The sequence below is a fragment of the Tauraco erythrolophus genome, chromosome 7 (assembly GCF_009769465.1).
Source record: "Tauraco erythrolophus isolate bTauEry1 chromosome 7, bTauEry1.pri, whole genome shotgun sequence".
Taxonomy (NCBI): domain Eukaryota; kingdom Metazoa; phylum Chordata; class Aves; order Musophagiformes; family Musophagidae; genus Tauraco; species Tauraco erythrolophus.
In genome coordinates this window covers 19,646,513-20,223,228 of record NC_141471.1, presented here as the reverse complement: position 1 = coordinate 20,223,228, position 576,716 = coordinate 19,646,513, and the positions used below count along the sequence as shown (strand labels likewise).

The following is a 576,716-nucleotide window of genomic DNA, read 5'->3' as shown; positions in this document are numbered from 1 at the left end:
ACTTTCTGAAGGACCTTCTTCCTACCTTAAACACTTTTTTTCGCTGTTTCCTTCTCAATGATATGCTGATTTCCCTTAAATCAACCTTCTACTTCATTCTCCAGGCAGATAATCTCCAGTCAGCTTTGACACTGTCTGCCTTTCTCTCAGCTCTGTCTGATGGACTGAGAGTTGCTCTACCCAGACCTGCACCAGCCGCTGCTCTTTAATCACATCCAAATCACCACGTGACTTGACTATTGCAATTTTTGTTTCTGGTTCTCCTAAATCTTTGGTGTCTAAGCTCTGAGGTCTCTGGGATGCTGCAGCCAGGTTCCTCTTGGTCCTTGGACAATGCTATTTCCAGCATTTTCAGTGGCTGTCAATGCCGAAAAATAGATTTTGCTTAATATATAATATTAGGTATTTTTGTGTGGCCTTCATATATTGTACCATAGATTAGTGGCTATGTCTGTTGTCATAGATAGGCCCTGCTCCACAGCATTGCAGTGCAGCCTGTGCAACGTTAGCCGCCAAGGGTTGGGAACTAAGGGCTAGTTTTATGCTACACTGTTAGAGGTGACACTCTTCCCTGCTAGTTTGGAGGATTTTATATTGCTGTGCTTCTTGTGATCTGTCCTAGCTGAAGTTGCTCTTAGCCAAGCTGCTTCACCCATTCCCTTCTTCTGCGAACAAAACCTGCCTCGCAAACCTCTTTCCTGCTGTCCCTGCCTGTGAATCGCACATGGTCACCTGCATGAGAAACTGCATGGCTTTGTAAGTCTGATACGCAGGTCTCTACGTATCTGCCCAACATATGAATGCACTTGTCCTCCTCTGTATAAGGACATGTTGACTGCTTTTTGATTTTCTGAAGTCAATCATTGAGATACTGAGTCCATCTATAACTGTGATTTTGTTTGGCTTCTCTCCTTTCAAAATTTTGTGGATAATCTATATTCTTTTACTGCCAAACACATTATTAAGTTACAGAAAAATTAAACAGAAATTGGAGGTGTATGGGTAAGAAAGATGGCATAGATCCATATTGGAGTGTAATACATATAAAAAAAGATGCCAGTAAAAAAGAAAGAGTAGAGGTATCAGAGCAGAAGTTTCTTCAGTGCAGGTTTTTTTTTTATATTAAATAATCAAAAACTGAGGTCAGGAGAGAAAATAACACCAGAAATATATGAGATGGATGGGAAAGCAGGTGGGAGAGGCAAAGATGTGAGAAGCAGTGGTCCAGAAGGCTGGATGATGACTCTTTATCTCTTCGGGCCTGCACAACCCCTGAGATCTGCATGTGATGGAGAAGAGAGATGGCAGCCAGACCCAGAAGCTGGGGTGTGATGCTAACACTGGGCTGTTATGGGTCTCTGGGGTTTCCAAATGAAAACAAGAAGTTTAACAAGCGACTACCATAAACCTCCCTTAATCTCAAACTATTTCTTTCAGCATATGGAGTGCATTAAAAAGGTATAAAACCATTCTCAATGGAGGTTTACTGTGTATTATATAAAAATTGAATTGTTGTAATAGCAACTGCAGCTGACTACCACCTCTAAAGATGTGGCATAAATCTGAGTTTTAGTGCCCCATACAGAAAACACTTAGTGGGGAACGTTGCATAGTCTGCACAAACAATGCTAAGGAGCAGAGCCTCTCCGCTAAAACAAACACATCGCCACTAATCTACATTAGAAAATAGGAAGGCCACACAAAATTACCAAAAAGACACACTAAACAAAGAAGACCATTATTAGACATATAAATCTAAGTTGTTGTGAGATGTTGTCTCAGCTACAGCAGCATCGTAAAATGATCCTAATAGCCTATACAGCCATTTGGCATGATATAAAAATACGCGTTCCTTTGACAGATATAGGAGTGGTGGACTGTTACAGTAATTACCTTAATCTGGCAATTGCCATAAATAATTCTCCTTTTCAAGGATTTGAAGACGCTCTGAGTAGTTACTCTACTTTGTGCTTGCTGTAGCATTTTTCTAGTTGTACAAGGCAATTATTTAGAATTTAGATGTGCCCAATGAATCTGCTATATAAATGTATTTAATTCTACATAAATTATTAACTGTGGCTAGAATGAGGAGAAATAGAAAAAATAAAGACCCAATTATGGCCATGTCTTATGTAATATCTAAGCATATATTTTCTGATTTTCCGAATTTTATGTCATTTTCCCACATTAAAAGAAGCATGGGGTATCCAGATTCTTCTTATATTTGGCAATAAGTTTTTAGCTTGTGATTTCTGCTGGAAATTCACATAAAATCAAACATTCAAGCTTTAAATTGACAAGTAAAGATAAAAAGAGAAAAAGATTTTTCTCAAAAGTCTGATGAAGGAAAAGAGAAAATATCACTGAATGGTAAAAAATAATGTTGACACATGCAATCAATCTTTTTAATACACCAACAACTAAAAATGTCATGAAAAAATAATGAGGTAAAATAGATAAAAAATGTCACAGGGAGGAAATGCTTTAATATTGGGAAGAATCTTACCATTCCATATCTGCAATATCAGAAACATTCCGCTGTGTATATATATGTGGTGATTCTGCAGACTAAGAAAATAGTGACTCCTCTGTCAGTTATAATTCATAAGCTGTAAAAGGAAGTATTTGTCATTTCCCAGGTGAATTAATATTCAATATTTCAGTATTTCAATATCTGAAGTTGTGACCCACTGAAAAAAAGTGGAGGAACATTATGAGAGCTGAGTTAATGAGGAGGTGCCTGAATGAATGAATGAATGAATTTGGAGTTCTCACAAACAAATGAATGAGGATCTTCTGAGTGTGAACCTGAGTCATGGGTAGGAGGATCCAACCTATGAAGATAAAAGTGAGCATCACAATTTTTACAATGATTTGAGCCGATATTAGAAATAATAAAAGACATTATAACAAATAATCCATTTACTACTCTGAGGATGACACCATTCTGGAGCTGTACAATATACAACTAACATAGTATGTTCTTGCATGCTAGTACCTGTAAGAAGTTTCTGAGGATGCTCGATCTGAAATAGTTTCTAGGAGCTTAAGTAGAGCTGGGCAAATCTGAGCAAAATCAACCAATGGAATTTTTTCTCTTCTAAATCTTACCGTACATTGAAAATAAACCATAGCAGTAAAATCCCCACTAAGCATGAGGAGCGGGGAATAGGAAGTTGACCGTAGTGTCATAGAACAGCTGTATCTGAACTCGTTAATTAAATGTTTCCAGGACAGTTCCTGGGCACAGAGGGCAGCTGCCATGAAATGGCCCACGTCTCTGCTGTTCCCCTGGGCCTTACGATAAGGTGTTACATCTGACCTGTCTGATGGGAATGGACCCAGGCCATGCTAGCTCCCAGAAAGGGTCTAGGGACGGTTTAAGAGAGCAGGAGCTGGCACGGGCCAGCTTTGAGCTGGAGGCAACTCTGCCAGTGCCCGTGCCTGGGAATGCTCCCCTGAACTGTTTAATTTACTGGTATTGACATAACAGGAGAGGCAGTGCTAAAATAATAGTCGAATATGTGTGTGTACAAGAATTGTAACCAAGTCTTGAAGTCTTAACATTTTAATCATCTTTCTAAGTACACGTGTTTAAGTCCTGCAGTCGTTCCCCTGAACCGCAGTCACCAACAGCCTGATCCTACAGATGGGAAGAGGGAGTCTCTTGAGAGCAATTAAGCGAGCAGGCATTTGTGGTGAGTGGAAAAGCAAGTGTCAGCAGGATTAATATCCAGGTGCCTCTGCTCATCATGCCAGCGCACTGGCGTTGATTCAAGTCCACACTTTATGATACCAGCACTTATTGTCCCCAGAGACAAGACTCCAATAGTGAACCAGTGAAACATGGACAGCTCAGAGCTGCCCCACGTCTCTCCTGCCAAAGTTGACCAAGGTCCCAGCGCTGCCTTTCTCCTGCCTGCCCAGCCTTTCTCCTGCCTGCCCAGCCCCACTCCTGCCTGTCCCTCCCTTATCCCGTTGCTTCTGCTGCCACCTTCCCCACACTCCCGGGGCCTCTCCAAGCAGCAAATTGCATTTCCCACCACCCAAGCTCTGCCTTTCCAGCTGGCTCCCGCTCTCCTGAACTCCTAGGTACCCCTCCCTCCCCAATTAGTCACATCCTTCCTCCACAGTGCTTTTCACCACAGACCCAGGCTCTGTTTTCCCCTCTTGGCTGAGTTTCAATCCCTTTGGGCAGCCAATATCCTTTTCTCCTCCAACATTGAATCTCAGCCTTCCCAAGATCCTTGTTCCTCTCTTTCTCCTTCTTCTGGCTTTTGAGTCATCTCCGCTCCAGCACCAAGAAACAGCCGAGCCCAGAACACCCATGAAAGACAGATGTTCCGTGGCTGGGCGTCCCGGAGGCTGTGAGTCATGCCGAAGGGACTGTGCCCTCCCAGTCGCCGGAGCAGCCTGAGCAAGATCAGAGAAAAGGAAATTCTTGGCAACTGTGCTGAGAAAATAGAAGTCTCCACCCAACAAGAACAAACTGTGTTTTTTACCCAGAAGTTAAAAAAACTGGCAAAATCTGGGCTGATTTATCACAGGGCAGAAGTGCAACTCAGAAGCAGGAATCGGCCGTTGTGTCAAAACATGGTAGTGCCAGATTTGTCTCTTCTCCAGTCAGAATTTTTAACACTGGTAAAACAACATATTCCTCCAAGTCTTCCTCCCTGAAATGATAGAAACATTTGGGCAGCAACAGTCGAAAGAGACAGCACCGGTAGCAAATACGGCCTGAAGCAAAAACTCATCATAAAAATGTCTTTCAGCTGTATGGGCACACTTCCAGAAGAAACTGAAAAAGAGGATATATTGGACTGCCAACTCCACCTTTCATATAAAACTGTTCTCATACTGTTAGTAATATGGATTACCAGAGCCATTCCAGTTTGATATCGAGTGGGTTACCTGGTTCAATACCATGTTTTCAATGTTTATACAAATGTTGGATACCCATACAATAAAGTTTTGTTGTTATTTTTAGCTGATTCTATCATACTAGTGCTGTAACATAGCCTAAAGCGATTGAAATGATTGACTAGAAAAATGTGCTAATAACTTTGATTATCTTCATTTATTTGCATATAATTATTTGCTAATTTCTCTGCAGTAATTAGGACTGTAGCACGTTGCTGACATGACTTTTTAAAACAAGAATGCTTTTAGTAATACTCAAACCTGTTTTGTGATTTCCAAACGATGTTTCTCATAAAGACAAATCAGCTTCAGGAAAGATATTTCTGAAATAAATATGCACTTCTAAATTTTAAACAATTATTAGAGAGAAGTTTTCCTATCAATGTAGGTGTTCAAAATCCAGAAGACATTTCTCTTGAGGCTACAGCTCAGTCAAGATAGATCACCGTTGCTGGTCAGGTAGGAGTTGTTGCCCAGGAAATATGGAAATGACCCAAAGTTCTGCACTCAAAACCCCAAATAGGTTGGAAGAAAATACTGGCAGAAAGTAATGCACTCCTGTAATACCCTAACAAATGTGCTTCAATTCACCATTCCGCCTGTGGCATTTAAATAAATTTACTGAGGTTAGTAAATTACATACTAATTACCCATATTGCATGTTGGTCAGCAATTCTCCCCACCAAATCTTTGGTCCTTTTTGGGAGCTGCTTATGATCATGCGACTCTTGTAAAAGTACTTAAATGCTGCTTTTTTTCTTTTACTATTTTAAACCATATATATACTGTGGATTACTGAGTACTAGCCATTGAAATATTTTTTATAGAGCTAGCCTGGATATTAATGCCTTTTCTTATCTCTCGTTAACATCAGGTCAGCGTACAAATCAGAACCTGATTTTGTGCCTATGTCTCTGCAACACAGAAGAATAAAAGTCAAGGACAAAGGAACTGCATTCTGAAAATCATGACTGGACAAATGTAGACCTTCCTGAGAGCTTTGCCAGACACCTGACAATTTTAAATAGAAGACAGTGAACAGGTGAAGAAAGCAATCAAAGTCAGCATTAATGCTGCTGCCTAAACAGTTAAGCTGTCTTTGCTCCATTTCTTCCACAGCTATTGCTGACTGTGACTACAGATAAGTTGAATAAGGATGGAGGTCACCAAAACAAGAAATGCCTTAATAATTAAGGGCTCAATATGTTTCACAAATGCATCTTCTTCTGTGCCTGCTGCCAAACAGCTGTGGATCTGTGATATCTTGTAAAAGCAAATTAAGAAACCTGAAAGGCTCTGCTCATAATCTAAATGTGGAACTGGAGATGCAGAATGAGAATGAAACTACTAATTACTCTCCCCAAACTCATACTTGCAGGATAATCAAATCTGTCTACCGGGGCGATCTGCACTTAATCAGTTGAAGTGTGATATAACCTTGCACTTCATGATAACGTAAAGCTAGAACTAAAAAAAGCTCTGTCATTGTTATGAGCATATTTTCAAGGCACAGAATTAGCAGGCTTCGCTCTCTAGAATGAGCCTCTCAACATTTAATTAACTATAGTACGCTGCAAACATTTGTTAAGGTCTGTGCCTGGCTAACGGCTGGGCCTGCCAATACCAGCAAGTCCTTCCTCTGCTGTCCTCAGGATGGTTTGCTGTCAGGATACCTTGTTCCTCTGTTGGCAAAATGTTAAGTACTCTGCTTGTTTTAATGCAAATGATGACTTATTAAGTAAGGAAGTGAAATATTTTACATTTTCCATATTGCCATATATTGAAGTCTGAAGAAAAGGCTAATCCTGGAAGAGAAAATATTTTTTTTTTTTCCTTTTGTAACTGAGACTATTCTGATAGCTGAAAACCTTTGTATAACATCAGCAGCCACTTAGATGCTGTGTTTGGACAGATAGCAAAATTTTGTTGGATATGTATTTAAATCTCAGGGGAGCTTCTCTGCCTGTCACATCAGGAGCTGGCATATTGAGAGACAGGCTTTTCCTCAAAGATTCACTTGTCCTTTAATTGTGGGGAAGTGAAATAGCATCTGTCTTGGGGTTTTTATAACTTCTACTTCCAGATGAAACAGGGAAATACAAGGACATGAAAAATAGAGAAAGATCTCAGCTTTCTGAATCTCTAACATTTTGGTTAGGAAATTGAGAGAAGATTCTGTGTCAGCTCGTGTTTATCCAGATGCGCTTATGGTGCCCTCACACCTGGTATTCTTACTCCCTGCACATTTCCATGTTCCTTTCCAATCAGCATTTGAAATAGTAGAAATGTTGGCAGAAAACACTTTGCTTTTTTTGCCGTTTCATGTTTAAAACTGTTTAACTCTCAAACTTTGATTTGGAAATGCTAAAACAAAGAAAAATCTTTTTCGTAATATTGCTCTATTTTGAAATTTCCAAAACAAAGTTTCAGGATCATTCTTTCCCTAAAGAGGCTGATAACATGGCTTGCTATTTTGTGCAAAGACTGAAAGAAAGACAGGGGACATTGCCTGTGTATGGAAGGCCTCCTATCCTGACGCTCACAAGCCCCCATCGCTCGACAGCTGTGGTGTCACCAGCTTGCTTCCCTCTGCTGAGTCCCTGACTTTTCTCTGCATCAGCTCTGAAAGGCATCCACTGTGGACATGGCTGTTGCCTCAAGAACTCTGGAGAATAACTTACTTGCATGTTATTTGCATTTCATCACTCTTAGGGATTCTTAAATACATGTTCATGATGATTCATAATATCGCATCTCTGGTTATACACCTTGGATTCTGGAGAGAGGAGAGAGGAGTTCATCGATCAGTGTCACGGCACAGAAGTGAGGGCTCTGGCAGGAGGAGCAGCTCAGATTGAACCAGCTGTGTCGTGCGGAAGGTAAAATGCGTTGGATGAGTTCTCGTTCTCTGTTCAGGGTAGGTAATCCCTTGCACCTGTGCAAAGACAGGGCACGAGCCCCTGTTCTCTTTTTCCCGAAGGCCAACCGCATCCTGGGATGTATCAAGAGAAGCATGGTCAGCAGGTCAAGAGAGGTGATTCTCCCCCTCTACTCTGCTCTTGTGAGACCCCACCTCGAATACTGCGCCCAGTTCTGGAGTCCCCACCATAAGAGAGACATAGGTCTGTTGGAGCGTGTTCAGAGGAGGGTCACAAAGATGATCCAGGGGCTGGAGCACCTCTGCTACGAGGACAGGTTGCGGGAGTGGGATTGTTCAGCCTTGAAAAGAGAAGACTTCGGGAGGACCTAATAGCTGCCTTCCAATACCTGAAGGGAACCTACAGGAAGGCTGGAGAGGGACTTTTTGCAAGAGTGTCCACTGATAGGACAAGGGGAAATGGGTTTAAGTTGAACAGATTTAGATTAGATCTTAGGAAGAAATTCTTCAGTACGAGGGTGGTAAGACTTTGGAATAAATTGCCCAGAGAAGTTGTGGATGCCCCCTCCCTGGAGGTGTTCAAGGCCAGGTTGGACGGAGCCTTGAGTAGCCTGATCTAGTTGAGAGGCGTCCCTGCCCATGACAGGGAGGTTGGATTAGATGATCTCTAAGGTCCCTTCCAGCCTATGCCATTCTATGATTCTCCTGCCGTACCGTGTCCTGCCCCGTGTGAGCATACGTTACTGCATAAAATGCAAGAGGGAGCATTTGGCCTAATGACTGTGTTTCTGTTGCAAACAAAATCTGTCAAGTGGTAAAGACGAAACACTGTAGTGAAAGCCTTCACATTTTCTGTGTCTCTTTATTTTGAAGTCTGTCTCATAAAGAAAGGAAGTCCAACTTGATAACACTGCAGAAATGAGCAGACTCCATGTTTCTGCTTTCTAAGTTCAACACAGCCTGTGCTCTCAGAAAAATATTCTACCAGTAAGCAAAACGTGAACAAAAAAACATGATAACTTTTCTCACTCGTATTTTGTGCTATTGCCTTCTGTCAACCTCCAGACAAGTGAAACAATCTTTGTAATTTTAAAAAAGAATACAGTTCCCTGTGTGTCTCCTAGCATTGAACAGGAGGATATTAGAGGAGGTCTGCTGTCTCCTTGAGTTTTTGTTAGCAAAATAAGAACATCAGAATTATGAAAATGTCCAAACTCAATCAAGTGTTCATCAGCATTCTGGGGAGTCACTTCAATTAAAGAAAACTCTTATTTTGTCTGCCTCACTAAAGAAATGCAGACTAAAATTGGAATGTAAATGTGGCTATATTTTATAATGATTTAATGTGACAATCTTCCTATTTGCAAATGGCCCAGCAAAGGGTCACAGTTTAACATCAACTCATAGAGCAAAACGCAAGTTCAAAAACATGTCAGAACCATTTGCAGGATGTTTTTCAATTATCTGGCAAAGGACAGATGGAGATTTCTTATATTATTTTATTTTTCTGTGAGACTTTCTGTGCTGCCAGTTCTAAACCACTAATTGTTTGAATTCTCAAATTCCTGTTTGGGAAGCTTGCTAAAATGCTGGCAAGAATCTCTAGCAAAGTTTCCCTTCATTTCCAAACTGCTCCAGGTAGGCTCTCTTTTCCCACTGATGGGATAAATGGGTTGAGTGTTTTCAGCTGCATCTCAGATAAAACTAACCAAAATCAAGCCCATAAGGCTCTGATTTTCAGAGTGCTTAACACTGGTAATGGTAGCTAAAGGTGATTGAAGCTGCTGGGACACTATTCCTGAAAACCTGAAACAATGCTGTCTTTGTGATGAGGATGATGCTTGGATTGTTGAACCTGCTGAGAGACATGAGGTAGGATGACTTGCCACGTACTGTTTAGAGTATGTTTATGCTTTAAATTCTCTCTGGAATCTGGCTGATCACAATTTAATGTGCTGCGCATCTCTCCTATGCAGTTAGGGTTAAGAAGGTGCTCTAGATATCCAGTAAATAGATGCAGAGGTTCTGCCCATCCTGAGGAGTTTCCTAGGGGGGAGGTCAGGCAGTGGAGAGGTGGCCTGTGCTGCTGCAGGACCAGAGCAGGTAGCAGCCTGGTTGCTGATTCTCTCCTTCCCTGGGGATGGGTGTGTGTGTGTGCACACGTGTGTGTGTGCCAGGCCTCTGTGTGCACAGGATCCTGAGCTTGTGATGCTGGACACCTCCCAGCTGGTTCCTGCTTGCCTGCTCACATGGAGAGCAGAGCCTGCTCCATCACACACTGTGCAGGAAGCAACAGAGGCAAAGCAAAGCCAGGACATTTTGTAACTCTCAATTTCTTCTGTGGGAAGACATCGGGAAGTAAGCGGTAGGAGTATTCTTGAGGTGTTGTCGTTTCCACCCTCCCAGTCTTTAAACCCCTCTAGATTACTCTGTCTTTATCAACCCCCAGGACAACATGTATGGAGCTTTTTACTGAGTTCTAGTACAGCCTGGTCTATTTTAACAGCAAGATCTTAAAATGATATTTTTCAAAGAGCTGAGATTTTTTTTTTCTTAACATGACATTGGCTGATGACCAAATGTGTTTCAATCGTGCCTGCTACTATGAGTCCAATACTAAATCTCAGGCTTGTCCCTCAGGCTTGCTGTGCCTCTGCCAGTGATGTTTCCTTTCACAAACACCTTCATTGTTTCTCCTAGTTGGAGCTCCAGAAAAGGACCAGGACTTACTGGCGTCAATGCCACCAAATATTGCCACTCAGTATTACTAAAGTCAGTGGAAGCAAAGCAAGGTTCAATCTCTGACTTCTATAACTGACGATCTGTGGTTACTGCAAAGTGACAAACCGAGGCTTAAACTAACATCTTGACTTGATATTTGACATAATTAAAACTGAGAAGTACTATGACTGAGATGAACTTCATTCATTTGCACCTAAATTGATATGCCAGGGTCAGCACAATTGGCCATCTTCATGAAGACTTGAAGATGTGCTACGGTTAGACCTCCTGTTGACGCACTGCTCTTGTGTCAACTTGATAGCTTGCGTTCACTTATTTCTTTCACAGCTGATCTTGCAGCTTTCAAGTGTGAAACTTTAAAACGCTACTGAAAAATTAGAATAATTTTCATAGTTTGGTGGAGGTCTGTGCTCATTGTCTATCAGTGCGTCCCGTATCAAATAGGTTTACTTTACTAGAATGAAAAATAACAGTGTTTTATTAGCTGACAAACTTAGAAACTGGCGTATATTGATTAAGTACATGAGAAATTCTAAGCCTGTACATCCAAAATATTCATTCAATCTATTATCTTCTCTCTGATAGCAACCAACTGTTGGCGCACTGGGAGGAGTATAAAGCTAGGGCAGCTACAACATAGCGTCTCAACTTCTGGTGATCTGTGGTTGCTGGGCTATTCATTGTGTCCTCCTATTTGATAGAGTTGGATGGATTTTTTTGTTTTCTTACCCTGATTTAACTAGTCACTTTCAGAAGCCAGGGAAACTCTGTGAAAGTCTATGGAAAGATGTTTCACAGCTGACTGTTTTATTTCTTCTGTTTGTTTTGAATTTGACATCTTCCAGCTTCCTTTGATACTTCCTGGTTCTTGCATTAGAAAACACAATGAACATAAGGTCTGTATGTTCCCTATATGCTTGTGGTTTCATGGACCTTCCTTATAGCCTTGTTTAGTCATCTCTTTTCAAACTGAAAAAGCCTAATCTATCTGATAATTTCTGATGCAGAGGCCATTTGACACTTTTGTTTCCCTGGTACTCATTTTCTGAACCCTTTTTTCAGACCTGCTCTGCACTTTGGAGATGGGTGGATCAGAACTGACCACAGCATTTGAGGTGTGGGTGCCCTACAACTATACAGTGTGAGATGATGTTCTTTTCCTTTCCTAATAACTCTTATTATTCAATATGCTTTTTTATTACTCTTGAGCATTGAGCTGACACTTTCATAGAGTGTCTATTATATTTCCAAGATCTTATTCCTGGATGATAATGCTAATTCAAAGACTGTCACTGTGCATGTAAAGTTAGAATTGTTTTTTTCCTGCATGCTACTTTACATTTATCTACTTTGAATTTCATCTGCCACTTAATCATCCAGTCAGTCTGCATCCTGCGGTTCCTTTTTTTTTTTATGATTACACTGAATAAATTCTTATCAACAGAAAACATTGCCATCTTACTATTCACATCTTTTTTCAGGTAATTTAGAAGTGTGTTGAACAGGGCAAACCTATCACATACCCTAGTAAGACTCTACTGGTTCCTTCCCCGCATTGAGAAAATTAGTTATTTATTCCTACCCCTCATTTCCTAAATGTTATCTCTGTATTTATCCCTGAGAGAAGTTCCTTTCCTATCTTGTGGCAGCACGGGTTTTTGAAGAACTTTTGGTGAAAGATGCTGTCAAATACTTTTCAGGAATCCTGGGAGATTAAATCCCAATTATTATGTGCAGGATGGAGTGGAAATTGCTTGTTCACAGTCTCTTCTTGTACATGAACTAGGGGATATTGAAAGATGCTACTAGAAGGCATATATAGAACAAAAAAAGCAAGGTGATTCTTCAAGCAATGTGTAGAAATGTTTCAAAATTCGTTGCCACACATACTATGGATAGTATGTGGATTTAAGGGACAGACTGGGCTAGTTCACAAGTAACAAATCCATTGAAGGTTACTAAATGCGTAGAAATAAAGGCTGTCTAAGGAGCTTGTGAAAGTCAAAATGATTGGAACCCCTAAGAGTACTCATCAGGAGCATTGCGTGCATCTGCCCTGGTAGTCTTCTCTTTCCTAGGCATTCACTTTTGGAGACAGAATTCTGGGCACTTAGCAATGGCACAGCCATTCTTCTTTCTTGTGCCCATGTTCTTAACTGAATCTCTTCTTGGATGCCTTCAAAGAACTGCCTGTTTGCAAGAGTACTACGCTTTCCTGTTATCTGCTGATTTAGTTCCTACAATTCTCCCGACACAGTTGTCAAACTAATAGGTGCTACAACTCCTAGATTGTAGCTCTCCAGATAAACTTTGCAAATTTGTCATCATGTTTGCCCTCCCGCATTCCTGCAGTGCCATGGCAGCTCTGAACACCTAGTAGCTTCCTTTAGTAGGTCAACTTTTAAATCATCCAGACCTGGCAATTTATTACCTTAGTTTTGACAATTTCTTCTATAGATTCTTCTAATGAACTCACTCTGAGATAGTTCCTCTGACATATCCCCTCTGATATACGAAAAAGGGTTCCAGTCCAGAAATTTCCCTAAACTCCTCCAAGGCTGCAAAAAATAATTCAATTTTCTTCTTCTGCTTTATCTTCTCTGAGAGCTTCTTTTGTACTTTGATCAATTGATGGGTCTACAAACTCTATAGCTTCCTGCTCCTGATGTGTTTGAAGCAATGATTAATTATGAGGTTTTTATGCCTTCTGAAAACTGTTCTTCAAACTCTTTTTTTTTTTTTTTTTTTACTGGCCTGAAACCAAGAACAAGGGAACTTTGCTGAAGGCATTCATTTTGATCTTTTTTTTGTATTTTTACTTCAGCAAAGAAAGGAACATTCTTATTGATTTTCATAATCATGCATGTATATGGATTTGCTACCGAATATACTTTTACACCAGATGTGTTTCTCTTTTGGCCCTACATACATATTTATTACAGCAGTTACATATCATAATCTGCTTTTTTCTGTAACAACATTTTAACTTTTTCTCTACCACATTGGTATATGCTGAAAAAATAGATACCTTTTCTCCTTGTGATTGTTCCAAGCTTATTCTGAATGGAAAATGGAATTCGATTTAAAATTCACAAAAGTACTATTTTAGTGTTTTCTTTCTTTAGCTAAATAAAACCATTTGGATGCTTTTCCATTCACTTGCTTGCGTCTGGCTGGTTTGCAGCTCACTTTATGCTTATGCCAGTTTGTTGCTCCTTTGTTCTTCCACAGGCCTTTCTTCATCCCTATATTGGCTTCTGGCTGATACGTGCTGTTGAGCCTTGTGAACTTCTGGTTTGGTGCTTGCCTGGTTCCTGTTCACTATGACTGTTTGTGGTCATTGGTATCTCCTTTGTTTTATCACGTATTTTGATGTTTGTAACTTAGCTACTTTGCTCAACTTTTGATAGAGAGGACATTGCTGAATTAAAACAGTATCTTGGCTCTTGTCCTGTTTTAGGACCATGCTGTGGTTGGGCACGCTTCTGTTCTGCCTGCTGGTGGCAACTATCCTCTGCTGTTGCATAGCTTCATCTTGGTACACATTGACAGAAAGTTTCTGTGTGCTTTCTACCTTATATAAAATGTTCATATTCCCAGAAAATTTCTCTGTTCATACTTTTATTTCTGCTTCTTTCTTGTTGTTGTGAAAGTAAGTAAATTTCCCAGAATTTCCTATTTACTTTGCCAAAATGTGAGTGATTTTGAATAACCAAAAGTTGGTCTTGTTGAAACATGTTGTCTTCCCTGTTACTCCTGGCTTTGGAGGTTTAGCTGGTTGTGCACAGAAACTAGGAGGAGGGTTAAGTCAGTAGCAAAAATACATGTCTTCACATTTCAGAACCAGGAACTTCACATTTCAGAACCAGGAACTTCACAGCATCCTTTGCCCAGGGCTGTCTCACGGGCCTGTCCATGGCTAGCCCAAAAGGCTGTGGCAATAACACACAAACTTGATACTTTTCATTTCTTTTTTTCACATCTTATTTTTTTCTAGCTGACAGCATCTGCCTCTTCACCGAAGGATTATTACTCCTATCTAATTCTAACTATTTTTTGAGGTCACTATATTCCATGAAGTGTCTCTTGAATGACTATTATTAGAGATATTATGCACTTCTAGGATTCTTAATGACATAAATTTTTGTTCAATATATGATTTTCCTTCTGTGAAACCTGCTTGTTCTTAGCTACTTGCCTGTGTCTGATTTCATTCACCATAATATCACCTGCATTAACATTTTCTGGCACTGACACTAATAATACTCTATTTCTTATCTTTCAGATTGCCATTCTTTTGGCAGTTTGACAGTAAAACTATCTTTGACTTTTGCAGAAGTAAGGCATCTAGCCTGTTAAGCGCTTCTAAAAATTTTACTATAATTCTTTAGTTTTAGTTGCCTAAATGTATCTAAGACTTTGGCCTTTACATTTGTAGAATCAGTAAGTTCCATCTCCTCCTGTCTCATTTTATTTACTTAATTAGAAGGAGAAAACAAAAAAAACAATTTTTTTTTAAAAAAGCAAATGCATCTAATGTAAACAATAAAGTACAATTTAAATACTTACCCATGTTTGCAATTAAAAAATTATGCATTTGCAATTAAAAACCCCAAAACTACTGTGTTGGAAACTAAGCATGGATCTAAGTGTCAGAATGAGATTTCTAACTTTTTCATAGCCACTGGCCATTGAGATTCTGTTGAACTTCAAGGTTCTTGAGTCAAGATGTTTCTAAAAATAAATTTGAAGTTTAGGAGTGTACTTTGAAATAATCTGACAACAGGACACACTGAAGAAGGATTAAATATACTGCTTTTACTCTTTCACTTCGACTGACTTAAATGTGCTAAGCAGAGACCAGTGCTTCTATGAAATGGCGAGAGGGAGATACTGCCCGTACAACATTTCAAACATTGTTCTGTATGGTCTGAGAATCTCTGCTGATATCCTCTTAGGGGTGAGCACATTTGCTCCTTTGCCTGTGTAACTCTGGCTGTGGAGGAGTATTTTTGCTTTGCTCAATTGGTAAGCCTAGCGATGCCTATGCCTAGCAGTAAAAAAAAAAAAACAAACACAACAAACAAACCCTGTTTGAAGGAACTAGCTTTAGTGCTTATTCATTGAGTGTCAACTCAAAAGCAAATCAAACTGGTATAAAAAAAACAACCAGTGCCTCTGCGAGACAGAACAAGTTTCAAGGTCAGTTGTTTATCTGAAGCCTGAGACGCAGCACTGAGCTCGCAAAGAGGTGCAGCCCACTTTCATCTTGGCTTGTTGTCCAGCCCCTCTCTCAGTGCCCTTTTCCCCTTTGGAAATCTTTGGCTGGCTCCTGAAGAGTGGCTTGGTCTCGGCTGGGAGACATCTCCCACCGAGCTCCCGCTCATCGTAATGTTTTCTGAAAGGGAGAAGCTGGTTGTGGCTCCCTCCAGACTTACCCGTGTTGCTCTGCTCATCTGCACAGAGCATCCTATGCAGTCATTTTCGGATGATTAAAGATAGCTAATTCTTACAGCGTGATCATTCTCACACTGAGGATGTGCTCTGCTTTTCTTTTGTTCTTCAGTATATGCAGGGTGGCCCTGGAAGGACCAGTGTCCCATTAACCTGGGATCTGTACAAATCTTTAATGAGAGGCAGTTCCCTGCTATACAATCTACAAATGTCTTATGACATACGATGAAAACCAATCTACAGAATATAAGCAAAGTGATTTAATTGAATGTCATATCTGCAAAAGCCAACGGGCAAAATCCTGGCCTCACAGAGGTCACTGGCCAAGCTCCCGTTGCGTTCAGCAGTGCCAGGCTTTCACCAAGAGCCTTTGCGGCGCAAGCATTTGTATTCTGCTCACGTTGGGAATTTCAAGCTGAAATAGGTCTTTAGTAGTGCTCACCAAGCCATAGGGCTTGCTGGTAAACCTTAACATGTTTAGCCAATGCAAGCTGACAGGGGCATGACATCATTAGCCAAGTTTCACATCCTGCTGACCTTGCCATCGCGACTTAATCCGCCAAGGTATGTCATCCCTAATGGTTTGGTTTGACAGCGCTTTACTGCACTTGCTGTGTATTCACCTGCTACAGTCTGTTAAAGAAACATCGATACGCAGAATCTGCTGTGTGTCTCCTATGACGTGGATTATAACATAGTTTAATGATACTTTAGGTAGTTTGCTGGCCTAGCGTATGGTCAGGGTTTTTTTTGTTGTGCTTTCTGGTATTTGAGTTATGGATTTCTAAAGCCTGATATTACGTGTATTGTGACACACTGAATTATCATGTTTTGAGAAAACTTGGTATTCCTGTTGAGAGGATGATATCTATTATATTTTCACATCTATCATGCTTGTCTTTCAAAATTTCACACCATTTTGTAGACATTGTTAGCCTGATATTTAATTTAGAGAGAGAGAAACAATATTTCACACTGATGCATCTGACCAGAAACCATCATCTTCACCGGTTCAGCCTCTCTGTGCCAGGAGAAGGAACAGCGAGTGCTATATCTCCAGTAGAAAGTTGAAGTATTGCAGGACCAAGCTCCCCAACAGCTTACCTTCCACTAGAAAAACTAGGAGCAAGTGCCATAAAATCTAGAGCATGATGTGTACTCTTCTCTACATTCCATAAAAAAATTAAAACCAAAATCTAAACCAACCAACCAAAAAAACCTAGAAAAGAGAAGGATCAACATCACCTAAGCTAAGTGACTTGGACAGCTGGGGGAAAAGAGGGAGCATGTGGACCTGTACCTCAGGCACTCCAATTTGAAACGTCTTTCCACATTCTCAAGTATCTCCTCTAATTCTCCCCAACAAGCTGCATCATGGGAAGGAGAAGCAGCATTTTACTACATAAGGGAAGAACTAAGAAATTTACAGTTATTTTGCTCGGTTTCTTAAATTGCTTTCATTAAGAATTTGTCTGTGTGGCGGAGTTAAAGCAGAATACATGTAGGGGTGAAATTTAAAGTACAACATCCAGTCTGTACTCATTCCCATCATGGATTAAGCTAAACACACAGAGACACTTTCGCTATGGATTAAGAATGTCCACCTGAAGAGTTAGTATGCAATAACTATTCCAGGCTATTTCCCCAGGTAGACAAGCCTAAACATCTGATAAATAGGCCTATTACTTTTCCTCTTAACCAATTAAGTACTTGTTTTAGAAGGATGAAATGAATTATCACGTAACGATTTCACCGCAATATGTCTTACTTGGTACATTAACATCAGAAAAGGCAAAGTACTGTCCACGAATTGCAAAGAAAGGTATTAGTGTTTTGCATGTACAAGCTTAGAGATGTCTCTTGACCTCATTATATTTTGGGTGAAGATTATGATGTATTGTTGTTTTTGCAACACTTCGCATTTATTTCACAAAATAAATCACATAATGTTCTGTCATAATAGCCCCAGTAGCATGACAGGAAAAAAGAATTGGTGGAGCTACACTTCAGTGCACAGTGAAATAGCTAACAATTTGTTAAATATCCCATGAGTGGATTAAATAGGCATATGATCAGTTATGTGGCTGCCAAGCCACAGCAGGAACCAATTAGAATCCACCAAAAATAATTTAGATGAAAACTGATGAATCTATCAAAACGTAATTAAATTTATGGAGAAAAGCAAACATCTCGTCGACAGATTATATAACCAACAAGTTTCTCTGTAAACAGCCTACAAAGGACGGCCGCTGGAAGCGGAGCTGTGTTATTTGATATTGTTTGGAGAGTGTTGGGTTTTCTAACACTTAATAGTCTTCCTCTATCGGGTTTCAGGCAAACCGCTCTCACAAAAGGGAGTTAGTCAGTTTTATATGAGGCACCACAAAGTCATCCAGCAAATTGTAGCTATTGTTAATTATTTCATGGCTTGTCTTACATGAAACACGCAAGAGCCTGGGGAGGGGGTATTTTAATGGAGAAGAAAGATGCTGTAAACAGGGAGCTGTTTTTAAGGTTTTTGTGTCATGAACTTGAAAAGCCGGGAAACACAACATTTAGAGCCTGAGATCTTGAATCTTCAGTCATATTCTATGGTACAATTCTGGGGCAGGGGATTGTTTTTTATGAAATGTTGAGTTTTAAGCCAGCAAATGGTGAAGCAAGCCTATGTGAAAATGAGCACTGAGATATCGTAACAAAACCCCTGAGGCAGAAAGGCAAGATGCCTCTAAGTCAGAGTTTTCAGCCGCAGTAAATAGATAAGCTGCCTTCAGAACAAAAAGACATGGACTTGAACGGTTATTCTCATTGAAACCCTGCAAAGAATTTGCCAGAAACAGGGCTGCTCAGAATCTTACTGTAGCAATGTCAGGATAGATATTTCTAAAATGTACCTTACACTCCAGTTGTTTCTCAGGTTCCTGGACTGATCGTTCTCCCAGGAAACTATTGTACATTGTGAACTATAACCTGAGTTTTCTTTTAACAGAAATTGAGTTTTCCCAGTGCACCAATGCTTTTGTGCTGTATGTGTTTTGTATACCTAATCAATACAACAAAGATACAGCTGAATATTACTTAAGACACAGATTTTTTTTTTTTCTTCCCCTCATGCTATTCAGAAATGAAGCTTTCAGCTGCCGACAGTTGAAAGGTGGTATGTGCTTCTCCCCTATGCCTGTACTTTCTGGTGGCCACCTGGGAAAGTATTAGGACAGTGTCTGATTCATCTCTCTTGAAACTGGGAAATTAGCAATGACTTTCACTTGTCTTCAGTTTGGGGGAAAAAAAAGAAAGGTCAAATTCTTTAAATACAGATAATAAAATTCTCTCAACCAGAAGAGTTTGAATATTTACAGACTAGGTATCTAAAAAAATCAAAATACGAAAGAGTATATGTTCTGTCATTACTGCATGAATGTTAATGTTATATCTTTATGTAATGCAAGAATTTCTGAATTACCTTTCATAAAATATTCTTATAGTCTAAGGAGATGTTATAAAATGAGCCTGTCTTAATACATAGATCCATAATAAGATCTGTTTACTTTCTCTGTGAAAAGAAGCAATCACACATGCCTCATTTTCTGTTCTTTTTTCTCCACTAAAATTAAAGTTATTCTTTGAAATGAGGCAAAAATAGAATTGGACTGTAAGATCTGGAGTAATTTATGTTCTCAAGTTAACTTTGATTAAACTAAAGCTAACCTAAACAGTAAAAAAAAAAAAGTGAATAAATCACAGAATCATAGAATGGTTTGGGTTGGAAAGCACCTCGAAGATCATCTAGTTCCTACTCCCTTGCCATGGGCAGGGACAGCCTCCAATAAACCAGGTTGCTCAAAGCCTCATCCATCCTGGCCTTGAACACTTCCAGGGATGGGGCATCTACAACTTCTCTGGGCAACCTGTTCCAGTACCTCACCACCCTCACAGTGAAAAATTTCTTCCTTATATCTAATCTAAATCTACCTTCTTTCAGTTTAAAGCCATTGCCCCTTGTCCTATCACTATATACCGTTGTAAAAAGTCCCTCACAGCTTTCCTGTAGACCCCCTTTAGGTACTGCAAAGCTGCAATAAGATTAGCCTGGAGCCTTCTCTTCTCCAGGCTGAACAGCCCCAACTCTCTCAGCCTGTCTTTGTAGGGGAGGTGCTCCAGCCCTTGGATCATACTTGTGGCCCTCCTCTGGACTCACTCCAGCAGCTCCATGTCCTTCTTGTGTAGAGGACTCCAGAACTGAACGCAGTATTCCAGGTGGGGTCTCACAAGAGCAGAGTAGAGGGGGTAGAATCACCTCCCTCGACCTGCTGGCCACGCTTCTTTGGATGCATCCCAGGACATGGTGAAAGTGTGGGGGGGAGGGGGGAAAGGAAGGAAAACTGCAAGCGAGAATGAGGATGTCTTCTTCAATCAACTGTTCTGTTTCCTCTAAGAGATACCTTCCTGATAAGAGCACTGGACTGTGTGACAAAGTCTCAGCATTAACCAGAGGAGTTTGCCTGAGACCAGTGGCTGTAGGTGAGAGTGAGAGGATGCGTTTGCTGCTGCTGTATTTATCTTTTTGGTGTGGTGGTTTCTGTGTTTTTGTTTTTGTTTTTTTTTTTTTTTTGAGAGGTGAGCAAAAAACAAGAGAAGCAGCTCACAGGGCCCTGAGAAGGGACCAAAAGACGCATTGTGGCTTTGGGTGCAGTACTTGCCGTTGGCGGCTTCTGTGGTGCTCCACGAGGAGGAGACTTTGGACATGTGGACCCCAGGCAGAACGGCACATGAAAGCACCATGGGCTGCAAAAACGATGAACTGGGTCATACAAATAGATGATATTCAGTGCAACTTCTCACCATGCCTAAATAGCCACGTGTGAGCTTTCTGTGGAGACTACCCGGCACACAAGCTGTGAAGGTGTAACACTTTCTCAGCACTTAACAACACATTACCTTGGAGCTAATACCACAAAGAAGGACTGCTACCATTTTTCTCCTTGTTCAGCCCAGTCCCAAGCCATAAATAAGCACCTTACACTGCTGCAATGTGCCACAGTAAGTGCTTCAGGGACCAGGACAAATTGGTTTTTGCTCAGGACATGACAAAATCCAGGAGCACAATCCCTCGCAAGTAGTTTCCTACTGCTCATGTTTTTTAGGAAGGCTGGATTACCCAGTGTAACAAGAACTTCAGAGATCCTCTGAACAGGAGTCTGTTGGCTACCACACCTGAATTCCCAGGTTCCTCTTGAACTATCATAGTATCTGTCCAACTCTGCCCAAACGTAAAGGACAGCCTGCTTCTCTGTAACAAGGAATTAGATAAAGATTTGATATAATTATTTTACAGATCAAAATTAGTTGCTCAATACTTGTATTCCTTGGAGGAATTTGAATTTCTAAATATATTAAACAGAAACTTCAGACACTTTCCTTATCGAAACCGTAGTCACTGGCTGCATTGGAAGCATGCTCAAACTAATTATTTGCCGCTAGTTTTACATCTGCAGTTCATTTTGGACTTGATTTTCAGAGGTACTAAGCACACTCCCATAATCCATTGATTTCAAATAATGCTTTGGGTGCCTGGCGGTTCAAAAAATGAGGCTTCATTATCTACAAATTCAGTCAAATTGATAACTCACATTGAAAATAATGGACTAAGCTAGCAGAATCTGTGAATAAATTGGAAATACCAAATTGGTACGTCCCCTAATGGTTGTGGAGAAGTGCCTTGCCTTATCTAACCAGACCTATCCACTTTCTCGCATTCTCTGATGACAGGCTGCTGGGCATAGGATGTTCTGCACAACCTTAGCCTTCTGCTAAGGCACTTTACATCACCTGAAAATATATTCAGTGCTTGAAACTAGCCTATTATTAATAAACACGAGCACAGCCCAAGGCTGGTATTCATCTTAACACTATCCTCATATAAATCTCTTTACTCTTTGTGTGATACATTCTCAAGATCTTAACATTTTTATATGGCTGGAAAGAGAAAGAAATCCCTGAATTTCACTCTGTGAATTCAAATCCCAAAGTAGCCAGTGCAGAAACTGTATAAAATTGGATAATCTGATTACAGAAAGAGCTGGATGGGTAACGGAGTTGGCGAAGACATTCAGCTTTTACATAATTGGCTCAAATACATTCCAAATCAGTAGCGTCAGTGAGCTTTTGCTGCCTGAAAGTTGCTTTGCAAAACCTGCGAAATAAACTGCTCATCTGTCATGTTAGGGATGTCACCCACCATAGGAAAAATACCAACATGTGTTAATATTGGCTAGTATCGTGGAAAAATTGTCAGGATTTAAACCAGAGACAGTCGAATAACAAATGGGGTTTCAGGTACTTACAGGAGCCTAGAAGATTTGGTTTCAAATGATGATTGGCCTCACTACCCTAAACGAACAAACTACATTTGGGCACCTGTATTGACAACAATAGCTACATGTTTTGTTGGTTTATACCAAAAGTAAAACTATGTTTCAGCAAAAACTTGTGCCTTTTTAATGAACTCTAGGTTAGAACAATATTCCTTATTTTTAATGTCATAGACTCAAGTTCTGTTTCCAAAATCTCCAAATATTGCTGAATATTCTCTGAAAATGAACTTTGGTGAAACAGTTTCTGTAAGAGCTTTAAATCCTGTATTTTAAAATATGTATGAATCTATTGGTATAATAAATGGAGAAACTAGACAGAAGCTTAATAAGGAAAGCTGAAAAGACATGAAGCTTAGAGTAAAGCTATTCTTATTTTTCTGGTTGTTCTGGTATATTAAACCACGGAACAGAAAAAAGCCACGCCTGTGCTATATTAATAAAAGTCATGGAGAGACAAGTTACCAAGTAAAAACAGAGAACAAATGTGTAAAAGGGACAGACATTGGCAAAATACAGCAACTTGTGTCTTCAAGTTAAAATGAAAACAAAGCTTTTACATGTATATAATTTCCCAAAACATTCTAGAAGTATAAAGAATTTGTCATTTTGTGTGCATAATGTTTGGACAAAAGTGACTGACAAATGGAATTTGATTTTCAGAGGTAAAGGCAGTAGAGATGTACAACTTCTCAATTTCTTATTTTTGTTTTACTCCTGTTGTATGGAGAAAGTAAGCATAAATCCATTAAATATTGAATCTTCATCTATAAGTCTTCCTGCAGGCCGTTTGACAGAGCCAGGTAAGTCTGGCTGAAACAAGACTGCTCAGCAGGAAAGACTCAGGTGTTGGGACTTCTCCTCCCATTGAGTGCTTGTAAGCTACAGGATCATTTTTCTCTTGCTTGTGCCATTTCTGTCCCATACGCAGGGATGGGTAAAGTTCAGGCTGGATTCCACTTTGTCAAGTGTCTCATGGAATAAGAAATAGCGTTCCTGGACCCACTGCTCCTCAATGACACAAGGATGAGCCAGGCCTTTAGTTTCCACCAAAGTCTGTGATGATGGTAACAAAGAACTGAAGGCATCCTATCGCCTGTAGCGGTTACAGCTTTGATATTGAAGCTTTTGCAGCCATTGCTTTCCTGTTTCTTACCTGCCTCATACCTTTAACAAAAGCTGTCTGTATTTCTAAAAGATCCTGCTGAGAAAGCCCTGCTTAGCCATGACCTAAGTAATGACCTATGGACCTGAATCTGGAGGGACTCTGTTCTTGGAACAAATGTTTGCCTTACTGGCAGTTCTCCTCAGACTAGGTAGCGGATAAGCAACAGGATTTGGACAGAATAGGTTTTTTTTTTGTTTTCTGTTTCTATTCAGTAGTAGAATAAATATTTTTAAGAGAAAAATCATTGTGATAGCATCCAAGTAGTTTAGCAAGTTTCAAAATTCTGAAGAAATACAATACTTGCATGGTTTTTAGTAGTCCCACAAAAATATTTCACTGAATTTGCAATGCATTGTATAGCAATGAATATCGGTCTGTGTCTGGAGAGGATTTTAAATAGCAGAGTGCTACCATAGACGACAGCAAGGTGAGTTTGCAATCAAAACAGTGGGACAGTGCAGTGAATTTTATCCTTTGCAAGACACCATAGAGGACAACAGAACATAAACAAGCAGACAAATAGTTATGCCTCTCTCCTTTGTATTAAGCTATGTAGTGCCCCTCAGAAGGCCCTGCAGCAAAGGATGATTGATGCACGTAACAGTGAATTTCATCCTGCACCCGGAGGACACGAGTGATTGCTGTGCCTTTGCTCTTCATTTTACGCAGCTCTCCATACTCTTTGCTTCATGCTTCTCAAGTCCTTGAGCGTAATCAAAATAGTGCAAGCTATCTGCAATCCTGAAGTAAAGCAGACAATTTAGAAAATGTTTTCACATATCCTTTCTTCCCTGATTTTTTTATTTGGCCTCAGATTAGTTTGTTTTCTTCTTTAGACAGCCAACACTTTGGCTTCTAAAAGCAGACTATACCGCTAAAATCAGCCCCTTCAACAGGTATATGAAAGACAACGCCACATTCTCGGACTGAGAAGGGTGCTTGCCTGGGTGGCATCATTTAAAAAAATGTCTCATGTGCCTGCAATAAAATATTAATTTAATATTTTGTATTAGCCGTTCATATTTCCTTGTGTGCAGCATTCTTTCATACAGTTCTGGTATATTCTAATAACTCTACAGACTTAAGAGGAAAAACTTGCTCCTAAAAACTTCTTGCTAATGGAATATTGAAATTTCAAGTCAGTCATCTTAAAACCACTGAGTTACAGCACTTACCTGTTTACTTAGAACCTTGTTTACTTTTTTCAAATGGCTTTGTCTTCCTCTTAGATTTTCCATATTAGCCTGCTCTCCTGTGAAAATAAATAGAATGATATGATGTGGCCAAAACCTGGTTCTTCATTAGTGGCCTCTGGGAAGCCTGCACAACGTTTCAATAGTACCAGCACTCAGGTACATCATCATGATTTCAGGAGGGTTGATCATGGCTGCTTAAAGGATACCTACGTAGGTCATGGTATTATTTATTTATCCATAGCAATTGTTGTATGGCAAAACAAATGAAGTGAGGCTTAAAAGACAGAAAAAAGCAGCTTGTGTGTCAGCAGAGTTTACTGTGAGCGCGGCTTTTCCATGAAACTATATGTGCACAGGGGGTTATCCCAGATGGCAAAAGCTTTTCCAGTCTTGGCAAAATGATTTGGTTTGCCAGGTGACATGGGAGCCATGGCAAGGTAGCCGGGCACATGAAACTGCTGGAGTTTCCGGAGTGGGAAAGATTTCTCTCTGTTCCCTCTGCCACAGTGTGCTGCTGCAGCTTTCAGCTGGAGAAAGTATTTTATCTGGATCCTGATAAAATTTTTATCATGCAATAAGTTTTAGGGGGGATATTCTAAATGGTGGAAAACGTGGCTTTTGTTGCAAGTTTACAGCTGGTTTGTTGGCTGCCTTCTGATTTCAAATGGAGTGTTGTTGGGCGGGGTTGGTGACCAAACGTGCCTGTGCAGTTCTCTGGACATCGCTAAAAGCTGCATTTACTGATTTCTGTGGATCAAAGAAAATCTAAGAACCAGTATAAACTGCAGACCAATACAAAATACAGTATAGTTAGAGAGCGCAAGCCCTGCCTAGGCAGTGTTTCCTCTTCAGCTCCAGGCATGAAGACAATTTAGGAGACATTTTCTGCTCAGTACCTTCTGAGCTACTATTTGTTATGGATGTCCAATCCACTTTTTTTTTTTTTAGCTTTGAATCACGTCATCACTGTCACCATTCGAAAGACAGCATGTCATCTTGGCTTTATGTGTGAACTATGTAGAAACATAGTTTTAGTACTTCGTTTCCTATAGCAATCACATGCAGTCTTGACATACTTCATGTTCTCTTTAGCCTTTTGGAAATAATGATACCTATAAACCTAGCAGGTATTGTCAGTGTTCACCAACTATTCTGAAACGTTAATCAGTCGTTCATCACTGAATACATAAAATGAAGCTCATACCATTAGCCAGTTTTACAGGAGTTTATTTCTTGGAAAATCCAAGAGTTGATTTCCAGAATTCATGTTTTCCTGATGGCTCTCCATCTTCAGATGTTTGCTGCACAGAACATTAGCACAGTTACTTGAAATATAAACCAGAATACTCTATAAATCTAGAAATAAATGTTTAAGCTGATCATTTTATGCCTGATGTGTCTATCATAGGCTTCCGTAAGTCAAAAAGACACTTTCAGCATTTTATCACAGGTTCTTCTGTTTTGAGGTGAACTGTTTAATCATAAGGTAAGAGCAATTGCATTGGATGAGAGCAAAGGCCCACCTCACTCAGTATACTCTCTCTAACGGTTACCAGTTATACCATACGGCTATGAAGAAAGAAAGTACAAGCAAAAATGCAACCAATTTCTGTCAGTTTAGGGACTTCTATGTCAAACATTGCTTTCACAACACAATATTCAACAGCCCTCCTTGGACATTGGTTGTAAAAATCTACTTGATTTTTGAAAACATTTCTATTTCAGGCTGAGTCAGACATTGTCTTACTGAGTGCTTCCATCTTTTTATTTTAAACCTGAAGTTGGATAATTTCAACTGGTGAACTATAGATCCTAAATTATGAGGGACACCAAATAATAATTTCTTATTTTCCATCTTGATATTGTCCATAATCTTAATACCTTGGTCATATCCTCCCAGTTATCTCTTTTCCAAACTGGAGACTTCTGGTTGTCTTAGTTTCTCTTTGCAAGGAAATTGTTCTATTCCCAGTCAGAAGTTTTTCTACCAGAGACATAATTCCCTGTGAGATCCTTATGAGATCCCTGTAGGACCCTTATTACAACTCAGGCTCTAATAGGCTTGAAAATGCGTTAAGAACTATCTACAGCTTTACTCAGCACCTCTAAAATCAAACCATTAAACCCAAAATAGTTAAAATTGATTTCAGCTTCCTACCAAAAGTCACCCATGGTTAAAAACCCACGGCTAAAAGACATGGCTCTTTTTCCAGGAGGAAATCTGACAGTGTAAAGAATGGACTCACATGTTAGGTAGTTCTGGAACTTTTCTTAATCTCTATTGCAGAGGTGAAGAGACAGTGAGCTTCCTTTTTTTGCATAGCCCTTCATAACCTTGTTTTATATCGAGTGTTTAGCTGCCCTTCCTTCCTTGGCAACAGGCTTATAAACGGCAAACATGTCAACCAAACATATACACACACACTTTCCTTTCACTCTGGCATCTTGTCTACACTGCAGAACAGTTCCTGGTCCATTGTTGTTGCAAAACCATGGCTGGCTTCAGCAGCATCTAGCAACAAGTCTATATGCAAACAGTTGCTAGTGAAGACAAGGACACAGTGTTTGTCCCCATCCCCTGACTTTCCCCAGGAAGACTGGCAATGAGGAGTTCTCAACGTCCTACAAAAAATTTTGGTTGACCGTACAATGTATTTCTCTTATTACTCTTCTCTCTCAGTTATACGTAAACTTCTGCTGAAGCCAGCAGCAAAACACTTGACTAGCTGGGAAGAGAACTGAGGATATTCGGGTTGCCTTCCTGTTAACATTGATGTGTCACTGTTCAATTCCATTTTATTGAAATGTTATGACTTTCGGCATTTTAATGTCATTTCAGTGGGTGTAATACAGTACAGGGTTCAAACCTAGAATTTCTTTTTTATGTAAGCTTTGATTTTCTAATATATTCTTCAATATATTTATTCAAAACTATATGATTTCAAGGTCATGAAGCATCAGAAACCTAGTCTTCTTCAGCGACGCGTAGAAAACGTGCAAGTAAATTAAACTGTAAAGTGAGTGAAACTGAATTGCTAGGAAGAGCAGAAAATGGCCTTGCCCCACTTCAGTGCAAAAATGGGCAGAGTCATCAATTGGTTCTCTTTAGGCTCACACAAAACCAAGGGAGTACTTGGGATGGGGGAAGGCAAAAAGAAGCTTCAGTTCTCTGAGAGATCCAAAAAGGCCATTTGGTGTTGAAGTTAAGTATATAGTTAGGGGCTCTTTCCAATAGAATCAGAGAAAAATGGAGATTTGGGATTAGGTTCACGGGGGAGAATCAGGACTTTGTTGCAAACATCCACATCAGAGGCGGTATGACAATGGCACTAGAGCTGGAGATGCTCCCCTGACACCCTAGCCTGGACTCTACCTGTGCTCACTCAGCTGACATGTAGGACCCTTCCTTTACAAACCCAGATCTGGACACTTACCACAGACCTGACCTTCCATTTTGCAGCAGTTCACAGAGCTGCCCTGGGAAGCGCCGGTGCTCCAGAATACCTCGTAGCTCAGGGAAAAGCCACCACAGGGAAAAGCTGCTGCACTGGCGGTGAATTAGCTGGATCCCACTTGTCCTGGGTGCTGACACTCAAGTAGCTGATTTGCACAAGAATTTAACTATTTTTGAAACCTTTCTCTTGCTTTAAAACGTTGAAATTGGTGGACGAAATAACATGCTATTACAAAACCCTGGGGTAATTTTTGATAAACATAAATGTTTTGTGAGTGTTTTCTCAATTTTTATAAAAATCTCCTTTTCCCCTGCTGCTTGTAGTTTCAAGGAGGATCATGTGCTGCAAGACAGGGGAGAATGTTGCCAAGATGAGACTGTGTCTTGCAGTATTCCTTTCTTTTTAAATGCAGAAAGTTCTGAAGGATGTTTTTTTCTGCAGAACTCCCTTCTTGGAGATCTGAATTAAATCCAGGAAAATAGAAATAAAGTCTAAAGATCATTCCATAAGAAAAAAAAAAAGAAAACAAGTGCATGCTATAGGCACGGAAAATGTAAAAGACTAAATGAATTGCTCATTAACGTGGATGCCAGGTTGTGCTGCAAGGGGGATGAATTTGGCTCAGAAGCTGAACTGCAAGTTCGCAGTGTCCCCGGGGGTTTGGTTCTGTTGCAGTGGCTCCGTGTTGCTGTGAACAGCGCTTTCTGGGAACTGTGCCTTCCCTAAGTAATTCTGCAGCAGTGCAATCCTATATTTAATCAATTCAGTTGTCTTGAAATACTTCATTGCCCAGTGTGAACGTCACTTGCACAGACCCAAAGATCAAGGGAATGTACTTGGTCCCCATTCACAAAAGTTAGATTTTCCTTTGTAGAAGAACAGAAAGCGCAACACAGATGAAAGAAAGAAGGAAAATATTATGTCAGACTTTTCTTCCCTTTTGTAAGGTGATAAAACTTTGGGGAAGTTTTTTGTTGATTTTTTGGTAGTTTTTTTTTTTTAAATGCTCATCTCTACTTGACTTTTGGAAAACAAAAGGGATTATTTAGGCATGTTGTGTTTAGGCTGAGCAGTTTCAGATGTAATGGTAACTTAAAGCAACCTCATGTTTGTCTCAGGAAGACAATAGAGCAATAAAATCAGTGAATGCGGATGTTTTATGGATATCACATCTACGAAAATATCCTTCATTTCTCATGATGCGATTGGGAACGAGAACTTTCTTGTAAATAGGATACTTAGTGAAGCACAACACACCCTCACAAGAACACTATCACAATACCAAATATTTTTTAAAAAAGTGAATCTTCATCTTAGAATGGAATACCTCCAGCTGACTCAACGTTTTGCTTACTGCTTTCCACTAGTGAATAGCTGTGTATAAGTACCTTGCTGATTGTGACTGTTACAGAAGCTGTATATAACAGCTAACAGATACAAAATATTTAACTTCACATGAAGACAATGTTGAAAAAGGATTCCTTTTGAAAAATCCTACTGAATGGGGAAGATGGTACTTTCAGCATCTCTAAGACCCTTATTCTACCTGCAGGAATAATTATTCTTTACTTCAATAGGAGTACATGAATAAACAGTACTTGCCTGCAGAGGAAATGCAATATTTTAATGTAAGGTATTATTTCACAAGAATTTAGTGAAGACTGGCATATATTTTCTTAAGGTCATCTTAAATTCATTAATAAGGGATTTGAATTAACCCCAGACAGGATTTCTTCAGTGCAGTTTCCACCTGCGGAACTATGTTGCTGCAAGTGAATGTTTACGAGGCTTTGGGCTGTAACCTGCTTTTTAGTCCAATACAGGCAGGGGGTCTTGGTCCTGTACCAAACCTGACAGACATCACTGAGATTTTCCTATAAGATGAAGTAATTTTCCCTGTACAGATCACTGTGTAGGACTGGGACCTTCAGTCCCCACGTTCAGCAAGGCTTGAGGAGCATCCTGTGAGACAGTAGGATATCTTAACTCTGCTAGTGTGGGTGAGAGCAGAAATCACCCAGGACCTCCATGGGTGCCATGAAACAGCATCTCCACAGCAGGGTCTCTTTATGCAGCACATGGCAGTGGACAGCTGGGTGCTTGCAGGGCAGCATCTTCCTTTCAGTCCCTCACAGCTTTCATTTCTGGAAAGAAATTATACAGATTTCATCTTAGCTGGACTAAATAACTTCCTCTGAAAACGCTGGGGTAGGTCATTTCAGCTGGTTTTGAATGAAACTAATGGAAACATGGCTAAATGCAAAGGCAAGGCACTGATACTGTTAATATTATGATTGTATCCATTACACAAGTTTCCTTTAAGGTTACTCCAGTTCAGAGTAATCACCATCTTGTTAGCTATATAAAAGCACATGCTACTGCAGGAACTTATTGCCCAAGAGGTGTTAAAAGTAATGATAAAAAACAAGTCCTTAGGATTACTTTGTCTTAAAAATTCAAAGCTGGAAAAATGTAGGTAACATTATGATCATGAACTAAGCTACCATTATTGTAGGTATTATATTTTACATAAGGGCATATAGGGCATAAAGGTACTTAACATTTATTTCTGATGTATAAAGTCAAATGTCATTCAAAAATTGTTCCTTTCACAAATATCTTCAGTCAAGAGGCAATGATTGCACTAATGCTTGGGAAACCCAGTCTGAATTCATTAATTTTGCAATTTAGCAAGAATAGGCAGATTTAGCAAGAAAGGGCAAAACTCCATTAAAATGGCCTGGCTTCAGGACACCAGCGGGAAATTGTATTGAACACCTTTTGCTGCTAGCGCTTAGTGCTGTTGAGAAGAAGAACAAAACCTCAATAAATTAATGCACCATAGCAACAAACACTTTTACAAAAAACTCAGTTTGTACATTTGAGTTTCAGGACTGAACTCAGCTCATCATTTGAGGCAATGCTTGGCATCTCTGGAACTGTTGTATGGGCTGCTGAATCGCAGACACCAGCTCTGCATCCAGCGCTGTTACAGACCTTCTGCGTAGTCTGGGCAAGCTATTCACTATTTCTGTGCTTCTGTTTCCCTGCCATCTCTTGCCTGTCTTATCTGCTTAGTCTGGACTGTAAATTTCCACGACAGGCATTCTCTCTCTGTGTGTATGGCCAGTGGAAAGCCCAGCTGAGTCTCAGTTCAGTTGCAGCCCCTGTGCATTGCTATAATACAAACACAAACATCACCTCTTATCATAGGCACAAATGCAGTGTATCATACTTCACAAAACCAAAGTCATGGTATAGGATCTCCCTCTAAAATCTCAGAGAGATGGGCGAACTGCCAATTAGTTATTTACTTATATTAGCAAGCATGAAGTTTGGAAAAATATATGAAAATATATGATGTTTTGTTGCAGCTTGAGCTCATGTTTAAGTGGGATTATTCAACTTCATAGCTGCTGCTTCTTTCACAGCACGCTATGCAGGCAAAGCTACATGCTTCATGATAGAAAGGTCAAGCTCAGACTGTTCAGTTCCAGACAGAAGTGTCAGCTGATTGGGAACAGGACGTGCAGAAAAGTAGAAACCAAAATTGTGTTACTAGCCGATTCCATTTTAAAGATCATCTGCAAAATGAAACCACCACCCTCCATCAAAATAAGCCAAGGCAAGCTTGTGTCTTTGTAACCAAAGTTTTTAAGTGCTGCCTGTCTTGATCTTTCTTGCTCTTACCTCTAAAATTTCTCAGATAAGCAAAATTTACAAAGATGGCAGTTGTTGAAGGAGGTATTGCAAGCTCAGGGAGCTCTTACCAGTGTGGTTGTATGCCACCCAGCATCAGGAGTCAGTTTTGTAAAGGGTTAAAACAACAAAAAAAATAGATTCATTGAATATAGTTCACTCATACACATTTTTTGCACCTTGAGAGACTGTTTTGTTGGTTTTGTGTGTGTGTGTTGTTTTGGTTTTTTTTTTTTTTTATTAAACACATACACAGTTGTAGAAAGTTTCTATCATCTTATCCTCATTTTCTAGAGGGATTACACAGTTAACTGCATCCAAGACTAGCTTCTTATTTCAGGGCTCCCTGTGCATTCAGATTCTAGCTTAGGATATTTTTCAAAGCTCGATCAGAGCATAAAAGCCCAGTTTGTTCAAACAGGTCTACTAATGCGATGCTTCCACCGAGGAAGACAGTCGCCTCCCCACTGAGGGGTATACTCTGATGGAAACCACTCAAGGCAGTAAACACTTGGCTGCCCTCATAAAGGAGGGAGGACGGTGTTAGGTGCTGTGGCTCCGGCTGTGGCAGGAGACCCCTTCCCCGGTGCGGAGCCAGCCGGGGCAATGCGTGAGGAGTTAAAATGAAGCACGTGTAGGACCGCTTTCGGAGGTCTGAGTCACAGGAGCGACACGAATAAGGTGCTCCGCTTAGCTTGATGCAGCTATTGGGATGCCTAATAAATATTTATAGCCCCTCACCGGGGAGGTGATGACAGCACGGGGGCAATCCCTACCCAGCCGCTGCAGGGAAGGATCCCGGCGGGCGGGCGCGCAGCAGCGCGGCCTCCGCACCCGCGGAGCGGCTTAGGAAGGTCCTCCGCACCCCAGGAGTCCTTCCTTCCTACCCTGCCTTCCCCTCCCAGGGCCTGCGGGCACCCCGACGGCAGAGCTCACCCCGTTCCCCGGCGGGACGAGCGGCCGCTGGGCTGCGCGGCGCGGCTCGGCCCGGCCCATCCCGCCGGCCCGGCTCCCCCCGCGGGGCGGAGAGGGCAGGGCGCTGCCGCAGTGACTGCAGTCCTGCGGAGAGCTGCGGAGCCACCCGCCCCGCCGCAGCCGGGCTGCCTGCAGGTGAAGTGAAAGTCGTCGGCGAGGAGGAGGAGGAGGCGGAGGAGGAGGAGGAGACGCGCAGCCCGCCCTGCGCGCTGCGGCCGGCGGAGGCTCCGCGCCGCCCCCCCAGCTCTCCGCGGCCGCCGCATCCCGGTGCTCTCCTCCGCTCTGCTCCGCGGAAGTGAGTGGTACCCAAAGTTTGCTTTCCCGAGGGAGGGGGGTGACCTTGGGGCGGCTGCGCCGCGGGCAGGTGGGGCTGAGCGGGGCCGGGTCGGCGCTGCGGGGCTGCCTCCCTCCCCCTCCTACTGCTATCGCCGCCGCCTCCTGGGACCCTCAGCAAACCTGGGGAGGCGAAGGGCAGGGAGGGGCGCCGCGGCCCCCGGGAGAGCGGTGCGGGTGCCCGAGCAGCGGAGGAGGCACCGGCAGCCTCCGGCGGGGGCGAGGCGGGCGGCTGAGCGCGCACGGGTGGGCTCCGACCGCCGGCCCGGGGTGGTTCGGTAGCGCCGCATCCTTCGGCTGGTCTGGCTGTCCCTGCGCATACCTCTGTGTCTTCTGCTTGTGAGTAAACTTACAAATATGCCAAACTTAGAAGTAACTTATTGGTGACCATGGAGTACCACAAAAATTACTTCTTCCCCCAAAATATGAAGGGCGTGTGTGTGTTGCGTGTGTTGACTGTAGTCAGAAGCTTTCAACAACAGAATTACTGTGCGCTTTGGAGGAAAAGGGACAAAAAGTCCGTTAAGGATGTGCAATTTGAGTCGGAAGCTTTTCATTTGAGCCCTGAGGAGAAAAGCGCGGCTCTCTAGACACCTGGAGCTCAGGGTCCCCAAACCTCGGCTCGCTTGGACCGTGTGGGGGTGGAAGATGCTCGGGGGGGGGGGGGTGGTGTGTGCTTTGCATGTGTCTTTGCCCGTGTGTGTCCCCTGAGGTATTGTCTGCTGTCAGCCAAGGGCCAACTTCTTTTCTGCTGCTTCTGGAGTTAATGGAAAACTATTGTTAACTTCAAGAATAGCAGAATTTGACTTGTCTGTGTTAGGCAAAGTTCCTCCCCTGTGTGCAGTACTGGTGGGCATGGTGATGTAAGTTTCTCAGAATGTTTAAATGTCATGTTTACTGCTTTATTTTCGTGCTGCTCTTTAAAATCAGTCGTTCTTAATTCACTTTCATTTCTTGTTCTTTCTGTATCCTGATACCTTCAAAATGCTTGTTTGGAGCTCTGCAGATGAGCGTACTGCCAGGGAAATCGCCAGCTGATCCTTGGCATGTCTTGGGTTGCTCAGAAAGGCTACTCGGACAGGAGCTTTTTCTTATTGTGAAAGTGTAGTTAGACTATTACATAAAGTATTGCATAACATCAAACATCAAGATGTAAACTTGGAGACTTCTAATTAACAGACTTTCTGCAAGTCAGAGCTGAAAATAAAAGACATTTTTTTCTTCTGACCTTGTGAACTGCAAAGCAAGGTGCAGTGAGTATGCAGTGTGTAGAAGTCTGTATCATCGTCTGTCTCTAAGAATGACATCTTTATACAGTGACTAAGCTAGTAGATCTCTGAGTAAATATAACAACTTTTTGGTTTTTTTTGTAACTGTATATTTACCAAGAAATATAACCTAATCTAAAATTCCTTTGATAACACTCTGTGCACAGCTGGTCTTGTTGCATGTACAGGGCACAGCGTTAATAGTGCACAACTCTTTCTGCATCCAGGAACTGGCTCTGACTTCATACTGTGCGTACCTGGAGCTCTGACTGATGTTCATAGCCCCAAAGATTTTATATAATGTCATAGTTCAGGCTTGTGGGTTTTAGAGAACCTTTATCTGTAGATCACTGCAAAATTAGTACTGAGGATTTTTAATGCTTCTGTGTCTGGAACTGTATACTATTTTTTCCTGTACGGCAGATGAATTATTCTCAAACTGTTTGACAATTTGCTATAGTTTAGACTGGCTATGTTTTCTAAAGCATTCAATGTATAACAATAAAGCTGCCGCTGAAGAAAACTATGGCATTTAGTTACTTTTTTTCTGGAATATGCTCCCCTCCCTCCATGAAAGCACTGCCTTTGTATTCCTATTCATTGTGGGTTTTGTGGCTTTTTCTTGTTTTTGTGGTTGTTTTTTTTTTTTTTTAAAAGCAGATAGATTTCTGAATAACTAACTTGCTGTCTACCTGCTCTCGCTATTTGAAATAGCAATTTCCTGTTTATTGCTTTGTGATAAATTACTGCATATGTGTAGCTTTTGGTTTAGGCTGTAGGAAGAGGTGGGAAAAGATAGCTTGCCTTTTTCTCTGACATATTCCTAAGGAAGCCAATATTCTGATATGGCAGAATTGGCTCTTGAGAGAATAAATTCATTTCCCTTCATTGAAGGTTAAAGCTTGGCAGCTCTCTAGTGTAGTGTCTTGTGTAATAGCTGCTGTCTGGGCAGTGGTTTTGTTGGGGCGAGGATGACGTCTGCGGTGCTGTTGGTAATAGTTTGGATTTTGTAAGGTTGCCCTTAGTTGAACGACTCTCTTGTGTTTGACATTTGCTGTGACCTCTTGCTGTAAGGAAAAGGAGACAGTTGATGATTTTGAAGCTTGTCTTTTACTCAGAGTTGAAAATGAGGATGTTTAGTACTAGTTCCTCTTCTAATTCTCAACCATGGTTGAATTTTTACTTTTTTGATATTCTGTTGCATCCCTGTGACACTTGGGTAAATTTTTCCATATGTATGTAAAAATCTCATGTATTGAGAACTGAAGTACTTAAAGGTTGTTTTATAGATACAGAAGCCTTAAAGACAAGACTGGCTTATTTTTATAATCATTATCTTAATTAATCAGTGTTTACAGAAGACTATTTGAAGTTAAGTTACAAGCAGTGAAGAAAGCAATGAGAAGAAAGTAGACGATGGGTAGCAAGTATGGGACTAAGAAAAAGGACAACGCAATGAAGCAAGAAGCAACGAACATGAAGCAAGTTGAGAGGGAGGGAACTGAAGAAATAACTGGGAAAGTCAGGTGGAACTAATGTTAGCTGGCAGGGAAAGAGGAAAAATGGGGACTCTTGTTTTCTGTTTGGCCTATTGCTTATATCAAATTGTAATGAGTTAACAATCTGATGGAGGATGAAAGGTTATTTTTAGTTACCATTCTTTTTGCTGATCCAGCATTTGACACTGTTGTAGTGGGCAGAATCTCCAGCTTGTAGAGAGGAATTGTCTTGCAGACCCAACCTAGTTACCTTAGTCCAGTTCTGATAACTGATTAATCAACTTTGAGCACTACCTCAGTCCTGGGCTCTTCTGCTGGAGAAGTCAACGTGACTGGTTTGTCTTGGTATCTGCACATGTTCGTGCCTCAGCAGTGGTACCGAAACTGGCAACTTGAGTGCTCAAAGGGTGGTTGGTGGTAACTGCTCTCCCTTTTAATAGCCTGGCTGGTATGTAAATTGCTGACCTGGGGGTAAAGGCCTTTCCAGTCCGTTGCAGTTATTTGGGCCTTTGAGCCTCTTCCAAAACAGTGCTTTCCAGTCAGGCATCGCTGGTTCTTTAATTCTGCAAAAAATAAATTGCTTTTCCTTGAATGTGTTGTACTGTGGTGCAAAGGGACATTCTTCTGTCATACCAGACATCTAAATCCTTCTAACTGAAAAATGTGAGGTCCTTGGCCTTGATCCAGTGAAGACTTGTGCATCATGCTTGACATTAAGTTTATCTGTAAGTCTCTCTAGATTTGTATTTCTAGATTTGGGTTCACTAAAGATGTTGAGGAACTTGCATACACGGTTTATATATGCAAAACTGCCTTTTTTTTTGTCACAGTTGAATAATAGTATTTCTTCCATTTTTCATTTAATATAAACTGGAGTTGGCTGTATTCTTGAATGCATCAGAATTCATTAAGTAATGGAACAGTAGTTTTCCAAGCCAGCATGAAATGAAATAACTCCAAACATGTATACAAAAATCAAGGAAAACACTGAAATATTTGCTGCTAACACAGAGGTATGCTGCCAGATCTTGGGGTATAACGTTATTTGTGCCAGGGCGGTGGATTGTACCAGGAAAAGAAACAGTTTTTGTGGCAGGGACAGAATGGATTGGGACAGTGTAGTGGTCCCTTCAGAAATTTCCCTTTTGCTCCAGTTTCCTTGAGTGGGGGAAGGGGAACAAATCCTCCTTTAGCTCCCCATCAGAAACCCTTCACTGACTCATTGGACTGTCTCCAAATCACTTGATACAGTGTTTTGAGTTTGTGCCATTTAACAGTTAAGTCTGTAAAATCTTGTGGGTCATGGTTTTTATTTTTTTCTTCATACAGTTTTTGTATTTGTTACAAGAAAAAAAAAACCCTAATAGTATCTCTTCCTTCCTCTTCTAATATTCTGCATCTTTTTACTTTATGCCCCAAACTGCCCCTTTCTAAAGTGCAATTCTGTATGTATGGTTTTTTTTTTCTTTTTATGCAATATAGACTGAAATCAGTTTGTAGTTCTTATGAGATATAGGGGAAGCTGTTACTTTTGTTTGTTCCTTCTTTGAGCGTAATGAGACATGCAATGGTGCCTCTGTGGAAGTCAGTAGGAGTTGGGTAGAGAGCATGACAGGATGCTTGAGTTTGGCAGGGGTCTCTGGAGGTTATCTTGTTCAACCTCCCTCTTCAGGCAGGCTCACCTAGAGCTGATTGTCCAGGTGACTTTTGAGCATCTCCAAGAATGGGGACTCCAGAGCTCCTCTGGGCACCCTGTGCCAGTGCTCAGTTAGTATTGCTAAAAAAAACGTGGGTTTCTTTGACACGGAAGTTTAGAGGAGTTCTTGCAACCTTTGTGATTGTGGATGAGTATTTGATGAAACATGCAACTTAAAACACAGACAAAACCACCACTACAAAAAACTTCTGGGGTTTTCATTATTGCTGAGATGCTATATATGCCTCAGTGCTGCTCAAACTCACAAAAGTTGGCATTTTACTGTTCAGCTGGTCTACCTGGTGCTTCTCTTTCATTCAGTTTTCTTGTGATCTATATCCCAAAAGAGGATTTCAATGTTTCTTGTGCTCATGCTCATTTCCTTTACAAGGATGGAACAGGAAGCCCTGTTTGCACTACTGGCTAAAGGACCCCTTAACTCTGGAAGAATGCAACTTAGTCTTGTCAGATTTAGGAGTTCTGGACAACATGCATCCTAATATACATGCATCCCTCCTCCATTTTTCTCTAGGTGTGAAGTTAGTGCTGACCCAACTGATGCTGGCATGTGCTCTATCTCTCTGTCCCCATGTCTGGATATGCAGCTCAAACAGACCTCTCTTTAGCTGGAGTCTCAAGTCTCAGAGGAGATTTTCTGGGGAACAAACAAAATATGTATTTATTTATTAATTTGCAGTTTGAGATGTGTTCTTAGAACTTCAAAAATGTTACAGGCTGTGAAATGCATTACTGCATGACTGACATTGCCACCTAATTCTGTGCTTTCCTTAGAATTCATTGAAACCGTATTGCATAAATCCAGTCTTGCTGCATAACTCGGGTATAATGTACAGCATAATATGCAAGACTGCTTATACTTAGGCATTTACTAATTGTTTTAGAAACTAATTTTGTATAGCTTTTTGACCTAGGAAGGTTCTTAAAAGTGAAACACAGCAGTATTAAGCTTTTCTTGTCATTGGCATACTACTTCCTGTTTAAACCAACTTTTTTCTTGCAGTATTGGATGAAATAGAATAATAGAAGACCCTCTATAAGCATGTCAGAGTTCAGCATTATGTTGCTGTTGGATATTGAAATGCCAATAGGAAAAAGCTGCAGAGTTCTCTTGGGGTCGTATAGAACATGGACTGTCTAGACAGTTAAGACTGAGTATTGTTGTAGTAATGATGAGTTCTACCTTGGAAACTGCATCTACCCGGCAAGACTCGAAATTCTTCAATTAGAAAATACTTCATGTCCTTTATTGCGATGACTTTGTATGGAGGTTACTTGGAAATGTTTGCTGGAAAAAGTTTTGTAGAATTATTTATTTTTATTCTGAAATCCATAAGAATGGATTATACATATTTGTTACTTTGTCATGGAGTATGCAATTAGTACTTTGGCTGAACAGTTATTCTAATAAACCATATTTTAGTATGGATAATCCTCTTTTAACATAATTGGAATGTGAAATTAATACCTAAACATCTTTTAGTTTAGAGACTGATGGGATAGCTGTAGTATGCTACTGCAATATCAGCAAAGCAAAATTGGAGAGAAGCGCAAAGGAGTCACGTATTATAAACATGACTGTAAGACTTTTGTACTTCAGTCCGATTTCTAGCAGTCTCGTATGTGATGGTATAGTCATTATAAAGACTTTAATCGGCCAAGAGCTTGCCAGCTTGCACTTGCCAACTATGCTGAAATCCTGGCTAAACTTTTCAAGAGCATGCAGTAATCTGCAGTTGGCTGAGAACAGCGGATATAAATAGATGATATGGTGCTGAATTACAATTGATTATTGAAATTCAGCTAGTACGTGATAGATAGCCATAAAAAGGCAGCATTGTTTCCCTAATACGGGACTTTGAATGAATGTGGTCTCTTTTTTTTTTTTTGTATTTAGTAACGTTAGTGTTTATCACAAAATCATAAAATCTAGCTCATGGTTTCATGACTCTTTGTAAACAAAAATCTTTTTCTGTCCTTGAAAAGAAAAGAGTTGTGGTCTACTTTGGTTTGGCTTCCAGTAGGAACAGTTCATTATTTCATTTAGGGTTAGGCAAAAGTTGGATGAAGACAGTGTATTTTATACATAAACTGCTTTTCAAGCATCTTGCTTCAGAAATCTTATTGGAGAACAGCAGTATCTAGCTCATGGGCTTTTCAAAATTGTTTGCATTACCTCCTCCCAATAATAAAGAATATTTTGGGCCAGATTGGAACTTTAAAAATGGTAAAATATGAAGTCTTGTTCATTGAATTAGTTTTTACTGACCTATATTTGACTCCATAATAGTACCTTCCAGAGGCTAGAATAACGTCAAGGTCCAATTGCATGACATGTTGCTGCGTGTGTTGTATGGACTCACGGGATAAATCAGTCTGGAAGGGACATCAGAAGATCTCTAGAGCAGCCTCCTGCTTGCAGCAAGGGCAGCTGGGGTATCAGATCAGGTTACTCAGGGCTCGATCCAGTCAAGTCTTGAAAAACTCCAAGGATGGAGCCTGCACAACCTCTCAGGGCAACTTGTGCTGCTACTTGACTCTCCTCACAGTGGAAATAGCTGTATGGGTTTCTCTAACCTGTATGGTTGGTGTACACTTCTGTGTTAGATCTTGCCTTCATTGTTTTGCAGGAGGTTTTACAATTTGATTTTAGAAGAAGGAGGTCAGTTCCCCGGGCTAGGTGTTTCAGCTACATGCTTGGGCAGTTTCTTTTGCATGCCAAGAAGTTGAGTGCCTCAGAATCTGAGGAAAACCCCCTTCCTGGGCAGGAGGTGCAGAGAGCAAGGAATCACTGAGTGCAGGTTGTGTTTGATATCCTGTCTCTGTGGAGAGGGTCTGAGGCAATGCCAAGTATTGGGTGTGCAAAGAGTCCAAAGTCTGGCGTTTGCAAAGCGGTACGTGAGGTTGCAATCAGGACATAGTTCCTGAAGCTTTGTTGCTTTGTGTTGTACAGCTCGAAAAGCCAATGTTTAGTTGTTGGCTTACCTCTGCTCCTCTGAGCTTGGGACCCGATTACGAGTAGTTCGGGTCACTTTAGGTCAAAGACAAGCAGGTTAGTTGAAAGCACTTTCAATAGCGTTTCAAGTTAGCTTGTATGTTGCTGCTGTCAAACTAGCAGTTTTTCTGTAGTAGGTGTCACGAGTGGTGATTTAAGGAATTAATACTCTTCAGCTCTCACTTCCAGCATCATTTGGCATGAAAATGGGAAAGACATTCGGCAATTCCTCGGCCTACATAGGTTTAAACCCACATCTCCTGTACCCTAGTATCTTAAGTTGCTGAGGGCTATACCTATGTCTTCCATTGAAACTCTGCAGCTGGATGAATAAACCTCAATTTTCATGGGGGCAGGAAAGCACAAAGCTATTTCCTTTTTTTTAGCGTGATGGCAATGATGAGAAAATGGACCGATGAGTGCTAATGCCACTGAGCTGAGTTCCCTATCTGCAGATGCAGTCTCTCAGGCTTTATCTGTGTTACTGTGAAGTTTCTAACTGGGACCGTATTCACTAACGGTATTAATGATGGAGCGATCAGCTGTCAGCATGCTGATGAGCATCATCAACTATCCTCAAAGCAGGTAAATGACGTAGCTGTTGAAAAGGCAGGGGTTTCGTGCAGCCTTGTGGCTGAACTCCTCCTTCAGCTCTATGGTTGAAGCTCGCTGAGGGAAAACTTGAGGACAAAAACTTGGAGGCAGATGAGTCTGAGTGTGAGAGATTCTTCCTTTTCATGTTTGCTGTAATGTTAACCGAGCACCAGTGTGCACTGGAATTGTTTGACTGGAGTTGTATTGTTTTGGTGTTTAACAACTCGTAACTGTTTATTAGTTTCTGATGTTATTATTGAAGTTGCAATGTGACATCTAAAAGTTTCTGTTTTAACTTTGTTGTAACTTCAGAAGTATATCCTTAACATATGAGAAATGTTTCTTCTGTCTATCTGACAAAGGTCACTGTGCCTTTTTTGGTTAATTGTAGATGCAGGTTTACTGTTAGGTTAATGTCTCTATTTTTTTTTTTTTTTTTTTTTTTTACTGGTTTCAAGGTGCTGCCTCATTTATGCTAAATGTTACCAACTTTCCTTTTAAAGCAAATATCTCCATGGGTAGATATTAAGATCCTATTACTGTATTTTTGTAATTTCATAATGCAAGTCTGGTAACTAATTATTTTATGGGATTCAGTTTATGGTCTCTGGCACAGAGCTTGGTCTCTGGATTGCTCAATAAACACCAGACCTCTGAATGCTTTATATCACTCACGATAAATTAGACCATTCACTAGCATCCGGCACAGTAATTAACTGGTTGAAATTTTTTTTGCCTACGAAGGAGAAAATCCTGCTCGTGTTTGCGAGTGGATTGAGAAGGGAAACGGCACGCTTCTCCTGGGGGGCTGAGCTGGAATGGAAGTCAGGGCGTGAGATCTGTGGCACAGGGACGAGTTCGGCACTCGCTGCCCCTTCTTAAACGTGGGATTCGTGTGCTAGGAGGCGAAGGCGGGATGCGGGCAGGCCGGGCTGCTGCTGAAGTCCTTCTCGGCCACAGGAGGGAGCGCGGCGGCGCCGCGCCGGGTCGCGGCGGCTGCTCTGCCCGCGGGCGCACCCCGGGCCCGGCCGCCCCCCTCGCCGCCCGCCGCTCTCGGCGCACAAGACAGGATTTGTCCTGCACAGGACGGACATCTGTGGCTTAACTCTCTTGCTCGCAGGGCCCTGTTTCTCGGGGCTCTGGGATCAATGCTATTTTATGTATCCAGCGGAGTTTTAAAGGTTACGCGGGGCGTTGTGCGCAGGGCCAGAACAAGAGTCTCTTTCTTGCGCAGGCTGCCGGCATGTAGCAGGCTTCTGGCGTTGCTGGCAACTTTTAATGAGCGGTCAAGTTTTTCTTTTCCTTCCTAGCTTTATTTTTATGCCCGACGTTTTAAAAATTGTGAACAAATGTCTGTAAAGGGTGCCGAGGAAGCTGAAAATTATTAAGATGCAAAGATATGAAGTATGGCGTTGTAAATATTTAAAACATAAGTCTCATTTATCCTTTCCTTTCTTTGGATTATGCTAATCAGAGACAATCCTGAGTGACTCCTGTTGCGTCCCCACCCCACACCCCCCCCGCCAAGGGAACACTAATTTTTGCACTTGTGTAACTTCTTGTTTGCTCTCTTATGCAAGAGGAGCACCGTAAAGGTACTCTTTATCCTTAAGAATTTTAAAGAAAAGCAGAGACCTAAACCATGTGAGTCTGTAATAGCTTTGTAGTTTATCTGATTACTGAAAACAGTTCTTTTTTTTTTCACTAGATTTCTGATTTCAAGGTGCCAGAGCTCAATGCGGATGCTCTTGTGCACAGTAGCTAATGTACCAGTTGTGCACGGGCATGACTTGCCCATCTGCTGAGAGTGTCCGGCCCCTCAGTTTGTGCCTAAACCAATGTCAAGCATGTGGAGATGTGTAAGGAAAAGCATTTGGATGCTTTCATATATCCAAAATGGAAACTCTTCTGCTTTACTCTTCCATTTGGGAAATTCATTTCAAGTGGAAAGTATGTTAAGAGCTACTTTTGCTTAGAAAAGCATGCATCCTTGCTGAAGAGACTTGGAAGGATTTCAGATCTGCTCGTGCTTTTGCAGTAAATCGGTGATTTCTGGTGTTTCTATTTCTCTGCCTTTGCTTTGCTGCTGTGTTTGTTTCAGCATTTCCCCATTGTATTGCCCCTGTTTGTCCCACAAAAAGTCCTTGAGCTGTTGCCTTCCTACCTAGGTAGCTTAAGGTGTGCTCTGCATTTTGGTCTGTGGCTGCAGGCATCATCTCTCCTTGGCCTGTGGATGGGAGAGGAAACAGGCTTTTCCCAGCTTACATCCTGCTATGCAGTTCAGTTGGTTACATTTTATATAGCTTCACATGGCATAACTCCCTCCTCAGAAAAGTCTCCCTTAAAAATGCACATGAACTAATGGGGCAAGAGAATGAAAAGCAGAATGTATGAAAGCATTGCTGAGCCATGAAAGAACTGAGTGGCGCACGTCTTCCGAGGTGCACAAAGAGCCTTAAACATTTAGACTTTCACTTTATTTGATAATCTCTTCATTCACAATTAAATTAGTCTACAGTTATTCTAACTGGTGTTGTTCATCTCCTTTCTTTGCTTTCTATGTCGTGTCATTTAGGAGCACTCATTGTGCTGCCTGGTCACAAGGAAAGGAGCGTTGCGAAGGAGCTGTTTCCTGCCTTTCATTAAAGGCAAAATTCTGAAATACATTGGTGTTTTTAATGCAAAACTCATAATAATTTGAAAACAGCTGGATTTTTCTTTTTTTTTTGCGTTTTTTGATATACTAAAATCTCAACATGTAGTTTCTAAATTCTCTTATTTGAAATTAATTTTCTGTTTTCTACCTGTTTTCTTATCTGTTTTTCATTTGTTGCCTATATGAGGAAGTTCTATGATCCCGACAACTATGAAGTTAAGATCTCTGTCTTCTACCAAAAGACTGATGTGTCAGCTAGGAAAAATATAATGTTAAAAAACCCCAACTTGATAAATATTTGAGGGGGAAAAAAACCTGCTAGACCTTTTTGAAGATGAGTGTCTTAGAGAGGAATCATATAAATTCAGAATACAGAATTTAACTCAGTTTCATTATGAGGCTTAGAATTTACAGTCTTGAGGCTCCGGCTCAAGGAGCCATGTCGTCTGAGAATTTGAATTGTTGTTTAAGAAATATTTTCGTCCAATAGAGAAATCTTCAAAATATGAATCATGTATTCAGTGAATGTCCCAAACTGTTAGAACATGAAAAGGATCTAAGATGATATTTTAAGAAACAGTAGTCTTTCAGATCAAACTCCTTTTGCTGTAGGTAAAGAGATAATTTTTGACTTTTTAATACTTGAGTTTTGTGATTATCTGTGTTCCTCATATAAAAGGATGTATGAGCAGCATCAACTAATAATGTAGGTCTTTGATTGTCACCTGTAGTTTTACTTTAAATGATATGAGGTTGTAATTTAGCCAGTCTGGGATTGAATTAAATCTATGAACTGATTTTAAAAAAAAAACCAACACAAAACAAACAAAACCCCAACAAAATCTAGAAGAACTGCAGACTGAAGATAAGCTTGGCAGTGCAACATTTTCTTGTCACATGGTGTTTGGGAAAGCTCAACTTTCCCAAAGTTGAACCTTTACATAGTATTGTGTTCCTTTGAAAATTTATTAGGGATGGCAGTGTTGTGCATTGCTCAGAATTTTTCACAAGGGGTTCACTAGAAGAGTAATTCTCAAACCTAGCAGAGTTAGCCTGAACTACTGGGGGTGGTGGGCATGTGAGTGGCTGCTTTTTTTTTTTTCATTTTGTTATTCAGAATCCCATATTTAAAATGATACTCTGTAATAAAGTCACCAAATCAGACCAAAGTGTTGGTGTCTGAGCTTGTAATCCTCCACTCCAGCATTTCATCATTATATTTCTCTTTTTTTCTTTAATTTCAGAAGCACTGTCTCTGCAAAGACAAGAGTCCGTGATAGTTTATAAACAGAATGTATATGTTTGTAAATGTGTGTGTGTATATATATGTGTGTGTATATAAAAGAGCTTTAGGGGTACGTATTTCACTTTATATTGTAATACAAAAATATTGACACTTTATCTACAAATTTGTTTTGGATTAACAGTATTATTCATTCAAAGAGTGTAGCTATCAAGCATAATAAATATTTTGAAGGTGCAGAAACTTTTTTTAGGAACTAGGTTAGCATAGGAAGGCTCTAAGAAAGAATTAAACAATGGCTCCCTCCTTGGTTCTGCCTGGCTTAATTCTCTCAGGTAGCCTCCCTTGGGAGCCTGCTGCCCACAACGCCTTCCCAGCCCAGAGTTAACCAGTTCTTTCTTGTTGTAGGTAGTGAGGGATCTTGATGAGGTCATTTGGAGAGTAAGTCAAGATCTCTGAAGTCACTTTTTTGAAGGCTGCTTGAGCTCCTGCTGCTGGAGATTGAAGGGTACCATGTAAATCCCACTGCCTGAGGGTAAATAGGTGGTTTGGTTCACGTAATGCATAACTTCTCTGCTTTAAAGTTGAAACTGAGTTCAAGTTTATTCCTTTGAATGTTTCGTATTTAAAAATAAAGAGAATTATCTGTAGTGGCACATTAAATAAACTGCTTTTTTTCCTCTTCAGAAGCACTTCTCCCCTCGAGTATTCAGCAGCAGCAGTATAAGGCAGTCACTGTGTTCAGAGAATATGATTTCTTTCCTGGCCCTGCTTTTCCACTGAACTTTTATCTTGCTAAAATGAATATTTTATGATTAAGAACACTTGGTCACATCTGGTACTTCTCGAAAATGGTCACTTTTCCAAGAATAGCATGCAAACATGAGATCAGAATTGCAAGCAGATGTTTGCTAATATGGCCATAGATAACCTTTCAGCTTCATGCTTAATTTTCATAAATAACCCATCTGAAAAGAATGCAGATTAATCAAGAATGGAGATAATCTCTGTCAGTGTTAATATGTTAACTTTACTGTGTTGCTGCTGTTGTACTTGTTACTATAAAATAGCATTATTTATTGTATAAAATTGCAGCTGCTGTTTTCAGAAAAGTGACATTTTTGTCATTTCTTCTTTTACAACCTGGAAATGCTTGCTTTTTTCTTTAAAGAACACAAGATAACTACCTGGGTCAACAAAATTGCTAATTATGACTTAATTCTTCCACCCATCTATATATTATTTGTCAGAGTGCTGCGGAATGGAGGGAATTTCTGACTCTTTCTTCGTGTTTGCCTTTGCATTTTCAGTGAGCTCGGCATGGCTCTTGTAGCAGGGCTGGTAGAAGTGGAGTATTGGCTTCCTTGACTGCTAGCCTCGAATAAGCACATTTAAGCCCATTTAAAAATAAAATAATGAAATCTGCTCATAAGGCAGGCCAGTATCCTTTGGGTCTCTTCTTATATTATTCCCATTTTAAATGATATTTAGTTTTGGATAGTTCAGCTTACAGATGCAGCTGACAATAGTTTCCTTCCCTGAAAGGTCTGCCTGTCGCTGCTGGAGCGGGGGACAAAGGCAGACACTATGCTGTGCGCTGCCTGTGCCCTTCTGGAGGGGTCCTTGTCACAGTGGGACCTTAAGTGGTGGAAAAACATACTCAGATACTGTCATAGGGAAGGCATGACATGGGACAATGTCAGACGTGTCCCTTATGCAGTAAGAGCCGTGATGTCTGGGTGCTCTAAGCATGAGGCAATTGCTGTCTGCTTTCTGCTGAGGTACCCAGTACGTCCAGTCTTTAGTGTCGCTCTTGGTGGTGTTTTGGGAGTTCAGGATGGGGGTAATGATGTGTGAATCTGAAAAATAGGTGTTAGCAGAGGCAAGTTTGGAGGGGAATGCGAATTTCCAAATCTGCTTGCCCAAGATATGAACCTTGTAAAGGAGAGGTGTGAAGTACCTTGGCATGGTGCTGCCTGGGCTGTGCCACCGGCCAGACCCCACAACCATCCTCCTCTGGCTCTGGAGAGCATGGACAGCTGTGCTCACTTGTGGAGCTGCACAGCTTAGCAGGACCGGTCAGGAACTGGGCAGGTGGAGAAGGGAGAGATGGGTTAAGTGCCAAAATGAGTTCATGTGAGAAAACAACCAACACATAGAAGGTATATGTCATGGTTTTTTTTTTTTTGTTTGTTTAAGTTCAGAAACTTTGAAACATCTCATTTGATGAAAATATTGACATTCCTCAGAAACGGAGATGCACATGAGCATAGAAACTACATCTCAGCATCCAAATTTGTAGATTATATAAAAGAACTGTTTGGGAAAAATAGCACAGAGCTAAGAATTCATTAGAGCATTGATCGCATTATAGTTGAAATACCTTCAAAGAGAAGCTAACAATTAAAGTAAGTTCAGAAGCAGAAGAGTCTTGTAGGCATTAGGGAAGGGATGGGTAGAGGCTTATATGTTAACAAAGTATCTCCAGATAGAAAATTATTTTACATCCCCTGTTCTCTAGTTAGCTCCCTTGGTAATTTGCAAATGGAAAATAAATTTTACAATTATAGCTGATTAGATATTATGAGTTCTCAACAAAGCGTGTTTGTGTTCTGTATGCAATTATTACAGAGTTGCTGGGCACAACTTGGTAGTTGAATTTGAGTTATCTTTTGTGTTCAAGCAATTTAGCCTCTTCTGTTTTGTAGGAAGAATGAACCATGTTCTTAAACTACAGCAATCTTTGGATAAAGGATACTCTATTTTTTTAACCACTAATTTTTTTTCCAACTTTATAGTGAAAATTAATCTAATTTAATCAAGTATAGGCTATACAAAAGATTTTGATTATGTCAGTTGTGATTGTGTAGACTGCATTTAGGTTTAAATAAGCAGTGTTGCCGTTCTCTATTTGAAAGACATAAACCCAGCAACCCTCTCTGGCCCCTCTCCCTTCTCCCTTACCTGTACGTGTTCAAGTACGTCAGCCCTTTTAATCCTAGATGTGAATCTGCAGTTCTTGTTACTGGATTGTCTGGGCTTGTTTCGAGAAATGCCATTTATGTGTCTGGAAGTGGATATTGGAGGTCACGCTCTTTTGCTGGGAAACTGAAGCAAGGAGAGGCAGAGGCACTGGGATTCTGCGTTTTGCTTTCTCTTTGGGTAGTGTGAGACTCACTAATGCAGCCAATGGTCTTCAAATGTGACCAGTGATTCTCTACTGTTGAGCAGTGTTCTTTAAAAGTATTTTTTTTTGAAGTGTTCAGAGAGCATAGGCTGCAATTATCAACCTACAAAACTTTGTGAATATGGACTGTTGGCCTGAAGTTTGGTAAACGTCACTTAAACCACTGTCAGATGCAAGTTAAAGGGCAAATTGCATAATTATATCTGAGTCTTCCAGTAGATTCACACTGATAATTCGGTGTACTTTTGATAATGCTCGTTATTTCAAGGTATTATCACCTTGAACCTAACTTGCATTAATTGCATAGTTAGTCTTTAAACTCATACTGTTATTCTTGAATGATTGGAAATGATGTTATTGTTCTTTTTAACGTTCTTGCTTCTAGATGTAATGTTCTATTTGAAATTACTAAAAGTAACTTACAAATGGATGAGGTTCGGAAACGGGTATCAGTGATATAAAACTGAAAGATAGCACTACAAATTTCACAATTTCAGCTCACAATTTCTTCAGGCATATGTCAACTCCGCCTTACGATGAAACACTGAAGGGCAGCTGATGCTTTAAAAGTCAGATCATCTGTTTGCTAACAACTGCTTCAGGGCATCGCTACTGGGATAGAAATGTTTGGTTTTGAGATCATTGCAATATTTTCTGGCATGTGTAGTTGCTCAATTGCTCATACTTCCAGCTTTAATTGCATTCTAATGAACAATGTTTTGGTTAGTCAACCTTGATGATATGTTGTTTGCAGGATTTTCAGCTGTGGCAATGGCACAGCTGTCCGTGAGCGGCCGTCAGTGCCGGTTTCGAAAGGAGTTTTGGCACATTCACTCTTGACTCACTTTTTTCCTGTTTTAGGTTCCCTGAAGCCGCAGCTTGCTGGCAGCCGCTGTGCTGCGATGCCCTGGCATGCCTCATGGCAGAGCTACCCGGCCACCGCGCTGGAGCGTGGCGCTTCCCTGTAGGGAGCTGGGTAAGTCTGAAATCTCCTCCCTGGTGCAGGAAATGCTGCCTGCCCGCATCTCTCCTGTGTCAGACACAGTCGTAGCTGTGACAAACCTGGTGACGTGGGCTGCTTTCATTGGCCCCTTCTTGTGCGTTTTATCATGCTGTCCTGGCTTCATATATGTTGGAAGAAGGTCTGTTGAGTAGTGATGGATGCATGTGTGTTTTCTTTTACTTGTGAGGTGCTTGGGAGACTGTTTCCTGTGGAGAGGTGGTGATGCGTTGGATGGATGGGGAGGCTATAGAGGCAGAGTAAATAGGAGCTGTAAACGTTCGCCAAGACATGAGTTTCCCCTTCATTGACCCCATTTTATACATAAGGTAAGCATTGGGGTGGGGAAGGTAGGTTAGAGAAGGTGCGTCCAAAACATCCTCTTGCTCCTTCTCTTTTAAAAATAACAAATTTCTCCAAAACTATTGTTTTTTCTGCCATGAACAGTGTCAATTTCTTTCATGTGCTGTGAGCCCCATCGCATTTTCCATGTATTGCTAAAATTTATTAGGTGATGCTACCTGTTATGGAATAATTACTCCCTATGCGGTACTCCAGTTGAATCATTTGCCCCTTGTAAAACTAAGGTGTGATGGGTAGCTGGGACCTCCTGTTTGACCCTTTAAGACAGACATTTGGCTGTTTTCAGTGCCTGAATTGGAACTGAGCCATTCTTTATGATTTTATCAGTGCATAGATGTGTGTGTCTGCTAGGGAGTCTTGCTGAGCCACAGCAAATGCTTGCTTATGATTCTCATCTTTGGGAATAAGTCTAGATATTTTTGTGTCAGTGTTTGTGAGTTTATGAATGGTTATCAGCTGTTAGACAGAACTGTGGACTTCTGGACCTGGATCCTTATCCTAATAAACCTGGCCAGAAATCCCATGGGTCTAAGAGAAATCTCTAGGAATTAATCCAGCCGGACTGGATTAATCTAAGGGAGAGGACAATCGAAGTACTGATAGGCATTTGATAGTTTACTTTAACTGAATGTATGGGCAGGAAGGAGAGATGTATCTGAAATTAAGAAATATTGTCTCTTGATTTTGTATAAAAACCAACAGTCCAGCTGAGTCCTCTTGGACAATCTGGAGAATGAATACGCCAGGCAGAGCTGAGAAGAAATTATCCTGTTTTATGTAGATAATGTAGGCTGAGGCTGGGATGGTTCCTCAGACCTTTGGTTTAGGAAACTTGTAGGTTACTGATGGACTGTTGCTCTTTGGATTTAAATCCAGACACTGACAAGAATGCATTCTGATTCTCTGAATTCCCTGAGGCCAAATACTTGCGTTTTTGGTCTACTACTGTAGTTGCTTCAGCAAATGCCAGCTCATTTATGCAGTGATTGACATCCATTGCCAGTGTCTGAATTAATGGGGAAAGATGTTGATTTTTGAAAAATAGTCTGATTCTCAGGAAATGATTTTTCAAAGTCATGCTGTTAACTAGTTATTTCCCATCTTGTTCCGAAGATGATTGAGAAGGAGATGCTTTTCTGCCTATAGGCCCATGAATTCAGAGGACAGTCTGTTGAGCCTGTTGTACTGCCTTCTCCTGGAACGGAGACTACATGGGTGAGGGGTCTGTCTGGGCGATCAGGGTTAATAAGTGGTTTTGTTAAACTGGGCCGCTTTGGTAGATCTTGATAGCGCTGACTGTGGCCTGTTGTTCTGGTGCCCGAGGGGTGGTGCGGTGGGGCAGCTCCTTTGGGAGGACTTGCAGCAGTGGTGAGTGATCACTGTTGCTGTGAAGCAATGCGAATTGTGTCACCCAAGTTGATGTGAATCTGCTTGTGAAATCACTGTCAGCAGAGCACCACCAACGCACTCTTAACAGTCACTTTAACTCCTGATCCTGTCCTCTTCAGGGAATAAACACGTTGAGGACCACGGCTGCTCTCTGTGCCCCTGGGGGGATTGAACTCTTACTTGCCTCTTGGGTAGGTGGTGGCAGCAACCCCTACTCTTCTTATCTTGAGATCTCATTAGTGGAGATACCTTGTCACCAGGTTTCGTGAGACTGAACCACTATTGTTGGCTCAAATGTTCAAAGCTGTTTCTGTTCATCATACTTTGCATTTTTTATTGGCTGCCTATATATATATTTTTTTTTTTTTCCCCTGTGGGTTTAGTACTTGCAAGTGACCTTCCCTTTGAGATTTTGCTATTAACTCAAGCTGGGAGACAGCAAAGCTTTGAAGTGGGGTCTGGCAAGGTGGTGTCTTGGACTTTCCCTGTAAATCTAGTTAGTGCTTCTCCAACCTTTACTATCTACTTTAAGCACACCTTTTTCAGATTATTATTTTTTAAATTCTTTCCACAGTTGATTGTTCACTTCATTTATTTTATTTAGAACAGAATGGGTTCAATTCAATAGAAATTTGTGATATGGTTGTTTTTAATGGTGCTTTTATGTGTGAGCACTTTCCAGCAGTAAATTTTTTTGGAGTCAGTTGATTCACTTCCAGCCGTGACTGGCATTTGCTTTCTTGTTTATGCGAGTAACTGTTTTTAACCAGTTTGGTTATACCAATGAAATAGGTCAATTTTAGGCAACCTAATCTCAAAATGGAAACGGTTGTGTGGTGGGCTGCAGCTGCACCACACGGCTGTTCCCTACCTCAGCTGAACCTGGTGGATTCCCAGCGCTGAGCTGGAGTTTTGCTCCAGCCCAGTATGGTGATTTTTAGAAGCTGAAAAGAAGCCACTGCGGTAGCTGGAGCTGAAGGCTGTCAAGTGGCTCGAGCTTCGTCAGCCTGGTACTACTACACCTCTCCCTCCCCTGCACTGCTCCCGGGCTTGTACTTGGAGAATCCTGTAAAAAAGGCAGAGATTAAAGGGAATCTTGTGATTGTTTATTGCTATTTATTGCTGTTACCCCTTGCTGCTATGGGTATTCACTATATGTGTTTGCCTAGTTGCTTTAAATGCTTGTCACTTACCAAACTTGCATCTTCAGAAGGTGTTTTTGTTTTTGCTGCTGTCTTACAAATCTATTGTTTTTCCTGTGGGAAAAGAAAGTGTGTGTGTGTATGTTGCTGGGTCATGTAGTATTTTCAGCTTCTGATTTTCCTTTTGAGTCCTTACCTCTGCATATATATTTGCATTGGTCTTTCCTTGACAGTATGCATGAGGTACTCAGACCCTGTCTTTCCTGTGCCTGTGTGCATAAGCAAAACAGATGTACCTGATACAGGGTATTTCAATTCCTCCCCATCATCTGAATGAGTCAGAATTCTTTTACTTTTCAGATTTTGCCTTTGCCTATATGTTACTCTCAGGACCGTTTTCTCTCCTTATTATTTTGTGCGTGTTTAGGGGTGTGTAGTTTCTGGAATTCTTTTCTGCTTTCACTTTTCCTTAGATGTTAATCAAGAGGGAACACCCTAGTTGTATGGCACGTCTCTATCATCCTTTCCCATTGCTGGCTGCAGGTTGGGAGAGGTCAGTAGCATCACTTAGCCTCTGTGGATCACTGGGAGCCTTAGCTGCAGCTCCTTTCAAGTTTCTGCCATGAACTGGACTGTTGCTGAGGTATCTAGCGATTATTTGACCTTTGAGTCTTGTGGAGGAGAAACTGTATCGACTTTTTTCCTTTAAAATATCTGGGGAGTTGCAAGGACTGGTGTGCAGCCCCGTCGATGCCACTCAGGTATGGGAGAGGGTTTGGTGGAGCAGAGGGATGCACAGGCAGACAACCTGTTGTACAATGCACCAGGTATCAGGCGGTAACCTCTGTGGGTGTTTTCTTTTAAAATTAACCTTTGGCATATCCCAGCATTCACAAAGAGGAAAAAAAACGATGCAATGCTGGTGGTATGATGATAAGATGTCCAATATGGGGAAAATGTTACAGCAGTAAAGCTTGTCAGTGTTGTTCAAATACTTTCCTCTGTACTGCTTTTATTGCTTTCTTAATTTTAAATAAATTGCTCCTGTGATGTATAATCATGACTAATTTGAATCCTGTATGACTTTAGGAGAAATATCTTCAATACAGAGATTCCTTCTGGCCTACTCTTTTTCTGTTAAATTAATCAGGGTTTAAAAAGAATGTATGAAATACAGTCATAGCTTCAGAGTACGATGAAGTGGATGTGAATGTTAAACAATCATCATGGCTGTGCTAGAAAATACTTGTGTAAATAGAATGTGCTTTTTTGGTTTTAGGGTGTTCGATTTGTTGGTTAGTTGTTTTTTTTTTTTGTCTTATTAAAAAAGGCAAACCAGGTAGTTTAAGAAGACTTGCCAGCATCTAGACTGTACTGATTTCGAGGCATAAATGATTATATTTACTCTCAGAGGACAACATGGTTGATAAGGACTTTGTCTTGAAAATTATTTTTAAAATGATGAAAAATGCCTTGGCTATTTGTCACTTTGTCCTGTCTATACTATTTGTGATTGTTCATTCCTTTTATTAGTAAATAAGAGGAAAGAATGGGAATAACATCAGGAAATAGACGAAGGCACACTAAACAATACTATGGGAACAGTAAATTAAAACATCTGCTTTTGTTTTTCTGGGAAATCAAGAAGCAACTAGAGTGAAAAAAAACCTGATAGATACTTTTTTTTTTCTTGGGTTACACTTCTGTTTCTGTTGTCAGGCTTCCCCCTACCCCTTAGACTTTCTCTTTTCCTCCCTCTATTTTTCTCCTTTTATTGAAACAGTCGTTTCATTGAAACCATGGCTGAAGCCTACAAAGGCTCCATAGTGAATGACTAATAAAGGACAGGGATTCCAAAAGTTGTTGATCTGGGCTTGATTTTTCTGTAGTGTTTGTTCCCGGTTTGAGATGGGGACATGCCCCTTCTCAGGGGTGTGTGTTTGGGAGGATGGCGTGCTGTGTAGTGGGGTGGGGGTGGGGGGGTGCAGGGCGAGGCTGGTGCCTGCAGCTGTGCAGGCTGCACTTATTTACTGTTAAGAAATTCATAGAAACATGAATGTAATTCACTGTGAAATGTTTTTACAGATGGAATGAGTCTGCAACATAACCTAGGGATGTAAACTAGAGGGTTGTTTGGCGTTTTGCTCAATTATTTGTTCTTCGGCTCCCCTCCATCCCCTGTTCGCACACAGCTTAGGTCTCCCGTTGTAGCAGAGGAGCTGACGTGGGGCTCCTCAGCTGCCCAAAGCTTTCCCTGATCCAAGTGTGTGTCCTCTTTTGGAGCCATGTGCGTGACTGGCAGGGGAGCTGTGGTGGGGCAGGGGCTGGTGGTTAATTCTGCTCCCTGACCACGGAGCCGTAAGTGAAGCAGCGCTGAGGCTGAGGGCAACGTAGCGATGTTGGTTTGGAGCCAAGATGCAAACCCGATACAGCCGTGGTCAGTGCTGGGGCCCCTAAATCCAGTTATTCTCAGTGACGCACTTCCCGACGCCTCCCTCCTCCTGAGGTTTGTAGCGGGGTGCTTGTGGCTAGTGGACGTATAATTTATGGCTTGTGGATCGAGGCTTGGCAGCACGGTGTTAGTGGGGACTCTTTTACTATATTTTAGTGGTATCGTGGAGGTTTATTTGCTGTTGTAAGCTTGTCACTCCAAAAAGGGTATTAAATATGAAATGAAAATGGAGAGGTTTTTAAAATATGAAAGAGTTTAAGAAAACCCCATAAATCTGTCTACCAAATTTTAAAGTGTTTATTCCTCAAATATTAAGGGCTAGAAGTGTATTTTTTTTTTTGTGAGCCTTTTAAAAGTAAGTGTGGCTCTTCTGCAAACACAAGACTTTAAGAACTAAGACTTTGAAAGAGCCAGATGATATCGTGAGACTCTGGGGGCGAAGATATGATGCTTATAACACTGTCAATAGCCCCTTAAAGTACTCCCTCTGCTTCCACATCCCTTTATTCTGGGACATGAAAGAGAAACCTGAGCCATACAGGATTACAGAACTAGGCTACAAACCTGGAGCTAAACTATTTATAGTTAAAGCATCAGAAATTTATTTCATATGCTTATTTTGGTTTAAAAATTCTATGCATTTGGAAAACTCCTTCTCTTCCCATGAGAGTTCTTCAAGTAATTAAAGCAAGACAGTGAGCAGCAGAGACAATGAATTGTAAAAATTCATTGCCGGTTACAATGAGAATTTGAACCTCATCCATCTGTCATCCAAAAAAAAAAAAAAAGCCTTTCAAAAAGCAGATGGTCTTGTAACTAAAACAAATCTGGATTCTGGCAGACAGGGTGAGAAACGTGTGTTGTGAGAACAGGGGAAACACTGCCCTGTGAACTGTTTGTCTTGGTGGAGTGCTCTAGCTGTGAATACTTCTGCTAAGGTTATCACGCATGATAGCGATCATCAGAGGTCAGAATCAGTAACTTCAATTCCATCTGCAGGCTCACGAGAAATGAATATTATTTCTGGAGCACAGCTTTTATGTGCTTTTTCTGCAAGATGCCAACTCCTAATAGCTCTTTACAAGCATCTTCAGTGGACTTTGAGAGTGTTCCTGACAAGGAGTTCTGCATGGGAAGGAATTAATACTGAAGTGGAAATAGTGGATTAACTTTACAAGAACCTCATTCAAGGTAAAACGCTTTATTTACAGTGCTATGTTTATGGACAAGCATTTGCTCTTACAGGTGCAGTCTAGCAATATTCTTAAATTAACAACCCAATTAATAAATAATGCTAACTCTCCATCATTTTTAATGATACTTTAAATGATAGTTAAAAAAAATCCCAGACCGAAACACAACAAACTTGCTAGAAGCTTATTTCTGCTTATTACTCGTCTGTGTTTTACTGAGGTGAAGTTGTAGCTGTATGACTTTATTTGGGACTCATTCTCTCTAGGAATCCCTGAGTCATTGAATCCATCAGATTCATTGGCTGCAATAGGTAAGTGAAACGTGGTGCTTCTTGTATGCTTGGAACAGATACTGTAATCTATGGCTGATAACTGAAGTTCCTAGGGGCTGTGCATATCTCTTGCATGTGGCTTGGACCCGAGTAGCCCAGCACACTGTTAAAAGCACTTTAATAGGTGACTGTTCACTCAAAATCACATTGGACCTTCTCTCAGACAGCAGAAATGTTCTCTGGAATTATTCTAGCCTCTTCATCAAGAGCTAGCAGCCTTTTCAATAGTACGTAGTGGGACACCCTCTCAAATGCAGTTGAAAAATACAGTAGCTAGCTCAGACACATCCTCATTTAGAGCAGGAAAATAATTAAGTACTTCAGATTCAGTCTTAGGTTCACTCTATGTTTAAAAACAGATTAGAAATCCGAACACAAATATTTTGATAAGGAGGTAGCAAATGTGTAGTTACGGCCCAAAAAGCCGGAAAACAATCGTGAACAGGAAGGTCATTTGCATCACATGGAGTCTCCTAGGTTGGGAGCCTCCTTCCTGCTGCTCAGGGCTGGTTTGTGCTGCTGGCTGAGGTAGAAAGCAGGGGAATGCTATGTGCAGTCCCTTGGGATGAGTTTTACACCCAAAGAGGCAGTGCTTGCCATGCAAATATCAGAAAAGCCAAACAAAAATATTTTGTGTGATTTATGAATATGTAGTTTGATTTAAGTGAGCCATCCTCCTTCTCCACCACTGTTATGTTAGGGTTTTTTTAATTGTTGTTCTGTCTTCTGCATGGATGTAACATGAATTAAAAAATAAAAATATGTTGATAGTTGCAGCAAACAGCTTTAAAACTGTCCTCAAGGAAAGGAATACAAGTGTCCACTCTGGTAACTCTCTCTTCTATGTCTTCAGCTAAATGATCTCGACCAGAAGATGTGAAAACCTTGAATAGTGCTGTGCGCATAGGGACGCTTCTTCCAGAGCCCATCAATCTTTTTCATAATATCCAGGAGCCTGAGAACAGTAAGAACTCTTGCAGTCTTCATCCTCATGCATATCCAACGTTATTTCTTACGTGAATCTTAAAGTATATGAGCTTTTTAGTCTCAATAAAATACATGAATAGAAGATGTGAATATGGTGTGGACTTTGCTTCTGAAGCACTGGCGATACCGTTCCAGGGCTATTGTATTGATGTGCGTTTAAAAATAATTCCTTTTAATGCATGTTACTATGTTTCACTGACCCACAGACTGAAAGTCAAAGAATGTCCTTAGCTTGATAAGTAAAATATTAGAGGGAAGAGATACAGTTTCAAATCCATTCTCTGCCCTGCTCACAGAATTTGAACTGTAATTTCTCACCTCGGGAAAGTTTGTGTAGAGCTGGGCTAAGTGGTCTCCGTTGATGCTGTACTGAAGATATGTCCTTCAGCATCAGTAACTGCTCTGTTCCAGGAGCCGGGATGTGACCACTGGGGCACTGCCTGGGACAAGAGGCTTCCCTGTCCCATACCTTGTCCCAGCAGGGAATGTACATCCTAATACAGAGCCTTAAAGGTAAGGGAGAAGGGGACTCCTTGTCCTGGAGCACCCAGTTCACTATGCACACTCCACAAGGACAGGTGATATGTGCTTAGGATCCCCTAATGATGGGAAAGAATCACATGGATATGAATCTCTCAGTCTGCACAGCTCTTATGTTTGGCAGCTAAAAGACCAAGTCGATGCCTCCTTTTCTTCCTGCTCCTGCTCGAGTGAAACGGCATGGCACATGTGGAGATCCAGAGCTCAGCCCCCTGCGCTGGCTGGAGTGGGGCCCTGCTGCTCGCTCCCCTCCATCGGTGTTGGGACCTGAGTGCACAGCTCTGAATTTTGGTGCCTTCATCTTCCAACTGAACTCCATGCCAGTTCCTGCTGGGACCTGACCCAGAGCAACATACCTTGCTTTGTGTCGAAGAGAACACTTTGAGCTCTGGTTAAATTTAATGTTTTCTTTTTATTTTGTTGAAATCATGGAATCACAGAATGGTTTGGGTTGGAAGGGACCTTAAAGATCATCTAGTTCCAGCTCCCTTGCCACAGGCAGGGACACCTGTCACTCGATCAGGTTGCTCAAAGCTTCATCCAACCTGGCCTTGAACACTTCCAGGGATGGGGCATCCACAACTTGTCTGGGCAACCTGTTCCACCACCCTAATTGTAAAAAATTTCTTCCTTGTATCTAATCTAAGTCTACTCTCTTTCAGTTTAAAGCCATTGCCCCTTGTCCTACCACTGCACGCCCTTGTAAAAAATGTCATCTTGGAGGGTTCCTGAGTTTGTGTGTGGTGCTTTCTATGTGACATAGCTACCAAATAAAATCAATAAAAATTAAAGAGCTGTGGGTGCAGTGTTGAGGTTCAGTGTGACATGAGTTATACGTGTATGTGTTGACGTATACTCAGTTTTGCTTATTGTCTGTTTTATTGTTTCAATGTTACCATTTGTTTAAATATTTAGTCTTATTTAAAGTTAATCCTGCTCCTCTTTGCGATGCTTGTACACGTCAAGCTGCTGTAGTGTGCTGTTTCTCATAGCAATTCTTCAGCAGAAGTGTGGGTGCTGTGATTTGAGAATTTACCTCTAGTTTTCTGTCAATCCAGTGTGCCGGTGTAAACATTGCTGTAAGAAGCTATTTTATTTCCGTACAGCTCTGGGGGTACTTTTAGATCACATTTTAATGTTGTAATTTTTCTTGTGGTCAGTGAGAATGTGCTGTGTTTGTCGAAACTGATTTATTAAGATCTGCTAATGGATTCAAGAAGAAAATGAATTTTACAGTTCTGTGTGTCTCTTAGAGTCTTCTTGCTCAGACCGATTTATCAAAGAGTTTGAACCCAGCTCCCTGTCTGTAGTCGTTCGCATCTCTCAAAGGGTGCCTTTGTCAGGCTGTTGATGCAGTAATTTTGTGAAAATATTAGTGGAAAAAAGGGAGTTTGAAGGGAAGATCAAGCTTATAGTCTTGAGACAGGAGTAGTGAAGGAAGGAAAAAGGTAGAAATTCAGAGGCATTTTTGATATCAAAAATTTCTGTGAAGTTCTTGAAGGAAAATGAGTTCTAGGTCATGTTTAGAGGTGTGTTTTTTTTTTTCTTTTTTAAAAGGAGCAAATTGAAACTTTTTGAAAATCTGTGAAAAGACATCAGTAAAAGCATCATGTGTGAGGACCACAGTCCCTGAAGGACTGCGTCTCTCATTTTAATTTCTCCATAATGCATGTTGTATTTAAGATCTTTCCGTGTTAAGGGATCTCTGATGCATCCAAGAGCAATTAATAGCTGCTAAGTAAATAATATGGTGACTATTTTTCCGAACATTGTGCTCGTTAGAAATTTTACATCTCTGATGTGTTTTATAAGGATACCCTTGTAGTAAGTATTCAGTTAAGTTAAATTATGGATTGGGGAATCAGATCCTACTGATCCCCAAAGCCAAAATTCTGCAAGCTCGTTCTTGGCGAAGCCCCAGCCTTTCATGCTACTGAAATGAGAGAAAACAAAAACCGTCGTTGTTTTACAGCAGTGGATTAAAATTACCCCACCCTGGTCTGGGGAACAGTGTGGCCATGAGGGAAAGGGGGATAACTTCAGCCAACTTTAATTTGCCAGAAGTCATCCTGCCCTCTCCTTTAATATTAGCTGTTGGAGAGCTGTGATTAAGTGTTCTCCCTCCTGCTAACAGCTCACTGGAAAGTGCCTGACAGGTAGAAACAGCAGCCAAACTGCGTCGTGTTTTAGACGGTGTTTGCTGATGCACCGGCATCCCTTGTCAGTGCTGCTGATAAGCTGCTCTAGCGCAAACCGCCACCCGGAATGATTTTGGCAGCCCAGCGAAGGGCCGGATGCATTGTGCTATGCACAATGTGCTAATTGCCACAAATTGGCTACACTTGGTTGGGAATGACAGGGTAACTGTATGGTGTGGTTGGTTTTTTTTTGTAGTATAGTTTTTATGTACTTTGCTTGTACCATTTTTGTTCTGAGAGCAGACATTTAGACTTTTTCATACATTGGCAGTAAAGGGAGTTTTGTTAACCCCAGAAATACTGTTGATTAACTACGATACAAAATTTGAAGCGATTTTATTCAAAACTAATTGAAAAGTGCAAGAAAAACTTGTAGATTACAATATGAAGACTTTTTATATTATTGAAGTGTTTTTAAAATATTAAAGCAGACATTTAATTTTCCTTTCAAAGACCTTGTAAAGTCAGAAGTACCCTCTATCCAAAAAGGAGCTGGCCTCCAACAGCACACAGTAGAGTGTCCCTTTGTGTCCCCTCAGAGATGAGTAGGATATCTTCTGTTCCTTCTTCTCAACAGGCAGCACCTATTGTTTTTTCCATTTTATACCCTCCCCTTCCCTCATCTACATTGAAATATTTCTTTAACTGTTAGAGCAGTTCAAGCCCACAAGATGGGGGTATAAGGTACTGCATACCGAACTGGGGAGGAGAGGGAGTGTGTGTGTCCCCTATGCCAAAGTATTTAGGAGAATGAAGTTCCTCTTTTTACGGAGAGAGCTAGGGCATTGTTGAGACCACTTTGGTGGTGGATGGAGATGTTGGGGTTTCCCTGATGTGGAGGTTACCCCTGTGGCACCTGCTGCTGCATGTCGGTGGCATTGGCGTGGTACCACCCAGCAGCTGCTACCGGAAGTGATGGTATTGACCCAGCAAACTTTGACAACACTCAGCTTTAGACTGCAGGGCAGACGTGGCAGATGCCACTGAATCTCTCATCTTTTCATGGTCAGGAGCCACAAGGTACTTCTAGCACTGTCCAGAGAGGCAGGAGTGGAGAAAGGAGACTGGCTTGCTGCTCCTGTTACAGCATATAGGTGTCCTGGCACAAACTGGGCTGCTTCTGCTTGCCCCAAACTAAGGACACATAATGCAGGATCATGCTAGTATCTGCCTGTCCTTTCCCAGCTGATCTATGGTGTTGATCCTAGGAGTGTGCTTGTTTCTCTTTGAAATACAAAGCTGTTACCTTTCTGCTTTCCTTCAGCTGCAATTTGGAAAGAAGAATGAGGGAGGTACACAGGGATGCGAGTTATGAATATGGATGTGATGACAAGAACATTTCATGGTATTATTCTTTGCTATAATATGGCAAATAATAAAGTGCTCTGTAGTCATAACACCACATGTTTGCTGTGCTGGGGGAATTGGCAAAGACTGAGAGAAGGAGTAGTGTTAAGAGAAAACAGTATGTTGGCATGTTTGGTTTCTGTCCAAGAGCCCCAGTAAATGAAGAGTGAATAAAATAGTGGGAAGAAGATCCTGTATAGACTGTTAGTCAAATTGGGCTAAATTGCCTTGTCAATTAAGAAAAGTGAACGGAGAGGGCAGGACGTTCGGAGGGATCTGAACAGCACCTAACACAGGAAACAGATGTTTAGAGACTGAAAGGTTTCATGTTTGTTTTTTTTTCTGGTGCTTGCTTTTTTTTTTTTTTTTTTTTTATCTTTTATACTCTCAGTAGTAATATCCTGGATTGCTCTTTCATCCAGCAGAAGTGATGGTTGTCACTGTAATACTGTGAAGCGCAAGATCAGTGAGAGAACAGTCTGAAGGAAAGAGCGTGTTTATTCTGATTAAGAAAATCTGTGGACTGATTGCCATTCAGCTTCCTGAAGCAGAGCTGCAGGCACTGCTTATTTACTTTGTCTTCTTTTTTTTTTTTTATCCACTTTTTTAAAGGGGTATATTAAATGTCAGGGAATAATTGTTATATAATCCTTGAAGAATGATGCCTTATAGAGTTGTTTAGCTTTTTAGTTTTCATCTGTTTTACATCACAATGAATCCTTAGGTGAGTCTATAAAAGTTATTTCACAGATATCCCTGATTTTTCTTATTTAGTCATTATTTTCTTAATACAGACTTTCCCTTGCGATTTTCCACTGCGGTTCAACATAAATAATGCACAAATATCAGAGATGCACTCTCTTAAAAGAAACCTGTTTATCACCATTCCTGGCTGCTGAATTCTGAGTTAACAACCTGTGGCCTTTTCTTGCAAATGCTGCTAAGTAGAGCTCTGTGAGCTCAGTGGCCGTGGCCCTCCTGTCCCGAGCAGCGAGTGCTCTGTGGGCTGCGGTCTGAGTCTCTCTGCATCCTCCTGTTCTCCAACGGGCCATGGGGAGAACAGAACTGCTTGTGTTTCCACAAATGTGCTTGTATTCCTCTCAGCTCTGTGCTCAGTGCCTGTGAGTTGAGCTTACCCACGTGGATTCAGCTGCCCGAGTCAGGATTTAATGCCACTGAAATGCTGTTGGCTAGATATATTTGGGTTACACTTCTGTCTGTGTGGGTTGTTTTTGTTTTTTTTTTTTTCCCCCCTTCTGAGAAGCTACAGAAGTTCTCCTTGGCAGCAGAGGAGATGCTCTGGGAGGCAGTTAAAGCTTGGAGACTGTAAAACCTCTGTTTTGGGGGGAGATTTGGCGTTTCTTACTCACATGTTTCATAAGATTTGGACTTTAGAGAGAATTTCCTTCTCTCCTCCAAGTCAGGTATGCTGGTATCTCAGCCATGGGCTGGGACTCCAGTCTTAGCTTGTCAATTCTCCATGGTGTTACAAAACTGTCTTTGTAATACAAGTATTGGACCTGTAGGACAAACGTTTTCTGACGTGTCCTAAGGAGCCATTGGGCTTGAAGTGGGATTGAGCGCGAAATGCAATGTTTTGTGAAATGCAGGTGATGGGACTAGGTGATTGTACAGTCCTTTCTGGCCTTACCATCTACGAAACAGGAGAGCTGTTTTGCTGAGGGCTTGACTTTGAGGACTGATTCAGCGCCATACCCCACAGAAGGACAGGGCATGATTTGGAGGCATTTTCCAGGCTAACCAGGAAGATGGAATGATTACCAGTTGCACAAATCATTAGAGGCCTTCTGTGGTATTCAGGGAATGCTAAAATAGATGGAATAAAACAGGCCTTGTCCTTTTGTAGCTGCTGAAAGATTGCCAGGAAGCTTCTTGAAATGTAACTCCTGCATCCATCTCTTCTGCAGTTTTAACTTGTAGATTTATGTCATCAGAGCTGTACATTGCTTTTCATTTTTGATGAGATTATTTGCTGCTCTTACAATATATTTATATATTTTTAAAAGATTTTGAAGGGTTCCAAATTGTTATACTTTGATCAGGTGCCAGAAATTATTAATGAAACTTGTTGCTATTTTACTGTAAAACTAAAAATTGCAGGAATTAATAAATTTTATGACTGAAATTTCACATTAGCGATGAAGTACACATTCATTGCATGGTCCTTCAAAACTTGCTTCAAAGCAAAACCAGTATGAAGTCAGGTTTAGTGTAAGGGGCACTCTTTTCTTCTCCTTCTAATGTACCGCATGATGATGTATTCTGTGTCCTAGGTGCCTGGTGAGAGCTCCAAACTCCTAATAATAAAGTTCCCTATTAGTTTCCCACATAATAGTTCCCACATAAAACCAACACTGTTTCCTCAGTTAGATTGCAGATACAAAATTCAGCTTTAGGTTATGTTGCCTCTGTCCTATAGTACTTGAGTTTGGCAATTAACAGTGGTTTAAAACATTCTTCTCTCAATACTGTTAGAAACAGACACAATTGCAATGCCATTTCCATTTTTTACTGGTTTTCTTTCAAAAGATTATATTCATGTTTCATTTTTTTAAAAAATAAGTCTTCTGAATGGAGTCCTCTATGCAACAAAAGTTAAATCTTAAGCTATTCAAAAAGTCCTACTTCCACATTAAAAAAAAAAAGAAAGAAGTGCAGATCACTGGAGAGAAGCACTGGAATTTTCTAGGCTCAATTTATCCTGACATAAGTCTGCTGAAACTGATTAGCTGCATCAGCTCAAAACAGTTTTTAGTGGAATTGAAGACTCAGACTCAGTCTGCAGGAGTTCTGGGTTTTTTTTTGACCTCCTAATGTTCTGCATCTTGCTTTATTCTAATGAAGCCAACAACAAATTTTGCAGGCCTTCTGTTTTCCTGGCTTTCTTCTTCTTTTTTTCTGTATATTTTCTTATTTTTCCTTCTGATCTCCTTTGCTGTTCCCGTATGCAACAGAGAGGACGTGTCTTCCTGCTTTTCTGCTGGTTACTGTAAAATCGAAACAAGAGCTGGCCCATTGCATGGGACCCAAGGAGGGGGAGGTGGTGATGAAGTCCATTTGCCGCTGCGTGAAGCAGCAACAGGCTGTGGTTGCAAAGGTGAGTGTTATCACCTGCTGGTGGCCGCTGGGAATGGCTGTGATAGGGATCTTGAAATGCTTTGATTGATTTTTTGGTAGCTGTTGAGATTTTGTCAGATTACCTTGTGTTGCTATCTACAGCTTCATCTCCAGGTCTTGTGACTGGGAGATGCAGCCTTAGTTCTTCAAATGCCAGTAATCCCTTGCTTTTTTCATTGTTGCAGTAAAACGCAAAGATGTGAACTGTGAAGGGTGAAATCTCCAAGAATTTCCTTCTCTAATAACCATGAGTCATCTTTTTCTTCAATCATGATTTTTTTCCAATGCTTAAGGTTGGGAGCACTGTTTGAAATCAGTACTAATGGCATAAACATGCTGTTGTGTGTGCTTATTTTGTGACTTGGGAACCTGACTCCTTTAATTTTCAGTGAATAAAGAACTTTTTATGATGAAACAACATAATAGGACCTGTTTTTTCACACTTCATGGGAAACCATTTTGTTCCTTCTCATTGTAGTTGTCACTCTAGCAGAGTCTCTGTCAGAAAGCAGTTGAGATGTGCAGGAAAATGTCCATTTTGTATTAGATTCATAACTCTGCTTATAAATGATCTAGTTCAGGTACTATAAAATAACATAAGTAGAAAATAGAACATATATCAAGTATATTGTTATGCAGAGGATAAATAGTCTTCTGTGCCATACATCAGTTTTGTAGACTTGCATCCTACACATGCCAAATCTCAAAGTAAGTATTTTGAGATCTTGTCATGATTTTGTTCATGTTCCTCAAAATCTATCTTCAGTTTGAAACTTTAAGTACATATTCTGAAATGATGCTTGTCCAAAGACAAGCTTTCTAACGTGATAAAGACATAATGTGAGTTTAGAGGGAAACAAGGAGACCAGTTTGCTGAAAATTGCTCTAGAAATTACTGTAAATTCAATGTAAATGTTGTGCAATTCTTGGAACTTTTGGTGATCCTGGTCAGCAGATTATCTTTTGATAAAAAGTATCTATTATACTAAAACTGTTTACAAAAAATGTGTACTTCATGTGAAACTGTACCAGTCTTATAGTTACTTCTTGTTGACTAATCTCTTCGTAGCTTAGGTACTATGAAGCCTAAGTATTAAGAAGCATGTTTGTATGTCACAGTGTTGGTGTGTGTACCCAAGTGAATGGGAGAGCATTTACTATTGTTGTCCCTTTCCTCCCTTTTAAAAAATGTATTGGTGGGGGTCACATGGAACACACACTGTCTTGCTGGGGCATGGACAACTTCAGGTTAGCCAAATTCCACGCTGACATGCAGTGACAGGAGTTCACCATTAGATCTGTCAGTCTTCTTACCCAGAGCTGATCTTGACCTGATTTCTCCATGCAATCAATTCATATAAAACCAGATGCCAACAATCTGTATTAACTGTGAATTAAATTCTTATCAAAATGGATTGCCCCAGTTTGTGGTGAAACAAACAGTCCATGTCTCTTGTTCCAAAAAAATGTACCATCTGGCTGATAAAGCTGATTATCCAGAAGTGTTACTAAAAATGTCTGCATGTCTACAGAGGAGCAAATAATTGGCCTTAGGAAGGAAAAAAATTCCTGCTGTTACTTCTGAAAGTTATACTGATTGATATGGTGATTTGTTGTCCCAGAACGCCTGAAGATGAGGAGCTGTGGAGGGGGAGGTTGTTTATGGTGTGGTATTCTTTCTCCTGTGGTTATGAGAAGGGCTGTGTTGTGAACCTTGCGTGTGCACTGTACTTTCAGTCCTCTTGCATTCCAGTAATGCTAACTTTTATAACCATAAAACATAATTATCCCAAAGACATGCCTGATACTGTTGTGGGAGTAGTTCTGAAGCAAAATGACTATAATGTAGCTGAATGAAGAACTCAGATGGTTTCTTTTAGAATTGCAGGGCAGGTCATGTTCAAAAAAGAATTAAATATTGAATGAGGAGGGAAACACATTGGAGCAGAGCCCAGATTCTAGAAGTAAATTGTTGAAGACTATAACCTGGTTTCCTCAATGAGTATTAATCTAAATTGTGTATAGCAGATATGGCGGTGAGTAATAGTAGTTAAGCTAAGGATCAAGAATCTGATTTCCCTCATATCTTTCTAGGAAATATAAGACCTAGTGTTGCATAGCAACAGTCGAAGGTATAGCAATATTTGCACTTGAAAATGTTTAGTGCTTTGGGAAGCATTAGATGGCTGATGAGGTAGGTACTGAGGGAATGGTATTATTCTCTTTTAGGGTACTGGTTTTAATTCAGTCTTGACTGTAGTGGCTGAAGACCGTTAACATCTGAAAAATTAGCTAGAAGTCTGCAAAATGAGTTATTGATCTCAGTCCAGTTTTCAGAGTACCCATATTCATATTTCAAAAATTACTCCTGTAATTGGCAATGTTGTTGGTGTTCTCTGAAGGCAAAGCAGATACAAATAGCTGCTGAGGTGGCTGCTTCAGAACGTTCCTGCCCCATCACAGAGGGTTCCCTGCTCTAGTCCTACCAAATAGAGGAGTTTCTACTCTTCCTAGCTTATGACTTTCCTCTACAGCTGGGTGATAAACTTGAAAGCACATTTATTTAAATTTCATAGGATCCTCATATTTGCTTTTTGTGTTAACTGCAAGTGTTTTGAATAAAACATGCTGCCTAGGACTTTTTGTCTTCTGAGATCCTCCTAAATTATTTTATGTTTAAGTTTTTCAGAATCAAATGTGAGTTCCCATTTGGAGGTACGAGTTTTCTAGAAATCTATGATCTCTGTGATACCAGTTTTCAGAAGATCTGTGTTATTCTCTGCTGGCACACCTGGAAATAGTTGGCCTGAAAACCAGGAGAGCATCAGAAGAAGCAGAGGAGTAAAGCTGCTGGAACCGCACACAAATTTGGAGTGCCTTAAGTATGATTCAGTACTGCTGTTCCTACATTAGCCATTTATTGCTCAAAATTTAGTACCCTCTTGTCAGAAGAGCTTGTCGCATGCTCAGTATCACCTCAGCACATGCTGTAGCTGGGCGAAGGGATGTCTCTGATAGAGTAACTATGAGCAAAACACGCAAAAACTGGCAGCTAACAGCATGTGACAATCATAGGACTAGTTAAGTTTTTTTTGTAAACATCTAGTTTTACCTCATTTTACTGGTATTTAATATGCTTTAAAGGAAGTGTGTGTAGTAGAAATCTCCAAGGTAAATCCAGTACAACTGAGAAGTGCGGAGGGGCTCAAGGATGTCCTTTACTACATGCAGCTTTCACTCAGTGCCAGTGCTGACTCTTTGTTTTCCTAACTGCCTAAAGTAAGCTTGGCAATGAGCTCCATAAAAACATTTATGACAAAAGAGGTCCAGATTTAAGATCTACTGATCTTTAAATAACCACCTAAGAAAGTATTCTGTTATTGACTCCATTCATCGCTTTAATGTTGGAGATCTCAGGACATACCTAAATTAAATGAATGGCAGATTACAGGACATCTTAAACTATTTTTTTTTTTCTGTAAAATCATCTTGAATCTTGGAGTAATTTTTAAAAGTTGTAGCCATTCCTAGATAAAAAAAGATTTATAACTATTCTACTTCTGTTGCTTTTCCTAAAAGTAAGAAATTATGCCTATGTCATTTGACTGTGAAGGTAGGAGCAGGAATGAGGAAAGATGTTTATAAGTGAGATCACTCATATTCAGCCAAGTAAGTGAAGGAAAAGAAAACCCGCTGGATACCAGTCAGGTGGTTATTCTTGTGTAATTTGGTGTTTGAAGGTCTTTGGTAGAAGACTATTCACTATTCTTACCTTTATTATCTGAACACTATGCCAGCATGTTTAGAAGTTTGGAGGTTCTCTGCCCGCTCATCTGTGAAGGTGGAAGAGTAACATTCCTTGCTCAAATGTGGGAATGTAGAGCCGTCCAAAGTAGTTTATAGACTGTACCACCTTGAACATTGTCTCATGAATTTTCCTTATTTTCTCTAGGTACTGCATAAACAATGTGCTTGTGCGTATGTGTTATCTAACTGTTCATTTTACAATTAGTGCATTTAAAATTACATCTAGCAGTAAGTTCTTATTATATCAATAAACTGCTGTTATTTAGAAGATGGTTCCTTTTTTTTTTCACCTTATTAGAGTCCAATGACACTTTTTAAAATCCTGTCTCCCTGAATATGGTGTTTTTCTCACATTTTAAAATCATGCAGGCACACATGAAACGGGATTTTCTGGCTGTGCATGAGAGAGAATGTGGGGCTGGGGGGGACGGACTGTGTGGAAGCAGGTGGTGTCCTTAGTTTTGCTTCCTTTCCTTAGGAATTCTGCAACAGCCCTGTTTTAAAATACATGAATGATTGTGAACTTATTAATATTTTATGGTACTTGGAACCTAAACAACTTACATGTATTCTTAAGTACCTTATTTTTTCCAGAGCTTCTAATGTGTTTTCTTTTTTTTTTTTTCTTTTGACTGTAAACTATTTATGGTTGCATGGTTTAAATATGCTTTCTTCTGTCTATTAAATAGGAGACAAGGCAGTTTTCAGTTGTGATTTTTGTTTAAGAGGGGAGTGATGCCTAAAAAGGAATTTTATAAAATATTGGAAATTATTACCTATCCAAAGCACATGTGCTTTTCTTGTGGGGGAAATTCAAGTTTAATGCAAGAGATTGTAGAATTTCCACTGCCTTAGCAACACTGTATCCACACAAAACAGGCAATTGTGATCTGCTTTTAAATCTCAGGATCTGGTTCAGTTTTCCTTTTATTTCTGGACCATTCATATGAAACTGGAAGTGGAAAGGAATATACCTCTAAACATCCAGTTAGGGCCAGCATCAGCGCGTGAACGCTGAAAGGGTATCTCTTATTACATGGCTGTGTTTTTGTTTAATATGTATTGAGTTCTGCAACTTCTTTGGCTTTAGCGGGAATTCTGCATGCCTCATATGCTGGAAAGCTACTCATGTTCGCATAGATTCCTAATATGGTTTTGATTTAAGCACTTCTTTTAGACACCTTTGGGCCTGACCTCTAAATAAACTAGATCCAAAAAGAAACTGAATATTCTGTGTGCAAGTACACCAGCTTATATACAAAGCAGGTAAGTTAGTGCATAGATTACTTTTCATTTTTTAGCCTTGGCTGAAGAAATTTGCTAGTGCTTCTTGACCCTTAACAATGACAATTGTTAGAAATGTATGGAAAAACTCGTAGAGATTCATAAAACACTATGTTTCTTGCCTGCTACTGTACTTCACTTGTGTTTTCATAAAGTGCTGTAACTTTGAGTGCAGCTATTTTAAGGTAATATTTTTGAGATTTCGTGTGTTTTCACCTTTTTCAATTTTGTAACAGCAGGAGTCTTGTTTGCCCAGTGCATACTAGGTCTGATCTCATACCTTATATATATGAAAACATAAATTATATATACATACACACACACTACCTTTTATATATAACTCAACGTAACTTTTATATATATATATATATATATAAAAACCTAATCAAGTTCTGGTATTGTAAGGAGAATTTGGTTGTGCGTCAATGTCTCTGTAGGAGGCTTTCCCATGTGGGACTAGTACTTAAATATGTAACCTAGGTCTTCTGAGTTTACAGAGTGAAAGGAAGATTTTTTCACTGAAATGAATTACTTCTAAAAACAAACAAACAATCCCTGATCTCCCTATTTCTTTGTGTGTTAAGCCTATTTGCGAGCTTTAGCATAGAAATGATGTTTTTCTTTTTGTTTGATACTTTCTAAAAAGATAGGTAAAAATGTTGATAGCTATCCCTTTTTCATTTTGCTTGAGTTTTCATAGGATTCTATCACAGAAAAGAAAAAAAGGCTATTTCTTTTGCTTTGACATATGTGCTTATGTTGGTTTTGAAAGATTCTGTATTAAAGGCACATATATCAGATGAAAAATATGTTTAATCTGTCTGGTTATGTAGAAGAATCACGGTAAATGAAGCTTTTGCTCTCAGAAAGCTCATAAGATAAAATATTATTTCCTAGGTGTACAATTTCTCTTTTAGTAATTCGACTAAGAAACCCCCACCCCCCAAAAACCACCGGAAAAACCATCCCAAACAACCAAAACCACAAGAATCTGTATATAATTTTGTTACTGTTTAGTTCATTATACAGGTTATCTTTCATTAAGGTCTTGTTAATGAGAGACAAAGACCTTGCTAAGCTATGGCAAATATTTTTAGGGGCCAGCAATGCAAAAGCAGAAGAATGTATTTTCCACTGTGAATTAAAGACACAGAGAGAAGCCTTTTTAATTTCATGCATATGAGGTAGTCTATACAAAATACACTGATGATGGTATTGTAACATATTCTGAAGTATTCTTGACCTGACACGTCTCTTGATGTTTCATATCTTTAGATATTTTCTTGAACTATTGCAGTTACTGAAGTGCAGCTTATGGGAAGGCTTGCATGAGAGAGGTTTAGGACCCAAATACACATTCAAATGAGCTCTCAATTGTGTTTCTCAGCATAGGTCTACCTGCCTTCTTGAGGAAGTGCGTGCCACAGATTTCAGTGATTGCAGCTGTGGGGTTTGTGTGTACATACATAGGTACATGTGAGGCTGTTATTGTGAAGGTTTTCACCAGGATTGTGCTTCTAAACATCTCCCTCAAATGAGGGGAATATTTTCACACTATACTATGTGTGGCTTTTGGTCTTGCCCTTCTCTAAAGGACCACAGAAAGAGGGAAGATTGAGAAAGGAAAACGCACTTTGAAGTCTACAGGATCCTACAGTTTGTTCTACCAGTTCCTGGGGGTGCAAAAGCAGGTAAAGTGGCGCATGAGTAGTGGTCTGGATCCGTGCTGCCCCTGACAGCTGGGCTGTGTTCTTCCTCCAGTGCTGCAGAGATCAGAGTTGACATTTTGAGTCTGCATGAGTGCAAAATTTCTCCACGAACCAAGGCTGTTTCCAAAGTCTTGCCTGGATCTCATCAAAGCATGGTGTCAGCTGGAGTCTGGGCTCCTGTGTCTGGTTCTGCTTTCCGGATCAGTCTCCATGAATGCAAATGAGAGGATGTTGTTGATATTTTGGAGTGTTTGAGCATTATAGGAAGCTTACAGAAACATGCGAAGTCTTTGAGGACCTTCTAGGGCCCAGTCCTGTTGTGAAACCCAAGGGAAGGCCTTCCCCATGTGAAGTGGTGGGACATCTCGCCATATCATGCTTTAATCTGGCAGGCAACCAAAAACCACCCAGCTGCTCGCTCACCCTCCCCCACTCCTGGGGGATGGGAGAGAGAATTGGAGGAGTAAAGATAAGGAGACTCATGGTTGCTATAAGAACAATTTGATAATTGAAATCATCATCGTAATAATAACAGAATATACAAACAAGTGATGCACAGTGCAGGTGCTTACCACCCACTGACCAGTGCCCAGCCCATTGCCAGCTAGTGATCCCAGAGGAGAGAAATCCCTGAACCACAATCCTGGAAGAGACAGACAGCTTCCTGGCCAACTCTCATCTGTATACTGAACAGGGTGTCTCATAGTATGGAATATACCATCAGCCAATTTGAGCCATTGCTCTGTCTATGTTCCTTCCCAGCTGCTTGTGCACCTGCACACCAACAAGTTATGGGAAGTTGCAAAGTCCTTGATTTCTTAGCAACAGCTAAAACCATCAGTATGTTATCAACATTCTTCTCGTACCAAATCCCATACTAAATCCAAAACACCGCTATTCTAGCTGCTAAGAAGAAAGTTAACTCTATCCCAGCCAAAACTAAGACAGCCTGGCAGTGGCTCTACCACTAGGGCTTGATGTTTCATGGGACTTGGCAGGTAATTGACAATGCACACCAGAAAGCTGAAAAATCCTCAGCGTAAAATCCCGAGGCGAGTGGTAGGCAGGGTGTCAAACTGACTGGCTGAATGATGAAAGGAAGCGAGTAGGTGCCTGTTTCCAAACAGCGATGCTGGATAAATGGCAGTGCGTGGGGGAGTCAGTTGGTGGGAGGATAAAGGGATGAGAGTAGAAAAATTGGCAGATGAGAAATAAAGATGTATTAAAAATATGTAGAGGCAGGAGCTTCCTGCTCTTGTGGAGATGCTGGGAAAGGTTAGCACCAACAGGAGGGGATGGTAGTGAGAGTGGTGGATGAGCCCTCGCGGATCCAGGCATGATGCAGTTCTTTGGTCTGAATATGCTGCCGTTTACAGGCTGTACACTTGATCTTAAAGTTTGTGGCGTTTCTGTTTCCTCTAATCTTGTCCTTCAGCGTGATGTTCTTCATCCCTTGGCTCTGGGTCGTGTCGCTATGGCATCTCATTATAGTTTTCCTTCTGGTAGTGATTGACTGCAAAGCAGAACTGTGTCTGGATTGCCCGGGCTGCCATACTCTGCTTAACTTGCTCTAACTTCTCTCCTTGGCTGTTTTCTGCTTGACATAGTGCTTGCTCTCTGCCCGAGTGTGAGCACACAGATGCTGATTTTGGGTAGGTTTTCTGCCTGACCCTCCTGATTTTCAAACCAGACAAGAAAACTAAAAAAAAGAAAAAAATGGGGAAAAAATATTGTTGCTAAAATGATGTCATGTTTTTAAAGTGAATTCCTATCTCTGTAGAAAACATCAGGACAAGACTGCTGTGTGAGCATAGGCAGGACTCATCCCACCTGCTGAAGAAGTGGGGCAGAAGCAGCTCACGTGGAGCAGAGGCCGATGGCTTTGTCATTGCTCTGACCTCCGCCATCAGCGGCTGACTTCAGATGAGTATTGTGTTACCAGATGTCACAAATAATTAACTGTATATAACAAATTCCTTGTGGGATTCATGGGAGCATCTGTTTTATTTAAGAGTGCTGCAAGTGCAGAAGGGAGTATGGGAATGACAGAGGGAGACGGTGTGATCTGGGATGCTGCTAATGAGTTCAATGAAACTGCTAGCTGGCTCCTTACATTGGTCAAAAACTTCCATCATTGGATACCTCTGGAGGGCTCTGTGAGACTTCCTTCTTTTACGCTTTAATTTGCGTTTTGATGAACGACATATCACACAGCCTGAGAAAACTAGAAACCTTTAGCACTCACTTCAGATGATTCAATAAAAGCTCATGAAAGTCGGTCTTGTGGAAGCATAGTTAAGCTAAGCATGAGGTGCCATGGGGTGGAGAAACCTTTCCATCCCAAAGGATTTAATTTTCCAGGAATAAAAAGTACAAGCTTGAATTCAGAAGGACACTGATCTGTTGGCTTGTTTGTGCTTAGTTTTCTGATGTGAATACTCTAATTCAAAGCCAGTGGAATTATATATATTGATATGTATCTGCAGTGTTTGGTCCTGTTTAAAAATGGATTGAAAAGACTTTCTGGAGAAAAAAAAAATCTGTATTGTCTAAAGTCGAGATGCTTGAACAACTTGTGGGTGGCTTTTCAATTTTTGTTACATTTTTACAATGGGAGATCCATGGTGGAGGTGGAGCTCAGGGCTGAGGAACCACTGGCAGTCATGGATACAGGATGCAGAATACCTGGATAGGTTCTGCTGGTGACTCTGGAGCAGCTGTCCGTGTTGGCTGTGCCGGGTGAGCAACGCTAGTTGTACACGTGCCCAGCAATGTCCTGAGAAGCACTGATCTATGCCTTAAATTGAATAGTATTTCCACAGAGAAAGGCAAAGGATGAGCCATTTCAAATGAGATTTGTTGCTAAGTAATGTCTTTCAGAGGTGGTGGCACAATGCCACTTCATTTGCAGATGAAGGGCCGGCTACTCTCTCCAGCCTGAAACTGAGTTTCTGCTGACACTGGCTGCCCTTGAGATCACAGAACAAATTGTTTAATTTACTAACTCGGAAACGTCTGCCTGGTGCTGGAGTTTTGTCTTTTCCTGTTTCTTTAATCCTGTGAGGAGATGAGTGGAGTGCAGTGTACACGTCCTACAGCTGGAGGCACCACTGATAATCGTTTCCATCGCTTCGCGTGCAGAACAATTGCTTTCCTTCAGGACATTGTTTGCATCACTTGAAAATCATTGAAACTCTCATTTAGAAACTTATGGGCTTTCAATTCAGCCTAATATATATTCTACCTTTTTTTCATGGACTGTAATACATGCACTGAATGCTTTTTATTTTTTTTTCCAGATTTTTTGAGTACAGTTTCCTGCTCCCTTTGGAGCTGTGTGTGTGCGCGCATGGCTTTAGCACTTGATATTTTTCTGACATTCAGTAATTTTTGATGTGCTGGTAGTTTTACTGAGTAAGTACTGACTACTAAGTACTCAGTCGTGTTTCCTTACTTCAAACTGGGAGCACTTCTGTCACTGTTGCAAATATGTGTGTGTGATCTCTCTTTTTTTTTTTAAGTTGAATGTATTGTTTTAATGGCCTTTGCTTTCCTCAGTAGTAGCTTGATGAAATAAAATGTATTTTAACTCATCCAAGGTCTTTTTTTTTTTTTACTTGAAACTATTGTTATAATAACTGTAGAGTCATCTGAAGAGTCATTGAAAATGCTACCAAATATTTGTATTTATGCTGCTGAAAAGGCTTTTTACCTAATGTTTAACTTCAGTTTATTTCTGTGAATGGGGAAACATGTTTCTGGCACCAGTTTTCCATGTTGTTGAAAATGAATGTAAGACTGGTTACTGTCCTGTCTTTCCATAGATCTGAACCATGATTTGATTTTAGTTATTCTAGAGGGAATATCATAAATTTAAAATTACGTGGAACATTTCTGTGAGGTTTTTTGTTCCCTGTGTAAGATTTCTGGGGAACTTTAAAATGTTGAGGCAAACACCCTGTCACAGCATTTTTCCAGTAAAAAGTCTGGACTTTATTAAAAAACAAACAAAAAAAAAAGAGAATTGTGACAGCTTGATTGATGAGAGACAATAAATAACTTTTTTTTATCCTAAGAGAGTTGATTGGTTCATTCTTTTTTTAATTGATACTTGCCTGTATTATAATTATCTTGACCTGTACTATAGGCTCCTATCTATGAAGCTACATCACCAGGAAAGAGCAGGAAATTTGTACATGCTGATGGTAATTTCTGAAGGAGTGTAAATTGGAAACCACTCAACTGTTACACACATGAGACTGTCTGGCATGTCACTGGTGGAGTTTCAGAGATACAAGCACTAGGAGAGTACAGATTAGTTTGGAGCTTAATTTGAATGTAAATATTCCGTTACAACTGAAGTGTTTGTCTTTTAGCCCAATGTAAAAGGGAGAATTTGATTACAGAGAATTATTGAAATTTGCACTTGAATGTATTAATTATTTAAATAAAGAATTTTGGGGGTGGTATTGTTTATTCAGTATCCTTGCACAGATCCTTTTGCAAGAACTAGAAAGTAAGAGCAATGTTGGCTAGGAGTCATTTCTGTATGTAATATCCTTCTACATTTGCTGAAGGAAATCCAATGGAGACAGACAGTCTGTTTTTATGAGTAAATTTTATTCAGATATTCATTTTTGTAAATTAAAGATGCTTCAAAATGTCTGTGCAGGTAAATTGCTGTCTAGTAAATTGGGATGTTTTTTCTTTTTTTTTTTTTCCATATAGTTTTCCTATGCATGATATGCTTCGCTGTACACTGAAAGTACTGTTGTTCCAGGTGGCATGTGTCACCCTAGATTACAGCAAAATAACTTCCAAGTGCAGGTTGTAACCTTGTGCCTGCTCCCCTCCACGCTGGGATCTTCTCCAAGGAATGTTTTTTAGAAGCGTGGCTCTGTGACTTTTCTGGGAAATACAGGCTTGTAGTACTATGAAAAAAGTTTTAAGAAAGTCCTCCAGGGTGCATAGGTGAGTAGACAATCAGCTGTAATCCTACTTTCTCTATTAGAATAACAATAAGCACACCAAGTAACGTCCTGCTGTGGAGAAATTCAGTCTGACTCCTTACAAAAATGACTGATGTACTTATTAGCAGTTCAGGTTTGGGTCTAAGTCTGAGCTGATGAGGCAGTGTAAACCTGTTAACAACTGTTAATTACTTATACTGTTTTCTGCAACCTTACAAGATCTATGTACTGCTATATAATTTAGTTGTCGTAATTGTGTTAAAGTTCTCGATGTTATCTGTCATAAGACTTTTCAGTGAGCAGAGAGAAAAGTAGCATTTTGCTAATGAACTTTTGAACCTTTGCTAAGACAAGATGTGCAAAAAATACCAACAAGGTAGAGACAAATTTATGAGTTGGGAGGCACCAGCGGTCTCATATAGGGGCCTGGTAGGAAAACAGCCCACAAGTAAGAGCAGTAAATTTAAAGTTTGAATTCTAGCCAAATGTCTGAAGGCACCCTGAGAACAAAAGGTCTAAATATTACTAATTTTTGTACTTGGAACATGAATAGTTGATAAATATGTAAGACACCCAAGGCATAACTGGTGAGATGCCTGTGTAACGGATCATAAAGACTGAGCTGGAAACTGCTGGGAACTTGAGAATATTGTTGGGGGTAATATCTTTAGCTGTTGATCTGTGTTAAGAAGGATGAATGTGATTTTATCTATAGTAAAGACTGGAGTAGTGAATCCTGGGCAGTCTTTCACTGTTTGGTGAGGAGAGAGAGGTGGGGTGTGGGGAGCCTCCTGCAACATGTTCCGGTGAAAAAGAGACCTCTTATAGAATTGCAGCTCTCTAAATAGTTGTCTCTGCACAGAGAATTAATTAGTTCTCTCTTTCCCTAATGCTTTAAACTCCGTTTGTATTTACTTTCATAGTATGTCCCGTTGCATGTGAGTGCCTGAACTCCAGAGGTGCAGCTTCTGCCTTGAGCTGGCTCTACATAGTTGGGATGCATCCTGGTGTCCAAGTACCTTCCACACTTCTGAAGAGTAACTATGAAGAGACTTCTCACTTGTAATCAGTAGGAAGACTTCCAGGATGACTTGCTGGGGTGTTATAGGAAATCTTGAAGGATTTTATCCATTCTGGGAGCCCTGTCCCAGCTCCTGGGTCAGTGATGGAGAGCTGGGGCTCTCTCCCAAGTGCAGCCATTACTGTGCAGAGCTCTGTTTCTTTGTTATGGTGAGTACAACTCAGAGTAAGAGAAACTCTGACTCATATCATACATGAGAGATCTTAGACCATTTAAATTTTTAAATGTTTAACTAAGTCTCTTGTAAGACTGCTGTGGACCATCAGAGTAGTGTTGTAGAAGACCATATATAGGACCTTAGAAATGTCATTGTTCTCAGGTAACAGGAAAAGTTTGAAGTGTCAAACAGTTTAAAAACTGTCAGCTGAAATACAGTTCAGAGATGAAGGAGAAATTAGATTGTGGAAGCCATCTCAGGGGAATTGCCAGTCTATGTGCCTTGGATGTATTTTGTAATAGTTACGCTCACCTTTATAGTAGCAGCAGTTCTGCATAGAAGCACCGTTGCTTATTTTCCTGCTCCTTCAGCTACCTTTGCCTTATGCATGGCTTTTTAAATGATGCTGGATGTTGTTCTCTCCTATCCCACGCTGTGTTTTGCTTATTATTATTGCAGCATTTTGTTAACTAACACATCAGAAGTGATGGAAAGGCAATGAAAGGGTCAGCAGACAGAAGGCTGCAATAAAAGGGTTAGCAGACAGAAGGCTGCAACGAGGTATATGCTGCAGAGCGGGCTTGCTTTCAGACAAGGCCCAGAATAAAGCTTTTAAACCAAACTTCCCATAATTTGGGCACCTTTTTAGTGTAATTAAGTGAAGATTACTATTTTATAGAAGCAGAAAAGGAGCAAATTGATACTGACAACTCAAACTTCCTTATTCTCACATTTAATTTTCCCTCTGTCTCCTAAAATATTAATTTTAAGCCTTGAATAAATAATTAAGACAAACCCCAATCTTTCTGTCTCAGTTGAATGTCAGGATGGGGTTCATTCTCTGCTGCAATAAAGTAATGGTCACTGCAAAACCACTGCCTGCATGAAAGCAGGCACCAAAGAAGATATTTTACCTCGGAAACCTTCCATCCTGGAGCTTCCTGCAGAACTTCAGTCAGTCTCATCCATCTCCTCAAAAGTCTTGATTTTTTGCAGTCTTCTCTGAACTTCAGATGTCAGGAAAATGAGCATGAACTCTGAGGAAGCTCATTTTGGGGCTCTCTGTGGCTCTTAGTGCCTCTCCCCTGTTCTGTGGTGTGCTGGGCTGAGTGTCTCCACTTAGCTGCTCTGGTGGAAAACACCAGTGTCCTCGACCATTGCAAAGTTCATAGTTTGGAGTTCTTGTTTCAGGAAGGTAACAGGCAGCAAGTGCCCTGGCTTTTCAATATACCCTAGTGATTTTGCTTGATTTATAGCAAATTCCAGGGTTTGAGCCTGGAGGTGTCAGAGTGCAGGTTGTAGTGGTAATGCCTGTGTGTCCAAGCAGTCACGATCTTGTTAATGATGGGTGGAAAGCAGAAACTCACTGTTGTTCTTTAACCATCCAGAACTGGAGAATCTAAGCAGGCCTTCGTATCGCTGAGATAGATGATAAAATGTTAGTTACTGTTTGTCATGGGGCCTTGTAGGAGGTTCAGCCAAATCCTTTGGCAGCTTCTCAAGCTTATTGAGATGTGGGTTTGGGTAAGTAATGAGGCCATTAAAACAGCTGGCTCTAGTAAATAGCCTTGGATTGAGTTCTCACATGTTAAAATGAATGGAAAGATAAGTACAAACATGCATATAAGCAAGGTTTTGGGTTTGGAAAGGGCAGACTACATTAATTTGATTCCTTAGTTTATCTAAGTCTGCTGGACTATGCTGCTCAAATATAGAAGAGACTTGAATATAGAAGGATTTGTGTGGGTTTTTTGTTAGTGTTGGTGGTTATTTTTTTTTTCCTTCCTCAAATTAGAAATAGTATGTAACTGGAATGCATATCTGAAGCCAAGGGAGACATTTTGGAGAACAAAGCATTGTATTTGAGTGATATTTTAAAATAGAAGCGAAAAAGAACATCTCTAAAAAAAAAATATTGGGGGATAGCTTTGTAATGAGTGTCAAGGGCATAATATATAAGTGCTTGTAATATGGAACTTGGCAAATAAATTAAAAGGAGCTAAATATGGTGCTGGAGATAAACAGGGTACTGGGCTTGCTTTGTGAGTTGTTCTTTATCCAGTTGTCATAATTGTCTGGGTGCTATGGCACCCCCAAGGCTTGCCCAGGCAGCTTTGTGTTACCTCAGACTGGAAATTGGTCCCGAAGGCTAGTGAGCATGTCCCTGGGCTAGTGAGCAGGAGCAGGACATAGATGTGAACATCAGGAGCTGACTGAGCCCTGGAACAGCCAGTGCTGGCCCTGTGGCTGACCAGTTGTTCCCAGTAAACCTGTTTGGGAGATAGAGGGGCCAGACCTGCAGGTGCAAGGCTACACCAGCTTCTGAGACAGTGAGTGGGCTCTGCCTCAAACTGGTGCAGAGAGAAGGGATTTGGTGTGGAGCTGCTGCCTTGCTCCGCAGGCTGGATCGGGTCTGCTGCTGTGATGCACTTATGTGCTCCAGACTAAGGCTGAACATGGTCTGCTGATGTTTCCTTTCTGTGTCAGCTGTACTCCTGTGGATGTATTCTCTTGATATATACAAGAATTAATTGAGTCAATGATTTTATTAGCATTAATTGATTTTAAATGTCTGTATCTTCTCATAGCATATGGTGAGTAGTCTGATGATATAAGAAGAAAGAAATCTTGAAGCATAATATTTTGAGGTAATTAAATACTTTCTAGAGTACCATATGTAAGATTTAAAAAAACCCCTGAATTTTAATACTTCTGTCTACAGCTCTGTTTAGACTGCTCTCTGCATACTAATCTCTTACACTTCTCCTCCCTGTGTTGCGCAAAGCTTTATTACATCTCTCTTGGCTGTCTCTTCCCTCCCAGTCACTGAATCTCCTATGTATTATGCAATCACTGTAATAATCTCTTTTCTTGTTCTCAGAGTGTCCTTTAACTCTTACCTGAAAATCTGTTCACCCAGGAGTCCCGTGCTCTCTCATGCTGCTCACGTGCCAGTTCAGTGTTTGCTCTGGGTTGAAGGTTGTCCTCTGCTTCCGCTCCAAACATGGTGCCAGAGTCTGGCCATAGAAGATGCAGTTCTCGCTACATGGGAAGTTTAAAAGCAGATCATAGGTTACCCTGTGAGGTCATCTTAAATATCTCTTTTATTTTATTTTTTTTTTAAATACATGACTTTTTAAAAAATAGCAATGCATCTACTTCTGTTTTTCACAGGCAAACCACTGCCCATATTTTAGGAATAGTTGTGATTAACTGAAACTAAACGATGAGTGATCACACAGGCAGAATTGACCCTGGAAACCTTTGTGTAGGTAGAATAGTAAGAAGTTTGCTGTAATTGATGTCCCTATGAAGGACAGCAAGAGTCAGGGACACAGGGACATAGGAGCAGCCCTTTAGAGGGCTGTATATTGGCTTTAATAGAAGCAAGGACAAGTTAAACTTGATATATGGTGTAGAGTACCACAGGGGAGGGTAAAAATAGTGGTTGCTATTCCCGAATATCCCTGTTAGCACTCTTTATAACAGGAGGGGCAGCTGTGACACCTACTTGCGGGTGGCCTTTCAGGATGCTCCTCTCGTAGCTGGTGCCTAACAGTAGGGTGCCAGAATGCCACTCAGCAGGAGAGGGGTGGTTTTGGGACTGTTATGGAATGACTACGTTACATCTCCCCTCCTGAGGTAGATATGAGTGATGCTTGCAGTAATGCAAACCCGGTTTATTATGAAAAGGCTGTTTTGCCCCTGCATCCTCCTTTCTTCCCTCTTCTTTGAAAGTTACTTGTAATGCTGATTTATGAGAGTACTATGCAAACTCTTCCCGCTGGGCTTCTGTTGAAGTGGGATAAGCAAGTAGCTTGTGTTTTCCTCTCAGCTACCTGTTTTATAATAGTTAATTCTTAAAAATGTATAAAGTCACAGACTCCAGACAGTTGATAAGAAGTCCCGATAAAGGAATTCTGTGCATCTGCTGCCAGATAGTCTGGCTCCATAAGTATTGCCATCTGGTACGTGGACTTTTAAAAATAAAGTTGAGTGACCTCTTCATTTGAGCCTGTAACTGACTTGCTTGGCATTGAGTTATAAACTAATAATGAAATACCCTCAAACGTAGCTTCCAAGTAATTCTAAAATATAAAGCTGTTATCAGATTCCCAAGCAGCTGCTCGCTAAGGTTGGGCATTTCACTGGGGAAGCTGCAAGGGAAGAAGTAACCATCTGAAGAAGGAAAAAACAGAGCTCAGAAGACACTCAAGAGCGAAAGAGTCAGAAAACTAAGGGAAATAAGAAAAGGAAGAGGAAGAACTCCACCAGAAAAGAAAAAAATCCCAAAGAGCGGGAGCAGGAACAGGAGAGGGATACTGTAAAAGTAACTTTCTTAACCACTCTTCCATAGAAGAAGAGATGAATTATTTTGATTGTGAGGAAATGTTTCCTAATGATCATTAAAAAAGTTGGAAAGGCTGTTCTATCAGCATCAAAATATAAGGTAATGATATTTTTCTTGTGTTTTTATAATAGAAAATAGTCAAATATTTATGTAATTCACACTAATACTGAATTCAGTATTGTCTCTGTGCTTTCAAGTTTGGAGGAATAGCTGTAGTATGTTACTGAAAGCTGCATTTCAGAGGTAATACAATGAATTATCAGTCTTATGTAGTAATCTATCAAATCACCCTAATTTTATTTCATGTTTTCAGTATAATGATATAGGAATATTCAGCCTTTGTTGTTTTTTTTTTTTTAATTTTATTTTCTTTTGTTATCTTTAAGCTTTATTTAATTGAACTTTTTAAAATCATCTTCTTCTGACCTTTTTTTACCTTATACTGCTATCATTTTTTGTTTGTGGAGTGGGAAAGAGAATACATTTTTAAATAAGCGTGCTTGTTCCAACATTTATTTTATATTGTGTTGTTACTGGTATTACACAAGTCACTTGAATTTACCAGTTTTTGTTTAAGCTTTGATGCAGTCTTTACAAGATAATTATTCTTTTTTTTTTTTTTTTTGGTATTAAATAGTAACTAATATCCTAGTTGTTGAGGGTTGGAAAGAAGTTTTAAAATATGCATGTGCTTCTCACGGTACAGTCTCCTACTTTTCCATTTGCTTTCAGTGTGGTTTCTTGTTGGGTACAGTTCTGCCTCTTTTCTTTCTTTCTTTTTTTTTTTTTCATTTCTTTCCTGTTCCTTTTACTTAGTGATTGCTGGCTGTCTTTTCATCCTCAGGTGGTTATGTCTTCCTTTTCAGTTTCCCTGTGAATTTAATTATATATCTGGAATATAGAAGAGATTAAGTGATATGCCTTCTGGGAGAACTGAGAAATCGGGTTTTTTAAATGGTGACATGCCCATGAGACTGTGATGAGCGAATGGAAGCTCAGTATCTCTATCTCTTATCTTTTATTGTAAAAAGCACTGTTTATTAGCCATCCATGGGCAGGAGGGGAATTTGGTGGCAGCAAGTCAGTCTAGTTGAATGGGAGCTTCTCACAGCAGTTCCTTTCAGAGCAGACTGTCCTTGTAACTGCCTGTAATTCAGAAGTTGGCTGTAAGACGTGAAGCTAAATTAAAAAACCAAAACCTTCCCTTCTTATTTGAAGCCATAACTGCTTTACTTTCTTTGCCTGATTTTGGGTGGGAGCATCAAAATCTCTTGGAAAGCAGTATCACAGAATCATAGAATGGTTTGGGTTGAGAGGAACCGTAAAGATCATGTAGTTCCAACTCACCTGCCATGGGCAGGGACACCTTCCACTACACCAGGTTGCTCAATGCCTCTTCCAACCTGACCTTGAATATTTCCAGGGATGGGGCATCCACAACTTCTCTGGGTAACCTGTTCCAGTGTTTCACCACCCTCAGAATGATATCTAATCTAAATCTACTCTCTTTCAGTTTAAAGCCATTACCCCTTGCCCTATCACTACATGCTCTTGTAAAAGCCCCTCTCCAGCTTTCTTGTAGGCCACCTTTAGGTACTGGAAGGCTGCTAGAAGGTCTCCCTGAAGCCTTCTCCAGACTGAACAACCCCAACTCTCTCAGCCTCCCTTCATAGGAGAGGTGCTTCAGCCCTTGGATCATCTTCATGGCCCTGCTCTGGACCTGCTCCAACAGCTCCATGTCCTTCTCATGTTGGGGTCCCTACAGCTGAACACAGTACTCCAGGTGGAGTCTCATGAGAGCAGAGCAGAGGGGCAGAATCCCCTCCCTTGACCTGCTGACCACTCTTCTTTGGATGCAGCCCAGGATACAGTTGGCTTTCTGGGCTGCCAGCGCGCATTGTTGGCTCATGTTGAGCTTCTCATCAGCCAGCTGCTCTGGTTGATATCAATATTGTCATCAATATAGCTGCTCTATGTGTGGGGATCTGCCAGCAAAAGAGCAGTTTGTTGGGCTTTTCCTGCCATCCTGGAGAGCTTTGTCCTGAGTCACCCCCAGAAGGTCTCCAAGTCCTGTCTGCTTCACCGGTCCTGCCTGCTCCCTTCCCTCTTGCACCAGATTTTCGTATTTTGGCTGTGGTCCATGCGGACTTTTCAGTTTTTCCCTGTGCTTTTAAAACATGCTCAGTAGTATTTTTTGGTGTAGTATTTTGTGCCACTTTTAATTTATTCAGTTGTTTCTGATTATTAGTCAGAGGAAAATGAATCTATTTCTGCTTTAGATCATGTGTGCTTGCTTCAAATTTTTTCAACAGCGTATAGACTTAACATGCTATTCAGCACTGAAAATTGCCTAAAAATGTCAGTAGGATTTAATGGTTGTTGTGTCTTAATGGTTTCTATTTTAATATGTGCGTAGGTTAAAAATAAGTGAGCATTATGATTTTTCTCTTTTTAATTATTATTATTTATTCCACACTCTGCAAAGTCATTCAGTGATCCAAGAGTCAAGCTGAGTTCATTCTTTCTCACTCAATAATGCAAACTTTTGTGAAGAAATTATGTCTTTGTCGTGGGTTAGGCTGAGTCCGGCAACCAAACCCACGCAGCTCTCCCAGTCCAGTAAAATGGAGAGGAGAGAAAAATGTAATAAAAGAGCTGAGGATCGAGACAGGAACAGAGGAGCACCCACCAACCACGGTCCCGGGCAAAAGAGGCTTTTTCTTAATGCAAAACTATTTATTAACAGCTACCTAGAAAGAGAAAAGCACACAAAGACGGTTACTTAAGAGAATAACGAGAAAACAAGGCCAGGTCTTAAAAACACCACCACTCCCCAACTCTTTGCCTCTTCTTCCCGGCTCTACCTCCTCCCCCCAGCGGCGCAGGGGGGCAGGGAATGGGGGAGTGCAGGTCAGTTCATTCCAAGTTGTTACTGCCGCTTCTCTTAAAGGAAAAGGAGTCCTTACACCATTGTCCCTTGCTCCAGTGGATCCCCTACTCACGGCGAAAGCGTGAATCCTGCCCGCTGGGGGGCAAATCCTTACCCCATCGGATTTGCCCCAAGTGCGGGCTTTACCAGTCCTGGGCTTTTAAGGAGCCGCAGCCACTCGCTCTGGCGTGCGTCATCAACAAACTTTAAATGTGCTCCGGTGTGGGTCGTCATGTCGACCTTAAATGCGTCTCCGTACAGACTCTGAATGCGTAAAATGCGTAAAATGTGTCTCTCCCTGTGCCCATGATTCACAATAGTCTCAGGCTTAGGCATCTCTTCCCGACGTGGGTCATCCACTGGTTGCGAGTGGGTCTCTGCTTGCTCTACCGAGGACTTGTTTGCAAAGGGGCCGCTGGCAAGGGGGACTCAGCCGCGGCACACGTTGTTCCGTTCCATCTTCACTGACCTCTTATCTGTGTGGCCGTTTCTCTGAGATTTCAGTCCTGTCTGGGTGAACTCGGCCCGGTGGGCGCCCCGGCAGCGGGGCTCTCCCCGAGTTCCCCAAGCGTCTCCGCCGCCGCCATCCTCGACGGAGCGGGCCCGGCCTGGCCCAGGCCGCCGGCCCGGCCGGGAGCCGGGAGCGGGGGCCGTGCCCCCCTCCCGTCTCCTTGCTCCTGGGCACCGGCACACACCTTTCCGGTTCCTTTGTCCGACGTAAATAGGGCAATTCGCAGAGGCGCCGATTGGCTCAAGCCCCGAGGGGGACGGGAGTCCGGGCTGATGGGCAGCTTCTGCCACCCGGACCTCCCCCCCCACTTCAAACCATAACAGTCTTAATTAACAATTGTGTCATACCCGAGTCTTATCAAGTCCTTAGTGATAACTGTGTAGATCATATGAGACTAATTCTTACAAAAGAATAAGTGTTGAAATTTGCATAGCAGTTCTGACCATTAATTTCCTTCCCCCTTTCCCAGCTTATGCTGTCGCGGCGCTGGGGAGAGAGATGGAGCGCTGTGCTGTGCTGTGCCATGCCGATGTGGTCGAGGGCCAGAGAAAGCTGAATTTGTCATGTTAGGTCGCCGGAGGAAGACTCCTGAGTAAAAAGCTGTCTTTTCATAGTCACAGCTTCAAAACAGAATGGCACTTCAGATATGGGCTGAAATGGGGCTGACCAAACCTTGGTGTTTTTTGCATTCTCTTGAGCTTCCTATTTTTTTTATCTTTTTTTTTTTTTGATTTAAAGGAGAAAAAAAAAAGGAAAGAAGACAGACTTCTCACCTTTTTTTTTTTTTTTTTGCGATGACTTTGATTTTTTCCTAGTTGAAGTAATAAACTAGCATGCTTAATTTCTAAGGCAATTCACTGGATAATAGGATTTCAGGGTCACTGCTTTTTTTCTCCCAGAGAACCAGTGCACTCACACATCCTGGGTTGAACCAATGCGTTGTAAGGTACACGTTTTGGTTTTCCTAGAAACGAACTCTGTTGGAAGGGAAGAGAATTGCAACTGAAACTCGGGGAAATACTATTTACTGAATGTATATTTGCTGGTAATTTAGAGAGTTACGTGTCCCACATACCCCACACCATCTAGTGGAAACGTTTTGCATTGTCAGTGTGAGGTCGAGTACCTGAAGGAATCCAGAGATTTGAGAGTGAGAGAGACTGTGTGGGTTGTGAATCTTCTTTCCCTCAGCTACTGTATAAAAAGTGCCACATGGGTTAATGATGGATTTTCTACTCCACCTCCCTGAAAAAAATTTACGATGGCTCATAACTCCAGAAGAGGGAGCCTACTGATGAATATTTACCATTAACATTAAATAGATTCTTGTTGAAGCCCTTGTGGACAAATGTAAACTGGAAAAGACAGGGGCTGGGAGAGGGGCCAGGCAAAAGGTCAGAACCTGTGGTCTTTGAAGCTCCGTGAATTTTGGGTGGGGATTGGCCATGCTGTATCTTCTGATATCCTGTGATAATTCTTAGGAAGTATTCAAACAATTTTTATTACATGAGGGGAACGCTGGTGTCTGTGTAGGTCAGTTGGTTTGTGGATTGACTTGCTGCTGCGTGGCAATCCGTGGCTGACGCTCCAGTGTAAGAACTCAGAACAGTTGGTGACATGCTGCGTCTTTTTTTCTCGCAGAAATACCTACCTGAATATTTCATCAGGAACAATAAACCAGGTTATTTTTATAAAACTGTCATTGGATTTCTGGCTCGAAACGATACCTAGGTACTTTTCAGCCTGTAGGCTTCTTAATTAAATGTGGATTTTACCCAAGCAGTCATACTGTTACTCCATAGGCAGTGCAGAGAGCACAAGCTGAGGGTTGTTTCATTACATCAAATTTAGTAGAGTGTCCTGCCACAGGGATAACTAGAGTATTATACGTTGTCTTATATCCTAGTGGATTTTTTTGTTGTTAATTTTTAAAAAAAAAGTCAAAGAATTGACATTCTGAATTTGTGATGCATTTCTGATATGCTTTTCACCTGTAAAGATGAAGTGTTTTTTTTTCAGTCTGTGTTGCTGTCAGAATTTAGAAGACATGCTGCTTACTGTAAAGCTTGCCAACACTTTATTCCCTCCCGTCATCCTCAAATTTGAGGCAAAAGTGGAAGTATAGTTTGACTTCAAATTATTTTCTGAAAATTTCATTTTCCCATAAGCAATATATGGAGACAAAAAAACCCATAATTTGTGGAAAGAGGAGTGGCTGGATCTGTACTGCCCTACTTTGCGCAACACAGGAGATGCAGGAGAGGCACTTAATGGCTGTAGAACAGTGATACTCCGATTTGTGCTGTTGTCTTAGCACTGTAGTTTCTCTTCATATGCCTTCAACTTTTCTACTTGCGTACAGTTTCTTCCTCCAAAGCTATTAAAGTGAGCATGTAGAGTTGCTAGTGGTCTGAAAAGTAGCTTATGTATCTGTTGCTGCTTTGACATACAGCTTTATTTCTTTTGATGACTGTATATGTGCATTTTATTAGCCAAGCATTAAGCAAGAATGTTTTGGATGACCGCAAGTGAATTTTGGCAAAATAAGGAGGATATAGATCAGTATCACTGTTCCCTGACAAATGCCAGAAATATGAAAAGAGCTGACTGAGCTGAATTGAAGGCGTTGTCCTGCTTGTGCACACCGTGTAGCTGCAGCGTTTGCTCTGTTGCTTTGTGCCGAAGCAGGACCACGCTGGAAATGCGCGATGCAATGATCATACTTTTATGGCTCGAGAAGACATGTAGCCCCTTGAGGCATTTGGGGGGTTACTATGTCAAACACTCTCCTGTCCTGCCACCGTATATATGCCCCCATCACAACAGTCCTGTTAAGTCCTACTGTCGGATCCAACATTTGTATGCAATCCTGCCTTCTGGCTGGATGTGCCCGTGTGAGGGAATACCTGTATATTTGTGCTTACACTAGGGAAGTCTTTGGTCATGTGTGGGAAATGTATTTTTAGAACACAAGTTTTGGGCTAGGTTAATTGTTCTAGGGACTACATCCAGCCTGGCTACTGGAATGGTGCAGCAGGAATGTAATGACCTACTCTGACCTGTGCTTCATCCCAGGGCCGGATACAAAAATGCTTTTGCTTTGCCAGCTGCAGCCAAGTGATGATGTGGCATTGGTAAGGAAGGGAAAACTCCAGAGAAAGCTTTTTGGATGGTTTCTGATTCTAGTGTAGAGCCTCCGACGAGCAGCAAAGGCGGCGCTTCCTGTTAGACTTCAGGGTTGTCACTCTTCTGTTGAACTTTGTCTTCTTCTTGGCTGTAGTGCTACTATGTAATGGTTGCAAACTTATTCAGAGAGTGTGACTTAGTTGCAGTTCCAGAAGAATTGTTGATAGCCCATACCTGGCTTTATGTGGATAAAAAGGAAGAAGCAATGAAACTTCGAGGCTGAGTTTAAACTGGACATTGTCATCTAGGAATTCTGTTTTTTCAAATTTACTTTGTCGTGCTTTGGAAAAGGAACTATGGTCTATCATTTAACATCACCTGAGCATTTTAACTTAAGAAATTCCTTACTCTTATGGTAATGCTCTTCATTAGTGATGCCTTGGGTTCTTCTTTCTGACTGTCGTAGCTTAGACTTGTAGCATTTTGTATTGTAGGTCCTAGGTTTGGCATAGAGTGTTTGGAGTTGTACATGTGCTTTGAGTTACGTGTGTGAGTAGGTGGCTTGTCGCCTCCTTTGGGCTGGACATGTGGGCTGCTTGAGGTGGACTCAGTAGCTCAAGTAGTCTCTTCTGATGTGAGGGCATGGTCATATTGGACTCCGTGCTACAGAGTGGCTTTGTTGTTGATTCTGACCTTTATCTGCTTTGTGTGTGTAGTTCAGAGAAAGATGAACCTACTTTTAAATAGCTCTGTATTAGAAAGCCTGATTTCTTATATGACTGGCATGAAGGTAAGCCATGTGGAGAAAACCAAGAGAAGAAAACCATTAATTCAACAATAAAGCAGTTAGGTATTTCCAAACTATGAAATATAATTTATTGAGCAGGGTTTTTATACTGCCTTTGGGTTTAACAGTCTCAATTTTAATAAACTCTAAGCCAAGCATGTGTCCAATGGCAAAGGGTGCTGATTTTTGGAGTCTTCAGCTTGGTCTCTGCCAGTGTTTATTTGAAGGTGCAACTTTCTGATATTGAGGGAGAAGACTGGTTTGCAGGAAGGACAGTCACTGAAAAGTAGTTGCTGAAACAGAGACCTACCTGAAGTACTAGAGTCTGCAATAAGTATAATCTACTGGACATACCCAGATACGTCTTTCCAAGTGCTGTGCACTACTGATAGAGAAATAATGGTGAGGACTCCCACACGTGTAGACATTACAGTGCTTGGTACCCATCCTCCAATCTGGATTTTGTTCTGAAGAAAAGTCCTTTCTGCTCTGAATGGCTTAAGCTGAGAATGGAGGAGAAAGATTTATAAAGTGATAGTTGCAACTTGATTGTTCTCCATATAACAACTGTTGACTCTTCCCTTAGCAGCAGCAGAATTCATTGGTGGAAAACAAGCCCCAGCTGTAACCCCGCGAACCGTATAGAGAACGCTGAAGACAAGGGAGTGTTTTAGCTTAGGAAGGAATCTCACACAGATTGGCTAGGACAGAAAGTCTACAGGTCACTGCAATGAAAACACCAATGTTAGGATTTAGAGATGTGGGGACAATAAGGAGCATAGAAACTTGCACTTATGCTGTGACATCGTTTTGGTTTCTGAAATGGAACAATTATTTATCTTGTTTGTTTGTTTTCTCTCTAAATTAAGGAATTTTGAGTCCTGTAGCCAGAATAAAGAAAAACACTGAATGTATATTTCAAAAATGTTAGCTTAAAAAAAAAAAAAATTCACCTGGCCACATGCCCGTGGACTACATTTTCTTTCTTCAAATAAGTATTGTACTTCCAAGAGGCTTTTGTGTTTCGGCATGTGTTTTCTGCACAGAAGTTTCTGAAGAAAATTAGTGTTGGGAAGAAAAATGTACTAACCACAGTCTTCAAAATGGAACAGCTCGGAGGAAATGAAACTGCCTGTGCTTTGATTTCCTTACCTGAACTTGTACTCTGATGCAGAATTGTCACCTTCTGGAGAATAAGGGATTTTGTGGGGGGGGTGAGAACATGAGGGAAAGGGGTTTCTTTTTCATGTTGCTTCCTTTTAGAAACATAGCTTAGTTCCTGAGAGTTATTAATCTCATTCCTTACAAAATAATAAGTTTTATCTCATGCATTTTCTAAGGGTGACTTATTTTTTCCTCTGATGATTTTGACAACAGATTTTCCACTTAAGATTTGTGATGGTGAGCTAAGCTGTGTTTTGCTCTGTGCTACCTATTTCTTCTATCACAAAATAGAGATGAAGATCTGTTTCTTTTTTGAAGAAGTTGATAGTATCACTATATGGAGCTTTTTTCTGACTCTCATCAAAATTTCAGAAAACTGTTTTTCGGTAGATTTTATTTTGCTTGTTCCTGTCTCTCTTGAATCACTGTCATGTGAACCCAAGTGTAAAAATTTTTACATTTAGGGAAAACTTTTACATTAGGGAAATGCTACATTTTGTAGGATTACCAAAACCATGTTTTTTTCCACTTCATACAACCACCTGCTGTTCCCCACTGAAGGCTGAATTAGTCTCTGCTTTGTGTACTGCCATGTCTCGAAGTTGGTCATGAGCATCTGCAGGGCAGAAAAGGTCTGTCAAAACGTAGAGCGGTTTGGTCTCCAAAGGCTCAGAGCTTTCTGCCTCCGGTGAGTTTGTCAAGACTGGTCATGGCTGCGTGTCCCAGACCACAGGCAGCGAGCTGGGCTCTGCTCTGGGGCTTTTAACCTGGTGTCAGAAGGTTCCTGTTCAAAACAGTCATGTTCTTTAGTATTTATTAGTCCCTTCTGAACATTTGATTGAACAAACTCACGCATGGTTACCTAGCTGAGGTCTTTATTAGGCACCTCTTGCTGTAGATGTGAAATTACTTGATTTCTAAACTTGCTACCTGGATTTGAAACTGAGAGTGGTGCTTTCGTGTGGCAATGTTGATTTCTAGCAGAGCTCTGGCAGCTGTAGCCTGCGACCGCTGGCTGCAGTGCCTATTAATTGAATTCTGGAAGATCCAAGTAGGGGTTTCCTGGTGCCTCCAGGGCCACTACTGGACCTGGGGTGTTTGAAAAGTCCAGTTTGGCTGTCTCCATACCGTCAAAGCCTTGCGAGACCTGCATGTTTTAACAGTCCCAGCTAGTGAGATTTGTTGTTAATATGGACGTTCATGGAAGAGTTGTTTTGCTCAATAGCTGCTTTTGTTTCATAATGAATTGCTGTTAAAATGTCAGTACCTAATGATGAAAGAGGGAAGAGTTTGAAGAAGAAATTCAGAAGCATGAAGTCCTTCTGAAGGTGAGTATCTGACTGTCCCTGTTAATAGCCACAGTTTTAGATGGATTTCCAAATTCAATATATGTTACCTCGAAACATATCATGCTTTTCTGCCACTTCAGGGAATACACAAATTGTGAATCTGTAGATACTGATTTATAGGGAATGAAGGCCGTGCATTTGTGATACAACCTTGGCGTCTCACACATTCATCTACAGAGAGAAAAGCAATTGACTTCTCATTTCTTGTGTTTCACATTCTTTTATGAAGCAGAAAGAAGCTTGTGATAAACTGTTACAACATCTTGTTTAACGCATGCATAAAATCATTATGCTGAAACTTCAGCCCAGTAAGCGTTTCAAGGATGGTTAGCTACAAGTTGTGCTGGCAGCAGTCAGTAGTTCTGTGACAAGCAGAAATATTTTTGACCTCAAAGATGAGCATAAGAAGCTTTACCATTGTTTTAACTTCCTGAGCTTCTTTGCCAGGTTCACTATTTGTCTGGGAGCTGATCAGTCTGCACAGGACCACTAATGAACGAAGTAAAATTAGATTGCTTTTCTGGAGAGAGCTATTTATACACGCGGGTATGGCTGTTTCTTGGCTTGCTCAGATTAGGTTACTTGGTGGATAACTCTGACTTTGCAAAACAAATCTGTGGGAGATCAAATGAGTGAGAGTGATTTACTGTACATAGGGAGTGAAGGTGATTTATGCTGTCTGTTCCTTCCACGTGGCAGCTTGGGTTGTGCCTGGTGACTCCAGTGCCTGTAATAGCTGGGGGCTGTACTTGTATTCTTTGCAGGATCATTTCTCCTACTTTTATTTTTCACATGATTTCTCTGCAGGAGAGGCACAGAAGAAAAGATTTTGAAGTGAGTTAATATATTGCATGGATAGCTGGAATGAAATCTTTGGTTGTAAAGCCTGTTTTCTTGTTGTGCTCTTCCTGTCTCTCTGCCTTTGATGTATCTGACACATCTCCACCTTGTTTATTTCTGAGCAAATATAGATTTAATCTATGTTATGGATCTAGTTATGTTCACATATCTCTTTTTGGTGCCAGGTGTGCCATCTCCTTGGCATGAAGAAAACCACTCAGCGACAGGATGTCCTGTAGTGAACTCTGTGAGGAACATGTGTTTTGTATGAGAATTGTCTATTGAATATTTTAAATACTTAATGCGTACGCTGGTGATTAGGCAGGCATGGGAGACCCAGGGATCCTTGCTCCCTGGTTCAGGAAGGGAAATGTGTTTGATGTTTCGTGCAGAGCCCAGGAGAGCTGCAGCTGCTGAACAGCTGTCCATGAAGGATGGAGACAGGGCAGGTGGTGTGAATGCTGTTGTGGTCTCCTGCTTGCTGCTGCTTTGGGGCCAGAAGTCCAATGGATGAGTTTGACAATGCCTCCTAGGTTGGACTCTGCAGGGAAGGTCATGGAGCAAGTCTCCGTTTGGGAATTTCTCCAATGCTCAGGAGTGAGGGCTCTGAGCAGCTCCAGAGCCAGGAGGCTGTTCTGATGGCAGAACTAAATGACAAGTGGACTTCACTTATTCCTCTGTTTGTCAGTAATTATTTAGCTATGGCTTTCATTGCTGGCCAGTGTTAATTATTTTTGTGCTGCAGCTCCATGTCAGTGATTGTTACTGCTTTCCTCGGTGGGTATTCTCCAGAAACCTCTTTAACAGCTACAGTTTGTTTTCTTTTTCTCCTTTCCTTTCATTCAGTGGTTCAAGGTAAAATATAAATAAATAAATAAATGCAGTTAATCAACTGCTAGATCATTGTTAACATTTAAGAATATTTACATGGAAGATATATTCCTCTGCTAACAGGAAAGAAATTGATTGATCTCCTGCTGTGAAACAAATAAATAACCGGGGAGAAAAATGTTAAAGCTTACTAGTCATAGTAATTAGGTCGAAGAATCCTCCTGTAGTGCATTAAGCTATCTGTTACCTTCTGAATAGAATTTAATATGAAAAAAATCAAGAATAAGAAACATTAGAATCTTCTGCCAAAATCCCACTCAAATAGGGAAGAAAACACATTGGATATAAAAAAAATAGTTTGGACAAACTTAATTTAATCTGTAATCTTATGAAAAGAAGTAATACCATTCTGGTAGTTACAATGCAAATAATTGTGGATTTCTGTCTCAAGGCAATGTTTTACTCTCTTTAAAATATTTTGTGAGCATTAATGTTTTGTTTCTTGCTTTGTGATCTTTTAATTGCATTACACAACTACATTAATATTTAATCAATGTCCACTTGGAATCAACTATGTGTTTTAATGGAGAAATGATTCCACCTCATGCATGAAAATAAAACTAAATTTCGTAATTTAATTTTCAGAATCAAACAGCTAACTCTTCAACAATGTTAGCTATAGTTAGTTTTGATTTATAGTCAAGAACAGTAACCTGACTTAAGGAAAATAAAAAGTCAATGTATGAAAAGTAGAAATACCTAATTTGTCTTATTACCAGGTGTCTATTACTCAGCCTGTCTTCTACTAAACATGATACATTATCACTAAATTTAAAGAAGAGTATTTCTTATACTCCTACAGTTTACCTCCATTATATTAACTTAAATGTGCCAGAAATAATCTTATGTGGGGAAAAAATGTGGCTGTCTAGGGCTAGACTCTGTATTTCATTTTCCATTTTATTTACGATGTTTTGTTATTTTTGTTTCCTAAAACCAGCAAAGAGAATTTAAAATGTGATTCAGTGCTGTACCTGGAAAACTAATATTAATTCTCACTTAGTGATTTTATTGACCTCAATAGGTTTAAAAATGTAGCGAAGGATGTGTCTGAGATTTGCAAATCAAAGCTGGCAATAGAAATCTATTCATTACTGTAGTCTAAATCTGGAATTCATAGGCTGAAATTACACTGATGCTTTTTGGAGCTGGATGGAATCTCGGATGTTAATTTGGTTTGTGACTGACTGGAATCCAGCTCAGTCTTCTGTTTTGACACATTACAAAGTTACAGAAACATCTTTTTCGTCAAAGTTAGCAGATAAAGACAGGATACAGATTTCTTGAATGGGAGGTTGTCATGTGCTTGTTCCAGGGTTTTGGAGAACGTATATTACTCATGCAGGATTTCTGTTTGTGGACCTCACAGCAGCACTGAACCCTGTAGCAGGGGTCTTCTGCTCAGCTCCAACTGTTGTCTTTCAAGTCAGGCTTTACACAAGATACAATGTGCCCTTGAATACATTTCTTCTGTTAACTTGAGTGATCTCCATTGACATGGTCATCTTATGGCGTATTCAGGCTTTACATCAATAGAGAAAGTTGAAGTATTTGATGGTCGTGCACTGCCATAAAAGCATAAGGAGCTGAAAGTGTCGTCCTGAATGAGAGTGGGTGCTGCATGATCCCACAGATGTAACCAACAAACAGACAAGAGCACCTGTAATGGCAGATGTCTTTTCAAGCAGGATTCTCATTTCTGTCAGAATTCTAACCCCAAATTGTCTCTTGATTGTAATTTCCAATAATTTTACAGAGCTTAATGTTAATCTTAATCAGTGACTCTCTCCCGGGTACAACGAGTCTGGCCAACAGTTGTGGTTCACACTGTTATTTTGAAATAAATACACAAATTCAGCCAAAAGTAGAAGTAGGAGACAGTTTTCATTTTTAGTATTCCTGTACTGTATGTCAAAGAAGCAATCCTCATTTTTATCAGTTTGTAAAGAAGATAAAAATGAAGGCAAAATAAGCCTGCTGAGCTACTTGTACTACATAAAAACATCCAGTTCCTTTTGATGCCCAGATGTTCAGAGTAATTCTGCAATGCATTTTCAAAGAGGGGAAGGAAAAAAAAAAAAAGAAAGAGCATAGCTTTTCTGTTGTTGCAGATTTCTCCTCTTACTGAAACAGTGAGACATGTAACGGCTGTCATTTTTAATAAGATGATGCTGAATAAAAATAAAATTGAAAAAAAACCTCCTGTAAAACTTGAAATAGTTTTATAATTAATGTGACAAAATATGTATACATATATATTTTGTATCTGAAATGTTTTACAATAATCTTGTAAAATTTAGTGGAGGTAAAGTGTTAGAAAGATTAAACGTATAGTAAGGGAGAAGAGCCTTCCTAATAGCAATTTAGGAAGTGCATAGGGAAAAAGTGTTCAGCGGAAGAAGGTGTTATGAAATTAATGATGAACCATTTTGAGAAGATACAAAAGAGGCAATTAAAAAAGTACTGGTTTTCTACAAATGAAAATGGGCAATGTCTTTGTTAGCTGAGGGAAACATATGGTGGAAAGATAATATCGAATTAAAAAAAAAAAACAACAGCAAACCACAAACACATTTCCCTCATTGATATTAAGCACTCAAATAACTAGGAATATCCTGAACTCCTTAGGAGCCCTGAAGGAGCGTTTAGGTAACGTTTTAAACCTCGTTTAGCCCTGGTCCCTGAAGACTTGTCGAGATAATGACACAGTTAGGAAACTGCCTGAGGACATGTTAGGAAATTACAAGCTTTCAGTTGTAAACTAAGCTGTTTAAAAAACATTTTAACATGTCAAGTGGGAGAACACTTAGTCCACCCACTGCTTTGTTAAGTGTGGGTAGTGTAGTTTAGGGAGAAGTAGTGGTGTTTTAGCCAGGGGCAGGAAAGTGGAAGAGGAATGCTAATTGATTGGGACTTGTATTGGGAAAAAAAAAAAAAAAAAAAAAAAGTTTCTGTATGAAAATGTGTATGGCAGCCTCAGAAGTATTGGGACGTTTTCAAAAATAGGAGAACAATCCTGTGATTTCTTTTAAGATATTCCAGTGTTTTTTGCTTTTCTTAGGAAATGATACCTGCCAAAATTGTCAGATAGCTGCACTGTTTACAGTATATATCTGGGCACAGGAAAACTGTTCAATTCTCCTTCCTGAAGCAGAGACCTGGAGTAGGTGTATACAAAAAGTCCATTTTTATGTGCTTGTCAGCCATTCTTGCAGCTTTTTACTGCTCTGAAAACCAGAGATGTTGTGTTTATGATTGACAGAAATAATTTAAAAATGGATGAATGAGAGTTTAATTAATAATGAATGTAGGATGTTTGCTAACAGGAGTATAATTATAAATTAGAATCCTAATCAAAAGACGCTGGGTGCATTTTGTGCTCTCATAGTTCATGGACAACTACTGAATAATGAGAGGGGAAGCACCACTGGTAGCTGTTTTGGAGGGTAGAGGACGATATTTAAAAGATGGCAGTGAACTTGAAAGTAATTGTTTTTAGAAAAGTAGTTAAAAGTGAAGAATAACTTCACATATTCCTGTGTCTAAGTCTTGTTTCCTATTTTGAGTTTTAATAACGTTTTATTGATGAGAATATATATATAGATATGTGTATTTTTTTGTGTCAAAATTCCTCACCATTAGTAGAGGAAAAAAATGGTAGTTTTCATACTGAGGATATTTAGTAAGGAAGTATGCCTAAAGTCCAGTTTATGGTGTAAAAAGGCCAAACATCTTAAAGAAAAAAAAAGGAAAAAACCCAGAAAAACTACATGAATTTCAGTGATCCCTGAAGTCTAACTTTGAATATTCAAGCAGCTTGGATATTATGAAGAGCTGTCAGTACTTTACAGCTATGGATGCCAAAGGCAATTATGTTTGCAAACCTTGAGATGCATCAGCCTGTTTTTTTTACCCTCTGACTTGGGAGCAGGGAAGCAATTTGGCTGAATATTTAGGCAATTAATGCTGGAATTAGCTCCAACTTTGAATTTTAAGGAGTTTATAAAACTATAAACCAGATATAAATGAACTTTCTGGCACTTTTGAAAGACTTTCGTTTTCTGAATCAGGCATTAGCTTCAAATGAGCGGAAGTTGGACTTGAAAACGTGGGTGGAGGTAAGAGCTTGGAGCTGTTGTGAGGCATGAAGTGCTGGAGCTCCAGCCCGACGTCTTGCTGACGGCACCTGGGACCTTGCAGCTTAGGGACAAGTGAGTGGTGGGGTTAAGGGAAGATATCTTGGGAGATGGAAATTTTCTGACATATATTCATTCTGGCTTCTTACACTGCCCTCCCTTTGGAAAGAAGCTGCTCTCTCCTACATGGCTTCTCCAATGTTGGCATAAGCTGTTTAGTTGAAGTTTTTAGGAGCATGTCATTTGTTGGCCTCCTTTATCCTTCGGAAAATGGTATCAGCTGCCAGGATGGCTATGGACTGGATCTCACTGGAGAGGGGAGGTGGCAAGGCATGACTTGTGGGAAGGGATTTGCATTCAGTCGTGTCACAATGCTACAAGTACTTAATTGTGAGAAGGCAAGTTAAGGTTTGTAAAGGTTTGTCTCCCAGAACCTGGAAGGAAATGTCACAACGTGACAGAAGACGTACATCTAAGGTCAAGGCTTTGTTATTGCTGAATTTTGAGACCCTGCTGCAGGCAGCAGAAAGGCAGGGTCTTTAGGGAAAGGTTTAAATAGTTGTGCAGGCAGACTTTTAGGCAAACAAACAGTATGTGAGGTTGCTACTCATTCTGACTTTACTGGTAAGTGATGTGAATGGTGAGGTCACGTGAGGGTGTCTCCATCAATTTCCTACTTATAATTGCATTCTAATTTTTTTCAGTATGATGATGAATTGTTGTCCAGGAACAGTGGAAAAATAAGTACTGTGACATTAAAAATTGAATTCATTTGATGGATAACTTTCAGTTGGTTGCAGCAAGGAGCTATTGCATCGTTACTGAAGATAAAGATCTTGTCTGAATGGTTATTACTCTCTAAATTTTAGATTCTGTGTTATTAAAAAGATGCTCCCCTCCCATGCAGATTTTCAAGTTGGAAACAATTGAAGGCTCCATTCAGGACCTGCTCACCTAACGTTTGCCTTAGGAATGATTGTATGGCAAAAGAAACCTTTACTAAGCCTGCTCAGGAGTTTGTTGTCAGTACAGGCTGCCTTAGATGCTGCGTAGCAGACTAGGTGTGAGTAGGTTAAGTAGAGATTTACAGAAAGCAGCTTAATTCAAGTGTCATCTCTGATTTCCACTGAAATGGGAAGACTGCAAGTGGGAGTAATTTGCATGTACAGAAGCTGGGAAAAGTAGAAGAAAGTACATTTACTGTGCTTAGATTAATCCTCACGCTCATTTCCCTCTTCTTTGAGTATCCCATAGCCTAACTAGCATCAACTGGAGTGAAGTGTTTAAGATAGTCAGAGGAATTTATACATCTGCCTTGAGACATGTAGCCAAGATGGTCAGTGTGTCCCTGGAGGAACCGTGGGGCAGGTCAGACTCCTACAGCAATACCCGCAGTGCTGGCAGGCACAGCCTGTGAGCTGCCTTCGGGCACCCTCGGTGTGCTCTGAACCGCCCAAGGTTTGAGAGTGTGTTCACCCAAAACCAGAAAGGAGTGTTTGTCTTGAGTAGCATTCCTAAAGTATGCTCTTGATTCGTGGGTTAAAGTTGCCTTACAATGTCCTGTGAAGAGGAATTCTCGTTTCCTTATACCGGCTTTAGGGATTGTAAATTAAATTTTAATGCATTAGTGCTAAAGACTTGGTAGGTGGGTAAGCAGGTATGTGTCTAAGGAATCAAGTATCACTTTATTGCAGAGCTTACCACTAGTAAATACTTGCTTTATGGTTAGTTGTTTTGGAGTTGAAATATAGATGTTCTTAGAAATAATTTCAAGTCCTTTTATTTCTACTAGTAATATTTCTCTTTTTATCATTTAGACAGATCTGAGTGACTGTAATATTTTCACAGCAAAGACTAATCACATTGCTTTCGGGTATATGTAGTCCCTGGGACAAGTGTGGGTTTGTTTATTTTGTTTTGATTTTTTTTTTTTAATAGAACTAAACCAGTGCAGTACAAGTCTTATTACCTGCTGGTTCTTTCAGTTCAGGAGCTCATGAAATAGGGCTGTGAATTGTTTTCAGTTGCATGGAGATATTTGACATTGATCAGCAAAGAAGAGACTGATACCATCACAATTATTATCATCAGTGACACCGAGATCTCAATCTGATAATTTTGACTGAAACAGCCTTGCAGGACCACTGCCCATTCTGATCCTCTCTCTTAGCTGGATTCTAAGGTGACTTAAAAACATGATGATCCTGATATGAGAAACAGAAGATATTTCTGCTTTTCTACTCAGCCTTGCTAATCACTTAGCAGGAATCGGCAAAGCATTCCAGCACAGAGAAGCCATTCATAACTTTTGAGGGATAAAGGTTTACACACTTCAGGGTTTACATTGTTTTAACATACTATACAATACTGGTGAAGGTGGAGACAAATGGCCATTTATTTATTGTTCTGCTTTCTCCATTAACCCACGGCTAAAGTAAATCTCGGGCTCTTGTGGCCAATATGTTATTTCCTCAGTATTAGAGCTGTAAGTCCAGGCAAATTTTACATGGATATGAAATGATCTTTTAAGATGCCCAAGTGAATTGTTCCATTAGTTGATTTTTTTTTTCTTTTAATCTCATTAAAGGCTTTTTATTTGAAAGCAGAGCACACAGAGCTAAAATACACCAGACATTGATACTAGACTTGGACTTCATAGAGTTAGGGGCTAGTATATTTGAGTTTTGAAAGGATGGAGAAAATGTCAGATAAATTTTGAATACAGATTTTGAAAGAAGTACTTTAAAATGTAAAAAATTTTGAACCAGTTTTAGAGAAGGGTGTTAGTATGCCACAACTCTGAACAAACTTTTTATATGTTATGATTAATATACAGGATAAGCTGTCAGTATTAGCAAAATAGACATATGGCTGCAAGTAAATTAGCCATAATTTATGCAATATACAATTATACATTTCTGGTGGCTTAAGAGAGCAACTTGATTTAAATTTTTCTTTCCAAATTCAAGAGAGTGGAAGTTTGATTTTTGTGCATAAGTGGGCTCCAGTGGTTTCAGGTTTGAGTCCCATTTCTGCCAGGCACTTCCTGCGAAACCTTGGGGAAAGTAATTTCATCATGGTGTGATTTTAGTTGCTCACGGAATTCTAAGGGTACTAATGTGAAACCTATGGCTGACACCCTATTCTCTTTAGGTATTTTTTGGTACAGGTTTTGCCTGTAGACACCTATATCTAACTGTAAATTCATTATGCAACAGAAAAATCAATGTCCACCTTGGCCAACAATACTTGATGAAGAACAGCGGTCTATACATGTCTCATAGTTTTATACGATGATATATATTGATATAAGTAACCTGACTACATTTATGAGAAACCTTGACGGGGGGGTGTGATGTGTTTGTGAGCTTTTTTGTTTGAACAGAAGACTTTTTATTAATCCTTATCATTGATGATAGAAATTGTATGTAAAATTTGCCACACAAAAGGTAGCCTATAATGAATTTTGACATTACAGTTTGTTCCAAAATACCTGTGATCCACCAGACTATAAGCTTATAAAAACAGAATTAATTTTAGTCAAGGAACGAGCAGAAATTTCTTTTATAATATTTGTCTTTATGCAGTGAGCAGGCAAATATTCCTCTGAAATCTAAGAGACTGTGATTGATGTGAAGCAACAAAGAGTAACATATTGAATACTGTCACATCAAGAGGTATTAATAATGCATGGAAATCACTTGCCATTTTCCAAAGGCTTAGTTCTGTTCCTATCTAGAAGGAGGGAAGAAACAGAGATGTATGGTGTTGGCAGAAATAAATGGTTGATGATGCTGGCGGGACCTTGCTCCAAGTGAAATTGCACAGATGATGGATTTTGCCAATTCTGGATTTTGGACTGATCCTGTTGATACCAGGAGTTGATGTTGAAGAAAAAAAGGGAGCTAATCTCTACATAGACGAGTACCTGAGTAGAGCTGTACGGAGCTTCAGGAGCACAAAACCACATACAGAAGCACAGATTGGTACATGTGGCTCTGTCGCTTGGAACCTTTTCTGTTGCTCTCCAAAAGTTCCCTTTGAACATCAGAAGTGATGTTGTATTATACGGCGAAGAGACAGTAAGAAGTCACAGACCAGAGGAGGGAGGGCTGTTAGGGCTGTTTGGCCATGCCAATGTAATCTGCACAGATTTTCAGTATTCTCTGAATACTGTTAGTCTCCCTACAAGCTGCTGGTGATTTCCAAGTGATCTGTGATTTGTCTCTGGCCACAACAAACTTTCATCATGCCTATCCCTCACCATAGCCTGGTTCTGCAGAGTGCTGTATTGCAGTGATCCCTGCAGATGTCCTTCCTGGGGGACAGTGTTTTCAGTTTCTCTGTTCTTCAGTCCATTTTATGTGGTAAAAAAGAGCAAGTATGAGGGTAGGAGGAGAGTTTCCAGATCTTGCTGTATATGAATTAGTGATCCAAGGGATAGTATTGTTGAGCTAAAAAGTTGTCTTCACAATTGTCTTATGCTAATCAAAATCTGTATATTAACCAAACCTGATTATAAACAATTCATGAAGATCAAGAGATGAGATTTTTTTTTTTTGAAGGAGTTGTGTGTGTGGATTCCCTGTAAAGAATTTTCTATCGCTCCATCTAAACTGCTGTTTTGTTTTTCTGCTCCTAATTTAAGCTTAAATTTTCTTTTTGTGAGTGATATGAATATGTACCATTCTAGTGATTTTTTTTTTTTTTTTCCCCCCAGGAAAAATATTGTCGTAGAACAGCCATGCATTAACGGTGCATATGTATGGCCTACAGGAGGCTGAGTGCCTGGAGAGAAAGGTTTCTTAGTTCTATATTCATGATGTTTTATTTACATCTGTGTAACAAAAAAACCCATGTAGCATACATTTTCTGATCCTATGTATTATTAAAAAATATATGTAAGCATGTTGCCACAACAAAAGGGCATGACGTGTCTTTAATTTCCTGACATACCCTTCAAGACACAAACCAGTTTGGTGAAGGGGCTGGGCTGCAATCACTGGAAGTTGCTACATCCCAGTGAGGCAAGGAGAAGCGTCTCCGCTTGCTCCCCTAACATGCCTGTGCATGCTTCAGCCTGTTGTTGTTCTGTCCCTCCTTTGAATTCTAGCTGATAAGAGCTGTGAGGTTTCTCCTAAGGTTTCTCCTAGGATATCTCCAAGGGTAGCATTTGAAAAGGTATGGTAAGTGCATGGCATGTTTGAGCATATTCATCATTAAAGTCAGTTTTATCTTCTGAAATGCCAGTGGTGGTCAGTAGCAATCTGGGACAACTGGGTACTCTTCTCAATAAATGTGGGAAAAGGTGGTGGAGTAAAGATGTTTACTGCATGCTTTAAATTGTTGATGGGCAACAAAACTACCCAGAACTCCTCTTATTTCCTATAAGGCTCTGGGTAATAGCAATGTGCAGGCTGGGATACTTATGTTGCCAGGGAAAGGTGCAGCTTTGTACCAGCCCCCACCAGTCTGAGAACAGAGGATTTCTTCTGGCTTACCTAAAATACAGGAGGAGCTGCATGGAGATGGACCATTTGACTGTCCTTTTTAAATCAGAAGACATATAGAGATCTATCTGCACCAGATAAGCTGTTGCTGCTACAGTACAAGTCCCTGAATAATAATGGCTTTGTGGTGAGAAGGAACTGCAGGATTGGGATTATTTCTCCTACGGTAGCTGGTAACTTCTGAGGTTTTGAGCTAGCTCAGGGTTTTGAGTTAGCAGAATTCAGGGTTTCAAGCAACAGAAGTTGATTTACCGCTGGACCTGTTGCACTAGTTTTGGATGACAACACCCGGGGCTGGCTCGGGATAGACTCTGCACCGGTCCTGGTGGACAGAGAACGTTTTTCAGCCTGTGGATGTTACTTTTGGCAGGTCTTCTGCCCAGAGTGGTTCCAAATTTGGCTTATTGTATTCTGAAAAAAACATTTGGAATCCTTGAACATAGAAACAATAATAGTTCATATACTATTTTGAAGGCGTTAGATGGAAAGTACCACCAGACTTCCCTCTGCAAATGGATAATCATAATGTTTCCAGATGGCTTAGGTGATTTTACCCTAGTTGGAAGGAGTAAGCTGGGAATGAACTAAGCAAAAGGTGGGCAGGATGCTTTCTGTTTGCTCTAACAGGGAATTTGTTGAAGTGGGAGACAGGGAGTCAATGGTTGTGATAGAGCTGTCTGACAAACAGGATGGCATGCTTCTTGGTATTGCCACAGGAACAGCTTTGGAGAAAGCGATGGTTAGGCTTTTTTTGTGCTGCTAGTTTTCTCTTTGAAAATGCCATTTGGTCAAAATTATGTTCCCTGCTGGAAAAATCAGATTTCAGTGATGCTTTGGATTTTTTTGGTGGGTGAGGAGCAGTAAGAAGGGAAACAGAAGCAGTGTCCTGTTACACTGAAAACACCAGTTGCAAGGTGGTATGTTTCTATATTTCTATTGACTTTTTTATTGTGAGTGTATTTACCTTGAAGCTAAAATCAGCTGAAACAAAAATTTGTTTTATTATACACAACACTTTAATTTACCTGAAATCCCACTTAATTGTTCTATTTTTTTTTTTCCCCCAGAAAACCCCAATTTTGTTCATCCTGATTTGGAATGTTGTTGCTTTATAAAAAAACTAAAATTGGAATTTTCCACTAAGATGAATCTCAGTTCTAGAAAATATTTCATCTTCTCTGTATTGTTCAGGTGTTGAAATAATTAGGCAGGTGGTTGTTTTATATCTTTAGTATTATCAGGCTAAGTGCAGACTACAATATCATAACATTATATTCAAATAAGGTAGTAATTATCCTCTTGTATTTGTTCTGATCCCCACGTGGGATGGGCATGTCAAAATGTCCTTATGACTATGGTGTCATATCTATGCCATGCTATTCTTGAATTCTGTCTTGTGGACATGTGCCAATTGATTAAACTTGTGATTTAAAAGTTCTTAAGACCTTAGAATTGTGCATCACCCCAGTAGCAACTGCACATCATCAGCTATTAAAAGGATTTATACTTAGTAGGCATGTTTTGTAGGTACTACCCCTGTCACAGTACTTCTTGGTGGATACGTTTAATGGGTCCAGATTAGCATTGCTGAGAGAGGTGGACTATTTGTGACAGCAAGCCCAAACAGTAGTTATTTTGGATAACTCGGCTCTCTTGGAGTTAATTGTCTGTGTGCAGAATGCTTGGGGTTTGTTTTATTTGGCCTTTGGGAGGTTCCTGTGAGCTACCTTAGACCCTGGCACAACAGTAGCCCTTAGGTCTGAATACAGTCATGCTAGGTGTGGGACGATGGTTATGGAGGGGAGCTTGCTGAAACAGCGTTGCAGTCTGGAGTTGAGAAAAAAAGATCCTTGGAGTCTTAGCCATCCCTTTCATGTTGCTGCCTGTTGTTTTCTGCTGAAGAACAGTGTGAGGCCGATAGCCATGAGGCACAGATCAGTTGTAGAAACACAAAGGACTGGAAAAGAGCTGTGGAAACATAAATGGTTGGTATTACAAAAGAGGCCAGAAATACCGTCTCTTTTTTTTTTTTTTTTTTACTGGGCACTAGCAATTGAAAATTCTGCTTGGAACCAAGCTTGCTGCTGAAGTATGGAATTTGTCCAGTGTGGGATTAGGCAATGCACTGTTGCCTTGAGAACAGCGCTCTGAAAACTGAAGCGCTTTGTCAGTGGATCGGATGGGAATTCTGAAACTTAGATGACTCAGGTCAAAGCCTGCGCGGTGCTAAGCACATAGGACAAAAATACTGTCACTTGAAACTGAGGGCCTTCAACATCTTGTGGAAAGAGATCAGAAGTTAGCCACCTCTCTTCAGTGTCCGTGTAACTCTATAGTTCTCTTTTTAAAAAATAAAGTTCTTAAATTCATGCTAATAACTCAGGAGTCTTAAGCCAAACCATTATGCTTTCAAGTCAATGTGCAAATATAAAAGAGTAATGATAGTCTTGCCAAATACAATTGAGGTAAAACCCACCAGACCTCTACTGAAGTGGTAATCTCACTGATGGGTGGGTAGGAGTTATGTTCATAAATTGTGTTGCTGTCCATATTGAAATTTTTGCCAAAGAAAATTTTCTGAGTAAATTTGGCGCTCTGAAAATTGGTCTAAGGCTGTTTTTGCATCTGGATGAATCTGGATGAAGAAGTTGTTTGCAGCATATCCTTGGTGTATTTGAAATGTTATCCCTTGAAAATTACAGGGCATATCTAGATTTCAAGCTTTGTTCTTGTTGGCTTGTGCAACGTTTTTTTGTGCACCTCCAGATTCTTCCCTCTCTCTACCAATTTCCATTCTCTATAAATTTTCTCTTCTTTCTTGCTTCCCCTTTCTTCTGCGTCATTGCTGCTTGCACGTTTATTTTCTTTCCACTCTTTGTTTCCCTTTCCATTAGCTCCAAGTCACGTGGATACCTAAACTGACAAAAATCTAATGTTGATGCCATGCTCATCTCAGTTCAGTGACAACCTTGTCTGTCTCCTGCTGGTTGCCTCTCTTCTTTCAAACCTCAGTAGCAATTTAGACCAATCTGAAGTCTGGGATGGCTGAGACGCCGCGCCCATGAACCACGGCTGCTGCATGGGGCAGCAACTGGCCATAGAGATGCTGAAGCATCCTCCCCCTGTGCAGGCTTCAGTTGACTACTTTTGCTGTCTTTCCCCTGGGATTTGGCCTAACAGTTTTACGCTCTTAACTACTTGCTCTAATGATATTGAAATGCTCATAGGTAACATATTAGTGGACATTAGTAGATTTTTCTGTCCTCTGAATGTTTCCCATTTCCATTTAAAGTTGATGACTCATAAATATCTGAGGAGAAACACTAGTGTATCCTGAATTAGCACAATGCACGATGCTGCTGTTCTTGACTTCCACTTGACTGTTGACAAATCTTATTTTCAGTCTGGCCTGTGTGTATTTTTATTTGTCATTGTGTTTATCTGTCCATTAGCCTGTTGTGACACTGTCACTTCTTAGCAGTAATTTGCTGAGCTTAAATAATCCAAGTTTTGAACTTTCTGACCAGTGTTGTTAAATGGTGACAGGATTGGTCAAGGAGAAAAAAACCTGTCTTTGACGAACTGCCCTAATGCTATCGCATAGACTAAAATTGGTCCTGTCATTCTTCTTCTTGCTTTTAGGCATCTCAGGGTAATTATAATTGGCAAAGCCAGCCGAGCTATACCTCAAATAAGCCAAAGTTTTAATGCATTTTTTTGATGATCTGCTTTTCCCTCTAAGTAAAATGAAGATAATAAAGATTAAGTAAATGGTTGCTTTTTCTTACAGAGTGCATGTCAGTACAATGCACCAGTGATAAATTAAAGGCAAATATTCAAGCAAGCACAATACAATAATAATAATCAAAAAGTAGAGTAGACAGCAGATGCAGCTGATGCTAAGGAGGGCTGGGTCTAGTCCCGCTTCTGATGTTTTGGTTAGTTAAAAGCTGTGATTATGTTCCACGTGAACTGCAACTTCGTACGTGCATTTTGCATTTATGAACTATGTTATGAAGAAGATACAGACGGAGACGAAACTGTTATGGAGGATTTGGGATGGAACGAGCATGCTAATGAGCCTATGCAAAAATGCATCTATTAGCCAGATGGTGAGTTACACTGGCATTAGCTTCTGTTTACCATCTGTTTAGAGGCAGGAAAGGAGCTAGAAGTGGTGTAGAGCAACAGCAAACAGTAATAGTGTAGTAACCTTCACAAAATGTCCTGAATGTTGCTTTTCTTAAGTAGTTAGAATGAAATACCTATTTCTTGTGTCTGACAGTGGATACTGAAATACTGAGAATTCTGTAAGTTTCTTCAATGCTCAGTTCTCCCCTGTATCTGCCATCCCCAGCATTCCCTGTAAAAGCAAGACAAGCAGTCCCTTATCGTGAGCAAAATGCTTACCATGGTTCAAAGCAAGTTACAGTTTTTTAAAAAAATGCTTTAAACCTCTAAACAATGCATATTGCTGGGATGAAAAGGAAAAAGGTCCTGAATTTAGAGAGAGAAAGACCTTAAGTTCAGCTAGCCCAATCACCACCTCAATAAAAATGTTTTTTTAAATGCAGTTTGCAGTCTTAACCTTCTCAAATTATGGACTGACAAAGTCAGGGGAAATAATTGCCAAAAGCAATACTGACAGAGTGGTGTTTTAGGCTGAAACGGGAAAACTGACTTGATTAACATTGTCCTATGCAAAGACACTTGAATCTTAGTTTATTTTTGCTTGTTCACTAGAGGGTAGCAGAGAGAGCAAGCGAGAGCATTTCAGCACAGCTTGTGCTCAGTAAAAATGAGTTCAGTTGATAGATTCTACATTCTTAGACAAATCTTGTGCCCGTCAGGCTCCTTGGCAGAGCAGAAAGGGTACACTTGCTACTGTAAGTGTAAACCAACAGCATAAAACTCGAGAGCATTCTTAATGTGATTTGATACAATTCTAAATCATTCCTGGTTTTAGCATTGTAACTAATGTTATTTTTTTAAGCTTATAAATATAAGCATTTTCAAGATGCACAGTTTTCAGGAAGCACATTTTCAGGAGGACTATATTGTGCATAGGGGACACTGTCAAATTTTTGTAGGCAAATAATTTTAAAATAATACCTTGACATTAGAGGGTTACGGCTCTTCTAGGCTGTAGTTGTATACATTCCACTGAAATAAACACCTGCAGTCCAAAATTTCCTGCTGCCACCACATGAAATACCTGACAAAACAAACCATTCTGTTGTATACCAATAATGGAGACCTTGTGGCACGTCTGCTATTACTGCCTGAAAATCCAACAGATTTCAGTATGAATTACCTGTAACACTTCTGAGATACAGATCTCCAAAGGAGTATCACAAGAAGAGTTTCAGAAAGCTGTGTTGGAGTGTGACCATCTACTCTTACGTTTTTAGTAGACAAGCCAAATATGTTGCGCTATAGCAACACACAGCTGCCATCAATATTCGTTGCAGTGTCTGCTCTCTGGCATTCAAGAAAGATTTTAAAGTTATGCAGTTTTATGAGGTGTTGTTAAAGGTAATACGTCACTGTTGTTACTATGTTAGAAATAATTATTTTTTTCCAAAATAATTCTGATTGTGGTTTGCCTTTGTCTATGATGTTGTACAAAACTGAATCTGGAAAAACCCAGTTGAAATTTTTTGCCCATCTTTGTTGTGTATGATCTATTTGGCATATGGCAATAAAAAGGGACATTTCATTAAGTAGTTGGACTATTTGCCAACAACAAGAACCATTTGAAGTATTGCTCATTTTCCAGATAGTGCTTAAAGTCCAAAGAAGCACCTTTTTATAATCTGTTTACATTGTGCTTGTAGAAGAAGAGTACGGAGTGAAAAATCTGTGTTGCTGTCCTCCCTTCCCCCGTCCTGTCCACATACACATGCAAAGATGAGATGTCCCCTAATGTTCCTGCTGCCTCTTGCAACCTTTGAAGCTTTGGTATGCACCTCTGTGCCAGCCCTCCATTGCGGATGGGGAGGTGGGGGTCTGCTTAGGTGTTGCCCAACTTGATGTTCCACCTATCAAGTCTTTTCTGTGGGGGAAAAAAAAATAATTCAGGAGTCCTTTGAATGGCTTGGCTCATCTCTTTGCATTGAAACCTGTCTCAGTTTCTACCTCACTTCTGTCTGAATTGCACAATAAGACTGAAATCCACCGAGGGGATTCATAAATGTGCTCCTTATTAAATATTACGCAAAACAAAAAAGAAAACATGTCAATGTTGAGAACCATCCTCCTTGTTTTGCTGATTCAGATGTTTCATGATTAAATGTTTAGAAACCAAAGCTGAAATATAAATTCACTTTGTATGCTGTATAAGAAATTAAATATGGTCCTTTTCATCAAATCGAATTACCACATCAGTCTTCAAAGACTTTGGAGGCTTTGGAAGCTTCATATTGCAGCACAGCAGACAGATGTCCTGCCTAGGGTTGGAGTTTATTGTGTTTCACTTGTATGACGGATCTTGTCTCTGCTCTGTTCTTTTATCTCTATTATAGAAGACATTTTGGACTTTGATTCATACCTGGAAGTGTAAATAATGCGATTGGTTCTGATGTGCTCCAGTGAGAGGGAGCCATCAGACAAGTAAAGGCTAGATAACATCTACCTGAAATCTGGATTGGAATTAGCTGCAAAACCAGTTATAATGCTCATTTTCAATGAGTTTCCTAGGCATTTTTTTATTAATCCTTTTAAGACAACTTCTTAAAACAAATTTCTACAAAATTATGAAATTTATTTATACAGATAAACCTCTAGATATTTATCTTGACTGTAAAGCTGCTCAGGAAACTGAGATTTAAACAGCAGTTCTGGGGCTGCCACTCTGCCACAGCAGTAATTAATGCGGTCTTAAGCAACATCTTACTACTCTTCTCTTCATCGCAAGAGGCTCGCATCTGCTTTTCCTCACTGCTTTAAGCCTGTGGTTTTCAACTCCTCCTCCTTTCCCCCTCCAGTCTGCAGATTCCTGTATAGCAAATGTGCAGAAGCCTGCTGGCAACATGCTCGCTTCTTTTCACGGGGGATGAGAGGAGCCTAATACTCTCTATTAGCATACTTGTTCAAAAAAGTATGTCAGAAAGCATGGGGAATATAAGCAGCTGGGATGTATAGGTAATAAGCACTCATCTAGTGGATGCTTATCTTGAATTCGGTAGGTTTCTTTCCCTGTCTCTGCAGTGATGTACAGTATTCTACTTAAAAATAACTGGTTTGAAGTTCATGTTTGTCCAGGATCCTGTTAGCAGTTGTACGACATGTATATGTAGAAACCTTCTACCCTTTCCCTGAACCAGCATGATCATCAATCTTTACCGGTACCAGGACTTTGATATCTCAACCACTTTGGTGTTTGGGGCTGTAGTGATTTGGGGAATCTGTTTGAAATATTACCTTCTACCTCTTGTTTTTGTTTTATGGTCTTCATCCTGTGCTTTTCACTCAGAATTTGTGAGAAGCATCAAGCTGCTGTGTTTTGAGTCCTCTCATCTTGGTTCTTAAACCCTTCACATAGACTAAAGCCATCTCCATTTCTTTGCCTTCTCAAGCAGTTTTTCTACACAGAAGTATGTATCTATTGTTTAAGGACAACCTTTCACCAGAAAAGGCTGAAGAATACTTTGCCAGTGTTGTGCATGCTATGATAATGTCACCTAGGTGACATTAGTACCATTGGACACCGATGCTTTAAACTGCACTGCTCCTGTGGTTTGAGATCCCTGTTTCCCTAGCATTAAGCCCTCTGGTGAGTCTGACAGTTTTTCTCCAGATGTTTCCAACAGATGTTGTCTCAGTATGGGGGGAAAAAGGGGCCTCACTTTCATAATCAAAGAGCAGCTCATGTAGACACATAGACCAGTCTACTGTATGTATTAAATAGAATTTATGCAATATCCAAGTACCTACCAGTGATGAAATAGAAATGTAATGATTTCTCATCATCTCTGCTTATTTATCTCATCTGTTTTTTCCTTCTGTTGTCGTCTTTTTATTGGCTAATATGCTTATGCTTTTTTTCCAGGGTGATCTTCTCTGTCTATGTTTAGAAAATGGCAATCATTTCATTGATACTATCAAATCATAAGTAATAGTGATGTGATTCAATGTGCATAGCATATGCATACCAATATTTAAGAATTTTATGAATTTTTTTACACGGTATTTATAAACTCCTGGAGTATTTTACCTGCATTCAGGCCACTTCAGTTCCTGTGCTTGATGCAATTAAACTGGACTGTTGAATTCTTTTTAACTAATCAACCTTGGTGACCTCTCATTAATAAATAACTTGTTAAATGATAAATTTCTGCAAGCGTGGGCTTATTATTCAAGAAAAATATAGTTTGGAAGGCACAAAGTCATCTTCAAATTAAAGTTTATGTAAGGATAGCCTAGATTATGGAGAAGTTTCAGTAAAGACTGAAGTGTTTCGAAAGTAGAGCAATCACGCAAAACCATGCAGGGATAGAAATGGCAACTATGCACATTATTTCCATGAGCCATTCAACTAATTTTTGCTCAGTGCCAAACCTTGCATCACTGTTATTTCCGCCTTCCAGTTCTTGATGCAGCGAATGTACGTTAACCAGTTGTAGCTGGGCTTGTTCTTTAGAAATACCTTTGCCTTCCCCTCTGCCTGGTGTGTTGGTGATGTGAACACCACACCTCTCCCTTTCTGTGTGTCAGTTCCTCTGAGATGCACAAAGTCTGACAAAGTTGCACGGTGAATTTCAGCCTCCTCTGTGACGCAGTGATAGAACTGCTGCCATTTGTTAAATACTTTGATGCCTGCTCCCTTGGTTATCTCCTGTGCATGGCCATGCACTTCAGAGGAGGATGGTGGAGGGGTATAGCCAGGATTAATCCTGTCACGAGGGTGCCCAGCTCCTACTGCTGACTTTGTGCCAGTGTGAGTCTCTAGCTGGGTAATGGTGCCCCTTCTCTCCCTCTATCTTTTTATTCCCCTTTGAAATTTTCTCTGTAAACTTCCTCCATGGCAAGGTACAAGTTACACTGGTTTGTAAGGAAGAGGAAAGGAGAACTTTAGCCAAACCAATCTCTCTACCTTCCTCAGCCTTATCCACTGGAAACTACAGCAAGTTATTTTTAAAGGATTTTATATATTTACTTGGCGTGGGCAGGATCTTGTGTAAATTAGGTTTAATGCACAGAGATATGTATGTGGCCATGTACATACAGCCTCCTGCCTGAAGTGCGTGCCCCTGCTCCAGCTTGCTGCGAGTTCCCTTTATTTCAATTCCTTGTTACGTTGTGATTAAGTAATCCTATTAACAATTTTCCAAAGCTCTGTGTTTTAAAATGGTCCCATTGCATTGCTTTAGGTGAATATAGATGTCCCCTGAATATAGGCACCCTGGGGAAACTAGGACAGTGTACTTTCTGTGTGCTTCCATGTAGCATCTAGAAACTGAGTCTGGACACTTAATTGATGTCAATAGATTATTTTAATTCTTAATCTTTGAGCATTTTAATAATAAAAACTGCATATATTGTGATCTATGAGTGCTTTTATCATTCGCTATTAAGACCTTTTTCTGTCTTTCCTCCTTTTATGTTTTTGGTTAAGAAGATATGTGGGTTTTAAATCTAGTAAGCTGCTGATTTCATATAGTCTACATAAATGAGAGTTATGAAAGCCTGGTGCTTTTAGTGAGGGAAGGCTTGTGCTGACCTTGCCTCCCTGAGGACAAAGAACATTCTGGATTCCATTCCACAATCTTTCATTTTTATTGGATAGTTGGAATATCTTCATTGAGAAGTTACTGGCCTTTGTTATAGATTTTAAGGGTATGACCTATGAGGTATGGAGGCAGCATGGATCATCTGCAGGGTGCCTGGAAGTTTTAATAATTTAAAAAGTACAATATATCCTATCTGTCAGGAATGTCCAAGAAAGGGAGTGTCAGGGAAGTCACCCTCACCAGCAATGCTTTCTGTGGAGCAGTGGAAGCCCTTATTCACTGTGGATGAGAAAATATTTTGACCATTTACTTTTTTAATCTCTCTTGTATTTAAGCATGGGGGAAGTGTATTTGGCACATTGTAAGCACTGTTTTTCTCAGTAGGAAAAACAAGATAGTGTCAAATGAAGCTGCACAACGGACTCCAATCCCTGGGGTTAGATCAGGAAAGTCCCCTTTATATCTAAGGGGAAAGGGGGTATTTAGGTGCAGCCTTGCCTGCTTTGTCTCAGTTGGGCATGCAAAACCATGGGATTAGCAGATGCAGTTTAAGTGGCCTCACGCTGAAAGTGGCACAATAGTTTGTTGGTGCATAACTTGTGTCTGTTGACCTGGTCACTGGTGCCTCGGCGCTAATGCCCAGACAGAGGAGTCAGCAGTCACTTTCACTGTGTGTGCTTTGGAAGAACAGTCGGGGGAATAAAGCAAATTAGAGCAGATACCCAGTGGAGATTAAATCTATACACACTGAGTCTTCATTCTCAAAGTCCTAACAGTGGTGGTAGATACAGGAGGGGGAACGACAGATTTTTACAGAGTTATTCGTACTCTTTTGCTGAGGAAAAAGACAAAATGCAGGCTCAGGATCTTTGCATTCTCGTACGAATCTGGCTGATTAATAGGTGATGTGTGCAGTGTTAGCTTTCTGGTGCGCCTTCTGCCTGCCGAAGCCCTGACACGTGAGTACGCAGCATGCAGAGCTTCCACATCAGCTCTGAATTTCAGCAGTAATTTGTTTTCAGTATCTCAAGGAAGAGCTAAACATGTTAATGATTTTAATTTTTCCTGACTATTTCTGAATCTGGCTCTCATTTATCTTAATGATTTGTCTAACCTCCAGTAAGTTTTTGAAGAGCTGTGTAGGCTAGAGAAGCCTCAAGAGAAGTAAGGCAGTTAACTTCACTGAAACTTAGTGGAGTTTGGACACATGCGTTATTTATGCTCTTTTGAAAGGCTAATTGGTAGTACTACTTGTTATTTTTCTGCTTTCAAAAGAAGCACAAAGCAGCGCTGGTAAGTTTTCTGTATTTGGTTTTTTTTGTGCAAGATACTGTATTGCGCATCTCCTGAGGTCTGTTTGTGTTGCCTGTTCTGGCTGCTACACTGCAGCAAAGAAACTGCTTAATGATGTTAATTCAGTGTTTTGATCAGAAATTTTTTCTCTCTCCCCCCCTCCCCCAATAAGAATGAGCTTCTTCCTGTGTTTCCTTGTAGTCCTCTTGTAGCATTATAGGCTCCTTTGTTCTTTTCCCCTCTCGCTGGGGAACTACCCCAGTTCCAGCAGCAAGGCAGGCTGCTCGCCAAGCCGCCTCCTCTTGAGCGGAGCCCCAGCACCACGGACCCGCGCAGAGCGTGTGATGAGGGAGCTGCTCTACGGCAGCAGGCAAAGTCATAGCCAGCAGCGGGAACAAAAATGAACTTTTCAAGGCTGTGTTTAAAAATCTGCTATTTCAATGTGCCAACAGATAGGATGCATACAAAAAGAAGCAATTTTTTTTTCATTATTATTTACACTGCCCTTAGCTTTAGCAGAAGATCTTGCTATATAGACCGTTTTCAGAGGTCACCTGGTGACAGTATTGTTGCCTTTTATGAATAAGTACAGTACAACGGTGCTAGGGGAAAACAGTAGTGGTATCTGAAATGTGCATTATTTTTCAGTGTTTTTTGGCAGTAGTGGGTCCTCTCCTTGGTCCTCAACTTTCCTGCTGCCTTCTTGGCACTGCGCAGGCATCCCCAGACACTGTTGTCAGCAGCAGCAGAAAGGAGCGAACTCCTGCCTACAAAGGGGATACTGCGGAGCCTTTGATCGCAGTCTGGAGGGCGTAAGGAAAACATTGAGGAGAAGTATCCAAACAAGGACTTGGAAGAGGTTGCTGGCAATAAAAAAGAGGTGGGGAGAGGAATAGGAAGAGAATTTCCTCAGAAGAAGAAAGAAGCTCAGCCGACTCTGAGCCCTGCTACCTAACCTGGCTGCAGTGAGCTTCCCGTCTGCAGCTTTTCCTTCTGGTTACAGGGAGAAGATTAGAAAGTAATCATTGAGTGTGCACGGATGTTTTTGGGAGAAACGGAAACAGAGAGGGATCTAACCTGTCATGGTGTTCTTTGCATGGGATTTTCTTTGCTCAGACATTTAGGGGACCAATAAAATAGAGAGGCACTGTTTAGTGTCACTAGTGCTCTGTGCCCTCAATAAACCTTCAGGTCATTCAGCACATCTTTTGCACATAGACATTTTTTTTGTTCTTAAGACTTTAGGTATTCTTACATTTTTGTTCTTAGGAGCAGGTCTTTCTTATTTGACAAGCATTGTTTATAATTATTTACAAGCACTTTTATTTCTAATGTGAAGAATTAAAACTTGCTTGTAAATGAAGTCAGAACTGGTTACTTTCTTATAAGTACAACCCAATATTTCCTATACTTTGTGCAAGGATTATGTGAAGTAAACATTTGTTCCATCTGTGAGTATAAAAAGCAGTTTTAAAAGTTCAGACCATGATGGACAGCAGCTATTTTATATTTTAGAAGAGGAAAGTATCTGATTAGTTAACATTTCAGAATAAGTCTTACAAGAAAGGACAAGATTTAAAGTTAAAGCAAAGTACTTTGTATTTATTTGGAAGTGTTTGACCAGATTTGGTGATCTCATGCGATGACTGCCTGGAAGGCTGGGGCTGTATATATATTGGTCTATATTATTTATATATCTATTTAAAGTGTTTAATATGATTAATACCACTACAACAACAGATTTCAGTAAAATTTCCCAATACAACTGTTAAGAATATGTTAACATAGCATGTAGAAACATATTCTGCAAAGAAAGATTAACGATCTTTCTCTAGTCTACTCTTGAAGTACTCTTTAAGTTTCAGAAAGAGCTTCATGGCTGATGATCCGAGGGCTGGAGCACCTCTCCTATGAAGAGAGGCTGAGAGAGTTGGGGTTGTTCAGTCTGGAGAAGAGAAGGCTTTGGGGAGACCTTCTAGCAGCCTTCCAGGACCCAAAGGGGTCCTACAAGAAAGCTGGAGAGGGACTTCTTACAAGAGTGTGTAGTGATAGGACAAGGGGTAATGGCTTTAAACTGAAAGAGAGGACATTTAAATTAGAGCTAAGGAAGAAATTCTTCACTCTGAGGGTGGTGAGGCACTGGAACAAGTTGCCCAGAGAAGCTGTGGGTGCCCCATCCCTGGAAGTGCTGAAGGGCAGGTTGGATGAGGCTTTGAGCAACCTGGTGTAGTGGAGGGTGTCCCTGTCCATGGCAGGGGGGTTGGAACTACATGATCTTTACAGTCCCTTTCAACCCAAACCATTCTACGATTCTGTGACTGGGTTGATATCTAGTTCATGTTACAAATAACTTAATTGGAATATAGATACTAGCTATTTGTCTTTACATCTTGCTGACTTGATGTTGCACAACAGTTTCAGAAAAATGTCTCTTAAGAAAAAAAAGGGACAAATATAGCAGTGTCAGTCCAGTCATATTCATCAACTGCAACAGCCTATGTTATCTACGCCAACAGCCCCCTCCACACAGGCTGCTGCCTATCTCATCTCCAGGAAAGGGAAAATGGCTTCAGAGAATGAGTCAAAAAAGATAATTTTATGATTGCCATTAATCTTCATGTAAAAAGACTCCTTAACAATGGCACAGCTTTTTTAGATGCACTTCTGAAATAGTCTAAATGGATCACCAGTTGTCTGTTTTTTTGGCACAGTTAACTGAAGGCAGTAGTTTGAGATCTCAGTTGTGCTTTTACTGATGACAGTAACAGATCTGGTAGTAGGGATAATAAATTTTATCAGGTAAGCCTGATTTACCAAGTGTGTAAGAACATAAATTCTAGTCTCTTCCACCACTTTTCCTTAAAGCTAAGAAAACGATTTTCAAGAACTTGCTGAGCTGGGATTTTGGGTATGTTTTACTTTCAAAGTACACCTAATGTATAGTTCTCATCTCGTGTAACAAATGTTTTCTATTTCTATGAACCACAAGGACTAACAGTTACTCTGTTACTTCCTGAGAAAAAGAAAGTAGTGTAAAAATATTTTATACAATGCAACAATAATAATAATAAAAAAATCCTTTACACTTGATTATGTCTTATCTGATGCTAGCCTGCCAGCAGGCTAAAATCATGTAGCAGAAGTTGAGGAGTAGAGAGGTCATATGAAGTGTTCACCTATGTGAAGTAAAAGCATACTTAAATTAAAAGCATTAAATAATTTTGTGCATCAGGGATCAAGTGACTGAAACCTCTCCAAATTTGAGTTCTTGAGACCTCTGTGAATCGAGTTAGGTTCTCATCATGAATCCTTGGGTCTGGCGAGAGTTTTATCAGTGATTTTTAGGGATATTTGGCACACTTGGTGTCAGTGGTGAAGCTGCTTGATGCCAAGAATCTCAGGAGAGAAGAGCTGCAACAACATGGCTGGTTCCTTGGAAGATATCTCAATATTATCTGCGTTAATAAACAGGATTCACTCTGCTGTCACAAGAAAGGAGAATTTTTTACCCTTGTAACTTTGGATTGTAAAAAAAAAAAAAAAAGATACATGTTTGGACTGAGAACACTAGGAGGTGAATGCAATTTGCTGGATAAAATTGCACCCTGTTCAAATATTACGTACATTTTAATTTGCTGAGTCAGGTGACATAAATGGAGCGGAGTCGTTGAGTGTCTTTTGAGGATTGGTCCTATATTTTTGTCTCTCTTTAAACACTCTTTAAACATAGAAAACAGAGCTGTAGCTCAGTGAAGTGCATAAATGTTATTTTCCATTGTTGCCAACAGTGTAGTTAAATTACTGTAACTGATTGTGTCTGCGTTTTCCATTGCTAGGGTTCTTACTTGTTGTGCCTATGTATTTAATATAAGAATACAAATATTTGTAATTTAATAAGCTTTAGATTTGAAAAACATAAATTTGTAAATAAATGTAAGTAGACATAAAAGATTGCAATATAAAATGAAAAAAAAGAGTAAAATAAATTAACATCCTGTGGTGAACTTATGCCCCATCAGTACAGTTCTGAGGCTCAGTGGACCTGCAGTAGGGAAATAGAAAGTCTACCAGCAGAGTAAAAGAGATGAAATAGGAAGTGATATTAGAAATCATTTTATTTTGTAATAATGTTTTTTAGCAAAAGCCTGGTTTTATCTGACTTTGGACAAAACTTGCTTCATCTTTTCATCTCTCCTCTATGATTTGCTCTCAGTAAGCTGCAGATAAAGTTGTTGCAAATAGCTCAATGCATACCATTCTATGTGGGAAATGTTTCCTAGCTTTTTTTTTTTGTCCTTCCGACAAGACTATTCACTTGTAAATTTGTGGGATGAGGATTTTTTAAGGTGTTTTATAAAACAAATATTAGCAGAAAATGAAAGCAAGGCCTCTTTCTTCTTGGATAGATGTCAGAAACTCCTAAGTTTGCAGCATCACTCTTCTCTCTCCCCCTCTTGCTAAGTATTTCATTATTTGATTCAGTGTAATTAGTTCACTAAGAGACCTTGTCTCAGCATCTCCCGCAGGGTGGTGATGAAATGTTGATCTGGTTGGTTTGGGTCTCGCCCTGGCAGAGGAGGATATTTGAACCTGCCTCTCCTGCTTCCTGCACCACTCATGGGCTGAGGCTTTGTAGTAGAGGAAGGACATCGTGGCAGGTGAAACAGCTGGTGTGCACAGAGAAAAGGCTAGTGTAAGCTCCTCCTCTCTCCTCTTCTTTCCCATCATAGGGCTTACTCGTCCCCACTGAACATGCTGGTGTCTGCGGGTTCTGCCCTTCACATGTTGAGTTTCCTCCCTTGCAGTGACCTCAGGCGTCATCAGTAGGTGTGGAGAAGCCAGGTGTGATAATGGCCAGCAATAGGATCTCATCCTTCTTTGAAGCCAAATGTAGGCCCAATAGGAACTATGTAATTGTGGTTTTCACAGCAAATCAAGAAGAAGATTTGGACTTTACCTGAAGAAGCATGTGGGAGTCTCTTGTATTGAGTTTAAAGGTGATATTTAAAAAAAAAGAAAGCAACCCACTAGTTAATAGATTAGCTTTTATAATAGCTAGTACTCCTGTAAGTTTTTTTGATGCTTTAGTGTTTCGTGTTAGTTCCTTTTCTTAAAAAAACCTGTTATTCAGCAGCCGAGTTGCAAATGATGAAGGGTTTGTGGCTGGTTGCCATGTGAAAAGGGTCATTACTCTACCGTGTGTGCATTAGGTATGTGATGAACTAGTTCAGGTAATGATTAAAACTGAATCACTTATACACCTAGGCATGTGAACACAAGGTGAAAAAAATGAGAATTTTGGAAAGTGTTTTCTTGTTTTTTCTCCTCATTTAGGTGTAGGGTTTTTTTTGTTCGTTTGTTTTTAAGATCAATGTCTGTAAATTATATATTCAACACAAAAATTGAAATTCAGATATAAAGACAAGAACTGTTATTTCGACATGACAGCATTGCCTCATTAGTCCTCTTACATGTTATGTCCACTAGTTAAACTAAAGGGATTTTTTTTGAGGGGGAATGAAAAACTAAGCAATTTTACTTTCCTCTTTTCACAGTATTTTATAGTTATATATCTCGTTTTCAGTAGAAATTAAAAAAATCTTAGTTCAATTAACTAATTGTGTGTTTTTGCTCTGAAAACCCAGTCCAAAATCTGCAGTCAAAAAATCAGTGTTTTATGTTTGTAGGGTGTTAATTAATTTTCTTAGTGACCTAGAAAAGAATGCAAGCAGTCAGCTTCTGTGGCTAAAGTAGTCAGAGGCCCTCAGCTTTACTCTACATTTAATAATATATATTAAAAAAATGATTTGTCCACAAGACAGTTATGATATAGCACATGTTAAGCAGGGATAAATAACACTAACATCTGTTCCAGATGCTAAAATAGCTAGAGCTTAAAATATGAGTGAGGCATTGCTGTTGTGAATTGGCTCTCCTGGTGCTGCATGGCATCCTGTGGGATGTGATCTAGTCTCTATTTAGGTGTCTCATCTAGGCACTACCTCACCAAAATTTGAGATGCCTTTTTCAGGAGGGTGATCCACTCCCAACCAGCCCAGCATAACTACCTGCATTCCCTGGGCAGTTGTTGGAGACCTGCATCTCTGGAGACATGCAACGGGCAATCCTGTCTGCTTGCCTTACGTGTTTGCCTTGATACATGAGCTGTACAAGGAGCACAAATACCTCAGGGGAGAGATCCAGGCAGTTTAACTTACATGCCTGCCTGCCTGCCACATCTTGTGTGAGCATTTCAGCCGAGGGAGAGTGAAGGCTGTAAGCACTGCCTGCTCTTTAAGGTAGGTTGGGGCCGCTCTGCAGCCACGCACTCAACAGTCATGGAGCAAACAAAGGTGGAGCCAGGCTGCAATGGAGGGATTAGGGTGTTCACCTGTCTGGTCCCTGTTTCCAAGGCAGTTCTTGCTTTTAAAATGCTTATTCAGTGATGGAAAGTGTAAAAAGCTTACATGTGCTTCCATCATTGCTGCCACTACTGCAGTCTTGGCCACATCTCATTTTTCAGCATTTTTAGATAACTTAAGCTGTTTGCTGGAGTCTGCATGTCTTGGAACACAGCTGATCAGCAGATGCCTGTCTACCATAAGCATGTGTGTAAGATTAACGGAAAGGGAACTTTTCCTAGAAACATAAGTAAAGAGATACCTATTGAGTTTTAGTGCCCGGAAGGTTAGGTAGTTCTGGAAAAAAAGTGAATTATGCCTGTCCTGCAACTTGAGTAGGTTTTAAGTTTCACTTTCGTATTTTATTTCCTTGACACTTTGTCTTTCTGTTACCTCCGGGCTCCTGGGGGAGGTCTGAGCATGTGGTGACTTTGTGGCTTCCCTCTTTCATCAGCAAGTTACTGGCCATCACTCACGCCTCTTTTACCTCTTTTCATTGAAAGCTGAACTAACTGTATACTTTGACTGGTGCTGTCGACTGGTGCTATCTAGAGTTTTCTTAAACACGATCTTTCCTCTTTTTTTTTTTTTTTTAATGCAGTGGATAGTCAAGTGAGGCACATCTTGGAGACGTTTCTGAGCTGATGCTCCTGGCTTCTCTAATGTCTATCAAGGAAGGGGTTGGTTTTGTCTTTTATCTTGGCCTTGGGGATATTATTGTAGGTATGTGTGGGAAGGAAGGGAAGAGGGAAAATGGCAGGATGGGAAAAGGGGATTTTCAGTCAAGTGAGTGCCAGAGCTGATAAACAGACATCACTTGAATGGCACACAGCCTGTTTTGTCTCGTCTTCTGTTCTCACCAGCGGACGCTGAGAGCATCCAGGAAAATGAATTGCATTTTCCCGTTCTTAGCTATTTCGCTGTCATACAAGGACAGTCTTACTAGGCCTTCCTTGCCCAGGTCATGACAAGTAAAGGAGTGAGTGAAGCTGCCACGTTTCTTTTAAACTGGACCAAGTCAAGAAGAGAAGCAGCAGCAAAGAGTTGGTGTTCCAGCTCTGCAGATGCTTCTCATTTTCCTGCACTGATGCCCACAGACATTAAAACCAACATCAAAGAGAGAAACAAATGAAGTGTACGTACCTCCATGTTTGTTCAACAGCCAAGGGTGAGTTTAGCATAATAATTCAAAAAGTTATTTATTTTGTGATTCACTGAAATAAAAAATATTTTGTTAGCTGGGGGTAATGTTACTTGCTGTAAAATGACTGTTTCAATTGTGAAACATTTATAACATACTGAAATATTCACATTAGTAAAAGTAGTAGTCTGAGGCATCAGATTTTGAAATGATACTTAGATATTGTGCCCAAAGAGTTACCTGAATTGATAATTTATTAGTTGAAATAGCAGACCTTGCTGTGCAGATCACTCTCAGGATGTGTATTTTTGCATTAGAGTCTGTGAACAATACAATGTTTTCACTTATTTCTTGAAGTCTCAAAAATAAATTTTCATCCTCATTAACCAAGAATTGTTAAAATTGTTTCCACATTAAGTTTTAAGTTTGATCAGTTGCATGTGCTTACTTTTTATAAATAATATTAACTTAAAAAAAAAAAGTATCATGTGAATATATTTTATCGGGAAACAGTGTATGAGCAACCCTAGGATCTGGTTATCAAATAGATTTTAGCTAGATAATATGCCAGAATATTGCTCTGACAAAAAGTTAAATAGAAAAAAAAAAAAGAGATTTAGTTTGTAGAGATTTGGTTTGCAAGATTTTGTCCATCCCCAAACAAAGAAAGGCCAGATTAGACATCAGGTCTGTGGTGATAACGGTTATATTCAATTCATTTGCAATCATTTTGCCTTTATAGTAGCCTGTGAATAAAAGGCTTAGGAGAGGAAAGTATTTTTAAGAAAGAATTTAATTTCAGCCTAAGTGGGAAACTATCACATAGGAGTTGTGATAAAGAGGAAGGAATGAAAGTGACAGAGGAAAAAAAGAGGAGTGATTTAAAGTAATAATAAAAGAAAAATTAAGGGAGGCCTACAAAAACGTCATTTGCAGCAGAATGCTAACTAAATTATTGTAGAGAGAGACTGGGAAGAAGGAGTAAAATTGCCACTGTTTTTTTATACCTTAGTTAAGGAAAATAAATCTGTAAATATCTCCAGTGGCATTCTTGCCTATTTAAAACTCACTTGATGCGTGCAGTAAAAAAAAAAGCATAGATGGATTTCCCCACATTGCCCCTCCAGGTGAAATTTATGGTATAAACACAATTGAGTGTTATAGAAAACTAGTTTTGTCGTTTGAGTGTACAGAGATTGCAACGATGCCAAAGTCATAATTTCTTAGGTATTACACTATCCCACATTGGGTATTGTTGGACCAGTGATCAGCAACTTGAATCATAAAAACCTGTCAAAGATGATGTAGGTAGGATTGATTGGTGGTAGAACAAGGCACAAATGAATTAAGTTTAACAAATATTCTAGGATTTCAAAAAAGAAAAAAAAAGAGTAAATCAAAGAATAAAAATGCCACTTTACAAACCCTATACCAGAGTTCAGAAAACAAAGTTATTAGTTAAAATTCTGAATTTCTATCTTGATGCTTTCAAAAATAGCATCTGGTGAGTCATCCTTTGGACAAATTCTCTTGGTACCGAAGATTGCTCATTAAAAGCAAACCTCCTGCTTCTGCATTTCAAAAAGACAAAGAATTAAGGCATTTGTTTCTGGACAGGGGTATTTTTAACTTCACAGGCCAGGAGCTGCTAGCTTTGTTGACGGGCTGCAAAAGATGCCCTAACAGTATCGAGCGCTGCGTCTGTGGATGGCGAGATGGTTCCCATTCGAGCAGCGCAGCAGTAGCACAGGCAGCTTCCCAGGGCCCCTTATTACTGACATCCTGCTTCATTGGTCCTGCTTCAGACTTTTTTCTTTAGGTATCCTAAATTATATCCCCCATTACTTATTCTTCAGATCTATTAGATTATTTGAATTCAAAGTATGAAGGGAATTCCTCAGCAAATAATGGCCTCCGCTTTGAACTAAGTTAAAACTAATAAAATGCTTGTGTAAAAACAACATTGGAAAAAATTGCCAGCTGTATTGGAATAGAGGATCAGTTGATTTTATTTCCCATAACATAGTACGCTTTGTGGATATTTCCTCCAACCACAACTGACTTGAAAGGAAGAGCAACTTTATTCATGGGAATGTAGGTCAGCCAGCAGTACAAACCCCTTTTTTTATCCACAAAGGCCCCATATTTGACAGTCTATATATAATAAATAAGTAATGATTGCGTGTGGACAAAACAAACTACACAAGTTATAAAACTTAGAGGAAAACCAGTTAGACAGTCTCCATCCAGTCGGTGCCTCTGATTCACTTTGAGGTGGTCTCCAGAGCCTCTGCCGCAAAAATGAGCTATCGTTCAGCACGCCTGCAGCATCTTCCCTCTCCTCCCAGGCCTGCAGCTGGCTGACTCGCATCTCCCAGCTGCCTTCGGTCCCAACACAGGGGAGCATCTCGCTGCTGAGCCAGCTGCCGAGGTGAGAGGCCAGAGGCAGCCAGCTCATGGAGCTTGGGGATGGGGCAAGCGTGCTCGTCTTCCGTTTCCCGCTTGCATCTCTGTCTCTAAGAAGTAACAACTTTATCTTAATGAGGATAATGAGGCAAGTCAAAGTATTTGAAGATGGCAGTAGTGTGACACAAGAGATGAGAGAAGATGAGCTGCAGTGTATTTCTTGATGAGGCACTTCTGTAGAGGGGGGATGAAGGGGGCTGAGAAGGTGAAGGCTGCGATAATGTGGGGCAAGGCGTGAACAAAGTGTGCATGGAAAAGCATTATTAGCTTGTGTGAGTATTGTGATTCAGCTGGTTAAACTATTTTATGTTGCTTTCAAAGGTCTGTCTTTGCCCCATCCTGCTTTTTCATGTTCCCCATGATAGATGACTCCATCCCATTAAATCTCATTTAGTGAGCTCTTCCAAAAAGTCTCCCTGTGCTACTTTTGAAAAATGTGATTTACACCCAAAGGGTGATGTTTTCGAAACGACTTTTTCTCTTGTAAAAATACTATTCTCTTGGCCTGTTTGTGTGTCACTGCATTCAAATCCAGTGACTTATCCAAAAATAATTAGATATTACTGCTCTGTCAAGTGCACTGTGAAAAAGGCACCACATAAACTGGCATGCGTATATGTATACACACACTGTATTGTAAACTTAAACTCACTCTGGAGTAACTTCTGGACTTAACCTAAGAGGACAAGAGCTACTGTGAATTGTTTTGCATAGCATGCTGTGCATTTTGTGACAGAATACGTATGTGATGAACTGAGATACACCTCAGGGACTGCTGTGCTTTTCCTTAGCAGGTCATGGTGATGTCATATGAGCTGGTGGACAGCAAACAAATGAGAAAATGAATGAAACTCCTATGGATCTGTAAAATGACAACTCTATCCTTGCTATCCTGTCTCATATGTAATTCTCTACTTCTCCTGACGAATCATGCCAATTTGAAGGGCGGTTTTATGGTACTGGAAGGATGTCAATGTGATGATATCTTCCACTGAAAGCTTTGGTGACAAAATTCTAACACATCTTAACCCAGTACTCTCCCAGTCTGCGTGTTATGGCTAGGTTATTCCTGGCTCTTTCATTGTTTCTTTTTGTCCCTCAAATTACGTATAAACATTAAAAAAACACCTCATAAACATTATGTGTTATTGCCCTAGTATGTGTTTATGTGTATTTCAGTGGGTCTGTTCTATTCAAGATGATATAAATATAAGTTTCCCAAAGGTGAGCAGAATGAGATAATGAAGAGAGAGAAGACCTTTCTTTATTTATGCTTCAGTTAAGCTTCATCTTCTGAGACAACTCTAAGTAAATTTGTAAATGCAAGTTTGTGATGCCCAGGTGTTATTGTTGGTGATGTCTAACAAGTTGAGAAACATCTATTAGAAATTTAATTTTTTATCATGTGCAACTGTAATCATAGATTATGATCATAAGTATGATACAACCCTTTTAAATTTATGCCATTAATTATAACAACTCTAGTCTTAGCACATTTAAAATGTTTGAGGCAACTTGTAGATCTTGACTAAAGAAATGAAAGAAATGAGTGAGTTCTCTTTTCCTCCCTTGAACTCCCGTGAAACAATTGCTATGTTCCTTTGCGTGCCAGGCAAGGCTTTACAAGTTCTTGTAGACCATAAGTAAATGGATATGTGGCTGAGATGGTGCCTTGGGGCTAAATGCTCGTGTAAGGATAAATCTGAACAAGGAACAAAGCAGCTCGTCAAAAACAGCGCTCGTTGTTAGATGTTGATGCTTGAAGGCTGGGAGGGATGGGTTGCCTGAGGAATGATAAAAATGATGATGTTTACAAGAAGACGTGCAAAGTTGTGTAGAATGACTACATATTTCAATGTAGGAAATTGCACTAATGCAACTCTAAGGTTACACAGTTAAAAATCATAACAATTCAAGGAATATTGAGGTTCAGTGTCCCATGGAAAAATTGGTTCATGTACCCTGTGTGCCTGTTTTATGGCCCTGTGTGCGTTCAGCAGTACAAATACTAGCCTAACCTATCCTGCATAGGTTACGTGCAAGAGGCAAAGCAGGAGTGTAAAATTATACATCAGCACAGCAGAGATAACACTGCTTTAGAAACCTTCTTTTATGTTTCTTGGCAATTAAACCGTAAGCGATCCGTTACTACATCAACATAATTTTAGCATGTCTAATATCCTGCTTCTTCTAAAGCAAAAGCAAGCAATTGCTGCTTTCAAAGAGGAAGAGAATTATTTTTTGTACATAACAAGTGGTTATCTCTGGACAATGTTGAAACATTACTGCTCCACAGTTACTGATGGTGCTGAGGTACTGTTTGCCTGTCTGCCCCATCTGAGAGATTACGCTCTGAATTCATCTGATGATAGATTTCCTCAACGTGTGCTGAAACTGAGGGGCCCTTCCTCATTTTAGGGCTCCAGACTTGTATCCTTTGTGGTTTCCTCCCTTTTTGTGATGACAAAGGTAGAAGGAGAACCTGTGTCTGCCTCTGACTTTGCTTTCCAGGCTGGGAAGAGCAGTGCAGGCTGAGCTCTGGGCTTCCCTCGCAGCTCGCTGGCCTTGTGGCACAGCAAGGTTCAGCCTCTGTTGCTGAAGCTTTTAAGGAACAGGAGCCAGGCTTTAACTGGGTCTTATAGTCAAGAGCTTCCAAACTGGAGGATGACCTGTTCTGGTCTTTGAAATGTCTGGAAAAGTCACGCTCCTACTGACCCCATGTAGACTTCTCTGCCATAGCTTGTACTTGGATCTCTCTGTCTCTTTTGTACACCTGTCAACTGCTGTGCCTTCATTTATTTTGTGCCCCAAAGCCACTATTTTTTCCCCCTGAAATGTTTCTATTTGTTTAATTTAAAAGCATTTGACCATTTAAATCAGATATTTTATGTCCTACAAGGACTTCTGAAGAACTTCATTTGTGTTTCTGCATTTTGGATGATGGAGTAAAGAGCCTCTATGAAGCCTGTGCTCCATGGATGAAGTGCAGATTGTAGGTGATCTACAAGTACTTTACTCTGTACTTTCTAGGTCAACAAACTTTTCTGGCTTCTAAGAAGCTTCCCTCAAAATTCTCTGTATTACTAAGACATGTATCTCTCTAGAGTTGTATAAACTGTATTTGAACAATGTATAAAAAAAAAAGTTTAGTTCTAATTCTTGGAACATGTTTTGGTGATTGTTTGCTGTGCTGAAAGGAAGGGTTTTTTTTGCTTCTATCTGAGTTTTTTCAGAAGCAGTCTGTAAATGTTTCTTCTTTTGCTCGGGTGTTGCACCTTCAACATAAATCACTGTAAATGTAATTGTTCTGGGGGAAAATTGTCTTTGGCAAGACTAGGAATGAGAGGCTCGAAGGTTATATGCCAGAAATTTGTCTGCTGACGTAAAACATGGGTGGATAGGTATGTTAAAACTGGTTATGCGTCTTTGATAAAGAAACCGTTCTGCTGCTTTGGACTAGGCAGCTGTAAGCAAACACTCTTCAATGTTGAGAGAGGCAATCCTGCTCTGGTCCTTTTTCTTCTCCCTGCAAGGTTACTTTGAACCATGTCACCAAGGTTGCCAACCATGTCACTCCCCAGCCACGCAGGGGAGGAGGACACAGCATGGGCGCATGTGGCGGGCAGGTGGGGATGATGGGATGGCTCCTCTCTTGGGGCAAATGTGTTGCATCTTTATTTCTTTTTAATGATTACTTTTACCTGAATGGTGCAAAATTGCAGAAACACAAATTCAGACACCTGGGTAAAATTGCAGGTTTAATTTTCATTTAGTGGAGAAAGAGGGAAGTAAAGTTTAACTTCTCTAGAGAGTCAATTTTTAGAAAATTGCATACAATATTACCTAGTGAAAAGCAACTTTCTCTATAGTATGCTCATTTTCTGATAATGTGAAGAAGTTTATAGCACGGATTGAAAGTAAGTACTAATTTAATCATTCCTTCTTTGTGGCCTATAGCTGAAAAGTAGTTTAATTTCAACGACAAACTTCAAACTTCTATTTTATCCAAGGTGTCTTCAATTAAAGTGGAGCATTCACTGAATAGGAAGAAAAGAAACACGGGTGCTTGTCTTTATCTCATTGGTTAACAGATTATTCTGGAAGGTTGATAGGTAGAAGCAGACTTTTCCCCAGCTTTGGTTTGGAAAGAGACAAAGTGCTGTGGTTGATGATAGAAGCTTCTACAGATTGTCGTCTCTCTCTGTTACATGTCTTTACACAGGTTTTCACACCTGGTTGCTTACAAGATAAACCTTATGTCTCCCTTGGATAGGTATATTTCACCACTTATGTCATTTTGGCCTTTAATGTCAATACTCTCCCTGCAATGCTAAGATTTTTTCAGTGCCCCTTTCTCCCCTAGTCTTTGCATTGTGAATCTGGGCTCTGCTTAATCTTGTATGTACCTCAGAGTCTCATGAAAAGTAGCAGAGTAGCGTTTGGAATTTTCTCGAAGTATTTGTCCTTTGACGTAATGCACAGATTTTGTTTTTACTCACTGTCGTGGTTTTATAATAAAAGGAACTGAGGGTCGAGACAAGAACCAAGAGGGAGCACCCACCAACCATGGTCCCGAGCAAAACATGACTCAGGCTTTTTCTTAAAACAAAACAATTTATTAACAGCTGCTTAAACAAAGACAAAAGGAAACAAAACCGGTTACTTGAGAGGATAAAGAGTAAACAAGGCCAGATCTTAAAACAACACCTCCCTACCCCCTTTTTCCTTTCGTTCCTGGCTCTACCTCCCCCCCAGCGGCACAGGGGGACAGGGAATGGGAGAGTGCAGGTCAGTTCATCCACGTTGTTACTGCCGCTCCTTTCTTAAAGGAGGAGGAGTCCTTACACCATTTTTCCCTTGCTCCAGTGGATCTCCTATTCATGAGAAAAATCCACAAACTTCTCTCAGGCTGAGTCCTACCCGCAGGACGCAATCCTTCCCCATCGGATTACTCCAATGCGGGCTTCACCACAGTCTCGGATTCTTAGGGAGCTGTTGTCACTCACTTCGGCGTGGATTGTCCCACGGACTCTAGATGCCTCACGACCTCGTCGTGCATCCCAAGCTCCATTATTGACAGTACCTGGTCGTGCATCCCCTGCTCCACGAACTCTCCTAGGCTCAGGCATCTCTTTCCTCGACGTGGGCTTCTCCACGGGCCACGAGTGGGTCTCTGCTCCGCCGAGTCTATCTTGGTTGCAAGAGGGCCACCTGCCAGCTCACCACCGATTGCAGGGGAAACTTCAGCTCCAGCACACCTCCTACCGCTCCGTCTTGACTGACCTGGTGTCAGTGTGGCCGTTTCTCTTAGGTCTTATTGGTCTCTGGGTGAATTCGGCCTGGTGGGCACCCCGGGAGCGGGCTGCTTCCTGAGTTCCCCATGCGGCTCCCCCGGCGCCATCTTGGGCACGTGGCACCGGCCCAGCCTGGGCAGCTGCCCGGCTGGGAGCCAGGAGCGAGGACAGCGCCCTCCTCCCCTCTCCTTGCTCCTGGGCAAAAGACCTTTTCCCGTCTCTTTGTCTCAACTTAAATAGGGCAATTCGCAGAGGCACCGATTTGGCTCAACCCCCCGAGGGGGATAGGACTCAGATCTGGTGGCACAGGGAGCAAATCTCCTCTCCTGCCACCAGAACACCCCCCCACATCAAACTATCACACTCACCAAAATGCAGCAAGCCCAAACATAATATTTTGCCTGAATCAGCAGGGATTGTTGACCTACTACCTGGGATTGCTGTGGAGAAACCCTTCTCTGGAGTTTTTCACTCTGTTACCAAGTGATACGCAGTCGTGGTTCCAAGCCAAGCATGGAGTTTTGCTCCTGAGGAGCTGTGAGTGTTGAGAGCTCCCGGGTTTACTTGAAGACCGCTGTTTCCCTCCCATTGGTGGTCCTGGTGATGCCACTAGGATGGCAGGAAAGCTGCTATATCATCTGATGAACTCACTGACTGCTCCCTGGTGCTGGATCCCCTTGGGAGAAGTGTTAAGTGGCTCTAATTATAGTAGCAGGAGTTGGTAACCTCTTTCTTGCTATGTTCGGCTTCACGAAGTCGCGCAGCGTGCTGATGTTCAGTGCCACAATGACAAGAGGTGCTCTGCTGGTTTGGCAAGAAATAGGTGGTAGTTATGGGACTGTTCTTCATAATGAGATGCTGCAGCTCAACCCTGGAGGATATCCTGCATTCAGGGTTAGACCTTATGAGTTGAAGAGCTGCAGGGGAGGCCCATTAATAAAGTTGATGAGCTGGAAGGTGAGTGCCAGGTTTCTGGAAGCCCTCCATCAGAGTGATTGTCTTGCTAGCTGATGCTTGGAACAAACATAACATGCAGGTGTTGTGAGTATTGCTACCTGACGCCTGCCTCTCCAAAAGTCCAGAAAGATGAATTGTTGCAACAGGAGCCACCAAAAATTGATATCCTGATATTTTGGGTGCAGAGGGGAGATAGAGCAGTTGAAACACAGGGCAGCCTGCTGGGGGAGCCAGAAATGAGGCTAGCTGATGGTGAGATGATCCTCTGGTATTTATAGGTTTTGCTATCTAATAGGAAAATGCAGAGGAGGGTGGCTTATCTTAACTGTCACGTAATGAATGCAGTGATTAAAGTGCTTACACTGGAAGTGAGATCTTGGTGAGAAGCTTTTCTTTTCCTGAGAGAATTTCAACCCACCTCCTATAAATTAAATGCTTTAGGAATTAAGTGATTAGGGTACTCAGAAATCAGTGTAAGAGTCTTTCTGTGCCATTCTCTGTGCCAGGACTGCTTCAGTGTTTTACATTTAATAATTGTGAGCATACAAGTCCATTCCTTTATCTTGCTTCAGGTTCACGAAACTTAGAACCCAGACAAGCCACAACGTGAGAGGTTTTTCAAATACGCTGGAAATGTTCACATACACTATCCATCTAGACATTAATGCTGTTCATATTCTTATTGTATTGGCGGTTTTGACATATGAGTGTTTCTCACAGCTGTGCTTCTCCATTTCATTTTGACCGAGAAATAATGAAGGTAAGCTTGAAAGTGATGCTGTCCTTAGTGGGCAGGTTTGGAGCCCTTAGTAATGAGGAGTTGTCCTTGGGGCTGCTGCGAGCATGTTTGATTGCTTGCGTAGAGAGGGCCTCCCCAGCCTGGGCAGCGGTTCCAGGATTTATCCCTAAAAAGCGGATGAGCTCAGCTAGGAGAAGCAGTAAGTTCTGAGGGATGTTGCAGATGAGTATGAAAGGATTTTGCTATTTTATGTGCCTAGGTTAACAGATGGCAGATGCAACGCAGTACACATTAATGTAGAATAAATAGTGAATCTTAGAGAAAAGAATAAGAGGAAACATCTGCTGAATTGAATCATGATGTATCATATTGACTGAGAGAAGAGCAAGTTTCCATGGAGAAATTTTCAAAATGGGCAATATGAAGAGCAAAATACCCTGTTACTGCAATTTTTGTTTTATTTTGTTAGAACACGATGTGTTCATCTAGGGGTGTATCATTGCTGTGCGGGAACATGTCTATTAGTTTACTGATTTAAAGAGTTTCCCCACACTTGGACATGGAGTTGCAGAGCATGTACAGCCATGCCCCGTTACTCTCTCAGGGTACATTTCTGAGAAGTGAAGCAGCTCTTCCCATCGTGATTAATGTAGCAAAAGTGGGATGGTGCAAGGGCTTAAGAAATACGCAGCTTCTTGCTTAGGGCCAGGTTCTATCAGCTCGCTCTGTTGAATCCTTTTGCATGAACCTGTAAATGAGCCAATTTCTGGCAATGGTGCTTCACAGTAGCTGAGGAGGGGCTGATTGTATTATAAGCAAGCAACTTGTTTGAGTCTTTGGTTTGGTGAAAATTATTTCCTAGGGAAACAGTCTCCTGGTTCCTTCCAGCGCTTATTATTGTTGTATACATGTTGGTGAATTTTAATTATTTCTTGGTGTGTCTGTTTTTAGATTGTGAAATGAAAGGTGGCATTGATATTTTTAGCAGGTTCAGTCTCTCACTCCTTCCTACTACTGAATTTAAATACCAGTGCTGTAGCTGCCTCTATGCAAGTTAAGTGAAAAAGGGGTCAATTTCCACCTTGAAAATCCTATGAACTATTAACAGATATATTGGTAATTTTTTTTTTATTTTTGAGAATGAACTTGTTTTGGGTTTGTTTTATGAATGTTAAATCAAAGAAATTTAATACCATACCAGTTAACATTAGACTTGCATGTTAGCCTAGAGAAGATACATAAAAACTCATAAATGCTATATAGCTGTATGTTGCTATACAAATTTCAGTGGTGATGTTAATATTTAAAGCATGTTATTGTGGTGTTTCAATTTTAATATTTGCCAGAAAAACACAGTCAATACTTTTAACCTTTGTATCCTGAAACTGTGCTTATTCATATTTGCAGAATAAATGATCCAGAAATCAGTGAGACTGTGATATACTTACTGTTTGTATTTTATAAAGATACACCGACAGGGATTCTGAGATTCCTATCTCAATTTAAAAAATAAATCGAATAATGTGACATTCACATTAATATACCACCAATGATTGCAGTTCCAATACTTGGGTGCTGCTGGACAAGTACCATAGGATGGAAGGGAGATTTCCTGAATTGTTAAGTCCAGTGTGTTGCGGTGCAGGACAGCAGCACAGTGGAAGGGTCCACACAGCGCTCACTTGGTCATACGCCTTCCCTCGATGACAGGATCAATTACCTACAAAACTGAATGGTGTTAAGATGACTTCAGTAAGTCAAATAAAAATGTGAAGTTGTCTGAAGAGCTGAAGGTGCCAAATTCTTGTAGGACAGAGCTGCTGTCGGCAGCAGCATTTAAAAGTGCTTGGTTTAGCAGTTCTTTCCTGCCTGCGGCTTAAAATAAAATCAGGAATTATTTTTTAAAGAAATAAAAAATATCACAACACCACTACAATAGTGGGAGAAATTTATATCTTGCTGCTTATGTCCTCTCCAGTCTGCCCCCATGGATCGGGTCAATGAGGAAACACAGTTGTTGACAAATATATTCTCATCCCTGCCTTTGCATTTGTTTTTTCTCTACTATCAGGATCATTTCTGACTGGTTTCCTTATGCTGGGGCAGAATCTGGGTGTTCCAATACCGATGTCTCCTATTCTTTCTTGAAAGCTTAATGTGAATTAATTTCTTCATTCAGTATCCTAACAAAAGAAGTACCACAAGAAGCCACAAAGCTATTCACTGTTATCTCTGTAATTTTATGGGTCGCTTGCAATTGTGATATCGAATTCAACACATTTCAAAAAATAGGAACCTGGTACAAAGAATGGAATGTGGCTCTTTTAAAAAAAGAGTGAAAACGACTGGAAAACTGCTGAATCAGTATGTCATGTTTAGTTGTCTGTAACGTGTCCACTTAAAAAAAGACCAGCAAGCAGGCAAACAAATGTCTGGGATGTCATTCATAATAAACATACGTGAGCATTGGATTTAAGGAAAGTAGGCACTTTATGACATTCAGACAAGAAAAAAAAAACAAACAAACCCAAAAGAAACAGAGTCATTGGAGAAAGCCAAGCTAAATGCAGTGGAATACTGAAAGTTAAAAGTAGTAGGCTTCTGTGTACTATGAATGTTATCATGGTTAATAAATACTCTGGCAGAAATACTAGAAGGCAATATAGGTTCTGCTGAGACTTGTGAAGTTTTCCTTGGAAAGTAGGATTTGAATCTTTTTGCAATACAGTAAAAACAAGAATTTTCATGGGCCACTACAGACCCCATAAAACTAGTTTCCACCAAATGTTATTCTATTTTGAACTGTTAATGTTGGTGAATTATTGGCAGCTGTGACCTAACAATTATGCCATCTTTCCTTATTTATATTTCCTGCCTGATGTAAAATCTCAGCAGTTATTGTATACCATTTGGCCTTTTCCAGTGCTTCATGTTTTTCAACCAAGTCAACAAGAAAAATATTTAAATTGACATTACAGCATACTCCTGTAACACATAAAAATGTTTGCTGATTGAATGTACAGAAGAGCGACTAAGACAAAGCAGTTGTTTTAAAATATCCCTCCTGATGTGAAAGACATGCATTTACGTTTTATAAACATTCTGTTATTTGGATAATTCAGTTTGACGTGTGGCTGTAAATAAGTTAGTCGAAGACTGAGTTGCTTCTGACACGGTCTCTGTGTGTGTGTGTGTGTACAAAATGTATTTTATAAATGTGTATGTGCACGGCAGCAAATGTGATAAATCGCACAAGGTATATGTACATGTATAGTTTTGGCAACTTCAGTTGTGGTGTTTAGGCCACTGGGCTTATTTTTCACATTCCAGACCACAGAAAAGCTTCAAAGAGCTGCTAATTATAAACTAAGCCAAACCCCTGCTTGCTTTGATAGGTATTTGAGAAATGGCTATGCTCTCCTTCTTCAGAGGAGAAACCCCATAATTTAAAGTGCCTGAGCTGGTGCGGCTGGTTGGCAGCAGACCCAGGAATGGGGGGTTTGAGCTGCCCCGGTCTCCGATGCCCGAGGCCGGGCTCCCACACTGGGCACGGGCTGCCAGCACAGCCCTCAGCCCCAGCCTCGGGAGCTCTCCTGCCTCTGCGGGCACAAAGTGCACTGCAGTCAGGATTATTTATTCTGGCAGCAGCAGTTTATTCCCAGCCACCCTCTTCTTCCAGGGATTCTCCCTTGCCCCTTCATTTTCAATAAATACAAGACTTTCATTCCTGCGTTGGGAGGCAGGCCGTGGCTGCCAGAATAAGCTGCGTTACCTGTGTAACTGAAAAGAGAAACAGGTTTGAATTCAATAAAACATACCACGATATTTCTGTATAGGCATTTTTATCATCTTTATTTAAAGGCTCAAAACCATTTGCTAAAAAGCAAATGGTCTAATTACATCTGAATAAGGAGCTGGAGAGTTGCTATCAAATAAAGTACCTCAGTCATAAGGCAGTTGCTTTATTTTATTGATTCTTTGCTTAAGTCTACTTAATTAAGGTTTGCTTAAAATTATTGATGCTAAATATTTGACTATAAGCGAGAACGTTTTTTTTTTTTTTCTCACCTGGTGCTTTCATTTCCACAATCAACTTAAGCGTTACACTGGTGGGTTTTATCTTATACTGGGAAGCTCAGTGTCTCACAACATCAGGCTTGTTATTACACAGATTTATACTTGTTTTGCTACCTGGTTTTTGAAAGAGGAAAAAAACTGTAGGAACATGTAGAGCCAGGGAAGAATATTTTTATAGTCACTGAAAAAACATTACACATAAATAATTTTATTATTTTTATGTCTGATGTGACATCTTACCTATTCAACCATTGAAAGGCATATTAAATGAAAACTCCCCGAATGTGTGCAAAAATATTTGCAGTTATAAGGTGCTCATAACATTCACCTATTTAAATAGTTGGTGTTTTTAATGGGTCAGCCTTTGGTCAGGGGTTAAAGAGACAAGATCTGCTTTTGGTGCCGCTGCTGACCTTCTGTAAGATCTTGACAGTCCCTTGCTCCTGTTTCTTTCCCCATAATTTACAGTCTAATACAAAGAATGACATATCTGAGGCAAATGGTCAATCTCCATCATCCAAAGCATGTCCAATACAAAACCATCCCAGTCTTAACTGGGACTTCACTGCCATGTGAAAACACACATCGTTCTTAATCCTAGAGTGGTTCCTGAAGCCAATTTCAGGCTTAAAGGAGGAAATGTCTGCATAAAACTGGCTCTTGGGAGTTACAGGATTGTTGTAGGTAGGCTTTAAAGCCTGCAGTCTCTGGCAGCACAATCACTCACGTTTCAAATAATTAATTAACATTCCTCTTTACTGCATTCTGTGCCCATATACAGAAGCAGCCCATACCACAGCCCAGGGAATTTAATGACGTTACAATAAAAATGTCCTTGAGTTGATGGGGTGGTCTTACTCAGGCGTCCCTTCTCAGAGCTTGCTGGGGCTGGCCGCCTCCTGCCATTCCCTTTGCAGGAGCTTTTCCCAATGGTGCTTCAGTGCAAGGCCACGTGCGGCTCCAAAAAAGCCACGAGAGCCCCTTGGGAAATGGGAGGCAGCTGACTTTGGAATTTCTCTTCTTCCTCTGCTTGTCTCCCACCTTCATTTTTCTAGCACTGAGCATAAGCCGAACCCTACTGCATGAATGTACGTGGTGCTGGAGTCTGCATGGTGCGTGATGGCATTAACCCGGAGGCTGGGCAGTCCCTGTGCAGACATGCTGTGAGTGACAGTCCTACCTTCTAGAGCTTGTGATCCAAAAATATTTGGTGCCTATTTAGGATTTTGCTATCATTGGTCTGGTGCTAAAAAGTTGCCAGCATAAGGCAAAATTAAATGGAAGAGTATTAAACATTGCATTGCCAGGCTGCTGGTGGTGCAGCAGTCTGTGTGCTATTGTGTACGGTAACACCTGGACCGGCATTACGTAGTCATGTGGAGGAAACCTGTATCTCAGATTTTAATGGGGTAGCAGTAAAGCAAGTCCATCGTTTAAAGGCTGCTGCTTAAAATGTGTTTGAAGAGGATAAATTGTGGTTTGCACGTATTTTTGATGAGATGTTTTTGCTGCCAGAACCTGCTTCTACTCTGGTCTTAGCTACTTCAGGCTTTGTCCTGAGGACAGTTGTCAGCATTTCAGGCACATGTGTGCTGTGTAGTGAGTCAAATGAGAAATGGTCCTTGAATTAGCCAGGGTTTTTCTGCAGCATGGATAATCAAATTGTTGGAGTCTCGTCCTAATAACAAGCTAGTAGTATAACGTGTTTCCATCTGCCGTGTCTGTGTTATACTGGTGTTTTGGGGGATGATGGGCTGTGTTTCGATTGTGCATCCTCTGCAGGGCAGCAGCCCGTGCATCTGCAAGCACTCAGCTCAGCAGAGCCAGCCCCTGTCCCCTTCTGCTGAAGCCACGGAGATGAATCCCTGTGGTTGTGTTTTCCCAGAAAAAACACACAGTAGGTAACTTTTGTGCATGTAAATCCACTGCTTTGGCATCATCTACCCAGGAAGATTGCAGGAGTGTTTACTTTCTTGTTAGAGCTGTAGTAATATTTGCTGGCTTCAAAGTATTATTCATTTTCTGTAGGACCAAATATTTACTCTGATAACTGCTTCTTTCAGTATCTTAGTTTTGAAGGCGTTAGTCTTCATTTTTGACTGCAGAGGATGGTGAGACATAGTTACTTCTCTATGTTACCTAATTTCAGAATCCCCAGTGGGTTTCTGTCCTGCAGGATGTCAGGCTATTTCTTCCTTCAGTTGCCCTCTAAACTTCCTCTCTGACGTTACTGGAAAGGCTTAGAGTTCATTTCCATCAGGAGTTTAGGTAACACACATTTGGTGGTTGTTCTTTTCAGTGCTGCTGTTAGAAACCTTCACCTGATAGAGGTTAGAAACTTATTTTTAGAGACACAGGCCTGACCTGAAGGCAAAATATAGAAATCAGTAGAGCTCAAAATTGACTTTGTTGCTTTTGCGAGTTGCCTGCCTGTGCCCCAACCCCTGTGCTACGCCGGTCCGCGAGGGGTCGGAGCACCAGCTCTGATGGACGCGTTGCTACCCTGAGAGAGGCTGCGTGTGAGGACAGGACAGCGTCACTGCGGAGAGGCACAGAAGGACAGCATGAGGTGCAAGCACCGAGCCCCTACCTTGAGCGTGTGAGCTGGCCGCTTGCCTAGCTGAGAACTTTGGCCAGGATGGCCCAACCTTTGGAGGTACGTGGACTGCATCCAGGTGTCGGGGGTACCCACTCTGCCCTGCCAGCTGACCCCCCCCAGCACCAACGGCTGCTCCCATTTGCTGTGTGTCCCCGGGAGAGGTGCTGGGGCAGACCGACACGTGCCTCGAGCTGCCCGATGCCGACATCAGCCTTTAGCAGCGCAGCACTCTATGCTTTGAAGGCGATTACGGTTGTGGCAGAAACAGGATATTTAAGATTAATTTGGAACCCAAATCAGTCTTAGTAGTGTTGCAGCAAGATATTATTTGTGAGGAAAGTGGTACTTTTCAAGTTATCACAGCACTAAATGGAGGGGGAATCGCTGGCTTTACTGAGCATCTCTCAGACTTCAGGCTTTTTTTTTTAAATCGATTGTGAATGGCCTAAGTAGGTCAGTGCATATTTCAAACATTTCACAAAATACTAGAGCTCTTAAAGCCTGATTAGGAGAGGTTACTAAATGCTTGCTTTCAGTGTTTACTCCTTCTTTCAACACATCTTTTTTCAGTTCATGTTCTTTGTATCTTAATATTGCTTTGTTGCTTGTGGAACGGCCTGCAAATTATTTTTGTTAATAGTTTTTAAAAATCTAAATAGCTTGGGATTTTTCTGTTTGCTTTCGTTTTGTGGTTTGTTTTGTTTTTTTTTTTTTTTTGGTGCAATGGCTTTTAATACTTGGCATCATTTTATTATAGAGTAAAGCTTTCAGTTGTTTCCTCATTTCTGTTTCGTAAGACTTTGTACTTTTAAAAAATGTCCATTAAATGTAATGACTTTGCTTTATTTACTCCCTATATTGGTCTGCTGAGACTCATGTAATCTTTTCCTTTCCTGCTCATGAGTTCTGTTTTCCCTTTTGGACATAGTCTCTCTTTCGAAGAATCTTTTTCCTGTCCAATAACCTTCTTTGCTCTCCTCCTCATACTGTCTTTTAGAGATGGAGAAGTGGGGAGAACTATCAGACTGCTGCTGTTATTAGAGTTTGGGGTTTTTTACTCTCATGCTGTGCTTTTTGTGGCTTTCTTATGAGGCATCTTCATAGAGTGTACTGGCACATGCAATTATTTTAGGCTTTTTATTGCTTTCTTAAGCTTTCTTTTAGCTAACTTCCTTGATTTTATGTAATTCCTCTCTTTAGCAAGTCAAACAGGGACAGGCTCTGCACATGGGGACCGGCTTTTCCTTCAGTGCTGTGTTGAACAGCAGCTGCCGCAGGTGGAGAGGAAGAAAGACCTGGGCTTGCCGAAGGAGGTGGGCAAGTGCTGCACAAAGGGGAGCGGGATCGCACGGAGGAACAAGTGACAGGAAAGAAATGGTAGCAAATACTAGTTTCAAATTATTTAGAAAAATACAGGGTATTTGAGTCCTTGTGCGAAAGCAGAGAAAGACAGAAAGGAAATAAATCAAAAGTGGATCTAGAGCAGGGAAAAGGTGATAAAGACACTATGTCTCTTACAGTGGGGATGGATGCTATATGGGAGTAATAGGAATATGTTCATTCGTCCCTGCTGATACAGAACCACCGATAAGACTTTGATGCAAACAGCAGGGGTCCCCCATAGTGGCTCTCTCTGGTCTAAGCTTTACCTAACACGTCTGCACAGAACCTTATTTATATTTGTCATGAAGGGAGGAGCAAGATGTGTTTGCATGGCCCAGATAGGTATAGGGATCCTTAAACTTTAATTCTCGTTCCTGCATGAAATGCTGTTGGTCTGTTTCTGGAGCTGTAGAAACTCAGGGTCCTCTGGTGCTTTGAAAGTCCACATGAGAAAAAACCAAATGTGTATGAGTAACATATACTTTAATGCTATTTATACAGCTGTAAGAGTTTTACTTAAAAATTTCAGCAACTGCATGTAATCCAGAAATATTTCCATGAGTCTTTTGAACAACAAGCTTAAGGTGTTGTAAGTGAAAGTCCAATGACCTTACCCCAAAGCCCATGCACTTAACACATGCTGTACTGTGAGTTGATAAATCTGAATACTCGTTCCTTGTTACTACCTTTATTTTTCCTTTCTGAAGAGTATTTACTTTGCTGCCTTAAAACTGATATGATAAGCACCTCAATAGCATCAATCTGTATTCCTGAAAGATAGGACAGACATATATTGTAGCTGCACATGTTATGGAAGTTTGACAAAAAATGTCTGATAACTTCTGTAGTGTTCAAGGTCATAGAACAAAAAATTCTCACATACTATAGGAACTTGGTTTTAGCCTGCGAGTCATAAAATAGAAGCTGTAAAACAAGTCTGTGAAATATAGTAGAAGGATATTAGTTGTTTTCAACTGACAATTCATTTTGTAGGTACTGAAGTAGACTCAGCTGTGTATCAGTTCATTCCTCAGGAAAGGGAAAGTGTACGGTCAGCATAGACTAATGTCTTTTTATGAGGAAAGGTTTTTATTCCATTAGTACAGTAGGTTGTTGAAATAATAAAATATGTACTCTTCACCTCTTATTTTCATTTCCTGATGTATGATAGCTTGAACTGCTGTTGAGTAAAATTTGCAGCAAATGTTCTTCCTTGTGCTCATTTGACATAGTTCACACTCCATTAAAATCCTGACAGAGAGAAAGACATTACTGTGTAACTTTTTATTTTCCTGTACCTCTGAGATGACTTTGGGACACCATACTGTGACTGCAGATGACTGCAGAACATCACACAGGTTTTACGTGGCGTCAGTGCAGTGGGATGGATTCTGCCACGCTACTCACAGACTCTTAATAAACTTGATCATCGTATTCTAAATTAATTGCTTTATTTTTTTAATCATTAGTTTGTAGCTGAATTTATCCCATTGTGCGCATACTTACTGGAGCACTCACACTGTGAATGTCACTCTGGTTCTGGTGATTACTTTAGCCAAGCATATCTGAAGGCCTCCTCTTTAAAGCAAATTATTTCACGTTGTTAAAAAAAAAAAACAAACCACAGCAAAAATTACCTATAACATTGCAATACAAAGGTGTTTTCCATAAAAACAGAGTTTATTTTGTCTATTTCAGGTTGTTTCATGCAATTAAATTCTTTATTTTTCAGCTTAAGTATTTTTATTTGCATGTTTGTCTTCAAACATGAATCATTTCTTCAGCAGCACATCATTATCAAGGCAATGTTTGTATTCGAAAAATTGTCTCTTCTACAGGTAGGACAAAACTAGACTTGCTAAGTCACCTGATAGGAGATACTGAATACGAAATTAGTTTGAATACAAACAATTGTTAAAGAGGTAAAGATCTAAAGACAGATACTAAAGGAGCTGTCTGGGTGGAAAAGATAAGGTGACATAGATCACTTTAATGAGCGTTTCAGCTGAAATTTAAAATCAAAGTGTCTAAACTTGGCACCGAGAAATGCTGAATGCTTTTCATTCTTTTTTACTGAAATGAAAATAGAAACTCCTTTTTTCATTTGACAGGGTTGTGTTTATCAATCTAAATACATGGCCTGTCAGAAGCAATAAGTATTTGCAGATTCCTTTGAGGTCACTGGGAGTTGAGTGTTAAGCAACCTTTTAAATCTACCCTGAGTGTCTGTGACAGAGCGCATGAGCCTTGGGGCTGGTGGCGTATGGAAAGGGTTAATTAACCACCTCGCTATGAAGGGGCCCCAGCAGCTTATTCTTATCGGAGGATCTGCAGGGGTATGGGGGAGGATCTGTGTGTGTCTGTGACTCTCTCCAGTCTCTGTCAAGCGAAACAGAGGAAAAGCGACTTCAATGAGGCTGGAAGGAGCCCAGCTCTGACTGGGTAGGCTGGGATCGAGCACACTCCCGGGCAGATTTGGAAGATCTCATTATTTAACTTAGTCTTTCAATGGGCATCCCTCTATTACGATAAGAAGGGGCTTAGCATCTGCAATGATACATTCCACTGCAACAGTATGTTCCACTGCATCACATTGGCCATCAGGCTACAGCTTATTCTTTTGATTCCTTTGTGATTTGGATACTATAAGATCAGCTGCATGCACTCAGGGGAGACTTGAACCAGAGCTGCTATGAGCCTCTGCCGTTTTGCCCTGTTTTTTAAGTCACAGAGGCTGTAGGCCAGTGCCAAACTGGGCTCTGTATCATCTGTTTGATCCCAAAGCAATATGTAGAAAGTGCTTGTTATCTGCAAAACAAACTATAGAAGCAGGCAAATTCTTTTGTGAGGTACCTGTGCTATTGAATTGTTTGAGTACAGGTAATATAAGCAGATTTCATCCCCAAGGTGTGACTTCTGGCAGTAACTCAGCAGTAACAACATCATTGGTAAGAGCTGCTGGTTTCCAAGAAGAATAGGGAGGGGGAAAATAAGGAGGCTGTAAGTTATTTTTTGCTTTGCTAATAAATATTTTCATTTCAATTGTTCTTAAAATTATTTCCTAGGATTTGTATTTTGGATTCCTAATGTCTTTTTACAACACGCTACTCTTAATCCGATTTGAGAATCCTGAAAATCAGATACTAATCTTTTTTGGTAAACAAAACATGAGGTATTTATCACTTGTGATTTAAGTTGATGTATTTGAAGACTGACCTGAGTCAACTCTAGTGGGAGTCAGTCTGAAGGTTCTGATATGGGTTTTGGATCGGATTGTGCTCTAGATCTTCTAATTGTGTAAATCAGGAGTCTAAGAAACCTCAGTTCATGCTAGCAGCCATCTGAAGAAGAGCTGAGACTGTCTCAAAACCTCATGGAGCACTGTAACTTTTGAGTAACTGTTTTCTTGGCACCTTTGTAAGTCTGTCCAGTATGAAGCATTGTGCAGGAAGGAGAACATCTCCATCTGTTTTCTTGATTGCATTTCGTTTCCTGCTCAGTTAGTTCAGAAAACGTGTCATGAACATACTCACCAGACTCAGGCTAACAACTTAGCACGTATTCAAGATAAGTCACTTTAAAGGCTGTGGGGGCTGGGAAGAAAGCCTTTATTTGACTTCAGGGTTTTGATTGAGCTGTTAGATGCGAATTTGATTTCATCTTGCACTAACGGTAAGCTCAATTTTCATTAATAAACAGGACATTGTGTGAAACTTCTGAAGAAGATAATGGACCACAGAGGCACCTTTAACTGATTTATGGCTTCTTTGTCATCATCTTAGATTTCTGTGCACTTCATAGAGATAGGTAGGAAATAGCAGGTGATGTCCTGATTTTTTAAAAGAAACTTTCTGAGTGACCAGGAGATGTGGCAGACCACCAATTTGAGCTGATTGCATCAAGTAAAACCTCAGTACTTGTTATGCCCAATTTCATTCTCTATATACAATGTTACATTTGCTTTCCTATCTCTGGAAATTTTCCTTTTTCATTATTTACCCGAAAGGAAAAGTAAATTAACTGGTGCTTCTTAACAGCATCCTGGAATTCTAACACTTGCATCTAACTTACAGTTCATGTTTTCTTCATGGTTTGAAATGTTTCACATTACTTCTGCTTCCTTGCTCTTCTTTTTGTTCTGCCTGTCTGCTATAGGAAAAATTCTTCCAGTTTTATCTGGTGCGATCTTTTAGGAAGCTTCAGTCTCTGGAGTCTCTCTTTAAATTGTTTAGTAAACAAAAAGCACTGAATTGTGTTTGGATGAAAATTCCTTTTCCCTTATTTTTGTATAATACATGAATTGCATTTTGAGTCCTGGAATTTCTGAAATATAACAAATACGGTACCATCTAGAAATGGTAGGTATAAAGCAAGCAGTCTCAAAGTAAACAGTGCATTTGCTGAGACTGCAGGTTTTGAGTCTGTGTTAATGAAATAAGTGCTGTCCTAGGGAGGCATTCCTCCCCTTTCCACAACAGTCTTTACTTCTACTTTGTTTTGGAACACCTCAAATTTTAGCTCTTTCTTCTTGCTGTGTCAGCTCAAGAAACTCACTTGCTTGAAAATTCTTGCCTATTCTGGAAGTTGACAGGTCCTTACTTGGGTGTATCTGGCTACACATTTTCAGTAGTGATGCTATATCATGACTCATCCGTCCTCCACCGCAGCACCACAGACCAGACCCCCCACACGAGCAGTGTAGTCGGAGGGAATGATAAGCTGATCACATGCATTCAGTCCCATTTTCATCAGAGTGCCAGAGTCAAAGTAGCACGAGTTTGGCTCAAACTGAACATCACCTGTTTCTTCAACCTTCCCATATGGCATTTGTTGTGAAAAAAGGGTTTAAATGACCATCTATATAAGATGTTGCTGAGCAGCCACGTGGAATATGTCAAACCACTAGGAAAATGACCATTTTTCATAAGATTAATAATGCCAAAAAAGGAACTGCAGTCTTTGTGATTGAAGACAGCTGTTTAGTGGGGAAGCATAATCCTAGGGACAGCTCATAGGAGCCAAGTCTTGCTCTGGTTTGTCAGCATGGCCTCCACGGCAGTTCATTATGGAACAGCAGCAACGTTCTTGCCAAAAATCGTGAGGCTAAACTTGTGGAGTGTTTTTATTGTCAATGTTATTCCTAGTGACCTGGTAAAAAGGGAAGGGGTGCAAATGTAGTAATAAGAAGTGCTTGGACACACCAGATGTTGCAGGTCCGCTGCTGCTCTGATGGCACAGAAAGCAGTTTGCCTGCAAACTTGTGGTAGGAGCCTCATAGCCTTCTGTCTGCCCTGGGCTCCCGAGGAGCCCTTTTTGCAGAGGAAATAAAAAAAATCGGAAGAATTTTGAAGGTGCCTTACGCCAGAAGAAAAGACATCCTTCATCTCCATACCCCAAAGTACTTGATCTGCCTCGTAGATTTACTCGTAAGTACAGCATTGTATATTTTATTGAGGTGACTGGTAAGTATGCAGTTCAGACAAAGACCCAGCAGTTCACTTCTGTCTGTCTATTATTTGCTGACACCTGAAGAATAGAATAAAAATCCCATAGTAGTTAGGTTTGGTGCAAAGTTCTCGATATAATGCAACAAACTGAATTCAAATTGGGTGGCGCTGTGCATTTGTGCGAATGTGCATGTTGCACAGAAATAAATGAGACAATAAATTACTACAGGGTTCATAATAATATTTTTATGTTACCTTTATTGTATGTCTTCCTTATAGTCTTAGATGATCTTCAATTTGCTGCAGTTTTACTGTCTGGAGAAAGACTGGTGTATGTGTAGGGAAAGTATGAATTATTATTATTTCTCACTCGGTGAGAAAAGAAGTTTAAAATCATGGTGTAAAGTATTTAATGGTTGTTTAAGATTGACTTAGGGAACAGACTGATGTTACATCTATTTTGATGAAACTATGGGCTATGGAGAAAACAGAGACTTTGCTGAGTAGTCCTTCAGCTTCCCTTGTGTCAGGTCTAGTGCTCACGTGGATCATGTAGACCAGTTGAACCAGACAGGCTGGTGGGAAGGCAGCTACCAAGACAGGGATCTAATGTTTTGTGGCTTGCCTTGAAGGTTAGATGCAAAGTCTGGCTCTGTCTTGTAGGAAGGAGAAAAGCAGATCTTGCTTTTCAGCAGTCAGCATTTGCACTGTGAAGTATGTGTAATGTAAAGCTTCACACTTACAAAAGCAACAACATACTCATTTATACAGCAATTTGCTGTCCAAAAGTTACCCTGTGAATAAGGGGACTATAACCCTCCTTCCTGCCCCAGTGAACCCTGCTTCTGGCATGTGGTTGCTCAGCCACATTTGGTGGTTGTGGATGATTCCAAGATAGGGAATTCGACAACATATGTTGTGCTTGCAGTTTAATTTGAGAAATAAGTAAGCTCCATTTGCTCTTGATTCTTTTTCTTCTTTTTTTGGTAAAGTTTTAATGCTAATCCTATCTGACCACATTTTTTAATAATACCAGATATATACCTATATAGATGCTTTGAAACCTTCTTATACTACATAGTTCAATAAGGCATTTGTAAAAGTTGCACAGTCTAACCACTGAACATACAAAGGTTCAAAGCACTTGTGCTTCCATGCTGCTGGCAAAATAAGAATATCTCTTCAATAAATTATATAGAGAACTACTGTTTTAAGAAAAAAATTCTTGTGGTTCTGAGGAAAAAATGTCATTCCCCATAATATAGAAACTGTAGCCAGTTTAATATGTTTGAGTTCCATTTTAAGCAAAATATTAACCTTTTAAAATATCTACACATTTTATGAGTTCTGCGTAACAGCCGTTTCTTTCTCAATAGCAATTTTTTTTCTCACAGTCATGCATAAAACAAGGGAGGCAGAACAGTCGAGATCACATCATAAGCTTAAAAACCTACCTCATCCACTGATGATGCCAAAGCCACAAACATACAAAACTGTCATCTGATAGCTGATCCTGGTCTAGGAGAAGTGCAACAGAAGCCTTTTCTCTAATAGTAAAGGACTCATTTTTAAATCTTTTTGAAATTAGTTTAATATGCAATGCATTTAAATAAGTCCATAAACTATGGAAAAGCTGATTTAATAAAATTAAAAATACTATCATGTAAAATTAGTTTAGGTACATCCTTATTTTATATATAGATTACAATTTTTTTTGTGTTTTTTTTTTTTTTTAAACTGATTCACTCAATTGGAGTATTCATAAGACTGGAGTTTATATCAGGTGCTGGACCAAAGAAGAAGAAAAAAATAATCTCAAATTAATACAGCTAAAATGGATAACAAATAGTTTTGTTCTCTAAATAAGAGGATTTATGCTTTTTTCTTAGTGCTTAAAATTCACTTCCTCTTTGTCTGTTGACATATTTAAGTTTACACTCTAGCCTTGAAACGTCTCTGAAAATACATAATGCTGTGTAAAGAGCATGGGCAGTGCTCATTCATTCATCCTCTCCATCTCTCCTACAGCTTTCGTTCTTATTATTGTGATAGCTCCATTAAAGATTGATTTTTTGTGTCACCTTTGGTTTAAATGGAAGTTTCATAATTGTAACTGAGTCAAATGTCCAAATGAAAAAGTGGTTTGTCCGTATGCTTTTGCCTGCCTAGTTCAGAAGTTTTTCTTCAGGTGGAATTTTTGTTCTATCAAAATCAATAGTAAAAATGTGCACAAACTTTTGGAAAAAAAAAGAATAAATTTTTTGCCTGGCCTGATTTTTCATCATTTCCCTCATTTTTGTTTTCTATCTGTTAATACTGTGGGAGATGTGGTTTTGCTCATTTTGTTAAGTTCTGTAGCCAGGTATTTATGCCCAGCCAACCCAACTGTCTTCTGTGGCAGAATGACTTGATTTGGGGATGAAGGCATAGTGTCAACACCGTTTATTTTGATGTTAAATGGTCATTCTACGTTGTCTCCCCAGTATTTTTGTGCTCTAGTTGGGCCATGGTCGGGGTGGGCAAAGCAATGGTGGGATGGTGGGGCTTGGGCATGGTGGTTAGTGCTGTGCTCTGCCTGGAGGCTGGTGGCAGCGTGGTCCCGCTGGGGCTCGTGTGGGACCTGTTGTGTTTAACCTGTCCTTCAGGACCTAGAGGAGGTGACGTCGGGCACCCTCATTGAGTTTGGAAAGGACACCCAGGAGAGGGGACTTCAGGGGCAGGGCTGCCATCCAGAGGGACCAGGACAGGCTGGAGGGATGGGCCCAAGAGGGACCTCATGAGATTCGGCCATGGCAAACACCAAGTCCTGTGTCTTGGAAAGAAGAGCCCCTTGCAGAGCCTCAGGTCCTGGTGGCAGTGAGGGACAGCAATGCCTCGGGCTCCATGGTAAGGGGCATGGCCAGGAGATCGAGGGGAACAATCAGTTCCCTGTACTCAGCACTCATTAAACCTCAGCTAGATACAGGTTGGCTGCACGTTGGCAGTGCAGGTGTTCCTGAATAATCTCTGCATGTCTTTCACACTTCACCATCCCTTTCTTAAGAGTCTGCGTGGTGTTATGTATTATCTTAAAAGTTACTGCAAAGCTTTAAAGTGTACAGAGAGTCAATTTAAATGAAGAGGCATGGGGTATTTTCTTGTCATTGATTGATGTGTTGCTGTGATACAGCAATGGCATAACTGGCTAAACACAAATAACTTCCACCGAACCATCTAATGTGGGATGCTGCCAACCGTGGTACCATCAAAGACTTGCTGTTGCTTTTTACTAAGCTTGAAGTTAATGAAAAGTTAATGAGTTGTAATTAAGGACTGAAGGAACTGAAGATTCTTTATCAAAGTCCCTGAATTCTGCTTGGTGAATAACAGTGATTGATAACTGCAAATGTATTGATTTATCCCTTGTCCTAATGGCTATTCTGTGAATGGAATGGGCATTTCCCCCCCCAAATTAATAAAAGATCACTTTAGAGGGGTTAATTGACTGTTCTTTGAACTCTTCATATGTCTAAAATGAAACTTCTATGACAATTATGCAACTTAAAAAAAATTCCTTCTATGTAACATAAACTACAGAGGCATACATTGACTTGGCAACCTACTATTAGCTTGCAAATGGAAAGACTTATGGCTGGAAAAAGCCAGCTGCACCTGTTGTTTTCACTGAACAAATCACCCTGAAGTACACCACCGCTCCAGCCTGCCATTCTTGTCATTTGTATTGCTGGGAAAGTTTTTTCTCATCAACAGCATGTATTTTTTAGAAATGTGTAAAACAGCACAGTTCCCTGAAGTCTAACTGGTATATTTATGATTTTAATAGGGTCTTATGGACCACTGGTAAAAATAACACACTTTGATTCATGAATAATATTTACTATAAAGGAAAGTGTCTTAAATGAGATTTCAGGGTGGTGATTTTTTTTTTTACCTCTCACAGAGCCAATCTGAGATTCATTCTTTGCAGATTGCATGTGTCCATTAGCACTGTGTTGACATTTGACCTTGTTTTTTCATAGTAACCAAAATAAAAAGATTATCTAATTATAAACTTCCTGGAAATAATGGGTCGTAATCATAACTGTGGTCACGAAGGCTTTAGAGGAGTACATTTTTGTGTCATTTAAGTATATTTTTAAGTGAATTTTGTCCTGGCCTGGCTTGGTCCTGAGGGTTGTTCAGGGCTGTGCTCCGCTGGGGATAGAGGGGTGAAGGAGACGTCTTCTCTAATGTTCCATCAGGAATCTGGAAAGGGGAGAGGGTCGAAGCTGCTCCTCCAGGAAAATCCCCTGGGCAGCTCCCTGCAGTCATGTGAGCGGGCAGATGAACATATCTCTCACGTTTTCACAGAGCATATTTCTGTAACAGCTTATCCTCATATACTCTCTCCTACCTGAAAATATGTCTGATGTGATACAGCCATGATAACTGGCAGAATTTTACCCCTCTTTCTTTTATCCTAGTCTCTACCTTCTGATTGCTGAATCTTTGCTTCTTTCCCCTCTTCTTTGCCCCAAATTGCCTTTGTCACCAGCAGCTTGCCAAGGCTGTCCCAGAGGACTGCTCTGTGCAGGTGCCCACCAGCCTTCCTCACCATCACACCCCAGCTGCAAACTGCGAGACTTCCTTTTTGACTGGCTTTGTTGCGTATCTAGCACAGTAAAACTTGATGCTCAGCTGAATAAATGGAAAAAACAACCAAAGGAGCAACTCTAACTGCAGAGTGTGGTGTTAACACTGAGTGTGGTGGAGCCACTCTAACTGAATCGGTGGCGGAGATAGAGATGAGACCAAGGCTGGCGTATAGTATGACAACTACTGTAAGATAATTTAGATATGCCATGATTCACTTGGAAAGTATAGGATTAAATCCTGAATCTCAATCAGACTCTTGTTATGTGGTTAGGTTCTGCCAAATTAAAATTACCTGTGCAATTATGTTGAAGTGTGGAACCCTAAATGGATGGATTTAATCACTAGAATGAAATTGGTATTACTCAGGGATAAGCGACTGTGATCTTATTAGCTGCAAAATAGACAAACAGAGCTAGTCACTGCTAGTGGAAGAAGGTGGCTAATTTGTGCTGGAGAAAATTGTGGGGAAGCTTGGGAGGAAAAGCTTAGGCAGAAAATGTTCCAAACCATTGTTAATTAAAGAAATATATTTTTTTTCTGTTGTTGTATAACATTGCTCTTCAAAAGTATTAAGATGTGTGTCATACTACTTGGCAAGTGGCTGAGAATGGGATTATTTTATTCAGTTGAAGACATTGCCATATGTGAAAGATAACATAAATTAAGATCCCCTCTTTAGAATTGGGGGTGTTGCTTGCTTGAAGCTATCTTTGTGGTCACTACCTCTGTTTTTGCTATGTTTTATGGCTGTTGGCATTGCAGAGTTGTTATATGCAAAGGAGAAGGCAGGAGTTTTCTTTAGGTTCATGCATTATCTGGGAGCTATTCGAATTCCCAGTTGCAAAACTTAATGTTGACAAGGGAGTAAATAATTTACAAACTGGTCTTTAAGGGCCAGCAGAGATGGAAAAGAGCCATTTAATTCTAATGTTAAATATGGAAATTACTCAGATCCTATTCTTCCCCTTCAAAGGAGTCTTTAGTGAGGTGAGAAACCTGATTTTCTTGACCAAAGTTACTCCAGGCTTCCCCCCGTACAGACCTTTTCACTGAAAGGCATTTTAAGAACTATTAAAATGAGGTACATCATTAAGGGTTGCTCTCAAAATTTATAACATCAATTTTTAATAGCGTCTGAATTATTCTGTTTATTTTATGGTTCACATAATAACATGGTAGATTTGGTGGTTGTATTTCAGTGCAGAGAATTCAGGTCAGACTTGCTGAAGCCTCCCTGGTAACAGACTGGTGCTCATGAGTAGGACAGGAGGGCTTACTGCAGGGGAGTTACTGTCCTCCTTCCACCTTCTTTTTCACCTTTTTGGATATTTTCTTTCTGTCTCTCTTGGTTGGTATGTGTTTTTAAGTACACATACTTATCTGTCTGCAATTTATGTAGCAGTCCTTACAGCATCATTTTTATTTTAACCCTTTAAGATCAATCAAGAATACATGAAGTTAACTTTTTATTTCATTTTCTTAATGCATCATTACAAATGAAGCAACTTTGAACTCAGATGGTATATTTTTAGCTCTTTTAGTCATTAGAGCCAACCAATATGGCACCAAGAGCAACCAGATAACAGAACATGGTTTGGTGGAGTGTACTAAATAATGTGCTCTTTGGGAAACAGAGTATGCATTCAAAACATTGTTTTACCGATTTCCTTCATGGTTGTACATGGAAATGCTGGTCATGCAGTGTCCTCTTTATTTTAACTTGTGTAACTTGCCTTCACAAATGGCCATTGAGCTTTTTTCCAAAGGAGATTTTATGTTTATATATTGCACTTGGCATGGTTATCAGTTTAGTTTTCCACGCTGTAAATAGTTTGGGGTTGTTAAGAACGTACTTCATAGACCTTTATGTTTTAATGGTAGGGTTATTGGTTCTTTCCAAGGTTTTTCTTGGCTGGAAAGACTACTATTTCAGCTCAGTTTGGTTCATTGCCATCTAATATTGCCTGTTGTTTGATCACTGTATTGGATTTTCCCTTTATGTTCCTGACAAGCAATACCTAATGATGGAGGCTGGAGGACCCATCAGGGTAACCTGGACACCACCCCAAATATACGCCAGAAATAAAGAAAACAGCAGTTGCTGCATTCCTAGAGCACGATTGGTGCTGCAGCATTTTCAGACTTAAGTGCTAGTAATTGGGACCATTTGTTGTCATTTATGTAAATAAGGTAATGAATCATCAAATATGCAAAGCAGGATATTAAGTCTTCTGCATAAAATCTCCAGATTTCAGAACATTTAGTCTCTACGAGTATGGGTAGATTGAAACCAAGAAATATCTTTCCAGATGGCTTGAGCACATGAGGATGCACTGCATGGGCTTTTTAGGGTAGTAGTGGTAAACTCAGATTACTGAACTATAATGTATAGCAATATAAACACAGATAAACTGAGTTGCAGATTTCTTTTTTTTGCTGTTTTAACAAACACGTTCATCTCTCCAGAGCTGCTCAGACAGCAAGGGATTGAGCAGCTGACTGTAGGCAATTTACTCCAACCCGTGCAGTCAGCATTATGGGGCACAGGACGTGGTGCTGTGAGGGCACTAAGGGACAGAAGGAAACGAACTCAACACCAGTCACTTGTGATTTTGACACAGAACAGAGCTTTGTGTATAATATATGTTGTATTGAGTTAAGCAACACTGCAAAAAGTAAAGCTTGCTGCAGTGTGGTGCTGCACATCTTCAGTGGGACTTCCAGGAAAGAGACTTCTGTGACAGTCAAAAACACACATGCAAAAAAATAATTCTCACATTTTCTCTCTTTATCTCTTCCCAAACACCAAAAAATGCACAAAATCACAGAAAATTGATCTGATTAATTTCCTGAAGTATTCACTAATAAGTTGTTTTAAAAATGACACCTCACAAATAGACAAATACATTTGTGTTCTGCTATTGGCCAAGTCTTCACTCCCAGGGCTGCTCCTGAGAAAAGAACATTGGATTGGTATAACTCTTTCTGTGCCTGTTTGCAGTTAAAATAGTGTCTCTGGCTAATTATTTTTGCCAAAGAAGGGTTCAAAATGAATTCTGTTCTGAGTTGTTATCGTAACAACTGATTGTAATGAGTTCTGTATCAGTTTATTTGCCTTCCCATTTCCATAGACCTGTGAAGATTTTTCTTTACATCCAAGGTCTGTGGTGGGGAAAGACTGTGATAGTTCAGTCAGGAGTGCCAGAGCTATGGCTGCCCCAGACAGCTATTCCTTCTCACCCCCATCTTCAGAGGACACCCATTATCTTCCCATTGTTCTTTTCTTTGTAGTTTGGCTCCTCCTTCTGCGAGCATCTGCTGCAGCACCCATTCCGGGTTATTATTGATGGGACTTCGCTGGCTGAGGAATAGTGAAAATTCTTCATGTGGGATATGAGTGCATTACTTTCACACTTGAAGTTTGTCCTCCTTTCAGTCACTTCTTTTACTTAATTTTCCTATATTTTTTTGCCCATGAGGGTGTTGTAGAACTTCAAGATAAATGAGGAATTTTGGAACAATGAAAATGGTTTACCTGTGCATTGCCCGTATGGGCAAGATTCTGTCAGTCAAGGATTGCGTTTGTCTCCTGGCATGTCCAGTCTGTTCCTGCTTCCTACCTGTTTCCTCTTCTCTTCATTCCGAGATTTCATTCGAACCATCACATGGGCTCATTTTGTATAAGGCATATTTTATCTTCTGTAAAACTTTAAGCTCTCCGTATTGTGTCTTTGATGTGTTAGAGCTCTTTAAAAGGTTATTCTTTTACTGAGAGGTGGTCATTTGAAAATGATGATGCAAAAAGCTAGAGAAGGCTTGCAACTATGCTAAAACAAATTAGCAACTAACATTTGAAACTAACATTTTCTCTGAAGTGAAATGTCAGTGTAGTGTTTCTTGTTGTTCCTCCCCTTTTTTTTAGTGGTGTTAACGACTAAGCCAGCCATAGTTTCACTTACATAATTTCAGAAGAAATTTTGGAACTTGGAAACTTTTCTCTTTTATTAAAAAACTACTAATGCTATGAATTTGACAAAAGATATTTTTGTGCACATCTTTAAAATGCTTTAAGAATCTAATGTGAAATAACTGCAGAAGTGGAAGGCAGTATTCGTGTGTTATTTAACAACGAAGTAATAACGGTAATGATCTGCTGTGCTTTATAGCTAAGGCATATTCCTTTAAGAATGTATAGAGCCTAAGTTCTTACTTGATTTGATTAAAACATCAGAACAAGTGAAACAACTTTGAATCAAGATTGTATAAATTTTAGTTCTTTTAGTCATTACAGCCAACCAGTATAGCACCAAGAACAGTCAATCACACTGTTTGATAGAGTTTAGTAATAATTTACATATGGAATAAATCTTTGAATTTTGTATTTTTCTATGAGCGGTTGATATATAGAAAAAGGTAACATTCTGCAAAAAAAAAAAAAAAAGGTCTTTGTTATGAGTTGCATGGACAACTGCTGGCAGCTGGTTGTTCCTTCTGGAATTGTTAGTGATTAACACTATCTCGTCAGGATAACGCACCCAAGCTGCCATCACAGTTGGCACCAATTGGAAATCTTAGCAACAATCTCGGCAAATAGTTTAAACATTACTGGCTATGTTTGCACACAAGTGCCCCAGTGCTTTGCAGAATGCTGCTCCCTCCATCTGAGGGTAGACACCTTTATGTCTGTGCAAGTGTGCTTAGGCTCATACAGCCCTTCAGGTGGGGAAGGGAACCAAGTGCAGTCATCAAAAGGCACCCTGAGGTGAGGGATAATAGTGATGTAACTATACTGGCTTAGAAAAACTGTAACCATTATATGGTTCAATATATGTAAATGCTTTATTAGTAGGCCGCAGACCTGTGTACTCAGGCAAATACAGGACTTCGAAGGTCTCGAACCAAAGCTAAATATAAGATGCAGAGATGACAGAATAACAAAGAAAATTGATTCTGATGGTATTTCTGGTTTTGGGGCAGAATAAGGTGTTCAGATTCCACAGCTGTGAAGTCTTCTATCTTTAAGAAAGGTTTTGCTATGGTTTAATTTTCTAAAACTTGGAGAAAAGGAATTAAACTAGACCTGAAGATTTTTTTTTTCTGATTTTGATTCTTTTTTTTAAAGTCTTGGAGCTGAGATTAAATTTTTATGGCTGAGTAGTAAATCTCTGAAACAGGGTTTCCTGATAGAAGTGACAACTCTGCTTTAATTATAGCATCTTCTAGGCAGCTATTATATTACAGCAGGACCCTTAACAGACTTTTCTTTTTAAGACCACATTAAAGAGTAACAGGACTTGCCATAATTACAGCTTGCTTTCTGTTGAGGGGTTCACCTGTCATTGACTGACTGACTAGGTTCCTTTTGCATGGCTTATTTTTTCCAGGATGACTGTTTTCAGTTGTGTGTGAAATGTTTTAAAATGAGTGTCTATATATTGAACGTGAAGCACTGTCTGTATTATGCAACTAGTTCAGAAATCGTATATGGAAAAATAAAGCACTGGCACATAGTTCTAAGAAAGCTTTAGCATCTGCAAAATTAACTTGTCACTAATTTTGCATGCTTCAGTTACTAGAAAATGTACCTCTCTGGAGCACTAAACTTTTTTTATCACATTACGTACCTATCTGACTTGCATCTGAAATTGTTTTCATCACTGATCTTGTTCTTTTGGTGCCTATACGTTTATTTCTCGTTTCATGCTGAAAATGTTATGCCATCTGGTTACTTGTTCAATTTTGTAAAGAGAAGACTTCATTAATTTATGGTTTTAACTTCTACACCTGCAACTTCCATTTACTCGAGTAGCAGTTGGTGCCTCTCAATAGTTTAGAAACAGTCTGCTAGATTTGAAATATTTGTTTATGCGTGCTCCTCTCTTCAGATAGTTGCAGGCCAAAACATGGGAGAGGTTTTGGTGAGGCTGAGAAAACACCACATCCTAAACCATATGGCATCAGCTACCAATTTTTCCTGGTTTGCATGCCAGGGATCCTCTCCCCTCCCCAGCTCTTTATGTGTGAATGTAAACTAGAACTTCATGGATGCCCAAAAAAGGAAATTTCAAGCTTTGCAAATGCTTTGTTTGGATTAATAACATCTCTAGTCTTGTTTCTTTTATCCCAGGGGGCACAAACGTTACTTAAGTTAATTGCAGTAGAGCAACCTATTTAATATGCTATGGTAAAAATGCCTTCTGTTAGCTAACTCTTAACAAATCGTTGTTGTTGTATTTCAGCAGTAATTTATTTGCTATGCAGGAAAGAGGAGACTTGTATTTTGAAATTAATAGGATATTGCTTTAAATAGTGTATGGACAGTGTATGGTATTCTAAAAATACTACTTGTTTACATATATGTGATTATCCAAAAGCATAGACTGCACTGTTGGTCCCTTAATATTAATTTCCGCTGTATGAGGCAGTGACAGAGTTTATTCATTCACCCAAAGAACTGGAAAGCTTCCCACAGCACTTTACGAAAAGCTGACAAACTGAACTACTTTTTTGCTTAATGGTATGTTACATCAATATGATGTCTCTACCTGGCTGAAGTTGGCTATCTGAAATCTAAGGGAAAAGGGGCTGGGTTTGATTTGGGCGTGTTTTTTTTTTCCCCTTAGTTTTTTGTTTGTTTGTTTTGGTTTTTTTTAAGTAGTTCAAAAGAATATCTTGGGGCTTCAGAAAGCCTGAGAGCTGATGAAAGACGTGCTGCCTGGGGAGCTTCATTAGGAATCTGTGGTGGAGGGGGTGGGATGGCAGGGAGGGACCTGCCCCGCAGCCGGGGAAGCCCAGGGCTTCAGGGGAGCTGGGCTGGGGAGAGGAGCTGTGCAGTGGGGTTCTGGGTGATGAGGAGCCCAGCCCTGGGCCAGATGCTCTAGTGCTGTTTCATTCCATGAGTGAAGGGAGTTACTGTTTCTAGATGCAGCCTGAAACACAATCAGCTAAGCAACCTGGGCTTATGTTTTGGGGTTTTTTCTTCACATCTCAGAGCCTTTAAAACAAGCAAACAAACAAGACCTTTTCTGAGAATGCTGTGCCACAGATTGCAAGAGGCTAAAAGGGAATGAAGCCCAGGAAGGAAGAAAATCCTCCCAGAACTGGCTTTCAGGCATGGGATAGTTTAATTGCTGAGACATCGGAGGAAGAAGGTTGGCCATCCACTGTTGGACAAAATTAAAGATATTCAAGCATCCAGATTATAAACAGGCTCTGAATATATTTTGTCAATACAGAATAACAGAACGGTCGGGGTGGGAAGGCACCTCTGGAGATTGCTGAGTCTAACCCCTGGCTCAGGCAGGCTCAGGTAATGTGGGTTGTTCAGGGCTGTGCCCAGTCATGTTGATTATCTCCAAGGATGGAAACTTCATGACCTCTCTGGTCTGCCTGTGCCAGTGTATGATCACGCTCACTGAAACAAAACAAAACAACCACCTTCTCTTGCGTTTAAATGGAATTTCTTGTATTTCCGTTTGTGTCCATTGCCTCTTGTCCTGTTACTGGGCACCACTGAGAAGAGCCTGGCTCCATCTCCTTTACTCCCCATCAGATGTTTATACACACACAAGACTCCATGAGCCCTCTCTCCTCCCGGCTGAACAGTCTCAGCTCCCTCAACCTCTCCTCACATGACATAGTGCCGTTAGGCACCTGATTGCTCTTCAGGCTCTGAGATATGATGGAAAATGGTCGTCTTTACTGGAGTATTCTGGGAATTTCATGTGTTTGAGGAATGTGTTTGACTCATCCCATTTCTGCATGGCTAAGTTTCTGCTGTGAGACAAAGAGCTTCTTCCTTGTCAAAAGTACATGTTAATCAGGACATTTCTGCTGTCTCACAGTGCAGAGGTGTCACCTCAGTATCTGAATGGACAAGACTTAGGACCCGTGCTTTTTCTGTCAGAAGCAGATGGATAACATCTCCCTTTTCCCAAATCTGTCTCTTGTTGCTATAGAGAGTGCCCTAGGAAAAACCTGAATTAGTGATGTCTTTTTTTGTTTAGAAATTAAATTATTTTAAGATGATGGGTAACGTGGCTGTCTGGTTAGGCTCCTGCTTCACAGATGAGGTTGCCATTTCCAAGAGCACCCTGTTCATGTTAAGGGTGCTGAGTTGGGTTGAACGTGCAATGTGCAGTAATCTCAGTAGGATTTCACCTTAGCAATATTGATTCCAAAACCAAAGCACCATTGTTTGTGTCATTAGTCAGAGGTGGATTTTAAATAATTGTCCTGTGTTTATGAGAACTAAAATATGTATGTGTAGTAGTGGAGGTATTGTTGTTACGCTTAAAAGCTCTTCTTAAGCATAGAGCATTTTCATTTGGTAAAGATATTATAGTAGAAGATCTCCAAAATAAATCTGTTTGCAAAACAGCCTGGGATCTTCCTTAGGCTCAGTACAACTGAGCTCTCACATACTTCTTGGTTTTCATTTTTTCTCTGCCTTTTTCTCTTTTTCTTCATTCATTCCTCGCTCCAGTTACGTGACTAACTCTCCATTCATCTTCTTGTTTCACTCCTGTTGCTGTTCTCCATCTTCTTCTGCATGACCTGCTGTGCCTGAGCACTGCTAATCAGCCCAGAGTTACTCTCCTGTCCGTCAAGTCCCTCCTTGAGAGTTGAAGTCTTCCCACTCACTTAGAGCTCCTCCTGCGTTGAGAAAATAATACGCAGAATATTACCAATATCATGGCAAGACTTGCTGTGTTGCGCTTAATTGGGGCAACAGAGCTATAGACAATGTGTTTTACAGAGCAAGCATAAACAATTACCTCTTTAATGTAAGATTCTTGAAATAAATGTGGAAATAGATGCAAAAATATTTTACTGCATTGTATAGTTGCTATCTCAGAAAATGTCTGTAGTAATTTAGTCATGTTTTCCTGTCTTTTTGCTTGTTAAGTGTTTCTCCTAAATAACTACTAGTACTTTAGCTCTGGTAGTATTGATTTGCTTATGTTTGTCTAGCATAAAATGGTCCCTCATACTCTGTTATTGATACTGGTTGCCTGGGATATTGAGGGATACATTTTAAAATTCAGCATAAGATTTTTACTGTAACTGGTTTACATTGTTTTTTTTTTTTCTTTGGAAGTTGTTTGCAAAATTATGGTGAATGTAATTGTCTTTTCATGTGACCAAATACTGAGTCTTGGCAGCATTCACAAGTGCAGGGCTTGCAGAGAAAGTTAGGCAGGCTTTGCCTAGGCATTTTCAAAGAAAAGCACCCAGGAACTCAGGTTGGAAGTAATGTAGCCTGAGGTCAGGAATTTTTTCTTGGGAGAGTCAGTAGAGAACATGGTTATTGGTAGTGTGCAAGAGGCCAGGGGTTTTATAGGTGTACAGGTACCAGTGAAAGAGGAAAGTATAATGGGTCATATTCTGTGCAGTGTTATTTCCTAAGCCAGGCCATTTTTCAAAAAGAGATGATACTCACTGTCAATGCTTCATCTGTTTTGTTGAGTTAGAAAATATAACGGTAGGAGAATATGCATCATTTAATCCAATTTAATCTCGCGCCGTGCTTAACTCAGAGACAAACGGATTCTTGACATCAGGTGTTTACCGTACAGTGCCGAAGCGGTGCGGTTTTGGCACACCATGAAGAAATCTGCTAAAACAAGAAAGCATTTGTTTGAGAGAGAGGGTTGGGAGAGGAACGCGGGAAGGTCCTGTGCAGAGGTAACCTTGCACCTGGGTGGTTTTTCACCTTCTACCTGCATAGGTGGGGCATTCCCCTCTGCTCCGGTGCTGCGGAAGGTGCACTCCAGGAGCTCGAGACAGTCCCTGGAAGAGCATCTACTCCCCACGGCACGGTCAGGGCTCAGCACCGGAGCAGAGTCGTCTGTTTTACCCCAGCACGCATTTACATTCCGCGGGTCCGGGGAACTGCCTGCGTGACGACCCAACGCCTGGTGTTTAAAACCGCTCGGGCTGGCAGCACGGCACTGCACATCCAGCTGCGCTGCACACACAAACTCCCCAGCCTCTCTGCTGGAAAGTGAGCTGGGAAGGATTTTTTTTTTTTTTTTAGAAATTGCTTTCAGAGCAGGTACATTCCTGCACAGGCAGAATGTCCAAACCCTCTCGCTTGGCTCGACCTTTGTCAGCTAATACTGCTCCTAAATCGCCTTTGTCTAGGAAAGAAGATTTTAACAGCCGATCGCGAAAAATTAGGCTAGGTGAAAAGATTTTGAGAGCTGGCAGTGAAGGAAACCTGGTTAAACAGCATCAGCAAGAGCAGGTGGAAATCACAGAAGGGCTTGTGCCACGGAGGGCTCCTTTCCTGAAAGGTAACCGGTTATTTCATGCTGCAACAGAAATAATCATATGCATTTGTTAATGCTTTTTTAATAAACCCAGACATCAATTATTGTAGAATAGGAGGTATGTGTGTGTGTTTCTGTGTGTGTGTGTGTGTGTATTGTTTCTAAATGACAGATCCTGGTACATCAAGCGTTTGTTTTGAAAATAAAAGGACTCAAAACATTTTTGTTGGTTCATTTGTGGCTGGGTGCTGCGTACAAGCTAAAAATGTTGATCTGTCAAAGCGGTAAATCACAATCTTTTACAGTCTAAATGTGACCCTGTATCATGAGGCTTTATTTGAAATGATAATTTGAAATTATTAGCAAGTGTGAGAGAGATTAAATAACAGGAGAAAATCGACATCAGTGCAGGCACAGAATCTCGTTCAGCCTTGCAAGTAAAACTGTTGGTGGGTCCTGACAAGGCAGCTCCAAGTTGATTTCTTGTATAAAAACTAAACAGATCAAGTGTATTCGGAACGGCTTACATGCTTTCAGAATGCAAACAAATGTGGAGGATAATACAAGATTACTATCTACTTTCACTGATCTGAACATTACCGTTGCCTCTTTTTAACTTAGTTTTTGTGACAGTACTCCTTACAACTGCGTTTAAAAGTAGCCATTTCATCTGCACGGTGAAAAATGAGGGTAAGTTTCCATTCTACTAGAAAGTAAAAGTAGTAGTATTCTGATTGGACTTTTAATTAGTTTTATTTTAAAATATGAATTAGAAGCAGAATTCTTTCAATCCAGAACATAAATTGCTGCCCCTCCATCCTAAATCTGTAGGAAAAAGAAGTGTAAATGTAGAGCTTTGTAACTTGAAACTGTGCATTTTCATTTCACACACATGGCGTCCAGGGTTACAGTTTTTATTCCTGGCTGAATAAGGTTTAAAAGTTTTTTGTGGGTTTGTTTTTTTTTTTCCCTGCAGTATGATTTTTATTATTTCACAAAGAAGGGAGAAGTGATGACACCTAATCTTACTCAGGGAGATGGATGATCTGTTTGTTTCTACAAAGGAAACTGGGTCTGAGGCACTTTATTAAAGGCAGAAGAAGCAAATGGAAAAACTGGAGGTTGGAGGGCTTAAACTTCTGCTCTCACTCACAGATCATCTTGCTTACTTAGCGATGTAATGTGGAAACTCATTTTTGATCTTGTGATGTACAAGAGAAATTAAAATCTTTATTCAAAATAAAAGCAGATGAACAATTTTTCTGCCCTGGTAAGCAAATATTTATTGATGTTATAGTAAAGGATGTTTCCCAGTCAAGTTTTATAAAATTTGAAAACTTTCATAGAAATTCCTGTAACAGTAGGGTTTTCACTAAGGTAAACATTTTTAAACAGTAGTTTGTCTCCTTTCTGTTCTCTTATTTATTTGGTGCCTTGAGAAAAAAAAGTTATGTGGGATTTACAGAACAGCAAGTGTGTCCTTTTAAGGGATGTGATTTTTATGGCGCTCTCGGGGCCTGCTTTTACTCATTTTATTTAAAAGTTTTGGGGCTATATAATGCTTTGCAACTAAAAGCAAGGGTTGCACTCACTGCTTAGTCTTTTAGGTGAGATTTCCCTAAAAGAAAAACCGAGTGGCTATCAGTAGTGATGCAACATGGCATGTGCTTTTAGTATTTGTAGTATTATGCTTGCTGTTTTCTGGAGCATGAATTAATCCCTGTTATGTACTGGCTCTTCGCATTGGGACGATTTGTGTACATTAGGCAAGACGTTACTGTAAGTTGTTTTTGCAAGAGATGTTGAAGAACAAATATTGATACTTCTTGAAGGAGCGTATTCTATAAAGGTGACGGAAATGCAGAGCATGTGGCTTTTCTTAGAAAATGGGACTGGCTGGATGACCCCCAATGGAGTCCAAGCCTTGGCCAAAGGGAAGATGCTTTGTGAGAAGCAGGCGCAGAGCTGGATAGTGGAGGGGTGGCAGTGATGGCAGAAGCCAAAAGAAAGAGCGAAGGGTATAGGTGCCCCAAGGCAGTGCCCTGAGGACGAGGCTGAGCAATACAAGAGAGCACGAGCAGCAGCCAAAGCGTGTTTGAGTGGTCTTGAAGAGGAAAAATGAGGAAGTGGGAGAGCTGCCAGAGGGCACGTACAGGCTGAACGTGATGGCTGAAACAGGGAGCATGGTGAAGGGAGGCTGAGAGCTCCCATGAGAAGAAGACTGGGGCTTGGAGGAGAAAAAATGGCAAAGGAGGATTGGATTGCAATAGGACAAGGGGTAATGGCTTTCAATTGAAAAAGGGTAGATTTAGATTAGATCTAAGGAAGAAATTTTTTACAATGAGGGTGGTGAAACACTGGAACAGGTTGCACAGAGATACCCCATCCCTGGAAGTGTTCAAGGCCAGGTTGGATGAGACTTTGAGCAACATGATCTAGGAGAAGGCGTCCCTGCCCATGACAGGTGGGTTGGAACTAGATCATCTTTAAGGTCCCCTCCAACCCAAACCATTCTATGATTCGATTTTAGGAACAGGTGAGTCAGAGGGGCTGGGATGGGAAAGTGGGAGCAGGAGGCTCTGTCAGGTGGGGACTGGGGTCCTAAATACTGTGACGTGGAAGAGGAGAATCTGTTTGATCAGCCTTCATCTCTGTGGCCCTGGGTGCACATCACCCCTTCAAATCCTGCTCCATGTGCAAGAGAAAAACTTGCAACTGCGTGACTAGTTCCTCTCGTGCGTTTGCATGTCTTTACGAGCAACGCAATGGCATTTCTGGTTTCTTTGAAATTCTTTTAAATTATAACCAAAGCGATAACATGCATGAATGGTGTCAACAGACAGCAATCCAGCAAAGCTCAGTGCTTAACAGATAGGAAATCCAAAACTGTGTTTACAATTCTAATGGGACTGAAAAGCATGATTACTCTTTTTAATTATATGTTGTGTTATTTTTTTTTAATACAGGATCCCTGCCTTGCATTGTGCATGGGATGAGTTGGGCTTAACCAATAAGTTGGGTTGCATAGGCAGGTTCAGCTTGTGGCAGAGAGGAATGAAGGTCTTATAGTTGAAGCCATTAAGGGCTGGAGTGGATCTCTCTGCCTGTGCCACAGAGGTGTGTGTGGTACTGGGCGTCCTGCCCCAGCTTTCACAGGGGACTGCTGGCTGTGTGGATTCGCTTTTTGTTTTAGGTTTTGGATGTGCAAGTCTGAGACCATGGGTCTGATTTGCAGTGCTGAACACACATAACGGTGACTGAAGTCAGTGTCAGCTGTGATTTTCTTGCATGTAGTACTGTCTAATACAAAGGACTCAAGAAGGTCATCCTGTACTTATCTGTTGCTCTTCACCTGAATTTAATGAACATCTTTGACCATAATTTCTCTGGATACCAGCTTCTCATCTCACTAAAAAAGGGAGGAAGGGAGAGAATAAGATCCTTACTTTATAGGAACTGTTGTGAGAACAGCATTTTTGCCTACTTAAATACAGTAATGAGGAATACTGAGGCTCAGGCTACGAAATTTATCGCGTGATCTTCAGACCAAGGTCTGACAAGCATGCAGTACGTGAACCTTGAGTCCGCATCCCGAATAGTTAAGAGGAAGCATTTGGCTCTGTGTTTGAACTGAGCCCTGTTTGGTTTGTGCAGAGGAGGAGAGGATGGCTCATGTCAACAACAGGGGATGTGGGGGTGAGGAAAGACTTTGCCACAGCACATGTGTGCCTGGGGTGGGAAACAGGGTGGCACGGACAGCCTGAGGTTTGGCGTTTCCCATCTGGCAAGTGACTGTCTATGCAAACTCAACATCACTTTAGGATTTGCTGGTTTGAAGAAAAAATGGACATAGGTAAACTTTTCATTTTTTCATTCTCTCTTTCAAGACTGAATCAATTAAAATATGATTTTTTTTTTTTTCTCCTCTGGGTTGTGTTACTGATAGGAGAGCTTTATGAATTTCTGTCACCTATACTTTCCTGCAAGAAATCAGAGAACATACTAATGACTGTCTTTTCAATTTCCTCCCTCTGTCCCATTTTATTGAGTTTTGATATTTGCTTTATTATTTGGCTTCACATCGTTTCACTTTATTTTTCACTCTATTTTTTTCCATTAGGTTTTCCTCTCCGGTTTCTCCTCTGCACTTTACTTTGCAGACTATAGTAATTGGAATGCAAGGCCAATACTTTCAGACTAAAACTCTTGGTATTTCATGTTCGGTTGGATCCAAAACCAGACAAAACCAGTTTGTCCCATCCCTAGTTATTAGATAGGGGCCAAAGGACTTTAGGGATATAGTGGGATTCATATCTATGGGCTTTTCATGCAAAACAAGCAATAACAGCACCGTAAAAAGTGGAATTAATTATATTTTCCCCATTTTATTTTTATGACAAACTCCAACATAACAATGACTATACAATCCATATGTGTATTAATAATTATATCCAAGATTGTTATGGTTTTTAAATAAAGAGATATTGAATCATGGGCAAAGTTTGGGAATTATTCTTTCTGACATTCAAGTAATATCTATGGAATGTTTAAGGCACAGAACTTTATCTGTCAGGAACTTCCATTTCTCAGCATTTCCTGACAGAGACGTACCTACAAATACAGAACACATGTAAGATTAGGGGTTAGTCTTCCTTGGAAGTTCATTATTAAAAGAATAATGAGGCAAAGAATGTTTGTATTTAGCCTACAGTATTTTTGTTTCCTCTGCAACTGCATAATATTCATCAAGACACAGGACACAGATCTTATAAGTACTTATATATACAAATGTTCATTATCTTACAAATTTAATACTAGCTGTCTTCTTTACTGCCAGTACATACTTTTTTTGCTTTTAAAACGTAGAGTTTTTACTGTGATCTTAAAATAAATAAAAAATCAGAAATTTTACTGTCTTGTACAGTAGCCTGAAGAACTATAATGAAACTAGGGTTGGTATCAGATGTGTACATCCTAATACAGTTAATTGTTCAAACTTTTAAGCTTGATACACATAGCTTTGCAAATCGATCAGGAATGTATTATTTCATTTTAGTATATTAGTATTAGAAATGAAGAAATAATATGGGCCATTAGATATCAAAATACAAAAGAAATCTAGATAAAAACTCCTCAAACTGGAAAAGAACATTACTAAAATAACTCTTGGAATATATAGTTGCAATGTAGAAGCAGGGATCAGGTGTGAGACTGCAGGCATTCTTTCATGGCCCATGTACGTTTGTTTCTGTAGCAATTGATGTACGACTTCACCTGGAGGATGAATAGGGCAACCAAACATGCTTCCTTCCAATTAAGATTATGCAGTATATAAACTGGAGTTATGGTTATTGAAAACTGAATGTCTGGACATTTTTTTAGGTAAGGAATGATAGGCCAACCTCTGTTATTTGCTATGAGACTCATGACTCAGACCCAAGCATAAAGTATACTTTAGCTTCATTTTAAACATGATTTCCTGCCAAAATTGGTCATGTCAAAACACCTCGACAGGCTTTCCTTCATTAGTAACCTTTTTACTCATTTTCTGAATTTGTGTGATTATGATGGAGAGGTAAGTGTCTCGAAAGTACTGCATTTCTATGATATATGGTATACACTGTATGCTGTATAGGATACTCCATTCTGTATCTGTCAAATAGTACATGTCCGTATTTTTCTATAGTTTTGTGGAAAATTACTGGCTGGGTGGAAAAGGAAGACCTAATTAATATCATGTTCAGGGAAAAGCTGCAGTGTGGCTCAACTCTTACACATCAGGGAGTTCCCGTGTGGGTGAGACCTCATGAAAGCTGTACCCCAGGGACAAGCTCGGGTTGTAGCTCACAGCTCAGACGTTTCAGCAGAGAGGCACATTTAGACTGTGGAGGAAATTGCGTGAATTCTGATGGAAACTTTCTGGAGTTGAATGCATGCTGTAACCTAAGTATAATTCAGTTTATGAAGTCAGTAGTCAATCGCAGAAAAGAAAAAAAAGGTGCATTGGAAATCAGGTTACAGTATTTGCACTACTTAGAAAACTATTTTTCAATTGTAAAAGTACATCCACTTTGAAATATCTTCCTTTGGGACCTGGCAGGATTGGAAGAACAACACTCTACATCCCCTTGGGGAAGCTCAGGATCTTCTGTTTCTTACACTCTAGGGGCTAATAATACAGAACGGGAAAGAACTCCACCAATTCCCCCCACAACTCAGGAAAAGCTTAAACCATCTAGATGAGGGAATTTTTGGAGAGGCTACAATTTTGGGGGAAATTAGGTATAATTTTTTTGAAGATAAATTTTTTCTTAAATTATGTCTTTCTGAAATTAGTCAGAGGTTTTGAAGTTTAGAATAAGTGAAGGAAATGAATAGGTGGTAGAGATTGTATGTACTTGAGTGTTCCTTATTAACATATCCTTGTTCCATAACATAACTTGTCAATATCCCTTTGCTATATGTAGGATGTAAGTGTAGATTTCACATAGAGTATATTATAAACTTCCTATGTATATACAAAATTTATAGTGGTTTAAGAGTGTAGTGCAGTACTTAAGTGCCATGGCTGAATTGGAACAATAGTATTTCAATATAAGAGGTTTCAAGAGATGCCAGTCAAACAGTGCTATATAAATCTGGACTAATTTTGCAAAATTTGGATGAGAAGGCTCAGAAATTCTAGTCCCAGTGTCTAGCCCCTCAAGTCTGGTTGTTTCTGGAAAACAAGTTTTTTTCTGTCCAAAATTGACCCTGTAAATATGATGTGTATAATTTTCAAATGTGTTCTGTTATCAAAAAAGAGCTAGAGTTTTGAATTGAAAGCACAACTTTCAGATTTATGCCTTTATTTAATGTTGTGGATATTCTAGTACATTAAAATGTTACTTGCGAGTTCAGTTTTAGTAAGTTTATCTGTATGATATCAAGACGGGAATTGTTCTACAGTTGAGAGGTTCTTGTTTGAAAGTGGAAAGAACATCATGAAAATGTGATAAAAAGAAATAGCAATGCCTCTGTATTTAATATCCCTTGTACCTGATATCTTTATCTTTTCTTTTTTGGTGGATGGACTGCTATTCTTCTAGATCAGAAACTTCGCTCCTATCTTTTGTTTTTATTCTTGCCTGCTAATCAAGTGATGAGATTTGATAGAACTTTCTTCAATCCAAACTCCCAACATTATTTGAAGCTCTATTGCATGGGCTTGAAAATCAATGTGAAAACCCAAGTTATCTTGTAGAAAAGACTTTGGTTTAGAGTGCTTGTGGTATGGTGGGAATACCTGAGCAGCACCACAGCTGTGGATGGCTGTTAGATACCGGTACCAGGCAGGGTCAGAAATGTTCAGATCAGTTTCTCTGTGAGTTGCCAATTCCTTTTCAGTCAAAGCATTCAATCTGAAACAATCTGGGTCTTCTTTGTATTGTTTTTCCTGGAATTTGGTTTCTGAGAAATCTCAGAGGACTCAGAAATCTCTTGGTGGAAAGAGGCCTTGGTATCCATACATAAACAAGCTCCTGGAGAGTCCCCGTTGCTACCCTGTGGAGTCTCTCAGGTTAGCTCACCTCTCCTCTGAAGCGGGATTTTCAAAGCTGGACATGGTACTTCATCACTGAGTGAAGTGGAAGGGTTATGTTACATTTCTTGCAGATAAATATTTGTAAACCCTAGTGCAAGTACAGGGTGTTTTTTTTTTTCACAACGGCACTGTTTTAAGCTTCTGATGAACTCCTAGAGCCATTTTTGTTGTTAATAATCTTTTAGGTCTTCTGGGCACTTAGGGGGTGTCATGGTTTGATGTGGAGAGGGGGGTGGTTCTGGTGGCAGGAGAGGGGTTTTGCTCCCTGCGACCTCCCCGGTTTTGGAACTGGGTTAGGCTTAGTTCTGGCCACCAGATCAGACTGCCATCCCCCTCGGGGTTGAGCCAATAGGGCGCCTCTGCGAATTGCCCTATTTAAGTCAGGACAAAGGAACCGGAAAAGGTGCTTTGCCCAGGATTGAGGAGAGAAGGGAGGAGGGCACTGCCCCTGCTCCCTGGCTCCCAGCCGGGCAGCTGCCTGCGTCGGGCCGGCACCGCCCACGGAGAATGGTGGCGGCGGAGCCAGCTGGGGAACTCGGGGGCATCCCACTCCCGGGGTGCCCACTGGGCTGAGTTCACCTGGAGAGGACTGAGATCTGAGAGAAACAGCCGCATCGACAGCAGGTCAGTGAGGATGGAGCGGGAGGAGGTGTGCCGGAGCCGAGTTTCCCCTGCGGCTGATGGTGAGATAGCAGGCGGCCCCCCTGCAACCAGGACGGCCTCGGTGGAGTAGAGACCCACTCGCAGCCCGTGGGGAGAAGATGCCTGAGCCTGAGGATGGTCGTGTTGGGGTGCACGACAAGGCAGAGAGGCATCTGGAGTCTGCGTGACGACCCACGCCGGAGCGAGTGGCTACAGCTCCCTAAGTACCCGAGACTGTGGTAAAGCCCACACCGGAGCAATCTGTGGGGAAGGATTGTTTCCAGTGGGCTGGACTCATGCTGGAGAAGTTTGTGGATTTTTCCTCGTGGGTAGGGGATCCATTGGAGCAGGGGAAAAGGGTGTAAGGACTCCTCCTCCTTTAAGAAAGAGGCAGCAGTAACAGCACGGAATGAACTGACCTGCACTCCCCCAGTCCCTGCCCCCTGTGCTGCTGGGGGGAGGAGGTAGAGCCGGGAGGAAAAGGAAAGGGGGGGGGGAAGGTGTCGGTTTTAAGATCTGGTTTTGTTTCTTTCTGTCCTCTCTAGTAACCGGTTTTGTTTCCCTTTGTCCTTCTAAGTAATCATTAATAAACTGTTTTGCTTTGAGAAAGCCCTGTCTGTTTTGCCCAGGACCATGGTTGGTGGGTGCTCCCTCTGTTCTTGTCTCAACCCTCAGTCCCTTTGTTTTTTTTTCTCTCCTCTCTACTTTACTGGAGAAGGAGAGACTGTGTGAGTTTTAGTTGCTGGATCAGCCTAAAACCACGACAGGGGGTTTCCCCCTGCCCTGGAAAGATGATCATCCTTGCTGATCTTAATTCCTAAATCTTTTCTTGTATTTTAAGGGTAGACACAACATTGTCTCCTTTCAAATCTGCTGATATTTCACCCATCCTGAGTGAATTCAGATAAACATTAAGAACATTGAAATTTTCCTCAGTTAGTTCTTTGAGCGCCCTAGCATGAGATTCATGAGATCCAGCACACTATCTGGTTTCATTCCTTCTCTATTTAGATTTTGTTGCTGGTATTAATTACGAGAACCACATGGTCACAGCTGACCCTCTTAGTGAAGTCTTCTGATATGAGAAAGGCATTCAAAATTCTGCTTTACCCATGTCATTAGTTAAAAACTGTCTTTTCCCACCAAGTAATGGATCCATCTTTTCTTTACTTGTCCTCTGATTACTGAGGCATTTATGCAGTAAGTAGTAACCCAGGCCTGCTGCTCGTTTTAAGCAAAGGGAGAAGACTCAAGGCCTAGTCATGATTACACCTTATTTTCTCTCTCTGAAAAAAATGAAACAGCTATTCATGCTGCTTAAAAAAAAAAAAAAGGTAGAAGAAAAAAAAGGCAGAACTGCAAATACATGAATAATCCAAACATCTGGAATGCACAGCTAGTTGGCTGGCCATATCCAGGGTATTAATATCTAGATATTTAAGAACAGACAAAGCTGTACTATTACTGGGGAATATGTGTTTTACGATAGCCATCTCGTGCTGACATGGGCTGTGGTTGTGTCCTGGTTTAGATAACATTTATCTTGAACCTGATACTTCGAGTTTGTGAACAGGCTAATGTCTTTGCTGTGGCTCAGATTTACGAGAAGCTTCCTGGGCAGTGAAAACTTTGGAGGGAGAACTCCTCGACCTCCTGCCTTCCAAAACTCAAACTCGTCTGCAGTATCTAGCTGTGGGATAGACTTGATTCAATTGTTTGAAACCAAACTTGGTAAGCACCTCTTGGTAGCATGGGAAGAGTTTAGGCAGAGAAGGTGCGACTGCAGCTCTGCTGTGTGATGTGCAGGTGCTGCCTGGCTGACACACGAGCTTCAGCAAGAGCTGTCCTGCCTGGCTGCTTCTTGGCCATAACCTCTCAGAGCCCGAGCTGGCAGTTAGGACTTGGAACATGCATCGCCTTCTTTTGAGGCTGCAGATTGATCTTTTGGCGATGATGTTCTGCCTGGCTGGAGACGCTCCCTCCCTCTCTCATTACATATGGTTGCCAGTGCCTGGTAATTAGGACCTGTCTCTCTTTCAAATCTCAATTTCATTAGGGCAGAGAATAAATGCCAAGCATAGCACTGGTGTGGGTGATCAAATAGTACCTACAGGGGTTAAAATTAATCCAGCAGTTTGAGTGCAAAGTCTAGCCTCCCCTAAAATGTTTCCGATGTTTCTATCAGTTATTATTTTGTAACACAGATTTACCAACGAAGCCATGAGTGTGTGATAAATGACCTCATCCACATGCTGGCTGTTGCAGGTAGTGTTACAATCATGCATTCAGTTGATGCACTAGCCATGTAAACTCCCAGGTTACACTTGGCCACTTTCCAGCCTGCACGTCTTGCTGTGCAGTTTGCTTTTTGCACTGACCACGTGCACGGTGCTTGTAATTAACCGAGGCTTCTCTGCCACCTTCCTTGTGTTTCCCATTGTTATAGTGCATGCAGTTCTGTGATCCAGTTTAGCTCTGTGCTGATTTACCTCTTACATTACCATTTGATCTCAGCTCAGATAACTATGCTTCCCGTTCTTCAAGCTTGAATAGCTGTGGTATCATTTTGAATGCTAGCCTTGACTTCAGTGGTACTCACTGACCTTTTCTTTTGCAGGGCTCTGTAGCTCACAGCCCCACATTCTGCAATGGTTTGCATTGTCCAGAGTTGGACAAGAGGTTTGGTGTGGGGGAAAGCTGCAGCTTTTGGGCAAATCAGAATACTGACATGAAAAGAGAACTCTACACAACCTCAGAAGTCCTTCAGGATCAAGGAAGTGATTTAAATTGTACTGCCTTGAAGGATGGTTAAAATAGGTCATTCTGGCATCAAAACATCCTTTATACACCTATGTGGTACTTCTGCATGAGTACATGGTGTGTACCCCTCTACACAAGTCATCCACCTGCAGCTGGGGTAAGCACGTGCAGCTCCCAATGAAGTTTCTCAGGGACACAGTTGTGATAGTAATTACCATGTAAATATCAGATTGGAGTTAGCTGGTCAGGAGATGGTTTCAAGTAGAAAAACAGCATAACTAAAACTTACTTGCTGATTACTATGGATGTAACATAACTATGTATACATATACATACATATAACTATGTATACATATACAACTGACAAAACAAATGGGTGCTCTGCGCACTGCTTTAGAAAGTGCAGAGAGGAAACCCTTCTCCCAGACATTTGATATGTGTAACCAGAATTGATTTTTGTATATCCATTGAATAGAGATTATCCCAAGAGGCTTATTAGTTTATGTGCAAGCTACATGAGTTACAAGATACAGCTCAACTTGGTTCTTGAGTACAAGACCCACAAAGTCAAAGGATCAGAGACTGCAGTGAGTTTTCATTCCCCCTTTTTATTCTGCTCCAGAAAGGTTCTGCTGTGTTAATCTCCCATATAACACAACATAAGCAATAGATAAATGGAGGACACTGAAATAACTCTGGAATAGAATTCTTAAATATTGAATTATTTTTATTATAATCTTAAGCTTTCTGTCTAAAAGATAAATACAGAAGGGTTACTATTTTCTTCTTGGAAGTTTGCAGAATGGTTGCATAATTAATCAAGAAATCAAATTAACAGGTTTTCATCTTATATAGTTACTGAGTCACTGCTTTAATTTTAATTTCACCTGAAAAATAAAAGAATGTTTTCCCATTGCCTGAGGAAATGTATTTAAATGAACCTTATTCTCTTTAGTTTATAGCGTGTTGTTTGGTGTGGGTTTTTTTTGTTTGTTTGTTTTGTTTTGTTTTTTGTTTTAATATCATCAATTTGCTGTGTATCACTGCATGTAAAGTAAATAGAATTGCAAATACTTATGCCAGGTAAGCTAGTTCTGTATTTTTAGAGGAGTTCAGAGGCTTATCAATCTTGCAGGTATTTCTCCCTGAGAGATATCTGTTCAAATGCTGCTATTTCCTATTATAATCAAAAACATAGCCAAGAGAAGTTTAACTTACATAAATATTTTTGGTTCGTTTTCCACGCTCTTACAAACTAGTGTTACTAGAAAATTGTGACACAGTTCTGGAGAGTGATTGTAATTAATCTACTGCCACGTTTGTCTTCACAACTGGAGAAGTTTGGGAATTTATACCTGGCATCAGGGCAGCTGCTGCTAGTTAGCTGTATGGCTTTGTAGCAGACAAAACGATTCCTTCCAGCATGGCTGGCAAGTTATTTTAACACGGTGTAAATTAAATATTTCAGTGGTGCTCTTAGCTGCATGAAGTCCCCTTGGTGCCTTCCTGACTTGACCTCCTCGAATGTAACACTGATCTTGTTACTTGTTCTGGAGGTATTAGGGGTTGCTCTCTCATCCGATGTGCTGTGGAGCTACTCCCTGAAATCATATAGGAGCTTCATTTAGCAATATCCTCCTGTTTCAGGGATTGGGGGTCAGTGGCAATAGCCTTTTACTCTCCTTTTACTCGTGTGCTAAATCTATACTATGCATCTGGAGATAAAAATGGTGACCTGTAATCATCTTCCTTATTTAGTAATTCCTGTTCATGAATTCACCCTTGCATGAAAACTAATTTTTCAAGAAGTTGAAATGGACTGCACTTTTTTATTTTAGTCAGCTTATCACTGAAAATGCAGAAAATTGTCTTTTGTCAAAAGAGGGAAGTTTCCACTGGTGCAAAGCCAAAAGCTTTAGAGAGGAAAACATGGGACGCTCCAGGTTGCTTCCCAGGTGTGTGGCACAGAACATCGCTCCATCACAGGGGGCTCACGAAGGTCCATAGAGGTGAACTACAGCAGCAGTTTAATAATGATTTCTGTTTTCCTCTCAGTAGCAACACAGGATTTAAAATACCAAATGGTAAGTTAAAACTAAAGCATCGATTCGAATTTGTTTAGTCTCTTCCCTTTTCTGTCCATAAGCACGAGTCTTATTGCAGATAACAGGGGAGAGATTTTTCCAAGCCCTCTGTGAAAATATTGGTAATACATAGCAGGTGCAGCCTTAATTTTCACTCTTGATCGCTGCATGTTTAAGCATGCAGTCCTAACACCAGTTGGTCTTTTATCTTCCTCAAAAAGTTTTGTAATGCTTATCAGTACATTGACTTAAGCCATATCCATGATAGCTGGAGCTGTTCTGTGCCGCTCCACGGCATGTAACAGCTCATATCTTTATACCTTATATAGTCTGTATATCTATTACGTATACTAATTCTGATAAAATGTCATCTCTCAAGCAGAAGCCTTGTCATGCTACGTACTTGAAAGCCAAACCTTTTACAGATCATTTTAAAATGGTGCTGATAGGATGTGTGGCCGATGAGCTTAAGTGTTCAGTAATTCCTTGGACAGTGTTCTGGAGAGATACGAGAGGAGGTTTGCCCAAGTGTCCTTATCTCTTCAGGAGGCACATTGTATCTCGTAGCAGTAAGGAAATGCAACCAGCTGATGGGACTAGATATTCTTGCATCATTGAAGTAGCTAATATATGAGACGGAAGATCCTGTAGATTGTAACAGGACTATTTAAAGATAGTTTCTTGACCCTCTAAAAAGGTTTTGAGTAAGTTCGTTTCTAGTTTTCATCTGTCTGCTTGCTTAGAGGACATTAAAACCAGGTACAGATTCACTTACAGTTTGAATCATCTTCCACATGTATGTTTGCTGTAGCTGCCATGAAGGTATGTGGTGAAGGTAGAAGGGGCTGACCTGCAGGCATTGTCAACGTGAAGTCACAATCGGCTCATTGTCAGGTCTGAAGATCCTTGGTCAAAAAAGGTGTTTGAAAAATGTGTGCTTTGGTATATGAAAATAGAGACACAACCTGTGCAGACAGAACAGAGAGGACTCCCTGACCTTAGCCATGCACCAACGTGTCATCCGGGGGAACAGGACTTCAGCAGTAGCAAGGGTTGGGTGGTAAGTGAAAGGTGCTGTAAAGGGAGGCGATGGGGGGGTGTGTTAGGAAACTCTTTAGAAGCTGAATTCTGAGTCAGAATTGGTGGCAAAATCTGTGTCTTCATTTCACCATGCTGATATATGGTTAAAAATACTTGAAGCCTTTGTAAAGGATTCAGAAGTTTTTAAATGAAAGCTGATATACATGCAGACAACATTACTGATGCTTTCAATGGAAAAACTGAATAAACATCTCATAACACTTGTGTCGAGGATGATAAAAATGCTGTATAAGATCTCTTTTAAATTACAACAAAATTACTCCTACATAAATTGATACAAATACCTTATTCATCTTCAGTGATTTTCTAAAGAACACATTCAGGAACATGAAAACTGGTTCTAATTACTTCAGCTCTAATTTTCTGAATGATGAGAAAATTAAATGTTCACTTTTTCCAAGGATTGAAACAAGTATGGCTGAGCCTTGTGCTTTTTGCTTTTACTTTCTCAGCTCACTGCAACTGAACTTAAAATAGGCTTGAAGTAAGCAAAGCAAATACCCTCACCATTTATTATATTAGGTGATCTTAGCACAGGCAAGCCTTGTAAAATCAGTGTGTTTAAGCCCCTTGGGAGCTTGGTAGCTAGGGAAAGGTAAGCAAGATATTTATACATTTTTTTCAGGAGAGTGCTATGAAACTGTCAGAGCCCTTCTCAGGTTTAAAAAGAGAAAAAGCCCCCAGATATTGTTATTGCATCATGCAATATGAATTACATCCTACCTGCATTGGTACTAAACATTCTCATAAACACTTTCAATTATCAGACAATTTTACTAAACAAAGTGATGTGTATTCAGCAGTTCTATTAAGTGGTCGTAGTCAACATTCAAAGATAAGTGGATTTCAGTTTTTTAATGTGTCTTGATGTGTGGGACAACCAACTGTAAAGAGGGGAAGAGGAATGTCTTGCACTAGCTGATTGAAATGGTTGCTCAGCTATTCACTAGCCAAGAAAATTTTTCAACTCCATATACAAGGAAGTCTAAGTCCATCAGCTTTGTTTTACAGCAAGCAAGAATTATGGTTTCTCATAGCCTTAAAAAAACTCTTCTACAGCAGGAGTAATGCAAATCCTTAGTCATCTGTCTGGTTTTGCTTTCATCTTCATCTAGCCATAAGAGTCGGGATACCCTTCATTCGTCTTTAGCAGACAGCCTGAGCGCCCAGTCACTGTGTGTGTAATCAGTGCTGTTCCAGCCCTCCTGCGAGGTTAGGAGCTGGGGAGCGTGTTTCCTCACCCAGGTACCTTCTGATGGCTGCACACACCCATCGTACCAGCCGAGGAATGGAAGAGCTCGTTTCTGTGTTGTGTCCCACAGGCAGCAGTGAGTTATGTTTGCAGCCCCAGTCCAGCTTGCCACAGTCTCATCTGGGCAATTGATGAGCTGCAAGGCTGAGCTACGAGGAGGACATTAATACTTTACTGGATGTGGCTGTCTAGCAGGTGTGTGCGTAATGATAGTAAATAACATTGACCAGCAAGGTATCAGCATGCTCAGAGTGTCACAATAATATAACACGCTCTGGCTTAGGGTATATTTACTGTCTCTAGCATTAGTTTTTAAAATTGCAGCTGGGTCAATCTAACGGTATGGCTGTATATTATGAAATATTTCCTCTTAATATGGTAATATGAGTATTACCTTTAAAAGGTTCTGTTATTTCTTTCATCTTCTGTCCAATATGTTTGACTCCAAAGAAAATATTTTTAACCGTTTCTGGAGTCTATAAAGAAATATCTCCACTTATTAAAGCCAGACATGCCATTTTTTAAAGGAATTGCATCCTGTGAGGCATTCCGGAGAATGTTTCTTTCATCTTTTAAAAACTGCTTCAGCTAAGTAACATGGGTATTCAGTCTCCCTGAGTTCACTTAACGAATGTTGTAATGCTGACTTTAAAATAGATATTTGGAAGGAGCATGTTCCTCCCTGCTATGCTGAAGTTCTGGTATTTGCAGTATGGCGCAAGATGACTTATAAATGTTGCATCTGGACAATTCAGCATAATGCCTCTAAAGACAACTCTTCTGGTTTCTTGAAAGTCTTTGTGTCGTTAAAGTCAGGTCCCTGAGAACTCATTATGGAGGGCATCTCCCTGCCAGTCTGATATTAGCAAAGTAGCACGGCAAAAGTTGTAAATCATTAAAAGAAGTTCAACTTTTGTTTAATGCCTGTGGAACATCATTGTAGATCTAGGAGTTTAGGATGAGTGACTTGAGAGTAGAATTTTTCTTTGGAAGGTGATGGGCAGCTTTAATTATAAGCAAAGCCACAATTTCGCTTCAATGAGAGAGTCATGTAGGTCACATAAATACATTGGCTGCCTGTTGTATATCTTATGGGCTCTCTGTGGCACTTTCATCTGAAGATAAAATGATGTTCCTGGGGCCAGCAAGGAGAGCAATATGTTTTCTTTCAGAGCAGCTCTTTGGATTGGAGCAGGGAGCTAGAGAAACGTGTGCTCTGAAGTCTGCTTCCTTGTCAGATGGGTTGGTTTTATCCTGTCTCCTTCAAAGCCTGAAAGAAAATGAGGAGTGGGAGCTGCTGGGATTTACTGAAAGAATGTTTGTCGTTGGTCTTAGTATGCATATGGAGGAGGCTGCCGTGAATCACAGAATGTTAGGGATTGGAAGGGACCTCAAAGGATCATCTAGTCCAATCCCCTACCTGAGCTGGGATGTGAGGTGTCAGGGTGCCTGGAAGTAAAGCTGATGAGCTGGACTGTTTTCACTGAAGTGGCTGTTCTGAAACTATGCAGGTACCTGTGGTGCTGCTGTGGGCACTCACAGCACTTCAGTGTTTTTGAGATCCAGATGCAGCATTACACCTCCCAAGAATCAAACCGATATTAATCATTGTCTCTGGGCTTGCGTTTAGAAGAATACAAGATGTGTAAAAAGATGTGTAAAGGAATAGGGAATCCTTTTTTGAAAGATCACCAGTAGAATGGTGGCCCTCATTGCGCATCCCGGGTGAGCAAGTGGTGGTATGTCCAAACCTAATTCCTCATCTCTGTGATGGGAGCTGGTTTTCTTCTGAATCCTGTAGGGCTCTAAAGGTCTGCCCAAAGCCTGGTGTTCAGTGGGGAATGAATCATCTTTAGTAAGGTATAAGTGTCTGAGAATTGAATCGGGGTGGGGTTAAGTTCAGCTTAAATTCACATTAGCAAAATGTATGAAAAAGTGAACTGTAAGACATATTTCACAGGAAAATTCACTGGCTCTAGCAGTACACCAGTGAGAGCTGCCAACATAAAATGTTCAAAAGCTATTTGTTAGAGACACAAAAATTATTAAACTACTTAAAAATTACAATATTTTAAAAATATGTACACAAGGCATTCTTCATTATTTGCTCTCTGATTTTAAGGTTTTGGTATTCATACTTGAGAATACCATATATGTACTTCATACAGAAACTTACTTTAAAAAAAATGAAAAAAAGGTTAAATAGTAAAATTGAAAGTAAGCTGATATCTAGTATAATCACACAGCTTACAAGTTTAAACTTGAACAAAAATGCCAGATACTATAGACTCGGGAAGAAGACTCAGGAAGAATCACAGGAAGTTCTTAGTACTGTATCAAAGAAAACTGGAAAATGCATGGCTACATGCGTTACGATGTTGTAGTTGCATCTTGACTGTGTATTTAGCAAGAAGAAATTGCCCATTAAAAATTACAGTGTTTTGTAGTTTTGTGCTGATCTGTCTATATTATTACATTGTAGATGTAGATTTGGCAACATATTTGAATATAGCGGAGTTTATGCTGAAACCATTGCAGCTAGGACATACCAGCTCAGATAGATGCAAGAATTAATATTTTATTTCAGTTGATGCAAATAGCTTGGAAATCTGAAGGGGGTTGTACTTTGGATAGGAGACAGTAGAAAATGTGACTGTTTTAGAAAGGGTAAAATGATATCTAGATCAGGCAGTATCTCATTTCTTTCTTAGCCCCAGTTTGAGGAACCTGGAGGGTGAGGCACTAGCATACATTTTGAGCAACCGGATCTAGTGGAAGGTGTCCCTGCCAATGGCAGGGGTTTTGGAACTAGACGATCTTTAAGGTCTCTTCCAACCCAAACCATTCTATGATTCTATACTTTTGCAATGGCAACATGAGCTGGATGATTGTTTTGGGTAATGGAGTAATAATTTTGTGGGAAAGTTATACAGGATTATTGAAGATAATTGCTAAGAAGATAAGGAGGCAAAATCTAGGACTTCTAAGAGAATGACTGTAGAAAGAAGCCTATGAATTCTTAAGGTTTGGGGGGAACAAGAGATGGGAGAAGGCTTTGGGATCATACAACTAATTACATCTGATAAAATCTAGACTACATGGAAGAGATAGTTTGAGAACTGGGCTACTTTATGACAGTACTGATAAATGACAGTAATTGGACTTCCAGACATGGTGAAAAGAGAATTAAAGAGGATAGGAATTTTTGACTGGGCTGTGCATCTGTTGTGATGGTATTGTTAATGCATTAAAATGTTAATATGGTATATTAATAGACTCATTGTTTTAAAATTATTCAGTGTTGTTCTCTCCTGTTGCCAGCATTTTAGGTGCATTAAATTACATAAGGAAATAAAGTAAAACTGTGAGCACGGGCATCCAGCTGAGTTCTGGCATGTTAGATGGATGTCTAATACAAATTAAAGCACATGTTGGGTTTAGATTGCGATCATTATGGGTTACCTGCAGAGCACAGATGGGAACACCAGAGGGGATCTAGAGAGCAAAAAGTTTGCTTCCTGCAAGAGTATGAGATACCTGAATATGAGAAGAATCAAGAGAGGAATGGGAAAAGTCCTTATGAATGCTGGTTTGAGTGATGAATGACTTTGTGATACTCCTGTTGGAGCAGATCAAGAGTGACAGTAAAAAGATGGGGAGTGGCACAGATGAGAGCTGAGATGGTCTCCAGTAGATCTGTCAGCCTCTAGAGAAGGAGCATGAAGACATGAGAAGGTTGTGAAATGAACTGTGCAATGAAGAAAGTTTTGGGCTGTTTCATTATTATGTGTCAGTAACAAAATAAGGTTATTGTCAAGGGGTGGACAATATACAGCTTCCTCATTTTACGGGATTGATGAGAATAGTTTATTGAACTGATGAAATGAGATACAGGAGAAAGTGCAAGAGAGACTCGTGATGCCTGTAGGAGCCTTGAGGGCACAGGGAAATGAAAATTGGATAAATGAGACTACAGAAGTGGATAAAGGAACGATATTGTTAGGTGATAGCTAGCAAGAAAAACCAAGTCTCACTTTGGGTAAAAATTGTAGTGTGATGATGGAGTTAGTGAAAGGATCCCACTTCATAAGGCTGGGAGTTTGGGTGAGGTCCATGTGAATTCGGGAAATGTTGGTGCATCAATGTAAGGATCCAGGCAGGTGCATGGAAGCCTGAGGGCTACTATGCCGAAGGGAAAAGAGGTGATATCCAAAAAATGGCAATGTGTCCAGGAAAGCTTGTATTGGTGAGTGATTTTGGTTGGGTGTCTGTGCACATTAAAGGCATGAAGCTTTCAGAAAGGGAAGAGGGGATAAAATAGGACCTCCTGGAATAAAAAACATTTGGAAAAAAAGCTAAGAGCTCTGCTGAAGTGGTGTTGCAGTAAGCCAAAGGTGGATGGGAATAAGGACAGGGAGAGAATGTCTCAGAAACCACCATACGTCTGTAACGTTTAAAAAGGACAAATATTTGAGAAGCTGCAGACAATTAATCTGGAGTAAAAGGTGCAGGGACTGTGACATAAAGCAGACATGACTGTCGTCTTTAGTCAAAGGTTCAAAAATCTTCTGGAATTAATATAAACATATGATTGATATACATTGTAAAAAAGTCCCCCGTATTTCACTGGATAAGTAATCATCCTAAAAATATAATTAAGCATAAGCAAGGAGTCTGCAAGGAATGGAAAGAGGATTGATCAATACAGAGAACTGTACCCTGAAAATCAGAAAAGATGGCAATGAGTTGTAAATTTCTAAGAATCCATCTAACTAAGATTTAACTATTTTTTAAAATAATATTTATAAAAAATAAAGAATGGAAGTGCAGTCAGTATAAAAAGATTAAAGTTTTGACATTAGCAGTGATATAGATGGATAGATTTCAGATGGGACAAGTAGCATTCCTCATATTTTAATGATGCTATCAAACCTGGGACAAATGCAGGGCAGATAATAGGATGATTATGCAGAAATGGAAATTCTCACCTCCAGGGGGAAGCAAAACTTTAATTATGTAATTGTTTAAATCAGAAGAGACCATATAATCCACATCCAAAACTTGCATAATATAATTGCAATTCCAATAGCAAGTACTTTAATAAATATATCACATCAGGAATTAGTATTACCTAGGGGAATAAGTTGGGAAAAATGACTCAGTTAAAGAGCATTAGTATGATCTCAATAGTATGCAAAGCCTTTTACAAAAAGTTCTAAGGAAAGAATAAGCAAATGATGACACAAAACATGATAAATGAGTTAAAATACAATGTAAGATCTCCACAAGAAGGTCATGCCTGACTAAGCTGATATCTTTAATTGAAAAGATAGCTAAGCTAATTCTCTAAACAAAAGGAGTAATCATATATCAAATCCATATGGACTTAAAAAAAATACTGTGTTTGTCATCTGCTGTGTAGAGATTTGTTAACACAGGAATTAAGAATGAGTTGTAGAAGAGCAAAGAGGATGGAAAAATTAACTTGAGACAAAATTGGAGCTGGAGGGAGGATTGGAGGTCCCTGAAGGAGTTCCGAAGGACTTATTATGGGATCGGTCTAACATAATGTTTCTGATAGTGATTGTACCACAAAAACAAAATATTGGAAAAAAAAAATACAATCTTGGTGACACAAGTTATCAGAGAATTATATGGAAGGCTGGAGTTTCATGTAGAAGAAATGAGATGAGCACATGAAGTGGAAAAATAGCGCATGTGGGGCAAAAGGCCACTGTCAGAAGTGCAGGTCATGCACTCGGAGGCTTGTACCATGGTGGTAGGGCGAGACTGGACAGACACTGGAGTGCCAACCACAAGGCAGTTGAGGTATCAGAGTGATATGTTAGTGGAAAAAGGACAAATTTGATTGTAGCACGGATCATCTAACATGTGGCAGTGTTAGGAAGTATGTTTCCAATGCAAGAAATCATAGAATCATAGAATGGTTAGGGATGGAAGGGACCTTAAAGATCATCTAGTTCCAACCCCCCTGCCATGGGCAGGGAAATCCTCCACTACACCAGGTTTCCCAAAGCCTCATCCAACCTGGCCTTGAACACTTCCAGGGATGGGGCATCCACAACTTCTCTGGGCAACCTGTTCCACTGCCTCACCACCCTCAATATAAAATATTTCTTCCTTATATCTAACCTAAATCTGCCCTCCTTCAGTTTAAATCCATTGCCCCTTGTCCTATCACTACACGCCCTTGTAAAAAGTCCCTCTCCAGCTTTCCTGTAGGCCCCTTTTAGGTACTGGAAAGCTGCTATAAGATCACCCCGGAGCCTTCTCTTCTCCAGGCTGAACAGCCCCAACTCTCTCAGCCTGTCTTCACAGCAGAGGTGCTCCAGCCCTCAGATCATCTTTGTGGCCCTCCTCTGGACTCGTTCCAGTAGCTCCATGTCCTTCTTATGCTGGGGACTCCAGAGCTGAACACAGTATTCCAGGTGGGGTCTCACAAGAGCAGAGTAGAGGGGCACGCTCCTTTTGATACAGCCCAGGATGCGGTTGGCCTTCTGGGCTGCCAGCGCACATTGCCGGCTCATGTTGAGCTTCTCATCCACCAGCACTCCCAAGTCCTTTTCCTCAGGGCTGCTCTCAATCCATTCTCCGCCCAGCCTGTACTTGTGCTTGGGATTGCCCCGACCCACGTGCAGGGCCTTGCAAGGAAGCCTTAATGCTGTATTGTACAAAGTATGTGTAAAGTTAATGCAGAAAAATCTGTGCCAATATGATCATATGTACTTAAGAAAAGTAAATTCAAACTGGATTAGGTGCCGAGGCAGGTTTCTCAAAATGCCTTGGGGAACAGAGAGACTGATTTATGAGAGGAGATTAAAATCCTTGCTTTGTCTGACCCTGTAAAAAAAGAATTGAGAGGAAATGCAGTTGCCATCTCGCATATAGGAGAATTTGTACTTAAAAGATAATATTAACACAAGAAGAAATAATTGCAAACTGGTCTTGAGAATCTGTTTGGTGGAAATTTATGCAGCTTCGAAAGATGAAGCATGGTGGGATGAGGCACCTGGCTGATTTTTAGATGAATTTGTGTTGATTCCTGAAAAAATTGTATATGAGGTAATGCCTACAGAGAACAGATTTGGTAATAAAAAGGATTTCTTTTCTCACTAAGAAGAGAAACTGGGAAGATGGGGAGAGAAGATTGTTCAAAATAATACTTGTAAAGGTAGCGTGGTGATATTCTTGTGAATCAAGTAATTAATATGTTTTGCACTCAGAAAGAAGGAAAAACTTATATATTCCAATATCTCTAAAAAATACTCATCGAAACTGCTTTTTAAACAGAATTTTGCTTTTTTAGGAGGCTTACCTTAATTTGGCACATTTCACGACTTTGATAGTTTTCTTAAAGGAAAACCTGTTTTGTATTTCTAAATATCTTTTATTTTGAACATTTTTTTTCTACTTTATTTTGGTAAAAGCCAGTTTTACACTGTCCATCTGAAAAAAAACCCCCAAAACTACTGCAGCTGGCATTGTGCTAAATTTTTCACATAAAACCTTGATATGTGCCAAGTGTGACTGTATTTTACTGTATGTTTATAACAGTAATTATTTTTGGTGTTAGCTTTCTGCAATAAAACACAATTTCTTGCAAATTATGGGAAGCATAAACTTTATGACTCTCATAGTTTGCATAGAGAAGAAAATCTCACAGCAAAAGAGTAGTTAGTGTATTAATATTTCTATGATTAGTATGAGTAGCTGAGCTGATTATTTTTATAGCCTGATTAAAGAAAATAGAATGGAATAAATGGGCTTAATGCTGTGCTGTGTAATGTAATCCTCCTCACAGCAGCAGAGAAGAAGGAAAGGTTTCTGCTGGAAATGGCATTTGGTCTAGCTCGGTAATGCCGTCTTTCCTTCAATGCACAGAAAAATATTGGCAGCCTTAGGCTATGTTTCGTATAATGTCACTTCAGTTATTCAGTTTTTTCTGGGCTTCCTTTTTCAGCTTGAAGGAATTAAGTCCCATTGAGATGGAAAAGATCCATATCTGAAATAGTGTAAATTGTTTGTTGATTTTGTTAAATGTGTAAGTCATAACTATGTGAGCAAACCCAAATCTTTAACTTTGATGGCATGCTGTGTGCTTTCTCCCTCTGCCAAAATGTTTGTCCTTGGAGGTGACACATGGTGGAAGCCTTCTAAGGGTAAAGATAATGACACAAAGATGTTTTGCTGGGACTAGAGTATTGGGTGAAGTACTTGGCTCATTTGTTGGTTGGTTTGTTTTTTTTTCCCCTGATTCTTTTCAAGTAAATGATGATAATTTACACAGACTTACTGGGTTTGGCAAATAAATGAATCCCAGGAAAATTGTTAGGCTGTTGCCCATGGTCTCATTCAGAAGAGTGAGCATTTTCAGAAGAGCAAGATGATTCCTGCTGGAGGGTGCTGTTTGTGATGGCTACCATGGGGCGGGAGCCAGCCAGGAGCTCCCCACCCTGCTATGCTGCATCTATCCTGGTGTTTTCTCTGCAAGTAGGTAGTCACATAGTTGCCTGTTGGATTTTGGCCACATCAATGCAATTGCATTGCTTTCGGCTCGGTTACGATGGCATAGCTGAGATGGGAATCTGGTGTAAGGTCCAAATGGGGGAAGGATGCTCCCCCGTCGGCTGCCCTTACCCTGCTCCCCAGCAGCAGCAGCATCCCTGCGGAGCGTGACACCACCGGGCAGGGGAGGAGGGACCTGTGAGCAAGGCAAGTGCTTGGCCCATGGAGGGATGCAGAACTTGGTCTAGCATTGTCCTTGATTTGCACTATTCTCAGCCTTTCTGCAAGGTCGGCAGCGGGGGCGGGCGTGGGGAGGATTTTCTCCTGAAGGCAACAATGAGTCACCAGTGGAAACCGCTGCTGGTGGGAGATTGCCTGTTTCAGGAGTTACAAAAGAACAACTAGTTAAGAAATGTAGGTGGAATAGGAATGGGCCCCGTATGAAGTTAGACTATTTGCAAGTTTAAGATTTACTCAATATTTTTGCTTTTGAATGTTCAGACATATCTGCATTTCATAACTAAAAAAGTTGGTGGTTTTGTGTTATTTCCTGCTTAGACATAACTAGGGCATGTAGAGGATCTTGGAGGAGATCTAAGATAGCTATCATCTGAGATTTCTATCCTCAATTTGCAGACCATGCTGCGGGACAAAATCTGAATATTCATTTTGAACTTTTGGGGGTTGCTTATCCAAACTATTTGAAATTCGCCAATCATTATCAAAGCTTAAATCTTCTCTTTGCTTCAATTACTGAGAGATAACTGCAAATTTTTACTAAGGAGAGCAGCCAGTATGAGGAGATGTGCTGCATAGCTCCAACTTTGAAAGTGGAACAGTTTAAGTATCATGTTCTATTTTTTGTTTAAAAAGCCCCCTAAAGCAATGGAGAAAGGACATCTAAAGATTTACATTTCCTTTTTGGAATTTATAAATAGAAGCGAGCCTGCCTTAGCGAACTGTAATAGCCAGCTTTGCTATTTGCTTGTTTATTTGAGCAATGCTGAAGTTACGTAACTTTTCTTTAGCTAATACACTTGTTGACGTAAGCAAAGTCAGTTCTTTTAATATCTGAATCTACAGCTTTCCTATTTTGCCTGCTTTCTCTATATGGATTACATAGTCTTAGCCTCTGGACAATGGGGCCTTGAGAGTAAAATATGGTATCAGTGGAGTATCCGGTTCAGCATCGTCCTGTGAAAATAGGTTCGTAAAATAAAATTTGTGGTAGCACATGTCACAGACTGTCAAAGTTTGTCTTATGTTCGAGATTAAAAAGTCTCCTTTCTATTCGCTGTTGTCATGTTTTTCTTTCCCTTAGCTCTATTTCTTCTTACTCTCTTACTTTGCCTCCATCGTCCCTTGGCTTTCTCACCCCTTATTCTTCCCATTGTAAAAGGTTTTTATTTCCTCTTGCTGCAGCGCTGCATCTGGCTTCAGTTTTTGCTGTTTCTTCTGTTCTCCATGCATGTTTTTCTTTCTGTCATTAATGTTGACCCTATATTTCTTTGTGGCAGGACCAGTGTCTGTGTTTGGATGCACTGAGAATGAGTGAACATGGTTCTTGATGGTCAGGTCTATAAAAATAATGCAGTCAAGTTGAGTGCTGTGGAGGCCAGAAGACCATATCTTTCGTAAAATAAGGTGAGGGGGGAGGTTTGTCTGTGTTCTCCCTGCCATTGCATAACATAAAGTTGGTCGCTCTTGAGAGCTATCCAAATGGCTCGATAGATTTTGTCTGTGGCCCTAGCCTAGGCAATTGAGCAGCAGAGGAGCAGGTGAGTGACACAGGAGGCTGGTGGTGGGGAAGAAACCTTTGAAAAAAAATTAGAGGGAGGGGGATTTATCTGATTCCTTAAGAGGAAAATTTCTGATTCTTGCACATAATGGAATGCTGGTTTGGGATGATGGGATGAAACCCTTCAGGACAGAAGTGTGGAGCCCTCTTTGGAAGGGTTTCCGTTGCACTGCACCATGAATTGAAAGTCAGGCAAGGAGAGATTTTTTTTTTCCCCCGGTTTGTATAACTGCATTTGAAGGACAGGCCTTTGCGTGTAATTTCAACTCTGTGCAAAACATAAGGGGAAAGCATTTAAAAATGAGTCAAAAAGAGTGGTAGAAATTTCCTTTATTTTCAAATGGCCAGGCTGATATTGCAAATACTAAAGAATGGAAAAAAACATCCCTAAAAGTATGACAATACCTGCAGAAGGCTTTTTTTTTTTTTTAAGAGGAATTGTTTTGTTTACTTTCTGAGATTTCGACTGCATCAATATGACAGACCATGTTACTTTGGCGATTAGCATTATTCCTGCACTAGGCTGCGTGCAGCTTTCCTTTTGCACGGAAGAGAAATGCTGTCATATGAGCCAGAGCAGGCAGTGCCCCTTCTGTCTGCAAAGCGAAATGTCTCGTCTCCAGAAGCAGAAACATATTTGTGATGAGAGGGGGGAAAAAAAATATTAATCCTTTCAAGAATTAGTTTTCCAGACCATGCTTTTGCCAGGTGCCGCATGTGTAACCTGAAGCTGCTTATCTTAGATAAGGATAGAGGGGAAGGACAGAGGTCTGTGGGCAGGAAAGAAGAGAAACAGCAGAGCACAGGCTCTAGGTGCAACACAAAGATATTTATGTGTTTCTATAAACTGAAACATGATTAGAAAAACGACAAAGTTCTGAATGTGAAAAATGTTAGAAGGTAGAAAATGCCCCATTGGCGTTAGGGGTGAGCATTGCATAGGACTGGGGGCTGGCACGGCAAGGCAGCGAGCGCATCCCTCCGTGGGGCTCGTGCTCTGGATGCCTGCGAACAGACATCCCGGGCGAGTCGATTCCTCATCCTTTGGATCTGCACCTCGGCGGGGAGGCCACAGCAGGAAATCCTTTAACACACACAACTTCAGAGCCTGTTCTGTTTTCCTTCAGATGTCCTCACGCTCCTGTAACGTAACATGAGCTAGGTGACAATAAATGTCACTTAGAGTGCAAGGCACTCGTTCAAAGGCTCAGGGTAATTCTGCTGGGTTAAATTTTTATCCATCAGACAGATACGTATTTTTAATAAAAGCTTTTTTTTTTTTTTTTTTTTAAACTAGAGTGGGCTAGGGCTATGATGAGAAATGTAATGTGAAGAAACTCAAAAGATTTCACTACCCCCTAAGGAAAAAAAAAAGCCCTAAATAACTCTCAAGTGCTTTATATTTGTTTATTAACTGGAAACTCTGGATTATTTTAACAAGAGAACTGCAAGTAAATACTTTTTCTTTGCACTTCTGTTACTGAAATACTTTCCCTATACAGGAAAGGATTGTTTTACTAATTCCTGAGTTTACATGTGCTTTGTATATTGAAACTTATTTTCACTTTTCTGATGATGCAAATGGGTAAGTTATTTCAACCTGTCTATACACATATATTCTTTTTTTTTTTATTAGTAAAATTTTTGCTGCTTTGGCTGTAAGCAATCGCCTGAACCAAAACATTTTATCCTGAAGTTCTGTTCCATTCATTCGTGAGTAATTTCTTTCCACTCTTTTATTAAGTAGGTAATTAGAGGGATAGGCACGTACTGGTAGGTTTTGAATTATTTTGGCTTACATTCTATTTAAAATCAGACTATGTTTAATGTGTCATTGAATGAGATTATAGCTATCTCAAGATAAGTCTAAATTTTACTTGCAACTGTATCCATCAAACACAAAGTGGAAAGGCAGCATGAAAAATTAGAATAATAAAAGAGCAGATACTTTGCTTTAGTGAAAGACTGTGTGTGACCTGCCCTGGTGAACATTAAGAGAAAATTGCCTTCCCGCAACTACTTAACATCAGTATGGTGTGTTAGCAGCCATCAGACTAACCCAAAATAACAAGACGTTTGGGCAAAATAATTTTTTTTAATTACTTTCTTATTAGTTTATTTTAGTATGACTGTGAACCGATAAATATATTGGTTTAAGTAAGCAATCTTTGGTGTTGATAGAAAAAAATCTCATGTCTTTTTCTAGCTTTTGATTTTCTTGGTTTTCCAGCTCCTGGATTCATAAAAGTAGATTTAAACCTCTGATTCCAGGAAAAGAAAAAAAAATCTCAACATCAGAATTAAAAAACAAAAATTGTGGAAATATTACCTTCCTGTAACTTAAGTACTCAAAATCCAATAAGCAAATGAAGAGTCCAAAATTTATTTTGGATTTCACTGGAGACGGGGACAGGGACAGGGGTGTGCTAAACTCAGGAACTTAGTCTCTTTATATTCAAAATACCACATAGTATTTTAAAAAGCTTCTACTCTATCTCCTCCCCACATCTCCCAAGCAGGATGTGAATTTGTAAAAAAAATATAATAAAAAAAAAAATCTTTGTGAAAACTAGCAGAAAAAATAGGAGTTGCGAGCAGCTTTAATCCTGTTCTCTGAATTCATACAAAGCTAGCTATTTGTCATTTGACTTTTCATGTTGTCTTTCTGCCTTTACTAAATACCCCATTGGGCAGCTCCACATCAGATTTAAACGTGAGGAAAAAATGCAGCCTTTCTCTAAGAAAGTGTCAGTTGTGGCTGGAAGGGTCTGGGGGAGGAGGAGCCTGGTGACTTATTTCACCTTGCTTAGCTTCCCTTTGAATTGTCATCAGCTTTGTTTCACATGGTTCCTCTGACACTTGGGGAGAGAGGAGATGCCATTCTCTTCACAAGTTGTCCTGGGATTCTTCCTGGTGCCCATCACGTGTAGGACAGCAAAGGTGGGCAGAGCCTGTGGTTTGATGGGGCTGCAGTCTGTGCTGATGGATGCGGTTTCAGCCTGGACCCCAAGGAGTCCTCCAAGCCCAGCTGAGCCCACTCCTTCAGTGAGGCACTCCAGTGCCACTGCTCCTGACAGTGGGGACTCGTGAACTATGGGTTTTTTGCCCAAGTGGACATTTTCTTTCTGCAATACAAGCAAATTATTTTGTTTAAGTGCTCCCAAATTCAGCCACAATTACTTGGAGGTACAAAGAAAGGAGGCAGAGTTAAGATTTCTGTAAGAGGGAGCTTTTCTCTTCAAAGTTTGGCTTCTTCCTATCCTTGGTGGGGCCAATGACAATAGCCAATGATTTTGGTGATGATGATTTTTGGTAATGATGATTTTGGTTAGGCAGCGCAGGACCACTTCTCCCCTCCTTCCTCCTGGCTGCCTTCTGGCTCTGTGCTGTAGTGAGATGGGGCAGGGGCTGTTCCATCCCCCACCAGCACTCAGATCCCCAGGGCAGAATGGGGGCTGTAGAGGTGCTGGGGACGTAGCCACCACATCAGTTTACGGCCCCATTAGGTGAGTTGCTGTCATGGAGGATAAAGGATGTAGGGACATGCTGGCAAGAAAAATGGTAGGAAAAGAGCAACATTCCCACTGTGCTGGAGGAGGAACAAACTCCACTGAGTTTTCAGCCAGATCCTGTATAGGAAGGAGTTGTGGTCCCCACTGGGGCATGGAACTGCCATAGCTGTGTGTGCAAATGGGATCCCAGTGCAGGCACGTTGCTGTTGGGGCTGGTTACGTGTGGACTCTAACCATCCAGACAGTGACTTGGTGTTAGTAAGGTCTAACTGAGAGCTAGACATCTAAGGATTTATTTTGTTTTGTTTTTTTTTTTATTACTAGGTTAGTTTATCACTGGATGGGTTCCTTGAGCCAGTTGTCTGAGCAAACACAGAGGTGGGTGGTAGCGGGGAGGTGCCAGACAGGGGCAGATGGTGGTCTCAGTGGTGGCACAGACTTCACTGGGGCATGAGGGGATGCAGGGATGGTGGAGGCAAAGAAGGTCTGCTGTCCTCGACAAGGACTTTGCTCCAGTGTGTCCCAAATCCCTCCCCAGAGTCCCTCCCCAGAGTCCCTTCCAAGTGGCTATAAGACCCTCTTACCCTTCAAAAATGTCTTCTCCTCTGTGATGCATTGCTTATGCTACAGTTTTCATAATGTGATCATCCCGTCACAGATGGAATATTTTACAAAGTATTCTGTCTATAATATAAGAAATATGCTAAACATCACTATTATGCTGCATATGAAATGTAGAAATGAAAATAGAAGTTGAAAGGTAGAGCTATTGCCTCTGCTGGGTTTATAGCGCTGTCGATGGGAGCTGTTAACCCTAAAACCTCCTGGGAGCAGCTCGTTCACTGTGGGGAAAATGCTGGAATAGAATTAAGGGTTAACAAAATGTAACAAACGTGATTTTTCGCAGCTATAGCTGACCATTATTTTGCAAATTCTACATTAAATGGTTTAACATGGAACTGTAGCACAAACTGTTGCAAAAATAAATCTGTGTGTTAAATCCTACTTTTGTTTTGATTGAGGCGGAGTCAGTTATTAACTGCATGATCAGAGCGCAGACGCTGAGTCCTATTCTTTCCTTAATTGAGAATTGCTGTTACAGATACTTGACAGTGGTTCATAGTGGCAATAATCCCTTTTAAAAATAGTTGTTATTCTAGTTCATAAGTAGCTTGCAAGGGCACTAACCCCAGGTTCACCTCTGATGGTCAGGAAAAGAATCTGGTCAGTAGCTGGTAGCAATGTTTAGTAATTTCCTACTAGATGATTGCCAAAGTAACAATGCCAGAAAACATAACTTTTTAAAAGAAATTTTACATTACCTTTGGTTAGAAGGAAGGTGTAGGCTGTGAAAAATACTGTAACTCTCATTGTTCAGAAAGAAAATCCATTGCTTACTGAGAGTGCTGACTTAAAAATTCTTGCACGTCTTTTGTTGATCTTGCATGCTGATGCACACGACCTGCTAATGCAATGCTTGGCTTTCCATACAGAGCCATTCATCCATGCGGTATGTGAATGAAGCTTCCTGGTTTGTACATGTGCTGTGTCACATTCCTCTGGTTTTCTAACAAAGCTTTTAATTGGTATGCTGTGACTAATGAGCATGAAGTCCCAGAGGAAATGGAGCAGAATTTTCCATTATCCACCAAGATGAGCTTCAAGCACATAGATTATCAGGGCTTGAACTCCAGGATAAACCAGGGTCAAAGGCTCCAAGTATAATGGAACCTCGTACCTGAATATTTTGCTTCCATAACATTAAATTAATTGTTTCTCAGCAAAACTGCATTGTTTGTCCGATGGCATCGTGCACACTATACTGGCATTTTGCTTGGACATCAGATCGACCCTTCACCGTTTAAGTTCCCATAACTCTTAAGTGTTGATGTCTTGCCTTCATTCCAATTTGGGTAATGATGTGTTGCATACTTTTGTGGGATAAATCTCTCTTCAGTTTCAAGCAGAGAACTTGCTTTTCATTCTTCTTCTGAAAAACTGTTGTACAGTGTTGCTGACACAGGATTGCCGCCATATGGTGCACCAGAAGTGATTGCATTTTTGTGGGGAGTAAGAGCTCTGGCTCAGTCTTGAGTGTGTTCAGGACCACTTTGCTTTTGAGATTAGACAAGATTGGATGTAGTGAGACCAGCATACCTATAGGCTACATCTGCCAAGTAGAGCAAAGTAATTATCTTCTGTGCCTTATGTTCAGCACACCTACTAAGTGTCCCCAACAGGCACAATATCAAAAAAATTTAAATTAACTTAAAAGCATAAAAAGAGATTCATATTGCCACCGGAACTGGTGTGGAAAATTACGGCTACCTTTCCAATAAAGTATATGGAATAATATTTTTACCAATTCACTATTTTAGAATTTAACCCAATTTACAGTTAATCGTTTCCTCCGTTTTAATAGAGTCTCAGTGTGAGTTATGTTTTGCAGTGAAACCGCCAAGCTAGTGGGGGGAGGGAAAAAAAAAGAGTTGTTTTTTTTAAAAAAAAATGGTTAGTTTCAGCAGGGTCAGTTCCTTGACCTGTCACAATTCACTGTGTGGCTGTGCAGAAGTTTGTGGGGACAGGGTCTGGGAGTCAGTGGCTGATGAAGAAAGGATGTCTTCTTGCAGTAACGTTACCACCTCATGCCAGGTTAAAGTTCACAAACTATGGCTTATGTCTTGAGACCCCAGAATTAAAAAAAAAAAATAATCTAGTTTCTCTTCCATATTGAAGCTCCTCCATTGCAGAAAAACACTGTGGCGTTGGGTGGGGACAAGCTGTGTGGGGAAGGGTGGTTCTTCTCACGGAGGTGGCTCCTCGCCTCGCCAGCAGCTGCGACTGCACGAAGGCAGCCTTTGGTTTGCTCCTCTCTTACACGGCTGGTTTGTGTCGTTTACTACCTCTGGAAAGGTGATTGTCTTTGGTGGACTGTTGTAGACCCTCTCAGTTCTCATCCCAGGAGGGAGTTACCAGGGGTGCCCCCAGCCTGTGCCGTTGCCTCTTGTGCTTGCTGTGGTTGTACCCGGTTTCTCTGGGCAGTGGGTGTGTGCGTTGCACAGCGTGAAATGCAGTGGGGCAGGACACAAGGAGTTCTGTGCGTCTGTTTTTAGAAGTAATATGGGATTTGATGCTCCAGCAGTAACTTGGCCAGTTGTTTCACAGAACAGAATTGTTTTCTTTTCTTCACACATTAAAGAAAAAGAAAAGATACTCTATATAAGCAATGTATTAATAGAATATTAATGTAGTATTATTAGATTCAAAGGTTAGCAAATGCAAATACCAAGAGCAGTTAAGTATAGAATCATAGAATCGTTTAGGTTGGAAAAGATTTTAAGATCATGAAGTCCAACCTTTAACCTAGCACTGCCAAGGCCACCACTAAACCATGTCTCTAAGTACGACATCTACACATCTTTTAAATACTTCCAGGGATGGTGTCTCCATCACTTCCCTGGGCAGCCTGTTCCAATGCTTGACAACCCATTCGGTGAAGAAAGTTTTCCTAACATCCAGTCTAAACCTCTCCTGGTGCAACTTGAGGCCATTTCCTCTTGTCCTATATCTTTTTACTTGGGAGAAAAGACAGACACTTGCCTCACTATAACCTCCTTTCAGGTAGTTGTAGAGTGATAAGGTCTCCCCTCAGCCTCCTTTTCTCCAGGCTAAACAACCTCAGTTCTCTCAGCTGCTCCTCATAAGACTTGTGCTCCAGACCATTCACCAGTGGTGTTGCCCTTCTTTGGACGCATTCCAGCACTTCAATGTCTTTCTTGTAGTGAGGGGTTCAAAACTGAACAGGGTATTTGAGATACAGCCTCACCAGTGCTGAGTACAGGGGGACAATCACTTCCCCAGTCCTGCTGGCCACATTATTTCTGATATAGGCCGGGATGCTATTGGTGCTTTGGCCACCTGGGCACACTGCTGGCTCATATTGAGCCGGCTGTCAACCAACACCCTCAGGTCTTTTTCTGCCAGGCAGCTTTCCAGCCACTCTCCCTAAGCCTGTAGTGTTGCATGGAGTTGTTGTGACCCAAGTGCAGGACCCAGCACTGAGCCTTGTTGAACCTCATACAATTGGCCTTAGCCCATTGATCCAGCCTGTCCAGATTCCTCTGTAGAGCCTTCATACCCTCAAGCAGCTCGACACTCCTGCCCAACTTGGTGTTGTCTGCAAACTTACTGAGGGTGCACTTGATCCCCTCGTCCAGGTCATTGATAAAGATATTAAACAGAACTGACCCCAGTACTGAGCCCTGGGGAGCTCCATTTGTGACCAGCCACCAACTGGATTTTCTCCATTTGCCACAACTCTGGGCCTGGCCATCCAGCCAATTTTTTACCCAGTGAAAAGTATGCCCATCCAAGCCATGGGCAGCCAGTTTCTCCATGGGAATGCTGTGGGAAATGGTGTCAAAGGCTTTATTAAAGTCTGGGTAGACAACATCCACAGCCTTTCCCTCATCCACTAAGGGAGTCATCTTGTCATAGAAGGAAATCAGGTTAATCAAGCAGGACCTGACTTTCATAAACCCATGCTGACTGGGCCTGATCAACTGGTCATCCTGTATGTGCCGTGTGATGGCACTCAAGATGATCTGCTCCTTAACCTTCCCCAGCACCAAGGTCAGACTGACAGGCCTGTAGTTCCCCAGATCCTCTTTCCAGCCCTTCTTGTAAATGGGCGTCACATTTGCCAACTTTCAGTCAATTGAGACCTCCCCCATTAGCCAGGACTGCTGATAAATGATTGAAAGTGGCTTGGTGAGCGCTTCTGCCAGCTCCCTCAGTACCCTTGGGTGGATCCCATCTGGTCCCATAGACTTGTGTGTGTCCAAGTGGTGTAGCAGATCGCTAAGGTCTATGGGGGCTTCATTCTGCTCCTTGTCCCTGTCTCCCAGCTCAGGGGGCTGGGTACCAAGAGGACAACTGGTCTTACTATTAAAGACTGAGGGAAAGAAGACTTTAAGTACCTCAGCCTTTTCCTTATCCTATGTCACTGTGTTTCCTCCTACATCCAATAAAGGATGGAGATTCTCCTTAGCCCTCCTTTTGTTGCTAATGTATTTATAGAAACATTTTTTTATTGTCTTTTATGACAGTAGCCAGATTAAGTTCTAGTTGAGCTTTGACCTTTCTCATTTTCTCCCTGCATAACCTCATGACATCTTTGTAGTCCTCCTGAGTTGCCTGCCCCTTCTTCCAGAGGTCATAAACTCTCCTTTTTTTTCCTGAGTTCCAGCCAAAGCTCTCTGATCCACCAGACTGGTCTCTTTCCCTGCTGGCTTGTCTTTCAGCACATAGAGACGACCTGCTCCTGTGCTTTCAAGATTTCCTTCTTGAAGAATGTCCTGCCTTCCTGGACTGTTTTGCCCTTCAGGACTGCCTCCCAAGAGACTCCATCAACCAGGCTCCTAAACGAGCCAAAGTCTGCCCTCCAGAAGTCCAAGGTAGCCGTTCTACTCACCCTCCTCCTTACTCCTCCAACAATTGAAAACTCTTATTGTGATTGCTGTGCCCAACACAGCCTCCAACTGTCACAACACCCATCAGTCCTCTGTTCGCAAATAACAGGTCCAGCGGGGTGCCTTCCCTAGTTAACTCACTCAAGTACATTGTGTATTCAGATTGTGGTATATTGCCTTTTTATCCTGTGAGGATTGGGGTTGTGCTTCCTTTGTAATCAGGAGTTCTGTGTGCACTAGTAACTGTGGATAGCTGTAAATAATTGCCTGTACTTTTCTTACTGTCACGTACACCAAGGGGGCAACCTAACTGTGCACCAAAGCATGGTACCTATTATTGTTTCAAAGCCTAATGAGAAGGGAAGGTGGAGGGGAGTTTAAAGGTTTTGGATACACTTGCAAGGCAGGTAAGAGAGCACAGCTGATGTACTCTGATGTGGCATGGAGTCCATCTGTTTACTCATCCAGGTCACTGTACTTAAAGTATGTAAAGCCAAGGGAGTTGCTGTGAAGATCAGTCCTGCCTTTCACTGTCATTTGACAGATTATGTGAAACTCAGAGCATGGATGTCCACCAACCATTATTACACTGCAGGTTGTATTTGGTGACCCTGGAGGTATTGCAAAATATGCCATAGCTTTCATCTGTAGAACACCTTCTGATTCTGAGCAGTGCAGACTGCCTTGCAGCCCTGGCACCGGCTGTGTGGCTGCAGCCCTTCTGGGCTGGGAGGGAGGGATGGTGCCAGGGGCTGCTAGAGCTCCCCAGCCCACGTGCCTGGCCTTAGGGCTGCTCTGAAGTTCTGGCAGCTTGATTTTTGTCTGGGAGTTCACAGCTGGAGGAGGACAGGACTGGAGGAGTTCACAGCTGGAGGACTTCTGTGTCCAGTCCAACCCACTTGCTGTCCCAGACAGCAGCAGTGTGGAATCACACAGATTTGCCAGTTTCCAAATCAAAAACCAGCTTGGTTTTCATGCTTACTGTGCATATTGGAAAGCTGTTTTGGTCCGTCACTCCTTTCTTTAGCCAGAAATGTAGCATTCCTATAGTGCAAAGAGCATTTACCCCTTACTACTTGAAACATCTCCTTTATTGCAAGGGTGGGAACGGTTATGGCCAGCCTGTTTCTCTGTGTAGAGAAATGTTTGGGAATATCCTTCCCTCATCCACCTCCGTTTTTTTTTTACTCCATGTGCTGTCATGACAATCTGGAGAAGTCACTTGTGTGTTTTCATTTTCATGAGGGTGAAAGGGAAGTGATTAGGGACCATCCCTTGATGTCCCAGTGAAAAGCATTACCCAGCAAAGGCTCCAGCCTTGTGCCTTTAAAAAACAAACATGTTTTCTCACCAACTTCAGCAGGTACCCAGATGCACAAAAGCCTTAAAGAATTGTCAGGAAACAGCAAGGATCTCAAAAACTGCTCTTCACAGATCCCATGGCTGTATTTCTCATAAAATTCAAAACAAGTCTTATACTTTTTCGCAAACAGGATTTTGGCAGCTGTATAGAAACGACCTTTTTCCAGTCAGCAGCTCAGCTGCTCATGAAGAGCTGTATATGAAGTAATATCAGTTCTCAAAGAAAATAAATGCAATGTATGCTAGATGTTTAATGTTGGTTTTATTCTTTTCATTAAAAGCCTTAAAATTTCCTTCTGGATTTTAAAGTTACTTTTGAAGGAACTATAAAGCCATAACCTTTAAGATTCTTACCTGCTTTGCAAAATGAGGGTAACGGTGTTTGGGTTTTTAGTGCTTTGAGAGGTATTTGTATCCTAGTAAAATGTACCACAGCAGTTAATCTGAAGCTTCACTAAGCAAATGTAAAAGTCAAACTTTTTGAAGGAGTGAGAAATACTTGAATTTTTAACGTCTTCCTGAAATGAGATGCCATCTACTACTTTTTAGTGCTTGGTTTGTTGGAAAGACCAGAAGTACAACCCTTATTGACTTAGTCCTGTGCTGAGTGTAAATTCACACAAAGAAGAGCAATTTAACATGTGACTGACCTTTTACAGTGCGAAATGAAGAAATGCACTGTTAAGGTTACCAGAGTGTGGCAGGATGTTTAATCAGCTTCTTTGCTTTAAAGAACAGTAGGAAGGAGATGATGTATTAAAGATGATAGCTTCTTGTAGAATTTAACTGGTAATGCCAGGATCTGAATACAATAGCAGATTAAATCTCTGTAGGGGAACTTCCTACTGGACTTTCTATTTTTAGATGTTTGTGGCTGCTTCTTCCTTCACTTCTCACTAGTTGGCTTTTGCTCCCTTGAAGATTTGAGTTGCTTTCTCTGAGATCTGCTTCCTAACTCTCATAATGGATTTCTGTTTAGGGCAATCTTTTTTTTTTTTTGTCAGTTTTGCAGTAAAAGGCAAAAGAAGATAGCATAAATGGAGCCATGTGTTTTCCGATGGTATTTTAGTGTACACATGAGGTAAATTCATGGCTTTGAACACTAAATATTTGCAACATTTATCATATGTGCAACAGCACTGCAAACTTCTTTGTAGTTATAATATATCAACCTAGATTTGCTCTTGGAGCTGGGCCGGTAGAATGGTCCAGTGTCCTGTGCGTCCAGCCTGTCCTTTATGGACGAAAATGCCCCATAGCTGTGAGTGCCTCCTCCAAGGCACAAGCCCATCCGTAAGTCAGATGGCTTCACCTGGCTGTCTTTTCTCTCTGGCCAACACTAACCAGTTCCAGAATGGCTCTGTATTTTAGGAACCGCAGCCTTTTTATCTGCCATGCTCTGTGCCCTTTCTTGAGACATTCATTTGCAATAGGAGTCCTGATTCTAATCCATCTCAGATCTGGCACATCTGGGGTTATGATATTAATTTTAATTACAATTAAATATTCTTCCTCTTCTCCACTCTTCATCCACAGGATGTTGCAGTTCTGTGCACCAACATTAACGCTCCTCTGCCCCTCATTTCTGTTGCGTCTTCAGGAGTCACATCTCTTGCGTTTCACTGTCTTTCAAAGGTCTGGTTTTGTATCCATTCTACTTTTCTGTTCTAATTCAGGTGATGTGTATGCATTTTCCAGAAGTATCAGTAATTATTTCTTTTATGTGTAATTTGTGTTTTTTTGGATCATACATTTACTACTGAGCTTCACCCTTATGCCAGTCAATGCTCCTTATTTTTAATAAGGTATTTTAATGTGATAAAACGATAATATTATAGAAATATCCTCCTAATAGTCTTGTACCTTTAGAAGGATGCTCTTATTTTTCACTGTAATGAATTTTTGTTTTATTAGATTTCATTATTTATTTATTTTAGTTTTATTGATTTTTAATGGATCAGCTTCCCAGTCTCCTGTCTCTCTGATGTTTTCTTCTACCAGCTGTCACCAGTCTAAAGCAGCATTTGACTTTTGATTGCTCTTGAACCCACTGGTGAAGTCTTCTTTATTCTATTGTAGTGGGCTCTTAAGTTACAAATTTTTAACTTCCTGACTTTGTCAAAAGTACTCTAAGTACTGTGCAGCTCCTGTGCACTTTAATAATGGCTTTATTTCATTCTTGTTTGTTGTGGGGACACAGCCAGATCAGAGCAAGAATTCAAGTCAACTGACTCTAAAAGGCTTGTAATCTTAGAAACTCCCTTTTGAGGACACAGGAGTGAATGTTGTCACTGACATTCACCAGCCTTTGTTATGAGTCTCTAGCTCCCAGTAATGCCCATGTCTTCAGCATCAGCTCTACTGCCTGCCTCTTGCCACCCAAACAGTCCACCACAGACAGAGAGATAGAGACAGCTGATAGCAACCACTCACAGTGCCTTTTAAATGTCTTAAATCCAAGAGAACCACCTGAGCACCTGCTTCTTGTCCTCTGGTCTTAATCTGCTATTGGGTTGGGGAAGTTCCAGGCACTGTGCTGTCACTGCAGAACTAATATAAGCACGCACGTTTTTGTCACTGGGGTCTACTTTGACTGCGTTGTTTTGTCCATGGCTTCCCCCTTGCTCAGCTGGTGCCCTGGCTGCTGGGTTGCAGGCTAAGGGAAAGGGGAAAATTCCTGCTGTTCCTGCTGACATTGGGCCACAGCAGCCAGAGTGCAGGGGACGGAGGTCCAAGAGATGAGGAAGAGTGGTAGGATTGCTGCATGTTGGATATGGGAAAGCATCATCCCTCCTTTAACTTCTGGGCGTCTCTTGGGTCCCTCTTGGCTGTGAATCAGGTTGCCTGGAAGATGGAATTAAATCTGTATAAAAATTTTGCTCTCTGTGCCATAAGGATTGGCAAAACCAGAAATATAAGCATTCATTTATTGGTTTTAGGAATGGTGTAACTGAAGTAAAAGCATTAGCTGCATCACTGAAACAAGTCTCTCCAATGATACCAGCATGTTACCCCTGCAGATGACCCTTATGAAATGTGTTACAGGGGGTTATTTAAGGGACTGTTCTTGAGAAGTGCAAGGTTATGTCCTCAAAGGATATTTCTGTAGCAGCTGTGGCAAAACACATATGTGCAGCCATAGCAGGTTGTCAGAGGTTACACCAGTGCTGTGTGGAACGCAGGTTAAGGGAGAACAGGGACACACCAAGTGTTTGGAAGAACTGGGATGAAACTTCTGAGTGTCCATTTGAGCTGTGGTGTATGAGCCTTGCAGCGCTGCTTCTCCCCGCCTACATCCTAGCTGTCTCCAGGGTGACTCTGACAGAGCAGGCTTCAGTCAGTAATAGTTTTCATTAAAAAAAAATAAAGTATTAGCAGCAGCAACCAAACCTTCTGTAACTTCATAATCAGAGATAACATGATGAGTAAAATGAGGATCTGGTAAAGAGCATTATGGAAAGTTCATTCACCACTAAATAGCAATTTCATGCAAACTGTGGATACAACCCATTACCGGGTTCTGCCACTACCCGTCTTCCACCTCTCTCCCAAGCATTGTCAAAGTTTGTGGGTACAGGAAGGGTAACTGCACTCTCTTTACTCTCCAAGGATGTTTTCTGGGCATTGTAAAATGAGATTTCAATTTTGCAGAGCATTGAGTAACCTGTGACAGGCCCTATGAAGCTTGGGACCCTACTTTGGGAACCGCTGTCTTGGATTTTAAATGTGAAATCTAGATAGTGTCTGTTAGCGTTAGTCTGGTGTTCAGATGAACCTGGATTTTGGTACGGAAACCTAATTAGTCTGAGACGGCACTCCTTTTCCTCATACGAAATAAAAATCATCATCAACTGAATAGATCCGTAACAAATTTTATTGACGTTTTGAGAGGTGCAAGCATTGCCAGTGTTAATTAAAGTATTGTCACATGCTTTCCCAGGACGGGATTTCAGTATATTGGTGCGTTTTCATACCTCCTGCCTATATGCTAGGAGCACTCACTGCTAATCAGATGGCAGGTAGCCATGAGCCATCAAACCTCTCTCTCTGCATTTCTCCCAGAAGCATGCTCAGTTCTATTTCCCTGCTTCCTAATGGAGGATTTCTTTGCCAGATAACTTGTGGAAATATTTTTCCTGTATTTCTTCATACTTTTCCCAATAGAGAGTATCTTTCAATGTCAGCTCTTTTCCTTTGTCACATTGACCCCAACGCTGTTCTCTCTGAATTTCCTGCACGGTTTGTTTTTCCAAGTTTCTGTTTTCAGTTTGTGATCATTCTTTTGCACTGATAGAGCATCTGCCCATAATTTTCATTTCTCTATTGCGAAAAGCCATTTTGTTACATTGAGGCTTTGAGTCAGGGATGAATTCCAGTTTAGTTTGTTATTCTCTAAGATAACTTTTGGTCATCTAACTTTAATGCCCGAATGAGCAGCCTGGGCTTCTGATACAGCAAATAAAACCTCCATAGAGAGGTCCAGGGCATTTTGCTCTTCCTGATCATGGATCAGATTGTCCTAAGCTGATGAGGGGCAGGGGAAGGTATGTCTTCAGAAAGAACTTTGTCTCTTGCTTTTTTATGGAAGGTGATGAGTCTGTTGTGCTGTTACAATTTTGTCTCACATATAAATATTAAAAGGCTAGGTCATGTTTTCTCTGTTTCTCAAGTCTATAGCAAGATCAGGAAAGGATAAAAGTAAGGGACTGGTAAATCTAGGAGTGACATGATATATTGAGGATGCCTGTGATTACCCATCCAATGCTACCGAAAATCTCGCAGGGAACATTTTTGTCAACAGTCTCCACAGTCTTCCACAGTCCTGGGAAGGTTGAGTCAAGGCTGAAGCGCTCATAGGACAGCAGAGCTTTCAAGCTTCATTATCAGAAAGCCAGGGTGACGGCATGGGCTACACAGGGACAATTCTGGCCTTCCACCCTTCTTAAGATCATCAGTGATGCTGTGGTTGCTTTAGTTGAGGCTGCAGCACTGACCTCTCTTTGCCAAAATCCTTTAATGATACAGAGGGATCTCTAAGAGGCAGTCTCAAGAAACTGTTGTGCAAAGTCCCTTTCCTCAGCCTGTAAGAGAGGAAAGGATCTGGTCCAGGCTGAGGAAATGATGAAACAGGTAACATTTGTCTTTAAAAAAACTCAAAAACCTGAACAAACCCAAAAACACCTTAAGACCCTTCTATTTTCTCAGTTAATGAACACAGCAGTGTGACAAGTGGGCTAATGCCCACCTTTCATCATTGCTGCAGACAATGCTGACCTCAGAGTTTAGCATATGGTTTAGCTATTGATTTGGCTTCCATTTAATTGAGATCTTTGAAACGAGGTTGCTCTGTGCTGTGCAGTGCACATTTACACATTTTACCTTCTCCTTGACTATTAATGATAGCTGCTTGGAGTAAAGTTGTCAGCAGGCTGTTACCACCTGAGCCTTTTTGTTGTTGTTTGTTTTCTGACTGTTGACCCTATCATATGGGGTGAATTCCCTGATCTTGCCAGGGTTTGTGGGGTTGATGTAGAAATTTTCATTTAATATTCACAGCAAAGACAATGTCTACTGTTGCCCTCCGTAAAGTGTCAGTCGTTTATTTACAAGATTGGTTTGTAAAAATACACATACAAAGTGAGTGAAAACTTGTTTCCTTACTGTAAGTGATCTTAACAAAGAGCTTTCCGGACTTGAAAGGCAAGGCAAGTAAGCATTATGCTATGATTTAGCTTTCTGCAGTAGGAAGTCTTTTAAAACAGCTTGTAGAGATCTTCTATCTTAAATGGCTGTGTTGATCTTTAATAAAGTGTTAGCCAAAATTCTGGGAGGGGGGTTGTTTGTTGATTTTTTTTTTGTTTTCAAGTTCGTGAGGTTGTTCCTGCCTGTAGATTGAGAGTTGCTTCCTTTTGCTGTTGAAGGCTGAGTTTGGAAAGGAAGACTTACTGCAATCTATTTCAAGAATAGTCTGAGGAGGAGGAAATTCCCTTCTTGTTGCTAATAGCTGGTGCAGAACGCTCTGCTGGAGGAGAATAGTTCAGTAAGTTTAAAAATTTATGTGACTTTTTTTTTCATGCATCTTGTTATTATCTAGAAATTTCATTGTCTGTATTGCAAACATAGTTTGCTGTTTTGTCTTCTCTGTAAAGGAGTGGGGGAACTGTGGGTATTGTGTATAGCTTTGATCTCAGTAGCTACTAATTTGGTGATACCGCAAGGGTGAAACGTTCAATTAGAAAAGAAAACAACAGCAGACTAGCTACAACTTGTATGACAAAACATCAGCCTAAACTGATGAGGTACCTCTGAGAGACATTAGCAGTGCATTGCATTAGCCAGGAGCTTGGATTAAGAGATGTAATTTTGCCTGTCCATGCATCTGTAATGTTCTTACCTTTTCAGATGTTTCGGGTTGCTTTAGGGGACTTCCATCAACAATTTAGAATTAAGGGTTCTGTTTAAGTATCAATAGCAAGGCAATCCAAACCTCCCTCAAGGCAGAGCTGGATATCCTAGGTGAGCATATTAGAATGAGAGTGTTTGTCTAGATGCATTTCTCTTTCACTTTAATCGAAAGCAGAGAGGTGTTCAAGGAATACCTAATTCTGTACCGTATCCAGCAGTGCATGCTGTCATGCTGGAAGCAGGCGGCACCGAAGGCAGTGGGCAGCGGACCTGGGTATGGAGGTGAGATGGAAGCCCTTGTGCTCCTCCATTAAGTGGTGAAGGTGCTCGCTTTGCATGGCGGGGGGGGGGGGGGGGGTGAGCGTGCGCTGAAGCAGAATGAGACCCCCCGAAGTCCCTGTGCCCCCTGCTCATCCCCCTCAGGGCTGGCGCAGGGGGAAGGCTGCTTGGGTGAAGCAAGGGCAAAGCCCAGGATCTCAGCCAGGTCTGGCACAGTCCCTGCCTCCTCACCCGCTCCCTGGCTGTCCCTGTGAAATTTTTGTTCATCCCAGTGGCTGGGAATCCACTGCTGCTTATGAGTCCCTTGTAGAAACTGTCATGCAAATGCCGAAGAGGCTCTGCACCCCAAAGCTCTTAAACTACGGAAAATTCACATTTGTTCTCCTTTTGCTGCCCCTAGGACCTCAGGTTTGGTAAGCAAATAAGGGACTTTCTTAAACTTGTGCAGCAGAACTCAAAAGAAAATATTTAATACAAGAAAAAAAAAAAAAGAAGAAACTGGAGAGGGAAGAAACATCTTCCACTAGATAATTTATCAAGGTATTTCAAGGTATTTTCTGCAAGCCCTTTCAAGCCAAAAATGTTGCTGCAGGTGTGAAGTTAGTTTGCTGATGAAGCTGCTTGTATACCCAGGTGTGCCACCCTCACACACTGTCCCTGTCACGTACGTGCTAGCCTTCAAGAAGAGACGCATTCCAGCGTTGAGTATCTCGTCCTGTCCTATGTTCTACTTTGGGACTTGGCCAGGTGGGACTTGGTTTCACTTTGATCTTCACTGACAGTATCACCTGCTTTGGATTTCTTAAAGGTCTCTGTCAGATGTGCGTGCCAAAATGAGAAACTATTGATGTTCGTTTCATTCATGCATCTGTTTAAGAAGATTATTACTACTTTTAAATGAAAATTGAATATTTAACTGAGAGAGGATTTCTGCAATCCATTTTAAAGTATTGTTTATTATTTTATGAGTAGTAGCCTGAAACCCATACCAGAATTCAGTGGACTGTTATACCACACGCTGTACAGGAAATTCTTGCGCCTCTTGGTAGAGTTTATAATTTAACTGATGATGAGCAACATAGAGAGGAAGAGATACGCTGTGAAACATATAGGTGTAGCTTTATGTGTTTGTGCACACAGGTGTATATATGGAATATTTCAAAGTTTAATCATGAATAAATTGAGAATGTCAAATTGTCTTCCAGCCTATCTATACGAATTTATAACATTTTTTTTAAAGCGACAAATAACTAAAGGTTGCAGCATTTTCTTTTTCTCACTTTTCTTATATCGCTTTATTTTCTTGTAGCTTTGGGCCTTTGTATTTCTTGCAAGTGAAAGCCCAGCTTTCAAGTTTTAAACTATATCTTAGAAAGGTTTTAGGAATTCACATGCCTTACTTTCAGTTTTATCCTGCCATTGGAGATCCCAAAATAAAATTGGTTATTTGTCTGTAAACCACTTTGGGCGCTTTTAGTGTGTTTACCTATTCAGAAATTTTTACAATTATATCTTCCTTTAAATAGAACTGCATCCATTGTCATTCCAAGTGCTGAGAAGTGGCATTGTAGGCAATTCTTTTTGTACTCGTAAACCAGTTTCCATATGACACTACTTTGAAAGTGTTTTTTAAATTGTGCTACATCTGTATCTGATATTGAAAGCATTAAAAAACAGCCAAAAAACAAGCCCTCCTATTGGCCTCAGAACGCAGAATATGTATACACCATATATATTCAAAATTGCCTATCTTTAATTTAAATAGCAAACGTAAACCATAAATGCCCCCCTAAGCCTTCTCCACAAGCTTTACTGCTCTATAGACTTTCTCTGACAAACTTCTTTGTTCTTGCTTACAGTTTCCATGTCTGGGCAAAGACAGTCATTTCCTTCCACGCTCTGACCGGAGCTATTTGGATGTCACCTTGTCTGCAGGGTGACGGGGCAAAATACTTGTGTCGCTTGCTGCAAAGCCTGGAGCACCCAGTGCCCTACACCTTTGCACCTTCTATGGACCCTTGCCACGCTGCCCCAGAGCTGGCACAGGCAGGGCTGTGGAGGTATGGTGGCACTGCAGAAAGAACCGCGGCAGACAAAACCCACCTCTCTGTGGTGCAAAAACATTGGGTTTAATTTAGTGTTGGAGAAGCTGTGCGGATGGGGGTGAACTGTTGCAGCAGTCTGTTAGCAGAGGCTGCAAAACACCTGGGGAGAGCAGGCTGATCACATCATGTTGCGGTGGCAAAATAGCAGAAATCACGACCTGGCACCCGGGTCGAGTGGTGGTGGGTTGGTGCAAGCTATGGGATGTCGTGAATGGACTTGCGCTGTCTTTGTGGCAGGGTGGCCTGTTAAGGCCCAACAGCTGAGTATGGGTAAATTAAGCCAGCGGCAGGCTGAGGGAGGCTAGGTCAGCAGAGCAATACTGATTTAAAACTTAAATATTTAAGTGCGTAGGGTTCATTAAAAAAAAAAACTTAATTGCACTGTAATTTTTTACCAAATATAGAATCATAGAATGGTTTGGTTTGGAAGGGACCTCAAAGATCATCTAGTTTCAACCCCCCTGCCACAGACAGGGACATCTTCCACTACACCAGGTTGCTCAAAGCCTCATCCGACCTGGCCTTGAACACCTCCAGGGATGGGGCAGCCACAACTCCTCTGGGCAACCTGTTCCAGTGTTTCACCACTCTCATTGTAAAAAATTTCTTCCTTATCTCTAATCTAAATCTACCCTCTTTCACTTTAAATCCATTGCCCCTTGTCCTACCACTACACGCCCTTGTAGAAAGTCTCTCTCCAGCTTTCTTGTAGGCCCCCTTTAGGTATTGGAAGGCTGCTATAAGATCACCTTGGAGCCTTCTCTTCTCCTGAAGGGGGCCTAATATGCGTTTAGAAGTATTATATTGTGTGTCAGGAAATTATGGTGTCCTTTTAGGAGACAGTAAGGCCTCATATGTGTATAAAATAGATGTTAAAACACATCAGTAAAGTTATGTATATGTGGGAACCACCTTGTGCAGGTATTTGCAAGCTACATTAAATTTTACCTTGACGGTTTAGCTTTGCCCAAGAAACTTAATGTATTGGGTTTTCAGGGGCTTTAAGTCAAAGTCAACAGAATTTTTAGGTTGTAATTTTGCAGCAAATTGTGATTTGTTAAACAGACTGGCGAGGTTCAGCATGGTAAGAGGAAATTCATCCATCATTGGAAACTGTGTGAAAATGAGTTTTACTTATTGTCCAGATTTAAATTGATTCTCTTTTTATTTCTGTGCTTATTGATTAATTTAAAGTATAGGAATAAAAATTACTAGGTTATGTAATGATGGCTAAATCTTGATGATAGTTCTGTAGGAAACAGACCATGTAAATGCAAAATCAGAATGGTGTGTTTTCCTAAAGTGTTACCATATGTTGGTTGATTAACAAGTTGTAGGGATATTAGAAGATCTTGGCTGCTGGTAAGAAAGAGCATCTGTTTCCTAAGTCTTTTATCTAAAATGTGTAAAGACTTTGCCAATGTAAGTGTAAGCTCTTTTTTTCTTTTTTTTTTGGTATATCAGCTATGAATTCCTTGGGCATTTTTCTTTCCATAGGCAACACTAATGCATTCTTGGGGTTTAAATCTAACCCCATCTGTGTGAAGAAAATGCAGTAATGTTAAGAAGTAATGCAGAATGTCCCATGTGCGAGTATTTTATATAAGCAGTTCAAAATTCTTGCAGCATCACAGCTTATATTTGGTGTAAGACTTTATATTTTGTTCTGTTTCTATCTTCAAACAGACATCAACCCCAGTAACTAAAGAGCAATTGGAAAAGTTGAATTTTTCATCAGAACTTAGCAGTTCACATTGATGGCATGGCAGTGGGCGTGCAAAGTGCCAAGTGCACATGCCTGCACGCATCATCAGTGTAACTAAAAAAATCAGTGTAATGAGTTTTCACAGAGTAAAATGTACCATCTTCCACTTAGACCTATTTTGAGACCTTAAGTAGAGTTTAAGTGGTTAATCAGTTGTCTTATACTGGCTTGGTGCAGATTCTCTTGCGGTTTAGCCAGTTTTGGGGCTGTGGTGAGCGCCAACAGTCTGAGACTTCAGCCTGAAAACAAATGAGGTCTTGGAGAAAGACCGGAGATTTAAAGTTGCTTCATGCCTGCCTTATAGAGAACTTCTACTGCTCTGTGTTCAAGAAGATCTCAGTTTGAGGTTTTCCAAACACAGCATCTATGAATAACTTTAACTTTTCTTATCCGGGCCTGATAAAGATTTTGGACTTTTCTCTCAGACGGGGATCTTACCTTAGCAACCTGCTTTGCTGTGACTTCAGGCTTGGGTTTGTGCACAGCACTTTGCTCAGAGTAACCTGGGAGGAGAAGGCTGAAGCGGGAGCTGGCTGGCCATTAGATGCTGTAGACCAGCAAGGACAGATCATGTAGGTCTCTAGAGCTGCTCTGGCTCCGTGTCCACCGAGTCCTACGGTGTCTCTGATTTATGCAGCGCTTCATCTCATCCTGTGTGGTTGGTTTTGTTCCAGTGGACGAAAGCAGTAGTTGAGGTTAGGTGAGATTTCCTAAGCCTCAGATTTAGATATCAAGAGACATTTCTTCTGTTCTGAGGGAACCTGAGCACATTGACCCTTCAGAGCGAGTGTGAGCATTTGGTACAAGGAGTAAGTACATCAAAGAAATAATTTCTTTCAACATGTTTTCAGTGGGAGACTCAGGTTTATGGAGAATAACTTTGTTTTGCATCCAGATGTAAACTGGCTGGGAATGTTTCTGTTTTGTTTCTCTGTCTGTTTTTAATTTGATTATGTATCCTCTGCCATGGGAGAGATGTCTTACAAATACAGCCAGAGCAGCCTGTCTGTATCCAGCATCTCTCCCTCTCCTTTGGCACTCCCACCCTTTCCACTAGTACGGTGCTAACCGAGCCGGTCCCTGCCCTGGGTGTCTCTGGAATAACTTCACCCTCGACGGTGATTTCAGGAGCTGCCCAGCTACTGCCGAGCAGCGGAGCCGGGGCAGAGCCGGCGGGGCACACCGCTCCCCCTCAACCCCGCCTGGCAGCTGCCGGCCCTTCGCCTTTGTCTCATGTCGCAAGGTCGCGACAGGTCCCGCGTGGCTGTGACGGCGCTGCGGCGGGCGGGGCTGCCCGGGAGGGGGCAGCAGCGCCCCGGCCGCCGGACCGCCGCCCCGGCGCGGCTCCGCCGGTACCTCCCCGCCGCAGGGAGCGCGGAGGACGCGCTGCTTCTGCACGTTCTGTTGGGACTCACTGTGTGTCGTTGAGGATGAGGAGGAAATGCAAATTTTTAAAAGATATTTTTTAAAAAAAAAAAAAGTGATTTGCATGTTGTTGATATCTCTATTGGCAAAGTCTGTTTTCTCAGTTCATCTGAATCCCCCTTCCTTTCATGAGAAGGCTGTAATTTGAAGCTGCAAAGGAAGTTTTGAAACAGACAATGGGTGGAGAGCAACCTATTTTCTCAGTGCTTCGGGACTTTCCGTGGTAGAAAACTGTTTAGTTTTGCAAAAATTGCATGTGTTTCCTTAGCGGGGCAGTGAGCATAGCCATCTGATGACCACAAAGTGAAAACTAGGACAAGTCTTAAGACAAAGTAGTAAGACAGGAAGCGATTTCCCTCTCCTGCTGGGCTGTGTGCTTTAAGGGACGGCAGCTTCAACGCCTGCTGGAGGTGGGTGCTGGTCTTCCCTGTTGATACTCATCCTGATGCTGACCAACCTTCAGCTGTTGTAAACTCCTAAACACCCAGCCCCACTCTCTGCCTCTCATCGGTCCAACTATCCATTCTGTTCGGCTACCAGCAGCTTTGGAATCTCAACCTTCTAACTCTGCCTTCATCTCCACATAGTGCCATAGCTTCTCTCGATTTGTTTTCTGCTGGGAGGGGGCTATAAGAGGCAAAGTAAGATATTTTATCAGCAAAACATGTTGGTGATGATGAGCCGAGTGATGCGAGAAGAAACAGCTAGGCAGGCAGTCACAGTGTACACGCGTGTTTGCGTGAGAGGAAGAAGCGTTACCTCTCGGTGTGGTGCCATATGCTGCGCAGACCTGAGATCCCGGCGCGGCTCAGCAGAGCCCGGTGTGGATGCCGCAATGTGTCTACATGGATTGGGGTCAAAGTGTAGAAGGAAGCTCTGTTTGCAACTCTTCTGGCACGGCCGCAGCAGCTGCTCGTGAAGTGTTACGGACAGGAGTTTAAGAGCAGGCTTCATGCTTTGGTTTTCAAAGCCTGGCCAGGAGGCGTGCAACAGCTCCATCTGGTTTGGGATTGCAAACAGAAATGTAGTGTGAGGGAAAGACAGACAGTCCTCAGCCTTGTAAAACCGTGTTTTATGATGGGGAGTCTCCATAGAACATGCTCTGGGTTGGATTGTTTTGTTTCAAGAGAGAAGTGTTAAAGAAACTGATTGTCTAGTCTGCTGGCAGCAAAACGGCATGACAAAAAGTGCTGGGCAAAAATAGAAATGGGAAGGTCTTCGTACAGAGAATCAGGAACATGAGCCTAAAATTTAGGATTAAATATATGCCTGGCTCTTGAGGAAAACAGTCTACATGGGAATCACCCACTGTCTAAAACGTTGTGGAAATGTTAAAAAAAGTATTAGAAGATATTTCCATGTATACATAGTACATCTTTTTCCCAAATGAAAAAAATATTTTATTCTCAGAACTATTTAAGGAAGCATAATGCTGTACAAAAAGCCACATGTGCAGATGGTTTCGAGAGACCACCACAACCTCCAGTGGAGAGCTGCCCGCTGAACAATCCGTCCTCTGCTCTGCCTGTGTGTGAGAGTCACCTTCTTTAACATTGGCCATATGTACGCTGGGCAATTAGTCTAATGTGCACGCCGTCTCACAGTCATGGAGAGACATCTTGGGAGACTAATTCACCCCATCCTAAAATACATGTCTAGAATGATTGGGATGAGTAACCTTCATTGGGTTCCTGTTTCACCCCGGTGGTTTACTAGGTGAATGGCTCACACAGTTGCTTGTATTTTTGATAACTAAAACTAGGTGAGGTGAGACAGGTTGCGTTTCCTGCAGGAGAACAAAGCTCTGGTGTTCTTTGGTGGTATCTGAGGAGAAGTCCCATCTGCTGGAAGACAGCACTCTGATTTTTCTCTTATTTGAAGTGCCAGTATTGCAGATGGGCATAAAACAGCTCTAGAGCAACCAGTGCTTCTGCCAGCCTGCAGCCACCTTCGCGGGCCCGTATGTAGGGGCCCTGGTCTCAAGCAGAGAAGAGATTTAGCTGCTCTGACCAAACAGCAGTATGCAAAGGTTGCTTGTACAAGGTGTTGTGAACTGTGTGTGCTCCACGCCCATGAAGCTTTTGTTGTTTGGTTGGTTTCTTTTTTTTTTTTTAACCAGTTCAGATTTTCTGCGTCAAGAGTTTCTGAGATACATCACTGTATATCGTGTCATATGTGCATCATTCTGAAAAACAATATTTAATCATGCAAATAAAACGTTTTCAAAGAGTCTTTTCCAACATAGCCCAGCAGCTCCCTGTTACTACAGTAGCTCCGAGTGCGTGACACCCTGTACTAGTCTGATACATTTCTGCAGTTAACACAGAAGTGCATAATCTCAAGTATGAAACTGCCATTGCCTTCCTGCAAGTTTGAGAATTCAGTAAGCACTGCTTTCTAAAGTACTTGAAAACCTAATGAGATTCTGGATAGGCCTCTTTCAAGTCAGCCAGTCATAACATCCCTTGAGAAATTGCTAGTGAAAAGTTTCTTATTGTGCATAGCTGCTTAATAAAAGGTGTATTATTCTTTGCCCTTGAAAAATCTCCTGACTAACCAAAAAAAAAAAAAAAAAGGCAAAAGAAAACTCTCCGGTTTTCTTGGAAAAGGAAAGCAGGGAGGTGATTAGACATCTCAATAAGGTAAGGAAATAGTAAAAGCAAATTTCCAGAGAACTACAGGGACAAAATATCTGATGCCTTCATGGAGAGGTTGTGTGCAGTAGTGTGGGCAGATATTCAGATTTCATGTTTCTGAATGAGCAAATTGCCAATGATCCTACTGCTACTGGATCCCAGTACTACGTGTGGAGTACTGTGCGCTGATCTGTACAGCCTTACCTGCCCTTACTCTGGGTCCTGTATCCCAGAAAGATGAGAAAGGGTGAGGGCAGCTTGGTGCCACCCTGTGCTTCAGCCTGAGTTATGACACCTTATATCCTCCAGAGGGGCCTCTCCGTAGTGGGGAGTTAATGAGGGAGAGAAGATGATCTCAGCCCCCCAAAGCTGTGCTGGTCCGTTGTTAAAGGGTTCAATAGCGTTCTGACACTTGGTGATAGCCAGAGCTTCGGATGCTGATGCCATGTAAGATTTACCCTGCATTGTCCGCCACCTCTGTGGAATAGCTGAAGCACTGCAAATTCATTCTCTAGCTTCCACTACACTAACTTTCCTGTGTAGACAAATGTTTAAGGCTGTTTTTACAACAGATGAGATGATATGAGTTAACATATTGTATGCCATTCATTCTCTCCCATATCCTTGCTCCAGGAGATTTCCGTACGAATCTCACTACACAGCAGGGTGTTTTGATTAGATCTGGGGTTGTTATTTTTCTGTTGTAATGTAAGTGCTTCTGTTTCTTTATGTTTAGCAGGTATGACAAAGTGTTACTGTCAGCATTAGGGCTTCTTGTACCTCATTGAAAGTAAAAGCAGTTGCAGCAGGTCAGGCCAGAGGTCCAGCTCAACAACCTGTCTCAAATGGTGATGGTTACCTAGGGAATAATACAAGATCAAGGAGAGTACATGGTGATACTTCTGGAATATCCTCCCAGCAATACACGATTAAGAGATTACTTGAAAGAAACCAAGGATTATGTCCTTTTTTTTTTTTTTTTACAGTGCTCAATGGATTTTTTTTTTTGCCATTAATTTGTTTTTTATTTTTTTAAACTGTTATAAACTCAGCAACTGCAGTGTCCTACAGCAAGAAGTTCCCCAGCTTACCAGTACTTTCATGGTGCTTTGTGAAATTAATATTCACTTCTATGTGTCTTTGAATCATTAGCCTACTTGTTTCATTTGGTGACCCTAGAGTTGGTATTGAGAGAGACAACAAACAGTCTCTCTCTATTCAGCTTCTCTCTGTCACTCATGTTCATAGACCTCAAACAGATGTTTGAGTCATCTGTTTTCAGAATGGAGAGTCCTACATAATTTAGTTGTTCCTTGTACAGAGACTGTTCCATAACTTTGATCATCCGTGCTGCCTTTTTCTTAACATTTCTATTGCTGCTATATCTTTTTTCACCTGGAGGGAATTAAAACTGCATGCAATATTCAAAACATGGGTACACTGTGGATTTGTACAGTAGCATAATGATCTTATCTGTCTTGTTCGCTATTTTTTTCCTAGCATTTTCAAACATCTATTTGTTTTTTTTAATCACTAATGAGCACTGAGCTGAAATTTTCCTAAAATGGTTATAACCTCAAACTCTCTTTTTGAGCAGTAATCGTCCGTTCAAAGTCAATGTGCATCACTTCACATTTATCTACATGGGTTTTCATCTGTCACTTTATTGCTTAGTCAGTGAATCTCGTGAAGTCTCTTCTTCATAATCAGCCCTTGTTTTTACTTCACTGAGTATCGTAATGTTCTCAGCAACCTCTGCCACCTCACTTATATCCCCTTTTCCAGCTCCATCCCCGGGGAAATTCATCTTTTGTTCCTACCCAGTCTTTCCTATCGTTATTCATTTTTTTCTCGATGGGAGGATCTCCTCTCTTTGTTTCTTTACCAAGGGATGTTGCTACATGCCCTGTGGAAATTCAAGGGAACCGTATCTGCTGGCTATGACGTATCTGTTCTCTCACTGGGTTGGGAAATGGAAATGCAGTTCTGCTTCTGCTTTTCTTGACCCATAAGATCTTGTGTTTCAGGTTCTCTCTGCAACATTAAATTATTGATTTCACAGGACCACACTGGGTTTTGCTACTTGCCTAACACATCGTCCACATGCAATGTGTGAAGAGTCCTATTAGAGAGTGACATATGCTGGTTTCTGAAGTTTGGGGGGAAGTGTTTATGGTTCTTATTTTAGTTCCATCACCAAAAAAAAATTACGAGCGATAGTGCCTCTGTGGCTGAATTTGTGGTTTATTGAAAACTGTGGCAGAGCCCATAAGATGAGGAGAGAAAATCATGTCTGATTTTAAATTTCAGCTGTCGGCTGCAGCTGCAGCTTTCAGAAAGCTTTTCAGCTTGGTTCGTGCCTCATTTTCTTCTAGCTTCCTTTTACTGCAAAAGGAAGTTGAACACACCATGACTGAGGTTTTTGAGTACACAAGCAACTTAGACTTTAAATGGTATGGCTTTGAGTATAGGTATTATCAGATGTACAGTATTTAAGAAGGGGGTGAAGATAGAAAAATTTGTAATTCATTTTTTTTTAAGTCTGAATGTGTAGCAACATATTAGATGTTTTTAAAAAATAGAAGTGAATGATTTAAGCTGTCTGTGAGTGGCTGAGTTTTTATGTTTATGTTTTATTGACACGTCATTCCTTCAATGAACTAATAGCCTCAGAATTCACAGTTACTTACCATGTATCGAATAAAGCTGCTATATTCTTGTGACTGGTGACAACTTCTTCAAGATGCAGGGGAATTAGTCTTTAACCAAATAAAGAATCCCTGCGGCATGGCACTCCCATGCTGATGAAGACAGCTGAGGAGCTGAAAACATGCTACCTTTCAACAACCGAGGCTTTATTTGTGTCTTGAAAACACTCCTGAGATTTGCGTGGAGCTATGAAGAAAAGGTATTTAGAGATGATTTGTGAAGCACTGCCACAGTCCTAACGTCTGTGACTAAAATCAAGTACAGTGTTGAAAAAGGACCTCATGCTGCCCAGGAGGCCCGGGGTGGCCCTGTCCTCCAGAGGAATAATTCTCAGATTCTTAAAGTCAGAAGACCACCCAGTCTTTTCCTTCTAGGGTGGGGAAAACAAACAAATGGCCTTCTTTGATGGTTGGGAAAAGAAAGTGATTGATAATTACTGCCGGTAGCTTTTTACCCCCTAATTGCAGTCTTCAGTCTGTATTTTCTGGTTACATTGAGGCACTTCTTTAGGAAACTATTCACATTTGATTTAGGTGTTTCAAGTAATGTCATACCTGTAAACCTCTCTATCCTAATTTCCATTCTGCAGACTATCTTCTGCACTTACATTTACTCCTATAGTCCTGGATAGAGGAGAGCTTTGGATAGAGCTTCTCTACTGGGATCCAGCTATTCTTTATCTGAGCTCTAACAGCGAGACTCCTTGCAAAAAAGCAGACTAAAAGCATGAAATGAATACTACTCATGCATTGCAAACTCATCCTTCGCTCACCCAGTGCTCTCTTCCAAGGGCATCCCTGTGTTACTCTCTGCCGTGAGAGAGGATTTATAGGGGCTTATAAAAGTGAAATGGAGGCATGTAAGTAATATTGTCATCTTGTTTCCAAGAGATTTTGATACTTCTTTGCTTCCAGCACTTTGCCTAGAACTTCCTCTGACTGGTAAAAGGATTTAGATATCATTCCAGCTGCAGTCTTGAAGTACTATCTTTTAATGGCAATTGCAGAGCAAAACAGCAAAAGAGGAAATAAAGTGTGAATTTATCACTGGACCTTGTTATGTTAATTATGAAAGATTAAGGCAATAGTGTGAAAATCATAAATCACAAAGTTATACTTTCACAGATGGGTATTGGAAATCAGAGTATATGCATATGCATTAAAAGCTGTCTATGTTAGCAATTAATATTTAACAACTTTTCTTTTAAAGCAACGAAAACCTGCCGTTGTCGCTACTTACTGCCTGTTCCCCATCTTCACCTATGCCGCATGTCAAGACACGTCCTATGTTATGAGATCTATTTGTATATCTCAGTGCAGACTTGCAGTTTGTAAAGGGAGATAACTAAAACAATGTCATTTTATGTTGTCAGTGGAGAGCTCACCTGTGAGTCATCACATTGTTTCAAAAGTTTTTTTGAGAAATACAAAACAGTTGAAATTAAATTGTCTTGAGTTATGTATTTATTCATGAGAGAGACAGAGACTCAACCTCTGAATAAGCTTAAACCTTCTATGACACCTTTCTATGCTGACGTTGCTTATTCTTGCCTTCACTCCAGGCAATTCTGTGCGCTTCTTGGAGCCTGATGAGGTGGATCATTGTTACTTTTTCTCCTTTTTTGTCTTCTGCAGAAGTGCTGCACTGAAGGAGCAGACTTCCCCACATGGGAGAAATAGGATACGACACCAGAGTCGTGTCGCTGTAGCTCACTCGGTGCTTGAATGTTTTGCCTTTTCCAAACCCGAAGCATGCTCTCCCTTTTCAGGAGGAGGTAATCGTGGCCAAGGGAGTCCCTGCCCTGGCTGGGAAGAGTACTCCATCCTGTCCCTGGGGACTCTGCGCTGTCATGCAGCATCCAGCTGCACCGGTGTTTTCAGAGGTGAATTTAGGTCACAAACTGCTTTATTACTGGTAATCCTGCTAGCTGTACTGCAAGGAGGAGATGGAAATACACGAGAGAGAATGAAGAGAGGCAAAGACTTGTTTTCCAAGATGAAAACAGAGGCTGAAGTATAACATAAGTCCTCAGGAGCTCAGCAGATGTGATTGATTGAGGAGGAGGCTGCGAGGTGGCTTTCTTGCTGAGAACATGTCCTACAGCATTGGTAGGTCTGGCTGACAAAGGAGGAATAAGTCTGATTGTTGGAAACTGAAGTTAAGTCAACTTCGAAGAGCTATGGAACAACTTCTAGCACCGAATGTAATTTAAACATCAGTCAACTAACTACAACGTAGCTTGTGGAATGAGAGTGGGTATGTTTTTAAAGTCATGTTAGCCCAAGTGCTGGAAGAAATCCCATATTTGTGGGGTGGTTGTTGCAGGTGAGGAGTGGTGGCAGCCCTGCTGCTGTGGCTGGACGTGGTGTGTCGGAGCCGTCGGCCGGTGTGGGCTGGCATGCTGAAACGCCCTCACTGAACACACTTGGAGCTCTGGCAGCTCTGTATGAGAGACGGTGATTATCATCAACTGTTGCACTTCAGCCTTTCAGCTGGCAACCTGTGGTCTTCAAGAGGATTTGTCCCCCTCTGTGTGCAATGGGCTAGGTATGTTTTGATATGGTTTTCTTTTTTCCCTCAGGATTTTTTCACGCGTAAGAGACCAGCTGCGCTGGAGACAGTGGCTGGATGTGTGCCCCACAGGTTTGATGTTAGGATAGTTTTGAGTTTTTTTATGGTAGATGTCTGATCTGAGATATTAAAGGCAGAGGAAAGAACTTTCCTCAGGGATTCAGGTGGGACCTTGATGGCCTTCACTTTCTTATGCTGATCATCTGGGTAGATCTCATCGCATGGTGTGGTGGGATTTAAAACAAACACTAGTGCAAATGCAGCATTAGTCTCCTGAGATCAGAAACGTCTTGTTCATCTCATTTAAGTGTTTGGCTTTCATGTGAGGACCTTGCGTCAAGTTTAATGGCTTGTGATAGATGGATAGTTGGACAAGATAATCAAATGGTCCCTGTTGCCCTAAAGCTGTGAAACCCTAAATGCTGAAGAGTGAATTAATAAATGTGCATCCCGGCAGAAGAGATGGGACAGGCCTGAGAAAGAACAGGAGTGCCGCTGCTGTCAGCTCTGATTGCTTTCTTACTAATCAGTGGTCTTAATGATAGCATCAGCATGGTCTGGGGAGGTCAGAGAGGCACTTTTGAAGGAAGGGGAAGTACATGCTGTTGGAGAGGTCATTGATATGCTTACAAGTAGGAGGTTCTCCTTTAGCCCTCTGCCTTCAAGAGCTGGTGCTCTCAAAAGAATAGAAGTAAAAGTTTTGCAAACAGCAACCTGTGACCATCCATGCTGGGTTAGAAATCAAATCCGCATGGAAACAAACCTGTAAGAATTTATTCTGCTTGTCTTTATCTGTTTTCAGATTTTCAGATTGTCATTGCTGTGTAGTACTGCCCTTATGGCGGGAGACAGGGGGAGACTATAGTGAGAGCAATTAAAAATGTCCAACTCATTAAACTCCTGTGATTTTAGTCTTAGTGTCAAAAAAAAAATCTAGTTCTTGACAGTGATGTTGTAGAGAAAAGTCGAATATATGATTGTGTACAGTCCAGAGATGAATAAAATGAATAGTGTTCTCAAAAAAGTGACGTGTCAAGAAAGACCATCATCATGAATTGTGTGAATACTGTGGATTGGCAATATGTTGTGTTAATTTCTCATCATTATTTACCAATTATTTTATTTAAACCATTGGTTTTGATAGAATATTTATCAGAATTGCCTGTTGAAAAGTAAGTAGTTATGGTAATCATAATATAATTAGAACTATTGTTTTGATTTTGGACCCAAGCTCCATAAAAGTACACTTTGTATTTCCTAGTAATTCAAGCAGTCACCTCACAATCTTATAAACTTGGTGTGTACTTGGTAGGAGCTGAAATAAAGGATCTCTCACGATTCTTTTGAAATGTAATTGTACTTTGCAGAGAGAAACTCTCAATACCTTTGATCATTAAAGCATGCTGCCTTGGACATTTACAACCAGATCCTGCAGACATCTGTGAAACCAGCAATGGTCAGTGTTTCAGGCATTTAGTCTATTGTTCTGGCACTGCTTAAATGTTGGACCAATTTGAATCCAAACTTTCACCAAAGTTCTGTTTCAGCAAATTCATCCAAAAGGGAACTTATCAAACCCAAAATGCTTTACTCTAGCGAGAAATAGAATTTGAATGTAGAGCAGATGGACTTAAAAGTGACCTTCTCCCCTCCCTTCTTCCACCTCCCTCAGAAACAATTCCCTACACTGTTCCTTCCCACCCACATATTGCTTTTTATTTGATTAAACTCTAGTGACTGAAATTTCCACGATATAAGGCACATTTTCCTTTCACGGAGTTATTTGTTTGGTACCTTACAAAAACAGATGTTCATATTTTCTATTTCTGTTTTGTGGGCTGATCTCACTCCTTACCATAGGTGATCCTGTATGGAAAATGTGATGTGTGAGGAGCTAGCCAGGCTGGCAGGTGCCAGGAGCAGCTGTAGCGTGCCAGGGTCTTCAGTTCAAAGTTGGCTGCGCTGGTGGCAATGTACTAATGTCAATGTTAGCTTGGTATGGTGGGATGGCAACAATGGGGCGGTAAAATGTCTGAAATAAGGTGTTGCATTACACCAGTCAAAACCATGCATCCTGTAATTATGCTCATTTAGGTCTGTTCCGTCTTAACTTGGGTGGCAGGAAGGGAAGTCATGTTGAAGTGTATTTAGAGTTAGCTTTGTTGGGATTGTCCCAAATTAGAGAGGGAGATAAAATTATGAATGAAAGACAAGAACCACCTTTTTTCTTTTTTTCTTTCAACTTGAACGTTAGAGCTTCTTTGTGATGACGGCAGTCCTTTTTCTCAGTTTGGTTTAGGGCATGCACAAGTATTTACTGCTTTCAGACCTTTTCATTTATTTAAAAAATCAGAAGAAGGAAAGGAGGAAACAAGAATAGAACTTGGAAAACAGAAAACCTAACCTATTTAACATGATGTAAGTGTCCGGGTGTAAAAGTTGTGAGCTTGAGCAAAATGTCTTTTGGAGAGAATGAAGGATGCTCTGTTACTTGGAGATATGTAAAACACTTCACAGCACAGTGCTTTTTGGCTGGAGGAGGGCTAGGATGCTGCATTCTTCTTCATACCTGAGAGCTCAGTGATGCCAAGTGCTGGTGATTATAGGTGCTCCCCAGAGCTCCATTTGAAATGGAACTGGAAAGATTAATGTATCTTCTGCCTGAATATCTCATGTTCAACCTCTTAGTGACTCTTCTTCATAGTTTTTTTAGTGATTAAGGCTGGTGGTGGCTCTTGGCACCACTGTCAGTCTCTGAACTTCTCTGAAGAGGTGAAACCTGGAGGTCTAACGAGACATGATGAAAGTCTGTTGTGGAGATGTGTAGAGAAGCTCATACTCAGTTTTCTTTTTTTTTCACTTCAGCTAGAGTGTTACCATTTCACTCCTTTGGCTAATTTTTCCTTGCAAGCATGAGAATTCTTAACTGAACTGGAATGTATGGAGTACAAATATTGAAACTCCACAGATTTTTTTAACAGTGAAGGTAATGTCGTTATATATGATCTCAGAGGTTGGATTAGATTATTTGTCATCGTACATTTTAAAATCAAGTTCAAATGTTTTCCTTTAATTTGAATTTGAAACTGAATAGTTTAACCACTATCCTTGCATTAGAAATAGAACCAATTTCATTGAAATCCCTTACTACGCAGATGAGACCAAATGATCATAAAGCCCCCCTCCACATCTTAAAAATCTGTGATTCCTTATTGTATGATACCAAATCAGTAGACAATTAATTTTAAAATAGTGTAAACCTCTTTCTCCCAGATCTACTTGCATGGATTTGTATTGATAGACCTCAGAGATTTTTATTATTGTGCTTGTACAGGCTAGTGGCTAGCATTACATCATCTTTGATAATACACATATCTGGACATAGTCCTTTTCTTTTAGGAGTGAGCGTATTTTAGTTATTAAGCATTGAGAGACCACACTGAGGACCGCAGTGAACTCTCTAAGCACAAACGAGAATAGAGATGTGCTCGAATTAATTGCGGCCCTGAAGCTGTTCTCCGCTGTCCGAGGTGGGAATCAGAGTTTCACCACCCTCAATGCTGTTTTTCCATAGTTACCTTCTCCATTTCAAGTCTGAGTCGTTGGTAGTGAATAGCCACCCACATCTCCCTGGCATGGAGGGGAGATTTCCTGATCCACTGGAGCGTCCTCTTGATGCTTCCTCCTCCAGGGCAGGCTCCAGCGATCCCTGGCTGTGTGATGGCTTGGAGAGGAGCTGCACTGTGACCTGCTTGAGTGATTGTAATTCCTCCCAGACTTCCCCCTCACCACTTCAGGTCTAATATTTAGTTTCTGGACAATAATAGGCTAGACAGCATTAAACTGATTCCTACTGAGAGTGTTCATGATGTATTTCTCAGTGGCTACATGATTTCACATGGACATCAAGACAGGTCTTTAGTTACGGGATGCTTCTGATTTAACTATTAATAATTAACTTCTCAGGTTTTTTTAGTTGCAAATAATTGCTAGAGCTGTGGAGTCATTGTATATTGTAAGTTTGACTAATTGAGCGCAGCCAGTATTTGTTAAGTGTTCCTTTTATGCACATGCTAAACCCAGAAGTGTTTAAGACCCTCTAGGACATTAATTTTAAACACAATTAAAACAGCATAACCTGTTAGCAATTATTCTCTGTGCATTGTTTTGATATTGATGGGTCCAGATCTGAGCACAGTAATTAAAAGGAACCACTGTTATTGTTGATCCTACAGATAAACAAATGCTGATTGCGTGCTGTGAACTGGTTAATCGAGTTTATTTAACTTGTTAGTGATTCATCCCAGTGACTGTGCTGGGGAGCTCTCTGTTTGAGCCTAACAGTATAATGGAGTCTCACTAATTCTTTTGAATAGGCTTAGGTAACATCTTAAGGAATGCTTTTGTTACATATATTAATTAAATCCAGTTTAGGACCAAGGACTTTTCCCTTAAAGTGAGAACATGTGTTGAGACCTTGCTGTCCCAACTGTTCCCTGTCATGAGTCGCAGCAGAGGCGATTATGTTTCCTGTGAGGCTGGGCGAGCTTTTTTTTCTTATTTGGTTCTGATGATACAGAGGCGTGCCACATTTAGTCTCACCTTTTGCCAGTGCTATTTCATGCCATTTGAGAGACGACTACTGCAACCGCAGAAGTTCTCCCAAGGTGACACCCAGGTTTCAAGTCACATGTCTGCAACCAAATAAGCCATCTCTCCTAGATCATCTCTGCATTTTGGGGGTCGGTGTTGCTCAGGACCCCTAGCAGCATCAGTGATAACATTTACTGTCAGTCTCAGCAGTGGGAGCATCTTGCTGTGGTCATGAAAGCGACACATTCCGACCAGGCTGGCACCGTCTCAAGAGGCACCTGGCTGGTCAGTAAGACATGACAGTGGAGGGGTCAAAGGACCAACTCTCTGTCTTGTGCTTATGGCTGTGAAAATTAATGGTATTGGCTAAGAGTAGGAATTTTAATTTTAATGAAATTTTAAATTTTTTTTTAGTCTTAAACTAATTTCCTAGGGTTTTTTTTTCCACACCGTGGCTGGAGGTAAAGCCTCCTAAGGGGCTAGAGTGCGTTGATTTTGATCTCATTAAGGCTCTTGGTACCAACTGTACTGATGATCTTGAGCAACCCCAGTTTCTGTACAAGGCTGCAAAAGCACCTTCCCTTTAAGCATTTGTAGGCAAGTATATTTTGTGCTTTCCATTGCATTATTTCAGGATAAGGCCTTTTAAAATGCCCTTAGGTTCCTAACTCTCAGTTTCTGAGCCCTGTGTACAGACAATGTCTTGGTACAGGTCTCACGTTGCTACTTCAGGCAACTGTACTGGCTTTCTTTTCCCATCAGGGGTTTCTGAGTTATTCTGTATTTCTTGAAGTTGATGGTGTTCAGTGATAACTATTCCTGTAAGAGCCCTCTTCTCCTTCCAGCTGGCTGTGAATATAAATTGCAAGAGGCTCATCACCCTTGTCCAGACTCTGGAAAACCTCAGTGTTACAGGCACATTCCTCCATATCACAAAAGGCAACGTCAGATAAGTGAGATGGCTGGCCATCACTTCTCCTCCTAAAATAGTCCACAGTCAGAATGAGCAGAAAGTAACCCATGGCCAGTAAAAACACTACTCTAAATATGATGTGTATGACACTGTTTTCTTTATATTGCAGGGCAACTATAGGAGTATTCTGTTGGGAGCACTCTACTGCAGACCTTAAATAGCAGTGTTAATGTTTAGATTGTATTTTCATCTTTTCTGTGTTTTCCGTGCCAGATTTCTGGGACCTTTGCCAAGTTCCAAGACCATATAGAATTAATTGTTGAAAAGGAAAATAAATATTTCTTAAGTGCTAGAGAATACGTATGTCTGATCTAATGAACAATAGTTTTGTAATTGTAATTTACTCAAATGTTTTTTCTGTGTGGAAAGGGGAGGATTGGAGCGTGAGCTCCTTGAGCTTCTGTCTTGAATTCATATACACACAAAACATTTCCACATTCAATAATCTAGGTAGACAGAGTGACGTTTCTACCAGATAGAGACGTAGAAGGAAACGTAGGAGAACTTTTCTAGCCTGTCTGGTCCAGATGGTTGAGAGGTCATTGCAAGCAATTGAGCTGATGTTATATTGAAGTCAGAGTTGAAGACAGCTTGGAAGACTGGATTATGCTAAGTCTGTTTAAAAAGACATCCAAGATACTGTTATCTGTTATTGCAGTATGAGGTTGATTTAAATCAGAAATTGCATATTTTTATTAATATCTCAGTTTTGCTTTTTTCTTAACCTAATTTAGAAGTTGTCCATGGAGAAACTTCTCGGTCTTGATGCTGTAACTCCACACTCAGTTTATTCCACCATCTCTGTCTCTGCATTATGATTTTGATAGACTAATTCAGTCTGATAATTCATCATTAAATTGACACGTGACATCTACTGGAATCTGTGGGATTTGATCTCATCCTTCTCTTTTTGCCTCACAGCCCGGTGGATCTATTGATTCTCATGCAGGCTTCCTGCCTCTGATCTACCAAAAGAGAATTAGTTATATGTTTCTATATGCTTTGCCACTGAGGCTTCAAAATCCCTCTTAACCAAAGTCCCTGCTTACATATTGCTACCATTCATTTTTATTGGCTTCACTAAAGTTGAATTCCTGTATCTTGATTTCTTTTTTTTCCCCTAATTCATTCTGTGAACAGCTTGAAAGAATTCGCCAGAAAACAAAACCTCAAAGTGCTCCTATAATGAATTACTTTTAAACTAGACGCTAAAAAAGACAGAGGAGCATTTATCAGGAATGTTTGTGGGCTTGGTGGTTACGAGCTTAAAAAAAATATTCCATGGAAAGGCTTTTGTCCCATGACGGAGATTTAAAAGGCTACGGATTCGGATTCCAGCAGAGACTCAGGCCTGTAATCATGTTTGAAACGTTCCCTTTCATAAAGCTCCCTGGCTGCAGCGGGAAGCGAGCCGGCTAGGGGCTCGCCTGCAGAAAAGCCCATCACCTGTTGGGGCCCAGGGCTTGGGGGATTCGTTCGCCCGCCACCGCCCACCGCCACGGCGGCGAGGACCCCGGGTCCCGGCACGGCGGGCATGCGGGGCGCTTAGCGGGGCGCTTCGCTGCGGGAAAGGGAGAGAGTTTCCTTTCCTTTCCTTTCCTTTCTCCTCCCGGAGACTGGTGCTGACAGTCCGGGCGCTGCGGCTTCCAAGTTGGAGAGGGGAGCTTGTGCGGTAGGCAGGGACAATGGAGGAAAAGGAAAGCCAGAAACTTGAGCTGTGCCTGGCTTGCTCGGCAGACAGCAGGCAGATGAAGGGTAAGTAGGGGAATCAGGCAAAGATGGAGTTACTTTTAAACGTTCCCCTCGTTGCTGCTTTTTGTAACTGGAGGCAGAATGCATGGAGAGGGGAGGAAAAAAAAAAAAAAGCATGTCTTTCTTGTGCTAATGGCTCTGCAGATCTCCCTAATACTCCGAGTTTGTGAGCTTAACTTTCTCTTGGGGAGGTTTCTGTCTAACCTTTAAAGCAGGGAGCTGCCGTGTTGCTGTCACGGCGTGCCGGACGCTGCCTGGTGCAGAGGGTGCCGCTCCCGCGAGGGGGGCACAAATAATGTCACGTTCCCTTTAAACGCTCTGCACGCTTCACCTATGGCAGAGAAACGGCTCTTCTTTCCTAAAAGTGGGTTTGAGCTTATCTTTTCCCGGGGTGGCTTTTAAAAAGAGGGAGATTCATGGCAGATTGTTGCAGGGTTGGTTTACTTTGTGTGAAACCAGTTGGGTTTGTTTTGGTGTGAGGCCAAGAAATTTTGAGCGTGGATTTCACGGCAGGTCAGCTGTAGTGCGTTTGTACAATGAGTGTTGCACTATATATTTTGTCTAAGAGCGAACAAAAACTATTTCCTGGTGAGTTCTACGTGGGATGTTCCACATGGAGCTTAAAATTCAGGTAGCACGACAAATACCTGATCTAATCTATGTCTCTTCACGTATTTGTGGAGCACCTGTGAGCATTCCCAGTCCATGTGTGTTGTGTTCCTCATAGGCATTTGAGAAAAAGTTGTGTTACTGTGCTCCTGTGAAATAAATAGTGCATGGTCAGGTACATGTGGTTTTAAAAAAAACATGCAAGTTTACGAGTATGTAATACCAGAATATATTGCCAAGAGAATTTAGGAGAAAAAAAATACTTTTTTTTTTTTTTTCCTCTGGGGATTCATTAATTGCTTGATGCTCTTTTGAATAATTTTTTTAAGTTAAAATACTGGGCAGTGCAAGTCACGTGCATCTGTGTCTGTATATGTTTATGTTTAGTGGGATGGAAATCTTCACTTAAAGGATGTGTCTGAATAGGGGGGAAAAAAAAGCTTTCAGTAACATATTTCTTCTGTATGGGTTGTGTGAAGCATGCCTGAGATACGTGTGGACCTGGAAAAACAGAGGTCTGACCAGCCCAATCCTATGAGTCCTAAAAATTTTGAATGCCGAAAGCTCACAACTAAATGTAGTAGTTTTGGCCCATATCCAAAATTTACATTTGTAAGTTCCTTGGAAAGAGAGCTAATTGTAAAGACAGTGGAGTAAATTAGAAAGATTCCAAATAATCTCAAATTTACTGCTAGCATAAATATAGGAAATTATATAACAGAGATGGGTTTGACTTACACTGTTAAAATTGTTTTCTTTTCTTAAACTTTAAATATTCAATGTGGTTTATTCCAAGGCTCAGTTTCATAGTATCAGTACAGGTCAGGTTCATACTTGTTCCTTTCTGAAATTGTTCTTCTCTCGTGGCACTTGGGTTGCAAAACAGGACTATTAAAATCTTCACAACATTTAAAGTAATGGAGCAAAGTGACTTTCCTGACCTTTGTAGACTTCGTAGAGGGTGTGACTTAGAAGAATTGCATACCAGGACATGTTGAAGGACTTTTTTTCCCTTTTTTTTTTTTTTTTAAATTTCTAGCTCACAGCTATTAATCCTTCGTGATAATCTTCCTGATAATACTAGGCATACTGCTTCTACGTTGCAGACCTGGGCCTTTCCTGTAGTTATACCCACTGTAGTAATGGGTCGTGTTAGGAAATCTTGACATTTGTTTTCGGATCAGAGAAGCAACTCAAATGTAAGAGTTACTCAAGCCTTTGGATAACCAAAGCCGTCCCCAGCCAATCAGCAGCTCTTGCTTTTTGTTGCCCTCTAGACTTGCTACGTTATTGAACAGTAAGACCTTCAGCTTTTAGCTTCTGAATATGAGGGAGGGAGAGAGGGAGACAAGCTTATCTCACACCTTTGTGTTTTCCATTGGCTTCTCTTTACTCCTTTTCCAAGGAGGGTACTTGCATTATTTATCTTTTCCCTACTCTTAGCTCTGTTCTGGGAACCATCACATGATCCTTCACACATTTCACAGTTATCTGTGGGGATTGATTTTCTAGGCCTATTATCTTCACTGGGGAGATATGGAACGTTTGCCCACGCTGTTATTGAGCATCTCCAGGATCCGGAAAACCTCTCTCAGTTTCTCCTCCCTGTAGCGCGGTGGCCCACACAGCAGCTGTGGAGCTTATGTGCCCCGCGGTACATAAGAGGGGTTTCATCTCATCTTCCAAACTTGCCATCAAAGTCACTTGTCCCTATCTAGGAAGTGGCCAAGGAAGATTTTTTTTTTTTCAGCAATTACTAGGGGAAAGACCTGTAGTCAAACATGAGAGAGGGTTTGGCCTGGACAGAAAGTCGCGTGCTGCTTGTGTGCTGCGATGCTGTGGAATTGTGCTGAACGCCTGGGTCAGCTCGCTGGCAAGGACAGCAATTAGTTTGCATAGTTTACATTCCTTTCTTTTCACTGGTATTTATACAGTATTTTCCAAATATATGAAAGAAAAATAAGATAATTTGTTGATCTTTCAAATACAGAATAAGAAAAAATATGTTATTTTGGATTCTTTCTCAGGGTTTTGCCCAATAACAAATAGTGGTAAAACACTTTATTTGATATGTCTCTTTATGTTCCAAATAATTGGCATTTTCTTAAACTATTGAAATGAGTGAAGTGCAGAGTAGGGAAAGGCTTTGCATGAGAGAGATTTAGGACCCGAAATACACATTCATGAGCTCTCAATTGTGTTTGTCAGTGTAGGTTTACCTGCCTTCTTGAGGAAGTGCCTGCCACCAATTCAGTGATTGAAACTGCTGCTGTGACCATACTTTAAGGCTTTATACCAAATTGCTGCACTCAGTCACCCACGCTTACGCTGACTCCCTCGAACTCCAAGGAAATCTCTTATTTATGTCTACTGCCTTTGTTCCAGCAGCCTCAGGGATATAACCTCCGGGCTCTTGGTGCGACAAATTAAAGATGGTAAATTCCAGCCAGCCCCATCCCACCTCTTTTTCCCTTCCAAGTGAAATCCATTGAAATGACTGTGCAGCTTTTGGAAACCATTTTGACTGAGTGTACCTGGAGTAGCCACACTTACTTCTTGCAGGCAAAACTCTCCTTTTTTGCACTTTTCTCAAACAAGCTGAGTGTACCTGGCGGTCGGTGCTTTGAGTTTTCAGTAATCAGGGAGGCTGGATGGTTTTTAATTGATTTGTGCTTGGAAAAGTTGAGTATGTGAGTGTGTAGCAACACGTGAGGCTGCTGCTCTAAAGGTTTAACCAGGATCGTGCTTCTGAGAAGGTGCTGCGTAGATCAGAGATGGCATTTTGAATCTCTGTAAGAATAAAACTTCCCTGAACCAAACCTGTTTTCAAAGTTGTGCCTGGATCTGTGCTCATCAAAGCGTGGTGCCAGCTGCAGCTTGGGCTCCTGTGTCGGGTCCTGGTTTTAGGATCGGTTTCCATGACTGCAAACGAGAAGATGTTGTTGATATTTTGGAGTCTTTGAGCATTATAGGAAGCTTACAGAAACATGCAAAGTCTTTGAGGACCTTCCAGGGCCCAGTCCAGTTGAGAAACCCAAGGGAATTGCTTCCCCGTGCGAATTGGTGAGACATCACCCCGGCAGTGGCTTTACCACCAGGGCTTGAAGTTTCATGGGACTTAGCAGGCAACTGACAATGCACACCGGAAAGCTGAAAAATCCTCAGTGTAAAATCCTGAGGTGAGTGGTAGGCAGGGTGTCAAACTGACTGACTGGACCATAAAAAAAAGCAAGTAGATGCCTGTTTCCAAACAGCAGTGAGGTCACGGGGGATAAAGGGCTCCAAGGCGAAAAGTGTCAGATGAAGGGAAGTAGAGATGCATGAAAGACAGTAGAGGAAGGAGCTTCCGGCTCCTGGAGAGGTGCTGCAAAGGGTTAACATGCCCCGGGATGTCTGAGGCTGCCCCTAAAGATGGGGAAGGCCACATCAAAATTGGAGAGGCCTTTTCAATGCTTCTGGGTTTTGGTGTGGGTTTGGTTTTGTTTTTTTTTTTCCTTCGCTGACAAAGGAGTGAGGGATTTTTCAAAGGTATTAGGTAACAAGGCTCCAGACTATGCTTTTTCATGGGCCAGAGGATTCCTGTTACAATTACCTGAAGATAAGCCAGCACTTACATACCCTTGGTGTCTGCCTGTCTCTTTACAAACATCGTCATGGTCTTTAGTCTTCAAGCAGATTTTAAAGTAGTGAAATTTATCAGAGGTGTGTTATCCTTCTTTTTATATATCATACAAAACTTGCTTTTATTCCTTTTCTTAAGAAATGGTTTATTGAAAAAGTGATGTAGTATTTTCCAACCTGCTGTCCTGAGACGTTTAAAATCCAGGGGAGATCCGTGAAATTTAAAACCAGACCACAGTCAGAAATCAGGAAAAAAAGCCCCCCAAACCTTCTTCATATGTGTTTCAGAGTATGTTGAGAACACACTGAGAAAAGATTAAGGATTTCAAATCTACTTGCCAAAGGAATTTTATCAGTTGGTATCCTTAACGATACCAGTTACAAGGCCATTAAGTGTACTGGAGCCTATTGAAGAAACCTGTTTCTTCTCATGGAAAGCATCCTGTAGGTTTTAAAGGTCAAGGAATAAGGGCCCTGTCAGATCTTCTTTTCAAGTCACATAGTGGTAAAGATGATATAAAAGGAACATCGACTTTAATGATGCTCACTTTTCTGTGAGGCAATACTGCAGTTGTGTGTTAAAAATGTGTAAGTACTGTGCATAGCTTATATAAATGATTATTTTCGGGCTGCTTCTTACAACATATATGTGTCTAATAATGCAGAACATGCCATTGAATACTACGAGACTTTTAAAAGAACCTAGCTTTTATATCAATTATTTTCTTTTTCTTATTAATGTGAATGTTGGGATTAAGTTCTTGTAATATTCTGGTTTGGGTTTGTTTGTTTTTTGTTTGTTTTTTTTCACAGACCAGGCAAAAACCAGTTTGCATGTAACATCACTAGATGATGCAGAATGTCTCCGATCTAAAGAGCTCCTTTCGACCCTGAACAGTCGCGCTTCTTCTAATTCAAAGTCCACCCGCAACATCCCTCGAAGACATACAGTAGGTGGTCCTCGCAGTTCCAAAGAAATACTGGGAATGCAAACCTCAGAAATGGACAGGAAGAGAGAGGCTTTTCTTGAGCATCTGAAACAGAAATATCCCCACCATGCTACAGCAATCATGGGTCACCAGGAGAGACTGAGAGATCAAGTAAGAAACTCAAATTTCTATCTTGCTTTTTGTTAAACAGTCCTTATAACTTTTGTAAAGTTCAGTGTCACCTCGTTACAAAAGTTGAGAATGTAGCAAAGCATTAAACAGATTTTTTTTTTATATAGCTGAAAATTTAGTTGCTCCCTTGAATTTCAAAGAAACAGTAACAAAAATGAAGCTATTCGATATTACCTTGGAATTGTTTGTTGAAACTGACATTTTTTGAAGATATTTTCATTTTTTTTTAGAATATACACAGTGAAAGGGATGAAGGTGAGACTCTTGATCTTAGTATATGGGTCTCCATCTACTTTTCACAGCAGAAGGGAAAATATGGAACAGCTGTTAACTTCTGTTACACTTTCAGTATTGGCACCGCTGCCTGGGAGAAAAGAAAATATCACTAGAGTGTCTCTGTATGCTTTAGCTGGTTCTGTTACCCTTTCATTTGCTTTCTTTTCTATTTTTGAGTCTTTTAATACAAACAGAATGAACTTATCCACAGGTATCCGCCTCCTCCAAGCTGTTTTGACATCCGCATTGGTCTGTCAGCAGCATACCTGAAGGTGGTTTGCTTTTCGCCTGCCTCCAATTGCTTTTCAGCAGCAAAAAAGTTAGATGTAGGGTCAGAGGAGATGTGACAAACTGATCTATTTCTCAGAGCAGGTGGGATCCGCCGTCAACACCAACCTTGTGAATTCAGGGAATGCTGTGCAAGGATCTGTTCACAGTCTAACTCTGGGCTCTGGTTTTGGGTGCAATGTTAGAGTTCAATCTGTTAAGCTTTACAGACAATTTATGTTCTATTCCATAATACGTTTATTTCAATCAAACAGCAGAATTTAGAGTTCAGGCTCAGAAATCTTGGGCTCGTTATTCTCAATTTAACAAATGATTGACAGCAAACATTTTATAAAAGTTTTTTTCTTAGTGTTTTATAGGTATTTCAGCACTTGCAGCAAATTAATGGTAAATAAGGAATAAAAACTGATTGGCAAAATACTGTACTCTGCTATGGGAGTTCTTACTGAATTCCCAGTGTCTTTTGAACCTTCCAAACCTTTGGTGATCTGACCATTGTTACAGATTTGGAAAGATGGTCATTTGGTAACTCCCCCTTACAACTTCTCTTTGACAGGGTCTCTGGAGATCCCAGGTGCTATCACTGCCTCAAAACACAACTGCTAGAATCCGTATGTCCCCAGCAGCTAAAATTGCTGCAAGACTTTAGCTTTAACAAGGGTGACCTATTCCTTATTTTTAAACAGCTTCCCTCCTTTCCTTTGAAAGTTGTGATTTTTTTTTTTTTTTTTCCTCCCCACTTATCTCTTCTATGAACTTTAGTGACTGTGTGGAATGTGCTGGGTGGTGGATAAAGATAGCATACAAATTAAATAAAGGGGGTGGGAGGGGGGTGAAATCCAGAGATTAGATCTTTTAGAGTCATGTAAATATTTAGTTCCAGTGTTGCAGACACTGCAAACCCAGTTTGAACAGCCTACAGCATTGCACCCTACACATTTTGTAATTTGAGCCTTTTCTGAAGGCAATAAATTACAGAAGGAATGCAGTAACTGTTCCTGCTATTTGTTTAAAATGTGTCATCCTTGCTAATTTATAGAGGGTAAAATTCACGCAAATGTCTCCTGCTTCTATTTTTTGATGATTAGATGTATGTATTGTACGTAATGAGTGTGAATTTTAAAACAAAGTAACTTTAAAATTACTCTTAGAGCATCAAGCTGTCATTCCTGGGAATGGGAGAGGCTGAAGAATCCATCCATTCAGCATAACTTAAAGAAAAAAGATAAACTGTAAGAAATTTGCTTAGTTGAAATGTATCAACAGTCTGACTCATCAGATGCAGTAACAGATTATTATGGTCGTGGTATTACAGTTCAGAGGGTTTTTTCTTACCAGTTGTGGTCTGTGCATGCACACACACGTTTTCTGAGTATTTTGTGTGTGTGTGTTTGTATGTATGTGTATAGGTATGTATCTGTGTGTGCATATATATACACATAGGTATACGTAGATATATGTGCATATATTTATATGTGTATGTATAATGCATAATGCAGGCTTACTTAGCAGCTCCATGAGTAAGACCATAGTATAATTTTGCTTCAGAGGGTGTATGTGTGTGTATAGCATATATACTTGCTTTTTTCCCCTTGTATGCATATGTGTGTAGCAGTAGCTTAGAAGACAAACTACATGCACATGTAGTAGGCATGTGTAAGTAACACATCACATAAAAAAATCTGTGAGATGCATGGGAAGACATGAATTACAATGTTAGGATTTATTTTCCATGTTCTTTTTCTCCCTTCTTACTTCTCCAGCAGCTCCAGTGGCAAGTGGCAACATTATCCATGGTGGGAATTTCCTCACTGTGGGAGATCTATCACGGATAGCAGCCAATGCAACTTCATTTTCTAACCTCTATGTCAAATGGTGCACCTGGAACATAAAACATCCCAATATTTACAGTCGAGAGATAGTCCCTTGGATGTCACATCATTTGTCTTTCAGGTTGCTCTAAGTCCTGTCAGGTCCATAACCAATGAAAGTGGGCCAGGAAATCAAGATTGGTAATTGCCTCTTTTTTTGTGGACTTTCTTCTCTTGCCCATTTTTTACCAACAGTATCTGAGTATGGCAAACTGACTTCTGGTTTGCAGCAAATTAGCATCAGGAAAAAAGGGTTCGATGTTGTCAGAACATACTGTATCACCTCCACCAGCAAGGTCAGCTCTGAATCTTGTCTGTCTCTTCCACTACATATTAATGGTTTCCTCCAGGCTTCATTTATTCAGATAAATCCCTCCCTGGATGTGCCTCCTGAGGACCCGTTTCTACTCTTGATAACCTGCCACAAATCAGGAGTATAATCGTGGCTGGGTAAAATGCCAGCGGGGATTCCTGATGGTAACTAACGTGGTGACCTCAAACCTCCCAGCTGTGCACACAGATCATCCCTCTGCCCCACAGGTTTGTTACCCTCTTTGTGATACCTTGTTCTGGAAAGGAAAGCTCAGAGACAGGGGCCGTCTTTATTTGCACAAGAGCCTTGGGATACTGCCACAAGGCAAATAACCTGCAGCTGAGCAGGTCTGCCTGCTAAACCAGGGCATGAGTTTGCAGCAGCCGGGGGGTGCAGGCGTGCTGTGCCTCGTGCACCCCAAAACACCCGCAGGGGAATGCAGCACCCTGCGGGCACGGCTCCGTGACCTGCAGCCCGCCGGCTCGTCCTCACGCTGCAATTTGTCCCCCTTGCAAGGTGACCCCGCAGCCAGGAACCAGAGCTCCCTCCGCCTGGAAGCCTGGGAAGCTGAGGAACAAAATCTTTTTTTGTAGGTAATGCAAGTTTCTGCAGAAGCTTTGGATATCGTACCTCTGCCAAGGCTGTCTCGTCTGGGTTAATGAAAGCAAGGCGCTAACGTAATCCCCAGGAAGGTTAGAAAGAAAAAAAGAGAAAGGAAGGAGGAAAAAAAGTCTCGGTCTTCTGAAGTTTGAGATGGTGTGAATCATCTGCTGCTGAGCTCATGGTAGGACGTGGTCACCCGCTTAGGTGGGGTTGACTCTGGTCGGCAGCAAAGGAAAGAGCCGGAACAAGTATAAAAGCTGGGCCAGCGTCTGTGAGGATGAAAAAGAGTTTGCAATTAAGAGGTTAAAATGCTAACCTGGCCGTGGGAGGGGGGTAATCCCTGCTGTGAACCTGTTTTACAAGTCACCTCCCTAAAAAAAACAACCTTTCTGAGGGGCAGAGAGCAAAAATGAGTATGTAGCAGTTTTTCAGACCTGGAGCTTTTGAGCGTGCCTTTAGAAAATGAGCTGGAAGATGTTTGCCACAGATTTCTTTTGTTGTTACTTGACTAGGGAGATGTGGAAGGGTTGGGAACAGCTCTAGCGTTTCAGCCAGTGCTCTGTGAAGAACAAATTTATTGGCAAACAAAATTAGATTTCCACCAATTTAAAAAAAAACAAACACCCGTCCGGTGCCTGTGCAAGGCTGAGTGCCTGGAAAATGGTGGTTGAGGTTTTGTTTTGTTATGTTCAGTTAGGTCTGAGCATGACAGGTAACTCTGGCATCTGGGCAGGTGTGGTTAAGGTTACCATGGAGATCCATGATGTCATGCTTGATAGAGCATGTCAAGACAGCTAATCTAACATGTAGATGTTCAAAAAGTCCCATAGGTCAGAGCTAAGCTTTATGCAAATAACAAAGTTACGCTGCAAAAGGGAGAAAGAAAATACGGCTGAGATATGGCGTGCGTTTTACCTGGCAGCTTGAAAGGATTATTACAGGCTTCATCATAAATTAAAACTTTTGGAACTAAAGGAAGCGGATTTCAGACCATCTCGGGCCTCACCTGCGGAATCTCGTGTTTCGGTAAATAACTCTCTCTTCTCTGCCCTGCTGTAAAAAAATGCTTTTGAAATCGTGGAGTTTGCTTCACCACGTTGTTCCTCCTGGCAGCAGGGCTGAGTCAATAAACCAAGTTTTCTGGCATGGCATGTTCCCTTTTCTCTTTTGAAAATGGGTTCTTTATTGAATGAACTGAGAATTCGGAATTATTTGAAAAGCATTGTAGAAAAGCATTGTAATGTATTATGTTGATTACATGAATCATGCTGCAAAAATGTCCTAGGTAGTGTTCTGGAGGAGAAACTAAGAATGGAGACACTGTATTTATTTGTAGATTATTGCCAGATGTCTCTCCTTTAACTGTTAAAATAGAACCCTAAAATTACAGCAGCATTTATTCCAGCATTTTGTATCTGCAAAAATCCTGAGTTTTGTTTATTTTTTTTTAATGAATCGTACTATCAGTTGGTCAGACCGACTTTGAGTATATGCTCTGACATCACAGGGTAACGCTGGGGCATTTCTTAATAGAGATTTTCCTTTACATTAGTAGATGGTAAACATATTTGGAGGTAAAAGTCAGAAATGCTATTGGGACTTTTGGATTTTAGGTATAAACAAAGGGTATTTTCAGTCCCTCTGGAGAGAGAGTAAAATCCCTGGGTTCTTAGTTGCCACCACTTTTGTGCTTACATCGATCACGACAGATCAAGTAAACATCAGTACGTAAGGGATAGCCCCCCCACTGGCACTGCTGTGATGTGATAATGGGAAGCAGGTTTGGGGCTGCAAAGTTGAATTGGTTCAAATGCCTTAGTCTGAAAGGGTTAGATCTAGGTGGGAAAAGGGGTGAGGGGTTTGCGCCAGTTAGCGTCCGAGCTTAAAAACATGAAAAGAGAAAAATTGTAGCTTCTGTCTAAAGACACCTGAGAAATGTAAACTTGAGAGAAACTTCAGTTTAATGTAAGTCCTCAGGAGGATTTAGGGAATGAGGGGGCTGCAGAATATGTTAAGCACATTATCTAATTCCAGGTGAAAAAACAGAATGTAAAGGATTTCTGATGTTCTGCATTGCTTGATCAGGCAAGTTAAATAAACCTTTTTTTTTTTAATATCTATTGATTAGGACAGTGAATAGATTTATAATAAGTAAAAAGTGAAGAAATCACTAATTTATTTAATTTTGGTTTTGGTCACAGCTGTTTTGCTTTTACACTCATAGTTATATCTTGAAACTAAGCCAGTAATGGGAATATTATGGAATTAATTTCAATTTAACTTTTCTCCAAAAGTCTGAGTGTTAATTATTTAGTACTAGAATATGTACAAATGACAATGTGTCAAACGAACTAGCATATTTTGCATTCATTACACTGTTGCTGTTCATGCCATGGAATTGGGTGTTAATATTGTGTGAATACTTTTCTGGTCTGTACCAGTTAAAAAAATTACTTTTGATTTTAAAATGTACACAGTGCCTGGGAAGAATGGGATTTTAATCTGGATATATGTTGCTGTGGATTTTTCTAGTTGAGAAAATCCATTTTGTTGAATTAATACTTGCTTCACATACTGCTGTATATAATGTGTCATCAAAAAAGGCCTGTTTCTATCTGAGAGGTCAGTGTCATACAGCTAGAACTTGCTATTTTGTCAGCATGAGCTGTAGGTATTTGTTCAGGGCAAAAAAAAAAGTTTCAGAAGTTGTTTCAGGAGAATTTCTATGAGTTCCTGCCTCCTCTCCGCCGATGGGTACTACCTCCCTGCCCAAATGAGGCGGCGATTCTCCGTCTGCCTGGATAGTCTTTATAAGCCTCACGGAGCACGTTGCACGTTTGGGAAGGGAGGGACCCTCCACAGCATCCACACGCATCCCCTGTCTCATGTACCATCTGGTACAACAATTTATTGCTTTCCAGTGCTGCTGTAAGTTAAGAGAAACGGCTCTTATTTTGCATTGCTGAAATCACCTAAGTAAAGCTCTGAAATGGAACATATGAAACATCATTACAGGCTTAAATCTCTATTGGAATCCGAGCCCTTAGCTTTTGTTTATGGAAGGACATGAGATGACATGTCTGTTTGTTTTGAGTTGAAACATGCTCTTTAGCCCCCAGATAATGCTGTGATTGCAAGATATTTATAAATAGCTTGATAGATAAATGAACAAAGAGCTAGTTCATTAGCAAAGTAAAGTGGATTTACTTTGTATTGACTGTAAGTGAAAATGTTGAAGAAAAAGAGTATTCCTAGTAGAATGTCTCAGTGGAAAGTCTTTCAATGTTACCCTTTACTTAAGAAAAATAAGGCAATATATTAAGGTACATATTAAACTATTAGCCTTAAGGTATCTCTGGAAGTAAGTGGAGTTTAACTAGAGTAATAATACTTGCTTTGATAAACATAAGTTTCTTCATTTATATCTCTCAGTTCAAAGTAATAAAAAAAAAGCTGTTCTTTTAAAAAGCAAACAAAACAAAGCTGCAAAAAGGCTAATAAAGCAATTCCTTTTCTTTTTCTTTCCCTCCCCTCATGCAAACCACACACCGGTGCAGTTACTTTGCCCCAACAGGATTAGTAACTTTTCTTCTGTGGCAACGCCTCTGCATTTTAAGTAGCGTGTATTGTCTGTAAGTCAGAAGTCCCAGGTAGCTGTTATATCCTTACCTTTGTTCATGTGAGTTTTTAGTGTGTATTTTTTAACCTAATTTTGTGACAAAGTATTTTAGAATACTTTTTATTCAGCTTACTGAATAAATGCCTGCAGTAATCTTGTTTCAGTACTTACGGTTAGATCCAATAAAGAATGTAGGACTTTGGTATCCCTTAAAGCAGAGTTCGGGCAGCTGCCTTCGAGAGAGTTGCCCATGGAAACCTCTCCCAGTTACTGTAGACACCTCAGATTCCTTAGTTTTCAGAAACTTTAAAATATCCTGGGGCATTTATAGATGTGTTTTTTCACATCCTCAATTTAATCCCGGTGCTTTTTGAGTTGCTTCTGTAGACGACTACCAAAAACTGCACCGAAGCAGTCAGCAGGGCCTTGTTTGGTGAATGAGTTCAGTGCAGGACTAACTACTTCAGTGTGGTGGAGAGGAGAGCCTGGTAGTGACCAGCCCTGTGCCGGAGGCACCTCCTGTCTCCTCTGAACCCATACCTGATGCCCTTCTTCCTCTGGGGAAGCTTGGAGGTGTCTGGAATAGGCAAACTCTACATTTTGCCTTTTTGAAGTCAGGTCACTGGACAATGACGTATTAAAGGATTCAACTTCCATAGCCTTGTGGTTAGCCCCTCAGGCCAGCTGCTGAATTAACCTCATCAGAAGTCTGCAGAATTGAGCTTCTCTCTTCATGCTCTCCCTGACCAGAAGGGCCTTGCACCTCTTTCTTCTCAGCAGCAAAGTCTCAGGAGTCAGTGATGGAAAGCACTGGCCCCATGTTGCTGTAGCCTGGTTATGATGGTCCTCTGCCCAGAGATGGAGACGTGACTGTTGAACATCCTTCAGGCTTAGGCAACCAGAAAGCCAAATCTTCTCTTTCTTTACAAATCCTGCAGAAGTAGGTTGGTGTATGGTAGGTGCTTTGCCACTGCTTCCTCTTCCAACTCTACTTTTAAACCCAAGCGCCTCAGGTTGCTGCGTTTCATGCCCAGCTCAGGGGTGAACAGCATGGTATGTGTCCTCAGTATCCTTCTAGATGGGGCTTGTCCACGACCCCAAAGTTCATTTCAAGCCCCTTATTTGCTTAGGAGAGCACAAAAAGTTTGTGACAGAAGTGAAAATGAAGCCCTGGTCTACAGACATCTTTGGCTGTGCTGTTTCTGAGCAGGTGTTCTCTCTCATCGCTTGTTTGACAGATAAGGAGTATCACAGACAGAAAAAGGTGTTGGCTGTGGGCAACAGACCGTGTTGGTGGTAGAGCTGAGGTTACAGCATAGCTTCCTTGGTCATTCGTCAGGGCTTCTTTCTGTAGCCTGTGATTAGCCTCAACATTTATGAACATTTGCTGTGTCTCAAGAGCATTTCCCTGCAAATGGTTGTGAATGTGCTTTGGTGGTTCTCTTTTCAGCTGCGTAGTCCTGTTAGCTTCCCACTGGGAACATTTTTGTGCTCTTTGCACATTGTCACTTGGGAGGGGAGCAGGTATTTATGTCAGTCATTAGCAAAGTAAATGCACCTCTGGACCATTGCTGCTACATTACAACATTTTTCAGTTGATTTTCTAACAAAGGCAAATTGCACCAAAGTCATCTGATTAACTGGCTTGGTTTAACCATAATCCCTTGGGTTTAAGTCTACTTTCTGGGCTCAAATAAGAGAACGAGTAAATAAAACAAGCAAATCTCTTGTGAACATATATTCCAATTTCCTCTCTCTTCGAATGGAGATGTGTAGTTTTAACGTTCACTCTATTTTTTTGTCAGTTCAGTAAATTCAGAAACTAGTGGTATTAAGTTTTGCATCTTGACACATCAAGACAACATAGGGACTCTTGGTTGGATGAGATTATGTTATGAAGGGTCCTTTTTTGTTTTTGTTGGGTTTCTTGGTCATTAATTAGTACCTTTTGTACTGCTGCATTTTGTGTTGTCTCTTGTTTTGTGGATTGTAGTGATTCCGTTCATTCATTAAGAGGTTGCTGCCTTAGTAAACACTGAGCGTTGTCATATGTTTAAGTTTAGGAAAAATTTTCACTGGCTAATTAATACATTGCCATAGGTGCACTTCACTTAAAAAAAAAAAAAAAAAAAAAAAAAAAAAAAAACCTAAAAATCGAAATTAATTGTTAAAGAAAGGAACAGAGAAGTTATTCTCTTGAAATCTAAATACTATATTTTTCACCATAGCTCTTACCATGAGTTCTTAAGGAGGTTCTAACCGCCTCTCAGGAGGTGGATGTTGACTAATCAGCCATGCGCATCATGTACTTTCTGATCTTTAGTAGTTACAGATTATTTTGTCTCACATCTTGATTCATTTTTATCTTCCAAAATTATGTTCTTGCTAGTTGTAAAACTGGATCTTCTTGATACTTGCATGAATGTCCAGTTCTGGTTTGGATTGCTAAATTCTTGACTATGTTAATGTCTCATGACTGTAAATTGCAGAGCTCAACTAAGTTTTAAGAATATTTCAGCCTCTAAGGGGTTTACATTTCTTATATATACATTTAATAGACTGTCTCCATGCTTTTGCATTAATTTAATTCAAAATAGAAAAACTGATTGTAGTTCAGTTTCAATGGAAGTTAAGTATTTTTTCAGTCTGGAAGCCTGTCTTCCAAGGAAGGAGGAAGGCAACAAGAGGAAGAAGTAAACAGTGAAAAACCAAAGAGTTAGAACAATTTTTGTATTGGAAATAAGTTGAGTCTGATTTTAAATTTTACATGACATATTCACTTCCAGATACACTTACTGCCAGACGAATAAGCAGAGGCTTTTCCAGTTTGCACCTATTTTGTGGGTATGTGGATGTCTGAAGTCTGGAAACAGACCTGCTGTCAATGTCCATGTATGAGCTTTGGGCTTTCTTCCACTGTGCTTTGAAGGCATAATTTTAGCTACATTTGTTCATTTGTAGCCCTATTTTTAGTAACACAAAATACCATACTTCAGACTCTTGTAATTAGTAATAAATTACTCACGGAAGGAGCAAATATTTGACTTTGATTAGAATAAGTATGAAGAAATGTCTCTTATTTCCCATTGGCTGAATAAATAAGTAAATAATTGAATGACATTGGTTGGTTGATTTAAATAAGAGTAAATATTGTTTGAAAGGAAGAAGAAGATTTAAATAAGAGTAAATATTGTTTGAAAGGAAGAAGAATTATTTAGCATAATGTAAAAAATAATTTAATGATATAGATGTAACGTAAGTACTTCCATTAAAAATGTGTACCTGAAAAGCTAGGACATTTATAAAATTTCCTATAGATCTTAAAATCCTGGTTTATTTTCTTTTTTTTTTTTTAACAGAGAAATGAACATTTCAGTAAATTCTTGATCTAAGTTATGTTTTTACCGAAAAGTCTTGAAAAAAAAAACCCCCAAACTTCCAAAGCCTCACAGATGTTGTGTGCTAATTTCCCTGTTTCATTATGCATATCATGCATTCTTTATTTTTTGAAAAAGCTATTTCATGTTAAAATTGCTTAATAGATTTCCATTAAAAAGGCAATATTATGTCAACATCTACTAGCCAGGGATATGGGAGAACCTCAGTATTCCTCTGCATTTAGACTGGAATCACCATGTTATTGCAGGTATGGTGATTTGGCAGGAACTGCTGGCAGTATTTTGGTTTCTTGGGTGTGGGTTGTTTTGGTTTGTTTGTTTTAAATAAGGATCACTATTGTTTCAATTGGTTATCAGCTGCTAATCCAAGCTGCCATCTTTGTGTCTAATACTAAACCCAGTGCTGGGGGCACAGGCAGGATGGTGCCGCCTTCCCGCCCCTGGCACACTCCCGTGTGGACGAGCGGGGCTGAGGAGGGTTTCTGCGCTACGGAGCCCGGGCTGTCTTTCTGTTTTACCACAGGCAGTTACTTGGTGTCTGTCACTGGAGGATTTAAATGGAAACGTGATAGAAACAGTATCAAAAGCTTTCTGGAAATCAGTGGAGAATGTCTCCCTTCTGAATATCACAAAAAGATGGGATGGGATGGAGCGAGGAGGTGCGGACCGCAAGATGTTTTTCTTGGCCCTCGTGGTGCTGGTATTGATGTCAATAAAAACGTTCCTGCTGACCGAAGTACATTGGCTCAAACTCCTAGCAGGTTGTCCGACCAACACGCTCTTCCTCTGATATCAGATACAAGCATTTAATGTCTGGCCTGTGTGTACTTCCCTTCTGTTTTATTTTTACCGAGTGTTTTCCACACCGGACGCTGTGGCAGGCGCCTTCCCGCGGGGTAGGTCCTGCCGGCACCTGCTGCTCCCTGGCACGCCGGGCACTCGTGGCTCCCTGGCGCCGGCAGCTGATGGGCACCACTGCGAAGGCAAGGCTCCCAGCTACAGCTTTCTGATCCGCTCCTGAACAACTGCGTTAATCCCGTACCGAGCCTGGGATCCTGCTGCAAGTAGGAGTCAGGTTTCTTCCTGAGGCCGATGAATAGCTTTCAGTAACGCAGGACGGCTGCGGAGGTCGCCTGTGATTCTTGGTTGTTGCTGTGGCTCAGTTCCACAAGAGATTTCACCATAGCATTAAGTGTTTGCAGTGCTTTGAGCGCGCTTTTTGCCTTTGTCTTTTTACTGTGCGTGTTTTTACCTTTTTTTTTCGTTGCTAAATTGTGACCTCCTGGTCTCGGGTACTAATCCTGTCGCAAAAGGGTAGTTCTAGCCCATGTGCAAATGTGTATTTATTCAATCCCCACCTGTATGCAAGCATGCAACCATGAGAAACCAGTATTTTTTTATATATGAGTCATTCATACACCCGGATGTGTAACAAAATTTTGCAGCAGATGAGGCTCTGCTGCATGTGCACACCTTTAGAAAATTTGCCCTGGAAGGATGAGGGACTGGTGCTGCTCCTGGTTCTGTGGCTCCATGCTGACAGCAGTCTGCTACCAAGGGGATGGATTTTGAGGAGGAGGTAGCCATTCGTGCTCCCGTGGCACAACCAAAAAGAAAAAGGAGCCTCTCAGCTCTTTGCTGCTCCTCTGGTGCCGTTTCTGCCAGCCAGGTACAGCTCTGATGAAGAACCAGGGCTTTGCTCTGTGGGGCTTGTGTAAGAGTTAATGGATGCTTTTGGATAGACCTTTTTTTTTTTTTTTTTTTTCCCAAAAGACTGCTTCTTGTAAGAAGGAATGTCCTGAAGTATTCATTATTGCTATCCTGTTGTCTATATGTGTTTCTAGGTTGATTTTGAAAGGCACAAAAAACTTTAGGTTACTACAGTAGTTGTCAGATGTTCCTGAGAGGGAAACTGACAGCCTACAGATACAAGGCTTCCCTTGAACCTTGTTAAAATACAGTTTGATTTCATCTCATGGTTTTAAAATTTGTCATACACTGTCCAAAAACCAAGATAATTTCTTCTCTAATTATAGAGAGTGTTTATATGTAAGGTTTAGTCTATTCATTGGAAGCCTTCCAGGACTCTGAAGTAACTGCTACTTTGTGGACGTCTTCTGAATTGAAGAGGTTAGAAAAGAGTAGACTTTTACTCCAAAGATACTTGGACAGTGAAGATGAGTGAGCTACTTTTTTTCCTATGTCTTCTCTTGCTTCTGCAATTTTGCGTTCGAGATATCTTTTTTCCTCATGCTGTGACAGCGGGTATTGCTTTGTTTTAAAGAAGCTGTGAACTCACAAGTTCAGTCTTGTTTCTGCATGACTTAAACCTTGCTCAGAGATGTTATTTTGCCAAGAATAGTTCCACTTATAATATGTTAGACAGATTTCTTTGTTATGACTGTGTTATATAGGCAAAGCCAGCTTGAAATTTAGGGAAACTTTTAATATTTTATAAAAGAACAACTGAGGAAATTTTAAAAAAGTTCACAAATACTCAACGAAGTAGTTGTGAGGTACTCCTTATGTTGGGTTGGGTTTTTTGAATGTACCTTTGTAGATTTCTCACAGTACTTATTAGCAATGTGTTACTAGAGAGAGAAGAGGTTAGGCTTTTTGTAATATATCACAACTATGTGATTTTAGTTGTAGAAACTGGGGAAAATAATTCTGAATTGATACCAAAATGATTTTCTGTTTAAGGTGATCACTCTCTGAAGACTGTTATTCCTGAAGAGACATATAACCTTTTAGATTAGATTTACTTGCTGTGTAGCGTTTTAAACACACCAGGCTAAAACTAATGCGGGGTAAAACGTACACATGTATTGAGTCACTTGGCAAAACAAGAGCAGCTTAGATAACCATTCAGTAGCTTATTGTGGTAAGATAAACATGGAATTCTAGGTATTTTCTACAATAAAAGAACTTATGTGTTCTTTTCATCTGTACTTTCTGCTGCCACTTGTCAGGCTTCCCTGGATTCTGCCAAAATGTCTGCTTTTGTCATTGTCTTTCTCTTTTAAAAAAAAAATTTAGAACCACACTTCGATTTTGAGAGCAGAAAGGCTTTTCTAACTCCTAACTTCCTCTGAAAAAAGCAGTCAGACAAAAGTTATCAGGCCTTTCAAGTGAGGTTTGTCTAGCCACTGCTGCTTTGTTTTTGGCTTATCTTCCCTGTGGTTTGAAAACTTTCTTGAATGTCTGGGTTCTGTGATCTTTCAGAGGTCTTTTAAAATGCAGTCATCATTTCAAAATGTTCACCCTGCCTTCAAATAGTTTCAGTGGAGATGAGGGTGATGAGCTAGTTTTACTTACTTCAATATATGGCAAGGACCTGTGTTTGGGAACGTAAGCTTGCATGTTGTTTGAGTGCTCATTTAACTAAAACAGCCAGCCTGATTTCATACTGGTATCTCTGCCAACCCACAAAATCACCTGCATTTGTTCACCCAAATTCAGCAAAGTAGCTGAGTCTGGCGGCACCCTGCTGCAATAGGCAAATTCAAGTTATTTTATCTGAAATATAAGAGGGAGGGAAAGTTGAGTAAGAGTTATGTGAGGAAGAAAAGCCTTGATTAGCCATGGAAAACATTTTCCCTTTTAAATCAGAGACTGATAGTTTAGTAGCCTTTTCTGGTTGCAGGTATGGTAGCAACATGCCTTGAGTCAGTTCTAGGTGTGTTGGGTGTTGCACTTAAGAGCAAAACCTTTAAAATCCTTTTGAAAACTAATGACTGGCACAGACTGCTGGGTTACCAGTGTACTGTGATACTGTGCTCAAGAGAAGCACATATGCATGACTAGACTGCCTTGATTCACAAAACAAGGAGAAATTTCCCATTTTCTTGTTCACAACTGAGACAGGTAAGCAGTCATAACCATAGCTGTGCTATGTGATCATTTGAAGTTTCAGGCACCAAGAAGTATTGCAAAGAACAGCCCATGTGATATCTCTTATCTCTCCTGTCACTTTGTTCTCATTGAAGAGGAGGATCAACCAGTTTCTTGTTTAAGCTCCTGCTTCAGACACACATTAGGCATGATGCTGTGATGCTCAAATATCCCCCATGGAAATGAAGTTGGTTGTCAGCAGTGTAATAAAGGCACCCTTTTTCCCCACTGCCTTTCCTAGAAGCTCCGTGTAAATATGTGACAAGGTAGATGTTGTGCAATAACCAAGCTCTTCCTATTGGAAGGCCTCAAAAAATAGGAATATAAAAACATCAAACTGACTTCACCGTCCCAGGTGGATGTTTAGATTAACTCTTGTTTGTTGTAGATGATTTCAAAAGCATCTGATTAAATTGTTAATACAACTGCAGTTTTTCAGCGGCATTTTTTGACTATGATTGCAGTTTGCTTCTGTGAGTCCAAAGTGCGCTGATCAAAAGAAAAGTGATGCTGAGATCTGGAGATGTTGTGGCAGTTGTACTTCTTTTTGTTGGTCTAATCCAAAACCACGATCGAAATGAGTTAATAATTCATCCTATTGGAAAATTTCTTAAGTAAATACTGTACTACAAGCTCTGTTTGACTGGAAGGAGAGCAGCTACTATACATTCACTTAAAAGAGTGAAGCTGCTCTTATCAGTAGAGCTATTTCTTTCCTGCCAGATTGTGCTGGTCAGAAAGCGTAAGGGATAAGATCACAGGGCCTTTCCCCCTTTTTTCATAATTAGCAGTCTGAGAGTCAACAGGACAAAACCTGTGTTTGTTTCTCTGACACATTGCTGTGCTACTTCACGTGAAAGCTGTGCAGTCTTAACCTAAGCAGTTTTATACAATTTGAATTAATACAACCATTAAGAACAAGCTCATTGTTTAAAGATTTGCAGATACTGTTTAACAGGCCAAGAAACTTCTGAGAGTTTTGTTCATCCACAGTATTAAACAAACAAAATGAAAGCAAACCATGGTGCAGTTGTTTTGCTTTTTCTTTCTTTTGCAGGGTATTTCTTTGTCTTCGCTCCTGTGTTACAGGCTGCCACAAATCATTTGTAGAGTACAGTGACCTTTACTGAAAGACTAGTAGTAGCAAGTGCTTAGGGATCTCTGTCTCGATAGCTGGAGAGGGAAGATTATTGTAGCATCCAGAAAATTACATAAAGGATGAAATATCAAAATGATACAGATTTCTCCTGACCTCAGTCCCTTGTAGGGGAGCCAGAAGTGTATTAGCCTGCAGCATGGCTAGACCATTGGAACAGATCATCTGGGTTGGTTTTAGTCCTGGGAAATAGCTGGTCAGTGATACCAGCATAGTTTCTACTCTTCCTCCTGGAAAACTGAAATCAAATTTACCTGCAGACACAGGCAAGGAAAGGCCATCACCTGATGTTTCCCTGTAGAGGTTTTAAAGCAGAATGATTGGGATGCCTCGAGACTTGCTGCCCCTTGGCACTAGCAGATGGAGAAGTAGGTGACATTTAACATTTGAAGAAATCCGTGGATTGCTCCAAAGGTCGGTAATAAAGTGCTGTCATCCTGGTTTGCCAACATGAGTTTAACAAAACTTTGAGTTTGGTTGCTCAACCTTATTTGATATTTTTTGTAAATTTGTGGTGAAATGAGTTCATTTGGGAGGAAGTAAATACAGGTAGAAGTTAAAATTTTCCATGTAGAATAATGTTAAATGTGGTCACCTCTTGAAACAGTTGTTGGGAATATGTTAAAAGGCAGGTTTTATAGAAATGTAGCTTTTTACCAGGATCTGGACTTTGGTGAAGAAATTCCCTCTGCTTAGGCTGCCAAACAATTGCATCACAATCTTTTCCTATAGGAGTTTGACATATTGTCCTGTTAGGTGCACAGTATCTTGTTACAAAACCAGAGAATATCCAAACCTCAGAGAGCGTATTTTAATATGAGATTATATTTTGTTTTCTGAATACTTCATCATTAAAATATACAAAAAAGGTTGGCAAGCAATTCTGTAAAGGCGTAAATAGAGGCAAGTGTTAGAATGGTGATTTTACAAAGAAAACGACAAATAAAACAGACGAGGAAAGATTTTAGTCAGATGTGTAAACATATCCTTTGGGCTGAGAAATAAAGTCAGATGTAATGAACTGTCAGACCCAAGTAACCATCTTGGGAAACGTGCGCACGTGTTTGTGCGCAGACAAGCGTATGCCTTGCACACAGTTCCTGTGTGGCTGAATCTGCTGCTGGTGGTGTAGAGCATGCAGCCACCTGCAGAGTAGCTTTTTGGTGGTAAAGAATAGAGCCAATTAATAATTATGAGCATGGTGTAAATACATGATGTATCTAAGACAAGTGTTCAATATACTGCAATAATACATGGATCAAAATTTTCACACGTAAGAACTTAAAAGAAGATACCAAGTTAGTATTTAGAAAACTAACAGTGGCATTACAAACCTACAAGACCAAATAATTTTGTAAACTTTTGCCTTAGCCTATGAGAACTTTAATGGAGAATGAATTAGCTGCAATTGAGCAAGCATGTGATTGAGTGTCATGGCAAAGCGTAAGTTGGAAAGGACCTCTGGACAGCATCTGAACTGCTGTAGAAAGCAGAGTCTGAGATTAGGTTATCCACACCCTGTCAAGCTGGGTCTTGAATATTCCCAGTGCAGGAGATTCCACCACTGCTCTGTGCAATATATTGCAGTTTTTTTATTGTTGTCATGGTGAAGTTTGGTTTTTTCTTATAGCCAGATGGAATTTCCAGGAACAGGGTAAGCTGTTCCCTGGAAAACGGTGAGTCTGGAAGGAATGTAAGAATCTTTTGAACTGCAAGTTCACAAGAGTTCCTAGTGTAATGCTATCATAAAAGGAGAGGAGTTATTTTCCAGGAAGAGAGTAATTAGTACTCAAGCATAGCCTTACCTCTGGATGTGCACTGTGACAAGAACACGTGCTATAGTTTCAGACTCAATATTGCTGAAGGGTTGTTGAACCATGGGAGCGTTGCAGAAGAAAGTCACCCAAAATGGTTTGAGATCTGATGAAACTATTTTTTTCTGAGAACCCTGATTATTTTTATCTGTTGACCCTATCAAAATAGAGATCTTCCTTGATTAAGAAATGTAAGTCTCTTGAAGCAGGAGAAAATATATTGGTGTTATATTGGCTTTTTAGAACAGTAATGAAAATTGTATCACAAACTAAAGGTTATAGCTGAAGAGTTGGGCAGATTCAAATCAGGAGTAATGCACAACATTTTTCACAGTAGAAATGATTCATTATTCTGACAAATTATCAAGGGAAGCAAGAGGTTCTTCATCTCTCTAAATCTTCGAATTATGACAGGTTGCTTTTCCAGCTGATGTGCTTTAGTCAAACAAAAGTTACTGATGAATAGGGCTAACTGGCAGAGATTTATTGGCTCCTCCTTGGCCTTGGTTATGCAACTGAGGCTCTTGGCTATTCATGCAAGTTTAATGTTTCAAGGGCTGTTCATAAAGAACTGAGTTTGACCCAGCTGCTTTTGCATCTAGCACTGTAAAACAAGAATGAGTTATTTCAGAAAAAAATATCCCTTAGTATTTAGAAGTTTACACTATTGAAAATTTAAGATACAAGTAAGAGCTGGGAGTGAAATATTATGAGAAAAAGAATCAAAGTGAATAGAATTAGGGTGGAGTTTGGGTAAATGGAATTTATCACTTATAATTAGAATAATGAGATATATTTTCTTGGTGTCGCAGTCAGGGTACCAATATATAGCTATCATAAACAAGCACAAGAAAGGCCTGAGTGATCACTGCCTCAAAAACGAGACTTAAGATGCCCTTAGTTCAGAGGAATTTTCTACTTTGACCAAAACTTTGAATTTTTCTTCATCTCTTCCTTGGGAAAATTCTTGCTTACATCAATAAAAGTTTTGGCAATGTTAGAGATCTCAGGATTAGTTCACCCTGAAATTGTTACTTTGTAAGGTACCACCAAAGTCCCCATTGCTTTGTGTACTGTCGCTTGCAAGTAATGGATCTGGTTACAGTGAATTTTTCTGAACATGGACAAAGCTACAATATACCTTAAAGCAATCAAGAAGTAACACAAAACTAAATTATTTTGAGGCATGGAGGGATAAGGAAGAGACCGAAAAACGCTTCTACTGGAGCAATGTTCAACAATGCGTAGAAGTGTACCTGAAAATGGGACATGGCACCATGTTGTCAGTTATTTGCTGGCACAGCAGAATGAGAAATGGGAGTCTGTCTGGAGGTAGACGGTGACAGAAATCAGAATGAGTTTTCCAAGGGAGAATGAGAACAGAGTGATATAGTCTTAGAATAAGGAACTTCTGTTAGGACTTGAGTCAGAAACAAGAAAAGGGCAAATGCTACATTTGCTAGAGTAACACAGGAAATCTCTAAGCAGAAAATAATTCTTGATGTGCTCTTATAATCATAGCAGTATGTAAAAGAAGGAAGAGAAGTGATGTCTTGCATATGTAGTGTTATAGGCTCATGGCATAGCATAGATCTCGCCAAAAGGCATACACAATTTTAGAAGGGATTAAGTGCACTCCTGCTGTGCTGCAGAGCTGATTGCAGCCGAAGAGCCTTGTGAACCCGGTGGATGAGGCGAGTGCTGCACAAAGCTGCTGCTGCTGAGGAACCTAGTGCTAGTAGCTGGGAAGGATGTCCTGAATGATGTGCAGGAGGTCTGTATGTCGGTGCCTGGGGAAATCAGATTTTGATTTTGTTGTGTCTAGTCCAGCTGGAGGTAGGCATGGGGTTCTTCACTCCACTGGATAGATAGTTGGGATTTGAACCGTATCTACTTTAAAATACATTTACATGTGAATATATAATTTTCTTGTAAAACTTTCTGTATTGAAACCATCAGCAAAAATTAAAGTTTTTGTGATTTGTAATTTTCAATCATGTGAGGGATAAATTGGTAGTATTGTCAATTGTAAAGTTGTTATCCAGCTCTGCTGTCTTTCTGTAATGCCTGTCTTTCCTTCTTTCTTCTTAGACTTTAATTCTGTTTCGAGCGAAACCAAATTTGTAATAAAAGCTGATAATAGCCTAAGTTTAAAAAAAACCCAAACAAACTAAAAGTTGTCTCTACCCAGTTTATACTTTGTCTAGTATAAACAGTCTGCATTCATAAATACCCTGTTATTGCATTAAACTGTAGCAAGCTTGTCAGTAGTGGGCATAAGATCTAAATTTTCCCCGTGCCCCAGTGGTGGACCTTCCAAGTTTGTGTGGTTTGCAATCTCACTGTCCAGCTGCATTGGCTCTGCAAAATAGGCAGAGAAGTTCATCTCCAGGTTCTTTTGCTGATGTTTAAATGGAGGGGATGTGAAGATTCAAAAAAGAAACGCTGTTACCAAGAGTTTAGAAAAACATTTTCCTGGTTTTTTTTCTTTGAAATTTCAGCCTGGATGAATCAATTCAGTTAAGAATAAAAATCAATCTCAACTTTGTTTCAGCCTCAGCAAATATATTTTTAAAATTTAATTTGCCTTTTTCTTTTTTCTTTTTTAAGATCTCTGTTTTAATTGCACATCCTGGTTTTGGAAGCAGAATTTTCGAAATGCTGAAATTCAGCCAAAAGCAGGAATACTGGAATACTTTTATTGTGCATATTTTCATGAGGAATGCCTAATTTAATGTATAGACTGTGCAAATTTGTATCAGTTTCAGATGAAAAATCAGTCGTGTAAAAAGATGAGTCAAGAACTAAAGGCTGTGAACCTAGGGGTTCATTAACTGATATTGTAAATACTTCGTTAAACTAAGGCTCTTCAGCATTGCTGCCAAAACATCATTCCTTAGGCCTCTCCTAAAAAGAAGTACCTTTGAATGGCAGTTTTCTGAAGAATTAAAGTTATTTCCTGTTTCCCAGATAATTGTGATCTAAAGCATTTATTCTATCTGAGAGTATGTCAAATTCCCTGTAACATTCATTTCAACCAGTAGTTCCTCCCTTTTGTTACATAAAATGGAAGACTGGTACAGTTTCAGTTTTTGTTAGAAGTTTTTAAATTCTATATCTGACGTGAAATAAATAATTTAAAGGAAAAAAAGAGTCCAGAAAAAGTGCTAATGAGTCAAGTGTGTAGTTGCTCTTTTTAGAGTTCTTGTAGGGACTGAATATTATTTGGCACAGGCTTTTTGAGCTTTGCTAACAACTACGGCACACCTGTAGGATGTAGGTGGTGGAATCAACCAATTAATTACTCAAAAAAATCCTTCCCAACACCAAATTGCCATGTTGCCATGTGCTATGGAGCCCTGGGTTTTTCTCTCTGTACCCTTCCTAACTTGGGGCCTTGTTCTCTACAAAGTCTCCAGGCTGTCTGCAGAGCTTTGCAGCTGGTGAGAAACACACTTCTGATGTTATATACCTGAGCCATCATCATTTCTGCCTGCAAAGTGATGCATAATGTTCTCAGGCTGTGGATTGCTGGTGCAGTATAAGTACTGTGAATAACGCTGAGCTTATGGAAGACCTTTAGAATTACCTGTTAACGAGCATGAGACAGAGGGACTGAGGTTGAAAAGCACACTGGAGTGTGAAATTGTTTTTTCTTCCTCCATCTCCTTGACTCTGTTGCTATTACAGACTCAGCTCAATCTCACTAACCATCCTCTCCACAAATATCCACCCTGTGCTTTGTTCCACCACTTGGTAAAGCCTCAATTTGGTCATCTCTGGAGGCTTCTGTCCATTGCTTCATGATCTGAAGGGATCAACGTTGAGTGTGGTGCACCCTTTCTTTCCAGGACCTCTGCTTTTGCTTGCACGGCTCTGTTCTGCCATGGAACACTGAAGTGAGGCCAACACTTGAATGATGTTACCAATTTTTCTCTGAAATGCAAATGCATTGTATATTTGAATTAACACTATCTCATTTCTGGACAGAAATAGTACTTTTAAGGTATTTCCTTCTTAAAATTTCAAAAGATTGCTTCCTTCCCTCACTGTGGCAAGGCTGGAGAGCATGGGGAGGGGAGGAATGGCTGTGAGAACGTGGGATGAGCTTGGTGAAGTGAGGGAGCAGTCTGCAGACCAGTGCCATCAGCCAAGCACAGCTGGGCAGCAGTGACCTTTGGCGTCCCTCAGCTGTCCCGTGCCAGTGGCCAGGGTAAGTGGTATCACTGCCTGACCTTTCCCAGGGGAAGGCTTTCTCCCACGGCATATTTGTGGAAGTCTCTTGTGTTCAGGCTTGGAGAGGAGGGGAATTTTGCCTTCTGTTTATGCTAAGGGAGCGTATTTATGGTTGCTGCCAGTGAGGCATTTTGCACCACATAATGCTATGTGGATAACAAGATGCTGAGATGAGGACATCAGAGTTCATACCAATTTTAAAGCTCATGTAATTCTTTTAAATACTGAAAAAGTTACTCGAAGGAATGTCTATGTGCTGTTGTGTTGCAAGAGTAAAACAATACCACGTTTTACTTGAGACCTTAAAAATGTTTTCCTCTTTCTAATAAGATTGAAATAACTTTCCAGCCACTTGCCTGGAAAGTTGGCAAGAGGCTGAAGAACAGTTATAGAGTTTTACTATCTAAGTTAACTTATGTGATTGTGTTTGTACCTGAGTGGAGAGACATTTATTTACTTAACTGTGCAGAAGGAACTCTCAACTGTGGGAAACAAATCTTAAGAGTATGTTTACTTTTGATTATTTTCTTCACTGAAAGTTGAGGAAAGTCATAGTCCTGAATTGAAATGTCCATTAAAATGTCACTCAATGTCTTCAAAAAAAAAAGCTAAGACGTATTCCACCACACCTACAACTGGAGAATTTTACAGAGATCTGTATTATAATATGTGGTGTTTGTTTATAATTAAGGCAGCCATCGCTTTAGAAAAACAAAACCAAATATCAAAATCCATTTTCTGCCTTGGTTTGCATTCATGCATCTCCAAAAATTAAGGCTTTAAGTCATATGAATCACAGAAAATTTGACATTGTCACACAAGGATTTTAGTAGCATTTTTATATTCCTTAAAAGTAATGACCAGCTTTATATTTAGTTTTAAATATGTAGGAACAGTAACACGTATTACAATACTATTTTAAGCTTTGTGCACTGACCTAGTACTCATTCAGTTGATGAGCCATGGCATGGAGACTTTCCCTGCAAAAGAAAAGGAAAAATAGAACAAAATCTTCATCCAGATTGAACTGAGCCAAAGATGGATATTTGGGGCTGTTGAGCACAACGGCAACACATTTGCATAGATGGAAAGACATCCATGTGCCAGCTTTGAACACTTCTTGTCCGCAGGGAAGACAAATTTTGTCTTAGCTCTTCATCCAAGATCAATAGGTAACTCTTGAAAGTGTGTACAGCAATGTTTGTGCAGTGAGGGTTAGGGACACTGTCCAAGCCGCCTTCACAACACCCACATGAGCGAAGCATTGCAGGTGGGATTTTGACTCATTCCTCTGACAGTGCAGATAAGCCATGACTTAGACGGCAGGAATTTCTCCAGTGAAAGGAAATTACCAGGTGGTTTAAAGCCAATATGTCCAACTTTACCCAATTTCCTTGCAGTGGTACTGCAGGATGAGGTGGAGGGGTCATGGCCAGTGCTGTCTCCATCTGGTAGTCCATGGCTACTGGCAGCTTCCTGGGGACAGCAGGAGCTTAGAAAGCCCATGGGCTACTCACAGTTGTACCAGGGCTCCCAGGTCAAGAGTTTATTACAGGAGCACAGAGGTAGTTATCTCCCCACGCAGCTTCCTAAATTCAGCCAGATGTACGGTTTGTGTATGTTTGGACATGATTACTTTAATAATATCTGAAAAGCTCAAATACTGGTTCACTGAGGCAGAGTAGTTACATTTGACAGGCACCCAAACAAAATGGGATGAGAACAGTATAAAAACGTTGAAACTAACAGATCTGAAATTATCCTTCAGTATTTCTACTGAAAGCAGAAAAAAGGACAGGGTAATTTTGCTTTTGTATTAAAAAACAGTAAATGAAACAGATGGAAGACATCTCAGATTTGTGTCTTCCTAATGTGAAGCACCAAAGGGTATTTTTTCTGTTTTTCATTTTGAACATGGGGGCGGAGATAGATTAATGGGTTTTGGTTTAGCCTCCAGTTCTTACATGTCTTGCACTTGAAAACAGTGTTTTTCTCCTCTTTTATACCAGATGTTACACTCTGGAGAATAATTTCTTAGTATTTTCCAAGTTCACTGAACTGCCTTGTGTCTTAATGATGTTGGTTAGGAAATGTACCAGTTCATAACCAATGATGTACCTAAGGCTGTTTATAGACTGCAGTATGGGATCCATCACAACTGAAATGGCTTAGGAAGATGAAACTTGATCCTTTTGGACAGCTGTGTACTTGCACTGAGAAGAGACAATCAAAGGAGGAAGGACGACACTGATTTTTTCACATGATGAGAAGCTGGGGAGTTTGTAGTGACTTAAACAATTCTTCAGGATTTACAGGATCTGAACGATCCCCAGGTAGCAGGGCAGCACACAGTAAGTTCAGATGTGATGACTTGCTAAAGCTAAGTATGTTAAGGTAGTTTAGATAATATTTGTAAGGATATTTTTTTTTCTTTTACAGGCATGGCTTAGTGAAATATGAATAATTTCCTGATGGATTTCTTTTGTTTTCTCTTTGTGGACAGGGTGTAGCGCTAAGAATTTCTCTGAAATTCTCAGTTCCACTTCCAAGTATTATTTCCAGCAAACTAATTGTGAGAGATCATTTACTATTACTCACTTCATTACACTTTTTCCTTTGTTTTGCACCATGTTTCTCTGCTTGCTTCTTTCACTTTCTTTTATGCACCCATTAAGCCCTGAACAAGCTGCTTGAATAAGTTTGTCCCTTAAGATTTTCTGCCTTTAAATCCCCCTTGCAGACTGGCACATTCCTCCGTGAGATCTGTGCGTACCATGGCATCTTTGTGGACTAACCCGGTGCAGCTGCATGGCTAGTTAGCGTAAGCAATCTCGCTAATTAATAGAAGCTCCCTTTAGGGAGTGGAATCTACAATTCAGTACTCACCCTGAAGGAGTTACCTAAAATGGATCAGATGAAACGTGTCTTAAAAATGCCAACTGATTTTTAAGGGAACGCAGAGTGACAAGCTTAGCTGTAGGAATCTACAATGTAGGTGTCATAGGTTAGGCAAGATCAGTGGTTGAATAATTTTGTCTTGTAAAAAAATTTAATTAGTGGAATTAGCGCATTACTGTCTTTTACTTGTTTTTCTTAAAGTTTGAGCTCTGTGGGAAAGGGGCCATCTAACTTCTTGTTTTCCCAGTGCTTAATGCATAGTGAGTACTATCATGATGTTGGTTAATTAGGGTAATAACGATTTTTAGAACTTGGGGTCAAGTCTGGCAAAACCACAGGTGTTACAGGGCAACACAAGGGCTGCAAAACTCAGCTCAAAATTCAGAATTCTTGCTGCAGATCGTGTCCTGTTTCATGAAAAATACTGAGATTCCTGAGGATCTTTTAGATAAATTACAGCTTTTAAACAGCTGTATCAATCAGGTTACAAATAGAAAGCATAAAACACTGTGGAATGGGACGTGTCCTTTACATACTGACACCATTGTGGCAGTTCAAAAATCAGTAGAAGGAAGAAACAAAATATGGTTGCGTAGTTCAAATATGAGGATATGTAAAATGTCACACAGGGCACAGAATCAAATAGTAGCTGGGAAGGATGCCATAAAGACTTATGGTTTCACTTCAGAAGTGCTTTTAGTTAATGTTTGGGTTGGGTATTTTTTTGGAATTAAAGTACCATTTTTTTCTCCTATGGCCTTTCCGTAAAGGGCTTCTCATGTAGTTATTTATTAGTAAACAGCTGCTTGCAATGAAAGACAATTACTTTATAACCATAGTGGTTTCTGCTAGATTTGTTTGTTGATTGGAGACTGCTTGCACTTCTGTTTGTTCTAATATAATCCAGATAAGAATACATAAGTATTCTTAAACTGAGCAGATAACTCACAGAAAAGCTACCTAAAGACTAGATAACAACATGATTATACATAGAACTTTTGACCTGTAGAAGTCCTTAAAGTAAAATAACTCATTAAAGTGTACTAAATACACATGCTCATAGGAAAGCTTTTATATATATACACATCATATATAATAACTATCTATATACATATACATCATATATAATAGACTATCTATATATTATGTGTGTGTATATATATACATGTAAAAGTAAATGTTATTACAAACATGCTTATTGAGCTCTCCCTACGAGGTAGATGCTTGAGAACACAATGAAGTAAGATACTTGATTGATATTGAGGTACAATAATATCAGAATTACTGGTGGTGTCAGTTGGTGTCTTGTTTGTTCAAACTGTTTAAAACATGGGATTTGTTGGAGATTGAAATCTGTAAGATTCAAATCATTAAAAAGCTATATATAAAAAAATATCATTCAAATCAATAAGATACAAATTCATTAAATTGCAGTTACATAGTAGCCGCTTTCTTGTAAAAAATTTGAAGCTAGGTAATTGTAGTTGAGTACCTGATACAAGTTGATCTTTCAGTCGCCGTAGTTTTGTCTAGTCTGGAGTCAAAAGGGGATTGAAATCTGAGCACTTAACACCTTGTATAGACTGAAAGCTTGCTAAACAGATAAAAGATGTCAAGCCACAACAGATCATGTTGGCCATCTGAGTGTATTCTTACAGCTTTGAATAATCAGGAAAATATTGTCTCTAGGATGTGGGAAGTAGAATTTAACACAAACAGGTCACTGTAACTTCACTTGATTTGCTTTATTGATGTACAGGGGGTAGTGGATATAGTAACCTAAAAGGCTGAGTTTCTGTGAATATCATAATTAGCCTGTTATATCCTAGTCTGTAGATGATTTTTTAAAAAAATATTTTGGTATTTTGAAGTGAAAAAATTTATATTTTTTCCTTATGCTTATGAGCTTTCCTTTCCTTATGAGCTACGTAATGACTCTAGGGATATGTCTTTAAGTGGTTGACAATTGGTAATTGCTAAACACCAACTGTAAAGAACTGCAAAATGATCTTCAGACTTGATGTTAGAAAGGCAGGTGAGATTCAATTTAAATAACTGTAAAACCTGTCACATAAAGAAGACTAATCTTAACTTTGTGTATAAAATGGTAAGCACTGAGCTGAGCATTACCACTCAGGAAGAAGATGTGGAAGTGTCATGGTTTTAGGCTGATCCAGCAACTAAAACTCACACAGTCTCTCCTTCTCCAGTAAAGTAGAGAGGAGAGAAAAAAAAACAAAGGGACTGAGGGTTGAGACAAGAACAGAGGGAGCACCCACCAACCATGGTCCTGGGCAAAACAGACAGGGCTTTCTCAAAGCAAAACAGTTTATTAATGGTTACTTAGAAGGACAAAGGGAAACAAAAACCGATTACTCGAGAGGACAAAAAGAAACAAAACCAGATCTTAAAGCCGACACCTTCCCCCCCGCCTTTCCTTTTCCTCCCAGCTCTACCTCCTCCCCCCAGCAGCACAGGGGGCAGGGACTGGAGGAGTGCAGGTCAGTTCATTCCATGCTGTTACTGCTGCTTCTTTCTTAAAGGAGAAGGAGTCCTTACACCCTTTTCCCCTGCTCCAATGGATCCCCTACCCACGAGGAAAAATCCACAAACTTCTCCAGCATGAGTCCAGCCCACTGGAAACAATTCTTCCCCACAGATTGCTCCGGTGTGGGCTTTACCACAGTCTCGGGTACTTAGGGAGCTGTAGCCACTCACTCCGGCGTGGGTCGTCACGCAGACTCCAGATGCCTCTCTGCCTTGTCGTGCACCCCAACACGACCATCCTCAGGCTCAGGCATCTTCTCCCCACGGGCTGCGAGTGGGTCTCTGCTCCACCGAGGCCGTCCTGGTTGCAGGGGGGCCGCCTGCTACCTCACCATCAGCCGCAGGGGAAACTCGGCTCCGGCACACTTCCTCCCGCTCCATCCTCACTGACCTGGTGTCGATGCGGCTGTTTCTCTCAGATCTCAGTCCTCTCCAGGTGAACTCATCCCAGTGGGCACCCCGGGAGTGGGGTGCCCTCGAGTTCCCCAGCTGGCTCCGCCGCCACCATTCTCCGTGGGCGGCGCCGGCCCGATGCAGGCAGCTGCCCGGCCGGGAGCCAGGGAGCAGGGGCAGTGCCCTCCTCCCTTCTCTGCTCGATCCTGGGCGAAGCACCTTTTCCGGTCCCTTTGTCCTGACTTAAATAGGGCAATTCGCAGAGGTGCCCTATTGGCTCAACCCCAAGGGGGATGGCAGTCTGATCTGGTGGCCAGAACTAAGCCTAACCCAGTTCCAAAACCGGGGAGGTCACAGGGACCAAAACTCCTCTCCTGCCACCAGAACCGCCCCCCCCTCCACATCAAACCATGACAGGAAGTTACTATGGATCCATGGAAATGTCAATGCAATGTTCAATAACAATTAAAAAAGCAGATCTGATGTTCATAGTTTTTAGAAAAAGAGAACACAGAACAAGACAGAGAGTATCACCTGCCACCGTAAATTCATGAGACATCTGTGGTGTGTGCAGTTCAGGTGTCTCCAACACCAAAAGGGTGTAATTGAACTAGGGGTCAAAGTTTGGAGAAGGACACCAATGATCAAAGTTAGGGAGTGGCTCCAGGAACAAGTCAGCACAGAAAGAAATGAGATGACTGAACGGGATATGATGGAGGAGAGGAAGAATAGACAAGTTACAGAGCTGCACATTTCTAGGAACCTGGAGAGAGTTTTGGGGAAGCATCCCTATTCGCATCCCTGTTCTTAGTCTCTTCCTTGGGTGTCTACTTCTAGCTGGTGGTAGAAACAGGCTACTGGAGTAGGTGGACCTTTGGTCTGGTCCTTCTTATTCCTGAAATAGACTCTAGGCCACAGTAACACATAAGTGGCTAGGCTGAAGCACAACAGAACACTAGAAGAAGCACCAGGTTTGGGGAGAAAGGGTAAGATTTTGCCATTTAAGTTCTCTGCCATAAAGCACTGAACCCAGAACGTTTCCAGCTCTCCAAATCTCACCAGACTGTCTTTCTTGAACTACTCCCCAATACTCTGCTTCAAGTAGTTTTTCTTCTCCCCAGAAGATTGTTTTTTCTTGTCAGAATTTTCTCTTCTGGCACGCTGTCGTTTGAACTGTTTCTTGAGGGTGCTTTGACCATCTGTTTCCGTGACTTGGACAAGCATTTTTTTCTTTTTTTTTCAATAGCTGGTCTGGGATACAAATGAAAGCCTGTTTGCACGTAGCCAGCTTGCTCTGTTTGAAGTATGAAAGTCAGAGGAGTGGGAGGCAAGAATGTATCGTTGAAAATTCTCCAGCCCCATCCATACTTGTGTCACATTAAGTTAAACTCTCACCTACTTAGTGACATGCAGCTTATATCATCTTACATATGAGCTTTGACTTTGTCCTGCTAAATTGAGCTTGAGCTTGTGAGACTTAAATGTCAGAAGTCTAGAGCTGGTCAGAGCAGCAGAAAAGCATAAGTTAAAGTCGCCCGTACTATTAAATTTGTGCTTTACTATTCATAGCTGCTGCTGCTGCCTTTGAAGAAACACTATTGACTAAGAATTTGCACTTTGTCTTGAAAAAAATGTGCAAGTGATAAATGAAATCATTAGACAGAAGGCTGAGAGAAAAATTTCCCTTTTATTTCAGCTTATTCATCTTCTTGCTGACATTTGTTGTACATTTGGTCAATACTTCATCTGTTATTTGGTTTGGGTTTTTTTCCAGAAGAAAACATAACTGTAAATCCACAGCAGTAATAGGTAACAGAATGGTCTTAAACTACTTTCCTTTGTTGACATCCTTTGAAAGAAGAGGTGTCTTGGTACTGACTTAGAGAGGGGCCTGTATCTGAGAAGCTGGTGGCTCATGACTTAGACAGGTGTACTCTTCGCTGGGTAAAAAACTGGCTGGCTGGCCGAGCCTAGAGAGTTGTGGTGAATGGACTTAAATCCAGTTGGTGGCTGGTCACAAGTGGTGTTCCCCCGGGCTCAGTTCTGGAGTCAGTCTTGTTTAATATCTTTATCAATGATCTGAATGAGGGGATTGAGTGCTCCCTAAGTAAGTTTGCGGTGACACCAAGTTGGGCAGGAGTGTTCATCTGCTTGAGGGTAGGAAGGCTCTGCAGAGGGATCTGGACAGGCTGGATCAATGAACTGAGGCCAATTGTGCAAGATTGCACAAGGCCAAGTGTCAGGTCCTGCACTTGAGTCACAACAACCCCATGCAACACTGCAGGCTTGGGGGAGAGTGGCTGGAAAGCTGCCCGGCAGAAAAAGACCTGAAGTTGCTGGCTGACAGCCGACTGAACATGACCCAGCAGTGTTCCCAGGTGGCCACAAAGGCCAAAAGCATCCTGGCTTATAACAGAAATAGTGTGGCCAGCAGGACTAGGGAAGTGATTGTCCCCCTGTACTCAGCACTGGTGAGGCCGCACCTTGAATACCATGTTCAGTTTTGGGCTCCTCACTACGAGAAGGACATTGAGGTGCTGGAATGTGTCCAAAGAAGGGCAACAAAGCTGGTGAAGGGTCTGGAGCACAAGTCTTAATGAGGAGCAGCTGAGGGAACTGGGATTGTTTAGCCTGGAGAAAAGGAGGCTGAGGGGAGACCTTATTGCTCTCTACAACTGCCTGAAAGGAGGTTGTAGCGAGGTCAGTGTTGGTCTCTTCTCTCAGGTAGCTAGCAATAGGATGAGAGGAAATGGCCTCAAGTTGCACCAGGGGAAGTTTAGATTAGATATTAGGAAAAAGTTCTTTACTGAAAGAGTGGTCAAACGTTGGAACAGGTTACCCAGGGAAGTGGTTGATTCACCATTTCTGGAAGTCTTCAAAAAACATGTAGATGTAGCACTTCAGGACATGGTTTAGTGGGCATGGTGATATTGGGTTGACAGTTGGACTTGATGATCTTAGAGGTCCTTTACAACCTTAATGATTCTATGATTCTGTTTGCATAAGCAATTACAAATTCAATTTAGAAGAAGTTAACATTACTTAATGTATCTTTGTAATGCTAATAGGATTCGATTGTCTGACTTCTGTTTCTCCCCTAAGAATGCATATATATGCAATAGAAAACTTATTTTGTAAGGTATTTATCTAAATACTGTGACTGTTCAGTAAGATTGTTATCCACAAGCAAGCTGTGTATACTTTTGGATACTTGTTTATGGAAGTAAAGAGCTTTCCTTTTAGGATAGGCTCTTGGTGCCTCTCTACTGATTTTCAGCACTTTGTCACTGTATGTTGTTTTGGTTGCAGAAGGTCATTGAAACCCAAATGAACTGGGCAAAGAATTTGGTTGTGACTTATGTTTTCTTTCTTTCTATGGCCTTACTCATGAACTAAATCTTCCTTTGATAGTGGTTGATAAGAGTAACACGTGGACTTTAAATCCTTAGAAATTATTCTAGTTAAAGAGAAAAAAGATTAAAAGTCATGTTTCATGGCCTACTTATTCATGAATAACTTTGCCTCAGATATCTGATTTGTAAACCTGGAGAATAAGGAAGAGGAGCGTGTCTGAGCTGCTTTTGAGGTTTTGCGGCCAAGTGCCTTTCTGGTTCCCGTTCATGGAGGTTTCGTGGTCAGAAGAGAGTAAAGATTTTGGCTCTTAGTGATCAAGAACATTGTGTCAAACCTTAAAAAAGGTGAAAATATGTAAAATTGACAGTAGTCTGGTATATAGTTTAGTCATAATTCTGGCTTTTTTTTTTTTTCATGTAAATACATCCAGAAATGGACAGTTTTCAGCTGCTTTTAAATTGTTCCTTGCTGCTTGAACATAATAAGCTACATGCAAAGCTGATTCTTGGTGTGATCCCCACATGGTTTCTTCAAATTCCAACCTGAAAACAGAGTCTGTTGTTGAGCGCACTCACTGTACATTTCTTGCCTGCATGAGGCTCTTGAACTGATGCATTCTAACTCCAGAGCTTTTTCCTGAGATTGCCTCAGAATAAATCTCAACCAGCGAAGGCTTTGGTGAGGTTTATAGAGGAGACAGAGTAAGATGTCAGGGAGAAAAAAAGCAACATTCATAAGAGTTTGGACAAGATTTCCGAGACCTGGAATATGAATGCATTATTTTTATTTTTGAAAAATAATGAATTATTTTCTAAGTGTACCAATCATGCATGCATGCAACATCTTACTTCCTGCACTGTTTAATCGCCAACAGTAAAGCTCTGATCTCACTACTGGCACAAGTAGCATCCTTCTGGCCAGCTTTTATTAGATTGAGAGAAGGAAGGAAGGCTTACCACCCATGTCTCCAACGAGGCAGAGGTATTTCTCATTTCTAGAGGAACACAATGAAAGAGGGACATCCCTCTCCTTGTGTTTTTGAAGACCTTTTGGGGCCTTGTGGAGCTGCTGCTTCCTCCTTGAGCAGCGGCTGCAGCCTTTAACTGTGTGCCCTGGCCATCACTTACATCAATACACCTCTGCCACTACATAAACCATAAAGCTCATCATAAAAGCAAGAGCTGAGCTAGATAAAATTTAGCAAATTTAGTGGTATGGAGCAAGGAGTGTTTTGGATAGAAAGGTAGGCTCAGAGGGCAGGAATGGAAAGAAATCCAGATTTAAACTGCTTTCTTCCTCCTGCCCTGAGAACAAAGGTGCCCTGTGAGCAGCTGTTTGTGGCTCAGTCATCCTGAATTGTTCTTCTGGAAGAAAGAGGAGCAGAGATCAGAGACAGGCTGCCTTGCTTGGTTCCTGCCTCCTTGATAAGAGAGTAAGGCTCAAAGCCATCCCTCAGCCACACAGCATTTCTGGGGGAGCAGATCTCTGGGAAACAAGTCTTGGGAAAAAAGGAACAAGAAAGAAATGTAGCAATTGATATATTAAATTGTATAGAGAGGGGGTTAAATAAGTTTTTTACCTTTTTTATTTAACATACATTACTTAATGGGCAAGTCTTTCTAATAAAGAAAATAGGCAGAGGATGCAGCTTAAACTGTGATACTTCACTGCACAAAGGGAAATTCCTCCTCTGTGCAGTAGGAAATGCCATAAATGCATTCCCTGTGAGGTATAACCATTGTACAAAGCAAACACAAACCTGAACTTTTCAGGAAAAACACGAGCCTTCAAATAGGCTCTGTGGCTAAAACAAGGTAAATTTAATCCTTCTCTAGCAGCAGAAAAAACACAGCCTGGCTGCCCTGTGTGGGTCATTGGCTAATTCCTCAGGCAGTTCCAGAGGGCATTTTGTCTTTGCCCTTGTGCCTTTGAGCATTTGCAAGGTGAAATCGCCCCATGTCCCGGGGCTTCACTAGCTTTGCAGTTCGTAAGGTGTAAATATGAAGTCAGATGGTTCGATCAAAAAAGAAAGGCTGGGACATACTCCTGCGTATTGCTGTGATCCAGAGGGAAGTGAGGAAACCTCTTTGTTACCTGCTAATGTTGGACAGAAAGGCATTAACTGCAGGGTGGAAATAAAAGGTAAGTTAGAAACATGTTGTCTCTCTGGCTGCCTGGCGCGGTGCTGAGCAGTGGTTATGCGGCTGTGCCCTGCTTTCACTCGCGTCACATCTGGTTTGCAAACCCAGTGGCTGAGTGGCAGGTCAGGGCCTCCTCTCCCCATTCCCTCTCCTCTGCAGCCACCGCCGGCAGCCTTTCCCACACATGCCTTCATCTGCAGCCACCGCCGGCAGCCTTTCCCACACATGCCTTCATCTGGGGAAGGATGCAGACACTGAAGTGATGTTTGCAGCAGAAGCACAAACGGGGATAGTTTAATACAGTGGGCAAGCAAGCTCCGTCACTCAGGCCTCTGACAGGGAACTTAGCATTGCCCTTTCTTCAACAAACTTGTGTCTGGTGGAAGTGACTGTATGTGACACTGCTACGTTCGCTGGTCCTGTCCTCTTTGTCTGCATATCTCATCCTGGGAAGGATATTCCTTAGTCTGGGAAAGTATTGTGCTTTTAAAGAGGAAATTTGGTGTCTCTTCTCTTCCTAGGTGTTTTTAAAGAAGGACAGTATTGCTGAGTGAGAATCAAGCATCTTGATTTCCAGTTTCGGAGAGATGTTCCAGTGCTTATGCTCTCACTTGCCACAAAGGTGGCTGGAAGGATTTGGAAGTTGATCTCTCTCTCACACACACAGACACAATGGTCAGGATGTGCTGTCCTGGCCCTGGTGTTTAGATTTTAAGATCTACTCTTCTTTTGCAGCCATATTTGAGATAATGCACTCAATTGCTATGCAGACCAGCTATGTCCCTGAGATAGTGACATGAGGTTTGGGAGGATGCTAGGCAGAGAACACAACAAACTTGCGTCCTCCTGTTTTGGGGTTCTCGTTCACTAAAAGATCACAGGATTGGCTTAGATGTGCTTTAGCCTGTCATGGTCCATGTAGAAAGGAAGAGGAATACCAGAACACTGACAGCATTAGGTGGAGAGAAGACAGTTCTTATTCACAGTGTTCTTCAGAAATTAACGTGCAAGTTAAATTTTAAGATCTTAGCTTAAGTCTAACAAGTATATCTGTGTTAAGAGAATAAAAACAGGCCATTGCTTATCAGTGATCTTGGAAGCAAGTAGAATGAAGGAGTGGATTCTGCCATCAGACTAGGCAAGTCCTCAAACATATTAGCATTGATGGCCACTGAGAAGCTTGCCCACTGTGTCTTAAACTGCTCCACACTAGCTAAAAATGCATCTCACCTGTTTCCTCCTGGCCATTTCGTTCAGATCTCTTCAGAGTGTCCTCTTTAACCAAATTTAAGAAGCTAACTCAACTTGAGAGAATCCCAGGAATAAGACAGGTGGCCTGTAATCCGCTCTTAAAAAATGCCGAGACAAAGACCAGGCAGGTTGTGGACTTGCTCAAGGACTTTGAGGGAGCAGCAGCAAAGGCAGGAGCTGGGGCTGCTCCACAACCCAGGGCAGTACTGTGACGTGAGCAGAGCTGGCTCCATGGTACCGTCACCTCCAGGGACATGGAGACTCCTTTCCATCTTCTGCTGCTGCATTCATCTCACTGGAGGGACCACGCAGTCTGGGAGCAAGACCCAGAGTAAACCTGGGGTTTCTGACCAGGGCTGGTGCGGTGGCAAGGAAGAGACCAGCTGGTCAGCCTTGTCACAGCCCTTTCAGATCTTATACAAAGGCTTGTAATTACATTTGGGTTGGATTTTTAATACATGAAAAGCCAAGTCTATGATCATGCATTTAAATACAGCAACTACTCTGCTTTTCTGGTTTAGTGAGGATTGTGTGAATCAAAAATACCTTACTCATCTGCAAAAAGGCTTAGTCCTAGAAAATCATGACTTTAATTACAGGAAATAATCATAAACTACTTTATATGCAATTAAAGACACTTTCTTTTGGAGATATTTTTGTAATTTGTATTTTTTCCTAAACCCAATTATCCAAAATATTATACTCTTTCATGCCTGCAGTGCAACTTTGACTTGCATATAAATTGATTTTTTGAAATGAAACTTTCTTTATGTATAATTGAAACTTGAAACTATTTTACCTTTATCTAGGTAATTGATTAATAGGTTAGATTGCAGCTGCTGGTCAGTAGTAATAGCTAACGGTTTTTATACTACAGTTTGCTTGTTTAGATAATTGTATTAATTTAGAACATAAATTGACACAATTACAGTGGCATTTTTTTAGATGTCAACATCTTTTATGTTAATGTTTAGTCAGCCTTTAATCAAATGCTGAAACTGTTTGAAACAGAAAATACCTTTCACACTGGAATTTAATATAATGCTGATCCAGAGCTCCTTAGTCTCATGGGAAGACCAATATTGGCTTTGGACCATACTTATAATTTTATTGATTCATTGAAACAGAACAACAAGATTCAGATTCAAACTGAACAGTAGTGTGGCCCAGAGCTTTCTAAAGCAGCTAGAAATAAGTAATGGAGTATTTCGTGGCAGTGGTAGACTTGAAGGCTACCTGAAGGTATGTGCCCCTGGACATGGGAAGAAGAGAAGGGAAGAAATTTTGTCTTCGTGTTCTCAAAGTGACACTTCAGGTAAGATCCTTCACCTGTAATGAATATCTAGGAGCCAGGAAGAGAAACTAAGCAAACATCAAGGAAAACATAAGCATGATCCTTTCTGCTTAGCAGCTAGGACGAGGAGCTGTGCTGCGTTCAGTCCCAGGCTGTGACCCTTCGGGGCGATGTGTCGCATTTCCTGACTTGGCTGTCCACTTCAACATGAGAGATCACCCGAAGAGAGAAGGGCACAGAGGCCACCTTGGGAGCTCGTGGGCTGAGGGGGAACAAGCAGCGCATATTGAAAAAATGGTATCCCTTCCCAGAGAGCTTCGATATTGGTGGCATTTGATTGTTCTCTGTAAATTTATTAGATGGATGGAAAAGAGGGGCACAAGGGCCTCGTTAAAGTAAAGGAGAGTGCTGGCGCAAGGCCAGCTGGTATGCCTTGGCTTGGGTGAATTTAGGCAAGAGCTCTTCCTGCCGGGGTAACTGGAACGCCGTTCTGGAGCAGTGCAAACAAAGGGGTTGCTTCTGAAAATCAATCACCTCCTATGCCTGCAAGGAATGGATGTAATAATCCAGCAAAAGTCGTTATGCCTGTGTGCTCTCATGACCATTGCAGCTGAGCTGTCCTGGTCCCATCCTGCTTAGGAGATACGTGACTGGATTATTGAGAGGATGTGGCTGGATGATGGAAAAGCTGTCATGGTTTTCTAGAGGCTGCCTTGAGAAACCTTCTGCCTCAAAACCCAGTCTGACTGTGAAGTGAATTTCATGGGGCTGTGTTGCACTGCCAGCCGGTGCCACTGCCAAAGTACTGGCATCAGCGCGAGGCTCGGCCACCTGAGCAGGGCAGGAGTTTGCACACCTCCCTGAGTATTGCTCATGCTTTTCATCGGTCCTGATCTGAAATGCGATCTGGGGAATTTACAGAATATTTTAATTCAGCTGTCAAAACTTAGCAAACTTAATTATAGGCTGGATTTGGCATAAAAGCTTAGACACTGTTTTCCCTCAGCATTTCTATTTGCTGTTGGAAACACTTCAGCCCATAAATCTGTACAGATAATGCCGATAGGGAAAATCACTAACAAAACATAGTTTTACAGGTGGGTTTAGGTGAATTTTCCATCAACTTTATGTGCCTGTACCATATCATTATATTCTTTTCTCAGCCATTAACTTCTGCTGCGAAGCATGAGATGTTGCATTCCTTTTGGCTTTATCGTTCACATCTGTCGCACTCGCGCACATGCCTGGTTAATGCACCTCCATCCATGGGATGCCCTGTGGCCCCCAGATAGGGTGCAGAGGTGAGGGTCCCCGTGGTGAGGAGCGGAGGTCCCCACAGAGACCAGGGTAGAGGCAGGCATGGGAGGACAAAGTAAGCCAGAGGCAGCAGCTGGAAGAGCCAAGAGATGGGACGTGGCTCCCACTACTTCTGTCTGTACTTCATATGAGGAATACCGTGAATGCCAGTGGTAACGGCATCTAGTTAAGGAAATGGGAGCTATCTGGATTTTACTTTCTTAAGGGCAAATGGCTATGAAAATGTATCTGTTGAAGGAGAAAGGCATAAGCTTCACTGAAGCATGTAAGTGTCAGTTGGAAGATGAGGGTATCCAGAGCTACTGGATTCCTCTTTTGTGACCTTGGGCAAGCCATTTATCCAATAAGTATAAATCAGTTGTTCCAGTAGTTTTTACTGCAGCTAGGCTAACTTCGGGTAAAATTGCACGTTATGGCTATACTGATCTACCAACCCACTATCTTTCTTTTCCTCTTTTCCCATGCACTGGTTAAAAACTCACTCAAGTGGGTGGAAATTAACCTTGATGTTGGGGAATGACAGGAGAAGGCAAATTGTTTCACCTTATCCATAGGAAGGGAGGTGGGGATGTGTGGTTGGGATGTGGGCAGGAGAACTGAGTCGTCGTCTCCCCCTTCCAGCTGCACTGAGCTGTGAGATCAGCTGAGCCATAAATATGTGTCTTCAGCCTTAGATTAGTTCAGGATGTAATCCTTCATCTTTGCTCTTCCGGAGGAGTCACTGCTGAAGCTCTTTTACTAATAGCAAAAATATTTATTCAGATACACATATAACCGTTTGTTTCACTTGTCCCTCCAGAGACACACGAGTAGATCCCATTTAAGTAAATGAGAGTGCTGCACACCTAATTAGAGATGGAGTTAAGTCCACAGTCCTGTGCCAAAATGCTACATCATGAACTAAAATTCATGGAAACTTAATATAGAGTCACTATTTATTTTGCTATATTCAAATCAGACTTTAAAAATTAACTGAAAGCAAATGCACTCAATAAAACCCTGTAATCCAGGCTGTAATAATAAATCACATACTGGGATCCTAGTGGAGACAAGGGTGAAATTGTAAATGCATTGACATTAATGTCATAGCGCCTCTTGACTTCAATAGATTCAGGATTTCTTTGGTAATGTGCTTAGAGTCTTAATTTACTAGCAAAGTCAGTCATTTGGGATTTCCTGTTTCCCCCACAGCCACCGATGATGTGATCAACTCCAGGGACAATACTAAAATATACTCAGCTGATTTTCTCTGTCAGCATCAGCCGCCTACTTTTTCCATCTGCCTCCCAAAGCCCCTTTTCTGTTTCTTGCTGACCTGTCTGCAGCACACAACCTCATCAGGTGCACTGGCTTATTTGGCTTTCAGACTCATTTCCTAAGAGGAGCAAGCTTATATGGTTAATTATGTGTCTTTTTGTCTGCAGAACTGTCTTGCACAATTTTATTAAAGTTTGAAAAGAGAATAGCTGTCCTAAAGGTCACTGGGTACTGGAGGCAACCCCAGGTGAGCACCCTGTGCTGCCCCAAGCCCACCTTGGGAGGGAAGCGGAGGCAGCGCTGCAGGCAGCTGCCTGCACGCAGCACATGCATTACTCCAGACTAACTGCATCAGGGGTCTTTCCTTCCCCAATGGGGATGGTGGGGAGGGAGCATGGGTGGGTTTTACACTGTCATGTTGGGTAGGTGAGGAGGTGTTAGGGGACAAAGAACACAAACAAAAGGCAAAACAAGCTTCAGAGTTGTGTGCTTTGCAGAACTTCCCCCCTGCCCCCTCCAACAGTTTTGTTTCATGTGACTTCAACTCCTTCCTTTGAACGATGGCAACATGATGGTCTTTTCTGAAGTGGCTGATTGCATTTATTTAAGAGGTGTCTAGTGGTGGCAAATCAATAACAAAATTGATTTGCAACTTTTTCTGTGCTTTGTGAAAGGTAGGTGACTTTCATTTGCACTAGCTGATGGAAGCAAGTGAAGTGAAAATGGTTCATAAGTAATAATTATTAGTATACAGAAATAAAACTTTCTTCAAGAAAATTAATTTATATTATTACATATTTCATTACCGTAGTCATTCACTTAATATCCTTGGAGATATAAAACAATATGGAAACCTGCATAAATACTCCAAATATATAATTTTAAAAGGTTTTGTGCTCAATTATTGCCGTCGGAGTGACGTGGAATATCTATTATTGTGTTGGTTTAGCTGTAGCTTAAAGGTGGGACTTATGAGCTGGGAAAAAGGTAAGGTGTATGCTCTGCCTGTACCTTCTTTTATTCCTTGTGCACCCATATTCTCATTGCCTTCCAAAGTATTTGCGGATGTGCAAGGGGTACAAGACTGGCTACTAATGTGCTGACTACTTCCTCTTATTTTTTTTAAGGGTTTAGCAACTCCTTTGTAGACGCCTTTTTATTCATTCTACGTTTTTTCCCGGTCTTACGTAAAGATTTTGCAGGCTTTGGTACATGTGTTTATCTTTAAAGGCACCAGTAGTGTAGTACTACAGATGTTAGGCAGGTTTCTTGAAGTTAAGCATATGTGTGTTTCTGCAAAGTTTAAGGAGAGACAGAGAGACATTGAGCTGACATCTGAATTACAAATGCCTTCATTTTCAGTAGAGGTGAGAAGTGAAATGTTCCTTAGAAGGTTGCAGACAGGTTTCATGGACAGCAAATGCACTGGGATCTGATCTATGAGCACCTTTTGTCTGCTAGATCAGAACATAAATATGTTTATTCTTATACATCACAGTAATGATGGCAGTGCAGTGGCAAGCAGACACCAGGCTGAGCAGTAGATTGAAGGAGTGAGGAGATGATCTTGTAAACCAAGCTTGGGGTTCTAGCATGCCTGATATTAGGGTAGGAAAAAGGGATGTACTGGGAGTAATCAGAGATTAGATTATGGTGGTGTGTTACTGATGAAAAGAAGAATTCAGTTATAATGTTTACTCCCTTATTATTTATTTTCTTTTCTATAAGGTGGTCTTTCTCTTGTGTTTGGTGGGTAGGATTCATCCACAGCCCAGTTTGCTTACCCCACCCCTCCAATCTATGTGTGTCAGGAGAAGGGTCTTACATACAATTGTTCCTGAGCAAAGTCTTTGCAAGCAGCCATGGAGAGAGTAATTTAGTGCTTATATGGTGCCTCCTCTAGAAACAAGCTCCTGTCTCTAAGGTCTTCCTTCCTGTTCGTTATTTAATACCCATTTTATTTTGGGCACAAAAAAACCCAAAACCAACCAACCCTAAAGAGAAATGGGCACTGTTCTCCACATCAACTCTTTCTGCCCTGCAAATATGAGAGAAATAGTTTCTTTTCCACAGGAAGAGTAGCCAGGGGCTTTTTATCCAATTACTGCAGTGGCGTGTAGACCACAGCAAAAGAAGGATTACTTCTGCCTTCCGTAGCAAACGTTAACCACTGCTGTGCTACACAAATGGACCTTTTATATTTTATCTACTCTGATATTCTAAGGAAATGAGAAGTCTTGAAATGACAAAGCCCTGGTAATAACAAGGTGAGTTATCACCACATGGTTATTATCGAGAGCATTTTCTTCTTATATTAATGTGTGTTAGACAAGAGTCATGTTTGCCTTGGGAGGAAAACCATTCAAGTTTACTCTTGTCAGATTTCTGGGAAGAATAAAACATTGTTATTGTTTGTGAAAGAAAGATGACCGAGTCGAACCTGGCCCATCAGTTCTCTTCCTGGAAGCTGCACTTGGTCGTGGCTCTTGTCATGTCTGAGGTTTGTCTAATTCCACCTTGTACAGGGTTTATGTGGTGGGGTTTTGGGAGTAGGGAAGGGGGTACAGGGATAGCCTCTGTGAGGAGCTGCTAGAAGCTTCCCTGGATCCAGGTCGGATCCGCCTCGGGCCAGGCCCCGGCCTCCCAGGTGGGTGGCTGCCCACGCTGGGTGCTGCCACCTGACTGGTGATGGCCGCAGTGGCGCTTCTTGGAGCGCTCCAGAGCGCCCCGCTCCTGGGACACCCGCTGGTGGAGTGCATCCCGCCAGGACCACCAAGGTTTGTTGGGCCAGTGAGTCCTGGCGCAGCTGTAGCAGAGAGGACTGAGATGTCAGAGAAACAACTCTGCAGACACCAAGGTCAGTGAAGATGGAGCAGGAGGAGGTGCTGGAGCGGAGATTCCGCTGCAGCCCATGGTGAGACGGCAGCGGACCCCCTGATGCCCATGGAGAGAAACGGTGGAGCAGAGACTCATCCACAGCCTGTGGAAGACCCCACACCAGAGCAGGTGGCTTCCCCTGAAGGAGTTCATAGATAACTGTCTTTGTGGGAAAGGACCCCACACTGCTGGATACTGACAGTGGAGAAAAGATGCATCTGCAGCCCATGGGAAGGGACTCCCCACTGGAGCGAGTGGCTTCCCCTCAGAGCCGTGACTCTATGGGAGAAGCCTGTGTTGGAAGAGTCTGATGGGTAGGAACCAGAGTCCACAGGAAGGTCTTAGGTCAGAGAAGTTTGTGGAGAATTGTTTCCTGTGGGAAGGGACCTCACACTGGAGCAGGGGAAGAGTGTGAGGAGTCCTCCTCCTGAGGAGGAAGGAGAGGCAGAAACAGTGTGTGATGAACTCACCTGGAACCCCCATTCCCCATCCTCCTGCACTGCTGAGGGGAGGAGGTAGATCCAGGGAGAAAGGAGGGATGGGCAGAAGGTGCTTTTAGGATCTGGCTTTGTTTCTCATTATCCTCTCTGAATGTGATTGGTAACCAATTAAATTGATTTGTCCCCACATGGAGTTAGTTTTGCTCATGGCCATGGTTGGTGGGTGATCCCTCCCAGTTCTTATCTCAACCTTCAAGCCTTTTGTTACATTTTTCTCCTCTCCATCCCACTGGACGGGGGGGGAGGTGTGTGTGTGTGCATGCACGCGCGTGGTGGTGGGGAGAGGAGTGAGTGAGCGGCTGCATGTTGCTTAGTTGCTTCCTGGGACTAAATCATGACACACTTTCAGCTCCTTGGTGAGTTCAGCCGCTCGCACTGACAGTCAATTCTGCAGTGTAAAAAGTTGGACTTGGGTGTTTTGTGGCCAATACAGACATTACCTGTAAGACAGGAATTCTTTTGACAATGAACTGCAGGAGTTCTTCTGTAGAAGCTGGTAAACCTGGACGTGAAAGACACTATTTAGCACCCACTATGTCCCTTAGGTAAGGTTCCTTTAAAGCCTGATGACCTTCATGCTGCGTTTGGAGTAGACTGACCATAGATGAAAGCTGATGTAGACACAATTAATTGCAAATAGATCATATATTTAAATTTTGTACAATAACAGCTGCAGAGATAATTTTAAAATTACTATTGACTGTGACTTCTGCATTAATCTTGTTTTCATGCGAAACCTTGTAATCAAGTTTTGTGCATCAGTCAGTGAGTTTTCACTGAAAACAGCCTGTTACATAAGGACCTTTGCAGTAGTGCTGTGCTCCAGACTTACTAGCACAAGGATGGAGACATCTGTTTGAAGAGCCTTGCAACTTCTTTGCTCCGTTTCAAGCACAAAACTACATTTCTGTCCAGTGAAACTGTGAAGCAAACCAACAAGAGCCTTTACAGTGTTACACTGTAGTGTATACTTAGAGTGTAGTGTTACACTTCTACTTTGTGGTGTCAACATACTGCAAAACTAATCACAGTATATAAATGAACATATGAGCTTTCTAGAATTGCATACGGTGAGTTTTAGTTTAAACTTATTTTGCAACATCGATAAGGCGACATAACCTATTTAAATATCTATCGCACTTTTTCCTTATCTACTTTTAACATAGATGCTCTCAGATGCTTGTGGATGCCATGTATAAAGCTTTTATGTACTGTAGGAGTTGTATTAAGCATCTCAGTTTGCCCAGCAGCCTTTACAAGAAGCAAGAAGAACCTAACTGAAAATAGGAAACTTCTTAATCTCAGATAATGGATTGTTTGAAATTTTTTTCAGAGAAAAAGACAAATTCATAAGAAGTTTGTACCGCATTTAAGCCTACCAAAGTAATACATTTGGATTCTAAAGCTAATTGGAAAGCAGATTTTAGTATTTGTTCGAGCGTTAAGAACAAAGGCATTTAAAAATTGGCAAAAAAGGAGTGCAAATAACTTTGTAAAGCTTTACAAAAGCTTTATAAAAGTAGACCAGATACTACATACCATAAAGAATCTGAAAGAACTACAGAAGCAGAAGCTCTGGGATTCTTCCAGACATGTGAAGTAATGCCTTGCATTGTTATGTGGGCAAGGCTGTTTTTCTTGGCCATAATTTAGGAAGGATTTTGTATGTTATCATCAACAAATTAGAACTTGAATAACAAATTTTGGATATAATCATCATAATCTGTTCCTGCTGGGGAGGGACAGACGGAAAAAAAGCTTATTGTAAAATAGTTTAAATCTATGTGATGAAAAAAATAAGTATCACTTACTTGCTTAGAATAGCTCACCATTTAGGTGTATTTTTTCCTGTTGAGTGATTCATAATCATCTAATCTGCTTTAAGAGTTCCTAACTCAGTCATACTGCAGTAATGAGGTCTTTGTACTATAGGCTGTCTCAAATAATAAAGTAAAATTGATTGCAACATATACATATATGTATTATTTTTTACATATGTCAGTATGTATCAGAACTTACCTTCCTCTTGTCCTGTGATTGTGAGTATTCTTTGAAGGTGCATATGTGAGCGTGTCAAGTACTAACACCTTGTTGAATCTTCAGGCACTCCTGCCAGGTGGCATTTGTTAGTTCTCAATTTAGGAATCTGAAGGTGGAACATGCCCTCGTGAGACCTCACTTGGAGTACTGCGTCCAGTTCTGGAGTCCCCAACATAAGAAGGACATGGACCAGTTGGAGAGGGTCCAGAGGAGGGCCACGAAGATGATAAGAGGGCTGGAGCACCTTTCCTATGAGCACAGGCTGAAAGAGTTGGGGCTGTTCAGCCTGGAGAAGAGGAGGCTCCGGGGTGACCTTATAGCGGTCTTCCAGTACCTCAAGGGGGCCTACAGGAAAGATGGGGAGAGGCTGTTCAGGAGGGCCAGTTATGATAGGACAAGGGGTAATGGTTTTAAAATAGAGGGAGGTAGGTTCAGGTTGAATATTAGGAAAAAATTTTTTACTATGAGAGTGGTAGAACACTGGAACAGGTTGCCCAGAGAGGTGGTGGATGCTCCATCCCTGGAGACGTTCAAGGCCAGGTTGGACAAGGCCCTGAGCAACCTGATCTAGTTGGAGATATCCCTGTTCCTTGCAGGGAGGTTGGACTAGATGACCTTTGAAGGTCCCTTCCAGCCCTAACCATTCTATGATTCTATGATTCTAACATCTTGCAAACAGTAAAGTGGATAAGCTGGAGATTTTGCAGAAAAATAGGTTTTACCTTTTCTGGGTAAAAACTGAGAAGAATGTAAATTTCTAATATGTGGAGATGAAAGAAATGTAAATTTGTGAGCAAGAGCGATGAGACAGGTGTATGTGTTCTCATTTGCAATATATGGAATATCAAATGTAACAAGAATTAGTTTCATTTCTTTTCTTGCCTTTTTCTTGTTTCTTTCTTTTTATTTTGAAGGAAAACTGATCATCTAAATGAAAACTATTACATTGCGTTGGGTTTGTGTGGTAGGGTTTTGGTAGCAGAGAAGGGGCTACAGGGATACCTCCTGTGAGAAGCTGCTAGAAGCTTCTCCAGCTCCAAGTTGTACTCACCTCTGGCCAAGGCTGAGCCCATCAGAGTGGTGCTTAGTTGTCAGCTGGGCCTGAACCACAACATACATGCACTAGAACTTTTTCATTTATTTTATCACCCAGATATCCCGCTGCCCAAACAGACTCAAATTCCTCAGTCTCCAATTTCTAACTGATGACTCCACTTACATCCAGTTGCACCTAAACACAAAATCTGCATTCTGATGGCATTTTCAATAACTTAAAAAATGTTAATACATTGGTTTGGAGGAATGAAGTGGCTTGTTGAAACTTCTTTTAAGTGGCTGACAATATAACACAGTCATTAGAAAGACATCCAGCAAATTTGTTGGTCTTTAGATGAGTTTCTTAGTGCACGGAGGTTTTGTGGGGAACTGCACTGTGGGATTGTTCCATAATTGCCTTCACTTACATGGTTTTTGTCAACTGTATTTCAAATTCAGAAGGATTTACATTGCTCTGCTGTGAATCATAGTGCTTCATTATGACATTTGCACTGACAGTTATGGGAGAGATGTGCTGAAAGTCCCTAGACTACATCAACATTTTCAAACTCCCGCATGCTGCTTCTCATTTTTATTAGGATCTCCTCAAAGTTGGTTCCACACCCTCTTTCAAACTATCTGTATAACTCAGGTCTATCTTGTTGCCTGTACAGCACTCACGAATGACTGGGCAGCCAGTATGCTAATTGCTACCTTACTGAACTGGCCATAATGGTATGTGAGTTTTTTGTTCTTGCAGCCTTTTGGTATATTCACATTTTCTCTTTGACCATACATTTTGTTTGCTGTTGCTTTCGAGTGGATTTTTTGCCTTCTTCAAGCTTTGCAGTGTCTGTGTGCAGCACCTTGCACTTTGGGACCCCCTCAACTGGGGACTGCTCCTAACAGTGCAGTACAAATACATTGTGTTTCAATATTTTTTATTTTATTTTATCTTTATTGAAAAGAGGTGTTGTTGCTGTTTCTCAATTCCTATTTAACATGCTACTTTTACGGTGATTTTCTGGCTATTTTAAGCAGTTTATTTGGGAGAAATCCAGTGTTGTACAAATAATCCACTATGCGGCATAGAAAACAAATCCCTGTATATATGGATTAGGGGTTGATTTGTGGCATGTCTCTATACGTAGTACACACTAATCTACTTGAAAGGTAAGATGTGTGAATTGCTGCACATCTTAATAGCTTTGCAAAACATGGTATTGAAGAGCTGGGCCAGTCTGGTTGTTTGCTTTCTCATGTTGAAGTGGTAACTGTATACCATTGCTGTGTCTTACTGTGTTTAGAAAAAAAAGGGACGAGAACATTTTTACTGCTCTGTATGCCTTGCAGAGCAGGAAAAGTAAGACATCATTTAAAGCGGCTATTGTGCTGGAGGTTTCTGGAATGTTTGGCACTGCATGTTCAACTTTGGCATTTTGTCATCGAAAACTGGAGCAGAGCACAGGCTCTCAAATATGCAGTCGGGCCTCTTGAGCTCCTGTAAAAATAAGCTGGCAAACAAACCCCTCTAATAAAATGCTGATGCTGGAAAAGATACACAGTCATCACTTCGTTATGCTACTTTTCTCAGCATGTCTCATTTATTTCCGAAAGTAAAAGAGAGAGATGATGACCAGATAAGCCAGAGTCGTGATGATGTGAAATCCTGGGCTCACTGAGACAGGGCACAGCTCAACCACTGGGTTGGCCTTTGAGCCATGAAATGTCCCAGTGACTTGGCCAGGTCGCTGGTTTTAGTGGCCGTTAACGTGCCTTTTAGCTGAGACAGTTGCTTCCTCCCTCATCATGTTCTTACGATGTCCGTCATTCAGCGGTGTATATGGGGCTTACGATTTTTAGTTTGGGCTCTTAATTACTCTGTAGCCAGTCAAAATGCTCCCCTAGTGCCTCCCAAGGCTTGATTGCGTTGGGGAGGTGAGCGGGGACTTCTGATGTTCGTAGCATTTGGGCATTGCCCCGCTGTCGATGATGGGCAGTGACTGTGGTGACAGTGCTGCAGAGAGTGAGGATTTTCTGCTTATTGGTAGTGTTATTTTTCCTAGTTATTTTTCTCAGGATGGTTCGCTTTAATTTTTGGCTCAATGTATTTCTTGATTCCAAATCTGTATAGCTACAGATATTTGCAACATTTTCTTAATTATCCTGCGCTCTTGCCTTCAAAAGTAACTGTGTGGTTTTAATATGTACTGCATAGGATGCCTGTGTAAGATAGTTGAAGGAGGAAATAGGAGTAATGACAGTCTGGAAAAGCAAATTAACAGAATATTTAGTTATTTAATTCATAAATTACAGTTCTAGATAAAAAAAAAGTGAATTATCCCGTTAGACTCCTTAGAGTCTATGCATCACAGTTTGCTAATAGTGACAGTAGAACTTTCTTGAATTCAAATAAAAGATGAGGGTAGAGAAATTTCTTTAAAAAAAAACACTTTGGCAATGCTGATAATGGTAACTCAAGCGATGTTACAGAAATTACAGTATCTTTCCCATCATACCACACTGACTCATGGGAGACTGGAATAAGAAAAATACTGGCTTGAGAATCAAAGTAATTTGATGGAGGCGGGAGTCCATGGAGACACCATTTGTGGCAGACCAGGTGCACTAACAAAGCTATCTTCCAAATATACTCCTGTGTGTGATAGTGATCAAGTAGGTTCAAAACAATGAAAAGAAAAACTTTGACGAAGTTACTTATTTAGGAAGGTTCTTATCCAAATGAAATGCTCTTGTACTGCTCTCCTGCTCCTCTGGCCAGCTCTGTCAGGCACCCATTACTGCCTGGGAAGAAGCCCACGTTGCCTGGCAGACTGAGCATGTTGAATGAAGGCAGGACCTAAATAGTAGTCATCTTTCCTGATTAAGAGAGTAATACTTGTTAAACTGCATAGCTTTAAATAAGGAGGAAGCAATACTTCCAATAATCTGTAGTGACAATCAATATTTTTCTTTTTGCAGTTCAAGTATTGGGGAAATATTTAACGATAAGTAGCTTAACATGTTTCTGAAGCAGCTCTCTGATCACATACTGTTTTGCCTCTTCAGTTTTGAAAATCTAAGAAAAAGTGGTCTATCATGAAAATATTATTATTGGGTCTCTAACCAGTAATGTGTTCTGAGCGGAGATCAGCTACATCAGTTTTTTGTGACTTCTTTCTTGCTAAATTCAGTAGCTGTTGTCTCCCAAGGCATTGAACAGCATGGTTTGCATGTGGTCTCTGCTGCTCATAGGCAGCTCCAGGGATTTTTTTAACTGCTATCTTTTTTAAGGTCCTAGAGCCTGGCTATCTGAGCTGACCAGAGTACAGCACGTCCTGTGTGCTGCACTCTCCTCATCGCATCTCAGAATTTCTCTGGGCATGCATAGACACCTCCTCTCTTACCTCTCGGGGCTTCTCCTGTGCAAGCTGTTTTTTGCAGCCAGCTTTCCTTCTCCTGTCTTCTGGAACAGCCTCTAGCATTGAAGCAGGGACCGAGGCTCAAATACTCAAAGCTCTACTAAATCAAATTTCCAGGGGACATCCAAAGATTGTGACACTGTATTTGTGGTCATGGCCAGATGTTATCCTTAATTCTCTGTGGACAAGATTCCTGATATCCCAGCTGTGTTTGCAAAGTAGAGGGAGCCATGAACCCCACTCCTTGGGGTCCAAAAGCTCCATAAGAGGGAAGACAACTCATGTGAAGCTTCAATTTGCTGTACATGAACTGCCATTGGAACATTTTTAGAGGACTGTAGAAAGACATTCCTTGAGTTAGTTTCAAAACTCAGATAGAGTGGTTTTGGCTTGTTAGCAATGAGTAAGATGAAACGCAGAAATTTCTAACATTTTCACTCCCTTTATCCTCTCTGTAGGAGCCCAGCAGGCAGGATGTACAGTGATTTGGAAATTTCTGTGTTCAGTTCCTAGAACAGCTGAGTCAGCTCCAGGGTTTCTTATGGCTGTGGTTTTAGCCGTTACATAGGTGGTGATAGGACTGTGGACTGCCAGTGACGATAAAAACAAATATATATATTTGTGGTAATTAGACGTTGATGTATCTGGAGCTAAGCGATACCGTTGTTGGCAGGATTACAAGAGCTGGGTTGCTTGGAGATTTAATGTTCTCATTGCAGCTGTTGTATAGGAAGACTGAAAGCTCATAAAACTGAAGGCAAGGCATATCAACAGACCAATTATACACAGTGTGTATCATAGATACAAATGTTTGTGAGCTATACTGCTTACACAGTAATCATTATTTTTGACCTTTCAGTGTGAACTCTGTTGATTCCTCTTCACTTTTTCATGCAAGATAGTCTGCTAGAGAAAAAACAGTCAGACATGACTTCATACAGTCCCTGACTTTAGCCGGACTTTTGCAGTCCTGCTGATTAAAACCAACTCGGTTTTGCTCGAGTGATGCAGGGGACAGAATAAGCCAGATTTTCTTTCTGTGGTTTTCACTCTGCAGGTCATCTAAAAAGATTCAAATGTGGTTTTCCCAACAGGTGCCCTTTTCCCCTTCAGTTTCATTACTAAAGTGGAGTTTGGGTGGATGATTATTGTTGTCTGGTTGAGTGGCATTTGCTTTAATTACATATTTACAGGTTGCATTGTCTTTTTTGCCAGGAGATAGGAAAAGGTCTAAGGGCTTTTTCTGTTAATGACACAGCCACTGGAACAGCAGCAAGATAACTCAGTTTGCAACCGTAAGGCTGCTAAAACACAGATAACTTTAGACATCTACATATGAAACAAATTTCTCTCTGTCTCATCAGTTCCTGACTGATTTCTAATAAAATGAAGCTTTAGCTCTTCTTTTGTTCTCTTTGCATAGAGACATGCTTGCATGATGCAGATGCAAAGGAAATACCTGTTTAGCTTCACTTTGACATTTCCATTAAGATTAGACTCAGTATAATCTTGCATCACAAAAACTGATTCAAACCTAGGCAGGGCCTTATTTTGTGGTAGAAAGCTGCTGAGCGCAACTGATGAGGAACGCTCTTAGTCGCTGGGAATTGAAGAGGAAAACGAACAAATCTGGGGCTTTTGTTGAATCCTTTTTTACTGTGTCCCTAGTTCTCACCGAAACGAAACTCAGCCAGAAAGACAGAGCCCTGATACCAGTTGAAGGTTGATATGGTCCTGCATGTTATCTTTTTTCATGACAAAAATGAAATACTGGCCAACTAGCAGCTGACCTAGCGTCCTTCTTGACAATATATTTTCCCTCTTGATTATGTTCAGTGGAATATGCAGCTTTTATGTTACTAAAAGCTGTTAGTCAAGTACCTTTAAATGGCACTAAACAATGTTCCTGAAAAACACAAATTATTTTTTGGACTTCCCTTGATTTCTCTTGCTAAATACCTTAGTTAAAATGTTGCAAGCCATTATTTCCTGTGTGTTTTCCATTATAATTTTCTTTTTTTTAATACCATGGCAACCAGACCTAGTAATAAGTAACAAAGAAAAATATGATAAGCAAATTTCAATTCTTAAAGCTCTCTTTAATAATATGAATGAAAGCTAATCCTGTCTCTCAGATTTTTGTCCTGCCAAAGTCCCGACTTCTTCCATCAACTGAAATCAAGATTTCACCTCCAGAAACACAATCTAATACTAAAAAGTGAACATGTGTACATTTTAGGACTAAACTGATTGCTATAATAACTCTTTTCCTGTCTCATTTTTTTTCTTCTGAATTAAAGTGTACTTTTCTATCAGAAATTTCTCATAGGTACCCATATTACATGATCAAGTAACTTTTTCATATTCTTTTGGATAAAGCCTGCAGGGAGAACTTCTCTGGCATCTCCCATAATTCAGAATTTTATAGCTCTTTTCTGAATGCACTGAAGTTTTTCAATATTACTTTTGAAATACGTACGCCAGAACTAACCTAGCATTGTTTTATGGTCCTGTCAGAGCCATATAGAGGAGTAATGCCACTTTCCTATTGTTACTTTGAATTCCCCTCATATATCCAGAGGTTGTATTCATTGGTCACAGCATAGCATTGGTAGTTCGTGTTCTGTTGTTGTTTTGGGTTTTTTTAAGCTATTACCTTAAAGATTGTCATTTGTCGGTGGCAGGACCAGCAAAGGTCTCTGAAATCTCCCAAATTTCCTTATGGAAGGTGGGAAAAAATTCAACTCATTTAGTCTATATTTAACTTTTTAATTAGCTCTTTACATTGCTAAAGCTGTTTACGTTACTAAGCAAAACTGTTTAACTGGAGGCAAGGTATATCAATAATCGTATAATCAGTAATGTAATTTATTATTTCCTTAAGGTTTTTGACAGTTATCATGACCAATAAAGATTTGCAGTCCTACAGTATCCCTATAGAGTGGGGAGGTGCTTTTTCATTTTGAAATGGGGAAACTGAGGCATAAATTTGTCAATGGTCAGAGCGCTGATATAGCTGTACTGAATCCAGTTTTACTGAGTCTACAACCTATTAGTTCATCCTTCTTGGGCTGCTTAGGAGCCTAAATGTTTTATATTTAACATCACTCCATTGTGATGTTGTTCTGAAAGTGCTTCCTTACACGTGGGGGATCATACATGTTTTTAGGACAGTCCTGTGCAAGTTAGTGGTCTTATCAGAGCATGAAGAGGACAGTGACAGCATGAATTACATCATGCAACAGATCTGCGTTGCTTGGCAAGTGAAGCAGGATAATACTGCTGGTGTCCAGGCCTACTGTTTTCATAGTCCTATGTTTCCTCACAAATAGCTTATGAGGTGAATATTTAAGTGCTTTTTGTTATGTATTCTCCTTTTATCTCATTATTTATAGAGCAACTGTTAGTTAGGGTTGCGAAACTGTCATTTTTTTTCCTCTTTGAAAAAATAAGAAAAGCAGAAGACAAAGACTTCCAAGTGTGCACTTACGAGTTTGTTTGCAGCGACTGTTTTGTCCCTGTGGTTCACTCCTGGTGCTTATTCCATGTAGCATCCCCTGATCAGTAAAGCCTGCTGTGCTCCAGCGCCTGAGCTCCTGCAACATCTCTGTGTCCTCACTGGGAATTGTCAGAGCCTGGTAGATAGATGCTCTCCAACCCTTAGAAGTCCTGTTAAGTCTACTAAAGCATCTTTCAGTTTTTATGATGGAGCATACAGACACTTAAGTGCTTCACAGGACTTCCTCAGTACTCTTGTGTGGCTTCTTTTTGCTATAAAGATATGGGGCTCAGGTCAAATTTCAGTGTAGGATCTGCATCATGGAAACTTTTGTACTAGAAGGAAAAGCTCACCTAGTAGTTATACTAAAAGAATAACAGTTTTAGGAACTTTGGATACTTCTGTTGGGCCAGATGCTGTGGAGCTCCAGGGTAGCTGGTTGTCCTCTTTGCAGAATGTGTGTTTTGCTGCCTTTTGTACCTGCAGAGGGTCTTTTCTTCAGTGCACTTGACACTTTTACCTTTCTCCATCAACCAGTTTACTGTAGCAAAGGACTCTTAGGGGTGTTCCATGTTTTGCTCAGGAGATCAGGTTGTTCCTCTGACCTTAGCTGATTCCTTAGAGCCCACTTTGGACTGCAAGCCCTCGTGTCGCCTGGAAGGGGATTGCCTCTTTCTCCCCTTTCCTGGTGCCCTGTCTGGAAGCAAAGACAGGAGATGACAGGAGCTGTTCAGGCAGCTGGAGCTGGAAAGATGCTGGTGCTGATCCTGGAGAAGCTGAAGGGGTCCTGGTCTGAGAGGTCTTCCTCTGAGCTGCAGTTTCAGCCCCTCTACTTTCCCCAGCAGAGCACAGGGGTGCCCTGCTGCCTGCCTTCACCCCGTGGCATGGCAGGCTGCTGCCCAAGGACAGAGCCGAGGATTTTCTGCAGCTCAGGAAAGTGTGGGAGAATCCGACACAGCCTCCCGGAGCCTGGCTCCCTTCCTCCTCTTTGCTGCCTGTGCCAGCCCACCGCTCCAGGGCAAGCCTTGCAATCTCACACAGCCCCCAGGCTGCATTTTCCAGTGTCCCATTTGTTAAGAGAAGGGAAGAGGCTTTTTGAGTTATTATTTTGGGGCTGGTGTGGGTTTTTTTTTTTTCCTTTAGAACATACATCAGTCTCTAGAGGTCTGGAAACCAAGGTCCCATCCAAAATCTTAAATTATTGCCCTGACTGAGCCCACATCCTGACTCAGTAGTCAGTCCCTTGGTCTGGCATTGGATGCAGCCCCCAGGTCAGGTGCCAGGGTCAGGATCCTGCTTTCTGCCATCCACAGAGCTGGTGATCCACCACTACAAGAGACTATTAAAGAAGACAGTAATGGACATTTTGGTTAGGGAGTGTTTGTTTTCCCTGCTCTCCTGCCGAACCTCCATGATCATAAGGTTCCTAAATTTTTTCAGTTTATAAGTGTAATTAACTGAGTTGTTCTAAGGCATCTTAGCAATGTGCCCTTGTGGCCAAGAAGGCCAATGGCATCCTAAGCATTTGATACTGTCCCACACGACATCCTTATCTCTAAACTGGAAAGACGTGGTTTTGATGGATGGACCATTCGTTGGATAAGGAATTGGCTGGATGGTCGCTCTCAAAGAGTTGTGGTCAACGGTTCAATGTCCACGTGGAAGCCAGTGACGAGTGGTGTTCCTCAGTGGTCGGTACTGGGACCAGTGCTATTTAACATCTTTGTAGGAGACATGGACAGTGGGATTGAGTGCACCCTCAGCAAGTTTGCTGATGACACCAAGTTGTGTGGTGTTGTGGACATGCTGGAGGGAAGGGATGCCATCCGGAGGGACCTTGACAGGCTGGAGAGATGGGCCTGTGAGAACCTCATGAAGTTCAACAAGGCCAAGTGCAGGGTCCTGCACGTGGGTCGGGACAATCCCAAGCACAAGTACAGGCTGGGCAGAGAATGGATTGAGAGCAGCCCTGAGGAAAGACTTGGGAGTGCTGGTGGATGAGCAGCTCAACATGAGCCGGCGATGTGCACTGGCAGCCCAGAAAGCCAACCGTATCCTGGACTGTATCATTAGAAGCATGGCCAGCAGGTCGAGGGAAGTGATTCTGCCCCTCTACTCTGCTCTCGTGAGACCCCACCTGGAATACTGCGTTCAGCTCTGGAGTCCCCAACACAAGAAGGACATGGAGCTACTGGAATGAGTCCAGAGGAGGGCCACGAAGATGATCAGAGGGCTGGAGCGCCTCTCCTATGAAGACAGGCTGAGAGAGTTGGGGCTGTTCAGCCTGGAGAAGAGAAGGCTCCGGGGTGATCTTATAGCAGCTTTCCAGTACTTAAAGGGGGCCTACAGGAAAGCTGGAGAGGGACTTTTTACAAGGACGTGTAGTGATAGGACAAGGGGCAATGGATTTAAACTGAAAGAGGGCAGATTTAGGTTAGATATAAGAAAGAAATTCTTTACATTGAGGGTGTTGAGGCAGTGGAACAGGTTGCCCAGAGAAGTTGTGGATGCCCCATCCCTGGAGGTGTTCAACGCCAGGTTGGATGAGGCTTTGAGCAACCTGGTGTAGTTGAGGGTTTCCCTGCCCATGGCAGGGGGGTTGGAACTAAATGATCTTTGAGGTCCCTTCCAACCCTAACCTTTCTATGATTCTATGATGCTGGGGTGTATTAGAAGGGTGTGGTTAGTAGGTCGAGAGAGGTTCTCCTCCCCCTCTACTCTGCCCTGGTGAAGCCGCATCTGGAATATTGTGTCCAGTTCTGGGCCCCTCAGTTCAAGAAGGACAAGGAACTGCTTGAGAGAGTCCAGTGCAGGGCCACAAAGATGATTAAGGGTGTGGAGCATCTCCCTTATGAGGAAAGGCTGAGGGAACTGTGTCTCTTTAGCTTGGAGAAGAGGAGACTGAATGGGGACCTCATTAATGTTTAATAAATATGTAAAGGGTGACTGTCATGAGGATGGAGCCAGGCTCTTCTCAGTGGCATCCAATGATAGGACAAGGGGAAATGGATATAAGCTGGAACATAGGAGGTTCCGCTTAAACATGAGGAAGAACTTCTTCCCAGTAAGGGTAACAGAACACTGGAACAGGCTGCCCAGAGAGGTTGTGGAGTCTCCTTCTATGGAGATGTTCAAAACCCGCCTGGACGCGTTCTTGTGTGATCTAATCTAGGTGGTCCTGCTCAGGCAGGGGGATTGGACTAGATGATCCTTTGAGGTCCCTTCCAATCCCTAACATTCTGTGATTCTGTGATCTTCTCTTCAGACAGTGCCCGAGCATTTGCAGAGGGGAGTGCCGCTTGCTGTGTGGCCCTTTCATGCTTGTAGTCACTGCCATGCTACAGTGTCATTACCCTGTGTTTATTTTAGATGTCTGAAGTCCAGAGCTATGCTGGTATGTTAACCCACCACCTCTGTGTAGTCTGGAAATGTTAAAACTATAAATTATTATAAACAAAGTGCCTTTGGGGGAGCTTATGTATTGCAGTTATTTAAGTAGTCCTATAGATTTCTGCCTTAGTGTAGTGCTCATAGAATGTATATGTGATCCAAGAAATACTCCACAGTTCACTGAAGAACAAAGATATGTTTAACAGAAGATGTATTTCTACTGAATATATGCTTTTTTAATTAGAATTTTAACTTAAAAAATAATTTCAGCTTGCTTCATCTGCTCTCCATATGTAGCTATGTCAGCTAAAACACATCGCTAAAGGTTTAATTGAATCAGTGCCATAGTGTAAATACATAATTTATGTATATATACAATTCTCATTCTGATAGCTTCCAAAAGATAGCTAAGTGACCATTAGAACAGTATAACAAGAAAAGTATTTTTAAGTGCTTTATGAGACGTAAGTTCTCCTACATAAAATACAGCATGCTGGAACTAATTTTCATTGCATATTTATGGTTAATGGTCCAAAATTTTCAGTCTGTGCAGAACCATTTTCATATCGCTGACCCATCTGTTTTCAAGAGACCTTGTCTTGAATCATACGTGATATTTGGTCATTGAGGAGGAACTCCCACGGTCCAATGTATACTCAGTGCATCCTTGAAATATTTAGTCTTGGGTTCGAAAAGTTCAGTGTTGCAGTCTCTGGGCATCTTTAGCCTTCAGTGAATATTTTGCCAGAATAGATAAAGCGCATGCCAATAAACTGCTATAGTTTCCAACCACAGCCATGAGGAACAAAGTGAATTAAGGCTGAAGCCTAAAATTTCTAGGCAGAAGTAATAAAGCTTCTCTTTGTTGAGGTTTTAGATGCTACTTTGTTCTCATACACCCTGGTGAAAAAAATGTGTGTCTTTTAAAAATATGTTTTACAGACACTTAATCTTGGTTGTGTCTAATGCCTTTCAATATTTTTAAAAGAAATTCCAAGTGGATGAGTTATTTATGTGTTTAGCTTTTATTTTCCATTATGTCCTTTAATAGATTCCAGATCTCATCCATATTGTAATGGCTTCTGTGTTACGGAGCAACACAATTTACTGGGTTAAATATCCATTTTTCTTGCCTCTCTGACATGAAAGTGTGATAGACTTATACTATAAATTGTTAACATATTTGTGAGCTTGAAAGTCCATACCGTCACCCTCCCTGTCTGCATGTAGGCTCCACCAGACATGAGGAGACCCCGGCACACTTCAGCACACCTGGAAGCATCATGTTGTTCCTAGGATTCAGGTTAACGTGTTTGGAAGACATTATGATTAAAGGCTGCAAATGGAGAAGCATTCAGGCTTGAATTCTTTGTAAACTAGCTTCCTAAGCCAACATGTTGAAGCACATGTACAGCGTAATTTTATAGGTTTGTCTGAGACTTGGGGTATGGAGATGGAACATGTGAGGTGATGGAAAAAAGAAGAGAGAATCCAAACTGCTGTGTTTGCCTCCCCATCCTCTCTTCCCCAGGCATTTCTTACTTTTCTTTTTTTTTCCTTATGGCTAGGTTTATTTGAGTTTCTGGGGAAAGCAGGTGTTAGGGGACAGAACAGCACAGAGAGCGGGTCTGAGCTTTTAGCGTCTTGGAATTGCCACCACAAATCCCTGGTGGTTTGGTTTTTTTTTCCTGTTCACTGGGAGTATAAGCTCCAGGAGTTGAAATACAGTGTTCTGCACTCAAGAATTACTCCACAGAAAATGTGAGGGAGCCTATAATTAAACACTTGTGCATGGATAGCAGTATTGGAAGAATAAATCTGGTGCCTGTCTCTCCAAAAGTGGTTGAAAACCGTAAATCATGTATAGAATAGATAATCACAGATATAACAAACTGTAGCTGATTATTTTCTTCTCACCCTCTTGTGTACAATTAAGAATTCAGATTTAACAGCTGGGAATGATTTTCAAATGTTGATCTGAAGCAGAAAGTTCTATTCAGAAACTTTCAGCAGTTCTTTTATCTTCCCCATTCATTATATTTTTCTGGAATAGGTTGAAAAAGATAGTAATTGACCTGCACTGCATTGAGATAGAAAAGAGATCATTATGAACTCAGATACGGATTTATGCTTAATGATCCATCTTCTTATGTGGCTGAGTTCAATAGCAGACAGACTGAATATCTGTCAACAGGCTAAACATTCTTTGGTCAAGAAACTTTGTCTGTTAATATTTTACTTTCCAAGTTCAGCAGGGAAACATTTTTCAAAGCTTTCTTGTTGATAGTTGTGGCAAAGAAACTAAAGTATAAAGCTCAAAGTGAGTGCCTGCCAAATTAAGGTTAGAGAGGATACACAAATGAAAACTATGAAAAAATGGAGGTAGATATTAAAGCAATCACACATCATTATGTACACTGATTAGTATGAATAGACCAATATGCTGAGCGGAGAGGTCTGTGTGGACCGTGTGTACATATAACATTCGCACAGTAAGGTCTCAGTCTGTCCCTGTGCTCTGCATGCATGTGAATTCAAAGCATTTGGCATTTAGGGAGTCAAAAGCAGCTGTTCCAGGGTTTGTATGTTTACGTTTTTTCAGTGTTTTTGTATTCTGCCAGTAAAATCTCTGTCTTTAGTGGGCTAACAAGCAGGTCCTGGATCTATTATCTGAACGTGTATTCATGGGCACTTACACACTTTCTTTACAACAACAGATTCTCGGGGATCTTTCCTTAGTCTAGTAAAGTGAATTGTGCATCTTTGTTGATGTGGTAGAGGATTATTGTGATGAAACTGGTTAGTTAGTTAGTCCCTCTAGAAATGAGAAAAAAAAAAAACTGCATTTTTTGTAGAGATATGTCCTAACAGGGGACACCTAGGGCATGAGCACTGCAGGAGTAAATACTGATAAATTTATTCTCATTAAACACCTACAGTAGCGATGTACATTTTACCTCCAAATATTTTCTCCTCTTTTTCCTGTTCTTTCAGTTTGGGCATTTCCTGTTTCTTTGCAGTGAAACAATAGATTTTTGGTTTTTAACAAAATTTCAAGTCTTACCGTATTTGCAGATCAGGTCTAGGAAACATGTCTGAAGTCTGATCTGACAGTTTGAGACTGGGAATGGGATTAGAAAATGTGTCACGTTTTGCGTTTTTGAAAGATAACCTCCTTTATCAGCCAAAGAACCATTATTATTTAAAGCCAATATTCTATTTCTCTTTCTCCTTTTTCTTTTTTTTTTTTTATTTGTTTGATTGGTTTGTGGTGTTTTGTTTTGTTTTGTTTTGTTTTTTAATTTTGTTACAGCAGTATGCCCAGACCTAAACTGTTTTCTTTTTTTTTTCTTTTTTTTTTTTTCTTCTATTTCTACAGGACAGAATTATGCCCACTTCTCTAAGTTGTTGTTGTACTCATGGTATCTGGTCTGAGGAGTTTACTTATACAGACTGCTGTTCAGATTAGTGAGTTTTCTTCCTATAGCCTTCTTGTTTTGGGTTTTTTTAATGATAGAGATGTAAGAAATTTTACATAACTTTTCCCAGTGTTACACTAGTATAAAAGGACTGTTTCAATATTAATTGAAACATCTAGTATTCCAGAAAATTTACATAGAATGGAGGAGATGTGATCAACTCCACTTAGTTTTCTAGACTGGTCATGCTAATTTTCAAAGTGTCCAGTAATTATGGGAAGTTTTGCTCATGATAGCCTGTGATATTTACTGGGATTTCAGCTGGAAGAAAACAATAAAATCAGCTAGTGGGGAAAGTTTTCAGATTCTGCAAGATGGGGAAACAGTCAACAAGAAGCTCTTAGTACAAAATGACCTACATCAACTGATTAACTCAACTGAAAGCAATAATGCAATTTTCACTGCAGCCAGATGTTGAGATGTACATCCAGGAGTAAAGAGCATGGGTCATGCAAGATGCACTGACTTCAGAAGAAATTGAGAGCTGTCGTTAGACATTCAACCAGTTGTGACCTCCCAGTATGACTTGGAGTGGGAGAGCCTGCATGGCCTTCAGGTTCATAGAAGCTGGGGTCTCTTGAGTAGCGGTAGGAAGACTACACTACTTACCTGACTGGAATTGAAGGAATTACTCCTCAAAGATTTTTTTCTAGTTCTGCTTTCCCCAGTTCAAAAAAGAGTGTTGAAAAATGGTGAAGACTCAGAAGAGCCTTCTAGTGAATAGCCTGAGGAGATTATTCATCAGAGCAAGCAGGAGTTTCCAACTTCAGTCAAGATCCAAACGGCTGGAAGACAAGACAAGATGCATGCTGTTTGGAGTCTGTGTTTTCACATGAGGAAAACTATTCACTGGAATAGCTAGCTTAAAGGGTGTGAGGAGTTCTCTAGCTCTGATTTCTTTCTTTCTTTTTTTAAATTGAGGTGTTTTTTTTTTTTTTTGGTAAGATGTGTTCTATTTTCACAGAAGTTAATTGGGATTAGCCCCATTGCCTGGGTTACTAGTGGTAGACTAGTACCCACTAGACTAGTGGTTTCTTCTTAACTTAATCTTGGTTTGTGTGTTTTAATTTTCAGGAGGAAAGTGATCTAGTTTTCGCCTGTTTAAATAATTAGAAAATTTATAATAACTATTTGTGGGATATTAGCTGTTCTGTCATAATTGGAGATGAAAACTTTCCAATAATAGGATAGCAGACTGGAGAGATAGTCTTATGAACAAAGAACTGTTAAACCCCTTGAATTGAAATAAAAGCAATATTACTCTCCACCTTAATCAATAGAAGGGGCTGTTTGGGCCCGAGGGGTTTTATATTTCTTTCTTGTTTACAGATTTACAAAGAGAGTTTTAGAAAGTTATCTTCAGGTCTTCCTTCAGAGCGCAGTTGCGATGTAATTGTCAGATATATATTGGAGAAAAGGGAGCATGGAAAAAAAGATAGCAGTGATGATGGTTTTCAAATAATGTATTTTTATACAGCAGGAAGAAAGTGATTACTGAAAGGTTAGCCCAGATTATTATTCATGAGTTTTCTGAGCTTTTAAACAGATTGTTGTGCAAATGTTCATAACCTTATCATTTTCTCCCTCTCGGAAAGTGTTCAGATCCCCACATGTGTGATAGATCAAGCGCACTTCCAAAAATAGGCACGTTGTTTGTGCTTGCAATTCCAGATGATCTTGTTATGGCAACTGAGTCTCTGTGCGGAGTTATCTGCGGGCTATGGGGATCCTTTTTCACACAGTTCCTCTTACGGCGGGGAGCTGCTACTGTACTGCAGGCCAGCCCTCTCCGTTTTGGGCACAGTGCTTTGGTTTCAAAGCCAAATGCAATTAAGTCACCCTGGTTAGATCATTAGAGCCTTCAGTGAAATCTGCTCAGTAACATGCCTGAGCTTTCACTGTGGTTCCAAATGAATAATTTTTTGGTATTTGACTTTGCTTTGAAATGAGGAGTGCTCTTTGCCCAAAGGGCTATCTGGTTTTGTATAAACATGGAAGGTTTCAGACCATTTGAGGGACGCAGTGCAGCATAATTCAGCCGTGCTAAAGATCTGAAGTATTTCAGCAATATTATTAGCAGAGTGTTCTGTATCTGCTTCATCTTTTGAAAACTGTCCAGATGAGGGGGCCTCCTCACAAACACACTGGCAGAGCTTGCCAGGCAGAACGAGCTGAGATCGCTCCTTCCTCTATAACTGCTGTATGTGACCCCACATACATTCAGCACTGGGCATGAAGTTTTAAGGGCGTCTCCCTGCTTGGATGTCTTGCTCCTACGGCACACCGTATGCCATCAGAGTGGGAACTGAGTGTTACAGAGCACTGAACGTTGGATATTCAGTATTCTCAGTGCGAAAGCTGGCATGGGGCCATCGTTTACCAGCAAAGGTGAATCCTGAGAGAAAATAGCAATTAGCTTTGAAAATTAAAGTCACTTTCACATGCCGGATGCCATTGAGCTACTTTCTGTGTCAACCCTTTCCTCTCACGCCAGTGGTCTAAGGGAACAGACAGCCACCACATGCATGTGACATTTTTACTTTGCATGTCTTCATAGCATCATAGGGTAAGACATGGCCCTAAGAATCACCAGTTTAAGAAAATACAGGGAGGAATATGAAGGTAATAACGAATGATGAAAATATAGATATAAAACAGTGAAGGCAAAATATACAGAAGAAATCCCCTAAACATCTGACACCACCAGCTGTGCCTCCACCTAATTGAAAGTAGTTGGATCGGTTTCTGTGAGCACTCTGACTTTGTTTTTGTTTGTTTGTTTTCAATGCTAGAAATTCAGAAAGATTTACTGTGAGATTAATCACTGCTCAACATGAGTTAGGCAAGCAGAATTTGACTGCTTGACAATATTTGAAAACCAAAACATGTCTGTCTTTGAGTTCATGTATGTTGTTGTTACTATCTAGTCTCCAGTTTAGTAAATAGTAAGCAGTTGTTGTTTTCTTCTCTAAGATCTGAGTACCTATTGGCAGATTGAGCCTGTCTTTTTTGGTCCTGGAAAAGGCAAGCAGTTACAGCTGAAGCATAAGTAGTATGATGGGTTCTACATGCTTTATTTAGCAAGTAAATTAAGGTATATTAGTGTAAGACCTCTTTGTCAGAAACAGAACAGCCACTGAGAATTCAAAGTAAAGGCTGATAATAGTCCACATAATTTATTTTATCCCCCATAGCATCAAACAAATAATTAATAGTCAACACTATTTAGATGACTCTTGTTTTACAAGCCAGACTGTTAAAGCTACTTATTTTCAGAGTTCCAAGCTTTTGTTTGCAGTTTATAGCAATACAGCATTAGTGCATTAGATTTTACATCAGCTCTGTGCCACTGAATTCAACTATATGAATAGCTGACTTCTTCCTTCCAGCAAGATGTATATACTTCACAGCAAGCATTTTTGAGTACTTTTTTGAACCATTCCAGTTAACATAAGAGAATCAAAACATGGAACGATAGCCTGAAACGTAGTCGGCAAACATTTTATACTTTAATACTGAAATGTGTTTCTTTTGCCATTAAGTATACTAAAATTCAAATTTTTTTTGAAACTACAGTGCCTTTAGAAAGCCGTGGTACTTGCTAAGGAGGTCATATTTATTAACTGGAAAATAGTAATTGGAAAAGAGATGAAGCATGGTCTGTTGCTTTGGAAATTATTCTTTGAATGGACCAATTTTCAGCTGTAAGGAGGTCTAGGAGGATTTTATCCCATTTCTGCCTCCTAGCTTTTTTTTCGCAATAGCACACTGATAAAAGGTTTCTTGTGAGGCTTCTATTTTTCCAGTAGACAGAGAAAATCTAAATTGCCTCTGGGCATTTTCTTAGTTCTAATGTCTTAAGCCTGGTCCGGAAAGAATACACACAAATGGAGAGATACAATTTGGAAATGTATTTTGCTGTTAATACAGGATGTTGTGAAATAGCAGATTCAGGCGTTAGGAATGCAACGCTTTGAGGTGGTAGGTTGTGACTGTACTTGCAGTGATTTGCATAGCATTTTATTCAGGTCTTTATCAGTTTACTTTTCTTGCTATTTCGTTTCCCATGATAAAGAAGTGGAAGACCCCCTTCTGGCAAAGAAAATAGTCTTTGCAAATTATATTGCCCAAAGAAAGAGTTGCCCTCCCTCATCCCACTATGCCATACTCACCATAAAGAATTTTAAGTTTACGCAGTTACTGGTTTTCCCTTCTTTGTGCTGCTGTCAGTTTTGACTATGGAAAAGATGCAGTTTATCTTACCTAAAAAGAACAGATACTTAGAAGAATTTCTCAAGTGCTATAATATGTTGTGATTGCACTTTTAAAATACTACTTTCCTGTTAGCCAAAAAGGCAAATATTAAAAACACTCAGGAAATACCAGATAATTCATAAGGCATACGTGAAGGCTGGGTATGATCTTTCAGGTGTTCTTAGCTGTGGCCCATGGATGATTTGTGGCAGTCTAGAGATAGACCTGGTTTTTCACATGCAACTTACCTTTCTTCTTCTTGCACGTGAATTAAATGAAGCTAAAACTATTCCATATATTGCCATGTAGTATTTTCCCATATAAGCAATTGCAGCATTTGATACAAGCAACGCATGCCAAGTGCATTTGAGGAGATGCCATCACAGGGCCCACGACTGGAAGAGCTGCTGTGCTGTGGGCCAGAGATCCTTGTTTCTCTTGATGACCTTCCCTGCACCAACATGAATCAAGTGGCTTGAGAGCTACCAAAATTTCTACTTTGAGATTTGCCTACAGATTTAAACATATGCATCGCTGTAGGCAACACCTGGCAGGTGAAGGGTGTATGGCTGGAGCTGTGTTCCCCCACTGCTCATAGCCTCCTTCAGACTGCCCAGTGTGGGGCAATTTAGGAGAACTCTGTAGTCCCTTTAACTTATCTGAACCATAACATGGCTTTTATGGCCTCAGCTTCAAGGAGCTGGGGATGTTCAAAGTGGCTAATAGCTACTTGCTTTTGTCATCTCTGCAGCCGAAATCAGGCGTATCCCATCTATTAATGCATGGTACGGAGTTTAAAAGCTCATCTGAAAAGCAGTTCATTCACCTTGTGAAGGTTAACATTTGGTAGGGTTTTTTTGTTTGTTTGTTTGCTTGCTTGGGGTATACTTTTGGTGAAGTAACAGAAGTTTGCGAACTATTTTACCTGTTACTTGAACCACATTGTTAACACAACTTTCTCAGTCCTCGCACAATACATACTGTAGCTGGTGTTGCAGACTTTAATAAGCTGGTATCTATTGTAGATCCTCAGAAGAAAGTTTTCAAAGGGTAAGTACCATTTTGTGTGTGTGTGTCTCCACTTTAAATGCTATCTAATAAGGCTTCATTCTAGACCATATGTTATCATTATTTGTCTAGTGGTTACTAAGGCGTAAGAAGAGAGTGGCTCACTTTCAGAATAGTTTTTGTTCTGTGTAAACGGGACATGCAGGCTTTATTAACTAGATTGAAAGGGTTCATGATGGGAGAGTGTCTTTCCAAATTAGCATTGTCTACAAAATGCTTTTAAAGTTGTCTGTGGTATTTTGTACTCTTAGGACACACAAACATATTTTTACATTTTCACTTGCTTTTCAGGAAAGAAAAAATCGGAGTATCTAGCTAATTTAGAAATATACTTTTCTGGATGTTCTTCACTTATGTTTTTTTTTTTTTTTCTCCATATTATTCAACTGTCTGCCTTTCATTCCTCTTGGTAGAACAATTTCAGTTTTTCTTCTACTCAGAAGTTATCTTTGTCATCTTCAATGTAAGTAATACTGCCAGGAAGCTCTATCTGCCCTTATCAGTCAAACTTTTCCTAAAGGGTCCATCTTTTTATATGAAAAAACAATTTTTGTAGGGTTTTAAACTATTCATTTATGAATCATATAGCCTGATACTGAATTATCTCTGTGTCCTACAAACAAGCGGCCACATGCATTTAAATTTCACACCTTTGAGTTCTGAAATACTGCACATGCTGTCCTAACAATTATTAAGATTTAGAACCTAAAGTTCCTCCATGAGAATTTTCCTAAAAGCTTTCAATTTTACAGACAGGCAGATTTAAATGAAGTTTTTAAAAAAGTAATAGATATTAGGAAGGAATCTAAACCATTATTTATGAAAACAACAATCAGTCACTCAGTTCTCATCCCAGAGGGGTCTGTGGAATCATAAATTTCTTGAATTACACCTATGAATCAGAAGAGACAGCTACTGGGTCCTTTTGCTATGCCCTACTTTCTTCAGTTAGAGCTCTGGCAGAAAGATAAACGAAGTGAAATTGCTTATTAATACCTTCTGAAATAATCAAATTATTATTTCTTTTTAGAATTCAGTGTTCCTTCAGAAAAAATGAAACAGATTTATTTCTTTCTGCAGTGTTGTACAACTTAAGCCTTTGCCTTATTGGATACTATCAAAATTACTAGCCATTTATTGAGTTCCTCAGATAAGCAGAACTGAAAGCTCAGTCAATGCATGTCAGAGCTGATATGATCATCCGGTAGATTTTTTTTTTTTTTTCCTACTTGGCTTTCTTACAGTACCTAACCTTCGGTGAACTCTTTAACATCTGCTTTCACAGAATTCTCCTTAATCCACCTTCATTGTCAGATTGGTTTTTTTTCTGTTTGATTTTTAGAAATAGAGAAATAATGGTGCTTCTGGGAATTTCAATAACTAGAGAAAATGACTGATGATGGGAACTCGTTTAAGAGGGTTAAAAGGATATTAGGGTAATGCAGTCAATGTGAATAGAAGACTGGAATATTTTCATGTCTTCATAAGAACTTAGTATCCCTCTTGAGTTACTCAGATCAGAGTATCATCTCTTCAGTTTTTAGATACTTTTTCCCAGAATCTTCAGGATTTAAAAAAAAAAAAAAAAATTCCTCAGTCTGTCTTCTGCTGCGATCTGCTGAAAGATCTTATAGTATATAATTTGTCATACACCTGTTACCTGCAGCATAAACCATCTTTGCATCTCCTTTCTGTGTGGATGGGAATAAGAGCTGTGTTTTCTAGCTAGTCAAGCTGGAGATTATTCCTGAGACCAGCTACCCCTGTGTCATCAGTTTATGTTGTGAACAGCTTGTTTAGTAGTGTTGCACTGCTGAGTATATCTCAGAGTCATCATCTCTCTCAACCAGAATTGATGCAAGCTGCAAGCATGAAGATAATCTTCTGAGGACACTGAAGGGAAAAAATGGACCTCTATAATGCACGCTCAGATGCTGTAACCTACCATGCTGTCGTGGTTTTAGGCTGATCCAGCAACTAAAACTCACACAGTCTCTCCTTCTCCAGTAAAGTAGAGAGGAGAAAAAAAAAATAAAGGGACTGAGGGTTGAGACAAGAACAGAGGGAGCACCCACCAACCATGGTCCCAGGCAAAACAGACTGGGCTTTCTTAAAGCAAAACAGTTTATTAACGGTTACTTAAAAGGACAAAGGGAGACAAAACCGATTACTCGAGAGGACAGAAAGAAACAAAACCAGATCTTAAAACCGACACCCCAGGGACTGGGGGAGTGCAGGTCAGTTCATTCCGTGCTGTTACTGCTGCTTCTTTCTTAAAGGAGAAGGAGTCCTTACACCCTTTTCCCCTGCTCCAATGGATCCCCTACCCACGAGGAAAAATCCACAAACTTCTCCAGCATGAGTCCAGCCCACTGGAAACAATCCTTCCCCACAGATTGCTCAGGTGTGGGCTTTACCACAGTCTCGGGTACTTAGGGAGCTGTAGCCACTCACTCCGGCGTGGGTTGTCACGCAGACTCCAGATGCCTCTCTGCCTTGTCGTGCATCCCAACACGACCATCCTCAGGCTCAGGCATCTTCTCCCCACGGGCTGCGAGTGGGTCTCTGCTCCACCGAGGCCGTCCTGGTTGCAGGGGGGCCGCCTGCTATCTCACCACCAGCCGCAGGGGAAACTTCGCTCCGGCACACCTCCTCCCGCTCCATCCTCACTGACCTGCTGTCGATGCGGCTGTTTCTCTCAGATCTCAGTCCTCTCCAGGTGAACTCATCCCAGTGGGCACCCCGGGAGTGGGGTGCCCCCGAGTTCCCCAGCTGGCTCCGCCGCCACCATTCTCCGTGGGCGGCGCCGGCCCGACGCAGACAGCCGCCCGGCCGGGAGCCAGGGAGCGGGGGCAGTGCCCTCCTCCCTTCTCTCCTCGCTCCTGGGCAAAGCACCTTTTCCGGTTCCTTTGTCCTGACTTAAATAGGGCAATTCGCAGAGGCGCCCTATTGGCTCAACCCTGAGGGGGATGGAAGTCTGATCTGGTGGCCAGAACTAAGCCTAACCCGGTTCCAAAACCGGGGAGGTCACAGGGACCAAAACCCCTCTCCACATCAAACCATGACACATGCACAGAATTTTCCTTACTAACAGTTGCAGCAGAGAACAGGTCTTGATGTTCAGAAATAGAGAATATGCATTTCACTGCTGTTTTGAGAACAGAGATATATTTCTATCCAACAAAAATAGGCAAATGAATGATGAGGAACAAAGACGAGAATGTAACTATTTCTCCCTGGCGAAAATATTTTTTTTTATTTTCTAGTTTCCAAGATAACACCAGGACAGAGCAGACAAAAGCTACCATAAAATATCTGCAGATTCTATCAACGTGTTTATTTTACAAGGTTAGGCACCTTCAGCCACGTTCAGACACATGTAAAAAGGCACACTGCCGGTATGTTTTGCTTTATAAGTAATTTCCCACAGAATTACCTGTTGGAAAGTGAATTATTCTCAGAAAATTCCTGAAAGAACAATATGTTAGAACACGTTCTTTCTTCACTTTGAATGTTTCGAATCCATTTTTAAGGCTTAGAGACACTCGAAGAGGGTAACACTGTAGGGGTGAAATCCTGGCCCTCTTTTAATGCCTGTAGCAAAACACATTCCATGATCTTCTGCAGAGGCAGGATTTCTTTTTTTCTGCATACCTGTAAATACTGAGACATACGTGCTCACAATAGTTTCAGTAACCAGGCAAATAGATAATGCTCAAGTACAAACCTACATTATGTTCTGGCTGCAGTATTTATTGACTAGGAAAGACTGTGCCATGTAGCTAAAAGAGACTGAGACACAGCTTTTTCAAATATTTGTGTATATCTTCTTTGTTTGAATAGATAACATTGTCTTTTGCTGAATTTAGAGGAAGGAAGGCATCAAGCAATAGGAGGTCATTGAATGTTCATGGAAGAGCAGAAGAAATGATGTACTGCTCATCTGGTTTTGTCTGCTAAAGGTTACTTAATTTCAAAGTTTTAACCTTTGTTTTGGTAAATTTTCAGCAATTTTAAGAATACTAATGCATACGTGCTAAAAGGAAAGTAAATCAGCAAAGAGAAAATTCAAATGTACATACTCTTTTCACTACATCTCCCTCTGATATCCAGAAGATATATCTATTGGCTCAGATTAGGCTTGGTTTCTCTTAATTTTTGATACTTTATTTATGAGTGGTGCTAGCACTGTGACTATAAAGAAAGCTTTTTGATGAGCAAAGATGTTAAAAAGTAAAGATTTCAACTTGGGAAATGTTTAAGCATTTGAAGAGAGAGCATGTACAATACAAGAAAACAAGATTTTAGAAAGACGTCTCTATTCGTAGCACAGAAGGATATGGAATTGTACATTCCTTTCTGCATGAACGTGTTATATTCCCTCTCCCAATTTCTCCTCTGAAAAACCCTAAACTGTGTTGCAAATTATTATCCACTGGCGCGGGGCCTGGACCCCTTACAAGTTGGAAACCATTTTATATGCTGTAGATTCTTTTCAGTTTTAAAGCCCTGTGTTGGCTTGTGAACAATGATGACATCAACTCTTGAAATCGAGCGCTATTCCCTGTTCTGTAAGGCTTATAAAGCCAGTAGCATCCGTCTATTGTTTCCAAATGCGATATACTTGAACTGAGATTTCTGATTAATGAGCTGACATTATGGTTTGTTTATTATTGGGTTTACATTGTATCCCTTAAATGTGAGTAGATAATTTTAAAAAGTAGGGTTTGCAATATTTGATAAAACATATTGCATTAAGGGCATTTGAACGATATATAATTTTTAATATCTCTCTAGATATATAAATCTGAAATTGAAATTAATATTTAAATTTCTATATTAATGAAAACTTAAAGTGCTGTTTTTCAATAGTGATATCAAGATAATTTTCCATAACCTAATGTTGGCTGGCGTTAATTAGCCCTAGTATCATAGCAGTAATATCTGATTGCATCAAAACTAGGATTCACTCAGGACCTTGCAGAATCTCACTGTTTGTGTGTAGCATTATATGTACTTAATATTTATCTATCTCTTTAATATGAGATAACTGATATTATAAGATAATAAGACTGACTTATTCAGCTGGATTCCACTCTAATTACTCTATAACTATTCAAGTGTAAGCTGGTATGTTGCACAAAGGCATTTCTGAGCTCATATCTCTCTTGTAATTGTGTAGATGACAGGTATGTGTTTGAGAAAGAGTGGAAGGTAATAAATTCAGTTAATAATAAGACAGGTAGGCTTTTTATGTTTGATGTTGTAGTTCAAAGTTTTAGGTGTTCTAACAGAAAATTTAGGAGACTGTGGTTAACAAAACCTCACTACTGTGCGGAGACTGTGATCCTTACAAGAGGTTAAGAGGAAACTTAATGTGGTGTATAAATGTGATACTTTTCTATAGCAGTTTTGCCTGCAGTGTGCTGGAAACTGTTCATGAGTTAATTATTGCAGAAGCCTTGTGATGTAGATAGGTACTGTGAATTCTTTTGTATATGGTAGGCCAAGGACAGGAAAAGTGGTTTTGTAAGGACTGAAATGGGAACTAAAGCTTGGTAACTCTCAGACTGTAGAAAACTATTGTTGGACATCTTTGCAGGCCTACTTAAACAAGAGTTTTGGAAATATTTTTTTTTAAATATATTGAATATTGGGCGGGGGTTGGGAGACGATTAGAGCACCTTTGGAAGATTACTGCTGTATAAAGTTTTAAGTGAACGTAACCAAACTTATTCACTGCTTTCTCTGTGGTCAAGTGAATTCTGATTAATGCAAGTTTTCTAAGAACACTTTAATATATCAAGAAATAATTGGTATAAGTACTCTTGCCAAGGAATAGGGTTGCCACTACAGTTCTGCATTGATTTGTCTTACCCAGATTACCCTCGATGGGTGTTCTCTAAATTGTTTCTGCTCTACAACCTGTTTTCTTAAAAGAAATTAGGCTCATTGAAGCACACAAATGAAGTAGTTTATGGCTTTCCATGAGAGCTGAGCACAAAAGCTGGCTACTGGGTGTGGTCCACTAGCATCCTGACGTAGACAGGTACTATACTGCACGGGCTCTTTCCTAACATTGTCTAGGGCAGCAGTTAAAATGGTGGTTCTTGGCAGAGACCTGCAGTTCCCAACATTTGGAGTGATGAGGTTTAAGTTGTTAGAAAACCTGTCCATTAATGTTGTTTTGTCTTACAGACAAACACAGCAGAAAGGTAGAACAAAGTGTGTGTACAGCCATATTTTTGTTTACGCTATCTTCTGAGTAATTACCGTATAATATTCTTTTTCTTCTGAGGGGAGGAACAACTCCTGTAACCTTCTCATTTTTGAATAGGAAATAATCCAAATTTTATCACTTTGAGTAGCTTTTATAGTGTTTAATTGGATGAGCTGAACACAGCCTAGAAAATAGGGTACATTTAATCAATAGTGGAGGCCAAAATGAAGTCTGAAAGAAAGAGCTTATAAAAGAAACATTACAATTAAATCTGAGTGATGGAAGATGACAAGGCCTTGCATTTTTCTGCATTTCAGAGGATGTTGTTCTCAGTAGACCATCAGTTGTCATTGCATACACCATACTGTGCTTTTCGGAGATAGTTATTGTATGAATAACCAGGTCAGCCAGTTGTTTAAATAACGTTGAGAGAAAAATACCACAGAAAAATGAGAGGAACAGCTATATTCTTTAAACATCATATTTTTTCTATTATTCTTACTTACGTTTCTAATACTAGAGACGGCTCGTGAAAATCTTTTCCTTCTTAGGCCATCATTGTTTTTTTATTCCTTTATAAAGATTTATAATATTTTTTTGTTGTTTATCTTCAGCAATATATTGTGATTCCAAGAAGAGATAACGATAGGAGGAAGGGAATGAATAATTGGAGAGACAGACTATTAGAAACAAAGATACTGTGTTGGTCTAATTGTCCCAATTTCTAACTGTGGGACAGGTATAGAAAAATGGTAGACAATACTCTTGCCACTTAACTTAGAAAAGTTTAGTGTCTGAATCCATATTTAAACTGCCAGATATCTCAAATATTAAATGTCAGTGGCTGAAAACCCGTATTTGAACCTCTAATTCAAAATTGCTCTGTTTCCTGCAAATCTTACCAGATTAGGAGGAGGTGCAGTGAGGGATCTCCTTGTACAGTCCTACACCTCGTTAGGCAACCAAATTTGAGATCCAAAGTTTTTTCGGTTTTCCATGTCTGTACAATGTAGGCTTTTCACATACAGAATTTTGCATCATGGAAGAGTGATGAAGGTTCAGATTACCTTAGAGAAACTAGAACCAACCATCATTTTATCTCTAGCCTACACCAGCCAGTCTGGGTTTGCATGTTGCATTGTACAGTGACACTTAAATACTATAGCAGGGGACAGATAAATCATAAATACAGGAATAATTTATTTTATTTATTTTCTTGGTTACTTTTATATGAAATGTAGAAAGCGAAGAGTTTGAGCACTCACCACTGCAGGTGTTGGGGCCCAAGAACAACCAAATGATCAGTTCATGACTAACATTGTTAATGAAAATAGTTTCATGGACTTCTTATATGATTATTCTTAATTATGTGCTTAATTATATACTTTTAAGTATAAATCCATGACGGAGCCAAGACTGAGGTATACAATACCCTTGCTTAAAAAACCCTAAACTTACAAGTCATCTAAGGTGAACAAGAAGTTATGTTTTTTCTTGATATTACTCGTGAGCTGGAGTATAGCTACAATATTGTATTTCTGTTGAGATAGTATAAAAATATGGAGTTTCAACATAGCACCTCCACATGGATGGAGAGACAACAAAAGGGGGAAAGTTATGTGACCCTGGAGAACTTCTGCACTTCTGAATACCAGACTATTTTTTACTTTAAAGGTGTAACTATTTTATAACTCTTAAAAAGTATGATTTGGAATATGATCTGGATTCCCTTGAGATGTTTTAAAATTTGTCTAGTTCTAGTTGTTTGATTTTAATGTTTATTAAATATTGTATGAAATGATATACAATATTATCTTAGCTTTAATCCTCACTGAAATTAGATGAAACACAAATTTTTAGGAATTTTTTGACAAAAACTGAGAAAAAGACAGAAACAACAATGGAGACCTTTCGTCACCTTTTTTTTGTGTTTGGAAGTTAAAGAAAAAAACAGTATGCCAAGTTAACACGCGTCATTTTCAGTTGTAATGTTCAATGAGTTGGAGCCAAAGAACATATACAGTTTGGGGGATGCTGTATATGTAGAGTGTGCTGGAAAACGTAAATCCTGAAACATAAGAAGTCCTAATGTTTTGTGCAGGCCTTTTCCTTTGTTCTCATCTCTCTGATTGCATTCCCGGTTTACATTTCACTGGTCTTTTTGTTACTGTGCTTCCTTTTGAACCATTTGTCATTGGCCATCTCGTTTTTTTCCACAGTTGTTTAAATTCTGTCTTGCGGATTGCTTGCAGTTGATCCTGTACATTGAATCTATATTTTAATGTGAGACTTCACCCTTTCCCTTCTTTGGCAGATACTCGTGTGCTTAAAATTTCTGTTGGAAGAACCTCTTTAGCCTGAACCCAACTAAGTTGCCATCCTGATTTTTTCCCATCCCAGCATTGTTGAGAAATATCGCTTTCTTGCATCCTCCCCACAAACCCATTGTGCACAGGAAATAGGCAGTTGATCCTAATTTCCTTCCTTCAGTTTCAAGCTGTTTAAGAGGACTTATGAGTCAGCAGCTCGTTTAGTCGCATATCATCATCTACATACTCATCTCTAGCCCTTTGTGTTTTCATTATCGTTTCCCTCCAGCATCGGCTGATTGCGTGTCTCTGCAGGTTCTCGCTCGGAGACTGTAAACCTAGGTAACACTAATTGGCATCGTAATGTCCCGGCTAACCTGGCTTTGCTTCACACCGTACCCATGCATTTCTCTGATATTTGCCACTTCTTGTGTCATCTTCCAGCTGTGTCATCTTCCTAGGTGATCCATGATAGATGTAATGTGGTTAATGTATTCTGCCTTTGTAAGGGCTTCCCTTTTGAAATCCTTCAAAAGCGTAAATCAAGGGTGTGTTACATGCACTGGAAAAAAGTGAAAAGCTTAACGTGTTCCTCGATGTCTCCACTTTCACAGCACTTCCAGTACCCCAGTGAAGAGGCACTTTGGCTTGTATTGTCACTGCCAGCAAGAACAGCAGTGCTGCATTCTCGCAGTGGGAGCACATCGTGCTCGTAACACTGTCTGTGACATTATTTCAGACTGACTCAGGGGGACAGATGTCTCTAACTAAATCACAAACACAAATGTCTCAAGCATCTGCCTTTTCCTTTGGAGACTTAGAATTTCAGTGTTCAGTAGGCCTGATCTTTCTTAAGAAGGTGAATACTTTCCTTTGAAAGCAAGCAGATCCCACAAGGCAGACTTACAGTTCATTCACCCTTGTTTTGAAGGCCCTTGGATAATGACTAATATAATCAGTCTGCCCCAAGATATTAATCCTTGTCCTCCCTAAATTACTGCAGGCTAATCCTTTGAGTACTACCTTACAAGTAGTATTCACCAGACTTTTCTTATGACTTTGATAATGTTCAGCACATTCCTGGCATCTTTGCTTTCCTCCTATGACTCAGCTTTGTACACCTATTTCCAGGGCCACCACTCACTCCATTTAGGTTTAAAGTTCAAAAGCAACGTGTTTGGCAGCTGTTTCCTTTGTCCCTGGTACCTTTCTCATTACAATAAAGACTGGCTCCTGAAATTACATTTTCTCCATGTAACACCCTATCCTGCTCATGCTTGCCATTAGTGAGGCTCTGCAGCCATTCTATCAGCAGCACGCTGTGTCCCAGCACCAGTTTCCACTCTCCTCCTCAGCCTCTAACATTTTCCACTGTTTTCCGGAGGAAATTACTTATGCTTTTTTGTTGATTTTCTCCACATTACCTTTGTATGTCTACCTGCCTCTAGTAATCTGTTTCTTTGCTTGCCAATCCAACATGCACAAGAGTTGGTACCTCTTGTATTTTGGCTATTTGCTTTTGCAACTCATGAAGACTGAACAGTAGTTTCAACAGGAGCCCCTCTGCTTTGAAGGTCTTTGGTGATAGACAGTGGAAATCCCTATCATTCTTCCAGCTCACTGGCACAAGCCCACAGGTGGTTCTTGTGCTGTTCAAGCTGGTCAAGTAACGCTCATTCAAACCAGCTAAGGATCGGCGCTCTCATATACAGGAATGAAATGACAGGCTCTGTACAACTCCATTTAGGAGGCATGGGATCCTATCTGCTGGCCAGCAGAGGTTGCTCAGAGCACGTTAGTTGAGTATTCTGCTCTCTACAGCTCTTCATCTCTTGGTAAGTCAAATCCAGGGTTTTTTAATCTTCTGTGGGATTTTCTCCAGCATCCTGTTTCTCCCCTTATGCTGGGTATTTGCTCTGATGCCTCATCTCTCTGGAACAATGACAGAGTCAGCAAGGGAAGTAGGACACAGGGGATTGTCCAAGGAACCTGTCCCTGGGGTGGGTGAGATTGCAGCCCTTTCTGCATTTGGAAATTGTGAATCTCCCCTTGAATTCATTTCCCATCATTGTGGACTATATATATCCACATACATGCCCACAGATGGAGAAAAAATAATATTCCTCTACTAACTAGGAGGAAAGGAAGAAATAGATCATCATTGTTTTCCCTCTTTAAATACCCTTGAGGTCATCAGAGTGCTGATGAAGGCATCAGTGTGGTGTTGAGTTTGGAAAGGAATGTAGAAAGTTAAGAAACATTTTGGAAAGTTCCAAAGGAAGCCATGCTTCAGGTTTGGATTCAGACTCAAATGTCCTCAAATTTCACTCATAATGAGGTCTTTACGTGGGCTGCAGTAATGATCTTGATTATATTTCTCCCATACTGGCATATCTGGATCTCCTTTAGGTGATCTGAAGTTTGCAGTATAACACTGTAGAAGCCTCGTTTGCCTCCTTGTGCTACTTTATGCAGTGAATCAGTGAATCCTGCTGCTGCACTGCTGTTGTGCTTCTGTATTTGTGTGTGTTCATTTTTTCCTGCCAGACTGTGTTTATTCAGAGAACTCTAACTCTTAATCCTGCATCACATCCATATGATTTCAGATCAACTCCCATAAGAGGAGGGAGAGACTTAATGGATCTAAGTGAACTAGTTTTATATATTTTAACTGCAAATCCTCACCTATCTACTTGTTTTACAATCAAAATTGAAATAAATAGCATGTTATGATAAGAGTAGGGGAGACAGGTAAGGATACAGACAACATTTTCCCTGGATTGAGAGTGGGAAGTGTTGCTGGTTTCATCAAACGTCCTCATTTCCTTACCTGCCCTTGGGTCACAATTGATGTTTCACTTCCTTTGTGAGTAGGAAAGTCCAGACAAAAGGGAAACAGTTGTAATTCCCCATGAAGTGACAGAGTTTGAGGAAACTAGGTAGCTCAAGTTGATCCTACACAATAGCTTTAAGGAGGGCAACTGTTGCACTCTTGTAACGCTGCCATTGTGCAAAGTAGTGTCCCTTCCAAAGAGTGGTCTTGATGCGTAATGATGCCTGAATGCCAAGCAAACATGCAGCATAAATTTTTCATTTGGAAGTCTTATGTATTTGGCATTGAGAAGGGATTTAGTCCTTAGAGAATCTATAAGTTTTTTCTTTTTCATCAGGATAATAGTTTAATTAAGGGCAGATAGATCTTCTCAGATTTGCGTGTGTTGGGTGGTGACATTATAAAAACATGAAAAACTCTAATACAGTTTCAGTATTACTGAGACATTAGCAACAGACTGTTTTGTCTTTGTGGTTTGGAACTGGAATGAATCCAGTTGTTGCCGGAAGGCTACATTTAATTTGTACTGTGTTTGCATAAATAGCTTATTTATAAAAATCGCATTTTACTTGAACAATTCAAAATGATGCATTTATCATAGGGAGAAAAATGATCTATTGTTCTCTTTAAATAAAATGGTACTGCCCTTCCAAAATCTAATCGACAAAAACATGAAAAATCACAGCATACTTATATGTTGCTTATCTCATATCCAGAATCAGCTCTTATATGCTCATATCCCCTGGGTTTGTAAAATTCAAAAGATTCTTTGAATTACTCTTTTAATTATGATGTTGGCATTATAATTACTTGCTAAATAAGATTCTTTAACAATGACGTCTTTGTTATCAAAGCAGTTACATTTCTTTGCCTGGTATGAATAGCTGCATGCTCTGAACAGGGCAGCAGCAGTTGTCGTGGGAGACTGACTCTGGCCGAAGGAGGAATCGATTGCTCACAGAATGTTGTTTAGAGCACTATACAAAATCTCTTTTAGCCCTACCTCTACTCTGCAGGCAAATGAAGATTAAGAAAAATATAGGACCTTCTCTTATAAGGACTCAAACAGCAGTAGGCAATTTCCCCTCCAATTTGCATCTCATTCATGTGTTGGAGGGAAAAAATGTTTGAGGGTTTTTTTTGGCCTTTAAACCCCTTTTAGCACATTTTCACATTCAGATGTAGAACAGTAGAGAGAGATGTGATTGGAGAATACTTTTAAATTATACCATAGTTTATCTTTTATTCTTTTTAAAGTCATGATTAATCAAGAGTAATATAGCATTTCCAAGTTCTGCATGAAGGATTCCACATCTCTGTAGTAAGTGTGAAACCAACACAGAAGTGTAATGACTGCTGGTAACTCCAGCCAAGAGTTATATCATTTCTTAGGAGGAATGCATATTTTGCCATTTTTTGTCAGATATGGTTGCAAGATCTGTGTGAGTCAACTCTCTGCCAGTAACTCTTCTATTAGAACATTCTCTATTTCTTTGACACACCACCAGACGCAGCACATCCAAACTGAGTTCAGCAAGGGTCCTGAGAATCTTGTATATTAAGCATTGATAGAGCATATTGTTTCCTGGCACATGTGCCTTTCCTTCACTATTTTTCAGTGCCCTTCGCCCTTCTCCCTTCTCCTCCTTTACTCAGTATACTTTCAGTATGAACAGGTTATTCTCTTTTAATTTCTATTGTTCTCCTTCTTCTTTTCCTGTTAACAATTATCTCTCCCCCTCCCCTTCTTTTCTCTCTTTGATCCACAGGTTTTGCAGTGCATGTTGGTCTCCCTTCATTCAGAACTTGACATTCAAAGGTACTTGATGAAAATTGAATCCTCTCAGAGAGTTAGTACTGTACTTTCTTTTTTTCTGCACTCTGCTGTGGATTGAGTTTGTTGCCCTTTAACTGTGTGTGTCATGCTTCACAACTAGCATTCTCAAATAAATATGGGTCTGCATGCTTTTTCCCCCTGTGTTTCACAGCAGTGAAGTGTCATTCATATAGATTAATTGCACATGGAAGTGTGATGCATGTGCATCCTTTGACAATTTTTTAATTCTGATTTTTCCTTTAATGGCACAATAGACATGAACTTCACACTCTTGTCTTAGATGCTTTGAAATCCACCAAAATTCAGTGGGATGTCCTAGATAAATAAGTGATCCCTACCAGCTGTCCCAATTCTAACTTTATTTATGTATTTATACATGCTTGGAACTGACTTAAGGGGTAAAAGTCTTGCTGCAAAGTTAAGGACAGCTCTGTAGGCAAAGGAGTAAATATTTTTGCACTTGACATGCAAAAAAGCTTAATTCTGGAACTTGCAAATAGATCTTACATGTACACTGTGCACCTGTGAAGTCCCCTATATCTCACCATTCTTCCTATTTAGCTCCTCTTCCATTTCCATATGGCTTGTAACGCCCTATAGAATGGATGTCTACTGCAGTTACTTTATTTTCCCACCCAGGCAGCACATGTGCACATGCCTTTTAGATACCTACATGAAAGGTGTCCCTGCATGGTTTCCACGGCAATCAGAAGCGAAATCACAAAAGCACCAAGATAACAGGTGCTGCAAGCAAGGAATGAGGCCTTGGAGCATGCAGAGGGCACAGCGACTTATTTGCACCTGATTTGTCGCTTCCGGCCTCGTTTTGTTTCCACTTAGAGGATTTAAATAGGCCAATAAACATCCCGACCACAGGGAATGATGGGAGAGACAGAGGTGTGGAGAGCAGTAAGGCTTCTCCCTCCTTTGCCAAGGAGATGGCCTCGAGGGAGGGAAAAAGAAACAAAAGGGCATGGTTACAAGTTGGAAGAGAGGAGCAGGAGAAGCTCCTCTCTTCCACAGCATCCCTCTTACAGCAGCCCCCTGACTCTCCCAGGTGCCAGAGCAACAAGCTCCGATAACCACTTCACCACATGTTCCATGAGTACAGGCTAAAAATAAGTTGTCGGTGTGGACGTGCCGCTGCCAGAGGTAGCTCTGCCTCCTGCTCGTTTTTTCCCGGGTGTTTGTTCTTGCTGGGGGCTGGCAGCACCCACCGGCTGCGGGGCCGGCCCCCACAGCGAGCAGCTCCCACCCTGCCCCAAAGACCTCGCGCCCACTCACCAGCCTTCATGTTGATGGCTTTCTTTCTGCTTGTTTTTTAAAATAGCATGTTAATTAAGAACTCTTTCTTAGTTTGTAGAAACACAGAAAAACAGGTTTTTCCAGGACCACTGCATCATGTTCCTTTGCTTTGGGAAACAGACACCACAAAACCAGACCCTCCTCCTATTTTCCTTAGGGACATGTGTGGGAGAACAGGGATGGGTAGATAATCATTTTCTTGAATCAGAACACACTATCCTCTAGGTACATTTAGGCATCTGGTATATATTCTTTCTTCCCCCCCCCCCCCCCCGCCTTCTTTTTTGCATGTGGTTTTAAGCATGTAAGGATCTTTCCCCTTTAATCAGCATAATGACAGTTTTTGTTTAAATCATCTCTTTTAATCTTCAGAGTTCTCATGACGGTTTTGGGGATTGTGTAGGTAGGAGTTACCTCACCCGCTGCTGATGAAACGCAGCCATCTCCCAGCTGGAACAAGGGGTCACGCTGGCTCATGAATACTTCACAGTAGGGTTTTTAGGAGGGAAAAGAGAAATAGCTTCCAACTGAAACTGCCATAAGATTTTAATTAAGACAAATGTTGATGTCCGGGCTGGAATTTATGGATAACTTATTTAAACAAAGCAATAATAAACTGAAGCTATGATGCAAGAATATGACAAAGACTGTGAAAAAACAAATTTTGCTGTGAGCAAAATTGATGGAGCCATAGAAGCCTTTGCAAGGAAAAATAGCAAAGCGATCAGTCACTTTTTAAATTTGGCTATCACATATAAATAAATACTTCATGTCACAAAGCATTAGAAGAAATCAGAGTTATACAATTTTATTTTAAAATGAAAGATTTCTTTATTACTAATTTCTGCTTATTACTAATGGCTACCTATTAGTTTTGTCTATCGTTTTACTTCAATTCCTACTGTAAAATCTTAGGCTGGTATTTGTGGAAAGAGAAAACCTTGAATTTGGACAGAAACGTAGTGATAAATAGTTTTACACTTTAACATGGATGGCTTGGGTTTTTCTGATATTTCATGTATTCCAAAGAGATGCCACAGCATGTTGCATATTTCAGTCTGGACTTGTCTGGACCAATTAAGCTGCTCTTAGACAGGCTGCTGAGTTCCTTAGGGCAACATTTTCAAATGCAAGTTCCTCCAATTAAACATCTGAATAAGAGGTCTGGCAGTGTAAGTGCTGATCACCTACAGCTTTTATGCTTCTAATGAATATCTTTACTGTAAACACACAACTTTCCTGAAAAACAGGCTTCAGTTTATCTAGGTGCTTACAGTTAGAAACCAATGTTTGAAAATATTGCTTCATGTCAGTCATTTATAACAGAGTTTTATGAAAAACTTTCTCTGCTAACTCTGGGGATTACCCTGCAGAAGAGCGAGCCATGGTCCTGCGAAGCGTAAGCAGGAGCCAGCAGACTGTGGATGTCCTGCTCGGTGATTCACAGCACTCAGAATTAAAAGAAATGGGTTTTGGCGGCTTGCCACAGCAGGGAACGTGCAGCTGGCCACCAACAGGATAGCAAGGCTCCTGGGAAAATGTACAGATTTGAATATCATTCCAACCTGAAAATATGGCAGATAAATTCTGACATGTCATTAGACATGTTTTTTTTCTGCTAGTCAGAAGTCATGGCAGTCTGGTGAAGTTCCCACTGACTGGAAAAGGGGAAATATAGTCCCCATCTTTAAAAAGGGAAAAAAAGAAGACCGAGGGAACTACTGGCCAGTCAGTCTCATCTCTGTGCCTGGCAAGATCATGGAGCAGATCCTCCTGGTGACTATGCTAAGGCACATGGAAAATAAGGAGGTGATTGGTGACAGCCAACATGGCTTCACTAAGGGCAAATCCTGCCTGACTAATTTGGTGGCCTTCTATGATGAGGTTACAGCATTGATGGACGGGAAAGAGCAACTGGCATCATCTACCTGGACTTGTCCAAAGCATTTGATACTGTCCCACACGACATCCTTGTCTCTAAACTACAGAGACATGGATTTGACAGATGGACCACTCAGTGAATAAGAAAGTGGCTGGATGGTCACGCTCAAAGAGTTGTAGTCAACAGCTTGATGTGTAAGTGGAGATCAGTGATGAGTGGTGCTTTTCAGGGTCAGTACTGGGGCCAGTGCTATTTAACATCTTTGTAGGAGACATGGACAGTGGGATTGAGTGCACCCTCAGCAAGTTTGCTGATGACACCAAGGTGTGTGGTGTTGTGGACACGCCGAAGGGAAGGGATGCCATCCAGAGGGACCTTGACAGGCTGGAGAGGTGGGCCTGTGAGAACCTCAGGAAATTCAACAAGGTCAAGTGCAAGGTCCTGCACGTGGGTTGGGACAATCCCAAGCACAAGTACCGGCTGGGCGGAGAATGGATTGAGAACAGCCCTGAGGAAAAAGACTTGGGAGTGCTGGTGGATGAGAAGCTCAACATGAGCCGGCGATGTGCGCTGGCAGCCCAGAAAGCCAACCGTACCCTGGGCTGTAACAAAAGAAGCGTGGCCAGCAGGTCGAGGGAGATGATTCTGCCCCTCTACTCTGATCTCGTGAGACCCCACCTGGAATACTGCGTTCAGCTCTGGAGTCCCCAACACAAGAAGGACATGGAGCTGCTGGAGCGAGTCCAGAGGAGGGCCACGAAGATGATCCGAGGGCTGGAGCACCTCTCCTAGGAAGACAGGCTGAGAGAGTTGGGGCTGTTCAGCCTGGAGAAGAGAAGGCTTCGGGATGATCTTATTGCAGTCTTCCAGTACTTAAAGGGGGCCTACAGGAAAGCTGGAGAGGGACTTTTTACAAGGCTATGTAGTGATAAGACATGGGGCAATGGATTTAAACTGAAAGAGGGGAGATTTAGGTTAGATATAAAGAAGAAATTTTTCACTCAGAGGGTGATGAGGCAGTGGAACAGGTTGCCCAGAGAAGTTGTGGATGCCCCATCCTTGGAAGTGTTCAAGGCCAAGTTGGATGAGGTGTTGAGCAACCTGGTGTAGTGGAGGGTGTCCTTGCCCGTGCATGGGGGTTGGAACTAAATGATCTTTGAGGTCCTTTCCAACCCTAACCATTTCATGGTTCTATGAATCTAGGTGAAAGAAACTGGGGTCAGCATCTGCCAAAACACAAAGAGTGGTGATAAAGATCATGTCATAAGCAGAGAGGAGTTTTGCCTTCAGATAAATTCATAGAATTGTGTAAAATAACCACTTGTCATGGCATCCTGACCTCGCTGTAGTGATGGGCTCTGGTAACGTGTGGCTGTGACTGAGTATTATCATGTTTTAATGCAGCACCTTCCTGTGGCACCTGGTGCCATTGGCTGAGTTGTCTTCCCCTCCTTCTTGTTCATGCTGGGAGGGAAGGGAAACAATTTCTTTTACCTTAGGAAAATTCCCTTTCTCCCTTACTTAGAGCATGAAAAGATTGGCACCAGCGCTGGACCTCTGGTTCACGTACACTGAATTCCTTGCTTCACTTACTGCTTAAGTACCGCACTGCAGGCGACCTGGGGAGGGCTGTGATTTGTGCTCTGCTTGCATTATTCCTGCAGTGAGTATGGTGAGCTCAGGCCTTCCTCAGGACTGCCAGCAGCAGGAGGAGGCCAGTAATGCTGCAGCCGGGGGACAGCTTGGGCAGCATCCAAGGCAGAATGTGCCTCCAAGTCAGGGAGGCTGCAGGCAAGTGGGGTACCTCGGTTCAGTGCTTGGGATGGTAGGCAACCATGGCTCAGGCCCTGGGTCTGTCCTCATCAAGGAGGAAAGACTTCAGGCCATTCGTACCATAGAAATTAATATTGCCACCAAACTGAGAGCGCTTGTGAGCAAGGACCGGCTTTGTAACTCGTTGTCATTGATTCAACAGAAAACAGTGAAATGTTTGTGTTCAAGATACAGAAATAAAAGCCAGAGACATCCACTAGCCCATAAGCAGGCAACAGGGAATAGTATAAATAACTCCTACGGAGTCTGTACGGTGTTGAGTGGGCAGTTGCCATCCTGCTCTCTTCAGCTCTCAAGAGCACAGATGCTGGCATGTGCCTGCTCCTGGAACGGTACTGTCTCCAGTTGATGATGTCTGAAAGGAACATGCCATAGATTTTTTCCGTCTCGTAATGGTGAAAGAACACATGGAGAAAAGTAAGCTTGTCATGAAAGATGGTTTTATGTTGCTTTCAGCTGCTGAATCACCTCCCCGCTCCCAGTTCCCCCAGTGAGACAGAGTATCCAAATGCATCCGTTGCATAGATGTAACATGAACTTTAGTTTATATAGGCATGTATAAGCATTTAATTTTTCTGAGAAAGTGCTATGGAAAACATTGTTACAATAAATGCTTAAAAATAAGAACATGTGGGTAGTATTCACGTTCTCTCCAACAGCAATATGTCACTAATAGCATGTCCAGGCAAGTAAAACCCTGTAGTTGTTATAATATGAGACCCCAAAGACTCTGTATCTTTGGAAAAAGCAGATCCTTCCTTCAGAAAACCACAATTTGGATCTGACACAAATGTGAGGAAGAAATTTTTTGTTGCAGTAATAAGAGTTCATGTGCTGTGACAATATTTCAGAGTTAATAAACTCATCATATATTAAACATAGCCTGTTTATATGCATATTTGCAGTCTGTCACATATCCTGTAGCCATCTTCGGCACAAGTCACAGGACAAATAGTTTACTTGAAGGTCAAGAGAAGCAGGTTTCCATTTTTCTTTTTATTTTTCTTCTTTGTTTGAAATGTCAAGAAGACAATTGTTGGAGTTTTTTTGCCTATACTAAGTGTGTTCTTTAGAGCACCTGATTGGAAAGAGTTATTTTACTAGCACTGTATTATTTTTTGATGTCTTTGTTTACCATTTGTACACTGCCAGGAGTGCTAACAACTTCGAAGATGTGTATGATCAGTTCCTTCTCCTGAAGAGATAAGTTTCTGTCAAGATAAAGGCTAAGGAAGTTCCTGGAGACAGGAAGTAAAAAGTGTGAATTGATCAAGAGATGAAATTAAATCCTTCTTCAGGTCAGGAGATTTTTTCTTAGTTCTTTTTGTCTACGAAAGTGTGTGAAGCAAATTTGCAGGAGAGATTTTTAAAAAGGAGAAGAAGAAAAAAAGGCTTCTGTTATACAGATCAGTGTGAAAAATAACTGGAAATGAGCATGGAAGGATGTTTTGAAGAGCAGAGCTGCCGGGTAGAACAAAAAGGTGAGAGGATTAGTAGGGGCAAATGTGAGCAGAGGACCAGAGGCAGAAGTATGCATGGCATTTCAAGAACATCTCCGGTGCCCCATGACTGCTCATTACATTGGCATCTCTGCAGTTCTTCACTTTTCCTTATTCAGGTGTCTTCCGATTTCACTTCTAATTATTTGAAATTTTATTGTATTCAAAGAGCCTTGCACTTTTTTGCATGTTTTTTTTTCTGAGCCAGTGAAGGAACTAAAGCAGATATATTGAAAGTGCATACTTTGGACAAACTACCACAGACATCAGTCATGAGGCATGATTAACCACAGTTTTAATTCTTGATCAAATCCCAAGTGTAGTTGGAAGATACTGGATCTCTGTAACTGCTACCTCCATATGTTATACTTAAATATATATCCTGAAAAGGTTACAGGGATCTATGTCCTTGTAGATAAATAGTATATCCTAAATAAAATAGTAATCTCAAAGCACTAGGTAATTATATGTAAGTTTTCACCAGAATTGTTCCTTTCTGCTGAGCTTCTTACCCAGAACTAGCATAGGCAAGATCTTTTATCAGAGAAATCTTCAAGGAGGTTCAGCTCTAATCAGCTGGCTGAAAAGTCAAGCCTATTGCACAAAGAACATGCAGGGGGGTGTCTCCTAACATATAGCTGGGGGTGGGGAAGACCATGGCTGACTGAGGAAATTGTAATCTAGCTAGTATTGGCACAGGGCAACAGAGAGAGACCTGCTGCCTAATTCTATACCCTCTTTTCTTTTCTGGCATTTATCTCAGAGGAATGGCTTAGAAAGCGCTGATGTTTCCCTGGTTTTGTGTGTCTGTGTGGAATATATGTTTACAAATGTTTTAATTTGGATAGTGCTGCTCCTTAGTGGACATGACTTGAGTTTCTTCTCTGTTAGGTATTATGTTTTTTGTCCTTTGCTAGGAGATGTATTAAAAAGGCAACCACCCAGGCATAGTGATGTCCCGTTCATTGCTTTCATGGGATTTATGCAACATGCAGCTACAGCACCATCCTGGCTCTCATAGCAGCAGTCTACACTGAAACTCTAGTTGGGTTTTGATGGGTCCTGAAACATGGCTATATGGTGAATATTTGTTTTGTAAATGCTTATACTGTGTGCTAGGTCCTGAAAAGTACTTAAAGGGACACTTCTTGAGATATTATTTTAAGCTTTTGAATAGTTTTAAAATATACTAGTGAACATTCTGTGGGAAAAAATATATATGGTACAGTTTATTAAGTATTTCTTTGCCATCTGTCTTATTTATCTTATTTGATGTTTGAATTGACATGCCGAATAATTATTACAAGGGTTAGATAATAAGGAAGGTTTCTGCCCTGCTTTCTGCAACTGTCTTTACAAGTCCTTGTAGGTTGTGGCTCCATAAACGTGGCTTGTCCTCTCCCCACTTCATGGGCTGGTTTTCCCAAGTGCCTCTCAGAATCCGCTTGATTATTAAGTAGCATCGAACCGAGTGCTTATTGCCAATGATAAAAATACTTCCCTGTCTAATACGCACTCATATCTCTCAGTTACTTGATTAGCCACTGTTGCTGCTGTGTTTGAGGATTTTTTAATAATCTGTTTAAAATTCAGATTTACTCCTGAAGTGCAATGTTTACATGAGTTGAGCATGACAAATAGCTTGAAGCCTTTCATGAACGGTTATGTGTATATATGGTGGATCTCATTAACAGCTTGCATTGGTTTTACCTTTGTATTACTCCACTTGCTAGAGTGAAACTGCTGTGGATTTGCACTGGTGTATGTTAAGAGGAGGACTGGGCTTCATGTCAACAGAATCCGTGCTATTCCTCTGCCTTGTTTCGGAAGGCTCCGATGTGCCTCTTGGGGCTGCAGTATTTGGACTGAGCAAAGAGAGCTGCCAAAAGGGGTCTTTTTTAGCCACAGTAACGCTGGCCTTATCAGCCAGGGTATGCAGTATGTTAGGTCCTAAAGAATTGCCCCAGGGACAAGCAAAGAAACACAATGTCGCTGAGGTTGGCTCCATCTGCGCATTGACAGGATGTGCTGGGCAACTGCACAGCTGAAACTGTGTCTGTTGCTTCTGGTAATGAAGTATCCCCTTACTGCTTAGATATGCACCTGTTCATATGTGTCAATAAACTATACACATGCAACAGCATGTCTCAAATGACATGTGGGGGTTCAAATGAAAGAGAAAGAAAATAAGCAAAAGTGAAGCAAAATAAGCCTGATTCATATTATCAGAATTTTTTTTTCTTAAAGAAACAAAAGCAATCCCCTTCCCAACAAACTCTGAAGTTAAAGACCTTTTGCAGGTTGATTTTTGTAGCTTTTTTTTGCGTCTTGTTTTGTTTTCAGTTACGGTTCTCTAGAAAGGGAGAATTATGTGCCTTCTAACTTCCTATTAATGGATACATACAGATACATTATTAATCAGTACAAGGAACTGCAAAGCTGTAATGTCTTGGCTTGGTACTACTTCTGTAATATGCCTGTGTAAATAAAATACTTCAGCAGTGATGGTTCCCAAGCCATTTTGGAAAGTTGAATGAAAAAGTACTGACTAATCAAATTCTTTCTCGGTGTTTGCAGGTCACTTGTCACCTCTGTAAGTTTTCAGGCACAAGTCCCTGTACTTACAACCTGCAGACTAGTGCTGACCATGTCAGCGGCACTTCAAAGCATACTTTACTTTGCTGAGAACAAATGTTGTTAGCTTTAAGTCCTGCAAAAATCCAATGCTCTTCAACAATTTCACTGCAGGACATTGGATAATACCTAATATTTTAATATTAGCATTTCAAAAGTGAAAAGTTCTGGAGGGTTCAGCTTTCTTGTGAGGTATTTCTAATTTGTTGTAGTTTGTGAGCAACTCCACAACTTGGCAAAAACTGGCTTCTATAGCCAGCTAAAGAAATCTAATAAAAGTTAAAGTTCTTCATACATTCAAGGTCGCATAGGGAATATTATGTGATGCATTGCCATTGCTGAAACTAGCTCACCTCATTTCACTTGAAAAACCACCGAAGGAACAAGATTTCAGCAAGATAAGTCATCTTGGCTTTCCAGAAAGAAGCAAAATCTTTTCTGGATCTTGACAGCATCTTCAAACCTAGAGTTGAAGTTGATTTTAATACAGGGGATATTTAACATACTAGCATCTGACCTCAAATGATAGGGAAGAGGAAAGTGTGTGTGTTTTATGACATCTTGTGCCTGGTGCTGATTATAGGCTTTTATAAAGCTCATACTTACATACTGGTTTTGGGACAGAGTAAGCTTGCTTTGCTTTGAATTTCTGCTTGTACAGTGTCTATTCCATTTTGTTGTGATATAGAGTTTGCTTGAGAGACTGGAAAATTATTCTTCCAAAGTAATAGTAACATGTGGTTGAGGGAGTTTCACTAAACAGTATTGAGTATACTTCTTTAAGCAACCCCTCTTTGTAGAAACCACTTACAATGTCACTTATAGCTAGCAAAAAAGTGTTCAGAATGTTGTATCTCCTATTGAGTGTGTTTTTATTAGGCAGATCTTACAATGAGGAGTCAGTAGAAGTGTGTAAATGAAACCGTTTCTTGTTCCTTCTGAGAGAGTCAGCTTTTTCCAGATACTGTGTTTCGCAATTTACTAGTAAATTGCCTAGTAAAAATCCTAGTTAATTTGGTCGGTTAATGAAGACATTTCTGATTTATACTGAAGCAACAAAAAGTAAAATAGTTGCTTGTGATTTCAGCTAGAAATGTTGGATGGCTGTTTTGGACTCGCTATATGACCTGTACCTTTCGTAGATGGCACAGCAGAATATACTGAGATTGACAGCTTACAGCTACATCACGGGATTTCTTTCCAGAGGATTTGTCTTAGTAGACTCATCAACATAAGAGTGAGCATGTGTGTGTGTGTGGACATGCCTATGCTGTAGTGGTTGTTTGAGCAGAAAGGAATGGCATTACCATGCATCTCCTCAGCACACGTCTTCTCCTCAGGGCCTTGTTAGCAACAAAATTTGCAATGTGGATGTATAACCATAAAAATCGTAGTGCAATACCCAAGGACACTGTTTTCCTAAATAACCTACACAGAACTCACCTTCAGCATACCAGCATTTGAAGAAGTTTGGACTTTTTCCTTCTTCTCTTTGTTTCCCCCCCCCCATATTCTGGTTTCAGTAGACCAATAATGAAATACTCTGTTTTGCAGACAAGAAGCCCAAAGCCGTCTCAGAGCCCACAGCCCAATTTGGGTGACCAGACAGAACACCTCTCTGAAGCATCTGCTGATTCCTTAGAGGCCATGTCAGAGGGCGATTCTCCAACTCCCTTTTCGAGGGGCAGCCGCACAAGGGCAAGTCTTCCTGTGGTGCGGGTCAGCAACCAAACGAAGGAAAGATCATTGGGTAAGACCCTGCTTCAGCCCTCCTCCTCTCTGCTCTGAACCTGTGTTTTCCGTTCGTGCATTAAAGAGTTTTTCAACAGTTTGGGTTTAAAAAAGTAATGACTTTGGTAGCACATTATTTTTAATGTCAGGTTGTTCTCTGGAAATGAGCTCAGTATGGGGTACTGGGTAGAACCAGTTCTTAGGGGAACGGTGAAATTAGTCTCATAATATCTGAAAGTGTGCTGGAAACACGGAGGACAAGGAGAAAGATGCAGACCCTGACATGAAATGCTGACTGACGCTTAAAACCCAATATGGTGAACACTTTTTGCCAAGCCTGCAAACTTCATACAAGATTGTCCCCTCATTTTTAGACAGGAGACACAGGCTTTTTCACTTTATCATCTCTTCAAAGCCAGACCTAGTTGGAAGAAACCTAGAGATGGTATTGCCTGACAGATCCAGCTCTTAATGAAAAGGTTTGATGTTTGCGTGGTGGTAGCATTCAGGCAGAGGATTTGAGCGGATATGCTGACGGAGATGCCCTTTACTTCGGGGCAGTGCCCTTCCATCTGCACAGTGACACGAGTGATGTGTCAGTGCAGGTGGATGGCTCTGCTTCCCGCATTGTCCCATATCTCAGGGTTGAATTAAGCCCAGCTGTGGACCAGAGCTCCTTTTATGATGGTGGATTTTGTCCTGGAGACTCTGCTCTCAGCTGATGGATGGTATGAGTAAAGGCTGTTTTTTTGAAGAAAGACACCAGAGGGCAGTTAAACTGCTGTGAGAAGGCGGCGTAACTCACATGCGGATTGCAGAGGAAGGCAGGTTTTTGCTCAGAGGTAATAAACTGAAATGCTGCTTTCCTGTAGACTCATCTCCCAACATAGAGAGTGACATAAACCGAAGGCTGAGCCGTATATCATACCATGCTTGTAAGCTTGTCACGGTGGTTTACTCGTTCGTCAACAATCTAAGACAGTTTCTGTCAAGAGTACTATGATATCAACAAAAACAATAAATGAGGAAAACAGGGCTGGAAGGGGTCTCTGCTGCTTCCAGAGCTGATAAGTGCAGAGCAGTGGGTCTGGGGGCAAGGGCCTGGTTCCTGCCTTCATCAGCTCACGGAGCGGACACTCCTGTCCTCCCAAAGCCTGTTGAACCACCAGTATGTTGGGCTCTTGGGGAGAAATTTTGAGGACTCCAACGTAGACAAGACTGTTTGGTTTAGAGTTGTTTTAAGAGCAAGCGTGTAGCACGTGTATGTTTACTATATGTGCAGAAGACTAATCTCTCCCTATATGTCACTGCTGGCTACGGCATCCTCAGAATGTCTTGTTCTCACCCTGAGATTTTCTGGAAAACGTGTATTTGCTCAATGTGATTTCAAGTGGATTGGGCCTTTGCACGTCCCTGTGCGTACTCGCAGTCCTGCCTCCCTGCGGGGTTTTGGCTGGCATTCAGCCATTGCCCCAGGCCACGTAGGGTATCTCAGCTCTTCACCTCTGTTTTAATATGAGCTGGGAATTCATAAACAGCTTGCAGGAAGCTATTTGTTGGCATCAAAGGGAGTGGCCTTGCTATGCACCAGCGCTTTGTGCAGTGTTTTCTACTCCAAAGCTGAGCTAGAAACAGCTTTCTAGTTGTCAATGTGTACATCTGAAGAAAATGCGACAGCCCTGGTACCGGGAATATAGGAAGGGCTGTACTGGATTAGACCAAGAGTCTGCCTGCCTCTGTGTTTTGTCTCCAAGAGGGGACCATTAGGCAGCTAGTCCAGGTAAGAGTAAGACAGGGTAAGTATGGTGTGTATGATCCTTCCCCCGAGTACTCTCCCAGCCTCAAGTACCTTCAGCTTAAGGATTTCCTGGTATTGGTTTCTGCCTGTATAAACCCTAAAGAGATGTCTCCTCCAGGTATTTGTTCAGCCTCTCTTTGAACCCATGTAAATTTTCCACATCTGCAAGAGTGCAGCTGTGACTTTGGCCAGCAAGTTTCTGTTGGTTTACTGCCCAGCCATCGCTTTTCTCTTGCTTTGCTTTGTATTTGCTTATCTGCTTTAAGTTATGCCCCCTTGTCCTTGTGTTGGAAGTGACACCAAACATTAGATCGCTATCTGCTCCCCTGGGCAGTATCTCATTTGTAGGCCCTGTCATTTCCCTGAGGTCATCTCTTCTCCAGGCTGAGAAGTGCTGCTGTAATCACTTGGTCCTCATCCAGGAAAACCATCCTGGACATTCGATTATCATTATTACCCTTCTTTGCACTTTTTCCAGTTCGACAGTGTCTTTGGTCGTGGCACATCTGGGTCGTGGCAATCCCAGGCATAAATACCAGCCTGGGTGGTGATTGGATCGAGAGCAGCCCTGAGAGAGAAGGATATTGGAGAGTACTGGTGGACGAGAAGCTCGATATGAGCCGGCAATGTGCTCTTGCGGCCCAGAAGGCCAACCCGCGTCCTGGGCTGCATCAAGAGGAGCGTGGCCAGCAGGTCGAGGGAGGTGATTCTCCCCCTCTACTCTCTGCCCTCGTGAGACCTCACTTGGAGTACTGCGGTCCAGTTCTGGAGTCCCCAACATAAGAAGGACATGGACCAGTTGGAGAGGGTCCAGAGGAGGGCCACGAAGATGATAAGAGGGCTGGAGCACCTTTCCTATGAGGACAGGCTGAAAGAGTTGGGGCTGTTCAGCCTGGAGAAGAGGAGGCTCCGGGGTGACCTTATAGCGGTCTTCCAGTACCTCAAGGGGGCCTACAGGAAAGATGGGGAGAGGCTGTTCAGGAGGGCCAGTTATGATAGGACAGGGTAATGGTTTTAAAATAGAGGGAGGTAGGTTCAGGTTGGATATTTAGGAAAAAATTTTTTTACTATGAGAGTGGTTAGAACACTGGAACAGGTTGCCCAGAGAGGTGGTGGATGCTCCATCCCTGGAGACGTTCAAGGCAGGTTGGACCAGGCCCTGAGCAACCTGATCTAGTTGGGATATCCCCTGTTCCTTGCAGGGGGGTGGACTAGATGACCTTTGAAGGTCCCCTTCCAGCCCTAACCATCTATGATTCTAGGATTCTATGATTGTGAGATGACAGGCCCAGAAGTCACTGTTAAGTAGTCACTCTTAAACTCTTTTTTTTTTTTGGTCTGGTCACATCTACTAAAATGTGTTGTCCAGGTCCTAATGGAGGACGGTCACTGAAGATGTACCATTTTATTAACGGCCAGGATTTCAGACCCTGCAAGGCACCTTATCTCAGCCGGTCTTTCACAGACTGGATACAAGATCCTGGCTTAATGCACTGTGCACAGGCAAAATGTGGGGACAGAGGAAATAAAAGGAAGCAGTATAACATGAAGCATTTCAGTTCGGAGTTTTCAGATTTAAAACTGGAGCAAAATGAGACTTTTCTCTCCTGTATTGCAGGAGAGGTCACAGCTATGTGTGTGGCTGAAGGGATCATCATACTAGCCAAATAGGAGGTAATATATTATCAACACCCTACAATCTGTCATTTTCAAGTTGTTCCAGGAACTATTACTAGCAAATAGTTTTGTTTTAAAAGATAGTCCTTAAAATGATTCTAAAATAGTTCCGGTTAGATTATTGTTCAATGCATTTTTTTCAATAATGTCCTGCCAGTGTGTACTGACACCACCATAAGCAATGTTCTGAAATTTTACCTTTGAGACTCTTTGCAGACTGTGGCCTGCAAGTTAGAATTGGTTTTAATTCCAGTAGTACAAGGAGAGTGTTTATTTTTAAAAAACAGGAAAACTGTTTATAACTTCAGTTTTAAAAGTATCACAATAAATATTTCTGTTCACATGATTTTAAACGACTATATGTAATCGCCTCCCTTTCCACCTCTATATTTTTTTAATTTAATCTAGTTTAAATAAAAATTATGTTTTGATCCTCAGCTGACATTATTTTAGTGTGTTAAACGACCAACTTTTGTGAATTTTTATTAATTTTACATTTAATATCGCAGTGCCATTGTTTTAGAAAACTGATGTTTGTTTTTGAAATTCTAATTCTTCTGTAGGTTCCTATTTAGTTAACTCCTATGAGTCGGTTTGTTTTTAAATTGTGGTCTGAATTAACATGGAGCCTGAGAAAGAATAGTGGTAATGCATTTTGGCTACCCCAACATCATGGTTTTGTCAGTCAGGTCTAATATAAAAGGACATGGTATTCTGACTAATCTAATAGGACGTGGTATCGTGTGGAGTCGACTCAGAAAACAGTACTCCACTTATGGGCCCTTTCAAAATTTCAGCCACAGCTTTTGAAATGAAGGTCTTTCTTGGTTAAGAGGTCCATCAGAAATCAGCACTTGTCTCATCAATCTGCAGCCTGGAGACAAAGCGAGATATTAAAATAAATTAATTCACTGTGCAAGAGAAAATTTAATGTATTTTTAAATACCTATTTGAAAGCTGGGAGTTTTTCCGGTGCAATAACTGTGGGAAAAAATTATCTAGCAAACTGTCAGAGCGAGAATCAGTCGAAATCTGGAAAGTGCTCAAAAGCTTTCAACAAGCTTCAGTTTGCACTTGCCTGGAGGAAGCAGAACCTGCCAAGCGCCCAGCAAGGTGATGCCAGCAGCCAGCTTGTGCCCACGCTGCAGCTCACCGCTGTCGCTGCTCTGGTACCTCCGCAACTGACAATAAAGGCTGATGAATTTTCACTTGTCATCAATCTTGTGGCATTCTGTACCGACAATGAGCCCAATCCCTTGTAAGGGCAGGTGCCAGCATCCTCTGCGGTGGGCGTTTGACACAATCGGTCGCAGCCCCGAAGGGCAGGGTGGGAGTCCAAGTTAAAAAATCATGGAATGTTCTGAATATTATTTGTTAGCCCAACCCCAAGTTTTAGTAGGCGCAGATTTTAAGTGTCTAATTAATACGTTTGCTACCACCTTCAATGGAAATGCTGTTACTGATTGTAATAGTAACACCTGGATCTTTTGTAGCATTTCTGGCAAGCCGTTTCTCAAGTCTATTAAAAAGAGAATCAGAGCTGTAGTTACAATTTTAGATATAGGAAAACTTTTGCAGAGAGAGGGATAGTGGCTTGCTTGCTGTCACCCAGCGAGTAGAAAGAACTCTCTTACATGTATATGCATGGACTGTAAGACTTACACAGAAAGAATACAAATGCTAAATGTAGACTTATATTGTGATAATTAATTGTTATTTACTATTTATGAGCTAGAAATTAAAATAGACATGTTAAATTAGGCGAAGATGTGTGAATGACCATAGATTTTACAAGAGAAGTCCGTGATCTGTGAGCAATGGCACTTCCTCACAGAGTCCTTAGGGCATGATTCAAGCCTAATGAAGTCAGTAGGATCTTCAGTTTAATTCATGGAGAACTCCTCCCTGGGAACTGCATTTCAAGTTAGGCTGAATATAGCTTTAGTGTATTCAGTCATCTTAAGAAATTCCCTATCTTGTCTTTTTACAGTGGATGCAAAGTAGCCAACATGCAAAAAGGTCATGTAAATATTTGCGTCATGGTAAGATACATGAACATGGGCTGTCAGCCTGTAGGAATACCAGCCTGAAACAACTAATTCCAATTATTGAGTTGAAACATAGATCTGAGAAATTAAGATATTCTAAGGCAACAGTAGTTTTCCTGTCCACTTTTCTAGACTTTCTCTTCTTTCATATTCTTCAAAGTATAGCTGAAGTTTTTGGACTTGGGAAGAAACAAAACAAAAACAAAAACAAAAACAAAACCGAAACAAACCCACACCTCTTACTCAAAATATTTTATGTCAAAAGAGCAAAAAAGGTAAACAATTATATTGACATATATAGTGCTGGGAGTTTTTGTGTTTCATTTATTGTCCTCACATGATTTGTGAAAGACAGCTATAGGGGAGAGTGAACTAGGGCCTTCCAGGCTAGCGCTTGTGCACTTAATTATTGTTCACTTAACACATTCTTCTTCCTTTAAGAGAATGTCTTGTGTGTACCAGAAAAAAAAAAATGCTTCCAAGAAGCAAGATCTTATTTAGTATATACTGTGTCAACAGAAGCAATTCTGTCTGCCTCTAAAAAGGTGATAAGCAGTATACTTTAGATTGCTGTGTCACGCTGGAGCCTGAATTTGACTCCATTGCAACAGGTTGTATCAGCCTGATTCCAATGAGTTCATTGCCGTGATACTGTGGAGATATGCGGTGTTGCTAAATAAAACCATTAGCTATGCAAGTCTGTATCTGTCACTGATGTATCTGTTAAATGTTTTTGAATACAATCTTTATTATCTATTTGTACTGCAGTAATACTAAAGGAGGTCTGACTAAAAATGGCGACCTCACCATGCTGGGTGGTATTAAATAGAGAGAAATACTCTCGTTGCAGGACCTTGCAGCGTGAATAAACCAGAAGGAAAGTGCTGAAGATAAAGGAGAGGTAGAGTATTAGGGTCTAAATGGATCAACTGAATAAAGCAATGTCAAGGTGCAGTGGCTTTCCTCTTTAGCCCAAATCATGCCTGCACGGAAGGTGCAATGTCTTCGTCTGCTCTACACCACTTCTTGTTCTGAGTTAGCGAGCAGCAATTTGGCTTTCAGCATTTGGTGTTCAGCTGGAAGAGGGATTTGGCAGCTGGAATAGCTTGTACAGGCCAAACTACCCTTCAGAGGAAAGGTAGGAGGCCAGATAGAGCGGTCCCATGGGTGTATCTGGCACAGGAGCTATCACTTGGACAAATTTGGTCTGATTACGTGTAGGTAAAATTTGTAAATCTACCTTCTAATACAGTAAGCCACACAAACACCAGACCCTTCCATTTGCACAAGGGCATGCAAAGAAAAAGTGTATGTCAACTCCATGCTGTGCAAGATTTTGGCCAAGCAGAGAAGCATAGTACTAGCCTGTCCCTCAACACAGTGTATTAGGGTTTGCTGCCAGTGCTGACAGCAAGTCCCTGAATGAGGACAGCTCTTAGGATTTAGTCATTGCTCCCAATACTGTTTATATATTTAGGTAGTGATTCTAATGCATAGTTACTATGCTGGGCCTGAGTTCAGGATTCCGTTCTCAAAAGGAAAATACTGTCGTCTCTGTGATATCGTGGAAGACTCTTATTTTTGTTGTTCTCATTCCTCTCTTTTGCATTTTGGCTATAGAGTAGCCCAATTTAAATAGGATAAGAAGATAATCACTGCATCAGAGGCTTGTGATAGCCTGCTGATTAGGGTACTCTCTTGGGATATTAGGGCAATGGTCTGAGCAACTCATGGTGGGAACCCTTCTGGATAATTTTTAACTACTCAATAGTCTCATAAAAGCAAGCACTTGGCCCCATTGCTTCTACCTGATTACCTTCTGTGATGAATAGACCAGCTGTGGGGATGAGGGCAGAGCAGTGGATATTTTTTATCTCAGCTTAACAAGGCCTTTCACATGTCTCTGATAGCATCCTTGTAGCCACAGAGAGGAGATACAGGTGGCCTTCAACATGAGTAGGGCTTAATGCATTGAAGTCTGACTGGGTAGCTGGTTTGCAGTGATCTTCCTCAAGGGTAGATTCTGGGACCAGTAACTTTTTTAACATTAACAACCTGGCTGTTGGGATGGAATGACCATCAGCTAGGTCAAGTCTTGACAATAAGTTTGGGAGAGCTTTTAATATGCTGGAGGTCAGCCAGCCACTTACTGTGACTCCAGTGAGCCAGAGGAATGGGCTAGCAGGAATTCATGAAGCTCCACAGAGACCAAATGCAGTCTTTTAGCAGGGACAGAAATAGCTCTGTGCAACAGCATAGGCAGGACAGACTGCTTGGGAGCAGCTTTGCAGAAAGGGCTTAGAGTCTTACAACAAGCAGGTTGAGGAAACTGATTAGTCCCCTCTTCACAGCATTTGTGAGGTTACACATGGAGTGTTATGACCAGTTTGATTACCCCCAGTACAAAAGAGATAATGACAAACTGGAGAGAACCCAGCAAATGGCCTCTTGGCATTTTCTCCTTACCCATACAAACTAAGGTCGCAGGTCCAAAATCTTGTTTGAATGTAGATATTAACCACTTAACAAAAAGTTAAGCTGCTTGTTAGAGCCCACGTAGGTGGATTTCTGGTGTGATGCTGTAACCAGCTGTGCTCTTACATGGTGATGGCTCAAGTCCTAAACTTGCTACTGACAGTAGTGAACTCTTTAGAAATGAAGTAACTTCAGAAGTATTGAAGAGAGTTCCTACAGTAAATGCAGCAAATTTGGTAGACGCAGCAAAACTACCAAGTTGTTATGGCCTACATGATGTTAATACTCCATAACTATGGAGTATTAAAATGGTGACATTCCACCCTTGAATGTGTCACTTCTACATGGGTAGTACTAAAAATCAGGGTTTATAAAATGGTCACCATACAAGTAATGTGTGTTTGATACAGCTGATTCTGTAGGAAGGAAAAGGATAGGGTAGGATCTCTCTCTTTATGTTTATTCAAGAGGAAGAACACGTATTCCAAGAATTTAATTGACGTTTTCTTGTCTTTTTTGCTATTGCCCCTTTAAAAGTTACTAACAAAAATACCTCTCTGTAAAATACTTGCTTACAGTGTCCATAATGCGTAACATGTCTATGTAGTCCTTTGGCAGACACATCTCTGAAGTCGTACTAGTCAACTTGCTACCTTTGGCTGGGAGCTGGCTGGCCATGGCTTATTAGCTTCTCCAGAGGTCAGGGCCTCAGCTTCTGGTGGGCAAAAGCAGCGCAGCTGCAAGAGCTTGTGTAGGCATGTCCTGTGCATGTTTGTGTGTAGTTGTCCTGATTTTACTATGCTAAGTTGGGTGAACGTGAGCTGGAGTAAATGCAGCGTGGCAGAGCCTATGGGCCTTCTGAAAAATAGCGCTGGTACACATGAAATTTCTAGTTCATCTCACTGCATCGTTCAATTGTCAGTTTTTACGTTTTGGTCATTAGTGTCACAGGATTTTGGTGTACTTCCAAGTTTACTGGCATTGTTTTGTCAGGGATATGAAAAAGTCATCGTGCTGGTCACTTTGGCTGTTCTGGCAAAAGCAAGAGTCATCCTGCCAGAACATTGTTTTCCACCTGGGGAACTGGCTTAAACTGAAATGTTTTCCTCAGACTCTCTAGATGATAGAAATAACTGTCTATGGCTGATGGACTTGCTGACATAGATATATGGACAAAATTGTCTTTTGGCAATAGGCTATTTCACAGGCTTCATCTGCAATCAGATAGCACAAATACCAGTTTTTCTTTAGCTAAAAAAAAGTTGTCCGTTTTCTTTTGAAACCTTTACAAGCTAACTAAGGAGTTACAATCTTACTGGTATGGGTACAGTGCTGAGCCATTTTGGTTATGCTTCTTTCTCTAAAGCCAGCCTGGACCCTGTGAGTTCAGGTATGTTCACTGTTGTGCCGTGTTGGAATACCCTCAGCTGCCAAGGGAGTCCCACAGGCCAGCAGCGGTATCTGAGCCAAGCCCCTTGCCGTGCATCTGGCGTGTCTGTGTGAGCTGTAGCATGGGCTGTCCTCAAAACTGTGCTAAATAGACTAAAGGTGTGGGATGGCTGCTCCAAGCCAGTTGTCCTGAGTGGACCTGATGGGTTCAGCTTGTGCAGGAGGCACTGTCTGTGTTAATCAGCTTAACAGTGCATCATTGCACTGTGTTGCATTTCATGTAGACCAGCCCTGAGAGAAATGAGGAACTATTTTGCAAGTCCTTCTGTCACTGACCTTTGGTAAAGGGGGAGCAGAAAGTAATTTGTTTTTGAAAGAGCTTTCTATGCTGGGAAGGAAAGGGTGATCATGTGGTGTGTTCGCATGATCATCATCAGATCTGGGGTTTATGCTCGTAAACCGTTCTTTGAACACGTCCTTTCACCTTTCGGGTGTTTAATTTCCCCTACTATAAAACATACCTTTCTGTTGACAGGAGTGTTGTGAAGTAATTTGTAAAGAGATTTAAGTTTCTAAGGCTCGGCTTGCACATAAATGTTTCCTGCTATGACCTGTGCTTAATGCTGTGGCCTGTTGCCCATAGGGTGAAGAACAATCAGAAATTCCAGAGTATTTCTGAAACTAAGTTATGCCAGCATGGTGAAGGGGAAAGCTTAACATGGCAGTTAGCTTTGTAGCTGTAGGAAAGCCCAGGGCTGGCACTATCTAGGAGCACCTGGAAGTGATAGCCACAGTGCTGCCTGACTTGCACTTTCAAAACAGTTGCATGGTGTAGTCTCTTCATTCACTCTGATTTTCATACCTATCTTCCTAGAGTAGCAGGGCATTTCACAGTCCTCTTTGTCTTGTGTTTTATAAAACTTGGCACAATCTTCATGTTTCAGGTAAATCCATTGTAACAGAAGCATAAGTGGAAGAGGGACTTCAGGGTACATGGAGACATTAACATCCGTTGTGTTTAACTTACTTTCCAGCAGCTTTGCTGGCATATGTGCTGTACCCTAACAAAAACCGTGCCTGAGTTATATTCTATTCTTTTTTTTGCTTTAACTCTCCATGGGAGTAATTTTTTAGCTGAAGGTAAAACAAACCTCAGAGCTCCAGCAGCTTCCATGAAGCTGGGCCTGTGGGTATTGCTGGTGTTCAGTTTCAGCTCAGCAATGTGTGAGAGAAAAATAATGTCAATGACTTAAAATAATGGATTTTGAGTCTCTTTATTCTGTCATGCTGAAACAGGACTTTTAGAAGTGAGCAGTTAGTTTTGTCAAGTAGGAAATGCCCTAAAGCACTGCTATGTCATGATATGGATCGGACGACTCAAGAGGAAAGGCAGTATTTTTTTTAAGGGCATGTGATTTAAGGGAGCGTAAGGCAAAAAGAATTTATTATGCCTTTGAAAATGTCTTTTCCCCCTACAGTGAGATTGTGGCCGAAACATTTCTCTGAGTTGTATATTAAAGATGTCTATTTTAAGGCACGATCTTTTTGGATAACATGCATGCTTGCTTTGAAAATCCAAGACCCAAAGACAACCGTAATTTTGTTTTGGATCAGTACTTTGTGGGAGTATTGGAGGACAGGCAGGGTCAAAACTGTTGCGAAATCATTTCAACTTGTATATGAAGAAGATTGTTCAACTCTAACATTTCTTTTTTGTTAATGGTTTCAGTAGCTCAATATTCAGCACGTGTTTAGTAGCCTGAAATGAAAAACCAGCATTTTCTGCATTCTACACTAACTTTTAAGCTGGACAGATAATCACACACAATTTCAAAGCTAATATTCGAAGTCTGTATTTTTTAGCCAAAAAATCATTTTTTTGCCATTTAATCCAAGAAAATTTCAAATGCCAAAATATAGAAGGTTCCTTATGTTCTTCCTAAGAACTGAAAGCTATCAACAAAACCAAATATGTTTATGCACATCTTGGATCAGTGAAATAAATGCAATCATTAAAAACATGTGTACTTAATTTTTTTAACCAATATAGTTAGTTTCTGAGTTCTAAAGAATGCTTAGCTGCATAGAATATTTGAATGAGCACTAAAAACCCACAATTTTACCTAGAAGAACATAAAAATAAAATTATGTATCAAATTAAAATGAGAAAAAAAGGAAAAATAGCTTAATAAATCATTAAATATTGGCATTAAAAATATAATTCTTAGGAAAATTCTCCTCAGTCTTTGAAAGAAAACTGGTTACTTTTCAGTCTGAAACCATTTTTCCAGCCAAAAGAAAATGGAAGTTTGTAGTAGGATTCGTAAATGGTCTGATTGCAATCTTAATGAAAGAAAAATATCAGCTCTTGATATAGTAGGAAAATTATGTTAATATCTCCATTTTATAAAAGCAGCCTAATATCAAATAATGGCTAGGTAATGTTGAGTAGTCTGTTTAGTATTCAGAAAAATTAACATCTTCCTTTCCTAAGTGCAAGCACAATTATCTACCTACTGATTGTAGGAACATCTGACTATGTACGTGTTCATTTCTCTACAGCAATTATGGACAGCGTAGGGGAAAAAAAAAAGATACTAAAGACTAAGGGGAAAGAGGACTCGTCTTAGATTAAAATGCCTTCTTTTCTTTTCCTTAAATGTCTTTCTATTCTAGTACCTTAGCTTTTCCTGTTGCTTTTGCCCAGTGTTTTATATCAGCACCATAAACTGCCAGTCCCATCGCTGATGACTTTCCAGTGAGAATCGCTGAGTTACCATCTAAGTTTTGTGATTTGCTGGGATTTGATGATGACTGATGGTAACTGCATTGAGGACCTTGTGTTCCCAACCCTCCTGTTTGTATTGGCTGTGGGAGAACAACATACAGTCTGTCTTCACTGCAGTTACTGTGGTGAATTCAGTTTGTGTAAAATACTCTGCCTAGTTCTAGCCTACTTGTGTTGTATACTGGTAGATGCAAAGGCATGGCAGCACAGAATCTGCTCACGCCCCAGAGTCTGCCTGAAAATGTAATAAAGACTTTAGCAGTTAGTTCACCCTTAATGCTGTCCTTCTACCATTGCGTCACTAGCAACATCCAAACTGCGTGGTGTAAAGCTACCTGAATTGTATATCAACATGAGGCGCAGTGAATTCGGTGTAGGTGTTTCTGTAATCATGAATTCTTGAGCAGATCTGATGTTGTTTTCCTTTTCCAAGTACTTTCCAGTGACTATATAGCTTTCGAGCTATTTAGAAAGCATTTAGCTGTGTCAGTGCCTCTCAGACAGCTGGTAGAAATACAAACTTCAGTGGTGTTTTTACTGTCTTTTCTATATTTTTTCTCCTCCATTTCATTCTGGGCTGCTAAATGTCTCCAAAGTGGATGCACCAATATATCTTGGTGGCCACTCAGCTGGAAAGCAGCTTGGCAGAAAACCATCTGGGGATCCTGGTGGACACCAACCTGAATGTGAGCCAGCAATGTGCCCTTGTGGCAAAGAAGGCCAATGGTATCCTCGGCTGCATTAGACAAAGTATTGCCAGCAGGCCAAGGGAGATGATCCTTTCCCTATACTCAGCACTGGTGAGGCCACATCTGGAGTGGTGTGTCCAGTTCTGGGCTCCTTGGTACAAGAGAGACATCGACATACTGGAGAGATTCCAATGAAGGACCATAAGGATGATCAGCTTGGTTGGAGCATCTCTGCTGTGGGGAAAGGCTGAGAGAGCTGGGACTGTTCAGTCTAGAGAAGAAAAGGCTCAAGGGGAATGATTTAATCAATGTATAAAAGCATCTGGAGGGAGGGTGCAAAGAAGACAGAGCCAGCCTCTTTTCAGTGATGCTCAGTGACAGGACCAGAGGCAATGGGAACCAACTGAAACATGAGGTTCCATCTGAACATCAGGAAACAATTCTTGACTATGAGAGTGACCAAGCACTGGCACAGGTTTCCTGGAGAGGTTGTGGAGTCTTCCTCCTTGGAGATATTCAAAAGCTGTCTGGACAGAGTCCTGGGCAAGTGGCTGTAGGTTTCCTGCTTGAGGATGGGGGGGGGGGGGGGCGGTGGAGATTAGATTAGATGGCCTTCAGAGATTCCGTCCAACCTCAGCCATTCTGTGATTCTGTGATTTCATTGTCTTTGACATCACTGCAGAAGCTATACCTGCCCTATCTCTTACAGATAGCAAGAGTACTCTTGTACAGAAACACCTGAGTTGGCTCAGGTTCAGCAATCTATGTTCAGGCAGGACATCTGTGCCTTGAGTCTGGACTGGGTACGTAGGCTTAGCTAGGCTTACCAGCTCCCATTTCCTCTGTATCCAAGTCGTTTGACTGAGCATTTGCCTCTGCATCTACTCCTTAGTGCTGTGGATCCCAGGAAGTTTCTTAGTTTGGTTGCAGTCCTGCAGCAGCCTGGTTCCTGCTGTGCAGGTCCTAATAAGCCTTCCCACATTGGAAATGCTCATGAGAAGACATTTTGGTGATCTTTAGGAGCCAGGCCCAGGACAGTCAGAGCTAATCAACCCCATCAAGTCCAGTCTGATTTCTGCTGTTGATTGAGATGGCTCTTCTCAGTGCTTCAGTCCTTAGAGGGCTTTATAGCTTGGATGGCATGAGACTGGCCTTAGCCAACTAATGATTTCACTTCTGTGCAGTATGACCAGTGGAGTACAGGAACCTACTGGTTATGCAGTAGTCAGCATAACCCTGGCAGGGCCAACACAGGCATGCTGGAAGAGGTACTTAGTATCCCTTCACTGAGTCCCTGGTCTGTATTATCCATGTTTTTTCCGTTATTTACCATCTCACAGGCTCCCATTTCCTGAAAATAGAGAGTTAGCTATATCAGAATGGTGTTATGGTGTTCTTTTTGTCTTGAGTGAATAAGAATGTCTATATTTTGCAATCCAGCCTCTAAGATTACTCATGTTTCTCCCTGAGTGCTAAGGATGACTATTAACACTGCTGTGAAAATGACAGGATCCAAAATTGCTCTTGTTTTTGTGTGACACCTCAGTTTTACTCCTGCTAGGAGTTTCACCTAGGGCTTTATACTATGTAATGCCAGCAAATTGGATTATGAATATAAATTACTAGTGCTAGAATGGAGATTTGTTTTAGTGGGGGGTGTGTGCGTAAGCATAAGACTAAAACGCAAAATTTATGTTTAAGGGAAACTAGGTGATACAGAAGGATAAAGTTCTTCCTCCACAGCTTTAAAGAAAAGTACCTTGTTATTTACCTATGCCTTCCACTGTAGAGCTGTCTTGGTGTGTTTGGGATTTTCCGTTATCCTTCTTAAGGTAGAGTTCTGATTTATCTAACTGCAGAACAGTAAAAATAGGCTTCTCAGCAAAGCGCAGTACTGGAGCAAGCACATTTATCAAGGCACAACCATAGCACTGTTCTGTGCTCTATTCTATGCATGTTGAAAAGGAAAATGTTGTTATGTGCTTTATGGGTAAGGAGTGTGAGTTGATTTTTCTCTAGTCACTATGGGCTTGGTCTGTTTCCCCACGGACTTCGAAGCCCAGATCATTCTGTGCACTTAAGAATAAGTAACTTGCTGTTATATTTTACTTGTAGGTGTTTTATATCTTCAGTATGGAGATGAAACAAAGCAGTTGAGGATGCCGAATGAAATCACAAGCACAGACACAATTCGCGCCCTTTTTGTAAGTGCCTTCCCCCAGCAACTGACAATGAAAATGCTGGAATCGCCCAGTGTGGCCATTTACATCAAGGATGAGAGCAGAAACATATACTATGAGTTGTGTGATGTGAGGTAAGTACACATGGAATTACAGCTGATGGGTTTGTTGTTCTTTCTGTAGTGCACTTACAGAATAAAAGGAGTGGAGTTGATAAGTGTCTGACAGATGGTGGCTTGGCACATAAAGGCGTGTTCAGTGGTATCTGAGTAATATGGGAGGTTTGGTCTGACACTGCCCTCAGCTGTAGGTGCAGTATCTATTGCACAAGTCATTGGTAAATGGTGTATCTTGTTCAAATATTCATATACATGCAGGTTCACATATTTAATATTTTATTGCATTTTAACTGAGGCATAAATATCTAAAATACAGAACACAAAAGAAACATTACAGAAAAACTCATTTTGTCTTTGCTGGCAGAGCAAAACCTAATCCTTGTGAGCCTGAAGTTACAAATATGAATGTCAGTGATGTCCTCACAACAGTGCCAATTATTCATCTTCTACCACTGCCAAAGATCCGTGACACTGGTGGCCACTGCTGCAGCAGCCCCATCACCTTCCTATTTTATGTCAGGGTGCAGCAACTGATCTAGTCACTTCACTAATTCAGAGTTTCATCAATAAATGATCTGACCAACATCTGGGTGAATCTTTCTAACCTTTATTTTATGGGCATGCAACTGCTTAATTAACCCTGTTCCTTCAGTCCTGATGTCTGTGCTCTTCAAGCAGAAGGCCCAGGTTCTCAAGGGTCCCTAGAAAGTCCCAAATCATTTAGCAGCAAAGCTCTCAGGTACACCTCAGACACCTTGCTCTGTAAAACTGTGCAAACAAATATGTGGGCCTTTGTGCCACCCTTTTCATAAGAAGTTATATGAAACTTCTCCGCTGTTCAGGAGGGCCTGTTGTGATAGGACAAGGGGTAATGGTTTTAAAATAGAATCATAGAATCATAGAATCATAGAATCGTTAGGGCTGGAAGGGACCTTCAAAGGTCGTCTAGTCCAACCCCCCTGCAAGGAACAGGGATATCTCCAACTAGATCAGGTTGCTCAGGGCCTCATCCAACCGGGCCTTGACCTCCAAGTGAGGTCTCACGAGGGCAGAGTAGAGGGGGAGAATCACCTCCCTCGACCTGCTGGCCACGCTCCTCTTGATGCAGCCCAGGACGCGGTTGGCCTTCTGGGCCGCAAGAGCACATTGCCGGCTCATATTGAGCTTCTCGTCCACCAGCACTCCCAAGTCCTTCTTCTCAGGGCTGCTCACGATCCATTCTCCGCCCAGTCTGTATTTGTGCCTGGGATTGCCACGACCCAGATGTAGGACCTTGCACTTGGCCTGGTTAAAGTTCATGAGGTTGGTACGGGCCCACCTCTCCAGCCTGTCGAGGTCCCTCTGGATGGCATCCCTCCCTTCCAGCGTGTCGACGGCACCACACAGCTTGGTGTCATCGGTGAACTTGCTGAGGGTGCACTCCATGCCACTGTCCACGTCACCGACAAAGATGTTGAAGAGGGCCGGGCCCAACACGGACCCCTGAGGGACACCACTCGTGACCGGTCTCCACTTGGACATCGAGCCGTTGACCACTACTCTCTGAATGCGGCCATTGAGCCAATTCCTTATCCACCGAGTGGTCCATCCATCAAACCCATGCCTCTCTAGTTTAGAGAGAAGAATGTCGTGCGGGACAGTGTCAAAAGCTTTGCACAAGTCCAGGCAGATGACATCCGTTGGTCGACCCTTGTCCACCGATGCTGTCACCCCACCCTACCTAGAGGGAGGTAGATTCAGATTGGATATTAGGAAAAAATTTTTTACCATGTGAGTTGTAGAACACTGGAACAGGTTGCCCAGAGAGGTGGTGGATGCTCCATCTCTGGAGACGTTCAAGGCCAGGTTGGACGAGACCCTGAGCAACCTGATCTAGTTGGAGATATCCCTGTTCCTTGCAGGGGGGTTGGACTAGATGACCTTTGAAGGTCCCTTCCAGCCCTAACCATTCTATGATTCTATAAAAAGAATGGACAGAGGAGCATGAGAAGATGAAGAAGAAAGCAGAAAAGGTGTTTCCTCTCTGCCAGTCTACCACTAGTGCAGGAAAATGACGTGAAAGGGAAGTGTACTGTCCACTGCTGCCTTGTTTCTTCTGGAGATCCTGTGGCTCAGGTGTTTCTCCATGTCATGTTGTAGTTAAATGAGCAAGTTGGAGTTTTTCTAGCCTTGCTGCTTCCAATTCCCCCCTTCCTCTTCTTAGTCTTTGAACAGCACCACACTCCATTTTCTCTCCTCTGTCTTGCTCTCCTCAGTCTGTCTATCCAGTGTCTTGTCATTAGCCAACCTCTTGGATTCCATTTTCTGTTGGTTTTTTTGGTTGGTTTTTTTTTTTTTTTTATCTTCCTTGCTTTGCAGACTCCCACACCGCTGTTTGGCCACTATAATGCCTATGTTAAGACCCATCTGATTTTTTGCATCATCATTCATCATGTGCTCAAGTTTCTTATACATCAAACAGTCTGTTCATAAGATTGGATCAACTGATTAAATCAAGATACGGGTTACTACCTCTCTGTTGCCAAGCACGTTGCTGCCAGCCATCATCTGGCCCATCGGCTCCTCCTCTCTCACTTTATCCCTCCATCTTCCCTTGAGTTTCAGACTGTTTATGACTTCATCTTCTCCCTGCCCCGAGAATGTGGTGGTTGATTATCTTTATACCACTCCACCTTTTTTCCCTTGGTCTCATTGCAGGCGGCACTTTGCCAGCCTCAGGCCTGGCTGAATCCCAACATCTGTTTCCTCTGTTTCTATCCCTGTATTGTAGAGCATTTCTAGAGGAAATCCCACGAACCAGCTGACTTCCTTCATAACAAAATTCCCTCCTTCAGTTCTGCCACCCTTCTCACTAAGGAAACCTCAGCAATTCCAGCTTAATGAAGTTCAAAGCATGCACTACTAGCTGCATTTTCAACACTTTTTAATAATTTTCACAAGAATTTCCCCATTTCTGTTCCTTACTCTTCACAAGATCTTGCTGGTCTTTTACCTCAGAGAACAGATTAAATGAAGTATCATTTTTCTCTCCTTTGCTTGCCATGTCTTCCTTCAGTTATCCTCTTTCTTTGTTGTCTTAAATACAGCTGTTCCAGTCAATTCTTTAAGCTCTCCACCTCCCTTGAAGGCTGTTTCATGTTCCTTTGTGCCTTGCCTCCCTTACTTTGTCTTTTTATTAACTTATTACTCTGTTAAAGTCCCTACTCTTGTAGTGCTAACGTGTTTCTGTTCCTCCTAACAAAACTGTCCCTGAGCGCACATACGTTTCCACTTCCCATCCCATCACCTTTCTCTCTGCACTGAGCAGTCACTACAACTGTTGGCTGGAGTTTTACTCTTTTAATTCTGTCCTAGACCCATTTTCAACCTGTTTGGGGTTTTATTTCTCTAATTCATAGAATCATAGAATGGTTTGGGTTGGAAGGGGCCTTAAAGCTCATATAGTTCCAATCCCCCTGCCATGGCCAGGGATACCTTCCACTAGATGATGTTGCTCAAAGCCTCATCCAACCTGGCCTTGAACACTTCCAAGGATGGGGCATCCGCAACTTCTCTGGGCAACTTGTTCCAGTGCCTCACCACCCTCAGAGTGAAGAATCTAATCAAAATCTACCCTTTTTCAGTTTAAAGCCATTACCCCTTGTCCTATTGCTACATGCTCTTGTCAAAAGTCCTTCTCCAGCTTCCTTGTATGCCTCCTTCAAGTACCAGAAGGCTACTAGATGGTCTCCCTGGAGCCTTCTCTTCTCCAGGCTGAAAAACTCCCCATTCCAACTCGTCTTTTGTTCCCTACTGTTCCACTGCAATTGTCGAAGTCAACAAATGGCCAGCTTTTGTGAACACCCTTTTTCTCTGAGATGTCTCATGTACTTCAAATGTTTTCTTTTTGAAACTTTGATCTTCCTGTGTTTCAATGGCTGTTCTTTCCTGATGTCTTCCTGTCTCTCTCCTCTCCTTTCAAATATCATTTGAGAGGTCCTCTTCTCAAACGTTCATGTTCTGTTGTGTGTTTTTCAGAGTTGTCCTCCTTCCTTTTCCTTGTCTATATGTGTCTCCATCATCTTATCCCTGTGGATTAGTTGAATTTTCGTACCTGTCTGAGTGACTCTTCCATTTATTTTTCTCTCTCTCCATTGGGATGGAATTCATCTGATCAAATGGAGATTTTCACATCCACATTTTGAGCTGGTTGTGATTAATCCTATAGAATTGTCTGATAAATTATACATGCCAGAGAACCTAGCTGTTGATATCTTCCCTGTGAATGTCTATATTTGGATGACATGAATCCTGCCTCTTCCATCCAAACTAAAGTTTTGATGTTCTCTTTTGATATAGTCTCGTGGACTGTTAGTTTCAGCCTAGCTTATGTTCTCCTGCATTAGGCCATCACACTCCTCCTCCTTTTCTTTCTTTCTTTTTTTTTAATCACTGGGGACAAAGTATTATCTTTCTACTTAAGCCCATAACCTGTTCCTTTTCTTAAAGTGACTCGGGGCTCTGCATCCAGTGTAGATTTCAGATTTTTTCTGCATAACATCTCTATGATGCAGCCTTTCCTTTCCCACCATGCAGTGAAAAAACACTCAGCTAATTCATCAGCTTTTTTATAGTAACTGCTGTAATGGTTTTTTCTCAGTTGACACAGGTAATCTTCTTCGCTCTTACCCATTCAAATGAAGTAACAAAGATCATTCTCCTAGTTTGACAAGCAGACTGTTTCACTCACTTTTTTTTTTCATTTGTCCTCTGGCTGTATCTTTTCCATCTCATTAAATATAAACTACTTGTCTTCATTATGAGGACTCTTCCAAGCCCACTTCAATGCTGCTTTTCAATTCTTGTTCAGTACCAAGTGCCATCTGCTTCCACTTGGTGAATAATGCCAACTTTTTATTCTACCTGTCTTCAATTTTCAAACAAGTGCCTTCACACTCTCTCTCAGGCAACTCTCTAACATGCGTGGAAGGCATCCTCTGCAGATATCTGCAAAGCCACTTCATTGGTCTCCTTCCCGCTCTTTCTCTTGCACTGCCTACCCAGAGCATGCCTGCGGTCCCAGGATCTGTTTATTGCTTCTCTAGCTGGAGAGACTATGGTCTTCTCATTTCTTTTGTTAATTTACCTTTCTGCAGCTATCCTGTTGTCTTTTGTGTCTTCTATTCACCTTTTAAGCTGGTGAAGAGATTGTATTCCTGGGGTGTTAATACAGCATACACAGATCAATGAGGTCTTTGAACATGACAAGGGCATCTGGGAGCTACAGTAATGCAAATAATAGTAATAATAAAAGTACAGTAATATATACCTGTTATCAGTAATGTTTATCTTAGAATAGCAACATGAAGTGAAATAGAATTCACTTCAGAGATCAAATGCCTAGTATTTTGATGCTTTGCCTTGCAGCAATGTTTTACTTTAAAGTGTCATGTTTCTACAAGAAATATTTATGGAAAATGCTTTTAAAACAAACTCCAGATAGCAGAGGTACCATCTCATAGCCATCAGACAGAAAAGGCAGCAGATAAAATTTATTTAAATGAATAATATACCGTTTCTTGAACTGAAAATGACAGAGCTTGCTTTGTATTGAAAAGAACGTATTTCCAAGTCTGAGCAGAAAATGGTAACTGAGACTCCCAGTGCAAGTCTCAAAGTGAAAGGGTCACATTTGCAAGATGGAAAACAGTTTATGTTACCATAAATAATTGAAGAACTTGAACTTGCCGCAAGGTAGCTATTTTCCTATGCAGTCTACAAGTAAACACTCATAAATACTAAACTTCTCATCAGCCCTGCAGTTCTTAAACAGAAGGCACTGATCTGTCTGTTAGGCTGTGGGGTTTCTTTAATAACCACCTGACATCTACAACAGCAGCACAAGTTCTGACTAGCTACCCATTCAAAGCAATCACTGATTGTAATACGACATTGTAGGAAAGAAATTGGACCTGCCCAAGAATCCTTTCCTTCATTTTAAATGATAATCTCAGTGATTAAGATCAGTTCACTAGACTTGTAGCTGCACCTGGAGGAAAGGAATTTGGTCACATGTGTAAGTAAATTCTCTGGAGATCGCTACTGGGAAATGAAAGGAATTGCAGCTTTGAAAGGATGTAAGTGAGCATAGATCGGAGGCTTTGCTGCTGATTAAATGTGAACAAGAGATCAGCAGAACTCAGTGCAGGTGTCTAAGCCATAAAATTTTTAGAAGGTAGGTTTTGAAACCAAGTAGAAAACTAATGTCATCCAGCTCTTTCCTAAATGCAGTAGTTTAAAAGCGGACTAATGGATGACAAAGTGTTTGATCCTTATTAAACAAAATACTCTCTTTGGGCTTTCCATCAAAACCATTTCTGTGGTAGCTTTCATAAAAACTTTTGCTTGTTTATTTGTTTTTGTAGTTCCTATTTTTTTCCCTTAAAAACCTAGAGGAAGGATTTATCTGCTACTGAATTTTTAGTAGATTTTTTTTTCAGGTTTGTGAACAAATTTATAATTCGAATTGCCTCAGGAATAATTGCAGTTAGAAAGACTGCTTTTCTTTTGATATTCTTGCTTCTTAGAATAGCAGAAATTCATGTGGGCTGAGTACACAATAAAACATGTAAATATCAACTAAATCCTTTTGAGTGCCGTGTAAATGTTGAAGCTCTATTGTCTTCAAAGTGTTTTCACTCCATGGCAGGATTTTGAAAGAAATTTAACACTATCTCATATTTATGGGCGTGGAGTTGTAGTAAAAGAAAGATACTTCCCATGGGAAAGCGAATCAAAGTAGGCTTTTGTTTGTTTGTGTGTGTCTCATTTATGGCATTTAGGTTTTTCTTATAGGTCAGCTGGAGACCTACTATGTTTGTCTGTTACCTGAAAGTTTCGGGCAACAAAGTAAATAAAACTACTTTCATCTGTTATCATTGCTGATTCTTTTGATTCCAGGAATATTCAAGACCGATCTTTCCTTAAAGTTTACAACAAAGATCCTGCACACGCATTTAATCACACTTCCAGAGCTGTAAATGGAGATATAAGGGTAAGTACCAGTGCTGCATTTATACTCATCTTTCCTCCAGCTTTTATGTTAAATGTTTAAATTCTTAACTGTAATATCTACACAACAGTTCATAAAATCAAGGGTATATGTACGATACATATACAGAAGATGCAATAGATAATGCTTACCATAATATTTCTTAACTGCTTTGCTTTTTTGAGTTACTTGCCCTGAGCGTTAACTGGTTTTTGTTCTTGTGTACCAGCATTAAAGTATGTGAATCAAAACATAGCCTTGAATTACTTACTTTGGGACACAGACAGTGCTCAGAGTTTATACAACTTTTTATTTTGTATTTCCAAACCGTTTGCAGGGAAGTATGGCATGATGTTAGTTGCCTCCAGCAAGGCTTCAGCATGGAGTGGTTTGCAGTACCTGAGCAGATAGATGTATCTAATTAGCAATCTATTGAAATACTTTGTAACTGACCATTTCAGATAAGAAATTCTGATAAATATCTGTTGTGATGTAAATGATTTTGTCTTTTTCTAAAATTTTCTGCCTGTACTGAACAGGGACTAGTATATTTACATTTGCAAGTGAACATTTTGTCTTGGGAAACTATAGTGAAGGCATTGAAAACATAATTTATTTCTCTGTAACTGTTTCTATCTTTTGCTGGACTGTAATCTCCCACCTTGATGCCAAGAGGGGAGGAGATGCGGCTGTGTGGTACCTCTTCCGCTGTATAAACCCACAGCTAACATTGCAGCAGGGGGTGAGATTACACCACCTGATCTCCTCCCCACCCATCCTAGTTCTGTCCCCAGGAAACGGTACAACCAAACGAGCTCGATGGGGCCAGAAGGGAACACCACTACTGTCCTACCTGCTTAGTGGCTTTTATGTGTGCTCCAAAGCTGATTCGACTGCACAGAAAATTTCCTGTGATGTGATTTGCTTAATTGTACCTTTGCTTCTTGGTTTCATTATCAATTCTGAGCATGTCTCACTGCTTTATTATTAATATTTCATATAAGTACTTCTGCTGTTTCAACAGTTTAGAGCCTCATTATTTTAGAAACATTACAATAGTTTATTTATAGGCACTATTCTCAACCACCTCTCATTTATGTACTTCAATTATAAAATGGTCCTTTTGGTAGGTCAGAAATCTAATTACTTGATTATTCTCGCTACTGCACACACAACACGAGAGAACAAATAGATGCGCTTCAAAGGGCTGATGTGATAGTTTTTAGTATCTTCTTTAAGATACTGAAATTCTTCAATTCTAGTTATATTCCTGTAGAACCATAGAATCATAGAATGGTTAGAATTGGAAGGGACCTCAAAGATCATGTAGTTCCAACCGCCCTGCCATGGGCAAGGAAACCCTCCTACACCTGGTTGCCCAAAGCCTCATCCAACCTGGCCTTGAACACTTCCAGGGATGGGGCATCCACAACTTCTCTGGGCAACCTGTTCCACTGCCTCACCACTCTCTGAGTGAAAAATTTCTTCCTTATATCTAATCTAAATCTCCCCTCTTTCAATTTAAAGCCATTTCCCCTTGTCCTATCACTACATGCCCTTGTAAAAAGTCCCTCTCCAGCTTTCCTGTAGGCCCCCTTTAAGTACTGGAAGGCTGCTATAAGATCACCCCGGAGCCTTCTCTTCTCCAGGCTGAACAGCTCCAACTCTCTCAGCCTGTCTTCATAGGAGAGGTGTTCCAGCCCTCTGATCATCTTTGTGGCCCTCCTCTGGACTCGCTCCAACAGCTCCATGTCCTTTTTGTGCTGGGGACTCCAGAGCTGAACGCAGTATTCCAGGCGTGGTCTCACGAGAGCAGAGTAGAGGGGCAGAATCACCTCCCTCGACCTGCTGGCCACGCTCCTTTTGATACAGCCCAGGATGCGGTTGGCTTTCTGGGCTGCCAGTGCGCATTGCCGGCTCATGCTGAGCTTCTCATCCACCAGCACTCCCAAGTCCTTTTCCTCAGGGCTACTCTCGATGAATTCTTCACCCAGTCTGTACTTGTGCTTGGGATTGCCCCAACCCACGTGCAGGACCTTGCACTTGGCCTTGTTGAATTTCCTGAGGTTCTCACAGGCCCACCTCTCCAGCCTGTCAAGGTCCCTCTGGATGGCATCCCTTCCCTTCAACGTGTCAACAACACCACACACCTTGGTGCCATCTGCAAACGTGCTGAGGGTGCACTCGATCCCACTGTCCATGTCACCAACAAAGATGTTAAATAGCACTGGCAGTAACTGGATGTATCTGATACCTCTCATTCATATTTGAAGGCATGACACACTATCATTTTGCATTATGGCATTAATTCATGTAACAATTTCACTAGGACTTCATGAAGTTATACTCTACTGTTCTTGTTCGATGTGCAGTGGATGCTGAAATTACTTGTTGTGACTTCATTTATGTGCTCTACACCTGGTTTCAGATATGGTTAACTACTGTGTTAGCTACATATAGTCAAAAGCAAAGATTACTTCTTTGGCCCTCTTCCAGGCATTTTCTGGAATGTTCAGAGGTGTTTTGAACACAGGTGCTGTTTCTGTGCAAAAACTGTAATTTGTATTGCTTACTTTAAAATACTGCGTTGTACAACAGATATGCACGCTTGGCATCTCCTCATTACGGCTGAATTCTCTCTCTTTGGCCATAACTCAAAAATAATGGTGACACAGTGATGACCTTTGCAGAAGTGGTGGTTTCATGGTAGAGTATTGTATTTTGCTCTGCTGAAATGCCAAAGATGCCATTTCTAATTTCTGTGCATCCAACAAAACAGCTGTTTTCTCATTTGACTTTTCCTGTGCATTAGCAAATTTCTTGTCTTTCTGGTCAGAGGGGTGAATTCAGAGCCAGGATGTTCATAGGAGCTTCGTGGAGAAACATGCAAAGTCTTCCCTTTGATCTATGTGAACTTCTGCACTTCAAAGTTACAAGCATGGAAACAAGTGATTTGTTGAGCTCCGGAAATAATGAAACCTGTTTGTCTAAGGATGTTTGTCTTCTAGTTGGGTTCTTCCTTGTGCAGCAATGCTCAGATCCTAACTGAAGCTTTTCCCAAAGTAGAGGGTTGTAATAATGCTCTCTCCAGTGCTCATGCTCTGAAGTCTAAAAAGCTGGAACATACACTGCAACTTTTCCTCTGTTCAGCAGAAGTACTGTAGGATCTTCTCACAAATCTCTAATTTGGCAAAATGTATAGGGACATAGTAGTCTAATGGTTTCTACCCTTTGGTTAAAACTGGTGGAATTTTGCCTGCAGATTCACATGTTATTAGGTCAGGAGAGACAACTACCGATAAGCAGATGGATTGTCTGTCCTCCTTTCCTTAGCAAACCAGACTAAAGGGGGTGGAAATGCAGGGGGACTAAGTACATTTTATGTACTGATATTGCATAGTACCCAAAAGATTGTGGAAAACCCTTTGCTTCTCATTCCTCTTTTTGTGTTGGTGCATCTTTGAACTGGGTGAATTGATGTTCTTCAATTTCATGTGGTATATGAATGCTAAATTCACTACAGTGGGAAGTAGGGAGTAACTCTTGTAACCACTGTGCTCAGCATCATGGTTAACTGTTTAAAAAAACATACAGAAAAGCAGCTTATTGTCAGACTGGTTGAAGGAACGTTATTTAGAATTTAATGAATTAGCTGTTGTAAGTACGTTTTTCCATGGTGATAATGTAAGTATAATTGTATCTCCTGCCATATGTGATTTAAAGCTTTAGGTTTTTTGAGGTTTGGGAAAGTTTTGCCTTTACAGATTTTTCTACTGTTTGCCTTCTTGTCCCTTTGGAACCTTTATCCCTGGGTTTGATGATGTTCAGACTTCTATTCATGTGATTTATAATCGTTTCCATGTAACAGAACCAAAATAATCTCAGAAAATAATGTTAGCTGCCAGCTTGGACACCTGTTTTAACTACCAAACAGATGTGAAACCTGTGTAAGAATTGGCAGTAACACTTGAAGTATTAAGTATTATCCATCTGGACAAGAAGACTCAAATGTTCAAGAGGAATGTAAGATCTGTGAGTTTCAGATCTCCTATCAAACTCCTCACCTTTCATGTCCATTAATTCTAATTTTCCTGGTCTTCTTTCTGTTTCATGCATTTTTTGAATGGATTAAGTTTAAGAGAAGGGATTTTACTTCGAGTCTAGGCAAACTCTAAAGCATGGTTTCTCTTGAATTCCTTCAGAGTGCTTTACTTGCTTACTGATACTGGCCCAGTGGCTGTTGACATCTTGAAGAGCATGGTTCGTTTGACAGGTCTGCCATGTTGAATGCTGTTCAAGCAAGAGGTAGCCACATACTGCTGTCTCACTGAACATTTGTGTTTGTGCTCTTCCTTTTTTCTTATTCCTTTCCCAGAATGTATGCTAAAAATCTGCAGCAGCTCTTTTCTTTGGAAAAACGTATCTTCACATCGCTGCATTTCATTCATTTATTCCTTCGCCTGACCTTGTAACATTTATCAGCACTTTCTAGCTCTCTGTGTAACAATACTTTCTTTTGATAAAATAAATACTGTCTCATGTCTAAATGCTTAGATGATCTTTTTATTCTCTATGGCATTCTTTTGAATTCCAGTGCAAACGCATGTACACAGCTATGCTGGTCTGTGCTGTTAGAATTAACGTTTGTGATTTGCATAGATTTGAAGGGGAAAATACCTCTTCAGACTGACTAGGTGTAGGATCCAGGTTGTCTCTCTTCTCACATTCAGTGGTGGTGCATAGATTGAACGTCAATAGATGACACTAAAGAACTGACAGTAGATTTTTGTATGTTGCTGAATGCATCGAATTTCTTTGAACATGTCAAAGCTCCTTTTGTCCTGAGTTGTTTCTGTGAGCCCGTGGTGACTCCAAGTGGAAGTGATTCCCTCATCGAATGTGCACAGCATAATTGCTGCCCTCATTCCCTACTCTCTTCTTTTATGGAGTGGCTAAAAGGGCAAGAATCCTAAATTATAATCTCCCCTTTCTGTCATTGCAACTTGTCTGCGTTTCTGGTGACGCAGTTGGATACCAATAATGTTGGTTTATGCAGTGGTTTGTTTTGGGCTTCATCTGCCTGCTAATTTTGAGAATCAGGAGGGAATTTTTACTTCATAAAACAACGGTGGCTATTTTGCTTGGCAACTCTCCTCTTCCCGACCACCTGCTGTCAAGTCTGTGGGTTACACTTTGTTTTAAAATGTCCTAGACCCACCATGATTTTCCTTAATTCTTGCATAAGACCTTAGCAGGTCAGTGCTTTATCCCAGACCTCTGCTGGGTGGGTAAGCCTAGAATATCCAAAGAATGCTTGATGTGGTTGCTGTTGTATCGAGGTACAGTTTGAGGTGTTTGGGAATTTTTTTAGAGACTGTTTCTCCAAGAAAGAACAATTAGGGCAAGTTGAGTCAGAGCTGAGTTGGGGGAGCAGGGGGTACCTGGAAACTCCACACTTTCTGGGAGTTAGAACAGCAAAAATGTGATGATGTTCCTGGCAGCAATGGGGGTTTGGGCTGCCAAGATGAGAGGGGATGAGTTAAAATGAGTTGTACAGTAAAATGAAGCAGACGTTGATAAGTTGGATAAACTGTTATGTGGAATAGCTTTTATTACTGAAATTGTGCAACAGCAGCTTCTCATTTTTCCCTTGAAAGTGCCTGGCTAACAGGTTGCTAACATTTTGACTCTCCAGAGCTAGATGCAATTTGTGAACTCAAAAAAACCCCTACAAGTGCTAAAAACCCTCAATCAACTCCCCAAGAAATTAAAGCATCTAAGGAGCCTGAAATTCAGTACTGGTTTACAGGAAAGACAGAGAGACAATAAAAGCAGGATCATCCTTCTGTGTTCTTAAGGTACCTGTAAATATACAACCAGCTTCTCTGAGATGTTTAACTTCTTTTCATTGGATTGTTTGTGATCTCTACATCAATAAACATAAAAGCTGCAAATGCTGCCAAAATTACATTTGTTCATTGCATACTACTTCTTAAAAAAAGCCCACAACAAACAGCTCCTTGAACTACGTAAAAGTATTTAGAACAAAAGTATTTATTGGAAGAGAATTCAAGCCATAAATTGGGTGAATGCTTTTTAGTGCTAGGATGCCTATAGGACAGCATTTATAGAAGTTGCCGTGTGTTTGCCTTACTGATCCTATTACTACGAAACTTTTTTTTCTTTAGGGAAGAAAAAGAAAAAAGAAAAAGCAAATGCTAATACCTCTGTTATCTGATAGAGACCTTCCAAATGATACAAATCTCATCTTTCCTGCTGTTTTGCTGTCTGCTTTTTCTAATGTTCTTTTTTGTCATTGAGAGGTTATGACAACATGAGCCATATTGTATTTATAAACATCACGTGTTTCCTTGATATGACTTGCAGCGTCTGCCAAACAGAACACATGGAAGAAACATTTCTCATTAGCTCAGCATTGGTTTTGGTTATACTGATTTCCGGGACAGGAAAAATGCCTTCCTTACTCAGATTTAACTTTCATACAGTAGAAAGCAAGCCGCTGAGTGTCCATGAAATTGCTTGAAGAGAGATGCTGCAGCTCTTTTAGCCCACATACTTTGTCTGAGGAAAAGAGAAAAAGTGGTTTATTTTAAAGAGAAGATGTAATGGCAAGTATTGCTGAAACTAATTCTGAATTACAATACCTGCCAAAGTCGTCTAGAAACGGAGCTCACCAAGAGATGTAAGGTAAGACGATGCTTATAAATAATGAAAGATATCTAATTGCTTCTTTTTTTTTTTCCCCAAACTAAAAGATATTTTCAGATTAACAGGGAATTTAAATCAGAACAATGAAAACTTTCTTCTACTTGAGTCATATGAGAAAAATGTTTAATTGCTCTCTAAATCACCAAATTCTACTCTCAGATGTTACATCTAGTTTCAAACCTACATAGTAAACATAAATATTGTCATTTCAGATTTTGCTAAGATTTGAACAGAATACATAAAAGAAGTCTCTGATGTTCTGATTTTTTTTTTTTTACTGATATAGATTTTACTACTTTTGCTTTGAATGGGTTGTCTGTAGTTGCCAATTATTTATGCAACTACAGAGCTGCAGACACTGAGAAGTAGCTGCATGAAATCAGATTGTGATGAAAGACTGTAAATGTACCTGTTCTCTTTCATTCACATGGCCTTTGATATACGATACCTACTGCTGTATAAAGCCTATGTTAGTGGGAAAGTGGACAGAATTTTAAGGGAAAAATATTTTTTTGTTGTTTTATCTATACATAATGTATAAATTTCAAATGTTATCTGACAAAAAGTCAGACTATTTAAAGATACAGATCTTGCATTATAGTTTGATGGATATGGCATTGTGGCTTTTTTAATACAATGGCTATGTGCTTTGTATTATATTTATTTCACAAACATCGTATGGAAGTAATATAACCATGTAGATCCTATTACTATACAAACATTTAAAAAGACATCTTTTTTTTTTTAATTTTCAAATCGTGAGGCTGGATTTTAAATTTATATCAAGCTGACCGTTGAAAGAAAGTGTCATGTTCTTGACATTAAACTGTTCAAGCAACATGAGCTTGCCACACCCATGCAGTAATCTTCCAGTTAGTCTAAAAGGAGTGTCATAGGGCAGATATCACAAACCAGTTACCTGGAAACTCCCAGAGAGTTTCGTCTGTGGAAACAGATCAACTTGCAACCACAATACAGTTGGGTTAGTAGAATTTTTAAAGAGAGAGTTCTTTTTTCTCACTAACCTGTATTCAAGATAGCTTGCCTTTCATGTTGAGGTTTGCTTAGAGCTTGTCCTGGAGCTGATGAAGTTACTTAATGACAACATGTGATCCGTTTCTTGTGAAGTTCTCTTCAACCCTTCATTAAAATTAAGTCTTATCTCTCACGTAAATCCGAGGTTCTCAGGCAAAGCTTTCACTGCCTTCACTGGGAGCTTGCCCTGAATAAAATCATAAGGATTGGATTTTAGTCCATTTTTATTGTCTACTAGTTTCAGGTTTTATTCTTATTCCACCCCTTTTTACATAACATTACCTTTTTCCAATTCTTTAGATGTTTTACTCCTTCTTTTCCCCACTGGGAATTTGGCTGTTTGTTTACTTGAAATTGCTTAAGTAGCTGGCTGAGTCAGATGTTGCCAGAGCTCCCTAAACACATTGAGAGATGATAAAAACGCTTGTGGCTGTGACCTTCACTATTAGGAAGGGAGGTCCTCCTTTACCTCCTTTGTATACCAAGTAGCTTATCTGAATTGCTGGAGTCTCGTAAGCCAAAGTCCAACCAAGCTTTATGACCTTCAGTTAGCTTTCCAAATAAGCTGTTACTCAAACAGGGGTTAAAAATCAATTTATGGAGGTGGTTGTTTTGGTACCACAGTTCCTAGAATCCAAGTAAAGTTAGAAACAATGTTTTTTTTCTTCAAACCTGCCATTGGCTTGTTGTGCAGGACCTTAGCTTTCCCAATAAGTTTTTCACTAATCCAGAAAGTGATACTTCATAGTCATGACACAAATTCTCTGCTTTCCACTGAGTCTTCACTTCAGTATATGATTAGTTACCTGCCTCTAGATAAGCCTAATGAATACTGAAGAGAATTAATTATGTCCCCAATTTTCTTTTAACAAAGAGGAGTTAACCAGTACATTGCGTCTAGGAGAACAGCTGCATATCTGAGAACCTTGATTCTTCTTGGATAATAGTTGGATAATAGTTTTTCTAATAAGAGCTCTGGAAAACTAATCAGACTTCTGAAAATATGAGTAGTAAAAATATCTTGGATACATGTAAGATCTGGGATTAAAAAAAGCCTCAGCTGGCAAAAGCAAGACAGTTGCAAATATCAGCAGGCAAGAGGACTCCATGAGAAACGATGTGATTCTGAAATTATTTTTGTGTGAATATATGCCTTTCTTACATCACTGCAAATTAGAACTCCGTGTGACTCAGTGAAAAGATTGAAAGGGTGTGTTGGGTAAAGGGCTAGTCCCTCAGTCACTTAATATTTACTATAGATAGCTTGACCTTAAAGATAAACTAGGTTGTTTACGTTAGTCGTGCTGACCGATTTGGATATATTTTGGATGAGAGGAAGTAAAATGAAACGAAAATGTAGGCTCAAACAGTTTAGGAAGAAGTTTGTGATCACAGAAGACTCTTAACTGAGGCACTGATAGTGCCTCTAATGTTGCAAAAGATGTATTTACAACTGCAATACTGCTGGACCGTATAGGTAGAGATGCAGTGGCACCTCATATATACACTTAGGATCCAGTGTATATAAGACTTCTGTGACCGTTTCTCGTGCCAATAGTGCCAAGTCCAAAACTCAATGCAGCAACTTATTTCTTCTGATTTGCTATGCCCTTGTATTGGAAGAACAGCTGGCTACAAGTGTAAACATGCTGCTCAGGTCTTTTAACTATCAATCGATCAGCTCTGTTTTATAACATTTTTTATATTATTTACATCCTAACCTATTCCGTATATCTATAATAGAAATTGTGTTTTGACTCAGTTGTTTGGTACTTCCAGATGAGACCAAGGTTATGCTTTTTTCTGTGTACATTTAACTATATCAAGTGTTCAGCTTTATTTGGCTCAGTGCAGTGAGAAGAGATACAAATATGGAACAAAATAAGAGCTGAGTCGTTAGTACAACGAGTCAGAAAGCCATGCATTTATTTTGATTTATGAGTGCTGTTACTAACAGTATTCTTTTTTTAAAGAGCAGAAATCTGATATACAGCATATTTAAACCAATAAAAATGCTGTACCAGAACTGTATGTGTTTGAAACTATTCCTTTTTTGGAAAAAAAAAAGGGATGACCCATCAGTTCAGTGGTGCCCTGAGGAAGCGCTGAAATTGAGACTGGTCTGAAGGGTTTGGCTTTCTGTGTTGGTGGTGGCTGTCTATGTTCTGTACATGATGTGCCTCATCTATTCAAGGAGGATGTGGAGGGAAGGAGGAAATGCTTGCTACTTCTTCATGAATTACATGACTTCTGTTTGTTCTCAGAAAATTCTACCTAAAAAGCAGTGGGTGGAAAAGCAAAAGAAACAAACACTTGGTTTGAAAGCAAAAAAAACCAATTGGCTTGAATGCAGCACTAGTTGTGTGCGGTGTCACAATGTTAACATTAAAAAAAAAAAAAAAAAATCAGTAACAGCTTTTATATGTTCAGTCCAAACAGTCTAATAGCTTGTGGGATGGGTGGGCCATGCTATACTGATGAGATAAATGTGGATATTGGCAAACCAATGATGTAATTATGTAAATCCGACCTTTTTAGGATTGAAATGTGTTATGTTCACTGTGTTTATATTTTGTCATTTGTGATAACACCCTGAAAAATCTTGGCTGAAATGCCAAGAGGTTTCTTAGTGTACTCACCACACTATTCTGTCTGGAAAGTACACTAAGGAAGCACAGGAAAATCAAGCATGAGAGATTATTAACTTCTCTCTGCTTATCCTTAATAAGATAAGGATATTATAGTATTGGATATTATCCTTAAATTTAAGGATAATTTAACATTTTTTTTAAACTCTCACATTCCATTTGTATGTAGGAAGTGAAGTACACTCATAAATATGAAGAAACAAGTGCCTGCTAGGTTCACTGATTTGGACGTTTGTCTTGCCGATCAGGAATAAAATAATGCACACCGGTAGCAGGGAGACAGCTCAAACAAGAAAATGTTGCTGGGAGAATCAACCTCCACACAGAGGCACTGTGATTTCAGTCAAGCCAATGCAAAACATGCTGCATTTCATGCATTATTTTGCTCAAATTGCCTAAAGCATGGCTAGGCTGGAAGCCGCATGGAACTACTCTGAGTCAGACTCTACGTGCTTGTGCTCCCTTCGCTTCCAAGCAGAGCTCACCCAGTGTGTCACCAAGGTTGTCTCACTGACAGCTAATCTGTGACAATGTCAACTAGGGAGTGTCAGCAGGTTCAATACAGGTGTAACCAGGATAGTCCAAATATAGGGCCTGCTCCTCTAGGTAGATATAAGTTGATGCACGTTGTAAGCTCATTTTATGGCAAGAAGTGTAATATTGCTTTCCCGCTTGTCTTGCTGTTGGATTCTTGTTTTACACCTGAAGAAAGGTGGTCATAGTCTGGGAATGGGAAAGGGCCGCTGGACATTATGATGGCCAAAGAGCTCTTGATGTGCAGGTGTGCTTGAGGTCATAAGTCTGTGTGGTCAGGGGTTAATATGATGGAATTGATATGGGAAAAATATTTCTGAGAAGCGAGGGCTGCATGCCCTTGTGCATGTACACACACATACGACGTGTCTTGCCACTTGTCAGAGGTGGTGGGGATTTCGTCAGAACAGAATTCTGTTGTCCCCAACTAATGACCAGACGTGTATAAGGGCAACAGCCACCTCAGCGTTATCTCTCAGCACTCAGTCCCACTGCATGTAGAGTCTCAGAGGTGCTACACTAAGGCCTGACTTGTAAAAGCTGTTATTTTCTGCAATATCTGAAGGAGATGATGCTGTTTTGACCCTTAACTATGTCTTCAGAGGAATGGATGAACTAAGTGCTAGGTTTCAAAAGCCATTTTAGCTTTAAAGTGCATCTCAAATATCTTTGCTTTGAATAGGCAAGTGGATTGCAAAGGCAAGTGATGGTTGTACCTTCTTTGCCCATGTCCTCAAGCATTCACAGGTCACTCCAGCTGGCATTTACCTGGAGTGCTCTGCTCACTTCTTTCCTAAAATCACCCTCATGTTCTGACCACCCCTGCCAAAAAAACGACAAAATCTCAGAAAAGTAACCTAAACTAAAGAAGTTTATGTTGGATGTATTTTCTTCTTTCTCTTCCATCTTCTCCTTCCTTCATTCCTCTCTCTCTCCCCCTCCCATGCCTGCTACACTAGGCTACAGCATTATAATAACAAGAACTATTGCAAAATCTCTAGCCTTGGGTTATCTATCATTTAGGTTGGAAAAGACCTTTAAGATCATTGAGTCCAAGTAATGAGCTATGTATTGATTAAATGTTTGCAGCATATGAGTTGGCTCTTTTTTATTAATATTTCTACATTATATACGGACTAAGCAGGAAAATTCTGTGCTACAATTCAGTCCTCTACATTTAGGTTTTAAAAAGTTTAGGCGTAAGTAAATGTGCAAATGGTAAGACAGAGCAAGAGGAGAATGAAAAGTGGAGGTGCTTCTGTATTGTTCTGTTGATAAATAAATATGTTTATCACAGCTTCAGGCTAGATACACTTAATTCTTAGCTCAATCAAACAGGAACCACAGCCAGATTGGATCCACCAAGGTGGTCCACAGCAGAGTCCATTGCATGGACTAGCAAGCAGCAGCTGGAACCAAGCTGCCATTATCCCTTTTAGTTATAGTATCTCAGCTTGACTTATAAAGAAGACAAAAAAAAAAAGGAAAAAAATAGAATGAACAACAGAGCCAAGAGTGAGCTAAATGAAAAGACATATGGCAGGCTCACTATAGAGAATTAGGAAAAAAGTCTAATCCTTCTGAGCTTATTGTAGAAATGGCTGCCTGCTGCAGGCAGTAGAGAGAATTGCTGCCTGCAGCAGGCAGTGGAAAGAGGTAGGGAACACCAAGGGGCAGCTTGTCCCCACCCGGCTGTAGAGGGAATGAGCTGACTCTGAAGGGTGCCTTGCTGACCTTCTTTTAGTGCAACATTAGGTGAGACAAATTGTCAATACAGAGCAACTACTAGTACCATGTTAACTTTTGAGAGGTGCATAATATATATGTGTCTGTGATACATACTGTGATACTTTCCTATAGCTAGGAAAATGTCTTTGTTTAAATCAGTACAGAAACGAGGGGGAAGCATGAGGTTTAAATTACAGGGTAGAGAGACAGACTGCAGACCTGACGTAATAGTTCAGTTTTGCAGAACCTTCTTCATGTGACTCCAGTGAGAGTTGGCTATATTTGCTCTAGTAAACTTAAAATAAATTTGGAGAGGCTTATAGAGTTTCCAGCACAGGATTTCCCACCTGTACTTGCTTGCCTTTAATTTTTTTAATCCCTAAAAATCTAAATTCCAGATTATGTTCATCTGCCATCACCAAAAGATAGGCCAAAATGTACTGCTGGTATGCAAAACATATATGTAATGTATGTATATGTAATGTTAATAGAATCATAGAATCATAGAATGGTTAGGGGTTGGAAGCGACCTCAAAGATCATCTAGTTCAACCCCCCCGCCATAGGCAGGGAAATCCTCCACTACATCAGGTTGCCCAAAGCCTCATCCAGCCTGGCCTTGAACACTTCCAGGGATGGCGCATCCACAACTTCTCTGGGCAACCTGTTCTAGTACCTCACCACCCTCAATGTAAAGAATTTCTTTCTTATATCTAACCTAAATCTCCCCTCTTTCAGTTTAAATCCGTTGCCCCGTGTCCTATCACTACACACCCTTGTAAAAAGTCCCTCTCCAGCTTTCCTGTAGGCCCACTTTAGGTACTGGAAAGCTGCTATAAGATCACCCTGAGCCTTCTCTTCTCCAGGCTGAACAGCCCCAACTCTCTCAGCCTGTCTTCATAGGAGAGGTGCTCAGCCCTCGGATCATCTTCGTGGCCCTCCTCTGGACTCGTTCCAGTAGCTCCACATCCTTCTTGTGTTGGGGACTCCAGAGCTGAACGCAGTATACCAGGTGGGGTCTCACGAGAGCTGAGTAGAGGGGCCACACTTCTTTTGATACAGCCCAGGATGCGGTTGGCTTTCTGGGCTGCCAGCGCACATTGCCGGCTCATGTTGAGCTTCTCATCCACCAGCACTCCCAAGTCCTTTTCTTCAGGGCTGCTGTCAATCCATTCTCCGCCCAGCCTGTACTTGTGCATGGGATTGCCCGACCCACGTGCAGGACCTGCACTTGGCCTTGTTGAACTTCATGAGGTTCTCACAGGCCCACCTCTCCAGCCTGTCAAGGTCCCTCTGGATGGCATCCCTTCCCTCCAGTGTGTCAACAACACCACGCAACTTGGTGTTAATATAATAATCATGTTGCAATGAAGCACTGCTCTCTTGGATGCTCGCTTGTGTGCTGGTTCAAAGGCTTTGCGTACAAGCTGCTCCACACTGCAAACACCAGCTGTTCTAACGAGGCGTGCTGCTTTGCCAGCAGTGAAGCTGTAGAGCTTTCTGTCCCCTTTATAGTGGTTCATTCGGGCTAGTAGTTACGTACTCTCTGATGCGGGAGGGCTGTCTGTTTGTTTGCATTTTTTTTTAAGAACTAGGGAGTTTGGAATAAGTAGAAGAGAACTTTATGGTACTTGTGCCTACCCTGAGGCATATCTGTTTCACTGCTTGCCTTGGATTCGGTAAACAGAGGGAATAACAAACAGTATGTATGTTTAGGGGAAGATAGTGTAGTCTGTACATAATCTCAAATCCCGTATGTGTCAGGCAGCCAGAGCTATGCTATTCCCTCCCTGTTTGTTTAGCTTGGCCTCTCAAATTCAAAGAGCTTCTGTGGAATTTCAGTCTTCAGGGAAACACTACACACATCCTTGTAGGTATAAAAATGGGCAGTGAGCTGGAGAGCTGATGTGTGAAAGTTGAGATAAATTTAAAAGAGTTATTCAGAGTCATGGAGGGTAGTGTGGAGTGCAGGGTGGCACCAGCACAGCCTGGCTGGGCGCCAGGATGTGTGTCACCTCAGTCCCTTTGTGAAGCACAGCAACTTGGGGGCCTGTGTTCTGCTCCCCCATTTTTGCCAGGGGAAGCAGCTGAGACTGTGATCAGGATTGGATATGACCACCTTTTTCTTCTGCTGCTGAATGTTTAGAGCAAAGCTAGGAGTCAATCGTGCTCCTTTCATTTTCATTGCTGATAGTGGATAACCACACTGAGAGGTTTCTGTCATGGTGCTTGCCTAAGCAGAGGGAAGAGAGATACTGATGGTGGTTCTCCGCCTGCCTTGAAAAGTCTTGTGTATCAGAGGCCTTGGATTTAGGAGATCTTGCAGACAACTCCATGCATAGGTCTCACTCCTCCTACGTTGTTTGTTTCTTGGATCAGAATTAGATGCTAGGTGGGATATCGGACTGGTGAGATGGCATGAGACCTTCATTGGCAAAAAAAAAGGTCCCCAAAAAGCCAAACCCAACCCAAAAAAAAGGAGAAAAGAATGCTTCTTTTGTAACACAGGTGTAAAAGCCGTCATCAGCAAACTGTCTTCCCATTTAGATTCTGCTGGGCTGAACTAACTCATTGCATTTAAGCAAAACCCCATTGACTCCATCATAAGCTTTGCTCCAGAGTGCTGAGAACGAAACCAAGTCCTGAGTTAGTGACAAACAATCCAGCCTGTAAGAGCTTCCCTGTTTTCTGTCAAGGAAATGGTTGTTTACAGCATTACAAGGCATTAACTGCTTAATTATTTCCATCCATGAAAGTATTATTAAGGGAATAGGAACAAAAGAGCTGTTATCAGGAACAGAAGGAACTTTGATCAGCAGTCAAGCAATAAGTTATGTCTACGCCACGTGAGTATACCTCACGGTAGCCTTCAAAATATTCTCTGGCTTTATAATTGTGTGTTTTACTGATGTTGTGTCTCTAATATTTTTTCCGCTTAAAAATTAGGGAAGCAAAGAGAAAATAAATTAATGTGATGGAAAGGTCCAATGGACCAATATTGTTAATAATGTAGAAAAATGTAGGATGACTGGCAATTTAGCTCAGTGGTAACTTGCACCTATCATTAACATAGACATTAACATTAATTCTAAGCTAAGCTAAACTTCCAGGCTTAATTTCAGTGAAGCATAGGGTGTTGCACCTCTTAGGAACATGGCCTGTGTTTATATAGGGGGTCAAACTGAAAAGGAACTCTTGTTCTGCACACTACGTTATAAACAAATATATGGCAAGTAATTAAACATGGGATAATACATGGCAAGTTAGACAAGGCTTGAGGGCTCTGATAAAGTAATTGAAATGGAAAGTGATGCTTGAATGGTTTGTATGCATTGTTAGAACCTACGAATTAAATTACAGCCTTGGTAATGATATATCTGTGCAATATTTATGATGTTGTGCTGATGTATTTTAAAATTAAAAGAAGATTCATTCCTCTCATGAAAAACTTTTTGTATGCATCAGACGTACTTGAAGACCCTTGCATATAGTGCCAGATGTATGGAGAACTAGTTATAGTATGTCTGATGTTCTGGGACATATTTTATTGTGCTAGAGTCCAATTACTGAAAATGTGCATCCTACTGGCTTGCAATTCATTGCAGAGAAACTGCAGTGAAATACAGTGGTCTTTTTTAACTTGCCTATTAGCATAATAATGTGACTTCTCGCTGCAGATTTGTTAGCCTGTAAGGAAGGACATAGATGGAAGAATATACTCTGCAACTGTTGGAAAGCATGTGTGACATGAAAGTCACACTAGGATAATTTGCTTGTGTTTTTTACTCTTGATGGTTTGAGTCTGGTTGGTCAGCAGACCTAAGCAGCTTTTTAACTAGGTCAAGTATATGCATCTATTCATTAAAAGGGGATCCCTGACTGGTTAGTTCAACCTGCCAAATACAAACCAGATGCTTCAATGGTAAATACTACTTTACTCCTATACTGCAAGAAACAAGCCCCTGTGCTATTTAAGTACCATCTCTTTTAGACTGTAAATACTATATTTTTAAGAAGACATTTTCGATAATCTGTGGTCTTTTAGGATGAAGGGATGGAAGGGAGGGAAGCATCCTTTCTGTTCTAAAGATTTTTTTTAAATGGCCTTCTCTATTATGCCCCTTTTTTAAAAAAACAAAACCAAAAAAACCCCAGCCTAATCATAATGGCTAGTGTGGTGTGCTGCAGAGATAACAATGAGATTGATTTATGGGTGCCCCAAAGTTCAGGGTAGTGAAGCAGCTCAGGTGCCTGGTTAATGAGTAGACAGCTTCCTCTCTCTAGGTGCTCTGTCGGATGGGAGGGGTTGCGCTTCCTTCTACCAAACGTCGCTACCAACCTGAGTATGTGAAAAGCTTCTAAGGTTTATAACTGCTCTATTTTTTTATGGAATTGTATGTACTGGGTTTGCTGAATAATTCTAGGTCTTCTCCTGTTCGGGAATTAATACGTATGTGTTTCATATTGTCACCTTTGAAAGGCACTCTCTTACCTAAATAAAGGTTGCTCACTGTTTTATTTATGGCTTTCCCCTTTGTGAGTCTCTCTTGTACTTCATTCCATAACGTTAAGTCTCTTTCTATACATCTTGTAGGCACACATTAAAAAACGGTTGAGCGATTGAATCACATAGTGTTGCACAGTTTGTGACTGGTTGACATGCCAAGGAGGTTATTTAGTGACTAATTTCGAAGGGGAGGAGAAATTGCAGGCTTGTCATGTGGAAAAGTACTTCAGTCTATTGAAGCAGCCTTACTTAGATGACCGGATAAAGCAAGATGGCCTGCCCCTGTTGTGAGCAGAGGGAACAGGAACATTTTTACTGTTTCAAAACCTTCTCCCAGAAGGCATGGATATACAGATTATTATACTGTAGACTGAGGATTTAGATCCAAGGCTGAAAACAAGAAGTGCTTTATTAGAAGAAGTGGAACCAAATGTTCATCTTACTGCTGTAGCCGTACAGGTGATTTCCTTAAACAGTAAGTGGCTTTAATTATTTCAGAGCAAAAATCTTATCAAAGATTGTTTTATTTATCAGGTAACAGTTGTCTGAGAGTGTAGTAAGAGTGCTGCTGTTTTTAATTGTAGAAACAAATACTCGGAGAAGATCAGGGTAGCTGAAGAAATTATGCCTGAGAGAGCAGACTGTAGGTTTTCGTCTGAAACTCTCCTCTCTGTTTGTTTGCAAGATCCATCTTCAGCATGCACATTGACTTAAAGGCAAGGTGAAGCAATCAAACATTATTTTTGATATTACCATTAAATTTGTTTTGTGGTTAGCTTAGAATTTTATGGGTCTGTTTTACATTCAGTAAAAAGTGAACTAGGTATTCTTTGTTTTCCCCATGGGAGCTTTAGGATATGGTATGAATTAAGTTTATATGTAGTCAGGGATATAAAAGGGCATACTGAGACATGTAATGTACCTTGAGGTAAAACATTTGGATTGCTGTAGGGACTGGGTTTGTGCACACGTGTGCATTAAAGATATAGGTATAAAATAAGGGACAATAATGTTAAGAATGTGTTTGGTGCTCTATCGCATGGAATGGGAAGTGATTCTGTGGCTGAGTTTCAAGCCAGTGTATGGGCAGTTAAAATATGGTATCCTAAAAATTCTGCTCCTGAGGGTGAAATAGTGTGTATGCCATAACCTTTGTGTACACCCACCCAACTGTCAGAAAGGTATGGAGACTGGATGTCACAGTGACATTGAGTAGCATGGCGCTGACACCTGATGAAGGTTCACTCAGGATGCATCCTTTCTGGAGGGTCATGTTTATGTGCTCTAAATTCCACCTCCGAGGATAGTGAACATCATCTTCTGGTTCTCCTATTTTGTTCCTGTCAACTCTAGCCAGCTGAGCTTGGCAAAAAAAAAAAAAAAAAGCCTATGAACATACATACTGAACGACTGGGTGGTTTCACCATCACAGACTCATCCTAAGAAACATCTTCTATTGGCTGATTGCAGAGTTGTTGATCAGGAGAAAGAAAACCACATAGAATTAAGAGCATAAATGGAAGAAAAAACCCCAGTGATTCTCTTGCCATATCCATAGGTGTCCAATTAGGTATTCTGTTCTGGTGTAATCTGTCACTAGAACCAGAAAATTGCAGTTTCATAGATGTTCTGAGTTTTTAGCTCAACTCTTCTTTCATCGTAATTTTACAGCTGGGCATATACCAAAACTGTGCAAAAGGAGCTGAAGAACTGAACCCTACATGTGTGCTAAGAATGGGAAGTTAATTATAATAAATGCTGAGATTTCTCAGGGTGTTCTGCAACTCTTTGTCTGGAAGACTATCCAGGAAAGAACAATGGAAATATGTGGGACATGTAAAGAAAAGCTAGCTGAATCGTGGAGTTCGCCATTCATGGGAAGTTTGATCATTTGAAATCAGTTTTATTTTGGAATTACCAGCATATGGTTCACATAATGAAAATCAATTGTGAACCCTGGAAGCTCCTACAGCCTTGTACTGTGGAGGCAGGCTCAGCTGAGGCCAGGTCTCCAACTTAGCCTAGGTTAGCTGTTTCATGGTCTGAACTCTCTCTTTTAGGCATCAGGGGGCCCATTCTTAGCTAATATTGCCAAATAAACTTCTAGTCTGGAAGCATTGCTGAGGAGCAATGGACATTGAAATCCTTGACATGTCTTACTACTTCATGTAGAAGATCACCCCAAAACTGCCACGTACCCACTCTGCCAAAGAGACCATGGAAGAGATAGGCTCCCTACCCCAAGGCAAACTTTGACAGAGTTGTGCCAGGTCTGTGAATCTGGAAAGCCAAAGCTCTATAGGACTCCAGGGATGTCTGATAAGAAATAATACCAGTGTTTGCCTAAAATCTGCTGGGTGTTTTTTTCCAACTTTTGTCTTTACTGATGTTTTTACCAAATGTTTCAGCTCTTTTCGATTAGCATTGTCTGCTGAAAGTATTTTTCATTGGAAAGTTCCTGACTAGAAAAACCTAAACATTATGCTAATGTGTTTGCAGTTTTCAAGTGTGGCGTTGGGCAGTTGGAGGAATCCGCAGCTGCAGCCAGCCTGTTTTTTTTTCTGCAATGACCCAATAGAATGGGGAAATTTATAGGAAATAAAAGGCATGCTATGAGAAGCCAAGAACAAACAAATGTGACAACCTCTCAGTGATGTCTGATAGCATAAAGATTTGGCTTCAGAGAGATAGTCGTGATACAGATACTTAAAAATTTTTATTTTCAGACTGTTTACCAATTCTGTAATTTTAAGTGCACTATTTTGTATTGTAAATTATAGTATTTTAGAAATATTAAAACCATATGACAGTTTTTTTGCAAAAGCAGATTTGTGCTTTCAGCTATCCAAACCCAACCTGAATGAACGATCAGTCGTGACAAAAGTGGTATCATACAGTGCAACTGCTAATTAAACTGAGCGTTTTGAACAATTAGTACAGTAAAGCTGTCAATTTATTTTTATGAGGAAAGAACAAACTAATGGATTGTATTGTTGTTGGATTTCGAGTTCTTTAATTAAGTCTTTCCTGGTTAGAGAGTGAAGAATTGCCTCACTTTTAAAGAGGATTTTGTTCTGATGAGAAATTTCCATAAAAGGTCTCTTTACAGACAGATGAATTTATCAGTATGGTATCAGTTTGTATAATTTTTGTAGGTTTTTCATCAAAGACTCTCCAAGCTGTCAATAAAATTCTTTGCAGGTGTCCCCTGTTTGCTGTTGGGTGACCCAGCTTGAGGAGCATAGGTGCAGTTTTCTCAGGAAAACACGGAGTGTCAACAGGAGAGTAAGAAAAGTAATAGCTTTACATGCCTTAAAGGTGAATAATGGAGTCTGCTGGGGACTTCAGGGTGTCTCCGAGAGGGTGCATGGATAACCTCCATCTAGGAAACATGCTCCATGTAGGTATTTTGACAGGCTGAAGTCCTTGGGGCAAAGCCAGTTGCTGTATTCTCTATTGGAAGAGCAATGGGAAGGGCTGCCAGGTCAGAAGCTCTGGCCTACTTTTCCATTTGCCTATGTTTTGCTATGAGATGTTAGCAGATAACGGTGTGAGTCAGGCTGGACCTCCGGTATCCAGCTGCATGGTGAGGTGAAGGTTTGGTGTGGTGCTGATGAATCAGTGGTAGGCTTAGTGCCTGGTGCTAGCTAGCATTGCGCTGGTATGCGTGCAGGCATGGCTCCGTGTGCCCTGTCTGGTGTGTGCCACAGGTGCAAATGATGTGTTGAAGGCAACTGGAGAGACAGAACTAAGGATGGTTTCTTTAGTGTGACGTGCCCATGTTGGGACAGACCACAAGAGTGACAAATGAGCTAGGACAGCTGTAACAAATTTGGAATAAAGATCAGCCTAGTGTTGTCTTAGTCCTGATGATGGATGACAAGACAGACTGGATTGAACTGCAGAAATCACCAGCTGCCGAACCAGTGAAAAGCAGCTTGTTCTTTGCTATCCATAAGGCTTATGATACCACAACTCTGTCCTTCTTTCAGGGGAGCCATGCTATTCAAGAGGCTAGGAGCCACCACAAGCTTTGTATTCTGCTGTATGCAGAGATGCTGGGTCTGCCCACTCGTTATGTGAGCTAACAGGAGCAAGACTCTTTGTAAGATCATCTATTTGGGTGGATGGATAGCTGGTTTGCTACATTTCTGCGTATAGTCATTTTCAAGATACAGCAAGTTATTGAGTATACTAACTAGTTTTGAAATAAAACTGGTTTTATATGATGTTCATTCTTTAGCATATAGAAACAAAACACTCTTCAGTGTCTCTATTGCTCTTTTTTTTTTTTTTTAATAATCCAAATCTGTATCTTCTAGGTTTAAGTGTTGTAAGACTGACCAAAATCCTCCACAGGAGATCTTTAAAAATAGTGTGATCTTTTTTACTAAAGAAAGTGAAAGATTCTTGGTGATGTCTCTTCCCCTCAAATGTTTTATACAGAAATTGTTGCAAACCGTTTGCCATATTTTAACCTAAGGATTGACAAAACAAGTTTCTATTTTGAGGATGTGAAGTCTAAAGGCAGTAAGAACAAGGAAGAGCTATGTGCTAAAGAAAACCACACCCTCAGGCAAACGTATTGCATGGCTGCAGTCAAAAAGCACATGATCCTATGCTGCTTCTTCCTTTTGCCCTCAAAGCAATTGCCTGTGATAGCACCTAGTATTTAGCGGCTCAGATAAGCCCAGTATCCTCTCTCTCTGTCCCTGAGTCATGCAGCTGAAGTTCAAGAACATGTGGCTCAAGACAGCCTGCATACTAGAGTGTTTTCCTTGAGCAACATGGGGGTTTTGTGGTGGAGAACAGGAAGAAGGAAAACAGCATAGAAAGTGGGGTATATATGAGAGAGAGCCATGTGCCTTGAATATCGCACAAAAGATGTTTAGATGAGAAGCAAGAAGAGACCATCACTCACGTTTTTGAAGTTGACATTAGTAAAGAATGGAGATTTTGGAGAAGAAAGAAAAGTGGAAAGAGATAAAATATTGGCCAGGTGGCAGAAGACCCTGTAATCCAGCTGGTAAGCCTGCCTGGCTCCCAGTCACCAGCTGACATCCCTGCACCTGCCCTGGGCACCCTGGGCTCTGCGGATCTGGCTGCTCTCCCCTTCTGCACGCTCCACCCAGGGGCTGAGTCACGGCTTAAAATAGAGGGTGAACTTTTCAGGAAGGGGCTGTCTGCCCAGACGTTAGTGCCCTGCCCAACCCAATGGGGTCTTGATTCAGGCTGTGTACTCCAAGTGCTATTTTAAAGCAAAAGTAAATAGCATTATATACATCTGTGCTCAGACACAGGGGTTTGCGCAATAGCTCAGCCCCATATTTGAGCTCCTCATTTCCATTTAAAGTATGGCAATACATCAAGGTGGAAAGTAAGAATTTTTCTTTGACAGATTTCTTTGACTTATGAGAAATGAACCATCATGTACAGGAATATGAAGTCCAGAAGTTAGGGGAACTTAAACCTGTTGCTTTCAAAGCTTCCCATGGAAATTTTCTCCTCTTTACAAGGTAATATTGGAATTTTCCTCTCACTGCAACCCAGCATATCCCAGTGTCTATGGTTTCTGTGCCAGATACTATTATTTCTGTTGTAGCCTTAGCTGAAGCAACTAAACAGGGCATGGTATAGCTTGTACAGTAGAAACCAAGGGGGATTTTCATTCTTGGGGCTGATGTCTCAGTGCAAAACATCTATGGCTTCCTCTCCTTGGAGGCACAATCCCAAAGCTCCTCAGAGTCAGTAGGAGTCTTTTTGTTCTGCTGGCCCAGGTCCAAAGTCTGAACACACAATACAGCTCAGTATATTGCCGTGTTTCTTCAAGCCGATAGAAAACTATATGGAATGCCCACTGGTAATTTTATTAATGCTGTTTAGTTATATTTTATTTTAAATTCCAGACTACAGTAATTCTCTGCGCAAATGAAAAAATTATCCCATGTTCCCCTTTGGCTTGATGACTTTCGTCTGGCTCATTTATGACCTATCCCAGCGTGGTCCTTTGTTCTGTTACACTTACTTATTAGTGCTGCTGCCACAATCAGGTTATCTGCTTTCTCCTTTCTGATACCTGATACTCCAGACTTTTGATCTCTCGCCCTGGGGAACGTCATTTGTAATTCCCAAGTGCGGAGCCTGCTGTGATTAGAACTGCTATTGTTTATGTACCGCCATCACAAGTGCCTTACCAGTGGAAAAACCTGTCGTGAGGCAGGAATAGAGTATAATTTCTTGCTTCATGAGCTGTGGATCACTGTAACTGCAATGCATCCAGTCATATTGTCAAAGCAAGGAGTGAGAGGGGAGAAAAATGGTGAAGATTTCAGATCAGCAACTTCCGCTGCACGTTAGCGTGTACTGTGTAACTTCAGGAACATGTAGTTGGGCTTTCTACAATCCCCTGGAAGTGATAGAGAAGCTGAAATTGCCAACACGACTTTTAGGAGTTGTGATTTTTTTCTTTGTAGTTAGTGGAACCCAGCTGACTTTTTCATCTTCCTATTTATCCACTTTACCCTAACGGCACCGGAGCAGGCATATGATGCTTGCCAGAGGGACAGTTTCTCCTGTGTCTGCCATTGACGGTGTTCAGCCATCTAGAGAGGTCATTGCTGGGTAGAGTGAGATACTACAGACTCAGGAGCACATGTATTCATTGCAGGTTTTTTGCTAATGCCTCAGCTAATAAGCACTAGTTATGTTGGTGTGGAATTTTTCCCTTTCTTTTCCTTACTGCTCATTCCTTACTGCTGGCAGTTGCTGCTGCTGCTTATGAAACTATGATAAAATATTTGATGACTTTCTGAGTGTGTGCTCTACAGACTGTCTGAAGGTCTGTTATCCTTGGTTGCAATGAAGGGAACCTGTGGCACGTGTTTTATAGGGGCTAACTGTTTTCATGCAATTTGAGTGTCAATAAATGTTTATGTGTAACTGTCCTCCTATGCTTTGTGTGTCCTTTTTGTAATAAAGACCACATCACATTATTAGCAAAAAGCTAAATCCTGCACTGAAGCAAATGGCCAATTAGTTTCTTGTCTAAGGACTTCAGGCCTATTTGTGATGCCAGAGCACCAGTGTTTTCTTCCTTCTTTGGCATCAGTGAACTCTAGCGTGTTTCTGATCAATAAACTGCTGAAGTCTATCGCTGGCTATGTGTGCTTAGAACACCTGGCACTGAAACCCCCGATTTCAGCTTTGGTAGCTGAGAATGTCAGATTAGGGTAAGATGGTATTTGCCCAAGTAAAAGCATATTTAAAACTCTCATATTCCTTTAATGTGCAGCCCATGTTAAAGGCTGTTTATAGGCTTTATTTTCTTTAGGCACGGAGGTCCCATAGTGTTTTATTTATGCAGACAACAAATTGTTTGGTCTTGAGGGTTTGGGTTTTTTCCCTTTTCTTTCTGTAGATGTCAAGATCAACACAATCCACATCATGTTTTGTTCATTCAGTAATTTTTTCTCTTATATGTTTTTCCTTTTCTTTCCAGATGCAGAGGGAAATTGCTTATACGGGCCGAGATGGCCCAAGTGCTTCCCGTCCCGGATCTGCCACGCACCCTCCGCACGTGATGCCCAGCTCTCCACCCTCTACCCCAGTGCCCCACTCCATGCCTCCCTCTCCATCCAGGATTCCCTATGGTGCGGGCCGCCCCATGGGTGTGCCAGGCAATGCCACCATCCCCAGGGACCGGCTCTCCAGTGTGCCAGGCTCACGCTCAATATCGCCCAGCCCAAGTGCCATTTTGGAGAGACGAGACGTGAAGCCAGACGAGGACATGAGTAACAAAAACCTTGCCCTGATCCGAAATGAGGGTCTGTACGGTGACCCCTACTTGTTTCACGAGGGCAGGATGAGTGTGGCTGCACCCCACTCCGGACACCCTCTGGACGTCCCCGATCACATTGTAGCCTATCATCGCAGTGCCATGAGGTCATCGAGCACTTACTGCAACCCCTCTATGCAGCCTGAAATGCTGGAGCAGTCCTTGTACAGACAAAAGTCACGAAAGTACCCGGAGAGCCATTTGCCCACTCTTGGCTCCAAAACGCCTCCCGCCTCACCCCACAGGGTGACTGACATGAGAATGATCGATATTCATCCTCACCACAGCGCTCACATCCCCCCCCACACCATCCAGCCTGACAGGTCTTCCCCCAGCCGCCAATCCTTCAAAAAGGAGCCGGGACCACCAGTGTTTGTGGACGCGAAGGCACGGAGCACCCTTGGCCTCCCGGGCATGGCCGAGGTGGTGCCCTCCCCAGTCGACAAGCAGGCTTTTGGCCATGGATCACCTGTGATGCCCAAGGACAAGGAGACAAGGTAAGGCGGAGCTGAGGCTTAATTTATGCAAAAGAGAAGCGCTCCTAATCTGCGCGTCTTGTGTCGTTTAACACCCAGGGGACGACGTAATGTGTAGGAGGCTGCTGCACTGGGCTGCGGTGTTTATTAGCCGTCTGTCAAGGTAGTTAGTAATTTAGAGGAGATGCGACACCACCCGTTATTAATCTGAAAGTATTGTCAAGCCATGATGAATCTCTAGTTATTTTCATTTGTGTAAATTTCAGTCATTGGAAAAAATATAATAAAATAAAATGATTAACTAGGATTTTTCTTTCCAGACAACCAGATCATGTTACAAGAACAAATGATGTTCTGTTCCTGCTAATAAGGGAATATATTTCACCTCCGTTAAGAATGACACTCTGATATTACAATTTTGGTTCTTTATGGAGTAGAGTTTTTCTCATCTAGTGTTAGGAAATGGGAAGAATTTATCATTACTGTCTTATCTCCTGTAAAACATGAATTTACATAAAAATAGGGTAGTTGTTTATAGTAATGTTCCTCAAGGGGAAACTGCTGAGAAGAGCAAGTCTGTCCCGGGGAAGAAATTGAAACACGAATGCTGTTCCCATTGATTTTTCCAGCATCACAAATAGTTGGTGACCTGACTGTTAACTTTTGTGCGCTGACAATGATGACAATGATCTCTCCTGTCTTTTTAAGGACCAGATTTATGCACAGGTCTGTGAAGGCTTCTCCTGCCATAGACCCTGCCCTAGGAGAGAAAAATCGTTACTCTGCCAGTTGGTTGCTGTGTATTTGTATGATTTGTGCTTATCTCTAGCGTATTGTTTGTGCTGTTAACTTTTATAGAGCTCTTTAGGAAAGTGAAGATGAATAGCTGGAAAATGCTGAGCTCACAGAGGCCAAAGGTAACTGCTGACTGCCTTCACCACTGAGGAGATACAGAACTTTGTATAGACCCCAAACTTCCCTTCTACCTGAGCAACTTGCTCAACAATTAGTTGCCTCAGACCACGCTTGGCCAGAAAAAAGAATATGTTGTCAGACCCACTGGTGGGGAGAAAATGGAGGACAGAAAAAAAATCAGCCATCCGCAAAAATTACAGGCTTATAGCTTGGTGATTATGTTGACACAAGGGTATGAGTTAGGGTAAATTACAGTCTAAGGTCAGTGAAACGTGATTTATATCTATTTATTTCCAAGAAAAAGATGCAGGTACCTGAAATTTCACTTCAAGCTTCAATTATTACAAATAGGAAATAATTTGAACTATATTTTTCAATTCTAATCCAAGAGATAGCTTTCAGATCAAAAATTTTACAAGGTTCACGTTATGGAGTTGAAAATAAAGGAGGACACCAACTTTTCAGTCTGTGCAACTTTCTTTTTAGCCCCTGGACAACTCATCTGTTCACTGAGCTACACAGATATGCACAAGGCTGTGTATCTGTGAATATAAAAAGAGTTGACTTTACAGATATTTCTGCAGCTCCTTAAGGGGAGCTCTGCACCAGGAGTTTTAGTCCTGGTCGCACAATATATCTACAGTGATGAAAACAACATTTGCATAATTACACTTCCAAATAAATACATGACCTTAAAATTCAGCATAGTATGTATTAGTCACATGGCACTGAAAATATCATTCTGACAGCTGCCCTTATGGGTTGTGGGTTTTTTAACCTCGAGAAAGTGTGACTTTTTAAAAAATAATTGTAAATACCGAAAGCAATTAATGCAAATTGGTGTGTTTTCTAACCACTGTAATATTAAGAATTGGATTTGAATTCTACAGATATAAAATGCTCTAAGCCTTGTTTTATCTTTGTAATCATTTCATAAACTTTGAAAGCAAATGCTGTTGAGACTGTACTAAACTGAACAAGGAACACTAAGTGTATCCAGGCTGAGGTGCTCTTTTCAGGCTTCAGCAGGGGCTGAATTGTTACAAGGTTGTTATGAACACCTGAAAGGTGATGTATATAATGTCCGAAAAGTATCTTCTACCTTCTTGTGTAGGACTTACCCATAAGCAGCACAGCTGGGCTTGCTTCTGTAAGCAAGAATATTTTGGGATTGGAGACATGGGGTTGAATGAATCCTCTTCCAGGCATTGTGAAAATTAGGTGTACGCCACCCTGTCGTTCACGTTATCCACTTGCTGATGACTGTGCAAAGAGCCTAAAAGCCAGGCCGCAGAATTTGCATGGTGCGTGTGGTCAGCCTGCGTGCAGACGGTGCCAGGCGTCGGGCAGCAGCAAAAGGGCAGACTGAGCATCTGTAAGGCTCGGGGATACTGAGGAGGGAGGTCTTTTGCGTGTGTGCACTGTGACAAGGGAAAGTCCCCAACCTGATTCATTCAGGAGTGGATTGAGGACCCTGCAAGCATTAAAGGCATCATCTCAGCACTGTTGTTCCTTCAGTCCCTAGTGGAGTGTGCTGAGAACAAAGAAAACATTCCTTGTGCCATCTCTTTGTGGAAATTACCTTGAAGTAGCACTGTCACAACCTCAGGACAATGCACAGTTTAAGTCAGAGAAATTATTAAAATGGATAGTGACAATGCCAGAAGTTAAACTGAATCTCTCTTCCCCCATTAATTCTCCTTCACTTTTTCCAGTCTGGGGCTGGAATGGGATAGATATATGTACTTTACCAGAATATGTTGGGTACTTACAGCAGATCAGACCTCTCATGGGCAGTATCCTGGTTATATTGAAGAAAATGGGTCTGTTACCTTTGAAATGCTAAATGCAGCAGATTTGGGTCTACAAAAGATGAAAATCAGTATTTCCAATCTCTTCTTTTTGAGTTTCCCATTTTAGTTTTGCATTGTGGAAGCCAGTCTCGTCAAGCCTGTTAGTTAATCCAGAGTTGAGGGGGATTTAATTGCTTCGTGTAATTCTTTCTTGTATCTGTTTTATCTCAGGTGTTTTCAAGGTAGCTACTTCTGTGGTATAAAGCATTGAATAAATTCTCACAGTAATTAGTTTGCCAGAAGAGTTCCATATAAAGCTCTTTTACAACAATGAGAGGAAACAAGTTTGTGGAGATTTTAAAAAATAAAATATGTTAGTATTCGTATGCACAGAAGTATTAGAAGTTGTAACAGGTTGCAGTTAATCTTTGAGGGGTCATCATCCCTTAAATCTGAGGTTACAGGAAGAATGAGTAAATTTTTGTGAGTGAGCATGAGTTGTTTAACCAGTAATTTGCCATCATATTTTTGCATTGTCCATTTATGTAGCTTATGGTGGACAGTTCTGGAGGTTACTACAAGCAAAGCAGATGTTTAAATGTTGATAAATCGGAAAAGAAGCTGTTTACCCAAAATGCAGTAAATTATATGTCATTATATTAACATTCTTTGCATTTAAAATACATGTTGTGTTGCAAAATTCTAGGTTATTTGATAGTGTCAAATATGTATATAATAAATACTGCTACTTACTGAAATACAATCCTTAGAATAGCAAAATAGCTCTATACAATATTTTTCCTCCAAAAAGCATTTCAGGAGTGTACTGTGTTTCTCATCTGCCTGAACACAGCTTTTGTCGTCTCCTTTTTCTTCCACATCAGTGAGAAAAGATGATGGTAGAATTGATCAAAAAATGTGACCACATTCATGGCTTGTGGCTTGCAGTTCAAGACTAAGTGTAATGGCCACGTGTAGGTTGTTGAATATTTTTCCCATCACAAAACCACTTTATTGTTTGATATGGTAATGTATGGATGGACTCTCTGTGCATTAGGAAAAAACAATTTATACTCTGTGAAGCCATTGACAGTGGGAGACTCCATCAGCAATGCACTGAAACTTGTATAAGAAAGGTGGACTTTGCAGATATACTCTCTCATACACTTCCCACAGGGTGAAAATTGCACCTTCCTTTCTGAAAGATGTTGAATAACAAGGGAGAAAAAGACAAATGCAGATGACCAACAAAGGATGGAGGAAAGACGAACTGTACTTCAGCTTCCTTCTGTTGGAGGAACTGTTTGTAGGAAGATGAGATGCAGGCTCTTGGATAAGAGTTGTCAAATAGTGTCACAGCTAGCAGTGCTTCAGAGCTTCCCTTTTCCCTTTAGCTTCAAGCTGTGGAAAGTTTGCATTTAACCTTATTCTTAGAAGATTGAAATATTCACCTGTGTGTATCTTTCCCTTGAGAGGAGAGCGGAGTACAGAAGAGTTCTGCTGCTCTTTGTGTCACACCTCTCGTGGGTTAGGCTGACCCTCCCACACAGCCGGTCACTCCCCCTCCCCCACCCCCAGGAATGAGGGAGAGAATTAAAGGATAAACGGGAAACCTGTGGGTTGAGATAAGAACAATTTAATACAGATGATTTAATACACAGTGTAGGTGCTCACCACCCCCTCTTATCCACAGCCCGTCTCGTCCCGAAGCTGCAATCCCGGACGAACGCGAGGCCCCAAAATAGAGATGGGCAGAGAGAGAGAGAGAGTACTCCGAGAGTGGGAGTACTGGGAGAGAGAGAAAAAGAAAGAAAAAAACAATAGAGCAAAAGTGCAGCAAGCGCAAAAGAGCAAAAGCGGCGAAAGAGCCAAAGCGCAAAAGCCCTTCTGTCCGGCTGCCCCTCACTTTTATACTGGGCATGACGCTGCATGATATGGAATACTAATTGGCCAGTTTGGCCCTCAATCTTAAGTTCCACCACAAATCACAAGGGGAATCGTGTCCCCCTTGTCCCAACTATGCTCCCCCCGTATCCCGCCGTGCTTCTGCACTCCGGCACACTGAAAAGTCCTTGGAGTCTCATGTCCAACGACAAACATCAACTTGCTATCAGCATTCTTCTCAGAGCGAGCCTCTGAGTAAAACCAAAACATGGAGCTCTTCTAGCTGCTAAAAAGAAGAGCTAAGCCGGTCCCGGCTAAAACCAGGACAACACCCTTCCAGGATATCCACTCTGCTGTTTTGGGGGGACTTTGGGGTAAAGTCTGACTGTGCCACTTTCACATGGTTCTAGGGAAGCCATTGGAAAAGACAATCTACTCCTGTTTCCTTTTTTTTTTTTCCAAGTGAAATAAAAAAATTTCTAATGAAATGTTTCTCTCATAGGGTAGTGTGGAAAGAAATGTATTTTTCCCTGTCTCTGATCCTCTTTTTGATTACTATACAGACTTCACTCGAGGTTAAACTATAAAACATGAAGTCACTGTAAATCTTTCTGTAGGATGGTGTGCCAATTAGTTCATGGTGTCAGACTTGGTATTTGAGTACCTCTGTTATGGATGATGTGCTGCACAGCCTAGGGTCGGACAGGAACAAGAATAAACAGTAAGACAGTCCAGTTCTAGTTTATGTCTGTATGAAGTATCTTCTCAGTGATGTGGATGTGAAAGATGTCCCCAGGAAAGGGAAGGAACAGGCAAGTCACGCTTAAAAAGCGTCACCGTGAGAACTGGGTACCAATTCTTCCAGTTGGTTGCAGTAGAGGGAATGACATGAAACCTCCGTGAAGCTGTAAGGAAGAAATCTGGTGGTGAAATCTGATGTCTCAGTGCACAGATCCTGGTGAAGTAAGGGCTTGTTTTCCCTCTGCTGAGTGTGGGGAGCGAGATGCTGGCACAGGAACTGAGTGCCCAGGCATGCCTTGGGCCGGGACTGTGGATTGGGCTGCTGGGAGAGCAGGGCTGTGACCGGCTCGTGCCTGCTGTGGTGGCCCATGGGCTGTGACAAGCCACAGCAGAGCCTGACCAAGATTCCTGTTAAAGCTGGGAGTCGCTTTGACCTTGCTCCCTCCGTTCCTCCCCCATCTTGCTGCCGCCTCCAACTCTCCCAGCACTCACAGGAAAACAGCGTGGAACAATGCCTTTCTGTGCTCAGGACGATAAAACAGCCGTTTCTTTCCGAACTGCTGTAGAAGGGACCCTCCCTGTTCTTCCTGGGTGGTGGAGAGATGCAGATTTATCTGGGAAATTAATCTGGGAACAGAGACGAGGTTCGTCCTTCTCATGCTGCCACTGCTGCCAAAGAGGCACCGCTGCGTTTTGTTCCACCTGATCATCCCTCCTGGTACTCTGCATCTCAGCTGCCCCGTCCGTAGCACCCCGATGTGGGAAAGGATGGCAGGGCAGGCTGCTCCCCTCACCTTCCCTCTCTATGGCAGAGAGCACAGTGAGAGGTAGAGAATATAATGTTGAGAACCAAAAATGCGTAACTCTCACAACAGTGCCAGCATCCCTGCTAGACTTCGGCCTGGCAGAGGCTGAGGAAAGGATTCATTTTCTCCCTCCGGAGACGACGTTGCTCCAACCCTTCACAGGGAAGCCAGAAGGGAAGACGCTGCTCCTCCAGGACTATCTGGCAGGCAGCAGGACGGGGCCACCAGCCCTCCAGCCGTGGCAGCCCAGGCACAGCCCACCACCGGCCAGCTGCGTCCCTCCCTGCCCATGCTGGAGCACGCCACCTCCCACCGCCCGCAGCCAGACTGCCAGGTCATTTAATTTCATGCCTGAAAGGTGCCTCCTTTCAGACACCTGTTTTTGAAATGTTTGGTGCTGGTGACCGTAACGAGTTTGGGTATTACAGTGAAACGATTATGGGAAAAATCCTGCCTTGTCTTTAACAGAGTAACTCCAGAGCACATGTAGATTCTTCACATTCTTAATGCTTTTACCACAACAAAAATGATGTGCTCAGTGCAATTGATTCCAGTATTTAATTTGTTTTTCATCATCTCCTATCTCTGGAACATCCCTCTCCCTCTTAACAACGTATTTTCCTAGATTTCATGGCAAAGGACAAGATCAGCTTTGTGTTGCCATAATCTCTTTTGAAGCAGAAAATTGTTTCCAGTTTATCGAATATGGGATGGAAAAAACATCATATTTATGGATTGGTAAAACAGATAGACTTCCAATTGAGTTTAGTTCCAGGAAAAGTTTGTGATGATTATCTGGGAAAAAAAATGTTTTCATTATTAAGTGTCAAAAATGCTGCATTAAAGTTTGTTAGAATATAGTTATCCCAGGCTTCTAGTACTTGTTTTTGTTCCAAAGGTTACTGTAGCTTAAACCACTTTTTTATTTTAAATCTTATAATAGAGGAAATTCTGTAACGTATTTCTTGGTTTGAAATGAATTAGATCAGATTCACTAGTCTTCTCATCACCGTTTAAAATACCTTTCAAATGAAGACTGAAAAGTAAGACACTCACGATTTATTAAATCGCAGTAAGAACATGTCTTCTGGCTGGGGACTCACTGAACACTCTCTTCTTCCCTCCTCGTATCTGTTAGCATCTCATTACTTGATTTGCTGCCCTGTATTCTCAATGTCTGGGTGTCTCGGAGTCTTCTGTCCTGGTGATGGTAGCTGCATGCTATCCCAGCAAATCTCTATTTCATTCCCTGAGTGTGAATGAAATAATTAGCGTGGATAATCTGACTGGTTACAAGCTGGGCTGGTTACTCACTTTGTATCGTGTCAGCTTGCTTTTGCCTGGTATTGGTACCTACATTTGAGTTTATAAGGCCCTTATTGATTGGCATTGTTGCTTTGGCCACCAAATGGCAACTGGAGCTGGGGGTGGCTGGAGCTCAGCTACTCCCATGTGCCCAGGATGCTGCAGCGGTGATGAATGTCCATGGCAGCAGGCAGAGTCTGGGGCTGTCTGTGTCTGTCCCGCCTTCTTTCATCAGTCATGGCTGCTGGTCTTAGTCGCTTGCTTTTTGAGAAGTTTTGTTCCCAGTCATCTTCCAAAATCACAGCCCACTGTTAGCATTCGCTTTAGTGCTGGCATATAGGAACGCATTTTCAGAAGATCTTGTCTGAGGTCCCCTGTTGATGTGTGTCTACATTGTGGTGTATCATTGACATACTGGCACGTGAAAGTAGGCATTTGTGTGAGCAAAAGGCTGCTTTGGAGCCCACTGAGGAAGTGGAAGTCATCCGGTATCTGACTAATATATGCTTTTATGTAAACAGATAAACACACAAATGTTGTCAAAAAAAGTTACTGTTGTTTAGTGGCCTTTGATACCTGTGGAAAACACTGACCATACTTATTATGGTTCTTCTTCATCTCTTCTGCTTCTTAGGAATTTCTCAAGATATGTGCATGAAAGCATATCTGGTTTATGATAGTGTTGCTATGCGGTCTGCATTTGGCGTCCTGTGCCTGGTCTGTCACATTGCTGTTCTTTCCAAAGCAGGCAGTTGCGATGTCAGGTGCAAAGGATTTGGGCTGAGAAGTAGTCAGCTTGAGCAGATTAAATGCTTCGCAAACAAAAATCCTGGGTTTGAGCAAAGCAAAAATAGTAACAAGAAAGAAAAGGTGTAAAGTCATTAATCCTCAAACCTTATATACAGGCAAAGCTATTAGCCCAGTGTAGGTAAAAGAGAAAATATAGGTAATGCTGAAAAAAATTGTTTTCACTGGTTCCGAGAGGCATTAACTGCTTGTTTTAGGTGCCTGTCTCATGAGATCATTAGAAGTTTATTATCTGAGTGGTTGTTTGTTTTGTTCTTGTTTAACCAAGCAGATGTCTTTTTTATTGTCTGTTGCCATGCAAAAGCTGTCCAAACCAAGATGCGGTAAGCTGCTGCAACAAGGTATATGCAAACTAGTACCTGTGAGCCTTTGCACAAACTCTGTAGTGTCTTTCGAATCCTGTGGTAATCATTCACCTAGAAAAACAAGTCTGAAAGCAAATATATCTGGCTTTAACAAACGGTTCTCTTGTCTTACAGAGAGAGGATACAAGCCATGGAGAAACAGATTGCCAGTTTAACTGGTCTTGTTCAGTCTGCGCTTTTTAAAGGGCCAAATACAAGTAATAGCAAAGATGCTTCTAGGTAAAAAAAGAATTCATTAAATCTGTTTCTCTGTAATGATTTTAGTAATCAATCAAGAAAAATAATATTTGAATGTAATAGTAAAAAAAAACCCTGAATGCTCAATCATTTTTAAATATCTTTATCATCCCCATGAGAATGCTAGACAGAGAGGAAGAATATGCCAAATGATAGATGGAGATTAACTGCATTACTCTTCTTTGTGTTAAAAAGAATTAATGTAGCTACATCTCTATGCTTTCTACTACTTATACTCCATTCCTTGCTTAACTTGTATTAAAAGCTGATTTAAAAAAAAAAAAACAACTGACAAGCTACTGGTGATTTAAATTAAAAATATATATGCTAGACATGGCCATTTAATTTGCTGATTATAAATTTCACTACAGTTTTATTGTCAGTAAGTTAAAATTATGATTTTTCTTTTTATTACTTAGTGAGAAGATGATGTTGAAAATCGTGTCCAGCAAGAGCAGCACTGACACTGCAGGTAAGACAATTCACTTTTAATTTACAAATTGTTCAGGTATATGAATAGCTCTAACATTACTACCATTCCGACTTAAGGAAATGTCAAATTTACTTAAATTCCCATAGCTGTACTGGCAGAACTGAAGTTTAAGTTCAGGATATGGGAGTCCATCACATCTTTGTTAAGAGAGGAATTTCTGACAGGTTGAGGTGGTCTTTGGAATGAATCTCACACCTATGCTGAACGGTTTAAATGAGATACAAGAGTCTCTGCATATGGTGAATTTTCCAGTGACTCATACTGTTTATAGTATATATCTGTCACTGACACCAGATGTATCCAAATTACTGTAGAAGGCTAAATATTTAATTCTTATTCTGGTCACTTGAACTTTTCTCCAAGATTCCTCCTTTAGTAGGATGCCATGTGTGTAATGACACTAAGGAATTTAGCAGTCAGCAAGATAGCACTTTCCCTAATTAAGCCATATTGATGGGTTGCTAATTATTAGTGTGAGCCTAAACTGTTCTGAGCAAGCATCAATTATGAAGCCAATAAGAGCTGGTCTTAATTTAGCTTCCCACTTGGAGAGCTGTGAAGTGTTTAAAAGAAGGAGTTAAGGCTGTTGTGAAAGAAGATCGCCATTTGATTGGAACTCTTCCTGTAAGGGCTGCTGCTGGGGATGTCTGCAGGGTGTTCATGTGTTTATATGCCTCCTCTTCACCCTTTGTCATGCACTGAATGCAAATAGAGGCAGTTCTCTACTTCCTGGTAATGCTCTTCCCACAAGGAGGTCTGTGCTTCGGCAGGTTGTAAACCACACACATTTATTAGCAAATCTGTTATGCTCTTTACTAGCCTTTCTGTTGGAGCTGTTAGTTCACGTTCAGGATTCCTGTTTATCTGGAATTGCAGTATGTCCTCCTAACTGACGGAAATCAAACCAGACCTGGAAACTATCAAACATAGGCAAGAATGAGCAAGCTAAAGTCCTGGTGTTGGAGTTTTGCTCCCAAACCACTCTCTGGTCTCCTTCCAACTCTTTCTTTCCCACTGGCCCCTGGATGGGGAGAGCAATACTTCAGGCTGTGAAAATAAGTTGTAATTTATCAGTTTCAGACAACTTACTGAAAAGTCCATCATGTTTCAAAACAGCCACAAAATGCTTCTAAAATTTTCTTTATTTCAACGTCATCATACACTGAGAATTCATGGTATTTCCCACTTGCACTGGCCTTGTCTCATATAGAGCACCTACGAAACCATCAAAATCTGCACCCACATTGCCTTGTTTTCTTCTTTGTATTGTATTGCAGTTCGACCTTTCCACTTTCACTGTGTTTGTACTAATTTAGATAAGTTCTTTGCCGGAGGACACTGAGTTGGAGATCCTGATCTAAGTGGGCCCTGCTTTGAGTGGGAGTTTGGACCAGATGATATCCAAAGGTCCCTTTCAACCTAAATTATTCAGGGATTTGTGTGTGTGTGTGTGAATGTGCTCTCAATGAAATGAGAAAAGAAACAATATTCATTGGGAAAACAGCCTGCCCTACACAAAGTGAAGGTGGGGATTCCTCGGCGTGGAAGTCATGCCTAGCCCACCAGAATAGCGTGGTTCAACTGACCAGCAGCCATTTCCTGCTGCTGTTCTTCCCAAAGACTCCTCACTACCTTGTCATATGACTGAACGTATGTCCCTGAAACAGCCAAATTACATATAACAGCTGCCATGTTCAAGCGGGGTGGGGGGGGCGGGGCATGTAATTTACTGTCAAAAGACCAGATCTGCATCTGTCACTTACTGACCTGACAGAAACATTGACTTTGTCACACGGCCATGCCCATATCCAACATGTGAGGAAGGAGCTGTGCAATAGATGCCTTTCTGATCACTTGGGGGATGGAGATAGGGCAGTGGGGCCAGCCATGCAGCCAGCCGTCTGCAAGGATCCCTATCAGTGCTATAAAGTATAGTTGTAACTCCAGCATCTGCATCCCTAAATCCTGTCCTTCCAGCATGACTCAGCCACAAAATTAAACTGTGGCACCTGCTTTTGAAATCGCACGTGACAGGGTATAATGAGTCAATGCATTCCCAGCTTACTTGAAAATTAGGCAATCTGCCAGAATACGTTGCAGAATGTTTCTCCTTTTTGTAAATATGCTTGGGTTTAAACGTGCCAGCAGTGTCTAGGAACACTTTTGTTACCGCCGTTTTGTTCTTCAATTCTCCCCAATCCTTATTAAGTATAGCCATTTAGACAGTCGACTCTTAGTATACAATTCCACTTGACAACTCTGCACTGAGATACCAGTTTTAGCAATTTCAAAGTCTATTTGAAAGAAAAAGTGGTGTAAAATGTTGATTGAGCAGTCCTTTCTAGAGCACTGGTAAGCAGAAATGTGAATTGCTTCCCGTCCTGAACAATAAAACATCTGTGTAGGATAAAATTGGCTCATCAGTGTTGAACTAACATTGTATTTTATAGTATATATTCCACTGATAGGAGACTTTCATGCAAAAAATAGAGCACTAGCTCACTTGGGAAGGGAAAGACACCAAATTTTCGAAATCCCAGAAAACTCTCTCTACAGCAAGATTGTGAATACTCTGGTAGTTCATAGAAACCAAATTGTTGTATTTAACATGTTTTTGCTTTGCCGGTCTGTAGCAGATTCTTTAGCCTCAAATATTAAAGAGCCTAAATAAAAATGCCTTTTCACTGGGGAAAATGAGCCTGTAACAATCATGCTTGTCTGCATTTCTAATGTTTTATTGCTTTAGGCTCAGTTCTTTCATGGGCGGTGGGTTCAAAGAGCAGTAACCTTCCACAGGCTGACTATGTCTCTTCTATTAATGTTAGGAGAAATCCCATGACTGAATCTTTATAACCTTCTTCAGTTCATCAAAAGTGAATGGCATCAAGGGACTCTTCACTTAGGAACAGCATGTGACTCCAAAACCAAATCATACTAGGAAGAGTCTCCTTGAGATTACTAACAAATTTGATGAGAAATTCTCGCCTACCTTCTTTTCTGTTATATTTTTGTTCATCAAGTGGTGAGATTGATAGATTAAATACCAGATTCATTGATTAAACTGAGATCAGTTGTATCATAGATTACCAAAAAAAGCATTAGTTCTTTGCTAGTTACTGCCTTGTTGGAAGAGGAAGAAGGACATTTCAGTACTTCCTGAAAAGGGATCAAGGAGTCTTTCTACACTAACAGCATCAGTACAAACCAAGGGAGGGAGATGGCAGCAGGGAGAAGTATTACACATGTAGGGCTTGGATTTGATTCCTCACTCTTTGTGAACTATCTTGTCATCTGTTCATGCCTTTTTCACATGCATGACTCTTGCTGTGATGATCTGTGGATTAAAAACCTTGTCCATATCTGCTTGTTTATCTCAGATTCAAAGAGAGATCGTGCCAGTCTTTGAACTGTGTCAGCATTTGTGGGTAAAACATGATCCCAAATTCATTCTGGATCAATGATGTGAAGTTGCACACTAATATATCTAGAATATTCTATTATTTTAAGGGTGCTTTAGTGCCTGGACATAATAGCTTGTTAATGTTGGAATTGCAACCTTAATATTGCATTTGTCTATTTGTTTAGTGGATTCTAACTGAATGGTAAGAGAACTAAGTAACTGTCACGTGTCTCCCTAAATGATGCTTGAAAATGTTGTGGCTCTTTAATAAGGAGATGAGTAATTTGTTAAGAAACATTGCTGGGCATCTTCTAGTGACCTTTTTTCCTAGTCTGCTTCAAAACAAAATCTTAGCATCTTAGAAAGAAAAATAAAATCTGGAAAACAGAAAGAGAGTGATGTCTTTGCAACCATAGCAAAAGTCAAGTGTCAGGGAGCAGAATTTGAGCCTGGGCAAATAGCAAACCTTTCTCCTTTCTGCACATCAGTTCTCTTTGTACTTCAAAAATGGCAGCTTAGTTCATTAGCCTTTGTGAGGAAAGTTAACATTTGGGTTTTGTCCAGAGTATTAGAGAATTATGGAAGAGTTTTGCATTCAGGCCCCCTTGCCTAGCTCCAGCAAGGGTTTATTTAAAAAGCTGAGAGCCAACGCCATTTCTTTCCCTTCAGTCCATCTGGCCGTACATCTAATCGCAAAGCTACAGCCTGGGACTATTTCCAAAAGTGAGCTATACTCCCTAGATGAAGCAGCCACTCATTCAGCTACCCTTTTATTCCTTTTTGATGAAAATATGTATCTCTGAGAAATCAGTTGCTGATCCTTTCTGCGCTCCCACGCTCACGCAGTGTCTGTGGTTGTGTTTCACACCCTGGGGAGTCTCACGTCGTGCTTCACAGGCTCTGAGCACGCCCCGCAGCAAGGACACAGTGGCAGCTGAGAGTACCTAATGGGGAGAAGAGGTGGCTGAGGCAGCAGAGGAGGAGGAGAGCTGCTTTGTAGGGAGTCGGAGACATTTATTGTTTACAGAAGCAGATCACAGTTCATCTACACTAAAAGGAAAGCAGGCACCCTTTCCTGAGAAAATATGTGAATTGACTGGGGTCCAGCATGGGGGGAGAGACAGGCAGGGACTGATTCATGCCTTGGCTGCATCAGCACAGGGTCAGGGACTGAGGTTTTGGAGCTTTTACTTGAGGGAAAGAATAGCAGAAAGGTAGATGTGCTTTCAAAAATAGTCCAGATTTGTGGCTAGGGATCAGAACTCTCGGAGGCTTATCCACGTTTTTCAGACTCTCTGGTGGTTTCTGTCTGTAGGGTTTATGAACTAAACACCCTTTTCTTAAACAAGTGCAAAAAATAGTGCATGTGGGAGGAAAATAGATGCTTGACTGTAGGAAAAACTGCAGTGTACATGTAGACAGTTAAGTATCAGCATATATTAGACTGAAGCATGGGGTGGGTACAGATTGGCAGTGAACAAGGACTGTTTATTTCTTGGGTGTTGCTTTCTGTTAAGTAGCTCTTTGACACTCAAGAGAGCATTGAATCATGCTGGAGTATTGCAAAAATGTGCAGCAGCTTGCTTAGCAGTGAAATGAAAAGTGCTGTTGTTGAAGCACCAAGCAGATCTGGCTGGAGCACGTTTAGGTGCGGTATAGCATTACAGCAGCCAGCACCAGGCTAGAACCGCGTTTTGTTGGAGCGTGTCTCCGGAAGCCTATGGCGTAGCACACCGTGTATAGCACGGGTATATATAGCAGGCAGAGGGGCCTGTTCTTTTGCTGACAGGAATTGCAAATGTAGGTAAAGCAAGAAACTTGATTCTTCAGAAACCTTTTAGCCTATTTTTAAATAAAAAGAGTCTGGCATAATTTCCATCCTTTAAAAACACTTCCCCCAGATGAATTTTGCAAAGGCTTTTTTTGAGATATCCTCACCTGTTCGCAAAGGAATAACTGTTGTTATGCCGAGCTGTACTCACTCAGGCACATTTGGAGACTTTGCTGATTGAAAAGACTACTAGGGATGAGAGGGCGGGGATAAAACTTACCACTCTTGGGCTCATACTCATTCCAGCTGTAACAACTTGTCATGTCATGTCCTTTAGACATTGAAAACTTGCCTTCAACAGGCAAAGAAAAGCTTGCAACACTAATTTCTGCTTGATTTCATTGAATGTGACAGCATATGTGCTTGTGAGAACAAATGCAGATTCATTGATAAGTTATTTTCTGTTTCCTCAGATTTTTTTGTTTTGTTCATAGAGAAGGAAGGAAATGAAGTGGGGAACGGCATAATGCAATAGTTCAGGGAGTGGCAGCCATCTGAGCCCAAGGGACAAGGTGGATCCGGCGCTGTGATCAGAAGAGTGTGCAGGGCTACGTAGTGCTGGACTTAGAAAATGAAGTGTGTCCTACTGACAGTCTGTCATTTTGCCTGTTGGCGGTGGGGAGGGGAAAGGACACATTAGAAAGAAAATTTGAAGAATATGGATGTGTAGGTGCAAATCGCAGGAAGAAGTTGTAACGTGACTGTTAGCAGATGAGCTGGAATTTGCTTCTACCCTGTAAATAAAGCTTCCTCCCAGGTACTTGAGACTAAAACAACAAGCTTGGCATTGGTGCTGTGTAGAGGAACAGTATTATTTAACAAAGAAAGTCTGGTGAGGACACTGAGGATTATTCTCAGAGTGTGGCTCTGCTCACTTCCTTGTGTTATGCTGTATTCCCTTGTAAACACTGTCCTGAATAAGTGACAGACTAAAGAGGAGTGGGTGGATGCAACACTGTTGGAGAGCACTTCTCTGCCATTTTTTCATTTCACTTCTCCTGGTCTTATACGTTAGCTGATAGAAATAATGCAATTATTGCATTATTGCAATTGTGCTTTAAGCAGCAAAGCAAGATTCTCTATAGAAATCTTTACCCCGCACTTGACAGTGTGACTGAATCTCTCTCCAGTGATAATTAATGAACAAATATGCAATTTAGGAGTCCTGCGAACTTGCACCATCTTGGTCTCAGCAGCAAATTAAATTGGTGCTGAAAGTAGCTTTGGGATTGTCCTCCTTTAATTTGCTGCTGTTTTGTGTAATCTGCAGTTATAGCTTATTACCCCATCTCCATTGTCTGTGGTAGGAGGCATTGTGGTAATGCAATGCTCTGATATGGCTAAAGTTCCAGCACAGATATGCTTTAATATTGTAGAGTCTTCCCTCAAAATATATTGGATAAGGAGGTGCGAGTCACCTGTTAATACTGAGCACTGGCAGCTGCAATTTTGTTTCTTGTCCATCTGTGTGAAATGTGTGTGGTGGATTCAGTGGGCAGAGGAATGATCATGTTTGCACCTTCTCTGCTGGTGAGCTCAGCCTGTGCTGCTGCTTATTGCAGGTGCTGCTAACGTATCTGGGGGGAAGAACGCACTGGCAACTGTGGAGTCAGCTGTCATCCATCACCCCGCTGGAGGCCCATCAATGCAAGTCAGCCTGCATGGTATGAAACGCAACGTGTCGGATCTCCGGCTGCAGCTGCATCAGATGAAGCAGCTACAGGTATGCTTATCTGGGTAATGCCAGGAAAGTGGGTTGTCAGCAAATGCCCTTTTCCTTCCTTCCCTCCTCTCTCTCTTTCTCTCTCTTTTACCTTTTGTACGTGAGTGACTCTCAGTAGCAGAGTTCTAGCAAAGGGAAGACCCAAGTATTGCAGATGCCAAAGCATATTCTGCTCTAGCACATGCCACTTACATAGTCCTAGAGGTATGACAATTAGCTCAGTTTAACTACTGCTGCTCAGGTATTGAGAAATAACTTCATTTCTAGCTTTGGTCGATGACTGTAGACATTAAAGCAGTATTTCTATTACAATAATATCAAGTCTGTTGTTACAGTTTGGAGCCTGCTATGCTATGTGCAGTATAAACATGTTGGAAGAGCCATGTTCCTGCTCCATACTGTTAACAGTTCAGACAGTTTTTAAGTTCCTGAATAAACAACTTTGATGTCAGGAAACCCAAGAGTAGTTGAGGATCAGTAGATATACATTAAGCCAGAGTTTGAGTCCTATATTTACAGAATCCAGAAGAATAGCCAACTTGAGCAGCAAGGAAAAAAGATATTTCAAAAGTTGCTGCAAAGGTGTGTTGTGCCCTACTTACGTTCACATTTTACCAGTACCTTCTTAACATACATCAACACCTCAAAACCTGCAAAAACAATATGAACAATGAAGAGTTAACCAAAATGTTCTGTTGATTCATACCATCATGCTGCAAATGTAAATATATGCTGTTCATCTGAGACACCGTGAAAATAAGCCTATGCAGCTGTACAGGTCTTCAGCCCTTCACTTAATTGGAAACTGAAGAGCACTGTGTGTTGTCTCAGAAGACGTAAAAGGAGGTAAAGCGGTTTCTTGTAAGAGTGAACAGCAGGGGAAACTTCAATATTCTGCCAGTCTTCCTTGTCTGGAAAGTGACATCACATATTTGGTATTGTAGGGCTACAGCTACTGCTTTTATGACCAAGGTAGTTTTGCATATGGGAATGGTATTATGTAAATCTCCTTTGATTTGCTGATTAATTTTAGAACAGAATAATGATAATACAGATCAGAATTCAGAGCATGTTTTGCCTTCACTTCCTTAACTAAAAGAAATTGAATTATGAACCAGTCATAGGGCAAGGGAGCAGAAAGGTGAAGTAAACATCAGGGTAAAGAAAATGTGGCTGAGACTGAGAATGCTGTGAGAAGGTCCTGTGCTCAGTTTGCTGGAAATGAAGAGATGGCAGCAGATATTTGGAGCAAGTAGTTGTGTCAGCCAGGTGACCTCTGCCTATGATACAGCACCGATGTATTTACATTTTCAGTTTACGATAAGTATGTTCCTATAGCAAATGTGTCTTTCAGAAGCTGTTCCCAGCAGTGCTGCCAACATGCTGGCCATCACGGTCCCCATCTAATTTCAAGACTCTGGCTTGGAATCTCTGCCCTGGCACATTATATATAAGCATATTCTTCCACGTTTGTGCCTCAGACCACTGCAGCCCCTCTGTCCTTCTGTAACCTCATGTGCCAAAGGCAGCTCTTGGCAAATGCCTGTGGTCCAGCCACCAGCTGTGCTTAGCATGTGGCCTCATAAAGTGGGATGGAAGCTGCAGTGCTGCACTGGAGGCAGCGAGCACATCATTGTCACAGGGTCTGCTCGCAGAGGAGGTGGCATTTCCCTAGTTGTACCTTGTCTCCACAGCCCTGCCTGGAGCAGTAACCTTGCTTTTGATCACATATAGCGTTATGGCACACAGGAGTGAAGAAACTGGTACCATCTGCACAAATCAATGCTGCCAAGGAAGTGTTGAGAAGGAAAAAAGGACATATCCCGAGTGTGCTCATTAACTCTGGCTGGCTTCCCCTGTTTCAGAAATGATAGCAAATTTGGTATGTCATGCCAGTAGGAAGTGGGCAAATTTGTGACAGTCGGATGGAAGAACCTGTAGCTCAAGGGAAACTTTGGTATATTACATATAAATTACATTCATGAGAGTTTTTGTCATGACTTTCCCAAATGGGTGGAATTCTTTTGAAAAAGAGCTCACAGTTTGTAGGGCAGCAAGTGAAACAGGTGGTGTTTTAAACTGAAAGAGTGTTGAAATATCACACTTCGAAAGAAAAACTTTGCACTATATTTTTGGGAAAATAATTCTCAGTAAAAGGGAAAAGTATTTTTCTGTTTTTCCAGGTTGTTTGCATAATATGTTTGACTGTACTTCATATTTTTCACTTTCACTGTTTCTCCTGGGTTGACAGTCAGTTTGTTCCTGTTTGTGAGAATTCTTCTTACAGTGACAGACTAAAAGAAACACTCCCAAAGAACTGAAAAAGATGATTGCATGGGCACAAAAGTTGGCAGGATAACTAAGAAACAGGAACAGGAGATAAAACTATATTTAATATTGTCTATGGTTCTGTTTTCAATTGATGATACCACTGCAAGTTCTTACTCATTTGCTTAACAGAATCAGAGAAACATATGACGGAAAAGACTCATTAATTCATGTAGCCTTTGTCTGTGCTGGCAAAATCCTCTTTTTTAAAACATATCCAGCAGCAATTGATCCAGATGTATTGATTCACACACCAGTTAAATGTATATGTTACCAGATGCCACCAAGAAGTTAAGACTGTTTCAGTCTGTGGTTGGATTTTAAGTAGAGATTCTTGAAATAAAGACATTTATATCATGGCTGTTGATAGAGGTTAGATACACTTCTTGCTACTCCACTAGCACCTTCCTTAAGCACTCTGATTTTCAGAGGTACTCAAGACAGACTAGTTTCATGGTGCCATGGTGTTTTCCTCATTGCCAGAGACAGGCTATAACCCAGCCTCTGTCCTGGATGCGTTTGTTGTTGGTAAGACTGGAGCCCATGATGAGTTCAGAGGGGTTTTTCATACTGTACTCCCAGATAGTAAGAGCTCTTAGTGGCAGGTTTGAACCAAGCCTTAGAGTATGTGTTCATGGTATATATCATTAGCTTATATGTACATTGGATTTTTTGTCTATTCCTTCCTTTCTTTAATTGAACACATTTTAAGGAAAAGCAGTCAGATATGATTAAGGTTCAGCATTAGGAATGTGTCTGCATGCATTCTTTTCATTCATTCGATGTATTATTTGCAGGGAAATGAGTGCTGCAGAGAGGATAGAAAATGTAATAATAATACTGTCATAAATGGTATATGATAGTTTCACAAGTGTAACTTTGAATTAGAAATTCAAATACGTTTCGAGCTGCATTGTAGAATTGGTGAGACTATGTTTAATCTACGTATGGTAACAAACTTCAGGAATTAGATAATTAGATTCTACAGAGATCCTGAGCTGCAGTCAGTCGGTCCCTGTTTGTGGCTGTGCACTGTAGTGTGTGAGGAGGTGCGTGGCCCAGAAGCCTCTCCCAGCAGGGCCTGGGAGGCTCCCACTGGACAGGTCATGCTTGTCCCCTAACGAGAAGCAGGGCTGTGAACTAATACTTGGTTTTCCAGTTACCTGCCTTATAGATAATAATTGATTCAAAGTGAACTAAAGTGGTTATCAGATTATTCTCGAAGTGGGTGCCAGAGGCAGTGCTGGGGGGCTTGTGAGAGAGCAGTGATATAGATAACGGCTGGAGCAGGAGCCGAAGAAGAGGGACCAGGTAGGTATCTGGAGAGATTGGTGAGGCTGGAAGTCAGAGCCAAGGGTAATGTATGTAGGAGAGGATGCTAGAATTCTAAAAAATCGTGTTAAATTTCTTTGTGTTTGATTGCTGCTTGAAGTTATAAGTCAACTCTAATTAGTATGAAATTGTGATTTGGTGGTGACAGGAAAGCCTGCATTGCTTTTCCTTAGCTTTGGGCTTTGGAACTTTGACACTGTTTTAACAAAGTTTCTTTTCAAGTGTGAATGTCTAAGATTGTTTATTTGGTTTATTTTCAAGCAAACTTGAAGTACAAAAAGTTCTACTCTGTGGAACCAGAATAACTCTGGCAGATCCATAAACCTTACTCTAGTTGAGGGGATAGAGTAACTGGCATAGGTGGTCTGAGACACAAATGGAGTGAGCACTTAGCCAGGGAGTCTCAGATCTGATACCTGCTCGCAGAAGAAAGGTAAGAATCAAGTTCAGTTCCAGAAGGTGGAGATAAACGTTCTGTAGTGGCCAGAGGCTGCCTCCTCTTCCTCACCCACAGCTCTTTGCTCCTGCTCGCCCTGCCTCATGTTGTCCTTTGGCTGGTGACTCTACCCTGCTTAACCGCACAAGTACTCCTCTCCCCTGTTTTCTTCTCTTCTTTCTCTGCACTCATCTGTACCTCTCCCTTCTCATCTTCTGTCACTGTTCCCCAAGCATGAACAAAACCACGTTTTCCAGAAGTAGCCAAGTATTGCATTAATTTTCATAGAAATGGCAAAAACATCTCTTTGATACCAAGATGAGTCATTTCCCAGACTTCAAGAGCTCACTCCAAACATTGAGGTTTGGGAGTCCTCAACATACAAGCTTTTTGAAATATTGCTGAGTTATGTTTTTATTCCCTAATTTTGTTACCAGAAATGGATGAACTTTAATGACTGAAACTCTCTAATACTCTTCAAGCACTGCATAAATGGAAGTGACAAGCACCTTAGCTGTAGGTGTCACTACAATAAATATAGATCCCCTATATACCCTCATAGTAGGAAAAAAAGCGTACCTGCCATTGCACAACCTCACACTCATACATCAATTTTGCTACTACTGAGAGTCACTTTTCCTAGCTGAGGAACATAGAGGACAAATTCTGGACACCTGAGACTTAAGTCTGACTCCGTTACTGATGTTCTCACTGGTGTCAGATCAGTCATTTCACGTGTCACAAGTCACTTCCCTGTGTCAAATTTTCCCGCTTTTTTAAGAGCTGTGAATAAACTGTATGACTGAAGTGTTACATGCTCGTTCACTCATTTATTCATTCATTTTATGTTTTCCTTCTTGAAAATATGCCACAGTGAAAGCGATGTGTGTCTCAGCTGTGCTGGCCTCGCTATAAGATATTAATTTATCAAATCCAAACATTAATCCCATAGTGGGAAGAAATACATATATGCACTGTCTTCAAAAGAATTTAGTCTGGTATAAAGCAGCTGACAACGTTTATAAATCTGTGCTGTTTCAAATGTTTTCCAGCTTCATTTTTTTTCCCTAAATGCTAACACTTATCTTCAGCTGAGTTTTGAGCTAACACCTCCTGCTTGTCACAGCTCAGACCCCCCTGCACACTTTCAGTGAAGTGTTACCCTCCCTCTCATCACAGTTGTGTCGCTGGAGAAGGCAGAGTCACACACAAGGACTGAAGAGTCAGGAGGGGAGAGTTGAGTTTGTTCCTCTAACTCCCATACTGATTGGAAAGAATGACCTGGGCAAAGGCTTTTTTTCCCCTGATTCCCCTGAATTCTCTTAAATCAACTTAGAAGTCTTATTGCATTATACTGTCTTGTAGGTAACTAATTTTTGTGATTCTTCCTGTTAGGCTGTGGTTTTACTTTGTGTGTTGAATGTGGTTTGGGTGTTAAGCCTGGATGTTTAGAAGACAGTGGACAGTTCAATTGCTAGTTTTAAAACTGGAACTTCGTCTCCCAGTTGACACAGGTGTTTTTCAAAATCTTACAGTAAGAGATGTTTGCTGGGCTAAAAGAGTTGTGTTCATGTCGCCTTTATCCTAAAGCTGTGGCTAGATGGAGCCCTGCTTATCACTTCGAATCTTGTGATTTGCGTAGGAGACTTAAACAGATTTGGTTTGTGTGATTGTGGGGCACAGCTGCTCTAGGGCTACTCACAGAAGAATACGGTCTAGTTTGCTTTCTTAGCTTTGCTCTGCAAATTTAATATCAGTAAGAAAATTAATGCTTTAGGTACTTAATATAAGGCTAAAATAACAAAGAAGGTATGAATTTTACAGTTCTCAGAAAATTAGTATACTTTAAAGGTTTTTTTTTTTTGGTGAGTGAAGGAGGTTTTATGTATTGTGAATGAAGTGTATGTCTGTCACCAAATTCCACTGGCACAATCCTTCCTCTGCCACTTGAGAGACTGAAAAATTCCATTCTGAAAACAGCAGTGCATTCCAGCCTTGTCATTAATGTGTGGGATTATCCACCAGGCATGTATAGGCAGCGCAACGCATAAGCTTGTGAGATACGCACGAAGTGGAAGTGAAGCTTCCGGCATTCTCGTGACATGTGATTAATTCTTGATGCATGCTGGACTGAGCAGACTAAAGGGGCCACAATCCTTGCAGAAGTTGTGCACTGAAGGTGAAGTACTGATCCCAACATCTTTTTTTCGTCAGCTTTCAACCGGAAGTTAGATATATACATTAGAGGTTAATCAGATTTAGGTTTTTCTCACCTCCAATACTTCCTCATGGAATAATGTTTATAGGTAAAGTTAAAGAGGGAAAGAAGAAGGTAAAAACTCTCTCTCGCTGTAAGGTTGTGTTTATCCCAACCTATTTCTGAGCTCTGCAATGTATTCTGTTGCCAGGGATGTCAGTCAAGCAGGAAAAATTGAAGTTGATTTCTTTTGTGCAACAGCTGCAGAACCAGGAGATGCTGAGGGCAATGGTGAAGAAAGCAGAGCTGGAAATCAATGGCAAAGTGATTGAAACAGTGAAGAGGCTTGAAGATCCTGTGCAGCGACAGCGCAACCTGGTGGAACAGGAAAGGCAGAAATACCTCAACGAGGAGGAAAAGATTGTAAAGAAGTTATGGTGGGTTGAGAAACCTCTTCGAGTTTGCTGCCTTTGACCTGGCTGTTTCTTCCATAAACTAGTAGCTTTCATCACTGTCTTCAGTGAAACTGTACCTGTGTATGCTGTTTTAGCTGTGTTTCCTTGCGCTCATATTGGCTGTAAAACTGTGTCTGTGTTGCACAAATCACTGGTCCTAACTGGGAGTCCTTCTTAGCATAGCCCACTGGGTAAGTCCCACCAGAACAAAGAGTTTCGGTGTCTTCAGAAGCTCGCTATAAGGAAGGTGACCACCTCCTCCTTCTGAAAGCCTCTCCCTACCCTAATTCTCACCTTCAGCTTTATGTATTACATTTTAGGGAAAGAGGAAGGAATTTCCTCAAGATCAAATGGATGCAAAGGAAGGTAATGCATTGGGCTTTAAGTATAAAAATCAGGTTTCAATAGTAAGTGCTTTGGCTATTGCATGGAAGATGTGCTGGAAGCTCATAAGCTCAATTGTAATGGACTGAAATTTAATTGTAGTCAGCAATGCCAGTCTCCATCTCAAATATACTCACTGGGATTTCCTTACACTAAACTGCAGTGAAAAAATACTGTTGTTTTTGTTGTTGTGTAAAGGCTCTTGGTAAGACTTTTTTCCTCAAAACTTTGGCCTACCAAGACTGGTGGGATCCAGTTGTTTGTTTTAGTCCATGTTCAGAGTCAGCAGGAAGCAAGACAAAGCTGAAATCAATAAACAATTTAACTACTTCTAACACTCACATTTGTAAGATGCTATATAACTAATTATTTCTCATTATTGCATTTAGTTCACACCTGAAGAATTGCTCCATAATAGAGTGAAACTTTCTAGTCAGCTTGTCATTGGAAATGATGATTGAAGAGCTGTAGGAGTACAGTTATTGACAGCTGAGGAGGGTAAATCTTTCCTGTTGATCAATGTGTTGTCAGATGAATATGACTTGTAATAAAAATGGTGCATCTGTGAAGGCAAAGTAGAATGTTACTAGGGGAGTGTATGTTTTCTGTGAACAAAAGTTGAACATGTAGTAATAGTCCATTCTGGTGTATATAATCCTCTCAGCTGGTTTGTAATCTTAAATAACATTGTGTTGTAGTCTTCAGTAATTATCCTCCAGTTCATCACTTTATTCCTGTGTACCTCATTGCCTGCTTTCTATGTTGGTTGTTCTATGTGGAAAGAAAAATTTGTGTGATGGCTGTTGATCGCATTGCCTCATAAAAAGGATACTGAGTGAGGTCAAGTGCAAATGGCATTAGTTGTTACAATTGTTCATTTAGGATACAGCTTTGATTGCAGTATGGTTCAGGTTTAACAGTGTTTGGATTTTTTTCTGTTAGCAGAGTTTCTGCTGCTTCTCTGCTACTTCATTTGTTAATGTTACAGGAAAGTGTCGTACTTAGATAATTCATATGCTATAAATGTTAATTCAACCCTTTTAGATACAAGCTAGAAACAAATGTTAAATCACAAAAATTTTTCATCAGCTGTGTCCAATGAGATTTCTTTGTCATGTATTTGCACGTTTGGAGGATCAGATCCCAAAAGAAAAAGCAGATCTGACAACAACGCTTTAAGTTCAACAGCTGATGGCTGTTACTAACGAAGAGCATACATCACAAAATCACACATCAAATGTCACTGGCAGTATTCAGAAAAAGGTTAACATTCTATATAGGCACTTTCAATTAAGCTGATCCCAGTGCAGATGTATAAACAAATGCAAAGCAACAGGGCAAAAAAATTACCATTTCTTAGTCTTTCATCTATTACCTTCTTGACCTTTCCTAAATCATAGGACTAAATCGGTCGACTGCCTTCTTGCAGGACAGGGAGCTTAAGGATTTCTGCAATACTTACGGAAGTGTATTTACTACTCTGAAGTCGTAAATCTCATCTTAAAAAGCTCTCCTTTCTGCAATTCTGAAGATTGTTGCTGGGAAATAAAGAAATAAAAATATTGACAGTTTCATGTTGTAAACAGCAGAAATGTTGGTGAACATTTCAGAGCAAGTTTTGTTGAGCAGCTATTCATGATGGTGCCTACAGAAGTGTGTCACAGCTGTAGCAAGATTACAGTTCAGAGATATCTAATGAAATCTAAGGAGCACTGTTAAATGTAGTGTTTACGCACACTTGTAACAGTGAAACATGCACTCAGAGTTAACTGGGTAGGGTTTTTTTCTGGTCTTTTGATTTCAACATTAGAGATCTCATATATGACACTTTCAAGGCTGTAGATACTAGCCTTAAAATTTACCAGACCAAGGACAAATTATGATGATATTTTTCATAGATTTCATAGATTTCTAGGTTGGAAAAGACCTTAGAGATCATCCAGTCCAACCGTCCCTAATCCCCATTAAACCATATCCCTAAGTAGTTCGTCCACCCTATTCTTAAACACACCCAGGGATGGGGACTCAACCACCTCCCTGGGCAGCCTATTCCAGTGGCTGACAACCCTTTCAGAGAAGAAATTCTTTCTAACATCCAACCTGAACCTCCCCTGACTAAGCTTATACCCATTTCCTCTTGTTCTATCACCCATCACTAATGTAAAGAGCCCTTCCCCCACCTCCCCACCATCCTTTCTCAAGTATTTGTAGGCTGTAATCAGGTCTCCCCTCATCAATATGACACACTGTTTGATGAAGTGTTTATGTTGTGAGGAGCATGTTACAGGTATGCCTACTATATGTTGTAGGTTATTGTAAGCACTTTAATAGAGGGTTTTTTACAAGCACGGTGTTAAAATTATAGCCACTGTCTAATTGGATATGATTTGTAGTAAGTTACAATTTACTTTTTTGTTAGGAAAAGTGTCTGACTTTTAATAAGAATAACCTTGCTCAGTAAAAACCAAACTCCACTTAGCAGTCTTGGAGAGCCGCTAGTAAGCAGATACTTGGGAAAGGATATAAGAACATGGCAAAATGCTCAGAGCACATCTCCTTGCTTTTAATGACTTGTAGCTCAGGGATTTTTCAAAGTCCAAGATGGAAACTTTGTAAGTTTTTGTAAACTTTGTTGTGCAGCATCTAGACACATGAATTCTGTGGAGTAATTCTTTTTGGGTAGAAAGAACCACTTTGTATTTATTTTTTAATCTTTCATTTTCAATCAACCCCCTAACTCTGAAATTACACACAGCAGAATACTCACCCTTGCCATGCTAGTCATTATGCTATAAATACTCCTCACTCCCTTTCCTGATCATGCCTTTTCCAGCCTGAAAAGTTGTAATCATTCTGTTGCCTTTCTCTATGCACTTTGTAACTCTAGTGTAAGTTAGATATGTGAGATGGGGAGAGAGGAGAGCCCTGCAACAGCTGTATCAGATATGGGCTCATCATGGCTTCATGCGGTGGTGTGGTGATGACATGCCTGTCCTAGAATCCTAGAATGGTTTGGTTTGGAAGGGACCTTTAAAGATCATCTAGTCCAACCGCCCTGCCAAGGGCAGGGGCATCCATTGTCCTCATGTTCCACATGAGCTTTCTATTACAAATCCAACATCTCATTCACAATGGATGATTATCACTTCAAAGTTCATTACTATGTATGAGAACTTAGGGTTTTGGGAAGTTGTTGGGTTTAGGTGATATTTCTCCTCTTCTCATGAGCATTGCTTTACATTTATTAGGAGTTAGTTTAATCTTTCGATTTTTTTTGGTCAATTAGTATCAGATGGTCCATCTGTAGCCCTCTGCAGTCACGTTTCATTTTCATTCCCCTGAATATTTAATAGTCTTTTGAGATCTTTTTACTATACTGTTTGTCTTCTTTCCTAAATAATTTATAGCATGTTGAAAAGCACCAGCCCTGGCATTGATCCCTGTGGAACTCACCAGCAAAGTACATTCATTGAGTAAGCTGTTCATTGATCCCTTCCCTTTACTTCCAGTACTTTATCCATGAGAGAATTTCCTCTCTTGTCCCATGGAAACTTTGCTTACTTAAAAGCTTTTTCTCAAATACCTTGCTGGAAGCCTTTTGGGCTATAGGTTGTCCCCACGCTTTTGTTGTTTCCTTGTGGTTTTGTAAGACGCACCTTCTCTTTACACAAGTCACATCAATTCCTCCCTAACACAGCATATTTATCCATTGGTCCACTAATTCTCTGTTGTTTATTCTTTATTTTCATGTCTGTCAATTACACCAGTCTAGGTGTTAGTCTCACCAGAGTACAGTTCCCTTGATAGCCCCACCCCCTTTTAAAAAATTAATTTGTATCATCTATGACACTTTCCACTGCTCTGGTGCCAAAGCAATTTTAATCAAGAAGTTAGATGCTTAGCATTAATAGTTCAACTGTTTCACCCTCGAGTTGCTATTGAACTCCAGGGCAAATACCATCTGGCCTGGGTGGTTTGTTACTATTGTCAGTTTTGTAACCTGTTCTACTGATACTGCAGTCTGAGACAGATCCTCTGATGCTTTTTTGCCTAAGAAAGATCACAGCATAAAAGTTTGCCTTGGCTCCCCTGAGTAAAACATAGATGCAGAAAAATCATTTATCTTGTATTTGCCTTCTGAAACTCCATTAATGTGAGTGTCTTGTTAGTTGGGTTTGCTCAGTCCAATCTGTAAAGTCAAGTTGTTTCCCCAGTTACAGAAACAAAATGCTGGAGACCATGGGATCTGTTTCAAACTTTGGCTTCTGAGGGCTGAAGCTTCTTTTCACTTGCAGTTAGCAACATGAAGTGGTGTAATATGGTATCCCCTGAGTAATTTCAGGATCGTTGTCTTGTTTGATAGCATCACTGTATGGGATCAAAGGGGTTTATGATGACCCTTCCATTTCAGCTCAAAGAACTAAGGGGAAAGAAAGCCATTGTCAGCTACCTAGAATTCTTTCCTTTATCCCCACATTTCCAACAGTGATAACCCTACCAAAATCTAGGGGAAGATGTTGCTGCCCATGGCAGGGGAGTTGGAACTAGGTGATCTTCAAGGTCCCTTCCAACCCAAACCATTCTGTTATTCTATTATTCTGTTATTCTAAAACATCATAACATTGTTCTGTGTTTGTTCCTTTCTCTTCTTTCCACCCATGAACAAATTTAAGCTTCTCCCCTTATCTTTTTTGTTGCCTGGTGGATGCTGATATCTGAGAAGCTGCTTTTCCAGTGCTGATATAGGAAAAGAGCCGCGGGGCTGTGTGTGGGAGGGGCAGGGGGTTGTACCCTGTGATTCCCAAAGCAGCACTGCCTAGTCCTGAGTGCTGGTATCGGGGCATTAAGTATAGGGAGGATGCCTGACGGTAAAGCACCATTCCGGAGGGCAGAAGCCTTTGCATTGTAGTGAGTGACAGAAAGCCAGATTCTTTTTCCAGTTCCTTCCTAGACTGTATCTGTACCCTTTATTGCAAAGGCAGAGACAGAGACAGCAGATATCTGCGTTATTGCAGCCTCTTCCACTGGAAAAATACCACGAGAAACGTTCCCTTGCTGCCATCGTGTGGTCCCTTGGATTGTTTCCTGCAAGTATGCTTGTGCTAGTGGAAACTGTGACTCCCCAGCCTTTCTCAAGGCAGAGCTTTCGGAAGAAATGGTCTTAAAACGGGAACAGTGTTTACCTCCACTTTTTTGTGATCTGTTTAGAAACAACTTGTGATTCTTAATTCAAAATTCTTCTATAGTTTCTGAAGTTCTTTGGATTGAAATGAACTCTTTGCTGTGTGCACTCGATGTTCAGATGCTGATACTATTTCTGTTTCGCTATATATCAGAAGTACTATTGTATTGCCATTTATTGTTCTGTGTGACTGTGCTTCCACTTTAAATTGGCTTAATGTGGAATGCTGCTGCAAGGGATTTTCTCCTTTTTAACCTGTTACTGGCCACCTACTCCTCTCTTTTCCTTCTCATGTTGCCTATCTGCCAAGATGGATCTAGGAAGTGACCTGGCTGAAAATAAGTAATTTTCTTCTGGTTCCCATAGCAGTGCTGGCACAAGGGACGTGTGGAAATGCAAGAGCTGTGGTCGGTGCAGAAGGCAGCCTTCCCCTACCCCTTTTCAGGCAATCAGCCTATATCTTGATTCTCTTACAGCAGTTGCAAAACCACTACCTGAGTGGATGCGAGAAATTAGGCTCAAAAATAGGTTAAAATGAGTAGGTGATTTGTCAGTTCAGAGTTTGCTTTGCATTGTTTTCTACCATGCCATTAAACTGCTACTCAGAATGTTCCTGTTAGTAAATTTGATATCTTACTAGAGGCGGATTTATCTCAGAATAAATAGTCAAGATATGATCCTTTTAAGGTATTTGCATGGGTGTTTGTATAGTTGTGCATAATTATTTCAGGTCTTTTTGAGAAATTTTTGAGCTTCTGTGTGGAAACTCCAGCTAAAGCAATGTGGTCTCAACCTTAAATGGAAATAAAAGTGCTTCCTCCAAAACAAAAATAAAGTTTATGTGTCTGAAGGATTGTGAAAATCTATGTGAAGTATGGAAGTACTGGAAAAAATATTGGGAAAGGTGATGAGGAAGCACCAGATGGAGCTGGAGGAAGCACAGGACAGGACTGGTTTGAAAAAATATCTGAAGTGATTCATTCTTGAATCCCAATGCTAAGTGAGAGCTGCATGCAATGCACATTTGCTGTTCCACAAATAGCCAGACAATGCACAGTCTGGCTATTTGTGGAAGCAAGACCCTGTACCCTGTCTAACAGGACCCAGCAGATAAAGAGGGTTGCATCAAAGGGCCATTAGTGCCAGGTTTTGGATTGTTATTTCACTGATGAGCGTTCCTTTGCATGTCATCAACAATGAGAAAAGTGCAAGGTGCAAACTAGTACTAGGTGTAGTGGTACAGTGTGTCTGTATCCTTCTAGGATTTGCATCCCCAGAGGGCTGGCTGGTATCACAGAATCACAGAATGTTAGGGATTGGAAGGGACCTCAAAGGATCATCTAGTCCAATCCCCCTGCCAGAGCAGGACCACCTAGATCAGATCACAATGTAGATTTGTAGGTAGATGTGTTTCACCCCCCCACCTCCTCTTGGTAGCACAGCTGCCCTGAGGTCAATATGCTCCACGCATATGCAGCCTGTCAGGACACAGAGAAATCAAGGACTTGGACTAGTTACAAGCCTGTTCCTGTGGTGTGAGCATGAGTGTCCAGCATTGTAACCTCGCCTCATGGTTCCCTCCTGGTTTTTAAGCCTATGGTGTCAGATTTAAAGAAGCCACAGTTGAGGTTTCCAGTTTAGTTCAGTCCGTTCATTTACATATGTTTGATTGTAATGTGAAAGTCCTGCTTACGTTTTATATGTCCACTTTTTTTGTTTTGCCAGTGAGCTGGAGGCATTTGTTGAAGACCTGAAGAGGGATTCCACTGCTTCCAGCAAGACAGTTACATTGAAAGATGTTGAAGATGGAGCCTTTCTTTTGCGTCAAGTGGGAGAAGCTGTTGCCACCCTGAAAGGTATGTACTACTTCTTTTTACTTTTGGTTCTTCTCTTTTAACCACAGTGGCTGAGAACAGTTTTGCCTTTCATCAGGGAACATTAACTTTCACTTCCAAAAAGATTCAAAGTTGGGATTAAGAAGCTTGTTCCATGGCCCCTGGATAGATGTCGACACTCAACTATTTAACATTCACCCTATCATCTGTTTGTTCCCAAGGCTTTTATCATTTCCCCTTGAGCTTCACAGTTGTTGTCTTCGCAGGAGACTTCCCAACATTGCAGAATAAAATGCGTGCGATCCTCCGGATTGAGGTAGAAGCCGTGAGGTTCCTAAAGGAAGAACCCCACAAGCTAGACAGCTTGCTGAAACGTGTGCGCAGCATGACCGATATCCTTACCATGCTCAGGAGGTAATTTTCTTTCTTTTTTTCTTCAAAACTAAAGAATTTCCTCAAGCAGTTTTGTAACAGCCTTCAAGTTTGGGTTCTTCCCCTCTCCTCAGGCAACTTTGAGAAATGCAACTGGCTTGCAGTATTTTAAAGGTTCTTCCTAGAGCTTTCTCAAGGGAAATGAAATGAGCCTTTCCTATGCTCTGTACAGTGATTCTGTTTGACCAACAGCCCCAGTCGTCAAGATCTTATGATTGAAACTAGCTCCCTCTGAGCTCAACACTTCCAGATTTCGGAAGTACCTGGATGAGAAAGCTTACAGATTGGCATCAGTCCCGTATCTGAGCTAATTAGATGTAGGCATTTACAGCAATCTAAGCTAATAGAAATATTCTCTGACACTGAAACATGCATCTCCGAAAATGTAGCAGTAAGAAATAAAACAGGAAAAGATTCTAAGTGGACAAAGATATCCTAAACCTTCTGAAAGAAATATTTTTCAATATGCTTGTGAATTCATGCAGATTCTTTATTCTGTTCTTTGCAAGTAAGATGCGTTAGAGAAAGTTGAAATAATAGATAAAATTTGTGTCCACTAAGTGCCAGTGTTTAGCTATGTTTGTCAGAATATATGAGCAGCAAATGACTGTTGATTTAGATGAAGCAATAAGCATTGGATTTAATTCCTACTCAAAACGAGTGAATGAGCCCCAACTGTCAGTGGTGGTGGTCTCAATTTTACTTCAATTACAAGAAAATGTAAGTCATAAGCCTATTGTTGCTACCATTAGTCTAAAGAATGTAGAGTTGCCATTGTAAAATGGATTTGCCAGTACTGGCAGATGGATAAAATAGTTTATGTAACAGTTCTTCTAAGAGCTGTCACTTATCTTTTCATGTAGATACATATTTGTATCTTTTCATGTTAGTTTCCTTTTCTTAAAAGTGACTACAGTTATTTCCTGTCTCACCCTGTTGGGAGGGGGGAAGCATGCGAAAGTTTTACGAAAAGTAATTTTTTGCAGTGAAATTATGTATTAAGCCTCACAAAGTCTGTTTCAGTAATGGAAAAACTGATGGCAAAATTCGATGGCGAGCTACACTCCAAAGCTCAGCCATTTCACAGCTAGCTGCCAGAAATAGTTGACTCTTTACAAACTCAGCTCATTCTACCCCAAACTCTTGACAGACAAAACCTTTGTGAGGTATCATTTGAAGGCTTTGTTTCGGCTATTTGCCAAACTGCTACCTCACATTCTATGTATTCAGCCTCGTGATTTTGTGGTGCAACCCCAGCTGAAACTAAGCACCATGCAGCCACTCACTCACTCCCCCCGGCAATGGGATGGGGAGGAGAATCGAAACAAAACTCATAGGTTGAGATAAAGACAGTTTGGGGAGGGGGAGGGAAGCGGTACTGAAAGAATATACAAAACAAGTGATGCACAATACAATTGCTCACCACCTGCTGACTGATGCCCAGCCCATTCCTGAGCGGCGATCATGCTGCCCCTGGCCAACTCCCCCAGTTTTATACTGAGCATGATGTTATATGGTATGGAATATCCCGTTGGCCAGTTTGAGTCAGCTGTCCTGGTTATGCTCCCTCCCAGCTTCTTGCGCACCTGGTAGAGCATGGGAAGCTGAAAGTCCTTGAGTGCTTAGCAATAACTAAAAATGTCAGTGTAGTATCAGTATTGTCCTCGTACTAAATCTGAAAACACAGCACTACACCAGCTACTAAGAAGAAAATTAGCTCTATCCCAGCCAAAACCAGAACATCCAGGCACATCTTATTTAGATATATACATTGTATAAAATTTAAGTCAACTGATTTCCATTCCCCCTCTAAAATCGACCGACTGTAACTCATGGTTTGGTCAAAAAGTGCCAGTACATCCATGAAGGTTTGTAAACATTTTAAAAGGCAAAACCATCCTAATTAGAGTGGCCTCTTTAATTGGGTCCCTGACTCTGAGAGACAGCTATAAAATCATACAACTGAGAGCATCAAGAAATAAAAATACCATTTTGATGTTTTTGGTATAGGTGCTTTTCCCTTGCAAAAGTTTATTGTTAAGTATTGTTCATGACCCACCAGTATGCTAACCATGTGCCATGCTGTTGTGTTCAATTTGGCTGGGCAGACATGTAACAGAAGGACTGCTGAGGGGTGTGGATCCATCCCAAGCTGTTCAATACTCTGCTATGGAAAAGGCCGCTGCAGCTGACACTCTGAAAAACCAAGAGGAGCTTAAGCATGCCCAGGGACATGCACAGCAAAACCTCACAGCAGTCACATCAGAGTCCCAGGTTTCATCAGTCAAGTCAGAAGTTGTCCCCTTCTCAACAATGACGGTCCATCATGTGCAGAGCTCGCCTGTTGTCATCCATCAATCTCAGCACTCGTCAGCCCTAGTCAACCATGCCCAGGGTTCACCCACTGTAGCCGGCCACAGTGAAGGTGGGCCAGCAGGTGGCCACCTCCCTGCCACCCCAACAGTCCCCCAGCAAGAGGCGGCAACAGGATCCCAGCCCACACAAGGCACACCAGCATCACAGGTCTCTGTCAATGGCACCACCATGCAAAGTCTGTTCATTGAGGAAATTCACAGTGCAAGTACCAGAAACCGAGCTGTATCAATTGAGGTACGGTGTATTCTACTCAGCCAGTTGTCCTCTCTTTGGGTCTGAGCTCCCAGTCTCACTCTTGAGACTGCAGGTGGGATTTTTCAAATGTATTCTGGGGATTTATATGCTTAACCCTTCGCTACACCGTGCACTTCTGAAGATACTCTCTGATTTTAAATGCAACAGGATAATAATATGTGACCAAAATGCAGAATTGTGTTCTTGAAATAACCTTTATTAAAAAAAAATAAATTCTTTTTTAGATTACCTTACTTTTGAACAATAACATGAATCTCTGGCAACACTTGCATCAGTGGATTTCATTCACTCTTTAAGCCTCCATATTCTTCATTTTGGAGAGATAAAAGTGAAAGAGTGTGAAGCTCCAGTGGTTTCACACAAAGATATTGAGAAAATCCACAAGTGAACTCTCGTGTCTTATCACAGACATGCACTTTAATCACCAGCATGATATACTAAGACAGTGACCCAAATTTAAATTTTGCCTTTGTTCCTTTAGTGAGCAGTGGCCACTATTGGTCTGTCGTGTGTTTGCGCTATATCTAGCACAATGGGAGTCAGGTTGAATGTACAATTAATGTTAATATATTTTCTCTAGTTCCTGACTGGAACTGAAAGAATCTATCCATATTGACCTATAATGTTTACATATGGATTTTTTTTAAAGTCAGTGATCGTAACAGAAGTCAGAGAAATAAACAGGTGCTTTACTGTTTTTGTCTAGAAAGCTGAAAAGAAATGGGAAGAGAAAAGACAAAACCTCGATCACTATAATGGAAAGGAATTTGAAAAGCTTTTGGAAGAGGCCCAGGCCAATATAATGAAGTCGATTCCTAACCTGGAGATGCCTCCGCAGCCAGCAGCCCTACCTAAAGGGGATGCAGTGGAAAAGCTAGAAGTCCCAGGTAAGATTTGCTAGAGTAAATGGTGCTAAAGAATTGTGTATCTGAAAAATAGAGATTGTTTTTCCTACTTTCTAAAATGGTTTCAGTTTACAGATTTCTGTGTTCTTGATCATACCTGTGAGTATGTCTGAGGAATAACGCAGGTCCTGTGGATATCATGCAGTGATTTTGCGGATGCCGGTGTGGGCAACCAGCTGAACACGAATTTCCCTGTATTGCAACTGAGAGTGAGTTTGTTCTCTGCAGATAAAGACTGCTCATGAGCAGAAAAGTAAGAGTACACCTGGCTTTTGACAGAGATGAGAGTATCTGTATACTGTACTATGTCTATATCTAGTATAGTGTGTTCAGTTTTGCACTTAAAAGTTTAGCATTACAGAGAGCTCTGGAAAGAACCATAAAGAGTTTGAGAACAAATGATCTTACTATCAGAAACCTAAAAAGCTCTTTTTGTAGACGTATTTGTTATCAAAAGAAGATCAAGACATGCCTGAGATTTTTGAGGCTAAGGAGGCCTTTTAAGTTTGTAGAACATGTTCCAACACGTTCCACTGACTGGAAGCTGAAGCTAGAGAAAGCCACATTAAAAATTAGCTGTCAAATTTTAACTTTTAAAGTAACTAATCACTGAAGTTTAATTATGAGCATATGGGGTTCTCTGCCTCTTCAAATCTTTAAGCAATACTGTATTTCTTTCTGAAAAGCTGCTGAAGCACAAGCTCTGTGTGTGATGCAAGGCCTGCTTAAAGAAATCCTTGAACCTATGTTAAGTGGAAAGTCAGACTGTTTGATCTTAGTGATACTTACTAACTTCATAATCTTAAACTATAAATACAACCAATGTTTTGGGTAAGTCCCTCAGAGGTCTGAAAATGACCTGTGATGCTACATAACTGAGTTGTCTTGGAGAAGTGGATAGATATGTAGGAATGAATGGGAGTGACCTTCACAGTAAGCATTCTGGCTGTCCACAGCTATGACATAGATATACTGAGTTTCAAGTTGAACGTGAGTCAGACTATGACTGTGTAGCACAAAAAGGCAAACACCATAATGAGATGAATAGAAATATCTACAAGACATGAATCTCCTCAACAGTGGTAAGCTCTTACATGGAGTCCAAAACATTGAGTTTGAGAATTTCTAAGGAGGAAGTCAAGAGGACAGAGGTCTAAAAAAATATGATCTCTGGGGAACAAAAAAGAAAGAATTGGGTTTGTTTCGCATGAAGAAGCGAAGGCTGAGGAAGGACAAAGCAATCTCTGAATATATAAACTTCTGCTAAAAAAAAGAAAAGAACAACTTGCTTTGTGTGGGTGGAACAGTAGAAGTTGGCAATTGCAACCAGGAAGACCCAGGTTAGGTATTAGGGAAAAACCTCATAATGATAAGGAAAGTGAAGCACTGACGAAGACTCTTGAGGCAATGAGGAGGATGTAAGATCCTCGTCACTGGAGAGAATGGCTTAGACTAGCATTTTTCAAGAATTATGTAGGTAGAGATACTTTGTGGTAGCAGCATGATGGGGTGTCCTTCCAGTACTATTTCTTTCACAATTTAGCATACAAATCCATGTCTGAATTTCTTCAGAGTTCAATGAACAAAGAAGATGCCTCAGCCAAACCTTGGATTTGCCTCATTAGCCAAACATAAGCCAGCTGCAAAATTCTTACCCAGCTGCTTAAGCAATAGTCCACCCAGCTCAGTAGTCTGTCTCTGACAGAGGCAGTGGAAATACTGTCTGTGGGCAGCACAGAACCTGACCACCTTCTGCAGTCTGCTAGCACTCCCCCAGCACCTGGCTTCCCCACTGCTGTGGCAGCAAGCTCCAAGAGCTCACTCCCCATCCTGTGAAAGAGCTTTCCTTCATCTGTTTTAAAATGATCTCTTACCAGCTTCACTGAGTTCCTCATAGTTATAATACTGTGCAATTTGGCAAAACATAGCTCTGCATTCCCTTTATAAAATCACAAAGGCAGTGGAAAAACCTCGATCATATCCTGGAAGTCCTAGCGTGCCCTATGGGTTCCAAACAGCAAACTTGCAGCCTTTCTGGTCTCTCCTTCTAGGCCAACTGCTCCCTCTCCAGGCTCATTTCAGTTGCCCTTCTAACTCCACTGTGTCCTTCTGGAGCTGTGGAGACCAAAGCTGCATGCGGCATTCAAGATGTTGGCATGCCAAGGTGGTAAATAGCTGCAAAATGATGCCCCAGGACTTGTATATGCAAATTCATATAGAATTTGGGAAGAGTGTTTTCAGATCCAGCATTTTGTTCCGGGTGCACCTTTAGCACTGACAAGTTGTGGTTCCTTGGATGTTTCATAACATGCATGTTTAAAATAAATTCTGTTGAACCTCATAAAATAATTTTAGAATTCTGGCACCATTCAGTGAGGTTACTGGCTATCAACACAATTATCTTGTACAATGTGTGGCATAAATAGAAAATGTCAGTGAAAATAAATACCATATGGGTGCAGTGAGCTGTGACATCTTAAAAAAGTGCATAACACAAGTTCTGCAGTTTTGTATCTTGCATAGTTAACTAATCCACTTCTAGAATACAATTTTGCACAGTGTGTAGCCAGCAGATTTAAGCAGCAATTTGATGAGATTAAGATGTTTGCCTTCTGTTGTGCATAATGAATCCAATAATAGTAACATAAATAAGGGAGAAGCAAAACTTTTCCTTAATATCTGATTAAATATCTCACATGCCATCCAGCTCTTCTATGATTCAAGATGAAAATTTAAATATCAGTCTGCTGTAGACTAGAAAACTGAGCAACATAAGGAAAGAGAGACCACCTACCTACTAATACAGTGCATAAGGCATTTTGGCCATGTACTAGCAGAGTCCTCTGTTGGCTTTGCTGCAGAAGTCAGATAGATCACGTTGCCAGAATATGTCATCTCAGCCATTCTCCACACAGAACCCAATTAAGTAACTCTTTTTTTTCCCCCTGCAAAGCACAAAACAAAGTAAATTTACACACTTTACATAATTTTGCAGATGACTCTGTAAATAGAATCATAGAATCATAGAATGGTTAGGGTTGGAAGGGACCTCAAAGATCATCTAGTTGCAACCCCCCTGCCATGGGCAGGGAAACCCTCCACTACACCAGGTTGCTCAAAGCGTCATCCAACCTGGCCTTGAACTCTTCCAGGGACGAGGCATCTACAACTTCTCTGGGCAACCTTCTTTAATGTCTTGACTTTGACTCATCTTTATTATCAGGATCATTTAGTGAAAAATATGGGGAATGTCTGTAGCACATACATTAGAAATTTGGCTCCTTCACCTCTTTTTGTGCCTTCATATGTGAGAATGCAAGTGCTGAGTGATCAGTAGCTTCCATTACAGACAGTTTGCTGCTTTGACTCCAAAGGCTGCCTCAAGGCAGGCATTATTATTTTGAGATCGTTTTAAGACATGTTGGATTTTTTTGGTGCAAGTAGAAATTTGAGTGGTGGAGGAAATAAATTCCAGTCTGGCTATGCCTGCAGAAGAATGCTTCAGTTCAGTGAAATGGCTGGGGATAAACAACTCCCATTTTGTTCACAGAAGAGCTGTGCCCATTGGCACCAAAGAAGGTTCCATAAAGTAGCTGCTTTCATTATAGGTAGTCTCCAACTGAGTGAATTGTACTTGTCCATTTACTCCTCCCTCTGTAAATATGCTAGAAAAAATCAACCATAAGAAAAAAATAATATTAGAACAAGGTCTTTTCCTCAATCTTTTTCCTCCAAAGTTTTTTCCTTCCCATTTAGATTAGGGAAATAAAATTGTTTAGTAAAGAAAATAGAAATCCAGCTTTGAAGTTTTACGTCTTGCCCAGTGTTGTTGCATTGACTGTGAGCAAACTCCATCACAACGTCTCCTTACTGTGTCCAGTTAAGGGATGTGAGAGAATTAGCCTTCAATAGCCTGTGCACCTGCCACTCACTGACAATGTCTCTTGCCTGTGTTCCTCCTTTTTATTTCCCATTTTGAAGATGGAGATGGATGAATGTGCCTCAGATGTGAAAGACAGAAATCATTCTTTGTGCCTTCCATGTCTCTCATCCAGCTTTTCTCTTATTAAGTGTGAGAAAAACTTTGATGTTCTTGCAGTCAGAGCTGCTACCAGTTTGAGGGTAATAGGTTGAGCCCATTAAAAGAAGCAGGGATTTGCACAGGCCCCACATCATAGTCTGCTAAACACCATCTTAGAGAATTACTCTGATTTTACAGCAGCAGTACATCTGATGTCACGAAAAACTTAGTGGTGCATATTGACCAAAGAAGTGATCTAATGTAAAGTACATCTGGAAACTCAGTCTTGTTACAATCCTGCAAGTGAATGCCAGATAAGCAGAGCGGGAGATAATAGAACAGAGTATTTATTTAAGCTTAAGCAGTTTCAAAGAACATTTGAGCTAAGCAGGGGACAGAGATGAGGCTGGGTCAGATGAGGGCTCCATCCAGTCCCAGGGGCCAGCAGGCGTGTTGGAGGAGCCTGACACAGCCCTGGGGCGGGCAGTTATGCAATAACTTGCCCAGAGGAAATACTTAGCCCTAAGCAGCTAGGTAATCCCAAAAGCAGGAGGTTTCATCTTTCTGGGTTATATTTATTCCAGCTGTTCATATAACACTGAGTAGCTGCAGAAAGGTCATTCTCTCACTCTTGAAAACAAACATTGAAAACAGCGTGTGAACATGGTGGCTGTTGCCATGTGTGATGCTCAGCCTGTGACCAGAAACACAGTGACAGGTCATGATCAGTGTAACGCTGCTTCTGGAAAAAATGCCATCCACTGACAGTGGGGGGGGGGAAGTGGCAGCTGGATGGGGAAGCATTGTGATGGGGAAATACCAGTTTGAGAAACTGGTTTTCTTTTGGAAGACTGTCCTTGGAAAGCAAAGGCTGGCACTGCTCAGCTATTGAAGTTGGTATTTGAATCTTCATGGGTTAGCAAAATATACGTATAGAGCTTTTACATGATAATTCAAGGGCAAAATTATGCATTCCTGAAATAGTTGGAAGTAAGTAAAGTGCAAACAAATGCTGTCTTAGAACAGAAGCAAGTGCAGTTGCCCTTGGTGCTCCCCTGCCCTGCTCAGGTCGTGAGAGGACTCATTGAACTGGAGAGGTGGCATCTCTAGAGCAGTGTTTACATTTTCCCTCTCAGCCTTTGTCTGAACTTAGCTAGTTTTGTCTAACTGTAAGACGGACAAATCTCTTCAACTCCTCTCCTATCACCTTGCTGGCAGCACCTCCCAGGCAGAACAGAAGTGTGTGCTGGTTGCCTCAAAATTGCTGAGAACAAGAAGAAGCCTCCAGGTTTGGTGTCTTGCTAGTAGCCATGTCAGTGGCCACACTTTCAAAGGAGGCTACAGGAGCACTACCTGTAACCAGGCACCCAGCCTTACGTGAACCTGCACCTTACATGTTTCTTTACAAGTGGTTGATTCACAGAGGTGTGTTGTGCTGTCACACTTGTACACCAAGGGCTGAGACGCAGCCACAGTGACATGGAGGACATGAGTTTTGCTGAAAATTTGTGGGTAAAGTGACATGGTTTCTCTGTGCAAGTGCAGCACTGTCTGCTTTTGTTCAAAGCATTTCCACTTGGATCCCAAATGCTTTTCTATTCATATACACTCAGCAGCAGGACCTTTTAAGACATTTTTTTCCTTTCCAATTGAGGCAGGGATGCAAATAGTCTTTTCGCTCCTTCATCTATGCTCACTTTGTGCTGCTCTGTTTACGTGCAGAAGAAGTTCCTGATGGAGAACAGGATAATGACAAATTGACCAAGTCTCCACCTCCTCCACCTCCACGGCGCAGTTACCTGCCAGGTTCAGGGCTAACCACAACGAGATCAGGAGATGTCATCTATGCAGCCAGAAAAGAAGCTGCTGCTGTCAAGGTTTGATGATTCAGACTCTACGCAATCAGACTGTTGATGAGTGGCTGGCACAGAGAAAACGTTCCCAGGCTTGGGCTGTGTCTATAAACCACAAAATAAGTTGAGACAGAGCTACGTCCTAGAGAGTGACTGAAACTGCTTACCAGGAAAAGCTATTGTTAGGCCAAATGAACAAGTAAGGTTTGATCAGTTCTGTCTACAGGAGTCCTAGCCTTGCTGCTCTCATCTCTTAGCAATGTAGATGGCAAGTCACAGGCTGCTTTCATTTAGAGTGGTAAGAAGATTAAAAATAAAAAAAGCACGCCTTACACAGATGGGGAAGATCAGCTCAGATTTGAGAGCGTTTTTACAGAAATGTTGCAAATTAGTTTCTTCGGGCTTTCTTTCCCCATCTGTTCTGTTCCCTGAAGGAAGTGAAGGCAAGTCCAAGTAAGGAAGCCTTTTAATCTGTGAACATGCTATCACATCAGCAATATTGGTTACTTTTGAACCGATGAAGTAGTAGTCTCCTTAAAAAGGAAGAGGGACCTTGCAACAGGGGAGTTGCGGTAGTGTTGAATTTTCTGTGTTTGCTTTGCATCAGGAGGACTCAACTAAATTGTCTGTCTATGCTTTTTCATCCCCTTGTAGGAATGCAGTGAAGATGCTGGGCAAATAGCACAGTCCAAAGCCCCTAAAGAGGATCAGACATTGTCTCGGAGCACAGGGCATGCTGTAGCATCAGCTGCAAAAGATGAAGAGGAAGAGGAAGGAGACAAAATAATGGCAGAATTACAGGTATGCCCTTTGGGTTGCACATGAAGACACCTGTGCCCAGTATCATTTCTAGAGCCTCATTGCTAGCTCAGAACATGAAGGAAAGTAGGTCTGCCAGTCTCACCTGGTCCCACTTTATTGCACCAGGTGGTACACATTTTTGTAAGCACCACCTAAATTTTGTTCAAGAGGTCTGGAGCTGAGAGAATGGTCAAGAATGCACTGGCTGTCACTGGAGAATCTTACACGTGTAGATGGGACAAGTAAAATATTGTTGTGCATCTGGTGTGGTTCTCCCTCGCCTAGGATTTCTCAGTAACAGACCGGCAAGGTGCTGAGAGCCCGTCGTTTGTGTTAACGTTGGTGGGAACAGAGAATGTTGGGTCTGTTGCTCGTGGGCTGTGCTCACTTGTTCTTTGCTACAGTCCAGTGTTTCCCGGAGTGCTTGAACATTGAAACATTTGCTGCTCCCTGTTGTGTAACTGATACTTTACTCCACCAGTGGAGTGGCATAGGAATAATGCTCTCTTGCTGGTTCTTCGCTTGATAGCATGTAGGCTGGTTTAGTTCAGTGATGGTGATGATGCAGTAAAAGCCAACTATTCCAGCTCCCATCAGTGAGCTCCAGCTTCCCAGGGGCATCCTCTGTCCTGTTCCATGCCCACATGAAGAAAGGAAATGTGGATCGGCTTAACTGGCTATAACTTCTGATGTTGGGGTGTTTCAGAGCACTGCCACGACATGAGATGATCCCTGCTGTCCACCTGCCAAAAGGTGGGTTTGGTGCTTCCCAAGGAGTGTTTGCAGCACAGGAGACATGGATATTAAGCAGCAACTGTTAACGTGTGATGGGTGCACCCTGCTCTTTTGCTCAGGTCTTATGCACCAGTGCTTCAGACAGCTGGTCTGCAGGGAGCGAGAGCAGTGGTTTACCCTGATCCCCCATTTGTGTGCTGTTGGCTAGTGCAACAGGAGAGCTGAAGACAGTGAAACTGTCACATCATCTCCTGTCTCCAGGAAAGCAACCCAGCTACCTTGCCAACGGTGACAGTGAAGTGGAGGTTAAAGTCTGGAAAGGAGGTTGCTGAGGGGAGCTAAGGAGGAGAAATAGACATGGTAGCTCAACAGGGAATGAATGTTTAACTGCTAGTCTTGGGGACAAACAATGCTCATTTTAAACAAATAACAAAATAGCAGGTATATTTTAGAAGGTTGGCAGGGTACCATGCTTTAGAAAGGGCAAACTGCTTGATCCAGGAGCTACAGGCTCATTAGTCTGATACCAGTCACAGGCAGAATAATGGAGAATCAGGTATGGGATTAAATCAGTAAAGGACTAAAGGACAGATATAAACTGTTGTGCTAGTAAACACAGTGTAATGGAACACAGATCTTTCGAAGCAAACACCACTCTTTGGTCAGGCAACAGGTTTGACTGCTTAAACTGAATTGTAAACCTATAAACATTTTTCTAAGTAAGTCATTTGATCAAACATCATACTACGTTCTGATGAAAATCTGGCACCACAGAGTATACAAAAAAAACCCAACCATATGCCAGTTGAGAACTGTTTGGCTCTGGCTCTGAAAGTGCTGCCCTCGATGCAGGTGTTTGTAGTCAGGTTGCACAGGGATCAGCTACAGGCCCAGTGCCACTCTGTATTTTCATCAACAGCCTGGACATATGTTTTAAACCCTTACTGTTTAAATCAGCTTAATGCAGACTAGTGAAGTGTGAGAGCAGGGAGATGATAGCAATCACTTAACGGTCATAATGCATTCACTGAAATATAAAGTCCACATGAAGAACAACAAAATATAGGCCAGACCACAACTGCGAGTCTTGGGAAGAAACAGGAGTTGCAGTAACGAGTAGACACGAGATCCCATGTCAGTGCTGTTGCCACAAAGTTAGTGTCTGCTTTGGGTGTAGATGTGAGAACAGGGAGTGTTTTTATCTCTGTGTACAGGATCAGTCAGATCAGCCCTGGGCCGCTACATCCATGATGAAGTATCCATGCATCCCTTATTTCAAAAGGCTATTAAGAATATGAAGGTTCAGAAGAGACTTGAGTACAATGTGGAGGTACTTTCATGGGAAGCACCTTTTTAATCTAGCAGAAAAAGGCATACTAACCACCTGCTCTAATACGAAATGTATTTGGACACTGTTACAGATATTTTGGAGCAAAGGTGATAAATAAACAAGTTACCAAGGGAAATAGTGGATTCTGCATCATTTAAAGTCTGAAGGACTTTGAGGATGCCTTTGTAGATGATATGCTTAACTCAAAAACACATCACTGGTTTCACAAATGGATAAGCTGAGGAAGTCCATACCCTGTACTATGAGGAGTGAGATCACTTTTCCTGGTAGTTCCATGTCGTCTTAGGTACTCTGGTCTATAAACACATACAAACAGGATGTAATGGAAAACCAGATGAAACTGCACCCTGATTTTTTGCACTGGATTTTTTTCATTATTGTTACTTTTCTGATTTTGCATAAACATGCAATACATATGAGGAGTACAATATTTAACTAATGGATTTGATTTTAATCTGTAATCAGGGCCATTTCATGGCAGTTGCTAGGAATTAAATAATTTCCTTAATACAGGGTGTAAGAATATAATCTTCCTGAATGTCATAGTGTGTTTGACTCCTATAAGCACTCCTCCCTCGTTCCTCTGGCTGGCAGAGATGTCCTGCCTGTGTATTTCCCTGAAGGCAGGCTGTGCCAGTAGAGGCCTGCAGAAATCCCAGTGATGCACACTTGCAGCTGGCACTGTGCAGTGATGGCAGTGACAGTTCTGGTCCTCCGGGTCTGGGAGCCAGCTGGAGAGAGAAATGAAATGGAATGAGGATAGCAAGATGAAGGACTGAAAAGTCCAGGCCATGCCCTGGGGTAAACACAGTGGGAGACCAGTGGTCCACAAGCCTATATATATACTCGGACTCTCACCATCTGCAGCATTAGCAAGGGCTGTGGCAAAGACACACATCTCCACGTCTAAAGTTTTAATAGCAGATTGTGTGGGGAGATTTGAAGTTATGTAGCTCTTGCATGATTATCAGCCACTAGGAAGCAAGTACTGTCACAAGCCCAAAGTTTGTCATGGGCTTCCTACTTAAGTTTGGATAGTTTGCAGCACCTCTGTGTGCCTTCATCTCCCCCTCTGTAAAAATAGAAATCAAGCTCATCTCCCTGCAGGGAACATTGAGGTCAATGTGATGAGTTAGAGTGCAGTCTTGGAAGGCTGGAGGGGATGCCCTCTTTCTCTTAGTCTGATAGTCTAAAACCTCTGTTATCCCATGAGCTCGTAGATAATATTGTTGAGCTGTGAATGTTAAAAATGAATGTTCTCTTTGTAGTTGGTCGCTTCCAGACATTTCTATGTAAAAGCTACTTGGTCTCCTGATAACCTGCAGTATTTATTTCCTAGGCTTTCCAGAAGTGCTCTTTTATGGATGTAAACTCAAACAGTCATGCTGAACAGTCCAGAAATGATACACATGTTAAAGACATAAGGCCTGGAACTTTAATGCATCACAAGGAAAAGAAGGTAACAAGTGGCATTTGTAAACTTGCCACCTAGTCTTGGCATAACCTTCTTTCCTTCAAAACTAATCTTATATCTTGTGTCCTGTTCTCTTTAACCCTCACCCACCACTGCCCAGTGGTTTCCTTCCTTTTATCTCAGTATGGCTCAGAAATGCTCATATGGAATGTTATATCAATCTACGTTATGTGTCTCATCAGCTGTTATACAGGGGTTGCAAGAAGTTTTATGATTCTGTGAAATCAAAATTAAAAAGGGATCCATCGGTTTCTGCCAAAGAAATGCTCATACTCCTCAGAACATCCTTCCAGTGCTGTTCTGGCAACGGATGGTGAAGCATCTCTGCTAAGCCTTGTTCTTGTCTTGAGAAGAATTAGTGGTTCCTCTCACTCTCAAGAGCCACCTTAGAGAATTTTTGCTTTATTTTGCTTCATTTGTTGGTCCCAGAAATGGTTATTAGATATTCAGAAATCCTGTTCAGTTTATTGGAAGACAGAGTCAAGATGGATGGGTAGAATTTGCTCTTATGCTGAAACTTACTGCCCAAGATTCACTCTTTGGTCACGGGACTTAGAATGCCCTGTGTCTGGGGCCATAGCCAGGCTGAGGTGAATTTCAGAGCTGTGTCTGGACTGGGGTTGCCAGTTGAGTTGAGTGGTCCCAGTGGCAGCCAATGTGCAAGATGAAGAAAAGGAGAAATTTTTCTGCCTTTGCAGATCTCTTTTTTAAGTTTAAGAATAATGAATCGAATGATTGCTGGGTTTAGGGGGTGATGCAGGCATGACAGCTTGTCAGCCAAATGCAAGCTTGCAATGAGGGGGGGATATGGTGGGGAAGAAAACACAGCTCTTCAGCACAGCGTTTCAACTTTGTCATGCCTTTTGTGTGTGTATGAAAATTGGAAACAACAGTAATACCTTCTCTGCTGTAGCCTCAAGAGTAGCTCCCCAAGAATTTCATGGGACACATTGCACTTAAACTTCATTTAGCAGAAACTGAGGCAGGGAGAGAGAAAATTACTTTGCCAGGTCCCCAAGGCAGAGGAGCAGCCAGCTGCCCTAACCACGGTGAGCTACATCTGCGTAGGGCACTGCAGCTGTAAAGCACAAGGTGAAACCTACATGGTGGTGTCTGATGTATTATTATTAGCATCAAAATCTGTACGTCCCCTAGAGGATACTGCTGCCAGGTCAGGGCACTGTGCACAAGGCTTTGAGCTGCCCAAACAGCAGTTCTGTTCTGGAGTGGCAAACACCTGGCTGGGTGAGGGTACAAGTTCATGAGTATGAGTAAAAGGGAAAAATTGCTTTATTGTGGAGTACATGACAATGGCATGGGGAAAAAAAAAAAAGGTGTGAACATATCTCTATTTGTCCTCATTACTACTGGTGTCAGAATGAGAAGGTGATATTGTTACATGAAAAGGTGGGTCACCACTGAAAACGCTGCACATCCTGTAGCACAAATGTTTATTTGAAAGGTGCTGCCAAGTAATTGCCATAAACTGCTGTTTATTGGAATAACACAGAATCCAGGGGATGAAGGTTAATGAGGTCTGGTTTTATCATCTGACATGGCAGAGTGTTTATTGGCTTTAAATATGGAGCCTTATGGTCATGATAAACTCGTAGAGGAAATGAATTTTGTTGCGGTTCTATTTTTTAGTAGACAGGCAGCAAGTCCTAAAATGAGATTTGGTGTACACCACCACCATGAGATGTTGCATTGATGCTTGGAACAAGGAGTAGACCTTACTAAAAAGATACAGAGAAAATGGGAGCTCAGTCACTGAGTCACCATATCCACAGGCAACAGGTGCCATTAAATGGCCTGGCTTAATTCTGGGAGCTCTGAAATGTGATGGGACTGGGAGGCACTTACCACTTAGCAAGCCTGGGCCTGAAGCAACCATGAGCCCTGGCGTTTTGTTCTGATACCAGCCGTGCAGACAGCATCACCCTGTCCACTGCTGCCTTGCCAGCTGTGGCTAGCTTGCATGATAGCTCCTACTTATTCAGAAATATGAGGGATGTCGAGGTACCTGTGGAGCAGCTGCACAGCCTTGTTACTGCTGATAAGCCTTTGTAGCGATAAACTGACTCTGATCTATCACTTTCTCGTTCCTGTGTTTTGGATGTGTGTAAAGTTTTTCTGTGTAAAATCTTCAGAGAGTGTGTAAGAAAATATCACATGGAATGTAGAAAACTATACCTTGTGAAGCTCTGCATGCATGGGGAGTACATGCACTAGCCAACCTGTGGATTTCTGTACCGTCACTCATTCATCTTAGCTGGGAGAGCGACTCTCCTGACTGCTGTTCTGCACGTCTCGATGCTCATATAAGTATAATCTGTCCTGGTGTGTTAGGAGTCAGCTTCTAGTCTCGAGCAATGTCAGCAGTAACACTTTTGGCTCATTGCCTTCAGGCACATGAGGCCAGATTCATTTCCTTCTTGGCGAGCTGTCTTTTGACTGTAAGTTTCTCTTTTGCTCGTTCATGGGCATGGAGTCTCTTCAGGTCATTCCCTCATCCTGATGGTTGGTGTTTATCCTGAGCTGTCACTAGCACTTAAACAAAGCCCCAGAGAAGAGGCTGGTATTATGAAACAGCATCTCCAGGGGACTTCATCTGAAAATAAAGAACAAAGTCCCCTTAACTTTGCCTTGCTGAGAATACACTACTTCTGAGCTAGTGGGTGACCTCTCTGTGTGCTGTTTGGAGTTGCTTCTATAAATGAATGGAGCTCGATGTTTCATTCTGCACTTCCACAGGCGCTGCAGGGTGCCACTGGCAGTTTTGGAGGAGTACCTATAACCTGCAGCAGCGATTTAGAAATGCTCAGACTGAGGTCATGTTAACTGTGATGGAACAGCGCTGCTCAGGTGTGAGCAACATTTGAAGCAGCAAAATGTCGTAATTTGAAAATCAGCTTTTACGGCTAAAAAACTTCCTTTCAAGGCAAGCCAGACTCTTGTGTTTGGCTCTCCGGTGAGCCAGCACACTGCAGCACACTGCTGTCAGCCCTTCCACGTCAGGCTCCCTTTGATGTGTCCCAGCAGAACCTAATCAGATACTGTGAATCTTTGCAACTTCGATCTTTTAGAAACTAGGGATTTTCTTTTTTTCACTGGAAAGTAAGGAGGTCAAAGTAGCACTGTGTTGGAAATAAGGTCACTAACTAGTGTGCTTTTGGGTATTCTGGAGGCCTTGTTGAGACAGGAGCCCTAGGTAACAACCCATGCTGTCCATATGCACAGCACAGACCAGTAACGACATGTGCTGTGCTGCTGGAATTTGGAATTTTGCCCCGAAGACAGACAGGAATCAGATGTCAACTTCAGACATGCCTCTGCAGCAGTAAACAGAGTGGTGAGTTCACAAGGTCTGCACTTCCCCTAAGAATATGATGATTTATTTGGGGGAAAAAAAAAAAAAGTCCTGTAAAGGTAACAGCCCTGAATAACTAAGTAATACAACTTTCCCCCTTAGGTCTATGGGGCTACAACAGGATCTCCCACAGATAGTGACCATCCTAAAGAGAAGAGGGAAGGGAAAACTGAAGAAGAATTGGGTTCTGATTCATCCAGCACAGCTGACAGTAAAATTGGCTTTTCAATGAATGACAGTCCTACATTTAGCAAGGGTTTGTTTGTAGACAGTAGAGACTATTCTAAGAAAAAACTCCAGAATATGAGCACAAACCTGTCTGGTGTCAGTTTGCCAGAGGATGACAAACGAAGAGGGGCTCAAGATATTTTAGGATCCCATTTTCCAGCTGTTGAAAATGGAAACCAAAAGCCAAACTACAGACTCGCACAAGATGCTCGCCAGGGCCTGCCGCAGGGTGAAGCCTTGCAGAGCACGGGCAAGCACATCCCCATTAGCAGCGTTGCCCCTCTCATGAGGCAAACGCAGGAGGCTGCAGGGCCTCAACCTTCCTTGCAGGAGCAAGAAGCTTCTGCAGTCAACTACAATCAGGTTGTGCTAAGATCCAAAGCGTCCAGAAGTAACAGTGTGAACAGCGTGGAAGAGACAGACTCTCCAGCTAGCTCTCCAAGTGAAGACAACCCACCTACAGAAAACATCGCCTTCATGATTACTAAAACAGCTGTCCAGGTCCTCTCGAGTGGGGAAGTTCATGATATAGTCAGCCGGAAAGGTGGAGATGTGCAAACAGTGAACATCGATGCGAGGAAGGACGTGGCATCAGAGAAGGGTATCCCAGAAAACACAGACAGTGAAGAGCCCGTGGTGTGTCTGGACAAAAAACCCGTCATCATCATTTTTGATGAACCAATGGATATTAGGTCAGCTTATAAGCGGCTTTCTACAATTTTTGAGGAATGTGATGAGGAGTTGGAGAAAATGATGACAGAGGAAAAGATAGAAGAGGAAGAGGAGGAGGAAGAAAATGAAGCACATAAAATCTCTGAGAGCCAGAAGGAAGATCTACCAGTAGTTCATGACAGAAAAGAAATCACAGAGTATTCAGCAGCTCACAGTCTGAACAAGCAGTACGTATTTAACCTCCAGTCTTCTTCGGACCCTGCAGAAAGCACACCTCCTGCAGAGGAGGAAAGCACAAAGACGAATTTTAACAAATACCGTCAGATCTATGGGCTAAACACAGAAGCAAACTTGGACTCTGCCGACCAGTTTGGAAGCAGGCAGGATTCTAAGAAAAAATTCAAGTTCAAATTCCCTAAAAAGCAGCTGGCTGCTCTGACACAGGCGATACGGACAGGAACCAAGACTGGGAAGAAGACCCTGCAGGTTGTGGTCTACGAAGAAGAGGAGGAAGATGGGACCCTGAAGCAGCACAAGGAAGCAAAGAGATTTGAAATCACCAGGTCTCAGCCGGAGGAGAGTGACAAAAGTCCTTCTGGGAAGCAAGAGGCACCCCCTGGCGCTGCAGCATCCCTGTCTAGGACTGACGAAATCCGACAGAGTACATACCGAACGCTAGACAGCCTTGAGCAGACCATAAAGCAGCTGGAAAACACCATCAGTGAAATGAGTCCCAAGTCTATCCCTGAAAGCACATACAGCTGTGAGGGAAGCACTGTCCCCTTCTCTGCCCAGATAGTACCAGAGACCCCACCCCGAGAGCTTGTAGTGCTGGATGAGAGCCTTGCTGGCGTAGAGCCCCCTCCGTCAATCCCAGCCACGTCACGAAAGGTACCTTAGTCCGAGAAATCAAACCTCCAGCTGCTTTCTAAAAACCTGCAATAATCACCATTAAACAAGAGGGTCTTGTGATTTGTTTGCTTCCTTTCAGGTGGCTTGTTTGGGCTCCCCACGAGGTGTCTAACAGCTAATAGACCGTTGGGTTTTTTTTTTAATCTTTGCTGCTGATTGGTGATGGGCAAATGCAGGGGAGCTGGGTCAAATAATCTGCTGTGTGAAATGACAAGCGTCACTGACACGACATCCAGGCTGATCAGTAGCTGAGCAGTTTTCTCCATTTGATTCTGGAAATTAACACCTGCGGTGTGAAGCTCCTGAACTTTCCCTGCATGTAGTACTGTGGCTTTTTTTTTTTGGCGCATGGTGTGCAGCTTCCTCTTTAGGCACACCGGCACTGATCACGCCTTCTCCTTCTCTCCCTGCCCCTCCGCTCATTTCCGCAGGGCTCCAGCACTGCCTCCCAGACAAGCCGGATGCCGGTCCCCATGGCTTCAAAAACTAGACAAGGAAGCGTGGAGAAAGCAGGCAAACAGCACAAGCTGCAGGACCCACGCCAATACAGACAGGTAGTTTTACCCTAAACCCCATGTTTGGATGGACATTTCCTGTTGTTTGTTTATTTAAAAACTCCAGTAACAGACTGAGATTATACCTAATAACGGATGCCTGTCTTTCGAGTGAGGTCTAACTGGACGTCCTGGATCCTGGGGGCATGACAGTATCTACTGGTCTTTTCACCATGCTTGTGCATGCATGTCTGCAATAAAACACTTGCTGCTTTTTTGTTTGTTTGGTTGGTTGGTTTGGTTTTTTGTTTGTTTGTTTGTTTGAAACCGTGATATTCAGCTGTAATTTTAAGACGTCAACTACCTGTTTACTTTCCCTTTGGTAAATGTGGCGGTTCCTTAGGAGAGCTGGGAATGCTTCTGTTCAAAGAGCCTTTAGATGAAGCCTTGGACACACTAACCTGTCGGTGTAATAGATGGCAGTAGATGCACGTTAACTCTCCGGACAGACGTCTACTCACACGTTAATAACCCAGCAGCATGGCCAACGTAGTGACTGGTCTATAACCCATAGGTCGCGCCTTCTCACAAAAGCTTTGTTGGCTCTTTCTCTCTATGCACTCTTTGTTGGGCACTTTGGGTTTTCTACCAGGTCCAGTCCACGGCTGCAAGACTTAGCTCAGGCCTCGAACTGTTAATTCTTACTCTCTGTAGGGCTATTTTCCCAGGTCCTGTTGGTTTATCATGTTACCAGCTTTCTGACAAACTGTCTCCCGCCGTCTTTATTTGCAGGCTAATGGAAGTGCTAAGAAAGCTGGTGGGGACTATAAGGCTACTTCCCCCACCCTACCTGCTTCTAAGATCCCAGCCTTTTCTCCCACTTCTGGGAAAAGCAGCTCAGCACCTGCTTCTAGCGGTGACAGCTCTAACCCTCTTAATCCACCTACTAAAACCTCCATTCCTTCCTCTAACCTTCTCGGTCCTCAGACAGGTCGCATAACTTACTCTACCTCCCTTATCCCCTCTGTCTCTAACGGCTCCTCCAAGTTTCAGAGCCCCGCTTACCCAGGGAAAGGTCACCATCTCTCCTTCTCACTACAGACTCAAAACGGCCGGCCACCCCCTCCTTCCTCCTCTACCTCCCCCCCCTCCTCTACCTCTCCCACTTCATTGAACCAAGGTGTGAAGAGCATCAGGACAATCCACACCCCTAGCTTCACCAGCTACAAGGCACAGAACGGAAATGCTGGCAAGTCCACCCCATCCACGGCCAAGGAGCCATCCTAAAGGCTAAGCACAGCATGCGTGCAAGTTCACCGAGGCTTTTGTTCCTTTTCAAAGAATCCGCAGCCAATATTTTAACCAGGGAATGTAACCATTTTGCTGTATTGCTGGAGGCTTAATACTAATCACGTGATAAATACTGAAATACTACACTAGATTAGAGTGAAGCTTTTTTGTATAACTGTTGCTGTTGTAATGATAAAAGAGCGTTTTCTTCCCTTAGGCAGCACCTCTTACAAAAAAGCGTGAAGGTGTGTGAGTGAACTCGAGTGCGTGCGCACAGCGGTGTACTGAGCATGGGAAAATGTATGGTTAAAAATTTAGTAAGTTGTTTTGTATAAAGCTATTTTTCATTATGGGGACTAGAAGTGAACAGAGATATACTAAAGTGTGATTATACACAACTGTAAAACTGAAACTAAAATATTTTTCTTTTATTTTGGTGTTATTTAGCTTTGTTACAGATTTCTATTTTTGTCAACAAATGTCATGGTTCCTTTCGAGATCTTTTTGCCAAAACATTTTGATACTATTGTAATGTACATTTGAAAGTAGTATGCTGGACAGTAAACCTCTACACAACAAACAGAACAAGACTGGTCTTAAGTGTGTATGAGGCAACTCGACCTATTGCACTGCCATTCAGATTATATTTAAGAATTTGCCAAGCCAAGGAAAAAAAAATTGTTTTACACATATAGGTAGTTGCTGATTTCTTTTTTTCTTAGCTAAATCCACCCTTTTTCCTTCAGTTTTATTTTACTGAGACCTGGTAACCCATTAATGTATTGCATTGTGGATTTTTAAATGTACACTTCTGTACTGTTCTGTATACTGGCAAACTTTTGTACATACCTATAAATATATATAAATAAATAAATACTGTATGTGGCTGGGCACATAGAGTAGTTTTACCACACCAAAGTTAATTTTTATGCATGCCTAAAAATATATATGGGGAAGGGTTGAAAAAAGATGAGTATCAGTCAAATAGGAAAAAAAAAAAAGCAAGAAGCTTGCATAGCTCATGGTTTTGTAAATAAATTTATTTGTATAACACCGTAATGTAATATACAGAACTATGATAAGCAAAGATCTCTACAAAAATAAAGGGCTGCATGCTTCTGTATTTGTATTTTGTCACTAATAACTGTTATAATGGTCTCAATTAGCTGGTAGGCCATTTGCCTAAGAGCATTAAACCATCAGGAAAAAACTTGATTTTATTTTCCCCAGATTAAAGCCATAAGTAAGTATTAATTTTAAAATGGGGTCTTTCAGCTTTACCTGGACAAAAGCTAATTGCTGGAACTTCAGATTAGAAAACTAGCAAGAAAAAAAAAAAGACAGCCGAACCTTTGACTGGCTGAGGTAGCTCTTCCACCTTTAAGTATTCTTGGTTTTATTCCTTCTGGTGAAACAGGAAGTTTCTTAAAAGTGTCATTTCAAGGCTGAGCCCTCAGCCGGTGCATCCCTTGCAGTGGGAGTGATTAAGGAATGCAAGCGTTAACTCACACCTCGTGAACATGACGCCCAGCCCCGCTCCAGCGGTGCTCACGCTGAACGCGTGCCCTTGGCTGGCGGGGCCCAACGGCCCCGGGTGGTGCAGAGCGTGGGAGCTGCTGCGCTGGGATGAACCAGGACCAGAGAGCCCCAGAGGCTCCATGGCAACGCAGAGCGTAAGGCAGTTCCAGGCGCTCCCACTGAATGCCCGGAGTGAAGCCAGTTCCCTTCCAGCCGGTACGGAAAAGCGGTGGCTCCAAAGCCTGGTCTGGGAGCAGTTGATTTAGATGGGGAGACCCTCTTGGACACTTGTGTCATCACATGGCACACCCCGGACCATGCGCTTTCCAAGGGTGCCTTGTCCCTTGTCAAGCGTTGAGTACAGTACTGTCCTGCTCTGAAGGGCAGGAGCCTGGTCCAACGCCGTATCTTGTTACCGACTAGGGCTGTTGCACATCCCCACGCACAGACAGCAAACATGGAGCAGCAGGAGGTGGGGTGCCGTGCTTCTCCTTTATGGACACAGCCAAAACGTACGTTCAAGCTGAAGGATGGACATAGTAGGTTTTGTTCTTGAGCTGTTGGTCTGATATCCCTCAGGGAGCCAATAATTCCTGAAAACTAGTAACTTGCTAATACCTGATCCTCTGTAACTCCGTCAGAGCCGTTGTACAGCCAGGCAGGGTCCCTGCTGGAAGACCCTGGCCATGGCCCTGGCCCTCCTCTGCACCGCAGTGCCATGGCACGTGCCTGTGGGCACCGCCTCTGGCGCTGCTCCCACTGCTGCTGCTCAGCCTCTTCGGGCAAGGGGCTACAGCAGCTCGTTCTCCGTACCTGTCTGCATTTAGACACAAACAAGAGGTGCACAAACAGCCAAGGGGCCCTGCACGGGCAGCGGGCAGTCAGGCAGCGCTGTGCTCCACAGGTAACCACTGCTTCTGGTGGGGAATGTGAGTATCGTCACGGGGAGCAAACGCAACACCCACTTGCGGCCTCAGCTACGCTGCAACGTGCACATCTTCCAGCACCCACTGCTTTGTGTGCCTCCGTGTGCCACCCTCAGTGCCGGGGTGCAGCACCCACCAGGAAACCAACCAGTCTCAGGCGGCACATAACCCACTGCATAGGCACCGCTGCCGGGACCATCAGAATCCGGCAGCGTTTGCTCCTTCCCTGTCCTGCTTGTACAGCAACGAAGCTGTCGGGCTTTCAGGAACGCAGGTGGGGAAGAGCTGCGCACACGCTGCAGAGCTCAGCACCAGGAACGGTTCTGAAGGCTGGGCAGAGTATTTAGAAAAATCAACAAGTCTCTAAATAAATCCCACGAGCAAAGAAGGAAACAGCACAGGCTAGTGAGCAAAAAGCCAAGTTTCTCACTGCAAACCAGTTATGAAGAGGCAGTTTTGGCAGAGGTGGCTGCAGCCCGAGTTAGGGATGAGACCCACCAGGCAGCTACCACTGCAGCAGGGGCTTGGCACAGAGCTGCCCTCAGCCCCCGGCCGGCACGAGGCTGCATCCCCCCCAGCCACCCTGTGCTCAAAAAGGGGACGTGCAAAGCAGCAGCCCATCCTCCCTCCTGTCGCCAGGACGCTCCAGCACAGGCAATTCCAGATCAAGCTCTCACCACTCTTGGGCAGTTTAAAGTTGACAGAGGCTCTTCAGCAAAAAATCACCCAGCAGGGCACTGCATCTCCAGGGCACCAGACCTGCTGGCAGCTGCCTCTGCAGCATGAGTCTCTTCTGTGAGCAGCCATCGAGCTGCTTTACTTCGCAGCAATCCTGGGGGTTCAGACGGGATGGGATCCCACTGCTCTGAAAAATCAGAAGTGAAGCTGCTCACTGCTCCCATTTGAGGTGGAAGGAGGTGGAAGGTGCAGCAGGACCTTCCTGCTGCCTGTTGTGGTCGGAGCCAGCCCAGGACTTTGCAGCCACGTAAGTGCCGTCCCTGTGTGCCAGCTGACTGTACCCATGGGGGCTGCAGCAGTCACCAAACAACACAGCACCCAGTCTGTGTTGGGCAGGACACGGTGGTAGGAAGTCAGAGCAGAAGAGGATGCATAGGGCAGGACATGAGGGATGTGCAGGACATTTCTGCCTAGAGATGTGCAGAGTCAAAATCCGTCTGATCCCCACTAAGAGGCAGGTCTTCCTGCATGCTTCAAACTTACGGGTTCAGTAACAGACAATTAATGCAGATTTTTACGGTCTCATGACTGTGAGCCACAGGTCCATGCACCACTTCAACAATGGCAGGTCTGTTTTAAGTCCTTCCACCTCCCAGCCACTTATCAGCCTACACCCTGGCACAATTAACTGCTTGATTACTATCTAAATGAGGACGGTGTAATGACCTGGCTTTGAAAACAAGAACACAGCTTTTTGTAGCAGATGAGGTGACATTGCAAACACTTTCCTCCTGCCTGGACAAAGTGAAGAGAGATTCTCCTCAGATGCTGCAGACAGGAAGAAACCCTCAGGTGCAGCTCAGCAAAGGACTTTCCTTCAGCTCTGCAGCAGTGCAAAATTAGTTAAGAAGCTGCCTGGCTTGTGGCCATGTCTTAATTCCACATTATCAGTGCTGTGAGTGATACTAATGGGGACTGCAACAAGCCCTTTAGGGAGTCTTAAAAAGCTAGAAGGTGCTGTATGGCTGCTACCAGATCCCAGAAAAATGATTTCAAAACTAAACCACTGATTCCCCCTGAAACAGGAACCGCTGTTTGGAACCATTTTAAAAATGCAAACATTATTGCTACCAGAAGAGTTCCTTTCATTTTCCCCATCAGATCTCAGGTTAGACCTGTTCCTAATGACTTGCAGCTACACAGCTCCAAGCAGTCCTCAGACCAAAAGTACTTTCCAAGCCAGTTTGAGTCCTTCTGATGACAAGTATAAAAAAATGATCACAAATGGAAACGTTAAGAAACTCTGCTTAAACATAAAAAAAAAGCCATTTCCTACTTTAAGTATGATCAAACACTGGCACGGGTTGCCCAGGGAGGTTGTGGAGTCTCCATCCCTGGAGATAATCAAAACTCGACCGGCCCTAGCCCTGAGCACCCTGCTCCGGCTGTGCCTGCCCAAGCCAGGACAGGGCTGGACGATGCCCAGAGGTCCCTGCCCACCTCAGTGGCTCTGCAACCCTGTGGAGCTGCCCACTCGGCTGAATCCAGCTTCCAGAGGAAATACTGGCACTCACAGTACTCACCACAGGGCAGGTTATTGCACACCTTTCCCTTCCTGTGTCAATCAGACTGTCACCCTTCTCTTTCACAGCAGGAGGGGAAAACAAACAAACAAAAAACCCCCCAAAAAAGAAAAGAGAAAAGCACCACAGGTAAGGGTCTGAAGGAGCTGGTGTTAGGAACAGGGCACAGCAACAGCTCCTAAAAACATTTATCCTGATTGCCACACTGGCTGGAATTTAAGGTGGCCCCAAATCTCGGCAGTCTTCAAAGGGCAGAAAAAGCATCAGTGTTTTCCCAGACTCAGATATGCTGCTACACGTTGCTTTCTTCAGGTGGAGCTCAGTAATCACCGCTCCGTGATGCGCCTGACAAATTGCTCCCTACATCTTCCCTTTAAGTCAAGTGCTTCCCCAGAGCTTCCCTCTCTCCCGCTCTGCCTGCCAGGTTATCTCCTCCAAGACCTCATTTACAAGGAAAGGGGAAGGCAGTGGTGGCCCAAACCACCGTAATCCTTTTCTTATCCATTACTTTAGTCCAAGCTCCATCTGCAACTGCTCTGCAGCTTCCATGCAGCCAGTGCAGCCGCACAAGGTAAGATGGAGGCTGCTGACGCGCTGTCAGCCAATATAATATCTCTCTGTTGTATTTAAAGTGCCTGATTTTTCAAAAGACCTTGTGTTCTATTCCAGTCAATACAGTAAAATTCTGCGTTCTCAAGCTAAGAGTTGGCAGCCATACATCTAGATTCAGGAGGTAAAATCATTAGTTATCTACAAGCACAAAAAAATGCAAGATAATATGATCCATCAAGAAATTGCTGTCACATCAGAATAAATGACTGACCCCCAGAACCCCTTATGTACTCCCACAAGTACACTACTCCATCGCAAAGACCCCTGCAACTCACTGTAGGTGCTCAACACACACTCTAACAAGCTTCTGAGGCCAGATGGGACAAAACCTGCTGCCAGTAGAAGACGAGGTATTTCCTGGTGAATAGCATTACAGAGGCATCACAATACCACATTTTGAAATCCCTTGTTCAAATACACTTTCCTATTAGGACTGAAACAAAAATCACCATCCATTACTCCGTGTTTGACCAAACATACCCATTCTCTCGCACTGCACACAGAAAACACGGCTAACGTGCCAGTGGCCCGTTTGCTCTGGGGGGAAAAGACCTTTTAGTTTGCAAGGAGACCACAAGAATGAGTCATTTTTCTGTGAGCTGGTACGACATGCACACAATTAGGTGGTGAGAACTTTTGACAGACTCAGCTGTCACATCTGATGCTTTTTTTCCCCAGCAAATTTTTACAGTGATTTCTCATGAGGATCAAAACCACGGCAGATCAAAGCATGGGACTATTACAGTCACTTGGAAAGTAACCAAGTCTGTTTGCAACCATGTCAGCCTGCACATCCGAGTTACTGCAATTCCTTCTCTTCTCAGTAACAGGACACATGCATAAATTGTTCATTGCTCATTTATCATCAATACAGGTTTAACCCTCTGCCAAGCAAGTGACAGTGTAAGACACGGGAATACCCAAAGTGATGAAGAGCTGCTTTGTTTTCAAGCAGGTACGCAAGAAAAGAGAAGAGAAAAATATAACTGGTAGAGACCTCACATACAGAAGGGCTTTTAGGGTACATACTCATCTTCGTAGTTAAAATGATAAAAAGTCCAAGACCCTTACCACAGTGTTGTTTTGACTGGCAGATATTGGTATTTGCTCTTTATGACTTTGGGATGATTATGGACACTTTTTTTTCAGCACTACAAAACCAGCACATTAAGAAAACCAACTTGCTACATACCTTAGAATCAGATTCTGTATCAAGATGAAAATACATAACCAACCGAACCCCTCTCTCATACGCTAACCTCCACGGTCTTGTCCCACAAACGAAAGACTTGAAAGAGAAGTGCCCTTCATCCAGAAGCAATTGCAGGTTTTGCCATCCTGAGGGTAGGTGCCAACTGCATCTTGTAAACACGGCGTTTTAAAACTGTTTATTAGAATGAATTTGCATCACGCAAAGAGTCACCAAAACAATTTTATTTCCAGTGTTTAAGTGGGTATGCACACAGGCATGATACAGGTTTGGATTCATTAGGTCTTCATGCAGAATTATATTCTCAATAAAAGAAACCAGTTCCATCCAGTATCCACTATCTACACGCCTATGTTACAACATTTATATCAAATCTGGTATCTGAAGAAAAGATACACACGTAGTATGTACATTTAAGTTACTTATTTTACAGAAAGATTAAAAATTCAAGTCACATAAAACTCAAAATCTGTATTAAAATTGGAAATATAAAACTCCAATATTTACTGGAATGCCTAAGGAATGGAAGCTCTGTAGCCACCTGTGTTAACATTTGTAAAATGTAATGAAACTCGTTAACAGTAAAACGCATTCATTTGTTTGCAATAAGTTTCTCTAATTTAACAATATGGCACCCTAACAAACCAAATGAATTTATGATGAGGCACTTGTTAGTGACTAAACCAAAAGAACGATTTTTCTGCATACTAATGCCAGGCCAACTCTCAGTCAGAAAACCATGTAATATGCTACACAGCATGTTGCATCAGATGCTTTGTTCAACATTTGTATGCAGCCATCAAATATACTTTTTTTTAAAATATATATATATATACTTTAACTTTAGTGTTCTTCTGGCTGTGGTAATGCACTGTGAAGATGTTCCACAGAGCATATTGATGAAACCAGCCCAAATGAAGGCTGCATAACAACAACAGTACAGGAAAATATATATATATATATGTACACACACACACACACACACGCACGCACAGTTACTGGGAAGTGTAACAGTAAGTTAATGAATTGCTGTAGTGGACATAGCTCCCCATTTCAAAGATACTGGTAGAATCGAGATCTAACCACTTGGGTCCCAGACAGTTTATGAGGATGGGCATCAACTGCTGGGCTGAAGTTGTTTTTGTTCATATTCTGGTAATTCTCACCATTTACCTGGTCTGGTGGCTGAAATGGTCCCGAAGATGGTGTTCTATTAATTAAAGTCAAGCTGCTGGAAGAACTGCCTTCATCTGCCTTCATCTCTGCAGATAAAGGCAGATCTACCTTTGATGCGTCTGCTAAGCTAGTGTTCTCAAGTCTGGGCTTTCCAGTTTCACCCGTATTAAGGTCAGTTGTGCTAGTGCGTAAACGTTCTCGTGCAAGCCAGTCTGAGATCGAGAGGTCCTGCGCTGGACACTTTGGCTTCAACCGATTCACAGCTGAAAGCTCGGATTCTCTCTCTCTACTTTGACTTGGCTCTTGAACTTTCCAAGCATTCAGGACACTTATTTCAGCAAAGTCCCTCTGTCCTCCAAGTGTATGCCTTCGCCTGATATTTTTTCTCTTTGCAGTCTCTGCAGAGTTAGCTTTTTGATTCCCAACTCCAAACATATCGTCTGCAGATGATTTGAGTCGCAGCTTTAACCTATCTGTAATCTTAAGTCTCCAGGTAGGTTCTTGTTTGTCAGCCTCACTTTTGGCTGACGTCGCTAAACTGCTTGTCGATCTTCCTTTTTTCATTATGTCAAACATTTTGGTCACAGTAGGCAAGTCCTTCTCACTCTTTGCATCCCCTGAACCCTCACTGTCCGTTTTGTGCCTTGCAGACTTTCTCCTAGACAGTGTATCACATTCAATAAGTTTGTGAGAGCTAAAAAGTCTGCGACTCTCTAACTTTGGTGTTGAACTTCCCTCAGTACAACTTACTTCGCTTTCTTCAGAGTTCCTCCGACTGGTCTTCGCCACTTCTGAAACCTTCCCCTTGGACAGCCTTTCAGCAGCACCACTGGTGGCAAAGACAGGGAAGTCACTTTCACTGTCCGTCTCCATAGGACGCCCTTCACTGATCAATTCACTTCTTTCATCATCAGCATCTTCTCCCTTGCTTTCTGTCACTGACTGCACCTCAGGGCTCAGCATACTGGCATCTAAACCAGTCAGATACATAGTAGATGAAGTAGTTGAATAATCTGAGGTGATGGAACTGACATCAGCTGCTAAAAACTCATTGTGTTTAATTTCAGGGCTGGCTACTTTTTTGCATGAGTATCTGTGCTGAGAGGCCTGGGAGGAAGTGCTAAGCATAGTGCCGGAGTCAGACACTGTCTCCTCAACCTGGGAAGAAGACTGTGAAATAGGCATTTTTGCATTGTTCTTCTGAGTGGTTTGCAGACAGCTGAGATTCGGTGATTTTGTACATTTTTCATGGTAAGGCAGTGAAGGTTCCTCTGACAGGATACCTTCTTTCTTTAATGACTTCTTTTCATCCTTTACAACATTCACCTCTTTTTTACTGCTGTTCTCTTTTTCCTTCAGGACAAACATCCTCTGTTTTCTCCCTATGTCTCTCTCTCTTTCATATTCCCCTTTAGCTGTGTCCTCTTTCGTTGTGTCACCACGAGATTGTTCTGCAAGCTCCTTCTTGAAAAACACATTATCCAACTCATCCTCTGAGCTGCTTGGTTGTGGCTTCTCTTTTGTTTTTTTCCGCTTGCGACTAGCTGCTGCAAAAATGGAGGACACAAGCAGTTCCTTGCTATACTGATCCTTTCCAGAACCCCAAGAACCCTGTTAAAAAAAAGAAAAGGGAGAGGGCACGATTAGAAATCACAAAGAAACATTTGTTAGCCTTAGACATTTTAAAAACACATCCTGAGCTTCACAGCAGAAAGCCTGTCTTTATTCAGGAAATATTTCCATGACAATTAGTAGCCTACATGACATTGCCCAAAAAGTCAATTTCCATCCTGAGAATTCCCCTTTTTATCTTAATCCCTTCAACTTGACAAAGACTAGTCTGTATATACAGCTATTTAGTTTTTGATTGACTAATAAAGCAGGCTCCAATACAGCAAGACAACCTTTTCAAGACTGGTTTGCAACAGAAACTACTTCACAGATGAAGTCTCAAGAGGTTGTGGTTTCAATCCTTCCTTTCAAGGTCTTACCTATGTGAAAAGTCTAATTTCTCAAACTATTTTTCAGTTATCTTTCACCTTTCAGGCCCAGTTTTTAAATTGTACCAATTCATTAGCTTCAATAAAATGAAAGCTATACAAACCTCTAGTTTAGGCACAAGTATAGAAAACTGACAAATAAACTTCTTTCTGATTTTTGAGGAATTCAACTTTAGAATTGCACAGAAATAATATAGGGTCAAGCCCAATTATTCCATTTTATAAAACTGATTAAAAACTATTTTCACTACATTGACAACATTATCACCTGGCCACTTCAAAGCTACGTATCTTTCCCATTTACTGCCCCACTGCTACCTTTAAAACAAGTGGGAGGTTCGGGGCAGGTCCCGCCCTGCCTACCTGCTGACCAGTGCAGCTTGCACACTGCAGACATTTGAGAGAAAAATACAGCAATGGTATCTACTGAGAAGGGCAGTTGCTCACACCGGAGACCTGTAACATAGTGGGACTGAAATCTGACGTCTAGGGCTCAACAGCAGCAGCAGCATAGGTGTCAGCTACCTGAACCTAAGTCCATGTTCAGATATCTAGCCTCTCTCTCTGGCCTGAGCGGCGAAGACTCAGACCAGCAGTGATGGGCTATGCCCGAAATGTCTTGGAAATCCCAATCATTTGTTACTACACAGCACTGCAGAAAGGGAGAGGAAAAATGGAGGGAAGAGCTATCATCATGGTAACAGCTTTAACAAAAAAGCTGGGATATCATTACTAAAAGGACCATCCAGTGATTCCAGATACCTGTTCAAGAGAATAAGCTTAGAGACAAAGAGAAAGCTAACACACACTGGCCATCACCTAACTGCTCAGCCGTTGTCCAACAAGGTACTTCGCTTCTCCATAAGCACACTATCACAGCCCCAACGTGACAGTGAACTCTGCTGCAGGATGGCTGCTGCTGTAGCATAAATGCACTGACCACACAAAGATACAGTGCATTTAATATTTTCGCTCAAAACAACTTTTTCTTGGTGTGAATTTCATTCCTGTTCACTATCTCCTCAGAAATTAAAGAGGTGATGGCAATGGTGAAAATTGCCACTGTATGACTTCATGAGACAAAGTCAAACAGCCATACAGTAACACAGTGACTATATTGGCCGTAACAGCCTCAGCGAAGGTGCACTAGTTTGTTTATATGAGCATGGACAGGGAAGAGTTGGGAGAAACTTCTACTCAATCAACAGTAACAAAAACATTCCTGGCTATCCAGAACCTCTTCCTGCATGACAGAGAATATCCCATGCTCTTGATGCAGAGCTCAGAGATCAGGACAAAGCAGGCACAAGATATGCAGTAAGTCTTACTGAGAGCAAAGAACAAGCATCTGAGAAGCCTCCACAATGACTACCTACAGCGACTGCTTGGCCTCCTGTGCAATGACTGCCTACAGGCAGCATGGACAAAGAACCTTCTGAGCAGCAGGTAAAACCTCTGAATCGCTGTGCCGGCATACAAGTGCCAATCCAAAGCTGACGAGCAATGGACCACTGGGTGCTGGCACCTACTATTTTTCAAGTGACCACAGCAATTCTCACTACTCAGATGGCACTCTTGCATTAGTTACTGTCCCCATAAAGGATGGGTAAGCTCTGCACATTTTTTTCCATGGACTGGGAACAGGTACATATCCTTCTCACCAAGAAGGATATCAAGCAATGCAGCCAACTGGAGCTCCACTTGGAATGAGTCTGGCTGCAAGCAGGGCTGGCTAAGCAGTAAGCAGGCTCCTGGCCCAGGCAATCTGCAAATCTGCACGCTGCTTACAAGCCCATGAGCATGACCCGACTGATGCTGTTGCTCTTTGCAACTCGCATGTGGTGGTCAGTGAGAGGCAACCTGCAAACAGTAGAGCGTCCTGGCACAGGCAGTGTGACATGGTGTCCTGGAAGCTGGGCTTTTTTGAGGCAGTGATGTTGAGCCACCAAGCATCCTCACTAAGCAGCTGGGCTGGCATATCAACAATGAACCAGGAGGAGGCATCAAGTCTTGTTCTCAGCTCAAAGTGGGGCATCAGTGATAGACCTAGAATGCACATCAGCATAAAGCTGTATCATGCACTCACTGCCAACTGAGGTCAGCTGCACGCTGCCCTATCACCCAGCACTACAGACATCCAGTGTTAGCAACTACTAAACAATAGCCCAAGAGACTGAAAGATTTGTCCATGAGTCAGATGAGAACTCTGTCATCAAATCGAGGACTGAACTATTGCCCACGTTCCAGTCTTATTCCCCCTATCTACTAGGCTGTCTTTCCAAGCATAGCAATACTTCCTAGGGAGATTTTGCATAGCAACCTTTAAACACAACCTTTGGCTTCCTTTAAAAGGAGGAGCTGTTACCTTCTGAGAAAGAAAAGGCTAAATTCTATGTATACTTTTCCTCAGTGGAACAGGGAAACACAAATACTGTCTGGGACTAAGTAGTATGCCAATGCTGACAGGGAACATACTATATACATGTACTTCTACTAAATGAGATGCAAAAAGGAGGTAAGCACTCACAATTGCAAGAGTTTGGAACAAAGCTGTTTATGTGTGCAGCTGACTGCTTTGGCACATGCAGCTAACTGCAAACAAGTGATACTTTTCCAACACTTCAAAATTATTTGATGAGAAAACAGTATTACCACTTAGTAAAAAAATTCTACATAAGCTCTATAGTATATCTGCATGTAAGTGATTTAATAAAGCAAGCAAAGATCTAACACGTTTCAGAAACTTATAACTACATCATTTCACAAAATGATTTACCTTAGATTTTGCTGAGTCACTAGTAGCTGAATCTGTGGAAAAATTAAAAAAACAATTCTGCTCAGTTCTGTGCAATTTTTTTGTTGTTGCTACAGACAATGCTGGACTTATGGAAAAAGACAAGCACAGAACAAAATGTGAAGCAAATAAAAACCAGAACAGTGAATAGTCAGAGCTCACAAAGATGCAAGCTGCACCACAGAAAGCCACCGCCATGAAAGGATGCTGTGAATTGTAGGCAGAACCAGCTCAATGATAGGAATGGCAAAGGAGCCCTGTTCTTCTAAATAAAAGACAGAAATACTAATGTTTATTCGATGTTTTAAGTATATAGCCCCTGCAAAACCACAGCTGAGACCTTTTCAGGATTGTACTGTGTACTCTCCTGAGACTCAGCGTACACAAAGCAAAATTGAATGTCTTAGTACTGTTGGCTGCCCTAGGAACAAATCATGGTTCATGTAGTCATAGTCTTTTTGTGAGTTTTTAAAGGATTTAAGTCATATTTTGTGTCTAAAACCCCAATTGTACAACTCTCTCCACCTCTGACTACACGTAGGTACAATTTTATTTTTAAATCGGCTAGATTTCAGCAGCTACCAGTTTTGTACTCTTCTATAACAAGCGCTATTATGAAATGAAAAATGGACACCATAGTTTTACTGTCTCGCAAAACCCAAGATCATACAATTATAAAGGGGGTAGGAAGGGGCTAGCACAATGACTAAAAAATACGAACTTGGATGTGTTCCAGCTTTAGGGACTTTCTCCCTAGGAAGAAAGAGCTGAGCCCCCTGCCACACCCCTTTTTGACACATGGCTAATGCTTTATGACTAGAAAGACTGGTAGACCATACCATGCTATTTCTCCTCAGGGTCTGCTTCAGAGATAACAAGAAACAGCAGAAAAACTTTTAAAAAGTAGCATTGATCTGTTTAAAATACTCTTAAAAGAAAATTTACAGCACAGATCAACTCTCTTGTTTGCTCCATTTACAAGAAACGGGGGTTTCTGCAGACAAGGCAGCTACAGTGTGGGCAACAGTCCTCCTTCTTCCTACAGTTCCAGCTGTCCATCAGTGACATCACAGAATCCACTAATGACATCACCGTGTGATAGACTCCTCCCACTTCGCCTGTTACAACATCAGTATAAAGTGACTGTTTCAGTAAGTGCTGAACAACCCTTTGAAAACTGAAACAAAAGCTAGAGACGAAGGGATAACATTTGTGGGATACAACATGCTGGGTTAGTGCAATAGTATAGTGAAGGGAGGGGGGAAAAAAGTCACCAAAAAAGAGCCTGCAATGCTTGTCCTTAGCCACACAAGAGGATGGCATTTATAAACGAAAGGAAATCAGCTTTAGTATAGACATACTGCAACATACTTATTAAAGTGTCCATCACTTGACAAGAAAACGTAACTCAAGTTTTTGCATTCCTAACGTTGCGAAGGAGCAATATTAGAACACCACTGAAGATCAGTCTTTCTGCCATCACAACAAACCACTTTACAGCAGCGTATCTGCTTCACTTCACGATGATGATTGCATGAGTTACTGTGAATAAATAAATCGGTATGTGCAAGCCTCATCTTTTAATGATTATATTCCTGTTAGACAAAGTTATCCAAAGTATATCATGCATGAATAGTAACCATTCAAGTCTTTAAGGAGTGTTAATGATCTCTTGGAAAAGAGAAAAACAACTTATTAGTAAAAGAAAATAGGAAGAGAGAGTTACAGTGAGTTAACAGAGTAGGTTAATTCTAGCCTACGGACTAACGCTGTCCGGGCAAGAGTTACCTGATACGTCTCCAGGAGATACTCCCGTTCTTCCAATGTTGGTGAGTAAATGATCTATGTTTGGCACTGGCTGAGATTCTACAGTGTTTTCCTCCTGAACTGTTGTCTATAGTTAATAAACAAAGATCTCTTCATCATCGTTTCACAAATAGTTCATTACGATTCAACAGCATTTAGAAAACTGCATTATTCACCTGAGGACACGCTTTCCTCACGCGTTCTTATTTTCCCATTTTGCTTTATGCTTTTAAAACAAATGCATGGCTTTATTTTTTTTTTTTTTAATTTCATTACTGCAAGGACTGGAGAGCTAAAAAGGTACTTCTGAAGAGCAAATCATACAGTGATGTAATAAGAAATATACAGACATTCTAGAGGCAGCAGAAGCAGATTCTAAACTAAGATAATTAGAACACAAATATTTATGACAATACTTACAAGAGGCTCTTCAGCATCATCTTCTGTGAAAAACCAGTCATGCTACAATTTAAAATAAAAAAGGTGAAAACCCCACAGGAAACACAAAACCCAAACGTGGGACAATCAAACATGGATGTTACTAAAAATGATATCCTGGAGTTTGAAGGATAAATACCAGACCCAAACTGGCCCAATAAGAGAAGAGCTGGCCGATCTGTGTACCATCTTATTTTTCAAATAAGGAAATGCATCCACTTACTTTTTGGATGAGTGTTTCTACAATTTTATATTGGTCTGGCATGTGCGTAACCATGTGTGTCATGTTATCATCAGATGTCCTCACAAGTGTTGGACCAAATACTATTGCCAGGTTTCTTGGTTCCATCTAAGAAATGAAATATTTCCACATAATACATTTATAATGAGAAAATACAGTAATATAGGTTAAGTACATTAATATAACACTATTAATAGCTGAGAACCATTTTAAATAAGCACAAAAAAAAAGGTTTTTAAAAACACATTACTGACTCAGGTAGGATGTTACACAGCACTAAAACTCTCCTATACACAGCTGCAAAAAATGCATCCAACATTTCTGCAAATCAGAATTCAACCTCCTTTAACCCAGTACAAGTAAATAGCTCCACGAGCACAGAAAACTCAAGAATTCGGATATATTTACACTTTGAGGGGGATATTTTTTTTCTTCCCATAAAGACTATCTGTTTTGTCTAGAAACACTGATGTTCTAAGAATTTTTTTTGTTTGTTTGTTTTAAAAAAGTGCATTGGTAGTTCTCTATTTTTTTTTCCTGAGAATGTTTATGTGACACATGAAAAAATTAAGCTGGTAATCAAATACTGTATTATGTCTACTGACAAAGAGCTTATTCAATTTGCAACTACTTTGGAGGAGGCAGCAGCAACCAATATCATAGACCTAACACATCTATTCATCAGTCAGACTCAAGAGTTACTCGATCATGTCACAACAGTAATCATCCACTTAATTTACTTTTGATGTTATATCTCTGACAAATAATTTCAAGAAAGCTGCAGCAGAATACTCACCTTCTATTTTTGCTTACTTCTCTGACTTACAGTTTACTGTCATGACACAGAATACACAAATAATAAATAGGAAGCAAAGTCTTTGTGCTTACTAGAAGGAAACTGCAAACAATGACACCAGTCCCTAATGCTCACTTTGACTTGAATTGTGGCCTTTGACAAGTCACACAGTTAGTTATAATATCATCTAGCCTATATATTCTATAATATTAACATTATTTAAACAACATCTATACTGTTGTTTATATTTACACATCGAAACCATAAAATGATAAATAAAGGCTTGCTTTAGGCATTGCACTTAAAAATGACGTTTACTATCATTTCCTGTCAGCTATAATTCCTCTAAAAGTTATAATTTGTTATTTTTTAAAAAATATATTTTTAATATATACACATTTTTCTTTCATATTTGACTAGAAGGTATTGTTTGCAGAACTGATGTTGGAACCTACTATATTAATTTGAACTGAGGCATTTTCTGATATTTTAAATGATTTCAGATTGGTCATAGGCTCATCTATAAAGCATCGATCGCATAAATTTTTTTTCTGTACCCTGTACATTGGTAGCCAAGTAACAAGCCACCACATTACCTGCCCTGAGGGTAAGCATCCAAAGCACACTCATATTGTGCACAGTTTTGCATTCAGCTACCCCCCCCCAAGAGGTAAAAAAAGGGGATACTATATTTGCATTTACTGTAGAATTATAGCACACAGAGAAGCACTTAAGGCAAACTAACTCTTCCTCATCTCATGAAAATGACAAAAAGCTGTTCTTAGTGGTGGACTAAGACTCTGTAGTGGTCAACTACCACTCTTTACATTATGATTTTTCTTTCTTAAAACCAGCAACTACAAGGTCAAGCATTCAAGTAATTACAACAAGTCCTAGTCTTAAAAATTACTCAAGTGCCCTGGAAGTCAGGCTTCACTCAAAGCTGGTGCAAGAGCACCTGTCAACAGGTTCATTCAGGTCACAGATATTCACCTGCACCCTGCCCAAGCACACTCTTATTGGTGTCTAGATCGGATTATATGAAGTTTACAGATTTGGGATAAATTTAAGATGCAAGCAGTTATTCCCACAAGAATTAAATATCAGTTTGAATAAACTTAATTCACACTAAACAGGTGCATGTTTTGCAGGAGTCCTTAGTCTAATCCAAAAATCTTTACAACATAGCAAAGGTCTTCATTTTATCTACGATAGTAAGTTACCACTTTAATAGAAATAAACCTGCACATAGTGAATGAAACAAACCAAAATACATTATAGTTTTGTTTCCAATACCTTGTTCTTTTCTGAGTTCTCTGCTACTGTCTTCAGGTGTGCAGAAAGAAACTTGAGTGTCTCATAATGATGTTCAGGTAAATCATGAATCTGAAACAAATCATCACTATTCAGAACATTAAAACTTTTAATGCTAATTTTGTAGTGCATCTACAACACACCTGATTTCAGCTTACCAGTCTCTTCAGTGTTTTGAGACGTTCAACAGGATCTTCTTTTCTATTGGCATCTATAAAATCTGCATATTTGTCTGTTAAAAAAAGGCAGAATATGAGTTTATATACATATGTGTGTGTATTTATGTATACTATGTATATACACACCCTGCCAGCCCCATTCCCCTGTGAACACAGGTGTTTATATATACATATATATATAAAATGACCTTTGGAAGTCATAAACTGGCTTATTATATTATATTGTGAATATTGAACAGTAAAATTGCAAATTTTACTCAGGTTTTTTTTTGAATTCAGAATTCCTTCACAGAGGAATTCTATTTACAGCTCATTCTTAAGCTTTATGATCACCTTGACTACCTGCTCTTTCAGGAAGAAAGGGTATTTATTACAGAGTTAGTATGATTCTACTGGATTTTCTCTCAAATCACCTACAAGATGTAAGACAACCACTCAGCAGTAATTCCTAAAGACGAAATCATAACGTAAACAACTTACCATTGGTAAAAAGGGGCTCTGGGAGCTTTCTGAAGAAGGATTTCAGCAAACTGCTTATCACATTCAAGTCTCGCCATTTCTACATATTTAGAAGAAAAGGAGAGACATGCTTTATATTTCTATAATCACGACACAATCAGAAGCTTTTGGGAGTTCAACCTGAAAGTAGCGTGATCGAAGACTTACATCATCATGAACATCAATGTCAGTCATTCCTTTATTGAGCTCTTCCTGCATACTTGAGATGGCAGCGTTATTTCCAGGAACTCTGTAAATACCTGTGTACTCAAGACCTCTTTCTTCAACCAGTTTGCAGCATATATCAACAATCAGTGGAATATACTGAAGAAAAAGAGAAGTTATGTATACATTTTAAAGTAATTTGTACAAAATTAATTACAAAATTAAAGTATTTTAATATCACAGTGGAAAGAAAAACTGTGCTTCCATACTTTGTTGGTATGAGCTGGGGGGCAGTCATCTAGTCTAACACCAAATGTTCCTACAGCAGAAGGCTTCTTTTCAAATGTCTTCCTCATAATGCTTGGAATGCCTTTTCTCCACGTCCCCTTATCTTTTGGTGGGCTTGTCTCATCTTTTTGTTGTTAGTATAACACAAACGAGGAAATAAAAAAGAAAAATAAGAGCATTTAGTTAACAAAAACTGCTGTGTATGCAGGTAACAGATTTGTAAAGATCAAGTGATGCCTACAGCATTTTTACCTCTTTTACTGGCCCAGCTTCCTGCAATAACTCACTAAACATTAGTCTGCCTTAAACATACCTTCTTTTACTCTTCTGTGATTCAAAAGATACATTTGAACATACTCAAACCCCAGATTTAGAAAGGCGAGTAGCTGGATGGTATGGTGGAATTTCCTCATTCTAAGACTAAAGGTATATAAAAAACATTTAAAAAACTTAAAAACTACATTTTGTAAAGCAAGATTAAGTCCCTACTGAATCACAGTGCTGCAAAAAATACCTGTAAAACTAGACAGCCATGCTCACACTTGTGCAGACCTACTCAGTCTTTCAAAAACTACCAGACTTGAGTCACTCCTAAATCATTACGAACAGGACTCCAACACTTAAAAGTATTATCTATCCAAAAATCAGATAAGGAGTTCAGTTGCTCTGTTCATCTCTCCTATACAATTCATGTCGCAAATTACAATTCCCACTTATTGTGTACTGCAAGTCGCCTAATACAACAGTACTTCCTTCTTATTCAAGTATTTTTGAAATTATTCTTTCCGTAGATTTGACATTTACTTAACATCTGCAATTTAGTTACATAATCTGTAGCACAGCAGGAGCAAAGGGACATTTGTTGGCAACATAAACCAGAATTCACTCACAGTTTAAATTTAAGACTGAATTGTTCAAAAGTGGTTGATCAAAAGTGATTGCTCAGCAAGTAGCCTGAATTTGTATGCAACATCCTTACAAGCACAGTCTGATCAGAAATACTATACATCTAAACATTCTTTGAAAAAAAAAAAAAAGTAGCTTGCAACATTATTTGATAGAGTTCAGTGACTGATTTAAGTTTGCAGTGCCAGCTCATCAGACTCTTTTAGAACTCAGCAGGCAGTAATTTTTTTCTGGGAAAAACAATATGGTTTCACTCCTGTATTTGAAAGATTAAGACAAAAAAAAAAAAGTTCTTCTCTACTTCTAAAACACTTCCAGTGAAAAACTCTGGTTTCTTAACAGCATATTTAAAATATAAATTTACACTGTTATTTCCAAGTCAGCTGGAGACAAAAGTATGAATTACACATAAAATTTTTTCCAAAGCTTGGCAAAATTTTGGTCACAAGAAGCATAACACCTGTACTACTGTTAACGCTACATGGAGCTGCAGCAAAAAAAAACCCAACAAAACAACAAAACCCTTTTGAGAGAGACCTGGAATAAAAAGCTTCAAGAATCTGAGAAGACCTGAAGTATATCTAAGAAAACATCTAAATGAAGTAGTTACAAGAAATGAGTGATTATCGCTGTAACTTAAAAAATCTGAATAACACTTGGTTTGCATCTGTATATTCATGAGCTGAAAAAACTGAGAAAGGCACCTCCACAGCATCACAATGGTGCTATAGGAACCAAAGAAATACACAAAACATACAGACCTTTAGTGAGAAGCTTCCTTTCAGACTCATCCTTAGGAGAATGTGGACTCTGAGTCCTCGGTTCTGCTTTATTTCCAAGCAGAGTCTGTCTGATACTTAGACTCTGGCGAGGTGTTTTGGGAGATGGCTCTGTTTTGCTGCTTGAAGAACTGAAACAAGATATATTACTTCAGTAAAAAGCAGCTACATAAAAAGTCTACAAAAACCACTGGCAGCACATAAGTCACCTACCTCATCATTGTACTGTATTCTTTAATCCTTCGACTAATTAGATCTCTACTAGTGACACCAGTATCCTATAAAATGAATTGAGATCTACTTTACAATCTTATAAAATAGAACAAGTATTTTTCACTTTCAGAATATGATTAACTCTTCCCATCAACAGATCACATATGAAAATTTAATATTTGAAAAGAAAAGTAAAAATCAGTAAAAAACAGGCAGTCCTTGAGAACAGTAAGGAGAGAACATTTAAAAACCATGAGGAAAACTAAAACGAGTAATTATAAATTAAAAGCTGCTATTTAGACTTTAGCAAAGCAATACAATCTGATGAAATCCTGTTAAATTGAAAGTCAGTTTAAATAGAAAACGTGCAAGTCAACACACCCTACTCTGAAAAATCCAATCCTATGTGCACATAGTACTTGTATAACTAATTACTACAACACATACAGCTGAAACAGCCATGAATTCAAACGTGATTTTATCCATAAGTCTGCGCTCTCATTATAAGCATGTCAGGCTTTTTTAAACTCAATTTATTTACTGCGTTACCTTGCCTTTCACCTCATTTTCTTTAAGTTCCTCACGCATTTTGGTTTGTTCGGTAATGGTAAATGATTTCTTTTGTTGAAGCATTACTTACAAGAAAATACGATCAATTTTTAATTAAAAGAACTATGGATTCTGCATTGTGTATTATATGATTACCTCATCATTTAAGTTGCTGTTCTCTTGTATTGCTTTAATCCATGCTAACATATTATCTCTGTCCTCAGCTTGAAACAGATACTCGCAGTCTGATGTGGTGAGTCTAAATACGTTTTTCCTCTTGGTTTCACAGTATGAGATGTCTATTAAACAAGCATTGATGCTTATAGGTTGCTCTTCTTCAGATGGGGTCACTTGTTCCTTTTTATCCTTGTACAAATAAAGTGAATGACCTCGAAGAACAACATACAATTGCTTCCATGGCCGAATGCTCCCACCAACTCGCTGAAAAACATGAACTGATTTGTTAGCTTGCTTATTTGTTACCCGTGAATGTTTCTGGATTTAAAACACTATTGCCAAAAATTTTAAAAAGGATGACTACCTATCTGCCTACACCATTTTTAAGAATGACCTGTGGAAAGACTACACAAAAATATACTAACTGCTCTGCATTAGCGGACTGAATTGCTCAATAGCCTGCCCTCTCTCATCACCCATCAAGTGTGTATTCACACATGACAATACCAAGAAACAGAAAGTGACTAGAATTTCACAGTGACATTAATACAAACATAGTAACAAAATGTTTAGTGGACTCTTGCCCATGCCTTTTAAACTTCATTCAAGTCAGACTCATGTTTACAGACCACTGCAATTCCAGACTCCCAAACTTCCTGAAGTGTTAAGTCTATACTTGAGCAGAAAGTCAATCTGAACTCAACTCCACAACACTCGCAAAAATTACAGCTCTTTTCAAACTACAGTTATCAAGGGACTGATTCTTACTACCTACTTAGTCATTAGAAATAATTTTACTTCACAGATGCTTTGAAATTCAAAATTAGAATCACAGAATCATTTAGGTTGAAAAATTCCCTTAAGATCATCGAGTCCAACCATAAACCTAACACTGTCAACTCCACCACTAAACTATGTCCCTAAGCACCACTTCTGCACATCTTTTAAACACTTCCAGGGACGGTGACTCCACAACTTCCTTGGGCAGCCTGTTCCAGTTCAGGATAACCTTTTAGGTGAAGAAATATCCCATCTAAATCTCCCTTGGCGCAACCTTAGGTCATTTCCTCTCGTCCTGTTAGTTCAGAAGCTCAGAATACAGTTCAAAATGCAGTCTGTAAAAGAAGCTGAAGAATTCACTAAAGTCAACGTTCTGACAGGTCTAATTTTTTTTCAGTCTCATTGATGCTCATATCCCAGAAGTTTTAGTTAAAAAAGCAAAACAGGAAGGCTGTAAGTTTCTTATCTTAGGTTTCCACCAGCTTAATATTTGTGCTAGGTTAAAAAAAAATCAAACATGACCAGTACCTTTCCTTTGTCTGAAACAAGCTGACGAAAATGGAGCCATCCTTCCTTGGAGGCATCACCAAAGACCTCTGAAGAAGAATCTTTTCGGGAACCAGAATCTTCCGAAGATTTCTGGCTGTCTGGGACCTAAACAAAACATCACAAAGAGAACCCTACAGTGCACTTCTAAATACATTTCTCTACAATCTTTACATTCAAGACATTTCACTCTTTAAAAGCTGACACCTCATTCAGCAAAAAGCCTCTACGAATATTCGCCTGGGAAAATATAACTTCTAAAGTTTCCACAGAACAACAGTGACCTTACACATCCCAAGAGTACTTTGAGAAACTGCCTGAGTCTTAGATTCTCATTAGTAAGTCTTTACAAAAGCACACCATAGATACGCTTTGTTTACAGAAGCTGAGGAAAACTTAAAATCAAGGACCATGTGGTGAGCTTAGAAAAAAAGAGACCATGTTTGCTTATGTGATGCATACAGCACTGACTGGGGAAAAACATTAGAATAAATTTAAACATCAAAATGAAGAAAAATTTGATAAGTAGCAATTCCAATAAACTTCATGTCTGTGTTTAACACATCAGTTTGTATAATCGAGTTGTATAGTTCATACAACTTGTCACAGTACGTGTAATTTCTTAGGAGTTGTTATATACATATACACATACCTTAATCCCCTTTAAACTAGACACATGCTTAATGGATCTGTTGGGAGAAAAATAAATGTTAAAACGAGACTTTATACACTTTAAAAAACAGATCTCCAAATTAAGTTATATTTTTCCACGAACTTACGATTTTTCCTCTTCTCTATAGTCATCCAGTCCTTCATCATACGACTTTGATCTCTCAGTTTTCGCAGCAGGCTGGCTATCCAGGACACTAGGCCGGATGGATTCTACAAACCAACAGAAATTTTTGAGTATTTAAGAACCCGAACCAAATTTTTTCGATTTATTTCAAGCAATAAAGACTACACAATTTTCACTCCAGTTCTCCAGAGTGTAAAAGGAAAAAGTTGCATGAGGAAAAAAATAAATTAAATCAACACTCACCATGATCATGTGAAAGCTGTCGCCGAATTAAAGGGATTGGAGATGTGGGAGTGGGAGGAACAGTTGTTATAGCTGGTGCTTGAGAAGCGGACGCAGAAATAACAGCAGAAGCAGGAATGTGTGCAATATCATGGTCAATACTAGGACTAGTCGGTTCATCTACAAAGGTAACGTCATATATTAACATATTAAATGCATTAATCAAATGCTCAAACTAAATAGCTGTCTGAACGTCTCATTATTGGGATATCAGATTAAGTATCTTAAATATGAAGCCTTTCAAATAAACATAAGGATCCAATTAATTCACACTGTCAAATTTACTTTTTTGCTTTGTTTTCCTTTTAAGAATGAGGAGCCTGTTTCATTTCGTAAGAATGTTAATTGTACATTAGAGGCAAGGGCTAAGAACATCATACGCGATTATAGATTTCATTGTGAGTGAATGAAACAAGATTATTTGCTAAACTCTTCCAATATTATTTTCAAGTAGACTATTTTTGTTTACGTGCATAAATGAAAGACACACTTAGTACATCAATAAGTCTAAGCTAAGAGGCAGATAAATACAATTTCCTACAATAAAATATGAGAATTCAGAGTACTCAAAATCATTTGGTTTAAACAACTGTTCAAATAATAAAGCCAAGTTACAAGCAAACACAAGAGCATTTTTAACAGATTTCCAGCACCCAAAGAACCAATACCCCCATCCTACATACATTCAAATAAAGAAGCAAGTATTCACATTTTTAATAGATGGCACTATTACCTACCGATTAGTTCTTCCACTAATTGTTCATACAAACGATTGCACGCCGTACATGCCCAGCACCTCACAGTCTCAACAGCCACAAGGGTCATCATGAAAGACTTCAAAAAGCTTTAAGTATTTCTAGTATCTAACATGTTTCTTACAAGATGGAAGAAACCAAAAGATTCTTTTTCAATCATTCCGAGAAAAAAGTGGTAACATCTTCTAGAACACATTACTAGGACTAGAAAAATAATTCTGCTTCATGCTCCAGTAGAAGAGGGGATTGGGGGGGGCGGGGGGCGGGCTGGGTGGGGAATCAAGTCACAAGCAGGGGCTGAACCGTACTGCCGTAATGAATATGAATGTATTCTAGGTGCTAAGAATTGTAATACGCAGAGCTACTGAAAAGCCTATTGAAATCAATGAACACTCACAGACAGAGGTTTATTCTTTGCTTTGTGCGAACACAACTGCGTGTGCTGCACTGTGCTTTTCCAACAGTCACTAATGGTTCTGTTAAGGCAGCACTTGTACCAGCAAAATTTGGCAATGTAAATTTAAAATAAGGCCATAAACAATTAAAGTACAGGAAGGTTTAGCAATAACAGCCCTCTAAATTGTCTGAAGTGGAAAATATAATGATTTTTGAAGTTATATGTTAAAAAAGCACATCCCCCCAAAAAAACTAGCTACAAACCAGAAACGTTAATAAAAAGAGAAAGCAAAAGAATTCACAGTAAACCTATGATAAGAGAATTTAAAAAATTTCTAAGGCTCACTTGTACCCTGAGAGATAAATTAGAAGCATTTACAGACCTCTTCTCTCCAGCAGTTGGGAGACAGGAGTAACCTCAATTACGCTTCCATTTCAAAACTACAACAGCTCACTGTCCTATTGCCTGGTTCATTTGCTCAGCTTCTCTGCAGCAAACCCTCAGAGAAACACACAAACGTTGACTAAGGAATATAACCACTCACTGAACAACTAATTAGTTTACGGCACACAAACTGGAAGTGCTTAGCTTTAAGTTACTTATATCACAGACTTATCTCAAAATTTCACAGTCTACTCCCAAAAGCTACAAAAATCATAGAATGGTTTCATTTGGAAGGGACCCTAAAGATCATCTAGTTCCGAGCCCCCTGCCATGGCCAGGGATACCCTCCCTTAGATCAGGTTGCTCAAAGCCTCATTCAACTTGGCCTTGAACACTTCCAGGGATGGGGCATCCACAACTTCTCTGGGCATCCTGTCCCAGTGCCTCACCACCCTCACAGTGAAGAATTTCTTTCTTAGATCTAACAGAAATCTACCTTTTCTCAGTTTAAAGCCATTACCCCTTGTCCTAACACTACATGTCCCTCTCCAGCTTTCTTGTAGGTCCCCTTTAGGTACTTGAAGACTGTTAGAAGGTCTCCCCAGAGCCTTCTCTTCTCCAGGCTGAACAGCCCAACTCTCTCAGCCTGTCTTCACAGGAGAGGTGCTCCAGACCTCGGAACATCTTTGTGACCCTCCTCTGGACTTGCTCCAACAGCTCTATGTCCTTCTCATGTTGGGAGCCTCACAGCTGAATGCAGTACTGCAGGTAGGGTCCCATGAGAGCAGAGCAGACGGGTAGAATCACCTCCCTCAACCTGCTGGCCATGCTTCTTTGGATGCAGCCCAGGATATGGTTGGCTTTCTGGGCTGCAAGTGCACATTGCCAGCTCATGTTGAGCTTCTCATCAACCAGCACTCCCAAGTCCTTCTCCTCAGGGCTGCTGTCAATCCATTCTCTGTCCAGTCTGTACTTGTACTTGGGATTGCCCCGACCCACGTGCAGGACCTTGCACTTGGCCTTACTGAACTTCACGAGGTTCTCACAGGCCCACCTCTCCAGCCTGTCAAGGTCCCTCTGGATGGCATCCCTTCCCTCCAGCGTATCCACAACACCACAGAGCTTGGTGTCGTCAGTGAACTTGCTGAGGGTGCACTCAATCCCACTGTCCATGTTGCTGACAAAGATGTTAAACAGTGCCAGTCCCAATACTGACCCCTGAGGAACACCACTTGTCACTGGCCTCCACTTGGACATCAAGCCATTGATTGCAACTCTTCGAGTGTGACCATCCAGCCAATTCCTTATCCACTGAGTGGTCCATCTGTCAAATCCATGTCTCTCCAATTTAGAAACAAGGATGTTGTGTGAGCCAGTGCACAATGCTTTACGCAAGTCCAGGTAGATGATGTCAGTTTCTCTTCCCTTATCCACTAATGCTGTAATCCCATCACAGAAGGCCTTCAAATTTGTCAGGCAGAACTTGCTCTTAGTGAAGCCATGTTGGCTGTCACCAGTCACCTCCTTTCTTTCCACGTGCCTTATCATGGTTTCCAGGAGTATCTGCTCCATGACATTGCCAGGCACAGAGGTGAGACTGAGTGGCCTATAGTTCCCTGGGTCTTCATTTGTTCCCTTTTTAAAGATGGGGGCTATGTATCCCCTTTTCCAGTCGGTGGGAACTTCACTGGACTGCAATGACTCCTCAAATATGATGGATAGCGGCTTCGCAACTTCACCTGCCAGTTCCCTCAGGATCCGCGGATGCACCTCATCAGGTCCCATGTACTTGTCCACCTTCAGGTTCTTTAGATGGTCTCAAACCTGATCTTCTCCTACAGTGGGCGATTCTTCATTCTCCCATTCCCTGCCTTTGTCTTATGTGACTTGGGCTGTGCAGCTGGAGCTCTTCCCAGGGGAAGACTGAGGCAAAAAAGTCATTCAGTACTTCAGCCTTCTCCATATCCTGGGTAACCAGGTCTCCTGTTTCCTTCCAGAGAGGGCCCACATTTTTCCTAGTCCTATAGAAGCTTTTCTTGTTGCCTTTGATGTCCCTGGCCAGATTTAATTCTACTCAGGGCTTTAGCTTTCCTAACCTGATCCCTGGCTGCTCAGGCAATCTCTCTGTATTCCTCCCAGGCTACCTGTCCTTGCTTCCACCCTCTGTAGGCTTCCCTTTTGTGCTTGAGTTTGTCCAGGAGCTCCTTGTTCATCCATGCAGGCCTCCTGGTGTTTCTGCCTGAATTTCTCTTTGTTGGGATGCATCACTACTGAGCTTGGAGGAGGTGACCCTTGAATATTAACTAGCCTTCCTGGGCCTCTCTTCCCTCCAGGGGAAATGCTAGTGCTTGAAATAAATCTGTGCAAGCTGTGAATCCAAAAGCATTAGGCACCACTACTACACAATTTCCCACAACACTTAAATCCAAGAATTCAGTTGAGGAAAAACAGTTTCTAAGTCCTTGAAAGCAACAATAACTATTCAAATTATTATTACTTCACAATAGATCTAATTCCCAGGTGAATTAAAATTAAAGTGGCTTTAGAAATAGGCAAGCTTTAAAGAAACTGTGAACGACACTGGTACAGGAAGGAAATAACTGTTCAATCCCTGAAGAGGTGGAAGGTCAGCTAAAGGCAAGCTTTTACATAATGTAAAGTGATTATAGAGCAATGCATGATGTACACCATATGAGTTACTGCCTACTAATTTAATGCACTGGCAAACTCCACCGCTGCTGTCCAATAAAATAAAACCCAAACAACTACACATATACCTTGTATTTTGACTTTCCTCTTCAGAGCTTACAGTATTTGTCTCCCTTTTCCGTTTCCTTGATTAATCGGAGTATTTGCACCCCAAAACTCCTCACACAGCAGGCGAAAGGATGTGTTCAGCTCACCGATCAATGAAAACGATTGTGTCCAAAATGCAGAGAAGCGTACAGAACAAACCAGCCAGAGAAGTCACACAAAATAATTCTCTTTCAGTTTGTCATCTCGCAGATTACCAGTGTCCTAACAAAAAGGTCAAAGACTCCAGGACTACTTAAAGTTTTACTTTTCATGTGAGAAAAGGATGTAAATACAATTTGTTCTGCACTATTGTCTCTGAAGCCACTCAAGAGACCGGCTACCAAAAAATGAGCCAGCATGGTGACAGAGCATCTCTGGCAAAGGGGAAGATGCCACTTGTCACCTCTCTCAGAACGTGAGCATGCAATTGGTCAACAGTTGGAACTAGCGATCAGGAAGAGCCTTTCAGTGCAAAAGCATTTACAGAAGGTAAGAGATTCACAACTTGGAATGAACAGGCAACACGGCTCCAACTACAGTTAACTTGCATGAACTGACTTGCTAGCTAAAGCAGAGAGAAATTCATGTATCAAAGCACATTTGTATTGCAGTGCAGCTGGAGATCAGGGACCTACAAGAAGAGGGAGCATCTGTACATAATATAAGTGATCTGGAAAAATACTGACTGACTGTGTAAAGACATAAATTTACACTACATGAGCTCAGAGGCAGAACTAGAGATTTCGAAATGGAGGATTACATGGGTGAGAAAGCACGGCAAAGAGGAGCACTATCCCTACTCTGTGGATGAGGAACTAGGAACAAGTATTAACCAATCTTCCAAAGATTCAAAAGAATGAACACCAAATAAATCACCAGAAAAAAAGCACAGATCTTTATCATACCCTACTATGCTGCTACAATAGAATTTTATCACGATTAATATAATAGTTAATGTCTGTCTTTATACCTGAATCTCGTGGAATAGTCCTTCAGGATTATAACATGAAGGTTTGAAAGTGACAACCTGAACACTTGAACACAAACAGGGGCACATTTTGAGAACCTTAAATATCACTTAAATGAATCACAGAATTATTCAGGAGGAAGGAAACCTCAGAAAGTCCCCTAGAACAACCTCCTTCTCTAAGCAGGCTTAGTGCTGAATTCAGACCATGTTGCTCAGGGCTTCTGTTCAAAATGCATTAAACAGAGGGAAATGATCCCTTCCCTCAGTATCCTGGCTGTGCTCTTATTGATGCAGACCACTACGGTGGTAAGTCTTCATCACCATCAAGGTGCCCGTACCACTGCAGGATATTAGCCTATTCTAGCAGCAGGACTCACCATTTGTCCTGGAATTTCAAGAGGTTCCTGTCAGACCATCCCTCTAGGCTAAGCCCTTGCGAATACGCCTTCAGGCATATTAACTGCATCCCCTAGTCTGGTGGTGTCTGCAAACTTGATGTGCGTATTCCATCTTCTCTCTAGGTCACCGATAAAGAAATTAAACTAGATGGACCCTGAAGATGGCCATTTGTAATCAGCCTCCAGGTAGAACATGAACCTTTAGCCAATACCCTTTATACCTGATGACTCAGTTTTCCTACGTACCCAGCAGTACACCCATCTAGGCTATGGCACAAGGATGGTGTTGCAAAAAAAGGTCAAAAGCCTTCCTAAAGTCAAGGTTGGTGACCTCCTTGTGTTCTCCTCTCATTCATAGATCTAGTCATCTCATTACAAAAGGCAATCACATTAGTCAAACATTATTTACCCTTGGTAAATCCATGCTAGCTATTCCCAATTACCTTCTCCTTCATGTGCCCAGAAACAAGTTTCAACTCTACGATTTTACTAAGGACTGAGGTAAGGCCGATTGACTGTCTTCCCTGGATTGTCCTTTTCGTCCTTTTTCAAGATAAGTGCACAATTTGCTTTTTGCCAGTTAATGAGCACCTCCCCCAGTCCTCATGATCCTTCAGAGATGATAGACAGTATCTCTTGCAATGACATTAGCCAACTCTCTCAGCACCTTCAGATGCATTTCATTGGGTGGGATGGACATATAAGGGTTGAGCTGCACTGGAGCTGTCTTAAGGGTTCCCTGTTTAACCAAGTTGGTTATGATTGTGGGTTTTGTTTGTTTCTGTTGGGGTGGGGGTTGTTTTTTGTTAGTTTTGCTTGTTGGGTTTGGTGGTGTGTGGCTTTTTTTTTTGGGGGGTGGGGAGAGGTGGTGAGGGTGGTGGTGTTTGGTTTTTTTTTAAGGAAATGGTTTAGTTAACTGAATCATAACATACAAACATGGAGAGCAATTTCACAGACTAACTTTAGTCCAGAGAGGCTAACCATCAGTGATGTTTGGGCTATCATTATCAGAGAAAGGCGATTTCTTCCACCATCCCATGGGGATTCAGACTGCTGAATCCTTCTTCACTGATACTAGAAAGCGACTTGAAAAAAATAGCTTCCCAAGGCTGAAGTCATTTTCATGGCAGCCTTGCAAGCAGCACCTCAACACCTCAAAAGACTAAGAAGGAACTGCATTATTTAGTGTGTTACAGACCACACTGCCATTTAAAACACTAACTAGGCATTTCAATTTAAACAATGTGAATATGTGGCTCGAAATCTTAATTCAACAGTACGCACTTTATCAAAGACTACTTATTATCTGATTGAGAGATTCAAATCATAAAAATGTAATAGCTGTGCAGTAACACACACTTAAAACAGCTTTAAATTGCTTTTCATGTGAAGAATGTTGAGACAGCATGCACCCCCAGACACAAAAAAATCACTCAACATCCAATTTCCCAAACTGCATGCACTAGAGAGGATAACTGTACTTTAATATTATTGGCTTTCTGAAAACCATATCCAATTCTTGGATTAGGTATGTGTTTAAAGATGCTCTTGTAGTACTTAATGCAATTTTTGTTACTCACAGATCCTGCGGAATTGTAACAGTGATTGTTCTTTGTAAAAAGCTCAGCCTTCTGCAGAAGGCTACAGGGAGGTAACTCATACTGCTTACTGACTCCAAAGCAAAGGGCTAAAAGCGTCATTAAAAACATTATCTTCATTCAATAGAAGCACAGATGTGAAGGTTTCTGTATACTGGGATGGCATCTACCTGACAGCCGTTACAATAAGTATTTTAATCCTTGCCTCTCTTCACTAATTCCCTCAAATAACAGGTTATGGCTTTTGGGGTGCAATTTAAGCATGAACTTTACACAGCAAGTTCGTTTGCTTACAGCAGAAAAGAAGGCACAAAACTATCAAGCATTGATTAGAAGAAAAAAAAAAATCTTTTATTTACTGAAGGACAGACAAGACATGCCAGTGACACAAACAGACCTTGCAGCAAGACCAGCTTTAGAGGTACTCCCTCACTTCCAGTATGGCTGACTCAGCATGCGGCATCCTTGGCCTAACCAAGTACTCCGTAATACACAACACCAGACAGGCTCTGCACTGTCACAACATGACCTTGCTCCAAAGTATTCTTCCTGAATACAGTACATGAAAGCTTTAAAATCTTGTCCTATGTCTAACATCTCCTCTGTGCCTCTCAGTTTAGATTTGCTCCAGCTCGCTATAGGCAGCAATTCCCTGTAGTACAGTCACAGGGACCAGATGTCTCTTCTTTCATCGTGGTGGCAGGCAGGACACGAAGGGCCATGCAAAGGCTGCTGAGGCACCAGCACAAGCAGAGCAGTGGAAAGCAGAGCAGGGGGACAGAGCCCGCAAGGAAGAGGCACCAGTGAGAAGAATGTAGGAAGAAAGGAGAGAGGGCAGACAGGATATCGGAGGCAGGAAGAGGATTCTTCATCCACACACAGGCAAGGAAGTTCAAAAAAGGGTCTATCTCAGCGTCTCCTCAATGCCAAGAAACCTCAAAAGCAGCTGAATTTCAGGTAAACATAGACATACTAATATGGACCATTTTTCATAAAAGCCTGTCAGCAAGATAATAAAATAAAAAGACCACTTATACAATTTCACCTGTGTAGTGAGAAGGTCAGAAATAAACAATGCAACAAAAATCAACAGTTCAATTAAAATAATCTGTATGGAACTAACCCTGCTATCACATAAGACAGCACAAAGGACTAATAAATACCCTACAGCAGTGACTTTTTGTTATGGATCTTGAAGTACAAGCTGTTTCATCTTAGACTTCAACCTGCAAGGGTGAAAGCTCCAATAATTAAAGACTTCCAAGGCTAAAAACACATGGTTTAGAAAGAAGACACGCTATTGCCTGGATTCATCATGACTCACTATCTTGTTTTCAAAAAAGAGCCTTTAAAAAGGGTTTCTTTTGGTTTGTTAGTTTTTAAGTACTTCGAGCACCAACAGCACTGATTGTCTTTACAAAGAACTTCTTCATGTATCTACTTTACGTAATTATCCTCTTGTAGCCAAAAGAATATAATGGAAACATGTCTGCATGCTGAGCACATTCATTTCTGTAAGCCACAGAAACACAGAACTGGAGCAGCCTCCTGAATCATCAAATCCAGTCCTCTGCTAACGCACTCGTGTAAATATGTTTGTTATACTGACTGAGTTTCAAACAGAAAAAGACTTCCCAAAGTCATTCTTCATGTGAGACTATTCTGAAAACCTTATCTATGACAGTCTGTTGCTTATTTCAGTGTTAAACAAATGTATAACTATCTTTGCGTAGAAAGTAATACAAAGCAATTCTAAAGGTTCCTGTTTGCAACATTACTCTGCCACATAAAAAGTACAACTCTACAACACGAACCCTGACAGCGTTCCTTTGCTGCTTGTAGTCATTATTTTAAGTTATAACAACAATATACTAAAGATGATTTATGCTTTGAAAATATCACCCATTACCAAACAAATCTGATGCTTTTACTCAACTAAATCTCTCCTAGATGTTACAAATTACTGAATTCAAATTTTAAGTTTTAATTAAAAAATGATTTTTGAGTTACAGAGAATTTAAACGGTATTTTAAAATGCTCATTTGTAATTTTGCTTTTTGGCTGCTATACTTTAGAGTATCACAATGATTTAAAAATTGTTCTTTGGATAAGAAACACTGAAATTTTCAGCCTGGAGCAATAGCGATTTGGCAGGCCACACTGTAAAACCCTGAAAAAAAATAGAAGACTGATGCTTATCTTAGAAACACTGATGATAAGTTAGAAGCTGTGCCAATGCTATCACTAAAATAATGGAAGCAACAGTCCTTCAAAAATGAACATCTGTCAACTCTAATTTCTATTGCAGTTAAATTTGTATTTTTGTAGTTTAGAATAGCTAGGCAGTAACTTGTATGAAAAAAAATTATCACAATGGCTGAAGATTTTCATATTCATCTTGACTGCTACAGTTTTTGCTAAAATTAAAGTTTCCTTAAAAATCGACCATCTATATTCAGCCACCACTTGCCCTTAAGGTATCCACACATTTTGAGTTGAAAGCCATGATCTCTGCTGCAGAAGTTTGAGGTTTCCAATTTCTCTCTGCCTGATGCTTATCTCTTATCACAAGGAGAAAACAGAATGAGTACATTCTTTCAATCATTTTAATTACATGAAAGAATATTTCTGGTTGTTTCCCCTAACCTTTCTCTATTCCTACCACCATAACCCGTTCATAGTCTGTTGTGCAAGTGTATCGATGTATTTGTTGGTTTCAAGAATACAACTGCATTCAGTATGTGTGTATTCACATAGTTGTCTTCTGTACTAGAGCCTAAATAGCCTGCAGAGAAAGGCATAAAGATGTAGGAGGATGAGAAGAAAGGTATGGCACATATTTTACTAAGAAACGGCAGTAAACTTATTATAAAAGAAGAACTTGGAGTTATTATGTACATGACATCATTTAAAGGTAGATAAGGTAAACCCTATACATCTCTACTTCCAGCATTAGAGAAGAATGCTGCTAAAACATGTACAATAAACATGCCTGAAAAGTTCAGCTAATGCTGGGTGGTTTAGAATGTTTCACTTCCTAACTCCATAGTTAATTTACTTTAAAGAAAGAGAAGTATTTGGTAACAAAAAAAATAAAATAAAATTTAAAAAGAAGGTTGAGCAGAATTCACTAGAAGCCAGCTATATTTATCCTGTCTCTTAAATCAAGAAGTACCCAAATACTTTAATATGACAGAATTTTATCAAAAAATAGATACCGGAACACAATTTTAAAAAAAAACTTTTTGTTTTTGAAAACTAGCATGAAGTTCAGCTCTTAAAGCAAGGTGAAATGCAGACTCTGCCTGATTACTGATTAGCACAGAAATAACCGTGCTTGTTTGCCTGCACTAAGGGTAGAAGCAACAGAGAGATAAAACCATGAGTGGCATGGAAAGGGTGAATCCAGATTAGCAGCCTGCTGGTCAGTCTTACATTTGTATCTGAAATTCAGCCAGCAGGAGAAAGGTTTTAAAACAACACACATCCACCAAAAAAAAAAAAAAAAAAAAAAAAGAATAAATACCATGTGGTTAAGCTGTGAAACTCCTGACAAATCTTTATTTATGAATCAATACAGGGTATTGGATAGTAAAATTTTACCATAGTACAAAAGAGAACAGAGAAATTTATGGAGCACTTAAAATCACATTTGGCTCAGGAATGTTGTAAAGTGCAAATGGTTGGAGAAAGTACCAATATTAAGTATCATATATCCTTGTCCTGTTCTTACAACTTCCCTTAGGTACCTATTTCAGCCAGAGAGAGGACTCTCATCTAATGTTTACAACACTTTGGTGTTATCAAAGTCTGGTCAAATATTTTTATCTGGCTAATTTTCTCTCAGTTATTCACAAATTAATAGTGGAATGAAGCGACCCAAAATTTTTCTAGGGTAAGGATGTACTAGATATTTTCAAAAATCGGATCACACCTCTGAGGAAAAGGCTTCGCTCTTATTTGATGCTACTGCATACCTAAAAGAAAAGTTCTATAATAGGATGACTATAAGTTTGTTTGATTTGAAAAAAAAAAAGTAAACTTCAAGCTAATGTTTATTTAGGCTAAGTATTTTAAAACATATCCATTTAGAATTAATTTTCATGTGACAATCCACTGTGACGTTGGAAAGAACATTCACCCAGTAGTAGTGGCCAAAGCACTAAGCCGCGCTGGTAGCTAGACGTACTGCACTCAGGTTTAGTAGTGAAGCAGTTTCTCTGTTTCACTCATATGGGTAGTTCATTCAAGTCAATCTGGGAGTTGGATTATCCTTTTTTCTAATTGCTTTCTACTCTACAGTAAGTGTTGTAAGAAGGAAAAAAAAATAGTTTCAAGCCAGCTGCAAATCTCAGACATGCATACTAGACATTTATGCTTGAGAAATGTATTAAAATAACTACACTCTGAGTAAAACTTTCCTCAACAGTTACAAAAATGTTAAGTAGCATCCTAATTTCCATCCCAGTGCAGGTTAACACATCCAAGATCATCCAGTAGGTCAGAAATTTATCATTTGTTGTTCTCTAACAGAGAAATCGTGTACAAACTACCAGTCTGAAAAAAACATACATTAAACACCACTGATAGAGACAATGGTATTTTCACTAGTCTGGAGAATAGGTGAGACTGTTTCTGGGTAAAAGGAATAACTTTTCATCAGACTAACTAGTATAGTTTGAAACAACAGAGAGCATTTCAAGAACAGAGCCTTTCTTTAGACCTGAAATAGAAACAGCAGCTTTCCAAACCAACCATAATACCTAGCACGTGGAAAGTACTGAAGCCTGCAGTACCAGGGTATCTTTTTCTGTAAAACCGGTGGCTTCCTCATCCCCCAAGAACATCTGCTTACCTGAAGAAGAGTCCTGAGCACACAGTAACTCACCCAATCTTTTCAAATAAATGAATTTCTCCTAGAAAAGATGCAACATCTACCTACTAGGTTTGCTCTGAACAGATCTCTCATTTCTGTCAGCAAACGCAAACCAAAATTTAATCCTCCTGCTTCAGAAGAGCCTTTTGTGAAAGGACTCGTGTCAAAAGACAGATCTTCAGCAATCCACCATAATCCTTGCAAGAATCTGCTGTAAGCAAGCTTAATGGAAACTCTGCTTGGACTTCTGTTTGTGGTGCAGGGCACCATGCTACTTGTGAAGAGATACTTTAATATCATCCTGATGTTGTGTTATTCTCAAGAGCAGGTTAGTCACAAAATATGGCAGCAGAAGCCAACTGTTCCTGGCTGAATTTTCTACCGAAATATGGTCTGGCCATATCTACTAATTTTAACGAGCAGAAAGTGATAACAAAAATAAACGCATCAGGAAGTATTTAAAATAGCAATAACATGTAACCTTGGAAGATATTTATTGCCCCAAAATTTACATTTTTACACTACTCCAAAGATCTACTGTACAAATAATGTCAATAAGTGCATTTATGAAATGAGCCATATCTAATAAATCCTAATACTGCAAAAAACAATCAAGTTGATGTAAACATAAGGGTAAGCAGAGAGGTTGCCATCACCGAAGCACATCTTTATTCAAAGGAACATCCTTCTCAATCATCACACAGAAGGGGGAGTGGGGGAACAAAAAGAAAAAATCCAAACCAAAACAGAAAAGACAAAAAAACAAGAGATCTTCCTTCAGAAGAGTTAAATAGCCTTTAACTGAGTTTCAAAGTAGGCTTAGGGTTTTATCTGCCTGATTAAGTAAGGCTTCAAACAATTGAAGCTGTAATTAGGCATAATAATAGTGGAACAAGCAAAGTTAGAATCATGCATATTAATTCTAACTTTGGAAGATATCTACTCTTAAATGGCATTTGATCCTCTTCCTATTTAGAGCGGGTTATTTCATCTTCAATGTGCTGGAGCTGTGGTGGAAATTTTCCACAGCACCTCTACCAGCACAAGAATTTCTTGCTAGAAAGACAGCCACAAACACTGTGTTGGCTCAGACCATGCCCATACACCACCAGCACCACGTTTTAGTATTTCTGGAGTATTCAAGAGATTTCAGTCTAAGAGCTCATTAAGGATTCGCACGATCCCATGTGGTGTTATGTCAAGAGGCTGCAATGGAGAGTTACAACTTTGTTCCTTCTGAACTGCCCAGCTGCTACCAGAATGCAGTTCAACTGCCATGTTTAAGGCTTCTTCTAATCACCACATCTCTCCAAAATCTGGAAGTAATCCACATGAGTAAGAGTTTATGGTAAACCTTTGTCAAAATCAAGAATAGAAGATCTGTGTAGAAAAGGTTAGGCTTGATTTTGACAATCTTGATCTTGTTTTTACACAACATTCAAATTGTACAAGATTAGAAAACTCCTAGCAAGCACATATCACACATAATTTAAATCAAATGCCCAACATTGATTTTAGGCATAGTATTAAAAAACCCTGCACCAAGACTGGTTACGGGCCTTACAAACTTGTACCAATCATTAAAGAAAGACTGACAGAGTTTACAGAAGAAGAATTACACTGAATACTGATGCATCCAATAATCAAAAAAAATCTATACAACTCTAATTCAAAACAGAAAACACAATATAAAAACCATCTGCGAGCTAACAAAGCATTTTTGTTATGGCTTAACAAAATTCTGTCAAAAGAACAGAATTATTATTTCTTTTGTATTATTTCTGTTCTTTGATGCACACAATGCTTCTTCGCTTTTTTTGGTTAATTAAACTAGTAGCAGACATTATAGATAATTCCAGGGGAAAAATCACAGCTACAGATCCATAATAGAAGACAACTGTGCTAAGACAATGTATCTGTAACTCCCTTCACCTAATCTGAAGAGCTGTTTTTCACATACATGAGTTTAGAATCGAAATTCAGTATTTTCTCAATATTTCTTATACTAAATTCAAGAACACAGAGTCAGGTATAACTCAATCCGCGTGCAAAACAGTCCACAGATATCTAGACTCTAAAAGATTAAGCCAGTCACAACAAAAGAAAACCCAACTCAACAGCAGGGTAAAGACGACACCAACTACTTGAGTAGACAGAAATGCTCTGCCACTGAAACTCTCTCTTCAGTAGATGACTCCAATTCCTCTTGTATCTGAAACTGGATTTTTAGGTTTTTTTTCTACTAACAATCCTTCCATGAGTTCTTTTCTTTCAAATTATCTCAAGAGTGCTCAGCACCCTTCCTACAAGCTCCATGTAATTCCAACCCTGTTTGTGTCATAGCCCACAGGCAAATCTTTGTGCCTTTCTCACATTCTGCTCCCACAAACCCTTTAATTCACCTCCACATTAGTATCTTTACTTGCAAATTCACTTCATTTTATTGCTAGCCTTTCACCTGAAACAGCTTTTCTCTATCCCGTACCTGTCTCAGAAAGCTTTCACCTTACCTATTCAGTTGCCAAACTCTTTTTCACAGATCACCCTTATATGGATTTGCATCCATATTCTCTCTTTACTGTGTTCCAAATATATATTTCATACTAGAGAAGTAAAAATACTTTGAAAGGTGCTGCAAATGCTAGTTGTCCATATACATAACATCAGAGCATTATGTGGAGTGATAATCTGACACAGTTATATAATGTAGACTTCTCCAGGGGGTTAAGGAAAATTCTAGAAAAATATTGTATCACTGTAGACTTTTTTTTATACTGATCCACCAGGACTCCAAACAAAATGGAACATTTTTTTCCTCCACTGGAGAATATTTTCAGTTTTCCAACCTAATATTACTCTAGATAGAAGAGCCCCCATGCCCCTCAACCTCAGGGCTTGCAGGAACAGCAGTCAGCTACCTGGCACAGTGCTCTCCATCACCTTTAGCAGAGGAAAGCGTTTGATGTACACTGGAATAGTTTAACTCACCAATAAACGGAATAGAAGCCAAGGAGTCACCGGGTGGGCTGGAACCTGATGCTTTCCTTTCTTCTATTCTTTTTATGTGGACTTCTCTCCGAGCATCGTTAGGTAACCAACAGGTAGTGTCTGAGGCCGCCTCTTGGTCATTTACAGCAAGAATGTAGGACTGATGCCTCAAAGGCTGTGGAGTTTGGTGGCCAGAAGGTGATTTGTCCCGCATGACCACTGTGTCTTTGTCATTTTCCTGGACATCCGTTTGCAGAATTTCAGGCTCCTGGATATCTTCCCTTTCAAAATTATGAATCTTTTGTCTGATTGAACCATCTACATTGTCAGAGGTAGTTGAACTCTCACTTGTTGGATGAACAAGTTTGGTGGAAGCTAGAGACAGAGAGGAAGGTTGGATAGTTTTGCCAGTTTCTGTTTTGTGATCTGGGGCACCTTCTGCTCGGATCCTTGACTGTTGGTTTAACAGACCACTCTGATGCAAGTGATTTACTGTTCTTTGGTCTTTGCTGGCAACAGCATCCAGGCCCTGGTTAAGGGGAAAAGATGGTTTCGCTGCATAGGGAGCAGAGTTCTTCAAAGAGCTACTTTTAGAACTTCTGGCTGGTGTGAGGGACAATCTCTCCTGTGAAACAGTTGTAGGTTTTGAAACTCCCCCAGGAGTTTGAAAATCTCGAGAAGGCTGCAACACTTTTATATCTGTTGGAACTTTCTGAAAATGAGAACCAGGCAGAGAAGCTCTACTACCTGTTCTCCTGTTGTCTGAAATATAAGCACTCGGAGCCATAGAAAAATTTTGACCTCGAAGGGACATATGAAATGCATGCTGTCTAGATCTCTCATAAATACCTCGTCGATCATCTTGTTCAGTAAACCCTGTCCACTTGTAAGTCTTTCTCCTCTCTCCATTAGTATCTGCAATCAGATTCTCAGAATGAAAATTTTCCAGCCCTTCACTCTGTTTGCTGAGATAATCCCATGACTGAGCCCTGTGATTCCTGGCATTAACTGAAGGTGAAGTTAGTGTATCCTGCGAAGCACTTCGTGGCCACTCTTTCATCAATACGGGATCTTCAAGTCTTTCCTGGGATACACTTCTCTGCCGGATCTGAACAGACTGTGGAACCCTGTCATGAGAGGTGCTCCTGCGCCGTACCTGTGAAGCAGTGCGATTTGGCACCACTTGATTATAATCAGTTGTATTCTGAGAAGCTGCTCTTAAACTATCCAACCTTTCCTGTATTGTTCGGGAGCCATACATGTGCATGCGCCTATTATCAATGTACTCTTTGTAAGTTTTGTAGGTCTTCCAGTCTATATGCTGGTGGGACGTTGGAGAACTGTAATGATTACTAGAGACTGAGGGCGAGTCTGTGGCTTGAGCAGGAGGTCTAGTGCTTGGGATTCCTTCTGGACATACTACATAATTTGAAGCTTTACTTAGTGTTCCAGTTGGATCAACTGGCCTTGTTATTGGAGTCTGAGGAAGTACAACGGCAGTGGACACTGAAGAAGATGGTGATGTGGTCCGTGCTTTTAGACTGGTTTGATCTTTTAAGCCATATCTTACTTCCTCTGTTCTGTGTGACGGACCAGTATGATTATTCCTGCAAGATGGCAAATCTACAGCCTTCTCAGAAGGCACAATAACAGTCCTTACAGTTTCATTGCAAACACACACAGCTGTATTTGATTTTGCAATGTCTGTTGGTGATGGAGGCACTTGTATTTCCATTCTGTAGGCCCTCTCTGGCTGTGTCAATGCCCGTACTGGTCTACCGACTTGCTGTTTCCCCAGCGAGAAGTCAGAAGATAGCTTATCACCAGCTTGTGCCATAACAGAAGCTGTGGATGTCAGGCGTGGATAACATATTGGCGGTGGTTCAGGTATGTTGTGGGCGTTACCACTGTAGGCTTCATTGCCTTTCAGGTAGGCATCTTGGGAATACGCCTGTGGAGAGAAGATTAAGTGAGTATTCAGTAGTGAGGGAAATGGAAAAGTTCACCATCTAGCATTTCCATGATCAAGTTTCAAGAGAGGGAACACAAGTACAAAATTTACACTATCCATCAGTTTAGAGAAAATGTTAGTTAAAAGATAAAAACAGCATTCCATCCCCTTAGTGAGCAGAAACAGAACAAGCAAAATCATTACATACATTCCCTCCCTCAACAGCTAAAAAACTGAACTGATGACCAATTCTAGGAAATACTGCAGGTAGGGCACTGAAGCAGGTTTCCCAAAATCCATGAGCACAAAACACAGTGTTTTTCCTCGTCTTAATTTTGCTATCATGATGCTTCACACACTCTTCCTGTTTAAGCTTCACACTGCTGGAAATCAGAATTTCACAGCAATTGACAGGTTAAAATGCTGCATAATACATTCAACTAGCACTAGAAAATTCTCTGTTCACTAAGTGTATAAAAGAACTCTGTTCATTTAATGTAGCGCATATAAAAAGTACACACAAATATACATACACACACTCCTCTAAGACGTCTTCAACATAAAAGCTACTGTTCCTCAACATAAAATGAATAAATTGAAGCAGTAACATCTTTGTTGTGAGCCAACACCCTACAAGTCATTTCACATTTTACAGAAGACAGCCAGTACATGGTACTCAAATCTTGCTGCGAAAATATTAATAAATGTAACGTTTTAAATTCAAGGTACAAGCAGTATGAAAATTCATACATACCCACCACTGTCCACACACTATTAAAACACAAACTAAAATATCAAATTAATTTCCTTAGTGCATTTAATAGCACATTTATGTTTAAGAGCCTGACTCCTGAGAAAAAAATGGTTATAGTACACTTAATATGTTTCTGTAGCTTTTTGGAAAGGCAGCATTTATCATTGTGAAATTAACGGAACATTCAAAATAATAAATCAATGAGAAGCATACAGCATACTCAAACAATATCGTATTACTGAAAAACTTTAGCATTACTTCGTTCCGTTTAAACATAACGAAATAAAGAGCCAACGCAGAGCCTGCCAATGCAACAGAAGATTAAAATGATTTCTCAGAGCTTTTACACGCTTAGGCGTGGTATCATATCACAGCATTTCCTGTCCAAATCACAACATGCTCAATTCCAGAACATCAATGTGCCCTGTCTTAACACCAGACAGGTTACAAAAGCCCAAGTGCAGCCATAAAATTAATACAGAGCAAAGTACAGAGGAGGGCGAGGCATTTACAATACTGCTGCAATGTTACACCAAGCATTAGTGAAGTGCAAAATATTAAAGCATACTGAGAGAAAACCGACGAAATAACACAGGCACAAACCACAAATTAAGACATTAGCATTATGAACAAAATTCAGCTCAGACTATCTAGCTCATTTCCAATGAACTTGCTGTTTCATAGTCTCGCTTCTCACAAATCATTCAGAAAAACATGCCTTACAAAACCATCAGAGAAATGGCTACTGTACATTTCTTACCAGTGCTGTGACATCCTTTGTGAACTGCAGCTGGCAGAAAACATGAAAACATAGTAAAAGGTGCTTACAGATGCAAAGACAGAATTATGTTGTCATATTGATGTTGGCTACAGCAAGCTAAAAATACAACTACACTGATTTCACTGGAAGGTACCAACAGAGGTAAAGGGCAGTAAAGCATAAAAAAATAACTTCACCCTCCTTGTGTGCATGTCCATCGCAGGCTTTTATCTGCTCCTCGCATTTACCCTCTACCCTTGCAGAAAGCAAAATACATTTGTGCCATTTTGCCTTGGTGCATCCATACAGCTGCCTGCAGAGAGCTCTGGCTCTATGCAACAAGACTTCCCTTCCACTACAGCAACATTACTGTCTCGCGTTTCCCCTGGGCTGCTACATCCCTGCTTCCTGGTGACGAAACAACGGCTTTATTATGCATTTAAAACAGCACGCCCCTTCCCCACATATATCTGAACACGACCACAAGCTGTCAGCTGACTGCAGCTGCTTTCCTGCTGTGTATCTGAAATTAGGGGAATGATGCTGCAGAAACACTCTACTCGTGATTTTTTTTTTTTCCGCCCCCCCCCCCCCCCCCCCCCCCTCCACTCATACTAAAAATCAAGCCAGGTTTCCGCTGGCACATTTAGTGGAAGGAAGGAACATATAAAGATAAATATTTCTAAATCTTTCAATAAGATCTTGACAGGCTGGGAAAAAAAAAATAGAAAAGATGCTGAAGACCCAGAAAACAGAAGGAGCAGAGACTGCTGGCATGCAAGACAAACAAAACCAATCATCTCCCTCAACCAGAAAACTTTATGCAATTATTACTTTATGCAACTGATAAAACAGTTCAAAACCTGCGATACACACACGTTACACCAATATAAAATACACTGCATGTATGTTTTTGTAAAACATGCAAATGACAAAATGCTTCATTGACTTTTGACAGTAGAAAGGCTAAATTCCCAAACTAGTGTGATCTGATCGTAGCTGAAGACTACAAACAAGTATAAAAATCAGTTCTCAGCTCTTGACAAAATTTATCACAGATATTACAACATCTTCCTCAAAAGACAGCATTCTCACAAGGTCCAAAACAAGATCAGCTAGGCTTTCTCCCCACTTCCCCCAATAAAGCATATGTTTCTAGGATTGCAGGTATACCTGGACAGATTGCCAGTTCTCAGTAAGACAGAGTAACCAGAAAAAAGGTTTTGATGATGCTAAGTGTGTGTAGTTCTCCTTTCAACCTCATTCCACCCACTTCTCAAGAAACCACTGAAACAAAGCTGAACTTTCTTCCAAGAAAGAAAAAGTTTATAAATAGGGGCTGTGACATTTCCACAAAGCAATATTAAATACCTTTGTCTCATAATGCTGATTAAGGGCCTACAGAGAAATATTGCAACTAACAAATGCACGGATCCTCACGGTGAATGATGCATTATCAGCCTTTTTACTATGAAACATTTTAATTGCTTGAACCAGAAAGTGATGCTTAAATTTTTAGAAGACATTTTGAAACTAAAAAACGTGAACTACACCAATATACCTAGCAGCATTCATACACTATTTTGGTACATAACATATTTTGCAACTATATATAAAACACAGAGTGAATAATCCTTTCTTCTCCTTTTAGTTCTTCAACTGACATAGCACATAGAAATACTACTTTAATGTTCAAGTGACAGCAAGAAAGGATATATTCGTAAAAAAGCAATCAGGGTATGGCTTAAATTGAAGTCTCTAAAAAGTCCTAAAAATAGCAAAAGCCTTCCAACTTCAAAACATATAGTTTGTTTGTTTTTTTTTTTTTAATACCAAGACCAGTGATGTTCCTGATTCAGACACCAGCTAAGCCACTTGAATTCCTACAGGAGCTGGGTACTCAGTAGTTATTCAGAAGTTCCAACATGATCAAAAAATGAGTCTTGATGTTTCACATGAGCTCTTTCCCACTTTCTCAAAACAACAGCAGTTATGGAAAGCTTTCCAGACAAATACAACAATTCAGAAAGACATTAACACTTTTGATGGATAACAGCTCTGCAACAATTACTAGAAGAAAACTGCCTTGCTTACAGAAAGAATCAGTGTGTTTCCAGTTCTTTGATACAATTTCTTCCTCACCTTGCAATCTGGTTACATTTGCACCAAGTTTACAAACTCCTGTGGCAAAGAGTTAATTTCTGACCACGAATGCGTATAACCATTAGTACATTAACAGTTTAACTGGTAAGGTAATACATTCATGCCATATGATCAGCAAAATAAATTTTAAGCAAATAAAGCATTCTACAAGGTATTGGATTAACCTTCAAATTCAGCTGAAGTGTTTTTCTCGCATTTTTTCCCCACCTGATTTTATGCTGTTTGATGATAGAATAATAGCCAACGTGCAATGATTCCTCTTAGTAAGAAGCATGGTAAAGCCCCATACTTTCAAGAGCTTGAGCCAACCATAACCTACACCCCTAGTCCAAATCCATAAAAGCACGTAGGCATATGCTTCGCTGAGGATGAGTACGCTTCACTACGCTTCACTAAAGGATGAATAATAACACGAATTTCAACCGAGCTACTTGCAAAACTGGAGATAAATGTTTTGATGAATCAGAATCTAATGTGCCCAGCACCTTGCAAGACTGAGCTTGAGGCATTCCTCCTTCCTCCTCCAACCCATTTGGCTTCAGATTATGTTTCTTTACTACTAAATTCTTCTCTTGCCCAGTCCTAACTTATTCTCACATTTAGCATTGAGTACGGGAAGTGCAAACCAGAAAAGGTTTTCAGTTGTCTTAAAAGGAAACATTTTCCAGTTACAGTTTGCTCTGGCAAGAATGTTAGTAATATAGCTCAAGTGGTTTCATTTTACTACGAGACAGCCAGCAAACTCTACAGTCAAATAACATTATTTGGAAAAAAAAAACCACAAACCAACCTGCACACTCTTCCTTCCCAATAGCAGTGAAATTTTAGTATGTAAAACTTGATGCCTTAAGCCCAAGAAATTTATTTTCTTGTAAATATTATTCTAAATCGAGGTGAGGAGGGTTGATGCAAATGTTATTTTCTAACATACGCAATGTTAGGTAACAAAGTTTAAGTCTTCTCTTCGAGGTTACTACGTCTCCACACCACACTCCTCCTTCCATGGTACTTGCTGCCAGAGCTTTAACATTAACCTCTGTGCACATTACAAAATCTGAAAATAAACAAATGCTCCAACACTCTGGACTAAACACAGCTACTTATGAAAGCATCTCTATTTATTGAAAGTGAAGTACATGAAAATATTTCACAGTTTGCCAATGAAATAGCCGTGTTGTTCCATTAGGTCTGACACAACTGGACGGTTTCAGGCAAAAGAAGACAATATTGTTAGAAGTTGACTGTAGGCAGATTTGTAGTCAGAGGCATGAGGTTACTGGGGCATATAAAATGCTAGAATAAATTTCCTATGTAAGTTATTTTTACTTTTTCTTATTTTTTAATGCAGGTGCATCACTGGCAATCCCAGGGTACTACAAGGCCTTGAGAGCTGCCAAATTCCACAGAAGTATAAGAAATGACAAAGCAGCAAACTCTTCTTTTACACCTGGATCTCCCAATAAACTGAAAACTTCCCTATCAACTGACTACAAAGAGGGGAAGAAAGAAAATATATGCTTCAATTGACTTTCACTCACTTTTCCCATCCAGGATTTTTTTGTTCCCCTACTCTAACAAGATAAACCGTTTCTGTTCAAAAGTAGTCAACATTCAGTTATTGATACACAGTTTCAATTGTCTGTAATTTTAAGGAAAGATTAAGATGTAAATTAAAAGACATGCAAGAGGAAACGTATCAAAAACATACAGCAGTAAACAACTCCCTTTTATTTCCACATTTACTATTATTCACAGAAAGTAAAAAAAAAAATCTTTTTGTAAATGAAACTACAGAAATCTTTCTGGAACTCTAAGGCATGTTTCAACAGATTTGCATGCTACTAAAATTTAATGGTCACAACACCTAGGACTAGAAGTAACCTGCTACGTTTTGGGCAACTCCTAGAAGGAAATGATTTTTCAACATTTCAACTCAAAATAACGGCCCCAAAATCCTGCATACTAAGGACACCCTAACACATGCACATTAGACACTGCAAAGACTACTGACAAAGAGTCATAATACAACTGACCTGTAAGTGGGCCTGGTAATTTCAATTTTCTCTCTCTAGGGAGCATCTTTACATTCAGTATTTTCAGTGTAGCACAAAAAGCTTTTGAACGACTGGAAAGTGTCACAATGTAAACAACTTTTTAGTATTAAATTTGTTATCCAAAGGCTACAAAACAGCAACAATTCCATTAAATGCACTTGAGAAAAGGAACTATTTGTAGTCGACCTAAATGTGTCTTTCCAACCATATGAAGTCAGTGGTACTAAAACCTACAAGACGCCAAAATTCTATCAAAAAAGTTGGGAATGCTAGACAAATTGTATATAGATACATGAAATCTGAAACACTGATGATGATATAATATAATAATGATCCACCTCATGGTCTCAAAATAGTTACATATCTACAAATGTTTCAAGGTCATCAAAAGAGATTATTTTAATTAAACTAATCTCAAATTTGAGGAGGAGCATGAAAAAAACTCAACGCGTTCATAGCTGTCAAGAGTGCAAGTTTTTGTCATAAAGGTGTTTTAAGTATCCTTTCCTCCATCCCCAAAGTGACATTTCCAAGATCATGCCAGTGAACAAACACAACGGACGCCAACTTCACTAATGGCAGGATTTCACGTGTAATTCCCTTCTACGTAAGGAGTGTGCACATGCCACAGAGGGCGATGACCTGTGGATTGGACCACTTCATTGTTACTATTGATGAACGGATTTAAAGCTCTGTTTTCAGGAAATTCAATATACCAAGAGGTTCACAGACATATACAGATATTTCTGAAGACTAAACTCAAAGTTTAAAAATAACACACTAAGGATAGAAACAAGCAACCATGCTCTTTATGTAGTTAACCTAAAAATCAGTCATCACCAAGAACTATAAAACTCACCACAACCAGCATCATTCCTGAATATAATGAAACTATTTAATCCTCGTTGCACTAGATAAACCTTTTATTAGCTCCTACTAAAATATCCAGTAGTGCTTTGAGTTTTTCTGTTTTTACAGTATACCAGTATTTAACATCTTCAGATGGTGTCACTCATTGTAAACTGATTACTTACAGTTAAATTTATGACATATGCGAAAGAAAACAACTGAATTCTTCAACATACTATAATAACGTACATAACACAATTTCAATGACAAAAGTCTACATACTTCCTCTATTCATAAGGGCACTTTCCCTTATCATTTATTGTTCACTTCGCACTTATACTGACACTACCACTACAGAGGTTATTGTTTTCACTTACTTATATGAGCTGCGCTTCATTCAGGAATAAGAATTCGCTCTGAGGTTTATATGTTATTTAGACATAAGATTTCCACAAATGCTAATGCAGCATAAAAATAGAAAAACAAAACAAAAAAAGTATGCAGTTTCTCAGTTGAAAACAAAAAGCTACTGTCTTTTCTAAGGGAGTGAAAGGAACAACATTCTATGCTGTTACTCTGAAAATATTTTAAACAGTAGCATAGAGCAAAGTTTTTCACTAAATCTTATAATGGGAACAGTAGATTCTAACATCTAAAGGCTGAAGATTAATAATCACCATCTTCAGAGACATTGCATAGATTTTTTCATTTGACTGAAGTCACAGTGACGCACTGTGTCTCAAAAGACTGCTAATTGTTAACTTTAGAAGTGATAAGATTTTTCCTCCTCTGTGGTGGTCTGAAAAGGAGAAAACTACAGGCCGTAATGGACAACTTCTGTTGTAAGATGCAATTCATTTGTATCATCTGTATCTTCACATGTTGCAACTCTCCATCAAAGATTTGACACCTGACAACGTGCATACACAGATCACGACAGAACAATATGAACAGACAGCAGCTATCAGAAGTCTTTTAAAATAGGCCCAAGTACCTGCAATGTTCAGTCTTGGAGACTACAGAAAGCATCTGTCTCTTCACAGCTTTCCTCTGGCAGATGCTATGTGGAACTGACAGCCCTCAAGACAAGAGCCCGCTTTTACCTCAACAAACGCCTCATGGCAAACAGGAGCATAAACTGCTCCATGTTTTATCATAATCACGTACCGACCCAATACAACAGCAAACACCGTAGAAGGAACTCATACAAGCTACAGAGACAATGCAAAGCATTTTTTACAAAATGATGATTCCACCTCTCAAACCCAATCCTTTTCCTATCCTCAAAAGAGGACCTTGGCACCCTGGCATACAAAATTCACAACTATATCACATTTTAGAACTCAAAAGAAACTTTTTTTAAATGACAGCTGGAAATTATTCCCACACATATCTCCAGTTCTTTTTAGAGAACTCCCATAGGCAGATATCTTTTCTTCTTTCCTTTACCCCTCAATCTCCTCCAGGAGAATGACCTTATTTTCTTTTTTACTAATATCCTTTTCTAGCCCAAAGGCAACCATTGTCTTTCTTCCTCTGCCTCCATTATCTCAATTCTTGATATAACAAGTTAAATTCCAATCAATTGTTTTTCATCTGTACTTCACCTGAAGCTTGTGCTTCATGCTTCATCAGCAGAGGGAAGATGTGTCTAAAAGCTTCTCCCCCAGCCAAATACAAAGTTTTAACTTTAAACCTACAAATCTTGCCTTGCCCAGATCCTTAGACTATTATCGCTACTAGACTGCACTAGATGCACATGGCCATTCAGATCATTTAAAAGTTAGAACTATTCCTCCACTTCTACATATTCACAGCTCCAATAAAAATAAAAATACTACTAAAAAAAAAAAAGAGGGAAAAAACCAAAGCTGTTTTTCCCTGCCACTTATTCATACAATCAAAACTCAGACCCTGCCCCCAACATTTTCTGTACTGGATTGCTGAAATATTTCTTTATCAAGCATTCTCAAAATATCTTTCTATTCTAATAATCTTGGCTTGTTGGCCTAACTGGCTGAGTTCCTATACTAGCCTCTGTCTTCACCTTCAGCTCAAAACAAGAGTTGCTTGGGTTCTTTTCTTTACCCATTAACTCGTTCTTTAATATTGGAAAACAGCTACTGAAACTGTTTTTCCTTGACTGTTATTTAAAGTCCAGTCTTACTATTTCTATGTGGATTAGAAGATACAATTTTCCAACTACTAGCCAGAAAGTCTACCCTGCTAGTCATCTCCTTTCCTCTACCTCCAATTAAAAATAAAGCATATTAATACATGAGGTGTTTTTCTAATTCTTCACAATACATACTTACAAATCGTATTTTATTCACAGCTCTTTTGTACTTAGAGATACTAAATGGGCAATTAATTATCTCACTATATATGCAGGACCTCAGTTCAAATTGAGAATACATAGGCACTAGTGTAACAAAACATTTACAGCAATTACAACTAAAAATTTGGTAATAACCTTCAGCACATTCATCACCTCGCTTCTTTCCTGGAAATCCACTGACTATTATTGAGTTATTAACAGAAGCTAATTTTAAGGGCCATATGCTAGTTTTTTAAAATTCAAATTTAGTAATGATTCCCACCTTCTTCAGAATTAGACAATCTAGTTAAAGCAAACAATCCAATTCATAAATTCTAACATAAAGAAACTAATCCAAAATATAATAAAAATACAGACACTATTCTAAGATTATTTTTTCTTAAAGAAGATGCTAGAAATATCATGTGTAGAAGGTATTCTCCCCTATATTTGGATTCCTCTGAAATTTCAGGGATGGCAAGCAAATAGGAAAACATCTAAGGAATGACAGAGAGAGAAATGTTAACTCTCTAATTATTTGCTGGTAGCACAGTTCAAAGACTTTGTAACCAACAATGAGACATTTTTCTTTAGTCAACATACTGTCTGAATATAAGCTTCATAAACATACCAATTGAAGGATGTCCTCGTCTTTTGGCATAACACTAAGTTCCAATATGCTGTCACTGAAACATAGGAAAAAAAAACACGACACATGAACTTTTGGAAATTATTTTCAATTCTTGTAACAAAGATGATCCATTAACTTTCATAGGTCAAAACCATTCAAAAAATCCCACACTCGGCTATTCTGTCAAATTATTTTACACAACAGAAATAAACACTGATTTCCATTAGCGTCTTAGCAAATGAGAATAGAGCAGAAATCCAACTGAAGAGTACATCTGTGTTCTCAGCACAACCAGTGTATTAAGCCAACATGCTGTCTTTGTCAGTTTTGTCTCTTTTTTATTCTTGTTCGCCTCCAGTCCTAAGGTACATTAGTTGTTTGGAGCTTCTAAGACAAAACAAGGTGGCAAGTTAAAATTTCTCTCTCTCTTCCATTTAAAACTGAAGTCTGTTGGCACTCTTCAAAGTTGCTGGGGAAATGTCATAACCACCACATCATGTGAAAAGTGGGGCAACAGTAAGGCAAGGACTGATTTACACCCTTCCACTCCAATCACTTCCTGGCAGAATCAACTTAAACATATTTAGTCAGTCAGATGACATCTGAAATATGGATGAAAAACGCTTGCTATTTATAAATGCTGAGTTTGTCAGTCTGAATTGCTGAAACCAAAAGGAACAGCAGCATAAAGATCCAGAAATCTGGATAGTTCAATCAATGTAACTTAAATACAGGCAAACCCAGGACATTGGATGTACCATGTACGAGTTGTCCAGAGTCAAATATCGTAAAACAGTGAAACCCACAGTTAGTATGTACCACGAAAGCGTATTTTTACAAGCAAGAGAGAAATATATGCTTGTAACATTGGATACAGAACAGTTGAATTAATCCTCTCATCTGAGAGAATATTCTGTTCTCATATTCATTAAACATAAACTGGAACAGGGACAGAAAAGGGCTACAAAAGCGATGGCTTGCACAGACTATTTTAAGTAGGCTCAAAAACCAGAAAATGAAGAGATTATGACTGTTACTTAGAAATGTCACATTATATGTCACAAGAAGAACAGATATTTAAGCAAATTGACCAACACCAGCATAAGGAAAAAAGCATACAACCTAACTGGATGTATTAGACTAGAAATTAGCTTATCTGTACTGGTCAGTACAATGCATTTACTGAGAAATGACAAAACCAGCACACAGATTGGCCACCAACTGCAGGGCACACAGAATGATCTATGAAAGTACTGAGAAGGATCTCAGTTTCTTATTTCTACAGAAAGGAAAGTCATCTTCTCAAATATGTAATGTGTGATTTATTATGCTTTCTTATATGAAAAATGTTTTTATTTTGTGATTCCTTTTCCATTTGTTAGCAACCACAGGCATAAGGCTGCATTCCAAAATAGCGGAGTAAGGGTATTTGGTTTCACAATCTTCTTCAACCATTATTCATTTTGAAAAAAGTTTTCTCCAAGCAGCATAAATTACTTTAGTTTAAAACCAAAGATCAGCAGTGATAGATTTAAGTTTTGCTTTTTAAGTCTATGCACAGCTAGGAAAAATAAGTTTTAAAAAGCCTTTTACAGATTTTTCAGAATATTGAGTTTTAAGAAACACGAAGGTATTGATTTTTGGATCTGCATTTACAATAGTATTTTCCATTTTGACTGAATACATAAACAGCAAAACTATTTAAAATGATTCTTTAAACATAGTGTCATCAGCAGCTGACTTTTGCCTAAACTCCTCTGAATGGATATTAAATTATTTATCAGTTGTAAACCAAAAAGAGAATATGAAAGAGACATCACAGCTTGAGGCATTTCCAATGAAGAGTTCAGATTTAATTTCTCTGTGTGGGCAGCATGTATATGTAAATTTTATTAGGCAATGTATGGTTTGATAATAATCCAATGCTTATTTGCAGGGTGAAGACTTTGGAAGCCAAAAAAATGATAAACACCATTCATCCTCTTTAACTACTTTTTATATAAAGGAATATAAATTGACACAGAAGAAACTATTCTCTTATACAAATATTGTATGCCCTTTTTTCTAAAAAAAAAAAAAAAAGAAAAAAAAAGTTATTAAATCCATTTACATAGTCTAACACCTTTTTTAGTAGCCATCCAAAAGAGAAAAGGGTTCCATTTAGGAAAAATGTTTTAAAAATCATTCAAATAACTACTTAACTATTCTATTCCAGTTTGCCTGGAGAACCTTCTGGAGACAAACTGGATCTTCTTACTTCATATTTTATGACATGTTCTCAGAATGGTTTTCAATTCTCACATCAGAAACAAAAAGTATTAAGGAATACTTTTGGGGTATTGTACTAGATAATGTGCATGCAAATTATGAAAGTGTCAGTAAGAACCACCACACAAAAAGAGGTAGTTTATGCTAAAATATGAGACACAGTATTTTGAATTTTCAGAGATATCTATCATACAAATGACTTTTGTTATACATTTTGAGAGTAAAATTTAAATTTTTGACTCAGAGTCATCAAACTAAAGCACTAATCACACAGGCTATCATTTGATGCATTATTTTATATTAATGGAACAAATTCAGCAGCTAAACTCTGTACATTTCTGAGCAATCCCAACAATTTCAAGAAGAATTTGCAAAGAGAAACAAGCAGAAGAGACTTAATCATTCAAATTCCCCACAGTTAAAAAAAAAAAGTTGGGAATCAGAATCTGTTTCTTGTTTTATTTGGAACCATGAATAATTTAAGGAGTTTACATTAGTAATCAATATATCTCTAAGTTGATTATGTAAACAGGTGAGAATAAATTTTTAATGAACCAAACTAACAACTATAAGTAACGAGAGGAAACCTAGGATTAAAAGTGATCTCATGACTAACCTACAGGACATAGTTATTTCTAGCCACTCTTCCAAGGTGTGCCCTTCGCCTTCCAGCGGAAATTATCAGTGTAAGTTTAGCTTTGCTATCTTCAAGCAGAGCAAACCAGATAACATTCTAGACACAACTTGAAACTTTTCTGAGAACAATACAAAACATAGCTGAATTACATCACATCCATCAGTCAAGTTCTGATGTCTGCAGCACTATATAATGAGGACTAACAGCTGTAATTGAAGAACTTTCCAGAAAAATAATGAGCAGTTATGGAAATGGAGCTGCAGGGGTAATCTAATTAAAAACCTTTAAGTCCAAACCGAGTTTCATTGCAAAACAGCTCAAGGAGGGGTGTAGGTGTGCCTTTTTATCCTCTTACCTCTAAAGAAAATGTGTTGTATCTTTAAAAACTGTTCTGAAGATGATCAGAAAAATTAAAAAAAAAATAAGCATTTACAATACGCAGTAATATGTTTCAAAGGGTAATTAAAAACAGTAATTAAAAAGTCTAGAAAACTATTACACAACATACTGAGACTATAAATGAAACTATCTTTAGTCATGAATAAAGGAGATTTCAACTGACAGCCTTTCAAAAGGCCTTTCAGCAAGTTGCTTGCACAAATCCAACTAAAGAAACTAAGGTGTGCTGGATGAAAGATTAGCTAAGACACAAAACAGAGCAAGAACTGTGTCACTGAGTATTTTTAATGTTAAGAGTTTAAGTTTAAGAACCAGTAAATCAAGCGATGCAGACAAAACCTTTGGTTCAGCAAGCTTCTAAACCAGGGATTTCTGGAAAATGGTCTAGTATTATCTGAACAAATATTGCTCGATACTTTCAGTGTTTTCATAGTCTTCTCCTAAGAATCCATTACTAGATGTTAAGAGAGAGAACACTGACATAAACAGACCATCAGTCTGACCCAGGATGGCTATTCTGATGCACAAACAGCATGCTAAAGCAAGAGGCATACACCATAATGTAATTTTACCTGCCATGAAACAGCAGCACAAGAAATAAAACACTTTATATGCAGAACAAACTGCTCTGAGCTCAAAAATACTGTTTTCAAGCAAAGAATTAGCGTTCATTCTTTAGCAGCGTTCATTCTTTAGTCATGCGAGAAGCATTGCCTGTAAGCTACAAGGAAGATACACCTGATCAGGAGCCTGAGCTCTCTTTATGGATCAGAATTAGTATTTATCTAAAGAGTTCTGCTGCAGGCTTTCTCACAGTTATATTTTCTGTATAAAACAGTCAAGGATACACATGAGCTTTTGTTATCATCTTCCATGACGTACAAATCTGGCTCAAGACAAGGAATTGTTCTCCTCTCCTAACTAACAATAGCATTCCTTCATCTTCTGTGCACTGATGGAAATTAGGAGGACAGATGCGGCCGTGCTCTAGACCATTCCCGGTTGCACTAATCACTGGTAAGGCCTTATTCAGGTGTCACTGTTTAGTCACAGTGGGCAGGGGTTGCATTCTGCTGGGACGGTTTGCTACCTACACTCACGACACTGAAAATAAAACTTTATTCACAGGCAGACCTAGGGCTAAGAATCTCTGACCGCATAGGCCACTGAAGATGAGACTGGTCTCTCTCTTTTTTGGATTAAGATAAGAGATTTCATTGACTGATGTAGTTGTTGGGCATGTAATGTCCTGTGTCTTGGGTATACACTATCGTATTATATTGCTGTCTATACAAATACAAAATGAAAAAATGTTACATGGCTAGTGTTATCTCCACTAAAGGTTATAAAAAGAGATAGATTCCATCTTTCCAGCTCTTGTACAGATGGTTCTAATGACACAAAACACATTACCTTGCCTGTCATACCTTTGAACACAGAGTTTTGTTGTCAAAAAAAACACACCTGAGGTGCATTTATGTATTCAAGATTTCATTCAAGAGACTCCACTGAAACATGGAAATCAGGATCTTATTTTTCCAACTAACTGTAAGCATAATTAAGTCTTCATGCACGAAGATTCACTAAAAATAGTGTGACGTGTGAGATGTATTTATAAAACATTTTTCCATGCTGATCATAATACAGCATTTTTCCAAATAACTCATTATTATATTGGAAACTTTATGCTATAGAACAGAAATTGACACCAAGAAAACAGTAAAAAAGGAGGCATGTAAGAGGCATGAAAACGAGTATCTAGATTCATGTATGGACATGATTTAACAAGCCCCTGTGAGTTGCAGGAGCAGTAAATATTACCATTTCCTCAACTCTGTGCAAGGGTTGTAACTTGCTGCAAAATAGAGGAAAGCCAAGATGTACCGCAGATGTTTTGCAGGTGTGCACTAGCATAAAATTTTTCCTTAACCAGATATGTCGAGTTCTAGTTATCAGATCTCATAAGAAAGGTAGATTTTTCTGATTTTCTTTTTAAATTAATGCATATATGTGTGGCGTATGTATACCTGATCTGCCTATTTTAAGCTCAGACAATCTTCCTCTACAGCACTCAGTGTGATTTGCTAACAAGTACTGACATAAAAGGACTGTGGCACAATTCAGCACATTCATTCTCAAACCCTTCTCAGCATTCAGTAAATACATGAAAACAGAAATAGTAAAACTGAGTGTGTATTAAGGAAAATTTAAAAATGCGACGACTTTTTCAGAACCACTGTAAGTGGTCATTTCTTCCTTAGTATAAATAAAAACAAGTGTGGCACATAGTTAAGCACTGGTATCTTACCTGTTCTGTATTAAAGCAATGACTTGAGAATACGTCTTCCCAATAACACTTTCTCCATTGACTTTTACAATTCTGTCACCTGTAAAGAAAAAGTTAAACCTGAAATTAATTTGTCTAGACATTTTTTTTATCATTTTTATTTTGTACTTCTGTACCTTACAATAGTCAAGATCATCAGTATGTTAAATTCAAGGTTAGTCCTTTAAAAATGAAAAAAAAAAAAGAACATAAAAGATGCATATTACCACTACATGTAACCATATACAGGAAGTCAAGTTTCTACTCTTTCCTCAGAACGTTTTCAGATGTGGTATCTTATTGTAAGCTTCCAAATGAATCACCTAGAAACTCAAAGAAAGAAAGCCACAAGCAGGTGTAAGCTCTGCCAGAGGTTCACTTCAGTATCCCATCTTCAAAATAAGGCTTTTGATGTATGGTAACTCTGCCCAATTCTTAAGCACATTTTAAATAGACATTTCATTCCAGCACTTAACCTCAAAACAAAACCAAATTTTAATTCAGAACACATCTCTCTTTAAATCAGTACGCATCTCCTTTAACAGCAGCAAATACTGTAATTTTGTACTTCTTCCTTCTGAGAAATAAAGAACAAATATTTGAAAGGATTGTGTTTCCACCTTCCTCAGAATAATCTGGGTCATTTCCAAGACATTACTGTCTCTTCAATGCATCTTGGAACAGTGTAATGGGTTATTTCTTATCCGTATAGATCAATCCTTAGATCTAATATCACTTTTATCTGATTTCTCCAAGTAGTTTGCTGCACCTTCCTCATTAAAAGCTTCATATACTCTAATAGATTAAGTGAAAAATATATCATGTAGAGCTATTTTCAGCTCTTGATGAAAAACTCATCCCATTCTTTCACAAAAAAATAATATTTACGTCATAGGTGATCAGGAGAGCAGAAAGGTATCTTGAAGTTACTAATGAGGAGAAAAATGGTCTAAAGGATTAAAGGTAGGGAGCTTTGGAAAGCTGCTGGAGAAAGAACTGAAAGAAAGGACCTAGGCAAAGTAGCTAAAAGGAATGGCTTTTTCAACATTGCTTTAGAAACTGAAAGCCCTTTTTGTGTTTCTGGTGGTTGACCAAATCAAAGTGAGGAAAGAGCTGTTCACTCTGAATACTCAGCCTGACTTGGTGGCAATAACCTCTAAATGGCCGTGCTCTGTGGAGGTTCCCTATACAGACCCCAGGGATTTCCAGACTTACCAAACAACATGGATCTGTCGACTGTTTTTAAATTGTTCTGCACATAGGACACAACATCATGCAAATAGATTGGTGCGATATTTTCAACTTTATGAAATTTTATATATGCCCTTTATCAGCTGGCCATTGCCCTTTTCGTCACCTGAAAGAGCTCTCGGTTTGTCTCTTGCTTCTCAAGCAACGAAAGAAAGGTTGGTGGCAACATTTAATGGCTTCTAGAAATTCACATGCCTGATAGGCATCTGTGATGGATGGCAAATCCTATCCCACTGTTGCATACACATAGACACGTTATGTAATTAGGCTGAGAAACTGAACTTTCATGAAAATAAAGTTAATTTTGAAATGCTTGGTATCACATCAAAATAATCCTTTCAAAAGTTGCAGGAAAAAGAAATGGTATGATTTGTGCCAAAAAAAAAATATTCTTATTTACAAGCTCTGAACCCTGTCCTGCTAGGTCGTACAGCAAGACTTCCTCTGAACACAGTAGATCCTTCTCTGGAACTTAAACCTGGCTTTTTTCCAGGCTGTTTCAGAACTTGCCCACTGATGTAGATCTTTACTTCCCACTAAAAACTCTAATTAGGAATATCTTTAAAGTAGGTCATATCATCTTATCTATTATTGTGCAGTTATTTTTCGAAGAAACAGACTAGGTTATACACAGCAGTGAAACAAGTCTACTTGAAGCATTCATCCGATCAATCTGCTGAAAAACTCAGGTGGGACATACTGCAGAACTGGTTACAGGAAAGAAGTGGGTGCAGGCAACTCTGCAAAATACAATTTTGCTCAGTTTCAGACACATGCAAAGGGGAAGGCCAGTGCCTATAGTGCAAAAAAGGGTATAGAAGCATGAAGGCTTTTTCTAATAGCTCTCTATCCATCTGGTGGCCCATTAAATATCTTAGATCAAACTAAAAATTAATTTGAATGCACTTAAACCATCTCCCTTTCCACACAGATTTTAGTTCTTTATGTTCTTGCATGTACATAAATGACAGTATGAAGATCAAGATACGGGGAATGCAGATCTATTTTGGCTGGCTGTACTTCAATATTTCTAAAATACTTATGCTTGGAACTCACAGGTATGTTCTTTTTTAATGAAATGCCTCAGAGGTTAAATATAAGAAGTATGATCTTTCTAATTCTAACAAAGGTAATTTTACAGGAGTATTAAAAAATACTCAGAATTAATTGTCTTATATTTAAGATATTGTAACCTATTCTTCAAATTCACAAGAGCATTCCAAGTTTTCTGGTGAGCAGCAGCCAGGCAGGCTCTTGAAACAGAGCTCGTTGATTCTGGATAACGAAGTTTGGGTTGAGACTGTCAAGTATTACAAAAGACCCTGCAGCAGTGAAATGAGAATTGACAAACAAATGTAACTACCTAAACTCACATTAGATTTTTGAGTATTTTCTTTCCATTAGTGCAACCATGAAGCAAAAGCCAAGAGTAATTTAAAAAAAAAAAAAACACAAACAAAAAACCACCACACACCATACAGTTGTTTCTACAAAATGAGAAACGTTTACAGTGTCTGTATCAGAAGTTAAGCAATCTACCTTGCTCATCACTCCCTGAGTGTTTTATAATATAATTTCAAGATAGAGATACAGTAATGTATTTCACCCTAAAGTTTTAAACAAGAAATAGTGGCATGACCTAATTAGATATAACTGCTATCAGCAGTGTGTTTAAGAATAATATTCTGGTAATTTAAAAACGTATTTTCTCATTTATTTTCTGTTCTTTCTTCTGGGCTCCTAAAAATCTCTTCTATGCCTAAAAATAAAATATTCTCTACAGATTTGATCTCTTTCAGTTTGGCAAACACTGAACAGAGTAGAAATTAACATGGCTCCTCTGTACAACTTCAACATATGCTGCACTTTATCAAGCCAAAACATTTCTTTATATAATAGCATTAAAATAATGCCAAAGTAGCCCTTCCCTGAATAACTACTTAAGAAGGAGTTAAAAAATAAAAATGCCTTATGCTGTACAAGTAGGATCTAGTACTGGTTTTGAAGTGTGATTATCCTAGAATATTTGAATTTCTTCAGGAAGAAACATACAGAAATTATTCTGTTCCAGTCAAATGCACGTACGTAACTGTTTTCAAAAGAAATTATCAACATCCTATTATCTACACAAACAGAATCCTTTCATAGAACATGTTTTACCATATGTTTTACCATATTTCTAAGAACAGAAACCTGTGTTTGCAGTGGTATACATCTACATAACTTATTGTTTTAACACTTGTAAGACTTCCCATTCTAACAGAGGATTTTTTTTTTCCTTTGACACTTAAAGTGTAACAAAGTACCTGGCACTTCACAAAAAACATGCTTTCTGCTCTACACTTTGATTAAATCAAGGAACTGAACAAAAATTTGATCGGAAGGGATAGAACGGGATTGTTCCCATATAATTTAAAGGAAGTGGAAAAATTTAAAGGACAAAAACCTGAACGTTTTGAGGTTACCAATTGTCACAAAGCACAAGAAATAGGAGCTTACAGATATCATTTTCCTCCCTTTTCTCTTCTCACATTTTTATGATATACTTATTCTTACCTTTTAAATGATAAGAATACAAAAAGACTAAGACTTTAATGCCTTAGTATATTTTACATAGCACCTCTCGAGAGAACACAATGGCGCTTTTGAGATGAAAAATGCTAGAGGACAGTTTAAAAGAGGTTTCAAACTTCTGAAGGCAAGAACAAGATTTAAAGGGAAGACAGAACTATATGTAGAAGCTTAAATCATATATATTTTACATCATGTATGCAAACTTGCTATTGGTTTTATGGAAGAACCATACCTGTGCAGAGTCCAGCTTCAAAAGCAGGCCCACCCTCTTTAACTTGTTTAACGAATATGGTATCCATTGGCTCCAGTCTATTTCTTTGTTTTCCTGAAAAAGAAATAATATTTCTTAAACACATTTAATTATACTGCATTACAATGTTTTTACCTTAACAGTTATTTTGAAATGTAATCCTATCATGTTTGTCATTACATTAAATACTCAAGTTCAGTTTGGGGTGAGGGAAGGAAGAGAGACCAGGAATACTAAAGACAGCATTTTGTTTAGCTACACTAAAAATCTTTTCGGTGTCTGGGAAAAAAAAGAAAGGGGAGGGAGGTGGAGAGAGAGATGTATCTCAAACTTAAACGTGTGAATATGTCCCAGAAAGCGGTATTTTTCAGGTTCATTTCATCATCTCATTGCTACTTCATTCTCATATTGAGGCCTACGCTATTCAGTAAGAATTACCCATTCCTCTTCTAGATTGCTATCTGGCATAAGCTATGAAGCCAGGCAAAATGAGTAACAATTAGTATTGTAAACTGAAAAATAAAAGTCCACATGAAACTGTAACACTGATTTTCCATCAGTGTTTTTCAGATGCTCCAAGACAAAGTCTGAAGTTTTCTTGAAGATTTATCAAAATTCAAAAAGCAATGTATAATTCAAAATAAATTATAACATCTGCACACGCTGCACGTATCCATAAATAACACAATATAAACATAGAAGTTAATCTACAGTAGTTAGAAACCGTAACACTTGTTTCTTCTTGCTTTCTCAGTATACACTGAATTTCTAGTGTATACTTCTGTTTCACCAGAAACACAGGTGCTTTTATATGCATGCCATCAAATCTAAGTAATTCTTAGTTCAAGTAGCCACTGCTTCCAAATATCAAGGTCGGAGAGGGGGCAGCAGTGCAGTAAAAAATAACACACACACCACCACCCAAAAAAAAAACCAACACACACACCACCGCCTATACAAAAAAAACCCACAAACAAAACCAAAACCCTGCACAGTTACTACCCTTGTACCACACTCTCAGCTGGGGAAGTATCACTGGAGGCTACATGATGAGCCAACCCTGGGGAACTGACACAGGCTGAAAATAAGCTGGATCTGGGCTCCAGTTTACCAGGAAACCCTGACATAGTGGAGAGGGTGGTATAAACTGCAGAAAGAACAGGAACAGCAGGAGAGAATAAAGTGATTGCTTAAAATTGGCACTGCTCATAAAAGAAACACTCCTTGAAACTGGAGTATTAGGTTCTAATCACTTCTTCAGTGACTAATCTTCAACTTGGGAGTAAATAGCACTGTTTTTGGAAGTACTTTCGCTACAGCTTTAAATATCCCACCTGGCCATGTTTACTAAGCCACAGCATTATTTACTGAATATAAAGAAGGCGCCCCCCTTATCCCTTTTTTGTTCCATTTCCGTATGGGAAAAGGTCATTATTTTAAGAATTTTATTATTGCACAAAACCAGACTTCCCTCTGATTCACATTTTTCAAATACAAGTTTTAGCCTAAAGCCTTCATTCCACAGACCCTCAGTGTCCTGCCATTTTACCACAAAACAGCTGAACAAAATGGCTTACTCATACGGCTCTAAATAACTACAGAATGGTAGAGAAGAAGCAAAAAGTTGATTTAATAGAATCAGATAACTACTATATACAAAGCAACTGAATTACAAATCAAGAAACTCCAGCTGGCAGCTCCATCCCCAAATACTTTAAAATTTGATTAGCAGGACACAGCTACAAGACATACAAAATGCTCTTTGTGAACCAAAGCTAGTATCTGTCATCTTTAATCTGCTGATTTAAATAGACACTGAACACATGATGGGTCTCGTCCTTTAAGAGGCAGTAACATTTCAGCAAGTTTAGACAAGCTCCAAGAATAATAAACCCAGATGCCATGAACAAAAGGTTGCTTCAATCACTTACAAGAGTGAAGTTGAAGCATGACTTTTTATCAGACCACCAAACATCCTTCCCAGCGTTCTCACTTCATCTTTCACTGAAGAGATTTACAACCCCAAAAGTGACAATAAAAATAAAAATAATGGAGCTCCCATGGCACATTCAATCTATAACACTTAATATCTGATACTTGTAACCCAACACTAAAGGTCTACCTCAACTTCCTTTACAAAACGCTCATCAAAAAACATTAATGGCCTACTAGTTTGCTTAACACTCCAATGCTACTTCATGCCTTGTCCATACCTGAACACACAAAGCAAGAGGTCAGGCAGATAAGGTTGCTCCCATTTACTATGAGAATACCGTTACTACACTTCCCACTTCTGAGTTAAAAGGGGAAAACCATACTGATTTAGGGAGACCAGAGACTGAAGGCTTCCCTGAACATCTGATTTCTGACTGACTTGCCAGTTACACCAAGAGGTTTTTCAATACCACAGGCACTCACTTCAGGTTTTCACAGATACTTTATGAACTAATTCACAAAGCTGAGTACACGTTAAACTTGCTTCCTTGTCCTACAGGCAGAAGGAGGCTATAGTGAACAGGCATTCTTGTTCCCAAAAAGGTGAACCACCACTCTAAAGATCAAGATCAATTTCAGGACAAAAAAATCAGTATGAAAGGTTTAAAACACTCTTCACATTTGCAGGTTCATTTTACAGCTCAGTAATAACCAAATACAAGTAGAGACGAGAAGAAAACCTAGGAGGACTTTCAAGCTTTGGTAGATGAATACATGCTCTTCTTTTCTCCTTGTTTTTTTTACATATTTGGATACAAACTAAAATTTCTTTCCTCCAGTAACATATAAATGAACTTCCTTGAACATGTAGCATGTTTATATTTTGAGTTTGAAACTCAAGCAAAGCTAAGCAGTATTTTCTGACAGTAGGAGCTAACGATACTTTCTTCAGACCAACTGAGGGGGAATAAATTACGTAGATGTGCACTCAATCACTACAGAAATAAATTCCAAGTAAAACAGGTAACCTAAAAACTTACCCTCATGTCTCAAAATTCAACATTGTGCCTCAATCTCCATTGGGTCCTGTCTGCGCCCAATCATCAGGCAAAAGCAAGATGCTGTCCCAAATGTGAGTCTAAACTTCCCTCCTTCCAAAGCCCTCTATCCAGAGCAGATTATCACAGTGGAACTTTTACACTAGGTTGTCCAGCTCTGCACTAAGTAATGTCAGGCCAGATTCATAATTTTCCTTTCTAGTATTGAAAGGTCTAATTTTTTGGAGCACGCCAGCAATTCCTTACAAGGCAATATATCAAAGAACAGTAAAGCAGCTCACAATACTAGTCTGCCACACACGCAGCCTCACTGTACCCTTGCTGGGCACCAGTACAAGTTGGGAGAGGAGAGGCTGGAGAGCAGTCCTGCAGAAAGGGATCTGGAGGTGCTGGTCCACAGTCAGTAGCGTGCCCTGACAGCCAAGAGGGCAAATCGCAGCCTGGGGTGCATCAAACACAGCATAACCAGTCAGTCAAAAGGCCATTATCCCACTGTATTCAGCGTTCGTGTGGCCTCACCTTGAATACTGTGTGCAGCTCTGGGCCCCACAATTTAAGAAGAATGTGAAGGTACTTGAATGCATCCAGAAGAGGGCAAAGCTGGTGAACAGGCTGGAAGGCATGTCCTATGAGGAGCAGCTAAGGACTCTGGGTTTGTCTAGTTTGGAGAAAAGAAGGCTGAGTAGCAACCTCATTGCTCTCTACAGCTTCCGGAGGAGAAGAAGCGCAGAGGGAGGTGCTGATCTCTTCTCCCTGGCATCCAGTGATAGGACATGTGGGAATGGTTCAAGGCTGTGCCAGGGGAGGTTTAGACTAGACATTAGGAAGCATCTCTTTACCAAGAGGGTGGTCAAACACTGCAACAGGCTTCCTAGAGAGGTGGTCGATGCCCCAAGCCTGTCAGTGTTTAAGAGGCATTTGGACAACGCCTTTTATAACATGCTTTAACTTCTGGCAGCCCTGAAGTGGTCAGGCAATTGGACTAGATGATTACTCTAAGTCGCTTCCAACTGAAATATGCAACTCTATTTGCTGGTGCTTTTCCAGTGCTTGTTACTGCGTACTACTTTGCCTCCTCCCTTCCTCTCCACACTTTTGTAAACAACTTGATAATTAAGCTTTATGTTGCAGACTACCAGCAAGAAAGACAATTTCTCCCAAATCTTCAAATGCAATTGAAAAACAAGACATCACACAAACACAAAGAACAGGTGAAAGGCATGTGCTGCCAGGAACACACTCACATGTGCAAGGAAGCAGTGCAGATGAAAAGCACAACTTCTGTGAAAAAGAATTTACTTCATTTCTCCACAAATGTAGCTGTCAACAGACTGTAGCTTACAGTCTTATGTAAGGGCAGTAAAAGAAATAGAAAAGAATATCAAGTTGCTAACTACACAAGTTAGCTGACCAGAAACTGAAACAATCCATAAAGTTGTCCTTTCCTTTATCGGTCTTGTACGAATGCAAAAAACTCCAGCACGAATAAATGGTCACCAGTCAGGATAAAGTATAACTTAAGTTATTGTCCAGGCAGTAATGTAGTTTTACTAACAGAGCGACTGAAATATTCCCTGCAATGCAATCAACCAGGCCCTTAAGTGACGCTATTCAAACAAAAACATAACTTGAGAGAGGGCAGACTGGTGCCTGAACTTTTACTTCAGTGATTCAGCATCATCAGAAATAAGGTCACAAAATGAATCACTAATATAGAAAGTGCAAGGCAAAAATTCATTGGCTTCAACAAGGATAGTAAGGAAGAAGAAGAGTCTTTATAATGAGGTCCTTAACCTAAACAACCCAAGTTAAGTAGTCTGAAGAAGCACTAACACCTTTTATCAAATGCAAGAAAAATACAGAAAAGCCGTTTATTGCAACAAGACTTTTCCTAGCCAACATATACTTTTTCATAGTTGTAGCAAATCTTCTACTTAATCAGCAATTTTCAACCAAAAAAATACTATTTGCCACTTTCAATGGCCAGTGAGATCAAAGTAGAATCTGCAGAATTAAGAGTAGTATCTTGTTTCAAGTGTTCAAATTAATGTCAAATAAAATTAAATACTTTCTTCATAATACATATATTTATCATCATTTATGATGTAACCTTTATACTACCTGAGTCTAATAGCTGACACTACAAGTCAATACCACCTTCTCAGTCTGACAGGGTATAAAGTAAGCTTCCCATTGTAAAGTTACAAGGAAGCTTTCCTGACAAATATTTGAGATGCCAGAAGTGGCAAAGGGGAGTATGTTGCACCAACGCAGCCATTTGACTTGCAAAATGATAAAATTCTAACATGGTTTTTCTCCCTGTTAAAAGGGACTACTAAGAAAAAAAATAAATACTACTTTTAAACAGATCAGTAGAACTAAGAATTGTTAACATTTATAATTGACTTACGTTTGGTGAGAGGGAGTCAAGCACAGCAAAACTTCTCCTAACTCCCCTAAACTTGCATAGAAATTATTTTTTTTCAGGTGCGAATTCTAGTTTAATTCCCCAAAATGCTAGTTTGGAATACAGCTGCTACAAGGTACATAACTAGCATTATATCAAATGCGGCAACCTTGAGTTAGTTTTTAAGCTACTCTTTGCAGACCAGACAGTATTACTATACCACTCTGTGATTCATCTGGAAAACAAAATGACACAGCAGAAGTTACATTACCAAATTTACCAACAAGCACATCACTCCTCTGTAGTCATTAACCATCTGATATAAAACACAGACAGAAACATCTGAGTCAAAGACTACGTCAAGGATACTTCTCTGATAAAGAACTTTTACATTTTGAAAAGGAGGAAAAAAAAACCCAAAAGAAACAAAACAAAACAACCCCCATCAAAGTGCTATTGCTGACATAGTTCTTCCTTTCTTTTTGACTTGCAGAGCACAAATCTGCAAGTGTTTCAAGACTTTCTTACAAAGTCTCTCTCCTAAGAATCCATTGCTTAAAAACATGTTATTTCTCCTCTTCCTAGAGGGGGAAAAAAAAAAAATAATCTTTTGCTCAGGGCAGCTGAACCATTCTTAGAAATCCTCGTAACACAGGAACTGAATAAAGGCTACAGAGTTTTGTTAACCTTAAGCAGAATATTTTTACTCCTGGCCCTATGCTCAGCAGACAGCAAGGGTGACTTTCACACTAACAAATCACCAGTCCCATCTCAAATTATTAAATTAAGACAGGCTCTTCTGTACATCTTTCTCTGACTCAAGAGGGAGGAAACATTCCTCTTGAGCATGAAGATCTGCAAGTATGCTTTTGAATATCCAAGGCATTTGCACTCGGTTCAACAATGCCGAGCGGCAGTGATCCCTGAGACGCCTTTCAGGCAAAGGGAGAAATATGCACAGCTACAGTGGGACAAATGCTTCTGAACAACCACTGAATCAAAAACCTGCTAATCATTTCCCAAGCTGCTGAAAAAGACATTGCTGAAAGTACAGCAACACTTACGTTTATTAACAGAGATTTCATTTAATTAAATATAAATCACAGAACTGTCAGGATTACATTTAACTGAGAGAGTTCAGCTGAAGACAAATCTGGATTTTATAATCTGCAAACTGAATTTCATACATAGTAAGCATTTCTCCACTAGCAATCCATATCAGAAAAGGAGCCCAAAGGTCTCAGCCCAGCCCAGCCAAAGCTTATTTCACCCCGTCAAGCACAAATTAACTCAACTGAAAAACACTAAGCAAAATACAGTGCCAATGATGAGTCTCAAAGAGGACGATAACTAGTAAAATAGTGCTGTTGAGTCATTTGGCAGAGAAACACCTGGCATTCAACTCTGATTCAGGAAAAATATACTCTGTTATTACTCAAAGCACCTCTGGCATTTTGATTAGGCAACTCAAAGGTGGTATTTCTTCATCTGTATACTCTTCTCTTAAACCATTTGACTAATATAATCTCAACTCTTATCTACGGGGGGGGGCAGCAAGGAAGAAAGAAAGAAAGAAATAATCTGGCATTGTTATGGAAAACATAACAGTTTCAACTTAAATACAAATGCTCCAAAATTAGTATTTCCCATTGCATTGTCAATACCATGATAATTTTTTTCAATTCTCTTAAATCTAAAATGAAACCCTTTCAAGTTTAAAATTTAACCCATGATTAAACAGTCTAGAGGATTTATTTTAGATTTTAGATAAACATAGAGCCATTCAATTTATATCTGTTGTAGTGAACGTCTACAACAGACTCTCCCCTAAATCCATGGAAATGACATTTATGCAGCTCTTAGCATTTTTACTAAAAGTTAAAGATTATTTGAACTCAATAGTAGCCACTGGGAAACACTACATATGTGGCAAGGTGGAAGGCCACTCTGCTGGACATTCTGGATGTACTTTAAGGGAACAAGCAATCATCAGGCTCTGGTCTCAATGGAAAACTAAACGAGTCCTCTTTTAGCATTCTCAAGATTAAGTGTTAAAAATAGAGTTGGATTAAAATCTACAAAAAAGGACAATTTACTGTGGTGCTATCCTAAAGCATTAGTGTTATATACCTCTTGTCTCTTACTCCTATTCCACTATCATATACCTTAGATCATACCATCCCAGTAATCTACAACCTTTCAAAATATTTGCTTTCACATTCACTCTCCTGGTCCTTATCTACCTTGTTCCCATCATCACAGGCACAATTAGTTTATTTCATAACAGACTGGGCTGATAAATGATAATGTTAGAAAACACAGGATTAGATTAAATTAAATCCTGGGAGAAGACAAATCACATTACAGAAATCAACAGTCTGCTTAAAGAAATACAACATCAAAAACTCAAGGCACTATGTAGACAGCAGTAAGGAATAAAAAGCTTTTCCTGCATTTTTTCACTCTTCCCCCAAAGGCTCTACAACGTCAAACTAGACTTGCACAGATCTGAAGGTGCTCAGGTAATAAATTGGAACTATTTAGCTTAGACAATTGAAGGGTAGAAACTTTAATCCATAGGCACATAAAAAAAGTAGCCTGGTGATCACAACAATTTAGAAATCTCAGTGAAAACAGAAAGCTTCAATAGAAAGCACACACTCAGCCTCTGCAGAAAAGGACACTGCGCAATATACCTAACTCACCTTCATTTTTACGGGAAGATAACCTGCTAGTTGCTATAGATACTTCTGCATAGAAACAGGAGATAAAGTAGGAAAATGAGAACATCGTATTAAAAAAAATATTATACTGGATTATAATGATACTAGATTTCCAGGCACTGTGCTAAACATAAGATACCTCACCTCTTGTATGAAAGATGAAATGCCTTTCAGACTATTTCTATATGCTTATCACTGTTCATTTTAATCATGATCCACAACACAAACATTTTGAAAGCAAAACATGTTTTAGGACAAGATACAAGAAACAACCAACCCATTTAATATACTAAACTTGTATTTTGCCAACTACGGCTTCAAGGAGTCTTTGAAGGACAACAACATATGCACCACATTAAGTGCATGATGAAATGGCATGGAGACAGCATGGCAATTGGCAATGGTTTTCTCCAGCACCACTTACCACGTGTTGACAGTGCAAGTTTTTAATACATAATATTACTTTTTTAATAGGTATAGGTATTTTTTAGCTTATCTCCAAGAATTCCTACAACATTCTCCTGGGAGATGTTTGCCTGTGAGATTCCGCTGAAAAAAAAATTTGCAATAGGGCAACTCTAGAAAACGGGAAGAATACTGACAGTATACCATCCTCAAAACACATGAAAGAAATACTCCAAGTTAATACAGGCTGGACAGTATAACAGAAATTCTCAACAAAACAGTAGAAGCTGATACAAATTTCCAGTCAGTGACCAAGGAATCCATTGAGAAGGATCTGCATCTTCTGATAATAGTGCACCTGTTAGAAAAGCATTTCAATAGCTTAGCTTAAGGTCACAACCTGGAGCAGTTAAAAGTGGGAAGGAACAGAAATCTTTCAAATAATAACTACAAAACATTTAGGGTAAATCTGCTGTGATGCCCTTCCAGCAGAAAATGGTGCTGAAGTCCCCTGTAAGGGCAGGACCTGCACATGTGAGGCTTCCACCAGTCATCTGAAGAAAGCCTCATCTACTTCTTCCCTGATCAGGCAGTCTGCAGCAGACACCCACCAAAACATGGGTCTGTCTGCAAATCCTAACCATAAACTCCAAAGCGGATCCCCATCCACCCAAGCCAGAGCTTCACGCATCCCTGCTGCTCTCTTAAAAACTCGACAACAAACACAACTTGACCTCTGTGGTCTCCCAACTTATCCTTCCCAAAGTGCTTGCACCTATCCACCACGGCTCTAGCCCACTCCTGTGAGCCATCTCACCACGTCTCTGTGACCTCAATGAGATCCTAGCCCTGCAACTGCATGCATTGGACTTCCCATTCCCCCTGCTTCTTCCACGTGTTGCATGTGTGAGTGCACGGGGGCTTCAGAGAGGCCCTCAAAAAAGGCATGAGAGCTCTCCCCATCATACTGTCCTGTAGGCACTCCTTTACTCATGTGCATACAACATGAGGTGGTCCCCTTCTGTCCCAACTGTTGACCATGAGGTGTTTCCTGTCCACAGCATCCTAACCCTTTTGCTTGACAACCTGATCCACCGCTTCCTCACTTGCTTCCTGGCCATCATCTCCCTCCTGTGTCATTCTTAGTTCGCACCTCTGCTGGACAAATTTGCATTACCTTTTATTCCAAATGCTTTGAAACCTTACTGCTTACCAAAAGCAAGATTAATACAAGCCAGGAACATGATCGAAATATATACTAAAAAAAGCTGCACTAAAATTCTATATCAGAACATAAAACCATATAAAAATATTTCTTTCGCTGTTAGAATACATCAAACCTGGCACATGCTTTTATCTTCTGCCCTCTAGACTTAATTAGGTACTCAGCTCCTTTGAAAAAAAATATTCAAGTGCTTTCAATAAAAGGCAATAGTAATAGAGATCACAGAATCATAGAATGGTTAAGGTTGGAAGCAACCTCAAAGATCATCTAGTTCCAACCCCCCCTGCCATGGGCAGGGAAACCCTCAACTATACCAGGTTGCCCAAAGCCTCATCCAACCTGGCCTTGAACACTGCCAGGGATGGGGCATCCACAACTTCTCTGGGCAACCTGTTCCAGTGCCTCACCACCCTCACAGTGAAAAATTTCTTCCTTATATCTAATCAAAATCTGCCCTCTTTCAGTTTAAATCCATTGCCCCTTGTCCTATCACTACACACTCTTGTAAAAAGTCCCTCTCCAGCTTTCCTGCAGACCCCCTTTAAGTACGTTTTACTCTGCACTCACCTACTCAAGTCTGTAAATGCTGAACCTGACAAAAATCTCAACTTTTAAAGGTAAGTTTAACCTGTGAAAAGGGCAAAGCAGAAAGTGCACGTAATTAGAAATCATCACTCAAAAATCAATACACAAAAAAAAGATGACAATTTTGCACTGGCCCACGCTGCTTCCCCAAAACGAAAAGCTTGAACCCCCTTAGCTCAGACTTTGAGGGAGGAAAGCTCAAGTGAACTATCATCTACAGACTTCAAAAGAAAAACGTTTACCATGAAGGAATTTCCGTTGCTCGCCAAGCCAGCGCTCCGCAGCGGCAGGTTTCCCGGAGGACTCGAGGGGCAATACAGGCCGCTCGCCGCCAGATGGCCCCGCCGGCCGACACCGCCCCGCGGCAGCGGCGGGCCCCGCGCGGCTGCTTGCTGCTCCCAAGCACCTCGGCCCGGTTTTCCAACGTAAACTACTTCAAGAACCCTTGCGATAACCCTTCACAGAATTTCTGGTATAGCTGCTTTTGCTAAATTAACATGGCGTTTATGAACATGAAAATTAAGATACCATTTTCCTCCTCACAAGCTACCTATTCACCTCATTTGGAATGGGAGCAACTTGTAGCTATGTACCTAAGAAACTATTTCATCCTCTTCTGTCTCCCAAGATCACATGAAATGCTACAGAAAAACGTCTTACACTCCTCTTTGTCTCGTTATTTTTAGAGGTATAAAGGTATAATGCACAAAACTGGCAGGTCAAGTTCTGCTGACACCTACATCCTCCGCCTCACAGGCACCTCTTCTTCTCTTTCCAGAAGGAGCACAAGTCAAACCTTCTCTCCTGCTAATGAGAATATCCTTATCTTTCCAGAGCACTCTGTGCCCTTTGATCTGTATTTCAAGGCATACAAGGTACTACGTCACTATAAATAAGCGACAGTTGACCTATGATTCACAGTTTAAGTAGCTACACAAAAATCTCCGGAAAGTAATCTTGCTCCCACCTGCACAGGTCTCACAGTGAACCAAATACACGTTTGTTTGCTGTTGTTCCTTTGCTGAAAAACAGATCTCAGATAACACTTTAGATAAACAGAGCCACATTTGCATCTTAGCTGATCCAGCTCTCCATGGGAGAATACTGCAGAACTACTTTCTCTAGACCACAAGTGGTATCTTCCATGCTGGGCTGGCACAGAGGACTGATTCCTTTCCCTTCCTAAAGGAATGTATTTTTTCTAAACAGATAAAGGAGGTTGCAAGTTTGGGAGGTGGATGGGGGGTGATGAGGAATATGAAGAGATTGACTTATTGCTATTTAACAAGCAGGTGATGACAGCTGAGCAAGACCAGGAGGATGAAACGGACGAATTCATCTGCTTCCAAGAGGAAAGTAAGAAAGTTCAAGTAAATTCCTATTTCCTACAATGCTTCTAATACATCACAGTTACACACAAAAAAACTGAGAAAAAAGGTTCAGACACATTCTCTGCCTTCCAACTGAACGAGATTTTTAAAAAGTACATTGAAATCAGGAACCATTCTCTGCTACAGTGGAAAGCAAATTGTAACCCACCAGTAAAACACGGATTCACCCTATGCTGTCTCTGAGTAAAGGTACCCACCTTTGAACAGGCCTGTCCTTAACAAGTTGCACTGCATTGCCAGATGAAGCACATCCTGAAGCCCTGCACATTACATTCGCAGGCACCTCGTCTGCACACCTTACCATCATGACAGACTGGGAAAAACTGAAAACCCAATTTCCTTACCTAAATCAACACGTTCCTCACCCTTCTAAGGAAACAATAATATATCAGCAAAGGGGACCATAGATTAGAAAACAGCTAAATACCAAAGAGAAATTTAAATTGAGTGTGACTGAAAGGTAGCACCAATTAATAAAAAAAAGTTAAATGGTGAATTAACAAAGTGAGCAGACACAAGCAAATATGAAAGGAAGAAAGCTATGAAAATGGAGGGGAATTGACAGGCATAACCTAAAATCTAAGTGATTTCTCCATCCCTCGTAAATCAAGTGCAAGAATTTATTCACACATTTTAACTGACATCACTGAAGCATGTTTCATGGATCTCTTAAATGTACATGAGAGTATGAAAACTGACTAAAGTTAGATCTGTACTATTAAATACTGAAGAAAGCATCATGAAGCTAATAGGAATAATAGTTTTCAACTTGTTTTTAATTTTATGGATAATTTTTACCATCATTACCAACACTAGGTTCATATACTTATGTGTTACTTTTATTAGATTAAGTTGCAAATAAATTCAAATTTCATATTGGCTACTCTTAGACACACTTACAGCACTTTTTTTTAAATGCCACGTATATAAATATATCCATGAGACTCAAATCCTTTACAGTAGAACTTGCACAGATAACAGTGGGTCTTACACACATACCAAATTAATAGAGTGTGAAACTTTGGCACTAAAAAGGTAACACAGCTGGTGTCTTGTCTTCTAGACATATACATGACAAGGTGATACACACACCACAGAACTGATACAGCACGTATTTTCATTAGCTTAGTGGCCACGCAAACACCTACACTAAGTAAGTGAAGCTAAAAGACAGATATTTTCTTTCTTTTGCTCCAATGTCACGAAATTCAATAAGCTTGATGGTCACATTAAAGTGATGTTACTCTTAGGTAGCTACTGAAGTGTATTACACATCTGAAGAGAAATGTTCAACATATTGGATCTGTGAAAGAATAAAAACACTACATACCTTGTCTATTCCCATTCTCTTCATCCTAAGGAAAAAGAAAGAGTAAAATATTAAAAAATCCAATAAACAGAAAAAAATGCATAGGCATCTATAAGCTACTAGGACTTGAAGTGAATTTGTAAGATTAAGTCTGCATTCTGGTATCTCATACTTTTTCACATTCAACTTCACATTAAGGCTTTCATTTTGATAACGTAGTGAAATACCTGTTTTTATAAAAAAAAAAACTCAACAACTAAGCACAGTTCCATGAAACATCTTCACAGAAACAATACGAACAGAATTATCTGAAAACAAATGTACCAAAACCCCCAGAACACTGTCATGAAGCCTTATACTGCACTGTGTGTTGTTGCAAGCATGTTTCCACCTTGAAACCCAGACACGAGAGGTTATACTTTAACCATCTAAGGATTCAAAGCTAAGTAATATGCAAGAGACACAAAATATTTTGTAGGTAAACTCTGAATATGCTTCCTGAAATTTGAAATATCGAGGATTTTTTGCCTTCAGTACTATTGTCTAGAGAAAAATACCTACCCCAAACACTATTTAGTAACAACCTTGAAGATTCTCATTCTGCTCATTGCACTATATATAAACAATCCTAACTACCAGCTATCACTGACAGTCCTTACAAAAAAAAAAAAAAGAAAATAAATCACACAACTGGAATGTACTAAGGAAGAAGAGCACGCTTAAAAGAGAAAATGATACTTAAGTTACTTTCTTGTCAATATTTACATAAGAATGAAAGGCTTTTGAAACATCATGGCTAATCTCTTCTACAAAATTCTACCATTTGAAAAGCACAGTTGTTTATTTATGGAAACACATGCTTTCTTACTGATCCTTAACTTTATGCAGTAATAAACTTTAAACCTAAATACAACTTCTTGGACTAATACATATGATTTGGGAAGTATTTCTAATAATTCACCTGAGCTAATGAAAATACCTTCGTCCTGAAGGAAAGAAGGAGCAAGGAGACGATCACAGAAATAATCTTCAGCTGTATATTCCCTCCTACTTTTAAATGGATTCATTCCATTTGAATGAAAGGTCTTTTGCATTTAAACACAAATCACTATCTTTTTCATATTAAGTATTTTTAAAGCAATTGCACACTGATCTGCGCAAACTATTCAAGAGAGGAAGACTTGAAGAAAAAGAGGGAGTAAGACCTTGAAATGAACGCTATAAAATTATGAGGATGAGACAAATCTCTCCTAGGTGCAATACATTTCCTATGAGACATACGAAAGTTCTGCTGGAGCTTTGTAAAATACTACATAAAGGTTAACTTTAAGGAAGAAAAAACTAACAAAAGAAACCCCTCTCCCCAAAAATAGAGGTAATAGAGATCTGATACTCATTCTGCTTCTAAAAAGTCATGATAATTACCATTACCACCCAAACTTTGAGAGCAGCAAACAACATATCCTTAAGTTGGACAGTCCTGTCCGCTCTATACTTTGGAAAAAATACCACACTAGTAGACAAGTACTGTTAAAATTTATTATTTTATCTCTTGAAGTCCTGTAACAGCCAGTTCGTTTTCAACTACAATCACCCAAAAGAACAGCAGTGAAGAATTAGACAAGGCTAACATCTGCATGTCTCTAGTTTCCACTCAATCTGTCAAGTCAAAACACATCTTTAGAACTTCGAATATTAGAGCTCATAGTCTGGAAAATGTGGGTCACATGGTGAAAAGTGAAAAGTGAAAAGTTAGCTAATATAGAACTGCATTATTTATGAAATACTGTTGTGGGTTTGTCAGTTTGTCACCCGGTATGCAAAGCTCTGTTATAAAAGACAGCTGCAAAACATTAGTTTTTCATGGTATCAAGCCAATGAGCTCAGGCCTTCAAAACTGGAATGCTTTATAACGCAAATGTTTTGGAATTAGCTTTCCCTCCCACATTTACCTCTTACACACTGCAAGATGTTAGTATATGCTGCTTCCATATCCAAAGTCATTTTCTTTTCCTCACCTGCTTGCTTCTCAGACTGATCGAACTTGGAGAATGAACTTCATATGCAAAAAATAGCGTGATGCTGACTAAAAAAATCCCAATAAACATCTGTTGTTAAAAGCATGATTTAATGTAGGCTTTTTGCAATGGTAGCTTAAGAAATCTTCCACACACTCCCTATTCACTTTCTTAAGAGAAAGAAGGCACGGGAAGCAAGAAGGATACCTAATGAGTTATTCCTGAATGTGCAGCTATTCCCAGTTCAGTATGTGGCCCCACACAAGCACAGCCAAGTACTTCTGCCAAAATGAAATGTGTTAAACCACAATCTCAGGTTCCAAGATCATCTTTCACACCGTCCTTCACACAGGGCTGTCCCTCCCAAAAGACCTACCAAAAAATACTTTCTTCCATAACCTTTCTCTATCATTATGTTTAAAAATTAGTTAATAACAACTACAATGAGAAAACAGTCCCTTGATTTGCAGTCAATTAGCTGTTTTGTGCAGGAATCATTAACAGATACTAGAACTTCACACAATATCCTGAATTTGATTTGGACCTGCAGTACTATGTACATAGTAAATGTTAAATGAAATACATTAAATATAATATAAAAATATAATATATATATATACACTAAAAAGAGAAATAGTATAGATTAAATACAACATACTAGTATTTGGTAGGAAAATATGTGGAGATATTTCCCTGAATTAATTATAACCAATCAATCATGTTCAATCATTTCGACAACAGCAAGAAAGGTGTGTTTTCCAATCAGATGTAAATGTCAATGAGAAAACAAAGCTTTATGGATACCCTGCATATGCAGTTGTGCGGGTCACTGTCACTTTGTCACTAAGGTATCAAGTTTTATTCTTACAACTCAGCCTGCTTATGCAAGCATTACACAAGCGTGTTTCACATCTAACTCGAGTGGCCCACAGTGCCAGTTAGGGAACTGGTCTACCTTGTAGTTTCGTGTTCATGACAGCAGAGTCTATGAAAAGCAGACGTCAGCTTTGTATACGTAAGGGTAGAAACATCTGCAAACAAAGAGTTTACCCTCACCAAACCCTAAGTCCGTTTATTAACATGACTCCACTCATTTTACTCAAGTTTTGAACAGTTCTTTCTTTTCAGAAAAGAAACAGTAGCATCACTCAAAATAAAATGAAAGTTTAGCACTGTTTGGTTTTTCTGATCAGCATTGAAACAAAAGAAGCCCTTGCTGAAGTTCCGCAACATTTAGACACATCCATGAGATGGACCAGATAGCTAGAATTTGATGTGTTTGATGGTAAGCTGGACTTTGCACCAGCACAAGTGATCCTCATTCTGTTAAACTGGTGCTTTGCACTTGCTGAATAATAGGAGAAGCCTCACAGCTCTCCCCATATTGAATAGCAAGGGTAAAGCGTGCCTCCAGTCCGCGAAACATTAAGGAAGGCGTCACCCAAAACCAAAACGAAAATCAACCGAAGATAATTCAAGACAGATACTGTACTAAAAGACAAGTGTGTTTTAGACAAGCGTGTTTTGGGACTCTAGACAGCCAAAGCTTTGAGGCAGATCTGCCTAGACCTACTCCTTGTAGCAAGCTCCCAGGGCAACTAAAAAAAAGGCTTTTCAACTGAACGTAAGATTTATCAGACTAACAACTAGAACACTGGACTTCTTAAATTTAAATAAAAACCCAACACATGAAATGCATCTAAGGCAGAGAATAAGTTTTTAAAGTTTTTTGTAGAATAATGTCCACTCTTCTCCACTCAATAGATCCTTTGGAATACAGTTCTTTGCTTCCAAAAAAATTCACCTCAGTAGCTTTCCAAGCTGCAGGCTTCTCCAGTCTGTAGGAAGCTTTTCTTCCCATTCTCATGGACTATTCTTACTTTACCACATCTTGCAGTCTAGGAGCATTATGTTGTTTGTCTTTGAGACGCCCGATGTTCACCCCACGTGAAAAGCGTTGTCCTCCTCTCCCCAAAGTTTTCCACCTGACCTGTCAACAGCTTGTCAAACACATACAAACTGCAAGCAACCAGAAGTAGCACTTATAATGGAGAAATTTTCACTAGATATTTCTGAACTTGAACCAAGAATAGATATTTAAAACAAACAACAACAAAAAAAAACCAACAAAAAAAAAATCCAAAACAAATCACCACAAAGAATGTGGAAAGACTGATTGAAGGAAAGCTTTCAGATGTTTTTTTCTCTTTACTGCCTCTACCAGTTTCTGTTGACTTGTAGTAAGATTTAGAGATCTTGAAATCTCTAGGTGGCACACAGCCAAAGCTTAAAGATGCCATTGACATAATAGCCAGTTACTCAATCCACTACTAGTTTCTCATAGCCATAGTCCTTTTGTTATCACAAACGTCAACCTAATGCTGTCACAGAGGTCCTCTCACCCCAGGGAAGGCCTTGCATTCTAGCTCCTTTGATTGCTTTCAAGGAAGGGAAGCAACCTCTTGCCGGGAGCAATAATGTTGAAGATCGTTCTTTTTTTCTACTACTTTATGAACATTCTTTTCAGCAGAAAGAACGTAATATAGAAACACAACTCATCTTTCTCATGAACATTAATTTTCGGATATTTGGTTAGAAACCATAGTAAACTAATGTTTTTCCAGGCTATTCTCTTAGTATGATGGTATGACAAATTTCAACTAGGGGCAGGGGGGGAAGAGGATAGAGGAAAAAACACAAATCCACAAACCAATTACAACAAAAAAAGAAACACCCAGGCCTCCTACCCTTAAACTCTACACTTTAAAAAGCGTACTGATTAATGACACTGGCTTTGAGTAAAATATTCTGTACAGGGAAGCATTTCCATATTCTGCAAATAACCACTGTTTTTACTCATGGTAACAAATATTTTTAAGTGAGCTCATACCCAGTCAATTCCATTTTCTGTGAACAGATCAGTGCACAGTTATCAAACGATGCACTGATGTGAGCCCACCCACCTTACAAATAAAGGACCTTTCATCTGTGCAAGACACATCTATACATACATTCACTTTCAAGCAAGCTAGATTTTTGACCTTAAAAGTATAATAAAGTTATATAAGTGATTCACCATTAATTTCACTTACTTTAAAAGAAAACTGAACTGCAGATTCTGGAGGGTAAACTATGAAGTGTCTTAAGGTGAAGCCAAAACCCTGAGATGTCCTCCTTAGCACGACAGTTTTGGGACCAGGCCAAGAGAAAGTTTCTTCTTCCTCCGATGGTGACATAGCTTCACTCTGCTCTTTTCCATCTTTATTTTTTGATGCCTAGAAGAAGAGAAACACATATAGAAGTCATAATTTGGATTATTATTTTTAAAAATTCTCATATACTTGAAAATATATTTTCTCCCTCCATAACCAAAATAACTTGATGATCACTAATATTTTCAAAAGAAATTTGTACTGTAAAGTAGCATCTCCTACAGCATTACACCTCTGATCATATCATGTACAGAATTATTCTGAAATTTTAAATAGAATCATAGAATCATTTAGGTTGGAAAAGACCTCTAAGATCATGAAGTCCAACCGTTCCCCTAATACTGCCAACTCCACCACTAAACCATGTCCCTAAGCTCCACATCTACACGTCTTTTAAATACCTCCAGGGATGGTCACACAACCACTTTTCTGGGCAGCCTTTTCCAATGCTTGAAAACCCTTTTGGCGAAGAAATTTTTGCTAATATCAGATCTAAATCTCCTCTAGTGCACCTTGAGGCCATTTCCTCTTGTCCTGTCACTTGTTACTTGGGAGAAGAGATCCGACACCCACCTCACTACAACCTCCTTTCAGGTAGTTGTAGAAATCTATTGATAAAGTCTCCCCTCAGCCTCCTTTTCTCCAAGCTAAAGAATTCCACGTCCATTGACTACCCCTCGTAAGATTTGTGCTGTAGACCCTTCACTAGCTTCGTTGCCTTTCTTTGGACACACTCCAGCACCTCAAAGTCTTTCTTGCAGGGAGCAGCCCCAAAACCGAAAACAGTTTTGAGGTGTGGCCTCACCAGTGCTGAGTTCAGGGGAACAATCGCTTCCCTAGTCCTGCTGGCCACACTGTTTCTGATAAAAGCCAGAAATGAAGTTAAGTATTAAGAAAGTCAATGTGCAACAGTGAAAGGCTCAGATGAATCACAAGAAACAAGTATGGCTTGCATGTTTTATTTGCTTTCTCCTTTACTTAGATACAAGCAGAAGGACACTTTGTGTCTTCTGGGACCTTGCTTCTGGGTGCACATAGCGCACACACGCACGTACAGAACCAACTCCTCTTTTCCTCACTTACAATGTAGGCATGGTTTTCTTGACTAGTTATCTCCTCACTTAAAACAACTAAAACGAAGTGAAGAACACATGCAATTGGTTAGGCTTCTTCAGCAAGACACACTTTTCCTCTAGTCCTATCTTTGACTTCAACTTTGTTTTTGCCACCCTTAGCTACGTTCTCTTAACGTTTCAGTATGCAAATTCTAAATACACATGTAAAGAGATCTAATTTCCATTTACAGCCCTACTGCAATCTCTCCTTTCATGCAGAAATAAGACATCTTGGTTTTTTTAAGGGTAATTTTATATACAAGAATTGTATTTTACAAAAATATTTATCTTCTCAGCCTGATATGAAATCTTCCATTTCAATTCCCAAAGCGAGCGCCACATCACACATTTCAAATTAAAGGCAGAAGACACACAAAGAAAGCATGCAAAACCCTGTGACCCTCCTCTAAATATTCTAGTTCAACGATGCGTGAAACAAATTTAGATACCAGAGCCTATAGCCTATTCAAACGGTATTCAAACAGAAATAATAGTCGTCTTGTCCTTCTGTAGCTCTGCTGCTGTGGCTCAGCAACTGGCTGATGAGTGTCAGAAATTACTGGCTGGTTTTCTCCCTGGGCTGTTCCAAAATAACCCCTTTTGCTTCAGTCTTACAGCTGGGATCTCGAATTGCAGTGCTTATAGGCAAGGTGGGCCCAGCCAATTCCAATCAACATCCATAGAAAAGGAAAGTAGTTCCACTCTAACCACAATGACAGCAACAGATACTACTGTAAGGAAAATATTGCAGCTGCTTGGTGAGATAGTTAACACATCAGAACAACATTCTGCATTCAGATACGTAAAAAGCATGATGCGTTTCTACACAGATGCTCTGGTTTGCCCTCGGAAACCCACACCTTGGTACATCCAACAGGAAGGACAAGGAAATACTAGCCAGTGCTTTAAAGACCAGCCTCCCTACCTCCAATAATCCTGCTCTTCAGCAAGGAAAAACATGCAAATGGAGAAGGGTCTTGGTGCTACAATCAAGCCAAGAAACGGAGCCACTTCTGGAACCAGAAAACGCAGAGAATCCAGAGCAGCCCAACAAGACTCTGCTCTTCTGAAAAGCCTGGAAGGATTATCAGCAGAAATGAAAAGACCAATAGTAAATATAAAGGACTCCATCTCAGCCTAGTCTGTCCTCACCTATCATCTTCATTCATGTTTTGAAGTGTTAGTATGAAACTGAAAAGATGGTGCAATTAGATGACTAATGAATGAAAAACTGGAACTGTGCAACTGCCAAGATTAGTGGCTTTAAAGTTCAAGCAATGCAAAGATTAAGGTAAAGTTACCTAATCCTTTAGCTGAAGGATAGGGTTTGTTATTGAGATGTTCCCATCAATCTGTTTAGCTTCCTAACATGACAGCATTTTTTTCAGTTCTGAGCAAATAAATGTTCCTTCTCAATCTTTCAATCTCACGACATGAGCAGAAACCAGAGCCAGAAAGAACATTTTGATCCTAGTAAATTGGCAAAAGAAATAGCTCCTAATAAAAAAATATCACTGACCTCTCAAAAAATGACAGTAATTCCCTTCATTAAGTGACAGGCAACAATCCACCTATTTAACATTCCCCTGCAATCTTTCATTGCTCCTCTTTTTATAGGCAACACGTAATATAGAAGTTTTGAACAACTGTAAACGACTGCAAGTATCATACAAGTACAAAAAATTTAATACGCAAATGTCTATCATTATGGATATGTAAACAGCAACCTTAAATGTAGCACTGAAAAAAAGAAGTCTGCAATATACTTGCATCTTTTTTTCTGACAAAAACCTCACTAATTAGCCAAAAGATAATTTTAGTGTGTAAAACAAATGATCACCGAATTTTACATACAGCTGCTCAAAATCCAGCCATACAGAACTTCACAAGGTCTGAGAAATGGGAGACGCAGCATTTGATTTTAGTGAGGAAAAAATCTTCTAGTTTCCTTGTAATTTCACGTAAACTTTTAGCATTCACAGGAGCTGCTGAACTACACAACTCTTCATAAACAATGGTTCTCCCCCATCAAATCATTATTTCTTGAAAGGGCATACCAGAAGTGAAAGGTTGTCATCACGTCATCCTTGGACCTCCTGCGAGGTGTGTGAACAGGGCAATAGAAAAAGCCAGTATTAATAATAAATATAAGATATGTTCAGTAACGGTAACTTTCAGTCACACTACGAAGAAGAAAGAATCTGCATTATAAAGAAAAGAGAGTCAACATCTGTTGAGTCACCCTGTGACATGTCCAACTGCAGCACACCCACCAGAATATCCCTTTACAGAGAAGGTTTTAAAAGGAAAAAGAGAAGTTTTCAAAAACACAAACGAAACAAGGATGTAAGACAAGCAAGAAACAGATGTTTAGCATAAGCAAGAATATGTCACTGAAGGCAGAGTTCCTATCTGGTTTTCCTTGCCAACCAAACCCGATAACAATCATGTTACAAATATAGAAATATCTCATATCCTTACAGTGATTTGTCTTTAGAGTAGACTCATTAGCATCTCAAGAGAATGAAAAATAAATGCGCTTCCCCCCCTCCCAAATAAAATCTAACAAACCAAAGATTATTTTGCCATATCCCGTACTGAAGATCTGTATGTTTGTTCCTCTATAGATTCAACGCTCAAAATCGAAGTAAGAATGCATACAATCAAGTTCAAGGACCGAAGAATCCCAGGCTACTAAAAACGATCCAAGCATCATTTCCCTTAGGATTTCTTCATACAAAGTTTCTGCACACATCTCAAAGCGTCATTTCCTGCTATATGCAACTACAAGGACATATAACAGATGCTTGAGTGCATTGTAAAACACAAACTTTGTTTTGAATATGCATTTAACCCTTTTTTCTGAGCAATTAAAGCACCCATGAAACAACAGATGGTACCTTAAAGAACTACACTAATCACTGTGAGCTTAATACACAGTAACAGAACTATGTGAAATCAGTAAATAGCACTGATGTTTGTAAATTATTTTATTTCCAACTAAAAATAAATCTCAAATCAGGATTTTCCTGTTGTATCAGTCTAAAAAAATTAAAAAAGGCAAACACACCCAACTTGCATACTTTCCAACACTGCTCTGATTTTTAAGCTTCTGAACAATCTACAGACAGACCTATATAGAGGACGCTAAAAATCCTTAAGTGACAGTCATAGGTAATTGCAATACAAGCCAACTAGGGGACTTACCTATCAACATCTCAAAAAGAGCACGATGGAGATAGTCTGTGCTAATCAGGGCGTACCTCAGCTGCATTCAGCACTAGCGTACCAAGAAACATGATCCCTGAAATAGGAATTCTGCTAGATGGATATATGCTGAACAGAAAATGGGCTGATGTCACCTTGTTTTACTGATTCAACAGCCATCATATAATTTATTTTTTTTTTTGTCACTACTGACACAAGCCAGAGGCAAAAAGGATCTTGAACATAGTTATTAATGCCTAAAATCGCACCAGGATATTCCAAATGCTGCAATAAATGTGAGGCTTACTTGAAAACAAGTGGTATTTCTTGTATCAGGTCATTTATTTTCCCTAGTTTTTGTATCCAAGTAGCTATCAGTTAGTTAACTGCGCTGTTAAATCTGAAATTTCAGAGGAAAAAAAATAAATGCTTTTCTAACATAGTTTTATCTTATTTTACATGAGAAAGTATAAGGTCCTTTAAAAAGGTAATGGGGAAAAAGGTTCTTTCTGGCTAAGGTTATAGAACAGGAGTTAAAAACCCTACCTATATGGGCAGGAAAACACTTACCCACAGAACAGCAGGTTTCACCACAAAGTCAGCCTTTGTTTCATTAATAGTCAACTTCTTCCAATCATGATTTTCAAATAAAGTTATAACAAGCCACTGACCCTTTTAGTCTTAATCATACTTCAACTCAACTTCAAATTGCTTTGCTAGAAGCTGACAAAAAGTCAAATGAAGCAGTAGCAAATACATCTCTCAAAAAAATATTTCTACTTTTTTTGGCACACCTATCTGATCAGAAACGATGAAGCGATGTAGTGTACCACACCTAGAGGACAACATGTCCCTTCAGCCCTTAAAATCTTCTCCTGTGGCCTCAGACCTGCATATAAGTGAACACGGAAAGAGTGAAAACTCAGTCCATTGGAGAACGCATGGCTCCCTGGTCCTCTGGTATGGCAGAAAACACACACAAATCCTCCAAAACACGCAGCTCCTCCATGCTCTTAAAACATGTAACACCTCCTCTAGGAAACATCTGAGAAAGACAGACATTTAAGACAGTCAAAGAAAAGGTTATACAACTTTTGAGATGTATTGTATCTCTATCCTCATTTGCAGTATAGGATGGCATATCCAGCACCCAGACAAAGCTAGACAATGTTTTATCTTGCACATCAAAAGCAGAATCATGCACACAAGGTGCAAAACGCATCTTTTCCTTTCAGTCTTCCTCAAGCTCGTAAGGAAAAGATTTCAAGGGCAATAGGTCACATTTATAAAGACAAATACTACTATCACATACTGAAACAGCCTCAAGCCAGATAATACATTTCTAATGTCTTTAAATCAGACTGGAGTGTACAATAACATCTTATACAGAAGCAATTCCCAGTTCAAGAAAAGTAATTACTGACACAAAGGTGACACAAAGGTGACACCTTAAGCAAATCCATCCTCCAGGTATCCAGGACATAGCTTTATCCTCAAAACAAACAAATGAGTTCCATCACTTTCAGCCTCAGCAACACCTTCATCCATCTCCTGCTGAAAAAATCCCTGCAAAGAGACCAGCAGGAAAACTGGAATGCAGAAAATCCAAAACCTACATAACAATTTTAGGCCTCCATGTCAAATATCCACTTGTTCAAACTTCTGACTGACTTCTGTGCACGATTAAATCTTGTAGTCTTCCCCTGAACAGGTAGGAAGGATGTTGGGGAGGACAGAAATTTCGGCAGGAAGTATAATCTGGTAGTATATGTACTGACAGGGTCTTTCCCTCAAAGCATTCTTCCATCATTTTCTGTCCTCACAAGGTAACTAGAACGTGTAAACATGAGTATCTCCAATCCCACACTGATGGTCAGAAATCAGTCTGTCAAATTGTTGAGATAAAAGGAAATCTCTAAAATAAAATTCTAGATCTATGATCTTGGATGCTAGCTGACACCATAAAAAAAAAAAAAAGGCTTCTAGAATTTGCCAAAACAAAGAGGCAAAAAACACCTGAGAAAAACAACTAAATATTTAACAACTATACGTACTTGACTTGCTAAGAAGCTTTAAGCTAAATTCCAAAGGTATCTGCAGCAGTGCATGCATAACACCAGTCACTTGAAGTCGTCCCTTCTTTACTAACACCAAAGTTGGCCTGTATCGTTTCTTAATAAATCATTCCAAACATTTCAGTATTCTGAGTGTCAAAACTGGAGCATTCAATTTTGCATGCTACCCCAAAGTCACCCTTCACAATAAACAAGTGACAAGGTAAAAAAAAAAATATAATTGCTAATTACTGTTTAATTTATGTACAGATTTAAACTTAGGGCAGATATATAATAAATATGATTTAGCTGCATCTAGGTACGCGCTTTATCAACTCCACAGGACTGCTCTCTCGCGCGCTCTCTCCCCCTCCATGTAACAAGACATTACACAGCCTTGAGGCTGTAAAGACATCTGTATGCAAAGTCTGAGCCTTAAATACTGCTTTTTAAAAAAACTATTTTGCTTTGAGAGTCTGCCTATGTAACCTGACTCTCTTGTGTACAAACTCTCCAGTAAAAAAACAATTGTCATCATGTTCAAACCCTGCCATTAAGCATTCCTGTGATTTCTCATTTAATCAGGAAGCACATCCTTTTTCTTGTCTACCTTTTAGAAATACGACCATTACTTGGGCACAGCTAAGTGTAATCACCTTCTGTTCGTTTGTCAAACTGAACTTTACTAAGTAGAAACAAATGACTAATGTTAAAAATAAAATTTCCCTTTTTCCAATGAGTTTGTCTCTCAGTATACAACTCAAATGCAATACAAATTCACAGCACAATATGTACAATACAACAGTATACACAATATATTTATGTAATTGCTAACACTATGTTCTGACATGTACTTTTACTTAACAGCACTTCACTAAAACTAGACATGACCACAACATAGCAGATTTGAGTGAAAGTAGTTCAGGATGAAGCTGTCTTTATCTACAAAGTGACACTGTGAGAGCACACCCTGAACTGAAGAATCGGGCAGTTTGAGACATGGAAACTTCCTGAAGCACAGAAGAGGAACATGTTTCCTACCTCAGAACATCCCTAAGCATTCCTTCACTCTGTTGCAGAACAGGCCACAGAGAAATGTATCATACCCAGACTGTGCTGGACCTACTGACTGGTAGCAAGACCCTCAAAGCATGAAACAGAAGGTATCAGTCTCCAGCCTGTTCACTTCAGTGCTATATATTTAAGAAAGCTGCAGGAAGGACTTGGTTGCACAATGCTAGTAACTGCTCAGCCTTTTTTCAGTAGGTATCAAGAGGAGGCTGCCTTGAAGCAAGCACAAGCACAGCTTGAGCGGAGAATGGACTGACAGCAGCCCCGAGAAGAACTTGGGAGTGCTGGTCGATGAGAAGCTCAACATGAGCCGGCAATGTGCGCTGGCAGCCCAGAAAGCCAACAGTATCCTGCATCCAAAGAAGCGTGGCCAGCAAGTCAAGGGAGATGATTCTGCCCCTCTATTCTGCTCTCGTGAGACCCCACCTGGAGTACTGCATTCAGCTCTGGGGTCCCCAACAAAAGAGGGACATGGAGCTGCTGGAGCGAGTCCAGAGGAGGGCCACGAAGATGATCCGAGGGCTGGAGCACCTTTCCTCTGAAGACAGGCTGAGAGAGTTGGGGCTGTTCATCCTGGAGAAGAGAAGGCTCCGGGGTGATCTTATAGCAGCTTTCCAGTACCTAAAGGGGGCCTACAGGAAAGCTGGAGAGGGACTTTTTACAAGGACGTGTAGTGGTAGGACAAGGGGCAATGGATTTAAACTGAAAGAGGGGAGATTTCGATTAGATATAAGGAAGAAATTTTTCACTTTGAGGGTGGTGATGCACTGGAACAAGTTGCCTTGAGAAGTTGTGGATGCCCCATCCCTGGAAGTGTTCAAGGCCAGGTTGGATGAGGCTTTGGGCAACCTGGTGCAGTTGAGGGTTTCCCTGCCCATGGCACAGGGGTTGGAACTAGATGATCTTTGAGGTCCCTTCCAACCCTAACCATTCTACGATTCTATGAAGCACCTGAAACTGGAAATTAAGATGTAAACAAACCCTCAAAGCTCAAAAGATCAAACGGCTGCAGAACCGCTCTCACCACAAGAGAAAGCTGTGATGTAGAGATAAATGGAGCATAAGTTCCCACACATACAACAATCAGTAGATGGCACTCACTGAGACAGATAAACCTGGTTCAGTCAGGGCCCTCTCTCTGGGGCCATTATTAACAGCCGGAAGACAGTCTGCTTTCAGAATTGGGAGGCACAGCTCTTCTTCCATGCAGCAGCCCTCCATGAAGGCAGAGGGAAAGGGGGGGGGGCGGGGAAACACCCACAGAAAAATCAGTCTCCAGAGGAAGACTTCTCCAACACTGCAACTCAGGGAAAGTGCCAGCTCTCAGAGTAACCAAGAGCCCCCTTCATCTCTTATGGGGCAGGTGGTATGCATACATGACATGCAGGACATTTGCTGAGACTACCCAACACCAGCATTTCTCTTGAGCTGCAGCTGAGGGGGATGCAGTAACTACCATTTCAATGCACTGTTACGGCATTAAGCCCAGGTGGCCACAGCAACAGGTCGTTTTTGGGGGACTAACTGAAGTTAGTTCAGGTGTTTGCTAGAAGGTGGTCCTGGCAGCAAATCTACACTTGCTTTTATGAGTGTGAATCCCACCCAGATGGAACACAAGCTTGGAATATTCTTTTAATTCAATAATGAAGGCAGTGACTGCAGACTTAGAAACACATCTCAGAACTGAATATCTCAATTCAATAAAATACATAAATGATGTCATCAAACCAAGCCCAGGTAAGGAGAAAGGCTTAAGAAAGCGATATAGGACTATTCCAAATGTATGAAGTAAGTGGGAAATCTGCAACCTTTCAAAACTGAAGTGTCTGTGCCAGCACGGCAGATGGCTGGGAGGCACAGGGAAGGAAACATGCATTACTGCCATGCACCATGCAGGCTACAGAGCTGGCTTGGGGGTGGAAGGAGGACAGAGGGACACATGTTTCTGTGTACTTTTATAACTACTGTTGTAGTAAACACAACCATTCAAAAGGAGAAATGGTATTTTCAAGATAAAGGATTTCAGTTCTTGAAAAGGTCAAGGCGCACGCAGAAAACAAACAATAAAAACCTCCACACATGCAGCTTATTACACAGCTTAAACTTTCCTTACTGTGCTCTACTGTTCATGAAAGGCTGCTCTGTAAAGCACAGCAGTTGTTGCTCATGTCCACAAGACCTGAAAAGCAAAGCTGAAGGCTATCCACAGCCTGCAGCAACCTTTACTTGCCTCCCTCACCTTAAAACGCTCATGTATTTATATTACATTTTTCTCCCCAAACTCAAACACAGAAAAGCAAGAACGGTTAGAGGAAGCCTGTATCTGAAAAACTCCATCTTCTTGATTTGAAATCAAGTCCCTCCATCACAACACAGATAACCAGCTTTACACTGGCAAATCACTCAAGGATTTAGTGATATGTGACAGTCTGAAAAAGGAGTATCTCAAAAACGTCATTTTTATGTGTCTGTTCAACTGAAACCGTTCAGTTTACCAGGCTCTGGATGAAACGTAGTGACACCAATTGACTTGAAATAGTTGTTTGGGGCTTTTTGTGGGTTTGTTTGGGTTTTTTTTAAACACAGAGGAAGCTCTGGTTTTCTTATACTGTAGTTCTGATAACTGACTTTTTGTGCTATGCTCTTAACTTCACCAAAAGCAAGATCAGGTCTGGCATGATCAAGTCTGTGCTCCACCTCAACTCAAACAGGACTTCTCCAGAGTTAGCACCTAATCCCCGATCCAGATGTATACATAAACTAACTTACTGGATCTCCCTTTAAACACCAGATACTAGCAAGTTTAGCATACTTCAACTCATTAAAATGATCCTAATCTACCATAAAAATGTCTATTATATTTTTATACAGATATATTTATACTTAAAAAAGTATACTGTATTTTTTCTGTGTGCGCACACGCATATTTGTAGTAGCTTGTCCACATCCAAAAACTGTACTGCTTTACCAAAATTCTTTTCAAAGCTAATTAAGTGCACTTGAGTTTAAATCACGCCTTATACTTCCACAGAGTAACAGCCAATTTTAAGCAACAGTACCAAGAAACAGAGTGAAGAGTACAGAGACTTTATAGGACAGAGATGTAAACTATTTTCACCATGTGTTTTTGTTTCTATCTTGCATTTAGTATTTACAATAAAACCCACACAGTTCATAGCATTAAATTTAGTCAGAAAAACATTAAAAACAAAAAGAAATTGAGAGCTTCCTTGTTTTCTTATAGACTCATTAGCAAAAGCCTCCTCTCTTAACAGCTACATCCTTAACCTGGAATGAAAGGAAACATCTGCAGGGCTGGTAGCATAGCAGCAAAATGTCATGTGATCTTAATTTAGCTAAATTGAAGCCTTTCCTTCTCTGCTTGTTCTGTTGTAGCTTGTTAAGAATAGGAAATGCTTTGTCCTCACCTTACAGTCTAATCTAGACATATCAGACACAGGAGACCACGAAAGCATGCTTCTACTCCTCAACATAGAAGCGATGTTTGAGATTACTCCATGCATGACAAAAGAACCTTCTCAAGCTGTCTGACAGAGTGATAGAGTGGTTTGCACAGTCACCGCCTGTCAAGGGCTGCTTTGCACTGCTTCTTTCAGCCTATGGGAACTTCTTGATAGAGCCAAGAATACGAGCTGCCCCATGACCCATTCCGCTTCCTACAAATGGGAAGAGAACAATAAGAAACACCACCAGTGTCCCCACCTAAGTATATTACTGCAAAAAAAAGGAATGAGTTTCAACAAAGTTTGTACTCTTTCGCTTTCTAGAATAACATAGACCTTCTCAAACACACAACATACCAGATAGCTTCTGCTACACTTTCACCAACTATTACAACTACTTATTCACATATAAAATAGTTTTGCAGAAGCCATTAAGAAAAACACAATCACCACACCATGCAAAACCTAACCAGCACAGACTCCATTTCAGCAACCAGATGCACCACAGCTTTAAACTAATATTAGCTCTGAAGCTGCCTACACATTTCCTTTAGGTCATACTGTTCCTCTCCACCATAGCCAGAGGCTATGTGTTGGTTCAAAAAAATTATCGGCTCTACAAGGGACACAGGTTGTTCAGCTAACTTAAACTAAGAGCGTGCCTGCTTTCCCGCAGCCTCTTTGTCCCTATGGCAAACCTCTTTGCTTGGACTAAACTCTTCCATGATGCAGCTACAATGCTGAGTAAGGGCTATACTTCGTGGCCTCAGCAGTGGGACAGAAATACACCTTACACCTTCTCTCTATTGAATGTAAGTATGACGTTGATCTCTTACTGAAGCTACTGAACTTTTCAACATGAACAGAATATGCTCGTTCCAGTTCTAAAACAAGAAAATGAGACCATTTAGAGACTAGCCACACCACTTCATCTGCATAAGCACATACCTGCTGATAATTCAAGCTGTTAAGACTTAAGATCATCCAATTCTGCAATATTGCAGCTCTACTTAAACTTTTACTTCATGTACAACAGAAATGTCTCTGACCTGCCCAAAGCCAAACAGAAGCCTTTAAGATCTGGGAATTGACCCTCAATGTTGAAATCCAAATTGCCACTCTAAAACACCGTTATTGCTAGTGAGTTCTCATTCCAGAGTCTGACTCTGTTTGCAAAAGACTTACCTAGACACATGGGAGGAGTTTTAAGAACAACTGACTTGAGAGAAGAACTCAAGCCTAAACTTCTTATGAAGTTTAACACAGAGTACATGGCTCAAAACACCACAAAACTTGTAAGACAGATGTGTCAAGATTCTTTACATACTGTCATACACAGCCTCCCTCAAAAATAACCTCTAAATATACAGCTTGAGCTGCTCAGTGTTAAAGCTTTCTAATACAGAGACAATTAATAAACTCCCATAAACTCAGCACTTAAATAGTAATCCTGGTCCTGTGATTCAAGATATGTAATCTGAACATACAGTGTAACGTGCAAATCAACACACTGTAGGTTTTAAAAGCCTTAAACTCAGAAGTGAACAGGCTTGGCTTTTGTACAAAAAAATAAAAAGAAAAAAATTGGCATACACAGATGCAAAGCCAAATATCCAAACACTCATGTTAATTTTTTTTAAAACCCTACATTTGTAATCTATTGTGGATATACAAAAGAGGAAGAACACCAGCTTTTTCAGTGAAGATACAATGCATAGGAAGATGCTTAAAAAAGGACTGTGAAGTCATTAAGCTGAAAAAAAAAATCTTAAATCTTTATGCCTAGAGATGAGATACCACTAAGAGGATAAAGAGTAGAAAGTTGTCCACAGGATTTTCAGTTTAGCTGCAAATCCAGAAGCTTTTGAACATTGACTTATGATGTGATCATACGTGACCTGTGTATTTCCTCACAGTTTGGAGTGAGTATGTCACTAAGAATGGTTGATATAGATGACTAAATCTACATTTGTATCTCTGTCTGGAAGTTGAGGTGGGGAGAGCGAAGAAATTTATTTTAACACAAATCTATTTGCTTATTTAAGAACTACTTGTCTTTGCATGCCTATTGCTATGGCTTGAATTGCTCACTGTTGCTGAGTTACTCCCTGTACTTCTGAACATTACAAAATGTTTCTCCAGCAATGTGAATTCCCACAATGAATAAACCCACCAGCTATTTCCTGCGATGATTTTGCACCTTTTACTCAATAAAACTGAAAACATCACACCCTGCACTGCTATGAGACAAGATTTTTATCATACTCCCTTTTCCCCCAAGGCAGCAGCAGATGAACAGAAATAAGAGCACAGTAAGATAACATAAATACCACATTTCAAAAACACTATCAGCTGCAAGTATTTCAGAAGGAATGCAGCCACCTTTATTATTTTATCCTCCAAGTGACACATTTGGAACACTGAAAAGCTTTTTAATGTTATCAGAGATTATCCGAAGGAAGGGCAATAGCTGCAGTGCAGCAGCTGCTGCAGTACTGCTGCGTTCCAGGGCTTGCAGGCAACGCGAGAGCTGGACTCGCACTGCAATATCTCATTCTTGCATACTGGCTCACAGAAAATAGAGCCTGCAATAACGAACTCGAGTTAAAAAACATAATGTCACAACATACTAACGTACTTTCATGTTCATCAATATAGTCTTTGATGAAAAGGCTCCTCCAAGCCCAACAACTTCAATGGTCAGGCACATCCTCTGCAAGGGAATTTGACCAACTTTAAGTTTACAGAACTTTGCAGAATACTTGTCTCTGGCTGAGAAACCCAAGATTTAAGTATTTACATGCTGAAAGAACATTATTGTTACTTTTAGAAGTTAGGATGGAGAAATAAGACAAAAAATAGAAGCCAATGTTCAGCAAAGAATCAATGAGGACAGCACACAAGATCTGCTCTCCTCTAACTAATAAAAACCTGCTTAGAGCACAGCGATGACCTACGCTCTGTGCTGGTAATAAGACAACCTACATTCAACTTGCAGTCTACTGTTCCCTATTTAACACCTGAAAGTAAAGTATTTGTGATGCAAGGAGAAAAAAACAAAACTGTTTATCATCTACTTTATATTATCTACCAGTAATTCTTCCAACCATCTGAAGAAGTGGTATTTATTGTATTAGATGTACTTGCTCTAACATATCCCACCACGGCCTCAAGGTGAATAGATGCGGAGGGTGTACCTGCCCATGGCAGGGGGCTTGGAACTAGATGATCCTGAGGTCCCTTCCAACCCAAACCATTCTATGATTCTACGTACCAAGCATCTTGAGTTTACTTGCATGCTGAGGGCTAACAAAGGATGTCCTTGAAATGACAGAGGGGGTAGCTCCTTCTGTGTCTTATTGAAGATGAGCCTAGCTGTTATACTACTGAGTAAAAATATTACTTACCACTTCTATACACTTACTGAAGAAGAACCCTTACTTGGCTCACAGGTGGCATGCTAACTTATGATTCTGAGACTACAACTCCATAAACTTCAGACTATCAAAGGAAAAAAAAAAATTGCCTTAGCTTTACTTTTTAAGCCATTTTCTTGCTTTTTTTCTTTAAAAAAAAAAAAAAGGCACTAAAAAGACCTTGTTTACCAAGACCAGATTATATTAATAACAGGATTAATCATCTATGATACTGTTGGGGCAGTCTGGGTAAGTACAGACACGAATATGCACATGAATCTATTTACAGTGGTCTCCCACGGGACATGAACTTTTTACCTGCCGCTCTCCTTCACTAATCCTACATTTGCAATCATGTTGAAGTTCTAAATTGACAGTAAGACTCTCACACTTGAATCTACCCCACATGACAACAGTCACAGACAATACAAAAAAGAAGCAAGACACTCCGGTACTTTGCAATAACTCATTTTAAGAAAGATTAGAAGATAGGTAATGAAGCTGTCCCATGAACAAAGAGTGAAAGACAAAAAAAACTGCAGGCAATTTGGTTTATTTTTGTACTCTTAGATTACTGCAGAAGGCTCCTGAGTGATTATTCATGGATCAACGCATGATAGCCATCAATCCCATCCAAAGTTTCAACTAAAAACTGTAATTTGTTGATGTCAACAGAACTACACTGATTTTCATCATCTAGTGCTTTGATTTTAGAGATTTCTGGTTTAGTACAAAACACTGCATATCCTTTGAAATACACACAACAGCTTGCTGTGTCACAGTGCAAAAGGCAACTGTCTCCAGCTGTAGTAACTTTCATGCTGCACCATGAAAGTACTTCTTGTATAATTTAAATTATCACAGTAAACAGAAGAAAATATTCCTGCCTATTTCGTAATTGTTTGCTTCCTGTTCTAAAAACCAAACTGTGGAACATGCATGCCAGAGGATGCGCAGTAAAACCAAAAGAAATCCTTAGAGATTCTAACCTGATTTGAGAAATTATTAGTTAACACATGCAGACAATTAACTAGGTTTGTATTTTCTTCTTGCATATGTATTTCTGACAACTCCTTAGAAGAAAATAGAGCAAGTCTTCAACTCAGCTCTCAGATCACAAGCAGTAATTCATCCTCCAATGTTTACTGGCGTCGGGATGGATGGAAATTGCCAAAAAATCTGCATAATTTCTGCTAATTCAAGAACATCATGAGCCAAACCAGAGTTGTGCTTCAAGGTCACACTTGAGAAAGAGCTGTTAGTCTCAGATTTCACAGGTCACCCATCTGCTTTCTCACCAGTAGCCTGCTTAGACACTGCTAGGTGGAGAATGTGGAGACCAAAACTGCTGTATGAAGCAGCATGCATCTCACCAGGCCTGACGGCTTCCACTTCTGCCATGGCATTTCAATGTAGTAGGAAGAGTGTAGCTGCACTGTAATATTCCATAAATGAACTTTTAGCTTCATTTCAAAGACAAGCATCAGCAGCAACTCGTTAAAATGTATAGTTTACAGGCACTTTACTTCAGTGTAAAAAAAAAAAAACCAAACAAAACCAAACAACAATTGCATATTCTACTTAATAAAAATCTAGCAAGATCAAACAGTTCAGCAACATTTCTCCCTCAAGCATGCAAGTAAGTTGAAGTATATTGATCTAAAGCTTGTTTTTTCTTTCCAGCTTGGTAAGAAAGTTTTTAGGTTACATGAACCCTGTTCTGGGTTGGGGTTTTTTGGTTGGTTTGGGTGTTTGTTTTATTTTGTGGTGGGTTTTTTTTTTATTTTATTTTTAAACCTTTCACTTCAATCTGCTCAAAAAACTATCCCCTTTCCCTTCCCTCTAGTTACATCGAACTCATTTTAAAACTTCACGAGACAGTCCATATCATGAAGCAAGCATTTTCGTATTTCTTCTTGATTTCTCTGAAGTGTGGAAAATTGTTATGTTGAATTTGCCTGTACAGATGAATCCTTATATATGTGTGAGCAAACTAGATCAAACTTAGTGGAAAAGTTAAGCATCTGTGCAAACTAAGACTCTAAGACAATGCCTCAAGTTTCCTCCATCTTTTCAAATTCAACAGAGACTTCTTTAACCTGTAACGTTAAAGAGATGACTCAAAAAATCCAGACATTGTGAATCAGCTTTTGCATCATTTAAAAAAGAAAACCAAAAAAAGACACACAGCAACTTATTCTCCTGATTAGGAAGTTTCTGTACAGACATGACAGACAAGGGTTGTTTGTATTTTCAACGGCATTTTGTTTCAAAGGATTTCTATGTATGGTGGGAGTATTTTTGAATCACCTGCCTCTAGTTACTGTACTGAAACTGCAACTTTTTAAGAAGTGCTTACCTTCGCCTTACATCACAGAAGAATAAAACAAATTTCCTTCAGTGACTGGCTGAACATTGTATGAGAAATACCAGTAATATCTAGAGCACCTTGAAAGTAGTATTACAACTGTATATGCTATTTCAAATCCTCTAGTAAGCTGATTCTATTTAAAAACATTTTCATTCAAAACCCAGGCAGGGTTGTTTTGTGTTTTGTTTTTTTTTTTCCCCCTCCAGTTCTGCAGTCAGTCAGTCAATCAGACTGACATCTGTCCATATTAAAAACTGAACAATATCCTGTGAAAATTTATTTTATCCGGTATGTTTTAAAAAAACAACCTCCCCCACACTATTTTTTTAATCACATTCATGATCAAGTATTTTGAAATAGCCAAGATGCTTGAGTCCTTTTAAAGCAGGAAAATAAATCTGCTTTGTATTTATTAACAATGCAGTTTATCCTGGCATATCTCCTCCTTCCTGTATGTGATATTTATCTTTTTGTGCAATTCATGAAGTAAAATCCCCCAAAGCTAAAGACTAACAGAACAATCTGAAGCACTCAAAGTGTTAAAAAAAAAAAGGCAATTATACAGTCAAAGCATGCTTTGTATGCTTAATAACTCTAGAAAACTCCTTAGCAAATAGCATTTCTAATGCTACATCCTCAATAAGACTGAGGGGATGGAGAGAAGAAATCAGCCAGAGCCTTTCCTCCCCCCTCCCCCTCTTATTATATAATCGTATTAAAATATGTGAGGATAAGCAAACAACAAACCTGACCACTCCATGCACAATACAGGTTACATATAAAACTCCAGTTGTGATTGATCACGCAGTCCAAAATCCTAAACTGGGCCATGTCTTGCTCTAGTGCAGACTGCTGCTGTGCTCTGACTCAGCTTTTGTCCGGGTGATGCTCAAGGTTATGAGAGCTATGCAGTAATTACATTCAGGAACAAGGACCTTCCTTCCTGTTCAGTATCCCCACCCCAACCATGTGTCAACTCAACAAGATAAACTGACAGAACTGTGTAATTCTTCAAAATACTTCGGAAGCTGACAAATTCTGCATTCTTGGGAAAAAAATGGGAAGTAAGAACATCCTAAGGAATCTCACTAAAGCAAACACAGAAAGGTGCTCCCAAACTGTGTTTGTTCTTCCCCTTCACTTCTGCTGCTGTTGAAACCAGTCTGAATATCAACAATTTAGTGTAATAATTCATACCATATGAATCTTAAACTTGCCTAGGCACAGTTGTGATGATGGCTTCCATGTTTTCATGAGATCCGAATGTTTAGGGCTCCTATTTTAAACACAGCACAGTATGAGCAACTTCTCAAAGTCAGAAGTTCAGCATTTTAATGAAAATTACATGGGTTCATCTACTTCAGGTTCTTAAATGGCAGATTCCCCTTTAAACCTGCCAAAGTACCGTTAGCATTGCACAGAATGCTGTGTGCCTTTTGTAATGAAAGATGACAGACCTATTGATAGGGGAATCATAGAATGGTTCGGGTTGGAAGGGACCTCAAAGATCATCTAGCTCCAACCCCCCCTGCCATGGGCAGGGAAACCCTCAACTACACCAGGTTGTCCAAAGCCTCATCCAACCTGGCCTTGAACGCTTCCAGGGATGGGGCAGCCACAACTTCTCTGGGCAACCTGTTCCAGTGCCTCACCACCCTCTGAGTGAAAAATTTCTTCCTTATATCTAATCTAAATCTGCCCTCTTTCAGTTTAAATCCATTGCCCCTTGTCCTATCACTACATGCCCTTGTAAAAAGTCCCTCTCCAGCTTTCCTGTAGGCCCCCTTTAAGTACTAGAAAGCTGCAATAAGAAGATGTAACACCAGAGAGATCCTAAGAAACTGCAGAAATACTGAAAAAGTTTTTCTTCCTTTATGTATTTCTTTTCTGCAATCTGCAACCAAACACCCTATTTCAGCATGCACCTCACCTTCTGTGTCTGACTGCCTACCTTGTATTCCTCCTTCCCCTTCAAAGGTGAGATTCAGAAATAAAGGAAATGTGTTTCCACAGAAACATACACATTTTATTTAATGATTACATGAACTATTAGACTAGTCACAGAAACCACTTACAACAATCTGCAATTCAAACACCACAATTAACTAACAAATGCTTCAGAAATAGACAGACAAGGCTTTATCTCTCAACTGTAGTTCAAAATAATTTAAAACTAGAAATGTGTTATTTGTTGAAAGCGTGTTTGAGATCCCAAATATCTCTACTGACAGAAGAAGGAACCCAAACCTTCTGACCTTGAAGCCAAGGAACAAGCAGAAACAGTCCCACAGAAAACGGGCCTCGGGGTCCCCCCATTCCCAGCCTCAGTTGCTCCTTCAGTTAAGAGCAGGATAAGGATAACACAGGAGATGAGATGCATATGAGAAGGGTAGCCTTCAGTTTGCATCAGCGCTCATGCTCTGCCCCAAGGAAGAACATCTGTGAGATGCAAAGGCTTTTCTGTCTTGAGAAAATATGGAGGAACGGCTACAGGAACAGGTGGCCAATTCACCCTTCAGCTCAGTAACAGCCAAATGACTGAAAAGTACTTCAAATGTGAAATAAAATCTGTGCTATAAAAGCACCCTGGAAATAAAACAAACTTGTACATGAGGGTCAAACAAATGGTGTGGCCAAACAGCAGCTTGCAACTTTGAAACAGTTATACAAATAAGGCCTTGTTTGTTTCAACCTAACCAAACACAAAATATTCTAATTTCTCATCCCAAAGGCCCTGGGAACTAACAACAGAGTCCAAGTCAACCTCCCTACCAACATGAGCAGTGTGCAAGCTTCCACGACACAGGTATGTACAACAATCTATTCTGGTTCATTTTAAGATGTACATGGCAAAGATACTCTATTATCCTTACAACACTTAATTATGAAAATGGAGAACAGGAGTATCAGCGCAACACGGCACAAAATGAATGTGGCCTTAGAAAAAGCACTTGAAAAACAGGATTGAAGAGCTCCAGATATTAAAACAATAAAATCTCCTTGTACAAGTTAAATGGTCTGCACTGAAGCAGCCTTTGCTGTCAAGGGGATAGAAGAAATGTCCTGCTTAGCAACTATTACTAGGTGGAACAGATACACTTCCTCACAACAGACATCATCACTATCCAAGCTTGAGAAATCTTGGAGAGGGAGGATGTTTGGGAAGGTCTTATGGAGGTGGGGGGTTACTGCAGAGCTGCCGGAGCAGAATGAGGCAGTGAAGTCTCCAGGACAGGAATGCTGGAATGAGGCAGGAGCCGGCGCCCTGCAGGACAGACAGCAGGGATGCTGGCGTAACATGCAGAGCAGCCCACACACGGCTAGAAAAGTGGCCTGCTGCACATTAGTTGCACTGTCATCAACTAAATAAGGTGGAGGGAAGAAGGGAAAGAAGATCTGGAAAATTAAGAGAAGACGGCTGTTTTGTACTAAAACCAACATCAATCAGGTTCTTCAGTATTTTAGTACAACTCTGTAGTGATTGGATTCGTTATAAATTAACTACTTTAAGATCCATAAAGTATTATTCAGTACTTATTCCCTATGAAGTACTCAATCTCCTAACAAAGTATTCAACACAGTATATTACAAGTCTCCTACTGCACAGTATGATATTAAAAAAAAAATTGAGTCAGTTAAACCTCAGAATTAAATTTGTGCAACTCTTCCCATAAAATCATCAGCCATTATTAACCTGTTACTTTTTGGCATTCATTTTCAAATCTGTTTCAAGGAAATTCTAAAACTTTTTTTTTTTCGCCTCCAATCTGGCCAGTCCTTGTGTGCCACTGCAATTCATGTAAAAGTGTCTAAATACTGCAGATAAAAACACAAATAACAATATAGAGCAGGACAACCTTTTCAGGATCAATCAATACTGGTCTGACAGCTGCCACCAAAAATCAGTATCAAAATGCTTGTAAATTCCAATAGACACAGAATGAGGCGAAGACCAAAGTTTTTGCAAGCTTAAGTCTTTACTGAAGTCCTTAGATAAAAGGAGGAGCTCAGAAACTGCTGCAAGAGCAGCATCTTCAACAGTAAGTTGCAATTATTGCTTAAAACTGACTCTTCCTCAAAATTTTCCTATAAGTCACCTTGCGTACTTGTAAATTTGATCTGCCATTACTGAAAACTGTTCCTGATAATCTTCAGCTAACCTGACAATTGCTCTCTCATTTACAAGAGTCAATCTCATTCCTGGTTTGAGGCTGAACCAAATTCCACTAGCTTAGCACTCCTCTATCCTAACCTTACTTTTCCAACTGTTAATATGTTTTTTCGAACACCTTATTCGTTTCTCCTAAGCATGGTTAACTATGCTTAGGAGATTCTGCTTAGAAGATTCTTGCCAAGTGCACAAGAATTGATGGGACCACCTTAAAGTAGGCACACAATAAACAGAGGGCTTCCCTTTTTGCCTTCAACGCTCAATTTACTAATGTCTTCCTTAAAAAAAAAAAGTTTAATGCAAAACCAAAATAATTTGTGTTGTAAATATTTTAAACTTCTTAAAAGTCTATAAAGTTTTGTCCAAAATTTAAAAGCAAGGCTTCCACACTTAATTCCAATTTAGAGTATAAAAAGGCCAACAGAGCATTTAAAGATGCACTCATTGCACAACTAGAGAAGGACAGAGGACCTACATCAACGTTAGCAAGCTCCAAAGGTCTCTATGTCCAAAGAGTTCCGTGTCACACACTGAGGTCTGACTGAAAAAAAATTATGATGATGACATTCAGGTTTTGAAGTTCTACTGCTGGTCAGTTTTCCTCCCCCTAAAATAATGAAGAGGCCACTTAAAAATTCCAAGAATACAAAAAAGTTGAAGCTCAATTATGCAATTTATTAATCAAAAAACTAAGAGCCTTTCCAAAGCATCATGTCCTCTGAAAGACTGCCTGTCACGAGTCTAATGTTTTCTCCTGGTGTTAAAAAAATGCAGGTTTAGGATTTCAGTATTTTGAGGTAACTAAGCTAAAAACAGGTCAGAAACATAACTTCCTGAAGTGATTATTTCTCAGCATCTGTCAGTCTTGTACGCAAACTCTGGAAGGTTAAAAAGGAACAGTAGAAAAAAGGCAAAAAATATGCCTCTCAAATATCTAGACTTTTATGTAAAAATTGCAGTGAGCTTTCTGAAACAGAAAACACAGCTCATGCTCACAGAAAGGAAGGGCTTCCATTTCCTAACAACTCCAGATACTTTTCGTATATGAGCGAATATGGAAGCAGCACACAGGGGGTCAATCACATCAGATAAGATGTTTTTCAAATCTGAAAAGCAATTATTTTCCACCAGAAGTTACAAGCTCCTAGGAAGGACAAGATTTTGTTCATCCTTGTTGTCCCATATATATAAGAAGCCTTTTACAGTAATGCTCAATCTCCTTTGCTACCATTAACCACAGTTGTACACAGTCATTACTTAAAAAGAATTTCAAAAGCAACTGAAGTGTACTCCAGAGATTACCAATAAGGTGTAGACTGATAATGATGATTGTGAAGGTACAGAGGAAATCCGGCTTGTTTTAGTATATGAAATTGAGAAGTGCACAAGAACAAAAGGGAAAAGCATGTCTGAAAAAACACGAGTATTTCCATTTCTCAGCTTACAAGATTAACAATGATAAAAGTTCCTACAAACCAAGTCAAGAGCCGGAAGAGGCTGAAATATGATTTCCATTCTGAATTCTTTCCTATCATTGGAATTGTTACAAAAAGCTCTGAACATTAAAACAGGAAAAAACAGAAATACAAAAAACATCTCTCTCCATATTAACAAAAAAAAATCTAGAGTGTTTCCTTGCCACTATATCAACTTCTTTTTAAGATGCAATACAATTAATAGAACTAGAAACACAACAGATATTCTTAGGGCAAAAATACAACTCTAGAACAGCTGGCACAGTACCATTTCAGGTTGTTTAACATGTTCATACCAGTCTGCTACAACTCTCCTAGTAGATCAAGTACCAAAAAGTCAAGGAAGTACACAAGACTTACCACTCTTCCATCAGAAACTAAGGGCAAAAGAAAATAACTGAGATTAGCATTGTTCTGCATAAAAGCAACTTCTATTTTTAATCAACATATAAGCTCACTAGATGAATCAATGTCTTTTTGTGATTAATTTTGTGAACATACAATACACATGATATCTAAACAAATTCACAATATGTAAATCATATAAAGAGAGTTGTTTATTAATGTTTTAAAGACTCATGCAGAGTGAGGTACTGAACAGTTTGGCTACCTAACTCTTCAAATATCCTCTTGCATCTACTCTCAGACAACTTCACCATCATCCTGTTTGCTCCCAAGAAAGATACAGGATAGAAATATTGATTTGTCAAGAATTATTTTGAGTCATGACAGAGAGAAAACTCTTTCTCTCTTGAGCTACCAGCTCACCAGTTAAGTTGAACTACTGACCAATTCCTCAGATTTTTGTCCCAGCCATCTTCAGGAGACTAGTTTGGTGTTTCCTTACTCTAACCAACTTCTGCTTAGGATGCAATACATCACTTCCCTTTTATCTGATCTATTCAGTTACAGATTTCTTCCTTTGTTTACAAGAAAGATCGGGCATCCAAATAAGAACTGACTTTTTACTAGCTTCAGCTGCAGGAAAGCATCATTTTGTATGTCATTCCACAAAAATGAATATACTGGAGAAAAAACAGCATGAGTCCCCAAACTGAACTCTAGTAAGGCAGCTGGCAATCTTTAGAAACTGGAAGCAAGCTTCTACCAGTGTTCTATTTAAGAAATGAACAGTCAAATTCAGTGGGGACTGGATAAGAAATAAAAACTATACATAATCTTATGCAAAGTATACTTCTGTGATACCATTAAGCACTTCTATAACATTTATGGTGTTAATGAGATCGAACTCACGAGAATGCGGCAGTTTTCTCAACTATTATCACTACTACCTACAGCTCAACAGTCTCACAAGAGCCAAGCACTTGGTTGCCACCTGCAAGTTCTTGGATGACAAAAGAAAGATGGTATGCTCCTGTGGAAATTCCTGTATCAGTTTTGTGTCAGCATTCACTTATTCTCAGTACCCTTAGTTTTATAGGTCAACAGAGGATGAAAAAGCAAAACCAAGAAAAAAAAAAAAAAAACCAACAAAAAAAACCCAACTGTATTTGTTAAATGCATTTTAAATTACAATAGTACTATTCACCTGGTTATTTTACATTATCTCCTCTCAAAGACGAAACACAACATGACTTAATTTGAACAACTTCTCCATGGTAATTTTTTCATGTCCAACAAAAACACGAAAAAATACTGCAATGCTTATTGCTACCATATTACACCACCACCACTGAATTTGTCCTCATGAAAACAACTATAAGCTACATTACTAATTGTGTCTAAATTACATCTGAATCTCTAGAAGACATACTGTACACAGTGGTAATGATGCAGCCATGATCAGGTTAAAAAGCAGGGAGGTTCCCCACCCTCATCCAAACGATGGTAAAAGCATCTAAATTAAAATCACATCAAATTTAATGCCTTTGGTACCAAGAGCACATAAATTTTCTTTCAAAAGTTTTCTATTTACAGTATTAGTGACCCTGTCTGAACACACACGGGTCCACAACTAGTTTGAGCCCCACCACAGGGGTAATTCTAATAGGTACTTCCTGTTGTCTTTACATTCTTCACTACACTGCAGTACCATGTGATCAGCTCTGCTACGTTCTGAACCCAGTGCAAAGCCAGAACTCAGTTACTTGCCTCCCCAAGACTGGGCTTCAGAATGCTAAAACTTCCATTTTCAGAAAATAGAATCCTTATAGACATTAATGTATATACAAACACATAGGAAAATATAGTGCTAGCTCTGGTGATTATAGAGAAAACCCTTTCAATGTACCAGGACATTTACTCACAAAGCAACTCATAACAGAGTTAAGTCTTGTCAATAATCTAGCCATCTCTAAATACAAGAGTTGCATAAAGCTAATCACTAAGTGTGACCACAGGGAAGCACCTTAATTTACATCCCAATATCCTCTGACTGAGACCAGGGGGTGTGCAGAAGGCTGAACTGTTTCTGTACCAAGAACTGCCTGAGGTTCTTGCAAGATGATCCCAGAAAGCAACATCTATGTCACGCTGCACAGGACGACACCCTACCAGCCTGGTCAGAACAAAGGTGTACTCTTGCTCTCTCTGAACTAAGACTATAAGAAGAGAACCAAAATTAAAAATTACTACAAAAACTACTCAATACTAAGACGTGTTCAGTGAAATACTCATACTTGAGTTAGTATAGTGGGTTCTCAAGACTTCACTATATGGGCTACTTCAAAATACAACTTTGACGTTCTATAGGGGATAATAGCAGACTGTCCTTCAACACCAAGAACAGATTCTGAAGCTAAGAAAGCCTCACTTAACAGGCCATTAGACTAGCTGAGCTCCTCCTGAAGCCAGTTAAAATGAGGAAATAAAATCTCCATTAAAATAAAATTACCAGAGCATGTATGAAGACACTTGAGTTTCTCAGCTAGCAAAATAATCACCTCCTTTGCTTCCCCTGCCTTCCTATTCCCTCAGCTGGAAGGCAGTCCACTGGCAAAGCAAGAAAGGGACGATACTGAGCTGTCATTCAGAAAGGTAAGCTCCAACAGAAAGCCAAAGTCTCATCTTAACTACAATTAATAATGTTGCTAACATTTCTTTCACTTAACCAGTATCACTGACTGAACTGAGAAAAACTAAATCAGTTTAGGCATGCTGGAAAATGTACTACATGGTATTATTAATCTTATTTTTCATAGGACATCTTTATTTGGCTATTCTAAACATAACAGGTTTTTTTCCATGAGTGTACTGGAGGAACAAAAACATGTTTATATGAAATGATAACTTACCCTTGCAGATGGTCAATCTCTGTAATTTTAAGCTTTGCCATCTGCACTATCAGAGCACTATTTTTAATGATGTTATCTTAGATCACAAGGTATTTTCGCACTACATATCTATAGTCTTACCTTTCCCTGTGTCTTTATATTAACTTCTTTCATTGCTCCAAATGTAACCATGTAGATTGAAAAAAAAAAAAATTATGAAAAAGGCAGGAGACTGGAATTTTAATGCTATAATGATTAAGCATACACCCTTTTTACACCAAGAAAGAAAACATGTTACATGTCCATTCTGCTTCCATTTCAACAACAAAAAACACTTGGGTCAGAAAGACTTGAACATGAGTACACAACTTCACACTGAGCACTAGTTCTTCAAGGTGTTAGATTTCAGAATGAAAAAAACATTAACTTTGTTTTAGAATAGCTCTCTTGAAATTCAGGTAATGATCAGTCATGGTGCACATGGCCTAAAAACCCTAGAAAACAAAAAGCTGTAAGTTAACATTACGCGCAGTCAGTGGGTACATTCCTTAATAATTCACTGGAGGTTTCCCATAGTAGCAACAGCTCCAAGTCCTCAGAGCAAACTCCTTGAAGGCAGCCACACTCCAGCCAGCGAGGCCCAGGCAGCTCTAACACCCTCCTTGGCCACTTCACCACCATACCAAAAGAGATCTCAAAGTACTCTTCACAGCAGCCTTTCCAAATGCCCTTCTCCTGTTCCCACCTGTCGTCTCATAAATTTAAGGCTTGAGTAGAACTCGCACATGTTTAGTGTTATTCCCATGCTACACAGAAAGGTGCCACTTGGAAGCACTGTTAGCACTGAATTTCTCACTGCAGTTTGAAGCCCTAACTCTTGTTAAATATTACAGCAGCATTCCTACTTTCAAGCAAATTTTAAAAACATGACATTTAAAAATTATAACTCTTTATAGATGGGGATCCTTAGAGAACACCAGTGACTGAAAACCTGCAGCTTGCTGAGGAGGAAACAGGAGTGATTCATTAGCACATTTTTTCCTGTAGTTGTATGGACAGGGGACATAGATTCTAAGACATTAGAAACTAATGAGGAACATTCTTCGCATTTGCACTTCTACTTTTATTTTGTAAGGGGATAAAGTGTAAATATAGCAGCTGACACATGCTACTAAATAAAGCTACTATGGGTTAGATTTTCAAATCTGTCAGACAATTTTTTTTTTTATTGATTACAGTCAACATAATGCAGTACAGGGAACTCCTATCACACTCCAACCACAGAAGGAAGCAGAGAAACAAGTATCACCACTTGTCACTCCTAAGTGAAGAAGAGTTCAATAAAAACAGCCTGTTAACTAATACAGCTTGGTGACTGTTACATCTAGCTTTCTCTTCTGACTGTCCTCAAATTTTGGTTAAATTGAACAGTGCCAGAAGCTAGTTTAATGAATTTTGATGGAATTTATCGCTATAAACCCCTTCAGATGAAGCTGAGGTACCTCGAAGAAACAGAAAAAAAAAACAACTCGCTCCCCCCTCAAAAAAAAAAAAGCAAGCACCACTATCCCCTGTACATCAAGTTTACAAATAAAATTTTAGTTTAGACCCTATAACCTTGCTTCCATATGCTGTGCTTTCAGAGGTTCAAACTCTAGTCTTTACTTTTAAAAAAGAAATCAAACATTAAGCTCTATAAACTCTCTCTATCTAGTAATCTCTCCAGGTAATTCAGCAATTGAACGAAATGCAAAAATTCAAATGCTCCTTCAGTTGCTCCATCATTTTTTTTATGTAGACCAAGCCCAGTTTTGCACAAAGTGTTATCAGATCAGTCATTTGACATATTCTGAAACTAACTTTAATTGATTCCAGTATTTTTTGTTATATAAAATGTGTGCACTTGATCAAAGCTCTTCACCACCTCTGTGAAAGTTTCCACCCTTTCACTAAAGCCTTCATTCATTCAAAGGTGGATTGACGTGGAAGATGATACACTTTAAAAGAAGTTAACATATTTTCCAGTGAGCTTTGGAATTCTAAGAAGGCTTAAGGTTTATTTTAGAAACAAATCACATATCAAGTTGCTACATGAGTAGCAGAACTTAAACGAGTAGTAGAACTGACTTTGGTCTCATACGTCTTCTATCTCCTCCTCCTCATCTTTCCTCCCATCAGATCCTCTATGAAGTAAAGAATGAGTTTTTTGGTCAGACAGCAGTCACGCATGTGACACTGGCCAATGAGCTCAAGAGCAACTGCAGAGGGACTAACAGACAGCCAGACTGATGCTATGCACAAAAGAAGTTAGATTCAAGAATTTTTACTTCTTTGCTCCATTACATCACCTGCTTCCTACCAGATCTTTTGTCTGAAGAACACAGGCCTTGGATTTTCATACATTCTGCCTCCCAACTCCTTCAGCAGTTATTACTGCGCAAGCTACATTCCATAACTTAATTTTTTTGGACTGTATACCATTCTCTATTCCAGTCCATACTTCTTCCATAATCCTATAGTATTATCGTCCTTAAATTGTCCTACAGAAATGCAGACTGTGATCTTCTCATCAGAAGTAAAAAGAAACTTGCAGAACTGTAAGCTACTGCTTTTAATAAATTTCAATCTTATAACGCTCATGTGAATTCTTTAAGCAAAAAATCTACAGAAACTAAAACTACTTAAGTTAGAGTCTACAGCCATATTCTCATCAAAAAATCCTAAGAGTACAGGTGGAACAGTAAAAAAAAATTTCCACCAATCTTCATTTCCAGTAGGTTAAATTCTACTTTCCCCATTTTCTGTATGTCTGTAAGGAAGAACAACGAAAGAGCTGAAAAAGTAGGAACCATGCTTTTCTAGAGAGCAAAAGCTCAAATTCGCAAAACAGACACAGCAAAGGTGAGGTTGCACTTCACTTCATGCAGTGCAGCTCCTGGAGCTGATTTACCACGTGAGGAGCTCAGGTTCCTATCTCAGTAATGGACAGATCTGTGCATCTAGCAAGGAACTTCAAAACAGCAAAGTACTGACCAGGAAGATGCTAAAAGCAGCTAATATATCATGCTGAAGAAAGCAGCACCTCCAAAATCCCATTTATTTCTAGAGTTCAGACAAGTGAACATATTTCTAGACAGAATGTGAAAAGCACTATGTAACGTGTGTGTAAATGATTAAAAGTGCAGAAGCCAGATGTCTGAATTTGTCCATATGCAACAGGCAATTACTCATGGCATCAACGAGACTTGACATGATACTTAATTCTTTCATACACTGGAATTTAAGACCTTTTTATTTCTTAACCACAGGATAAAAGAAACTTTTTACAACAAAAACAAACAGTATGCAAAATACTACCCTAGCACTGGTAAAGACCTGTTTTTTCTCAACTAGAAGTGCTGCCCCATTTTTACAGAGGAAGTCAATGGCTTCACCCTCTGGCCTCAAAACTGCAATTACACTGTGAACCCAGGGTAATTTTTAGTGGTTACCACTAAAGGGAAGTACATTGATTGCAAAAAACCACAGACTCGACACACTCCGCACGGATGGTATCTAAGTAGATCTTACTAATGTGTCGCTTACAATTATACTTTTAAACCTCACTTTGCTGATGGCACAATTCATCCTTCCAAAACTCCTAAATAAAGAGTCAGAACATCCTCTGAAAGGTAAGACAAATAGCAAGACTCTACCTTCCCTCACTGTAGGGAAGTGTCAAAGAAGGCAACACCTTAAAAATCAAAGTTGGCTCATATTAGCACATTAACTAAAACACACAGAATTCATCAGCATAAAAAACATATTTAATGATAAGTAAGCTTCACTTTCCAAATGATCTCTCAAGTCTACATGAAAAGCCTACAAGACACCTCTAGAAGTGATGGGCTCAGCCAACCTAACAGCTTGACCCTTCAGTGAAACGCTTCAGCCCTGCAAGAGACGAGGCTCTCTGGGAAGGAACATCTGAGCACACTCCGGCAGAGAAAGCACACTGCAGTGTATTTAAAAAAAAAAAAAGTGCAGCAGCAACAAGGTAGGAAGGCCACAAGTCACTAAAAGCCATAGACTGCTAACAACACCACCAGAAACACAGTCAGGCCTCAGAGGAGATGGAAGAAAAGCTTCTAGGGACTAGAAGAAACTGGTTTCTGAGTGGTAGTGAACTTTGTTCAATTCATAAAATTGAATAAAATTCATAAAAATAAATAAATGAAAGGCCTATTCTGAAATTATTTCTAGAAGCAAGGACTTACTCTGTTCTAGTCAGCAGGGGCTGAAGGCAGACTCCCCACATAGACAAGACAGCTCCTGAGAAAGTCAACTTGACTATATCTTTTTTTCTAATTTTCCTTACCAAAACTTCACCCTCTAAAGTTAGGTGATAAAGAGGAACTGTAAATTTGACCTAATCATCGTCCTAGTCAAAACTCATGCTGGATAATGAAAAGCCATCTCCTCTTCAGTCATCACACTGAAGTTCTCGAGACAGACTTAAGATCAAGATGAATCATCTGTTATTCTTTACTTATCCCTGAAACATCTTCTCTAAAACAAACGCCACCCCCACTAGTTCAAAATAACACTATACTGCTGAGCTTTAGATTATATTGACAACTTTATCTTCATGATGTACAATACAGGTGGGCCTCGCAATCAAACTGTAAAGAGTGACAGAGAATTCAGTGTTTTGCAGTGAATCTAATTCCATTTTCCCAATTTTTTTAAAAGAACTCTACAAGATTAGACAAGTGCCCTTTCCTGGCATAAATATATTAGGAAATAGCTCTTGTTTTTATTAGAAGGCACATGCCAATATGGGTTTTGCAATGTAACAAAATAGAAGGTTATTTAGATAAAAAACACACAGAATTAATCACTGTCACCGAAGACTACTGATAAAAAGACTGCTGAAGTCTTTGCCCACTCAAGTCCTGCAAGTCTCCAAAGCATAAGTTTCCAGGACCTCCCACAACCTGTTCCAGTGCTTAACCACCCTCAAGGAGAATTTCTTCTTGTATTCAGCTGGAGTTTCCCTTACTGCAACTGTTCTCTCCTGTCCTTTCACTGCAGTTTCACTTTCAAGTGGCTGAGGACCCCAGCCAGCTGCCTCCTCAGCCTTCGCTGCTCCAGGATGAGCAAAGCTGATGCCACTGGCCTCTGCTCCAACCAGGTGCTCCAGCCCCTTAACATCTTCCTCCTCTCCAGTTTGTCCTGTCTTGTAGGGAGAGCCAAAAACCAGGCACGGTCTTCTGGGAGGAACCTCAATAGTGCCAAACAGATGGGGAATGACACCAACACGTTTTGAAGACGACAGAGCATTAATGTTGTGAACAATAAGTATGATCAACTATATTACTATGCTGCACAGGTATAGCAACAACAATTACGCCACCGGCATTACTCACAGTGGTAACAAGTACTAATTTTTTTCTTCATTGATTTGTTTCAGCCAAACCCTCCAGAGCTGCAAAACCAACACATAATTCTATGGCCTTTCTAAGGTATTTTACCCATTAAAGAGGAAAGTCTTTGCCACACCCTAAATAACAGAAAGAAACCCCAACAATGGAGGAAGTAATAGTTCAGCAGGAACAGGACAGGATGAAAAGAGTGACAGAGGGCATTGAGCGGTCCTCATTTTCAGGCTGCACAGCAGAAGTGATTGACAATGTACAAAGGCACCCAAAAGTTTATTAGAACATGAATGATCAAATCTGTAATATTTGTCACGAGTTAAAAACTCTCCCTCTGTACTAAATACAAACACAAAGTATATTATGAGTGGCAGATTCCCTTTCTGTACAAGCTGGATAGAGTTAAAGGTCAAAGATTTTTAATGATTTTATTTTTTAACTGAAAAGTTCAGGGCTACAATGCAAAACAAATGAAAAAGGGTAAAAAAAGAGTCACACTCTAAAAGGCTTCTAGCAAATATGAAATATATACACTAGCACTTAAAATCTCAAAGAAACTCCTAACAATTAAAGACTGAATCAGACAACCTAAGCCATAAATCCAGGTGCACAAACCCAATAAACAGTACATAAAACCACTTGAACCAGTATACCTTGACAAACTAAAAAAGCTGTTCACTCCTCAACAGATTTTCTATGTGAAGAAACACACCACGCAAAATGCTATCAAAAGTTCTAGACAGTCTACAAGAGCTATATTCAAAGCCTGAATTAACATGCTAATGAAACCTAATGAAATTACAGTTTAGGGAAAAACATATCATTTTAACAAGTCCTAAGTCATTCATGACATATCAGGTATGAGACTTTTATCAGTGCTTGGGGGGAGTATTAATATTACAGCCAAAAAATCCTACAAAACAAGTTATTGAAAACTCCAACATTCAAAAAGAAATAAAGCATAGCTGAATGTGTGGGAATACAGGAAAAAAACAACAAACGACCACACTAGCAGAAATCAAGAAACAAGCAGGAGGTTTATTAATGCAGACTATAGGTCGACTATACAACAAAGGGCAAGTCACGTGAACTAAATTCAGAGTTGCTTCTTTTTCAGCAGAAGCCTGCCTTGTATCACCACAACCTTCCTTCAGTCAACAGCAGGTCTTGATTCTTAACAAAAATTCTTAATAGAGTATGAACTTAGTGTCACATTAAGTTCACAGTATATCTTAGGAACGTCTTTTACCAGTGTTGTCCCAAGTGGGAGTCTGCACACTGTGACCTATCAGCCACGGAACTACTAGTAACACACCAAGCTCTTCATTACATAAGCAACAGTAACAGAACTGTGCAAAAATAATCTGGCACTGGAGAAGTGGCTCTCTTCTGGAGGATTTTGTTTTCGTTTTTTACTACATCTCTAAAAGGACAATGTGTTTTCCAACCTTGTCTTTCAAGTAAGAAATTATTTTTAAAAATCACTGCACTGCAGCTTCAGATCAAATGGCAGAAATTCCAAGATTTAAACACCACGGGGTGTTCGCACAAAACATTGTATATCAGACAAGGACACAAGACATGCACATCACAACATACAGCAGAGACAGAAGACAGCAAAATTTACCAAATTACTTTCAACCAGATTTTGAATATGCAATGGATGCAAAACAATAACTAATGTTATTTAATACTGTGAATGCAAGCTGGTGTTTCAGTCTTATTTAACAGTCCTTTACCAATCTACTCACTGTTTTCTTACCAATTTACATCCTGACATTTAAATTTTGTTGTATGATGAAATACATTGATCATCTAATGAAAATTCCTTCTTCTCCGCATTTAATTCCCATGTTCTTGGCTAACAGACTCTGAGGGCAGTACCTATTTTACTTTGTACAAAAACAATTCAGAACATACTCAAAAACCCACAAAATATTATTTTTAATAATTTATTAACATCACAGCAGGACACAGGCAATCCAGTTGGGTTCTGGAATGTGCTGACAGCTACTTCCTGACACAGGTGACTGAGGATCCAAAAACAAAGAGGCACTCTGCTGGACCTCATACTTAGAAAACAAGGACGAACTGTTGGGGGTGTGAAGTTCAGAGGCAACTTTGGCTGCAATGACCACAAACGGTGGAGTTCAGGATCCCAAGAGAAGGGAACAAAGCCAATAGCAGCATCACAGCCCTGGGCTTCAGAATCATAGATGGTAGGGTTGGAAGAGACCTCAAAGATCATCTAGTTCCAACCCACCTGCCATGGGCAGGGACACCTTCCACTACACCAGGTTGCCCAAAGCCTCATCCAACCTGGCCTGAACACCTCCAGGGATGGGGCATCCACAATTCCTCTGGGCAACCTGTTCCAGTACCTCAACCACCATCATTGTGAAAAAAACGTCTTCCTTAGATCTAACCAAAATCTCCCCTCTTTTAGTTTAAAGCCATTGCCCCTTGTCCAATCACTACATGTCCTTGTAAAAAGTCCCTCTCCAGTTTTCCTGTAGCTTCCCTTCAGGTACTGGAAAGCTGCTATAAGATCACCTCAGAGCCTTCTCTTCTCCAGGCTGAACAAACCCAGCTCTCTCAGCCTGCCTTCATAGCAGAGGTGCTCCAGCCCTCGGAACATCTTTGTGGCCCTCCTCTGGACTCGCTCCAGCAGCTCCATATCCTTCTCATGCTGGGAGCCTCAGGGCTGAATGCAGTACTCCAGGTGGGGTCTCACGAGAGCAGAGTAGAGGGGCTGAATCACCTCCCTCGACCCTGCTGGCCATGTTTCTTTTGATGCGGCCCAAGATACGGTTGGCTTTCTGGGCTGCCAGCGCACATTGCCGGCTCATGTTGAGCTTCTCATCCACCAGCACTCCCAAGTCCTTTTCCTCAGGGCTGCTCTCAATCCATTCTCCACTCAGCCTGTACTTGTGCATGGGATTGCCCCGACCCACGTGCAAGACCTCGCGCTTGGCCTTACTGAACTCCAATAAGTTCTCACAGGCCCACCTCTCCAGCCTGTCAAGGTCCCTCTGGATGGCAATCCCTTCCCTCCAGCGTGTCCACAACACCACACAACTTGGTGCCATCTGCAAACTTGCTGAAGGTGCACTCGATCCCACTGTCCATGTCACCAACAAAGATGTTAAACAGCACCAGCCCCAATACTGACCCCCTGAGGAACACCACTCGTCACTGGCCTCCACTTGGACATCAAGCCATTGACTGCAACTCTTGGAGTGCGAACATCCAGCCAATTCCTTATCCACCGAGTGGTCCATCCATCAAATCCATGTCTCTGCAATTTAAAGACAAGGATGTCATGTGGGACAGTGTCAAATGCGTTGGACAAGCCCAGGTAGGTGATGGCCGTTGCTTTTCCTTATCCACCAACGCTGTAACCCATCATAGAAGTCCCCCAAATTAGTCAGGCAGGATTGCCCTTAGTGAAGCCATGTTGGCTGTCACCAATCCTCCCTTTTTTCCCTTGTGCCTTAGCATAGTTGCCAGGAGGATCTGCTCCATGATCTTGCCAGGCACAGAGGTGAACTGACTGGCCTGTCATTCCCTGGGTCTCACTTTTTTCCCTTTTTAAAAATAAGGGCTATGTTTCCCCTTTTCCAGTTGATGGAAAATTCACCAGACTGTCACAACTTCTCAAATATGATGGATAACAGTTTTAGCAACTTTATCCACGAGTTCCCTCAGGACCCACAGATACATCTCATCAGTTCTCATGGACTTGTGCACCTCCTTGTTCCTTAGATGGTCTCGACCCTGATCTTCTCCTACAGCGGGTAGTTCTTCATTCTCCCGTCTCTGCCTTTGCTTCTGTGACTTAAGCAGTGCAGCTGGAGCTCTTGCCAGTGAAGACAGAGGCAAAAAAAGTCATTGAGTACTTCAGCCTTCTCCATATCCTGGGTATGGTCTCCCATTTCCTTCCAGAGAGGACCCACATTTTCCCTAGTCCTCTTTTTATCATGACATACCTATAGAATTCTTCTTGTTGCCCTTGATGTCCCTGGCCAGAGATAATTCCATCAAGGCTTTAGCTTCCCTAATCTGATCCCTGGTTGCTCAGACTCTGTATTCCTCCCAGACTACCTGTCCTTGCTTCCATCCTCTGTAGGCTTCCTTTTTGTGTTTGAGTTGGTTCAGGAGCTCCTTGTTCATCCATGCAGGCCTCCTGGTGTTTGCCTGACTTCCTCTTTGTTGGGATGCATCACTACTGAGCTGTGGAGGAAGTGACCCTTGAATATTAACTAGCCTTCCTGGGCTCCTCTTCCCTCCAGGGCTTTATTTCATCCTACTCGACCAAGCAGATCCCTGAAGAGGCCAAAGTCTGCTCTCCTGAAATCCAGGGTAGTGAGCAGGGCTCTTCAGAGATCACTTGGAAGAATCCTGCAGGAGACTGTCCGGGAGAGAAGAAGGGTCTAGAAAAGATGGTGACTTTCACAGATCTCCAAGCTCAAGAATGGTCCATAGCAGTGTGCAGAAAATCAAGCAAAGGTGGCAGGAGGCCTGCAGGGATGAACAAGAAGCTTCTGACTGAACTCAGACGTGAAAAGGAAACGTGTAAGAATCACAAGCAAGACTCACATGATCCAGAAGGAATAGAGACACTGTCTGAGCATGCAGTGACAAGGTTCAGGGAAAGCCAAAGCCCACCTGATTTCAATCTGGGAAAGGACATGAAGGGCAACAAGAAAGGCTTGCAAAAACACAAAGAACAAGATGGATTTATTAGAGGAACATGTGCTTAAGCAACCTGATAGCCATTTGTAAGGAGTTGACTAGCTTGGTGGATGAGAGAAGAGCAGCAGATGTTGTTTATCTTGACATCAGGGGGGCTTTAACACTGTCTCCCACAATGTCCTTGTTGACAAGCTGATGAAGTATGGGCTAGATAGACAGTGAAATCAACTGGAAACTGGTTGAATCGCCAGGCTGAAAGGGTTATGACCAACAGCTGGAGGCCAGCCACTGGTTATGTGCCCCAGAAGTCATGCTGTGGCCAAGACTAACCTCTTCACTGATGACCAGGACAATGAGGCAGAGTACACTCTCAGTAAGTTTGCAGATGATACAAAATGGGGAGGAATGGTTGGTATATCAGATGGGTGTGCTACCGCTCAGGTAGATGTTGACAGGCTGGAGAAATGGACAAACCAGAACCTCATTAAATTCAAAGGGAAACGTCAAGCCCTGCACTCGAGAAGGAATAACCCCAAGCACTCTAACAGGCTTTGAGCCAATCGTCTGGAAAGCAGCTTTGCATAAAGGGCCCTAGGGTTCCTATATGGACAACAGGTTGAACATGATCCACCAACATGGCCTTGCTGCAAAGAAAGCCAACATCCTGCTTGACTCCATTAAGCAGAGCACAGTCAGCACATTGAGGGAGGGGACTCTTCCCTTCTACTCAGCCCTGGTGAAATCACATCTGGAGTGATGTGACCAGTTCTTAGATCTCCAGCATAAGACAGACATGGACATACTGAAGCCAGTCCAGTGAGGGGCCACAAAGATGATTAAAGGACTGAAGCATGTGTCACAGGAGGAAGGTGAGAGAGCTGGGACTGTTCAGCCTGAAGAGGCTTTGGAGGGCAGGGCAGAAACTTATCCATGTGTACAAATACCTGATGGGTGAAGCAGGGCAGAAGTGAAGAATAAGGTGCCAGACTCTCTCAGTGGTGCTGAAAATGAAGTGACAAGAGGCAATAGACACAAAATGAAAAAGAGGAAATTCCATTTAAACATAAAAACCCCTTTTACTATAAGTGTGATCAAACACTGGAACAGGTTGCCCAGAGAAGCTGCTGAGTCTCCTTCCTTGGAGTCAAAACCAGCATGGACACAGTCCTAGGCAGCCTGCTCCAGCTGGCTGAACTAAATGAACTCCAGAAGCACCTTCCAACCTCCATGATTCACTGATTCTGTGAAAACTGTTAACTCCATGTCTTATTTCCAATGGTGGGAATGCATCATACAGCAGCTACAGACAAATCAGGTTCAGACTGTTTTTTGGCACAGTGTTACATAATAGCTAAAATCCCTAACATTCCCTAATTGTTCATGTCCAAAATAGTCTGGCAGTATTCTCTGCTAACATGCTCATAAGCCTCTAAAGGTAAGCGTAAAGGTGTATCCATGCCTTCTCTGTCATCCTCATCTAATTTTACTGAAACTATGTTATCCATGCAACTGTCATCCTTTTCTCAAACTCCTGGCTTCAGCAACCACTTACAGGATATACAACATATGATCATACTTGTACAGGGAAGGGAAGAGGAAAGAGAAGAACAAATTCACCTTGATACTTATCTCAGAGAGATAAGAAACTCATGAATCATAGAAAGATCTAATACCAAAGACTAACTGCAGCAGGTACAGCAGTGGTTTCCAGGCTCCACGTGAAATCCAGTGAATACTACAGAAAAGCCTTTCCTTTGTGCCACAGCTAGTTATCACGTATCAGCTGATTTCTGCATTTTACCATTGCGGGCAGCCTTCTGACTACATCTTACTTCAAGTTCAGGCTATACAAAAATCTATTTACCAAATTTACAACTATGTTCTTTAATAAGGTGTATTATCATGTTAATCTACCTCATTACCCAAAGCCCAACAGAGGGCAGGAAAAAAAATGCTTCAAATATCCACAGCTGACAAAAGCATCACATAGCAGAAGGACAAACAAAATTCAATTGCAATTAAAAAAACACCTAAGAGCAGCATTTCTTAACAGAGTAGTAGTATGCTCCTACTACTTTCCCAGCTCAGTGCTTAGGCAGTACGTTTAAACATCCACTCTGTTATTTCCAGGTAAGATACCTATGCTCTTTACACATAAGGCTTCTAATAAGCTTTACTTCACCAAGATTAGAATCTTAGCTTCATGAAGCTGCAAAAAAACAGGAAGAGACAATTCTCTTAAAACAAGCAGACTTTATTAATGCTGGAAAGAGACATTAGATGAAGTACAAATACACTTCAGTCCATGACTCGCTATGGAAAGAGGCTCAAGATTTTTTTTTTTTTTTTAAGATAAATTTACAGTTTATAAATTCAGTTTGTACTATATTTACAGGAAGCAGTCTTACTTTCCTGGTTTTGGAGAAGTATCTACAACTCTTTCAAGTTGCAGACATTCAGAAAAGCAGTCCTTATTCTTCCCAGATTTCCTTTAAAAAGACAAGCTACTTTCCCTCCCTAAATTTGGCTAAGAATAGAGGAGTTACAGAAAAGCAACAACTTTTCATTCCTGAAACAAACATATCTACTTCCACTGTGTGTTTAATTTCAAAACAATGTTATTTTTACAACATTCTTCATATTTTCACCTTGTGACTTCATATATAACAGTATGTCAGGTTTTAGATATTATAGAGTTTTGCATCGTAAAAAGAAACTGAACTTGTATTTGTAGGCTTTTTACTTTAGTACTTGAAGAAAATGTTAGTTGCTTACATTGTTGATGCTTAAACCTGGCAACAATTCCTCCAAAAGAAGGTCTGCAGAAAGTATATGATGTAAGTCATGTACTTATATTCTAGGACATAATACAAGAAGCAGTAAGCTTTATTTAAAGAACAGTAATAGAACAGGCACAACTGGTTTTCACAAGAATTAAACTCTTTTTTCAAATGCTTATTTATTGGAACTGCTGATCCAAAGTCTTCTGAAGCCCATGAAAATCTTCAGCTGAAAGGACTTACACAGGTTATTTTATGAAGTAGGAACAATATCATTCTTCTCCTATTTCAGTATTTTAAATTAGATTGTGAATACTTTTTTTTTGCAATTATAAAAACATTTTATTAACATAAGCCACCACAAAATATCTTCCTACACATTTTTTCATAATTTCTGAAACCATCTATCTTAAGTCTGCACCTAAGAATAAAAATAAAAGTAGTCTGGACTGCAATCATTTTAAGCAATAAATATGATGGAACTTCTGGGAACTGGATGGAACTCAAAGTACAAAATAGAGTAATGGAACACTAAAGCCTCTACTACCACTTCGTAACAGCAACCTGTAAAATAAGGTAACAGTGAAAAACACAGGCTTGTGAAAGAGAGTGCAACTATCACAGAAAGGCTTTACTAAGGGGTAAGAATTAATTGGAAGATCCTTCTGTAGTGAGCCATCCTAAAACGCAACTAGTCCTATTCCTCTCCCAAATGAGTCTCTCCAAGAAAGAAACCAAGTTCCTCAAAAAACAACTGCACCATAGGATAAAGAATACAGACGAAGAGCCATCACTGCTCCTCATGCATTGAAAAGGCTAGTAATACTCAGTCGAGGACATATTCTTGTAATCCCTGCTTTCTCACTTACAAAAGTAGGGAAGACTACAAAGCCTTCCAAGCAATGAAAGCTCATGGTATCTTGGGTCCTAAGCAGCAAAGAGAAATCTGTCAGGCCAGATTATCTAAGTGGGCGAAGTGACCACAGTATTAACTGAACTTAAGGTCAAATCACTCCCACAAATCCTGTTCTTAATCTCACACATAATACCCTACCCTCAACTCATCCGGTGGCATTAGTGGCTTGAATTAAAAAATAAAAAAATAAAAAAACAACCACACACCACACAAAACAGTGCCTCCCCCCAAAAAAAAAGACACACACAACAAAAAAACACCCCACACACGACCCACACAACACACTAGCAAAAAAAAAAGACCCCAAAACCACAAACAAAAAACCTCTATACTAAAACATTATGATTCACCCTCCTGGCGCGACCCAAAATGAGACAGAGATGATTGCAGTGTTTGTGCTTCACCTCCCTCACAGCAGACACAGAACGTAACACAGATAATATTCTGTTTCCAAACTTCAGGTTCCCATTATGAGCTGCAAGAAAGCCTACAGACAACCAATACATCACCAACTGATGTTGCATCATCCACAACTCAAGCCACTGAAAATTGGCCATGAAATGGATAAACGTTAACATGCTGAGGGAGTTGGGGCAGGGAAGAATCTTTTTCCCAAATAAATTCACACCACACAGTGTGAAAAACAGGCATCACTGAATTCTAAGTAGTAAGTCTTAAACGGAATGCAAGATTTTTTCCATAAGTTTATACAACTCCCCAGTTTAAATGAAACAAGGAAAAAATTATTCTCTACATACAAACTTCTCAGTGAAAATTGTTTACCCTGAACACGCCTTGCTGAGTAACTGTCTAATATTACCACTGTCTCTACTCACTCACCTTAAAGAATTTAGTTTCTCAGAGTCATAGATCACTGATTACAAGAGCAGAAACCATCTTAGCCACCAGTGCCTTTTAACATTTTAGATCCAGCTTTAAAAATAGTTTTGAGGCGCGAGTGTTGTTGGTCTGCCCACTCACAAAAGACAAAAACCCCAACTCAGCAAAACTATCTTGTGGCCAGGGCATTTCACAGTTCTTTAGGTAAAAGTTTACTTTTTTTTTCCTTTCGTTTTTGGTTTGGTTTGGTTTTTTAACCTTCTTGGTAACTGATTTGCAGGATTGGTGAAGGAGAGAAGTTCCTTTTTGCCAGGTAGAGCTTCTCGATCTGGTACTTTCCCTGCCTGCACACCATTCAGTCCCATGCAGCAGCCTTGGAAGCTATGTAGCTTGCTGTGTAGCCCCTCCGAGTGCCATTTTTCTTCCCTAAGGTGGTACCACAGAACTGGAGTGGAAGAGGAGTAACTATTCCATGGCGAACAAAAGACTCAGTAGCATCGTTTGCCACAGGAGAACAGAGTTTTCCACTGGCTCTTAGGGATTTACTGGTTTTGCTGCTGCAGTATTTGCAAGACTTGGAATCAAGAATGAAGTCTTGCAATGTAACGCAGTCCACTAAAAGAAGTAATGCAGAAAACAATTCAACAGACAGAAATAGTACTTGCCTGATTGCAAATGAGCAGACAAGAAAGAACTATAACAGTGTATTTAAGTTCTCTGTACAAGCCACATGAGCACCTTGCCTTCTCCTTCAACTGAGAAGAGGGGATGAAGGAAGAGATGAGATGAACACACAAGCAGGTAATTGTGCGTTTCATTCTAACTTACCAAAACTGGAGAACATTAGACCCATATGATGCATCAAGAATTAACAGCAACCTTCACAAAAGCAAGCAAAACCAAAGACAAAGCTTGATATCTAGCCTGAGCCTTCAAGAAGCTAAAATAGGTCCAAGTCCTGAACATTTGAAAAACTGCATTTCCTGTTGCTGATCGCAAACAGCTGCCTTGCTTCAGCAGGCTTGGTACAGAACCTCCTGAAAGCAGGAAGAATCCTGATGAGCTATCACGGAATCAGCATCATAACACATAAGAACGCCTGTAGATCAGACCAAAGGTCCACCTAGCCTACCTCCAACAGTGACCAAATGCAGATAATTGGGAAAGAACACAAGAGCAAGCATCACTAGAATATTCTCCCAGCTTCAGTTATTCACATATCTATAATTCATTCCACTACAAGGGTATTTATAAATTCTGTTAAGTATTGCTCTTCCAAAAATCTATCTGGGTTATCCTTCAGCTTACATACACACTTTTAGCTTCCGAAATATTATGGTGCAGAGTAACAAGCTTAAATTAACTTTTATGCAAAGGGCCATCTCCTTTTTCTTGCTTTCACTACCCTAACGCCCCAGGTTCTTAGAGTAGATAGTAAAAAGCTGATCCATAGAAATTCAAGAGATGGAGAAAGCCACCGCATCTTAAAATCATCTCTCCATCTCCACAGTCTCCTCCTTCCCAAACTGCCAAGTCCTAGCTTCCTTTTTGTTTTTTTGGTACAGAAACAACTCCATATATTCAATCATCACAGTTGCACTTTCTCTAAGACTTTTCTGGCTCTACTATACAATAGTTTTTGAGATGGGGCAAAACGAAGGGGGAAGGGACAGAACTAGACCTGGACACATCAGCTCCAAGTGCACTACAGATTTATACACTGAGGCATGACAGGGAACATTAACTGTTTAAAATTACTAGGAAAAGGATGAAAATTTGCTTTTTTGACCAACACCAAGCATTAAGCTGTTTAATCCTTAAGAGTTACCTATCACAACTAAGACCTCACTCATGAGCTCCTAGTTAATCATTATCTCTCGGTATTTTACGTTACATATTACTTGAGATTCGTGCACACTGAACTTTCATTTTATTTTTTATCAACTAGTGCTGAACATCAAAAGGTCCTTGTGCATTTCTTCAGACAATTCATCTTTGCTAATCTGAATAATAGCATCAGCAAGCAAAAATTCTGTACAAAAGAAGATAGAAGAATAAGCACTTGATAGCTTTTCTGTTGTTTTCATGAGTTAAATGGCAATGGAGAGGTCAAGACCTATTGAGATATACAGCTGAATCATACGCTCAGTCACAGTGCGAACAGAGAAAATTACTCAAAATCATCTGTAAAGAAGTTATGAAAAACAACACCTAAAGGGCACAGGCTATGAAACGCTATGAGTATTGGCCTGCATACACTAAACGACGTCATGTTTCAATAACACTTGCATACAGAAAAATCCCTTGTTCCACAAACCCAGCTACAAGGACCATTTTGGTCAGGTATGCAGTATTTTTAAAGAGCAGTAATACTACTTCTCATTTTTAAAAAAATTAAAATGCTAACAAAAGAGATGCAATTAACGAGCTTGTAAGATTACCTCCATGACATCAGGATCAGAACACCAGCTTGCCAAACTATTTATGGCTACTGAATTACTCCAGCATCTGATTCAGATGCATAGATTGCAAGAAACACTGAAGACTATCAAAGTAAACTTGTTTCATTCTTCGAACTTTCATATTAATGTTCACTTGGGAAGATGAGACACTTTAATATCCCAAAAGCAGTACATAAGCCGTTCATTCGTCGTTCCTTAAGATAAGGAGATCACGTTCAAATTCCACCTCATAGGCAGCTCCAAAACAATAAGTTTTTTAAAAATAACTAAAGTGAACAGAAAATGCAAGACTGTATTCAGACAGATCCATATGAAAACAGCATAAGTGCACACCACAGAGCAAAAGGCCTGTAAAATTGCCATGAAATTGATTAGTCCAGGCAAAGTTTACTTACTCACCTTTTACCATGGTGATGGAGGATAATAAAATTTTAAAACGCATGCAAGAAGGAACAAGTGAGATTTTACAACCATTGATGAATAAGAACTGTTTGTGGCTACACATGGGAACACTTTTCACCAGAGTCACAGGCTCTGTATTAAAGTTGCATCAAAACTGGAGAGCTGAGAAAAAAAGCACAGCAACAATAACAAAGCATGAACTGCAACAGGACAGCTTGTTACATGAAAACTGCAGCATTCCTTCCACAGATAACCCCAAGCAGATCTTTATCTTACAAAAACAGGTCAGAACCTACAGGTAGTAAGAGCCACCTGCTTGAGGTGCACATACTGGATCTACTGCTTCTTTTGCTGGCCAAAACAACACCACCACAACATTTTGGTTCTCGATTCTTGCATCAGAAAGAAATTCTGACAGTTTTGCATACCCCTGCAAGCACCAACTGAACTCTAGCCCTTTTAAACATTATAAAAATGAGGGCATATGAGTTTAAACATGTCTAAACTATAATAGACTTTAAGTTTAATTAAAGAATTGTATTTAAATATCAGTCAAGTTTCTTAGGAATCAACCGCTTCCACATTTCATTACAAAAAGGCAGACCTTGGACAGTTAAAATGTTGTGTTTTCCTCAAAAATAACTAGAACTGTCTTACAGTTTTGAAATCCACATGACTTTAGCTCCATAAACCAGTTTTTGAACAATGTCTCTCCATGTGAAGTTTTCCAACACAAAAATGCAGCTTAAGTTGTAGACTGACCTCAGTTTTAGTCCCCAAAATTGAGAAGTTCACCTCAATGCCACGAATATGTCACTGGGTAGACTGCATCTATCTGTCACAAGTCAAATGAGCTGGAAAGGATTTCTGAGAATTTAAAGATTCTCTTGTAGCTCACCCCAGTCACAACCAGTAGTACCCAAAACACCTCCTCACTTCAAAGTGTTAAATCATGTCACAAGAAAATATTTTTATTTTAGACTTTTCTGCCCTCACACTTAGAATAAAAACAGTACACAGACATTTGAATTAGAGAACACCTATATATTCAACACTAACGTTAAAGCAGTTTAAGCAGCTTTTATGCATCATTTTTAGCATAATTTTTTTAGCCTTTTGTTATATTACAAATGTTCATTCTCTTACATTCTCATCAGCTTCGTAACATAAAAAGCCCTGTATACTTAGATGAAAACTTAAAATAGAAAAGAATAAAACAGAGTCTTTTAAAATGAGAGTGATTTGTAATTAAGTTCCAATCAGAAACAATCATAGAATCATAGAATGGTTAGGGCTGGAAGGGACCTTTTAAATACACAAAGCAGTTTACATAGATATAAGCAAAAGGGCACACTACATTTCTCTTAGTTGAAAAAAAGGATCACTTCAGAAGCAGGCTCAGTCTCTTCAATACAATTTATAGCTTTCTATTTGATTTCTCCTCCCTGGCCCCCTCAAGCAAGAAAAAGCACAAACCTCAAAATTTAAAATAAAGAGGATTATGTCATCCAGCTCAGTGATGCCAGTGCAAGATTATTCCCTTTGGGATATTTGCTAGCGCTTAATGCAGTCCATACTGTGTGTCCTAACACATTATGCAAATGACACACACATAAAAGAAAATGTCTATCTCAAAGTGCACCCCTCCACCAACAGCCAATCTGTAATTAGCCATGTCCTCTAAGGCAGCACCTCATTCACTCCAGCAAAGCAGCAGCTGCTGGCAAATGGAAATAAAGAAATTTAGAACAAAAATAAGCCTACTACCTACACTCCCAAAGGTATATGCTCACAGTTGCAAGCCAGAGTCAAAATCTAAACAGCTGTATGTGTTTTTCCATAATGTCCACACAGAGCCTCTCATGCCCAGCACCAAATATTTACTGACATGATTTGTATCAGGCTCTCTCACAGATCACACCGTTCAGAGAGCTGCAGCAACAGCTCCCACTGCCTCACTCATTAATACTTTCTGAACTACAAGTTTTCAATGCAAAAATCACAAACAGAAAACGTAAAGCAGCAACATCTCCTGCTGAACACAATTCACTGATGACATACAAAATGACAAGAGGGTATACCAATTCGGAAAGACGCAGTAGTTCTGGCCCCCCCGTACAAATAGATTCAGAGAACAAAGCATGTAGCTCAGCCTAGTTTGTACTTTCCTGTTACAAAGTGACCCAATCTCTAAACTCTAGCATCATTTCCCTAGAAGAGTTCTCTTCAAATCCAACAGCAATGACAAAACAGTAAATTCAGAAGATTGTTTCACCATTACTAATGAAAGACAGTAAACAACAATTCAGGGAGTAGCCAGAGTTCCCATGTAGCTGGAATAAAGAAAAAATACATTTCACCCTGATTTACCAAAAAAAAAAAAAAAACAAACACAACAGAGGAAGCTTTCCCATTAAATAATCTTCACATATTTACGAACTGTATGCATAAAACAGCTTATCCTACCTTGCAACTGTAAGATTAGGCACTTTCAGGTTTGTAAGACGTGCCAAGCCTCTGGTAGGAACACAACAAAGCCTGTTTGATGTGGCTGTTCCCACTCATCAGCTGCACTTACACTTCTATTGCATGTACCTACTACTACTAGGTGACAGGGAAAACTAATACCATGAAAGCATCTTTGCAGAAATATTAAAAGTGAGAAGACATAAGAAGGATTTGAGCAGAAATGCACAGTATTTACATTAATGCACATTCTGTATAACAAACAGGCAAAGCATGACGTGGTTATCCTCATTCATCCACCGATCTGACCAGACAGCATAACTCTGGTCCACCGTTTATCTACTACACTTGGCACAACACATTATTTAGTATATATACATGTATTATCTATTGTGGTAGACAAACAAACACTGTTTGAACATTAATTTAGAAGCCTCGTCATTTATACTAGGGCTAACTCAGGCTTTTTAAAAACAATGACCCCTGTTAACAACAGGAAATAAATCTGGTTTCATTTAACATCATTTCCTAATTTTTTGTATCTGCTTCCTATCCCATGCAATTTAATGTACAAACAATTGCAAAGAACAACAACGCACAACCTCTGAATGCTGTAAAGCCTTAATTTTTCTTCCAGTTGTAATCAGAGAAAAAAAAATCAGCTACAAAGCATTGGTATATATTCCTAATAAGCTAGTCTAACACTGCTACATAGACTTCCTTGGGACTAGATACAGGAAGTTTTTAATAAGGCTTACAAGTTGCACATGTTTATATTCTAATCATCACCTACACAGCAACATATGTATGTATGTACGTATTCACAAAATTAAAAAAAAAAAAAAAAATAGAAAACCAGACCAGCTTTTACTCTTTTCAGAGTCTATACTGTTCTGCTGAGCTACAATTTGGTCACCCACCTACTGGAAGACATTTTCATACATTCAAGAGGGACAAGATCACAAACGCACACAGTGCGTAAGATGAAATACTTATCTTCCCCAAACTGTTCTCAATTGGTTTTTGTGTAAGCAAGTAAACGCAACAGACAAGAAACAGTACGGCTGAAGAAGCAGATATGTTCACATTTTAATAATAGAAATTTATTTTAAATAATATAAAATAGCTTATACAAAGAAAAAAGTCAACTCAGTCCTTTGATGTTTGCAAAATCTGTTAAAGGAAAGTTCACTCTAACACATATACCACATGCAATAAATGCAACTATTTTGTACTGACACAGTTTAAGATATTCTTCAGTTCATCAGGTTTCTCTCGCAAAAATTGTTTGGTTTTTTTTCAGACAATTATCAAAGTGGCACAATGGACAAATTTTTATTTTGGGGAAGCAAAAAGTCACTTTAAAAGCCATCAGATGCAGCTACGTTTGAAGGCAGATGTCTCCCTTTTCTTGAAGGAACTATTTGCTGCTTTACATTGTCGCTTATCAAATAAGTAACATTTCCTCATGGAAGAATTCTGTCGAATTATCTTAGGCCTACTCCAACATAAATGAGAGCAGAAGTCAGTGTTACACTTGCATGATCAAACAAGGTTTGACTCAAGCTTTTTGAACAGTTGCAACTACAACTCCTGGTAATTCTCCCTTGCTGCAAGGTTTGTGCAGAATTCTCTGTCACTGTAAGTAATACACACTTCTAACAACTAGTTTTGGTATAGTGTATTATTTGACATACAAAATCTTACAAATGCATTTCTCCAATTCTGATTTTTAACATTATGGTTAACCCTTACAGCCTCTAAGCATCAGGCATAGAAAAAGGACTGATATCCAACATTACAGAGTTCCAGAACAGTTTACATGTTTACAGGCATAATTACAGAAAGACTGAAATGCACAATCAAAATAAAACCCTTCACTGTTTGTGCCCCTATAGTAGAGACATGACACTTGGGAGTCACCACTCAAAGTTCACCAATGTCATCCCAACCGGGCTGTTAAAATAGTAAACAATCTATTAATTATTATTAGTGAGAATGCCAATCATATTCTATTTTTAGTGTCATTCCCTTCTCTGGTTCCCAACACTTCCAGCACCGGCTTCTCTTCAGTTTAGGCAATTATGCTCTCTCTGGTAAGGTGTAGGAGCAAGAATATTGTGGGGTTTTCTCTCCGCTTCTGAAATTGAATATTTCTGGTTATAAAGCAAGTACTAAATAACCTCTGACTTTTCTTTTACAAAAGTCTTTGGAAATGTATTTCCTAATTATTGCCAAGTACTGAAACTCTCAGAAAACTCTAAAGACAGTTAACTATTCCTAAAAACTCAGCTGTTAAGCACAAAAAAAAAACCCACCACCAACCACAAAACCAAAACCCCAGACTCTTAATGCAAATTTGCAGAACATATTAGCAATTTGCAAAAATATCTAAATGTATGTGTGCTTTAATGAGTTCCAAGAGAAAAATATCAAACACTCTTAATAAAATTATTTGATAAAGTATTTTTAGTATTCATAAACCAAGGAAACAGTATTGTTTACAATAAAAATTTGGCTTTTAAATCCACACATGCTGTGGTTAATATTTTTTCATCCTACGTTTAACATTTTGAATGTAATTTTAATACACATTAACAGTAAACTATACCACAAACAGATTTAGCCATTCTTTTAAAGTAAACACAAAATAGTGGGAATGGAAAAGCAAGAAAAACACTTTTTGTTGTGCCTTTCTAGGCAGAGGAAGGGAGATTAAATTTATACTAACAAAGAAGCCAGTTCCAGCCTCGAATCTGGACAGGCCTGCAGATGGGATGTTGTGACTGAAGTAGTACTGCCTGTACTTCAGCAGGGCTTAATCACTCCAGCAAAACACTGCTACAACCTGACGAAATAGAGAGAGTATAGGCCTATTAATCTAAAAGCCAGAAAGAACACGCTCTCACTTATCTGTCCTTTTGAACATAAGCTCCGCAATTCTTGCACCCGTTTGCAAACGCGTCAGATTTCAAACAGAATGACAAACAGCCCTGAGAGTCCCTGGCCCTCTCTGACAGCTCCCCCAAGAGCCCAGAATACGTGACCTGTCCCTCTGAACAGGCGCTGTATGTTCAGATGGGAGCCTGTGAGCCCGAACGCACAATCTTTGTTCCCAACACTCGTTTCAGTGAAGGGGCTCCGAAGTGAGAAAGACCACCAGGTACAGTGTCAAAGTGCAGGGGGGGAATAAGCACAAATGAAAACAGAAATCATTACAAGGCATGACCACATGGAACATAGTACGAGAGCAGACAGGCATCCAAAACAAAATATAATTATCAACCAACATATGTGTTACCGAAAGGAGTCAAATAACATGTCCTCAATTCACCCACCTCTGTATGCAAAGATACACAGAAGCACTAGCTTCTCAGTCACACGTTCCCTTTCTTTGTCTGACCACTGATCTTGAAACCAGGGGACAAGTTTTGCAGTTCTTGAGCAAACCTTGGTGATTATAGCTGTACAATTCCAAAATCTTTAACTGGCTGAAAATCATGATTTCTGTTGCAATGAACTCCCTTGCCCATGATGAACACAAGCTATGCTTGGAGTCTTCCTCATGACAACCTGCTGTGCATATAGGCCTACAGCTAAACATTAAATGTAGACGAGTTAGCACTGCATTACAAAGCAAACACCATATGGGATACAACATCCCAAAAACATAAATCACTTCCCAAAATTGCTAATACACTGCATGTCAGTATTAGCATGCTATAAAACCCTGCAACTGCACCAAGTTTTTTTTCAAACTTAAAATTCCTTTTCATAGTAACTGTGTTTCATTAAAGGCGTTTTCTGATTTTTTTTTAACAGAAAAGCCAGTCTTACTGTTCAATACAAGACTTCAGTTAAAGAGATCTGTTCACATAGAGCACATCTATCACTGTACACAGTAACTATTCCATCAACTGAACTGAGACAGCAGATCCCACATCACAAATCCTAACTCTCTCGGCATTTTACACCAGTCTATGAAAAAAGTTGTAAGAAAGTAAATTGAACCTTAAGCCATGCAGCAATACGTATAGTAAATTAACTGAGAAAGCGCTGCGACCCTGATTAGGCATTCATGAGGGTTGTCTACGTTCAAGCAAAGATTATGTCAAGCCTACTGCGATTAAGGCAATCATCAGTTTAAGCGCATGTTTTCTAGCAGTTACATTTTAACTGCAACATATAAGTACCAGGCAAAATAACAGGCAGAGCAGTCCATTTTGCAATTCCGTAACTATTAGTAGTCCCCAATGAGACAGCTTTAACATGATCTCCAAAAGCACCGCAGGCCTTGTTAGGGCTTACCACAGTAGGGATAGGTGGATTACGACAAGTGCCAGTGCCAGAAGACCAGCAGTCTCAATATGATAGAATTAAAAAGCAGATTTTCATTTTTACACTTAGACACGTGGCTTCTCCCCTTTTCCCAAACTATTTCAACAGTATTAAAGGACACGTTCTCCAAAAATGGCCTTGTTTTCAGCTACATTTTTAAAAAGGTTATCAACAAGAATAATGCATGATTGAATGCACAATTAAGAATCATAATTTATCACAAAGTCTTAAACCTTAACATCTTCTATTTACTTAAAGCTCACATTTTGTCCTCACCTAACCCACCTGCTTTAAGAGACTGGGCGAACCTTTTAATTGAGGTGATGGCTGTAAGGAAAATCTTACAATACCATATATGCCCCTTTTAAACCAAGGCAAAAAGGTGAACTGAGGATAGCAGTAAACTAAAACCCAGTGCCTTAAAAGCACAGGAAAAAAAAAAAAAAACACCCACCCACACTTTCTGCAGTTAGTTCTGTAGGTTTCAAATCACTCTACTATCCAGCAAACAAAAGGGGAACATTTACATAAGGGACACCCATTTCACAGCCCTACACAGCTTTAAGTCAGTTTTCTGTCCTTGACACAACATGCCCTAACTTTGAGAAATACAAAAGCAAGTTTGTCTTTGCAAATAAAATTTAAGACAGATCTTAGAACAACTTCACTGAAGCTGTTACATATATGTTTTGTCAGCTCTTAAGTTACAGTTGTTTCACAGACATTTATTGCTATTAATAGGGAGCACAGAAGGAAGCATCAGACACCGTTCTGCGTTAAAAACTCCGTGTTGCAAGTCCAAACACGCAACGGTGCCAACGTAGGGCGCTACGAAGTTTTTAAACTAATCAAACAGAGAACCGTTCCAGCAACAAATGTTATGGATAGAAACAGGTTTAACACAAGCCGCTGCATACAGGCGGAGGGTGGCAAGTCGCGGCTGCAAGGAGGCAGAGGCCAGGCCCGTACTTCTGCTACAAAGCACCAGGGCTTGAGTGTGAGGGGCGAGGACGAAGCCGACCCCAGTGCCGCCAGCGAAGCGCTCCCGTCCCTCGGGACGGGCCAGGCAGGCGTCGGGACGCCGCCGAGAGGCTGCGCAGGGGGGCGACACGCCGCCAGCCGGCCGCGGCGCTGGGAGGGTACGGGGGGACCCCACGGGAACCGCCGCCCCGAGGGCGCGGACGGCGGCCGCTCCACGGGGCGGGAAGCGGAGCCGCCGTCCGGCCCGGCAGGCAGCGGAGGCGCCCCCGCCTCCCGGCCCAGGAACGACGCCCCGACTTCGAGGCGAACCCCCGGCCAGAGCGGCAGCCTCCCCTCCCGCTGCCGGGGAGCCGCACGCCCGCACCGCTCCCAGCGTCCAACTCCCAGCAACTCCGGGGCGGGCGGGCAGGAAGAGCGAGGGAGGAAGGGAGGGAGAGAGGGGGCGGCCATTAAGCCCGCTGCAGCCAAGCCGTTCCCCGCGGCGGGAGGCAGCCGCCCGGCCCGGCCCTGCCCGCCGCCGCGTACGCGCAGCCCGCGCCACGCCCGCCCCCGCCGCTCTTACCTGGCCGCCGGCGCCGCTGCCGCCGCCCGGGGGGGGCTCGTTGTCTCCATCTCCGCCGGGTGGCCCCGCTGCCCACCGGGTCGCCATTATTTCATTCCCGCTTACAAAGGAGGAGCAAATCCTCTGGAGTCCACATCGGGGAAGGGAAGGGAGGGAAGGGGGGAACCAGAGCCACTCGCGCACACCCGACGCGACGAGGCCAGCCCCGCCGCGGGGGGAGGGGGGCTCGGCCCTTTCACGCAGCTGCCATAGAGAAGAGCGCCGGGACGGCCCTGGGCTTCAGCTGCGCTCCCCGGCTTCTGCCTTCATGGCTGGAGGACAGAGAGAGAGAGAGAGAGAGCAGATGTGTCAGTCCTCGGCGCGGGGCCGCTGCCGCCTCCTCCGCCACTCGTCCCTTGTTGGACTAATTGCACCCGCTCGTCATCTTCCTCTTCCTCCGGCTCCTCCTATCAAGAGCCCCAGCCGCGGGGAAGAGAGGGCAGGAGGAGGGAGGCGGGAGACTCCCACTCCCTCCTACTTCGCTACGCTCAGGCGTTTGTGCCGCGGGAGGGAGCGGGGACGGAGAAGCGCTGCCTCGGGCCACAGAGAGAGGGAGAGAGGGCAGGGAGCGCCGGCTGGCGGGGGCCAGTCGCTCCTCGCCTTGGCCCAGCACGAAGTTTGATCAACTGGTGGAGGACGTGGCCGGGAGCCGCGGGGCCGCTCGTTCTCTGGGCGGGGCGCCTGTTCACAGTCCTCGCCCCAGCCGTAACGGTGTGACCGGGCGGGAGGCGGCGGGAAACGCACAAACTCCGGTTCGGAAACGGCAACAAAAGAGCCCTCCCGGCAGCAGCGACGCCGAGCCCCTCGCTCGGCGACGCCGCGCTTTTGTCTCCCGCACGAGCCCTCCCGAACGCAGGCGGCTCCCACCCCCCGTCTACGCAGCCGTAGCAGTTCGCGATCAGACCACCACGCCCCGCCCGCCGCTCCTCCCTCGGGCCTCCCGTCTCCCTCCGCACAGACGCGCCGTTTCGCCCCGACAGCGGCAGCAGGCGGCCGGCCCTGCCCCGCCCCCGGCTGCCAGCCCCACCACTGCCAATTAGGGCGCCTCGGCGCCGGGGGCCATCGTGCTGCGCCAGCTGCGCCCGCCGCGCTCCTCCGGCCACCTGGGCACCAGCCTCGCCCACTGCCGCGGGCGGGGGCCGCTCGCCGCGCTCCGGCCCGAGCTCGGCGTGAGGGGGGGCCGCAGGCGCGCCGGCGAGCTTCAGCCAGCGCCGGCTTAGCCGCCTCCCCCGCACCGGTGACTGCGATCTCTTCCCGGGCCAGCGTGGCACGTCCTCGTTGTCCGCGGCCTCCGCGCCTGAGCGCGGCCCCGCTTTTCCCCCGTCCCGGCACCCACACCCCCACGCCGGGAAGGCCCTACGTCCGCCCCAGCGCCTCGCGGCGGCCCCCGCCCTGGCAAGAGCCGGGGCGGCAGCCGTCCCCAGCCCGCTCAGCCCTAGCCGGCAGCGCGACCAGGCGACGGGCGGCACCGCCCTGACGCTGGACCCCTCTTACTCGGCAGCCCGCGGAGCTCTGGCCCCTCAGCCCCGCCGCGGCGGCGGCGGCGAGGCGTTCGTTCTCGGTGCTGGCGGCTCCCGCTGCCTCCGCCGTTCGGGCCGGCGAAGAACCCGTCCCCGTCCCCTTCCCCCGCCTCCAGGCTGGCGGCTTCTGTTCCCTCCAAAAATCCACCCACCTTCTCAGACGACACTGCGAGGGCAGCAACTCGCTCCCGGCTGCCTTCCAGGGCACCCGCCCTGCGGCCGGGGAGCGCAGCGCCCCGCCGGGCCCGCGCCCCGCCACCGGCCTCCGCCCCCCGCCCGGCAGCGCGGCCCGAGGCGGCGGCGGCGGCGGCGGCGGTTTCTTCTTCCCCCGCGTGCGCTCTCGGCGCGGCGTGGGACGGGGTGTCACACAAATAATGTCGGTTTTCCGCCCTAGCTCAGGATTTAGTGCTTCTGTCGCCAGCTCCGACCGGCACCTGCCTCGGCGAGGGCTCCCCCGCGGGACGGCAGCGGTCACGGCCGCCCCCCGGGAGGCTTTGGGACGGGAGCAGCCTGAAGTCCTGCGGCCGCCCCTCAGCGTGTGGGGAGCTTGGTTTTGTTGTTTCCGTAAAGGTGATAAACGTCAACATTTCCTATACTTCATCTATCTAAGTGTTCAAGGCCAGGTTGGATGAGGCTTTGGGCAACCTGGGGTAGTGGAGGTTTCCCTGCCAATGGCAGGGGGGTTGGAACTAGATGATCTTTGAGGTCCCTTCCAACTCTAACCATTCTATGATTCCATGAACTATACCTAAGTGTGTAATTATTTTTTTTTTTTCCTTTTCTAGAATGGTGCTTTTCAGCATAGAGGCTGGACAAGTAAGGTCTCTGTGAAAGGAAACAAAGGAAAACAAAGCATTTGTAAGAAATGGTAAAGATCTTGTGTGAAATGAAAGGTCATGTCTTGTTTGTGGTCTCAAAAATTATGTGTTGGGTTATGGTGGTTTTTTTACTATGCTACTCTTAAGTGATCTCTGAAAAGAGGTGACTGGCCTGGTTATCCATCTGTAACTCGTGTTGGCAGCAGGTATGAATATTGGTATCCAGAGAACCAAGGAAAGAGCTTACATCCAGTAGCTGCAGGAATCGTAGAATCATAGAATGGTTTGTGTTGGAAGGGACTTTAAAGATCATCTATTTCCAAACCCCCTGCCACAGGCAGGCGTACCTTTTTCTAGACCAGGTTGCTTAAAGACTTGTCCAACCTGGCCTTGAACACCTCCAGGGATGGAGCATCCACAACTTCTCTGGGCAACCTGTTCCAAGGTTTCACCACCTTCATTGTAAAAAATGTCTTCCTTAGATCTAATCTAAATCTCCCCTCTTTCAATTCAAAGCTGTTGCCTCTTGTCCTATCACTACACACTCTTGTAAAAACTCCAGCTTTCTTGTAGGCTCCCTATACTGGAAGGCAGCTATAAGATCACTCCAGAGCCTTCTCTTCTCCAGGCTGAACAAACCCACGTCCCTCAGCCTGTCTGCATAGGAGAGATGCTCCAGCCCTCGGATCATCTTCATGGCCCTCCTCTGGACCAGCTCCAGCAGCTCCATGTCCTTCTCATGCTGGGAGCCCCAGAGCTGAACACAGTACTCCAGGTGGGGCAGAATCATCTCTCTCGATCTGCTGGCCACGAAGAGTCTCAAGGTCCAAATGCTGATTCTTGTCAACCAAGATCACACATGCCGAGTTTGAAGGGATGTTACAACTTGAGGCCTGTCGCACTGATGCAGGTGCTTACATGTAATTCTGTATGCTGCCATGGATTTCACCAGGTGTATATACAGTTAGAAACCTGTAGTAGTTTCTGAAGAATTTGAGTTTATTATAGATTTTTGATATTAAAAACTACTTTGTGGCAAAACCTGACCTGAAGCAGGATTAATATACATATTTGAAATAAGTGTACTGCTGTCCAGCTGGCAATCCACAGATGGTTCTGTTCAGCTCCCTAATCATTTGTCCTGTCATTACAACATTTAAAGATTTTTTTGCCATCCCAGACTGTGAGCAAACTGTTATAATATAGTCCGGTCTGTGGTTGGCAATAAGTTGAAAAGACTTAAAATCACTGAAGATGTTTGAAGGGTGGAAAGGGGGAAATTTGGGACACTTTTCCGGTTTAGAGCTGTTACCAAACAGAACCAAGAAGTGTAACTGTGTGCTCGGCTGCATGCTGGTCTCTGCACTTTAGTCATCATGTCAATCTGCAGAACATCGTCAAAAATCCATGATGTATATAAAACAGTTTCACGTATTCATAATAATCACTTTTTCTATAGGAGCCACGATACTGACTCCAAACCTAAATTAGCATCATAACTAATATCCATGTAGAAAGTTGTCAGATTTACAGAATGTCTCAGAGAGATTAAACCACAAGTAGCCTCAGAGTGATCATTTAGTATCTATCAAGTCTCCATTTATATCAGCATAGCTACATCAGTATGGTGACAAATCTTCCATTTTTACTTTTCTTACATTGCCAATCAATTTCTCTAGCTTTAGCTTTCAAACTGTAACAGGGAGATGAAAATATCACACAGGAAAATGTGAATCACAAATTACAATCACAAATTACTTCATAGCTAGGCTGAGGAAACAGATCTTATTAACTCTAAGAAGGTTATATTTGTGTAATTATCAAAAGAATATTTACACTAGCAAATCTTTATTAAACTGTGTACTTCATTTTCTTCCTCTTAATCACAGGGTTCTGTCTTTTTGGTGGCAGATGTTATTGTTTGAGATGCTGGGGTGCTTTTAGGACTTTCATGTATAAGGTTATGCTGCTGTAATTTTTCATTCAAATATGGTGCCATAGTTAAAAACAGAAGAACTTACAAGAAAGAGGCAAGCTTTCAGAAGCATGCTTGTTATCTCGGATTCGTAACACGCAAGCAAAACCTCAGAGTCCCTTAACCACCCTTGAAAATGATTTAATAAAAGAGGTTGCAAAGGCAGAATTAGGGTAACTGAAAGCTATAATTTCACTTTCTCACCTTCCAGTCTGAAGGTGTTGACACATACTCACTTAGCAGACAGCTGCAGCAGCTTAAAGTGTTAGCACCATCCTACTGTTTATTATCACTCCTTGCTAAAGAGTATCATCCCCACAGGAGAGCTACTGCAGACATCTTTGAGCATATCTCAGCCACTTCAGTGCAAAGTCTAGCAGCGATTTAAATTGCTGAGGGAGGCAGAGTTAAGCCCACACTGCTGTCCAGGGGCTGAGGTGTGCTCAGTCGTTCGGTTCTGCCTGTTCTGCTGGGTCAGTGGTGGCACAATTATGGGGCTCTTACCTTCTTAAACTATCCATTTGCTGAATGAATGTGTTGATGTCTTGAGAATATAGAAAGTTCTGGAGGCTAAATTGTGGACATCCAAATTTACTTGGCCAGGTAGACTGGAGGACTGGATTTCGTTACGTTAAATATGTTTTGGGTACCTACCTCCTTCCCACATGGTCCTTAACATCCGCCTCTATCAGGGCCCGGGAGCATGCCTTTCTCTCACCTATAACACGTGTCTAGATATCTAACCTGGACTCAGCCCTCTGTGAAATGTCTCACTTCCCAAGCAGTTATGTTGTCCTTGCCATCTTGAAGGCCCTCTCTTTTATGGCCACCTGCAGCCCACCATGATGTGTCAGACTTGAGGTGCCGTGAGCAGTGAGGAGGCTCAGCCATAGCCGGTCCCAAATGTCCCACTTTTGGGTTAGAGAACAACATGAGTGGAGAGAATCAGAAGTTAAAGTGAGAGCAGGTTTCTTACTGGGCTTTTTAGATTAGATTAGTGTGGAGTACCTGGGTAGGGTAGATTAGATTCATAGATTCATAGATTTCTAGGTTGGAAAAGACCTTAGAGATCATCCAGTCCAAACCATCCCTAATCCCCATTAAACCATATCCTCAGTAGATCATCCACCCTATTCTTAAACACATCCAGGGATGGGGACTCAACCACCTCCCTGGGCAGCCTATTCCAGTGGCGACAACCCTTTCAGAGAAGAAATACTTCCTAACATCCACCTGAATCTCCCCTGACTAAGCTTATACCCATTTCCTCTTGTTCTATCACCCAACACTAATGTAAAGAGCCCTTCCCCTACCTCCCCACCATCTTTTCTACAGTATTTGTAGGCTGTAATCAGGTCTCCCCCTCAGCCTCCTCTTCTCCAGGCTAAACAGCCCGAACTCCCTCAGCCGCTCCCCATAAGTTTTATTTTCCAGCCCCTGACCAGTTTAGTCGCTCTTCTTTGGACTCGCTCCAGAGCTCAATATCTCTCTTAAAGCGAGGGGCCCAAAACTGGACACAATATTCCAGGTGCGGCCTCACAGTGCCGAGTACAGGGGCAGGATCACTTCCCTATTCCTGCCAGTCACACTATCTTGATACACGCCAGTATCCCATTGGCCTTTTTGGCCACCTGGGCACACTGCTGGCTCATATCAAGCCGGTAGTCAACCAACACCCCCAGGTCCTTCTGCGCCAGGCAGCTCTCCAGCCACTCTTCCCCGAGCCTATAGCGATGCTTGGGGTTTTTATACCCCAAGTGAAGACTCTGCACTTGGCCTTATTAAAGCTCATGCCATTGGCCTCAGCCCCACGATCCAGTCTGTTCAAATCCCTCTGAAGGGCCTCCCTACCCTCGAGCAGATCGACACAGCCTCCCAGCTTGGTGTTGTCTGCAAATTTACTGAGGGTACATTCAATTCCCTCATCCAGGTCGTTGATAAAGATGTTAAACAGAACTGGACCCAGCACTGAGCCCTGGGGAACCCCACTGGTGACCGGCCTCCAGCCGGATTTAGCCCCATTTACCACCACTCTTTGGGCCCGGCAATCCAGCCAGTTTTTAAACCCAAAGGAGGTGTGCCTATCCAGGCCAGCAGTTATCAGTTTCTCAACCAGAACACTATGAGACAACTGTATCAAAGGCTTTACTGAGGTCAGGAAAACTACATCCACAGCTTTCCCTCTTCAACCAGGCGGGTCACCCTGTCATAGAAGGTGATCAGGTTTGATTGGCAAGACCTGCCTTTCATAAACCCATGTTGACTGGGCCTGATCGCCCGGTTAACCTGTATGTGCTCTTAATGCACTCAAGATAACTGTTCCATGATTAGATAGGTAGTAGTGGGAGATAGCAGTAAATCTTGAGTATTTGTGCTGGGATAAGGAGAAGACTAGAAAGTCTGAAAAATTAGGTAGGAAGAGATCTGAGTTTAACAAGGCCTGAGCTTGGGGATGAAAGGAAGAGTGAGTGGGAGGATATATGCCTCTAAGCCTGTGGATGTTTGTACTGATGTTTGCTTTCAGAAATTGTCACTTGTAGGAGCTGCTGAGGTATGATCATTCTGATAACACTTTCTACCATAGACCTCAGCTGCTTAAATCTCACAGTCAAGGCCTGCTTTGAGAGGTTCGGGCTGAACATGGACACCTCTGCATCTCCTCTGTTTTGGAGGTAATGAATGCTAATACCTCCCGAAAGTATTTGCAATCACTGCTGTGGGCACCCTGGCTACAGACTTTTCAGCACATGGCCAGAGCACCAACTGGCATCAGTCTAAGCTTCCCCACTCCTAAGGATCATAGAATCATAGAATTGGTTAGGGCTGGAAGGGACCTTCAAAGGTCATCTGTCCAACCCCCCTGCAAGGAACAGGGATATCTCCAACTAGATCAGGTGCTCAGGGCCTCGTCAACCTGGCCTTGAACGTCTCCAGGGATGGAGCATCCACCAACTCTCTGGGCAACCTGTTTCCAGTGTTCTACAACTCTCATGGTAAAAAATTTTTTCCTAATATCCAAACCTGAATCTACCTCCCTCTATTTTAAAACCATTACCCCTTGTCCTATCACAACAGGCCCTCCTGAACAGCCTCTCCCCATCTTTCCTGTAGGCCCCCTTGAGGTACTGGAAGACCACTATAAGGTCACCCCGGAGCCTCCTCTTCTCCAGGCTGAACAGCCCCAACTCTTTCAGCCTGTCCTCATAGGAAAGGTGCTCCAGCCCTCTTATCATCTTCGTGGCCCTCCTCTGGACCCTCTCCAACTGGTCCATGTCCTTCTTATGTTGGGGGCTCCAGAACTGGACGCAAGTACTTCCAGGTGAGGTCTCACGAGGGCAGAGTAGAGGGAGAAATCACCTCCCTCGACCTGCTGCCCACGCTCCTCTTGATGCAGCCCAGGACGCGGTTGGCCTTCTGGGCCGCAAGAGCACATTGCCGGCTCATATTGAGCTTCTCGTCCACCAGTACTCCCAAGTCCTTCTCCTCAGGGCTGCTCTCGATCCATTCTCTGCCCAGTCTGTATTTGTGCCTGGGATTGCCACGACCCAGATGTAGGACCTTGCATTTGGCCTGGTTGAAACTTCATGAGGTTGGTACGGGCCCACCTCTCCAGCCGTCGAGGTCCCTCTGGATGGCATCCCTCCCTTCCAGCGTGTCGACGGCACCACACAGCTTGGTGTCATCGGCGAACTTGCTGAGGGTGCACTCCATGCCACGTCCACGTCACCGACAAAGATGTTGAAGAGGGCCGGGCCCAACACGGACCCCTGAGGGACGCCACTCGTGACCGGTCTCCACTTGGACATCGAGCCGTTGACCACTACTCTCTGAGTGCGGCATTGAGCCAATTCCTTATCCACCGAGTGGTCCATCCATCAAACCCATGCCTCTCTAGTTTAGAGAGAAGAATGTCGTGCGGGACAGTGTCAAAAGCTTTGCACAAGTCCAGGTAGATGATATCCATTGGTCGACCCTTGTCCACCGATGGCTGTCACCCCATCATAAAAGGCCACCAAGTTGGTCAGGCACGATCTGCCTTTGGTGAAGCCATGTTGGCTGTCACCCACCACCTCCGTGCTCTCCATGTGCCTTAGCATGGTTCCCAGGAGAATCTGCTCCATGACCTTGCCAGGCACAGAGGTGAGCTTGCTGTATAGTTTCCTTGCTGCCCCATGGATCTTGAACTCCACCGTGTCGTGGTCACTGCAGCCAAGGCTATCCTTAAGTGTCACATCGCCCACCAGTCCCTCTCTGTTGGTGAGCACAAGGTCGAGCACGGCACCCCTCCTTGTCGGCTCCTCTATCACCTGCAGGAGGAAGTTGTCATCCACACATTCCAGGAACCTCCTGGACTGCCTGTGCCCTGCCGTATTGTCTCTCCAACAGAGGTCAGGGTGGTTGAAGTCCCCCATGAGGACCAGGGCTTGTGACCGCGAGGCTGCTTCTATCTGGCTATAAAGCGCCTCATCTGCTCTGTCCTCCTGGCCAGGTGGCCTGTAACAGACCCCTACTGTAACATCCCCTATCCGTCCCCGTCCTCTAATCTTGACCCATAAGCTCTCTGTCAGCTCCTCCTCCAACCCCAGGCGAAGCTCCACGCACTCCAGCCGGTTGCTGACGTAGAGAGCGACACCCCCTCCTCGTCTCCCCTTCCTGTCCTTTCTAAAAGCTTATACCCCTCCATGTTGACACTCCAGTCATAGGAGTCGTCCCACCACGTCTCCGTGATGCCAATAAGGTCGTAGCCCTGCTCATGTGCACGCATCTCCAGCTCATCCTGTTTATTTCCCATGCTGCGTGCATTGGTGTACATACACTTCAGCTGGGCCTCTGACAAAGCCGACTCGCTGGCTGGAGCGACAGGGGTTCTCTTGGACGGCAGTGTAAGATCGTTCGAACATACCTGCGATCCTTCCTCAGCTTCTGGACCCTCGGTGCTGGCACTGGTGCCATGCTGACAGCGGTATAAAGGATGTTATATAAGGATGTTGACAGGTGCCCCTGCGTGAGAACAATTCATTAGATTCTCTCCAGAATGAGAAATCAAGAAGTGGATGACACACATAGTTTTCATTAATTGATATTTCCAAGATACTGCAGCTGGTAGACAGTCCCCTCCTAGGCATGTAAAAGCCATGAAATCATGACTAGAGCTAGACAGTAATAGGACCGTTGTCTGCACCTGTATTTGCTTTATAGATTTCTGCACTGAAAGTCCTGTGATTCAGTCATGATCCAGGCATCTGTTTCCTGTCCAACACTAGTGCATTATTCATCCTAGACATCATTGGTGATGGCTGTTTTCTTGGTAACGGTACCATAATATTCCCCTCTCACTCTACAGACATTCCTATCACCTGCTCTCTGGCAACAGAAATAAATGTCATTGCTGCCATGCCTGCATCTTGGCTCCCGTGCATGCACAGAACTCTGACCAAAGTGTCACCTTTCTTTTATTTCAATCTTGTCTTCACAGGAGATCACACCTACCTCACTTGGCCCTGGATGCTGATGCTTTTCAAGTGCTCCAGAGCACTGCCAAAGCTCCTTGCAGCTAGACCTGCCACTGGGTCCGTAGTAAGAGAGGATTTTGGCATCCTGAAGCTTCAGTTGTGCCGTCTCCACCAGTCACAGGGTGCTAGGCAACATCCACTAGAAGTAACAACACTTTAAGCACATGTGGTGTTCTGCAGGACTTAGCCCTCACGGGCAATCTCTGCCTATCTAAAGTTGTGGTGGAAAGGAGGTGTTTGCCTACTGGAAAGCCAAGGAGGATGCTTAAGATATGTGGTGGGGTGTGCATCTTGGGAGCATTAACGTGTCATCTATGAGCTGAAACAGTGGCCAGCTTAGGACTGATTAGAGACATCTGAAGATCCTAGGAACAGAGGAGGAGCAACAGAAAGTAGCAGACCTTGCAAGAGGTGACCATCAAGGCACAAGAAATTACACAGACCATGAGAGGGCTATACTTCAGACATCCAGAGAAGGATTAACTATTTGGAGCAAAATTCAGATGGATGAAGTCAAAGGAAAATGGATATACTACGAAAAGGAGAATGTATTGAAGGCTTGGAAAAAATTTATAGCAGGGTCTCTGATCTAAGATACTAGACTGACTGCCAGCAGTGCCTGTGAATACTGAGATGAGCAGAGTAGGTACAGGGCAAGCCTGTGGGCAAGTGTTGGGTTTGAACAAAGGAGAAATAGAGTCTGCTGTGAGTGCTTGGGCACCGAAGCAGACCAGAGCCAGCACCACCAGGCTTGCTGGATACGGGTGAGGGGGAGAGAAAGGGATTCTCTGTAAGAGCAGAAGTGTGTTGCTGGTGACTCTTACGTTCTCAGAATATCTTCCACCACTAAGATAACCAGTCTGATGGGCAACACAGCCTGTTGCCTTCCCCTCTGGTCCTTCCTTTTGGCGTAGCTGTAAATGACTTGAGGCAATGAGGCAGCTCGAGTGTGATGTTGCTTAAATGCATGGCAGGTCCAGGACCATGAGGTGAAGATCACTACCGGGTGTGCTCAGTGAAGCTGTGAGGAATATTTCTGGCTATGCTCTTTGGACTCATGTCCTGAGACTGTGGCCACTGAGTAGAGGTGTGCATGGGAAGATGTCTGCCCCTTCCATGTAGGAGCTACCAGGAACTGACTTCCCTGGGCTTATTTCCTGCCCTGTGCCAGGACAACGCTCCCACCCACTGCTTTGAGGACACCTCAGTATCTTTCCAGTAGCAGCATGAGATTGCAGAACATATCTCACAGGGTGAGTAATGGCCCTGGTGTCCTGACTTGAAATGTGTGTAGAAATGGTCAGTCTGTCTCCTCCAGTACCAGCTGTGGCATGATGATGATAGATGGAGCGAGAGGTAGTTTAACAGGCATCACAGTTTTGGGTCAGCTTACTCTGAGGCAGGAAACTAGGTCTTGCCTTTCAGTGCTACCTGAAAGAGATTGTTTTTGTTTAATCTGGGCTGTGTGTTACTGTTATTTCCTGTCCCTTTGTGTCCTCCTTAGAGGCAGAGCAAGTGCGTGTGTGTGTGTGTGTGTGTGTGTGTGTGCTCGCACATACATATGCCTCCAACACCTTTGCAAAGAGGAGGTGTGACATGACCACAGCAACAGAGGAGTATGTCTGTGCACAGACTAAAACCCTGGGTTTGGAAGAGGAGGCAATGAACTGCATACTCTCAAAATACCTTGCAAGTTTGAGGGTACAAACAGAGAGTAATGTTGTAGCTTGGGTGGACAGTAGGCCATCCAGTCCTTGTTTTGTTGGATTTTAGGGAAAAAGGAGCCACTTGACTTCTGGCAGTTGTCTGCTTTTGGGAACCAGCAAGCTACCCTGTGAAAACCAATGTCTCAGCTGATGTGTCTTCCATCCTTCAGTGTAGTCTTCTCAGATAACAAAGCTGAGGTGTGAAAGGAGAGCTGTCTGTCAGGATGCTGCTCCTCATACAGTCTGGGTGACAATGTCCAAGGCACAAAGAGAAGCCAGGAGTTGACAGCGAGATGACTGTTCCTCCTGGCCAACATCACTGATCCATTGCCAAACAGAGAGGAAGCTGTGTTTGGGAAAGAGTCTTATGGTACTTCATTTCCCCTCAGAGCAAGGATGACCAAGTAGTGAGGTAGGTTATTCTTCCATGAGAAATGTGTCCAAAACCAAGATGGTGAAAAGTTCCTGATGTCTTGTGAATTCTCAGCCTAACTTGGTACTCATTCATGCTCCTGTGTGTGCCTGTGTACAGTCTACCTGAAGTGGACCCAGAAGGGTTTGTGTGAGGCTACTGACGTGTGTCAAGGCAGGCTGGTGCATGACTTTTACAGCAATAAGCCTCAGTTGTTCACACCAACCATCCTTGCTATTCTGAGTCTGGGGTTTGATATGCTTTGGTGGGTTTCAGGCATTAGAATTCCAGCTCCAAGAGCAAACTTGGTGCTTGGTAAAGAAATACGGATTTGTTCAAGCCTGCAGGAATTTACCATTATCCAGCCAGAGAAAAAACAATTTTCAAGTATAATTCAGTGAGCCCAGGGGAATTAGTTGCAGTGTAAAATTTGAGCAAGCAGGATTATGGCTAGGAGGAGCCCAGCAGAACTCACTTTACTTTTAACTTAGGTTCCTAGCAATGAAAGTCTACTGAAACATTCTGAAACCATAAGCAAAGCAAAACTCTTGTTTTTCATGTTCTGCTGTTAGAAACTGTCGCTGTGGAGTAACAACTTGTTTCTGAAAATGCCATGCCTGTTGTTTACAGCAAGATTTCCTAATTTTGTAAAGGTCTAGGGGAAAAAAATATCACTCCCTTCTCTTCTGCATTCACTTAAACTATCTACATTCTTTCATTTGTTTTAAATTAGAGGAGCCAGTGTCTAACAGATAAAGTCATCAGCCTCAGTTCTGCTGAGGGTTTATTCACTTTAGGTCAAACAATGTTGACTTGTTTTAGAAAACCAGCAGGGACTATTAGATGTACAGCATTTTCCCTGAGAAACCCTCCCCTCCCACACACGCACGGTTTAAAAGAGTTCAACACAATAAATATCAAATTTATTTAAAATTGGCCGTGACAGAAAAGGTTTAAGTGCTCGAATGGCAGAGAAAAGTGAAATGACAATCTGGGTTACCTTAGCTCCTCTACTGAAATAACAGCTCTGTGTTTGGTTCTGTGCTGTTGACTGGGAGGTGATAAATCAGCCCTGTTTTGTAAAATGTTTAGTTTAACTACTGAACTGACAGTTTAGGTGGAAGTCGCTGCTGATGAACTGACAACAGTGTTATCACTCTCTCCTTGCTTTATCACATAATCAGCAGCTTGATCCGCTGAATAGCGAAATGGTGGTTTAGTAGCAGAGAGGGACTAACAGCCGCCTCCAAAATTCAGGCTACCCATCTCGTATTTCTTCCAACTAGCCACAGCTTCCCTCTAGATGGACGAAGTGTGACAGCTTTCTCCTGAGTCCTGCCACTTAACAGATCTTCCTCTCTAACTGGGGCTGGATCAAGATAGCTTTTAGGCATTGAGGAAAAGCTCAGGAGTAAAAATGATACGTTTATGTCATATGAATGTATTGATTTCATCACAACCCCCTCTCCTTCCAACAATGACGTGCTCCACCCAAAGGAATGTATCAGTTGCTGCTTTCTTGTTTCGCCTACCCTGTCCAAAGAGCTTTTACTTCACTTGGAGCTCATCAGAATCTCACTACCAGATACCCTGTAGGAACCAGGTACTCGGCTCTTACTGGCTTCTAAACCTGACTCCATGTGCAGCTACTTACGCTGACCGACTGATGCTCAGCTCTCTTTTCACTCAAGAGATAGACACAAGAGATGCTCTCTGGGACAGCACGAGCCATCTAAAGGCCAGAAGGTCTTTAAACCTGTAAGCTGATTACTATTTATGGGGACTAGGCTCTGAAAGTGATACTACACTGTTCTTTCTTTTTTTTTTTTTTTTTCCCCCTCCCCACTGCTTTCCCAAAACCCATCTTCCTGCTCTGGCTTTTAAAAAATGACATAAAAAATAAGGAGACAGTATACAGGAAAGCATGACACCCCGCACCAAAAAAACTCCGGGAGGCAAGCTAGATTGTATTTATGTCTGGATGGTATGAATTTTCCAGAAGAGGCTGGATTAGGAATATGTTTGGTATTTTAACAGAGCTAAACTGTTACCATAGCTTCCTGGAATTATATTGTAGCAGAAATATTATAAATTTCCCAGCAAGCTACATCCTACTTCCAGAGAAAGGATTGTCTATTAATGATGCTTTCAAGGAGAAAAAAATATTAGATTCATTCTCTTCCAGTGTTTTACAAACCCTTCGAGCAAACGTCAAATGCTACAGAAGATTCTGGCTGATCAGAGTTAGAGATAGTATCTAATGAGTGATTCTGCTCCAGTTTTAGAGACCGACAGAGACAACTGTGGGAGTTAGGGACACCTGGGGCTGGGTTCAGGTTCCAAGTGGCTCATCTGCCTGTACGGAAAAAGAAACCGTAGAAACTCATCCTTGTAAGTTATTGCAACTAATGAACAGAAATGCTCATTAATTTTCTGTAAACAAGCCATGTTGACTGCCTATGCAAACTGTAGTCAATAAAGAAGAAACATGCTTTTGGACTGACTGAATAAAGCGTTGAGTACAACGTGTTTCTAGTATGACTAAATTAATTGTTAGCACCCTCCACCAGTTTGTCTCTGTTCAGCAATGGACTTAGAGCCACAAATCTAGACAAAAATCAATCCAGAAATCTGATCAGCAATAACATAATGCTGGGAGAAGTCGAAGTGAAAGTAATGAGCTGAGGAACAAAGCCACGTTTACAGAATATTTTCAGCCCAGTCTTCTGCTGAGACACCCTCAGATGTTTGTTTCAGAACTGCTTTCCCAGAAGAAAGCAGCAGCCAAATATTTTAACTCATTAGATATACTTGAACTCTTCGCTGCAGTATTCTACTGTTTCACATGCACCAGACTCCAAATGGCAAAGTGGATGCAAAGTATGTCCACACAAAGGTCATTTGCAGGATTAGAGCACAGCGTTACAAGGGAGGCAAGGGGAAACAGTCCAAGTTAATTTAAGTCTCAAGGTGGTCTTTAAGCTCTAAGAAAAATGCAAAACAAACCCTGAGCACAGTAATGGAAAGCATTTTTCCCCAAAGTCTAAGGACAAGGCTAAATCGTTTTGATACTGTAAGAGTGGTCTTTCCTTTTGATCAGGTGGGGATGGACTGTTAGAATTCAGGACCCTACAACTGTCTGAGGGCCACAAGCGTTATACAACTTCTATAAAGGTAATTAGCCTTAGTAACTGGGTTCTGACTAATATAAAGAGAAATCTAAATGGAAAACCCTCTCCTTGATATGCTGTATTCCCTTTTGCTCTTCTCATTCCCAGACCTATAGGACAAGCTGCGGGAGCAACAGGTTCTGTTTCCATTTGCGATGTGTCAAGCTCTTCTTTGGAGATGTCCTTAAGTTTTAGAGAAATCTTGATGAAAGCCAGAGAAAAAGCAAAGATTTGCACCAGTCATCATTAGTCAAACTTCTCTATTCACTAAGACTTTTTCTGCCCTGTTGATAGCTTCTATGTTTACTTAATCTGCTTTCCCTTATTTGTTGCTTTTCTTTTACAAGGAAACAGTTGTTAAAACACTGCCAGCACAATAGCTTTATTAAAACTTACTCATATTGCCTTTTGAACTGTGTGATACTTCTGAAGCACAAAAGAGTTAAAGAAAAATAAACAGATTACTGCAACTTTCTGTATTTCAAAACAGAGGTAAATAACAGCTGTGTGGAGCTCAAGTCCCCTTCCAATAGTTAGCTGCTTTAGCAAAGGGGATGAACTGAGTGGAAACACTGCAGCAGTCATCTGTTGGCTTTTCCTCCTGCAAGATGTTTTCTGACTGCAGCGCAGAGGATTAAGCTCTTCTTGATCATGACAATATTGTTCTTACAAGAGCACTGATGAGGACAGAGAGTGAGGCAGCCGCTTGGGTCACTGGGAAAGGATGGTCCATGTTAGTGTCTCTTGAAGACAGCCACCTCAAACAGCTGCCCACCTTAGCTACACCTAGAGCCAAGTGATTATTTCACAGACTGCTGAACTAACGAAGAGCTGCCCCACGTTTGACGCTACTCTGCATTGAAAGAAGGTATAGAAACAACTGACCCAGCCGGAGGATATGCCTGCCATGGGGAGACTGGCACTTCTGGACAGGGGGATTGTGTTGGTTCACGACGCTGCTCCTTGCAGCATCCTCCGCAGAGGCATTGCCGGAACCCCGAGTGCTGTCGAGTGGCACTCAGTGCAGAGCAGGCTGGCAGGCTGATCTTAATTGTGTCAGGGCTCACTTGCCACAGACAGCGGGTCCCATTAGCAGCAGTTTTGGTTCTTGTCTGATAAATGTCAGGGCCTCATTCTCGTCATCTACAGACTAGACTGTTGGAGTCTTTGCTCATTTTACTTTAGTTTCCTCAAAGCCTTTTCAGCCTCTGCTCGTGCCATTTCCATTGACTATGCATAAGATACACGCAGAATCTGAACGCTCCTTAGCATATTGGCTGAAAATGTTTTAATTAAATGGATCTCATTCTCCCTCTCTCCTGACTTTTAATGGCAAGACTTGCTTTCAGTTCCAATTCAGAGCAGGAGCACTGCTGAAATATCAAAAAAGTTAATGGATTACCAAAGCGTATGCAAGGTACTCTCTTTCAGAAATATGAATGTCTTATTCACCTTTAGTTTAGCTCACTGTGAAGACAAGAATGAGGATCTCTTGTTCTGAACAAAGGTGTTCCAGCATGACCACTGTTTCTAACTCTGGGTACAGGCAAATCCTTACAAAACTGACAACAATAGGACTCTGGGCAAACAGGGAGCCTAATAAGACAACCCCCTAACAGCCTGAGGCAAAGGAAATTTTCTTCCTGCCTTGTGTTCTCCAAGTGCACTAGACACTGAGGATGGTACTCATGACACCTGATTTTACCCTTCTGTAAATTATTCATTTGATCTGAACTCATCAGCTAGGCTCTCTTGGTAGTCAATGAAGAGACACAGAAGCTGACCAGACATGTTCATACCGCTATGTAAGATGACTTGCATCAACTTCTTAGGGTTTTTACTTCTCTTCACTGACTTCTGGGAGAGACCATGCTACTGTAGCTGTAATGATTTATTATTAGCCCATCCCCTTTTTGTCCACCTTTGTATTGTGAGAATTACAATATAAGTAACACTTTATTCCTGTGTATAAAATAACATCCCTTTGATGAGTAGCAGGGGACAGCTGTGCAATTCTGCTCTGTATAACCGCACATATACAAGCATTAATTATTTCTATATTAAGAAATAAGTATGACATGAGTTAACAGTAAGGCTTTCATTCAAGTGTGGAGTGGGAATTTTCTCCTGGTAGCATCGCTGTTAACCAAGTACATTAACCGAGACATTTTGATTATGTTAATTAGTTATTTCCTAACTCTTTGGCTTATCACTTTATAAATTGTCATGCTGTTATGTGGGGTGAGAGCGACAATGTGACTGCGCTACAGGATTTGTATTAGTGGAGGTTTGCTTTTACTAAGGAAGAAGTTTTTACTCTGAGCAAGGCACCAGGACATGTATTTGAATGTTTCTGTAAAAGAAAATACTGATTTTCAGTTTAGTTTTGTTCATCATATTACAAAACTTGCCAGTCTGTCTGTCATGCACTATACCAGGAATGGTTGTGACTCTGGAAACAATATGCTTAGTAATGTCATTTTTATTGACATAGAAATTGGATCCATTTAATAATAAAGAACTGAGTGGTGGTGTCCCCTATCATACGAGATTATTAGATCTGTTTCACAACTCACTTGTTTGTAAGTCTAGAGAAAAATAAAATATTGAGACATGATGTAAAGAGTTAAGCATCAAATACTATGTGCCAAATGCATTAGAACTGAATTCAAATCTTGTCTTGCAAGGTTTGAGTTTTTTTTGTTCATTGGAGATCAGTTCTCCAATCAGTCAGCATTGTAAAAAGATTTTTCAGTACAGATACTCTCTAAACTATTCTGTAGCAAGGAGTGACTAAATCCTTATCTTGTTCACTGCTAGACAAGATAGTAGTTGTGTCCCTTTCATGGAACTGGGACTGAGAACCAAAGTCTCCCTACAGCAGGTGATTTTTTTGGTCCTTATGGCTAACGACAGCTTTTGGTGTGTGATTGAACCAAGAGCACTGCAATTACTCTCCTGGTGCTGCCAGCAAACAGCATGAAACAATAACTTTATTATCCAAGAAACGCCACATTTATCACAGCCAGAGTGTTAATTCAGAAAGCAAATGCAACTCAGTGTTTTAACAGTATGTCTACGATCAGGCTGAGCGTATGAGAAGGTACACCAGAGGTCGAGGGTGCTGCTGACTACAGTTGTGGATTAAAGGGGAAGAAAAGAAGTTTTGGAAAGGAGATGGCAGTGTGACAAAAAATAGACTTAGTTTTGTGAGCGTTAGCACTGCAGAAACTATGATTCAGGGACCCATCTAACACATGCAAAAAGTATTTGGCAGTGAGAAAGGCCTTTGGGAGAAACCGTAGTATTTCAAAAGGTGCCAGAACGCGTCAGTCACTGGGTACGGCCTCTGTGGATCCCTTGGTAGCAGCTCCTGCAAAGCCCTCCAAAGCCTCTGCATCTCTCACTGCATGTTCTCCTTTATCTGCTTGCCTTTGGTGTCAAGAGGCAGACTCCCAGGAGTTTCTGAGTACCAAAATTACAGCTTCACACTCTCTTGTTCTAGAACCTTCTAGTTCTCCTGCCACAGCATCGGAACAGAGCAGTGCTGGGGATGGGTCCTGCAGCCCACTGACAGCCGAGAAGTGTGAAGGCAGTGTGAGGACTGAAAGATAACCCATACTGGATATCGATCATTATTTCAACATATGCATATGTGAAATAACAAATAAAGTTTTGAATATACTGTTTATTTTCCTGCTTAATTGTAAGAAACCCCTTTTTCAGCTTTCTGTGAGGTTGACCTCAAAATGCTCCTGTGTTACAGGACCTGCAGAACCTACATTTTCTTTTCTGAAGACACATCGTCTTGGTTAGCAGGATTTCCAGTAGTATAACTACATCAATGAAGTCAAACTAACTAAAAAGCCATCTTACGCACTCTTGTGAAGCCTGTGGGCAGATCAGGCCTCATTATTCCTTCACAAAGCTATAGTGGTATGATCAGCATTTTAAAGAGCTGAGGGCCTTTGGGATATCGGTAGCATGTTAGATATCCTGCCCTGTGTTCATTATGAACTTCAGAGTTTTTCATAATTTTATTTTTCTGTACAGAAATCCTTACAAACGTAGAGGCCAATTTCCAGTTGCCTAACTGGTCACGCACGTAACCTGTAATCGCAGAATTTGTAGGCAGTGAGCAATGCTCACAATGTTTATTTTACCCACTATGTAACTGGATGGAAGTACACGGCTCCATACTTATTTCATGCTAAAAGCATGCAAGTGTTTAGCACTGAACCAGAAGAATCTCTTTTCCTGTTTTACCTCCAAAGTAGTTCTGTTATGAAGATCTATTCCTAAACTAGCACATAGATGTCACTTAGAGACAGGTTGTAATGGGAAACATTTGCTTTTTGGCTAGATTAGTGCATTTAAATGGATCAATGATGAGATGCAGCTGTGGGGTGGAGGCTTTTAAAAGCTGCACTTCTCGGTGCCAAATATAATGAAATACGGATGACTTCCAGCTAACTTATTGTTGATCTTTATACAAAGGAAGATTTTGCAACATGAGTATTTGATACTGTGAAGCTGTACTGTGGAAAATCAAAAAAGATATATGGTAATTATAAAGATAAGACAGATAAAGGGAGGAAGCAAAAGCTGACAAAATAGGTAAAGTAAACATGAAATCAGCTGGAGAAAACCAAAGATGAATAAGAAATTAGTAATGGTAAAACTCTTAGCAAAAAAGAGAGACGAAAATAACAGAAAGTATAACATACAAGGAAATGACCAGTAAAAGTCTGGGTGCAAGCAGAACCGTGATATAAGAAGAAACTTCTTCAGGAATAAACTGTAAAGCTGTACAAACTCAGAGCTAAGACAGTTAGCCTGATTCTGAACTGATGACTTGTCAACACAGGCAAAATAATTTATTTTTTCACTATGCACTACTCATAACTTTTGATTTGGATTGTGTTACTTACCTCAACATACATGCTCAGATATGTAAGAAAAAGAGACTCTTGAAATAATTCGGATCAATCTTCTTGCTTCCCAAGTAATTTCCTTTTCCCTTTGTATATCTACCATAACCGTTATCGGTTTATTTACTTTGTCTCTGAGTGTAAGATGAGAAACTCTTAGGCAACTTGTGCCAATCCACAATAGTCCAAAAAAAAAAAAGCCTTTTGCCAGCTGAGAAATGCAACACACCACGTGGAGCTGCTCAGCTGAAAACAAATGACACATAAAAAACACCCTGACCTATTGTCCTCTTCTGCAAACTGTAGAAATGAAAACAGTTCTGCAGGTAACAGAAATGAAATAATTTTTGCCAGATCCTTAAACTTACAGAAAGTCGTGTGTGTTATTTCAAAAGAAATCCTCAAAAAACCTGCAGTTTGGGTTCAGCTTTCTTCAGCACTTCAAACATGAAAAAAATGCATGGCAGTAGAATTCAATTAGTAGGAAAAACATCTGTGTGTGGACAGAAAGAGAAACTGCGTGGACTGATGCTGCGAATGGGATAACCCGTAGTTTTACATAACAGAAGGCTTGGAAAGTGTAAATGGACAAGAAGGTCACTTGTAGCTTCTCTGAACTTGCCTCATTACGTTTGTTGCTTTTCCAAGCATTTGCACAACTGTATCAAAGCTGATTTTTTTTTGAAAAGTCAGTGTACCCGGGCCGTGGGTGTTTGCAAAAGACGCGATCGTAAATGAACCGTTTGCTTGGCCTGCTGCTCTGGGGAACTGGAAACTTGAATCGCTTATGGGAAATAATGTCCTTTAGGGGCCGAATCCTAACTGCAGTAACTGTACGTGGAGTTGGACTGTCTCTCATGTGCAGCAGAGAGCGGACCATGGCAACAGAAGCTGTTTCTCGCAAGTAGCTCTCGAGAAGTTAGTGGGCTGTCGATGGCAGTCCCTGTTACAGCAAGGCTGCCTAAAGCATTTTGCATTTTAAATTGCTTCAGCTCAGCCCAACAGGGTACATGAACAAGGAATCAGTCCAAAACAAAGAAGCATTTTGGCACAAAAAGCCTATGACAGTCCCCAGCCAGGTCTGCAGTACAGGGAGGAGGAGGGCCAGGGGGGACTCCTCTGGGTACGTGCGCAGGCTTGAGCTGTCACATCACCACAACACAGAAAAATGATCAGTTAGAGTCACATTAGCATTTCAACCTGACTGTGATGGGGAGGACACAGTGCAGCTGCAGGTTTGGCAGTCCTGCGTGAACAGACCCTAAACAAGGCATGTTATTTAATTTCAGAATAAGAGAAACCGAGACTAAAACCATCTTTCGAAACCATCTAGTTCATCCCCTTCCAATTCCAACTGGGTTGTTCCCAGCCCTCTGGTTTTTAGTGATTTATCTGGTCTAATTTTAATGACTCAAGAGATGGAGTTTCCACCACTTCCCGTGGGAAATTAGTCCATGGTCTGATAGACACGGCCAGGATATTTTCCTGATGTTCAACCTTCAGTGGTTTTCCTTTGTTCAGTTTAATCTCATTACTCCCAGTTATTCCCCATCGGACAGCACTAAGCACTCAGCCCCTCTCTTTAGTGTTTATCCCTTCACAGTTGGATACAGTTGTCTTTAGAAAAATCTGCTGGGCTTGATCATATATTATTCACCTTCTCAAACGCAGAGATAAAACAAGAAAATATGAGCAAACGACAGTACAAGTTAGTCTTAAAGGATGTTTTCAAGACTTGATCTATTTCTGTTCACCAAACCTAGCTGAGACCTGCTCAAGTTTTTTAGGATACGGTGACTCATGACCCCACACAAACCTACCACCTCTTTCCTACCTGTGTCAGAACTACGGGAACATGTTACACAAGGTGGGAGTAACGGATGTGGGAAATCAAAATCAGGTTTCTATAATAAGAAGACACAGAAGCTGAACAGTTGCAAGAAAATGTGTTTAGTGGCGTGGCACTGAAAAAGATTACCAAAAATATCTCAATGTGGGTGCTGCACTAGCTCAGCTTAGGAAATACCAGACAGTAACATGGCAATTAATACCAGAGAGACAAGTAAAATTTTTTGCTTGGAAAGAATATGACAAATCCAAAGTAGAAAGGCTGGTGATTCATAAGCATGGAGAAAGCTGCTGAAATGGTATTTATGGTGAGATCCGTCAGAGGTGAAGTACAGAGAGGGAAGGAAAGGTGATTGAAAACAGTTATTTCTTGAATTTGCAGAAAATGATGAAAAGAGACTGAGGATCCCTTAACACCGTGTAAGTAAGATTAGAGATGCGGAAGCTGAAATAGAATTGTGGCAGCCAAATGAAAGCATGAAGAGTAACCTGAGGAAATCTCTTGAAAGTAGGAGACAGATGAGGGGAGGGAGCAGTAGTATTTGCTGGAAATAAATCAATAGAGGCTTTTGTAGGACCCTTAAGAGATAACTGGGCTTTCCGGAAGCTTGAGCTGAAATGCAGCATCAATAGAACAGTCTGTTCCTTGTTAGCCTTCGTTGTAAAGAAGCTGCTGAGAGAGATGCACTATTCCTTCTCCTTCCTCCACGAGCTCCTGTCTTTAAAATACCCGAGCGGTTTTACAAATCAGAGATTAAAATTATTTTAAAGTGACAGTTTAAAATTAGAATGAAAGACTCATCTTACCTCCGGTTCTGAACTTTATGGAAGTCGTGAGCTAAGCACCCTGCTTCAGCAGAGCACAGGTGGCAGAAGCCAAAGCAGGGGAGATCTAGGTCAGAACCAGAGAAGAAAACAGTGAGCAATCATTGTAGACGTGCTGCTCAAGGAGCAGACCTGCAGCAAGGAGGAGGGAGCACCTGGACGGGCCACTGGAGTCAGGGACAGGCTTCTTAAGGTGGGAGAAACTAAATTACCCTTGGGAAGGATGGCTCCTTGCACCTGCAAATGCGCTATTTCCTCTTCCACAGTGAATCCACTGAGGAGGCAGCAAGAGAACATGACTTTTATCGGGGATAATGATTGTAACTCTGTGGCACTGACGTTATCAAGGACTGCTCAAATGGCACGTGCACAAGCTCCGGGCTCTTGTCCTTTGCACACAACTGAAAACATAAAGAACATTGAGATATCGAGTAGGACAAAACCCCAGTTGTTATGGTCTCAGGCACAGCTACTCCTGGGGTGCTGCATCGCCTTTCAGCCTGTCTGGACTGCAGCGAGGCATGGAAGAAGATTCTCTGGCATATCTTCATGAGCTAAGTGTAAAGTTATTGTTGTTATGTGATGGGCTAGTGATAGAAACTGGATGAACTCGTCTGGAGACAGCAGAATCTCCTTTCAACTAGCTCAATCCAGATAACACCAAATAGAGAGACAGACCCCAGCCAGAGACGTCCAAGCCCTGAGAGTTATTTTAAAATGTGTAAGACATTCAGATTTTGAATTTTAGATGTATAAACCCAATACTCTCTTGTCATAGATAACCTTTTGTAATGTATCTTTACAAACCAATTTTCTGTATGACTTGCTGCTTTTTCTGCTTGTACATTCTTTCTCGTTGAACAGATTGTAAGGTTTAAGATGGCACATTTTCAGTTTGACTTCCTACAGCAGGGAACAAGCTGAAGCACCTCGTGGCTCGCTGGGGTTGCCAGCACTCCAGTTCTCAGGCTGGAGTGAAGAAATGCTGCAAAATGGCAAATAGGATCTCAGGTTGAACTTTTTGAAAAGGAAAATAAATATGGGGTTGTGCTGATAGATCAGATGCAGGGAGATTTTAAACAGTGACTTAGGAGTTGTCAGGCTATGTAATTTTTATTTCACCTGAAAAGCAATAGTACAAATACGAAAATATTGTATCGGCCAAAAACTAATGATCTTTTTAAATCCTGTATTTTGCAGTGACTCCACCTAAGCCATTTGTCTAAATATTATTTGGCTGGGCTGTAGTGGCGTGGTATGAATCAGCCTTCAACTCAAAAAGATAAGAGAAATGTCAGGACAGAAAGCAAGAATCTGTGATTCACAAGATGTCACATGCTTTGGTTTCTTGACTGAAATTTCTGAAACGACAACCACCCGCTCCTTGTAGTAGTGCAGCGTCTCTTATTGGAAAGTCAAGCAGCTATTTCAGTAGAGTTTGGGGGGAAAAAAAAGCTACAAGAAAGAAATTCTGCCAGAAGCTTCAGCAGCAGTCCTGCGAGACCAGAACAGAAGTACAGCAGATCCTTCAGAGTCTGAGAGCCCAGCAGAAGGCTGCTGGTTCCAGCCAAATTAAGACAAAGCAGAACCAAAAAGACAACAAAAGATGAAGGAAGACAGTAGAAGAAAGGGAAAAACGAGGTGGTATTAAGATGAGGCCAAGGTGCAGCAAGCAAATTATGATCTAGGAGCTGATCTATGGGGAACGGCTCAAGCAGCCAAACCCCAGCACAACTGGCCTGTGCTGTGATGAGGGCGTCCCCTCAAGAACCTGCTGCTAAATGAGACACTTTGCCATGTGCAGGGCCACTGCTGGACAGGAAAAAGCATGGCTCCTACAGCAGTTTCTTTTCATTTTTAGTGGCACACTCCCTAATAGCTTGACAGTAGAGCTGATATGTATCTCTCAAATCAAGGCTGTAATGTCTCGATTTTCAAAACCAAAAATCTAAGGCTGTATGCTTGCCCATGTCATGTGTTTATGTTGTGAAAGCCAGCTTAGAAATGTCTGCAAAGGGCCAGCTTGTAACGTTCTTATCTAATGCAGCACTTTGCTCTTGGATGTCACGGTGCTTGGCTGTTCACTCAATTAGACAAACTTCCACGTTTTCAAGAGCGATTTGAAAATATGAATAATAGAAGGGAAGACAATATCCAGAAAGAAGGAGAGAGGTAGAATCTGGCCTCGAATGGTACACGATATTTGGGTGGGAGGTGCTGAAAGCATACAACTGTTGCTTTTGATTCTAATTACAGTGAAATTTAAAGGAATTGTAACTAATATGACATGAAAGCTCAGATGGAGTGGCCTGGCATAAACTGAGCCTGTGGTTAGTTTAAACATCTATCATGCTGACCTCTCGTAAATCAGGGTCAGGAAACAACGAGAGGGCAGGCGAGCGTTTGCGCTGTTGTTTGCTGGCTGGCTGTTCAAAGGAATGCTGGAAAAACATGCCAAGAATCTGGCTTTGTCCGGGGAAAAAAGTTCTTGTTTTTGAAAAGACTGACAGATCTCTAGAGACAAAGAAAGAGGAGCGAGCTGGCACACAGGTGAGTAAGACTAAAATCAGATGCAGGACTTCTACAAGTTTCTCCAGGTGTTGCAAATATTAACAATGGTAGGAGAGTCACGATGCATCCTCCAGTATGCAGCTCCCATGCACGAAACAAGGACAGAGGGTGGGAGCGAGGTGGGGTTATGGCGTCCTGGCACTGTACGAGGCTCGTGCAGGAGCCTGCCCAGTTCCGAGGGTCAGGGAAAGCAAAGCTGGGGCTGCTCAGGTAACTGTCGATTGTGATGCACTGGGAAAAGTAGAGTACAGCTGCAGGTTGGCATGCTCAGGCATCGCCACAGAAACCCGGGCCAGGAACTGAGATGAGGCTCAGCGTGTATGTCATGCTGTTGTGGCCAGAAGGGCCGATACGAGGAAGGATATTCCTCAAAAGCCAGTTGTTCTCACTTTAAGGCTGCCTTATCTTGCCACAAAATGTCACAGGAGCGAGGGAAAACAATTTCTTGAAATAATTCAGCATTTAAACAGGAGCACTGCGGTGCGTTATCAACACATACACGGTGTATCGGAAGAAATAAGGTGAGGAGACCTGCTGCAGAAAGCACGAGGAAGGGCTAAAAGAGACTTAATTTGGATGAACGATCTGGATGCCACCTTTAGGTGCACCGGTTGGAAGGAGGGAAAGTGAGCATCCTCAGTTAAAGCCAGACTTGTGAGGGTTCCATTGACTGTAATTTCTAAGGTCAATAAAGCAGAGCTAACGAAGTACACTGGATAGGCAATCAGGCAGGAATCCTGTGACTGTCTTAAAATGCTGAACACAGAAGTTCTGGTAAAGCTCTGGAAAATAACTGAGAATATGAGAAACAGAAAAATACCTTTTAGCTGAGACTTTATTAAAAACAGAGATAAAAATACTGATTTTTATTTTGAGCTGTTTTTCCATGTTCACATTTATCCTAACAATGATTAGTATAGGAATATTATACATAAATAAGAGCTACTTTTTGTCTTCCAGAAGGCAATTAATGCAGATGGTGACACATGAATGCTTAATTGCATATTTTAAAACTAACTTTTAGAGAAATTTTGGTATGATGACTTCGTGTTGAATTAACTCAGAAGACTGAAGGCAACTTCCCAGGATTTTTCACCTTAGATGAACCTATAGACAAAAGATCAAATCACAAATGCTTGTTTTCCTGGAATGACTAATTAGAAGACTTTTGAAAATATGCTGACAAAGGGCTTTTGCAAAGTGTGTCAGGGCAGAGGAAAATTAAAAAAAAAGCCAAAACCCCTTCAAACCCTAAATTCTTAAATAATTGTTTACAAGTTTGCAGCTCGTTATCTCTTAGCTATTAGTTATGTTATGGATAAATACAGTACTATCCCCTGGGACACTACATTTCCCTACATGTGTCTCAACGGTTCAAAGGAGTGAAAGCAGCAGCTCCTTTCAACAGCAGCTAGAGGACATTAGCCAGGCCTTGTTGCCTTAGTGTTTCACATGTCTGGGTACTATAACTTTGATTAAACCTAGACATGGAAATCACCTACTTCCTCCATTTTCAGAATACTTCCCACCCACCGAATGATTTCAGTTGAAGCCATGGGATGGCAAGGGAACAGTAAGTCAGGAATGGTATTTTTGGACTGTAAAATACACGATTATAGAGCAGTCTGGGGGCAAGAGCGAGAGCCAGCAGAGGATGACAAAATCTGGTTGGCGAAAGAAGCTGAGTAAAGATAGTGCTGGCAGTCAGGGAGGGCAGCACAAACCCTGGGAGAAGGACAGCGATGTTTAAAGAAGTTAACTTGGTGATTTTTTTTTTATTCAGAGCTTGTTCTTGGTGAAAAGCTAACTCCTACGTCTTTATAGTTTTAAACTGTGATCCCATCTGCTCTAACATTTGAGAGCTGAGCTTGGAAAATACCAGGAGACCTCGACAGGATGCTGGAGACGACATTGGTAGCTGTGTCTCCATGTCTTCTCTGCCACGAGAGCCTTCCAGTCCTGAGGGAGCACTGTGCTTCTGACGAGACGCTCAGGCTGCTACGTAAACCACAGACGATGACAGTCCTTCTCCTCCTCCCAACCCAACCCTTCCAAAAACGCCGCTATCTCCATCCCGGTTCAGCCCAAGCCTGTCACGCTATAGGCTTAGCCCATACCTATCACTTTGAGGCCACTCCTGTGATATATATAATAATTTTGCATGGTTTAGTGCTTCAGCTGGGGAAGGGTTTCTCTTTGCAAATTAAGGTGGAAGAGGCAGAGAGTCTGCCCACTCTGTCAGGATAACGGCTGTGTTGCAACGTGGATGAAACTATGGCTTTAGGCATATCAGGTTTGGCCCTGAGGAGCATCAAGGACGGATGCTCTGGCATTTATGAGCAGATGAACTACAGAGTAGCAAAAAGCAGATGCGCACCATGTTGATCGTTACGATTCATAAACAAGATTTTCTATCCTACTCTTTTTTCTTACTAGAAATGGGACTTGTAAGCTTTTATTGTGAACTTCGAAAAGTCTGCCTAACGATGCTGAGAACAGCTACAACGTGCCTTTCTCTCCTCAGGTAATGAAGATTTACCTCAACAGCCATGACTCCGCATTGGTAAATGAATGTTTGGTGAGCCTTACCACGAACTGCACGACTGTGTTTCCATGCTGTTTAATACTGTGTTAAAAGTTGTACCAAAAATTGAAATTCTCATCGTTAATAAGCATTCTATTTTTAAGCCGATGCCATTATACTAAAGGAGGCTAAAGGACTGTTTGGAATATTACCCACATTGAAAATGTGCAGCGACAGGGAGCACACACTCCTTCTTCTCGAGTAGCTTCGTGTACAGTTTTCACAACCTATTTTGACTTCACAAAACGCCGTTGTCCTTCTGCGTAAAATAATTTATGTCTCAGAGACTGCTGAAGTTGAGACAGTCTAAACACAGTCAAAGAGATGGCAAATAATCCCAGCAAGTCCGTGCCCAACCAAAGACTTCGGATCAGCCTGGGGCAGAGCCGTGACGCGCCTTGACTTCCTTCTTCCCTTCTGCACAGGAAATGTGTTCTTATATTTGACTCTTTTTCTATAAATAGATGGAACGTATCAGGAAAACACTTTGGACTCCAGCTTATGAACTATGTGGGGAAAACATCAAAATATTTTGAGGCGTATTTTGGCTAGGCTGCGGCAAGATACGGTCGAGGCCACACAGAATCAGCTGCGTGCCAGACCAGGCCTGGATAAACCCTCTTCTGTGTTTGTCTGAGTTCTGGAGCTAGAAATACAGCAGCAAAGTGGGGTGCTTGTTGTGCTGATTTGCATCTCAATAGCCGGATGCCTCCTCCAGCCACAGTGGCTGCCTAAGCTTGGGGAGCAAATGAAACCACGTTGGGTGATGGTGGTGGCTCATGGAGTCCTCTCTCCGTGCCTTGCAAGACAGCAAGCTTCTCCACTCTCATACCTTTGGGTACAAATCAGAGGATTTTTTTCCCCTTAAATAGGTATTTGCTACTTTTCTTAAAATTTCTCATGAAAGACCAGTAACTGCCACCCAGTAGAGCATCTCAGCGGCTCGTGGGGTTTGTTTTCTCTAAGGGTTGCGAACTCACCAGTGTTTGTGCCATGTCTCCAGATCATCCTTCACCTCAGTCCCAGCACCGGCTGATGTTCTAAACTGGTTTCTGCCCAACACGGACTAAGGGGAATTGGGAGAAATGGAAATAAAGATCTAAGGAATAGAGTAAAGCCTGAGATGGGAAGACCTAAGAACCTCAGAAAATAAGACAGAGAGATTGTTAGTAACAACACTGAGATCTCTTCAGATGGAGTAACATAGATGTCTAATGTGATTGATTAAATTTAAGACACAGATTCAGATTGACTTTACAGAGCTGAGACTGCCTCATACGCAGTTTAGGCAAAACAGTACTGGACGCTTAAATTGGGTGTCTGTAGCTAAAAGCTTGAATGCATTTAATAGCATTATGTTACTATGTGGAATGTCTTCTGGAGGAAGATAAACAATTTCAGGTTATCATGGTTTTCTTTCCCATATGGCACAAATGGGCCCAGGACCAAACTGGTTCTCAGCAGAAAGCCTTCCATCTCCGCACTCATTCAGCAGGTCGTATTTAACGGATTTGAATATCCTTCCTGTACACTCACTGACGGATCCATTCCAACCAGTACTCTACGGTTAAAGTTTTTAATGACACTTCATTTTTCACCCTCCTTGACTCTTCTGCTGCTCATGCTGCTTTTGAATATTCCTTTTTATCTGGTCTGCTTTTTGTCTCTATGTGCTCGTGTTTGTGCTGAGCTATTATTTCCAAAAGCTAAATTTTGAGCACTCTCACCTCATTCCAAATTTCCTAAGAAACAGCAGAAACCCTACTACAACAATTCTCCTGAAAACCCAAATAAATAAATCAATTAAACAGCATGATTCAGAAAGACAGAGATATGCATACCCACAGCAAAGAATGACACAATTCTACTTCCCTCTCCTTTTTATTCTGGTACCTCCTGTTTTCATTCCAAGTCATACTACTGCATGTTTCCCAGTCTACCCAGATTAGGCAGGAAACATATTTTTGAAGGTACATAATCACTGAAGGATGCAGCCAGGCACCCACCCAGGCAGGTGAAATCCTATAAAATTTTGTTGGATGCTTAATCACCTTTGAAAATCTGCCCCTGAATGTTTCAGAACAAGGGCTTACATTTCCTGGAAATCAAACGTTTGTAAGTGTCACTAAAAACCATGGGAGTGAAAAGAATTTGGTTAAAAGACACCAGGATAGAACACAACATAAAAATAGGGTGTAACTGGAGAAAAGCAATCTAAAGAAAAGAGATTAATTCTTCCAATAGGTTAGGAAAATGGAAAATTACTGAGAAAAGGTGCTTCAAGATAACTCTGTTTTCTGGCATTGCTTCCAAAATATCTTAGCTAAATTCCAATGTTTTTGTATGCAAATTCAATAGCTATGAAGGCATAACATGTGTCTTCCAGCGATAGAGTTGTCCCTTGTATAACCTCATGACTTAACAGTGCCGAGAAATGTACAAAGCTTTACTAACAGTAGGACCAATGGATTTTGGAACATGTGTAGTAATGATTTAATGTAATGAAATTTCACATCATGATTAGAAGTGAGATTTTCTTACCATTACCAGAGACCCAATTACTCAGGTCTAAGAGAGACCGCTACATCGCAATACTACAACTAATTTTTGGCTGTTTCTGCTACGGAAAAAAAGGAAAAAATCTTTCATGCCACTCCTGAAGCAAATTAAAGATCAGCCTTTGAATAGTATCCAAAACTTTTTCTCTCTTAGTATTACAAATAAATTGCTGTACTGCGAACACCAGTAGTTTGTTGGTAGTTCATTGCTCCATGCAGCAGCAGAAAGAACAAGGCACGACAGCAAAGTATTTAACTAATTGAGTCTAAGTTCCTGCAGATTTGGAAGCCCCTTTGTGTTCTAAAACAACCACTGGCAACAGTGGAAAGTTCAGCTGCAGATACACGTGAAGGTACAATGAAACCAAGCGCTAATTTTAATCGACAGAAAGGAAGGTAGTGTCAGCCAGTACTTCATGACAGCACAAAGAAGAATCTGAACTACAGCTGACAACCTTCAAGGCCTTACAGAGCCTCACCCAGCATCGATGTCTCTTTTTTCCCTTCTAAAAAATATTGGGTGTTCTCCATGTTTTCTGCAAAATAAATGACAACTTTCCTCCAATACGTTAGCACTCCCTTCTCTATTTTGGTTATATTCTCCCTCTTGCCATTTATGGTATGTGCAGAATATTGCTCTTTCTTAACACAGGATTATTCTTTCAACACCACAAAATAATCCCACACTATAGTGTATGCTTGCGACCAACCTTTTCCAGCTGGCCACATGTTGTTGCAGTGTTCTCACTGCCCAGAATATCCCTGGCAAACACAGCAGCCATTCCCTACTGTTACAAACACTGTTAGCTCAGGTAGCGGGATAGCTGCATGCGGCTGACTTCCCAGAGGAAGGCGTGTAGCATTAAATGAATAATTGCGAAAGGTGTAGGAAGTTAGGATGAAAGCTTTTATTTTTCCTCCACTTCATTCCCATATTTTGGAAATGATGGGCAAAGTACCTGACATTCTGCTTCTCTCACCTACGAGGTTTCAAACAGGGACCACTGAAACAAGCACAGAAAGAGGATGACTCATCCTCTTTGGTTATCTTGCGCGCCCTGGTGAGTACGGCCAGAGCCAACTTTCAGAAGACTAAACTGAGGTAACGCACACCTACGTTAACTTACATGTGTGATTTTCTCCCTCCAGTCTAAGGAGGAAGAGAATTTAAGCTACCTTTCCCAGTACACTAAGATACTGCATTCACCTCAGATCTTATATAGAGACTGTCAGAGTTTTTGGAAAATGTTTAAAAAGGTAAAAGAAGGGAAAAACATTCCCAAATATGATGGTTTTACAAATGGGAAAAGATCCCTCTATGCTATGCTACCCTGTAATTTTTTTTTTTTTTTGAGATTCTCACCTTCTTTTTAACTGAAACTGAAAATTAAAGTTTTCTAGGTAGCTAGAGTGAATTACAGTCCACAAGTGTACAAGTTTGATTACAATAAGTGTTTTCAGTGCTATCGTATCTGGAGAAAATAAAAGTGCAAACTTCTGCAGAAAAGCTGATTGGGCCTTTATCTTCAGTCTAAAGAAATATTAAAATTTAAAACTCCAATATTTTTACTGAAATACATTAAATCTCACTACACAGCAATGATGACTCCTGACATAAGTACATCTCCAAGTTAAGCATTTTACTGTATATAAACTGTGATGATTTGACTTTCCAAGACTGTCGGGGGAGTTCCTGGCTGTCGGGGGAGCTCCTGGCTACTACAATAGAAAGCACCTGTGCCTTGTTAGGACAGGTGCTGTGAGTCACGTTGGTCAGCCGGAAACCACGTGACTCATGGATGAATAAAGGTGGGGCACTCCCAAGAGGGAGTGGGGCAGTTCCCTCCTGGAGACTGGAGTGATAGGAGCCCCTGGAGAGCAGCATCTTGAAGCTCTCTGTTGGAAGCCTTTGGAGTGTGATAAAGCCTTCTGATATACGAGGAAGATCACAACAACC

At 40.9% G+C, this 576,716-nt stretch overlaps 2 protein-coding genes across 11 annotated transcripts; one reads left to right on the top strand and one right to left on the bottom strand.

Annotated features, from left to right (window-relative positions):
- Positions 1-159,271: 159,271 nt before the first annotated feature.
- Positions 159,272-414,986, top strand: KIAA1217 (KIAA1217 ortholog). 7 transcript variants are annotated; one of them, XM_086614399.1, is made up of 21 exons: positions 159,272-159,491; positions 227,814-228,100; positions 304,737-304,817; positions 315,512-315,707; positions 330,668-330,866; positions 337,791-337,884; positions 362,560-363,392; positions 372,102-372,206; positions 372,644-372,696; positions 379,511-379,671; positions 386,226-386,401; positions 393,711-393,841; positions 394,087-394,234; positions 396,361-396,862; positions 397,590-397,770; positions 403,532-403,686; positions 404,317-404,463; positions 407,889-408,008; positions 411,496-413,184; positions 413,637-413,759; positions 414,492-414,986. In XM_086614399.1, the coding sequence occupies exons 1-21, from the start codon at positions 159,272-159,274 to the stop codon at positions 414,984-414,986; spliced, it is 6,096 nt and encodes a 2,031-aa protein (XP_086470525.1). The 7 variants fall into 7 exon arrangements, with proteins under 7 accessions (XP_086470525.1, XP_086470526.1, XP_086470527.1 ...); XM_086614400.1 differs by lacking the exon at positions 159,272-159,491 and adding an exon at positions 222,704-222,773; XM_086614401.1 differs by lacking the exons at positions 159,272-159,491; positions 304,737-304,817 and adding an exon at positions 222,704-222,773.
- A 7,465-nt stretch (positions 414,987-422,451) lies between these two features.
- Positions 422,452-510,382, bottom strand: ARHGAP21 (Rho GTPase activating protein 21). 4 transcript variants are annotated; one of them, XM_086614275.1, is made up of 24 exons: positions 510,299-510,382; positions 492,734-492,916; positions 487,645-487,669; positions 474,568-474,660; positions 470,493-470,571; positions 464,881-464,935; positions 453,402-455,352; positions 438,201-438,359; positions 437,941-438,043; positions 437,814-437,850; positions 437,144-437,269; positions 435,815-436,099; positions 435,110-435,174; positions 434,879-435,027; positions 433,193-433,341; positions 432,927-433,082; positions 432,741-432,819; positions 432,240-432,313; positions 432,064-432,153; positions 429,954-430,079; positions 429,713-429,754; positions 429,275-429,380; positions 427,469-427,500; positions 422,452-424,303 (listed from the first exon to the last, which is right to left on the bottom strand). In XM_086614275.1, the coding sequence occupies exons 1-24, from the start codon at positions 510,380-510,382 to the stop codon at positions 422,570-422,572; spliced, it is 5,982 nt and encodes a 1,993-aa protein (XP_086470401.1). In that variant the 3' UTR covers positions 422,452-422,569. The 4 variants fall into 4 exon arrangements, with proteins under 4 accessions (XP_086470401.1, XP_086470403.1, XP_086470404.1 ...); XM_086614277.1 differs by lacking the exon at positions 510,299-510,382 and adding an exon at positions 456,867-456,896 and having other exon boundaries at positions 433,193-433,335; positions 492,734-492,903; XM_086614278.1 differs by lacking the exon at positions 510,299-510,382 and adding an exon at positions 456,867-456,896 and having other exon boundaries at positions 433,193-433,335; positions 434,879-435,015; positions 492,734-492,903.
- Positions 510,383-576,716: the final 66,334 nt, after the last annotated feature.

Coding starts and splice junctions, on each gene's coding strand:
- KIAA1217 (XM_086614399.1), top strand. CDS start 159,272: ATGTCCAAACCCTCTCGCTTGGCTCGACCTTTGTCAGCTAATACTGCT. Junction 386,402..393,710: donor AAGATTGTAAAGAAGTTATG/GTGGGTTGAGAA, acceptor TTGTTTTGCCAG/TGAGCTGGAGGCATTTGTTG. Junction 404,464..407,888: donor AAATAATGGCAGAATTACAG/GTATGCCCTTTG, acceptor TTTATTTCCTAG/GCTTTCCAGAAGTGCTCTTT.
- ARHGAP21 (XM_086614275.1), bottom strand. CDS start 510,382: ATGGCCCAGTTTAGGATTTTGGACTGCGTGATCAATCACAACTGGAGT. Junction 492,917..510,298: donor ATTGTGCATGGAGTGGTCAG/GTTTGTTGTTTG, acceptor CTCTTCTTCTAG/GCATCAAAAAATAAAGATGG. Junction 429,755..429,953: donor TAGAAACACTCATCCAAAAA/GTAAGTGGATGC, acceptor TTTAAATTGTAG/CATGACTGGTTTTTCACAGA.